The 574,343-nt window shown below is 45.1% G+C and overlaps 12 protein-coding genes, 3 long non-coding RNA genes and 3 other non-coding genes across 43 annotated transcripts; 8 read left to right on the forward strand and 10 right to left on the reverse strand.

Annotated features, from left to right (window-relative positions):
- Positions 1-4,658: 4,658 nt before the first annotated feature.
- On the reverse strand, positions 4,659-51,807 carry METTL9 (methyltransferase like 9). 2 transcript variants are annotated; one of them, XM_047712860.1, is made up of 5 exons: positions 51,404-51,807; positions 38,273-38,463; positions 33,305-33,514; positions 25,950-26,134; positions 4,659-5,365 (listed from the first exon to the last, which is right to left on the reverse strand). In XM_047712860.1, exons 1-5 carry the CDS (start codon positions 51,566-51,568, stop codon positions 5,163-5,165), a joined length of 954 nt encoding a protein of 317 aa, XP_047568816.1. In that variant the 5' UTR covers positions 51,569-51,807; the 3' UTR covers positions 4,659-5,162. The 2 variants fall into 2 exon arrangements, with proteins under 2 accessions (XP_047568816.1, XP_047568815.1); XM_047712859.1 differs by having other exon boundaries at positions 4,659-5,368; positions 51,404-51,800.
- On the forward strand, positions 7,336-17,894 carry IGSF6 (immunoglobulin superfamily member 6). Of its 4 annotated transcripts, XM_047712867.1 has the most exons (6): positions 7,336-7,451; positions 11,244-11,603; positions 14,015-14,118; positions 14,791-14,838; positions 15,207-15,287; positions 16,888-17,894. In XM_047712867.1, exons 1-6 carry the CDS (start codon positions 7,346-7,348, stop codon positions 16,942-16,944), a joined length of 756 nt encoding a protein of 251 aa, XP_047568823.1. In that variant the 5' UTR covers positions 7,336-7,345; the 3' UTR covers positions 16,945-17,894. The 4 variants fall into 4 exon arrangements, with proteins under 4 accessions (XP_047568823.1, XP_047568824.1, XP_047568821.1 ...); XM_047712868.1 differs by lacking the exon at positions 14,791-14,838; XM_047712865.1 differs by lacking the exon at positions 16,888-17,894 and having other exon boundaries at positions 15,207-15,982.
- A 14-nt stretch (positions 51,808-51,821) lies between the features above and the next one.
- Positions 51,822-53,677, forward strand: LOC125090308 (uncharacterized). Of its 3 annotated transcripts, none has more exons than XR_007124288.1 (3): positions 51,822-51,931; positions 52,679-52,798; positions 53,424-53,677. It is a non-coding gene; the product is annotated as an uncharacterized LOC125090308 (long non-coding RNA). The 3 variants fall into 3 exon arrangements; XR_007124287.1 differs by having other exon boundaries at positions 51,852-51,989; XR_007124286.1 differs by having other exon boundaries at positions 51,866-52,019.
- Positions 53,678-117,215: 63,538 nt separating this feature from the next.
- On the forward strand, positions 117,216-143,393 carry CDR2 (cerebellar degeneration related protein 2). 2 transcript variants are annotated; one of them, XM_047712857.1, is made up of 5 exons: positions 117,216-117,591; positions 126,171-126,283; positions 139,452-139,600; positions 139,858-140,019; positions 141,483-143,393. In XM_047712857.1, exons 1-5 carry the CDS (start codon positions 117,513-117,515, stop codon positions 142,345-142,347), a joined length of 1,368 nt encoding a protein of 455 aa, XP_047568813.1. In that variant the 5' UTR covers positions 117,216-117,512; the 3' UTR covers positions 142,348-143,393. The 2 variants fall into 2 exon arrangements, with proteins under 2 accessions (XP_047568813.1, XP_047568812.1); XM_047712856.1 differs by lacking the exon at positions 117,216-117,591 and adding an exon at positions 133,082-133,156.
- Positions 143,394-158,383: 14,990 nt separating this feature from the next.
- Positions 158,384-198,160, reverse strand: POLR3E (RNA polymerase III subunit E). Of its 4 annotated transcripts, XM_047712845.1 has the most exons (22): positions 198,038-198,144; positions 183,564-183,775; positions 183,214-183,287; positions 181,879-181,929; positions 179,586-179,663; positions 178,629-178,744; positions 178,255-178,337; positions 174,652-174,759; positions 174,283-174,332; positions 172,417-172,536; positions 171,329-171,414; positions 170,929-170,973; positions 170,735-170,826; positions 169,669-169,789; positions 166,949-167,030; positions 165,677-165,736; positions 165,419-165,576; positions 164,964-165,025; positions 163,948-164,471; positions 161,674-161,751; positions 159,801-159,926; positions 158,384-159,177 (listed from the first exon to the last, which is right to left on the reverse strand). In XM_047712845.1, the coding sequence occupies exons 3-22, from the start codon at positions 183,247-183,249 to the stop codon at positions 159,121-159,123; spliced, it is 2,133 nt and encodes a 710-aa protein (XP_047568801.1). In that variant the 5' UTR covers positions 183,250-183,287; positions 183,564-183,775; positions 198,038-198,144; the 3' UTR covers positions 158,384-159,120. The 4 variants fall into 4 exon arrangements, with proteins under 4 accessions (XP_047568801.1, XP_047568803.1, XP_047568800.1 ...); XM_047712847.1 differs by lacking the exon at positions 183,564-183,775 and having other exon boundaries at positions 174,283-174,329; positions 198,038-198,160; XM_047712844.1 differs by lacking the exon at positions 183,564-183,775 and having other exon boundaries at positions 198,038-198,159.
- A 197-nt stretch (positions 198,161-198,357) lies between these two features.
- On the reverse strand, positions 198,358-198,439 carry TRNAL-AAG (transfer RNA leucine (anticodon AAG)). Its single transcript has one exon. It is a non-coding gene; the product is annotated as a tRNA-Leu (tRNA).
- Positions 198,440-200,059: 1,620 nt separating this feature from the next.
- LOC125091208 (U6 spliceosomal RNA) lies at positions 200,060-200,166 on the reverse strand. The gene has a single exon (XR_007124609.1). It is a non-coding gene; the product is annotated as a U6 spliceosomal RNA (small nuclear RNA).
- Positions 200,167-209,400: 9,234 nt separating this feature from the next.
- EEF2K (eukaryotic elongation factor 2 kinase) lies at positions 209,401-273,437 on the reverse strand. 3 transcript variants are annotated; one of them, XM_047712841.1, is made up of 18 exons: positions 273,117-273,437; positions 256,407-256,728; positions 240,554-240,654; positions 237,128-237,188; positions 235,227-235,264; positions 234,676-234,847; positions 231,384-231,533; positions 231,083-231,215; positions 230,700-230,827; positions 229,759-229,960; positions 227,843-227,910; positions 224,412-224,489; positions 223,512-223,574; positions 222,320-222,454; positions 221,975-222,163; positions 218,195-218,319; positions 214,095-214,273; positions 209,401-212,762 (listed from the first exon to the last, which is right to left on the reverse strand). In XM_047712841.1, the coding sequence occupies exons 2-18, from the start codon at positions 256,650-256,652 to the stop codon at positions 212,653-212,655; spliced, it is 2,178 nt and encodes a 725-aa protein (XP_047568797.1). In that variant the 5' UTR covers positions 256,653-256,728; positions 273,117-273,437; the 3' UTR covers positions 209,401-212,652. The 3 variants fall into 3 exon arrangements, with proteins under 3 accessions (XP_047568797.1, XP_047568799.1, XP_047568798.1); XM_047712843.1 differs by lacking the exon at positions 273,117-273,437 and adding an exon at positions 272,485-272,503; XM_047712842.1 differs by lacking the exon at positions 273,117-273,437 and adding an exon at positions 272,242-272,261.
- A 6,396-nt stretch (positions 273,438-279,833) lies between these two features.
- TRNAL-UAG (transfer RNA leucine (anticodon UAG)) lies at positions 279,834-279,915 on the forward strand. Its single transcript has one exon. It is a non-coding gene; the product is annotated as a tRNA-Leu (tRNA).
- A 3,538-nt stretch (positions 279,916-283,453) lies between these two features.
- On the reverse strand, positions 283,454-301,402 carry SDR42E2 (short chain dehydrogenase/reductase family 42E, member 2). Its single transcript, XM_047712876.1, has 11 exons — positions 300,269-301,402; positions 299,726-299,821; positions 298,630-298,687; positions 297,865-297,983; positions 297,217-297,292; positions 293,795-293,877; positions 292,129-292,266; positions 291,526-291,591; positions 289,137-289,200; positions 287,751-287,824; positions 283,454-284,918 (listed from the first exon to the last, which is right to left on the reverse strand). The coding sequence occupies exons 1-11, from the start codon at positions 301,142-301,144 to the stop codon at positions 284,679-284,681; spliced, it is 1,890 nt and encodes a 629-aa protein (XP_047568832.1). The 5' UTR covers positions 301,145-301,402; the 3' UTR covers positions 283,454-284,678.
- A 4,696-nt stretch (positions 301,403-306,098) lies between these two features.
- Positions 306,099-373,096, reverse strand: VWA3A (von Willebrand factor A domain containing 3A). The gene is given in 37 exon segments (XM_047712875.1): positions 306,099-306,875; positions 307,181-307,246; positions 307,437-307,534; positions 309,654-309,777; positions 310,548-310,699; positions 311,135-311,279; positions 311,986-312,130; positions 315,480-315,588; positions 316,560-316,697; positions 317,553-317,650; positions 318,180-318,290; positions 318,996-319,086; positions 320,579-320,731; positions 323,881-323,906; positions 323,909-323,950; positions 327,470-327,677; positions 328,108-328,252; positions 328,733-328,807; positions 334,604-334,723; positions 336,434-336,528; positions 336,952-337,032; positions 338,164-338,267; positions 338,378-338,513; positions 341,646-341,771; positions 344,180-344,245; positions 344,480-344,588; positions 344,898-345,023; positions 347,914-348,020; positions 349,416-349,514; positions 354,134-354,188; positions 356,168-356,245; positions 356,338-356,462; positions 360,716-360,839; positions 361,354-361,440; positions 368,057-368,179; positions 372,283-372,478; positions 373,000-373,096. Coding segments are annotated over 33 exon segments (3,525 nt in total). The 5' UTR covers positions 361,416-361,440; positions 368,057-368,179; positions 372,283-372,478; positions 373,000-373,096; the 3' UTR covers positions 306,099-306,875; positions 307,181-307,194.
- Positions 373,097-373,446: 350 nt separating this feature from the next.
- Positions 373,447-437,804, reverse strand: MOSMO (modulator of smoothened). Of its 3 annotated transcripts, none has more exons than XM_047712871.1 (3): positions 437,566-437,804; positions 384,231-384,443; positions 373,447-373,739 (listed from the first exon to the last, which is right to left on the reverse strand). In XM_047712871.1, exons 1-3 carry the CDS (start codon positions 437,669-437,671, stop codon positions 373,447-373,449), a joined length of 612 nt encoding a protein of 203 aa, XP_047568827.1. In that variant the 5' UTR covers positions 437,672-437,804. The 3 variants fall into 3 exon arrangements, with proteins under 3 accessions (XP_047568827.1, XP_047568829.1, XP_047568828.1); XM_047712873.1 differs by having other exon boundaries at positions 373,601-373,719; XM_047712872.1 differs by lacking the exon at positions 373,447-373,739 and adding an exon at positions 378,304-379,154.
- Positions 437,805-443,188: 5,384 nt separating this feature from the next.
- PDZD9 (PDZ domain containing 9) lies at positions 443,189-461,677 on the forward strand. Of its 6 annotated transcripts, none has more exons than XR_007124280.1 (5): positions 443,189-443,307; positions 446,185-446,364; positions 451,183-451,372; positions 456,521-457,300; positions 458,782-459,659. XR_007124280.1 is itself a non-coding variant. In XM_047712864.1 (4 exons), exons 1-4 carry the CDS (start codon positions 444,245-444,247, stop codon positions 456,960-456,962), a joined length of 843 nt encoding a protein of 280 aa, XP_047568820.1. In that variant the 5' UTR covers positions 444,043-444,244; the 3' UTR covers positions 456,963-458,102. The 6 variants fall into 6 exon arrangements, 1 of the variants encoding a protein (XP_047568820.1); XR_007124276.1 differs by lacking the exons at positions 443,189-443,307; positions 458,782-459,659 and adding exons at positions 444,043-444,275; positions 461,427-461,677; XR_007124278.1 differs by lacking the exons at positions 443,189-443,307; positions 458,782-459,659 and adding exons at positions 444,043-444,275; positions 461,432-461,677.
- Positions 457,800-484,228, reverse strand: LOC125090285 (cytochrome b-c1 complex subunit 2, mitochondrial). 3 transcript variants are annotated; one of them, XR_007124271.1, is made up of 14 exons: positions 484,070-484,228; positions 481,357-481,440; positions 481,109-481,258; positions 480,808-480,872; positions 478,736-478,792; positions 478,371-478,495; positions 476,010-476,107; positions 473,057-473,114; positions 470,454-470,549; positions 469,936-470,135; positions 466,726-466,806; positions 463,837-463,913; positions 459,396-459,571; positions 457,800-458,073 (listed from the first exon to the last, which is right to left on the reverse strand). XR_007124271.1 is itself a non-coding variant. In XM_047712851.1 (14 exons), exons 1-14 carry the CDS (start codon positions 484,100-484,102, stop codon positions 457,990-457,992), a joined length of 1,362 nt encoding a protein of 453 aa, XP_047568807.1. In that variant the 5' UTR covers positions 484,103-484,228; the 3' UTR covers positions 457,800-457,989. The 3 variants fall into 3 exon arrangements, 2 of the variants coding, with proteins under 2 accessions (XP_047568807.1, XP_047568808.1); XM_047712851.1 differs by having other exon boundaries at positions 459,396-459,549; XM_047712852.1 differs by lacking the exons at positions 481,109-481,258; positions 484,070-484,228 and having other exon boundaries at positions 459,396-459,549; positions 481,304-481,440.
- Positions 484,229-527,688: 43,460 nt separating this feature from the next.
- Positions 527,689-529,269, forward strand: LOC125090287 (RNA-binding motif, single-stranded-interacting protein 1-like). Its single transcript, XM_047712854.1, is given in 2 exon segments — positions 527,689-528,632; positions 528,684-529,269. Coding segments are annotated over 2 exon segments (1,206 nt in total). The 5' UTR covers positions 527,689-527,747; the 3' UTR covers positions 529,005-529,269.
- Positions 529,270-545,701: 16,432 nt separating this feature from the next.
- Positions 545,702-546,545, reverse strand: LOC125090312 (uncharacterized). The gene is made up of 2 exons (XR_007124295.1): positions 546,104-546,545; positions 545,702-545,897 (listed from the first exon to the last, which is right to left on the reverse strand). It is a non-coding gene; the product is annotated as an uncharacterized LOC125090312 (long non-coding RNA).
- A 17-nt stretch (positions 546,546-546,562) lies between these two features.
- LOC125090298 (uncharacterized) lies at positions 546,563-551,334 on the forward strand. 4 transcript variants are annotated; one of them, XM_047712869.1, is made up of 6 exons: positions 546,563-546,729; positions 549,267-549,340; positions 549,475-549,710; positions 549,897-549,958; positions 550,360-550,443; positions 551,006-551,334. In XM_047712869.1, the coding sequence occupies exons 1-6, from the start codon at positions 546,681-546,683 to the stop codon at positions 551,254-551,256; spliced, it is 756 nt and encodes a 251-aa protein (XP_047568825.1). In that variant the 5' UTR covers positions 546,563-546,680; the 3' UTR covers positions 551,257-551,334. The 4 variants fall into 4 exon arrangements, 2 of the variants coding, with proteins under 2 accessions (XP_047568825.1, XP_047568826.1); XM_047712870.1 differs by lacking the exon at positions 549,475-549,710 and having other exon boundaries at positions 549,267-549,350; XR_007124281.1 differs by lacking the exons at positions 549,897-549,958; positions 550,360-550,443; positions 551,006-551,334 and having other exon boundaries at positions 546,579-546,729; positions 549,004-549,350.
- A 5,241-nt stretch (positions 551,335-556,575) lies between these two features.
- Positions 556,576-562,125, forward strand: LOC125090310 (uncharacterized). Of its 2 annotated transcripts, none has more exons than XR_007124291.1 (3): positions 556,576-556,776; positions 560,191-560,339; positions 560,576-562,125. It is a non-coding gene; the product is annotated as an uncharacterized LOC125090310 (long non-coding RNA). The 2 variants fall into 2 exon arrangements; XR_007124292.1 differs by lacking the exon at positions 556,576-556,776 and adding an exon at positions 559,609-559,882.
- The last annotated feature ends 12,218 nt before the right edge of the window (positions 562,126-574,343 follow it).

Below are 574,343 nucleotides of genomic sequence, written 5' to 3' on the forward strand. Positions count from 1 at the left end.
CTCAGCGGGGAGCCTGCTTCCCTCTCTCTCTCTCTCTCTGCCTGCCTCTCCGTCTACTTGTGATCTCTCTCTGTCAAATAAATAAATAAAATCTTTAAAAAAAAAATGTCATAGCTAAAAATAAATACTTTGGTATCCGTGAGCACAGATTCCAGTTCAGTAATAGCAATATAAATAGCAAGCCACAAAGCACAAATTACTAGTAAGTGAAACCCAATGCCATACAAGTTGTGCTATAACAATAAATCGTTAGGGAATCCAAATTAAACCCACAATGAGATAACACCTCACATCCATTAGGATGGCTACTATGAGGAAACACAGAAACGAACAAGCATTTGCAAGAATGTGGAGAAGTTGCAACCCTTGTGCAGTGTTAGGAGTGTAAGTGGTACAGTGGAAAACAGTATGGCAATTCCTAAAAAAATGAAACACGGAATTCCCATATGATCCAGCAACCCCACTTCTGAGCATATACTCTGAAGAAGTGAAAATGCAGGGCGCTGGGGCGCCTAGGTGGTTCAGTGGGTTAAAGCCTCTGCCTTCGGCTCAGGTCATGATCCCAGGGTCCTGGGATCGAGCCCCGCATCAGGATCTCTGCTCAGCAGGGGGCCTGCTTCTCCCCGCCCTTCCCCTCTGCCTACCTTTCTGCCTACTTGTGATCTCTCTCTCTGTGTCAAATAAATTAAAAAATTAAAAAATAAAGAAGTGAAAGCGCTTCTCTTGACAAGCACTGAGTCGTAGATGGAACCGCTGAATCACTATATCGTACACCTGAAACTAATACAACACTGTATGCTAACTGTACTGCAATTTAAAAAAAATTTAAAAAAGAAGGGAAAGCAGTGCCTTATGTATTTGTACAGCCATGTTCACAGCAGCCTTATTCACAATGACAAAAAGGCAGATGTAACAGGTGTCCATTAATAGATGAACAGATTAGCAACCTGTGGTGTAGACATATATACACAGGGGAGTCTTTTTTGCCTTAAAAATGGAAGAAATGGGGCGCCTGGGTGGCTCAGTGGGTTAAGCCGCTGCCTTCAGCTCAGGTCATGATCCCAGGTCCTGGGTTCGAGCCCCGCATCGGGCTTTCTGCTCAGCAGGGGGCCTGCTTCCTCCTCTCTCTCTCTGCCTGCCTCTCTGCCTACTTGTGATTTCTCTCTGTCGAATAAATAAATAAAATCTTTAAAAAAAAAAAAAACGGAAGAAATTTTGACACAGGCTACCACGGGGATGAACCTTAGACTATTACGCTGAGTGAAATAACTCTGTCACTAAAGGACAGATACTGTATGATTCCACATATATAAGGAACCTAAAGTAGGTAAATTCATAGAAAGCAGAATGGTGGCTTTCAGGGGCTAGAGGAAGGGGGAATGGGAAGTACTTAATGGGCACAGAGTTTCAGTTTTACAAGATGAAGAGTTCTATAGATAAGTGGTGATGGTTGCACAGTATGAATGTACTAAATACCACTGAACTGTACGAAAAGATGGTTAAGGTGGTAAATTGTTAGGTGTGTTTTACTACAACTTAAAAAAAATTGGAAGACATATAATGGTGTCATGTCAGTGAACACTAATAATTTTTATTTATTTATTTGAGAGCAAGAGAGTGAGCGAGCGAGAGCACAAGGGGGGTGAAGGGCAGAGGGAGAAACAGACTCCCCGCTGAGCAGAGAACCTGATAAGGGACTTGATCCCCAAACTGTGGCATCATGACCTGAGCCAAAGACAGACGCCCAACCAATTGAGTCATCCAGTTGCCCCTAATAATTTGTAAAGTAAGCAACTAAATGACATATGGTATTCTGAATTGGCTCCTAAAACAGAAGAAGCTCATTAATGGGAAAACGGACAAAATCCCAGTACTGTCGTTTACTTAATATATCAATGCTAATTTCTTAGTGTTGATGAACGCACCAAGGCCCATAAAGTGTCAACATTTGGAAAGGAGGTAAAAGGTACTAATGCTGCAAGATTTCTCTAAATCTAACTTTCTACGAAAATAATAAATAAAAATTCATTTAAAAATAAATTTTAAAAAGCAAGTGACAACTTAAAAGTTTGAATTAATTCCTACATAGATGACAACGACAACACAAATATATTAGAATTGATAAAGGAAGCAGCAAAACACGAATGCTTATACATAGCTACAGTAGATATGAAATTTTAATTTTTATTGTGCCGTTCACTGTTGCCTCATTATTGCCTCATCATCCACTAAGTGCAAAAAGGCAGGCTGCTGAATTTTATATCGTAGCAATATTTCCTTAATGATTCTGGGTGCATATTTTCACTTAGATTACAAACAAATGTTTCTTAGTGTGGGTACAAATGTGAACTTCCTTCTGCCAACTCCTGCCGTTGGATCTTCTAAAGGGGTTGGAAGTTTGCAGGCATTCCGTTTCAGGTCATTTCTAAGCCAAGTATGTGCTCAGTGGGTGCCTGGGCCGTGCAAGTCAGACCACACAGACCCTACTCGGCACAGGGTCTTCCTTGCACCGGCTAGAAGCAAATTTGGGGGTACATAGCCATCTGCACCAATATGAGGGTTCACTTCAGCCACTGGAAGTTCATATGTGGAGTTGAGTATGTGCTGTAGTTGTTAGAAAAAAGGATCATGAAACACTTCAATCAGTAACCAAGTAGTGGGAAGCAGTTGATGAAAACATCTTCAGTAACGAGCCTATTTAAACACTGTACTCAGATCTAAGAGAAAACAAAGCTTTAATCAGAAAGACGACTTGAAACAAGTACGTTTCAGTTTATTGCCCAGCCCAGCTACTTCCTGTTAAAGGTCAACTGCATAAAAACTGGTTTAAGACATACAGAAAGGCAAAATACAGTATTGCTTTTAACCGCTCTGCACAAGTGAGAAATGACTGAGGGTATTGTACCTTCTTTCCTTCCCTCCTCTGTAACCAGTGGCCTCAAGACTCAAGGGATTCACACTACAGGTGCAAGGAACGGTGAATCACAGGTGCAGTTTGCCTTGCCTTTCCCCATGACCTTCGGGGTCAATAGGTTAATAACTTGCTTTGACCACAAATAGAGCTCTTCTTAATTTCTCTAGCACAACCTTAAATTTGATATGAAGCACTTACACGAGGAATGGTGCAGACAAGAAGGCAGCTTTATTGTACTTTGGGGAAAAAACAGGATTCCATTTAGGGGGGCGGGGGAATAAAAGCCATTGACACTCAAAGCAACACTGCCACCTAGTGGAGAGGTGACACACCACCAAGACTTCCAAGACCAGGTATCAAATGTGCTAGGATTTGCTGGTTTAAATTTTCATCCTACAACAGAACGTTAATATATTGGTTTTCTGAGAACCTGATTTTGAGAAAGTATTTGTATCTCTGAAATACATAAATAGATGTGCTTTCTCTGCTTTTGAGGGGCATAAAGAAGAGAGATTTTGGTGTTTTTTTTTTTAATAGACCATAAAATTAATTCTTGATTTCAAAATTATGAAACACTTTGCGGCAACCTGCCTCTTTGAACATCCATCACTCTTGCACTCTTGTTCGACAGTCAAAACAGAAAGATTATGACAGTTTATAAAGAAACAAAACTCAACTGTGTAAGAACTACATTATGTTTACTCATTTCCTCTATTTTCATAATCTAGGGTGCTAAGTATTTGCACTTCACTTACTTGAATTCCTGGGGAAAAAAAGCACTAGAATGCACCAATAACAATTTTGCATAAATCACATAACCCAACTCTTCTTATGACAACACAGTAACAGTGGAAGATATTGGTGTGAGGATGTGGGAATGCTGTTCTTAATGAATAATAAAGTGATTCTTCTTGAGGCTTTCATTCTCCTTTATACCCAGGTGTTGCAGTAAATGTGTTGACTTGATGACTTCTATGAGCATATAAATGAGAATATTTAATGAAACACCTGGCTGAAAAAAAGAAAGTCATGAGAATAACATATTGTTAATAACCACAATCTCAAATCCGTCGTCTCTGTTATTACTGAGATTTTAGATTCTGGGTTAAGTGCTCTGCTCTCTTTGGAATATGCACAATGGTTATTGATCTTGCTAATGAGTTCCTCTATTGCAACATTTGTGGGTATATGGTTGGAGGCACTCAGGGATTATAGAATATAGGAGTCTGACATGGTCTTCATCAGTCCCTATTCTTGGCAAATAAACTCAGTAAAGAGTTTCAGGAAGAACCAGGTTCTGGGAAAGAGGTATACATGTGTAGAGTAAGAAGTGGAATTAAAACATTTTTAGGCTGCATTTTGTCAGCAGCCACAGATGAATGTTTCAATTCTGAGAACCTGAGATTGTCCAGAAAAGCAGAATTCTGAGTATAGGGTGGAAGCTATCACAAAGTCGGAAACCAGTGTTTTGAATTTCCCAAAGCCAACGTGAAACGGGGAATGGGGAGTGGTCCCTGAAGTACTAGATCTGAATGAAGTTGTTCTTCCTAAGGGTTCGTCTAGACTGCCTAGTTCGGTGCTCACCACAGTTTGCAATATTCCCCCGGCTCCCACCCGGTGGGAAGCCTTTATCACACAGTCCTAACTGCACTTTTCACATAATGCTACTATTTGGGCACCCCTGAAGCCAAAGCAATAAAAGATCCTAGGGGAGCCTTATATTAACTCAAACATGATGCCAGAGTCATCTCCAAAAAAGTTTATTAGCATGATTAAAAACATTTTTTGAATAATAACAGAAAGAATTTCTAAACATGAAAGAATACCAGTGGCTATACCTTTTATAACCAAATATTTGCAACTGAACGGACAGCTTTATTGCCAGTCTTCACTTTATTAAAAACAATCCATATTTATTGGTTCCTCGTGACGTCGTGACTATTGCTTTGACTGGGAATGAGTCCCTACTGTAATTAAGTATAAAAAATATCTTCCATACTTGGGAGTGTGACCTGTATACTGAGTAAAGAGTTGATAAAAATCCTCAAAGAGTTGGGTTTTGTTTTTTTTAAAAACATTCCTTTTACACACTACAAAGAAATCATTAGTATTTTGGCTTTTTAAATTCCTACATGATATTTAGAATGGCAGTCCCCAAAGGTCCTCCCTTCACGTAATCGCAAACGCAGACCCTCTTCTGGAGTGTACATTCTTGGGGTGGGCTCTGAAGACTTGGGCCTCCACGTGTCTATACTGGTTTGAGAACAAAGACAGCGTCGTCCAGAACGTAGTAGTCATTGTACATGTCGCCTTCACACAGGTATGGTAATCTGGTGAAAGCTTCGATAACAAAACCAGCTTTTCTGAAAACTTCTGGCAGACTATTCACTTGTTCTTCCCAGTTCTGTCCCTTGATTTCTAAAATTTCTGATGGTTTCTCCCACTTGCCACCTACTAAAACAAATAGAAACATTAAGTTAAATTCTTGAACAAGTTAAGGTATTCAGAGAGAAGGGAGGAAGAACAACATTTGCCAGGGACTTGGTATGTGCCAAGCATTGGGTGCTTCGATGACTCATCTACCTGATACCTCCTGAGGAGGAGGGCAGAGACCAAGTATGAACCCAGAGGGCTGAGGAACTCGCCCAAGCTTGCAAGTTAAGAGCAGAAATGTAACCCTGGGTTTATGTGGATCCAAAGCCCACACTTTTACCTTCTCTGACAGAGACTCTCCTGGAGTCTCTGACTCCAGGAGACCAATTAGGTTGTAAGTGTTTATGATTCTGGAGAACTCCACATTAAACACACAAATACGGAAGCAGAGAGTTACCCACAAAATGTGAAAGAAGGTTTAGGGATAAATGCAAGAAATATACCTGTAATGAAGTAAATGTATGAATGAGACAGGCTGAAAGCAGACTAATAAAAGTTTTATTTATAAAGACAGATCATCGGTGTATTTTTCAAGGGAAGGTGATGGGACCTACTCCTTAACTTTTCATAACAATTTTATACAAGTTAAGCTCCAAGACCAGAGAGAGGTAGAGCTCGAGAATGACTGGGTCAGCCTAGCATTTCTTGGACTAGTGGCTGAAGTCTGTATCCGTCATTTCCAAGCCCATGAGTGTCAGATGCCTGTGGAGCAGGGGTAGGGGTGCCTGGATAAGGTCTCCAGGCCTTCAAGTTCACACCAAGCATTGGCTACAGACACATGGACACAAAGATAATGGTATATGTCAATTCTGGGGTGGTTTTAGGTCCTATGATGTTAAAAAAAAATGCACACATATTAAAAGTATTACTAACTTCAGAAAGAGGGTAGCTTTCTGTGAGAAAATACATGATCAATAGGTCCCAAGAATACATTTACTACAATGGAAAGACTTTTCGCTCTTCTTGGTGGCCCAGCACCTGAACCCTCTTCCTAGAGTCTTGTGGGAGACAAAGCCCGGGGAAGTAGCTTTCCCAGCTGTTCCTGCAGCGAAGGCAGGCACTGGTGCATGACCCAAGCTCAGACACACTCGCCTGAGACATGGAATGAAGAGCAAGTGACCCAGAGAAGTGGGACAGAGGCTCCTTCCCGGCGGGGGCAGAACAGTGTCCATGAGACTGCAGCTGGGGCGGCATCAGGTGGTGTGAACAACTGAGTGTGGCCTATGCCACGGTCCCTAGGGCTAGGCAGCAGCAGTACACCCTTCAGATCAGTTTCACAGCATAATCTGAGGCGTCTGTCTTTGCTGTAGACCCCACAGGATTCTCCAATCCTCCCGTGACTGTGTGAACTACCCCTGAATCCTTTCAATCAACTCCCTCTCACTGAAGTCAGCCTGAGTCCATTTCTGCTGCTTCCAGGGAAAAACCCAACTGATGAGGCCTCTGTAGGGCAGGAGAGGGGGTAGGAAGGAACCTCAACAGAGGGTCCACACTTGGTTTCAACAACACATTAACAAGGGGTTACACAAAGCTGAGGTACAACTAGATAATATCACCAACATGTTTTTTCACTGTACCACAGTGTACTGTTCACTAATTTTTCTCTTCTCGCTTTACAAAGACACTTCCTTGTACTTCTTCCAACTTTCCAGTGTTACTGGCCCAGCACTGAGCACATAGTAGGTCCCCAGGATCATCAACCAAACTACCCTGGAAATTTAAAGTACCAATTACCTGTAAAACAATACTCTTTCTTGGGAATACACACCACGTTAAAATCTCCCTCAAAACATCTACAAGTCCAAGAAAAAATTTACCATATGAACATTCAGGAATGAGCTCTAGGCTAAAATCTCAACTCTAAGTGGTGAAACTCAGTTACAAACAATCTTTTACACAATTTCAAAAAGTTTCAGGTTATGGTTCCTTAATAAGAGTTCCTCTATTCAGTTCTTCTTTTCTAAAGACACAGGAAAAAAAAGAGCCAACTCTCTTCAAATGCACAGTGCCCACCATCACATGCACACACCCCAAGAGATGGAGACTGTGACGGGAGGCAGGATCATTCTCGGCCTGGAAATCAGCCTGATTCTCTTTTATGTCGGTAAGTTTCTTTCTTTCCTCCTCCATTTTATCTAACCAATCACTATTCCTCACCTAATGCATTTCTATTTAAAGCCCCTGCAGATTAATTTTTAAATGTCTAATGCTATGGAAGTGGTCTTTAACCCCAAGACAAATAGGTAGTAACAGAACAGCTGAGAAGAAGTTTCAGATTAACCTTGACAATTTCCCTTGCTGATTTAGAGAAGAGCACCTCACCAAACAAAGGGGTGAAAAGGTTCTTAAAATTCCATGTGCTAGTCATCAATAATGTCATGTCCACACAGGCAAACGTGTGTTGCACATGACGGGCATACACAATAATTACTGAACATTTTCAAAGAATAAGGTGTCTTGGGGTGCCTGGGTGGCTCAGTGGGTTAAAGCCTCTGCCTTCGGCTCAGGTCATGATCTCAGGGTCTTGGCATTGAGCCCTGCCATCAGGCTCTCTGCTCAGCAGGGAGCCTGCTTCCTCCTCTGCCTGCATCTCTGCCTACTTGTGATCTCTGTGTCAAATAAATAAATAAAATCTTCAAAAAAAAAAAAAAAAAGAATAAGGTGTCTGAAAAGCCAGATTTCTGTAAATTAAAAAGTACCTGTCATTAAAAAAAAAAAGCTGCCATGACTCCTTCCACAGAGCATAACCATCCCATACTAGATATATATATATTTTTTTAAAGATTTTATTTATTTGAGACAGAGAATGAGAGAGAGAGAGAGAATGAGGGGAAAGAGGTCAGAGGGAGAAGCAGACTCCCTGCCGAGAAGGGCGCCTGATGTGGGACTCGATCCTGGGACTCTAGGATCATGACTTGGCGCCCCTAGATATATTTTTAAAATTCTGCCTCTATTGACTTTTTCCTCTATTAAGGAGGGAGTGGTTTTAATAATCCATCTCATCACAGTTGTAATAAAGCTAATAATCTCAGAGTTGCTCACAAAGTCTACACCACAGAACAGGAAAGGTAGCAAAAGCTCTTAAAATTATTTTTATCTCAGGGCGCCTGGGTGGCTCAGTGGGTTAAGCCTCTGCTCAGGTCATGATCTCAGGGTCCTGGGATTGAGCCCCGCGTCAGGCTCTCTGCTCATTGGAGAGCTTGCTTCCCCCTCTCTCTCTGCCTGCTGCTCTTACTTGTGCTCTCTCTCTCTCTCTGTCAAAGAAATAAGAAATCTTTAAAAAAATATTTTTTTCTCATCTGTAATGAAATTTGTAAAAAATGTTAACAATGGTTATTTTGGGCATAAAGACTATGGGTGATTTCAGTAATACTCTGATTTTTTTTTTCCTAATCCATATAAATGACTTTCATAAACTATTTTCATTAGTATTATTTTAAAGTAGAATCCTTACCTTTTAAAGATATACCCTGACAGATGTGAAGAGAGAATATCTGAGATTTACCCTAAAATCATGTGGGAGTGAAGGAGCAGGTGGGGGGAGGGAAGGAGCAAGATAAGATTGGGACAAGCAGGAGACATTCACTGTGCTAGCATGCTTGAAATTCTCCATGTCAAGTGTCAAAAATCAGTTTTCTACTTATTTTCCAGCTTGGATCACAATAAAGTGATTTATTCAAAGAGGGCAGGAGAGAGACTCAGGGGAGGGGAGAGAGAATCAAGAGTCAGACGGTTACCCGACTGAGCCACCCAGGTGGCCAAAGTGATCTCTTTATTCCCAAGAAGATAAACTTTCAAACTTTTCAGAGGGTCCTGCATTGGGGGGGGGGGGGAAATAAAAAGAATCCTCTAGTATATGAGACTCCTTAAACGGAAATTCTTGCAGGACTAGGCTTGGTATGACCCATTATCCAAACTTCTCTCTTCGGCGAAGACGCTGTGTCACTGGTGTGGGGGAGGGGCGGCCATTTCCTAGCGGGTCAGGGCTCTCAAAGGAAGCTGTTGCCTGCTCCTCTCCCACACTCAACGTGAACAGTGCAGAAGTCGGAAATGAGTGGAGACATGAAACTCCAAAGTTGCAAGTATTTCTTCTTCCCCGGGACATTAGTTCTCCAAAATTTTTTTAAAAGTCAGCTTCCCTTTAAGACTCTATCTGAAGGAGGACTCCGACTGAGATGCTGCTGGCTAACTGTTGGATCTTGGCAGGCCCACCTCCGTTTGAAACCCCCGTTATATACTGATCATTATAACGTGCAAAGTGTTCGTGCTGCTAAGGGGGCGGCCTCTGAGTAGGAGACTTAAGGCTGTAATTACCGGACCTAGGAGTGAGTCCAATCCCTCAGCGGCAGGTGAGTAAGGACCCTGCTGGTCCTTCTCCAGGTGACCTTACCCTGTCTTCTAGTCTATATTTATCAGGTCACTAAAACACTTCCAGCTCATCTCGATTGTACATATATTAAAATTAAAATGTGGCAAGAATATATTTGCATCACAAATGCCATCATTCTATTTTTAATTTCTCTTCTCTTCTGAATGAAGACTAAAAAAAACCGTTAAGTCAAAAAACAAAACAAAATAAAAATCCTTTCTGAAATTCAAGCATCAGACCGCTTGGATTACTTTTCAGTTTTATGTACAGTACCAAAGGACAAACTCAGACAAATAAGACCATTTGGAAGACATAACCAGGCAGAAGTCAAACTAAAAACTTGCATAAATTCCAATTTGTCTCAACCAGTATGATTTTATGTAAACCCTCCCTTATCCCAAAAAGGGTTCGGGGCAGAGTTTCCCACTCGGAAACACTACAGTGCTTTCCACTTCAGGGGCCTGAGGTTAGAAGGCCAAGGTGGGGACCCAACCAGCATAACTTGGATAAAGCACGCAACAGAGAGAGCACCGGATGGGGTGTCTAGTCCCGGGCCTGCTAACACCCGCTGAGACACCCACAATTATCCCTAAAACGGGCACGTGACACCATGGGACAGGAGAAGTGGAGGCAGGCGCAGCAGCAGAATAGCTACCTTTTATTAAGTTCTTACCAAGGTTTAGCCGAATAAGTATTCCTCAGGCATCAGTGACCTCACCTAAACCTCCCACTAACTCCATGCTGCATATACGATCCCCACTTCGCTACCAACCACAGGGCTGGGACCCAAACTCAAGTCTGTGCTCTTTATCACAACACTGTTCATCAAACAAGGCAGAAGCTACAAGGGACTGAAAGCAGGATGCTGGTGCAGGGAAGAAATCAGATCTGCTTACGGTGGCACGGCTAACTCATTAGGCCTCTGCTTGGTAACCAAATATGCTGGAGGCTAAGCCAGGGCTGTATTTCCCCAGGTGTGGACCTAGTCTTTTATGTCTCCCATAGGGACAACTAGGCTTACAAAGGGATAATTGTGACTGCCGTGAATTCCTAGCAATCCCAACCCCCTACAAGGCAAAAAAAGAAAGAAAAAAAAAATCCCTCACCTCATGAGCTCAGTCAGCAGGGACACTTGCATGAGGTGCTTCGATACCCATTACCACACTGACCACAGCGCTCCTGGGAGGCCAGGGGTATAGATGAGGAAGCACGCTCAGAGATCAAAGGAAAGCTTGTAAGGACGCCAAGAGTAAACTTGGGGACCCCAAATTCCTGACTCCAGATCTGCTGCCACCTCAAGTAATCAGACAGCATAGCCAACAGGAGGGTAAGGCCAGTGAGTGTGAAGAGTTAGGAAAAGTGAGGGGCACTGCTGTCGTACTAGTGTAGTCTTGTTTGTGCTGAGGAAGATGTAAGAAAAAGAAAGGAATCTGGAATTCCCTAGCCCCAAAATGTCCTTAAAATAGAAGCAAAGGCAAAGGGAAGCGAGAAGCCCACTAAACGTGGCTCGTGTGCTTCCTCCCACAGGTGCTGCGCATGACTGTCTGGTCTCTGTCCATCAACCGCCTTACCTCGAAGTGGCCCACACTCAAGGGGCCGTGACCATTCAGTGTTCCTTCTCCTACAATGGGTGCATTACAAGGCAACCAAAAAGCCTGTGGTTTCGCTATGGTGCGGACCAGCCTGAGAACCTATGCTCGGACGGATGCACTGGCGATGCAGGCAAATTCACAGTGAAGGAAGCCCTGACAGAGGGAGAAGTCTCCCTCACTATAAACAGGGTGACTGTGAATGACAGCGCCATCTACATCTGTGGAATCGCCTTTTCCAGATCAAAGCAACCAGGAGCTAAGCGGACCGGAGAAGGGACCACACTGGTGGTAAGAGGTCTGTCAGCTGAGGCTTTGCCCAGCCCTTTAAATGATTACATCACTTATATGCAGGGATGAAGAAACAGATGCACTAACTCAATACCCTAGCGAGTGAAGGGCGTGGTCTGACACAAGCGGATGGGACGTCGGGTTGGAGCACTATTCCAATCCCATCTCCCAGCCTCCACAGACACAAAGTCAGGGCTCTCTCTCACTCTGTGTCTAGACTCTACTAGTGCAGGCTGGCCAACAGGTCCTCCTTTTGTGAATGACAGTGACTGGTAATGTGTCAAGTCCAAAGGGAAACTTGGGATGATTAGTGAGCAGCTTGTTCAGGAACTGGGCTGGCATTGCATCATCTAGAATAAAGCATAAGTGACCAATAAATTGAACCCAGGAAGAAAAAAAAGGCAGTATGGAGAATAAATATAAATTTGAGGAGAAGCCACTGGGGGACCTCTAACCCCACCCATTCTGCATGGCCAGAAGAACAGAAAGGGATCAGTGTGACACTGGCTTCTTGAGATTTGCTACAACCTATGACAATTTCCTCATTCAAGTGAGGGTATTGAACCCAGCTACATCCTACAAATCAAGAAATTAAGGAATTTCGGGGGGGCGCCTGGGTGGCTCAGTGGGTTAAGCCTCTGCCTTCGGCTCAGGTCATGATCTCGGGGTCCTGGGATCGAGACCCTCATCGGGCTCTCTGCTCGGCCTGCCTCTCTGCCTACTTGTGATCTCTGTCTGTCAATTAAATAAAAAAAATCTTAAAAAAAAAAAAAAGAAAAGAAAGAAATTTCAGGAAAAAAGCTTCACACGATTCTGGGGAAAAGAAGAGAAAGGAGATAATCCTTGACTTTTTTGGATCTCTTCCGTTAAAAAGGACTCTGGTACGATGAACACTGAAATCATTAATACACTAACTCAAAATCAACCAGCCCTACCACTTTAAAATAGGACTTTAGGGACCCGAGATCATCCTGTATTATAATTCCTGCTTGGGTTTTTGGTACCCCTTTGTTATTTAGCCTTAGTTTACTCTCACCCGTAAGATAAATTATAAGTGAGTTAATACACATAAAACACTTTTGATGATGCCTGGCTTATAGCAAGTATGCTTAAATAAATGTCAGCTACAGACATTAGAACAAATATACAACAACTTTGGAGACTTGTATTAGTCTACAAAAAACGTCAGCCAAAACTAAAAATAGTTTGTAAAGAGATGAAAGGTCTCAAAACTGCAAGTTCATGTGAAGACAGATTCTTTTGTAAGAACAGAAATGGAAGTATAACTAAGACAGAGTGATTTCCTGCCTCTTCGACAGGGCTCCAAATTTAGCACTTGAAACTTTTTTTTAAAGATTTGATTTATTTATTTGACAGACAGAGATCACAAGTAGGCAGAGAGGCAGGCAGAGAGAGAAGGGAAGCAGGCTCCCTGCTGAGCAGAGAGCCAGATGAGGGGCTTGATCCCAGGACCCTGAGATCATGACCTGAGCGGAAGGCAGAAGCTTAACTCACTAAGCCACCCAGGCGCCCCTAGCACTTGAAACTTTTTAAAAAGTTTTACAGAGGTGGTTAATCTGTTACAAAAATGTATGCTGTACAAACTGAGTTCACAGGATGAGCATCTAAGGGCTATTTCGCTGGAAAGTACAGAGTGTTCAGATAATAATTACATTTCTAATTGTATTTTGTGCTTCAAATAATCAGGTAATTGAAGACAACACATGTTGCTCTATCCCCACCCAGAGCACAGGACACTTGCTGCAAGGAGGGAGAAATTCAGAATGTGAATAGAGATTCAATAATTCTACCTCCAAAACTTTGTAAGAAAAGAAGGCACACGTTTAACAGTGCCTGTCATTTAAGGGTATAGTAGGTCCTGAGATTCTCAACATAGGGGCTTCTCAGCTCCTTGTAAGGAATGCACTATTCAGCTGTGTATACGAAACAGTTCAAGGTTATAAATGCCAGCATTCACAAACACATGGCAAAAATATCCTAACTCCATGAACAGACTGTTGGTGATCCTTGTACACCATTTCTACCAAAAGAAATTTTAAATGCCCTTACACAAACTGTCCTAAAATGTTTATCTAACTTCAAATAATGTTTTATAAAAAATGATTCTTAGTATTATGGCAAGTAATTGAACTTAATTTTTTTTTAGTTTTCAAAAGAAGTAACAATTTTAGTATATTTAGTATATTTAGAGAAATGATGAACTGGTTTCAGTTCTATCACATCCTTGAGGGTCTTCTGAATCAGGAGACCCTGAATAAATTTTTAAATGACTAGCCAAGCAGAGCAGCTCATGTCTCACCTCTAATACTCAGAGCTCCAGTTGCATTTCATGCATGTATTTGCAATAATATGTTTCAATAATGACTGTGGCTCTTTCTGTTTTTGTAATTAACAAAGAAATGAAGGAACCACACAGACTACACAGCCTCCTGATAGCCATTATATCACTGCTCTCTATCTACATTACTGGTGCACTCGTGATCTTCGTAATCCTCTCCAAAGTAAGTCCAATTTCCTTGCACTAGATGTCCCTATAGCCTGGAATATTATCCTAAGGAAATAACTTCCATCTCTTCACATGTGAGCCTCAGAAATAGCTCACCTAATTAACAACCTCCTGTACATCTGCAGGAAACACCACCTGCAGGAACGGTCTATGGAAGTGTAACTTCTCATCACTGAAATTATTACTAACCAGAGTACAAAACTTGCAATGTTTTCTCTTTAAAACCAGTCCTATGAGAATAAGAAATCCTTCTCTATAACTATCTTATATGCGATCTTTCCACTGGGAAGCATTACTGTTATCTATAAAAGGCCTATGAACAGCCTTTAAGAGCAAAAAGGGGTTAACAAAGAGATGAGAAGCTGCCTTAAAATATTTGTAAAAGGCCTAAAGTTTTTGGGAAGGAATATCTTCTGGCTGTTCACAGGCTATAAGAGGGGGTACATATATGCTATATTAGGATCATGACACAGCCTAGAATCAACATCAATATGAACTGTTATTTTATTAATATAATAAAAGCATCTCAGAAATTACATAGACATTACCTCTTACTGTATATCATTTAAATGTTGAATTAGTTTAATCTTAATATGGTAGAGGATATCTGCCACAACGGTTCTGAGTACATAAAATGTCTTAAAAGACTTTCCTTTTTTCTTCACAGTCAAAATCTAACTCTTTAAGAAACAAAGAAACAGAAGATTCACAAAAGGTACAGCCCAACGCTTATATCTTTTAAACGGTGACTGGTTGTAATGATTTCAAACCTGAAATAATGAAAAAATTACAGAGAACATCATGGTAACTTTCAACCATAGGTACCATTTCTTATTACTGAGAAACTCAAGGATAATCTCAAGTGGTAAACTATGATTTAAATGTGATCATTCTCAGCCACTAACCCTACCAAACACACTCAGACTACAAGAGTTAATAGTGAGTGTAGATGTGCTGGGGGGTGGGGGCAGTCCACCACTCTGACTGGTGGCAGTAAAGAAAGACAAAGCTCAGATGTGTGTGCAATAATTACTCTTCTAGTCCTAAGAGAGACAGGCGTTTTGTTCTCATTTCTGTTTACAGAAGAAGAGCGCCCGGCGTATTTTTCAGGAAATTGCTCAAGAACTATATAGTAAGAGACACATGGAAACAAGACAACAACCTGTAAGTGTAAAATATCAAGGAGATGTAATGCAGACACAAAGCATGTTGACTGGAAAAGCTAAGCCGCCAGCGAGCCATCAATCATCATGTTTTCCTCTAGAGGAGTCTGAAAGAGACTTTCACACAGAATGCATTTTTATATAGAACCTGTTTCAATACACAACAAAGGGCATCTGAAACAATATTAAATAGAGACCAAGCTGGCATCTTAGCGACATGGAATCTTTCAGAAACACATTGGATAGAGGCAACATTTTCAATTCAGACAAGGATGCTTTTGTGGATTAAAAGATCCTTGCACAGTACCCTGCGTGCAGTGGCGCGCAGTAAGGAAATGCTGCAAACCACTGCGGCTCACGTTGTACAGAACACATCACTTATTGCTAATAAGGCAGAAATAAATTCACAGTAGAAAAGAGTAACTAATTAAAATAAAAATCAAGTCTTTCTCAGTCTTTGGGATTAGAGTGGCAGGAAGAATGCGTTCATATAATCTGTAACATACCTGACAATGTCTCTTTAAAGTCCTATATAACAGGTTTTCCAAACAAGATGCTCTTCTAGTGCTAGTGGAACAGATACTGAAGTTCCCATCATGCACAATCAGGCTGCCCAGATTTAAATTAAAATGCATACGATATAATGAACTTATACACAACTAAGGATTTTTCTTTTTTCTTTTTTATTTGTCAGAGAGAGAGAGAGAGAGAGAGAGTGAGTGAGCACAGGCAGATAGAGTGGCAGGCAGAGGCAGAGGGAGAAGCAGGCTTCCTGCTGAGCAAGGAGCCCGATGTGGGACTCGATCCCAGGACTCCGGGATCATGACCTGAGCCAAAGGCAGCCGCTTAACCAACTGAGCCACCCAGGCGTCCCACAACTAAGGATTTTTCTTAAACAGCCACCAAGAGGGCAAATGTAACAAGTGTCTGATATGAGGGTTTTCCTTTTTTCATCCAACTTTTAAAAAGGATTTTCATCCAGGAAAGAGTGTGGTTTAAGTAGTCATTTCATAGTTTAGTGTGTATATACATACATAAAGAAAAGGTCTAATCACCTAAGATACCACTCTGCATAATTAAAGATGCCTTGTTCACTCTTTCCTTACTGAAGCTAGAGCATCTTTTTCTGCAAACATACAAAGATAAGTGTCTTGAAGACAAGTCTAGAAGTAAGTACTATTATGTAACCCAGGACTCTCCCAACAGCATCTCAACAAGAAAACTAATTTTCAACAGAGCACAGAGGCATATGTTATTGTATACTGTGAGGATAGACACAGCAAATCCCAGACTGAAAACACTGCAGGCCAAATAATCCTTTGTTTTAACAACAGTATGGACAACAAAAATGCAATGAATGGAATCTTAATATACTTATTAAAATATAATAATAGAAAAATGCTCTAAGAAAAGAAGAGAAAAGTAATTTGCAGTTCGCACATCTTACTCTAAATGCAGAAAGAACAGTAACTGCACTATTAAGATTACTGGAGGCTACTCAGGACACAGAATGCAAGAGGGCATGTTAATTAATACGTTGCTTGCCATGGGGCCTCACTGGTTATATAACCTTAAATATGGCTTGTCATTTACTATTGCAGGAGAAAGGCAACACTTACAAAAACAGAAGAGCACTTTCCAACTATGAAAGACCATAGAAATGTTTTAATTTTCAAGTAAGTCACTGAAAATCCAAATCCAGAAGTTATGGCAGTTTTAATGGACATACGCCCATCAGGGCTTTAAAAAAAACAATTCTCTACAAGGAAGGATGTACAAGGAAACTGTCACTAAGTAATTACCAAGATACTAAAACCCTACAAAATACAACTGAAAAATACTTTCCTAACTTGCCAGAATTCTGAGTAGTCTAACATTTTAAAAATTGCCATTTTCCTAACATATTCCTATATACGTGTCATTTGACACATGAGGTACATGAGGACTGCTACCCTGAAAATTAGAAGTCACATCCCGTGCTTCTGTCTTGGGTGGAAGAATTGTCTTTATGGTTAAGGAAGTGATGGGCCAACGAGACTAAGATGGGAGGCAGGGAAGAAGAAAGGGAAGTGCCAAAATTTGAGTTTAAAAAAAAAAAAGGGAAGACGAAAAACCATCTTGCAAAGTACCTTGGAGTGAATACCATTCTTCTTGTATTGCCACTGGGCAACAGCAGAGTGCACATTTTCCTGCCTGCGCGTGCAAAATGACTTACACCATATGCTACCAACAAAAAGTGAAAAAAGAGAGTAAGAATATGATAGCTAAAATAGAGAGGATCTGACGCAGGAGGTTAAACAGAAACCTCAGAACCTCAGAACACAGAAGCCCCAGCCAACTCTAGATGTCAGTGTTGCGCCAAACAACAGCACCAGGGAAGCAGTGGGCAAGGCACTGCGCTTGCCTGTGCCTTTATAATACTGATTTTTAACCGATTTAGGAGGGGAATATCAGGTAAGGGGTGGGGCCAGCAAGGATGTTTACGGAATAATTACCATCTCACTGAGAAAACATACTATGGATTGTTCTTTGAAAGCTACCTCACTGTAAAAATGTATTTAAAGTACCCACAAGTGTGCATTCATTATTAAAAATGAACTACAACCTATTTTTATTTCATTAAAATGTTTTTTTAAGACATTAAATTAAGACACCTCCTATTAAATGAGGTGAATTGGGGGGGGTGCACCTGGGTGGCTCTGTCATTAACCTTCTGCCTTCAGCTCAGGGTTATGATCCCAGGGTCCTGGGATCGAGGCCCATATTGGGCTCCCTGCTTGGCGGGAAAGCCTGCTTCTGTTGCCTTTCTCATTGCGTCTCTCTCTGTCAAATAAGTAAATAAAATCTTTTAAAAAATAAATAAATAAATGAGGTAAATTCTATGTTTAAAACCCAAGCAGAATTTTAAAATATTTTAAGATCCTGTGAAAATGTCTGGCAGTGATGGCAGTAATAACATGTGTTATTACATGTGCTCAGAAAAAATGGGAAGAGGAGAGAGGGGGGAGCATGTCAACTCCTTTTATTTGTGTGCTTGTATATATTTGTGTGAGTGCCTATGTTGTGCATTCGTGTGTGCTGGGTATAGTGTATGTGCATATACGTATGTGTATATATGTATGTGTATACATGTGCATACGTGCATATATGTGTAACTGACACACAAAAGTAGAAACTAAACAATTGGCTTAAAAAGTCATAGAAAGAGAAATGTTAATGTTTTCTTCCTGTAACTCAAAGTAAACGGTCTTGTGTTCTCCTGGGCATATAGCTCTATTCTGAGACTGCTGGCTTGGATGAAATAAATGAATTTCTATGCTAGATGGCGAAAAAAAAAAAAAAAAAAGTAAGCACTAACTACCCAGGTGAATGGAAAGTGTTAGATTAGATCATTTACTTTTCATTTCTGGGAGTCATTACACTTTGGTACTCCTAGGTCTAGAAAATACACTGTTCTTTGTGTAACTTAACTAGCCGATAAAATCCCTGAGATAAATTAGTATTTGATTTAGAATAAGCCTTACCCAACGCAACAAGGACTGTGTTTCCAAGATTACTGATTAAACTGAAATTGGGATACACTTCCCTTTGGGAAAGTAGTTATATTCCCTGAGATCATACAGATCAGTTACTGATGTATATATTACTATTACTTCTTTTATTTATCCATCTAGAAAACAACATCTGTTGGGTGCTAAACTATTACCCAGTCAAAGGTCTTTATTTCATGCCACTCTTGGGGTCACAATGACCTTGTCCTTCCCTAATCCCACCTTGTTCACACTCTCATGCTTTTGCATATGTTGTACCCTCTGCCTGGTAAAATGCTTCTCAGATACAAACACAGCTCAAATGCCACCTCTTAATGAAACCTTCTATGACCTCCCCTAGAAGTTAATGGGTCTTCCCTTCTCTATACCGATAGTACTTGTCATAGTTCTTATCAGATTATCCTGCCATTGTCTGCTTATATCTGTCTTCTGTATGATTCTGCAAGTATCTTAAGACTAAAAGCAAGTTTTTCATTATCTTTGTATCCCACGGCCTAGCACTGCCCGGTGAAAACTAGGCTCTCCAATACCTTTATATGAATACACATGAACACTGTTTCTATAGAAAAATATTTTCTCAGCATGTCAACGGAGATATGAAGCACACTTCACTCCCTAGCCATCAACCCTCGCCCCTCACTGTAAGCAGTGTTGGTTGAGTCCCTGGCAGTAACTGTCCTTCTAGCTGAGCATCTCGAATTTTCATTGGAAAAAATTAAGCTACAGCTTTCTGTTTAGATTTGAGTTTCCCATGACAATGAGAAGAGAATAATACTGAAACAATTCCCAACAGGAGGGAAACCAGAAAGATGTGGTTCTGGTGTCTACTACACACCCCACCCTCTAGACAAGGGCACTTAAACCACATACTGAAAGAGGTTAGCAGGACTTTTTTTTTTTTTTTTTTAAGATTGTATTTATTTATTTGACAGACAGAGATCACAAGTAGGCAGAGAGGCAGGCAGAGAGAGAAGGGAAGCAGGCTCCCTGCAGAGCAGAGAGCCTGATGCGGGGCTCGATCCCAGGACCCTGGGATATGACCTGAGCCGAAGGCAGAGGCTTTAACCCACGGAGCCACCCAGGCGCCCCGAGGTTAGCAGGATTTCCAGAGTAAGTAATTTCCTTTTCTCTGCTACATCAGACCTGAGTGAATCAGGGACCCCCAGATCACAGGCAAAGAGTGAAGATTCTGTGGGATCAAGTCACACTAACCAATGGGCAGTGCACACTTCGAGACGAGTTGCAATGCCTAATGAAGTCATCAAATTATGATAGTTACTATGAGAAGAGTGAGGTCTCAAACCTGAAGGACACATATTTCAAATATTTCAGTACTGAAGTACTGTGAACATAGGATTAATAAAGCCACAAACAAAATCAAAGTAACAGGACAGAATGGGATGACCTAAATCTAACACGTATTAAATGATCAACACTGAGACAGACACGGTAAGGCACTCTCCTATACATTAGACTCTTTACTACTCAGGACCAACCTTGAGATAAGGATTAGCCCCACTCTTAGAGATGAAACACAAACCTTGACAAGAGGCCCATGTTTCAAACAGGGCCTCAGAGCCCAAGCTCTTTCCATGCAACAGTCTTACCAGTGTTGCTTATTTCTCTTTAGACTGATAATGGGAGTTTTGAGACTAAATATGCCTAATTTAACCAGAACAATGGCCCTAGAAGAAAGTAAGAAAGTTGCCAAAGGCTACTACTTCCCAACAGGCAGCAGCCTCCCTGGTTTCACAGGAGAATTCTACCAAACTTTCCAAGAACAGAGAACCACATGCAATTTAAAGTGTTCCAGAGCATGGAGGAAAAACTTCCAAATTATTCTTTTACAAAGCCAGCAGAATATTGATACCAAAACATGACAAAGATAACACCCTCCAAAAAATAAAAGATGAGATATAAATCAATCATTAGTCATCAATATGTTGCTAACATATTCATTTAGAATTTTTATAAATATAATCTGGCAATGCATTCCAAGAAGATTATCCCATCTAAGCCCGGAAATGCAAGGGTGGATATACAGTATACCCATACTAATAATTTAACAAGTCAAAGGAGAAGAAACAGAATGACTCTCTCCATTGATGTTGAATATACAGGTAACAAAATTCAACAGCGATTCCTGACTTTTTAAGCTCTTAACGAAACAAGATTTAGAAGAAGATGATTTCAAGCCAAACAACGGCAATCTCAAGCCAAAAGACAGCATCATATAATCAAGTAGAAATATTCTCATTAAAGTAAAAAATAAGATAAAAATGCCTACCATTTTTAAAAAACATTTTCTGGAATTAACTACCATTTCACTTGGACAAAAAAGTCTAAACATGGAAAGTAAGTAGCAAAACCATTTGTAGATGTATCAAGGAAACACAAGAGAATCAATACAGAAACTACTAGAGACACTAAAATAATTGAAAAATGTGAAAGATTGGGCGCCTGGGTGGCTCAGTGGGTTAAGCAGCTGCCTTCGGCTCAGGTCATGATCTCAGGGTCCTGGGATCGAGGCCCGCATTGGGCTCTCTGCTCAGCAGGGAGCCTGCTTCCCTCTCTCTCTCTCTCTCTCTCTCTCTCTGCCTGCCTCTCTGTCTACTTGTGGTCTCTCTCTGTCAAATAAATAAATAAAATCTTTAAAAAAAAATGTGAAAGATTACAAAATTAGTACAGACACAAAAAACCAATTGCTTGGGTATGTACACCTACCGTTCATTCTAAACTATGATGAAAGAGCCATTTGCTACAACACGGGTGAAACTGGAGGACATTATGGTAAGTGAAACAAGCCAGACACAGAAAGATAAATACTGCTGATCCCACTTACATGTGGAATCTAAACAAGTCAAACTGGTAGAACCAGACAGTAGAACAGTGGTTGCCTGGGGCTGGAGGGTGGGGAAAATAGGGAGACACTGGTCAAAGGGCACAAACTTCAGTGACAGTAAGTTCTGGGGATCTAATGTACAGCAGGAAGACTACAGTAAGAAACCTTATACTGCACGTCTGAAGTTTGCTAAAAAAAATAGATCTTAAGTGTTATCACACACAAAAAAAGGGTAACTATGCGAGGTGATGAATGCATTAGACTATAGCAGTAATTCACAACATGTATGCATATTAATCATCATGCTGCATACCTTAAATACACATAATTTTTATTTGTCAATTTCCCAAAAGCTGGGGAAAAAATTTAAAAGTTAAAAACCAGGGGGTGCCTGGGTGGCTCTGCCTGTGGCTCACTCAAGTCATGATCCCAGCGTCCCAGGATTGAGCCCCACATTGTCAGGCTCCCTGCTCAATGGGGAGTTTGGGTCTCACTCTCTCTCTACCGCTCCCCCCAGCTTGTGTTCTCCCGCTCGCTCTGTCTCAAATAAACAAATAAAATCTTTTAAAAATAAATAAATAATAACAATAAAATTAAAGCAACCAAACCCATCGCCAATTCCAGATGTCCCTTTCTGGCTTTTACAGTTTATTTTCTCTGTAACATTTATCACCAACAGCATGCCATTTGTTTCCTTTCTTCCTCACTAGAACTAAGCTCCATGAGGGCAACAGTATCTGTGTGTTTTCCACTTGCTGTATCTCCAGCATCTAAGCACTCAGGAAATGCTTTTAAATGAATGAAGATATTCTGTGGCATAAGAGTACCAATTCCCTTCCACCTTCATTATAAGCTCAGTCCAACAGTGTAAATATGCTCAGGGCAGAGGACTCTCTTCCAGACCCAGAGAGTGTGTCATGACTGTCCTATACCCCTCACCGGTTGCTGCTGGGCAGGAACATATGCCCCTACCCTTTACAATGGGCCCTAAAGTGATGGGGAGATTTCTGGGGAACGTTACCCTCACTTATTTAGACAAAACAAAACAAAAAATGTATGGGGGAGAATGGTCCTCTCTTTTCAAGATTTTTTTTCTGGGGGTCAGGGTGCAACAGGGAAGGACAGAGGGAGACTCTTAAGCAGGCTCCACACGCAGTGTAGAGCCCGACATGGGGCTCCAACCTTGAGATCATGACCTGAGTGGAAATCAAGAGTCAGGAGGTTAATTGCCTAAGCCACCCAGGTGCCGCTCTCTCTTAAAAGATTTTGTCATGCCTACACGTGACATTTGGCACTACATTAGCCATTTTGTAATTCTACAAGGAATGCCAATACACTGAATATGAAGAAAGGAAAGCAGGCTTTGAACTTCAACAGAAGAGCTGTATAACAGAATTAATCCAACCACAGAATTGCTTTCCTAAAATAAACTCTTCATTTTTAAAGAGAGAGAGAGAGCGAGGAGGGTTGGGAGGGGGGCAAAGACAGAAGGAGAGAGAGTCTCAAGAGACTCTATGCTGGGCGTAGAGCCCAACACGGGGCTTGATATCAAGACTCTGAGATCAGGACCTGAGCCGAAACAAAGTATTGGCTGACCACCCAGGCACCCTACTCCTTCTGTTTCTTAAAGCAGAAAGCAAACCGATCCATACTTACACATGTACAAAGACCTGCTAAGAGTGTGTTCATTCCACTACTATTTATAAAGCAAACTGCTGGTACCTAAAAGTACATAAACAGGGGCTTCCTCAAGTAAAGTTATATATCCAGTGGTGTGCTGGTAAATGTTTACCAACCACCCTGGAGAGGAGAAAGGCTATTGTGTTTGCCAATTTTCAAGATTTAAGTGCTCCCACCATTGACCATACAATGGTCAGATTCAATAACAGTCCTGTTTGATGACTATTTCACTAACTTCACAACAATAAAATAATCAGCTCTCAAGAGCCAGTAAAACCAGCTCCAGCATACCACTGCTTATATCCAGATGACGATGTAGGTACATATGTGCTGGTAAGGAGTAATTTTCTAGATACACTAAAGTGGAAAAAGGCAACCAAAGGGTTTACAATGGGATTTAATTAGATAATCAATTTTTTCACGTGCACACAGTTATATTTACAGAGACTATCTTAAGAATATTCAAGAGACCCGAACAAGACTATGGAACTGGGATGAATGAGAAAATTTTCATGTATACCCTCTTGCTAACTGCTTGAACTCTTTTAACCATGAATTGCATTTTTTATAAAAATTACAGTTTTTAAAAAATTAAACATTTAATAACCCCTAACCAAAACTGGGTCAGTAAGCCAAATAAACTGAAATTGCAATTAGAAAGGCACATTTTACATTTCTTTTCCAAATTAACCTAAGTAACAAAATTGCTGTGGTTTGACTTAAAGACAAGTCAAAAAAAATCACAAAAAATCACTGCATCTACAATTGGGTTTTTGTTAAAAAATAGATTGAGCCAAGTATGCCAAGCACACTCTGATATTCGTAAAACAGCCCAGTATTCATGAACTCACACGGCAAGGTCACTTTGCAGTTCACAGTCCTCACACCGTGTCACATGGAAATCATCAGGATCTAATTAGTGACTTAGAAAAAGGAAGCAATAATAGAGTGCTGTAGAGCAATCTGCAAAATTTATAGGTCACTAAAGGTCACCCACAGCAACAAAGCTTCTTGTCTCAGGTTTGCTATGTGTCACATGTTAGACTCCTTGGACTCAAGAGGCAACTCTGTGCTATGTGCCCACAATCAAGGAGCTTGTTTTCAGGCCTTGTCCAGTTGGATTTCCTCTCAATTTTTAGTGTGAGCAACACAAGGAAATAAAATTCATGGTTAGATTGACGTTTCTTCCCTTGCTCTTCCACCTCCTGCTATGCCAGGAAATAGCACTAAAATTCTATCATGTGGTTGCCCAACAGGACACAGGAAACTGGGACCTTACAACCTGATGACTAGTGATTGCAATGCAGAGATGGAGTGGAGACTTAATTACACAGGGAACAGCACTGAAAAAAGGTCAGGTTGCTGAATTATCAAGGATATTTACTAGGGTTTTCACATAGTACACACACACACACACACAACGTAAAGCAATGTCTTCTTTACCATGACAAGTGATTCTACACCAGGAATGTAAAAATGAAGAAGTTAGATGGGGGAGGGACTATCAGGTCTACCTGAGCTCTTTCCCACCCTCTTATTTCTAAAGAATTTTCCATTTCCCCCATCATCAACATAAATCTAAAATCATCTGGTAAATGTCAAAGCAAGCATTTAATCTGAAGGGACTATGACCTGAGGGGAAAAAAATAAGGACCAAAAGATATGAAGGAGCAAGTGAGTAGCAATGATTTACACTTGGGTTTCCATGGTGATAAGCAAACATGAGCATTATTCCCTAAGACAGATTTTCACACATATTTGTTAACTACAACGCTTGCAAAATAGTAATGGGTTCCTTAAAAATGTCTGCACGCTCTTGGAGTTTTTGAATGTAAGGCTGAACTGGACAGTAAAATGGGAAAACTAAAGATTTTTAAATATTAACATGTATTACTTATACAATAAATAATTTTTTATGGGCACATTAACTTGTGAAAATGCAAAGGAGAGGCTTACATCGTAACTTTCAACATGAGCTGAAATGCAGACCTTGCTAGCTAAAACCACGAGTTAATGTGACTACAACCAGGTCACTATAAACATGAAGTTCTATGAAATCAAAGCATTTCTTTTAATATATTCTTCATTCGGTATTGTTGAAGAGCAAGACTACGCAATCAACAAACCAAATGTCACACAAAGAAATGACACATGCTGGAACACAAATGGTCTTTAGAAGGGTAAAAAGATAACAGCATTTATCATTTTGAGAATCTGGAGTAAGAGACGTAAAGTACAAATCAACCAGGACATTCGGCAATATATACAGGTAAACTAAAAGGCATCATTCATTTCTTGACTAGCCTTATAAGCTAATAAACAAATGGTTCAGGCTCCATTTAGGAGCAGAAAATATCGACACATGTCAGGTTTGCAATTTCAAGAAGGCAGACCCAGCTGAGTATTCACTATGACCACTGCAAACGGAGTATCAGAGTTCTGTAAAATCTGCATTAAATGAGCATTAGCCAAGGTCATATTATACATGAGTTAACCATAGTCCTTTAAAATCCAGGCTATTCTAAGAAAACAGAATCACAAACACCAATAAACATCAATGCTGGGTAAGAGGCGACCTGACCACACTTACCGTTTTCCACATAGGGATGAAAGGGTAAAACCAGGGCGAGGATGACCCTGCCTCTAGTTGGCTCCAAGACACTTCTGATATCTTTTAACAAAGTCAGGGGCTGATCACAGCGGTCCAGCAAATTCAAGCAGCTGATGACATCATACTGGAACCCTGTATTCTGCCATTCGTTTATACCAAGCACTCTGAAAACATCAGAAAGAACTTGATTGATATAAACCCCCTGCAAGACATCTTTAAGAACTGAAATGCCAGTACACGCTCTAACATCGTCTTCTAAATCAAAGTAAATGCAAGACCTTTCATTTATAATTTATACTTGCAGTAATAAAATGGCCAGGCCAAGAAAAACAGCAACCATATTTCTCTAAATTTAGCATTTCACCTATTTCCAAACCTAAAAACATATACTTCCTTTGTAAGAACTAATCATGTTTAATATGTATGAAGATATAAAGTGATAAAAATGGTTAGAACTAGGCTATCAAATTCTTTTTTTTTAACCTAAAAACATTTTATTCATTTAAAACTACCTCTTTTGAATATTATTTTTTTAAGGTTTTATTTATTTATTTGACAAAGAGACAGAGAGAGCACAAGCAGGCAGAGGGAGAGGGAGAGGCAGGCTCCTCACTGAGCAGGGAGCCTGACTCGGGGCTCTATCCCAGGACCCTAGGATCATGACCTGAGCCGAAGGCAGCTGCTTAACTGACTGGGTGTCAAAAAGAGACGCCCCTCTTTCGAACTTTAAGCAAAATACAGGAAGTCACCTTTTCTTTTAGTAGCTCAACTAGCTGCTGAGATCCAGGGAACTGTGAGTTAGTAATTCTAAGCTTAGGAATCGAGGTTAGTAGGGTGCCTGGGTGGCTCAGTCAGTTGAGCTTCAAACTCTTGGTTTTGGCTCAGGTCATGATCTCATGGGTCATAGGCTCGAGCCCCACATCATGCTCTGTGCTCAGTGACAAGGTAGGGGGATCAGCTTGAAGGATTCTCTCCCTCTGCCTCCCCTCCCTCAGCCTCCCCCTCTTTCTAAAATGGATAAATAGGGGCGCCTGGGTGGCTCAGTGGGTTAAAGTCTCTGCCTCCAGCTCGGGTCAGGATCTCAGGGTCCTGGGATCGAGCCCCGCATCGGGCTCTCTGCTCGGCGGGGAGCCTGCTTCCTCCTCTCTCTGCCTCCCTCTCTGCCTGCTTGTGATCTCTGTCAAATAAATAAATAAAATCTTTAAAAATAAATAAATAAATAAATAAATAATAAAATGGATAAATAAATCTTTTGAACTATGCCATTAAATTCTTGAACATCAAATGAACAAAAAATCCTACTTTCTACATCCATTGGAATTTAATAATAAAATACAATCTATATTCATGTTTTCTATTCCTGGGGTCCCTCCTATTTTTAAGAATGGCTAGGGGTGATATAAGATAAATTCCATTTACAACCTATGGCCTTTGAACACATCTCTGTTCCCAGGAGAGAGATGCCATTTCATACCCTAGAATCTTCATATCTGAATAACTATATAGAAAACGACAAAGCACAGGACATCCTATTAAAACTGCAAGGGAAGAACGCAGTTAACTTACCACTCTCAGCCCTCAGTCTCTCACTCTCTCCCTCCCTCTCCCTCACTCTCAGAACATTTCTAAGTCCTTTACAATGTTTCATCCACTGCGAGAAGGAATTCTCTTATCAAGAGTCTTTGTTAACCACACCATTAAGGCAATTCTGTAAATTACTGCTGCTTGGTTATGACAATCAGAATGTGGCAGGTGAGGCATGTTATGACAGACGCAGGGGAAAAAAGGAAACAGGAGAAAGGATCTTTGGTAAACAAGTCTCTGATAATGCTGAGTAGGTACAGTAGAGTTATCTTAGAAAATTCTACAAGTATAATGAGGGCTGTTTTAGGAAACTCATTAAAATAGTGATATTTGAGAGCATTTTCAAATAGTAGAATAAAAGAAGCACAAAGCACTCAGCTGCATCTTCTTTTCAGTTTAGATTTTTTTTTTTTTTTAAATAACTAAAGCCTCCTCCAAAACAACACTCTAACCAACTTCAAGGGACTAGTCAGACTCCTTTGTTGCTTGAATTAAGCAGGGCATTAGGGTTCCAAACTCACGCTGTTGTACTGAACTTGTAACTGCAATGATGATTTTATTTATTTTTTTTAAGATTTTATTTATTTATTTGACAGATCACAAGTAGGCAGAGGTAGGCAGAGAGAGAGGGGGAAGCAGGCTCCCCGCTGAACAGAGAGCCCGATGCGGGGGCTCGATCCCAGGACCCTGAGATCATGACGTGAGCCGAAGGCAGAGGCTTTAACCCACTGAGACACCCAGGTGCCCCTGCAATGATGATTTTAGAAACTAGATTTAGCTCATTCAAACTATAAAGATCCTACTTTTGAGATACAAATATTAATCAATTCCCATTTTAAAAACCGAGATAAACCATTAAAAAGAACTATCTGTATATTAATACCTCAGTCAAATAGCCTGTTTCAATTCATAAATCGCAAAAACAAATAAATCATATTCTTGATTTAAAACAAAATTGAACAAAAAAATCTTAAGCCCAGCTACAAGGAAGCAGAAGCCGAGCATTATTACCATATTTTAATCTAGGATAATCTCACTAAATCCATCTCTGAATTACCTGCAGATTTTTTTGTTTTTTTTTTAATTTAATTTTTTAAAAAAATTTATTTGACAGAATGACACAGCAAAAGAGGGAACACAAGCAGGGGGAGTGGGAGTGGGAGAGGGAGAAGCAGGCTTCCCGCTGATCAGGGAGCCCCATATGCGGGGCTCATTCCCAGGACCCTGAGATCATGACCTGAGCCAAAGGCAGACGCTCAATGACTGAGCCACCCAGGTGTCCTTTACCTGCAGACTTTGAAAGAAAGACAAGCTCCTAACAGAAAATTATGGCTTTAACACAGGGACAGTTATGGTTACACGTTTAGAAGCCCAACTTCTTTACTTCTGTTTGGTGATTTTTCATCTATAAACTCAGTTCCACCAATGAAGACAAATGTATTGGCTCTGCTCAAACTGCAGGTTAGCCCAGCAATGAGACACGTGGTTAGGATTTCCTTATGAGAGCAGGGGAAGAAGTGACTTGTCCCAATCACACTGCAAGTCCCTGGCAGAGTAAAAATGGCACCTTGGAAACTCTCCTAGTGCATTATTCAGGTCAGTGAACCTGCTCTCCCCAGCTAAGGCAAGACAGAGCCTGACACTCAGTCTGTGAATGAATGCTGCCAGGGTGGTGGGCTGACACTGGAGGGAGTCTGCATTATAGTCTCCAACATCTCTTCATTAAAAAGAGAAAATAAAGAGGATGTTAACATGAGAAATAGAATTCTTTTTTTTTTTTTTAAGATTTTATTTATTTGACAGAGAGCGAATGAGAGAGAGAATATAAGCAGGGGGAGGGGCAGAGGGAGAGGGAGAAGCAGGCTCCCCACTGAGCAGAGAGCCTGATGAGGGGCTTGATCCTGGGACCCTGGGATCACGACCTGAGCCGAAGGCAGTCGCCCAACCAACTGAGACACCCAGGTGCCCGAGAAATAGAATTCTTAACTACAATATTTTCTTTGTAAGAAAGATCCCAAACCCCCAGATAATGGATTAAAGTCGGGCCTCTTTCAAATTTACATTAAAGATCTGTTCTCTGGTATTAAAAATGTATAGACAATTCCTTTTTGATTACCCATGTTTGAAGAGTCTATGTGAATTTAACCCTAAACCCATACCCTCACAGCTCTGCATCTTGCCACACCCGTATTTCCTCCATCATCTTACAAACTACCCTCCAGGTCACCTAAACTGATTTTGGCACTAACTTTTGGTGAAGCAGACCAAGAAAGGAAAACATATGCTGGCAAAATTTTTCGCTGCCACAGATTCTTTTTTTTTTTTTATGTACTGTCACTTAAATTGTGGAACTGTTCAATAGTGCACACAATCAAAAATTAACTGTATTAATTCTTTCCTATGTCTGTGGCTTTTCCAAAACAGGTTATTTCTAACCCTGGAATTACTATTTTCAAGAAAACAAGTTAAAGTAATAGTTTATCTTCCAGGAGGATTTAAAATATATTTTACAGAAGAAAGCAGTCATTATTTTGATAAATCCTAAATAAAAAGCAAAACACAAACACTATAAAGAAAAATTATTCTTTTGTTTTAAAAATCAAAGCCACATCCTTAAGTTCTACAATCAGGTTCTCTGGCCTAAATAGTGACATCTTGGCAACAAAGAGGAAAAACACGGCTATTTTCTGTGTATCATTTCAAAAATGACAGAACCTTTATTAAAAGGCCAGTTTTTCATGAACTCAGATATTGAAGAGAAACAGAAAATAGCTAGCTCTGAAGTCAAAAAAACAAGGTATTAAGCTACAAGTCTGCTCTGCCATCATGGCTGGATGAACCCTAACCTTAGTAAGATACTACTTCCTCATTAAAATCTGACTGTGCCAAAAAACACCACTTCTGTGAATATGTTTATATTTAATACTAATAATACGTGGATGGAATAGCAACCAGCATTAATTTCCTATTTAAGTCAAACTGCAAATAGATTTTGGCATATGTGCTATACATTAGGGAAAAAACTTAAGCATTTTTTCATATGGGAAAAAGTTTACTACTAGGCCACATACCACATAAACTCCAGATACAATGAATTATTAATTCAAATATCTAAGTTTCACTGATAATTCCATTCAGTCGTTTAGTCTCAAGAAGGGCTTCAATGGCAACCAAGGAACGAAAGGGGCCCGAGTAGGTAGGAGGGAATGACGATGTTTCAAACACCTTCCTCCCCACACACACTTCCAAATCTTTTTTTTTTTAAGTGGAAGGAAAGCACCAGATTAGGAATTTGGCATGATTTAAGTCATTGTTAAAACAAAGGCCAAAACATTCCAAGTTTGGAAATGCTGCATTAATTTCTAAGCAAAGAAATACTTCAGGGCGCCTGGGTGGCTCAGTGGGTTAAGCCGCTGCCTTCGGCTCGGGTCATGATCTCAGGGTCCTGGGATCGAGTCCCGCATCGGGCTCTCTGCTCAGCAGGGAGCCTGCTTCCCTTCCTCTCTCTCTGCCTGCCTCTCTACCTACTTGTGATCTCTGTCTGTCAAGTAAATAAATAAAATCTTAAAAAAAAAAAAAAAAGAAAAGAAATACTTCAGTTATTACCACATAGGTCCTCCAGGATCTAACCTGAGACGGACTGCTAGAGCTAACGGGGATCTTACAAATCAAGGAGTTCAACCACACACAGATAAAAGTCTCCTTTAATAGCATCCCTAACAGCTATTTAAACATGGAGAGTGGCAAGGACTTGGATGTTTGAGCCATTAGGAAGGTCAATATCTAAACTCTACCTCAGCTCTGAGAGATAGCTGTGTATGATTATATCAAAGAGAACACTTACTCCTCTTTCCAGATAAAACCCCATTACATTTGTTGATCATAATCTTCCCTTCTACCCCCTTCCTACTTGGTCTTCTCTTCTCCAAGCGAAACATTTGCGTATTTTGCCAATGTTCAATCCAGTACAGCTCCAAGAGAGCAGAAACAGGTGGATAGGAAAGTGAGTACATAATTCTTTTCTCCATTTTTCGTAAGGCTCAGCCTGGCTTCCAAAATATCAGAGGAGGCAGGCTCTAATCTCACCTCCTGCATTCTGTACCCAGTACCTTCTTCTCCCATTCAGTAGAATCCATACTAAATAAAGAACACCTTCGGGCGCCTGGGTGGCTCAGTGGGTTAAGCCGCTGCCTTCGGCTCGGGTCATGATCTCAGGGTCCTGGGATCAAGTCCCGCATCAGGCTCTCTGCTTGGCAGGGAGCCTGCTTCCCTCTCTCTCTCTCTCTCTCTGCCTGCCTCTCTGTCTACTTGTGATCTCTCTCTGTCAAATAAATAAATAAAATCTTTAAAAAAAAAAAAAAAAAAAAAGAACACCTTCTTCCTAAGTCTTTCAAGAAGGAGATGGCCTTAAAACCAAGATTTGAGTGGCGTCTGGGTGGCGCAGTGGGTTAAAGCCTCTGCCTTCAGCTCAGGTCATGATTCCAGGGTCCTGGGATCAAGCCCCGCATCGGGCTCTCTGCTCAGCAGAAAGCCTGCTTCCCTTCCTCTCTCTCTGCCTGCCTCTCTGACTACTTGTGATCTCTGTCAAATAAACAAATAAAATCTTAAAAAAAAAAAAAAACAACAAGATTTGATACTTCTTGCCCATTAGGATGGCTATTATCAAAAATAAATAAATAAATAAATAAATAATAAGTATTGGTGAGGATACAGAGAAATGGGAAACCTTGTGCATTGCTGGTGGGATGTAAAATGGTGCAGCTGCTATGGAAAATGGTATGGCAATTCCTAAAAAAATTAAACATACTCTTACCATATAAACCAGCAATTACACTTCGGAGTATACAACCAAAAGTGAAAGCAAAAACTCGAACACTTATTTTTACACTTGTGTTCGTAGAAGCATTTATTCATGATAGCTAAAAGGTGGAGGCTACTACCCATGTGTCCATTGACAGATGAATGGATAAGCAAAGTGTGGTATATCCATTCAATGAAGTATCATCCAAACTTAAAAAGGAAGGAGATTCTGATACATGCCACAATATGGGTGAACCCTGAAGACATTATGGTTAGTGAAATAAGCCAGTCACAAGAGGACAAATAATGTATAATTCCTATTTCTGGTTCCCAGAATAGTCAAATTTGTGGAGACACAATATAGAATGGTGGTTGCCAGGGGCCAGAGAAGGGCAGGGTGTTGATCTGGGGAATAAGTGTTTGATGGGTACAGAGTTTCAGTGGGAAAAACAAAAAGGTTCTAGAGATGGATGGTGGTGATGGTTACACAACATAAATGTATCTAATACCACTAACTGTACTCTTAAGAATGGTTAAAATGGTAAATTCTATATTATGTAGTTTGCCATCGTAAAAATTTTTTTTCACTGAAAAATAAAAACAAAAACAAAATCCAAGCTTTCAGAATGTCAGAGTCCAATCAAGGAAAAGTCTCTACATCTGATCTCCCTTTACCAAGCTGTCCCTCCCCTGCCCTTTTCCGTCTATAGTGCCATCTCCTCTGCCAGCCCAAAATGATATTGACAAAGGAAAATGATTGCTCTCTTGATTTCTACTTTACTGTAATATGGAAAGTTTTAAAAAATTTCTCATCATGGAAAATTGTTTCTAGTTCATATCCTTTAAATTATATTCTCCTCATCTGCTCAATTTGGCAGCACACATACTAAATAAGAAGAAATACATCTAAAACCAAGAAATACACCCCAAACCAAGTCTAAAAATTTTACCTGTATTTCTTTTTCTGAAGCTGCCATATCATAGTTTCAGACAGTTCAGTGGCATAAATTTCTTCAAAATGAGGGCTCATGATTTTTGTGACTTCTCCATCTCCAGCACCTAAATCAAGAAGTCTGTGGGTTTTCCAGTCTGGATTAATTTTTAGCAGTCTCTGAAACTGATCTGGTGAAAACACAAACATTGAGCCTCTTCCTAGCAACCTGGAAAAAAAGGGACAAAAATGGAAGAGTCCATGCAAATTAAGCACCCCCACATACAGTCAGAGCAACCACAGTAATTCAGCTCCAAGGGCCTCCTCAAACTACAAAATGTTTATTTTATGTGATTATATGGTTAAATTATACATTACCTTTTATATAACTTATAGAGTCTAAACCAAAGTTAGTAAAATAAGAAAATATCTTTAGGTATCACTTGGCTCTGAGATAAATACTACCCCGTAAAGAATGGGGAAGGCAGAGGAGTAAAAGGTGAAAAGGAATCAGGATGAATGAGAAAGGAAGGGAAGGGAAGAAAAATGAGTAAGAAATTAAAAGGTGAGTGTGAAGAATTCATGTCAAACTAGGAAGGAGAGATGGACTGAGTAATGTTTTCTGATATAGGCCAACAGAATCAAACCGCAGCACTAGCCAGTAACACCAAGAAAAATCAAATAGGAAAAAAAAAAGCTGTTATGAAACTAAACAATAGGTGAGAAAAAAACAGTTTCACTGTCATAGATTTTTAAGGGACACTAGAGAAAAGCAGAAAAGAGCGGTCCCTGTGATATCAGTTAATTTGCATTTAAAGAGTAGATTCATACTTCCATCAATTTACAGATTACAACAATTGTCTGGGTCCTGCTACTTCTAAAAATCCTAAAAAACATTCAAAACTACAGTGATGCCTTTAAAAAAAGAGCTGGAGAGGTGTTAAATGGAGACCAGAGAGAACTCTTGGGAGCAGCAGCTGAAGCTCAAACCAGGTCTCCAGGAAGCACCATGGTGGGAAGCAGAAGGCACTCCCCACCTAGCTCTGGTATCTTAGCCCTCAAATCCTAGTCTTTCCAGGGCTTCTCAAACTCCCTTTAAGCAGCAGAACCCTTTCTTGAAATGAAGTGGAGCTCAGAGACTACAAAGAATGGTAAAGGGAGAGCTGCTGCAGAAAAGAGGTTAAGGGCCTTGGAGACGCTGTCACTTCTGGGCCTTTCCCTGCAAGCTGAAGGAGTTCTTGAGGCACTTCCTCTTCAGACCCTGGAACAGTTTGAAAACCACTGGTCTAGGAAATGGCAGGGAAACCTGTACTGTACTGCTACTTTCTGGAAATAATCGTAAGGTACAATGTCACATGCGTGCAACCTGGTACTCCTGGTAAGACCAGTTTTAGGAAAGAATTAAAATTGCGGAGTTCAAATAACAAATTCCCTCTCTCCCCTTTTCCCATTAAGGCTGTAGAAAAGTTTAACCAGATCTAATAATGTGTTTATGGTAAATCGTCTACCCCCACAGAAATGCTAAAAACTAGGGGGCATGGAGAGCATGGGAGGCATGGTCATCAGAGGTTGCTAAAAACCATGCTATCCCTTACAAAGAAAAGCAATTTCCTCCAAGACAGTTGTTTTTTTTTTATCTTCTAGTGGAACACTAGGTTGTAGAAAGCAAATCCGTGAAAAGGGACTGAACTTACGGGAAGAACTTTACAAAATTTCACACAGGAGCTACCAGAGTCAGAGCAGGAAGAGGGTGCGGGCAGCACAGTTTGGGGCATGCATATTCCCAGAGTTGGTGCTGACTTGCCACAGGATCAAAAGTAAATTGCAGAACCAGTCATTTGGCTTAAACTTTCCTACTTATAAAGAAAAACAGGCTTCCCTAGCCAACTTCTCGGGAAGTAAGGAATCTTAAGGTAACAATCCTAAAATTCTTAGAGCTGCAGCTCATCTGACGTCAGAGCTCAGGAGGTCATCTGACTTACCTACATTTAAAAGCACCAGAGAGAGAAGCACAATCCTATTTCCAAAGATCATGAGTAAAAGAGGGTCCACAGAAAGGTTAAAACTGTCAAATCAAAATTCAAGCCCAGTATTTCTCAATCAGGACCAGCTCTGCCTTCTAGGGGGCAGTGGGATTAGGTGGGAAAGTCTGGGGTAGTAGGTGGGAGAGTCAGGGGTAGTCCCAATGGCTTGGGAATGCTGTCACCGTTAGTGAGGAAAGCAAGAAAAGCTATACTTCCTGATATATGTGGGTCAGTCCCACACAATAACAAAGTATCCCACCTAGAACACCAAAACACTGACCTAGCTCAATACAAAATTTCCAGCAAACACATATCATGAAGAGGTATGGCTCCCTAATTTGTCTTTTTAATTTCCAAAGTTAGTGACGCCCATTGGCGGGAAGGGATTAGTGTTTAATAACCATCCTAGGTTCTCTGGCCACAATCTAAGTTCTCTCCAGATATAGAATCTATAGAGGAGGTGTGGCTCCTTACAAATATTTTCCTTATAATATAAACTCTGAAAACAGCTATCCAGTCTCTCCTGACTTGGTCTTTCCCTTGCTGATACAAAGGAAGTCTGATACGTATCTTTTTAATTCAAGAAGGTACCACACAGTACAGCGTGCCTCGGAAATAGTGCAAGCCCAGTTCCAGACCACTTCAATAAAGCAAATATCACAATAAAGCGAGCCAAACGAATTGTTTGGCTTCCCAGTGCACCTTTAATGTAACTTTTATTTATGTTTACAGTGATATCGCGGTCTATAAAGTACACAACAGCATTATGTCTATAAAAAACAATGTACGTACCTTAGTTAAAAAATACTTTATTGTCAAAAAAAAAAAAAAAGCTAGCCATCAGCTGAGTTTTCACCAAGCCATAATCACTGATCAGACATGATCATAATATAGTAATGAAAAAGTCTGAATATTGTGAGAATCACCAAAATATGACACACAGATGCAACGTGAGCAAATGCTACTGGAAAAATGGCACTGATAGACTTGAATGATGCACAGTTATCCCAAAGTCCCAATTAAATTTTTTTTAAAAATGCAGTATCTGTGAGTGGAATTAAGAGAAGTGCAATAAAATGAGGTGTGCCTGTAATTATTTCAGAAAGAGACAGCCATTCGTGGTAATAATCTATCATGGATGGAAAACACCAACAGGTTCAAAATTAAGCCTTCAGGTGAGATAGGACCCACAACAAGACATGTTTTGGGAGAGTGGGAGGTGAGAGCCATAGATAAGGGACTGATTAAATGCACTGGCTCTCTTTGACCAAACTCTGAAATTGTATACCTGGGAATTTTTTTTTTTAAGATTTTATTTATTTATTTGACAGATAGAGATCACAAGTAGGCAGAGAGGCAGGCAGAGAGAGCGAGAGGAGGAAGCAGGCTCCCTGCAGAGCAGAGAGCCCAATGTGGGGCTGATCCCAGGACCTTGGGATCATGACCTGAGCCGAAGGCAGAGGCTTTAACCCACTGAGCCACCCAGGAGCCCCATACCTGGGAATTTTAACCAGGATCCAGTGTGGCAGAAGTTGGGGGTAGGAGTAGAAGTGAAGGTGAGAGGTAGTTCAGAGTTTGAAATCTCCCAAAATTATATGTGAAATGTTGAATGTAAACATTATTTGAAGAGAGGATTCCTATATTTTACCATTTTTAAAGAGGTAAAGGACCGCATAAAGGGTAAGAGTTACTGCTACAATGACTTGTCTGCTTTCCAAAGAAAATAATATAGTATAGAACAGAAATTCAGTGCAGCCAATTTTAGAAACAAAATGTCAGACCAAGTTGTATAAACTCAACTACCAATACAAAAATAACAACTGTTTGCTGAAGCAAACTTAAGGCAATTTCATATAAACAATGAAGAAAATCAAGTAAGAAATCTTGAGAAATGGCTTGTGGTGCCTAAAAACATATTTAAGGACCAGATGATAGACTGGGGATCCAGACATTCAGGAGAAGCTGGCTCCAAACCTCAAGGGGAAAAAAGAGTGGGCCCAACCAGTGGCTTTAAGCTGTCCAACAAGGCTTCATAAGCCCTACTCGCTTTCTCCTTAGCATTCTAGTTTCTTGGGCCTTGGGGATATTTGAAACTTCGACAGAGAAAAGATAAAAAATATTCCTAAAGTTTCTTCCATGGATATATATGAGAGAACGACTCTGGAGACAGGTACTTCCACAGTAAGTCTGAAAGATTCTGGTGAGCCTAGATACTATATAAGAACAGATTTTGCACCCTTCACTCAAAATAAGCCAGCACACGTTGCTGTGGTAATTAATTAAGTCCCCCCGAAAAACTTGCTCCTGGGAGGCATGCTTAAGGCAAAGATTTTACTCTTTGGTTTATGTTAAGGACTTAGTTCCTGCTACTCATTACTCATAAGGAACTAGCAGCATTACGGACATCACTTGGGAGTTTGTTAAAAATGGAGAATCTCAGGCCCCAGACCTATTGACTCACAATCTGTATTTTTTTTTTTTTAAGATTTTATTTATTTATTTGACAGAGAGAGATCACAAGTAGATGGAGAGGCAGGCAGAGAGAGAGGAGGAAGCAGGCTCCCTGCCGAGCAGAGAGCCCGATGCGGGACTCGATCCCAGGACCCTGAGATCATGACCTGAGCCGAAGGCAGCGGCTTAACCCACTGAGCCACCCAGGCGCCCTCACAATCTGTATTTTAACCAGATCTCCAAGTTGGTTCCTGTACCCATCAAAGCTGAGAAGCACTGCTCCAAGGAGAACTCCCACCGTAGAAATACAGACTAACAAGGTTCTTTATCAAGTTGTGGTGAATTTAAAAAGCTAATTGCACAAGGCTGAAGACACTGGCCCACTGCCAGGGATTCTGACTAGTAGAAACACTGCGGTGGAGGCAGTCAACACCTTCGGCCAAATCACTTTTCTCTTCCATTTTCTTTTTATAAACCTAAAGATAAGGAAAAAGTACGTAAGATTCACTTACCCATTGATAGATGTTCTAGACATAAACAGGCTAAAAACGGATGACACGAAAGAGTGATATAATTGGATAAATAGCCAGCCCGATTTCTCAATGCTGTTGTTTAAGAAGATCTGTGTTCCTTGGTCAAGGTAGCTCTGAACAAAGACAGCCTGGAGTGATTCACATAATTTCTCTCTGTTGCACACATACCACTAAAAAAGAAAGAAGAAAAGGTGAAAACACACAACTAAAGTGTCATCTAAGAACTCTAAAAAACAAAAGCCAGAAGACTAAATCAAATCTAGTATTTCCAATATTATCATCTCATGGCGTTTGGCACTTCGAGAATAATCATCATCTCTTAAATATAGACGACCTATAAAGTATAAAATACTTCTACATAAATAATTTCTCATTTAATTTTCATAAGGGGATGGGGGAAGGGTGAAGAGGGCTCTGAGTCATGCAGCTCTAGTGGCTTAGTAGGTGGCTGAGGTGTTCTGAGTCCCACCCAGTCCAATGTTTCAGTCACTATACCCCCCGTACCCTGAGATCTAGGAAAGCTCTGCTGGCCTCTCCTTCACTGAAAAGCAACATCAGAAGGCAAAAACTGGCATTAATAACTTTAGTTTTAGATAAGGAAACAGTCCCATATGCAGTGATTTGATTCAAAACCACCAAACAAATCAATGGCAGAGGAAGCAACAGAAGTTAATACTCCAGTGACCAGATTAATCTGCCTTTCTCCTTGTAGGCTATAGAGAGGCCTTTAGAAATAGGGAGGTGTGCTTTACCAGGTCTTATAACACTCTCACAGACGGGCAATATGTGCTTGAGAAAGATTAAGAAGTTACTTAAGGTCACAATGTAATCAATGAGAAGACAAAGTGATAACACGCAGGAGAATCAGGTATCTATGAACAGGCTCTAGCCACAACACAACTTTGAGGACAAAATTCAAGAACCTCCACTATGGATGAAATGTAATCCTCCACAATAAGAGTTTTCCATTTTCATTTAGAGTCAGTGTACCAGGGAAGGGGGGAGTAAGACCTCAGAGCAGGCCAGCTGTAGGGTCAGCTCCACAGTCAGGTCCTGGCTCTGCCATTCCTGTGTAAACTCAGACAAGTCACTTAATCTCTGAGCCTCCGTTCATACATCTGTGGACTAGAGATGTCACTGCTATCTATCTATCCTAGTAGAGTACTAAAAGGATTAAACAAGATAATGCAAGCAAATCCTCAATATAGTACCAGACACACAGAAGAATCCTATAATAACAGCAATGAGATTCCTCTAACATGGCCTGATAAATAAGAGTAGGCCATTAATTACAATGATGAAACTGTAAGGTTGACCAGTTATTATTAATCCATTATCTGCTAACAAACAATCAATTTTTCCCAATAAAAAGTCTGTTGGCCAAAAGTAATTTGCTTCCCCCTCAAAAATATGACCATTTATCAGGACATGTCCCCTAACTGCTACACAACTGGTGGACCAATTTTACAATCCTCCAAAGCTTGCTAAATGTTGAATGAAATCTTGGGTAACATTCCTGACACTAACATTGAAAGCAACCGGTTAGAAACTAACACAAATAAGCAAAAAGGCACACATTAAGTTTGCAAAGATTAACTCATCTTTTTTACAAACCTATATCCAAAGTAGATACCAAATCTCCCAACTATTGACTGATTTGTGTTAATTCACCATTTATTTATTTATTTATTTAAAGATTTTATTTATTTGTCAGAGAGAGAGGGAGAGAGAGCAAGCACAGGCAGACAGAATGGCAGGCAGAGGCAGAGGGAGAAGCAGGCTCCTGCTGAGCAAGGAGCCCGATGCGGGACTCGATCCCAGGACGCTGGAATCATGACCTAAGCCGAAGGCAGCTGCTTAACCAACTGAGCCACCCAGGCGTCCCTAATTCACCATTTAAATACTCTTACCCGAACTGCTTGGACTTGAAAGCAATTTTCATTTTTTTCTACTCTGTGTGATAAGCTGTGAAGCTTCTTATACTCACTGCCTACACTTTTTTCCTTGGTCTGAAAATGTTCTTGCTTAATCATTAACTAACTCTTAATATTCATTGTGTCTGAAGTTATGCCCCAGTGCAGGTCATAAACCATTTTTTATTATACTCATGACCTTCTGGTACACATTCTGAACTCTGTAATGTTGAGGCCACTCTGCCTTTTATTTATTTTTTATTCTCTGAAATGACTAATCAAGATGAAAGCCATCACCTTGGTAGTAGGCAATCAGGCACATTCTATTAACATGGACAGGAAGTCAATCAAGTGAAACAGAGGAGCCTAGCATTCCTCAGCATCCACTTGTAAACGGACAACTGGAACAACAATGGACTCTGACTTCAGAACTAAGCAAGACTGGGCATCATTAACTGCAAATATTGCTTTCAAGTGCCAAGAGGAAAAACTCAAGTTCTTTTTTTTTTTTTTTTTTTTTTAAACTCAAGTTCTTAACAGCATTTCTCTCAATTCACTGACATTAACACATGTGGTTGAACCTTTATGGCCACACAAGTGTTTCAGAAAAGAAACTGCTGGGGCACCTGGGTGGCTCAGTCCGTTAAGCATCTGCTTTCAGCTCAGGTCGTAATCCCAGAGTCCTGGGACTGAGCCCCGCATCAGGCTCCCTGTTCCTTGGAGAGCCTGCTTCTCCCTCTCCCTGCTCCTGCTCTCTCTTGCTATCTTGCTCGCTTTCTCTCAAATAAACAAAATCTTAAAAAAAGAAAAGAAAAGAAACTGCTTAGTGAACAGAATGCTACAGAATAAAAAGGAGTAAAGCCCTCCTCTTTAAAGATAAAGGTTGAAATCCATGCTCCTCCTATCTGCAGGATACAAATGTCAACTCCAAAAGTAACATTATCTGTAATCACCAAAAAGTGGAAACAACTCAAGTACCCATCAACTGATGGATAAACAAGATATGACTGATCCACACAACAGAATACAGATTATTCAACCATAAAAAGCAGTGAAGTACTGATTCATGTGACAACATGAAAGAACTATGAAAAAAGGCCAAAAACGATTCAATTTCACTTTCATGAAGTGTCCAATAGGTAGATCCAGAGACAGGAAACAGACTGTAGTTGGCAAGAGGGAGTGTCTACTTATGCATGTGGGGTTTCTCTCTGGAGTAATGAAAATGCTCTGAAATTAGCATGGTGATGGTTGCACAGCTCTGTGAAGACACTGTACTAAACACAACAGAACTGCGCACTTCAAAAGGATGAGTTTTATGGTATGTGAATTATATCTCAATAAAGGCTTCTTTTTAACATATACATACATATTTAAATGTAGATGGCATTTTTATCTTTCAGAAATTAAAAGTGGTTTGAAAATTTAAGTGATCTGGCAAACCTCTTTAAAAATGCAAATTTGGGGGCACCTGGGTGGCTCAGTGGGTTAAAGCCTCTGACTTCGGCTCAGGTCATGATCCCAGAGTCCTAGGATCGAGCCCCACACTGGGCTCTCTGCTCAGCGGGGAGCCTGCCTCTTCCTCTCTCTCTGCCTACTTGGGATCTCTGTCTGTCAAATAAATAAATAAAATCTTAAAAAATAAAAATGCAAATTTCAAGATGGGTATCTGGAGCGTCTTGGTGGCTCAGTGGGTTAAGCCTCTGCGTTCGGCTCAGGTCGTGAGCTCGGGGTCCTGGGATCGAGCCCCACATGAGCCCCACATAGGGCTCTCTGAACAGCGGGGAGCCTGCTTCCTCCCCTCTCTCTGCCTGCCTCCCTGCCTACTTGTGATCGTTCTCTCTCTGTCGAATTAAAAAAAAAAAAAAAGACACAAATCTGACCACATCAGAACCCTGCTTCACACAAGTCTGAAGCTAATACCCAAAATGCTCACTATGGGCTTCCCAGGCCCTATGCAATTTGTCCATTCTGTGTCCACAGCCTTACCTCTTAACACCCATAACCTGCCACCCATAACCCCTGACCATTCGCTATGTCGCAACACTGTACCCCTCTTTTTCTGAAAGGCTCCTTTCTCATGGTTGTCTTACATGGTGTTTGCTCTGTCCTCGACATTTCCCATCAACCCAACCCACTATCTCTTCACCTGGCTAATTTGACCTAAGCCTAAATATTTCTTCAAGTATGTTTGCCTTGAACTTGTAGACCAGATAGGGTTCCCCTCCCCCAATTCAAATACCCTCTTCTATATCCTATATATCTCCTCAGTAACATTTATGACCACTGAACTGAATAACTGTACGTGACTGTATGTTCACTATCTCCCTTCCCAGGAAGACAAAGTTTCATAAAGGTAGGAACAATGACTGACTTCAGTGCCTGGCACAGATATAATGAACAATAAATGTTCGTTGAATCAATCACAGGCAGCCCAGGGGCACCCGAGTGGCTCAGTTGGTTATGTGTCTGACTCTTGATTTTGGCTCAGGTCATGATCTCAGGGTCCTGAGATGGAGTGCTGGTTGGGCTCTATGCTCAGGAGGGAGTCCACTTCTCTTTCTCTCCCTCTCCCTCCACCCCTCCACTTGCTCTCTCAAAATAAATAAATAAGTCTTAAAAAAAAAAACAAAACAGGCAACCTACCAGATAGAATGTGGAGTTTCTAGCAAAATCTTAGAGGAGATACACGACAGCCACAGAGATAGCTGTCACTAGGTTTCTGTCAATTTCTAAAATTCCAAGTTTTTTGAAAGGTCCTGCTTTTCTTTTTTAAGGTTATTTTATTATTTTACTTAATTTATTTAAGTAATCTCTACACCCAGTGTGGGGCTTGAACTCATGATCCCGAGATCAAGAGTCATATGCTCCCAGCCAGGTGCCCGTGAAAGGCCTTGCTTAAACCCACTTCTGCAAACAGTGGTTAAACCTACCCACTCACCACAAAATTGCATCATCACAAGCAAGCAACAAAGGACAACACTGACTGAACACCTACCTTGTTCTAGGCACCCAGCCAAGTGCTTCACATTTCACTTAACATCTCACAACTTCTGGATAATCAGAAGCCTGGAGTTTCTCAGCACTTACAGTTGATTCGGGTTCCTATTCTAGGTGTGTATTGTTTCATAAGAGTTTCTTTCAAAGAAGCTTCTCTTTAGTCTACCCAGCATGTCTGAGATACATTTGCAGAAAAGAAAGCAGGACCACTCTGTCCAACTAAACTGGACTGGGTATGTTAAGAGAAAAGATAATCTGATCTAGATAGCAACTAAATGACAGGGTTTCTCAGCCTCAGCATTACTGACATTTGGGGCCAGATAATCCTTTGTCAAAGGATCTGTCCCATGCATTACAGGATGTACATGTAGCAGTACCCCTAGCCTCTACCCATCAGATGCCAGGAGCACTCCACCGAGTTGTGACAACCCAAAAACGTCCCAGACGTTGCCAAACGTCCATATCCTGGGAGGCAAAATCAGTACTGCTTGAGAATAATTACATGGGTCAACCCAAAAAATGTTATTACCGTTTCCTAATTATCACAGCTTAACAGTGGTCTAGGGAAAATTAAAGATGACCAAAGGCCTCCAGGAACTTCTATTCCAGAGGAGAGAAAAAAATCAGAAACCAAGGGAACCAAGGGAATCATAATGGGATTATGATCTTGGGCAGGACCTTCAGGCCTTAAATACGCAGTCTCCTTGCTCTAAGATGAGATGCTGATAGAGAGAAAATCAGTGCAGGAACCCCCTGCAACCATATGGCAGTCCCCCAGAGCTCCTCTCTCCAGACAATCCAGCTTAAATGAAAAGCTGTAATGAGCTCACAGCATGGGTGGCCTGTCTGTAGGCTCCCATGCACTTTCAAGCAGGTGAGTTCTTTGAATGTGTGCTCCTCAAAGACTACAGAGACCAAGGTGCACAGGCAAGAACAAAGCATCATGCTTGTTAAATGTTCACACTGGAAGGACTGTGTGCCCACCCTACCTACAGTAGGCTGGCCTCCCCAGCTGGAGACTGGTGTCTGGAGAAACGTCATCTTAGCATCTTCCTTTAAAGCTTACATGAATTTTCATCCATCCAAATAAGTAAGGAAATCTTTTAAATAACAAATTCTAATCACACTAAGTTACGCTGTACAGTCCTCTGCTGATATCAAGGACAAAGTAGGATGTGACAACTAACAAAGACATCTTCCAGAAATTACAGGAAATTGCAATGTTCTCCCTACTTGTAGCAAGACTATAAACATACTAAAAATTAGACACATAAACAGCCAAATTACGTAGACATGAGTTCTTAACACGTATGTGACAGTATGTGCCAATCAAAATAATGAGGTATTAGGTCAGGTCTTACAGTTTAAGCCCATGAACATCTCTTAATCTTTATATAACCTTGGTGGATGAATCATTCCTTCAAAGTATAAATATAATTTTCCTGTAAGATTATATTTACTTATAAGACCAAGGGATACAATTAGAAGTTTTTCTGGGGGCACCTGGGTGGCTCAGTGGGTTAAAGCCTCTGCCTTTGGCTCGGGTCGTGATCCCAGGGTCCTGGGATCGAGCCCCACTTCGGGCTCTCTGCTCTGCGGGGAGCCTGCTTCCTCCTCTCTCTCTCTCTCTGCCTGCCTCTCTGCCTACTTGTGATCTCTGTCTGTCAAATAAATAAATAAAATCTTTAAAAAAGAAAAAAAAAAGAAGTTTTTCTGAATTTATTTTTTAGTTCCTCAACAACCACATGTGTGCTATATAATAGTCTTTCCTGGGGCGTCTGGGTGGTTCAGTCATAAAGCATCTGCCTTTGGCTCAGATCATGATCCCAGGACCCTGGATCAAGCCCGAATTGGGGTCCCTATAGGAAGCCTACTTCTCCCTCTCCTGCTACCCCTGCTTGTATTCCCTCTCTCACTATCTCTTTCTGTCGAATAAATAAATGAAAATCTTTTTTAAAAAAACGTCTTTCTTTCCAAAATACAAAGGACTTGAGCACAGTAGAAATGGAATTAGAAAATTATTTTTAAAAGCCAAGGTCCTGGGGCACCTGGGTGGCTCAGTGGGTTAAAGCCTCTGCCTTCAGCTCTGGTCATGATCTCAAGGTCCTGGGATCGAGCCCCACATCGGGCTCTCTGCTCAGCGAGGAGCCTGCTTCCTCCTCTCTCTCTGCCTGCCTGTCTACTTGTGATCTCTGTCAAATAAATAAAACTTAAAAAAAAAAAAAAAGCCAAGGTCCTGATTTTAGGTAATATGGTGTAATAAAAAAAAATAAATATTTGGTCTTTAACCCCTAGATCCAGGCACAGAGCTCTTAAAACCCTTTGGGAATCTCCTGAGTAGTAAGAGTATCTTTTATATGCTAATATGATGGGGGGGCGGGTTTCCACTGGAATTTTCAACTCTACCTCCAACCTATAGGGAAGGGAAGGAGCTAGATACTGAATTCAATCACCAATGGCCAATGAGTTAATCAATCACGCTTGGGTAATGAAACCTTCATAAAACCCCTAAATAACAGTGTTCTGGGAGCCTCTAGGCTGCTAAACACATTGATGTGCTGGGAAGGTGGCTCACGTGGAGAGGGCACGGAAGCTCTCTGCCACCCCACCCCACCCCCGCCGCCCTGCAATACTTTTGCCCTATGCATCTCATCTATTTGGCTCTTCCTGAATTGCAGCCTGTAATTTATAATAAACCCGTAAAAAGGTATTTTCCTAAGTTCTGAGTCATTCTAGAAAATCATCTAACCTGAGGGAGAGTTGTGGGAACCCAGAATTTGTAACCAAGTTGGGCAGAAGCATGGGTAGATGCAGCTGGCAAATTGGACCCTGAAGGGAGGGCAGTCTTGTAGGGAGGGTGGTCTTGCCCTTAACCTCAGGATGGATGTTAATTCTGTGTTGTGTCAGAACAGAAATGAATTGTAGGATGCTCAGTCAGTGTCAGCGAATTAGCTGGTGTCAGAAAAAAGGACACCATAGGTAAGATTTTTTTTTCAACATTAAACTTGACCAAAGCATGCACAAACTGGATGAAGGCCAAAACTTGGAACAGTTGTCCCATCCCTATCTAACTCACAAGCTGTGCAATTCCAACTGGTGTTTTTGTATGGCTATATAGCTTCAATGTCTACACAGAAGTCCACTACAGTGGAGGAAATTTCCTATTAAGGAGGAAGCCTACTTTCACAGACCCTCAGACAATGCAACGTTTCCTAGGAGAGACATCATGACAAGGTGGGGAAAGCTTGGGCCTTGAAACCACAGACAGCTGGGGTCAAAATCCAAATCTGCCACATTCCAACATCTCCTAAGCAAGTCCCATCTTTCTTAGGCTCAATCTTCTCTCAAAAAAGGGGGTTTAGCAAAAAAAAAAAAAGGGGGGGGTATAGCACCTACCTCTGGGAGTTGGTATAAGGATGAGAGAGGATGATACACTAAAGTGTCTGCCACACAATAGAAGCAAAATAACTTGATTTCCTTCTCCTTCCTGTCCAAGGCCCACAAGAGCCAGTCAGAGAGCTGAAGTTCAAAGGAATGCCTAAAAACCACACTGTAGGTCTGGGCACCCAGCCATTCTCAAAAGGAATGAGTAACCAAAGACCTGAGGCATTTAGTACCACTAAAAACAATTGGAAAGGCTCCACTGATGGGATCCATGAACACAGAATCTTTTCTATTACAGGGGGTGGTCAGACCAAGCCTGACGACCTTGACCTGACAGCTGAGGATTCAAAAATCACATTCCAAGTTCTGCAAGGGGTCCTATCTGTCCAGACACTCAATCATTTGACACTTTCTTGCATCTAAGCACAGCATAAGAGTAAATCTTCAAACCATTCATTATTTTTCCACAAATGACATAAACCTAAACCAACAACCTCTCTATGTGAGATTTCAATGTGCAGAATGACAGGGCACTCTCAGGTCCACAAAGGGAAACAATTCATATGGGTTAGATTAAGTTGTTTCAGCTCTGATTTAATAAATAAATTATTGGCAATTTCCATTTCAAGTACTCACTCACTGTTAAAATTTTATAATCCTAAGATTTTAACAAAGCTTCAGAAGGACTAAACAGCAGTCTTCTACTGACAATTACCAGGGTGCCCTCAAGCACCTTCAAAGGGGAACATAAAGGCCTCTGGTATCCAGCAGAAGAGAGGGATCCCAGTGGTCCGTGAAATTGAGGCAAACATATAGGGTTTCAACATAGATTATAAGGAAAGAAACTCTTTACAAAATCTCTTTGGTATTCGGCTACAAAGGCCTCCAGGTTCTGGAAGGCAGTTCAGAAGAGGACACAAATCCATCAGTGTCCATCTGGCCAGCTGGCAACCGCCCCTGAGCATTGTTAAGTCATGCCTGACTTTGGTCAGCCTCCACAAGTAAATGAGGAGTGAGCGGACAGGAGGCCGAATCTGTCCACTAGCACAACCTCTGACCTATGGCTGGCATCTCCAAGTATTTTTTCATTTGGAAAAAAAACAAAAACCAATTGTTTTGACTATCTTAAATCTATCACTGCTTGTAACATAACACAGTTCTGAACTTATATAAAAAGGTGAAAAATAAGGCAGATATAAAAAAACTTGTAATTTTAAGTTACACCTTACTAATTCCAGATAACCAATGTTACCTGTGCTCTTAAAAGTCCATACAGTGCATCACCTGAAGAAGCTGTCCTGGCCTGGTTCCAGGGAGTCCCGTAACAACTCTTTTTTCAGTCCAACTCAGAAACTACTGAATGACTGTTATTATCAAGAGCCTAGTTAGTGGGGCCTTAGAGTCCTTTCAAGTTTCAATAGCTCCATAAGAGTTGCCTTAACTTTAAGTACTAGGTACAATGCATCAAAAACACTAGATCAAAAGTTTTTGTTGTTGCTATCTTCTTTTTAAGTTCCAAGCCTGCCAATACCGAAAAGTAACATATCTAGTTTCTCCCTGGCTGGCTCTATTTCTTCCCAATGAGTCAAACTATCCACTGTGCAACCTGTGATTAAGAAGTGTGCTGTTGATGAAGGAAGCTGGAAAGTTTCTCTGGGGAAAACTCCTTTTCTGTAAGGGGCCACAGAGTAAATATTTTAGATTTGTAGGTCATAAAGAACCAACTATGCGACTTGACCACTGTAGTGCAGAAGCACTTAAAGACAAGTAAACCAATGTAGTGGCTCTGTGCCAACAAAACTTTATTTGTGGACACTGGAATTTGAATCTCATGTAAGGAATTTTCACATACGACAAAATATCATATATTTTTTACGACCATTTAAAAATGTAGAAGCATTCTGACTTCATGGGCTATAACGAAAAAGTCAGTGAAGCCCAAGCTGGCCTGCAAGCCACATGCCTGCTCTGGGAGAAGCCCTTCCTTGCTTCTCCCTTGCCCGAAGTGAAAAATAATCCCAGTTTGGAAGCTGGCACACCAAACCAAGTTATTAAGATGATGCTGCCCCTACAGTTTTAGAACGACTCTAGCTCAAAGGAGCCTTGCATCTCATCTCCAGGAGATAGTAACTAAATAGCAATTTTTAATGATAAACATTTCCCAAGACCTCTCCTTTAACCAGAGAATCCTCCACCATAATTTCTTAATAAAATAACCATAAAGAAAACTTGTGCTAAGTACGGTTCAATTAAATCCATAACCTCACTTTCATGCAAATCCAAAAGAACCAGATGTGGCTGGTTATGGAACCCACACACCCAAAGGAACACCAGAAAACCTTGGGTGAAACTATAAATTTGAAGGGGGGAGGAATGTTAGAGTTAAGTTTCTTCACAAGTCAGAAGGTTTATAAGGCAAACCTAGGATCCTGGAATATAAAGCAGATAACAACCAACACAGGCACTCTGCAGAAGGGACAATCCCCTCTTTCACTTTATCTCACTGTGGTTTTTACACACACATTTCTTTTGTTCACTTTAATCTTTATTCATGGACAATATTTTCAAAATGTCAATGCATCATCACAAAATAACCTCTGGATTAATCACTCTAAGGAAACAAGCCAATCTCCCCCAAAATACTCAGGAAGTACCAGATCAGTCTTCACCCTGGAGAACGCAGCTGCCAAACTGTTAGTCCAACTGGTTAAAACACACAGTGTACACACATACATCAGTATCTCAGAAGTGCAACAAAGTAAATGGTGTATCTGAAACCAATGTCAGTTTGTCAGAACCTAACTGATTCAGTTTTAAAAAGGTACACAATTAGAAAGTATCTCCTGTTAGGAGATATTGTGAGGCGATATCTACATCTATATTCTACCTAGATTCCAGAAAAATCAAATTACTTAAACAGCTTTTCAATTTTTAAAATATAACCAATTCTTCCATAAGCACGGACAACTGATCAAGTGTGTTACAACAGACGTAATCACGACAAGAGTCATAAACACCTCAGCTAAGAGACTCAACCATAATTCCACATCAATGGAGATCTGCCTCCTTTTCATCCTACCCAGAACCTTATTTCATATTCCATATGGCTATGTGACATTCTGGTAACTGTACATTATCACTGCAGTACTTCAGAGTTGTTTCTCTGAGAATGATTAGTGCTAATTAACCCACAGCAAAGAATGTGGTTTTACAACTTAAGATCACCTCCTGACTTTTTTTTTTTTTTTAAAGATTTTATTTATTTATTTGACAGAGAGATCACAAGCAGGCAGAGAGGCAGGCAGAGAGAGAGGAGGAAGCAGGCTCCCTGCTGAGCAGAGAGCCCGATGAGGGGCTCGATCCCAGGACTCTGAGATCATGACCTGAGCCGAAGGCAGCGGCTTAACCCACTGAGCCACCCAGGCGCCCCTCACCTCCTGACTTTAAGTGCACTCCTAACAATATCATAGGCATGATTACCTAACAAACTCTAATAGCCGTGGGATCACACAAAAAAATTTCATGGAAATGCATGATTTCCTTTAAAAATGGAAAGGGGGCCAAGATCAGTAATTACTAGATAAAAACTAAACACTACTTGTCTTAATGAATTGCTTTATGTCCTTAGATAATTATTTACTTCCATTAAAATACACAGAATCCACCGCAGTGTAAACTCTCTGAACGCCTGGCATAGTAAGAAACCTAACATAGGAAAATGAGAAATCTATGAAAAACCGATGAGACACCAAAATGGGGAATCATCGCTTACTGCTCTCTGGAAAGGCAAAATGCACGATAAATGCTACCAATTATAAGCCAGGGCTTGAAAGCCTCTTTTCAATAAATGCAAGGTTAACCGCAAACTACATTATGGTCAAAAATGAAATATCACTCTTAATTCTACAGTTGAACTGCACATACTTCTGGTTAAGTGGCCCAAAACTCAACCTAATGAAAAGACGACCTAACCGGTCACATTGCACAGTTCACGATCCACAACTCTGAAAGCAATGTACTCCTGCCTAATTCTGTTTGGTTTTTTTGTTTGTTTGTTTTTTGTTTTTTTTAAAAACCCTTCCAGGAAAAGCTTGCATCATCTTCCTTCTTACCCCATCTTTCCAGCCAGATAACCAACACCGAAGTTTAAAGGAGATCTGTCTTAGGTCGGAGGGGGGGGGGAAGGTTCGGGAGGATGGGAGTGCGAGGACCTGTCAAATACATTTTTTTTTTTTTAACTGCAGAGGGAAAATGTCACCCGAATAAGGCCGGAGAGTTAAATGGCTCTCACGACGCACGGTTAAATTTCTTTATGGCCCTTTGTATGCTGAGAGAATCGAGCAGACAAAAAGCGGGACCGGCTTTTGGCTTTGATTCCCGGGGGTTAGGAAGGAGGTCCAGGGTCATGGGCTCGGTGGTCCTTTACACCGCAGGCCCCGGGACCAGATGGATGCCCGCGGCCACGAGCCCACCCCAAAGTTCCTGCGCCCTGCGGCCGGGCGCCTGCGATCACCGCCCGGGACGCGGGAACAATGCGGGGCTCCGGGGCGCCCACCCTCGGGCCTGGGGAGGCTCCGAAAGGCCGTTCTCCGCCCGCGCCCGGGAACAAAAGGCACCGCGGGGCCCGGGCCGAGCGCCCGGCCGCGAAGGCGTCGGGAAAACTTTCTGAAGGGCCGAGGCGGCGGGGCGACCGCCCGGGAGGCCCTCTGTCGCCGCGGCGCCCCGCACAATAGCCGGGCCGAGCGCGGGAAGGCCGGGCCGCCACGCCCCCGCTCCAGCCTGGGCCGGGGCCCGACCCCCGCCGGCCGCGTACCTGGTGGTTCTCCTTCCTGCCGCCCGCGGCCGCCGCCGGCCCGCCGGGGCCGCTCGTCATGTTCACGTACAGGGAGCGGGTGAGCGGGCTCCGCAGCGTCCACATCCTCCGCGCCAGCCACACGGACGCCAGGCTCAGGCACAGCCAGCCCACGAACAGTCTCATCGGGGGCCGCGGCCGCTCGTTCGGATCACCGCCGGCGCCGGGGCGAGGAGGAGGAGGCGCCGCCGCCTCCGGCCGCCGCCGCCGCCGCCCGGGCTCGAGCCATCGCGCCCAACTTGCCCATCCAGCCCCTTCAGGGCCGAGGCGGGGGGTGGGGAGGAGCGGGCGGCGCACAGCCTTCCCGCCTCCCCCTTCCTTTCCGCCTGCGGAACGCCGCCGCCGCCGGCGCCAGTTTCCACCCGGAGCACTTAGGGAAGGCCCGGGCGCGTTCCCCGGCTAAGTGCGCCGCCGGCCGGGAGGCGGGACAAAAAGAGCGCGCATTCGCCCGGCGCGCGCGGCCCCGCCTTGTCTTGGCTGCGGCTCCACGTAATGGCGGAGATGATTTTTTAAATTTTTCTTAGCATAGAGGGAGATACTTCCGAAGGTAGCTCGTGAAACCTCCCGTCCCTCCAAGGTGGTGCCTTTAGGGCTTCCGGTCCTTCCTCGCTGTAGTCTTTGCCTCTGGGCGTCGCATCCCCGACCTCCGACCCCCGGCCAGGGGGTGAGGAGAGGGTGTCTCCCGCCGTTCGTACGTCGGGACTGTCAAGACCAACCCCTTGCTTGGGACGGACGGTGCCAGTTCTTAACTGTCACTGGCTCGGCTGCGTGGTTTCCTCTTTACATTTAGAGCCAGCGAGCCAGACCCTAGGGCCTCCACCCTGCTCGGCGGGAGCCACAAAGCAGTCAGGAAATCTAAGAGGGAAAGGCTCTCACCGACCTCTCCCCTCCTCCCAGTCCTGTCCCTCGAGCCTGGCAAGTTGCCGGCTACCTGTTTCTAAGAGGCGTCCGTGAAAGCTCTGCCTTTGTTAGAGGCTACTGCAAATATTAGAAGCTACTCAAAATATTACAGCAGCTGGGGCACCTGCAAGTAATATTTTGATGTACTGACGACCCTGCCCAGGAATGAAGACACCCCCATACACACACACACACACACACACACACACACACAAATTAGAGTCCCTTGCTGCTTATTTCCTTGAACTAACAGGCGGAAGTTGGACCCAACATTCTTAAAGCCAACTCAGCTCTGCGAGCCGTAATTGACTCGGATATTTCTTTGATCATTTCCAGCACGAGCAGACTTAGCAACGTTTCAGAACTGAAGGGTTGCACTGGGTTCCTGTGTCTGAAGTTCTTCCTGCGGCTACAACCAAGCTACAGCTAAGGAGTAACATATTTCACGGGTTCCAGGTTTGTTTAGAAACTGCTTTTAATTTCACTGCACTAGAGATAATGTAAATAACGTTTTATTTTGGTTCCAAAGAAGCCTCTCCAGTTACTCCAATATTGCACTTGAGAGATTGTCATTTGTGAAGCAGCCGGGTGGTGATCCCCTGATGAGGAGCAAAATCGTCCTTTACCCACAGACATTTTTAGTAGCTTCTAAGAATTTCAGGTCAGCCTTTTTTGGTTAACAGGGACGTCTTGTTTCCCACAGTGAGGTAGGCCAGATAATGAACTAACAAAAACAGGGGGCGGGGAAACGGGGAGGATACTTTGTGTTCTCTCTTTTCACTATATTCCCTGACTGCTTCCTGCCAAAACTGCAAAGAGGGAGAACCCCTAACTCTAGTTCAAACCTCCAGTGGTCCTGGCCTAAGTCATTGAAAGGGAACTATATTAGGCAATCCAAAGAATTCAGTTTGTTTACCAGGTCAACTCTCCCTCCTATCTCTTGAAATCAGTGTCAGATAAAGCAGCTCTGTCTATGCAGAAAGCAAAAAAAGCCTTCATATTTTTAGAGGGGGTGGGTTGGGGATGAGGGTGAAAGCAACAAAGGTATGTAAAGTGACATCTTTCATTTCTGAAAACAAAGGAGACAAAAAGGTATGCGCCCCAACTATGGAGTAAACCTGAGGAGCCACAGCCCAGAGACTGCAAACTGTGTCAGATGAACAAGAAGCAACTGGACAGCTGCTGAACTCAAGGATTTGGAGGTCAGTTGACGGCCATGGAGCCTAGCATCTCAAAGGAGCAGATTTTCATTTTATACCTGAGCAGCTGGCCTGGAAAAATAAATCACCCATACATTTAAAAGACTCTATAATAATCACAAAATAGTCCAATACATGTTATTTACACTTAGCGAGCACAGGAAGAAACCAAAGCACAGCACGATCAAATGATTTGCCTAAAGGTAGAGCAAATTCAATAGCAGACCTTTTCATAGAACTTGGTATCCCAGCTCGTGATCCTTCGATCCATCTAAGAAGCCTCAAGCCTTGCTGTCTCTGTCTTCTCAGAGAGCCTGCTGAATTACAAATGAGGAGGAAGGAAAACAGCAAGAGTAAATATACTAAGCAGAAGTTCAGATTGCCCTCAGGGACTGCCCCCTTCCTTCATCTACTAGAATGTCACTGCTATATATTAAAACCTCAATTTAAAACCTCAGTTGTCCATAATGGAGAGGGGAAGAGGCCCAGATAACACGAGAAGCCCCAAACCAGCCAATATCCTTTCTAATGTGGCTTTCAAATCCAGTCAGCGATATTCCAAAGATACACAAATGACACCCTCTGTACAAATCTCTGCTCACTGCCCTCCTGGGTCATAGCTCTGTGCATGAGCCCCAAATCTTGCCTGGGTCACTTCCCTCTGTAGAACTCTAAGCAAGGGTCCCTTTTGTTGTCATTTGTTCTTATGAGCTACAGATGACAACATTATCATGTCCTCTTTTCAGTGACAAAATAGAATATAAAGGGAGCCCAAAGAAAGAGGGACTTGGATCTGTAGAGGGCACAAAATGTGTCAGTCGCTGTGGGTTACTGTCCTCTCCTTAAAGAACTCATAAATCACATGTTTTCATGGACTTCTTTTTTTTTCTAATACTTAATGTTTTGTAGTGTCAGAGAAGTGTGCAAGTATTCCCAAATATATTCAGTAGATGTGCCCTGTGGTAATTAAGCAACGAGCACCTCTAAAATATAAAATTAGTAAATGTATTCAGCAGGTTTTTTTTAAATTAGTAGATATAGGGGATTTTATCTGAACCTGGTTGACCTAATTTCAGTTATAGGCAATGACCGCTGTGGTATCTGAGTGATAAATTCTTTTTTTTTTTTAAGATTTTATTTATTTATTTGACAGAGAGTGAGCACAAGTAGGCAGAGCTGCAGGCAGAGGGAGAGAGGGAGAAGCAGGCTCCCCACTGAGCAGGGAGCCTGATGTGGGGCTCCATCCCAGGACCCTGGGATCATGACCTGAGCCGAAGGCAGACGCTTAGTGACTGAGCCACCCAGGAGCCCCCTGAGTGATAAATTCTAAGCTCAGGTGAAAATGCAAACAGTTTTTAAAAATTGGCAACATAGGAGCGCCTGGGTGGCTCAATGGGTTAAGCCTCTGCCCTCGGCTCAGGTCATGATCTCAGGGTCCTGGGATCGAGCCCCACCTCGGGCTCTCTGCTTCAGCGGGGAGCCTGCTTCACCCTCTCTCTCTGCCTGCCTCTGCCTACTTTTGATCTCTCTCTCTGTCAAATGAATAAATAAAATCTTTAAAAAAAAATTGGCAACATAAAGCAGCAGAATTAAACCAGGAGTCACACCTATAGAAGCAAGTTCAAATAACACAATGTACTCTTGGAGATCTCCCAGTGCTACTCATTAACATAGTGTTGTGACAGAGACTACCTGAGTTTGAAGCGCGGCTCTCTGCTTCTTAATAATAAAATGTGAGGCAAATAATTTGACCTCTCCAAGTCTCAGTCTCCTCATCTGTAAAATGGGAATAATAGTAATGGTTACCTATCTCATGGGGATGTGGTAATGATTAAAGTATATATTCTAAAAAAAAAAAAAATTAAAGTATATATTCTAAGTGTGTGTGTGTGTAGTGCCTCAACATAGTAAACTCTCCAAAAAATGTTAATTTGCTCTGGTTTTCACGATAACTTGTATAATTCAACCTCTTCTGATCCCCACCTACTTTCCTCATTTATAAACTAAGGGCCATGATTCTGAGCTGCTTACTTCATAATACCTCTGAGAATCAGATGATCTGAAAGTCTCAGCCAACATGTTCAGTCCTAAAGTGACTGTGGTCTCTGCAAAGCCTCTCGCCATAAAACATTCCCTTAGAGGCCTTGATGAGAGCTCCTCCTCATAATGTGTCTACTCCCAGGTTCCTTCCTGAGACTTCAAACTAAGGGAGGAAGGGTAAGAAGGGGGGTGGGAATAAAACACAAAACTAGAAAACATTCAAACCGGGGCGCCTGGGTGCCTCAGTGGGTTAAGCCGCTGCCTTCGGCTCAGGTCATGATCTCAGGGTCCTGGGATCAAGCCCTGCATCGGGCTCTCTGCTCAGCAGGGAGCCTGCTTCCTCCTCTCTCTCTGCCTGCCTCTCTGCCTGCTTGTGATCTCTGTCTGTCAAATAAATAAATAAATAAAAATCTTTAAAAAAAAAAAAAGAAAAGAAAAAAAAAAGAAAACATTCAAACCTAAAATCGCAGAATCAGACAGCAAGCCTAATGTAGATGACTTGTCAAGGATGCCTGTCTTCTTAGTAGGGAAGCCTTTCCCACTCTGATACATAGAACTCCATGACAGCCATGGCATTTCACCTGCGTAGAACCTTCTGACCCCCACGGCTTCCTTCCCCTGCCCCTCCACTATACACCATGGCAATCTCATACCTGTCTCGTCAGGAATAACATCAGAAAGACAAATACCACAAATACCACTTTCGTATAGTCAATAAATAACTTATTGAATAATAAATAACTTATTGAGTACATGTCATACACCAGTCACTGGATTAAGTGGAATTAAAAAACAAACACAGTGCCTCATACAGCTTGCCGTCTGTGCAGTAGGGAGTCAGACTGTCCAAGGAATCAAAAAATGAATATATAATTACCAAAAAATGAATATATAATTACAAACTGCTGTGTGCAAGAAAAGAATTGGATATTGCTAGAACTTACAACAGAGGAATCTGACTTGAATAGGGTACAGGGAATAGAGTATTCAGGGAGAGCTGCCCAGAGGAAGTGTGACATTACAGCCCTCGTTTTGACATCTTGTTAAGTTTGAGAGTTTCCGAATTGCCCAAGTTCCTCTGGATTATCGGTGCACTCAGTAATTGTGAGAAAAGAGATAGGGGGACCCTTGGAACCTCCTAGGATGTGAAAACTCACGGTGGGCCACCTATGTAATTATGTTGTATGTATACATGACTGCTTTAAGGATCCTTCAAAAAATTGCACATAGTAGTTTAACTCACTTAAAGGAATATATTGTGTTGCATTTTAAAATAACACATTTCAGGGGCGCCTGGGTGGCTCAGTGGGTTAAGCCGCTGCCTTCGGCTCAGGTCATGATCTCAGGGTCCTGGGATCGAGCCCTGCATAGGGCTCTCTGCTCCATGGAGCTTGCTTCCTCCTCTCTCTCTCTGCCTGCCTCTCTGCCTACTTGTGATCTCTGTCTGTCAGATAAATAAATAAAATCTTAAAAAAAAAAATAACACATTTCAACTTCGCAATGTCCTTCTAGTAGGAGGTCTGAGTCAGAGCTCTGAATAAAGAGAGAAGGCTGTTGTTTTTTCACTCACTTTCTGGGACATTTTCAAAGGTCCAAAGATCTTCTTTGATCTTATTTTAAGAATATTTTCAAAACATCCCTATCCTTGGCCTCTTAATTGCTGTCTCCTGCATGTATGCGGGTTTGGTCTTATGAGTGGCCACTTCCTCTCCACCCCATGCTCCGTGTCACTTCATGCCACTGTGTTTTTATATGCTCATTTTGAAACTATAAAGGCTTTTTGTTTTATAACTATAAACATTCAAACTTATGGTTCATATGAAATACATGAAAAAATTGCACGGTACAATGAGAAAGCTTTAAAACTTAAAATCTAAATATGTCACAGTAGACAAAATATATATGTATATATGTAAACATAAGTGATCTTAAAGAGTTCATATAACATAGCCCAGAACCACATCTCTGCTGGCATGAAAGAAGATGACCATTTTATTTTTGCACAACCGCATACTGGTCTGAGGATGAGGAAGAATACATTTATGAAAGAGGATACTTGAGCAATCAAGCAGCCTGAAATCAGACAGAACTATCTCCCTTCTCTGGTAAAAACAGTGATTGATATGTTATTTTTTATTTTATTTTTTTTTAAGATTTTATTTATTTATTTGACAGAGAGAAATCACAAGTAGGCAGAGAGGCAGGCAGAGAGAGAGGAGGAAGCAGGCTCCCTGCTGAGCAGAAAGCCCGATGTGGGGCTCGAACCCAGGACCTGGGATCATGACCTGAGCCGAAGGCAGCGGCTTAACCCACTGAGCCACCCAGGCGCCCCTGATATGTTATTTTTTAATAGCCACAACTAATGTTAGTTTGCTTTACAACTCAGCCTAGGATCTTTCTTAAACATATTGTGTGCACAAACCATTAAACCCAGAGGAAAGGCATTTAGCCTATTAAATAACCAAAAACTCAGCATGGTGAGACCCCCACAGCTGTTTGCCTCTGGTTCATGGTTTCCCCTTAGCAAGCATCCTTTGTTCCATACAGTTTCCTAACACTGACAGTCAATCCTGAAAACAGCTATTAGGCTATTTTACAATAGAAAGTTTACCTCAAGTTCAATAGCTTTGTATGCTCAAGTCTTTCAAAAAAAGTTTTAGATACGACAGGAGCAGGCATTAGAAGCCAGCAGTTTTTCCTTCCACCAACAGCGCTCAGATTCCATCCGCTTCCTTCAGCCTCCCACACCAGCTCTGGGCGGTAAGAGCAGGAGAAGCCAGCTTTGCCCAGGGACCTCACAAAAGTATAGTTTGTTATCTGTGAGTATAGAACAGGTTGCTCTGTCTCCAGAAGGCCAGCTTACAACCAAAGCTTTAAATGACACCGGAGCCAAATTTGCTGCCTTTTTTTTTTTTTTAAGATTTTATTTATTTATTTGAGAGAGAGACAGTGAGAGAGAACATGAGAGGCGAGAAGGTCAGAGGGAGAAGCAGACTTCCCATGGAGCCGGGGGCCCATTGCGGGTCTCGATCCCGGGACTCTGGGACTGTGACCTGAGCTGAAGACAGTTGCTTAACCAACTGAGCCACCCAGGCACCCAAATTTGATGTTTTTTAAATATCTTATAAGTTTAAACAAATTCCCTGAGGAAAATTTTCTTAAAATTTTCATAAAGAAACATATTTACAGATAATTTTTACCACATCTACAATGCTCATCATGATTATTCAATGGAATAAGTCTTTTTTTAAGGTTCTATTTATTTATTTGAGAGAGAGAGAACATGAGAAAGAGAGTGATAACAAGCAGTGGGGAGGGGTAGAGAGAGAAGCAGACTCCCTGCTGAGCAAGTTGCCCAATGCAGGACTCAATCCCAGGACCCAGGGATCATGACCCGAGCTGAAGGCAGATGCTTAACTGACTGAGCCACCCAGGCGCCCTGGAATAAGTCTTCAAGGAAAAAAATTTAAGTTATCCCTGTAGTTATTTGATAGTACAATTGATTAATTTGGAGATTCTCCAACACCCTGTTTGATACATGGACTAGAATTTCTCCATTGTTCTAGACATGGGCATATTTTCATTTGATACATGGTAGATCATATCATATTCAAGAACATTTAATATTTGTTAATTCTTTTACCCCATTTAGAATTTATATCTGGATACAAGTGTCAGGAATATTTACATTTTTGACATATGTTTTAAAGATGTTTTAAGAAAAAAAATCAGGGGCACCTGGGTGGCTCAGTGGGTTAAGCCGCTGCCTTCGGCTCGGGTCATGATCCCAGGGTCCTGGGATCGAGCCCTGCATCAGGCTCTCTGCTGAGCAGGGAGCCTGCTTCTCCTCCTTTCTGCCTGCCTCTCTGCCTACTTGTGATCTTTCGCTCTGTCAAATAAATAAAATCTTTTTAAAAAATTAAATCGGGTATTTTTTAAAAAAGATTTTATTTGTTTATTTATTGAGAGAGAGAGAGAGTGCTCGCACACAAGCAGGCAGAGGCAGGGAGAGAAGCAGGCTCCCTGCCGAGCAAGGAGCCTGACTGGGGACTTGATCCCAGGACCCTGGGATCATGACCTGAGCAGAAGGCAGTGGCTTAACCGAGTGAGCCACCCAGGCTTCCCAAATAGGGTTGTTTTTTTTTTTAAAGATTGATTGATTGATTGATTGATTTGACAGCAAGATAGAGATCACAAGTAGGCAGAGAGGCAGGCAGAGAGAGAGGAAAGCAGGTTCCCTGCCAAGCAGAGAGCCCAATGTGGGGCCTGATCCCAGGATCCTGAGATCATGACCTGAGCTAAAGGCAGAAGCTTAACCCACTGAACCACCCAGGTGCCCCCCAAATAGGGTATTTTTTTTAAAAGGTTTTATTTATTTATTTATTTATTTGACAAAGGGAGAGATAGTGAGAGAGCACAAGCAGGGGGAACTGCAGGCAGAGGGAGAGGGAGAAGCAGACTCCTCACCAAGCAGAGAGTCCTACATGGCGTTCAATCCCAGGACCCTGGGATCATGACCTGAGCGGAAAGCAGATGCTTAACTGATTGAGCCACCCAGGTGCCCCTAAGTCAGGTCTTTGGCATGATAGGCAGTACATGCAGTTGCTCATCAAAACTGCCCTGAAAAAAATTCTGGAAATAGGGGAATAAAATTGGTAAGAATCACACTTTGTGAAAGCATATGTATAATGGATTAGAGCAAAGAGATGCAAAGTCACCTTTTAGAAAAGCAGGTCCCAGGGACGCCTGGGTGGCTCAGTTGGTTGAGCCGCTGCCTTCAGCTCAGGTCATGATCCCAGCGTCCTGGGATCGAGTCCCGCATCGGGCTCCTTGCTCGGCGGGGAGCCTGCTTCTGCCTCTGTTGCCACTCTGTCTGCCTGTTCTCTCTCTCTCTCTCTCCGGCAAATAAATAAATAAAATCTTAAAAAAAAAAAAAAAGAAAGAAAAGAAAAGCAGGTCCCCAAGGCAAGACTTGACTGCAGATTGACTGAAGGAAGGTCATATCATATCTATAGAAAAAGCAGTTCATTGTGGGTGGAGGTGGAGAGGAGTGTCAGCCTTAGAAAATAGAAAGGCAGGCTGATTTCATCATGGATCTCCATCATCAGCCCAGGAAGCAGTACCCTCCACTTGGCTCAGTGTGGCGGATGTCTCTCTCTGCATGGATGGAGATGGGTGCATCCATTTTATCCAGGTTTCATGACATCATCCATTAACATCATTCTAAATGGCCATGTCCCTCATTACATGCTCACCACATGGTGGGGATGTGCTGATGGGGAATGCAAGGATCTGTCTCATTGACAGATTTCTCAGTATAAATTAGTAAATAGGTTTGGGTGGGTTTTTTTATTTTTTTGTGTTTTTTTTGCACTGAGCTGGGAGTTTGGCCTATGCTAATGTCTCTATGGGAAATGATTCCTTCTCAGCATACCCACATATCAGGTTTCGGCACCAGCAAAACCTTAGGCAATGGTGATTTTCCCACCTCAAGCTCCTTATGGGGACTGAAGTTGGCTAGTGAGCTTTCCTTCACCCAACAAATATCAGACCTCATTTGTCTGAAAAGTGCACTGGGTAGGGATGCGAATGTTCCCAGAGTGCTCAGACATGCCTGTGGTTCTCTTTCAGGATCTTTTTTTGCCCCACCACACGTTCCCAGTCCCTGAACCCCATGTCAGTTCATCCAGCTCTCACCTTTATCATCAAAACCAGGGTGAGCATTCATACCAGGAGGCAGCAAACTCAGATTCTGGTTATGTCCCTGACATTTTCCATGTGATCTTCAAAAATTACATCACCTTAATTATTTTGTCTCTAAAAATGATACTTAATAAAGACCACCTGTACATGTGCGCCTGGATTAGAGACTTCCAGTTACAGGATCTGTTCCTTCACTGTTTACTTTCTTTTGTGAATTTGGAGTTCTGTGGATTTTCCCCCCAATGCTAGAACAAACATATCTGTACTTACATAGTACAAAAGAGAAGCAATTTAACTGTTTTCCCACACTCTTTTTTTTTTTTTAAGATTTTATTTATTTATTTGACAGACAGAGATCACAAACAGGCAGAGAGGCAGGCAGAGAGAGGAGGAAGCAGGCTCCCTGCTGAGCAGAGAGCCCGACTCGAGGCTCGATCCAAGGACCCTGAGATCATCTATCCCAGGACCCTGAGATCATGACCTGAGCAGAAGGCAGAGGCCTAACCCACTGAGCCACCCAGGCACCCCTTCCCACACTCTTTAACAACAAACCTCACCAGTTCAGAGTTCCCTAGCACGCCACAAAATAAGAAATAATTTACTGCGACAGGTGCATACCTGTGACGATGTTTGTAAGCAGAGACAGCTATATGCTTGACAAATTGTCAGCTTTTTACGACACGAATCCAAAGACCTTGTGTTTCTTAGTCCCCATATCCATCACCCTTCCCCTTAGTGTGAGGCTTGCCCAGTTCCCAGGGAGGCATTTGGGTAGAAAAGCACTCTAGAAATGAGAATGGGTGTATTTTTACCCCATGAAATTCTAGATCTGGGCCACAGCCTTGCTCTTCATGAACAGATCACTAGAAACTACGACAGTGGACACTCAATACCACACATCGTGCCATGTCTTACATATGGCATCTCTTTTAATCCTTGTTACAATCTAACAAGGTTGATACTATCGTTACTACTGCCCCTCCCCCCGCCCGCGCCAAGCAGGAGAATGCAAGGTCCATAAAGCTTCCATTGCACAGCCAGTGAGTGGTTGAGGCAGGATTTTAAAGTAGGCAGCTTGGTTGTAAAACCCACACTCTTTACTCAATGCTCTACTGCCTCCTAGTGTTAATTAGCCGTTCTCAGCCCACGAGCATCAGTATTCCCGGTGGTGCTAGTTACAGTGCAGGTAGGTTCCTGGGCCGCTCAAGTGTCTGATTCAGAATCTGGCTGTAAACAGGGAGACTGAAACATGCCTCACAGGGACAAGTCAGGGAAGAGGTTCTTAGCAGAAGCAATATGTACTTTAATAAAAAAAAAAAAAACTAAAAAGAATATTCGACAGTCACGCAATTTTTTAATGAGGTAATGATTTTTTAAAATTTTTATTTATTTATCAGAGAGAAAGAGCGTGCACAAGTAGACAGAGGTGGAAAGAGAAGCAGGCTCCCTGCCGAGCAAGGAGCCAAATGCAGGACTCGATTCCAGGACCCTGGAATCATGACCTGAGCCGAAGGCAGCGGCTTAACCCACTGAGCCACCCAGACATCCCTAGGTAATGATTTTTTAAGTGTTGAAATAACCTAAAAGAAGAAAATGACATTTCCTGTTTTTAAAAGATGTATTTATTTGAGAAAGAGAGAGCATTGTGGGGAAGGTATGGGGAGGAAGGAAGAAGTGGTAGGGACAGATGGGGAGGGGGAGGGAGAGAATCCCAAGCAGACTGCATGCCCAGCTAGGGGACAGACACAGGGCTCAATCCCATGACCTGAGCTGAAATCAAGAGCTGGACGCTTAACCGACCGAACCACCCATGTGCCCTGAAAATGACATTTCTAAATAGCAAGTCAAATGGCATTTGTGTATTCACTTCAGGACAATATCCCAAAAATAAAATGAAAACAATTTCTGTGATCTGTAAATATTTTTTAAGTCAGATAATTCATCCTCTGTAGTGTATAATTCCTGAGTTTTGATAAATGCATACAACTGTGCATTTGTCGATCCAAATATAGAATATTTCCATTCCCTAAAAAAATTTACAGCATCCCTTGTTGTCAACTTCTCTCCCCACCTTAGATCCTGGCAATAACTAAGGTGTCTGCTGCCCTGATGGTTTTACCCTTTCCAGAATATTCTTTAAATGGAATCATATAGTAGATAATCTTTTGAATCTGGCTTCTTTCTTTCAGCATTATGTGCTTGGCATTCACTCACACAGCTGTATCAATAAATCTGTCTTCTTACCGACATATATCATCTCATGATGTAGATGTATCGCAATTTGTTTATCTATTGACCAGTTGGAATTTGAGTTATTTCCAGGTTTTTTTTAATGTGTGATTGTGAGTAAATCTGCCTAAACAATGGTGTACATTTTTTTTTAAAGATTTTGTTTGTTTATTTGTCAGAGAGAGAGAGCATGAGCAGGGGGAGAGGCAGAGGGAGAGGGAGATGTAGGCTCCCTGCTGAGCAAAGAGCCCAATGGGGGACTTGATCCCAGGATCCTGGGATAGAGTAGACCTGAGCAGAAGGCAGAAGCAGGTACCCAACTAACTGAGCCACCCAATAGGGGACTCGATCCCAGGACCCCGGGATCAAGTAGACCTGAGCAGAAGGCAGAAGCAGGTACCTAACCAACTGAGCCACCAAGGTGTCCCTGTGTGCATGTTTTATGTAAATGTAGTTTTTTGTTCTCTTGAGCAAATAACTAGCAATGGCATTTTTGGATTCTATGTCAGATTCTATGTCTATTTAACTTTCTAATAAGCTGTCAAATTGTTTTCCAAAGCAGCTGTGCCATTTTAGTTCTCCCAGGGCTGTATGAGTTCTGGGTGCTCCACAACCTTTTCGCCACGTGGTATTGTCATTTTTTAATTTAGCCATTCAAGTAGTTATATAGTGGTATTTCACTGTGGTTTTAATTTGCCTTTTCCCAGTAAAACCAATAATGTTAAAGATCTTTTCACGTACTTATTTTCCATCTGTGTATATTCTTTGGTCGAATGTCTGTTCAGATAGTTGCCCATTTTTTATTGGGTTCTTTCTTATCTTTTAATTGGTTATGAGAGGTGTTTTTTTTTAAGATTTTATTTATTTATTTGACAGACAGAGATCACAAGTAGGCAGAGAAGCAGGCATAGAGAGAGAGGAGGAAGCAGGCTCCCTGCTGAGCAGAGAGCCCGATGCGGGGCTCAATCCCAGGACCCTGGGATCATGACCTGAGCCGAAGGCAGAGGCTTTAACCCACTGAGCCACCCAGGTGCCCAGGTTTTTTTTTTTTTTTTTTTTTTTTTTTTTAAGATTCATTTATATGAGAGAGAGTGCATGCATGCATGGGGCAGTGGGGCAGAGGGAGGAGAGAGAAACTCAGGTGGACTCTGTTATCAGTGTCCCTACTCAGGACTTAATCTTACGACCCTGAGATCATGACCTAAGCTGAAACCAAGAGTCCAGTGCTCAATCCACTGAGCGTCCCAGACACCCCTGGGTGTAAGGATTTTTGAAAATACTCTACATGCAAGTCTTTTTTCAAATAGGGATTTTACAAATATTTTCTCCCAGCCTGTGGCTTTCCTTTTCATTTTCTTAACAATATACTTCAAAAATCAGGAGTTTTCCATTTTTTTCCAGACTTACTGAGGTATGATTGATAAATAGAAATTGTATTATGGGGGTGCCTGGGTGGCTCACTTGGTTGAGCATCTGACTGTTGGTGTCGGCTGGGGTGGTGATCTCATGGTTGTGGGATCAGGCCCCACATCAGGCTTTATGCTCAGTGTGGAGTCTCTTTGTCCCTGTCTCTCTCCTCCTTCCCTTACTCATGCTTTCTCTCTCTCAAATGGATAAATAAATAAAATCCTTTTTTAAAAAATTGTATATATGTAAATTGTACAACATGATTTTTTTAAAGGTGCACAATGGGATTATTTAACATACATATAGATTATGAAATAATTATAATAAGTTAATTAACACATCCATTACCTCACATACTTAGGGGTGTGTATGTGTGTGTGTGTCTGTGCATCTGGGCATGTGCAAGCACACGCACATTCAGTGAGAACACTTGGGAGCTATTAGCGAATTTCAAGTATATAACATAGTGTTTGGGTTTTTTCTAAGATTTTATTTATTTATTTGACAGAGATCACAAGTAGGCAGAGAGGCAGGCAAAGAGAGAGGAAGGGAAGCAGTCTCCCCAGTGAGCAGGGAGCCCGATGCGGGGCTCGATCCCAGGACCCTGAGATCATGATTCGAGCTGAAGGCAGAGGCTTTAACCCACTGAACCACCCAGGCACCCCTAACATAATGTTTTTTTAAGATTTTATTTATTTATTTGAGAGAGAGAGAGAGAGAGAGAGCGATCAAGCATGAGCAGGGGGAGGGGCAGAGGGAGACGGAGAAGCAGACTCCCTGCTGAGCACAGTGTGGGTCATGAGGCTGGTTGCGGGGTTTGATCCCAGAAACCCCAGATCACAACCAGAGTCAAAGTCAGTTGTTTAACAGACTGAGCCACCCAAGCACACCATGACATAGTGTTATTAACTACAGTCACCATTCTTTTTTTAAAGATTTTATTTATTTGAGGAAGTGAGTGAGAGAGAGTGAGAGAGCACACAAGCTGGGGGGAGGGAAAGGGAGAACGAGACTCCCCACTGAGCAGGGGGCCCAATGCTGGGATCCACTCCAGGATCCCGGGATCATGACCTGAGCTGAAGGGAGACGTTTAACTGACTGAGCCACTCAGGTGCCCCTACAGTCACCGTTCTTTACACTAGGTCCACAGAATTTATTAATTATAACTGCAAGATTGTGCCTTTGGACCAGCATCTCCCTATTTTCCCCACTCCCCCATGTCATGGCAACCACTATTCTCTGGTTCTATGAGTTCAACTTTTCAAACTTCCACTCATACAATATTTATCTTTTCTGTTCCGGCTTACTTAGCATAATGTCCTCCAGGCTCAACCACGTTGTTACAAATGACAAGATTTCTTTCTTTTTTTTATGGTTGAATAATATCTATATCTGTGTTTATATCACATCTTCTTTACCCATTCACCCATCAACAAACACTTAGGTTGTTTCCATACTGGAATATTGTGAATAACGTTGCAACGAACATGGGAGTGCAGATATCTCTTTTTTTCTTTTTTTTTTTTTTATTTGACGCAGAGAGAGAGAGATCACAAGTAGGCAGAGGGGCAGGTAGAGAGAGAGGGGGAAGCAGGCTCCCCGCCGAGCAGAGAGCCTGATATGGGACTCGATCCCAGGACCCTGAGATCATGACCTGAGCCAAAGGCAGAGGCTTAACCCACTGAGCCACCCAGGTGCCCCAGATATCTCTTTCTTTCAGTTTTATGGAGATATAATTGACATATAGCCCTGTGTAAGTGTTTTTTTCTTAAGATTTTATTTATTTATTTGACAGAGAGAGACACAGCAAGAGAGGGAACACAAGCCGGGGGCGGGGGGCAGGGAGTGGGAGAGGGAAAAACAGACTTCCCACTGAGCAGGGAGCCTGATTCGGGGCTCAGTCCCAGGATCCTGGGATCATGACCTGAGCTGAAGGCAGATGCTTAACAACTGAGCCACCCAGGCGCCCCAGCACTGTGTAAGTTTAAGGTGTACAATATAATGACTTGGCTTACATATATTGTCTAATGATGACCACAATAAGTTTAGTTAACAGCTGTCACCTCATATAGATACAAAAAGGGAAAAAGAAATAAAATGGTTTTTTTCCTTGTATGGGAACTCTTAGGATTTACTCTCTTAACACCTTTCAAATATACCATCTAGCAGTGTTAACTATAATCATCATGTTGTACATTACATCCTTGGGACTTATTTATAAATGGAAAGTTGTGCTTTTTGACCACCTTCCTTCTCTTCCTCCCCTGCCTCTGGTAACCACAAATCTGATTTTTTTCTGTGAGTTTTGGTTTGGGGGTTTCTTGGTTGTTGGCTTTTTTTTTTTTTTTAAAGATTTTATTGGTTTATTTGTCAGAAAGAGAGAGAGAGAGCACACAAGCAGTGGGAGAGGCAGAGAGAGAGAGAGAAGCAGGCTCCCTGCTGAGCAAGGAGTCCCATGTGGGTCTCGATCCCAGGACACCGGGATCATGACCTGAGCCGAAGGCAGCGGCTAAACCAACTGAGCCACCCAGGTGTCCCGATTGTTGGCTTTTTGTTTGTTTGTTTGTTTGTTAGAATCTACTTATAACTGAGATCATATAGTGTTTCTCTTTCCCGGTCTTAGTTCTCTTAGCATAATGCCCTCAATCTACTTATAAGTGAGATCATATAGAATTTCTCTTTCCCTGTCTTAGTGTCAGCTTTACCCATTCATCTGTCTTTGGACTTTTAGGATGTTTCCCTATGTTGGTTATGTAATAATGCTGCAATAAACATGGGAGTACAGATATCCCAACAGGGGCTTTCTTTTCCTTCAGATAATTCCCAGAAGTGGAATTGCTGAATTGGTAGTTCAATTTTCAACTTTTTGAGAAACTTCTATACTGTTTTCTACAGTGGCTACACCAAATTTACATTGCCACCAACAGTGCGCAGGGTTCCCTTTTCTCCACATCTTTGCTAACATTTCTTATCTCTAATTTTTTTGGTGATAGCTGTTCAAACAGGCATCTGTTTCCAATTTTATCTGTTTCTAATCTTATTTCCTCCTTCTGCTTGATTTGGGTTTAATTTGCTCTCCTTTTCCTAGTTTCCTTTTTTTTTTTTAAGATTCTATTTGTTTATTTGACAGAGAGAGATCACAAGTAGACAGAGAGGCAGGCAGAGAGAGAGAGAGGGAAGCAGGCTCCCTGCTGAGCAGAGAGCCCGATGCGGGACTCGATCCCAGGACCCTGAGATCATGACCTGAGATGAAGGCAGCGGCTTAACCCACTGAGCCACCCAGGCGCCCCCTAGTTTCCTTTTTTAAAAAATTTTATTTATTTGAGAGAGTGAAAGAGAGAGTGCATGAGCTGGAGGCGGGCGTGAGGTAGGGGCAGAAGAAGAGGGAGAAGCAGACTCCCCACTGAGCAGGGAGCCTGATGTGGGACTTGACCCCAGGACCCTGTGATCATGACCTGAGCAGAAGGTAGCCGCTTAATCTTAATTCACTGAGTCACCCAGGCACCCCCTTTTTCTAGTTTCTTAAGGTGGAAACATAGGTTATTGATTTGAAACCCTTCTTTTTTTTTTTTTTCTAATATAAGCATTTAACCCCACAGACTACCTTCTAGGCTCTGCTCTTGATGAATCCCACAAATTTTGATATATTATAGTTTTCACTTTTGTTCCATTCAAAATATGTTGTAGTTTCCTTGGTGACTTTCTCTTTAACCCGTGAGTTACTTAAAAGCGTGTTTTTAGGGGTTCTTGGGTGGCTCAGTCACTTGGGCATCTGATTCTTGATTTTGGCTTGATTTGGGGTCATGATCTTTGAGTCCTGGGATCAGCCCTGTGTCTGGCTCTGTGCTGGGTGGGGAGCCTACTTGGGATTCTCTCTCTCTCTTTCTCCTTCTGACCTCCTTGCCCCTCGACCCCCACCCTTGGCTCATGTGCATACTCTCTCCAAAAAAAGAGAAAAAGTGCTTTTTTATTTATTTTTATTTTTTTTCAAATATTTTATTTATTTATTTATTTGACAGAGAGAAATCACAAGTAGGCAGAGAGGCAGGCAGAGAGAGAGCAGGAAGCAGGCTCCCTGCTGAGCAGAAAGCCCGATGTGGGGCTCGAACCCAGGACCTGGGATCATGACCTGAGCTGAAGGCAGCGGCTTAACCCACTGAGCCACCCAGGCGCCCCAAAAGTGCTTTTTTAACTTCCAGATTTTGGAATATTTCCCAGGTATGTTTGTCACTGGTTTCTAATTTAGTACCATTCTAATCAGAAGACATACTTTACATACTTTATACGATTTCTATTCTTTCACATGTGTTGTTTCTTCTACTGCCCATAAGATGGTCTATCTTGGTAAATGTTTCATTTGTACTTGAAAAGAATGTATATTCTGCTGTTGCTGGGCAAACTGTTCTATAAATAGAAACTAGGTCAAGTTTCTTGATAGTATTGTTAACTTCTTCCATATCCTTATTGATTTTCTTTCTGCTTGCCCTATTGATTACTAAGAAGTGAGGTTTCCACCTAAAATTGTGGATTTGTCAGGGTACCTGGTGACTCAGTTGGTAGAGCATGTGACTCTTGATCTTGGAGTCATGCATTTGAGCCCCACATTGGGGAAAGAGTTTCCTTAAAAAAATTATTAAAAAATTATAAAATTGTGGATGTGTCTATGTCTCCATTCACTTCTAATTTTTGCTTCATGCATTTTGAAGTTCTGTGGTTGGGTACATACACATACATGTAGGATTATTATATTTTGTTGGTAAATTGACCCATTTATTATTATGTGAGCTCTCCCTTTATCCCTGATAATATTCCTTCTTCTGAAGTTGAATTAAATATTAACATGGCACTCCAACTTTTCTTAGATTACTGTTTACGTGTTACACTTTTCAATCCTTTGTCTTTTGAAATATCTATGTCTTCATATTTAGATTTTTGGGGCGCCTGGTTGGTTCAGTGGGTTAAGCCTCTGCCTTCAGCTCAGGTCATGATCTTAGGGTACTGGGATCAAGCCCCACATCAGACTCTCTGCTCAGCAGGGAGCCTGCTTCCCATTTCTCTCTGCCTGCCTCTCTGCCTACTTGTGATTTCTCCCTCTGAAAATAAATAAATAAAACCTTTAAGAGAAAAAAAAGGTAGATTTTGGGGGGGCTGGACCCTGGGTGGCTCAGTTGGTTAAATGTCCAATTCTTAATTTTGGCTCAGGTTATGATCCCAGGGTCGTGAGTTAGAGCCCTGCTTTAGGCTCTGGGCTGAGCATGGAGCCTGCTTAAGATTTTCTCTCTCTCTGCCCCTCCCCCAGCTTGCTCTCAGTCACTTGCTCTCTCTCTTTCTCTCAAAAAAAAAAAGAAAAAAGTGGATTTTTAAAAATATATCATGTATGTAGATCTTGTTTTTAATTCAATTAACAATTTCTGTCTTTTAATTGGTGTGTTTAGACCATTTGAAGTTTTTTTTTTTTAAATCTGACAGAGATCACAAGTAGGTAGAGGGGGGAGGGGAAGCAGGCTCCCTGCTGAGCAGAGAGCCTGATGCAGGGCTCGATCCCAGGACCCTGGGATCATAACCTGAGCTGAAGGCAGAGGCTTTAACCTACTGAACTACCAGGCACCCCTGTTTAAACCATTGTATTTAATGTAATATTGATTACATCTAACACCTAGCTAGTTGTTTTCTCTCTGTTCTATTCTTGGCCCTCTTTCCTCTTTTTCTGCCTGCTTTTAGGTTGAATAATTTTTATTATGTTATCTTTACTATAGGCTTATTATTCATGTCTCATTTTTTTTAAAAGATTTTATTTATTTATTTATTTGACAGAGAGAGACACAGTGAGAGAGGGAACACAAGCAGGGGGAGTAGGAGAAGCAGGTTCCCCACTGAGCAGGGATCCTGATTCAGGGCTTGATCTCAGGACCCTGGGATCATGACCTGAGCCGAAGGGAGACACTTAATGACTACGCCACCCAGGTGCCCCATTCATGCCTCATTTTAAAAAAATATATTTAATGGTTGCCCTGAAGTTCACAATATACATCTTTGATTAATCACATCCTACTTTAAAATAATAATATACTCTCTATATAGTATAAAAACCTTTTAACAATATATGACAAATTCTTCCCTCTCATCTTTTAGGCTATTGTTATCCTATATTTTATTTTTGCACATACTGTAATTCCAAAATACACTGCTGCCTGTTTTTTTAAAGATTTATTTATTTATTTTAGAGAGAGAGAGAGAGAGTGTGTGAGCAGGGGGAGGAACAGAGGGAAAGAGAGAATTTCAAGCAGATTCTGTGCTGAGCATGGAGTTGATGTGGGGCTCGATCTCAAGACCCCAAGATCATGATCTGAACCAAAACCAAGAGTCAGTCTCTCAACCAACAGAGCCACCCAGAGGCCCCTACACTGCTACTGTTTTGGCTTTAGATAGTCAATCATCTTTTATTGAACATTTTGTGGAGATAATTGTGGATTCACATTTTCTGTGGTAAGAACAAGTACGGAGTTATTCCATGTAAGCTTTACCCAGTTTACCCTAACGGTAACGTCTTAACAAGCTATAGCACATTATCACAGCCAGGATTTTGACACTGTTAACAATCCACTAATATTCAGATTTCCAGAGTTTTACTTTCATGTGTGTGTTAGTTCCAGACAGTTTTATCACATGTGGGTTCAGTGTCCACCACCACTGTCAAGATACAGAACAATTCCACCCCCGCAAGGATTGCTTGTGTTGCCCTGTTATAACCACACTCATCTCTATTCCTTTCCACTCCCATCTTAAACCTCTGGCCACCATTTAACTGTCCTCCATTTCTAAAACTTTTTCATTTCAACAAATGTTATATAAAAGGAATCATATGGCATATAACCTGTGATTGGATTTTTCAATCGGTGTAATTCCCTGGAGAATCACCCATGTTGATGTGTATATCAATAGTTTGTTCATGTTTATTGCTGAATAGTATTCCATGGTTTTTGTCTATCATAGTTTGTTTAACCACTAATTTGTTGAAGGACATCTGAGCTGTTGTAGTTTTTGGCTGTTATGAATCAAGTTGTTACGAATACTCATTTATGGGTTATTGTGTAAATACAAGTTTTCACTTCTCTGGGATAAATACCCCAAAGTACAATCATTGTGTTGCATGGTAACTGCCTGTTTATTTGTTTTTTTTTTTTTCCCTTAAAGGTTTTATTTATTTATTTGACAGACAGAGAGATCACAAATAGGCAGAGAGGCAGGCAGAGAGAGGGGGGGAAGCAGGCTCCCCGCTGAGCAGAGACCCAATGCGGGGCTCGATCCCAGGACTCTGGGATCATGACCTGAGCCGAAGGCAGAGGCTCAACCCACTGAGCCACCCAGGTGCCCCATGCATGTTTAGTTTTATAAGAAGTTGCCAAAATGGGGGCGCCTGGGTGGCTCAGTGGGTTGGAGCCTCTGCCTTTGGCTCGGGTCATGGTCCCAGGGTCCTGGGATTGAGCCCCACATCGGGCTCTCTGCTCGGCAGGGAACCTGCTTCCCCCCTCTCTCTCTGCCTGCCTCTCTGCCTACTTGTGATCTCTGTCTGTCAGGTAAATGGATAAAATCTTTAAAAAAAAAAAAAAAAGAAGTTGCCAAAATGTATTCCATAGTGGTGGTACTATTTTACATTTTCACCGGCAATGTACAAGTGATCCTCAATCACTTGTTAAAGTTATTAAAAACAAGAAAAAAGTAGTCGTTTACCTTCATTTTAACCATTTCTAGAGATATTTATTCCTTGGTGTAGACCCAAGTTTCTATCTGGTAACCTCCTTGGACACTTCATGTAATGTAAATCTGCTGGTAATTCTTTCAGCCTTTTGTTTTCCTGAAAGTCTTGATATCACCCTAATTTTTAAAGATATTTGCATTGTTTATAAAATTTTAAGTTGATGAGGTTTTTTTTTTTCTTTCAACATTTTAAAGATGTCATTACATTGCCTTCTGTCTTGCATTGTTTCTGGTGCAAAGTGTGCTGCTAATCTGATTTTTGTTCCTCTCCATGTAATGCATCTTATTTCTCTGGCTACCGTCAGTGATTTATTTTTATCTCTGGTTTTCATCAGTTTGAATATGACGTGTCTCGGTGTTTTTTGTTTTGTATGTTTGGTGGGGTTTTTAATATTTATCCCGTTTTGTTTTGTTTTTTTTCCTGGTTCCCTGAGCTACTTGGATCTTGAGCTCCTGGGTTTGATGTCTTTCATTATTTTTTGAAAATTCTTGGCTATTGCCTCTTCAAATATTTCTTCTAACCTGTTCCACTTTATTTTGCAGTGGGAGGAATCCCATTAAAAGTATATTTGTCAAAAAAAAAAAAGTATGTTTGTCTACTTCATATTGTCCCAAGTCTCTTGGGTGCTCTATTCTTTTTTTTCCCACTCTCTCTGTGTTTGAGCTTCAGTAATTTCTATTGACATATCTTGAAGTTCACTGATTCTTTCCTCATGGGTCATATTCAAGTTTGTACAGGTCCAAACTTCTTCACTGTCTTTAGCTCCCATTTCAGGAATCAATGTGGATTTATGATTAGTAGACATCTCAGGAAGATAATACAGTCACCTTCCCCATCCCTAGTTTTCCCTATCTCCAGGCCCTAAAAAGAACTTTGCTGATTTCAGGGAAAGCAAAATGAAAACAAACTTGGGAAATATACCATTTTGTATTCTCTTACTGAAGCATGCTGGCTTGGATCAGAGAACTCAGGATATGAATCAGGTCTACTCTACCTGTGCTCCTTCCACTTTTTACTGAACATCTACCCGCAGATCAAGTAGTGGCAAAACCAGTGGGTACTCCTACGATGTGCACCCAGTGGTACGCTGGAGCCTTCTCATCCTGGCTGGTGAGAGCCTTGTCAACTTTTCAGGAATTCCTTGAGCTGGTTTTTAAGCATAGCAATTATTTTAAAATTAGTATATGTAAGTATACGATTAAGCAAATGATATTAAAAAGTATAAGTACTCAAAAAAAAGTATAAGTACTCAAAACATCACTTTCTCATTACTATATCTTACTATTATTTATGCCTTAATATTATTAATGTCTGCTATATCTGGATGGTGATACAACATGTACACCTGGTATTATGGTTATTTTTTTAAGCTGGTTTTTATACTTAAAATTTTTTTTATTATGTTCAGTTAGCCATCATATAGTACATCATTAGTTGTTGATGTAGTGTTCAGTGATTCATCAGTCGCGTATGAGACCCAGTGCTCATCACAACACGTGCCCTCCTTAATACCCATCATCCAGCTACCCCATTCTCCCGACCCCCTCCCTTCTGTAACTCTCAGTTTGCTTCCTAGAGTCCAGAGTCTCTCATGGTTAGTCTCCCTCTCTGATTTTGTTTTGTTTTTTAATCTTTTTTTTTTTAAAGATTTTATTTATTTATTTGACAGAGAGAGATCACAAGCAGACGGAGAGGCAGGCAGAGAGAGAGAGAGAGGAGGAAGCAAGCTTCCTGTCGAGCAGAGAGCCCGATGCGGGACTCGATCCCAGGACCCTGAGATCATGACCTGAGCCGAAGGCAGCGGCTTAACCCACTGAGCCACCCAGGTGCCCCTGTTTTTTAATCTTTTTAAATCTTTTTTAGTCTTATAAAAAAGATGTTACTAAGCATCCTTTCCCCTAATTCTTTTTTCAGTAATACCACATTTATAGACTGAAATTAGCGATAGTGGATGTACTAATATCATGGAAATCAGTATATATTATTGTTTTGTTTTGTTAATTATCTAGACCAGGCGTGGCAAACTTTGTCTATAAAGAACCATCTAGGTGCACCTGAGTGGCTCAGTCGATAAAGCATCTGTCTTTGGCTCAGGTCATGATCTCAGGGTCCTGGGATTGAGTCCTGCATTGGGCTCTCTGCTCAGTGGGGAGTCTGCTTCTTCCTCCCTCTCTGCCCCTCCCCCTGCTCATGTTCTCTCTCTCTCTCTCTCTCACTCTCTCAAATAAGTAAATAAAATCTTTTTTAAAAAGCCATATATTTTCAGCTTGTGAGTTACATACAGTTCCTGTCACATAATAATTATTTGTTTAACAAGCCTCTAAAAATGCAAAAATTATTCTTAGATCTCAGACTGCACAGAAAAAAAAACCATAGGTTAGATTTGGCCCACAGGCTGTAGTTTGCCAGCCTCTGGTCTAGACTTAAGAAAGTAGTAAAGAAAATGTTAATAATGCAGACAAAACTAAAAACTGTCGTGTATGGCTGTTACGCTGTAAAAAGAATGAGAAATTGAGGACATATTCTTTATAGTATTCAAAACTTATCATTCAATTAATCAGAGAAGTTTGCTCACATTATTAATGATTGAGTAAAGTTCAGAAGGATGTCTTTCGTGTTCCAATTTTGTCTTACTAGTCAACATAAATGAGAACATAAAACAACATTTAGGTTGTAACTGCACTCTGGTCTGTCACATACGTGAGTTCTTTGATTAACTGAATAGTAATCAAGCTTATTCATAGTCTTGATTTCATGACTATTGTTGTGAATTATAAAGACCAACAGTAGAATTTTAAGAAATAACCAAGAAAAGAAATAACAAGTCACACTGAAATTATAGGTGTATGCAATTTATAATAAGTAGTAGGTATATTGTATTATTTGTAAGTCGTATGCTACACATCCTTTTTATCAGTAAAATATATAATAAAGTTATATATGTATATATGCATACATCTTTTTTTGAGGGAGCCAGTTGTCCGACATCTTCAGCACACCAGTATCAACAATGCGTCATGTTAAGCAATGACCATTCTTGGGTGGGACAATCTAACAGACAGGGGTGCCTGGCTGCCTCAGTGCAAACAGCATGCAAACCTTGATCTCAGGGTCGTGAGTTGGAGCCCCACGTTGGGTGTAGAGATTACTTAACGATAAATAAATAAATAAAACTTAAAAAAAGGAGAGAGAGAATCCAACAGGCACACAGAGTCTAAGTCGTTAAATGAAAGCAAGCAACTGATCCGAAAGCTCTGGCGCTCAGGTGAGAGAGAGAGAGAGTGAGAGACTATGTGTGTCTGGGCGGGGGGCCAGGGTGGGGTGCAGACAATGAAATAAAGATGTCGGAGGCAGAGAAAGCTACCTCTGCCCTTGCTTTCCCACTCCAGTGAGATGATTCAATTCTATTTCCTGTCCCCCATGCCTATGAATTTGCCTACTGGATCCTTACAAGAGACCCCTCTTTTTTAAGATAGCTGAAGTTGAATTCCTGTTCCTTCATAACTAAAAGCTCTGTGACTAAGACGGTGAGCAATATAAATCTGGGTTATCCTACGCTAGTCCCTGAATCCCCCAAATCTGACCGCTATCAGTCACAGGGGAATCTACAGATCATGGTAATATGGTGTTACTTAATGAAAAGGAAAAAGGAAATGATGTCTTCACTAATACAACCAGCTAAAGAAGCAGTAAAGAGCTTAAAATAAAAGTGGCATGTACGGTCAGGTGGGTTCTGGGAAACCAAATCAACTCAGAGTGATTCAAGGGTGAAGAGTAACAGGTTGTGGCCAGGCCATAAGACCACTTGCAAACAGCCAACAGAGAGAGGCCCTAATTCATATTTAACTTTCTTATTAAGTTTATTATTATAGTCGAAAAGCCCTGAAACATGATGGGTTTTATTTGTTTGTTTTATCTGTTTTGTTTTCTAAACAAATTAGAGGTTATGAAGAACAGTTTTGCCTTCTGGTATAATGTAAACTCTATTAGAACAGATAAGCAACTAAAGTTTTATTTGAGTCCCATGATAGCGAGCATTGGCCTTAAAGATCCCCTGTGCAGTCTGCTTGTTTCTCATTGAGAATGGGTTCCAAACCAGAATCTGAATTACTGCAGTGCTCAGGGGGACCAGGCAAATCAAATTAAGCATAGCATCATGAAGATCTAAAATTATACTAGGGAAAGAAAACCATCTTTAAAACATAATTAGTTTCTCTAGTGGTTTCTTTTTTTTTTTTAAGATTTTATTTATTTATTTGACATAGAGAGATCACAAGTAGGGAGAGAGGCAGGCAGAGAGAGAGGAGGAAGCAGGCTCCCCGCCAAGCAAAGAGCCTGATGCGGAACTCGATTCCAGGCCCCTGAGATCATGACCCCGGCCGAAGATAGAGGCTTACCCCACTGTGCCACCTAGGCGCCCTCTAGTGGTTTCTTATTAATTCGAAGCTATATAACAAAAAGTTTCAGAACAGTTACGCTTTTTTAAAAAGTAACAGAAATGTTATCAAATAATCTGGATTTTTCCAAGTAATTGAATAATCCCTACCTTCCAGTTGCCGATACCAGAGGAAGCTGGCATATAAACCTGTGATCATAATGCCTGAAGGACCACACACCGAGAACAGGGGAAGTTGGAGGGCAGAAGTGAGGCACAATGCATAGGTATATACTTCAGTCTTGAAATTACCATCCAACATGTTTTAAAGATTTATTTTAGAGAGTGCGCATGCATGAGAATGCACGAGTAAGGGGAGGGGAAGAGGGAGAGAATCTTCAAGCAGATTCCCCGCTGAGTGCAGAGCTCCATGCAGGGCATGATCTCCCGACCCATGATATCATGACCTGAGCCAAGACCAGGAGTTGGACACTTAACCACCAAGGCGCCCCTTTCCGAGATGTTTTAAACAAAATGGTGGGAACCTGGCATTCATTTTTATTATTAAATGTATTATTATTATTCAACACAATTAGAGATGATAAGAGAAAACTACAGTTAACAATGTTATTCAGAAGTAGCATGTCCAGGTTTTCTGCTAGGAACTTCCACTAAACTCCAAGATCCCTGTGGTTCTTGATTATGTACCTGATAGATTTTTTTTTTTTTTTCATTTAAATCATATACAGGAAAAGAGGGCTCCTGATTATTTGGGGGCTGACTATCCATTCTGCTGCTGCTTTTTGGTCACCTGGGTTACCTAAAATATCACCTCATTCATTCAGTCGGTTGAGGAAATAAGTGAAAAGACCAAACTATATGATAGTTTAGGAAGAACAAGAGGCAGCTTGTTACATTTTCGTACTAAAATCAGCTGCTATTACGAGAAACTAGATATCATTCATTCATCTTAAAAAAAAATAGGCACTGTGTGATTATTAATGTGGTGACACTGGGCTAAGTACTGGTATTCAATGGGAGGCAAAACTGATGGAGCTCCCACCCTCAAGGAGCTCACCTTCTAGTGCAAGAGCTGGGTATTCATCAGGTAATCACAGATAAGAGTGATTTACTTATGGCAATATAAGATCATTGCTTTAGGGGCACTTGGGTAGTTCATTTGATTAAGGGTCTACCTTCGGCTCAGGTCATGATCTCAGGGTCCTAGAATCAAGCCCCACGTTGGGCTCTCTGCTCAATGGGGAGTCTGCTTTCCTTTCTCTCTCTCCCTCCCTCTATGCTCTCCCTTCTTTCCTCCTCACACTCTTTCTCAAATAAATAAAATCTTAAGAAAAAAAAGTTCGCTGCATTAAGTGCATTAAGTGCTATGATAGAAAAGTACAAGGTATTAGATGGGAGCACATAGCCAGAGGGTCTGCATACTCTTGGCAAGTGGAGTCCAGAGAAAGCTCGCCTGGGAAAACAGTATTGGAACTGACCTCCGAAGAATAAGTAGGCACTAACTAGAGGGCTTCTGCCTAGAATCATGTGCAAAACCTCCAGCCATCACTACCTCCTCCTCTAAAAGCCATGGCTGGGAATGCATGTCCTTGGCGCTCTGGACTGTACTGCATTGGTTAGGAATGGCCACCCCTTCCAATCAGTGCTCCAGAAGACCACCCTTCATCTTGAGTCCTACTCAATCCAAGAAGTGATTATGACCTACCGACCCATTGTTCTTGTGCTGCTACTTTCTGGGTTATGAGACAAACACAGAGCCTTGGGTCACAGGCTGGGCCATCCAACACATACCAACTGTAGCCTCGGGAAGTAACAGAGGCACCAAGGGTGCCACTGAAATGTGGTGTCACTTCTGCTCCACCCAAACCATCTATGGAAAACCTTATTTCTGGTGACACGTAGTGTTTTGTCTTCCTTGCATTCCTTCCTTCCTTTAAGAAAAATCCTCTCCCTTCTTCCCTCCCCAATTGACTACACAACTCCGACCTCCCTTCTCTCTCTCTCTCCCTCTCCCTTCACCCCTCCCCCTGTGCAGCTCTCTCTCAAATAAATCTTTCAAAAATGTGTTTTTTCCTTCTCATAAATCATATTATAATGTCACTTTTAGTTCAGATCTAGATAAGAAACTCAGCTCCAAACTCACCAACTGTGGAACTTTGGGCAACTCTATTAACCTAGTTAAGCCTTAGTGTCTTCTTCAGGGTTATTATGAAAATTTGTAGCAATGATGGAAAACCGTCAAACAGGGCCAGGCACATAGTGAGCCCGTAATCCATGTGACACCATCATTATTCTTAAAAGGGTCTCATCAGGCTGACCGTAGAAAGGAAATGTTCGCTTTCTGTTCTTGAGGTAGCAACAGAGTCGTGGACTCTTAAGTTTCCCAACCCTAATTCAAAAGCATCTGTATTCCCACAAAACAGTATTACGGTTTAACAAGTATAAGCTAAGACAAGAAAATGAAGAAAAAGACCCCAAACAGCAATATTTTAGATGTCAGAACCTGTAGGTGTTTTTTCTTTTGAAAACAGAACATTATGAGAGAAAATTTGGAGCAAAATATTTTTTCCATAAGCAAGAGACGCAATTGCTATTATTACTATAGGATAACATTAAAGATATGTTTATTGTTTCTGCTTCCACTACAATTGCTGATGGTAAGGATCGTTGTTGGTTTATTTACTCTACATTGCAAGCACCTAAAACAGTAAGTGTGCAGTAAATATTTATTGAGCGAGCAAAATTCTAAGCGGGGCTTAGGAATTATTTTTCCACCAGAGATTCACTCAAAAATGTGAAGGTTGGAAAGTATAAAAGCCCAACTGAGGGAGGAAAAGAAACTCTCTAAATCCTGTGCATCTTTCCCAGATTAGAATTACATTTTAAGAGCAAGAGGGAATCTTAAGAAAGGAGCAGAAAGAACAGGGAGATTTATTTGAAGAGCATCAAATGATTCGGCAAAGTAGTGGGGAAATGACCTCTTCTTTGGAGCGCATGAAACATTAAAATGGTTGCAGTTTCAGTAATAATAACAAGATACGCCCGAGAGCACTAGGTCTTAAACCACAAGAAGGTAGTTATCAAATTGCCCTACTTATTGAAATATTCATCCCCCTGCCTTTCCTTGAGCTTCTAGCCTAAGGCTTTCTCTCTGAAGAATTGTTAGCGTGCTCACAGGAGGCTTTGCCTCTGCAGTTCACCACAGGGGTTCCGAATGCCCCCCTCACCATGGAAGAAAGAGAAAAAGACAGTTCTGTCTTGGAGATCGAATGTCTCCTGGAGAGAACCCTTGGTAGCTGGAATCCAATTTCTTGATATTTCTGAAACTGGGATCTGTTATAAGTAGACAATGCCGAAGGGTAATGGGCTCCTACTGCTATTCAAACACTCAGATAAAAATGTACGGAAGTGCGTCAGCCAAGCACAAACCAGTCTTTTCATAAAACACTGGGCTTCTCAGCACATATTGTAGTAATTCCGTGACTAGCAGCTCATGGTCATGGCTCTGTGGTTCTTTTCCCCTTTAAAGGTCTTGATTAGGCCAGTTCCTTTCTTGCTTGTGTTTGGGAAATGTGTGATTTAGGCTGCTTCAATCTGGAACTTGGATTTCCATTACCTTGTTGGCATCTTGCACCCATTGTCAATCCAGTTCTCTCACCCGGTCTGTCTTGTGGTTCCAGTCAGTGAACAGTCAAAGGTCGTGAGACAGGCATGTGCACACCTACAATATCATGTTCAAAAGTAAAACCATGACCTTGTCTTCTCATTCTCAAAATCTGTGCTCAGCTATTTCAAACCTCCTGTGTCCTTGTTAGTAATGGCCAATTAGAAACCACTGAATCCTTTCCCTATAACGGTCAGAGGCTGCCAATTTATGCTAATTTGGACATAAGTGCCAATGGGAAAGTACATTATTCAAGCTACTTTGGCTGTGAAAGAAACCCAGTGCAGGCTAGCTGAAATAAAAAAGGAACTTGCCAGCTCCTATAACTGCAAGGTCAGGCAGAGGTAGATCTGTTTCCTCTGTCCCTGACTTTCCTTCTGCATAGACTCAGCCTTTCACCAAATGGCAGCAAGGTAACTCCAGGCTTACTTGGACCCAGCAGCCTAAGATCCTAAAGGAAACATGTACATTTCTCCCAGTAGCACAGCAGAAGTACCCCGGTGGACCCTGAAAAGCCTTCCGTGAGTCACATGCCCATCCCTGACTCACTAGTGGTAGCCTGAGGCTGGAGTTCTGACTAGGTCTGGGCACATGCCCAGTGCAGTCCAGTCGAGAGCACCAAGGACATACATTCCTACCTATGGCTCTTAGAGGAGGAGGTAGTGATGGCTGGAGGTTTTGCACGTGATTCCAGGCAGAGTTAGTGCCTATTTATTCTTCAGAACTTAGCTCAAATACTGCTTTCATGTCATGAGGCTCAGTCTCAGAACCCTGAGATCATGACCTGAGCCAAAATCAAGAGTCAAATGCTGAACCACCCAGGCACCCCAGAAAAAAAAAAAAATTAAAGAATAGTCATATGCTTTCTGTGAAAATGAATTCGGAAAGTTTCAGTGAAAGGCAATGACCTATAACAAATACTAAGGACAATAACAGCTTGATAGCATCACATTACTGATAATGGAAATGTAAGATTGTAACTCCCTATACACCTGCTTTTCTTTGTGAGAAGCTGGGGATATTGTTAATGTTTCATATTAGTTTTCTAAAGACAAACTAGAAAAAAGCAGCAGTATAATATTTCTCAAAAAAAAAAGAACCCCAAAATGAACAAAACAAAACAAATCCTGAGGTTATCTCCTCCTTTGTACATAATCTTGTCCTCAAGTGGTCCCTTTGCAATGGAAAAATATCGCTCTTATATACAGAGGAAAGAAGCGAAAAATGGGGAAGAAATCATCATCACTGGTAATTGCACATAAAACCCAGGATATATATATTATTGTGGTGCTATGAACTTGAGGATAGGGTTTCCTCTACATAAGCTTACATCACAACCCCATTTCTGACACACCATTAGTAAACTGATTTAGCCTCAATCATCATCTTTTGGACCAAATGTTTTAAATTTGGAATGTTACGAGGGCTCCTGTTCAAGATACTTGGCAAATGGACTTAGTATAAAACACCGTTAAACACGGATTATCCCAGTATTTATTCTAGCAACCCCAACAAATGTATATGCTTATATGTACACCTTCCTTGCAGCTGTAACATTTTGTATGTGTTTAATCCTATCTTCCCAAATAGTGATGGGGGAGGGGGAAGTCATATTTTAAAATTTAAGGCTCTGAATACATGAGTGTCCTAACTACTGACTATTTCTTGCTCTTCCAGTGACCCTATAGTAAGCTGCATGAGCTCTTAGGGGATGTTTGTTTTTCCTATTCAAGGCTCTGTGCTTCGGTGGCTTCATAGGTCAGGAGTATGTAAAAATATTAATCAAGGGATTTACAGTAAGTATTTCAGAACTACAGAAGAATCAGCAGCGTGATATTGAATGGATAGCTTGAAAGAACAAAATCCACCAGCACCAAGTATGATATGTAAGACTAGCCCGTTTCTGGTCTAAGTAACCTAATCTTTAGTACGAATCAAACCACCAATTTAGTCCTAATATGAAACAGAAATCATTAAGCAAGCAGGAGAGAGTTGTTGCCTGAGAATGTCCAGGCTGTTGCTATAGTAAATCACTATACAAAGCACAAAAAACAGCTTTAAATTTGATTTCCATGATTAGCACATATAATTAAATACCAAGAATATTTTCATTACTTAAAAGACAAAGCCTTGAGGTTATTTGTTATTTGTCAGTTATACACCCTGAAGCAATTCACTTTTGATCTGCTTCTTTGCTGGAGTCCAAGACAGTATTGTTTACTACATCATTAAGAGAAAAGTCATTTTCTAAACTTCTGTTGCAAGTATAACTTTTGAAGTATTATGAGGCCTTCAGACAAAAGAGAAGCAAAGGGAAAGCTACATTTACAACATTTTTTTTAAAGATTTTATTTATTTATTTGACAGACGGAGATCAGAAGCAGGCAGAGAGAGAGGAGGAAGCAGGCTCCATGCTGAGCAGAGAGCCCGATGTGGGGCTCGATCCCAGGACTCTGAGATCATGACCTGAGTTGAAGGCAGAGGCTTTAACCCACTGAGCCACCCAGGTGCCCCCATGTACAACATTTAAAAACACACTTGGGGGGGCACCTGGGTGGCTCAGCCTGTTAAGCCTCTGCCTTCGGCTCAGGTCATGGTCCCAGGGTCCTGGGATGGAGCCCCACATCGGGCTCCTTGCTCAGCGGGGAGTCTCCTTCTCCCTCTGCCTGCCCCTTACCCCTTTCTCTCTATCCCTCTCCCTCTCACTCTGTCTCTCAAATAAATAAATAAATAAATAATCTTTAGAAAACACACACTTGAATATGTAGCAGACTGATCTAGAAGAGTATTTTTAAGTAATGTATTTTTGTCTGAGTTTCCTGCAGAGTCTCCACAGATGACAACTGTAATTCAACAAATGAATTGGCAGATTTTGACTGCTGGGGAAATGTATCTTTCTATTCCAGAATGTCTCCTCGCGCAGCAAGAACGTGGCCAGGACTATGAGACAGTGCTACCCCATGGAGTCAGTGCAGTGCCCCGCATCCTGGAACAAGGAGCCGAGTGCCCAGCTTGTGCTCCTCCTGCTCTCTGCTTATCTCAGCTGTGAACTTAGCCCATTGTACTGGACTTTCTGTTTCCAGTCTGCCTCGTCACTAATGCCACATAACTTCCGAAGGGCAGAAAGGCATCACACCTTACGACTTTTTGTATCTCAGATCCCAGCTCAGTGCTCACACCTACTAGGTACTCCACAAATGTTTACTGACAGAAGAATGCAAGCATGCTTCATTAGCCAAGTAGGAGGAGTAGCCTTTTTTCTATGATATGCTAGAATTTCATTGTCATTTTGTGTGTGTGGGAAAAGATGGACTTTGTTGCACTTTTAATGGAAATTACCCATATAAAATAATGAAGATAATCAATATCCAATATTATGACATAAAGTACCTTATCCCCTATAATTAGAAGAGATTACACATTGATTTTCTTGCCCAAGTACCCCATTTATGAATCTCCATTAACAATAAACTAACCATTACATATACCGGCTACTGAGTAAGTATATCCTTTGGTCAATAAGAAGAAAATAGATCAGGATGCCTGGGTGGCTCAGTCAGTTAAGAATCTGCCTTCAGGGACGCCTGGGTGGCTCAGTTGGTTGGGCAGCTGCCTTCGGCTCAGGTCATGATCCCGGCGTCCTGGGATCAAGTCCCACATCGGGCTCCTTGCTCATCAGGGAGCCTGCTTCTCCCTCTGCCTCTGCCTGCCATTCTGTCTGCCTGTGCTCGCTCTCTCTCTCTCTCTCTCTGACAAATAAATAAATAAAATCTTTTAAAAATAAAAAAAAAAAAGAATCTGCCTTCAGGGGGCACCTGGGTGGCTCAGTGGGTTAAGCCTCTGCTTTCGGCTCAGGTCATGATCTCAGGGTCCTGGGATCCAGCCCCACATCGGGCTCTCTGCTCGGCAGTGAGCCTGCTTCCCCCCTCTCTGCCTGCCTCTCTGCCTACTTGTGATCTCTCTCTCTCTCTGTGTCAAAAAAATAAATAAAATCTTAAAAAAAAAAAAAAAAAGAACCTGCCTTCAGGGGCACCTGGGTGGCTCAGTGGGTTAAAGCCTTTGCCTTCGGCTCAGGTCATGATCCCAGAGTCCTGGGATTGAGCCCCGAATCGGGCTCTCTGCTAGGTGGGGAGCCTGCTTCCTCCTCTCTCTCTGCCTGCCTCTCTGCCTCCTGGTGTCTGTCAAATAAATAAATAAAATCTGGGGCGCCTGGGTGGCTCAGTGGGTTAAGCCGCTGCTTTCGGCTCAGGTCATGATCTCAGGGTCCTGGGATCGAGTCCCGCATCGGGCTCTCTGCTCAGCAGGGAGCCTGCTTCCCTCTCTCTCTCTCTCTCTGCCTGCCTCTCTGTCTACTTGTGATCTCTCTCTGTCAAATAAATAAATAAAATCTAAAAATAAATAAATAAATAAAGTCTTTTTTTTTTTTTTTTAAATCTTAAAAAAAAAAAAAAGAATCTGCCTTCAGCTCAGGTCATGATCTCAATGTCCTGGGATTGAGCCCCATGTCAGGCTCCCTGCTTGGCGGGGAGCCTGTTTCTCCCTCTCATTCTTCCTCTGTGCTCTCCCCCTCTCTTTTCCAAATAAATTAATAAAAATTAAAAGAAAAAAAATGCTCTGTTTTACAAAAAAGAAAAAAAGAAGAAGAAGAAAATAGATCTATTAAACTTAGTAAAATAATATGCCCCTTAGAACCAACATTTCTCTAACTGTATCAAGAAATCACAGACCAGGGGCACCTGGGTGGCTTAGCGTGTTAAGCCTCTGCCTTCGGCTCAGGTCATGATCTCAGGGTCCTGGGATCGAGCCCCACATCGGGCTCTCTGCTCAGCGGGGAGCCTGCTTCCACTCTCTCTCTGCCTGTCTCTCTGCCTACTTGTGATCTCTCTCTGTCAAATAAATAAATAAAATATTTTTTAAAAAAAGAAAGAAAAATCACAGACCATCTTTCAAAAATGGCAGGGGCAAGACTACTACTCCTGAACTATACAGTTCTGCATTTTGTAACAATAAAGTATTAATCAGATATTAGAAAACTCCCTTACAAGCACGAAAATGTCTATTCCAAATAGACATTTGCTAAATTCATATACCATGAATCTCAAAGCACTCTCTGATCACCTACCATATCTGTTAAGTGTGCAGTTGGCCTCTGGACTTCAGTCAGGCACCTTCAGATTACCAATAGCAGTGTAAGGCCACCAAATGCCAAATGTTATCACTCAAAGATAATAATACTTGAGTGTCCTACATAAGTTCTTACTTCTAAAAACACTTAGTGGACCAGAAGACTACTTTGCCAACGTGTCTGGTTGTCAATGTATCTTTGCCCAAGTCAACAGGAATTCATCTCTCGAGCCATTGTTTCCAAGGAAGTAAACCTCTAGGTTCTCCACATTGGCTCCACAATCAAATAAGCTAGTAAGTTGGAAAAAATACCAATGTCTGAATCTCACCTCCAGAGATTCTGATTTAACTGGCCTAGGGTGTGGCCTGGACATCAGGACTTTTTCAAGCTCCAAGTGATTCTAATGTTCGATGGGGTTGAGAAACATTACTTTAGGGCCTCTCAAAGAAAATTTAGAGGGACACAGAGTTATGCACCCCTTCTTCCTGCATGCTCTCACATCTATCAGTGAATGAGCTTTGAGTCCTTTCTACCCCAGATTCTGTTCCTCTCCCTTTCCAGTCATCCATGGTTTTCTTCCACGACACTGCTTGAGACTTTTGATGTTACCTGGATTTCAAGCATCTTCCCTATTGCAGGTAGGAAACATTCACTTAGCAGATGTAGAAGCTCAGACTGAAAAGAGTTCCTTCAGATTCTACAGAAGAAATGCCATCCAGAGCAGTCCACACTCACTCATTCACTTCCTGTGTATACTTAGCTCCTTTCTTAACACACAGTTGCCCAGTTGTGAGTCATGCCTCTGTAACCAATTATCACCAAGTTCTGTTGATTCTCACTCCTCCATCTCTCTCATGTCGATCTCCTCCTTGCCTTCCATGGTACATTGCTTTAGTTCAGACCCACACCAGCATTTCTCATATAAAAGCAGTCCATCGGCCTTCTGAACTGTTCTTTCTTTGTAATTTGGCTAACCTCCCTTCAAACAATTCTCCACACTGCAGGGTGCTGTTTTCAAAAGCAAATCTGATATTACCACTCCTTGGTTTAATAGTAATAATATTCCATTTCTTTTAGAATCAAATCCCCACTGCTCAAGCCCTTCTTAAACCATTTGCAGTTCCCCCAAGCATGTCACATGATCTCATGCCTCTCTGTTCTTGCACAGACTCCCACTACATTTTCAGAATTCATCTGAGAGATCATTTCTTTGCTACCCAGTCTGAACTACGTGCTTAGCTAGGTGTAATCACACAGCATACCATGCCTCCATCTCTCAATAATACCTAACACATAGCATTATGATTTTCACCATAATTGACATTAGACTTATTCAGAGTGGAGGCTGCATCTTTTATCTCTTTGTGCTTTAGGGCTTATAAAGGGAACTGATACCCAGTAAGTGTTCAGTAAATGTTTCGGTAAATGAATACCCTGTCATTTTACATGTCCGTGCTTTGTATGTACCATTACCCTTCCCTAGCGACCTCCAAATTATGTTCACAGTATCAACACCTCCATTGAAACCCAGTGGAAGAATCTTCCTCTGTAAAGCCTGAAATTGATTTCTGAGTCAATACAGATCATACCCACCTTTTAGCCACCATTCTATCTTGTATATACTTCTAATCATTGTAACTACCACTGCATGCTGAGGTTACCTGTCCTTGTGTCTATCTCCTGCAGCAACCTATTTCATTTACCTTCGTATCCAAAGCACTTGTTACATAATAGGCAATGAGTAACCACGCTTTAATTTCTGTGCTCCTCTAATTCTTGATTAATGTGACTGCCAGAATGTTCTAAAACAAAATTTAGGTCCTGTCATCCCCAGTTTAAAAACTTTCAATGATTTCCTTTATCTACAGCAGTCTTTCCCAAAGAATAGGATCTGTGCTCCTGGTAGTACACATGACGTTTTTCAGATGTCACACAATTGTTCTTTTTATTTTAGCAGTTAAGTGTTTAGTGTTAGGAAAGAATGAAACCCACCAAATGAATGATTTTGTGTATAATTCTGCTTATGATACTTAAGATTTTTAAGCTCGTAATTAAAGAAAAATATTTATATTTAGCAAATAATAGTACAGATTACAGTTGTAATCATACAACAACAGTCAAAAAGTCATCATACTTGGGAAACTCTGATGTATTAGGATTAAGAACTAAATCTAACATTCAGGTCCTTTACATCAAGCCCTGATTACCTTTCCAGTCTCACTTCCCTCCAGCTGCCATCAGCATGACATACCATATGTTACCAACTACAGGTTTCCATATATTACTCCTCTCCCCCATCCAGTCTTTTCTCAACACAGCAGCCAGAGGAATGCTATTAAAGGGGTAAGTCAAATCAGGTCATTACTCTGATCAAAACTCTCCAGTCAGAATGTTTTTCTTTCCAGGAGATGTATACTAAACTGTAAGATTTATAAAAATAAGATATATTTATAAATATATAATATATATTTACAAAGATACATATTTATATATTTACAATATTTATATATATTTATAAGATATATTTACAAATATATATATTTATAAAAATAAGATATATGAAGTGCCACTATATCTGGAACTTAACCTTGAAATAGAACAAAACACACACATACACATAACTAAAGATAAAGTCAATATGACAAAATGTTAACAGCTGTTGAATCTAAGGAGTGGGTGTATGTATTTTCTATATTTTCCTTTCATTTTTTTGTGTGTGTGTTTGAAATTTTTTATAAAAAGTTGTGAGGGAAAACAAAATGGTTTGATGTATAATTAGAAAGATGGATACATTGATCAATATGTAATAAAACCAGTATGGTTAGATATAAACAGTTGAATCTAGCTGGTAAATATACAAATCTTCCTTATACACCTTTTTCAACTTTTTCGTATATTTGAAAATGAAAATGTTCATAATAAAAAGGGGGTAGGGATGTAAGAAAAACGTTAAAAAATAAATCCTTGGTAAAAAATCAATCAATCAATCAATCAATCAATCCTTGGTGATGTAGAAAATCCAGAAGAATCAACAACAAAAACCTCCTGCAACTAATAAGCAATTATAGCAAGGTTGCAGGATAGAAAGCTAATATTCAAAAGTCAGTTGCTGGGGCACCTGGGTGGCTAAGTGGGTTAAGGCCTCTGCCTTCGGCTCAGGTCATGATCCCGGAATCCTGGGATCTAGCCCTGCATCTAGCCCTGCATCGGGCTCTCTGCTCAGCAGGGAGCCTGCTTCCCTTCCTCTCTCTGCCTGCCTTTCTGTCTACTTGTGATCTCCATCTCTCAAATAAATAAATAAAATCTTTAAAAAACAAACAAACAAAATGTCAGTTGCTTTCCTATATATCAGTGATAAAGAAGTGGAACTTGGAATTAAAAACATAACACCATTTATATTAGCATCCTGAAAATTAAAGGCTCTAAGTATGATTTTTCAGACTCAACAGCAAAGGCATGATTTTTTAAAGAAATTATTGATAAACTGGACTTCATTAAAGTTAGAAACTTCTGCTCTTCCAGAGACACTGTCAAGAGAATAAGAAGACCAGCCACAGACTAGAAGAAAACATTTGCAAAAGGCATATCTTTTTTTTTTGAAGATCTTATTTATTTATTTGACAGAGAGAGAGATCACAAGTAGGCAGAAAGGCAGGCAGAGAGAGAGCGGGAAGCAGGCTCCCCACTGAGCAGAGAGTCTAGTGCAGGGCTGGATCCCAGGACCCTGAGATCATGACCTGAGCAGAAGGCAGCGGCTTAACCCACTGAGCCACCCAGGCGCCCGCAAAAGGCATATCTAATAAAAGGTTGTTATCCAGAATATGCAAAGAAATCTTGAAACTCAACAATAAGAAAATGAACAACTTGATTAAAAACTTGGCAAAAGGGGCACCTGGGTGACTCAGTGGGTTAAAGCCTCTGCCTTCGCCTCAGGTCATGATCTCAGGGTCCTGGGATCGAGCCCCACATCGGGCTCTCTGCTCAGCAGGGAGCCTGCTTCCTCCTCTCTCTTTCTGCCTGCTTCTCTGCCTACTTGTGATCTCTGTCTGTCAAATAAATAAATAAAAATCTTAAAAAAAAAAAAAAAACTTGGCAAAAGACCTGAACAGACACCTCACCAAAGATATACAAATGGCAAATAAATATATGGAAAGATGTTCCACGTCATAAGGCATTGGGAAACAGCAAATTAAAATGAAATACACACCTATTAAAATGACAAAGTCCAAAACACTGACAACACCAAATGCTGATGAGAATGTGGAGCAACAAGAACTCTTTATTTCTTTGCTGATGGGAATTCAAAGTGGTACAGCCGCTTTCGAAGACAGTTCGGCAGCTTCTTACAACACTGAACACTAAACTCCTATCATGTAGTTCAGCAGTTGTGCTCCTTGGTATTTGCCCAAAGGAACTGAAAACATGTATCTACACAAAAACCTTCACAGGGATGTTTAAACAGCTTTATTCATAATGGCCAAAACTTGGAAGCAACCAATATGACTTTCGGGGGGATGAACAGATAAATACATTATATATCTAGACAATGGAATATTAATCACTACTAAAAAGAAATAAGTTACCAAGCCATGAAAAGACATGGAGGAAACACAAATGCATATTGCTAAATGAAAGAAACCTATCTGAAAAGGCTACATACTGTATGATTCCAACTATCTGACATCCTGAGAAAGGCAAATCATGGAGACAGTAAAAAGATCGTTTATTGTTGGGGTTAGAAGGGAGGGTGGGATGAATGCATGGAGCACAGAGGATTTTCAGGGCAGTAAAACTATCTCTACGTATTAGTAGGTGCATGTCATTACACTCATTACACCATTGTCAAAACCCACAGAATGTACAACACCAAGAGTGAACCCGAATGTAAACCATGCACTTTGGGTGATAGTGAATGTCAGTGTAGCTTCATGGACTGTAACCTGGGTACCACTCTGGGAGGGGGGGATGTTGCTATGGGGGTGGCTGTATCTGGTGAAGGACAGAGAATATACAGGAACTCTGTACTTTCTGCTCAATTTTCTTGTGACTCTGAAACTACTCTAAAAAAATAAAGCAAATGGGGCACTTGGGTGGCTCAGTCGGTTGAGAAACCAACTCTTGGTTTCAGCTCAGGTCGTGTTGTCAGGGTCACGAGGTCAGGCTCTGCACTCAATGTGAGTCTGCTCGAGATTCTTCCCACTCCCTTTCCCTCCCGCTTTGCTCCTGCCTGCCCCCTACACTTGCACACGCTGCCCCCTACACTTGCACACGCTCGCTCTCAAATAAATAAATAAAATCTTTAAAAAAGAATAATAAAGCAAATAAATAAAAAATGAATCAGTCTGGGGCGCCTGGGTGGCTCGGTGGGTTGAGCCTCTGCCTTCGGCTCAGGTCATGATCCCAGGGTCCTGGGATTGAGCCCCGCATCGGGCTCTCTGCTCAGTGGGGAGCAAGCTTCCTCCTCTCTCTCTGCCTGCCTCTCTGCCTACTTGTGATCTCTATCTGTCAAATAAATAAATAAAATCTTAAAAAAAAAAAAGAATCAGTCTTCCACTGCCTCACTACCACCATTTATCTCACAGTGAAACCAAAGTAACAAAGCAGAGCTGCAAAGGCCTACAAGACCTGGCCTCCCTTGCACTTACTTCTTCCTTGTGAGATCTAGAAAGCCAGGCATGCAATCCCTCTGTTCTTTTACACTTGCTGTGTTTTCTGCCAGGAGTACTCTTCCCCCAGAGAGCCTCCATGGTGTCCTCCCAACTCCCTGCATTCACCCAAATGTCACTTCCTAGGACCCCTGTGTGGCTCAGTCGCTTAAGTGTCTGCCTTTGGCTCAGGTCATGATCCCAGGCTCCGGGGATTGAGCCCCACATTGGGCTCCCTGCTCGGTGGGAAGCTTGCTTTCCCTCTCCCAGTCCCCCTGTTTGTGTTCCTGCTTTTAATGTGTCTCTCTCTTTCAAATAAATAAAATCTTTAAAAAAAAAGTCACCTCCTGGGAACTTCCATCACTCTAATCAAAAATGCAGCTTTCCCCAACCTTTCTTATTCCCCTTATTTTTCACCAAAAAACTTATTGCCAGCTAACATACTATGTATTTCATTTAATTTTTCATCTGCTTATCTCCTTTTAGAACTCAGTCTATGAGGGCAGGGACCTCTGTTGGTTTGTTCACTGCCGTTCACTCCATGCTATCCCAGAGCACAGGACATGGCAGGCTGTCAATGACGTTTGTTGAGTGAATAAATGAATAGCTTATTAAGAGTTCTCTTGTGCTTCCAGACATTTTCCATGCTGTTTTCTCCACCTGGAATGATGTTCTTCAGGGTTCAGTAGGGGAAATCCAACTCAACCTTCAAAACTCAGCTCAGGAACCCTCTCTTCTCAGAGGTGCTCCTTGCTCCAGGGAGACTGAAGGAGGAATCTCTTCTCTGTATTACCACAGTGCCCCATTTTATGCTTCTGGTAGACCGTGTATGTCAGTGTTTTAATCTGTGGGGCTCCTTGGAGGCTCCTAATTCATCTTGTATCCCCAACACCTTTAAAACTGACAGAAAATAGCATGGCCTCAGAAACATTTGTGAATAAATGACTTCGATAAAAAGATAAAAACAATCAATATGTAGTTCCGTGTGAATTATATAGACATTTGTAGCATCCTTTAAAGAACATGCTTACAGATACTCCTGTGAAAATGTCTTTGACATTAATACTCCCTATTTTGGCTTATTCAAGATCTGAGAATTAATAACTAATAATATCCAAAGTCCAAGATAATTGCCCAGTAATCAATGTAAAAGGCTGAGTTTCCTTTCATATTTCCTTTACATTATTTCAAAGGCATTTTTACTCTACCTTTTGTCTGGGTTTCCATATCCATACTCTTTTAGCTTAGAGAGTATCATCACTGAAGCTAAAGACTGAACAGGTTTTGTAAACAAATCATGGATGCCAAAAACCATTGAGAAAAGGGGTGACCTGAAACAGACAAAGATAGCATGGGTCTGTATCACACAGTGCATATGTGTATATATGTATATGTATATCAAGGACCTTTTCGTCATTTAGATCCTCCTTGACCCTAACCAGACAATCATAAAAATAGTATAGTAGTTATAGCATATTAACCTCTCAGTGACAGTGGTTCTAGAGATAGAAGAACCAAGCTCTTTCAAGGAAGAAACAGATCAAAGACACAGCTAGGCTCTCAAATGCTTGAGAAGCGAGAGCTGTATGTGCCCTGTCCTGTGTTATGTCATTTAAACCCCACAAGAGGGGTCCCTGGCTGGCTCAGTCCATGAGTTCAAGCATCACATTGGGCGGGAGAATACTTTTTTAAAAAGTTGTGAAACCCACAACAATCTTATGAGGAAGATATTATCACTACTATTTCAAAGATGGGAGAAGAGATGAACTTGTCCATGGTCACCCTGACATATCACCCAAAGCACATGGTTTATGTTTGGGTTCACTCTTGGTGTTCTACGTTCTGTGGGTTTTGACAAAGGTGTAAGTAGTAGAGCTAGGATTCACACTTAAGTTTCTTAGCCCAGTTTTCATGAAGGGTTACTTAAATGTGTTCTAAGTAAAATCCTGCCATATCATTTTTTCTAAAATATTTTATTTATTTGTTTATTTATTTATTTATTTGACAGAGATCCCACCATATCATTTTTTCCTAAAATATTTTATTTGTTTGTTTGTTTATTTGACAGACAGAGATCACAAGACAGAGATCCCCACCATATCATTTTTTTCTAAAATATTTTATTTATTTATTTGACAGACAGAGATCACAAGACAGAGATCCCTGCTGAGCAGGGAGCCCGACTTGGGGCTCAATCCCAGGACCCAGAGATCATGACCTGAGCTGAAGGCAGAGGCTTAACCCATTGAGCCATCCAGGTGCCCCTTTGCCATATCATTTTTGATAATTAAGTTATGTCATATAAAAAAAAATCAATAATTCAGTGCATTGACTGGATAAACTGAAACCCTGTCATATTCTCACTAATAGTGGAAACCTTGTAACCAAGGAGGAGAAAGAGAAGAAAAGGCAAGAAAAGAAAAAGAAAGGGAAGAAAGATGAGGCAAGAGAATAGGAGGAAGTCCGATTTGATAGGAAGAACTTGGGTTTCACTCCCAGTCCTTCAATCTGATGGTTATATTACCTTGCGAAGGTTAACCCTCTCATGAGTTTCAGTTTCTTCAAAATGAGGATAATTATGGCCATATGATAATATTGTAATACAATTATTGTCTCTTTCCCCCACTAGGCTGTCAGTGCCACAGGGTAAGGGCTACATCTGTTTTGGCTCATTGTATTAAGTTTTTTTTTTTTTTTTAAGGTTTTATTCATTTATTTGACAGAGACAGGGAGGGAGAGAGCACAAGCAGGGGAAGTGGCAGGCAGAGGCAGAGGGAGAAGCAGGCTCCCAGCAGAGCAGGAAGCCCAACTCCAGGCTCAATCCCAAGACCCTGGGATCATGACATGAGCTGAATGAAGGCAGTTGCTTAACCGAGTGAGCCACCCAGGTGTCCCCATTGTATTAAGTCCTTATCTGACTTGATCAGGACAATCAACAGTTGGCTAGAGAAAAACAATACTTTTTAGAAGCAAAGATGTTAACTACTCTGTTTTTGGTGAAATGTACTCATTCATTGATCTTTTCTTTGGGTTTTTTTTCTTTGAGTGTGGGGCCACAGGTGAAAGTACTGTACCATCTTTCTTCCAAGGACAGTATCCATATTACATGATCTACAATTTCTACTGCCAGTTATAGAGAGAACCTAAAGTTGTTTACAAGGCAATCTGAGTACACAATAGCTTTAGGTTTTTATGACTTTCCCCCAAGACATTTATAGCTTTCATCACATCAGATCTGAGAGTTTTGTTCTTTTTTTTACATCTTACCTTTGTCAAATCTTTATAAAGCATTCAACTTAGTTTTCATAGAAATAACTTTCATCTCACCCTTATAGTTCCTAAGCAATTAAATGCTGTCATTGTAATAACATTTGCAGCTGACATTAATAGGTTTAAAACAAAAAGTACTAACTCTTGTTAAGGATACAACTTATTTTTTTTAAGATTTTATTTATTTATTTGACACCAGAGATCACAAGCAGGCAGAGAGGCAGGCAGAGAGAGAGGAGGAAGCAGGCTCCGTGCTAAGCAGAGAGCCCAACGCTGGGCTCCATCCCAGGACCCCGAGACCACAACCTGAGCTGAAGGCAGAGGTTTTAACCCACTAAGCCACCCAGGGGCCCCCAACTTATTTTTTTATGAAGACTTTACTTATTTGTCATAGAGAGCACACAAGCAGGGGGAGTGGCAGGCAGAGGCAGAGGGAGAAGCAGGCTGAGCAAGGAGCCCAAAGCGGGACTCAATCCCAGGACCCCAGGATCATAAAATAAGGATACAATTTATGCTACCAGGAAAGCACAGGTATCCTCCAGATTAGCCACTTGTCAAAAGCCTGCAACACGCCATGTACATAGAGTATGTTTTAGAAGCACCTGGCTGGCTCAGTTGGAGGAGCATGCAAGCCTTGATCTCAGGGTCATGAGTTTGAGCCCCACATTGGGTGCAGAGAAACTTTTACTTTAAAAGTTAAAAGGGCACCTGGGTGGCTCAGTTTGTTGAGCGTCCAAATCCTGGTTTGGGCTCAGGTCATGATCTCAGGGTTGTCAGATCAAGCCCCACATTGGGCTCTGCACTCAGCATGAAGTCCACTAGGAATTCTTTCTCCCTCTGCTCACTACCCTGCCCCTGCTTGTGTGCTCTTCCTCTAAAATTAAATAAATAAATAAATAAATAAATAAAATCTTTTTTAAAAATTAAAAATTAAAAAAAGAGAGGAGAGTGTATTTTAGAGGGATCTGTTACCAGGCCTCCTATATTGTATCTCCAGCATTTACCACAATGCCTGACACATCGGAGGCAATCAGCACATATTTGAATATCTACCACACAAGGCTGGGGTGACACTTGAATGAGCAAAAGCCATATAATGCTTGTACACATTGGGGTGTGGTAAATGTTGGTGTTCTTTTCTTCCCAACTGTTTGAGACATTTTATTTACTTGTCTCCAGTCTCATTCAAGAAGAATTTGAGAGGGGCGTCTGGGTGGCTCAGTCAGTTAAAGTGTCTGCCTTCTGCTTAGCTCATGATCCCAGGCTCCTGGGATGGAGCCCCAGGTTGAGCTTCCTGCTCAGTGGGGAGTCAGGTTCTCCCTCTGTTGTTCCCCCTGCTTCTGCTCTCTCCCTGGCAAATAAATACATAAATAAGTAAATATTTTTTAAAAGAATTTGAGAGTTGTAAGATGTCTTCTGAAATTTCTTCTTATTCAATTACTCATTTTTTAAAGTGGGGGGGAGTAGAGGGAGGGAACCATCTTTTAAAGATTTTTATTTCTTTTATTTGACAGATAGAGATCACAAGTAGGCAGAGAGGCAGATAGTGAGAGAGAGGAAGCAGGCTCCCTGCTGAGCAGAGAGCCCGATGTGGGGCTTGATCCCAGGACCCTGAGATCATGACCTGAGCCAAAGGCAGAGGCTTAACCCACTGAGTCACCCAGGCACCCCTAAGTTACTCATTTAAAAAAAGTGATTTGAGGGCGCCTGGGTGGCTCAGTGGGTTAAGCCGCTGCCTTCGGCTCAGGTCATGATCTCAGAGTCCTGGGATCGAGTCCCACATCGGGCTCTCTGCTCAGCAAGAAGCCTGCTTTCCTCTCTCTCTCTCTGCCTTCCTCTCCGTCTACTTGTGATCTCTCTCTGTCAAATAAATAAATAAAAATCTTTAAAAAAAATAAAATAAAAATAAAATAAAAAAATAAAAAAAGTGATTTGAGCCAGTCACTTTTCTAGACACTGGTGAAAACATGCTCCTGCTCTCGAAGGAACTCACCATCTTGCTTATCAGCCCAAACATAACTTAGTAACAAAACCCTGAAACAGAAAAGAATTATATAAAGCTGGGTTGGCAAAACTTTCCTCAATATAAATTTCATTAAAAAAAAAAAAGAGGCGGGGCGCCTGGGTGGCTCAGTGGGTTGGGGCCTCTGCCTTTGGCTCAGGTCGTGGTCCCAGGGTCCTGGGATTGAGCCCCACGTCAGGCTCTCTGCTCAGAGGGGAGCCTGCTTCCCTCCCCCTTCTGCCTGCCTCTCTGCCTACTTGTGATCTCTCTCTCTGTCCATAAATAAATAAAATCTTAAAAAAAAAAAAAGAGGCCATGCAGTCTGAATGTTTCCACAGAGTTGATAAAGGAGTACCTGTGTTAAAATAACATTCCTCTCTCATCTGTAAAATAGGGTACATGTCAGAAAACATTTACCAACTAAGTGAATTTTATAGCTTAAAACCTGACCAAAGAACAAAACCTCTCACCAGCAGCAGCTTATGACTTTTCAAGTAAAAAAAGATGAGGTGGACCTTTTTTTTTTTTTTTAAAGATTTTATTTATTTATTTATTTGACAGACAGAGATCACAAGCAGGCAGAGAGGCAGGCAGAGAGAGAGGAGGAAGCAGGCTCCCTGCTGAGCAGAGAGCCCGATGCGGGGCTCGATCCCAGGATCCTGAGATCATGACCTGAGCCGAAGGCAGCGGCCCAACCCACTGAGCCACCCAGGCGCCCCCCTTTTTTTTTGTTTTTAATCTTAATTCTTACAATGTCACAGAGCAAAAGCCACTTTGCCTTAACATCCAAGGCACTAAGTGATACTGCAATAGGTAGAACATAAAGCTATCTGAGATTTCACTTTGGTTTCTGAGATCTAATCCTGTTGTAGCATCGGCTGTGTGAACCTAAGGGATAAAAAGTTAGGATGTCCTGGGATGCCTGGGTGGCTCAGTTGGTTAAGATCCCAGCGTCCTGGGATCTAGTCCCGCATCGGGCTCCTTGCTTGGCGGCGAGCCTGCTTCTCCCTCTGCCTCTGCCTGCCACTCTGTCTGCCTGTGCTCACTCTCGCTTCTCTCTATGACAAATAAATAAATAAAATCTTAAAAAAAAAAAAAAAAGTTAGGATGTCCTAACTTTCCCTAAAGCGGGGGGAAAGTTGCCCAGGGCAAACTATCATGAATATCCTATTATGTTCTGTTCTCTAATTCCCAATGATGCCTCTTACGATTGTCTCTTAGATACGTGATGGCTAGTGGCAATGTAACAAGCAGACTCTGATAGGTCCTGCCTCCATGTGATATTCTAATATGTGATATAGCTAATATTTGAAAAAATGTACTTACTGCCGATTGAACTTCAGTAAATCTGCATCCACCATGTCAGCTAGTGGCAGGTTAAAGAAGCAAAAAAAAAAAACAAAACAAAAAAACAAAACAAAAAAAAAAACAACTCGCACAATCACCCTAGAAGCCATTCTAAAATATACATATAAAATATGCATATAACTAGGAGGCAAAGATTTTGTTTTAAAAAAAACATCAAATGAAAGTCGAAAATTTCTTAGAAAGAAAAATGAAATAATGTAGTTCAGTCTGACTCTTGAACAATATGGGGGTTTGGGGTGCCGACCCCCAGGCAGTGGAAAATTCACATATACCTTTTGCCTCCCCCAAAAGTTAAGAGCCTACTGCTGACTGGAAGTCTTGCCAATATCACAAAACAGTTAACACATATTCTGTGTATTATATGTATTATATACTATATTCTTATAATAAAATAAGCTAGAAAAAAGAAAGTGTTAATTAAAAAAATCATCATGGGGTGCCTGGATGGCTCAGTCAGTTAAGCATCTGCCTTCAGCTCAGGTCATGATCCCACGGTCCTGAGATCGAGCCCCCCATCAGGCTCCCTGCTCCATGGGAAGCCTGCTTCTCCTTTTCCTCCCTACTTGTGCTCTCTCGTTATCTCTGTCTCTCTCTCAAATAAATAAATAAAATCTTTTTTAAAAATAAGGTCATCAGAAGGAAGAGAAAATACATTTAGAGTACTGTACTATATTTATTCAAAAAAGTCCTCCTATAAGTGGACCGGTACTGTTCAAACTTGTGTTGTGCAAGGGTCTACTGTACTATAAACGTAAAGATATGAGGCACACCTTTCTATCCTTATCTATGAATACATAATTCTCTCTCTTTTTTTTTAAGATTTTATTTATTTATTTGACAGAGAGAGATCACAAGCAGGCAGAGAGGCAGGCAGAGAGAGAGAGAGAAGGAAGCAGGCTCCCCGCTGAGCAGAGAGCCCGATGTGGGGCTCGATCTCAGGACCCCGGGACCATGACCCAAGCCGAAGGCAGAGGCTTTAACCCACTGAGCCACCCAGGCACCCCTATAATTCTCTTTTAAAAATGAAATAACTGGGGTGCCTCAGTTGGCTAAGCATCTGCCTTCGGCTCATGTCATGATCCCAGGCTTCTGGGATGGAGTCCCTCATGGGGCTCCCTGCTCAGTGGGGAGTCAGCTTCTCCCTTTTCTGCTCCTTCCTCTTGTGCTTTCTCTCTGTGTGTGTGTGTCAAATAAATAAATAAAATCTTTTAAAAATATTTTATTTATTTATTTGACAGAGAGCTAGAGAGAGAGCACAAGTAAGCAGAGCGGCAGGGAGATGGGGAGAGAGAGAAGCAGGCTCTCTGCTAAGCAGGGAGACTGATGTGGGGCTCGATCCCAGGACCCTGGAATCATGACCCGAGCTGAAGGCAGCCGCTTAACCAGCTGAGCCACCTGGGCGCCCCTAAAATCTTTTTTAAAAATAAAAATAGGGGCGCCTGGGTGGTTCAGTGGGTTAAAGCCTCTGCTTTCGGCTCAGGTCATGATCCCAGGGTCCTGGAATTGAGCCCCACATCGGGCTCTCTGCTCTGCGGAGAGCCTGCTTCCTCCTCTCTCTCCCTGCCTGCCTCTCTTGCCTACTTGTGACCTCTGTCTGTCAAATAAATAAATAGAATCTTCGAAAACATAAAAATAAAAATAAAAATAAAAATAAATAAGTATGAAATAACTAATTGTTGCTTGGGATTTTAAAAAATGGGTTTTTTGTTTTTTAGTTTTTAAATTCCAGTGAGTTAACATACAGTGTAATTAATATTAGTTTGGGTATATAATTTAGTGATTCAACATTTCCACACAATCCCTGGTGCTCATCACAGCAGGTATCCTCCTCAATCCCCATTCAACTCCCCTCCCCAATCTACTCCCAATCATCACTTGTTCTCTATAGTTAAGTCTGCTTTTTAAAAATGGTTTTTAGGGGCACCTGGGTGGCTCAGTGGGTTAAAGCCTCTGCCTTTGGCTCAGGTCATGATCTCAGGGTCCTGGGATGGAGCCCCGCATGGGGCTCTCTGCTCAGCAGGGAGCCTGCTTCCCTCTCTCTCTCTGCCTGCCTCTCTGCCTACTTCTGATCTCTGTCAAATAAATAAATAAAAATCTTTTTAAAATGGTTTTTATGCTTTTTCTTCATTCCCAAATTACTACCTTCTCATTTAATCTGATTAAACTATGGGCAGATTCTGAAGAACAAAACAGGCCAGGGAAATTAATCAGACATTTTTCTCTTGATATCAAGAATAGGATAAATTAATATAAAAGAACATACAACATTTTAATTATGATAGGAGAATGAAAATGGGGGAATAGTTTAAGTAAAAAAAAAAAGACAAAAAGTCTTCATTCTATAAATGAAACAAGATGGGATCAGGAGGGACATAAACCACAAGAGACTCTTAATCTCACAAAACAAACTGAGGGTTGCCAGGGGGAGGGGGGTAGGGAGAGGGTGGTGGGGTTATGGACGTTGTGGGAAGGTATGTGCTATAAAATGTGTAAACCTAGAGATTCACAGACCTGTACCCCTGGGGCTAATAATACATATATGTTAATTAAAAAAAAAATCTTCAGGGGCGCCTGGGTGGCTCAGTGGGTTGAGCCTCTGCCTTCGGCTCAGGTCATGATCTCAGGATCCTGGGATCGAGTCCCACATCGGGCTCTCTGCTCGGTGGGGAGCCTGCTTCCCTCTCTCTCTCTCTCTGCCTGCCTCTCTGTCTACTTGTGATCTCTCTCTGTCAAATAAATAAAATCTTTTAAAAAAAGATGTCATTTTAAGGGGGTGCCTGGCTGGCTCAGTCAGTAGAGCATGCCACTCTTGATCTCAGGGTTGTGACTTCAAGCCTCATGTTGGGTGTAGAGTTTACTTAAAAAAGAAAATCTTTAAAAAGTGTCATTTTAAATATGATATAGGCAGGGCCACCATTATATACCTATAGAATAGTTACCTATACGAAGTTCTAATGTCATGAAATTCTGCAGCAATTCAATCCTTTGAGTGTTATTCTACTCTCCACTACCAATTTATTCAAAATACAAATAAATCTTCATGAAATTTTTCTCAAATTGTTCCAGCAGGACCTGGGGTAGGATTATTCATTTATCCACCCAAAACACATTTTCCAAGGATCAACTATTTATAGGAACTGAAGTAGATAATGCGGCCGGGGTGATAGAAGAATGGACCCTACTCACAATAAGCTCAGTCCCGTGGAGGCCACAGACAGTCACAGGCAGGAGGTAAACCCTACAGCACAGATAAGCAGAGGGCATGGGAGTCATGTAGGAGGCACCCCTAAACTGGAGGAGGACAGAGAAGCACATCAGAGAAGCACATCCCTGAGCTGTAGCCTTCAGAAACACCAGGAGAGAGCCAGGCAGGAAATGGTGAACAGCTTTCTGGGCACAGAATGCTGCATGTTGACATGAGGTATTTGAACTGGGAACTACAAAGGATTCCTGTTTGCTGTGGAGTAAAGTGACACTGGAAGAGTAATAAAAAATGAGGATGAACATGTGAACAGTGACTATATAACAAAAGACCTCATGTGTCATCATGTGGACTCTATCTTGAAAGCAATGAAAAGCCACTTAAGATTGTTAAGCAAAGGAATGCCCTGTTCTTCTAGGAGCAGTGTGGATGAAGGGGTTGGAGGGACTGGAGACTACAGACAGCGGGACCATCTGGGAGGCCATCTACTACTCTACATAAGAGATGATGAGGACCTGAGCTAAAGGGATGGCAATGGGAGCAGAGAAGGGATGGATTCAGGACATATTAGGAAAATAAAACTACTAATAAACTAATAGCATATTGATTGTAGGAGACAAAGAAGAAAGGAGAAGACAAAGACAAATTCGATGACTTGGATGCCTAAGCAGACTATAGAGCCATTTCCCAAGATGGGGACAAAGGCAGAGAACATGTTTTGGGGGCAAGATCCTTATCTGGCAGCAGCATTTACTAAATGATACACGTTAATAGGTTAAAAAGAGGAATTTTACTACACAATCTAATGTATGAAATAACTTCAAAAAAGAAGCCATGAAGAGTGCCTCGGTGGCTCAGATGGTTAAGCATCTGACTCTTGGCTTCAGCTCGGGTCATGATCTCAGGGTCCTGAGATTGAGCCCTGTGTCAGGCTCTGTGCTGGGCATGGAGCCAGTTTAAGATTCTCTCTCTCCCTCTGCCCCTGCCACCTCTAAAAAAAAAAAAAAAAAAAAAAAAAAATTGCAGGGACACCTGGATGGCTCAGGCTTGGGCCATGATTTCCAGGGTCATGTGATTGAGTCCCATTATCAGGCTCCTCGTTCAGCTGGGAGCCTGCTTCTCCCTCTGCCTGTTGCTCTCCCTGCTTGTGCACTCTCTCTCTTCCAAAAAAAAATAAATAAAATCTTTTTTTTCTTTTTTTAGAGTTCTTTGCTCTTTTTTTTTTTTTTTAAGATTTTATTTATTTGGGGCTCCTGGGTGACTCAGTTGGTTAAGCGACTGCCTTGGGCTCAGGCCATGGTCTCAGAGTCCTGGGATCGAGCCCTGTGTCAGGCTCCTTGCTCGGCAGGCAGCCTACTTCTCCCTTCTCCCTCTGCCTGCTGTTCTGCCTGGTTCTGCTCTTTCTTTGTCAAATAAATAACTAAATAATTTTAAAAAGATTTTATTTATTTATTTGGCAGGGAGAGAGAGAGCACAAGTAGGCAGAGTGGCAGACAGAGGGAGAGGAAGAAGCGGGCTCTCCACTGTGGGGCTCAATCCCAGGACCCTGGCTCCACGACCTGGGCCAACAGCAGCAGCCTAACTGACTGAGTGGCCTAACCGACTGAGCCACCCAGGCGCCCCAATAAAATCTTTTAAAACAATAAAAGCAGGGGCGCCTGGGTGGCTCAACGGGTTAAAGCCTCTGCCTTCAGCTTGGGCCATGATTCCAGGGTCCTGGGATCGAACCCCACATTGGGCTCTCTGCTCAGCAGGAAGTCTGCTTCCCTTCCTCTCTCTCTGCCTACCTCTCTGCCTGCTTGTGATCTCTGTCTGCCAAATAAATAAATAAAATCTTAAAAAAAAAAAGCAGCTGTGAACATTCAGACAATTTGGAAGAAAGGTACACTAACTGCCTAGAAATGAATATTCAACACAATTCAGATCAAAAATGTTTCACTCCTTGAAATGGTGAATGGCAAGACTAGTGTAATTTGGGGATTGGCACAGGCACTTACTTACATGATAAAAGTGAGATAAAGAGCCAAAAAGTAATAATATTGTTGTCTGAGATATCACGGGACAATGGAGGCTGCTCCTTCTAGGTAGTAAGAAATTAAGATAGTTTTATAATAACCAAACTTCTTCCGCCCCGACTGACTAATAAGTAAAAGGCACTGAAATGGAAACAGGGTGACATAGTGTTAAGAAAGAACACCATGAATTAGGTGTACTCTTGCTGATGACAAAGTAAATGTTCTCAGCAAAAATATAAATTTGCTTCTGAATTGTAGTATCAGTCGAAACGCACAAGTAATATTGTCTATTGTGACCAGAAATGCTATTACTCATATATATCTATAAAAATTGACTAAGGAGGGGCGCCTGGGTGGCTCAGTGGGTTAAGCCGCTGCCTTCGACTCAGGTCATGATCTCAGGGTCCTGGGATCGGGCCCCGCATCGGGCTCTCTGCTCAGCGGGGAGCCTGCTTCCCTCTCTCTCTCTCTGCCTGCCTCTCTGTCTACTTGTGATCTCTCTCTGTCAAATAAATAAATAAAATCTTTAAAAAAAAAAAAGTAGAAGTGGAGAGAACACTTCCCATTCTTTCAAAAAAAAAAAATTGACTAAGGATAGTAATATTCTGTAATAACAAAGGAACAGCCATTATCTCCTATAAAACGAACAAACCCGAAAAAGGTTTCCTACATTTTCATTTTCACACTAATATGAAGATATTTTACTAAAACCACCATATGAAAGAATCCATTGCTTAGAAACGATCGGTATGGGACACCTGGGTGGCTCAGTCTGTTCAGTGTCTGGCTTTTGATTTCTGCTCAGGTCATGATCTCTGAGATGGAGCCCCGAGATGGGCTCCGCACTCAGTGGGCAGTCTACATCCCCTCTCCCTCTCTCTTTGCTCCTCCCCCACACCACTTGCACACTCTCTCTAAAATAAACAAATAAATCTTAAAAAAGAGAGAGAGAGAAACAATCAACATTGCTTTATGGTGATGTGAAAGGTCCAACTAAAATCTAATATAAATCCAGATTTGAAGATTTGGAGTTAAAGCTCAGAATTCACTCAGCATACAGTAGATAAAACAAATTTTTATTGAATAAGTGAATATATATTTCACTATTGTTCTTACTGTAATATAGCTGAATGTACTTTTTAATCCTAAAATTGAGTACCATAAACAATAGTTTATGATTCTATCTACATTTCTTTGGGTTTTGCTTTTTGCCTAATCTTACATAGTTTCATAATACTAATAGGCTCATGTTGAGAGCTCAGACTTAACATTTTTTTCTGCATTTCAAGCTATCATTGAAAAAGTTCATTGTTCTAGATTGAAAAGTTTGTGCTAAATATACGTAAGTACATTAACAAGTGTCAGAAGATATTCTTTGTTTTCAATTAAAAAGTACATTGTTGGGGCACCTGGGTGGCTCAGTGGGGTAAAGCCTCTACCCTCGACTCAGGTCATGATCCCAGAGTCCTGGGATGGAGCCCCGCATCCATCAGACTCTCTGCTCAGCGGGGAGCCTGCTTCCTCCTCTCTCTCTGCCTGCCTCTCTGCCTACTTGTTATCTCTGTCTGTCAAATAAATAAATAAAATCTTAAAAAAAAAGAGTACATTGTTTAGCCTTGAAAAGTTTTCATTAACCAAATGTACATATATTACATGAGAACTTTGAGTGATGTAAGTAGAATAGAAATGTACTGTAATAAACAAAAGTGTTTTTTACCTCTGACTAACTTTTTGGCTTACTTCTCTACTTTCAAGGAACAAGAGCTCATTTTCTAGATACTAAAGACAATGAACGGCTCAGTAACTGATGTGATCCAAGTTATTTCTTAGAGTTCTGTAAGAGAAAATACATAGAACACCCCAGCAAGTCCCATTCTAGTCCTCCCTATAAGAATAATATTGTAGGGGCGCCTGGGTGGCTCAGTGGGTTAAGCCGCTGCCTTCGGCTCAGGTCATGATCTCGGAGTCCTGGGATCGAGCCCCGAATCGGGCTCTCTGCTCATCGGGGAGCCTGCTTCCTCCTCTCTCTCTGCCTGCCTCTCTGCCTGCTTGTGATCTCTCTGTCAAATAAATAAATAAATAAAATCTTAAAAAAAAAAGAATAATATTGTAAAATCACACATTTCCACATATTGGAATGAAACCTCTTGTTCTCGGTCTCTAATGCATGAATACATAAAACACAATAAATTATAATAATATAAAAAATATGTGACAGAGTGGAAAGGGCAAGATTCTGAAATCAGATGTCCCTTGGTTTGAATCCAGCTTTTCCACTTTACCAGCTGTGTGATCATAGACAAGTTACTTTATTGTAAGGGACATTTTCTCCAACAAACACTCTCTCTGTGTGTCTCTGCCTCTCACCATCTCTCTGTCTCTGTCTCTCTCTCTCATCTAGCACACACTCAACATATAAGCTACTCAATTGCTAGCTATTATTATATGTCCAATGTATAAAAATATATAAAAAGACATGAGCCAATGATAAAAATGATGGGAGAGAATGCTTTTTCACTTACTAAAATAAAAGCCTTCTACAAACTGAGAGTTTTGGCTCTCCATTCATGTTTATTGAGTAGGAGTTTGTGAACAGTGTGTCTCAGCATAAGTGTTGGCAAACCTATGCCAAAGAAGCCTAAAGCAAAACAGATAAAGTCAGTGTGTTCTTGCAGTGGAAATCTAGTAAAATACTTGCCGTAATCGGGTCTTAATTAAAAACAAAAAACAAAAAACTAACATTTCTAGAGGGTTTAGTTTGTGCCAGGAACCATTTTAAGTACTTTGTATATTTTGAGTCACTTAATCCTCATAATAATTCTATTCATTGGGCACTATTTTTATTCTCATGTTACAGATGAGGAAACTGAGGCACAGAATGGTTGAGTAACTTACCCAGGGTCACACAGCTAGTAAGAGGAGTGCAGAACTACTCTCTGGCAGACTCCATGCTCTTAACCCATTTACTATCCTGCCTCTCTGAGGGGAATGAGATGTGGAAGAGTCACAGAGAGAGAAAACATGAGTAGGGGGAAGGGCAGAAAAGAAGAGAGAATCCCAAATAGATTCTACACTGAGCACGGAGCCCAGCGCAGGGCTCCATCTTATGACCCTGAGATCACGACCTGAGCCGAAACCAAGAGTTGGATTCTTTTTTTTTTTTTTTAAAGATTTTATTTATTTATTTGACAGAGAGAGATCACAAGTAGATGGAGAGGCAGGCAGAGAGAGAGAGAGAGAGGGAAGCAGGCTTCCCGCTGAGCAGAGAGCCCGACGCGGGACTCGATCCCAGGACCCTGAGATCATGACCCGAGCCGAAGGCAGCGGCCCAACCCACCGAGCCACCCAGGCGCCCCCCAAGAGTTGGATTCTTAACTGAGCCACTCAGGCACCCCAAACTGCACATTTTAAATGGGTGAATTGTATGGTATACGTGAATTACATCTCAATGAAGCTGTGAAAAAAAATCTATCTACTTTATTATTTTTTATTTATTATTATTATTTTTTAAATTTTAAGTAGGCTCCACACCCAACATGTGGCTTGAACATAATACTGAGATCAAGAGTCACATGCTCTACCAACTGAGCCAGCCAGAAACCCCTACTCTTTTTTTTTTTTAAGATTTTATTTATTTATTTGACAGAGATCACAAGTAGGCAGACAGGAGGCAGAGAGAGAGGGGAAGCAGGCTCCCCGTGGAGCAGAGAGCCTGATGAGGGGCTCGATCCCAAGACCTTGAGATCACAACCCAGGCTGAAGGCAGAGGCTTAACCCACTGAGCGACCCAGGCACCCCTACTCCTTTTATTTTTAACATAAGAGTTTAACAAACTTTTTTCTTTCACTTAGAGGAGATGCTCTAGACAAGTACATGATTAAAAATAAGAAGATAAATATTATAGATATGCTTATATTAAAATGTACATATGTCTTAGAATCTGATAACACAGATAAGAGCACAAACAGTTCCCCATTCTGGGTCATTGAACATAGGAGCAAACAGCTTGACAAACTTCCAACTGTCCTAAAGGAATAGCATCATTTCACTATGCACACCTAGTACCTGGGACTATTCTGATAAGCTAAATATGATACTCTATTTGGTCTACTCTGCTAAGTAAACCGTGTAAACACAGTACATTTTAGAGACAGAATCTAAAAGTGTATAGCTCTAAAGGCAGACGCCTCTGAACCTTTTCTCATCTGTAAGGACAAGAAGAGTCTTTCCCTTGAAGGTGGTTGTTGTGAGGATTCCATGAGATAATATGAGCAATGGGCTTGGCATGGTTCATGACCCACGGTAAGCACCCAAGGGGACTTACCATTATTACGGTATATACAGTAACCAAGCCATGACAAGGCCTCGAGCTAATCTTCGAAAACGCCAGCGTATCCTGTGTCCTTTGCATAAGAAAGTGTGGCGACACTTAAAATATTTTAGAACTATTTCTATCTCACATGGTTTAAATATTTTTGAAACCATGTAAACACATAAACGAAGTAAAAACTCTTCTGTCTAGAATGACTTATTCTCTGAAGCGGATAATGAATTTTACTTATTTAATTATGAAAATCGGAAAAACCTCTATCATAGGCTAGGTTAAGTCATATTTTGGGGTGACATATTTAGGTGAAGGAAAGCAATATGATTCATCAGCTCTCCAAATGGGGTTAAAAAAAACCCCAGAAGGCTGGTAAACTTTTTGAAGCAGGACGTGCCCTTTCCAGTAATGGTCATGAGCGTGGAATTTTTTTTTTTTTAAGATTTTATTTATTTATTTGACAGAGAGAGATCACAAGCAGATGGAGAGGCAGGCAGAGAAAGAGAGAGAGGGAAGCAGGCTCCCTGCTGAGCAGAGAGCCCGATGCGGGCCTCGATCCCAGGACCCTGAGATCATAACCTGAGCCGAAGGCAGCGGCTTAACCCACTGAGCCACCCAGGCGCCCATGAGCATGGAATTTTAATAACGTTCTGGAATTCCAGGACTCAGTCTTTCAGCCAAGTGTTTTGAAAGCTGGTTTCAAGAATTCTTGATCAAATAACCTTCTTCCTTATAATGGTTACAGGAAGGTTAAATGCCTGGGTAAAGCAAACCGGCTGTTTATTTCCTGCCATACCTTTGCTACGGTTTAAGTGAGAAAGCTCAGGAGAACAAAATTCAAAAGCTAAAAGGTTTCAAATATCGTAGGTTCACTTTTCTTTTCTCTTTTCATTTCTTGTTTCCATTATGCTTCTACGGAATCTTACATAACACCTGAGGCTCTGAATCTTTGGGTCTCCCTCTCTCTCTCTCTTTTTTTAAAGATTTTATTTATTTATTTGACAGACAGAGATCACAAGTAGGCAGAGAGGCAGGCAGAGAGAGATGGAGAAGCAGGCTCCCTGCTGAGCAGAGAGCCCAATGCGGGGCTCGATCCTAGGACTCTGGGATCATGACCTGAGCCGAGGGCAGAGGCTTTAACAGACTGAGCCACCCAGGGCACCCCTCTCTCTCTTTTTTCTAATTGAAATACAGTTGACATACATGTTGTATTAATGTCAGGTATACCACCTAGTGATTTCACAAGTCTCTATATTATGCTACACATACCCACAAGTCTAGCTGCCGTCTGTCACCTGACATTATTGCAATATCATTGACTCTATTGTCTTCGGGTCTCTTACAGTGTCATTTTGACAAACTGCTGATACAATCAGGTTTTTAATTTCCTCAGCTAGGTAAGAGTTAAGCGTTTATCCCTGTGGGAAGTTACAGGGAGAATCATCACATACCTGTGGGCAAATAAAGCCTGACCTGTACATGAGACTGCTTATGGAAGAGGGAAGAATGTCCTTAGGAATGAGACTATCGGCAAAGATCATCATGATGTTATTGGAGAAGGTTAAATGGAAGACTTGAAAGAAATTTATTATCAGAAAAAGGCAAAAGTTTTGCTGAGTCAAGATCTGTCTCATCAATAGAGACCATGGAGGTCCAGGGGAGATCCTGTTCACTCTCTGAGAAAAGGTTTTCCTCAGGGCTTCTCTGGGAGGTTCCAAGTGATCATGTGGCACATGCCAATGTAAAGGCTGGCCACGGCAAGAGGAGCCATGACCACAGCAACAGCCTGAAAATTGAGTAAAATTTCCATGTTATCGGAGAGGGGACCACAGGAAAGGACACTGGTGGATCCTACCAGTGATGTCATTTGGCTAATTTTAATAAGCTGAAGGCGACTTTTGTGTCTAGTGAAAATCTCTGCCAACCTTCTTGATAGTATTTCCAAGGGAACCAAGGAAGCAGGAAGCCTATTGAATATAAAGGGGCACAGAACTGCGTGGACTGGAACAGCAGTCAGCCTGAGAGTTGTTGTGAAAATACCCAGTCAGGTCATTAAGAGCATGCCAGATCATTAAAATCATCTAGGAGAACAAAAAACAAACAAACAAACAACAACACAGGATTATTTTAGTGTGGGTTTTTTTTTTTTAAGATTTTTATTTATTTATTTGACAGAGAGAGATCACAAGTAGGCAGAGAGAGAGGAGGAAGCAGGCTCCCTGCTGTGCAGAGAGCCCGATGCGGAACTCGATTCCAGGACCCTGGGATCACGACCTGAGCCGAAGGCAGAGGCCTTACCCACTGAGCCACCCAGGTGCCCCTAGTGTGGTTTTTATTGATGAAAATGACTCCCAAACTTTTTTTTAAGATTTTATTTATTTATTTGACAGACAGAGATCACAAGTAGGCAGAGAGGCAGGCAGAGAGAGGAAGGGAAGCAGGCTCCCTGCTGTGCAGAGAGCCCGATGCGGGGCTCGATCCCAGGACCCTGGGATCATGACCTGAGCTGAAGGCAGCGGCTTAACCCACTGAGTCACCCAGGCACCCCGACTCCCAAACTTTTAACGTGAAATAACCAAAACTATAAGGGGTGGGGGAGGCATGGGGGAGGCAAAAGTTCACTGCTTTCAGAACCAGTAGGGGGCGTATATCCTGTAATATCCATAATCAGATCGGTTAATACCACTCCAAAAGCCAAGGCCTATTCACTTTGTGTTTAGGCATTGTACAAACAGTTACATCAATTAATTTATTAAATCCTTAAAATGATCCTATGAAGTGGGTACTACAATTATCCCTGCTTTACAAATGAAACTGAGGACCCTAGAAGTTGATCAATTTGCCTAGCTAGTTAGTGACAGAGCCACAATCTGAGCCAAGGCGGATGACCTCAGAATCTGTGCTTTCAATCGTTATGTTAGACTTCTTCTTTTTAAGGCACACAAGGCCATGCTCTACAGAGAATGATGGCTTGTGTATATGCCATGGCATAGTTTTACACAATTTCATTAGGGAAGGTTAAAATATCAATGTTTGCCATTGCAAAATGCCAAACAATACTAAGTAAGTCAAGTTCGCGTTGGTGGTAATAAATGAGTAATATTATAAAATGTAAGAGTTTTAACACCATTAACTCTATACACCCTGACCACATAATTGGTAATGAGTTACAACCCAATTTGTGATTACCACGGACCTTCTCAAAGACATAGAATATCTTAATAATAATTCTAATTGTTCCATATAAGTGAATTTTCCAGATAACCAAAGCTTCCCCTTTAAACTCTAAAGCTTTTATGTTTTAAGTGGCAATCTTTTTAAAAGTTTCTTTGCCCTCGAACAGAGGATTTGGACATGGATAACCTTTTCTTGAAAAGACAGCTGTGTGAAGAATCAGCTCTTTGGAAAATCATAATAATCCCCTGTGGGGAAGGAGAAACTCTGTCCTAGGTGATAAGATAATGAGGGTTCCATCTCACTTGGGCTTGGTAAAAGGCCACTTCTGAAATCTTGTACAGATATAAAAAAAAGCTTCACATAGTAGAAACTGAAGACAGAATTTAGCGTTTCAGTCCCTAATGTTAGCATAGAATATGCCCAAGCAATGGGTTTGATCCTTAAAAGTATCATTTTTCATGCAAAGAAATTCTTCTTCCTTTTGTTAAAAAAAAAAAAAAAGGGAAATGGGGTTAAAATTCACTGTTTGCATACAATACATGATGGGTGGCAAAATTCCACTGAACACTAATTTAATTTTAATTAAGTAAAAATCTAAAACCACTAGCTGTCACCAGATTCAGCATTTTACTTTCTTTTTTTTCTTTTTTTTTTTTTTTTTTTTTTGTTTAAGATTTTATTTATTTATTTGACAGAGAGAGATCACAAGTAGACGGAGAGGCAGGCAGAGAGAGAGGAGGAAGCAGGCTCCCTGCCGAGCAGAGAGCCCGATGCGGGACTCGATCTCAGGACTCTGAGATCATGACCTGAGCCGAAGGCAGCGGCTTAACCCACTGAGCCACCCAGGCGCCCAGCATTTTACTTTCTTAACCATTCGCTCAGCATTTTTTGAGAAGTTGCTAGGGACCCTAATTTGCGTAAAGTATAACCCACTTGCATATGTATATATATTTTTTTAATTTTTAGTTATCCCTAAAACCCAACACGGGGCTCAAACCCAAGACTCAAAGATCAAGAGTCACACACTCCTCCAACTGAGCCAGACAGGAGCCCCTACTTGAACATATTTTTAATAACTCTTCCAAGTTATAAAAGTGAGATTTACCCATGAGTTTGGATATGCTTAACTAGGGGCCAAGGAGATGTGTCTATGGCATTATTATCCTCCCTGCTTGGGAGGGTGCAACAGAAAGGGAACAATGAGGGGCGCCTGGGTGGCTCAGTGGGTTAAAGCCTCTGACTCAGCTCAGGTCATGATCCCAGGGTCCTGGGATCGAGCCCTGCATCGGGCTCTCTGCTTGGCGGGGAGCCTGCTTCCCTCTCTCTCTCTCTCTCTCTCTCTCTACCTGTTTCTCTGCCTGCCTGTGATCTCTGTCAAATAAATAAATAAAATCTTTTAAAAAATGAAAAAAAAAAAAAGAAAGGGAACAATGAAATGACATCCTTTAGCTTAAGTCAGACAGAAGGAATAGAATCTTTCATCTTAGTATAAAGTCGACCATTCAGTAGTTACAGAGTTGCACTGGAATATTTACTGTTGGTCTTCTCCTCACAGACTATGTAACTTTGGCCCAAAGGATGTATCTAAGATGGATATTAGAAGTAACACATTCCAGAGGTGCCAGTTGTGAAATCAAGTCCTGAGTTGGGTTTGAGTTTCTTTCTCTCAGTGCCCCCTCCTCCGGCGTGCACTTGCTCTCTCTCTCTCTCTCTCTCTCAAAACAAATAAATAAAACCTTAAAAAAAAAAAAAAACAACACATTCTTGTCTTTACTCGGTGTAGACGTCCCTCGTAAATCTGGCCTATTGTCTCAGCCTTTCAGTGACTTGATTTATGCAACTGGAAAATAGGAAAATAGGTTAACAAAACAAGATTCGTCTTTCTTTTAACCCTGACTATGGTTTTAGATAATACCATGATTTTTTTGTTTTATCCCTAACTTCCTGGAATATTTGGCCGGGTCGGCATAATCTTACTGTGTCACAAAACAGACAAATATCCAGATAACTCAAGAGAAGTCACTTGCTTAAATAATCCTTGGGAATTCAGCGGACACTGCAGTCTTTACTGCCCAGTTTCTTAGGGAAGGGAAGGGGAAGCTAGAAGCAAGCAGTGAACAACTGGTTCAAATTATCTAAGTCCCTGAGCTTCACTTTGCATTGGGTAGATCCAAAAATGATTCCAAATATACGGGAAGCAGGACCCTACAATGAAAAGGGGTTATGAAACCCGTATGCAGACCAAGCATTGTCTGCAGACTGAATAAAGAATATTTTGCGGGACGCCTGGGTGGCTCAGCGGGTTAAAGCCTCTGCCTTCAGCTCAGGTCATGATCCCAGGGTCCTGGGATCAAGCCCCACATCGGGCTCTCTGCTCAGCAGGGAGCCGGCTTCCTCCTCTCTCTGCCTACTTGTGATCTCTCTCTCTGTCAAATAAATAAATAAAATCTTTAAAAAAGAAGAATATTTTGCTCATATGTGCACTACTATTTTTTTTAAAGATTTTATTTATTTATTTGACAGAGATCACAAGTAGGCAGAGAGGGAGGCAGAGAGAGAGAGAGAGAGAGAGAGAGAGAGAAGCAGGCTCCCTGCTGAGCAGAAAGCCCGACACGGGGCTCGATCCCAGGACTCTGGGATCATGACCTGAGCTGAAGGCAGAGGCTTAACCCACTGAGCCACCCAGGCGCCCCAGTGCACTACTATTCTTAAAATGTTTGTAGACTTTGCTGTAATGATAAGATACTATATGAATTTTTTTGTTGTCATTATGCGGTACCCAAACACTTGAAAAGTACAAGTACCATTATGTGGAGGTCAGCCAACATTTTTGGCTTTAAAGGTAATTCTCAGGGGCGCCTGGGTGGCTCAGTCGGTTAAGCCACTGCCTTCGGCTCAGGTCATGATCCCAGGTCCTGGGTTCGAGCCCCACATCGGGCTTTCTGCTCAGCAGGGAGCCTGCTTCCTCCTCTCTCTCTCTGCCTGCCTCTCTGCCTACTTGTGATTTCTCTCTGTCAAATAAATAAAATCTTTAAAAAAAAATAAATAAAGGTAATTCTCAGATTTGAAAAAGCTGGAAATACCAGTGAAGACCCCCTTCTAGGGAGTAACTTCTGGTATAAGTGAGAATGAAGATTGAAGACTGTGTTGTCAAGAATGCCAAAATAAGGGAGTCCGTTGAAACAAAATCCAAGATACAAATTTAGTCCCCCCAAACGTAGGCACTCTTCTTTTTCTTAGTTTTATTTCAGGCATGCTGAAAAAAAAAAAGCATGCCACACATTCTGAACTGATCTATCATTAAGTCAGGAAGTGGGTATTTACAAACTCAGAATTTTGCAGAGGATCATAAATTCACTGAATTAAGTTTTGTTTTGTTTTGTTTTTTTGAAGATTTTATTTATTTGAGAGAGACAAGGAGAGAGAGAGAGAGAGAGCGCATGAGTTAAGGGAGTTGGGGGAAGGAAATTTCCCCCTGAGTCGGGAGCCCGATGTAGGGCTCCATCCCAGGACCTTGAGATCATGACCTGAGCCAAAGGCAGCCACTTAACTGACTGAGCCACCTAGGTGTCCCAAGTTAAGTTTTTTTTTTTTTTAAAGAATTTGAGTTAAGCACCCATCCTGTCTGAAACATGTGAATATAAGGTCTTAGTAACATTATGAAAAACTCTCATAGCCTCAACTTCTCTTTGTTTATATATACTGAGAGGAGGAAGTAAAATCCCCCTTATTTCCATTTGCAAAAGGAACTATCAATATTTTGCTTTATATTATTTTCATCATAGTAAATACTTATTTCAGTAAATATCAAACTGAAAATCACCACTTAAAATTTTTTTCAAAGCCACCACTACTATCTAAAAACTCTCCTTACCTGATTTTACTATAGCAACAAGACACAAACAAGAATTTTTTTTAAAGGTTTTATTTACTTATTTGACAGACAGAGATCACAAGTAGGCAGAGAGGCAGGCACGGGGCGGAGGGGGGTGGTGTCGGGGAGCAGGTTCCCTGTTGAGCAGAGAGCCGGATGCGGGCTGATCCCAGGACCCTGAGATCATGACCTGAGATGAACGCAGAGGCTTTAACCCACTGAGCCACCCAGGTGCCCCACAAACAAGAATATTTTATCTTTACGAGCAGGGACAAAAGACTTTTGAAACTGGTTCTTCTTTACCACAAAAGGTTTTATACAGAAGAGTTTAAATAGCAAAATGGTATAATGGTTAGGCTGGGCAGGTGTACAATGTACCCATGAATTATTATTTTTTTTAAAGATTTTATTTATTCATTTGACAGACAGAGATCACAAGTAGGCAGAGAGGCAGGCAGAGAGAGAAGGGGAAGCAGGCTCCCGCTGAGCAGAGAGCCCAATGCAGGGCTCGATCTCAGGACCCTGAGATCATGACCTGAGCAGAAGGCAGAGGCCTTAACCCACTGAGCCACCCAGGCGCCCCAGTACCCATGAATTATTAAATGAAAACCCAAACCCTTCTTTTTAGAATCAACTTGGGTTGTTATTCACTAACCTACCATTACACCAAGTAATATCAATGTCCCTAAAAAGGGATGATTGCTTCTAAGTTTTGACTAAATAGGCTGTGAAAGAATGATGGGGACCCCTGGAAAGCATGGTTTTGAGCAGTGAATGCTAACATCTCTTTTTCAATGCAATTTTTGTTCACATTTTCCAGGGAAAAAGCTTCTTCAAAAGGTGTCTGTAGAAAGAATTCACTAGTATGAAAGATGTAAAGTCTGTTTTTCTGCCATTTTAATCTATCAATAATATTAACTCTCCATATCTTTATTTTTTTGTTTTGTTTTGTTTTTGAAGGAGAATGCAAAAGAACGTTTCAATACACTGACCAGTTTGATGTGGAGTTCAATGAGTTATTTGCCATGGAGAAAAAAAGCTAGCATTTCCAATGTTGCGGATCAGTGACTAGGGGAGATGAGTCCCTTGAAGGTCAAATGCCTGATTTTAGTCCTTCAGCTTCCACAAATCACCGTCAGCAAATCCTAAATCCAATCATCTCTCTTTCCAAAGAGCTCAGTGTGCAGTGACTTACTTTTAGATTAAGACAGTTGGCTTTAAATTATTTTCTTTTGGCTCTGGACTATGTCTCTATCTGAATTTTGACAACTAGGGCAGTAAAGACTATAAAGGTAACCTAGTTTTCTTCTTCTTTTTTTAACCTAGCAATAAAAAAGTAAAAAAAAAAAAAAAACTAATCAGTAACATTTTGCCTTTTAATATACCTGAATTCAGAAGAAGAGGATTTGCATTTACCATTCCTCTTTATTACTTTCCAACACCATTATTCCTTCTACATTTATTGGTTGGCACTCTGCTGTAGGAGAGAGCACTGCTTTTATCAGCAGTATCTTTACCCTTACGTCAAGGTCGAGAACACTGACCATCCAGTCACCCCACTTAAGTTTCTATGTTTGGTCTGCACGGTGATGGTAAAAGCCGCACCCCACGAACGGTATCAACTTTAACGCTGTGCGGAGCGAAGTTCACTGCCCTGCTGGCCATCAAGTACTAGGGCTGCATTCAATTCCCTCCAGGTGCCATGTCGTGACCCTGGCTACTTAACTGGTGGTCTATGAACCTTTTAAAAATCATGTGCAAAAGTGCTTGCAATTTTTTTTTCCCCCCTAAGGAGCTACCTTCAGCTGCACCCTTTTCAGCCCCCAGATACTTAAATGGGGCCCTCCGTTTCAGGGGAAGTGAGCACAACTCTCAGTGGGTTGGAGGTGAGCGCTCAGATAATGAAGGAGAAAACGGCCAACAGCCTAAACTCCCGGCCGACCCTCAGTTTCTCAAGAGCAAACCCGGGAGTCAAAAGACCAGAAGGGGCCAGTCAGGCGGCGGACCTCGGCTCCCGGCACCCTTCGCGCCTCCGCTTGCACGAAGGGCGCCCCCACGACGACCGCCCACTGCTCAGAGGCAGGACTCCCGCCCCCTCAAGCCCACGTAGCCTGTCCACCGGCTAACTGGCCGGTCGGACACCCACCAAAGGTACCACGGAGGCCCCCACCTCCATACCCGGGACTCGGAAAGCTGGCCCAGAAGTGACCCAACGCAGAGGAGAGGGCGGGGCTGTCGGCCGCACCCCTTGGCCTTTCCCCCGCCTTCTTTGTTTCTTCCGGAGTCACCATTGGCTGCTTGCCCGCTAGACCGGGCGATCCGCGGGCCTGCGTTGAGACAGGATTGGACGACGTCGCTGCCGCTCGGCCGGTGGCCTGCTCGCGATTGGCCGAGGCGCCGACGGGGGTTTGAATCGCGGCCCCCGCCGGGGAGGGTTCTGCCAAAGTGCCACGTTGGGCCCGGCTGCGGCGTGAGGAGCCGGCTCAGAGTGCCGGCCGGGGCGCTCGAGCCGGGGCTCCGGCTGTCGGGGCCGTTGGGCGGCTCGAGGAGGGTCGGGAAACCCGTCCGCGGCGTGCGGTGCGCTCTGCCCCGCGGCGGCAGCGGCAGCGGGGAGCAGTTCTGGTCAGGAGGCGCGGCGGAGCCTGGGCGGCGTCGCGTCCCGCCCGAGGGCGGCTCTGGCTGAGGGCGGAGGTGCCGGTGGAGCGCCCGGGGCAGCGGCTGAGGCGGGACGGCGGCGGCGGGGGCTGCTGCCCCTGGAGGAGCCGGCCGAGATGTTGGCGGAAAACCTAGTGGAGGAGTTTGAGATGAAAGAGGACGAACCGTGGTACGACCACCAGGACCTCCAGCAAGGTGAGGGCGCGGTCGCTCCCCCCCACCCCACCACCTCGGGCCGGCGGCCTGGCGGGAGGCTCCCGGGCGCGAAACCGTTAAAAAGTTGCTCTTGCCGGCGACGGGTGGACGCCAGGTGCGGGAAGGTCCGGCGCTCACCTGGCGTGGGCACGGGCCGTGCGCCCAGCCGGAGGGGAGGCCGCTTCTGCGCAGTGACCCTCACCATCCCTGCGTGTGGGCCGGGCACGTCGGGAACGCTTCCTGGCTTAGCTGGCTGAATCCTCCCCGCGTTCCTAGAAGGCGCAGGACGTCCCCTTCCCGGCTAGCACCCCGCGGCCTCTGCGCCTCCTCGGGGACCCCCGCCCCGAGCCCGCACCGAGTAGGAGCTGCTGCAGGTGGTAGGGGTAGCCGTGCAATGTGGCAGGAGCCGTGCCGTGCCCGCCCACCTCACCCTCTCCATCCATTCCTCCGAGAGGAACTTTTGTCCCCATTTCCCAGATGAGGAAAGCGAGGCTAACACGGCCCAACGATTTCGCCCACGTCAAGTGCATGTTTGAACCCACACACTCAGAGCGAGGAGTCGTAGCCACTGCCTAGACCCTATCTCTCCTTTATCACCGGTTTACAGCTTCTGGGTGTTAGAAAGTCGAAAACATTTTTTTTTTTTTTTGCTTGTGCGAAGTTCACCAGATGCCAAGTGAGAGTGACTTGAAGCACTTGTGCCTCTGCGACTTCTTGCAGTTTGCGCCCTAGCTTTTTAGTTAAAAACAGGCCCTCAGATCCTGGCCTGCCTTGGATCTCTGGCCGAAGCTGTCTCCAGAGAGAAATCTTAGAGCAGCCTTCAGTTTGGAGCCAGTGCCCCCACCTTGTTTATGTGTATTAATAGAGGGAATTTGCATTTGGGGAACGCTTTTTGTGGGTTCTTAATACTGGTGCTCATTTAGTCCTCCCATCAAGCTGTGGACGTAGACTAGATACTGTTTGGGGGGGCAGCTAGGATTTCCACTCCTAACTTGAGAGCAAACTTTCTTAGCCACTATACTGAACACTCCTTAGGAATTTTTTTCAGGCATCTTCTGTCTCTGCAATTCTGTGAAAATCAACTTTTTCAGCTTTAAATTTGCACTGAAAATTAACATCTCATTTAGTTGAATATTAAATAACCATGATGTTGGTTCATGGTAACCATTGAACTTGGTGGGAACAGGGAGTGGGTTGGCGGGGAGATGCAGGCTTGAATGACTTGTTTTGTTTGCCTTTTCTAAATACAAGCAGCTCTTTGGGGGAAAGGTGATTTTTGATATGTCGTGGACAGTCACTTGAACCAAAGTGGTTCACTGTTTCACTGAAATAGCCCAAGCTGTTAAGTGACTGCAGTGCAGAATTTGCCATCGTATGTTCTCAATGTCCACAAGGCAGATTTGTCTTAGACTTTAACAAACCTGTTTTCAAAATTCCCCATAAGGATTGATGCCCTAGTTAGATACTTTCTCCAGGATTAATGAGGCAACCACTGCACAGTTGCAGCATATCCCTACAATAAATGAAGCAGTTTGTATAATCAAAGCTAAATATCTTTCTTTAACAAGCATAGATCTGTGAAGCTTCTCCCCCCCCCTTTTTTTTTAAATCTAACAAACTTAAGCATATAATAGAGGCTCAGTCTTAATATTTGTTGACCTGAGTCAACAAATATTAAATCAGGATTACTGTTTTCATGGCTCCCTTCCATCGGGTGCTTTAATCCACAGTGCACTTCTACCCTGTGGGAAGTTGTTAGGAGCAACCAGTTGTAAGATTTCAGTCTATGGGAAACAGATGCAACCTGTTGCCATTACATGTGGAACTCTTTAACCTCTGATCAAAGCAAAGCCGTCAGATGTTCAAGTTTAATGAAACGGTAATGAGCGCAGGTCCAAACCTCCTTAACGTCAGTTTGCATTTGGGATTTGTTTTCTGCTTTTCAAAAGATTTTTACATCTAACTCTATATGTCAAAACCCAAGTGCGTGGGGTAGGAATAAATGTGAAATTCCAACAATCATAACTTGTGAATATGGCCTATAGAATAAGGAAGTCTGTACTGTGAATAAAAGGATATCTTTGTCCCAACTTTTAAAAATTACATGTACACATATACAGAACATCTAAACTTCTAACGAATTTTTAAGTGTGTTAATTTCTGAAGAATTTATTATCGAGTCTGTGCCAGGAATTCATCTAGGCACGGGGGTCACAGTGCCTATCCACAAGATAGAATAGATAGGGTCCTACTCCTGGAATTGACAGTCTAGGAATCTGTTTACTAGTGGAACCTGGTGATAGTGCCTCCTGCTATGTGCCCAACTACAGTGCCTGGCACATGGAAGGCCCTTAGTAGATATTTGATGCTGAATACAGTTTGGAAACAAGTCTGTCCTGTTAAACAGATTGATAAGCACATCTAATGGGATTTTATCAAATGCAGACATCTGTTCTTTTTTTTTTTTTTTTTTTTTTTTAACGTCCTCACTATTTACTGAGCAAGCCTTGTTTGGAGAGAGCTGCTAAAAACGTTTCAAAGTCATTAAACTATAAACTTGTTTCCTTTAGCACTAGAAACATTATTTAAGTAAATCGACCACATCAAATTTGCTGGGAAATTCTTTTTTAAATTAAAATTGCGGAAAAATTCTAACCTCGGAAGGATGTGGTCCACCATTATACCTTGTTAGAAACATGTAAAGCTTGTGCAGGCAGAAGGAGAAAACCCTCTGCTTTTACAGAACACTTTGATAAAGAGACTCTTGTCAGAGGGCTGAGTTGGCACAGTAAGAATACTGACAATGATCTCTATGGGTAAGATCCTTTCTGGGACAGCAGGAGCCTTCCGTGCAGGTAATGATGGTGCTTGCTTTGAAATGTGCCCCAAGAACAAGGTGGAAAGACTTCAGAGACTGAGTTTTCTTTTAGTCCAGCTGCTATTATAATTGTCATTTGGTGAGCTGTGCAAGCTTAGAATAAGGTTTCAAGTTCCTACTAGGTGGATCAGCAAATTAGGTCTTAGTTTAAAGGAACCCTCCTATTTCTCCTGCTTTTCATGATGAGTACACTTTCCATGTGTACAACTAATTGGCTGAATCATTGTTGAAGGGTCATTAAACTGGCACCATCATTTTTTTTTTAAAGATTTTATTTATTTATTTGACAGAGATGACAAGCGGGGGTGGGGGGGTGGGGGGGGCCGGCTCCCTGCTGAGCAGAGAGCCCGATGTGGGGCTCCATCCCAGGACCCTGGGAGAAGCCAGAGGCTTTAACCCACTGAGCCCCTGGCACCATCATTTTTCTGATGTTTATATTCAGGTTTTTTGCTTTCCCAATTATAGTAACGTTGGCAACAGGAGTTACACAGAAGCATCACCAAATGACGCATTTGATTTTGTAATAGGAAAAGCTGTCAGCCCTAATGTTGTTGAATTACAGCTGCAGCCTACAGCTAACATGGGAATATGTTGTCCTCACAGTTTGTGAAAACTGAAGTAAAATAAAAATATAATAGCAGGGGAATTTAAAAGTTTCAGAATTCCGGAAGAAAGATCCTTTTAAAAAAATCACTCAGCTGCTGGAGCTAATCTTTTGCTTTGGCCTCGGGCTGGGTAGAGTACCTGCTTAGAGCTAACATTTTACACTGTTAAGGTAGATTATCACTTGCAAAGATTAATGAGTGAAAATATGAAACCTAGGAAGGTATTGATAGGTTGTAATTCTCAAGCCAGCAGTAAATGTGTGGTATTTTTAGTGGCTGCCTAGCTCAGTTCAACAGGATTTAGAAAAGACAACCTCTTAATGAAAATCCTTGTCGAGAAATAGAGATGATCAGGTGCATAAGGCTTCAAAACTGTATTGTTACCTTTCCTTTTGTGCCTTAATTAAAAATATAAAGGGCATTGAGCATTCTCCCATTCCCCCCACTAATTATTTAGAAACACTTCTTAGGCTTACTGCCAGCTTTTGGCTCCTTTTGGATATGGAAGCCAGATGCTACACAACAGGAAATGGATTTTTTTTTAAGACCAAAAAAAGACCCTTGTCTTTAAACTAACAGATGAAGTAATATCCTATTATGCAGTGTGACTTCACAGACACTTACTCGTAGTTGAGACTTGTTTTGCCAGAATTCTACCCTAAACCTCTATGAAATATTTAGGAGATTGAGACCTCAGGTTACTGAACCGGGTTGGAGCTTTGTTTAACTGGAAATAAGGATGGAGAGAAGGACAAGTCTCAAATTCTTTTCTACTTGCTGTTTAACTGGCACAGCGCTGTGCTTGGCGGGCATCTCTTTCTACAGCAGCCAGAGCAGGAAAGCCACTCCTGGCTGTGTATTATGGAGTAGGTAGTTTCTTAACTGAATCAAAGTAGTAGAAGATGGTCTCAAGTTAGTCTTGAGTCTGGAAGAGGGTTTGGCTCAGGTTTTGATCATTAGTTAAGAACACCTTTGGTGGGGCGCCTGGGTGGCTCAGTGGGTTAAGCCGCTGCCTTCGGCTCAGGTCATGATCTCAGGGTCCTGGGATCGAGTCCTGCATCGGGCTCTCAGCTCCGCAGGGAGCCTGCTTCCCTCTCTCTCTCTCTGCCTCTCCGTCTACTTGTGATCTCTCTCTGTCAAATAAATAAATAAATCTTAAAAAAAAAAAAAAAAAAAAAAAAGAACACCTTTGGTGAGTCTCTAGTCCTTCCCAGTGAGGAATTACCACCTGACAGCAGGCCAGGAGAGCCTGAGGTAATGTTTGGGTAATGTTTATAGGCTTTGTCTTAAATAAGCACGGTGGCTCTGTGTGGGGCTGTGTATACCCATTACATATCCTATGAGAACAGAATAATTACTTCTGGAGCATCAGCATAGTTCCTTTTGCATTTAATGAAAATGGGAATTTAGCTTGCCTGGGACTGTGTGTGCTTTCCCTGGCAGAGCAGACAATAAAAGCCAAGTAGCTCAACTCTGATTTCTCATTGCTCTCTCCAGAAACAAGTGAAAAGGTTAAGTACCTCAAGGAGAAATGTACTCCCTACCTAAAACAAAGAGGTGTGCGGACCTCCGTGTGGCGTACTCCCAGTATGAGGACTGTGAAGTTAGAACCTGTTGACAGAGGTTTCTGTTTCGCTGTGACTCATCATGTCGATTTGGTTGGGTCAGTTAGTATCTTTGTGCTTCAAGTTGCCTCACTGAAAATCCAGGCTAAGTGCCTTGAAAAGATAGAAAAAGTAATGTCTCTTAAATGCTTTGAGCTGTTTGTAAAGGTTGTATGCCTTGTGAATAGAAGATGTTATTTCATAGACTTGTTATCTGAGATCTTACCCACATTAATAGATGTTGTTAATATTTAAATCATGAGAGAATGTATTTTAACACCCGTCTACCGACATACAGACTGATTTATTATAAATGGGTGTAAGATGTTTTAAAATGAGCTGAAGTAGTGTGTGGTAGGTGTTGATGCTTCATTTTTTTCCTAGTGAGGAAAAACTAACCAAGTAGAATACTAATTATGCACTCTAATGGACAGGACCGGGTAATAAAAGTTGTGGCTTTTCTTTTACTACTTTCTCTAGGTTATGTTTTAATGTCGGTAGTAATGAGTAAATACAAAACCTTATTTGTCAACCTCTAAAAATTAAGTTTAAAGAGCATATGTAGTGAGGTTCCCTCTTTTCATAATATTTTTTCATATTACTTTTTATGACATGAAGTAAAATGACTTTCCATCATACTTAGAATAAAATTTAAACACTCTTTACCATGGGCTAAAATCCTGCATGTTCTTTTTTTTTTTTAAAGATTTTATTTATTTATTTGACAGAGAGATCACAAGCAGGCAGAGAGAGAGGGGGAAGCAGGCTCCCAGCCGAGCAGAGAGCCCAATGCGGGCCTCGATCCCAGGACCCTGAGATCATAACCTGAGCTGAAGGCAGCGGCTTAACCCACTGAGCCACCCAGGCACCCAATCTTGCATGTTCTGATTGCTGCCTTCGCTCCAGCTTCCTCTCTTCCCACTCTCCCCTTCATGGTTCTGTCACACTGGCTTTTTGTCAGGTCATAGACTCTACTAAGTTCTTCCCTGTTTCAGTGCCTCCGCTGGCTTTTTTATAAGGCGAGATCCTCATTCCTCAGCTAAAATGTCCCCTCAGATTTTCCTTGTGACCTCCCTTTCTAAAAATAGATCCTTTATTCATTATCACCAAATCTATTTTTCTTTCTCACACATCACATTTAATTGGTCGATAATTCTTTTTAGCTCTGCTTTAAACTGTATCCGGATTCCTACCTCTTCTCTCCATCTCTGCCAGTGTAGTCCACGCCACCATCATCTCACCCAGACGACTGTGGCCTCCTCCCTGCTTCCATCTTTGTCTCTTGCAGTCTGTTTACACAGCGGCCACTCATCCTGTCAAAAGCTTTCTCTGGGTTCCATTTCACTCAGAGTAAAATCCAAAATCTTGACCTTCGTAGGCCTTACACACAAGCTGGCTGGGCAACCTTAGCGCCCCTCTGACTTGTCACCGTCTCTGCCCCCCCATATGCACTTTGTTTCCACCTCGTTGGCCTCCTTTATTAGCTCCAGTCACAGCTGCTCCTAGAGCCTTTGTACTTGTTTTATCTCTGCCTGGAATGCTGGTCCTCCTCATTGATCAATGGGGTCATTTAATCAGTTCCTTCACATCTTTTTTTTTTTTTTTTTTAAAGATTTTATCTATTTACTTGACAGAGATCATAAGTAGGCAGAGAGGCAGGCAGAGACGGAGGAAGCAGGCTCCCCGCCGAGCAGAGAGCCCAATGAGGGGATTGATCCCAGGACCCTGAGATCATGACCCGAGCCGAAGGCAGAGGCTTTAACCCACTGAGCCACCCAGGTGCCCCTGTTCCTTCACATCTTGATTCAAATATCACCCTTGTCACAAGTTTAGCCTTCCACATCCACATTCTTCATATCCCCCTATTAGCACTTATCACTATCTTATATTCTATCATGTTGTTTCTCCCAATAGAATAGAAGCTTCATGAGAACAGGGAATTTTTTAGCTAAGTTCACACTTGTATACCTAGTGCCTAGAACAGTGTCTGGTATTAATAATGAATGTATGCATGCACTTATGAATGAAAAGTGTTCTATCCCGGGGCGCCTGGGTGGCTCAGTGGGTTAAAGCCTCTGCCTTCGGCTCGGGTCATGATCCCAGGGTCCTGGGATCGAGCCCCACATCGGGCTCTCTGCTCCGCAGGGAGCCTGCTTCCTCCTCTCTCTCTCTCTCTGCCTGCCTCTCTGCCTGCTTGTGATCTCTGTCTGTCAAATAAATAGATAAAATCAAAGAAGAAAAAAAAAAAAAGAAAAGTGTTCTATCCCATTGGCAAGTTTTATTTCTTTATTTGCTGTCTGGTTTCTCCCGTTAGTCTCTGGAAGTGTCTGGATGACAGGAACTTCATCCATTTTATGCATGGTTCTATAGCTAAAGCTTAGTAGCATAGTGCCTAGCAATAAAAACATTAGTTTGTGAGTCAGTGCATACTAATAATACTTGGACTTTGTATGCAGCATAGTTTCTGAAGTCCTCCTTTTATAATTTCATTTGATGTTCACAATCTTACACTGACAGGGCCGTCTTCTCTCTAGACAAAAATACTAAGTATAGGGACCTTTAAAGTCACCATATTGAAAGTGTTCACCTTGTAAATGGTAGTCAGAACTCGAGCTCAGGCCTTCTGCCCCAGTTCAGTGCATTTCTCACTATGTTAAAGGGACTACCATGCAACTTGCTATGCAAGTAAGTGTTTCAGTTACCTGTATTATTATATTAGTGTCCTTGTTTGTATCATTACATTTTTATTTCCAGGGTATAGACAAACAAATCCTGTCTTATGTACATAAATGCCTAAGATGAGAGAGAGTTGAAAAATGAGGTTCAAAATAGAAATATGGTTTTTAAAAACTGTCACTGCGCTGTTTATCTGGTTTGCTCATTTTGGAGAAGAACATGAAGAGAAGTAGGGAAAAAAATGAGAGACCTGGGGCTGTGTTCTTATTACTGGTGTATTTTTCCTTTTTTTGCCTTAATTTTTAGTCTCCTTAGGAGGCCAGGATCCGTAACACAAACTTTACTTTGATAGTTGAATTCATAGCAGTCAGATTTCATGGGAACTTCAGAGACTATTGAAAGATCTACCTATATTTTGGCTCAAAGGTCTGCAGGAAAAAAGTAGACAATGAGGGTATGAATTAAGTCCAATCCATGAGCAAGTAATTATGATGTTAGACATTACCATGATGAATGATCATTTCCAAACTAATGTATACTTCTCTGTAAAGTAGATCACTATTCTTCAGTCTTACAAGTAAGGGTACATAAGAGCACACATTACCTAGTAGAGAGACCCAGCTCAACAGAATTTTAAGTAGAACTCGGGTTTCTTTCTGTGCTATTCACAGAAATAGGATTCACCTTCCGCTGGGATCTGACTTAAACTTTATGTGTTGGGTTAGGTCTTGATTCATTCTTATTTTAAGGACTGGGTTATATAAAATGTTGAAGCGAGATCATTTGCATTATCCTAAAATTCACTTGTCGTGCTAGATCTCCAACTTGCTGCTGAACTTGGGAAGACGTTACTGGATCGGAACACAGAGTTGGAGGATTCTCTTCAGCAGATGTACACAACAAATCAGGAGCAATTACAGGAAATTGAGGTAATTTACTCATTAAGAGCATTACACTGGGAGTTGCGGCATGTTGCCGCTGTTGACCAATCATGTTCTGCTAAGATAGCACTTTCCAAAAACCACTGGAGAGGGTGGGGTGTTTGATTTCTATTTTCTTTGTGCTTTCACAATATACGCCTGATGAAAGAAATTTTTCTCTTCACCTTGGTGAAGTATACTAGAAGCAAATGGTCCAGTATTTACCAGTATGTAAAAACAATAAAGTTGTGAATATTATGCTTCATTTTTTTTCTTTTAAGTGAATTATGTAATATTTCAGATATGCCAAGTGGGATAAGGAAATAATACAGTGAACACCTCTGCACCCACCACCCAGCTTAAGAAACAACTGCCCGTACTGTTGAGGCCCCCTCCTTGTTTTCACTTCCTTCTCCAACCACTGCCAAACACCATCCTAAATTTGGGTTTAGAAGGAAAAATTTTTTAAGTTGTAGTACCTGGTTTCATAATGTGTTTAAACTTCTCGTGCCATTCAGAGAATTAATCAGGGATGCCTGGCAGGCTGTAGAGCATGCAACTCTTGATCTTAGGGTCTTAAGTTCAAGTCCTGTAATACGGTAGAATTACTTTAAAAAAAAAATCATAAAATGGATATCTCTTTGTCCTTGCTATGATCTTAATTTATTTACATTTTTGGTAGATTTTTTTAAATTAAAAGAGTACTTTCTCCCCTAGTTTAACAAACTAAAATGAAAGATACTAGATCAAAAGAACATGCCTACCCAGAATTGAATGTACAGTTGGCCAGAAACCTAAAAATGCAGAAAAACCAGGCATTTTTAAAACTGTTAAAACTAACCAAGTGTCATGTTGTCAAGGAATTCATCCCTGCTTAATGTCATAGACATAAAGATTTCATAGAGCAATAATCCTAGGGCATATACATGAAGACTATTGGATACTGTGAGATACATCTATTTGTTTTTGGGTGGAAACAGTCTTAATACACTGTATTGGTGTTTTCTGTCAAAGCACCTTAAATCACTATAACTGATACTTATTTCAGAGTATCTCCCAAGTATAAGTGAAAAAAGTACAAATATTTGCATACATAAAGGAAAGATGCCTATTTGTTACCACAGGAGATCACAAATACAATTCCTTTATGATCTAAGTTACTTTTTTCCTAACTGCCCCCACCCCATGGTATTGAGGATGATTAAATAGTTAAGACAGATTGTTGACATTGGGAAAAAAATCGACAGATCTTTGATATTCTCTAAATCTACAAGTACCAGGGGCGCCTGGGTGGCTCAGTCAGTTAAGCATCTACCTTCGGCTCAGGTCATGATCCTGGAGTCCTGGAATCGAGCCCCCGCATTGGGCTCCCTGTTTGGGGCAGGGGGTAGGGCGCAGAGAGTCTACTTCTCCCTCTCTCTCTGACCCTTCCTCTTCTCGTGCTTGCTCACTCGCTCTCTCTCAAATAAATAAAATCTTTAAAAAATAAATCTACAAGTAACACAATACCATCTATTGTCTTCTATAAGATGTTGCAAAGTATAATGGAAAAGTGGTATCCGGTTCAGATATTAATGATTAAATATAAAATTAAGTTAAATATATGTATAAGCCATTCAAATAAATTCAGCCTGGAATATTCTGGCACCATTTTCTTGAATCTCTTGTTTCCATAATAGAGCATGCCATCCTCTAGTTCATAGATCATTGTAGCATTCAACATTTTACTCTTAATCCAAAGCTGTGTTTTGACTGAGAACAACACCTTCATAGGTTTCTTCTCTGTCATTGCAATTGGCTTTCTTCTTTATTTTTATGAATTACTTTATGAAAGTCAGTGGGGATGAGACAAAATGGGGAGATGAAATGGCAGTGCTGGTTAAGCATGCTTACCAGCCAGAGAGATCCCCCCCACACCATCACCACTACCACCAAACTGGCCTTATTGCCTGCTCAGGTCACAGATTTTTCTGTGCAGACTTACAAGTCACAACATAAACTTCCAGTAGTCTAAAACAAGGAAAAACTTGATGCTCTTATAAAAGGAAGCAGACACCCACAGAGCCTAATTCCCTACTAAAAGGTGACCCTTGCATTATGTGTTTCTTATCATTGCGAACTTCAGGAACCCTCTAAACTTTATAAGGGCTCTTTCTTTAATTCAAACCTTATGGCAGTTTTTTTTTCTCTTATAAGAAAAGTTTATATTGAAATATGTGTACAGAAAAACAGAAATCCTAAATATATAATTGAATGAGTTTTCATAAAGTGTACTGACTGATGCAACCAACACCCAGATAAGAAATGAGAACATTATCAGCTCTGCCTGTCGTCACTCCCACTAACCAGTATTCTAACATCTTGATTAGTTTAGCCTGTTTGAACTTTACCACTTGTACAAGTTTAAACTAACTTTTCAGATTGTTTGTTGGGACTTTTCCTTACTAGAAAAGTAATACATGATCATTTTTTAAAGTTAGGCAAAGATAACAGTTGTAAACCAGAAGGTCAGTCCTTATCCAGCCACCCAGAAAAATTTGAAATGAGACAATCCAGAAGAATGCTACTGGAACAAACTACTGAGAATGGATAAAGAATTGTGCAGAACTGGTGAAAATACTAGGATAAAATCCCCCAAACTGTGACATTATAGAAATAGACAACCAGGAAACTGTCAAGGGCATTTTGTAAGTAGAACTACAAATGTGCTTTCAAAGACTGAGTGGGTTTCAAATAATCCTCATAAAAATTGATCAGTATTTTTTTTAGTGATTTTTTTTTTTTTTTTTTTTAAGATTTGATTTATTTGAGAGGGAGAGAGAGCGCACATGCACAGAGAGAGAGGGAGAAGCAGGCTCCCCGCTGAGCAGGGAGCCTGATTTGGGGCTTGATCTCAGGACCCTGGAACCATGTCCCCAGCCGAACGCAGATGCTTAACTGACTGAGCTACACAGTAGCCCCAGTTCCATTTTGTTTTAAAGGTTTTATTTATTTGAGAGAGAGCAAGCGCACAACCAGGGGGAGAGACAAAGGGAGAGAGAGAAGCAGACTCCCCACTGAGCCCCTCTGTGGGGCTCCTCTGTCCCAGGACCCTGAAATCATGACCCAAGCCAAAGGCAGATGCTTAACAGACTGAGCCACCCAGGCGCCCCTTAGTAATTGCTTTCAATATAAAAAAATTTAAACTATTGAAAGTAATGATTGTTTTCAGAGATGCCTATAGCCTGTGTGACATTATTCACTGTTGGTCTGACCATCTAATTTTTCAAGATCCCAGAGCAAGTGTTTCTCTCTTGGATGAGGAGGGAGGAGAGAAGCTTTGGAGAGTAATGAGATCTGACACCATCAGACATGATCGGATTCTCTTAAAGATTCCTATAATCATGTAATCGAGCCTCCAGCCTCATGTTTTTGTTGCGTCTCTGCTTGGAAGCCTGCATTATTCCCACAGGACTTGTCACTCCTACCACTCAAAGCAGTCTAGCTTTCAGGACATCCCTGGTTTCAAGAGCTTATGTCTTCCTTGGAAATTTTAAAGCATTTTATGCTTCCTTTACTGCATTTATCAATATTCTACTGTATATTTATTGATCCGTTCCAGGCCCTCCACCCATTTCCCATTGCAATGTTGAAGGCTGTTGCTGTGTTTATCCATGGTCTTTCGCACATAGTAGATCATCAGTAAATACTTGGTGAAATCCGTTGGTTTTTTTTTTTAAGTAGGCACTCTGCCCAACATGGGACTTGAACTCATGACCCCGAGATGTGAGAGTCACATGCTCTACTAACAGCCAGCCAGGTAACCCCTGAAGTCTGTATCTTAAGAGAGGAACAGATGAACAGTTTGCAAAGCACTTCTAATGATTCCTAAACTCTGGGTTTGTACCTCTGGAGATTTTTTAAGGTGATGGAAGGAGCTTTGGCTTCAGCATTAGGGGATTCAAGTTTAAGCCCTCGATTCTATGGCAAATAGCTGGAGACGTTCGGCATGTAAATTACCTCTTAAAACCGTGTTTGCTCTGCTCTGTAATGGTGATAAGAATGCTTGCGCTACTTTCGCACAGGGCTGTTTTGAGAAGATGAGGTTATGTCAGTGTATGTATTTTAGACAGTATAAATTGTTGCACAGCTGATCCATGTTATAAGAATTCTAATAATGAAAGAATCTTAATTCAGAAAAAAATAAATCTTTTCAGTTACTGGGAAATCGATCTTAAAAAACAAGCCAAGCTTTGAATAGTGAGATTATGTTATAGGTGGTTTTTATTTTCATATTCATGCCCTTTTTTCCCCCTTAAATTTCCTACAGGGGAAATATTTTAACCAGGGAAAAGAGGTTTTTCAAAGGTAATAGGAAATATTTCTTGAGTATTGTAGAAGGTCATTTTGATACTAAATTTATAGGATTTGGGTGGTAATCCCTAATATAAGGATAATCCCAACACTGCCTAAAAGCCAAATTTCCATTCTATTCCTTATGTGTTTTTAGTTGTGTTGTGTCTCTCTTTTCCTGCATTCCTGGTCAGGGTTCTGCAGTTACAAGTAGGTGCTAATATAATCTTGCCTTTCTTTTTTAAAGGTTTACCTCAGTTGTTAAGGTGACCTATTTATAGCTTTTGTGCATAACCTGAACCTTGTACTCCTAGTCAAGGTGGCACTCCATGCAAATTCCAAGACACGTGTGTGTAACTCATAGAATTTAAACTTTGATACTCTTGCCTACAAAATTGACACTTTTGCCTGTGTTTTTGCTGCTCTCGTATTCCCCTCCTCATGTTTTGTTCAAATGTCTCCCTTTCTGCTATTTACTATGACACGTGTTTTTGTACTTGAGCAGTTTTTGGCACTTGCCTTTTGGGATCTTGGCAGTCCTGTCAGATTCATTTGAGGCTGTGTATCAAAGATTCTAAATGGAGAAAACCAGAACATTAGAAGTGTATCTGTGCCTTTAAATGAAGGATAGAAAATCAGCAAACCCATTTCCTTCTAGATTCAGGAAGAATTTGATAAATACTGATTTGAAACTTTGGAAGCCAAGCTTGCTTGCTTGCTTGCTTGCTTTATTTATTTAATTTTTTTATATTTTATTTATTTATTTGTCAGAGAGCGAGAGCACACAAGCAGGCAGAGAGGCAGGCAGAGGGGGAGAGAGGCAGGCTCCCCGCCGAGCAAGGAGCCCGATGTGGGACTCGATTCCAGGACCCCGGGATCATAACCTGAGCTGAAGGCAGCGGCTTAACTCACTGAGCCACCCAGGCGTCCCGGAAGCCGAGCTTTAAAGCAGTGTCTGCCGACACAGAGATTTGATTCTCTGGCCCTATATCAACACTTGATAAGAGAGCTAGTAATTTTTCTTTTAAGTTGCTGACCAAGTTAGTCAGACTTCTTTGTTAGGTAACCTATTACAGATTCTTGGAGGAGTAAAGGGCTTTTCTGATTCGTTTTGATTTAATAATAATATTAAACTCCTACCATGTGAAAATAAGCTCCCTGCTATTTAGGTTGTCCGTAAAGCCAAATCCTCTAAGACCAAAACCTCACAAGCTCTTTGTAGGTGGTTTCATTGTGTATTTATTACAGGTTTACATATCAAACAAGGGGGACTTAACTATAGTTTTGTTTTTTTAATACACTAGTCCTCCCCACCTCCCCAGTTTGTGGTTGCACTTTCCGCAGTTTCAGTTTTATGGTCAGCCCCAATCCAGAAGCAGATGATTCTCCTTCCGTCACATGGTCGGAAGATCCTAGGTGGCTTCACACTGTGTCACAGCGCCTGCCTCACTCACCTTATCTCGTCACATGCTGTTTTATCATCTCACATCATCACAAGAAGTGCGGGTATGGTACAATGAGATCTTTTGAGAGAGACCACATTCACATAACTTGTATTATAGCATATTGCTATAATTGTTCTATTTTATTAATTTCTTGCTGTGCCAAATTTATAAGTTAAACTTTATCATAGGTGTATATGTACGTATAGGGGGAAAAACATAGTTGTATATTTAGGGTTCAGTGCTATCCACAGTTTCAGCCACCTCCTCGGGGTCTTGGAATGTATCCCCAGTGGATAAGGGGGGACTGCTGTAGCCTCTTTGTACTTTATTTGAACATTTACTCGTTTCCTTTATATTGGCTACAACTCTAATTTGAACATTATATCTTTAAAAGGGGGCAGTGGGGCTCCTGGATAGCTCAGTTGGTTAAGCGCCCATCTTTGGCTCACGTCATGATCTGAGAGTCCTGAGATCAAGTCCCGCATTGGGCTCCCTGCTCAGTGGGGGGCCTGCTTCTCACTCTCTCTCTGACTGCCACTCCGCCTGCTTGTTCTCTGTCTCTATCAAATAAATAAATAAAATCTTTTTTTAAAAAATAAATAATAAAAGGGGGCAACAGTTTGGGGTCCACATAATAGCTGGTAGGAGTTATAAACGTCTTTCAGGTTACTGGGAAGTATCTGTGCCATGGGAATAAATACAGAGAAGTCTATAACTGGGGCAAGAGGGGAGGGAATTTGTGACTATTAGGACATTTTCCCAAGAGGGTTATAACCAAAGCCCTTCTTAGAATCTTTCAATTAAGTCTGAATATTTCAGCTATCTTAGTTGTGGTAGAGAGCATGATAAGCTGTTGTGAATAGAGGTGTAGAAATTGCCATTTTGGGGTGCTTGGCTGGCTCGGTCGGTAGAGCATGTGACTGTTAATCTCAGGGTCATGCGTTCAAGCCCCACATTGGGGGTGGAGCCTACTTAAAAGAAAGAAACTGCCATTTAGCCAATATTTTTTTGAATCCCTACTATGTGTTAGGAATTGTGCTAAATGGACTAAAGAGAAAAGAGGCTTCCTTTTTCAAGGAGGGTTAGAAAGACTGGACACTAACAGGTAACCATTTTGGTGGTTTATTGTGCTAACGGTTTTGAAGGAAATTAATAAGGTGTCTTGCAGGGGGAATGCTGCTTGGGTGGTCTGGAAAGGCTTTTGAAGAGGTTACGCTTGAACAGAGGCCTAAAAGACAATCAGAGTTCTTAACCATTTTTGTGTCATAGATCCCTTTGGTTGCCTGGTGAGGTCTGTGATAATCGCCTTAAAATACGTAGAATAAAAGGGAATCTGTTATATTGAAATGCCTATCAAAATATTGAAAAAATAAATTTGTGATATGGTAATTTGTTTTGTTATTAATATATTAAATACCCAGATGTAATTGTCAGTCTAAAAACTAATTTCAAATAGTGATGAATGTAACCAATAAATCAAGATTTCTGCAACCACTATCAAATTATATGAAAATACCTGTGATTTCTGTTGGCGATGAAGTCCTAGGTACCCCATCATACCTGATGGCTTGTTGCCTCCGTTCAAAATCAAAGGAAGTGCTAAATGTCAGAAACTAGAGAAAAATGAAGATGTAACTTCTCCCTCATCCAAATTCACAGATGCTCTCAGTTCTGTCTGTGGACCTCAGGTTGAGAACTGCTGGATTAGATGGAGCCAGCCAGGAAAAACACATCCCCGAAAGGAAGGGGGAGCTTGCTTAGAGTGAGGCAACTCCACAATTTTAAGCTAAAGGTATACCGAGTGTAAAATAAGGATGAATTAATAGCTGCTTGGTGAAGCTGGAAGAGCCACCTAAGAGACAGTTGGAAAATATTAATTTACTCTGAAACACAAGTAGATGATAGTAAGGCATTATTGGGGTTCTTTTAGGTATGATTAAAATTGTAGTTAAAATGAAAAGTCTTTTCTCAGAAATATATGAATTATATATTTGACTTAAGATGTCTTAGATTTGCTTTAAAATGACTGGATATGAGGAGAGAAGAAAAGTAGAGATGCAACAAGATTGATAATTGTTGAAACTGGATGATGATACGTGAGGGTCCATTAAACCATTTTTTTCCCATTTATGCGTTTGGAATTATCCATAATAATTCTAAAAACTTTATTTTTTAGTAGATTAAAATCAGCCATCTGTAAAGAGTCCATACTTGGGTAGACTGAGGAAGCCGCACACAAGGTCAAGACAGCTAGTGTGTTATTGCAGGGGTGTGTGACTGTAGGAACGTACGAAGTGAAGCTTGTAAAGAAAGCTGCTGGGACATTTATAACATCACTTCATCTTAGTGAAGAGCTGCAGCCAAACTAAGCCCTAAGGAGGGAAAGAGTAAACATTAAGCTTAAGAATCATTGTTGATCCGGGGCGCCTGGGTGGCTCAGTGGGTTAAAGCCTCTGCCTTCGGCTCAGGTCATGATCTCAGGGTCCTGGGATCGAGCCCCACATCGGGCTCTCTGCTCAGCAGGGAGCCTGCTTCCCTCTCTCTCTCTCTGCCTGCCTCTCTGCCTAGTTGTGATCTCTCTCTCTCTGTCAAATAAATAAAATCTTAAAAAAAAAAAAAAGAATCATTGTTGATCCAAGTGAATGCTGATGCCTCCTAGACCCAAGAGAAAGAGGCATTAGTTTGGGGAAGGGGAGACACCCAGGATTTTCCATGTCCAAGATCAGCATTTCTCTAATAAGTGTGATCCATGGACCACTTGTACTGACATCACCTGGGGTTTTTGCTGAAAATGCAGAGTGTTGGCTCTATTCCAGTCCCACTGACTCAGAATTTTAGGGGAAAGGGGCCCAAATTCCTATAGCTTAATAAAGCCCCCAAATGAATCTTAGCACACTAAGTTTTCAAACCGTAACTATAGGTAAGATGACAATAGCTGCGTCTTACTGAGCAGTTTTACCATATGCCCACGCCATGCTGAACCCTTCACACAATTGAACCTTACAGCAACCCTTGTGAGGTAGATGATGAGGAAATCTTGCATGAGAAAAATTAAGCTACTTGCCAAAGGTTACCTGGTTAGAAGTGGTGAAGCAGAACTTCAAAATAAATTCTCACCCCAGAGCCTATGCTCTTAGCTATTGCTGCCTCCCACCGGGCTGTGCCCACCAAAAGTTTTCTGTGGGAACTGACCTCTCATCTGCATTCTACGAGGTAGATGTGTCCTAAGAGGATGTGAATATTCTAGTCACTGGGCAGAGACAGCTCCTGTCGTAAATTAATAATTAGTGTCTGATCTATGCGTTAGCCTTTTTTCAATTGTTGTGAATCAGTTCCAAAGAATACTTGAGACCTATACTTGATATAAAAGTAGCCTGTGAAATTTCTGAACTTATGTATGTATCCCTGTACTCTAAACCTTTGTTCCTAAGAGATTGAACACCTTCCCATTAGTGACAGGAACCTGCTATGACATTGCTAACCAGAGGGCAGGATTAAGGACCTCCTAGGAGAAGCTGGTGGGTACTGAGGGAGAAGAATACACACGCACAAGCTTTTACAGGAACTGTGGTTGGTGTGTGCTCACTTCCCTTATTTAATACTTTAAGTCTTATAAGATAGGTTAGTCATTGAACCGCAACCCCTTATTTTCAATTCTGAACCCAAAAGGCTCTGTAAAACAAGATTACTTTTTTCTTAAGCTTGCAGCAAATTCATTTAGCAGCAAACCCTAACCTGAACTGATGATGTGAGCCTGTTTATAATCCTTATTCATACTTTTCAATGCAGAAATATTAATGTCAATTACAGGGTGCTGCTCTTACCTCACTGTGAGAATGTTTCAAAGTGTATGTTGTATGTGCCATATTGTCTTTCTAAAATTTAAAGAATTTTCCAAAGACTTTTTTGGCCCCAAGAGTTTCAGATGAGAAAGTTGAAGTTACGAGAGTTGTGTTTTCTCAACACATTGCTACCAAGTTAGATAACTAGATTTTTTAAAAGGTCCTATAAGGTTTTTTTCAAACTCTGCTACATTGTCTTTTAAAGAGCCCACTGAAAATCATTTAGCACATTCTTTGAAGGAAGTCTTTTAGCTTTGCAAATACAGTTGTACAGTTGATCCTTGACAACACAGGTTTGAACTGTGTGGGTCCACTTACACAAGGATTTTTTTTTCTTCTAATATAAAACAGTAATGTAAGAGTCTCTTACGGTTTGTCTCCCTCCCGATCCCATTTTGTTTCATTTTTTTTTCCCCTCCCAACCCCCAACGATTCGCCCCCCTACCCTGCCTCTCAAATTCCTCTTAATCTCACAAAACAAACTGAGGGGGGTTACTGGGGGTGAGAGGTAGGTATAGGGTGGCTGGGTTATGGACACTGGGCAGGGTATGTGCTATGGTGAGCGCTGTGAATTGTGTAAGACTGATGATTCACAGATCTATCCCCCTGGGGCAAATAATACATCGTATGTTAATTTAAAAAGGGAGGGTGGGAAGAACAGTAGCATAAATGTATTTTGTCTTCCTCATGATTTTTTTTTTAAGATTTATTGTGTAAGAGAGAGCAAGCGAGCAGTAGCAGGGAGACGGGCTGAGGGAGAAGGAGAAGCAGACTCCCCACTGAGCAGGGAGCCTTAAGGGGGGGTGGGGGCGGCTCAATCCAGGAGCCTGGGATAATGACCTGAGCCAAAGGCAGACACTTAACCAACTAAGCCACCCAGGTGTCCCTCCTCATGATTTTCTTAACATTTTCTTTTATCTAGCTTACTTTATTATAAGAATATGGTATCTAGTTCATCTAAACATACAAAATGTATTAACCAACTGTTTATGTTATCGATTTCCAGTCAGTAGTAGGCTATTAAAGTCTTGGAGGAGTCAAAAGTTATATAAGGATTTTTGACTGTGTGGGATTTGGTGCCCTTAACCCCACATTGTTCAAGAATCAATGGTATAGTTGTATAAAAAGCTCCAAGAAAGATGTTGTTGTTGTTTTTAAGATTTATTTATTAGAGCAAGTGGGAAGGACAGAGAAAAGAGAATCCCAAGCAGACTCTGTGCTGAGCATGGAGCCCACTGCAGGGCCCAATCTCATGACCCTGAGGTGATGACCTGAGCTGAAACCAAGGGTCAGACACTTAATGGACTGGGCCACCCAGGTACCCAAGACATGACTTTAAAAACACTTTTCTTGGGGCAGCTGGGTGGCCCAGTCCGTTAAGTGTCTGATTCTTGGTTTGGGCTCAGGTCATGAATTCAGGGTCATGAGATCGGGATCCACCTTCAGCACAGAGTCTGCTTAAGACCCTCTCTCCCTCTAGCCCTCCCCTGTGTTCACGTGCGCACTCTCTCTCTCTCAAATAAATCAATCTTAAAAAAATAAAAGTCCTATTGGGACATCTGGGTGGCTCAGTCGTTAGGCTCTGTCTTTTGGCTCTGGTCATGATCCCAGGATGCTGGGATCGAGCCCCACATCAGGCTTCCCTGCTCAGCGGGAAGCCTGCTTCTCCCTCTCCCACTCCCCCTGCTCGTGTTCCTGCTCTCCCTGTTTCTCTCTCTCCGTCAAATAAATAATCTTTATAAATAAATAAATAAAAGTCACGTCTTTGGGCACCTGGTTGGGTCAGTCAGTTTAATGTCTGACTTTTTGGGTCTTGATTTAGGGTTGTGAGTTCAAACCCCACACTGGGCTCCACATGGGCATAAAGCCTGGATGGATGGGTGGATGGAAAGAATGAATTTAAAGCCATGTCATTGTTCTGTTGCCATGTGATCATTGGTGATGCTTAGAACCTACCTTTTTTCCTCTTTATAGTCGTGCTCCAGAGAAATATTATGAATATTTCATTTGAAATAAATACTGTGTTTCATTGTCTTCTGGTAGAGTTGAGTAGGAGAGGGAATCAATGTAATTTAACACTGAGGCATGAAGACTGTGATTATTTCCCTTTATCCTTGGCCATTTAGAAAGGAATCTTAGCATTATCAGAATAAATAATCTGGCATATTTCTCATGGATAAGGAGGATTATAGTGATAACACTCTCACAGTATTAAAAATAAGAAGAATCTTTGAATCATAGTAAGCTAAATATCTCTTTCTGCTTAAATTAATGTTATTTTCCCCACTTTTGGGTCCAGAATGGCTCCCTGGGAGAAAAAAATTGGATTTTTTTTTTCCCAGACAAAAAGTCATCTAAAATTCTCTACTTTAGGCTTTCTTAATTTTGTAAAACATTATATTTTTGCTTAAACATTAATCATGTTCTATTGCTTTTTCTCTTGAGGGATTGTCAGTCTCTTTACATTTTTTTTTTTTTTAAAGATTTTATTTATTTATCTGACAGAGATCACAAGCAGGCAGAGAGGCAGGCAGAGAGAGGAGGAAGCAGGCTCCCTGCTGAGCAGAGAGCCCGATGCGGGGCTCGATCCCAGGATCCTGAGATCATGACCTGAGCCGAAGGCAGCGGCTTAACCCACTGAGCCACCCAGGCGCCCCCTCTTTACATTTTCTTGTTGAATATTAGTTTTATGCATGTATTGTGCTTTTTAAGAGTAGACTAGCCTCATGATATGTAGGATGTTGGTAAGCATTAAGGTAAGTAAACATGTAAAGGATGGCCTGTACTTATTTCCTATTAGACAAGTACTTTAACTGGGATTTAAAGTTTTTCTTTACATAAGATAAACCTGTGACATTGTGGCATAATGAAAATCATGTATTTGATCTTCAACTCCAGCTCCTGGCACAGAGCTTCTAAAACACTTGGAATTCCCTAAGTGATAGGATGGGAATTGGTTGCCAGAAGGAACACAACCATGTTGTTAGAGGATTAGACCATCAGTCCAACCCCTAGCCTCTGGGGTGAGGGGACAGGGGCTGGAGATTGAGTTCAGTCACACGTGCCTATGCAGTGAAGCTTCAGTAACCCCTGAAACAAGGAGCGCATGGATGTGCTGGGAGGGTGGTGCGTCTGGAGAGGGCCTAGAGGCTCGGTGCTCCTCTCCACGCCTGTCCTTGGCTCTGTGCCTCTCTTCCATGTAGTTAACCTTTTTAATAAAGCAGTCAGTGTAAATAAAGTGATTTCATGAGTTCTGTAAATTAATGCAGTGAATTATTGAACTTGAGGGGAGATTGTGGGAACCTTCAGTTTTGCAGCTGATTGGTCAGAAGTGCAGGTGGCTTCTGGGTCTTGCACCTGGTGTCTGTGGTGGGACAGTGACATGGGACCGAGCCCTTCTAACTAGCCCTTCTAGTGGGGTGACTGCAGGTAGGTAGTATCAGAATTTAATTGTAGGATACCCAGTTGGTGTTGGAGAATCAAAGAGTCAGTATTAGAGCACGGTAGGTATTTTGTCTGTTTGATGTATAACCTGGTCGCAATCCTTTTCTCTTACAGTATCTGACCAAGCAGGTGGAGCTTCTACGGCAGATGAATGAACAGCATGCAAAGGTTTATGAGCAATTAGATGTCACAGCAAGGGAACTGGAAGAAACAAATCAAAAGCTAGTTGCTGACAGCAAGGCCTCACAGCAAAAGATTCTGAGGTAAATCTTCTAGAACCCATTGAGGAAGCCCTGGGGGAAGTCATTTAATATAAACTAGAACAGAATGTGGCTGTAGTGGGTTTCGGTCAATATGGGGTATGGTTTAATTTAATTCTTTATGGAGAGTAGAGATTAAATAGAAGTCTTTTCCAATTAAGAAAGCCCAGTTTGAATGGCTGGCAACTAATCTCTCCTCACTGCTGATGCCCTTAATTTAACATGACAAGCAGTAAATGGCTTCTGTCTGTTCCTCACAGTCTGACCGAAACAATTGAATGCCTACAAAACAACATTGATCACCTCCAGAGCCAAGTGGAGGAGTTGAAGTCATCTGGCCAAGGGAGAAGGAGCCAGGGGAAATGTGACCAGAAATCGGCACCCAGCTTCTCATGTCTGAAAGAGCTGTACGACCTCCGCCAGTAAGAGCCTGCCCTTTTATGGCACTGATGAGCAGGGGGGTATCTTGTGTCCGCGACACATCCTGGACTTCAGTAGATTGAAAGGACCCTTTTAAGAAATGCCACTTGAGGGACGCCTGGGTGGCTCAGTGGGTTAAGCCGCTGCCTTCGGCTCGGGTCGTGATCCCAGGATCCTGGGATCGAGTCCCGCATCGGGCTCTCTGCTCAGCAGGGAGCCTGCCTCCCTCTCTCTCTCTCTGCCTGCCTCTCTGCCTACTTGTGATCTCTCTCTGTCAAATAAATAAATAAAATCTTTAAAAAAAAAAAAAAAAAAGAAATGCCACTTGGCAATTAGACTACAAGTCGTTTGAGCAAAGCCACTTAGACCTCCAGCTGGTAGAGTTCTTGGGTATTAGTAATTCTGCAAAAACTTATTTTTGGAGGTCTTGGGAGTATTCATTTCAGTGCTTTTCATGTTAAGTCTTAGCTAAACTAAGGTGCAGTGCTTCCGAGAGACTACAGGTTTGGGGGTTGTGTTTCACATTAGAGTGGAAAAACTCGAAATTTCAATGAGACAAGCTTTTTGCCTACAGAAATGCCTTTATAATGTAGAGTTAAGAGACTGCATATTTAAGAACTGCTCCTTGAACACCTAGTCTATGGCAGGTGCTGTGCCGGACAGGAGGAGCAGCAAATAAAATAGAGCCAGTTCCTGCCCTCATACTTCCAGTCTCAGTGAGAGGCAGACACAGATCATCACACAAATAAGCACAGTTAAAATTACCAACAACTCTGCACAGGAGAGCTACTGGCTTCTGGCTCTCGACCTTGACTGTTCATCACGTCACTTTGGAGTTTTTCAAACAGCAATACCAATGAGTCCCTCAGGCCTAAATCAGGATCTCTAGGTGCCGGTGAAAAGCTGCCCTGGTGCTTCTGATGTGCGGGCAAGGTTGAGAACCACTGGGTCATTGTAGTTTCCTTGACAGGTATCAGCCATACCTCCGGTCTTTGCGAATGGGTGTTCTGTAGTACTTCTAATATTTATTTGTTTATTTTAAAGATTTTACTTATTTGTCAGCACAAGCAGGGGGAGCAGCAGGCAGGAAAGAAGTAGGCTCTATGCTGAGCAAGAAGCCTGACACGGGGCTCAGTTCCCGGACCCTGGGATCATGACCTGAGCTGAAGGCAGACGCTTAACTCACTGAGCCACCCAGGTGTCCCTCTGTAGTACTTTCAATGGTTAAAAAAAAGAGTCACAAAAATTCTGTTTTCTTACATGTGTTTATTTGCTAGCCTTGCACAGTTACGTTTTAACCACTGCTCTTGTGCAGAAAAGGCAAAAAATTGATCACTGTCACAGTTCCTCAAAAATACGGAGTTGAAAAAAAAAATTAATCTCCCTCTTTTCATTCCCAGTTGACCCGTGTATCATATATACCTTTTTTTTTTGGTAATACATTCTTTCAACATTTTTCTCTCAGACACTTTGTGTATGACCATGTGTTTGCCGAGAAGATCACTTCCTTGCAAAGTCAGCAAAGCCCCGATGAAGAAGAAAATGAGCATTTGAAGAAAACCGTGACGGTGCTGCAGGCCCAGCTGAGCGTGGAGCGGCAGAAGCGGGCGGCCATGGAGGAGGAGTACGGGCTCGTGCTCAAGGAGAACAGCGAGCTGGAGCAGCAGCTGGGCGCCGCGGACGCCTACCGGGCGCGGGCGCTGGAACTGGAGGCCGAGGTGGCCGAGATGCGGCAGATGCTGCAGTCGGAGCATCCTTTTGTGAATGGAGTCGAGAAGCTGGTGCCAGACTCTCTGTTCATCCCTCTCCGAGAACACGGCCAGAGCCTGCTGGAGGAGATGCTCCTGCCTGGGCCGGAGGCGCACAGAAAGCCCCTCAAGCGCAGCAGCAGTGAGACGGTGCTCAGCAGCCTGGCGGGCGGGGACATCGTGCGGGGCCACGAGGAGACCTGCATTCGGAGGGCCAAGGCCGTGAAGCAGAGGGGCATCTCCCTTCTGCACGAGGTGGACACTCAGTACAGCGCCCTGAAGGTGAAGTACGACGAGCTGCTGAAGAAGTGCCAGCAGGAGGAGGACTCCCTGTCCCACAAGGCGGTGCAGACCCCCAGGGCTCTGGCCAGAGACCTGGCCGGGACCAACGCCCAGCCCGAGCCTGGCGCCAGCAGCTGGGAGCTGGCCTCTGCCACCCCAGAGCGCGTCAGTTCCCCCACCACCACGGCCCCTCCGGAGTACAAAGCGCTCTTTAAGCAGATCTTTAGTTGCATCAAGAAAACTAAGCAGGAAATAGATGAACAGAGAACAAAATACCGATCTCTTTCCTCTCATTCCTAATTCAGCCTCCAGCTCTGCTACTAATTTGTCCCCTTCCTTTCACCTCTCTCTCCCTATCCGACAAGTGTTTGGTACTGCTGTGACGTTGGCCCCGTCGCTTGCTTTATTTAGCAGCTGTGAACAGCAGCGGGGAAAGAAGGTGGCTGCCAGTGTCCGCTCGACAATCCGGGTCCATTTACGCTCCTCAGGAAATCCCACGACAGACTGGCCTCTGGCTGGCGCGCTGATGAGGCTGTGATTCCTTGAAGAGTCCCAGAACCAGGGGACAGTGGATCCATGCTCCTGAGGGAAGCAGGCCTGGAGTTCCTGCGGCGCATTGTAGCTGGTGTGGGGTATATAGGGGCGAAAGGGCAGAGTCGAAACAAAACTAAGGCAACTCCTACTGCCTCCTCCTCAAAACCGTGGAAGTCAGGTGGCTGCCAGACCGAAGTAGCTTTCACAAACGCTGTTGGATACTGTGAACTCATTAAGAAGAATGTCCAGGAGAAAGCAGGGGCCTAATCCAAAATAAATGGCATTAACAAATACTCCAAGCCTTGAGTTTTGTTACGTCTGCTACCAGTTGAGCTGTGACTGACAAGTAATCATAACGCATCTAAATCCAACTGAAACCAAACCAAACTGAAAGGCAAGCTCTGGTTTGACCAAAGCCAGCTTGTTCGCATAGGCCCTAGAGGGCCTCCTTCCCTCCATTCAGATGTTTTTACTCAAAGCTGTAGTGGGTAGCATAGGCAATTATGTAAATCATTCTCAAAGTCAAACTAAAGAAGCAAGAGGAAACCCCTCACTCCTGTGTTGTTGTCCGAGGTGGGGAAGCTGACTTGTGGCTGTAAGCTGCCCTTGCTCAGTTCCTGTGGTTCCTGGAAATGTTTTTAACTTGCTGCAGAAATTCCTGTCTGCTACTTTACTAAACAGTATTGTCCTGTGGGAATCCACTCCTCTTCTCACTTGTGTACTTTTAATTTAAAACTATTTAAAAGAACTGAAGTTCCAGTTATTGTATATTATTTTTCTAAAAACCAAATAAAACTACCTATGAAAATGAACCAAATGGGTCACTTACTTATTTTAAGCTGAAGCCTTTCTACTGTTATAACCAACTTTCCATTTTTTTTTCTTCCAACACATAGCTCTGAGATTTGATCATAATTTATTTCCATTTTTCCCCCATTTGGGATTCTCATGTTAATATGTTCATTAGAATAACTATATATGATTGAAAAATACTTTCAAATGTATTTACTTTATATATAAATGTTCACTGTTTTAGAAATGTCAGACCTGGTTCTGAATTAATAGCATTTGGCTCAAAACATTTTACCATTCAATCATAGGAAAGACACTTCACAATATTTAAACATTAAAATGAGCACTGAATCTAAGTTTTGTTTTCATTTTGAGAAGCAGTATGAGGAGTTTGTTAAAGAAAGTGATCTTGTTGTCCCTGACCTCCCAGCTCCTCCCCAGGATCAACTAGTTACCAGTTTCTTGTATTTTCTTTTCTTTTTTTTTTTTTTTAGTTTCTTGTATTTTTTTTCCCAAATATTCTCTGCATACGTTAGTACATGAGTGTTTCTATCAGCCCATATTCTTAAAAGCGTATACACCATCAGCTGCTGTCACTGTAATTTCCATTTTCACTGAACCGTGTATCTGAAACATTGGCCATCTACAGTCTTTATGATAGTGCGATGGTATTACATCTGTGGATAGAAACTCCACATGTACATTTAATCAGTGGGTATTACTGAGGAAAGAAGGTGGCTGCTGGTGTCAGTTCTATAATCCAGTTCTGTTTAAGCTCCTCCTGAAATCCCACGACAGACTGCCCTCTGGCTGGTGCACTGATGTGTGTGTGTGTGTGTATCACATGTCACACACATACATATGGTATATATATCCATATATAAGAATCCATTTAAGTAGTCCCTGTATCTTCGGCCATTTATGAATCTAGAAGATAAAAATCATCAGAAGTCAAGTAAAAGATCGTATTTTGCTATGACCGTCTTCCAGGTTACTGAGCCCCCAGCTCCCAGCCCCCACCAATATGAGAGGACACCCAGTTGCTCCCACCTGTGCCAGTAAACTTTCTGATTCTTATGAAACTAATGGAAGAAAAGTGGGGTTTCCTTATTTAAATTTCATTTATTAAGGTTGATCTGTTAAAGGGCCATGTGTATTGTCTTCTGCCTATTTTTCTTAATTAAGAGCTCTAGCATTGAGGGAATTCATTTTGTAATTAGGAATTACAAATATTTATCTTAATTTTGCTTTATTGGCATTTTGCCAAGCAAAATTTTTGTGGTTCTATTAATCCTTTAATACATTTTTGTGCTTAACAGGTATTCAATCCACCTGAACTTCATTTTTTTCTTTTTATTGTGGTAAAAATACACTTAAAACAATCACCATCTTAATCATTTTTGAGTGAATAGTAAAATGTTATTAAATTCACATCCTAGGGGCGCCTGGGTGGCTCGGTTGGTTGGGCGACTGCCTTCAGCTCAGGTCATGATCCTGGAGTCCCGGGATCGAGTCCCACATTGGGCTCCCAGCTCCATGGGGAGTCTGCTTCTCCCTCTGACCTTCTCCTTGCTCGTGCTCTCTCTCACTGTCTCTCTCTTCTCTCAAATAAATAAATAAATAAAATGTTTAAATAGATTTAAAAAAATAAATTCACATCCTTATGCAACCATCCTTACCATTCACCCTCATGACTCTCTTCATTCATTCATTCATTCATTCATTCATTTATTTATTTATTTGACAGAAGGAGAGAGAGACTGCGAGAGAGGGAACACAAGCAGGGGGAGCAGAAGAGGGAGAAGCAGGCTTTCCGCTGAGCAGGGAGCCCAATGTGGGACTCAATCCCAGGACCCCAGGATCATGACCCGAGCCAAAGGCAGACGCTTACCAACTGAGCCACCCAGGCGCCCTGACTCTCTTCATTTTTAAACATGAAACTAGGCCCCTTTAACTCCCCATTCTCCCATTCTCCCCTTCCCCCATCTGTGGCTACTACCATTATACTTCTCTGTCTTTATGATTTTGTCTAAGTACTTCACAGAAGTGGAATCATGGAATTTGTCTTTTTGTGATAGGCTTATTTCACTGAGCATAGTGACCTCAAGTTTCATCCATGTTGTAGCATACTGAATTCTTTTTTAGGGCTGAATACTATTCTGTATGTATGTGCCACATTTTTTTTTAATCCACCCATCAGTGGACACTTGGGTTGTTTACATGTTTTAGCTGTTGTGACTAGTGCTGCTATGAACATGTATGCACAAATACATCTTTTGAGATCCTGCTTTCCATTCTTTTGGATATATACTCAGAAGTGGAATTGCTGGATCATATTGTAATTCTGTTTTTAATGTGTATGTGTGTGTGTGTTTTTAAAATTTTATTTATTTGACAGAGCGAGAGAGATCACAAGTAGGCAGAGAGGCAGGCAGAGAGAGAGGGGGAAGCAGGCTCCCCGCCGAGCAGAGAGCCTGATGGGCTCGATCCCAGGACTCTGGGATCATGATCTGAGCTGAAAGCAGAGGCTTTAACCCACTGAGCCACCCAGGCACTGCTTTTAATGTGTTTTTTTTTTAAAAGATTTTATTTATTTGAGAGAGTGCATGTACAAGCAGGGAGAGTGGTAGGCAGAGGGGGAAGCAGACTCCCTGATGAGCAAGGAGCCCGACACGGGACTCCATCCGAGGACCCTAGGATCCTAACCTGAGCTGAAAGCAGATGTTTAACCAGCTGAGCCACCCAGGCGTCCCTCTGTTTTTAATGTTTTGAGGAAACTTCATCATACTATTTTGCACAGTAGCTGTTACCATTTCGCATTCCTATTACAGGGCACAAAGTTTCCGATTTCTCCCCAACCTTGCCAAATGTGCTTTCCGGTTTTTTGATAGAAGCCACCCTAATGGGTGTGAGCTGGTATCTTACAGTTTTGATTTGTACTTCTCTGATTAATGATACAACTTTTGATGTGCTTGGCCATTTGTGTATCTTCTTTGGATAAATACCGGTTCAAATCCTTTGCCCATGTTTGAATTTGTTTTTTTCTCTTGATATATATATAGATATAGATATATAGATGTAGATATCTTGATATATATATATATGTATATATATAATGTGTATATATGTATCAATGAATATATGTATTCATTCTAGATATTAATCCATTATCAGATAATATGATTTGCAAATTTTTCCCCCATTCTGAGGGTTGCCTTTTTATTGTTGTCTTTTTTTTTTTTTAAGATTTTATTTATTTGTCACAGAGGAAAGGAGGGAGAGAGCAAGCACAAGCAGGGGGAGTAGGAAAGGGAAAAGGCTCCCCACTGAGCAGAGAGTCCAATGCAGGGGTTGATCCCAGGACCCTGGGACCATGACCCAAGCCAAAGGCAGACAGCTAACCGACTGAGCCCCCAGGGACCCCACCTTTTTACTCTATTGATTGATACATAATGTTTTAAATTTTCATGAAGTCTAATTTGTTTTTTCTTTTGTTACCTGTACTTTTGATGTCATACCAAGAGATCATTGCCAAATCCAATGTTACGAAGCTTTTGCAATATGGTGTCAACTGAAGGGTCCAGCTTCATTCTTTAGCATGTGGATATCCAATTTTCCCAGCACCGTTTGCTGAATAGATTGTCCTTCCCACATTAATGGTCTTGGAACCCTTGTCAAAAATCATTTGACCATATGAGTGAGAGTTTGTTTTTAGACTCTCTGTATTCCATTGCTCCATGTGTCTTTCATTATGCCAGTACCGCACTGTTTTGTTTTGTTTTGTTTTAATTTGACAGAGAGTGAGACAAGGAGACCGAGCACAAGCAGGGGGAGCAGCAGAGGGAGAGGGGGAAGCAGGCTCCCCGTCCAGCAGGGAGCCCGACATGGGACTCAATCCAGGACCCCAAGACCATGACCTGAACCGAAGGCAGAAGCTCAGCCCACTGAGCCATCCAGGTGCCCCCACACTGTTTTGATTATGGTAGCTTTGTAGTTTAAGTATTGAAATCAGGAAGTGTGAGTCTTCCAGTTTTATACTTTTTTTTTTTTCCAAGATTGTTTTGGCTATTCAGTGTCCCTTGAGATTCCATATGAATTTTAAGATAGTTTCTGTAAGAACTGTCATTGTGATTTAGATAGAGATTGTGTCAAATCTGTAGACCACTGAATAATATTGACATTTTAGCAATATTAACTGCTCCAGTCTATGAGAATGAGATGTGTTTCCACTTATTTATGTCTTAATTTCTTTAAGCAATGTTTTATTTTTGTTGTTTGAATCTTTCACCTCTCTGGTTGAATTAATGACAAGGTATTTCAGGATGCTTGGATGGCTTATTTGGAGGGGTGTGACTCTTGATCTTGGGGTTGTGAGTTCAAGACCCATGTTGGGTGTAGAGCCTACTTAAATTAATAAATAAACTTTAAAAAACTACTTAGTATTTCTTTCGATGCCATTTTAAATGCAATTGTTTTTTTAAAATATCCTTTTGGATTGTTCATTGCTAGTGTATAGAAATGCAATTATTTTTTGTGTGTTGACTTTGTATGCAGCTACTCTGCTGAATTCATTTATGCTCACAGGGTTTTTTTTTTGTGTGTGTGTGGAGTCTTTAGAGTTTTCTACATAAAAGATCATATCATCTGCAAGTAGAAAATTTTACTTCTTCTTTCCCGATCTGACTTCTATTTGTTTTTCTTACCTAATTGCTTTGGCTAGAACTTTCAGTACTGTTAAATCAAAAGTCATTAAAGCAGGTATCTTTGCCTTGTTCCTGAACTGTGAGTAAATTCTTTCATTTTTTCAATATTGAGTATGATATTCACTGTTGATTTTTCATATGTGGCTTTTATTGTGTTGAAGTAGTTATCTTCCTAATTCATTGACTTGTTTTTTTCTTTTAACCATGAGAAGATGTAGGATTTTGCTATATGCTTTCTCTGCATTATTTGAGATGATGATGTAGTGGTTTTTCCTTCATTCTATTAATGTGGCATATTGTATTGATTGATTTTTTGTTTTTATTTTTTATTTTACTTATTTCTCAGAGAGAGAGAGCACAAGCAGGGGGAGTGGCAGGCATAGCAGGCAGGGGAAGAAGCAGGCTTCCTACTGAGCAAGGAGCTCAACGTGGGACTCAGTTCCAGGACCCTGGGATCATGACCCAAGCTAAAGGCAGACACCCAACCAACTGAGCCACACAGGTATCCTTGTTGGTCAATTTTTCTTTTCTTTTCTTTTTTTTTTTTTTTAAGATTTTATTTATTTATTTGACAGAGAGAGATCACAAGCAGGCAGAGAGGCAGGTAGAGAGAGAGGAGGAAGCAGGCTCCCTGCTGAGCAGAGAGCCCGATGTGGGGCTCGATCCCAGGACCCTGAGATCATGACCTGAGCCGAAGGCAGCGGCTTAACCCACTGAGCCACCCAGGCGCCCCTTGTTGGTCAATTTTTATATGTTGTACCATCCTTGCATTCCAGGAATAAACTCCACATTGTCGTGATGTGTAATCCTTTTAATGTGCTGCTGAATTCTATTTACTGGTATTTTGTTGAGGATTTTTTGCATCAGTGTTCATAAGGGATATTATTCATAAGTAGTTTCCTTGTAGTGTCTTTGGCTTTAATATCAGAGTAATGCTGGCTTCATAGACTGAATTAGGAAGTGTTCCTACCTCAGTGTTTTTGTTTTTGTTTTTATTAAAGGTTGAGAAGGATTGGTGTTAGTTATTTAAATGTTTGCTCAAAACCACAGCGAAACCATTTGGTCCAGAGGAGCTTTTTTTTTTTTTTTTTAATACTGATCAGCTCATTACTACTTATAGGTCTATTCAGATTTTCTGTCTTTGTGATTTAGTCTTGGTAGGTTTTTTGTTTCTAGGTATTTGTCCCTTCTCCTAGGTTATCTAACTTGTTGGCATACAGTTATTCATAGTTCACTCTCTCACACATGCTCTCTCTCGTAGCAATGTCTATAGTGGTTTTTTATTTTTTTTAATTTTTGAGAAATTTTTTATTTTTTTAAATTAATCTCTACACCCAGTGCAGGGTTCAGACTCACAACTCTGAGACAGAGAGTTGAATGTTCCACTGACTCAGCCAGCCAGGTGACCCAATACAGTTGGGGTTTTTTTGTGGGTTGTTTTTTTTTTTTTTTTTTAGAGATTTTATTTATTTGACATACAGAGATCACAAGTAGGCAGAGAGGCAGGCAGAGGGAGAGGAGGAAGCAGGCTCCCTGTGGAGCAGAGAGCCCGATGCGGGGCTCGATCCCAGGACCCTGGGATCATGACCTGAGCCAAAGGCAGAGGCTTTAACCCACTGAGCCACCCAGGCGCCCCTACAGTTGTTTTTTTTCATTGAAGTGTAATTGACATAAAATGTGTTAGTTTCAGGTGTACAACATATTAATTTGACAATTCGTTATATTAGTGCCTACTGTACTCTCTTACAGTCCTTTTTATTTCTATAAAATCTCCACTTTCATTTCTGATTTTAGTAATTTGAGTCTTTTTAGTCTATCTAGCTAAAGGTTTTTCAATTTTGTTTAATCTTTTCAAAGAACCACTTTTGGTTTCATTGATTTTTTTCAATAGAAAAAATCTCTTTAAAGATTTTTTTAGAAAATTTATTTGACAGAGCATGCACAAGACAGCACACAGGCAGGCAGAGCAGCAAGGCAGTGGGAGAGGGAGAAGCAGGCTCCCCGCTAAGCAGAGACCCTGATGTGGGGCTCAATCCCAGGACCCTGGGATTATGACCTGAGCCAATGGCAGACACTTAAACAACTGAGCCACCCCAGCGCCCCTATTGTTTTTATATTCTGTATTTCATTGATCTCTATCATAATCATTGTTATTCCCCTCACTTTGGGTTTAATCCTTTTTTTTTTTTAACTTCTTTAGTGTAAATTGAGTTGTAGATTTAATATCCTTTTTTTTTTTTTTTTTTAAGATTTTCTTAGAGTAATCGCTATACCAACATGGGGCTCAAACCCACAGCCCCAAGATCAAGAGTCACACGTTCCACCAACTGCGCCAGCCAGGTGCCCTGCTTTCTTATTTTTTAAGCTAAGCATTTATAACACAAAATTTCCCCTTTAACACTACTTTTGCTGTGTTCTGTAAGTTATGGGATGTTGTATTTTCATATTTATTCATCTCTTAATTATTTTCTAATTTCCTTTTGATTTCTCTGATCCATTGGTAGTTTAAAAGTATGTTCTTGGGGCGCCTGGGTGGCTCAGTGGGTTAAGCGTCGGCCTTCAGCTCGGGTCATGATCTTGGGGCCTGGGATTGAGCCCCACATCAGGCTCCCTGCTGAGTGGGGAGTCTGCTTCTACCTCTCCCTCTCTCAAATAAATAAATAAAAATCTTAAATAAAAGTATGTTCGCAATTTGATAACTTTTCCAATTTTTTGTTACTGATTTTTAAATTCATCTTGTGATCAAGGAAGGTAGTTTGTATATCTTTTAAAATCTGTTGAAACTTAATTTGTGGATTATGGTCTCTCCTTAAAAATGTCCTATGTGCCCTGGAGAAGAATGTGTATTCTGTTGTGTAGAGTGTGCCTTATATGTTGCCTTATTGTGTTAAATCCTCTGTTTCCTTAGTTATCGTCTGTCCAGTTTTTCTCTCCATTATTGTGAATGGGGTATTAAAGTCTCCTAATTTCCCTAGAATATCTTTTTTCCATCATTTCAATTTCAACCTGTTTGTGTTGTTGGATCTCTCTCTCTCTCTCTTCCTATAGATATAAATAGATATAGATATATTTGTTTATTTGCGTATTTGAGAGCACAAGCAGGGGGAGTAGCAGAGAAAGAGAGGGAGATGAACAGGGAGCCCGATGTGGGGCTCGATCCCAATACCCTGCAATCATGACCTGAGCTGAAGGCAGACGCTTAAAACCACTGAGCCACCCAGGTGCCCTGTGTCATTGGATCTCAAGTGAGTCTCTTGAAGACAGCATCTAGTTGGATTGTGTGTGTGTGTGTGTGTTTAAATTGAAGCATAGCATAGTGTTATTAGATGTACAATATAATGACCATTAGGTACAATATAATGATTCAATATAATGATTATATTGTATACAATATAATGATTCAGCAGTTCTGTACATTACTCAGTGCTCGAGATAAGTGTACTTTTTTTTTTTTAATTTTTTTTTTTTCAGCATAACAGTATTCATTATTTTTGCAACACACCCAGTGCTCCATGCAATCCGTGCCCTCTACAATACCCACCACCTGGTGCCCCCAACCTCCCACCCCCCACCCCTAAGTGTACTCTTAATCCCCTTTATCTTTTTCACCCATTCCCACTTCCTTCCCCTCTGGCAATCACCAATTTGTTTGCTGTATTTTAGACTGATTTGTTTCTTTTCTTTTTTTTTTCTTTTTTCTTTTTCTTTTCTTCATTTGTTTCTTAAACTCTATATATGAGTGAAATAATGATATTTGTCTTTCTTTAGCTTATTTCACTTAGCATAATGCCCTCTAGGTCCATGCATGTTGGATGATGTGTTTTTATCTATTCTGCCCATATCTGTCTTCTGATTGGAGAGGTTTAACCATTTACATTTAAAGTAATTTTGATGAGGAAATTCTCTCATTGTGCTATTTGTTTTCTATATGCCTTACAACATTTTTGTCCTTCATTTCCTGCACTCCTATAGTCTTTTGGGTTTAGCTGATGACTTTTTTTTTTTTTTTTTGTAATGAGATGTTTAAATTCCTTATTTCCGGGGCCCCTGGGTGGCTCAGTGGGTTAAAGCCTCTGCCTTCGGCTCAGGTCATGATCCAGGGTCCCGGGATTGAGCCCCGCATCCCCCCCCCCCTCTCTGCTCAGCAGGGAGCCTGCTTCCCCCACTTCCCTCTCTGCCTGCTTCTGCCTACTTGTGATCTCTGGCTGTCAAAAAAAAAAAAAAATTCCTTATTTCCTTTTGTGTAGATTCTACAGCTAGAATCTTCCTGGTTGGCATGGGGAATACATTTAACATCCTAAAGTTAAAACAGAATTTGAATTTATACCAGCTTATCTTCCGTAACAAAAAACAAAACCAAAAAAACTCTGTTCCTTTACACTTCCAACCCCATTCCTTATAGGTGCTGTATACCCCAAAACATAAACTAATATATTTTTTAACGTATTAGTCTTTTTTTTTTTTAAAGATTTTATTTATTTATTTGACAGAGAGAGAGATCACAAGTAGGCAGAGAGGCAGGCAGAGAGAGAGAGAGGAGGAAGCAGACTCCCTGCTGAGCAGAGAGCCCGATGTGGGGCTCGATCCCAGGACCCTGAGATCATGACCCGAGCCGAAGGCAGTGGCTTAATCCACTGAGCCACCCAGGCGCCCCCGTATTAGTCTTTTAAATTACATAGAAGACCAGAAGGTGCCTCCTTAGCACAGTAGGTAGCGCATCAGTCTCAAAATTACGTAGAGGACCAGATTTGCATTTATAAATCAAAGGTACAGGGGGCGCCTGGGTGGCTCAGTCGGTTGAGCATCCGGACTCTTGGTTTTGGCTCAGGTTATGATCTCAGGGTCATGGGATTAGGCCCAACATTGGGCTCTGCGCTCAGCACAGAGTCTCTTGAGATTCTCTCTGTCCCTCTCCCTCTCCTTCTGCCCCTCCCTCCACCTGTGCTCTCTCGCTCACTCGCTTACTCTCTAAAATGAATAAATCTTTAAGAAAACAGGGATGCCTGGGTGGTTCAGTTGTTAAGCGTCTGCTCAGGTCATGATCCCAGGGTTCTTGGATTGAGCCTCACATCGGGCTCCCTGCTCAGCAGGAAGCCTGCTTCTCCCTCTCCCACTCCCTCTGCTTGTGCTCCCTTTCTTACTGTCTTCCTCTGTCAAATAAATAAAATCTTTCCAAAAAAATCTTTAAAAAACAAAGTTGCAGTAATCCTACTTTTACAATGATTTTTTTTCTTTAAATGTATTAGTTTCTTTTCTTTTTTAAAGTAAGCTCTAGGGGCGCCTGGGTGGCTCAGTGGGTTGGGCCACTGCCTTCGGCTCGGGTCATGATCCCAGGTCCTGGGTTCAAGCCCCGCATCGGGCTTTCTGCTCGGCGGGGAGCCTGCTTCCTCTTCTCTCTCTGCCTGCCTCTCTGCCTACTTGTGGTTTCTCTCTGTCAAATAAATGAATAAAATCTTTAAAAAAATAAAAATAAAATAAAGTAAGCTCTATGCCCAGTGTGGGGTCTGAACTCACAACCCCAAAGTCAAGAGTCACATACTCTATCGACAGAGCCAGCCAGGTGCCCTGGCCAGATGCCCCAAATGCATTAGTCTCTTAAGTCATGTAGAAAACAAAAAGTACTATTACAAACCATTGTTATGATTAGATTGGCTTTTATAACTGTCTAGACGTTTATTCACCTTTATTGAAATCTTTGTTTCTCATTAGGGTGTCAGGTTACTGTCCAGTGCCCTTTTGTTTCACCTTGCAGGATACATCTAGTGGTCATGAACTCCCTCAACTTTGGTTATCTGGGAATGTCTTAACTTCTCCCTCACTTTGGAGGGATAGTTTTACCAGATATAGGGTTCTTGGTTGACAGTTTTTGTTTTACTGTTTGTGAAGCACTTTGTATCTATTGACCCACTGTGTTCTGGGCCCCAAAGTTTCTTTCTTTCTTTTTTTTTTTTAAGATTTTATTTATTTATTTGACAGACAGAGATCACAAGTAGGCAGAGAGGCAGGCAGAGAAAGAGGGAGAAGCAGGCTCCCTGCCGAGCAGAGAGCCCGATGTGGGGCTTGATCCCAGGACTCTGGGATCATGACCTGAGCTGAAGGCAGAGGCTTAATCCACTGAGCCACCACCCAGGCGCCCCATGGGCCCCAAAGTTTCTAATGAGACATCTTTTGATTATCTTATTGAGGATCCCATGTGTGTGAGGATTTGCTTTTCTGTGGCTTTTCAGAATTCTCTCTGGCTTTTGCCAAGTTTGATTACAATGTGTCTCAGTGGGTCTGAGTTTGTTACTTGGAGTTTACCCAGCTGCTTGAATGTTTATCTTCATGCATTTTCATCAAGTTTGAGAAGTTTTCAGCCATTATTTCTTCATATATTCTCTGCTCCTTTCTCTATCCTTCTGGGACTCCCACAATGTATATATTGGTCTTTTTGATGGTGTCACACAGGTCCCCTAGGTTCTGCTCACTTTCCTTCACAGTTGTTTTTATTTCTCAGATGCAATAATTTCCATCACAGAAGTTTGCTGATTCTTCTACCTGCTCAAATCTGCCTTTGAATCCCTGTAGTGAATTTTTCATTTTCATTGTTTTTCAGCCCCAGAATTATTTTTTCTCTTTAGTTCTATCATTTCCATTTTGTTCACACATTTTCTTGACTGTCTACATCCTCTTGTTCTTTTGAGGTCTTTAAAACACATTTGTATTAAAGTCTTTGTCTACTAGATCTGCCATTAGGTCTTTCAGGGACAGTTTCTATCAATTTATTTTTTCCTCTGAGTGCCCCGTTTTCCTGGTTTTGTATGCCTCATGATTTTTTGAACACCAGACATTTGAATCTGATAATGTGGTAACTCCCAAGAGTCAGATTCTCACCTTCTCCCAGGTTCTACTGGTTTTCTTCATTATTGTTTTGTTTCTTTAGACTGTTGTAGGCCATGTCTGTGCCGAGGATCCGCCTGAGGTGTAAACTTAAGATCTTCTCAGGTCTTTTAAAAAGAGCCTTTCCCTGGGCATGCATAGTCACTTTCTAGTTTTCTCTGTATATGTGATCATTTTAAAAATATCCTAGTTTTTAATGTTTCCCCAAAGGGGAAAAATGAAAAATGAAGAGGGTGGGGTAGGGAGCATTCCAGTCCTTTAGACCCCCTGGCAGTCACTTCAGCCTCGACTGGAGAGACAACAATGGGGGTGGTGTGACAGCGGCGGCCACCTCTGCACCTCTGGCCAGAAGCAGCCATCAGGGCAGACTGCTGACATTTGAAAGGGCTTTCTGCCCACGCAGGTTCCTGTGACCTGTTGCAAGCTGCTCCGTGAGTATGGCTAGCGGTAGGGCGGTTGCTACTGTACTAGGAGCCAGAATTGACCAAATCTGTCAGCAATTGACAGTCCTGGTTCTCCCTGGAAGTTATAAGCCTTTATTTAGACTCTGTTCTAAAATCATTGCATCAAATTCTGCCTGTGCAATCGGTGACTCGGTCAGGAGAGATGGCTGGTGCTTCTCACACTACCGTCTTTCCAGAATCTTCCTAAACTTCACCTATTCCCATCAGTTTAAATCAACTGCATCAGTACTAAAGGTCTACTTGAATTTGAACCTGTTTCTGTTCTAGGATTTGCTTTTATGCCCTCTATGGCAGTTTTTAATTGCTTTTATAGCTTGATATTTTCCTGTTGAGAGAATACTGCCTCACTGCTCCTTCAGAATTTCCCTTTTTCCCAATATGACCTTTAAAGTTAGCTTATCTGGTTCTTGCCGGGAAATGGTTATTGGGATCAAGTTTAAAAATTGGTTAAATTAAGTACAGACTAGAACACAGAGACTTCAATCCAAAAACAAGGGTGTATGCTCTCTGGTTGTTCCAGGGGTCTTTGTATCTGTTTCCCAAATTTTTATCAGTTAGGTGCTATAGATTTTAGAAGGTTCACACACCTCCTGAATATTATCTTTTCTGTCAAAACATATGTATCTGTGTATGTATGTGTTTCATTATTATTTGAGATCGCACACACATAAGCAACGGGAAAGTCAGGGGGAGAGGGAGAAGCACTCTGCACTGAGCAAGGAGCCCAACGTGGACTCACCCCAGGACTCTAGGTCATGACCCGAGCAGAAGGTAGATGCTTAACCAACTGAGCCACCCCGGTGCCCCTATACTGTTTTTACTTAAGTAATCTCTGTACCCACTGTGGGGCTTGAACTCATGACCCCAGGATCAAGGAGTAGAATGCTTTTCCAACTGAGCCAGCCAGGCCACCCTACTTGTTATATTTTCTTACTGTAGTTGCATATAGGAAAGCTATTGATTCCAGTTATTTTGTTGAATGTTTTTCAGAGTAGCTTTTAGTTGATTCTGTTGACCTATCTGAAAAAAAAAAAAAAAAGTTTTAACCTCCACACCTAACATGGGGCTTGAATTCACAACCCCAAGATTCAATCTAACGCCCTACCAACCAGCCAGGCACACTGAAAAGAAGTTTTGATTCCTTTTTGTCTTTTTTGTTAGATAAAACTAATTTGTCTAAATTTTTAATTTTAATGTAGTCCTTCTTCTAATTTCTCTAAGTCGTATACTCAGGATCTTAACTATGGTGAGTAACCCTGTATCTCCATCCTAAGGAGTATGTGGGGTGTTTGATGCAGCGGGTTAACTTTTTAATGAGGTTAATGAGAATCCATCTACTCCTATTTTAAGAACTTATATCTGGAATGAGCTGTAGATCTCAATCCCTGAGACGATTTTTTTTTTTCTCATTTGGTTTCTTCAGGGCATGAGCTTTATTGTACATGTCCTCATACAACCCTTGCATTTCTGTGACGGTAGTCCTTCCCAGTATCCTCACCCTTTGCAAGACATCTTAAGGTGCTTATTTTTTTAACATGCTACTGCAATTTACTACTTAGGTTTTTTTTTTTTAAGATTTTATTTATTTATTTGACAGGCAGAGATCACAGGTAGGCAGAGAGAGGAAGTGAAGTAGGCTCCCTGCTGAGCAGAGAGCGGGATGCGGGGCTCCATCCCAGGACCCCGGGATCATGACCTGAGCAGAAGGCAGAGGCTTTAACCCACTGAGCCACTCAGGTGCCCCTACTACTTAGGTTTTAAATCACTACTTCAGAAGTATTTGGAGGCTCATTATATGCTGACAAACCCTTGGGTTTGTCACAAAGATGTGATCATAGTTCAACCATGAAAATACCCGGACCTTTTCCTCTCTAATAAGTGGTCTGTTGTAATTTTCTTTCCAACCGGTTTTAAGGCTTAGGCCATTTTCTTTCATCGGTTGGTATACTTTACATTAATTTTTACACCTTTTTTAAAAAATATTTCCTATATTCCTTATGTTTATTCACTTTCCTTTTTGAATTCAGTGTTTATTTATTTTAAAGATAGGATTTTGGTTTCTTTTTTTAAGATTTTATTTATTTAACAGATAGAGATCACAAGTAGGCAGAGAGGCAGGCAGAGGGAGAGGAGGAAGCAGGCTCTCTGCTGAGCAGAGAGCCCGATGTGGGGCTTGATCCCAGCACCCTGGGATCATCACCCGAGCTGAAGGCAGAGGTTTTAACCCACTGAGTCACCCAGGTGCCCCTTGAATTCAGTGTTTAACTCCTCCATCCTTACCAGCGTGTTTCAGGCTATGACTTCCCACAAGCTCCATCGCTTGGTTACTTTCCATCTCTGTTGTACACCATTAGGAGTGCAAGAGCTGGACATACTCTGTCAACTTTGCAAAGTTTTTTACTCTTTTCAGGCTTATATTTGTTAACAATTAGTACCAAGAACATAATGTGCCACCATCCTGTTAAACTACAGGGGCATACACAGACCATCACTTAAACGTCAGATAGTGGCTCTAGTGCCCAAAGCAGTGCCCTACCATTTAGGTAGCAGAATTTCATATCTTGCCCACCCCAGCCTCCTCTGATCCCCCCCCACTGCCCCCAATCCTCTAGGGGTGCATGATCTGCTAAGGTCGCCATTAGATACGTGTCCCAAATGAACACTTAAACCATGGCTGGTCCAAACTGCAAGTGTTGTAAGTATAAGGTACCAGATCTTGAAAATGGAGTAGTTTACATATTTTTGTACTAACATTTTTATTATATATTGCTGTTTTAACTATTATGTTAGGCTAAATATATTTTTACCAGTTTGTTTTTACTATCTTAGATGACTGCGCCATCCTGCTGGGCAGCGCTAAGTTCTCCCTCTGTCCGTCGGCTCCCTTCCCTGAAACCGTGCAAGGCTCTGAGAGCTCACACAACACTGCCTTCCTGTCACCCTTAGAAGACAGTAGCACCATGATGCCAGGTTAGTATTAGTATTTATTTTAAAAATACACAAAATACAAATTTTTTACATCAAAGGGTGATAACCTCACTTATACATTGTTCCATACTTACCTGGTTTGGTTTGCTTCCTTACGCAAACATTAATAGATGGACTGGATTCTGATTTTTTGCTAGGGTTCATGTGAGCAGTGAGACCGACTGCTACATAAAGTTGTCTTAAAAGGTAAGTTGGCCACAGACACCCAGCAGTGCAACAATTCGATTTGGTTTAATGAAATTGGCAGAAGTCTTAGCAGATAGGTAATTGAAGACTAAATATTGGCTTCTAGGCATTTTAATTACTTAAAACCTTGAGGTTTTCTTCATCCTGTAAACAAACATAACTTAGACCTTGTTGGCATGAAGTTTGAAAAGTAAAATAGTAAACCATGATTTTCATCAGCCTGCCTGTGGTCAGTATACACTCTCTTTATTATGAGAATGAAACCAAATAATAACCAAAATACATCAGGAATTTCAAATTATACTGTAATGAAGGTCCCGGCTGCCCTCTCTCCTAGGAGCAATCTAAGTTCAGCTGCCCCTGCCCCCGGCTGAGGATGACCCCCGCTGTCCGCCAGACAGCACAAGGCCCCGGCCGTGACACGGTCAGGTCCTCTTGCTCCGTGTCTTCCGAAGCCGTAGACCGCTGCTGGCTCTGCCGGCCTTCCTTGGGCTTGGATTCACTGGGTTAGTGGTTTGGGACTATTGTCAAGACTGTACTGTCCCTTTAAGGTACCACATGCCACCATAGCTTACACAGCAGTCCTGGGAGGAGAGAGAGAGGTGTTAAGGGCAGACTTGAGCAGGAAAGGTGGAGACTCTGTCCCATACAGAACGCCACAACTCAGTCTATGACTAATGGATAGAACACAAAGAACACAAATGGGAAATCAAGATCTGCCTCCTCACAGCGCTGCACTAGCAGCGTTTGGGCCTCAGGGCTACCTCCTCTCGGGGGGTCCAAAAAGTAAGGAACCATAAATGAATGTGCTTGGTAAGCACAAAATTTAAAAAAAAAACCAAAAAACTGTCCCTAAGCAGACCCAGAACGAAGGTGCCTCAGTAGTAGCGCTAGGTTACGGCCCAGATGGCTGAGGTCATCACGACATGAGGAAACGGGGAGCAGCTTTCCGGGCGTCTGCAAATACGGTACTTGTGCAAGCTGCACACGATTCTAAAGGGGAGGCGAGTCGGGACTCACAGGCCCGGTTATCTTTGCGAGGGTGGCGTCCACACCTCCCTCAGCTCCCTCCTCCGCCCCCGCCCCCCAGCATCAGTGGCAGAGACCCCCTGGCTCGGGAGAGGCCAGATTTACGAAGCACCCGAGGCTGGGAGAAGCCAGCCCTGGGCGCCCCCAGCCAGGGGCTGACGGCGCGGAGCAGGGATACCTTTAGCACTTTATCCACCTCCTGCTTGCTCAGGTCCTCTCCGCACTCCTGAGTCAGCCGAGACTGGATCATGTTCCGGCGGACCCGGTAATTTTTGGAAAAGATTTCAAGCAAAACCTGTCGGTGCTTTAGGAGCAAACATAAGTTATTGTGGAAAACAGTCACCTAAAAGAGAATCCTCCCCAAACAAGAAAGGCAAAGCGACGGCCCTAACCCCACACCGCAGTGCGTGTGCACCAGGACTTCTGTTTAAAGATCAATACCCCTGACCCACCGGTCATCCCGAGAGCCCCAGGACCAGGAATAAAAGCCAGGGAAGCGCCTGCGGAGGGCGAGCAGTTTAGACTTGGTGTTTCCTGGTAACTAAGGGAAAGACCCCAACTAAGTCAGCTGTGTGAAGACAGGGCTGGAAAGCTCTGTCACGTGTATTTTTAAAAATAAGCCCTTCTCTGAATCTGAGTAGGAGAAAAAATGGTCAAATTCTTTGAATTTCCATCTCGGGGAGGACTAGAAAACTCCGAGGCCTCTCCTGGCCAAGAGCACAGAAGCTGGCTCAGGAAGAGCCCCTGCACTGCTCTTGCGTGGGGGCCCCGGCTGAGGCCATAGGGGGATGCTCCCCACTTTCTCCCCACACCTTAAGGGTAAGACCTGGAAAAGGGCAGACGAGTGTTTGAGCAGTTTAATCTTCATCCTTAAACTTGAGGCAAGTTCATGATTTAAGGATAATTTCTGGATCTCAGGGTCCGTGAGTATAACCAGATAGACACTGCTGGTTTGACTCCTACTGTGCTCACTGGACACTCGGGACCCTTCCTGCTGGGGTGACAGGAGGCAAAATGGACCACTTTCTAACTTATAAACCAGCACCTGACCTCTGATGAATCCTTCTGATTCTTACTGCCAGAGGCCACCTGACAAACATGGACTGTCCCTGGTTCATGAGCCTGGCTGGATGGCAGAATCCTCAGGAAAGATCTATAAACATGTTGGGGTACCTGGGTGGCTCAGTCAGTTAAGTACCTGCCTTCTGCCAGCATCCTGGGATCAAGTCCCACATCGGGCTCCCTGCTCAGCGGGGAGTCTGCTTCTCCCTCTGTCTGCTGCTCCCCCCGATTGTACTCTCTCAAAATCTTTTTAAAAATCTGAACAGGTAGGGGCGCCTGGGTGGCTCAGTGGGTTAAGCCTCTGCCTTCAGCTCAGGTCATGATCTCAGGGTCCTGGGATCAAACCCCGAATCAGGCTCTCTGCTCAGCGGGGGGCCTGCATCCTCCTCTCTCTCTGCCTGCCTCTCTGCGTACTTGTGATCTGTCAAATAAATAAATAACATCTTTAGAAAAAAAAATCTGAACAGGTAAACACCTAGCTCCTACAGAACTGAACTAAATCTCTGGCGTCAGTGCTAAGAGCCTACATGTATTTTTTAAAAAAGGATTTTAAAAAGAGGATTCTAGGGGTGCCTGGGTGGGCTCAGTGGGTTAATCCTCTGCCTTTGGCTCAGGTCATGGTCCCAGGGTCCTGGGATCGAGCCCCACATCGAGCTCTCTGCTCAGCGGGGAGCCTGCTTCCCCCCATCCCCCTGCCTGCCTCTCTGCCAACTTGTGATCTCTGTCTGTCAAATAAATAAATTAAAAAAAAAAAAAAAGAGGATTCTAATGTAGCTGGTTTAGACTGGCAATTGGGAACCACTCGTTTCAACTCAAAGGACAGGCAGGTCCAGCCGGTTTTAACAACACACACGAGACACAGAGCCAAAATGTGTAAAATGGGGAGGGGCTAGAAAATCTTAAGTGTACATTCCATGATCTGGGTTTCCCTAAAGGCCTCCTGCCCCCAATCCCTGCTCTTGGGGAGAAAGCAGCAGAGGTCACCTTACCTGGTCGCTCATGTCTCCAGACTCCCAGAGGGCGAACACCTTCTGCTCATCAGGGGACGCAGCAGTCTGGGGAGGAAACTAAGCAAGGCCCGGGCGTGGGCTGTTTGTCTTTACCGGCTGGTGCCCCCGCCCTGCCCCTCACCCTCCCACTCTGCGTGGGCCCCGTCCAGGGAATGAGCCCATGTGAGACCAGGAGTTCCAGTTCCAGCTCTTGCCACTCACTAGGGCTGCAGTAGGATGGAGCAGGAACCCCCAGATTCAACTGACAAGGAGGAGAATCTGGTTTCTGCTTCACAATGCTTGGCATTCGCTCACCTCCAACATCCAGTATCGTCCTCCCCTAAACATAAGCCCTCAGACGTGTCCTGAGAGGCACTCCCACCCCCACACCACCCTAGGAGTGTCCTAGGGATTCCTTCCAGCCCCTTCCCTCAAGGGCTATGGCGGTACAGGTGAGAGGCCCTGCCCGACTCCCAGGCAACCCACACCACTTGGTTCAGCAGGGTCCGAAGGCACAAGGAAAGGGGGGCCTGGCTCAGGGCACCTGGTAGAGGGGTTTCCAGCCCTGACCCCACAGCACAAGCAACAGTGGCCGCTCCCACCGCATAAGCCCAGAGGGACGGGAACTGCACAATCTCATCTGATCATCAGAAACCAGAGGCGGGAGCAAGGTGTTGCAGCCCTCCTGCTCCAGGGGGGAACCCAGCTCAGCGCTGGCCTCGTGTCTGCTCATACATCTAACGCGTGGCAGAACTCACTCTCCCTGGACCTCAGCGCCCTGAGGCTGCACACAGCGGAGGGCTTTTCCTCCTCGGAGGGGACCATCCTCTAGGGTCCCTACATGAGGATCATGGGGAGGGAGGTCGACTCGGGGAGCAGAGAGGGGCCAAGGTCTCCTGGGGACACCAGCCCCACCAAGAGGAAGGAGCAGGGCAGGGGTACCTAAGAGCAGCCTACCTCATGTCCCTCCCCCATCCAACTCCAGACCCCAAGCCGGCCTAGCTAACCCTGGGCAGGCGCCCTTCCCCTGCCTGGCCCAGCTCCAACAAAGGGATCCTGAAGCTAACCAGACCCATTTGCTGGGTGGGCAATAGTGGCTCCAAATAGGGCAGGGCCCCCGTACCCTGGTACCTCCCACAGGAAACTGCACCACCGAGGCTCCCCGCCACGAGGGCCAGATCTCCTGGGACAGCCTAGCCAACATGGGATCCAGAGCCTCTCGTCCTAGTGTGCGAGTCTCACACAAAGATGGCCTTCGCCTCAGGTCACCTGAGGCTACAGGTGCTTCTGACCTTGACCTGCAAACGTCCATGTTCCCTTAACAGGCAGCCACAGTCCCACACCAGACCTGCCTGCTGCCAGGTCTGAGCTGAGCCTGGGGGGACAGAATGACTAGCACCACTTCCTGAAGCCACAGCCTGGCCCTCTCCACCCTCGGCTAAGGGAAATGGTCTGCAACACGCCCCCCGCCCCTGCGCTTCTCCCAATTTTAGCGTTACGCGCTGCCGGAGCGAGCACTCCTGTACTTCTCCCACTCCAAGGCCGGCGCCGACAGAGGGCAAGAGGCCCGGGCTGTGGGTGGCTCACGCTGCCACCTGCAGGCCCAGTGGCAGAAACGCTGAGCACGCTGGCCAGGGTCCTCCAGAGGCCGAGGCCTGCCAGAGCCCGGGCGGCACCAGCCGAGGGCTCGGGTCAAAGGGTCGGAGCATCAGTTAAAGCAGGAAGGATTTCAGCCCTGCTGCCGCTACACTCGGCTTCCAGCTCCGGCACCTCCTGGGTACACGACCTTCACACAATCTCATTTCGCTTCTCTGAAAATCAGTTTCTACACCTTCCGATTGCAAAGATCAAATGACAGGAGTGAACTCATCCTGAAAAACGGCGGCGCCGACAGGGACCCTCATGGAACAAGGCCCTCCTATAGGCCAAGCAAGGGGTTAGCGCCTTCGGACACCGCAGTGGGCCCTCACCCAAGGCCCAGGGTACCAAAGCCCACACGTGCCCACACCAGAAGAGGGTGCAGAGCCCAAGGAGCGGAAGCTCACACGAAGCCAACCCGCGAGAACCAATTCAGACCAAGGCCACGCTCCTCCCGAGTTCCCAGGCAGCCTCCCAACAACTGGTTCCCCCAAAGCAAGCAGGGCGCAGGCCACTGCAGAGGGTTCCCCACTTGCCTTCCCGCCGGGAAAGGAGCCGCGTGCCCGGAGCCCTCCTGAGGGGCAGAGGGCGGCCTTGGGTGTCCGCCCCCGGGGGCGCACCGCGCGCTCTACTTACAGGCACCAGAATCTGCTTGCAGCCGGCGGCCAGCACCGTGTCCTGCAGCATACGGTCCGAGATGCCGCTGAACAGCGTGTGGCCAGGCGGCAGGCTGGCCAAATGCAGGTTGAAGAGGCGCTTGAGTTCACTCAGCGTGAGCACGAACTGTCTCTGGAAGGTGGCCTCCACGAAAGCCCTCAGTTCCTGGGCCACCGGGGCGCTGGCGCAGCCCGGCGGGTGCCCGTTGAAGCTGTCCCCGCCGGCCGCCCGCCCGCTAGGCAGCCCGTTGGCCAGCCTGTTGTGGAGGCCGCCACCAAGAGAGGTGTCCATGGGCTCCTCCTCTTCCTCCGCCTCTCGATCTTCCTCGTCCTCGCCCTCCTCACTCACGGGCTCCTCCTTGATCCGCACGCCGGGCAGGACCGCGGACGCCCGTAGCTGCTCCTTCCTCCGCTGCAGCTCCCGCTCCAGCAGGGCGTGGTTCTGCTGGGCCTTGCTTTTGGCCACTTGGACCCGCTGGTCCCCGGAGAGCAGCGCAGCAGGCCCTGTGGGGACACGCAGTGCTGCTGTGGGGGCTCCGGGACAGCGCAGAGAAGGGTCCTTCGCCCAGCGACAACCCGTGCCAGCCCGACGGGGCTGAAGCAGGTGCTGTGCTCCCGCCTCTCACCCCTGCCTGACCCGGGAGGGACGGAGCTCCCACCGCCATGAGGAGAGAAACAAGTGGGGAAAACCAGAATCCCACGCTGGGAGGTTCAAACCAGGATGGTGACTGCTGAGTCCCTCCCTGCCAGTTCCTCCTGTCCCACCGCCACCTTCTGCCAACCCAGGAAGGCCTGCACCCCAGCACAGCCCCAGAGTTCAGAAGCCCTCAGTCCCCTAGGCCAAGCCTTAAGCTGAGGTCTGTGGGGAAGGGGGAGGACGGCCCAGAAAGGACACCCAGTTGGGAGAGCCACACACCCCTCTCCAGCCCAAGCCCTGACAAGCCCCACAAAGCAGGCCTCCCGGAGCCGGGGCTGGCTTAGGGGCCCCTTGCCCACCTGATTGTCCATCTGACTTCTTTGGCAAGCTTTCCTTCACAAGATTATATACTTTTTCTAATCTGAAAAGAAAAATAAACTCTCTTAACTTTACGCCTGGTCCCCAGTCACCTGCCTCGCTACAGCAAGCCCCGCCATCGAGGCAGGGATATCCCGGTGGCTGCGGATGCTGGCGCACGGAGCCCTGCCAGCCCTCCCGACAGCGCACAGGCCCCGCGCCCCCGGGAGCATCCGGGCTGGGGCGGGCGGCGGTGCCCCTCCCAGCTCCTCAGAACAGACAGGCCAGCTCCGATCAGGAGGGTAGCTGTGCCAGGCCGGTGCCGGGGGGCTCTGGGATCGAGCCACAGCATCCATCCGGAGTGGAGGCAGGGGTGTGCAGGGCCCCAGAGTGCCTTCCCCGGCCCACACTCGGCCTGGGCGGCCAGGCGGCTGTGGACTGCCCAGCGAGCCCTTACTTGGCCTGGATGCCCGTCCACAGCATGTGCTGCCGCTGGACCACATCGGGATGTTTCTTGATGAACTCCCCATCGTAAGGCAGTATGAACTCCCAGCCTTTGTTGATCCTCACCACGGCCATGTGCTCCAGGAAGTCCTTCACGTCTTCCGTGCAGAGCTGCGGGAGACAACAAAGGTGAGGCCTGCAGGCCGGGAGCCGCCTGACCCCACTCCCTGCAGCTGCGGGGCCCAGGCCGCGAACCGAGGGCGGCACTTACTTTAGTCACTGCTGCCACCTCCTTCCTCACCACCCACCGGCTCTGCGTGAACTTCCACATCTGAGGGAGAAAAAGCAGCCTGTTTCCAGGAGGCAGAGACAAATGGCTCCGAAGACCATCCCCCAGAGCCCAGCAGTTGTCCTGGGGGCCTGGGATGAGGGAAGACCGTCCCCGACGAGAACTCAAGACTGCTCTAGCCGCCTCCTCCCAGGCCCGACGCTGACAGCGACCCCACGCGTGGACACGGGCTCCGGTGAGCGAGCCCAGGAGCGGATGTCCGCTGCACTTTGGCGCCGAGACAATAAGTGCAAGGCCACCTAGCCTCTAACTGTCCAGAGAAGCTGGGACAGCCGCTAAGGCGAAGAGAAAACTCTCGAACAGCTTAGGGCTGCCCTACGCACATCACGGTCACTGCGGACAGCTTAGGAGACCGATTTCCCCAAACTCGAAGCACAAAGCTGAGGTCAAGGGAGGCAGCGCAGATCTCAGCTGCCGGGGTCCAAGCCCCGAGAGGGATGCCTGGGCCAGGACTTACTGGACGAGGGTGGGGCTGGCTCAGGAGTTGCCAAGAGCCACAGCAAAAAGGGGGGGAAACACATACAAGAGAAGCAGCCTGCCCGGACCATGCGGGATGCTGGCCCTGTCGGGCCCACCCAACGTCGGTGCCATTCAGGGGTTTAGGCCCAGCGGTACTGAACTGCCCAATTATTCGTAATGAGCTAGAAATCTGGTTTGTACCAGGATTTTGAGTTGTAAACATTAGTTCAAGTGAACTTTTTTTTTTTAAGATTTTACTTATTTGACAGAGAAAAAAAGCACAAGAAAGGGGAATGGCAGGCAGAGGGAGAGGGAGAAGCAGGCTCCCACCGAGCAGGTAGAGCCTGATGTGGGGCTCGATACCAGGTCATGGCCTGAGCCTAAAGCAGATGCTTAACCCACTGAGCCACCCAGGTGCCCTCAAGTGAACAGTTTAAAAAAAATACTGCTCAGGCCAAATGAAACACGTTCCTTAGCCAGAGTTCACCTAAGGGCCTCTGGTTTGTAATCCCCAGGCCAAAGGAACTCTAACGTTCATATGAAGCCCAAGATCCCAGGATTCCGAATCAAAGGAGAAAGAAACATCCAGAGCCACCCCCTGCCCTCGCCCTGGCCACAGAGACCTGCCCTTCCCCTGTTGCCCGAACCGAGGTCCTGACAGCCCTGCCCTGCCCTGCCCGTGGAGCCCCCGCCACAATCCCGGATGACCGGAGGCCAGAGAGCCTGGGCACTTACAACAAAGTCGCGACCGCGGCAGAGCACCTCAGCAGGCACACCACTGTGAGGGCTGGAGGAGTCCTTGGGGTACAGGATGTCACTGCCAATGAGAGCAGGAGCAGGGGGTCAGTCCCATTCCTCAGCCCCTCTGCCACCTGCCGCACCCCACCCCCAGCTCCAAGCGCTGGCCCAGCCCCTGCCTCTCCAACATGGGCTGGTACAGCTGCCCCTGGGGCTGCCCTTTCAACCGTGGAGCCTGGCTCTGTGAACACATGTAGAAAAGAAACACTTTCCCTGGACACATCCCCCAAGAGTCGTTCCTCCCAGCCCTTCATGACCTTCCATGCACACACTGGCCCAGCCCCAAGGCCCATGGCAATCAGGAGGGCAGGGGCTCGGAAACAGGCCTGGGACTCTGGGAAGACAGCGAGTCCCACATACAAGGCAGGTGTGAGGCCTAGAGAGACGGACTGGGAAGCAGGACACAAGGTCTCCATCACCTGCCCCAAAAGACAGGCAGGCAGTGTGAGACGGGTCAGTGGCTGGGACCTCAATGGACCCTGAGGCATGAGTGGGGCTGAAGCCTTTGGAGCAAATGGGACCAGCAGTGCAGCTCAGAGAACTTGAGGGCCCAAGGGCAAATGACCAGGTTGCTGAGGCTTACAGGTATAACCTTGACCAAGTTCAGCCACAGACCCTGTCATATACCCCACCCCAACCCCCACCCATCCTATGCCTGAGGAGCCTCTGCTCTCCTGCGCCACTCCTGCTGGGAACTCTCTTTCCTCCCCTCCTCAATCCTCCCTGGCAACCAACTAATACTCTTCCCTCCAGGTCGAGCTCTGTGTCCACTCCCTTCCCAGAAACACGCTATGGGGACAGGAACCATCACTGCCACACAGAGGGAAGGGACCCCTAGAAGGGACTGAACGAGTGGCGAACGTGGTGCGTGCCCCGGGTCTCTGCACTCGGTGAGCTCATCTGTAATGGTGCCCCTGTCCGCCCCACACATCTGAGGACGACGGGGACAGCGCGTGAATGACAGCAGAGCACAGGGCGCAGAGCACGCCATGGAGACAGATTTAGTGTGTGACAGTGTGTGAATTGTGCGTCTCCTCACAGAACACACAGGGACCAACAAGGAAGGAGCACCACCCCCAGGCCGCGGCACGGCAGTGAGGGCTTGCGGCAGGACCTGAAGCACAGGGGCAGACAGAACACACGAGGCCTGGGAGGCCCTACCTTCAGGTCTCAGGGACAGGCCCCAGGCTGAAAGGGCAGAAGCACCAGGGCCACAGGCAGCGCTGGACAAAGAGCTCAAACCCCAGCTCGGTGGCTGCCTTGCTGCCAGACGTTTGGCAAGTTTCTGCATCTCAAAGTCAGTGTCCTCGGGAGTGATGGGATGGCCCCTCCTAGCTCTCGCTCACTCGTAGCATAAATACACCAAGGTGGTCCCATTTAACAAGTGACGCACCATCCGAAGGCCTTCCATAACCAAACAACGTGGCTGGAGAGGACAGCCGCCACCTACTGACAGACCCTGGACATGTTTCCCAGTGCAAGGGCGCCACCACGTGGCAGCAACGTGAATAGCCTTTACAATCACTTGGCCAACTAACCGAAACGATGGTGTGTTCCACAATCAAGTACTTGAGAATTTTGAACAATTCCTATTTTTGACAGATTGTTCACCTTACACACACTTTCTAAAAAGTGAGGCTTTATTAGCGTATTTTATGTTACACTATTTTAAATTAACATAATCCAGGTACACATAAAATCCAGCCACACTTAGAAGCAAGGGTCTAAGATGTGCCAGGCATTATACTGAGTGCCAGGGACAGGAGGGAGGGTCCACACAGAAGTCCCTCCCCACCTTGCAAGTGACAATCTGGTGGAGGGATCACAGGAGAGAAACTCCTGAAAGGCATCAAGCCACATGCTCCGAACCCCACAGCACATGTGAAAGGAAACTCACGCTCAGACGCATCTTAATGAACTGTGGAAAGCCATAAGAGAAAATCTCAAAAAGAGCCAGAGGGAACCAAGCGTAAAGAGAGTAGACTCGTCACTAGAAACAACGGGAATGAGAATGCAATGAAATCATGTCAGCGTGTGGAAGGAAAACAATCAACCTCGAATTCTACACTCAGGAAAAATATCCTTTAACAAAGGTGGAATAGACGTCTCCAACCATGTGAAACCCAAGGGAGTGCCTCCCCTGCAGACCTTCGTTACAGGAAACACCCTAGCAGTTTCTGGCAGAAGGAAATTATCCCAGATAGACACTTGGACACAGAGACTCATGATGAGCAAAATAAATAGTACGTGAGCAGATCTAAAGAATACTGACTGGAAAGGATACTGTTCTGTGGGTTGTAAGATACAATTAAAAACTATAAATACAACGGCACGTGAGTTGGGAGGAAGAGAAATAACATTCCAAGGTCTCTGAATTGTCCTGGGTGAGGGTAAAACACAGCAACTCGTATTAAACACGGTCAGTTATGAATGCACCAATGACCCTGAAATCTACAGGGTACTCACTAAAGGAACCCAGAAAGGATAACTTCCAAATTGGCAGGGAGAAATGGAATAATAAAACAAGAATCCAGTAGCAGGTAAGAATGGACATAAAAGGCAGGACAAACAGACACAGCAATGGTAGACTTAAACCCAAAACATCAGTCATCACGTTGAATTTAAGCGGGTCAGATCCTCCCACACAGAGAACTTACCTCTTCACAACCCAGTTTCCTTGGACTAACATGGCCACCTTCTGGATGCCACGCAGAACAGCCACGGAGTCGATGGAGGGGCCGAGAAGGCTCATCAAGTTGGCAAAAGGCATGACCTTCACTGAGGACGCAGGAGACATGAGACAAGGGACGAGAGCCTGGGCACGCCCCTCCCCAAGTCTAGGCAGCCTCAGGCTCCCATTGCCCCCCAAGTGGCGGACCAACGCTGGTGACACAAGTAATAAGCGCTGACTCCACTGGCTGCTCCTGCAGGCATCCCGCACTCACAGAATCCTGGAGCGAACACCCCAACGGCTGCTCCGTAAGACTATTACAGGATGCCTGGCTGGCTAGTTGGTATGGTATCCGACTCTAGATCTCAGGGTCATGAGTTCAAGCCCGACATTAGGTGTCGAGCCTACTCAGGGTGGGGGAAAAAAAAAAAAGGTAAAACCATTACTATTGGGGCCCAGAAAGGGCCTGGAGTAGGTCCCATGTCCTCCGCAGCAAGGCCAGTGGCCTGGCACCCTGGTGGCCCCAGGGGGAGCTGAGCCCTCCCCTCTGCTCAGGCTCCTGGAGACCCTAAAAGTGGTAGCTCCAGAGGGGAGCCCGGGACTCAGCTCTGAGACTCAGGGCTCATGTCTGCCCTACAGGTTCTGGCTCTCCGAGTCCTCTGAGAAAGGAGACCCGTCCCTGCTGTGTGCAGGGGCGCCACAAAGTCATGCGAGTCAATGAACGGAGCTCATGTTCACATGCAAGACTCTGTGTAAGCCGTTAAGCTGTAGGTCAGCCCTCCGGAGCTCTCCTAGTTCCTCAGACGCAGGGGGTCAGCCGCCTGCCCAGGCTCTCCCAGCAGGGGAGTGCTAGGTAGGGGGTAGAGCAGTAAGTAACCCAAGCCCAGATGAGGGAGCCGCCGCACTGCTGCAGTGCGATCCTTCTAGGCAAGGCCCCAGCTGTAAAGCGGGAGCCTCTGGCCTTGCCTCTCAGTCCTCAGTCTGTCCCACACTCCATTCCCCCAGGAGGTGGTAGGCCTAGGGCCCCCTGGGGGACGCGGGTGTACACCCACCATTCTTCATCAGGATCTTGATCTGATCAGCCAAGGGCAAGGTGCGCAGCTGGGCCATGGACAGGACGTTGCTGGGGGCCACGGGTTTGCCTCTGTTGAAAACAGAGACGGTGGGTTAGAGGAGTGGGTTAGAGGACGGGGTGAGAGGGGAGATTTGGGGTGGGGAGAGTGGCGTCCAGCCCAGCTCTACTCACTTCTCCTCCTCCGGGCTGGGGGGCATCAGCATCATGAGGTATTCGCTGCAGGGGAGAGGGTAGGGTCAGCAGCTCCTGGGCTCTGTCCCTGTCCCACCCCCGCCCGTAAATCCAGGCTGCACCTAGGCTGAAGCCTCCCCAGGGGAGGGCTGGGGGCTGAGACCCATGCCCACCCTCCCCTAGCTTCCCCCAAACCTGTGGAGAGCGGACGACCATCTCTTCCCACATCCACCCCCCACTGGCCCTCTCCAGAGGATGACGGGCCCCCTCCCATGTCCATCTCCTTTGCTTCAGAAGGGACCACATCCCCAGGAAGGCCCCACAGCAAAGGGACCCTACTGGGGCCAGTGGTAGGCTCAGGAGCCCAGAGGGCTAAACACCCTGGCCCAGCCAGTCCCACCTGGGTGACTTGACGAGCTCTGTGTTCTCGACCCCGCTGGAACCCTGGCATAGCAGGTACTGGCGCTCGTGCTCAGAGCGGCTGTCCTGTTGGGGAAGGAGCAGGGTGGGAGGACCCTCAGCCACCACCCTGGGGCCTGAGCCACCCCCGAGTCCCTCTGCCATCCAGTTTTCACCCCTGCATCACCTTCCACTCCAGCTGCCCACTGTCCTGCCCCAAGGCCAGCCACAAAATCACATCTAACCACCTGAGCATGGCATTCAAGGCCTCTGTGAGGTGGCCTTAACCATTTCCAGCCCCAGCACCCATGTCTTAGGTGCCCTGCCTGGGACACAGGGCTAGTAATCACCAACAGTAAGAGGATCAGCTAATAGTCACTCAGCACCTACTACGGGCCAGGCTCTGGTCTAATGGCTGCATATATACATCAACTTATCTCATTCGGTAATTTGCATAAAGTCACACACCAGGAAAGAGCAGAGTTTCTGGAAGTCTGACTCTAAGGCTCTGTCCACATGGACCTCTTTCAGGAAAGTTCCAGAGAAATCAGGAGTTGCTCCTCCCCCAGAAAGATGTCGGGGAGCCCTATGGCATCTTTGGCTTCGATTCAATCACTTCCCTTACTCCAATACAGTTTCAAGGTCTGGGTTTTAAGCACATGAGATGAAAACCAAGCATCGTCAAAGCACCTCGGCAGACACGCAGTGAAGCTGGCCCGCGACGGCCGGCCGGTTCTCCATCGAGGGCCCGCATTCAGGACCCTCGATGCATGAGAACGTGAACCAAACACCTGCCCCGCCCTGGGGCCAGCAAGAAGCTCACTGGAGGAGAGCCTGGGGATGCGGACACTGCTGCCCCAGGAAACGGTGGGCTCCTTTCTCAGTCTCCTGGTCCCCGGGGGAGACGTGCTAAGTAGACCAGCTGTAACAAAGGACAAACTGTCCCCAGGACTTCACCCTCTCTCCCCGGGCTCCCCACCACCAAGTGGCTCTCACTTATTCTGAAATCAGTTCCAGGTGAGACTGGGCTCCTCTCCCAGGACCCTGGCCCAGGGCCAGCGTCAGCCGCCGGCCGGGACCCCAGCTCACCCTCAAACCATAGTAGTGCAGATGCACCCACGGCTCCTCGGCGTGCTTCTTCTGCAGGAACTCATAGGACTGCACACGGCGCTGGCGGGCCTGCTCCGACTCCGGACGGGAGAACCGCACCTGGGGGGCGGGGGCGGGTCGTGGCCTCAGGCCTGGACCCATCCTGGGCTGCCGGCCCGCGCCCACGAGACTGGAGAGCCCAGCACCACTCCCACCTCCCCTTGTTTCCCGACACACATCTCTTAAATTCAGCTCCAACCGTGTCCCTCTGTCCCTGACTTGCCGACAAAGGCCAGGGAGCAGCTTTCCCTTGCTTCTGCCTGCCCGGCACCCAATCCATTTCCACTCCCACTGGTAACAGCCGCCCCCCACTTTCCTTGGGAAATGCCCAGTTCCCCCTCAGCTCAGGGGAGCAAGTATCCCTCCCCCGGCCCCCACCCCCACACACGTTCCCAGCCACAGGAGTGGGCACGTGACTCAGACCTGGACAATCCGAGCACCAAATCCTCTTAGCCACAGGGGCTGGTTCAGGGTTGGCCAAGCCAATGAGTCCAGTCTGGGACTTTAGTTAGAAGTAATGAGAAAGAAGTTTCTTTTCCCCTGGGGTCTTGGAAGCTGGGAGGATGTGAGCCTGGAGCTGGGACAACTCTGTACCACTGGGGACAGACACCCTGCCTGAGAAAGAGGCCAAAAGAGGAAGGCAGAACCTGGAGATGGAGGGAGAAACCAGGTCTCGATGACAGAGTCTGAGCACCTGAATCCAGCCATACCTGAAGCTACCCCCTCAACTTTTCAGTAACAGGGGCCAGTACATTGCATTTGGGGTTCATGCCAGGTAGATTTGGGCTTCTGCTACTTAGCATCCCGACCGAACAGGGCCCTCACACCTCTCTTATCAAGAGGACCCACGGAGGGGCGTTGGTGGATTGCAGAACCCTGGGATTCTTTTTTTTTTTTTTTTTTTTTTAAAGTAGGCTCCATGCCGAACATGGGCCTTGAACTCATGACCCTGAGATCAAGAGTTGCATATTCTACTGCCTGAGCCGGCCAGGTGGCACAGAATCCTGGGATTCTACATGGGTCTTCTGAAGTTCATGGGCCTAAGAATGACTTGTTTAACGAGGGTCAACTGAGTCCCCAAGAAGGGAAGGAGGGTGATCATTCAACAAGCCACTGAGAGAACAGGGTGAGCACCCACCCCCTCACAGCGGTCATATCGGTATCGCCCCATCTCCAAAGATGCGCAAAGGCTCACAACGTAAGCCATGTCTGAATGCCGCCCATGTCACTACTTATGCCTTCTTCCTTAAACACTCATTTTAACCTTTCTGTGCTTACACAGAGGAAACTCTACAAGCCATTAATGGAAGGTCAATATTCTTCTCACAGTGTATGAAATACAGGAATAAATATTAAAATAGGAATGTTGCATCTGTGCACCACTGAAAAGACAGAATTACATGGTTAAGTAACACGGGATTCTGGCTCCGCTGGGACACAGGCTTCACGGCACAGACTGTGTGGGTCCCCCGGACCTCCTAGGCCCCGGTTTCCTCCTCCCACCCAATTCCAGTTCCAGCCACACCCCAGGGTCCCTGCTCTACAGAAGCCCCGGGCAGCTATCCTGTATTTAGCTGGGCCAAGTCGGGGGTGGGGTGGGGGCGGTGGAGACAGGTCAGCCCTCCAGGCTGCCCAGCAGGAAGGCTGGAAGGACGGGCCCCTGCTTTGGTCCCTGTTTCACCCCCAAAGCCCGGGTTCTGCAGAGCCCCTCCCACCCCACGCAGCCTCCAGGCAGCTGGGCTACCACGCCGGCTCCGCTGCCCCCCCGGGCGGCACCCCCTCTCCTCGCGGCCAGAGTTCACTCACCGTGATCTGCTTCACGTCTTCTTCCGCCTCATCCTGCGAAGAGTCTCCTGCTGCAAGAGAAAGCGGACGCTGCTTGCGGCCTCTGGTGTTGCCCCCAGTTCCCCAGGCTTCAGGCAAGGGTGTCTGGGAGTTCTAGACGAGGTCAGCGGACAAGTCAGCGCTGCTTAGCTGGTAGCAACCGTGCCCACCAGGGGCCACTGTGAAATGCAGGAAGACTGTTGTCCAGCGGTGCGGGCGAGTGCTCCTGCGGCCCGTGGGAAGAGCGGGGGCGCTGCGAAGCGTCCTGGACTCCGCCCCCCTGCAGCTTTTCCCACAGCCAACCCATCCCAAGATGCAGCCAGAATGAAGGGCCAGGGGTCCAGGGCTCACCCTCATTGGCCGCCTCCCTCTCCCGGTGCTTTGCGTCTGCCTTATCCAGGTAGGAGAAGCTTGGCCGCAGCTGCAGGATGCCATGGAGAGGCGTCAGGTGCAGCTCACCTGGCAGAGGAAGAAGGCCTTGGACTTGACTCTGGGAGCTGGGGCCAAACCACCCAGCTTGGCTCACAACAGTCACAAAGGGCCCCCCGCTCCCCCCAAAGGCCTCTGCCCACCTGCCCCCTCTGCTCTAGCCCCCAGTCCCAGGGCCTTGGGACCACCAGGCCCGCGGCCCTTCCCCACCCCACCTGGCCCAGTAAACACACAGTTGTAGCAGAGCACGGACCCAGACTCTTCTGCCCCAAGACAGTTCATTTTTTTTTTTTTTAAGATTTTATTTATTTGACAAAGAGATCACAAGTAGGCAGAGAGGTAGGTAGAGAGAGAGAGGGGGAAGCAGGCTCCCCGCCAAGCAGCGAGCCTGATGCAGGGCTCAATCCCAGGACCCTGAGATCACCACCTGAGCAGAAGGCAGAGGCCCAACCCACTGAGCCACCCAGGCCCCCCTCCAAGCCAGTTCTTTAAGCCGCCCTACACTCCCTCCCCCATGAGCATCAAAGGCCCTTATGACCCTGGTCACCACCCCTTCCCCCCAGTGGCTTGCTCTGGCACATGGCAACTTTTCCACTCTGAACACGGCCTGCTCTTCCCCACCAGGCCACTCAAGGACACCTCAATGCCCACCGCCCACTCCCCACATCCACGCCCACTCATCCTCTAGCTTGGCTTGTCAAAACCCCATCCAAACCACTCGGAAGTCTGCTAGCACACATATGGCTCCCCCAGGCCTGGCCAGCTAGGGGAGTATCTACACGGTCCCGGATGCAGACTTTTCCTTGTGAATGAGACCTGTGCACTGGCAGGCAGTGCAAAGACCATCAATTTCTCTCAAGTCAATGTGGGCTTGAAAGAGAAGAAATGACACGCTAAGGCTCTGGTAAGGGGCTCTCTGGACTCCAGAGGGAGCGGAATGCTCACAGTCAGGACTACAGAAGCAAATGGTCCTACAAATACCATATGATTTCACTCATAAGTGGAATTTAAGAAACAAAAGAACAGGGGGGAAAAGAAGCACACGCACACGCGCACGCACACACACACACACACACACACACACACACACCCACACACCCAGAACAGATTTGGGGCTCTTGGCTGGCTCAGTTGGAAGAGCACGAGATTCTCGATCTCTAGGTTATGACTTTGAGCCCAAGCTGGGTGGGCATGGAGCCTACTTAAAAAACAAAACAAAAACACAAAACACAGAACCCACAGACTCGTCACTCAGCAAACACACTGATGGCAACCACAGGGAAGTTGGTGGGGGGAATGGGGGAATGAGGTGATGGGGATTCAGGGTACACTAGTGGTGAGGACCAGAGTCAGGTACAGAATCACTGAACCACTCTACTGTACACCTGACACTAACAGAACACAGTTCGTTAATAATACTGGAATTTTCAAAATTAAAAAGGAATCATCTTACCACTGTACATACAAGAATAATTTTCAGAAATGTTAAAAATTTTGGTATAAAATACTATAAATACCGGAAAAAACTTTAGGGGTGCCTGGATAGCTCAGTCGGTTAAGCATCTGCCTCAGGCCCAGGTCATGATCCCAGGGTCCTGGAATCGAGTCCCACATCCAGCTCCCTGCTCAGCAGGGAGTCTGCTTCTCTCTCTACCCCTCCCCCTCCTTGTGCACACTCGCTCTCTGTCAAATAAAAAATTTTTTTAATTTTTTTTTTTTTTTTTAGGAGAACCTTTGTATGAACGTAGGATGGGAGAAAAAAATCCTAAAAAAACAACATAAGAGACTCAGAAAAAAAGGACAGGACAGGTATGTCTGGCCAGATGGCATAAGTTCTGGAGATGGATGGAGGTGACGACTGCACAGCAACACAGATGCCCTCAGTATTACTCAACTGCACACCAGAAAATGGTTACGATGGGGGTGCCCGGGTGGTGCAGTCAGTCAGGCGTCCGACCAGTTTCGGTTCAGGTCATGATCTCAGGGTCATGAGATCAAACCCCGTGCTGGGCCCCGCACTCAGCACGGAGTCAGTTTGATTCTCCTCTTCCTCAGCCTACTCCCCGCCCCCTACCCCCTGCCCCCAGAAGCACGTTTTCTCTAAATCTTTCCCAAAAATGGTTAAAATGCAAATTTCATGTTATGTACACTTTACCATAATGAAAATTAATAAAAAGAAACGAACAGCCCAGGTGCAAGGCTTGAGACATGGGTTCAAAAAAGAAGGCTATAGTTATCAGATGCTACTTTGAGTCCATTCTAGTTGTTTCCTTAGCATTCAAATTAGTTTTACTTACTGCTTTATGAATTCTAAATACTTACTTTTTAATGGCTCTATTGTGATATAATTCACATGCCATACAAAACTCACCATTTAAAGCACACTGGTCAGTGTATTTTACTATATTCCTGAGGTGTACATCCAGCACTACAATCAATTTAAGAACGTTTTCAGAGGAACCTGGGTGGCTCAGTCTGTTCAGCGTTCAACTCTCAATTTCAGCTAAGGTCATCATCGCAGAGGCATGAGACTGTGAAGTCTGCTTGGGATCCTCTCTCTACCTCTGTCCCTCCCCCACTCCCCGTGAAGAACATTTTCATCTCCCCAGAAAGAAACCCCAAACCATCCTCAGTCACTCCCCATTCCACACTGCTCTCAGCCACAGGCAACTACTACCTGCCTCTCCGGGACACCTCCTGACCTGGACGGCTATGACACGTGGCCTTCCACAAGTGGCTGCTCTCACTGGGCACCATGTTCCCAGGCTCATGCACACCAGGGGACGGTCAGCACCTCCCTCCTGACGTAGCCAAACACCATTCAACAGCACGGCCTAGTGCACCTCGCCATCCAGGCGTCTGCTCGCAGACTTAAGGACTGTTCCTACCTTGTCACTACTATGAATAATGCTGCTACGAACATCCGCGTACAAGTTTTGTGTGGGTGGATGTTTCACTTCTCTCGGGTAGAGGCTGTCTAAGAGTAAAATTGCTCACGCGGAAGTATCTTGTATTTCTTTTCTTTTTTGAGAGGGACGGAGAGACAGCGTGAGTGAGTGAGTGAGTGAGTAAGGGGAGGGGCAGAGGGAGAGAGAGAGAATCCCAAGCAGACGCCCTGCTGAGCGTGGAGCCTGACGCGGGGCTCCATTCTAGCACCCTGAGATCATGACCTGAGCCGAAATCAAGAGTTGGAGGCTCCACCAGAAGCCCAGCAAGTACCTCGTGTTTAAAACAAAATTCTCGAACCGGTCTCAAAAGCCATGCTGTATGTCTGTGTCCCAGGAGGACAGTGACCTTGGAAGCACTTCCTCTATCGGGTCAGGCAGCATCAAAAGCCAGAAGTCCTTAGAGGTGGCCTATTCCAGCTCCCTGATGGTGTCATTTCTATAATCTGCCTGGCCCCTATGGGCATCCAGCATTCAGGGAGCAGCAGGCTGGGTTCCCCCCACCCCAGCCCCCATCCCGCTTCCCTCCCAGAAAGCGGCCTCCCAGAGCCACGGCAGCCCGGCTGCCCAGCGCAGGTACCTTGCCTGTAGAGTGCGGCAGCATATCGGGCTGTGTTACTGGTGCTCTGGGAGGAGCAGAACGTCTGCTTGTCCATCAGCTTCCTGGGAGCACAGGGAGAACAGACTTCAGGGGAAGGAAGCTCCAGGCCCAGGGCATGGCAGGCACAGCCTCTTCCACCCCGGACACCTCCTGAATTCAACATCCAGGGACAGAGATCAAGGCCCCAAGTCAGCATGTGTGAGCCTCAGGAGGGAGGCTGGGGAAGAGAAAACCCAAGGCCTGGTTTGTGGCCCAAGGACAGGGTGTGGGTCAAGCCCCCACACCCATCATGGGGCCTCTGGGGAGGAAAAACATTTGCCAAAAAGCCAGGAGGCTGGGCCCAAGGGACTCACGAGGAGTAAGTGCTGCTCTCATCTGCACAGGCGCCGTCCACATTGAGTGCAATCTGCTCCCCTTTGCTGCGGCAATAGTTGGGGTTCAGGGTGTCGATGGCCATCTCAAGCTCTACCTGCAGGCATCAAGCACCCCCACCAGCTATGAGGAACTCAAGGACACACCCAACCCGGCCACAGCCATGTCCCGACCCCAGTCCCTGCCAATCCCAGCCCTGCCCAGAAGTAGGCCGGGCACGCATCCCTCCCTAAGGGACCCCAGGGTTGAGTCTGCATCAAAGGTCACAAAGCCTAATTCCAACAGAAAGGCCACAGTGCTTTTTTTTGGGGGGGGGGGGCGGGTGCGGTCACAGAGTTCTCTTTGTCCTCCCCATTCTACCCTCCAAAATCTAAATTAGGTACCAACATTTAAATTAAAATTCAAGAGATTTTTCTCATAAAAATTCTCATTTCCAACTTCTCTTGAAAAGTCAGTGCAAGTGGCAATGGGGGGCTGGTGCTACAGCCACCCTGGACAAGACACGTGTCCAGAGCTCCCAGCCCGTCACCCCATCCCCTCGAGGCACTTCGAGCTTATCAGAGCTGCTACATGGCAGCCCCTGCCTTACCCCTGTGAACACGAGCCCCCCATTCCCAGTCTCTAACTCATACCAAGCCGTATTCTCCCCTGGCCTCCCTGGAGCTGCCTACCCCCTTTCTTTCTGGGAACTTTCCTTCCTATAAATAGATTTGGAGAATAGGATCAGACACATACAGAGGGTATGATCAGACACATTTGGAAATAGGATCAGACACATACAGAGGGTCAGGCTGAAGTGACTGGTTCTCCTCCCAACCCTCCAAATGCTCTTTCTCTGGGCTTCTAGTCTCCAAAGGGCCTGTCTCCCCCGCTCACTTGCATCAGCCCCCACCTGTGTCCCCCTCCCCTCCTCCACCTCCGTCAGAGGGCAGCCCCACCTTCTGCTGCTTGGGCTTGATCTTGGCTGAAAGGTGTGGAATGTCATCGTAGGTCATCGAGGCTGGACGCACAGGGTACTGGGGAGGGGAAAGGAGCCGTCAGTCCACCCTGCCCAGGCCGGCCCAGCCCAGAGCTGGGCTCCCAGGCTCTAGCCAAGGATCAACACCAAGCAGAGACCTCTTGGTCTCCACCCACATCCCCTTCATATCGGCTCAATCCAGCTTCCTTCCAAAAGGCAATTTTCGAAGGCCTCTGACCTCCAAGGAACAGCCCTGAGCATCAGGAACCCAAAGAGGCCCCCTCTAGTAACCCACAGAGAGCTGCCGGGCAGGCAGGAGTGATTAGGCAGGGGACATCCCGCCAGGGGCAAGGGACATGAGACCACGGGCAGCACAGACGGAAGACCTGAGCAGTGCCGTGCTGCAGGTGGAGGACGGGCTGTGAAAACGTTAGCCCGCTCTCTCTCCGCCACCCTGTATACTTATCCGTAACAAAAAGCTGCCACTGACCCACTCAGCCCCATCTGGGCCCCAATGTCACCATGCCAGAAGCCGTTTTTATGTCACACTTATAAAATATACTGCTCTGAAGTCACTTGTTTGTTCTGAACATGCTGAGGACATCTTCCCACAACCGTCCTCACAGAGCACCTTCCCTTTCTCTGGCGCCGGACGGACACTAGGACGGATGAGTCACGGTGTGGACCCGCCCTCGAGAAGCTGTGCCCAGCGGTGCCCGTACCCCAACACACTCTGGAAGGAGCCTGCGGGAGGCGTGGCAGCGCATACAGTGAACCCTCTGTGTGGGGGCCCTTTGGCTCTGCTACGTTGCAGCCCAAGGCAAAGGTGACTTCCTAAAAGCTTGCTCAGACAGCAACTCCTCCTTGCTTCCTGGGCCAAGCTTACGGCAGCGGTAGGAGGAACAGTCTAGAGCCCCACTGTCTGGCCTGAGCCCTTGCAGCTCTGCCACCTCCTGATCTCAGGCTGGGATGAGGGGTGGTAAAGGGCAAGGTCCTGGAATCAGGCCTGGGTTCTGGTCCCAACTCTGCCTCTTGCAATGTATGGACCTGGGCCAGCATCCTCACCTCACCGGGCTGCTGGGGGCAGGGAATGAGGCAAAGAGAGCGGACACTGCCGCAGGGTCTGGCCCACCGCGAGCACACACAGGGTCACCGTCACCACCACCAGCTCCCCGCCATTTGCAGGCAGTCAAGGATTCCAGTTCAGAAGGCCTGAAGGACAGGCTCCCAGCCCCAGAGCCTGCAAAGGGAGACCCTGGGGCAGGGGCAGGGGCAGCCGGGCCTCTCTTCCCAGCTCACGTTTTGAGCACCCCCCGCTGCTGCCCCGTCCTGGGCGGCGTGTGCAGCGGCTGGCCCCCCGCGCCTCACCTTCTCATACGCAACATGGAGCCAAAACACTTCAAACCATAACCTTCTTGTCGGAAATGCAAACAGTCTGCCTGTTCCTTTAAACAAGAAACAATGTTTCCTTCGGATCTAGCAATTCCATTCCTAGGGACGTGCCCAAGAGAAACAACAGCACCTGTCCACACAGAAACTTGTGTGAGATGCTCACCGCAGCGCTGTTCCTAACAGCCCCAGACAGAACCGACCCAGCCGGCCACCAGTGTGTGGGTAAACTCATCGTCCACAAAAAGGGGCGTGGTACCGACACGTGCTAGAACACGAGTGAACCTTGAGACCATGCCACTAAGTAAGAGAAGCCACCTATGCCACGATTCCGTGTACATAAAACGTCCAGGACAGGCCGGTCACAGCGCGAGAGGAAGGTTAACAGCTGCCTCGGGACGCAGGCAGGAATGAGGGACGCGGGACAAAACTGTCCTAAAACAGACTGTAGAGCTGAGCTCTGGGCTGGGCTGTGCTCCGAGCACGTTGCACGGATTCAACCAAGCTGCGCAGTGACACCTGAGCGTGCGTGGGTAGTGTACCTGCCACCATTTTGCAAATGAGCAAACAGACACAGAGAGCTTAAGGACCTTGCCTGGGACTCACAGCTAAGTCACGATGGCACTGGGCCTCAACGCGCCTGCCGCTCCCCAGAGCCTGAACCACGACACTGTTCTGCCTCATGGCGGCCTTGGTTTCCCCATCTTCGGTATCAGAAACTACTGACCTGCCGGCCCACAGAAGCCAAAAGAACACCCCCACCCCCACCACCCGTTCCACACTCTGGCATCCAGAACCCTAAGTGAGGCTGAGGTTTCCCGGTACCCCCCACTCCCCACCCCCACGCCTAGGAGGCCCCTTTCACCCTCTGGTCTCACCATTACCTGAAACAGATAGAGCTTCTCTGCCAGACTTTTGGCCAAGTACACATCGATCTGGGAAAAAGGGAAGAAGATTTAAACAAGAGACAGGTGCGTGGCCTGAGCGGCCCCGCCCCTGCTCCCTGGATGTTAGGGCTCATGGCTCCTAGAGGCAGTGTGGGGGAGGAGGCTCAGCCACCGCTAGAAACAGAGGAAACTGAGGCTCCAGCCTCCCTCTCTATAGCTAGAGTTCCTGGCCCCCTGCTAGGTCCGCTGCAACCCAATAAAAATGGGCTTTCCGCCGGGGCTGCTCAGATCACGATGCATCCTAGAGCCAGAGCAAATGCTTTTCTGATGAGGCCGGGGCAGAGGAGAGCTTACACACTTGCTGCAATTCCTCCCCGTGCCCTCCACCACCTCCCCCGGACTGACCTGTCACCCACCTCAAGGTGGTCTGTAAGCCCATCTGAGAATGATCTGGTCCAACTCTTTCTTCTTGGTACTAACCACCCCTGCCCCACCATGCAGCAGTGTGCCTCCCTGCTTCCTGGCTCTTCGTGTGAACCATGTTCTCTCCCACCACCAGGCCTTAAGGAGGAGTGAAGGGCATCAGCGTAGGCGAAGCCTGTGTGAAGGGCATTCTAGGTGAAGGGAGCAGCATGTGCAAAGGCCCAGAGGCTCTAGGATGTATCTGGATCTGGGCTGACTCTGGAACCTACCTCCCCACCATCTGCATCTTGGGTCTCCTTCTTTGTCAGATCCTAAGTTTCCCGAGGGCAGGACATTGCCTTGCTCACGGCTGTCATAGCCCCCAGCACACAGTGGATCCAGCGAACAACTGCTGAATGACTTCTGGGCAGGCCCAGGAAGAAGGGGGAGTTGTTGAACCCATTCATTCATTCAACAAATCATCACTGAGTATCTAGTGAGTGGCAGGCACTGAACTTGGCTTTGTGGACACAGTGGTCAAAGAACAAAATCCCTCCCTCATGAAGCTTACATTCTAGGGGAAGGAGATTATGTCTAGGGGACGGGGAGTGCTGTGACCAAGCACACGGTGTAGCCAAGGGAGGGTGTTCATGAGGCGGGCTGGGGGGCAGGGGTGGTGTCAGGGAATCCTCTTTGACAAGGAAATGTTGGATCAGAGAATGGGAGGAAGCGAAGAGCTCAGCTAGGCAGTAATCTGGAGGAAGAGGGTTCCAGGCAGAGGGAACAGCCTGTGTTAGGGGTCCCTAGGATGCCAGCTGATGCCCGGCCAGCACGAGGACGGATGGAAGAGCCTCCGCCCCACATCCTGCGGCGCTGGACTCGGGCACTGCTCCCTGGTAGTCCCAGCAGAGCGCAGGGAACAGCAGTTACCTCCTGTACGACTGGGTCATCCTCTTCATTGGCCATACTAGGGGGGAGCCAGCCGCACGATCCTCAGACTCAATCTGCAAGGGAGAGTAAGAGGCCTGAAACGTCAGTCAGCCATCCCGCCAACACCCCTGGGTGTCTCTGCTGCCACAGGCCTGCTCTGAGAGGGAGGAGCCTGAGACAAACAGAAACTGACCTTCTTTCTACAGCCTTCCTGGAATCAACAAGAGACGGCCCATTCTATACCCCAGTGGCCAGAACCAAACACGAAGGTGAAACCACCAAGGCAGCACCTGCCGGCTACACCCACGGGAAAGAATAAATGACCAGCTTTAAGGGTTTTGACCACTCACAGAAAAGAGGTCACTGTCAGGCAGGGGATGGAGGCCGGCCGGCCCACAGCCGTGAAGCAAGCACTCGAGCACTAACCGGGGGCCACGGGGAACCAGTAAGGAGAGTCTGGCGTCCAGCAGGAAGAGCAAGCAGTCCCAAGACTTTCCAGGGGGCTCGGTCTCTGGTATTTGACTTTCAAGCAGACTTCAAGCCCAGCGCCCACGAGAGGATGCTGTTTGGTGTGTGTGACACAAAATGACCTTCTTCACAGACTTTAATGTATTCAACACACCAACCCTGCAAGGTGGCCCGACTGTCCCCAGTTTCTAAGGGGGCGCTGGAACTCGGGGATGCCGTGCACATGCTAGCCAGAGCCACAGAGCACGCAAACGACGCACTGGGCTTCAAAGCGAGGCCAGCCAGGCTATCTGACTTCAGGTAAAAGCCAGCAGTCGGGGAGCTCCAAGGGATGGGAAGAGCCTTCTGCCGGGAAGGAGGAGGGGGCATCTGGGCCGGACCCTGAAGGAGAGAAGGATTTGGATAAGCCATGACACCAGACGGTAGGAGGGATCCCAGGGGACTGGCAACACACCAAGCACCTGGAGGGGAGAAGGCTGCATGTCTCCCCAGCAGAGGGGAAGTCATTCCGCGGGGCTGACTCTTCATAGTCCCAAAGGGAGGGGCTGGTTACGCAGATACCTTCAGAAGCCCAGCAGCCCAGGGCCCTAGTTCTGGGTTAGAACATCATGATTTTTGTTTTATCTACTTAACATCTGAGTTATTCAATATTTAAAAGGGTGCAATACTTCACCATAGGTGGGATTCAAGGTCATCTAAGCCCTCCCCCTGAGCTGTAGGACCTGAAATCCTTTCATGCATTCCAGATCCACATTCCCAACTCAGACTGCTCAGCCCCAATGCCAGCCTCATCCCCGAGCCTCTGCTCCCCTCACCACACACTAGCAACTCCTGTCAGGCCCACCCTGAAGGTAGGTCTGGGGTCCGGCCACCCCACTGCAGCCTCCCCAGTCCAGCCAGCTCCACTGCCTGCCTACAGGGGTGCCTGACAGCAACGCCCTAAATGATCTCCCTGCCCCACTTGCAACCTTACGACCTTCACCCAACCCCACAGCCAGCACCAGTGATCGCTCTGAAAACCCCATCAGAGCTCGCCAAGCCTCTGCTTTCAAGGGCCTCCCGTCCCACTCAGGACAGACGCTGGAGTCTTTATGGCCTACCCACTGCTACCACCGCCCCTTCACCTCTCAGACCTCATCTCCCACAGGCCCCCTTCCTTTCTCTCCCCCCACCTTGGGCCTTGGTCACCACTCTACCCCCAGAGCCTCACAGCTCCTTCCCTCACCTCTTCCAGGTTTTTGTTAACACCTCACTTCATCACTAAGACCTACCCTGTCTAACCTACCCAAAATTGCAACACCTTCCTACAATTCCCTTCCCTGCTCTGGTTTGCCCCAAAGCACGGATCACCACGGGACAGTTAACACCTCCGTTATTATTTTGTCCCCAACCCACTGCCACTAAGCTGTAAGTCACACGGAGACAGAGATTCTGTCTGTTCTGTCCCTTGCTATTCCCCTGAGCCCGCAGCAGGCACTCCACACGTACCTGCTGTCTGAAGAAATGAACCACAGAAAGGCTATTTAACAGGGAGCTACCAAAAGCTACCAAAGACTTTTGAGTGGAGGAAGATGTAGAGGGAGCAAGAAGGCAAACCAGAGGGAAGCCAGCTGCCCCAACAGTTACAGCTAGAAGACAGGATGAGAATCAGAAGCCCTAAACGGACAGTCCAAGGTGTGTGCTCCTCCCAGAAAGAGGGGGAGGGATGGCAGAGCCCCAGGCCTTTCCCCATCCGCACTGGCTGCCAAGGGTCACAGGTACACAGGGAGCCCAGCCCCTCTGCAGGCTGGGGAACTTCCACGTGAGTCAGGGAACAGGTCATATGTACAAAGAGGTGTGGCCTGGGAGGTTCCCCAGACGCAATAATTCCTGAGAAACTGGCTTTCTCAGCTGTTATTGGGCTCTGCTGACCTCTCCCCCAGCCCCTGAGGAACTCGGGGGGAAGAGGTACCTGGAGTTGTGGCTCCTCCTCCACGGTGAGCGTGACTAAGGTAATGCTGGGCTCTCACTTCCCCTCATCCTCCCGACCAACGTCATCCAACTCAGTGGCTTTCCAAGTTTTCAGCCTAAGACCTATAGCAAGAAATCCACTGCACGGAGGAGGAGCAAGACGGCGGAGGAGTAAGAGACCGAAATATCATCAGGTCCCAGGAGTTCAGCTAGATAGTTATCAAACCATTCTGAACACCTACAAACTCAATAAGAGAAGAGAAGAACAGCAATTGTAGGAAAAGAAAACCAACCACTTTCCGGAAGGTAGGACGTGCAGAAAAGTGAACCCGAAGTGATGAGAGGATATACCGTGGGGGGGAGGGGCTGGCTCCTGGCAAGCGGTGGAGCATCGCAGCACAAAATCAGAACTTTTAGAAGTCTGCTGCGCCGAGGGACGTCACTCCAGAGGCTAAGCAGGGGGTGGAGCCCTCACGGGGACAGTGTAGTCTCAGGACCCACGGGGTCACAGAACAACCAGGGGTGTCTGACTTTGGCAGAGCTGCCAGGTATCAGAGAGGGGAAGCCAGATGCAGAGATGGAGCCGAGGAGTGAGCTCTCAGCTCAGGGTTACCTTAAATCATGACCCAAGGCATAGTTGGGCCACTGCTCTTCAAGCAGGGACCCCACAAGTGGCAGATCCGGGGAGACTCCCTTCTTCCTCCTCTGGGAGGAGTGGTGCAGGAGCGTGCTGCAGGAATCTGCTGGATTTGGAGACTCCAAACAGGGCTGGGCGCCAGAGATAGAAACGCTCGGTCACAGGCCAAGTGAGCATGGAGCATGGTAGGAGATCAGGGAAAGGGGAGTGACTGACCCCTTTTCTCTGAGGGCGCATTGAAGAGTGGGGCCTGGAGTTCTAGGCAACTCCAGGCAGAGATTGGGAGGCCACCATTTTCACTCCCTACCTCCAAAGCTCTACGGAAAGCGTTCAGGGAACAGATGCTCCCGAGAGCGAACACAAGCAGATTACATAGCCTGACTCCTGACAAAGGCGGTACAACTCCGCCTCAGGCAAAGACATTAGAGAATCACTGCAACAGGGCCCTCCCCAGAAGATCAGCAAGAACATCCAGCCAAGGGGCACCTTGGGTGGCTCAGTGGGTTAAGCCTCTGCCTTTGGCTCAGGTTATGATCTCAGAGTCCTGGGATCGAGCCCTGCATTGGGCTCTATGCTCGGCGGGGAGCCTGCTTCCCCTGCCCCACCTGCCTCTCTGCCTACTTGTGACTCTCTGTCAAATAAATAAAATCTTAAAAAAAAAAAAAAAATCCAGCAAGACCAAGATCAATGAGAACTGCGAAACTCCAGCACTACGGGAAAGCAACACATAGAATTCATGGCTTTTTCCCCATGATCCTTTAGTCTTTCAAAGTTAAATTTAAGGGGCACCTGGGTGGCTCAGTGGGTTAAGCCTCTGCCTTCAGCCCACGTCATGATCTCAGGGTCCTGGGATCGAGCCCCGCATCGGGCTCTCTGCTCAGCGAGGAGTCTGCTTCCCCCTCTCTCTCTCTGCCTGCCTCTCTACTTGTGATCTCCCTCTCTCTGTCAAATAAATAAATAAAATCTTTAAAAAAAAAAAAGTTAAAAAAAAATTTTATTCTATTTTTTAAAATCTTTCCACTTTCCTATTTTAACATATTTTAAACTATTTTATCTTATAAATACCTTTTAAAAATATTTTTAAATTCTCATTATTATAGCCATATTTTATACCGTAATTGTATTTAACCTTTTTTTAAGATTTTATTTATTCATTTGACACAGAGATCACAAGTAGGCAGAGAGGCAGGCAGAGAGAGAGGGAAAGCAGGCTCCCAGCTGAGCAGAGAGCCAGAAGTGGGGCTCGATCTCATGACCCCGGGATCATGACCCGAGCCGAAGGCAGAGGCTTTAACCCACTGAGCCACCCAGGTGCCCCTTTAACCTTATCTTTAATATACATATAAAGGGTTTTTTTTCTTTAAATTTTGGGATACAATTTCTTCTAATAGATCAAAACATACCCTAAATCTAGCACATGGCTTTGTTCTAGTCTCCAGCCTGATCACACTGGTTCCTTTTCTTTTCTCTTTTTTCAACCAACATCTTACCTTACAAATTCCTTTTTTAGAATCTTTTTAAATTTTCATCTTTACAGTCATATTCCATCCCTTCATCATGTTTACCCTTATTTTTGTATATATATATGTTTTTCTCTAAAATTTTGGGAGGTAGTTTCTTCTTCTTTTTTTTTTTTTAAAGACTTTTATTTATTTCTTTGACACAGAGAGAGACAGATCACAAGTAGGCAGAGAGAGGGAGAAGCAGGCTCCCCGCTGAGCAGAGAGCCTGATGTGGGGCTCGATCCCAGGACCCCGAGATCACGACCTGAGCTGAAGGCAGAGGCTTAAACCACTGAGCCACCCAGGCGCCCCAAGGTAGTTTCTTCTAACAAACCAAAATACATCCAAAATCAAGCATGTGGCTTTGTTCTATTCACCAGTCTAATTATATATATATGTATGTGTGTGTGTGTGTGTGTATATATATATATATATATATATATATGGGTTTTTTTTTTCTTTTTTACCCCCTCCCTTCTCCCCCCAGTCTCGGGTCTCTTCTGATTTGGTTAGTGTATATTTTTCTGGGGTCGTTGCTACCCTTTTAGTATTTTGTTCTCTCATTCATCTATTCTTACCTGGATAAAATGACAAGGCAGAAAAACCACAAAAGAAAGAACAAGAGGCAGTACCAACAGCTAGGGACCTAATCAATACAGACATTAGTAATACGTCAGAACTAGAGTTTAGAATGACGATTATCAAGGTGCTAGCTGGGCTCAAAAAAGGCACGGAAGATATTAGAAAATCCCTTTCTGAAGAAATAAAATCCCTTTGTGGAGAAAGAAAACTAAAATCTAACTGAGTTGAAATTTAAAAAAGCTATTAATGAGTTGCAATAAAAAATGGAGCCTCTTACTGCTAGGATAAATGAGGCAGAAGAGAGAATTAGTGATATAGAAGACCAAATGATGGAGAACAAAGAAGCTGAGCAAAAGAAAGACAAACAACTAATGGACCACGAGGGGAGAATTCAAGAGATAAGTGATACCATAAGACGAAATAGTATTAGAATAATTGGGACCCCAGAAGAAGAAGAAAGAGAGAGGGGGGCAGAAGGTATACTGGAGCAAATTATAGCAGAGAATTTCCCTAATCTGCTGAAGGAAAAAAGCAGCAAAATCCAGGAAGCACAGAGAAAGCCCCCTCAAAACCAATAAAAATAGGTCCACAATCTGTCATCAAACAGTAAAACTTACAAGTCTCAGTGACAAAGAGAAAATCCTGAAAGCAGCTCAGGACAAAAGGACTGTAACATACAATGGTAGAAATATTAGATTGACAGCAGACTTATCCACAGAGACCTGGCAGGCCAGAAAGAGCTGGCATGATATATTCAGAGCACTAAACGAGAAAAATATGCAGCCAAGAATACTATATCCAGCTAGGCTGTCACTGAAAATAGGAGAGAGAAAAAGCATCCAGGACAAACAAAAACTAAAAGAATTTGCAAACACCAAACTAGCCCTACTGGAAATACTGAAAGGGGTCCTCTAAGCAAAGAGAGAGCCTAAAAGTAACAGACCAGAAAGGAACAGACACAATATACAGTAACAATCACCTTACAGGCAATACAATGGCACTAAATTCATATCTTTCAATAGTTACCCTGAATGTAAAAGGGCTAAATGCCCCAACCAAAAGACACAAGGTATCAGAATGGGAAAAAAAAATAATAATAGGGGCGCCTGGGTGGCTCAGTGGGTTAAGCCGCTGCCTTCGGCTCAGGTCATGATCTCAGGGTCCTGGGATCGAGCCCCGCATCGGGCTCTCTGCTCAGCAGGGAGCCTGCTTCCTCCTCTCTCTCTACCTGCCTCTCTGCCTGCTTGTGATCTCTCTCTGTCAAATAAATAAATAAAATCTTTAAAAAAAAATAATAATAATAATAATAACCAGACCCATCAATATGCTGTCTACAAGAAACTCATTTTAGACCCAAAGACACCTGCAGATTTAAAGTGAGAGGGTGGAAAACAATTTAGCATGCTAATGGACATCAAAAGAAAGCTGGGGTGGCAATCCTTATATTAGATAAATTAGATTTTAAGCCAAAAACTATAATAAGAGATGAGGAAGGACACTATATCATACTTAAAGGGTCTGCCCAACAAAAAAATCTAACCATTTTAAATATCTATGTCCCTAACATGGGAGCAGCCAATTATATAAACCAATTAATAACAAAATCAAAGAACCACATCGACAGTAATACAATAATATTAGCGGATTTTAACATCCCCCTTACTGAAATGGACAGATCATCTAGCAAAAGATCAACAAGGAAATAAAGGCTTTAAATGACACACTGGACCAGATGGACATCACAGATATATTTAGAATATTCCATCCCAAAACAGAATACACATTCTTCTCTAATGTACATGGAACGTTCTCCAGAATAGATTACATCCTGGGTCACAAATCAGGTCTCAACCGGTACCAAAAGACTGGGATCATTCCCTGCATATTTTCAGACCACAACGCTCTGAAGCTAGAACTCAATCACAAGAGGAAATTTGGAAAGAACTTAATACATGCAGGCTGAAGAGCATCCTGCTAAGGAATGAATGGTCCACCAGGATATTAAAATTTTTAAAAATTCATGGAAACAGGGGCGCCTGGGTGGCTCAGTGGGTTAAGCCGCTGCCTTCGGCTCAGGTCATGATCTCAGGGTCCTGGGATTGAGTCCCGCATCGGGCTCTCTGCTCAGCAGGGAGCCTGCTTCCTCCACTCTCTCTCTCTGCTTGCCTCTCTGTCTACTTGTGATCTCTCTCTGTCAAATAAATAAATAAAATCTTAAAAAAAAAAATTCATGGAAACAAATGAAAATGAAAACACAACTGTTCAAAATCTTTGGGACACCGTAAAGGCAGTCCTGAGAGGAAAGTATATACCAATATAAGCCTTTCTCAAGAAACAAGAAAGGTCTCAAGTACACAACCTAACCCCAAACCTAAAGGAGTTGGAGAAAGAATAGCAATGAAAGCCTAAACCAAGTAGGAGAAGAGAAATAATAAAGATCAGAGCAGAAAGCAATGAAATAAAAACCAAAAGAACAGTAGAAAAGATCAAGGAAACAGGAGCTGGTTCTCTGAAAGGATTAATAAGATTGATAAACCCCTGGCCAGACTTATCAAAAAGAAAAGAGAAGGGACGCCTCGGTGGCTCAGTGGGTTAAAGCATCTGCCTTCGGCTCAGGTCATGATCCCAGAGTCCTGGGATCAAGCCCCACATCAGGCTCTCTGCTCTGCAGGGAGCCTGCTTCCCTTCCTCTCTCTGCCTGCCTCTCTGCCTCCTTGTGAGACTCTCTCTCTCTCTCTGTGTCAAATAAATAAATAAATAAAATCTTTAAAAAAAAAGAAAGAAAGAAGAGAAAAGAGGAAGGACCCAAATTATAAAATCATGAATGAAAGAGAAGAGATCACAACCAACACTAAAGAAATACAAACAATTATAAAAACATATTATGAGCAACTATACACCAGCAAATTTGACAATCTGGAAGAAATGGATGCATTCCTAGAGACTATAAACTACCAGAACTGAACCAGGAAGAAATAGAAAACCTGAACAGACCCATAACCAGTAAGGAAATTGAAGCAGTCTTTAAAAACCTCACAAAAAACAAGAGCCCAGGGCTAGAAGGCTTCCCAGGGGCATTCTACCAAATGTTTAAAGAATTAATATCTATTCTCCTGAAACCGTTCCAAAAAACAGAAATGGAAGGAAAACTTCCAAACTCATTTTATGAGGCATTACCTTGATCCCAAAACCAAAGACCCCATCAAAAAGAATTACAGACCAATATCCTTGATGGACACAGATGCAAAAATTCTCACCAAAATACTAGCCAATAGGATCCAACGGTACATTAAAAGGATTATTCGCCATGACCAAGTGGGATTTATTCCTGGGCCGCAAGGCTGGTTCAACATCCACAAATCAATTTGATAGAATACATTAATAAAAGAAAGAACAAGAACCATATGATACTCACAACAGACGCTGAAAAAGCATTTGACAAAGTACAGCATTCTTCTTGATCAAAACTCTTCACAGTATAGGCATAGAAGGTTCATACCTCACTATCATTAAAGCCATCTATGAAAAACCCACATCGAGTATCATTGTCAATGGGGATAAACTGAGAGCTTTTCCCCTAAGGTCAGGAACACAGCAGGGATGTCCACTATCACCACTGCTATTCCACATAGTACTAGAAGTCCTAGCCTCAGCAATCAGACAACAAAAACAAATAAAAGGCATCCGAATCGGCAAAGAAGTCAAACTCTCACTCTTTGTCGATGATATGATACTTTATGTGGAAAACCCGAAAGACTCCACTCCAAAACTGCAAGAACTCATACAGGAATTCAATAAAGGGTCAGGATATAAAAATCAATGCACAGAAATCAGTTGCATTTCTGTACACCAACAGCAAGACAGAAGAGAAAAAAAGGAGTCGATCTCATTTACAATTGCACCCAAAACCGTAAGATACCTAGGAATAAACCTAACCAAAGAGGCAAAGAAACTGTACTCGGAAAACTATAAAGTACTCATGAAAGAAATTGAGGAAGACACAAAGAAATGGAAAAATGTTCCATACTCATGGATTGGAAGAATATTGTGAAAATGTCTATGCTACCTAAAGCAATCTACACATTTAGCAAGATCCCTACCAAAATACCATCCATTTTTTTTTCAAAGAAATGGAACAAATAATCCTAAAATATATATGGAATGAGAAAAGACTCTGAATAGCCAGAGGAATGTTGAAAAAGAAAGCCAAAGTTGGTGGCATCACAATTCCAGACTTCAAGCTCTATTACAAAGCTGTCATCATCAAGACAGTATGGTACTGGCACAAAAACAGACACATAGACCAATGGAACAGAATAGAGAGCCCAGAAAATGGACCCTCAACTCTATGGTTAACTCATCTTCAACAAAACAGGAAAGAATGTCCCATGGAAAAAAGACAGCCTCTTCAACAAATGGTGTTGGGAAAATTGGACAGCCACATGTAAAAGAATGAAACTGGACCATTTCCTTACACCACATACAAAAACAGACTCAAAATGGATGAAAGACCTCAATGTGAGACAGGAATCCATCAAAATCCTTGAGAAGAACACAAGCAGGAACCTCTTTGACTTCAGCCCCAGCAACTTCTTCCTAGAAACATCGCGAAAGGCAAGGGAAACAAGGGCAAAAATGAACTATTGGGACTTCATCAAGATCAAAAGCTTTAGGGGCGCCTGGGTGGCTCAGTGGGTTAAGCCGCTGCCTTCAGCTCGGGTCGTGATCTCGGAGTCCTGGGATCGAGCCCCGCATCGGGCTCTCTGCTCAGCAGGGAGCCTGCTTCCTCCTCTCTCTCTGCCTGCTTGTGACCTCTCTGTCAAATAAATAAATAAAATCTTTTAAAAAAAAAGATCAAAAGCTTTAAAAAAATAATAAAAATAAATTTAAAAAATTTAAAAAAATAAAAAGCTTTTGCACAGCAAACAGTCAACAAAACCAAAAGACAACTGACAGAATGTGAAAAGATATTTGCAAATGACATACCAGATAAAGGGCTAGTATCCAAAATCTATAAAGAACTTATCAAACTCAACACCCAAAGAACAAATAATCCAATCAAGAATTGGGCAGAAGGGACGCCTGGGTGGCTCAGGGGGTTAAGCCGCTGCCTTCAGCTCAGGTCGTGATCCCAGGGTCCTGGGATCGAGTCCGGCATCGGGCTCCTTGTTCAGCAGGGAGCCTGCCTCTCTCTCCGCCTCTGCCTGCCTCTCTGCCTGCTTGTGTGCTTTCTCTCTTTCTTTCTGACAAATAAATAAATAAAATCTTAAAAAAAAAAGAATTGGGCAGAAGACATGAACAGACATTTCTGCAAAGAAAACATCCAGATGGCCAACAGACACATGAAAAAGTGATCAACATCACTCGGCATCAGGGAAATACAAATCAAAACCACAATGAGATACCACCTCACACCAGTCAGAATGGCTAAAATTAACACATGAGGAAATGACAGATGTTGGCAAGGATACAGAGAAAGGGGAACCCTCCTACACTGCTGGCGGGAAGGCAAGCTGGTTCAGCCACTCTGGAAAATAGTATGGAGGTTCCTCAAAAAGTTGAAAATAGGGGCGCCTGGGTGGCTCAGTGGGTTAAATAAAGCCTCTGCCTTCAGCTCAGGTCATGATCCCAGAGTCCTGGGATCGAGCCCCGCATCGGGCTCTCTGCTCGGCAGGGAGCCTGCTTCCTCCTCTCTCTCTCTCTCTGCCTGCCTCTCTGCCTACTTGTGATTTCTGTCTGTCAAATAAATAAATAAAATCTTAAAAAAAAAAAAAAAGTTGAAAATAGAATTACCCTATGACCCAGCATGGCACTACTGGATTATTTACCCTAAAGATACATATGTAGCGATCTGAAGGGGCACGTGCACCCAAATGTTTATTGCAGCAACGTCCACAATAGTCAAGCTATGGAAAGAACCTAGATGTCCATCAACAGATGAATGGACAAAGAAGATGTGATATATATATATATATACAAATACACACACAACTGAATACTAAGCAGCCATCAAAAGAAATGAAATGGGGGCGCCTGGGTGGCTCAGTGGGTTGGGCTGCTGCCTTCGGCTCGGGTCATGATCTCAGAGTCCTGGGATCAAGCCCCGCATTGGGCTCTCTGCTCAGCGGGGAGCCTGCTTCCTCCTCTCTCTCTGCCTGCCTCTCTGCCTGCTTGTGATCTCTCTGTCAAATAAATAAATAAAATCTTTAAAAAAAAAAAAAGAAATGTGGTCATTTGCAATGACATGGTTGGAACTAGAGGGTATTATGTAATCGAAATAAGTCAATCAGAGAAAGACAATTATCATATGATCTCTCTGATATGAGGAATTTGAAAGCAGGGCAGGGGGTCCTAAGGGGTAAGGGAAAAATGAAACAAGATGGGATCAGGAGGGATACAAACCATAAGAGACTCTTAATCTCACAAAACAGAGGGTCGCTGGGGGGTGAGGGGATAGGGTGGTTGGGTGATGGGACACTGGGGAGGGTATGTGCTATGGTGAGTGCTGTGAAACGTTCAAGCCTAGTGATTCACAGACCTGTACCCCTGGGGCAAATAATACATTATATGTTAATTAAAAAATAAAGAGGAAAAAAAAATCCACCGCATATAAGCGACCCTGAACATGTACACAATTACAAAACTAAATCAAGTTTTCACATAAGCGTAAGTGCCCCTGTTAGATGTGATGCAGTGAGGTTTTCTGCCCTCATTCTTTGAAATTAAACATGCTGGTTACAATCCTCCAAGGTGGTTTCACATCCCACTAATAAAAAAAATTTTAAGTAATCTCTATGCCGAACGTGGGGCTTGAACTCAACACCCCGCCGTGCTCTACCAACTGAGCCAGCCAGGCACCACTCACTAATAAACATTGATCCGTGATTGAAAAGTACTGCTCCAACAAGTCTCCCTGAGGTTCCTCTTTTCTACCTCCAGTCCGCCCAGAAACAGCCACAGCTGTCCTTGCAAAAGAGTAAATCACATCATTCTCCTGCTCAAAACCCTTCACCTGCCACATAGAATAAAATCCAAACTCCATTCCATGGCCTCAAGACCTTACGTGATCTTGCCCCTGCCTTTCCCTCACCATCTACATGGCCAGGTGGCCATCTGCTGGGTCCAAAAGGTGAGTCCCCAGTCTGTCTCAAGACCTTTGCATAACTTTTCCCAGGTCATTTCAAAGCGGGCTGCTTTTCATTAGATATTCCCCTCCCACACCCTCCAGGAGGGAAGTTCCCTGGCCGCCCACCTGAAAGAGCCCCTCCCAACCAGCTCATAGTCACGACCACCTCTCCCTGTTTTCTTTCCTTCACGGTTCTCACCGTCTGGAACTGTCTAGTCTGTTTGCGTTTGTGCTGCCTGCCTCCCGCACTGGAATGTAAGCTCCACGGGGCCTGGCAGTTACCTCAACCGTAGAGATAATCATACTTACTTCATCAAGTTGTTATAAGAATTATTATCTCTTTTTAAAATCCATGCTGTTCTCCCAATACCTAGAACAGTGCCTGGCATGAAGTGGATGCTCAATACAGTACAAAGAATAAATGAGGGGCACCTGGGTGGCTCAGTGGGTTAAAGCCTCTGCCTTCGGCTCAGGTCATGGTCTCAGGGTCTTGGGATCGAGCCCCGCATCGGGTTCTCTCTGCTCAGCAGGGAGCCTGCTTCCCCCTCTCTCTCTGCCTGCCTCTCTATTTGTGATCTCTCTCTCTCTGTCAAATAAATAAATAAAATCTAAAAAAAAAAAAAAAAAGAACAAATAAATGAAATAAATGAACGCGTGAAATCAGGCGGTTACAGACCCTTCATCAGCCCCATCCAGACACTGGTGGACTCGTGGCTTGAGTCTCATGGACATTTGCAGACAGACAGGGGCTGTGATCCAGGCAGAAGCAGACCTCCCAGCCACAAACCAAGCTTCTCCAACTGAAGTGACCACCTGTGACCAACCTGGGGGTCCTGTGGCCATCATGGTACTCTGTGGCAGTGGCTGTGCCCTTCAGCACATGAAATTTCCCCCAGGAAGGAGCTACCAACAAAGGGAAAGGAGACAAGGACACCAGGTGGAGGGAAGGAGGGGTTCACAGCAAAGGAAATACCAGAGTGCCACACCTGGTGCATCCCAGTGCACCTGGGAATCTAACCTGTCAGACAATCAGAAATGCAGAGGCATCTCCAAAGTCTCTCTAGCTACTAGACGGAGAAGACAAAGTACAATGCAGTTAAGAGGAAAGGGCCCCAAGGACAAACAGTCTCAAGGCCTGGATTCTAAATGCCTCTGTGTGTCTCAGCTTCCACCTGTGTTAATGCGTTGGTCGGGAGAAAAAGTACTCATTAACCCTTAACTAGCATCAGACCCTTCTCCAAGGACTTCACAATTGTTCTCATCTTCTCAATTGTCCTCTAAGTCAAGACTCATCCTTCCCAGTTAAGAAACAAAGAAACTCAGATTTAGAGAGTAGGTAATTTTGCCCAAGGTCACTGTGCTGGAGAATAGCAGAGCCAGAGAGGAAGCCAGGTCTGGCTGATGTCAACCATCCGTATTCTTAACCACTATGCTGCACACCTCTTCAATAAGAGGCAGTATGGGATAGTGGGTAAGAGCCTGGATTCTCAGAATGAAACGCCACCGGTTCAAATCCCACCTCAACTACTTCCAATCCGCGGCCCGCTGAGAATTGTTTCGACTTGAGAAGTCTCACTATTTTCATCCCTAAAATGGGGATATTAAAAGTACCAACCTCCCAAGGGCTGCGGTGAGGATTAACTAAGGTAATAAATGTAACAGGCGGAGAGCTTTGTTATTACTTGGCAACATGTTTTTTTTCCAATGTCGGAGAGCACAACGCGGCCACAAATCAAACCCTGCGAGCGGGGACTCCTGGCGTCTCACCCTATTTAGCCGTCACCACAACCCTACGAGGCAGCTAATTTTATTATCCCCATTTCACAGATGAAGAAACGCTGGCGACTGTTAAGACCTCCTCGTCGCCCTCCGATTCTAAAGCTGACATAACTGAACGACCTTGTTTATGCACGGGTTGACTTGACGTGCTTACTGACAGACACCTCCTCCAACCCCACGGTCAGGGCCGTACCCGCGGCACCGTGCTGGCTCTCAATGAACGCTGAATGGTGGCCTGAATAGGTGAATGAAGAATGTCGGGCCTGGCCTGGCGGAGGCTGCTCTGGCTCAGAGCAAGGAGGGGGCCGGGGCACGCTTGGGTACCCCCCCGCCCTGTCCGGCGGGGCGGGCAGCCAGCCCCGGGCCACACTGTCCAATGGGTTTCGCCTCCCTCGCAGGTGGTCAGGCCCCCTCTCACGCCCACCACGCAGCCATCGCCACTAGCCGCCGCGCTGGCGGGACACCGGCTGCCTTCGGACAGGTGCTCTCGCAGGAGGCCCGCCTGGGCCGGGCGGAGCACGGCTGCGGGACCCTGAGTCACCGCCGGCAGCCTCGGCCGCGACATCCCCGACTCCCGGGCCGGGCCGAGGTCGGAGCCCGCGGCCGGCCCGGGTCTATGGGAGCGGACTACCCATCCCTCCCGCCCGAGTCCCGGGAGGCCCCCAGCCCCTGAGCTCCGCGCGGCGCAGGCCTCCCGGCCTACTCGGCAGCCCAGCCCAGGCCCACCTCGGGAGTGCGGCCCCACTCCAGACCGGCGTGCGCTGCATTCTCGGCACTCACCTCTCCGCGGGGGCCGCGTGCGGGCGGCGGCAACGGCCCAGGTACCCGCGGTCTGCAGAGGCGGCGGTGGCCCGGGTCTTCTCTTAGGCAGCGGCCATGTTGCTGGTGGAGAAACTCCAGCGGACACGTGGGGGGAGCGGGGCCGGGCCTCACGCTTCCTTTTACCCACAATGCCCCGCCCCGACGCGCGCCGACCCGTCTCCTCGCCGCTCCATTCATGCCGGACGCTGGCCGGGTCTGGCAGCAGGGGGCGCTGATGATCCGGCAGAAGAACAAAACGGACACCCCGCCAAGGCGGAGAAGCCAAAAGTGAGACACCCTGGCAGCGGTGGGATTCGAACCCACGCCCCCGAAGAGACTGGAGCCTTAATCCAGCGCCTTAGACCGCTCGGCCACGCTACCCAGCTGGTGAAATGCTCTTCCAGGAAGCTACTTAATACTTTACTGAGCAAATTTCACTGACGTTTCTAGTGTTTTACCTGATTTTGATGGACTTATTTTGAATGTGTCATATATTTTAAAAGAAAACATTTGCTCCAATAATTACACCCAGATTCGTTTCAAATAGGTTTTAGAGCGAAAAGCAGCTTAAGAATCTGTGTTCTGGGTCGGCTGTTTAACCCGGAGACCTCAGAAGGAGCCACGTATCTCCGTAGAAATGACGGATTCCAGCAGTAATTCTCCCTAAGGGCTACGAAAACAAAATCGGGGGAGCTGGTGTAAGCAGTTTACTCTGAAACGCTATGAGTTTTAATTTTTAGTTACTCAAATAGTAAGTGAATTATTATTGCAAAATATTCACACTTTGCAGATAAGTTACAATGCTCTTTTATCTTTGACCCTAAGTCCCATCCACAGAGGTAACCAGCTTAGTATCTATCTTTCTGGATTTTCTGCTGTGAATTTATGTGGATTTTTTTGGATATATTCATATGCATACATAGATACCCATAGAGAATTGATGTTTTGTTTTTATTGTGTATGGGTTTTTACATAAATATTATCATACTATTACTCTTAATCTGAACTGTTTTTTCACCCAAATATACTTTTAAAATATCTATCCATGTTAATGGAAATAGATATTTAAAAATATAGAAAAAGTACAAAGAAAAAATAATTACCCACATTCTCACCACCTAATATTGTAGCATTTCACTTCCAATTCTTTTCCTATGTAAAATACTTTTCATTAAAAGTTATTCAGTAAACAATATGAATATGCTGTCCTTTTAAAAATCCATTTAAAAATCTACTAGAGCATTAAACATTTTTTTAAAATAAAAATATACTAGACCTTTACAAATTAAAAATAAATCCTCCTTCCCAAACATCCTCCCTTGGCTATGACTATTATTATGACTTGATGTGTATGCAATCCATTTTTTATCCCTTCATATCTATATTTATTTATACCTATAGATACAGATATTTGTGTATTTATACATATATTCTCATGAACAATATATAGAATGGTCTTCTGTATGTTTTCCATTTTCGTAAATATTATTGTGCCAAGATCATTCTGAAACATGTTCCTCTACTCCAACATTATGAGGTCTATTACCAATGCATAGAGATTTTATTCCTTGATGCAAATATGGACATTTTAGTTGTTTATATTATATTGCTATATTCAAGTTTCTGGTTAATATCTAACTAGCACACACCCTAACATTTGGGCATTCCATATCTCTCCTTATCTTCAATTCCTCCTCAACTGAGTTTTTCCCCCATCTACTTTTAACATAAATATTGATATGCAAAGATTTCATTGCATCAGGAGAGTTTGTTGCTTTTAAAGGAATTTTTTAAGAAATATAGTAGCAGCCATCTATTGAGGACACAGACTAGCCATTGTGGGGGATTCAAAGCTAAGATCGAAAGAGCCATTCATCTAGTCGCAGTGTTTTAGTACTAGGAGGGACTTTGTGAGTTGTGTGCCGAGTTTTCCAAAAGGAAATATCCTCCTGGTAAAGGATAATTGCTGGAATATCTGCCTAATCTCACTTTTTTTTTTTTTTTAATATGGAACGCTTCACGAATTTGCGTATCATCCTTGCGCAGGGGCCATGCTAATCTTCTCTGTATCGTTCCAATTTTAGTATATGTGCTGCCGAAGCGAGCACTAATCTCACTTTTCTAAGAATTGCCTGCACTACCCAGAGAGCGGATCCCTGGCAGTCCCGTCGATGCTGTGCCCCCATCCCTGCCACACCATGGGCAGGGGTGTCTGTGGTAGATACAGCACTCGGGTCAGACCAATCAGAGCCTCTTTTGAGAGTCTGACCTGAGACACGGTGGTTTCCTGATTTGTTAATTTTACTGTCTTCAGTGTTAGAGTGTAAAGTGTTAGGCTCTAAGACTGACAGGAACAAGGAAGAAAGGGAGATTTGGGATGGCCATATTTTGTGAAATAGATTGAAGAAGTAGAGAAGGCCAGTGCGTGGGGGAGAAAAGAGTGATACAAGCAGAAGAACAGAGTCATAGAGAAATCCTGAAGGTTTTCCGGCTCCCATCTCAAGACCCTTCCTAGGACCCAGTGGGATTCACATTTGTGGAGATATCCTTTTATCATTACAATAAATGCCCCTCATCTGCTCAAGCTAGTGCTAACTTGTAGCCATCCATCATAAGAAATAAACTCCACTTGCATGGTAGGGGCTCAGATGAAGCTAGAGGTATTTCTGACAGAAGATTCTGGAGCAATTCAGGTCTGTCCCTACTAATATATACTGAACGGGGTACTTAACAGGAATCCTGCACAGACGCAGGCTGATTCTGAAAGGCAGAGCTCCGGGCCTCCCTTTGGGAGTTTCTTGCAGGGTCAAAGCCCCCTTACACAGCTGTCTGTGACAATCAGATGCAAACCTAAAAAGCAGGAGAAGCAGAATGTTGTATCAGAACTCCTGGACCCACAGCATCCCAGCAGCTTTAAACAGGGGAGACGGAGGGAAGGGCTGAAATCCTCACCATTCCTTGGTGTCCCTACTTCTCTGCCCCTGGTTAATGGGGCAGGTGGAGGGAGGAAGCACCACAGAGCAAACACTGTTCATTTGTCCCCAATCTGGGGACTTTCAGGTGAAGGCTGGCACCTTCTATATCATAAGCCCTCAGCTTATGGGGACTCAGTCCTGGATCCCCTCCCTTCTTCACTCCCTTGCTTCCATCAAAGGAAATTTATCTGAAACCTGGACCGAGACCAAACCTTTCTGCACGAATCTCTTTGGAAAGAAATGAACATTCCTGATAAAATGCTTAAGCTTCTTCTTAGGAAATATAATGGCACTGAGATTTGTACTTCGGAGCTAATTTTCTACTCACCCTGTTGACGGTCATCTGTCAATCTTTTTAATCATTCTTGTCCTATAGAGTGTCTACCAGGATAGAGGTAAAAAAAAAAAAAAAAGTGGTCACCTTGTGCTGGGTTTGGCTGGGTGGGTGGGGCTGTATTGCCTGGAAAGGCCCAAGGGAGCTTTCTGGGGTGCTGAATGTTCAGAAGTTCATCAAGTTGTACACTAAAGATTGTATGATTTACTCGATAGAGGTGGAAAAGTATTAAAAAGCGATTTTTAAAAAAATTTTTCCTAATGTGAATCTTTGAATTAGCCTCCCAGGGGATCCACACTGGCAGCCAGATTGCAACACAATTTTGACATAGGCTTGCAACAAAACCATCCAAAAAGTTTAACACTCTCTTCTAAACTTAAGAGCCCTCTTCCACTTCCTCCCTAAAGGGAATACTCTGTCTGGGTGAGAACCTGTTGTTTTGCCCTTTCCCTGTCTTCTGGTTCCAATACTGATTTTCCTTTGGGAAACACTCTCTGGGCGGTGTAAAAGGAACTGTCAATCAAAAGCGCTAAGGGGGCGGGCACAAGACCCAATTAGGCCAATCAGAGGCTTTAGCCTGGGAATCGGACTCTGAATCTGGCCCTCAATAACCCTCAGTAAGGCGGTAAACCGAACTTCCAGACCATCTGTCACCTTCTGCTTCCTGGATCTACACACTTGCCCTCGTACCTCTCTTTCTGAGGCCTGATTCTTCCCCTTTTACCTGCCATTCTCTAAGTTGCTTCCTTCCCCACAAGTCGCTTCTTTGCTAAAAGTTACCTACAGCCAAGGCAACCATATGATCACGGTGGGCTTCCCAAAAAGGAACTTTCCCAAAAAGGACACACGCTTCGCTTGCGTGCATACACCCTCATCTCGGTGCTCAGAGCACTTTTCTTTCTTTTCTGGAACAAATGCTTAATTGGAAGAAAAACTAGGGCACCGGCGTGAACGAGGGCTCTCCCTGGCAAACTGGGACATGCGGTCACCCTACACCTTGACCACTCAAAGATCCATCTAAGTTGACAGCCCCGAGTGGGATGTCCTATGTTGAGTCACACATCCAGCTGTGAGGCCCGTTTCTGGTGGGGGCCTCCCTCAATTCCTCTGCATCTTAGCTTTGTAAACAAGCACCTGGTGTCCCAGGAAGGTGCTGGAGGCCCATGAGAGTAACATGGGAGCCTCAGTTGTCACCATCTATGTTGGAACATTGACGACATCTGATCTTAGAACCTTCCAACTTTCCTTCTTGACTAATGCGAATGTTCTTCGCAAATGGTTTTGCCATAGGACCACATTAAGCCTCCTCTTTCTCATCTGTGAAAAGGTCACGATAATACTGAGGTTTGTTGCAAGGTTACAGATAACTGTATGCGCCCAGCCCAGTGACTGGCATACTGTATCTCGTCGCTCAGAATTGTGTTTCACATTTTAATATCTCTACAATTGACCTGTATCCTGTGATCAATGGCAGGTGGTTTATTTTCAGTAGTTTTTTTGTTTTGTTTTGTTTTATTTACTTGATTCCTAAAATAATGGTACGTCTTAAAATTGATGCTTAGATTCGATAAAACATAGTATATGCTTGATACATTAGTTATTATCATTAATTTTTAACTTACCAGACTTAATTTAATATTAACTATTGTTAATATCATTAAATATTGTTAACTATTATAGTATTGTTAACTATACATTGTGGCTATTTTATTTTATTTTTTTTTAAAGATTTTATTTATTTATTTGACAGAGAAAAATCACAAGTAGGCAGAGAGGCAGGCAGAGAGAGAGGAGGAAGCAGGCTCCCCGCTGAGCAGAAAGCCCAATGTGGGGCTCGAACCCAGGACCTGGGATCATGACCTGAGCCGAAGGCAGCGGCTCAACCCACTGAGCCACCCAGGCGCCCCATATTGTGGCTATTTTAAATTCTTACTTTAAAAAGAAGAGAGATTATTTAGGGGCGTGTGGGTGGCTCAGTTGGTTGGGCGACTGCCTTCAGCTTGGGTCATGGTCCCGGAGTCCTGGATCGAGTCCCACATCAGGATCCCAGCTCCATGGGGAGTCTGCTTCTCCCTCTGAACTCCCCTCTCATGATCTCTCACTCTGTCTCTCTTTCAAATAAATAAATAAAATTTAAAAAAATTATTTATTTGAGACACAGCAGGGAGCCCTTGATCCATCCCAAGACCCTGGGATCATGAGCTGATCTGACTGAGCCACCCAGGCGCCCCTAAATTCTTACTTTGATAATTTTATCAAAGTTGTAATATGTATATCAATTCTGTAAGGCTTGTTACCAAATCAGCAGTATACCTGCCCAATCTGCCCCATGCAACCACTTTCAGCTCTCAGATGATTCTTTTTAATTTTTAAATTAATATATAATGTATTATTAGCCCCAGGGGTACAGGTCTGTGAATCGCCAGGTTTACACACTTCACAGTACTCACCATAGCACATACCCTCCCCAGTGTCCATAACCCAGACACCCTCTCCCTACCACCCTCCCCCGCAACCCTCAGCTTGTTTTGTGAGATTAAGAATCTCTTATGGTTTGTCTCAGATGATTCTTCTGATATTTATTACCAAATGTCTAAATAACATGCTTACATTGCTTTAGTTTTTTGGTTTTTTGATTGTTTTAGATATTCCTGACTGGCTTCCTACTAAGGAAAGTAAGAAGTGAACTGTAACCATCCCTACTTCCGCCATGGGAAACACTCCCTACCCCAGTCCTCCAAATATTCATACTGTTATTTCATTTCTGTGGAAATTAGTAAATAGCACTCACTAAGCTCGAGCTTAGTTATACACTCAACTATTATATTGCCTTTTGTGGAAAATGTTCATAGTTAACAATCGCCTGAGGAAAAAAAATGTTTAGTTTCTATAATTCGTACCTAACTCAACTTCAAACTGTCCTTCCTTGCCACGCAGACATGAAATATTTATTGCTTCAGTTTCTTGAAGACATTTCTTCTATAGCCCCTTATCAAGCCATAAACTTTTTTTCTTTCTTTTTTTTTTAAGATTTTATTTATTTATTTGACAGAGAGAGATCACAAGTAGGCAGAGAAGCCGGCAGGCTCCCTGCTGAGCAGAGAGTCCCGGATGCAGGGCTTGATCCCAGGATGATACCAGGACCCTGGGATCAGGACCTGAGCCAAAGGCAGAGGCTTTAACCCACTGAAACAGCCAGGCACCCCTCTTTTTCTTTTTTAAAGTAAACTCTACCCTACCCCCAACGTAGGACTTAAATTCAGGACTCTGAGATCAAGAGTTGCATGCCTTACCAACTCAGCCAGCTGGTGCCCCCACAGGACTATAAACTAAGTTTCCGGCAAGGCCACCATGTTGAGATCATTCTTCACCCTTGGGGATCTGATTTCACCCCAGTCTGGTGCTGGATCCCGTGCATTTCTTGTTATTCCCACACACGCTAACCTTCCTTTGATAGAGCAAATCTTCCAGTGACTTCTGGAAAGAGTACCTGAAAGGCTAATTTTTTTGAGAACTTACAGATCTGAAAATGTCTTTATTCTATCCTTTACTTGATTAATAATTTGGGCATATGAGTGTATGTTAAGAGCATTTCCCCCAGAATTTATTTTTTTTTTAAGATTTTATTTATTTATTTGACAGAGAGAGATCACAAGCAGGCAGAGAGGCAGGCAGAGAGAGAGGAGGAAGCAGGTTCTCTGCTGAGCAGAGAGCCCGATGCGGGGCTCGATCCCAGGACCCTGAGATCATGACCTGAGCCGAAGGCAGCGGCTTAACCTGCTGAGCCACCCAGGCGCCCCTCCCCCAGAATTTAGAAGGCATCATCTTCCAACTTCCAATGTTCCTGTTGAGATGATATCTGAGGTCATTCTGATTCTTGATCCTTTGTATGAAACTGGTTCTTTCCCTCTGGAAGCTTCCAGGATCCTTTGTCCTCAGTGTTCTGAAATTTCATGAAGATGAATCTTGGCATAGGTCTTATTTTACACAGTGTGTTAGGTAGTCATAGGCCTCGTTATTCTGGAAAACATACTCCTTCAGTTCTGAGAAATAGTCTTGAAAAAAAAATTTTTTTTTAATTTTTATTTATTTATTTGACAGAGAGAGAGATATCACAAGTAGGCGGAGAGGCAGGCAGAGAGAGAGGAAGAAGCAGGCTCCCCGCTGAGCAGAGAGCCCGATGCGGGGCTCGATGCGGTGCTCGATCCTAGGACCCTGGGATCATGACCTGAGCTGAAGGCAGAGGCTTTAACCCACTGAGCCACCCAGGCGCCCCTTGAAAAATTTTTTTAAAAGATTCTCTATCCCCTCTATTGTGTCAAACTCCTGAATTAGGCTCTTAGACTTAAAAATTTTTTTCTTTTGTTTTAGTTAAAACTATGACACTTGTTTTTTTTTCCCCCAGTAGATACTACTTAATACAAGAGCTCCAGAGATGCCTGGGTGGCTCAGTTAGTTAAGCTGCTGCCTTCAGCTCAGGTCATGATCCCAGCATCTTGGGATCGAGTCCCGCATCAGGCAGGGAGCCTGCTTCTCTCTCTGCCTCTGCCTGCTTGTCCATATTTTCTCTCTCTCTCTCTCTGATAAATAAATAAGATCTTTTAAAAATATATATATTAGGAGCTCTAACTCTCTAGAATTTAGTTTGTAATTGGGAAAACTGAAAATGTGCATTAAGTCAGAAAGAAGAAGTGTGTAGGAACAAAACAAGTGGATGTTTCAAACGGCTCATGAAAGGAAAATACCAGACTTAGGAGTTCCTTTTGGTGACCTGAAATACTTGTATGTATGTCAAGGTAGAAGGAAATAAACTGAACCTTTCTGGAACCCTCACTATATTACAGTGAAAGTTATTTGCTTACTGCTAAATGATTCGTATACTGGTAGGACTGAGTTCACTTCTTTAAAGTTTAATCAACACATGGCAAATATAATTTAGTAAAAATGACAACTATATCTACATGCAAATTTAATTTCTATTAGAAGCCTGTATGAAAATCTTACCTATGAAAATACGATCTTAGAACTTTGGCCCCAAATTTTAAATGGCCAAGTGAAAGATCTTTAAAAAAGCCACACATAGGGGTGCCTGGGTGGCTCAGTGGGTTAAGCCTCTGCCTTCCGCTCAGGTCATGATCTCAGGGTCCTGGGATTGAGCCCTGTGTCAGGCTCTCTGCTCAGTGGGGAGGCTGCTTCCCCCTCCCTCTCTCTGCCTGCTGGTCTACTTGTGATCCCTTTCTCTCTGTCGAATAAATAAATAAAATCTTTAAAAAAAAAAAAACAAAACACCCACACATGGTTGGGGGTGTCAGCTGGCTGGCTCAGCTGGAAGAGCACGTGACTGCTGGTTTTGGGGTTGTGAGTTCAAGCCATGTGTTGGGTACAGAGGTTACTTACTGATAAAATCCTAAAATAAACCAAAAACCCCCCAAAACTACACAAAAATAACCTTCCAAAACCACACAAAAATAACCTTGGGCTGTTCTTAGCTAATTTCTCCACAAAGCAAAAGTGGTAACATTTTAAGTGTTTTATTGTAGAACAATGTACAGCTCAGTTACCCTGTTCCTCTGACTTCTAGAATTTTCTCTCACATTTTTCATCTTTTTGGGGTTTTTGGTTGACTATGTGGAAAACAAAGACAGAAGGAAGTGTAGATAAAATTAAATGCCCTTATAACCTGCAGCCCACTGACAAGGTCAGAGTATAACCTCTTGGATGCTCCCAACTGTCTTAATGCTAGTGTCTTGCTAGAGGGAAAAGCCACCTTGGGTTGACAATAACAAGACCTCGAAACCCTCTCAGTTTCTTTAGTAGATGAAAATCTTTTTGTAACTTCCCTTATTTTTACCCCCCTCAACCCCAAAGTATATAATCAGTTGCTCCTTACGATCTGGGGGCGGCGAGTAGCTCTGTCCCTGGGCTTTAATAAAATCACCTTTTTTCTTTTTGCACCAAAAACATCTCAAGGATCCTTTCTTGGCTTTTAGCTCCAGACTCCAACAGCATTATTAAAAAAAAAAAAAAAAAAAAAAAAAAAAAAACAGAAAAAAACCAAACCATCACTGATATTGTTGTTCCCATTCCTAGAAAATCTCTTCCATTATTCTCCAACCCTTTAATTAAGAATATACTCAATTTACAAGTGCTCTTTTGTTGCATGAATTTTTTTTTAGCAAGGATTTTCTGCACTGTTGGTATTTGTGTGTGTGTGTGTGTGTGTGTGTGTGTGTGTGTGTGTGTGTCTATTTAAGATTTCATTTTTTTTATTTGAGAAAAAGAGCAGGAGAGGAATAGGGAGAAGCAGACACCACACTGAGGAGGGAGCCTGAGGCTCAGGACCTGAGCCAAAGGCAGACACTCAATCGACTAAGCCACCCAGGAGCCCCTGTTGCGTGAATTTTTAGAATTGCATCTGTTCTTTTTGTGGATGCAAAAAAAATTTTTTATTTTTAAGTAATTTCTACACCCCACACGGAGCTCGGAACCACAACCTGGAGATGAAGAATCACTCGCTCCTCCCACTGAGCCAGCCAGGTGCCCCTCAGTATCTTTTTTTTAAAAGATTTTATTTTAGAGAGAGAGAGAGAGACAGCATGAGCGGGAGGTGCAGAGGGAGAGAAAGAGAGAGAGAATCTCAAGCGGACTCCACACTGAGCGCAGAGTCTGATGTGGGGCTCGATGCCAGGTCCTTGCGATCACGACCTGAGCTGAAACCAAGAGTCAGACGCTTAACCAAATGCGCCACCTGGGCGCCCCGCACCTGCAGTATCTTAGCTAAGAAAATTAACCAGATTTTTTGTTTCTTAAGGTAACCGTCCTGCATTTTGTTTCCTCCAAGATGGTTTCTTTGGGTGTCTTTTTTTTTTCCCCCTTCTGTTGTCCTAACGTAGGGATCTTTGGCTGACTCTTCAAGTTTAAGAATGGGGCTCTAAAAGGTGTGGGAATTCCTGTCGGTGTAGGTGGGGTTTGGAGGCTGAGGTCCTTCCACTGAGGTGCTAACCTCCAGCTAGGTTCATTAGGAGGAAAGACCTTTTTAAGTGGTCATTGCACACTCCCTAGGGGTTTCTCCAGTTGTCTGCCCTTTGCCAGGAGAGGCAAGGCAGGCTGCCAATGCCCAGCAGCAGAGAGGGGAAAGGCGGCTGGTGAAGCCTTTACACCCAATATGGTAACTTCCCCCTTAACCCTCTTTTCTGTAAAGTAGCCAGACTCTCTACTCTGCCTGGCCTCCCAGGGTTCTGCAGGGTGATGGACAGGAAGCCAGCGGGCTACATGCAAAGGTGAGCTGGTCTGCTACCTTGTCTTTCAACTGACCCTGTATTTTTAGCCCCCTTTCACTTCCCCTTCCCCAGGTTCCTGGTACTAATGCCTCACCCTTTGGGGTCAGCAGAGTTCTCAGCGCTAATCCAACTATAATCCCTCTGCTTTCCAGCCTCATGGGCTTTTGCCATTAAGAAAATCTCTTTCCCTGTCACTTTAATGGGGCCTCAGGAGCCAATGGACCTAAGCGTGTGACTTCAATGCACTATGCTTAAGTTCAAATTACTTTAAGCTAAAAAAGCATTAGTTTGAAAACCAAATGAACATACCAGTGACCAAGATTTTCTTAAATTCTGGATCACAGAGCATCTCTAACGTGCATTATCTTCTTTGAGGTGGATGACAACTCTGAAATATAAAGATTATCCTTTCTGTCTTATGGATGAGGAAAATGGGGGAAAAAAGAGGTTCACACACTTTAAAGCAAAAGGACCACATAGGGCCAAATCTAGACAAAAATTTTTTTTAAATTAGAATTTATTAGAAATATTAAAAATTAGGAGAACCTGCATTCACACATCCAATTTCAGCAGCTCTTGAAAGACTGGGAAATGGGGCGACATGGTGCCCACACACTTCCTGTGGTGACAATCACTTGGAGCTGAATCCCAGTTAATCCTTTCAGATGGGGCCTGTCTCCCCACATCCCCCTCCTTCCATAGCTACTTCATCCAGTTGGCCACTCGGTCCCTTGTTACTAGGAGACATTTGAATTCAAAAGGGAAAACAAAGAAACCACTTTATTTGAAAAGACCATATGGAAGTGAATACATATGCAAAAATAAATTTGTAACACAGGCCACTCCCCTGGGCGCCACCCAGGGTCCACCTTGTCTGGGTTAAATGGTTACCTTGAGAGTAGAAATAGGAGTAACAGGCACAAATCCATGCAGAGAAAATGCATATTTTGTCTCCTTTCCCCCACACAAGCTGCATATGCCTTTGTAAACATGTGTCCATTTGTAAAGCATGTCCAGTACCACAGACAAATGTGCTGGGATGAAAGGAAGTCATTAAGATAGCAAGGAGGGTACTTTACCTGGCTTGGTTCCCCAAGTTTGCATTTGAAGATGAATCCCCACAGTGCCTCAGGGGAGGGCAGAGGGGGGTGGTTTTCAGATGTCCAGGGGTTTGAGATTTTTTTTTCCCCTTTTACAAACATAAAGTCTGCTTAAAAAACAAAACAAAATAAAAAACCTACAGCAAACCTGAAAGGGACATTACACTCTAATCTAATTTTAAATTTTATTCCCAGGATCCTCTAAGTAACAGCAGCTTTCAAATCCTAGCTGTAGCTAGCTGCTAACCAGCAGGGTCACTGTGAGAATTTATCTTTCAAAACCTTGGTTTCTCCATCTGTGATGGAAGATACAGGACATATCCCAGACTTTGCTGATCTCCTGAACCTGTTCTTGCCCTTGAAGATGGTCTCTAATGTCTTCCCAGTTGGGCTGGAATGTCCTGGGGTTGTCTTTTGTTTCTGCATGCCCAGAATCTGTGGGGGTGGGAGGGGAATGCCCTCACCAGCTTTAACAGGCACAAAACTAGGTTTTGAAGGTGGGATAAGCTCTTCTACTGGCTCAGATCAATCTGGGCATCACACAGATCATTTGACTCTCACTGGTCTTCAATAAGCATTTGCTAAGCTCTCTATCCAGGCCATCCCAGCCTCCTGGAAGAGAAGCTGGCTGAGTTAAGGGCGTGGAGGTGCGTAGGTTGGAACTGGAGAAATGACACTGTAAGCCAATTGGGACAACAAATCATTAACTGGGAGGAAGACACAGAGCCACGGATCAGGTGCTGTGACTAGGGCTGGCTCTCCGTTTGCTCACACATTTATCTCCAAGGGCTTCCTCTGCCAAGGCACTGTGTTTTTGAGCACTGGAAGCTGAAAAACTGGTATCACTTTTGACTTCTGGTTGTACTACAGTAACCCCCTAGTCAAGGCTTACAGCCGAATGGGCAAACCACTGCCTAGGCAGGCTGTTTTGGTAAGAAAAGTTTTACTCGAACATCAGCCAAGCTCATTCATTTACATACTGTTCCTGGGTGTTTCTTCACTACGACAGCAGGGCTGAGTAGTTACGACAGAGACCCTAGGATCCACAAAGCCTACGATATTTACTACCTGGCCCTTTACAGAAGGTAAGAAGTCAAGTCACAATCAAGCCGCTTCTCACTTACATTTACCGTATGCAATTTAACTAACTGTATGCACTGGTTTAAAACACACAAACGAAAAACCTAACATAAGCCAAACCCCCTTGATGGGGTGCAAATGAAAAAGGGGTGATCAGTCCCCACTTAGAAAGGAAGCTGGTTGTGGTGAATCCATACACAAAAAATGAGGGAACCTGTAATTTACAGACGTTCTAAAGGATTTTTTTCAAGGGTAATTCTGAGCGTGCTTGATTTTTTTTTTCCCTAGTGCACACTCTGAACTTTGGAACTAAAGGTTCAAATGCTGGCACGGGTTCACGACTCCACAACACTTAACAGTAATGTGTTGAAAGAGCTGTTTTAACGGACAGATAAGAACAGTTTGTACGTCACGTCCTGCTTTCGTTTTGTTTGGTTTTGATTTTTTTTTTAAGATTTTATTTATTTATTTGACAGACAGAGATCACAAGTAGGTAGAGAGGCAGGCAGAGAGAGAGAGAGAGGGGGAAGCAGGCTCCCGCAGAGCAGAGAGACCGATGTGGTGCTGGATCCCAGGACCCTGGGATCATGACCTGAGCCGAAGGCAGAGGCTTTTTAACCCATTGAGCTACCCAGGTGCCCCAAATCTTACTCCTTTTCAAGGGAAAGCTCATTAAATACAGAGCCACTGCCTGGCCCTGGGGAAACTACTGGAACTAATGAGTGTTTATAGTTCTTGCCCTCTCATCCTCAAAACATTTTAGACAAATCTCAAGGGGCTGCTGCTGAAATCATCCTGCTGCAATTTGCAAGAAAATCAGCGCAGCTTCAAGCAGAAAATGGCAAGGACAGGGGCTGGGGTACATACAGAGCCTACATAGGAACGTCAGAATGTCAGATGCTAAGGAACCACAGAGGAACACTGTACAGAGATACTTGGGTTAAACACTGTGGATGCTGCCACTGAGATGTGAAGTTATGTATGTCTGCTTGGAGGAAAGGCTCCAATTCCAAACAGCTGTCCTCACACGTTAAAGATTTGAGGTGCACCCACTTCTACACTAGCTGGAGAAGTTAGAGGTAGTAAATGTGTGCATACAAAAAAAAAAAAAAAAAAAAAATCAAACCTGCTTTATAAAGCCCACTGTAAAAAGCATGCTGAAAGATGGAATTTGGCTGTATTCCAGAAAATCAGTTGCATTTGGGAAGAAAATTAAATGAGATTAGTGAACGGTCAGTGTATAGGCCTTTGCCAAGAGCAGAGATTAGTGAACAGTGTGTAGGCTTTTGCCAAGAGCTGAAGGGGGCCTGGGTACTGTGCAATCGCATATCCGCAGAAGGATGCCATGCGTGCTCCCAAGTGCTCTGAGAGGTAGGGCTCTGCACTAAGACATAATCCACACGCCGCGGAAAGCTACGGTGCAGCTCTACCTTCCCCATAACAGCTCAGGAAACAAGTTCTGTGGGCCCGATATTTCATTTCAGTTCAGCCTGAAAAAGCTGGCGAGCAAAGCCCAAAGCCCCATTTTTAACCCATGGCAGAAAAGCACTTTCTTATATCTCATGACAAAAATAAAAATAAAAATTGGGGGGCTTTTTCAATCCCCGCTCCCCAAGATGCTGCCCTAAGGGGCAACTGTAGTGTCTTCGCTAATAGCAAAGACATTTTCAAGAGTCAGACAACGAAATACAAAAGTTGATTTACAACACATTAAAAATACTTGCCCCTCCCCTCCAAACACCCCCTAAGCAAGGCAGTAAGTCTTTTTTTCCTCCTGTCTTAGCGCTTCTGCTTGGGACTGGCCGGCCGGGATTTTCCTGGCAAGCTACTCCTCCATCTGCGCCCAGGCCTCCTCCGCCTTCTGGTAGTACTGGTTGGCCAGCCGGCCCTTCATGGCTTCCATCGCTGCCTCGGCTGCCTGCGTGTACAAGTCGCCTGAAGAAGAGCAAAGTGGGGCACAAAGAGGTGAACCGCCTGTTGTTTTCGCCAGTTCCCCCGTCCCCGACCCCTCCCTGGGAACTGCCATCCTCAACTACTCCTCATCCCTTTACGGCTTACAGACCCTGCGTGGACATGTGATTCAAGCCTGGCCAATCAGAGCACCCTTCCGACTCCCACCAGGCCTTACGGACTTCCGCATAGCCAATCAGACACCCAGACTTAAGTGCAGCCAATCAGAATAAGCCATCTCCATGAGCTCAGTGATTGGTATAGGGGTGGGCGGGTGGGGTTCCATTTGAGCCAATGAGAATCAGGCTGGGGATTCTGACAAGACTAATTGGGAGGAATGCATGGAAGGGGAAGAAATAAAGTAGAAGAAATAAAGATTATGAACAGCCTCGTGTCAGTTCTGGAGAGGTTTTACTTCCAAGAAAATTTGTGCAACATATATAAAAACACTTGGTCTTCTGAGTTTTTCTGGATTTAGAAATTTCACATAAGGATTATAGAATTGCATTATAGATTATAGAATTGCATTATAATAATTGCATTATTATTATTTGCTTAGTTTTTTTTTTTTAACTTTCAAACTTTTAAACTTAGGCTTGTCCTATGGAATCAGGAGGTCAGTATGTTTATTATGTAACAGAAAAAGATATATATATATATATATATATATATATATATATATATATATAACGTGCAGATCAACAGATGTGTGGATAAAGAAAACACGCTGTATCTGTATGCTGGGATATCATTTGGTAATAAAAAGGAATGACGTACAGATACAAGTTACAATATGGGTGAACACTGAAAACATGATCCTGAGTGAAAGAAGCCAGATACAAAAGACCACGTATGGTATGATACCATTTATATGAAACATCTAGGTAAATCCACGCAGACAGGCAGTAAGTTGGTTGCTGCCAGGGATGGGGGTAGCAGGGAAATGGGGAATCACCACTAACAGGGGACAGAAATGTTCTGAAATTAGACAGTGGTGATGGCTGTACCACATGACGAATATACTGAAAGCCACTGAACCATACACTTAAAAACGGTGAATTTTATGTAATAAAAGTGTCAGTTCAATTTTTAAAACTGCAGAAATATCAAACTCCTAATATGTAACCATTAAAACAAAAGTGTTCATCTGCATACCAGCTCCATAAAGCAGTAGGAATCTCTCTCCTCTCCAATGAAAGAAGAGACTCAGTCTTGTGTCTTGCTGTAATGCCCACTGAGGGAGGAATTACATCCCTCCCAGCCCAGCTCGATCCTCCTCACCCCCACCCCACCAGGGGCAGCACAGTCAGGCCTTACCTGATCTCTGTGGGTCCTTCTCGAGCCCGCAGCCGCCAGTGAACAGCATTTCCGCCTCCCTGGCCAGCAGCGTGTACCGAGGCTCATCCTGCATCCCGTCGTACTCACCGCCCTCATCACAGTCCGTCATCTCCAGGGCAGTGTTGTACCAGTGCAGAGCCTCCGGCCAGTCCTGGCACCTTCCAGGACATGGAAAGGAAAAGTTAGAAGTTACCATGGCAACAGGCAAGAGGGAGGAGGTCCATCAGCAGGAGGGACAAATCAGGGATCCCAGCGGGGCCACCACCTATGATTCATGACCCCTAGTGCCCAATGCTACCACATCTAAGGGCTGTCATTCGCACTGCAGATTTACATATTAAGACAGCAGTCAAGTAGCTTTCCCTAGCAAGACTGGTGTATTACACAGTTTTCCAACAGATGTGTAGCGTATCTTGAGGAGGGGGGTTGTTTTTCTAGTTTGTACAAAGTCACACTCTGGGCTAGCATTAGCAGTGGCTGGGACACCAGCCAATCCGCCCTATGACTCAAGTAGGAGAAGAGGTGGGTGGGAGACCTTTTGCCAAGGCCTCTGCCAGTGCTGGCCAGCTCTGGCTCTCCTCCAGCACAATCTGGGGCTCTCCCCAGAATAGCGGGCTTTTCTCTCTGGTTCTGCCCCTTTACCCTCAACTCTTTCTCCTACTATAGCACAAGAACGGCCAAGCCACCAAGGGCAGACATGTTCCACCCACATCTACACAACACGAAATACTGAGCAAACAGGGCAGCGGGCTCTTTTCTTGGAGTGTACTAACTAAGCATGTGAGTAACTATTTATAGCACATCAGGAAAGAGCAAAGAGAGATGCAGATAAGAAAGTCTGTGGGTCTCATGAAATTTTCCAGGAGCCACAGCGCCAGTGCCTTGCCGGTCTCTCCTCTGAGGCCCTACCTCACACCTCACCAGGGGCCAACCCCGTCTTCACTCCCACTAACCTTCCTCAACGCCAGACTGGCTGGGCCCCCTTCTCTTCCCTGAACATGCCAGACCCCATCTGCCCCTTGGCCTTTGCACCTGCTGCTCCCTCGGCCTGGAGCGTTCATTCTCTGCCTTTCCATACCTGACTCCCCATCCCCCCAACCTCGGCTCCTATGTTACCTCTTTGGAAGCATCATCCCCAAACACCTCATTTCCTACAACCACCCTAATCTGCAATTCTCCTGTTTACTTATTCACTCGTTCAACATGGTTTCTGCTGGCTAGAACATAAGCTCTAAGAAGACTGGAACTTTGTTTTGTCCACTGCTGCATTCTTGGGGCCTGGCAAATAGCTCAGCCTCCCTCACGGAGGCCGAAGGAATAAACGTAACCACGTGGCTGGCTGGCCTGGGGTTCAGGAGAGAACACGGATTCCATTTTATTTCACAGAAAGGGCAAATCATCTGTGCATTACACCGGCAAGAGGAGAAAGGACCTAATCTCTACCCAACCCCCGCCCCACCCCACTCTACCCCAAGTGGTCAGGGTGCCCCCCCTGCCTCAGGATTTCCAAGGACTTTTCCTTCCCGTGTTAAGTGGTAACTTCTGAGAAGGCTGAAACCACAGAAACGCAAATTTGGGCCTACATGGGGCCCTGCCTTACCCAGAGCTGGCCCTTAATTAACGCTCCCTGAATGGAAGAGGCTGGAACTGCTTGGAATGAGGAAGAAGAATAAGAAAATGACTATAGCAGAAGCTATAAGAGAAAATCGTGATAGATTTAACTATACGAATATTAAAAACCAGTTGCCCCAAACCCAGTAATGATGGCCAACAAGTGGAAATGTGACCCCCCTCCCCCCACAGGGATGGCAACCAACCCTGAAAAACATTTTTTTTTTTTTTTTTAAAGAGAAGCATATGCCTAAGAATTGATAGCTTTAACATTAAAAAATTCTTAACAGGGGAGCCTGGGTGGCTCATCAATTAAGCATCTGCTTTGGGCTCAGGTCATGATCTCTGGGTCCTGGGATCGAGCCCCGCATCGGGCTCCCTGCTTAGTGGAGAGTCTATTTCTCTCTCTCCCTCTGCTGCTCCCTCTGCTTGTGCGCACGCTCTCTCTCAAATAAATAAATAAATAAAATCTTAAAAAAATGTTTTTAACAAATCAAAAACAAAACAAAACACTATCATCTTGAATAAAAAGTAAACAAAAAGGGTGCCTGGGTGGCTCAGTGGGTTAAGCCTCTGCCTTCAGCTCAGGTCATGATCTCAGCGTCCTGGGATCGAGCCCTGAATCGGGCTCTCTGCTCAGCAGGCAGCCTGCTTCCCCCTCTCTCTCTGCCTGCCTCTCTGCCTACTTGTGATCTCTCTCTCTGTGTCAAATAAATAAATGAAATCTTAAAAAAAAAAAAAAAGGTAAACAAAAGGCATGAGGAGAAAACACACAGAGGAAAGCCTTCCTAAGGACCTCAGAGACAAATCTGCCATGCCCACCTCCAGCCCCTCCCACCTGTGCCAGGCTCCCCCACCCCTGCACTCAGTGGGCACCATACATGTTGGCATTGGACCTGAGGTAATCACAGTATGTCTTTTTTGTTCACTTCCTCTCCATACCAGTGGAGCTCTGAGTCCACTGAGAAGCTGGCTGGTGCACAGCACACTGGAGGGAGAAAACCCAAGATTTGGCCCTGTCACTTGCTAGCTAGGTGACCACGGGCAAGTCCCTTCCCTTCTCAGACCTAGTTGAGTCACCCACACAACGGGGCTCAGAAGACCTGCTCTGAGTCCGAGAGAGGTGCTGGTTCACTCACTCAACTACTAAGCCAGGCCCCGTGATAAGCGCTGGGATTACAGAGAGGCAAGGGACACGATTCTTACTCTCAATGAGATAAAATCACAGACATGAGCTACGGTCCAAGTAAAAAGGGGCATTATTGTCCCACAGTAGCTATCTGGTCAGTTTTGGGGCTGTGGGATACATAGAACAGGAAGGATGCTACGAATCAAGACATTTTAGACACTGAGAGCTGCATATGACACAGCTACAGTCTTGATGCAGGGAGGGGAGATGAGACCTTGACCCAAAGAGAGGGGAGATTCCAGACTGCTCCAACCCTGTAGGAGTAGACAATGGACATGCCTGCCCTGCTCCCATCCAGAAAGCCATGGGCTCCCAAGGATAGCAGGGGTGGCTGTGACCCAGTGGGAGCCACAGGGCTGGGCAATGGGTCCCGTGACCAGTTCAATTCCTCCAAATGATCTCCACTGTTGGAACCTCTGGGGCTTCCCACTGGCTAAGCCAAGGAGATGAGGTGAAGCTGGGCCACACTTTCTTCCTCCCACTGCAGAAACCAGTCCTGACCCCTAGGCCCGAGGGCACAACTGGAAAAGTGCTGGCACCCCCAGAATCGTAGCCTCCTGGGGACTCAGAGCCATTCTGGAAACTCACACGAGGCCTGAATCACCCACAGCTAGAGCTTCCTTCCTTTCCTCTCTCTCTCCGAAATGAAAAATAAAAATAAAAGTAGAGGGACGCCTGGGTAGCTTGATCTGTTAAGCGACTACTCTTGTTTTCAGCTCAGGTCATGATCGCAGGGCTTGTGGGGTCAAGCCCTGCACTGGGCACCATGCTCAGCAGGGAATCCGAGAGTCTCTTTCCCTCTCCCTCTACCACCCCCCCCCCGGCCCGACTCTCTTTCTCAAAAAAATAATAAAGAGTAAATAAAAATAAAAGTATTCTTTAAAAAAATAATAAATAAAAATAAAAGTAGAAAGAGGAAATTATAACCACCCTTAATCCTATCATCTAGGGACAACTATTCTGGTGCCAAAGCAAATCCTTTCTTTGCACAATGGCTAAGAGGTCAGTCATTTATCTCCTGCTATCTGCCATGCACATTGGGAATTACAGGCATCTCTCAATTAACCCTCCCACAACCACCCTGGGATACAGGTTCTTTAATTACTCCCATTTCATACCAGGAAGAGGCTGAGATCAGGAAGGAGAAATGACTTACCCCCAGCAGGAGACTGGGAATGGGGGAGCCAAGCCCAGAACCCGGGTCTGTGCTGATACTGAGGGAAGCCCCCACCTGCAGCCCAAGATCCCACCAGCACTACCTGAGCGACAGCCACAGTACCTGTCTGGGCTGAGGTTCTGGCCCGTGTCAAAAGCCCGAGCCACCAGGATCATGGACTGTCTGTCGCCAGCTTCAGCCGCCTTCAGTAAGTATTCGAATCCTTTGGTTTTATTCTCTTCTGTTTCCTGTTAATACAAACCAAAGAGGGGAAGAGAGACAGAAATAAGACAAGGAAGAATGGGAGCTTAGCCCACTCTATTTTATTTTATTTTAGAGAGAGAGAGAGAGAGAGAGAGAGGAAGAAGCAGGTTCCCTTAGTGGGGGAACGTGATGTGGGACTCGATCTCATGAGATCATGACCTGAGCTGAAGGCAGACGTTTAACCGACTGAGCCACCCAGGCACCCCTGCTTGGCCCACTCTCCTCTAGAGAACCACATGTTCTCCTCTCTCCAGTAGGGCTCCCTGCTTCCATTATATAAGACGTTTTTATTTTTATGTATATGTATTTATTTTTTAAAGATTTTATTTATTTATTTTAGAGAGAGACAGTGAGAGAGAGCATGAGAGGGGAGAAAGTCAGAGAGAGAAGCAGACTCCCCGTGGAGCTGCGAGCCCAATGTGGGACTCGATCCGGGGACCCTGGGACCATGACCTGAGCTGAAGGCAGTTGCCAAACCAACTGAGCCACCCAGGTGCCCTATGTATTTATTTTTTAACTTTAAAAGTTTTTAACGGCTTTATGGAGATGTAATTCGCATACTGTAAAATTCATCCATTTAAACCCACAATTCAGTGGGTTTTAGTTTATTCACAGAATGTGCAACTATCACCATTATCAATTTCAGAATATTTTCATCAGCCCAAGAAGAAACCAAAACAAAACACCTCCACCGTCACCTCTCAAATGCCCCATCTCACCCAGGCCTAAGTAACCACTAGCACACTTTCTGTCTCTAGTAACTTCTCTACTCTGGATACTTTGTATAAAGGCAATCACGCATTACCTGGTCTACTGTGACTCGCTTCTTTAACTTAGCATAAAGCTTTTAATGTATCATTGCTTTGTTCTTTTTACAGCCAAATGTTAACAGTCCACTGTATGGATATACCACATTTTATTCATCAGTTGGTGGGTGTTGTCTGGTTTGTTTAAACCTTTTGGCTACTGTGAAGAACGCGGCTATGAACATCTGTTGCAAGTTTTCACACAGATGTGTGCTTTTAATTATTTTGATGGGGCACCTGGGTGGCTCAGTGGGTTAAGCCGCTGCCTTCGGCTCAGGTCGTGATCTCGGAGTCCTGGGATCGAGCCCCGCATCGGGCTCTCTGCTCAGCAGGGAGCCTGCTTCCTTCTCTCTCTCTGCCTGCCTCTCTGCCTGCTTGTGATCTCTCTGTCAAATAAATAAATAAATAAAATCTTAAAAAAAAAAAATTATTTTGGGAAGATACTTCGGAGGGGAACTGCTGGGTCACATGTAACTCTAAGCCTAGACTTTGGAGGCTCTGCCCAACTGCCTCCCAGTGTGGCTGCCCCATGTGAAAGGTCCCACCAACACTGCCCATTTCCACCTGCTTCCATGATGCTCCCCCACAATGCTTTTTTTGTTTTTTAAGATTTTTTTTTTTTTTTACATTTTATTTATTTGACAGACAGAGATCACAAGTAGGCAGAGAGAGAGGCAGAGAGAGAAGAGGAAGCAGGCTCCCTGCTGAGCAGAGCTCAATTCCAGGACCCTGGGATCAAGACCTGAGCTGAAAGCAGAGGCTTTAACCCACTGAGCCACCCAGGCGCCCCTCCCCCAAGATGCTTTTAAAGGCCAAGTCAAGGTCACAGTACTGTTCAAAAGCTGCTCTGTGGCTTCTAACTTCACTCAGAAACAAATCCCAAACCCTCTTTATCAGCTCACGAGGCCCTTCTCAACCTTGTGGCTTCAAGAAGACCACCCACTGTCCCCATATCCAGCCTCCTCCACCATACTTTCGCCAGCACATGGCTGACCAGCTAAAGGTTACATTTCTCTGCCTCCCCTGTAGCCAGAACCTGTGTCCTAACACGAGAGGTCTATCCAGCAGCCACTCTGTCACATTCTCTGTCCTAATTTTTTCCCCAGTGTATTAGAACAATGCTCGGCACAGGAAGTGCTCAATAAAGGCTAGTTATTTTTAATTCTTTGGAAAGATTTTATTTGTTAACTATGGTTTGTACTACATCCTTCCCCACCTGAAAAGTTTGCTCCATGAGAGTGGGAACCTAGGGCAGTGCCAAGCGTAGGAGACTAAAAAAGCAAGTATGGAATAAATGAATGCCTCAGCAAGAAAACAACAATAAAAAGGTTCCAAAGAAGGGGGCACTGGATAAAGTGGGTGATGGGTTTTCGGGAACACACAGCAGCTTCTCAGGGCTCATGCCCATCGTTTTACTTGCCAAGCCATAATCCTGCTGGGACACAGTTCACTTCCTGCCTGCCTTCCCAGTCCTAACCGCAAAGCTCTGTCCAACCCCACTTCTGCTAGGGGAAGCTGCCAGCGTCCACCCACCAGAGACAGGCCGTCGGGATGCCTACCGACGGGGAAACTGCAATGGCTTCTCAATCCTTCTACAAGGTTGCCAGCGTGTGGTGTGTTTCAACAGCCTGAGGTCACAGGAGACGTCCCCCAGTCCTAGCTGCTCACCACTCATTCTGGGCTTTGAGATCACTTTATTTGGGCCTCAGATCTTTCTGAGTGTCTGCTCTGTGCCAGGCTTGGAGACAGACGCTGGGGATACAGGCCAAAGGCAGCTGTATCTTAGAACCAGCTCTGTGCTCTCATGACAGCCGACTGGAATTATCAGGAACTCTCTTCCTTGAAAGATTTTATTTATGTACTTATTTATTTTAGAAAGGGAGAGCTGGGGACGGGCAGCGGGAGAAGGAGGGAATCTTAAGCAGGCTCCACACCTAGTACAGAGCCAACAGTGGGGCTCCATCCCCCAAGCCTGAAATTGTGACCTGAGCTGAAATCAACGCTTAACCGCTTACTCAGATGCATAACCAACTGAGCCACCCAGGCACAGCTTGAAGATTTTATTTCAAAGTAATCTCTACACCCAACATGGGGCTCAAACTCACAACCCCGAGATCAAGTGTCACACACTCCACTGACTGAGCCAGGCGCCCCTCCACAGATCAGAGTCTGATTGGCCTTTTTGATGAAAGGAAAGGGATGGAGAAAATATTGGTAATGCAGATAAAACTCAAAAGCATGTCACATCTGTAATCATGACATGGGGACTATTTAAAATAGTATTTAAATGATTCGTTTTATTTAAACTCTTAGTATTCGCACTATTAGTATTTAAAACTATGATCTGATTCAGCAAAGAAGTTGCTCACATCTGACCGTCCTGTCACTTCTGCTCCCCCTGCCTGGCGGACTCCCACTCGGCTTTTAGGTCTAACTCAGAGGTCACCTTCTTCATCTGTTCTGCAAGTGTACACGGAGTACGTACCGCGTGTCAGGCTCTGTTCTCACTGCTGGGGACACAGCTAGAAACCTGCTACCAGGAATCCTCCACTGACCCCGCGACACCCACTCGGGGGCCCTTCTCCACCTGCTTCCCCCCAATATCATCTGCTTCTCCCTTCACACAGGGTCCTAACTGCCTAGAAACTGTCACCTTGCACCTGTTCTCCAGGGGCAGAACCCAATCCCACCAGTTCCAGCTAACTGGCTTTGCCTGGCCCCAAACTGGTGCTCAGGAAGTTTCTGGGGCATGCACAGACCTGCAGGGTGGGGAGGAGGATGACCGAGTGCCCCGCCACCCCCCCGCCCAGGGCTGGGTCCCTGCCACCCCCACCTTCAGAGAGACATCAGCGAGGATGTGGTGGGGCAGCTGGCAGCACATGAGCCCCAGACCCACAATGGCCTCCAGCTCGCCCAGGTCGGCTGCGTGCTCCAGGTGGAAGACGGCTGACTCTCGGTCCCACTCCTCGTCCTTCTCGCAGAAGCGCCCACCCTCATGGTAGCGCGCCATGGCCAGATGCACCTGCCGCACAGACTTGGGTGTTGGCCCGGCTGTCTGGGCAGCTGTACCCCCTGGGCCGCCCAGCCAGCCTGCAGGAGGAAGCGATTAGCGGGGCAGAAGCATGGGCTGGGCTCTGGGTCAGTGGCAAGAGGGCTCCGAGACGGGCATCGCTGGTACCTTCCCCAGAATGGACTTCCCGATTTTCTTCTCAAGGTCCAGACCATTAAGCCTCTGCACTTCCAGGGCCACGGCGGAAGGCCTCGGCAGGTGGAGGCGGGAGGGGTTAAGGAGATTCCACTTGTCCACGCAGACCTGCAGGAGAGAACAGGGCCGGAGGTTTACAGGTCAAGGAGTGAGGGGCGGGGACACAGGGGCCATCCCCAGCCATCGGCTGCTCCTACCGCACGAGCCTGGCTGGCAAGAGACAGGGAGCAAACCCTTAAGGTATCAAATTTTCTTGGACAAACACAGCTCCATTTCTAATCCCTCAAATCCTGCCAATTTATGGGCGCTGAGGGAGTATCACAGCACAAAGGCCAGCAGACACACTCCAGCCGTTCAAAGTGTCTCCCCTTCATTTATCAAGCAGGGTTTGGTTGGGGAGGTTGGACCCTAAGCTGCCTTGCTGGCCTGTGACCCATACAACGCACCAGAAAAGTCTGACTTCAGACCCTGCCACAAATCCACTCCGCTTGCCTCTGTGCACTCACACGATGCTCTGGGGAATGGGTTTGGAAACACATCATGCTCCCAGCTAGACAATCTCTTCCGAAGGTCTGCATAGGACAGAGCCAGGCAGCTGTGTGTCCGTGTGCAATGAACACCCTGCAGTGCACACCGCGCCCCCAAGACAAAGAAGGGCCTGCCCCGATCGTCCACAGCACCACGGTTGAACCCCCTACTCAGACTGAACCTGAGACCTTGTCCAGGTGGTAAATACCGCGTGGTGTAAGTGATCTGTGTAGAGACACTTGCTGGCTAACCCGGGAAAAGCTGCTTAAGATCTCAGTTTTCTCATATGTAAAACGGGGATGAATTAACATCAGCCTGTCTCTCTGGGTGGTTGCAGGAAGTAAATTAATGCCATGACGTCACACGGGCATAACTTTGACGTGTGAGCTGTGGTCCTTATAAACCACCCTCCAGGACGGGTTGGTCTACTCTTCTCTATTCCTTTCCACAGATGCCCCAGTGGCCCGCCCAGGTCAGGGGATCAAAAAGTATATGCCAAGGTGACTGGCTTCTTTGCAAAATCTTCCTTCAGCTGGTGTGTGAGGCGCCTGGGCAGGCAGGAGTGACAGGAGAGGGGAGAAAGAGGCTGGAAAAGGCAAGCACGCAGCCATGACAAGGACGCCTTGGGGCGCATTACCCGTCCGGAGCTGCCCAGGCTGTCTTCGTCTGACTCGTACCTCCGGTTACCGTTTGAGTGGCCCTGAGGGAGGAGGAGGGGAGAGTGAGCCACGGAGCAGCTCTCCCTCCCAAGAACCGGCCCCCACCCCACCTCCAGGGGAAACCTCATAGGGGACAGCCCTCCCCCTCACGCCCAGGGGACCCTCCTCCCAGGAACCTTCCTCCTAAGGGACAGGACTGTCCCCTAGGGAGGGCAGCTGGAACTCATGTGCGCCAAGCAGAGAGAATGCTGGGTAGCAAGCAGGACCCGTGTGCCTGTGTGCCCACAGCCTTGCCCTCACCCTCTCTGTGTGCACAGATGGAAGTGACTCAACGGCACAGGATCGTGGCAGACGAGCACGAAGACAACCTTCTTCCTCTTACCCAAGTTCCCCTGACAGTCTCATTTGCAGTAAGAAAACTGAGACCAAAGGGTTCTGGGCAAGACTAGTGTGAAGGCTTAGGCTCCACTCTGGCACAAGGCAAAACCTCTACATGGAAGACACTGCCGTAGTCACCCCTCCCCAAGATGCTGCGGGGTGGCCCTGGGAACCTGTCCTCCGCTGGAGAGACAGAGGAATACGGTGTGGGAAGCTGGGGAGCCTACTCAGCACCATCCCAACCCAGCAACCAGAGGTTCCAGCTCTGCCGTAAGAGCAGTCCAACATTTTCAACCCTAATTCCCCTTACTTGTCCCCTTACTAAACTTTCTGGTCCACATGACCCTGTTTTATCTTCTGCCCTGCATTTATTTGGATCTGAAATGATCTCGTGTATCCATTTATGTTCTCAAGACCACTCACATCCCCCCACCCTTTTCCATCCTCCTGGACAATGAGGCAATAGAATGCTCTGGTCTCATTTCCTTGGGGTTCCTTACATGTTCGCGGGGCTCTGGGTCATCCAGTTCACCCCGCTTCTCACTGGGGTAGCCACTGTCTCCACTGTTTTCAGAGTCCTACGGAGAGAAGATGATTCTAGAGTCTCAGTGGTCCTCTGAGTGGTGGTGACTTCTGGACATCCCAGCCATTTGCTTTCTCCTCTGTCCTATCACCTCAGTTAACACTCTCTTCCTTCTGCCCTTGCTGGTTGGGTGACAAGGGAGCAGCACAAAGTAGCGGCAGAGAGCTTGGAATTGGGGCCAGACTGTCTGAGCTCAAGTCTGAGCTTTGTGACCCACCAGCTTGGCACGGGGCAGCGGTTTCCTTAGCCATGGGATTCATATGGCACATCCATCGAAGGATGGGGATGAAGTGAGGGGCCACCCACTGAGTATGTGTCACAGCAAGTGCTAACAGCAGCTCACCCATTTCACAGGCAGAAAAACAAAGGCTGGAGGATGCGAGAGGACCCACGGACACAAATGTAGCACTGAGAACAATATTTACTACAGTGAAGTCCTCTACCCAAACCGGGACATGTTTTTTATTCTTCTAATTTCAGAATCTATAAAACTTCAGTCATTTGTCTACCGGCATCCCATTCCGGCCATATCCGCACGTCGCCTGGATCCCTCTCCCACTCATATTTTCAAGTCTCCTTCTTTGTTCTACTAAGAAGTATTTAAAACACGCCACTAAGAACAGAGAATACTAAAATGAGCTCCTGTGCACCCATCACCTGGCTTTGTCAGCTCCTAACATGAGGCCTTAGTTACTTCAGATCTTTTATTTTTTTTTTTATTTTTTGGTTAAGGTTTATTTATTTGACAGAGAGAGACACAGCGAGAAAGGGAACACAAGAAGGGGCAGAGGGACAGGGAGAAGCAGGCTTCCCGCTGAGCAGGGAGCCCAATGCCGGGCTTGATCCCAGGATACCAGGATCATGACCTGAGCCGAAGGCAGATGCTTAATGACTGAGCCATGAAGGTGCCTTGGATCTTTTATTTTTAAATGAAATTAAAACATTACCGCTGGGGCGCCTGGGTGGCTCAGTGGATTAAGCCTCTGCCTTCGGCTCAGGTCATGATCTTGGAGTCCTGGGATCGAGCCCTGCACTGGGCTCTCTGCTCAGCGGGGATCCTGCTTCCTCCTCTCTCTCTGCCTGCCTCTCTGCCTACTTGTGATCTCTTTCCCTCTCTCTCTCTCTGTTAAATAAATAAATAAAATATTTAAAAAGAAAAAACATTACTGCTAAAATATAGATCTCTTGTGAGTCCCTCCCTACCCTATCCCCTTCCTGCTCCAGGTAAAACCACTTTGGTGAATTCATACTTACTATGTGTCTATAGATAAGCCATTTTCTTTTCCTTAAATAAATACATATTTAAAAGAAGTTTGGTGTCACCGGCATAAATGGGTCCCTCTCCTCAGCCTCTGCAGAGGTCTGGCCAGGAATCCCGCCACCCGGAGGAGCTGCATATCCTGACGAGGCCCTGCCCTTGTTTCTAGAAGCACGGACTTCTCCTCTACCTCCCCTCAAGGCTTTTGTTCTGTGTGAACTAAAAGGCTACTCTGGTTTCTTTTTTAAAATGTATCTCAATTTTTAAAACTGAGATATAATTTACAGCGATGTGACCGAAGTGTTGGGTGTGCTGAGTGAAAGGCTGCTTTAGAAAACGGAGTGCAGGCCATACCCAGGGGCTCCGGGGAGCTGGCTACTCACGACCTAGGGCCCCTCCTCCCACCCTTTGGATTCAGTCCCTCCCTGAGCAACAGAGAGCTCACAGCTAGGTTCTGGGACCCCAGGCAAGGCAGCCAGCCTTCCCAAACCTATTTCCTCATCTGAGAGATGGGGGGGATACTACCCACTCCAAGACGGAGAAAAGCAGCACAGGACAGCAGCAGTATAGAAGGTGGGTTCGAGGCCAGAGGCCTGGATTTGAACCATGGTTCGTTCCATCACTGAGTGACTGGGACCAAGTAGCTGAACCTTCCTGTGCCTCAGGGTCCTCATCTCTAAATCAGGGATCACGACAGAATTGCCCAGATAGCTGCTAAGATCAGGGACAAGAAGCGGGGGGCGGGGCGCCTGGGTGGCTCAGTGGGTTAAAGCCTCTGCCTTCGGCTCAGGTTGTGATCCCAGGGTCCTAGGATTGAGCTCCACATTGGGCTCCCTGCTGAGCAGGGAGAGCCTTTAAAAAAAAAAAAAAAAAAAAAAAAAAAGCGGGTGCCCAGGGACAGATGGGAGACAGGCTTTTCACCTTACTAATCTTTTTGTACCTTTTCAACCATGAGAATGAATGAGTTATTCTGAAATTCTAAAATTTATTCTAAGTCTAGAATGAAATCTACTACAAAAGAAACAAAAAGGGGTGACTGGGTGCTCAGTTGGTTAAGCGTCTGCCTCTGGCTCAGGTCATGATCCCAGAGTCCAAAAAAAAAAAAAAAAAAAGGGAAATAAAAAATGGTTCTACCTCTACCTCATGGGTTGCTGGGGCTTAAAGGAGATTATCTATCAAGCTCTTAGAACAGTGTCTGCCCTTGGGGCACCTGGATGGCTCAGTGGGTTAAAGCCTCGCCTTTGGCTCAGGTCATGATCCCAGGATCCTGGGATCGAGACCCACATCAGGCTCTCTGCTCAGCGGGGAGCCTGCTTCTTCCTCTCTCTGCCTGCCTGCCTCTCTACCTACTTGTGATCTCTGTCTGTCAAATAAATAAATAAAATCTTTAAAAAAAAAAAAAAAAAAGAACAGTGTCTGCCCATAGTGATGATTCCATAATGTTGGCTACTCTTACTTTTTTCTTCCCTCAAAAACTCTGAAAAGCAGTCAAGAGTGAACCTGAACCTTTGGAGCAATCCCAGAGCGGAGCTTAAAGAGCACCTGAGGTCTGTGCAAGGGTGACATCTCTGCAAAGTCTATTTTTAAAATTCCTATGAGTTTCTGACATCATAACATAGGTTTGCATGAATGCAAATGGGATGCCTTCAGCTTCCTACATCGGATGAGCCCAAGGCTGCTGGAAACCTGTCCTGTTTATCCAGCCTGAGAGCATCACATCAGACTGTGCTGTAAGTTACTCGTCTGAAATGCAGGACTGTTCCCTCTCCCAGGACAGCTGTCCACTCGCACGTGGCCAGACCAGCCCAGGGCTGAGCTCGCTCGCCATTTACCAGAAGGTTGCAATGTTGCTAACTGGGATTCCCTTTTCTCTAACCATCTCCGAAAACTGTGGTGGAGCCAGCTTTTCTCAGAGGACATGGCAGCCCTGGCCAGGAGGCTGAGAGTAATCTGCATTCCTCTATGCCCACAGGCAGTGCCTGGGGCCAACCTAGGCTGACTGCCTCTGGATATGAGGATTCAGCCTTGGTCCTGACTGGCAGGAAGTCCACTCCTCCCAGCCCTGCTCCCTTGGGCCTTCTCCAACCTACCCGGTGGTTGTCCAGATGGTCGTGGTCTCGGGGTGCCGTGTTGTCAAGGTCACTGAACACAGGCCAATCTGGGCAAGAAAAAACAGATCATACAAGGGCTCTACCAGCAGAACTGCTTAAAAGACCAACTACAGTCTAGAACAGAAAGCACCTGCCACTAGGCCTTTTTTCATTTTAAAATTTTGTAAAAAGGTACAAAAATGGGAAAAGAATGTTGTCAGCACCTGGAGGCTACAGTTCTTCTTCAAGAACTTATTCAGAGTTGGGGTGCCTGGATGGCTCAGTCCGTTAAGCAAGTGATTTGGGTTTCAAATCAGGTCGTGATCTCAGGGTCATGAGATCATGCCCCTCATCAGGCTCTACGTTTAGCACAGTCTACTTGGGACTTTCCCTCTGCCCCTCCCCCCTGCTCTCTCAAAGAAAGAAAGAACTTACTCAGAGTCTTCCACTTGCTAGCTGTGGGGTCCTGAGCAGGTAGCTTAACCTCTGTGCCTCCTCAAAGTTGTAATGCAAATACAGTTGTGCAATGTGCTTAGAGCACATTAACCTGGGCCATGGAGGGCCTTTGAGGAGCAGGTGTGGAAGTACAACAGCCATGTGTGTATTGGGGGCCCCAGGAGTAGCTACAGGTCGGGGAAGCCTCATAAGGCTGAAAAACCAACCACATCCTTCCCGGTCATTCCCAGTTTCTCTCTCCTGCCTTGAGCTTCCACAGCCATATCCAGCTTGCTTCCTTTTTTTAATGTGGTTTTTTAGAATGGTTTTTCTATTTTAAAGTGGCTGAAAAGATTTAAAAGAATAGTACCTTGAGATATGTGAAAATTACACGAAATAGAAAATTCAGTGTCTTCACTGGAACAAGGCCATACCTAGTCATTTGAGTACCATGGCCACGTTCACACTCCTAATGCAAAAACCATTATGTCTCACAAAGTCCAGAAGATTGACTCTCTGGCCTTCTAAGAAGTCTGTCAACTCCTGCCTCAAAATGGGGCACCTGGATGGCTCAGTGGGTTAAGCCTCTGCCTTCAGCTCAGGTCATGATCTCAGGGTCCTGGGATTGAGCCCCGCATCAGGCTCTCTGCTCAGCAGGGAGCCTGCTGCTTCCCTCTCTCTCTGCCTGCCTCTCTGCCTGCTTGTGATCTCTGTCAAATAAATAAATAAAATCTTAAAACACACACACACACACACAGAACTCCTGCCTCAAGCTATACCTAAGGTCTTCTAGTGGAAATGTCTAAAAGGCTTCTTTGACATTTGACACTAAAATCTCCCTCTTCTGCTCCTCTGTGACCTCCCCCAGCTGCATAAATGGCCACAGCACCCTTAATGTTCTTCAGATCAAAACCCTGGAGTCAGCCTTGCCTCCCCTCTTTCCTGCAGACCCTACATCCACATTGTCAGCAACCACTGTCACTTCAACTTTGGGAACAAGGATTCCATTTTCCTCCTCTGACCTATTCATATGATGTTCACTGATTTCTTAATATTGGAAATTTGCAGATGCCTGCAAAATCCCTATTGATTATGACAGTATTCTTTTAGGATACTACTAGTCTTTGTCATACCTTATTTAGAACTTCTGTACTGTGTATTTATTTATAAGTGAGGTTGGTATGTAGGTTTTTTTTCTTTTTGCTGTTTTGTTAAATTTTGGTATAAAGGTTTTGCTAGTTTCATAAAAGACACTGAAAAATGTTACCTTGTTTTCTAAAATCAGGGTTGTTTCTATACCATCTGGATGACTTGTGTCTTGAAAATGTATTCAGTGAACTCACTCATAAAACCATGTAGGCCAGGACCCTTTCTGGTTAGCATATCTGATTTCCTAACATAAGCGAAAGCCAGTTTAGCAGTGTCCTTTCTGGTGCCTGTCCCCTCCAAGCACGATGACCAGGGATCAAAGTTTCACTCACGGAGGTGGTCCAGTTTCTGGCTGTGTGGTGTGGCCGAAGACGGGGAAGAAGGGAGAGAGTCAAAGGTCACGTCGCTCATGTTCTCATCTCCAGAGTTCTCTGAAAGGCGAAGGAGCAGTGGGGGGCGACTCCCAGAGAGGGTCCTTACTCGGGGGCTCCCACACTTTTCCTCTGTTCCCCTCAAGATGGTCTTGGCCGATTGCTGGAGAATTAACAGGGACACCCATGTCACACAGGAGCCCTTTGGCGAGTGAAGGGCTCTTCCAGTTGCGTGTTGTCTGCTTGAACCCTAAGGCCCTTTTAGTCAACAGCTCCCATACATACCTGTTTAGGGACTGGCAGGAAATCTAAAACAATCAATGGGGGCGTTAAACCAAAGGGCTCTAAAAAGGGGCATCTGGTACATCTGGTACAGGAGTGCAAAGCCAGCCAGCATTCCCACGGTGCTGACCATACTCCACAGCCCTGAGCTGGGGAACACGTGCCACCATATATCCAGAATCCCAAGCTGGTCTTTGCTGACAGTCGCTCATATCTGATCAAGGTAATGGCAGAGGGGTGGGTACATCCTGGACCCAGCAAGGTGCCCGAAGATCCAGGTCCAAGTCTAGTCCAGCCATCTGTCAACATGCCACACAAATACACATACCACACACCTTTCTCACTCTTTCTACACACTTGTTCTCCTCACTCTGGTCAGAAGAGGTCCAATCATGTAGACCCCAGTTACTGTGTTAGTGGGGACACTTGGAAGGGCTTTGTGCACTGATCTAGGAGGATGAGGGGCACAGATGAGGCTGAGATCCTTCTGGCCCTGAAACTCTTCAAGTAAGCATCACAGGGCCTGGCTTACTGTACAGTAAGCACCACAGAAGCAGGGCTTACTGGCCTGGCAGTCGAAGGGCCCAGTCCCTCCGAGCAGGTTCCCATGGGGCACCCACCAGCAGCTTGGTGTTCTGGTTCACGGCGTCCCTCTCTCTTGGCGAGAGGTCAAAGGGAGCGAGGCCCATGCTCTTGCAAATCCGGTTGCAGGCATGAGAGTAGAAGAAGAGCGCCATCCCCCGGACACCTACAGACAGAGCAGGGAAGTCTGGAGCACTGCCTTGCTGTGTGACAGGGGAAGGGCAGCACCGGGCACCTTAAATGTGACAAGGGCAGGCGTCGAACACACTTTAGTGGCGGGTGGGAGGCGTCCCAAGCTTCCATCCCCAATATCGTGGAAAAGCCAAGGCCCGGTCTCCCTGGGCCTATGAAGAGCTGGGAGATTTGTAGGGGGCAGAGGGAGTGTGATCTTCATGGAAACAAGCTGGCTTTCCCCACCTACCTAGGTTGCCATCTCCAAAGTCAGTGCCCTTCTCGGTGTGGATCTGTGGGTCCGTGTAGAGGTCGCCCACACCCTGGATGTCTACCACAATCAGCTGATGCCCAGAACGCTCAAACGTGAAGTGGCTGAAGGCCTGGGAGGGGGGGCGGGGGGGGGGGGGACAGAAGAGCAAGGTGACTGACTGCAACAGACCAGGATGTGGTCTGCATAGACACAGGTCAGCCACCGCTCCATGAGGCTTGAGGACCCTCTGGGGCTGAGACCGCACACCCACAGGGACCCTCCCCTCCAGGGGCCTCACCTGTGGTGTCAGGCGCATGTTGTCATCGCGGACGAAGCCCGAGTTGGAGTTGTACTTGATGTACTTGCCCTCGATATAGTGCTCCAGGTGGAAGAGAGGCTTGCCGGGTCTGTCCCTCAGCTCCACCACGCACATCTGCATGATGTCCACCTGGTGGGAGGGGAGGAGGTCAGGCAGGACCCAGTGGCACTCACCTCTGACAACAGATTGGAGCAGAGGGCTCGGTGGAAGCTAGCCTGCCGGGGCTCCCATCCTGGCTCCCTCAGTTATCAGCTCTTCGCAGCTACGGCTGCCAGCCATCCCCAGAATCCACGTTCCCCTTTCCTTTTGAGTATAAAAACCCCTGTGATGGTCTAAATGCGTCTCCGCAGAATCCCTATGCCGTTGACCTCCAAGCCCTCAAAAGTGACGGTATTAGGTGGGGTCTTTGGGAGGAACTAGGTCCTGAGGGAGGAGCCCTCATGAATGGGTTTGGGGCCCGGATAAGGGACCACGCAGAGCTCCTTCGCCACTTCCGCCACGTGAGGACACAGCACGGAGACACCAGCGAGGAACCAGAAAGGGACCTCACCAGAACGTGACCAGGCCGGCGCCTTGATTTTGGACTTCTCAGCCTCCTAAACATAATTTTCTGTTGTTTGTAAGCTGCCCCGTCCGTGGTATTTTGTTAGAGCAGCCCCGAGGGGCCCAGACAACCCACATGGAAGTGCTAAGAGGATACGGAGCCATCCAGTAGGAAGGACGCTGCGCGGCTTCCCGGGTGGCTAGGTGCGGCCACGTGACCAAGCCTGGCCAATGGGAAGCGAGCAGCAGCGAGGACGGAACTCCAACAGCCCCCACTTCCGGCCACCCCAAGGCTGTAGAGCGCACACCTGCCAGTGGGGCCAACCTAGCCACGTGGTCCATGGCCACACCCCAGAGGAAGGCACGGCAGGAAGAGAGAAGGAACTGGGTGCTTCTGGATGACTCAAGACGGCTGGCACCAGCCCACCCTGAACCCCACCCAACCCCCCGACCAAAGCAGAACCATCAGATGAGAGAGAAAGAAACCATGTTGTGTTGGCACACATTTATGGGTCTGTGTGCGAAGTTCTGCCCACATGCCTTACACTAATATCGTGCATGTGGACGAACTGTGCCTCAGTTTCCTCGCCTGTGAGATGAGGATCTCACACTTAGGGTGAGGATGAAACCTCAACATGTGCTAATCTGAGTATTACTCGTGGACACGACTCTAGAGCTGTATACACCCAACCATAAAGGGTGGTTCTCTCCCTGCTATGGGGAATTTAGACATTCCTTGCTGAATTTTTTTTACCAAACACTTGGCATCCGTATGCAGAAGGAAATGTGTTAAGTCCTGTGAGTGGTTTGTAAAGTGGGGTTGGTAAGACCTGAAACCGTACCCACGGCACCCTAGCCCCCTCAACGACACCCACAGTGGAAGGACCCAGGTCTGGGTTTCCCAAGGAAGCAACCATCCAAGGAACTGTCTGGCTGGGTCACTAGACAGGCAGATGACAGCTGCAGAGGTTGAAGAGGCCCCAAGCAGAGAACTGCCCCAAACGTGGCCTCAGTTCCAAGAACCAGCCTAAGGGGAAGGAGCAGCTGGTTCTCAGAGGTTCCCACCCCAAATACTGACTCTTTTCTTACAAGGAAGTCTATGGTGGGGCCACGTACTGGCCAGGAGGCAGTTAACAAGGGGTGGCCGTCTCCCCCCTCAAACAGCTCTGCTCCTTTCCCTTCCTTAATTCCAACCAACCACATTATTTACTGAGCACCTAGGCACTGTGAAACAGAGTGAACAAGGCATGAATTCCCTGCCCCTGGGGGAGAGACACAATATTAACTGCAGGGACAAGACTCTTCTGGAGAGTGCCAACTGCTCCAAGCAAAAGGAACTAGAACAGACAGAACAACCTGACAGGACAGCAGTGGAAAGGCTACTTCATTTAGGATGGCCTGGGGCGGCCTTGCTGAGCAGGTGACATATGAGCTGAGACCTGAACTGTGAGAAGGAACTCATCATGCAAGGATGGGGCTGGGGTTGGGGAGGGCAAGAAATGACAACAGTGATGGCACAGCCAGAGCCAAGGTCCTGAGGCAGGAACAAGCTTAGGGAGGAAGAGAAAGGAGGCCAGGATGGCATGTCGCAAATTACTGAGGTGGTCACAGACCCCATGGGTGGGGACTGTGGCTTCTTGGGTCTACCCCAAGGGCACTTAATCAAGGGCCATGCAAACAGGAGGCGCTCAATGAATTCTGCTGACTTCTTGTAAGTGTGGCTCCCCCAAGGGGCCCAGGAGACAGTAGTGTGTTATCTCGCAGGTGCTCAAACAGTGGGAAAGCTGAGCTATGAATCTGGGCAGGGCAGAGACACAGAGTACTGTTTCTCAAATGCCCACAGGCAACAGGAAACTCTGCTTTGCCCAGGTTCACTAAACAACCTGGGGGCTCACCTGCAGAAGCCAACTGGGCAGGGGCCTGGAACACCTGGCTTTGAGCACTGGCTCCTTCCTGCCTGTTGGGGTAGGTCACTTAACCCCTTTGGGCCTGGGGCTCCCCAGGGGCAGACACACTATCCCTTCTCCCCTTCTTCTGCTTTTTCTTGGGAGCTACCCATCTCAGTCTGCATAGTCTGGGGAAGGGACCCACATTGCTGCCTCTAAGGGGGAGCATATGGCTCAGGCCTGCCCAATCTGCATATCCGCTCCCCTGGCTATTGTGACTGGCTCAGCAACAGGCACCTGACCTAATCGGAGCCAATGAAACCCAGTTCTGAGACTTCCACTGGAACTTCTGGGAAAACAGGTATTGTCCTGCCACCAAGGTTTCTGAGAAGACAGGAAGTGAGCCTGCAGCTGCTCATGGCCCACAGAAGAACACCAAGGCTAGAGATGGGGGCGGGGGGTGGAGGGGAGATTCTCAACATCCTGTCTGGTCCTGGATCCAGCCTTACCTGTAGCCAGCACTATCTGTGTTACATGAGGTAATAAATTCTCTTTTAGCATGAAGCCCATTTGAGCAGGTTGCTAACATTTACAAATGAAAGTCCTAACAGATCCCATCCATAAATGGGATCAAAACATCCTAACTTCAAACAACCTCAGAGTTCTCTGTTTTTAGGAATAAATGACTGCATATAGTGAATCGTGCTCAACAGATGATGGCTGTTACTGGCTTCTGTTAAGACCATGAAGGGAACCATGACTGGCACCATTGTTAACTTTGTCTCCAGTCTCCATCCCTGGCCACCTTGTGTGGGAAGGTAGCAGGGAGGGGTGCCACACACCTGTTTGGGGGGCTTGTGCCGATTATACTCCTCTCCCCAGAGCTTGGCCTCCATCTGTAGACGCACATCCTCAAAGTACACGTCCCTGTCCACAGACTCGATGTAGCGCTTTGCCACATAGTTGGAGGCCCCCTTCCACTGCTGAGTGTGCAGGAAGTTGGAGAGCTTCTTCCTGGGAGTGGGGAGACAGCAGAGGGTCTGCCTGGGCACTTGGGTCCACCAGGAACGCAGCCTGACCCACTGCATCCTTCAAAGGGCTGGGAAGAGGCTTAAGGGACATTGTTAAAGATCTCTTAACCCACATCTTGTGGCCTCCAAACATCAGAGTGGAGGATAGTGGGACACTCCATATTCTCCCTGAGCCCCCTCCACAGGGGACTCCCTTCACAGCAGGGCAAATGTGTGGTCCGACGGACACCAGATAGAGAGACACTCAGCCTACAAGGAGAGGCTGCTATCTCGGTTTCTCGGCCAGAAATGTTGCAAGGCTTCCACTCAGGAGCCTGAAGGAGTCCGGGCAGGTCCCCCGAGAGCCAGGCCAAGTCACTTACGTTCTGAAGCACTCCCGCATCGCTCCACGGCCGAAGGGCTGAAAGACACCACATGAGTGTTATTAGGACCCATGTCCCACCAGAACGAGTCCTGAGTCAGGAAGAGATTCTCCCCTCGGATATCACCCCCCTAAATGGGTACCTGGACCTCATCTCAATCCTAAAATTCCCGAGTCTTCCCTCCATTACCCTGGCACTAAAGCCTGACCAACCTTCTAGCCTGGAGGCTTCAGGAGATGACAAGACCACCTGCTCCCCAACCCTGGCTGAGGGGGAGGGGAAGAACCCCCGCGGGGTGAAGATGTTATGGGGGTAACCTTTCATGTCAAAGAATGTTTTTGTAGCCCTGCTCTTCTGTTCCCTAGAACAGAAAAAGGGTGGAGGGGAGCCTGGGTGGCTCAGTCAGCTAAGCATCCAACTCTTGATTTCAGCTCAGGTCATGGTCTCAGGGTTGTGGGATCGAGCCTCATGTCTGGCTCTGTACTCAGTGGAGTCTGCTTGTCCCTCTCCCACTGTCCCTCCCCTGCCCTCTCTCTCCAATAAATAAAATCTTAATAAAAAGAAAAGAAAAGAAAAGGAGTGGAAACAGCCTAAATGTCCATCAAGAGTATAATGGATAAGTAATCAGGTCTACTCATTCGGAATACCATATAGCAACCAGAATGAGTATACCCTGTTGTTCTGTTCTATTATTCTGTATTGTTCTATAACTGATGGGTCTAGCAAAAACAAGTATGAACTCATCACAGACAAAATGCTGAGCAGAAGAAGCCATACTCAAAAGGATACATACAGGGCACTTGTGTGGCTTAGTGGGTTAAAACCTCTGCCTTTGGCTCAGGTCATGATCTCAGGGTCCTGGGATCGAGCCCCGCATCAGGCTCTCTGCTCAGCAGGGAGCCTGCTTCCCACCCCCTCTGCCTGCCTCTCTGCCTACTTGCAGATCTGCCTACAGATCTCTGTCAAATAAAAAAATAAAATCTTTTAAAAAAAAGAATACATATGGCACAGCTCCATTTATAGGAAGAACACAACAGGCAAACTACACCAGGATGACAGATCCCAGGTTGGTGCTTACCTTTGGGAGAAGGGAGTAGTGACCGGGGGGGGGGGGGGGGGGGGGGGCTTCAGGGGGCCACTGGTTACACGGACCATCCACTTTGTGAAACTCATTAAGCCATACCCCTTTCTGAGTATGTGATACATGGAAAAAAAGTTTCACACAACCAACCTCCCTCTGACAATGCAGGAAGTGCTCCATTTTCAAGTCTATTCCTTTTTTTTCCCTTCCAAACAGATGAATCCCTTTTATAAGGCTCAGTGGCTCAGTCAGTTAAGCATCTGCCTTCGGCTCAGGTCATGATCCCAGGGTCCTGGGATGGAGCCCCACATCAGGCTCTCTGCTCAGCGGGGAGCTTCTCTTCCTCTCTCTCTCTGCCTGCCTCTCTGCCTACGTGTGATCTCTCTGTTTCAAATAAATAAATAAAATCTTAAAAAATATAAAAATAAAAAGTCCAGTATAGGTAAGCCTACAGAGACAGGGGTAGATTAGCAGTTGTCTAGGGCTGGGGGAGATGAGGGGATTGGAGGCTGGCTGCCGGTGGGTAAGTATAGGGTTTCTTACAGAGATGATGAAACGTCCTGGAATTGGTTGTGGTGATGGAGGCACATCTCTGTGACTACGCCAAACCCACCGAACCCGTATACTTTAAATGGCTATGCTGTATAGTGTGTGAATTATATCTCAATAAAACAGTTATAAAAATAAAATAAATACACAGTAATAGAAAGAATGCCCCAAAGTTAGTCACATGAGTGTGAAAGGGAGGGAACAGGGACAGAAGTCTGCTCAAGAGGAATCCGCACTCAGCCCTGCCCACGTGGGGCTGGGGAAGGCTCACCTGAGATGCCATCTTGATCAGAACCTCATCTTGTAGCCACTCCCCGGTGACAGCATTGTATCTGCAGAGAGAAGCCAGCCCAGAGTACAGCGTCTATACCATGGTCCTCTCACCCACTGGCTAAAAGTGAAAGACTTGGGGCACCTGGGTGACTCAATGGGTCAAGCCACTGCCTTAGGCTCTGGTCATGATCTCAGGGTCCTGGGATCGAGCCCTGCATCGGGCTCTCTGCTCAGCGGGGAGCCTGCTTCCCCTCACTGCCCCGCCTGCCTCTCTGCCTACTTGTGATCTCTCTCTTTGTCAAATAAATAAATAAATAAAATCTTAAAAAAAAAAATGAAATAAAAGTGAAAGACTTTTCTGGCTTCTCGCTGCCCTTGGGATTGAGACCACTCTATCCGTAGACCCAGCCAACCTCCCGGGGTGGGTCTGTGGACACTCTCCCTCCCCTCCCAGGCCCCCTGCACTGGCCTTTCCTCTCCAATGTGTTGCCCAACACTTGTGTGTGGGTTTGCTCCCCTATCTGGCCCCCCGCCTTGGACTCTAACTCCACAAAGCCAGGCCCATGTCTGTCTTCTTCACTGCAGGGCCCGGTGCCTGTGGAAGGTTAATACATCCAAGTTGGATGAACGACTGAATAGATAAATATCCCTATTTTAACCAGCCTACACAAAAAACGGCATGTCCCAGGACAGAGGCAGCAATGCCTGCTATCTTGTCAGGCACCTGTGTGAGGCCCAGGACGGGTAGCTGGGCTTGTGTCCTAGTGCAAGAACGGGTAGGGGAGGTCCTGCCTCTGAATCCAGCTGAGGAAGGGGCTGCTGGAGGACACCCAAGGCAGAACAAGACAGAGAAGGTTCCAGAACATTACCATCTCTTCTTTCTCAGGAATCTCCGCAGAGTAAATCTGGTTCTAGGCCTGGCTGAGCCTCAAACAGATTTGCCTGGTAGAGAGAGCACCTCAGCTCAGTAAATCCCTAAATTCTAAAACCTCCCCCAGGGCTGAGGTGTTCTTAGCGCTAGGAGAGGCCTCCCTGGCCCACCCCTCGGTGGGACGGACTCCAGACCACTCCCAGCTCCGTGAGAACAAGAGAGCCTGGAACCTCTACAGGGAAAGACAAGCAGAGGCCTGGCAGGCAACCTCTCCCAGGCCAGGGGCAGGATGGTGGCCAGAGCCGTAAGTTGCCTCCAATCAACCCATGTCCTGTGTTCAATAAATAATAGCAATGATTATTATTATTATTACTACATAGAGACGAAGGTTAAGGGAAAAGTTTACCCTCACTTCCAAACAAGACTGAAGGCTGCGAGACACCCAGAAGTTGAGGGACGAGGAAGATATGGGATGTCAGATGGATCTTAATTGTCCTTCAGAACCACTGACCCCATACAGGTCAGAGTTGCTCCAAGTTCACTGAGCAGGGCATTTAAACAGATCTCTTCAATTAACCTTTGCAGCAGCTCTGTTAGATTGGCACAATTACGGCACCCGCTTTCCAGGTGGGGAAACTGCGGCTCAGAGAGGTGAGTTACTTGCCCGAGGGCCCAGGATGCAGACCCTGGTCAGTTGCAACCACAGCCTTGCCCCTAGCCAGCCTGTGTACCATCCATGTGAACAGGAAATCTGTCTCAACAAAGGGGCAGCCAGCACCACCAGAAACAGACAAGGAAGTGTTCCAGTTTAGGAATTTTCTGGAGATTCTAGCCATCAAAGCCTGAGCTCCCTCTGCCAGCAGCTGCTTCAGCTGGGAAAGAGTCTGGCTTGGTCTCTGCACCCACAGAGCTCCAGGACACACAGAGCCGGCTCAGCATTGGGGATCTGCTTTTCCAGGGGAATCCCTGGGTTGCCTAGTGACCAACCAGTTACCATGCTGGCCTTACAGTTGGGGAGGAACAGAGTCCACACCCTGCCCTACTGGGGCCTCCACAATGCTGACCTTAGCTGCCACCACAGTCCCCAGCGCCTGCTAGGAGGTGGGTTTCCAGTGGTGGGGAGGGGGTGCATGCCAGGCTCTGAGCCATCTCCTCACAGGCAGGAGCAGGGACATGTCGTAGAAAGATTTAGAAATTTACACTGTTTCGGCCTGCCTGGCATCTGATCCCTCTCCTTTCAGTCCCAATTTCCGTTAGGGAACCACCATCCTCCATTCTCAGAATATGCAGACTGGGCAGAACTGATCCCTAGCACCTTCTGGCTTGCAGTATAAGATCCAGACATTGCCTAAAACTACTGGAAAAAGAAAAGATCCTCTTCTATTGGGTGAAATGAAATGTGGGGGCTCTTGGGGGTATCTGTGCCACTGATACAAGACAGTCTATCTGAGGTCAAAGCCCAAAGTGTCCTCGAGCATCTGGAACCAGCCATACTTGAAGTATGTGTGAGCCAAACATTCCCTTCTATGCTGAACACTGTGAACTAGGTTTCTGTCAGCTGCATTTGAAACAGAGTTCTAACGGAAATACCCTGAGCTGAGAGTCAGAAGGTTAACTTATTAACTACCCAGGTAACCCTGGGCAAACCTCTATCTCCCTGGAGCAATTATGGGACCTCAGGGTGTTGGCTTAGAGGATTCAGACTGGAGGGCTCGACAGAGGTCACAGGATGGGGGGTGGACTCCAGGACAGGTCCAAGAGCCCTCTAATATTATGCACAAAATCAGACATGTGTGTGCAGCTTTCTGGGATGACCCTCATCAGATTCTCAAGAGTGGTCCCAAATACTTGCCATGATTCCTACTTCAGACTTTTTTAATGAATACACACACACAGAGGGCTTCAAATAGTGCCTGTCCCACAGATTCAACACGTAAGAGCTACTGTCATCACAGTTATCCTTGGTGGTGGTATTCTGTAGTTTTTGCTATTTTCTTTCTTCCTAAAGCCCTCTAACATAACTCCTCTCCCTCTACCTTTTCTAATAGGAAATCTAGACGTTCCCAGCATCATTTTATGAATCTTCCTGGGGCCAAGGCATCAAAGAGCTCACGTGCTATCTACACGCATTCACTCTCCCTTCAGTGGCAACCAGGGGCCACGTGGGAGAGACAGCGGAACCACGAGATGGGAGAAGCCTGGGTCCCCAAGCGGCCCCCAATGGTCCCTAGGCTCTCAGCCAACTTCGCTCAAGTGAAAAGCATAGCACCCCCTCCCTGAGCAGGTGGAGTTATTTGTTACTGCAGCACGGCTTGGCCCTGCCTGACAAACTCGTCCATTAGAGGACCAACCACACCAAGGAGTAAAGGAGACAACACCCAGTGCCCGAAGCACGCAGAAATGCTCAAATGTGGGCAGATGCTATTATGATTCCCTTCTCCTTGACCTCCAAAGGTACTTAGGCCTCAGTGATTCTGAGCAGAGGCAGGACCCAGACCCCCAAGGACTCCTCAAGACCTGGGGCCATACAGCAGCCCTGGACAAGCTGCCGACCTGTGACGCGTGGCACATTCTGTGGCAATATCCTCGAGGTGGAACTCAGCCCAGGGGTCGGGCATGTGTTTGGCCTTCTCGATTGCATGCTTCCAAGCTTCCTGCAAAAGGCAAAGGGAAATGTTAGAGCAGGGGCTGTGGGGCAGCGCTGCCCCAGCCTCCTCCTCCCCCGTGATTCCCCAGCTCTGTTCCCAGCAGACTACGTAAGTGAGAGAGAAATAATACTCCCGTCAGTGATCCTTTCAGGAACAGAGTTCCCAACACACCCTGTTTGTTCTCACATGGGCACAGCCTTCCCATGGGCAGAAGAGACATATCTGAATGATGAAACCAAAGAAACATAATGCACGTAGGGAAGCACATTTTTTAAAAAATATTTTATTTATTTATTTGACAGAGAGAGAGATCACAAGTAGGCAGAGGAGGCAGGCAGAGAGAAGGGGGAAGCAGGCTCCCTGCTGAGCAGAGAGCCCGAAGCAGGGCTAGATCTCAGGACCCTGAGATCATGACCTGAGCCGAAGGCAGAGGCTTAAACCACTAAGCCACCCAGGCGCCCCGGGAAGCACATTTTAAAGATTTATTTATTTTGCGGAGAGAGACAGAGAGAAAGAGCATGAGTGCATGTGCAAGTTGGGGGTTGGGACCGGGGGAGAGGGGGGAGAATCTCGAGCAGACTCCCGCCCCTCCGTGGGGAGCCCAAATCCGGGCTCCATCCCAGGACCCTGAGATCATGACCCAAGCTGAAATCAAGAGTTGGACGCTTAACTGACTGAGCCACCTGGGCACCCCAAACTGGAAAACACTTGAATGACCTTTCATAACCAGTGCTGGCCGGGATCTGGGGAAATGGGTGCCCTCGCATACAGTCAGTGGGTCAAAATTGCCTCCAAAGGCAACCTGGCAATGTACTGGGATCAAAAATGTGAATTCCTGTATTCTGACCCAGCAATTTTACATCTAGAAACGTGTCCTAGAGAAATACACGAGTCCGCAAACATACACATACAAAACTGAATTCAACCCAATGCCCATCTGTGGGGACTGATTAAATGCACTTTGATTATACCCACTGGAAATGCTACAGAGCCCTTTCAAACAACTGTGCTTACTCTGGGTGGGAACTCTGGACCCTATCAGAGCCAACATCACCTTTTTGGAAATACTGTATAAATCACTTTCATTGCCCTAAATGAAAATTATAGACAACACCATCTTCCTGAACTCAGAATATCTCCAGCCACACCAAAGATATGTTGCCTTTACATTAACAGAGCCCTAAGTTCTGGGCTCAGATGATTACGAACAGATTCCCATGAGACATTCCAAGGTCCTGCGGTCACAGGAATATTCCTTGTGCAGGACTGCCTTGCCCATTTCAGGCTTTTAGCATCCATGCCCTGACCTTCTCAATGCCTTAGTGCCCTGAATCATTGTGGGAACCCAAAATAGCCCCCTAAATTTTTAAAACCTTTGAGAAACAGGGTTTCTGGGTATTCACTGGGAAAGACAAGCAAGGCACATTATGGAGGCAAGGCTGATTCTCAACAATATCACCTCCCAACCCCGTTTCTTATTTTAAAAAGCTCATTTTATTGCTTTTATAATCCCCAAGGTAGAATCCTTCCCTGTCCCCTCCCTACACTCCAGCACCCACACTGGGTCACCATCTCTTCCTGCTCTTTCCCCTGCAGGATCAGTGAGGCCAAAACTCCTTTCCAGAGCCTGAGCCACGATGGGGAGGGGGCTGAACACTGGGGGTGGCAGACCCAGAGCAGTTCCAGACCTCCTCACCTGCCATCGGGATCCCTCGGCCATCAGCACTAGCCCTGTGGGAGCTCAGCTTCCCACGGGCTCAGGCCCAGACAGGACAGCACCCCAAGCGTATGGCTGGCCTGAGCCTTGGCCTCACGGTTGGGTTCCTGCCCATGAGAAGAGAAGGCAGAGCAACTGAGCTTTCTGAGACACACGTGCACACCAAGTTTCCCACAGGCTAGGACTTCCTCATGGGGGCTTGGGATTCCAATCTCTGCAAAGTCCAGAAACAAAGCCCAGAATTTCTTTCTTCCAATTTGAAACCAAATTCATGCTTAACGAAAACACTCAGAAAAGAGAAAAGACAAAATTCAAACCCACCACGTGTCATCAACCCAGAGCAATGATTGCCCAATGCTTTGGGCTTGTTCTTTTCCAGATCCTTCTGATACATCTTTCGTACAACTGGAATCACACTGTAAATACAGTTTACAGGGCGCCTGGGTGGTTCAGTGGGTTAAAGCCTCTGACTTCAGCTCGGGTCGGGATCCCAGGGTCCTGGGATTGAGCCCTGTATCGGGCTCTCTGCTTGGTGGGGAGCCTGCTTCCTCCTCTCTCTCTGCCTGCCTCTCTGCCTACTTGTGATCTCTCTCTGTCAAAAATAAATTTAAAAAAAAATACAGTTTACAGCCTTTCAGGAGAGTGGGCCCATAGGGATTGGTACTTTATATGGTGATCTTACTTTCCTGCTTCCAAATGTATGATCTGCTTACTGTAAAAAACCACACACACTACAGAATGCGAAGTAGAAAATGAAAGTACTTTGTGACCCAGTGCTCTGAAAACCACAGCTGACGGCTGATTTAGATTCTAAGTTTGTTCCTCTGAATTTGTTAACACGCAGGAATATAGCATCAGACCAGAGCCCTCGAATTCTGCTCTGCTCCTTACTTTTTTCCTCTTAACACAGGGCCTTGGATGTCCTTCCATGTCGTACATATAGGCAGGCTGGGTCGACCCCATTTTCCTTCTGCAGTTGTGAGACACACAATTATATAAATGTACCTTCAGGTATTTCTCTAACCTCGGCTGATGGATACTGGGATTCTCTCCAATAATCCCCAATGCAGGCAGCCCTGAAGTGAACACCGTCATATGTAAATCCTTACGCCAACTGTACAAAATCTTGGTAGGACATATTTCTTGGAAGTGTAATTGTTGGGTCACATTGAAAATGTACAAATTGGGAGTTCTCCTCCAAAAAATTTCTCCTAAATGACACTCCAAGAGGCAGAGAACATATCACTTAAATATTTATTTTAGTTTTTTTAAAGACTTCTTTGAGAGAGAGCAAGAGAGCGAGCCAGCTCTCATATACAAGTTGGGGGAAGGGTAGAGGGTGAGAATCTTCAAGCAGACTCTCCACTGAGCGCAGTCCTAACAGGGGGCTGGATCCCACGACCCAAGAGATCACGACCCGAACCAAAGCCAAGAGTCCAACGCTCAAGCGGCTGAGCCACCCAGGCACCCCCATCCCTTACATTTTTTAAACACAAACATGACATCATGAATTTGCAAGTTAGCTGGAATAGCTAAGTCACTACTGACATCACCGTGCCCCTGTGGTTCTCCGCTGTTAGACTGTGAGCTTGTCACTGATTTTTCCCTGTAGTAACCGTGCCGCAGACATGTTTGGAACTAAAACAGTTCCTGAATCTCTGCACTTAAAAAAAAAAGAAAAAAAGTACCACTCTCTCTTTTCCTATTCTAGCTACTGTGAATGGCAGCCTGTCTGATCCCAGCCTGTCAAGGAAGTTGCAGTGTTCTGAGCCTGAGGGTCTGTCCATCCGTCTGTCCGTCCATCTGTCCTGGTGCTCTATGCCCTGCCTGGGACACGTGGCTCTCCCACTATACTATCTCAACCAGTGACTCAAACGCTCCCCAACTCTCCCCATTCAATGAGGAAATTACCTCTTGGCTGGAGGCTGTGGTTCCAAATGAAAACAAAACAAAAAACAAGGAAAAAATACTTCAGAATTTGAGGGCGTGTTATTCCACAGGATCAAAATTACTTTTTGCCAAACCCAGGAAAGAATGTGGCATGCCTTGCTGGCAACGGGCGGGTTTAATGCCACCAGCATTTCTTTTAAGGTACAACATAAAAAGTCCTGGACGAAGATTTGTTCCCTCGACTCTGGTCCCCACCCTCGGCTGACTAACTGTGCGATCCTCCATTTCCTTGTTTACAAAGGACATCGAAGAACATTTTGACTAATAGTGGCCAATGTTTTTCCTGCCCCCCTCACCTGGGCTAGACACATTTATCCCCCAAAGAAATAGCAGCTCGCTGACATTTACAATGCTCTTTACAGTTAACAGCGCCAAAATAAGCTGCGGACCACCGGTTTTATTTATTTATTTATTTATTTATTATATATTTATATTATATAATATATTATATAATATATAATATTATATATTATATTATATTATTTATTATATTTATTATTTATTATATTATTTATTTATTTTACCCATCAGGTCAAGAAAAACAGGTGTTTGTGGAGGCTGAAGAAGTGGGTCCTCTCAGACCCCAAGAATGGGGGAAGCAGGTACTGTCACCTGACAGCCATCCGGTAGTGCTTTCACTGCCTCATGACCCAGCTACCCTGATCACCTACCCAGATGTGCACAGGTGAGCAGCCAAGGATGGGTCTGCGCTTATGATGCTAGAGAACGCTCGGGCATTGCCGAAAACCTGCCTGTGCCCAGGGAGAAGATGCTACACACTTGGTATCGTAGAACGGAGCCATTAAAAAGATCAAGGTGTATCGCTTCTCGGCCTTTTGGCTAAGATCGAGGTGTGGGGTGCCTGGGTGGCTCAGCTGATTAAGCAGGCATCCAACTCCTGATTTCAGTTCCGGTCATGATCTTCCGGTCATGATCTCTGGATCACAGGATTAAGTCCGGCACTGGGCTCTGTGCTCCGTATGGCGTCTGTTTCGGATTATCTGCTTCTCCCTTTGGCCCTCCCCCACTCATGTGCATTCCCTTTCCTTCTCTCTCAAATAAATAAATAACATCTTTAAAAAAAAAAAAAAAGATCAAGGTGAGGTGTGTTCAAGACACCGGGTGGCTAGGGGTGCCTGGGTGGCTCAGTGGGTTAAAGCTTCTGCCTTCGGCTCTGGTCATGATCTCAGGGTCCTAGGATCGAGCCCCGCATCAGGCTCTCTGCTCAGCAGGGAGCCTGCTCCGCCCCCCAACTTCTCTCTGCCTACTTGTAATCTCTGTCAAATAAATAAATAAATAAAATCTTTAAAAAGAAAAAAAAAAAAAAAAAAGACACCCAGGTGGCTCAGTCAGTTAAGCATCTGACTCTTGGTATCGGCTCAGGTCTCAATGTAAGGGCTGTGAGTTCAAGCCCCACACTGGGCTCCACGCTGGCCCAAAGTGGAGCCTACTTTAAAGAAAAAAAACATCAACAGGTTGGGCCATCTGGCTGGCTCAGTCGGAAAAGCATGTGATTCTTGATCTTGGGGGTCATGAATTCAAGCCCCACGTTGGGTGTACAGATTATTTAAAAAAAAAAACAAAAACAAAAAGGTCAAGGTATTGAATGGGCAATCGCTAAGACGAACTGTTTAGGGAGTTAAAAAAGCAAGTTGCTGAATAATGGAAACAGTATGACACCATTAACTGGTGGAGGAAACCCACAAACCAGCACTACGCATTTCTAAGAATGAGTGTGTCTGTACATATACACGTAAGTATATCTTTATGTATGAGGACAGGAAAGAGGTCTGAAAGTGCTTTATACCAAATGAATCTAAAATGGTCTTCTCTGGGAATAGAAGGAGGATAAGGGGATGGTCAAGGAGACTTCAGCTTTATCTACATTGTGTGCCTGTTTTCACTATGAGAACATTAACACATGGAATCTAGAATAGGTAACGGATGGGTAAGTCGAAGTTAACAAAGATCACTGGGTTAGGGGATTCTCAAGGCCCTGCTAGCTCTAAAGTTCTCTAGTTTTAAAGATCTGGAAAAAAAGAAAATAAAATAGAGGTGCGGGGCACCTGGGTGGCTCAGTGGGTTAAAGCCTCTGCCTTCCGCTCAGGTCATGATCCCAGGGTCCTGGGATCGAGCCCCGCATTGGAGAGAACCTGCTTCCCCCTCTCTCTCTGCCTGCCTCTCTGCCTACTTGTGATCTCTGTCAAATAAATCAATAAAATCTTTAAAAAATATATAAAATAAAATAAGGGTGCCTGGGTGGCTCAGTTCATTAAGTGCCTTTGGCTCAGGTCATCATCTCAGGGTCCTGGGATCGAGACCCTCGGGCTCTGCGCTCAGCAGTCTGCTTCTCCCTCGCCCTCTGCCCTGCTCATGCTCTCTCTAATAAATAAATAAAATATTTTTCAAAAACTAAGACAAACTAAAATAAAGGTCCAAACTCAGTTGTTGATGCACACTATCTTTCCCAGAATGGGGGGGCTCTGGAAGGGGGGGGCGGTTCCTAAAAAGGAAAATATAACCTTGCCTAGAGAGTGGAAAAATCTTTGGTTCCTCAAAGCCCAATAGTACAAAATAAAAATAAATACAAGGGAGCCTGGGTGGCTCTGTTAAGCAACTGCCTTCGGCTCAGGTCATGATCCTGGAGTCCCGGGATCGAGTCCCACACTGGGCTCCTTGCTCGGCGGGGAGTCTGCTTCTCCTGCTGACCTCTCTACTCTCAAATAAATAAATAAAATCTTTAAATACATAAATACATAAATATATAAATAATAATAACAACCAATTTCCTGGAATACGCCAGTGTGAGGCCGGGTGTGCAGGTAACGTGTTTGCAATTTCTCTGGCACATGGGATGTTACTGCTGACTTGGCGCTGCTCTTACATCGCTGTTCTTACGACCACCGACACGGCAATCACGGCCTCTGATCTTACGTGAGGAAGCATCCAGAGGCTGCCTAAGTCCTCCCCGAGATATCAACAGTTACTCTCCCAGTGGATGTCATACAATGTTTTTCCTACAATCCTTTCCATAGACTCTAAGAAACTCTAGCTCTAGGTCAGCCTGCCTTGCCCCTGCTGGCTACACCCAAGGATGCAGAAAAGCAGTGGAAGAATGGGGGAAGCGAGCTTGCTTGCTTGGTTGTTCACTGTGAAAGGAGCCACAGGGCTGTGTGGCTGCCCCGGTCTGGACCGCATGCCTACAGAGGTTTCATGCAACCTCCAGGGAACACGGTATTGACTATGGCAGCAAAAAACCTGGAGGCTGCCGGCAAGAGGAAATGCTTACCCCAACGGTGCCGCGTCCATACAGTGGGCTGCCAGGGAGACGTTAAGAAAAAAGAGGAACCAGATCCACATTTACTAATATGGAAAGCTATGCACCATCTCTCGTTTGCCAAGAAAAACTGGTCACTGAAGAGCATATATACATGATCTTATTATTGTGATAAAAATCCCTATTTAGTCAAGTCTCTATTTATAGTAAATTACAGAAAAGACCGAAATACACACTAGGACCTCCACAGCAAATATATCTACACTCTCACCGCTTTCTGCCAGGAACAGGGAGTACTTCTATAAGCAATCAAACAAGTGACTACCAAAGAAATAAAGCTAAAAATTGTAAAGAAATCTTTGTCAAAGGGAGTAGTTGCTGCTGGTGTCCCTGCAGTGGGATTCAGAGCCAGGGCGAGAGAGGAAAGGATGGGAAGGATGGAAATAATAACCAGCAAAGCTGGGGTGCCTGGGTGGCTCAGTTGGTTAAGCGTTGGCCTGCGGCTCAGGTCACAGTCCGGGGGTCCTGGGATGGAGCCTTGTCGTGGGCTCCCTGCTCCACGGCGAGTCTGCTTCTCCTTCTCCCTCTGCCCCCTGCCCATTTGTGTGCGTGTTCTTGTCTCTCAAATAAATAAATCAAATCTTTAAAAAAGAAAAAAAGCCCGGCAAAGCAGTAACATTCCCTGGGGTGGCATAACACTCTTGCCTCCTAGAAGCCCCTCCCCAGACAGAATCCCAGACTGCATCACGGCGCCTGCGCTGAAGCCCAGGCCGGCAGGCAGGGCAGCTCCCCAGTCCACCGAGAAGGTGCCTGAGGCTCGGAGAGCAAAGAGGAAACTTGCCTATAGACCTGCAGCAACCAGGAGCCGGCAGACCCAGAACTCAGACCAAGCCCGTCAAGCCCCAGTTCCCCACTCTTTTGCAAAAAGGGAGTTTGAGAACCAAACTGAGTATGACCATGTGACCCAAATGCGGATCAAGAGGGGACCTGGGCGGCTCAGCGGGTTGAACGTGTTCAGCTCAGGTCATGATCCCAGGGTCCCGGGATCGAGCCCCGGGTCGGGCTCCTTGCTCAGTGGGGAAACTGCTTCTCCCTCTGCCTCTGCTGTTCCCCTTGCTTGCGCTCTCTAATAAATAAATAAAAACTTAAAAAAAATATATGGTATCTCCATGCGACGGGGTAGTATTCATCCATGAAAAACGAGCATGGACACAGGGTTCTACACGGAGGAACCTCAAAAATGTTGCATCAGGTGAAAGAAACCAGACACAAAAGACCCCATGTTATGTAATCCAATTTCTATGAAATGTCCAGAACAGGCAAATCCATAGAGACTGAAAGTAGATTAGTGGCTGCCAGAGGCTGGGTGGACTGGGGATCCTGGGCGGGTATGGCTAAGGGGTGTGCGGTTTCTTTTTAGGGCTAAGGAAGATGGGCTAAAATTGATACTGGTGATGGGCGTGCAGAATTGTATAAATGTATTTCAAGCTGCTGCACTGGACATTCCCAACGGGTAAATTGTATGTTATATGAATTCTATTGCAATGAAGCTGCTAAAAAAATTTGCCAAAGTTAAAGAAGGGGCCCCTTGTACCCCTAGTACATTTCCACAAAGGATCTGAGCACCTGCATAGACTTCGGAGAGAGGAGTCCCAGCAGTCGGACGTGCGTCTCCACAGCCTCCTCCTGTTTTTCAGACACGGGTCACCGGGTGACCTCCTGCCTACTGCCAGAGTCCTCCTCTTTTCCCTTCATCTGCCCAGCAGGCCCTCATCTTGCTGGAGGTCCAGAGCTTTCTGGACTGCTAGATGCCTAAGCTTCCCTGTCTGGTTGTGCATTCCCAAAGCACTGGGGAGAGCCCCAAAATGTCCATCATCTCTGGGTATGCACAGAGCTTCCTGCAGTCACGGGGTAGGGACAGAAGCCCAGTCCTGCCAGGGTGGGGCTTCCTGGGGTTTGGGGTGGGCAGGGACATCTCTCTTCTCTGTAAGTCATTGGATGCTGTCATCTCCATCTCATTCTGGGGTAATCGCTGTCCTCTGACCCAGCTGTTGGGGCCACCCTTGGTGGGCTGAAAATAGAACTAGAATCACCAAAGTCTTCCGACAAGGGCATGGGGAGCCAGCATGCTCACACAGCGTGAGCAGCAGACGCCGGTGCAACCTCTTAGAGGCAGTCGGCAATGCCCAGCTGGGTTCTAAACGTTTTGCTCCAGCCACTCCACACCTGGGGATTTAACATGGCAGGTGCGCCCAGGCACAGGCACAAGGCCATATGGACAGAGATGTTTTTGGAAGAGCTGTTTGTGGTAGCAAAAGACTGGAAACGACCTTCCTACCCACCCATGAGGGACTGGCTCAATTCACTATGGGGCTTCCAGACATGATATTCAGCCTTCAAGAAACTACAAAAAATTAGCTGCCCCATGCTGTGGTCATGAAGACCATCGAGTGATTCAGATCCCAGAGCCTCAGGCTGGCCATCTACGCCTTTCCTCCCAGGACTTCTGTACAGATCAAACATGAGTAAAGTGTGCAGAGCCATGACTGCCCTTCCCACCGCAGCTGTTACGTAAGGGGTAGCTGATGACAGCTCGTCTGTGCCCATAAGGGAAGACAGCCCCAAGACTGCAGAACAGGTTTGCAGGCACCTAACATTCCCATAAAAAAGAAAAGGGGGAGGGTCATATACATGTGTGTGCTTGTACAGGCCGGGAACACCTCTGGAAGGACATCCCCCAGGGAACAGGGATGGGGGGCGGGGCGAGGCTCACTTATCACTCTACCTTGGATTCAGTTTGAATTTTTTTTTTTTTACCTTAGATATATATTGATTTACGTATTAGGAAATGTACATGTATTTTAAAGTTTGCTTAGATATACACATAAGGAGATTTATTATAGCACTGTTTGTAAAGGAAAAAAGGTGGGGGGGGGCAATGGAAGTGTCCTCCCAAGAAGAGGGCTGGCTCCAGAAATCCATGTACATTATGTGACAGAATACAATTCACTCTAAAAATAAAAGAGGCGAGGGGCCCCTGGACGGCTCAGTTGGTTAAGCATCTGATTCTTGATTTTGGCTCAGATCACGATCTCAGGGTCCAGAGATCAAGCCCCGTGTCAGGTTCTGCACTCGGTGCGGAATGTGCTTGGGATTCTCTCTCCCTCTCCCTCTGCCCCCACAAATAAATTTAAAAAAAAAAGAGAAATAAAAGAGGTGAAAAATAAATAAATAGGTAGATAAAGGTAGGTAGGTAGGTAGGTAAAAGAGGTGGGATATGGAATGACCCCCAAGATACTCCCAGACCAGGAAAACAATTTTTTTTTTTTAAAGATTTTATTTATTTATTTGTCATAGAGAGAGAAGCGAGAGTGAGCACAGGCAGACAGAGTGGCAGGCAGAGGGAGAAGCAGGCTCCCTGCCAAGCAAGGAGCCCGATGTGGGACTCGATCCCAGGATGCCGGGATCATGACCTGAGCCGAAGGCAGCTGCTTAACCAACTGAGCCACCCAGGCGTCCCCAGGAAAACAATTTTTAAAAATAAAATTTCCCACTTTATTTCTTTTTTAAAGATTTTATTTATTTATTTGAGAGAGTGAGAGAGAGCACAAACAGGGGGAGGGATGGTGGGAGAAGCAGGCTCCCCGCTGAGCAGGGAGCCCGGCATGAGGCTCGATCCCATGACCCTGAGATCACGACCTGAGCCGAAGGCAGATGTTTAACAGACTGAGCCACCTGGGTGTCTCAAATTTCCTACTTTATTGAAAAATTTAAAATATATGTGTGCTCATTTTAGACAGGAGAAACAACAGAACAGTGGAAAGGGAATGCGATCTCTCCAGATCCTATCCATTTTGGAGCACTGATATACTCCCTTCCAGGCTTTTGTTGTGTGTACGCGCACACACGCACGTGTGTGTACAAGCGTGCACGCGTGAGTGTGTTTTACAAAGCTGGAACTATACTCTATATTCTTTTTTTTTTTTAAGATTTATTTTTTTGACAGAGATCACAAGTAGGCAGAGAGGCAGGCAGAGGGGGGGGGGGAAGCAGGTTCCCTGCTGAGCAGAGAACCCGATGCAGGGCTCGATCCCAGGACCCCGAGATCATGACCTGAGCCGAAGACAGAGGCTTAACCCTCTGAGCCACCCAGGGGCCCCTATACTCTATATTCTATCTGAGTTTAACTCCAGAGCAGAAGCACTTTCCCATGTTAGAGCAAATTCTATAAACATCCTTGGTTGGCTGCCCGATGTTATATCAAGAGGGCGGCCCCCTGAACGACTCCACCACCATCCTCCGGGGAATGAATCGGAAGGCTGTGGCCTTGACAGTGACAGAATTGGACTGTTCACACCACACGCTCGGTCCTTGCCAGGGTGACGCCTCTCTGGAGGCCATTTCGGTTGAACAACCCAGGTTGCCATGTCAACAGTAAACAGAAAACACGTTCCCTTCGGGGAGGGCCAGGAGGAGCGAGGTTTGGAAAATGGAGCTGCTGTCACCCCTCCAAAGCTGCCTCAGGCAACAGGAACCCCACAGAGCCTGCTTTCCGTTACCCAGGACGGTGGACAACCAAGAGGCACGACTGGTCCATAACTGGTCATTAGACCCAGTACAAGGAAGGGCAAGTGCAGTCAGATCGTCCCCACCCTTGCAGGGAGCAGTTGACTCAGCTGGGGGATGACAAGACGCACGCAGAGGTCTGCTCGGAGCCCCAAAGAATGCTCAAGAGAGAGCCAGGGCAGGGTGTCTTAAAACCACATCTCGAGGGAGCCAGAACAATCGCTTTAACAGACCAGACTGAGACATTAGTTTAAAGAGCTTTCAGGCAGAGGCGTGAAAAGGGAAACCTGTTCCAGGAACAGGGAGAGGTGTGGGGTGAGCAGAGCCTGAGGGGCCCCTGGGGACCATGTGCGCGCCCATCCTCGGTGAGGATTTTGAACCAGGCCTTGTAGAAATTTTAAGGAGGGGCAATTTATTGATTTCTTTGTTTGGGAGAGGTGAGGTGACCTGGCTGTTTTGCTTTAGTTTTCTTCTTCTAAAGTCTTTTTCTGCACACAAATAATACATGGGTTTGGCTTAAAAGTCTCGTATGTTTAGAGATATATATAATGTAGACAAAGCCCCCCGTAATAGCACCCTTTACCCCCAAGAGAATCACTATTAACTACTGTGTACAAATTCCTCCATACAAGTTTTGGCTATGTAAATATGAAGATGTGTATATCTTTTTGATAAATGTGGGATTGTATTATACTTCAACTTGCCTTCTTAATTAACAGTATATAAAAATAAAAATAGCTACCATTTTTTTTAAAGATTTTATTTATTTATAAGATCACAAGTAGGCAGAGAGGCAGGCAGAGAGGGAGGGGGAAGCAGGCTCCCCGCTGAGCAGAGAGCCCGACGTGGGGCTTGATCCCAGGACCCTGGGATCATGACCTGAGCCGAAGGCAGAGGCTTTAACCCACTGAGCCACCCAGGCACCCGTATAGCTATCAATTTTTATTTTTTAATTAATTAATTAATTAATTAATTAATTAATTAATTATTTTTCCTAAAGATTTTTGTTTTATTTATTTGACAGACAGAGATCACCAGTAGGCAGTGAAGCAGGCAGAGAGAGAGAGAGGAGGAAGCAGGCCCCCTGCTGAGCAGAGAGCCCGAAGTGGGGCTCGATCCCAGGACCCTGGGATCATGACCTGAGCCGAAGGCAGAGGCTTTAACCCACTGAGCCACCCAGGCGCCCCTCATTTTTTAAATTCTAATTATGCCCATACTGTCCTTATGGCTTTTCATGGATCTTCCCACCAAATATGTGTGTATGTATACACACACACACACACACACACATACACGTATCTTGGCATTGTCAGTCAAATCACATAGAAACATCATCTCTGGGATGTCTGCCTGGCTCAGTTGGTTAAGCGTCTACCCTTGGCTTGGGTCATGTTCCTGGGCTCCTGGGGATGGAGCCCCATGTCACTCTCTTTGTTCAGCAGGGAGCCTGCTTCTCCCTCGCCCTCTGCCTGCAGTTCCCCCTGCTTGTGCTCACTCTCCCTCCCTGTCAAATAAATAAATAAAATATAAAAAGAAAAGAAATATCATCTCTGTTTTAATGTAAATACAGTATTCTCTTAGGACCATGGTTTAAAATTTATTATTTATTTATTTATTTTTTTTTTTTTCTTCTGACCATGGTTTAAAATATAAATTAGGTCCTCTTGGGGTGCCTGGGTGGCTCAGTGGGTTAAGCCTCTGCCTTCAGCTCAGGTCATGATCTCAGGGTCCTGGGATCGAGCCCCACATGGGGCTCTCTGCTTGGCAGGGAGCCTGCTTCCTCCCCGCCCTCATCTCTCTGCCTGCCTCTTTGCCTACTTGTGATCTCTCTCTGTCAAATAAATAAATAAAATCTTAAAAAAAAAATAAGGAAATGACTGGGTCAGAGAGAGAACACTTGGTTCTCTCCCAAACCTTGTCTGCAACTGGGATGGAGAGGGTCAAATCTGTCTTTGCATGTGGTTCCAACTGTAATGTGGGGTGCTGGGGCTGGTGGGGGTCCATCTGCCTGATGTGTAAACTGAGGCACAGGAGAATAAAGAACAGGTAAAGAGAGACAGAGAGGGACCCCTGGGTGGCTCGGTCTTTAAGCATCTGCCTTCGGCTCAGGTCAGGATCCTAGGGTCCTGGGATCGAGCCCCACATCGGGCTCCCTGCTCAGTGGGAAGCCTGCTTTTCCCTCTCCCTCTGCTGCTCCCCCTGCTTGTGTTCCCTCTCTCACAGTGTCTCTCTGTGTCAAATAAATACAATAAAATCCTTAAAAAAAAGAGAGAGAGAGAGAGAAAGCTCTGCTACCTTCCAATTCCTAGACCCATTCCCTGAGAGGCCAGACATTGTTTCTTCCCTTGGCTCCCAAGAAATAAATACCCTTCTTCCCTTGAGATGGTGTGAGCTGGCTTCTGTTTCATGAGCCCTGAGCCCCAGCCCCCGCTGGGACCCAGATTCCCTCAGACCAAGTATGGGATGCCTCAGCAATCTGCGTCTCCTCAAGCCCCGACCCACAGTGAACACAAGCACGCCAGGCTGTCCCCCTGCCCTTCCCATGCAGCCCTCCACGGGGCTGGGTGTGCGGCTCAGGGGTTGGCTGAAGACAGGAAAGCAAGACAAGCCACCACCTGATCCCACAGTGCCCCCCCCCCCCCCCGCCAACTTCACAGGGGACCTACAGGGCTGTGTCCAGAGCTGTCTGCCCCACAGAGACTTAATCTAGAACTCTGGTCCTGACAAAAGAAAATAACCAACTGTCCAAGAACTGTAATTATTAATTTCCTAAAAGCAGATTAATTCTGAAGTTAGAGAAGAGTGACTCCAATTCCTAATCCCAAAGCGGTAATGTACATTTTGCTTTCAGTACTAACTGATACCTTCTGTGGGCCTCAAATTAATAAGGAGAGCATTATTCCATTTAAGTTTTTTTCAAGGCACCTGGCTGGCTCAGTTGGAAGAACACATGACCCTTGATCATGGGGTTATGAGTTTGAGCCCCACGTTGGGCACAGAGATGAGACTAACTAAATGAAATTTTTTTCATCACCAGTTATGATACAAAAGCCCTATAATCATCCTTTCCCCTCTCTTTATACCAGTTTTACCATAGTAGGAACACAAATCTCTGACAAAACAAGTACTCTTCCCGCTCAAAAAAAAAACAAACAAAAAAAACAAAACAAAAAAAAAACAAAAAAAACAAAACAAAAAAAAAACAAAAAAACAAAACAAACAAAAAAAAACAAAAAAAAAACCAAGTACTCTTTTCCTTAATACAGAAAGATGCCCAACTCTAAGCAATGTTTTTTTTTTTAATTTTCTAATTAAGATTTCTATTTTAATTCCAGTTTCATACAGTGTTGTAGTAAGGCGGGGGCTCTTTTGACTACAACCAACACGAAGAACCGTATTTTATATCATGTCCCTGGACCCACATACACATCCATCAGGAGTGAAATGCAGACATTTATGTGATTAGAGCCTGGCTGTCAACAAACAACTGGTTTACCACATTCATGTGTGTGAACATGTTTCTGCATATGTTCCAAAAAGTAAGATCTTTATGGGTACCTGGGTGGGTCAGTTAGTTGGGCAACTGCCTTTGTCTCAGGTCATGATCCTGGAGTCCTGGGATCAAGTCCCGAATAGGGCTCTGTGCTCAGTGGGGAACCTGCTTCTCCCTCTGGCCCTCCCCTTCTCATGCTCTCTCTCTCGCTCTCTCATTCTCTAATAAATAAATAAAATCTTAAAAAAAAAAATACAGGGGCGCCTGGGTGGCTCAGTAGGTTAAGCCGCTGCCTTCGGCTCAGGTCATGATCCCAGGTCCTGGGTTCAAGCCCCACATCGGGCTTTCCGCTCAGCGGGGAGCCTGCTTCCTCCTCTCTCTCTGCTTGCCTCTCTGCCTACTTGTGATTTCTCTCTGTCAAATAAATAAATAAAATCTTTAAAAAAAAAATACAATCTTTACAATTTGCAATGGTCTCCTATATTTCCTAGTCTATTCTGCTCTGCTGCATTTTTTTAAAAAGCTGGTTAAGGTTTTCACAACCCAGTAGTGGGTCTTCACAGCTATTTCAAAAACACCTGCTCAAAAGTAATGCAACTTGTTTTAAGCCAACAAAATCCTCCCAGGGTGACACACATACCCCCAGACGCAGAATTTAGAATGGTGCCCAGGCTTTGGAAACCCAGGGAAGACCCCAAGCAGCTCCCCGATCCCTTGCGGCAGGTAGGTAGGGGTGGAACGGCTGGTCCACTCACCTTAAAATGGAAGGAGCTTGCGGGGGACCCGCTGGAGCCATACTGTTCACTCTTCGTTAGGTTGCTGGAGTAGTTATTAACCTTGAAATTGCCATTCTGGTGAGACCTGGGGTCATCGGTGATGGGGCAGATGAAGTAACCTTCCTCATCATCGCTGTCGGCCTCAGAGTCACCGTCATGACCAGCCCGGGGGGTCTGGCCGCCGTCAATACCTTCCAGGCGGAAAATGAGGTCTTCGTCTGCCATGTTCCTGGGAGGCCCGTGTTACCCAACGGGTGGGCAGCAGAGCCAGAGTGGCAGGGCAAACGCAGCGGTGTGGGTCCTACAAGGGAAGCGAGACAATGGGTACCAGGGCCCAGGGAGTGAGAGCTCACGGTGCATCTCACCCTGGGTGCCCCCGGTGGCAAAGAGAACTGGCACCCTCGGAGGGAAAAGTACAGCATCTTTTGGGGAGGCTCACTTGGCAGGTGGCATGTAGAACATTTTAAATGTACAAACCCGTTGACCAAGTAATTCCACTTTGGAGAACTCAGGGTCTGAAATAAGGTAGGGAAAATAAATGCTTCTTAAGCAACGGGAGTGATCTTTTTTAGAAGGTAAAGTAGATCAGATCGTTCCTTGGCTTAACACCCTCCGGCAGCTTCTCTCCAATGGCTTTTAAGACTATAAGGCCGGCTTTAGTCTGGTCCCTGCCCACTTCTCCTCTGGCCTTGGCACCTCTCCAGGCCCAATGGCTTGCTCTCTGTGTGGTGAATACAGGAAGCCCATTTCCACCCCAGGGCCTTTGTACTTGCTAACCCCTGTGCCTGGAACAATCTTCCCCATCTTCCAATAGTGGGTTCCCTTTCATCAGTTGGATCCTGACTCATCTAGAGAAATCTCGATTCAAAGGACTCCTCTCAAATGCACCTGCACTACTCCCTAAAACATCTCTCTCTGCTTTATTCGCTACGGGGAGGTTTTCCCAAGCTGAAACCTCCTTTACTCTCTTACTGTCTGTATCCCCAGTGCCTCGAAGAACGCGTGGCATAGATTGGGGCTCTATACACATCCCAAAAATGGTTGAGTGACCCAAAGAATGTCCTCTTTAGCATGATCAATAACAGGGGGGAAAAAAAAAAGCTAACAGCCCATGATATCTGTCAGTAGAGGTTTGTTAAATTAAGTATGGCTTTCTATACCATGCACTGTCATGTGACTATTACAGAGGAAGGGGAAGCTCTAGATACATAAAGACAGGCCAAAAGAGTCAAGAACAAGTTCAGCAAGATTGTAGAATACAAAATTCAATAGTATTTCTGTACACTAGCAATGAAAAATCCAAAGAAGAAATTAAGAAAACAAATCCAGCTATAAAGAACATCAAAAAGAAGAAAGTATTTGGGAATAAATTTAATAAAAGAAGTACATGACTTGTACACTGAAAAAACACACTGAAAGAAATTAAAAATCTAAAAAAAAAACCAAAATGGGAAGAGGGGCACCTGGGTGGCTCAGTGGGTTAAAGCCTCTGCCTTCTACTCAGGTCATAATCCCAGGGTCCTGGGATCGAGCCCCGAATCAGGCTCTCTGCTCAGCAGAGAACTCTGCCTACTTGTGATCTCCGTCTGTCAAATAAATAAATAAAATCTTAAAAAAAAAAAAGGGAAGATATTCTGCATTCATAGATCAGAGGATTTTTTATTTTATTTTCTTAAGACTTTATTTATTTGGGGCGCCTGGGTGGCTCAGTGGGTTAAGCCGCTGCCTTCGGCTCAGGTCATGATCCCAGGTCCTGGGTTTGAGCCCCGCATCGGGCTTTCTGCTCAGCAGGAAGCCTGCTTCCTCCTCTCTCTCTCTGCCTGCCTCTCTGCCTACTTGTGATTTCTCTCTGTCAAATGAATAAATAAAGTCTTAAAAAAAAAAAAAAAGACTTTATTTATTTATTTGACAGAAAGAGAGACAGCTAGAGAGGGAATACAGCAGGGGGAGTGGGGGAGGGAGAAGAAGGCTTCCCGCTAAGCAGGGAGCCTGATGTGGGGCTCGATCCCAGGACCCTGGGATTATGACCTGAGCAGAAGGCAGACACTTAACTACTGAGCTACCCAGGCGCCCCCAGAGAATTTAATATTGCTAAGATGGCTATACTCGCCTAAAATGATCTATAGATTCAAACCAATCGCTATCAAATTCCTACTGGCTTCTTTGAAGAAATTAACAAGCACATGCTAAAGTTCAAACGGAAACACAAGGGACTGAAAATAGCCAAAACAGTCTTGAAAAAAGAGGAACAAAGTTGAAGGAGTCACACTTCCTGAATCTTGCTATGAAGCTGCCGTCATCAAGACTGTTGGTATCAGTATTGGGATAGACACAGATCAATGGAATAGATCTGAGAGGCCAGAAATGAACCCCAATATTTACAACCATTGATTATGACAACGGCACTAAGACAATTCAATGGAGAAAGAATACTCTTTTCAACCAATGATGCCAGGACGAGTGAATATATACATGGCCAAAGAATGAAACTGAACCCTTTCCTTACACTAGTCACAAAAAATAACTAAAAATGGATCAAAGACTTACATATAAAAGCTAAAACATCATCTGACTCTTTGAAAACAATACAGGAGAAAATCTTTGTGAGATGGGACAGGTAAAGCTTTCTTAGCTATATCACAAAAAGTACAAGCAACAAAGGAACAGATAAATGAGGCACCATCAGAACTAAACACTGTGCTTCAAAGGACGCCAACGAGAGAGCGGGGAGATCACCCACAGAATGGGAGCAAAGTTTTGCAAATCATAAAGCTGGTAAGGGACTCTATAAAGAATGTAGACAACTTGGAGCGCCTGAGTGGCTCAGTGGGTTAAGCCTCTGCCTTCAGCTCAGGTCATGATCTCAGGGTCCTGGGATCGAGCCCCGCATCGGGCTCTCTGCTCGCCGGGGAGCCTGCTTCCCCCTCCCTCTCTGCCTGCCTCTCTGCCTGCTTATGATCTCTTTCACTGTCAAATAAGTAAGTTAAAAAAAAAAAAGAATGTAGACAACAATAAGATGACAAATAAGTAAAAAATGGGCAAAGGGCTTGAATAGACTTGAATAGATCTTTCTCTAGAGAAGACATAATCATGGCCAGTAGGCACATGAAAAGATGCTCAACGTCATTAGTCATTAGAGAAAGACTAGTCAAAGCCACACCCACTATGATGGATATAATAATTAAAAAAAAAAAAAAAGAAAATAGTAAATGTTGACAAGGGTACGGAAAAACTAAAACGCCCACACACTGTTGCTAGGAATGTAAAATGGTGCAACCACTTTGGAAAACAGTCTGGCAGGTCCTCAAAAAGTTAACCACAGAATTACCATATAAGCTAGCAATTCCATTGGGTACACACCCAGAGAAAGGAAAACCACCACATTAAAACTTATATACATCCGTTTATAGAAGTATTATTTGTAACAGCCAGAAACAACCTTAATGTTCGGGGACTAATGAATGAATAAATAAAATGTATCCACACAAGGGAACGCTGTGAAGCCTCAGAAAGGAGTAAAGAGGGCGCCTGGGTGGCTCAGTGGGTTAAGCCGCTGCCTTCGGCTCAGGTCATGATCTCGGGGTCCTGGGATCGAGTCCCGCGTCGGGCTCTCTGCTCGGCAGGGAGCCTGCTTCCCTCTCTCTCTCTCTGCCTGCCTCTCCGTCTACTTGTGATCTCTGTCAAATAAATAAATAAAATCTTTAAAAAAAAAAAAAAAAAGAAAGGAGTAAAGAACCCAACAGGAGTAAAGAACCCAACACTTGGGTGAACCTTGAAAGCTTCAAGGAAAAGGAATGATCTAACCACAAAAGAACACACATTGAATGACTCCATTTATATGAAATGTCCAGAGAAGGCAGATCTGTACAGACAGAAGGTATGTGAGCGGTTGCTTAAGGACGGGGAAGGGGAGACTTGAGGGAGGGAACGGGGAACAACTTCTAATGGGTTTCTTTGGAATTCGCACAAAATGTTCTTAAACTGTGTGCGGGTTGTGTGACTGCCGATATACGAAAAACCATCGGACTGTACACTTTTTAAAAGATTTTATTTATTGGGGCGCCTGGGTGGCTCAGTGGGTTAAAGCCTCTGCCTTCGGCTCAGGTCATGATCCCAGGGTCCTGGGATCGAGCCCCGCATCGGGCTCTCTGCTCACCAGGGAGCCTGCTTCCCTTCCTCTCTCTCTGCCTGCCTCTTTGCCTATTTGTGATCTCTGTCTGTCAAATAAATAAATAAAATCTTTAAAAAAAAAAAAAGATTTTATTTATTTATTTGAGAGACAGCAAGAGTGAGAGAGATCACAGAGGGAGAGGAGGGGGGTGACTCCCTGATGAGCAGAGAGGCGGACGCAGGGCTCCATCCCAGGACCCCGAGATCATGACGCTTCACTGACTAAGCCACCCAGGCCCCCCAAACTGTACACTTTAAATGGATGCACTGTAAGGTTTGTGAATCGTATTTCAATAAAGCTTAGGGTCAAAAAAAAGGTAATCCAGGGACGCCTGGGTGGCTCAGTTGGTTAAGCAGCTGCCTTCAGCTCAGGTCATGACCCCGGCGTCCTGGGATCGAGTCCCACATCGGGCAGGCTCCTTGCTTGTCAGGGAGCCTGCTTCTCCCTCTGCCTCTGCCTGCCACTCTGTCTGCCTGTGCTCACTCTAGCTCCTCTCTCTCTCTCTCTCTCTCTCTGACAAATAAATAAATAAATAATCTGTTAAAAAAAAAAAAAGGTAATCCAAAAAAGTGTCAAATTTTTTTTTAAGATTTTATTTTTAAGGGGTATCTGGGTGGCTCAGTCCCTTAAGTGTCTGCTTTTGGCTCAGGTCATGATCCCAGGGTCCTGGGATCGAGCCCCACATCAGGCTCTCGGCTCAACGGGGAGCCTGCATCTCCCTCTCCCTCTGTTTGTGCACATGCACACGCGCTCTCTTTCTCTCTGTGTCAAATAAATAAATAAAATCTTAAATTTTTTTGTTTTAATTTTTAAGTAATCTCTGCTCCCAACGTGGGGCTCAAATTTACAGCCCTGAAATCAAGAGTCACGTGCTCTACTTACTAAGCCAGCTAAACACCCCCAAAAACCTTTGAAATTTCTAAAGCAAGTTGCAGAACAGCTGGTGTATCACAGGGATCCCACTCGTGTTAAAAGAAAAAGGACATCTGTAGATGAATTAAAGCTTCCCTGAGGGACTCCCCCCAGGAACTCCAGCAGCACCGGGATGGGCAGTAGCCATGGAAGCAGGACCCTGAAGGCGTGGAGGGAACTTTTAAGAACTTGGCACACTTCTATACAGTTGTCACTTTTTACAAAGTTGGGTTGCTTGCAACATAAAATAACAAATAAGTGAAAACAATTTTAAAACTTTTTTAGATCAAGGCAATGATTCATATTTTTTTTTTAAATTTTATTTATTTGACAAGAGAGCGAGAGCACAAGCAGGGGTAGCAGCAGAGGGGGAGGGAGAAACAGACTCCCCCCACCAAGCAGGGAGCCCTCTACAGGGCTCCACAGGACCCTGAGATCATGACCTGAGCCGAAGGCAGAGGTTTAACCCACTGAGCCACCCAGGAGCCCCTCAAATAAATAAAATCTTTTTAAAAAGTCTTTTTAAAAAATCTTTTTTAAAAAGGATTTTGCTTATTTACTTGAGGAGGGGGAGAGAGCACAGGCAGGGGGAGCAGAAGAGGGAGAGGGAGAAGCAGGCTTCTCCGCTGAGCAGGGAGCCCCATGGCGGGGCTCCATCCCAGGACACTGAGATCATGACCTGAGCCGAAGGCAGACCCTTAACCATCTGAGCCACCCAGGCGCCCCGATTCTATTATTCCTAACGGCTCTTTCCACCCACAGGCAGCCTTCCAGATTGGAGGCTCTGGCCCTTTCTTAATAGTTACCATAGCGGGAAAGAAGAAATCCATTTCTATCCTAACTCGTTCCACCCAGAATGTAAATTAAAATCTCAGAAAACTGTACTTACGTCTTACCGTGTACCATGCACTCTGCTATTTTCTATTCGACTTATTTTTGTTTTGCTTTAACCTTTCTTTTCATTCTTTTTCCTTAATGCACCACCTGCAGTGATTTCTTGAAAATCGCTGCTCTGGGCATCAACTGCAAAGCTGGTTTCTTACCCTGTGGGCGAGACATGGTCACGGCTGGAGCCAATGCCTCAGCCACCCGGCCCAGCTTGTTACCAAACAGCGCTCTGGGCCCACTTCTCCCCACTCCCTTTACCCTGCCCTGGTCAGCCCTTGGCCGGAACCTCTGCTGACCAAGGTAGCGTGGTGCTTGGAGCTACCAGCAGGACCCAGCCAGGGCTGGGACCGGGGCTAGGACAGTAGAGGCAAGGCGGAGGCAGGGGGCAGAACCACAGCTTCCGCCTGCAGATCTCCAAGCAGTGTAGCCCAGTGGTGAGGAGCCTGTACTCAGGTACAAATCCAAGCTCATGACCTTGACTAGATAGATAAATCTCCCAAATACCCCTCCTCCCCATGTGAGGAGCAGAGGAAGCAGCTTCACAGCCAGTTCGCAGGACCCCAACCCCTGGCCATGTCCCAGCACAGACCTGACTTTCTCTGTGACCCTGGGAAACAAAAGGAGCTTTAGACCAGCAGCTGTGACCCTGCCTGGCACGGCGCCTTGGACTCAGCAGGCACGTGATGCAGATTCCAGAACCCAGCAGAGCAGGAGCTGTTTGATGGTTTTCCCGTTATCATAAATTTGCTCTCGAGGCAGCTGTGGCAGTGCCTGCTAACTGTCCCCCAACAGCTGTTCTCTCCTTCTTAGGAACAACCACTGGGTTTTGGCTAAGCACATGGCCACTCCCAATAAGATCTACATTTCCCAGATTCCTTTGCAATTAGGCGTGACTACATGACCAAGTTCTGGCCAAGGGGATATAAACAGAAAGCCTGTTTTCAACTTTAGGGAAGTTTTTAAAGGGAGGGGATGTGCCCTTCTAGACTCTTCCTCCTTCCTGCTGGCTGGAATGGAGGTGTGATGGCTGGAACTCAAGCAGCTATTTTTAACCAGGAAGAGGAAACCATATGCAGTGGATGGCAGAGCCATGAGACAGAGGGAGCCTGGGGCAGCATAATCTTACATCATGGGGGCTCACAATCTTCAGACCCTGCTATCCAAAATTCTATAGTCGACTGAAATTTTCTTCTTTTCCCTACTACTTGCTAATTCAGTCTGGTCCAGTAACCCCATCTCTCCCACAAAAACTCCCATCACATCTCTAAATGACAAGTCAATACCTGGACAGGAGCAGCCTGGGAAAACTGTGGCCTCAATCCAGAGCCCACATGTGCCCAGGAAGACTGGGCCCTGGAGGATGTTAAATTCCACTAAGAAGGCAAGGAGCCCTCACAGGGCCATATAAATCAGGACCGTGATGCCTATTCGGACACCAGTTGAGGCCCTGACCTCCCAGGAATCTCCATCGGACCTGGGCTTCCCTCTGCCCACAGGCACCTGTTCCTGTTAGCGAGGAGCCCAGGAGCAGGACCCCAGCTCCCAAGCCATCAGGATTCTCTAGAACGTTTCCTCTGTCCTCATTCAGACCTCCTGATCTTTCCCTCCCAGTCCCTGACATGCTTTGGGAAAATACTGGTATAGAGAGGCAGCTGAGTGGAGTTCTGAGTCAGACCCAAGTTCAAGGCCCAGCTCCGCCACTTCCTAGCTGTGTGACATGACCTCTCCAGCCTCACCTTCCTTGCTGTCATCCGGGATGCAGCGTTTTACCCACCCCGTTGGCCTGACAGCACTAACACAGAGCCAGCACTAAGACACGGAACTATTATTATCATCATAAATAACGGGGGCTGAGCCTTGGGTCCCAGCCACACTGGTAACCTGGATACCTGGTTAGCAGCCAAGCCAGGCTTCTTCAGGGGTCCTCAGGGGACAGGCTATTTCAGGCTCTGGCCAGGGAAGCACTGTTCCTACTGGGTCTCACTATAAAAGGTTCCTCTGGCAGGGGCTGGGACAGAAAACAATGTTTGCAATGTCCAGGTCAAGGCCTGTGGGCCCAGCCGCGCTGACCGCTGGGCCTCCCTGGGCCTCCCCTCACCCCACCCTGAGCTGCCTCGCTGGCTGGAGAAATGCACTGCATTCTCCAGTCTGCCATTTCCGGGAGCAGCACTCCCCGAGCCGACACGGTCCCTGTCGGGCAGCCGCGTGTGCACATTACCATATGCCCAGCACAGCAGAACCCAGCTCGTCCTCAGCTGCACTGCGGTGAAAGGGGTGACCTACAGGCCCTCTCGTGTCACACGCCTGCTTCTGCTCAGAGACGTGCCTCTCCCCCACTCTCAGGTTCTGTGGTTGGGGTTGTCTAGGTGTTACCCCAGGTAGATATCACCACATCCCTAAATAACATGGTTTCTCTGTTATTTCTTATTTTATCGATCTGGGTCCTCATCTGTTGATTTCCTGGCGTGATAAATGAGACTTGAGCCTCCCTTGACCTTCCCACTTCCCTCGGTACTCCACCACCCCTAGACTGGTGGGGCTTCTCCTGGGTCTCTCGGATCCCAGGCCAAGAACGCTGTCTTACTACACCAAGCAGAAGGAGCTATGGTTTCCCACAGTGTGGTGTGAGTTCAACTCACCGTGAGAAAGGAGGAAAGATGTGCCTTTGTAAATGACTGATCAGAAAGCAGAACGTACTTTTGCTCCTACTGACCTCAAAGATGAGTAATTCTTGCTGCAATAAGACAGATAGAGAACATATATGGACAGTTTCCCTAAAGTGCTCTGCATGGACTCTCTCCTCCAGCAATGATGGGAGCTGCTGGGCAGAGAAGCAACAGCCCGTTTGTGATGGGGTACCTTGGGGGAGGAGAAGGGAGTAGGGGCAGGCTGCCCTGGGCTGCACCGCGCTTGTTGGAAACACTATCTTAGACCCTAGCCTGAGTCCTCGGTTTCCTTCCAATCAGAAAGAAAAGCCTGTCTTGAAGAGAGATCTGCACTCCCCTGCTCACCACGGCGATATTTACAACAGTCAAGGTACAGAAACAACCTAAGAGCAGGATGAATGGGTAACAGAAATCTGGTGTATACACACAAAGGAATGTCATTCATTCTGTCTTTTGCACAAAATAGGCAATTCTGTTATCTGCAAAAAAAAAACCATGAATGAACCTGGAGGACATTATATTCCGTGAGATAAGCCAGACCGAAAGAGACAAACATTTCATGATCTCGCTTCTATGTGGAATTGAAAAAAAACCCCAAAGTCCTAAAAACAGACAGCGGAATGGTGGCAGTCAGGGGCTGGGAGGTAGAGGAAACATGAAGACGTTGGTCCGAGGGTACAAAGTTTCAGTTGTGCTAGATGAGCAAGTCCTGGGGATGTAATGGACTATAGCTATTTTTTTTTTTTTAAGATTTTTTATTTATTTATTTATTTGACAGATCACAAGTAGGCAGAGAGGCAGGCAGAGAGAGAGGAGGAGGAAGCAGGCTCCCTGCTGAGCAGAGAGCCCGATGCAGAGCTCGATCCCAGGACCCTGAGATCATGACCTGAGCCGAAGGCAGCGGCTTAACCCACTGAGCCACCCAGGCGCCCCGAGAAGAGATCTTTTTAAGTATCTCTACACCCAACGTGGGACTCAAACTCAAGACCCCAAGATAGAGAGTCCCGTGCTGTTCCAACGGAGCCAGTCAGATGCCCCGAGAATACATCTTTTTTTTCTTTAGAAGATTTTATTTATTTATTTGAGAGAGAGAGAGAGAGAGAGAGGAGGGGCAGAGGGAGAGGAAGGGAGAGATCCTTAAGCAGGCTCCACACCCAGTGCCGCATGTGGGGCCCCATCTCACAAGCCTGAGATCATGACCAGAGCCAAAATCAAGAGTCAAAAGCTTAACTAAGGAGCCACCCGGGTGCCCCCCCCCACCCCGCCAAAACAGATCTCCATTGTGCTCACACACATACAAGAAGCAGTAACTGGGAGCGGTGACAGATATGTTAATTAGGCTGACTGTGGTAATCATGTCACAATGCATATGTATATCAAATAATCACATGGTATACCTTAAATATGTACAATTTTTTTTTTAAAGATTGTACTTGTTTATTTGACAGAGACAGGGAGAGAGGGAACACAAGCGAGAGTGGGAGAGGGGGAAGCCGGCTTCCCGCTGAGCAGGAAACCCGATGCGGGGCTCGATCCCAGGACCGAGGGGATCATGACCTGACCGAAGGCAGACGCTTAACAACTGAGCCACCCAGGCGCCCCAAATATGTACCATTTTTATCTGTCAGTTATACCCCCAATAAAACTGGTGACCAAAAAAACTTAACAAAAATCAAAGCCCCTTCTAGTGTCTAAGGGCCTGCGCTCTGCAGCCACGGGGCCCACTGTGAATCGCTGGCCTCCCCATTGGGAGCCAAGGCCCTTTTTTTTTTTGGTTTTGTTTTGTTTTTAAGATTTTATTTATTTACTTGAGAGAAAGAGAGAATGAAAGGGGGAGGGTTAGAGAGAGAAGCAGACTTCCCAATGAGCAGCGAGCCCGAGGTAGGGCTCGATCCCAGGACCCCGAGATCATGACCCAAGCTGAAGGCAGTCGCTTAACCGACTGAGCCACCCTCCCAAGGCACCTCCCAAGGCCCCATTCTAAGGGGAAGCGGCGCCATTCTGGAGTCTGTGTCCCCCATAGCGGCTGGCACTGAGCAGGGCTCCACAGCACTAATCAGCACCTCTCCAGGCTGGGTTTTATTTATTTACTGGGGGTGGGGATACTAACAAATGGGCAGCCTCAGAGGTTACTAAGTCGAGCCTGTGTCAGTTGTCATAAATGTCTGTACCCCTGGCCTGTGGTAAGGTGCCCAGAAGAAACATTTACTTAGGGCTGCCTGGGTGGCTCAGTCAGTTGGACATCCGACTCTTGGTGTTGGCTCAGGTCATGATCTCGGGGGTTGTGGGATCTAGCCTGGCCCCCCCACCCCCAGGATCCCCATCAGCATGGAGTCTACCTGGGCATTTTCTCCCTCTGCCCCTCCCCCCACATGCATGTGCACCCTCTCTCAAATCAATCATTTTTCTTTAAGATTGCACTAATTTATTTGAGAGAGAGGGACAGCACAAGTAGGGGGAGTGGCAGAGGGAGAGGGAGAAGCAGGGTCTCAGCTGAGCAGGGAGCCCAATCAATGTAGGGCTCAATCCCAGGACTCCGGGATCACGACCTGAGCCAAAGGCAGTCGCTTAACCAACTGAGCCAAGATGGCACTCCTCGAATAAATTTTTTAAAAAAGAAACATTTACTTAAACTATTGCAGAAATAGTAGAGTTCAGGTTGGGATGTCAGAATAAAAGGACTGATTTACAGATGTCCATGCCCAACCGTCCCCTCCCTGAATCTTACCTCCACCTGCCTAGCCCAAGAACCAATGACAATTCACCACCAAGCTCTCACCTCCCAGCCCTGCGCCCCGCAGGAGGTCCCCTTTCTGAAATGCCTCTCCTGCCTTGGGTCCCTTCAAAATCCAGCTCAAGTTTCTACTCCCTTCAGAAAGTCTCCCCTGGGTGGCATCCTCGCCTGTGAAAGAGAGGACAGCTAACACTACCCAGCCCAGGAGATGTCTGACGAGAGAGTGAGATCAGGCATGTGGTGCCTGACAGAGCACTAGCACTCAAAATACCAGCTGTTACTGTGGCCGGACCACCCGCTGTGCCCCACTCCCTAAGTCACCTCCATCCACCCAGAGCCCAAATATTCTACGTCGTTGTGGGAAGAACAGTGGCCTCCACAATCTGTCCTCATCCTAATCCCCAGAACCTGTGAGTTATGTTTTCCCTCCATGACAAAAGTGACTCTGCAGGTGTGATTAAGTTAAGGATCTTGAGATGGGGAGAGTTTCCTGGAAAATCCAGTGAGCCCTATATAAGCACAAGGGCCCTTATAAAAAGGGGGCAGGAGGGTCAGAGCCAATGAAATGGGATAATGGAGGCAGGGGTCACAGAGAAAGATGTGAAGACACCCCACGGCAGGCCTTGGAGACAGAGCAAGAGGCAACAAGCCAAAGAAGGCGGGCAGCCCCTAGAAGCTGGAAATGGCAGAGAGACCGGTTTCCTCTAGAGTCTCCAGAAGGAACTCAGCTCTGCTGACACCTTGACTTTTGAACTTCTGATCTCCAGAAGAAATTTGTGTTGTTACCAGTCACCAAGTTCATGGTGATTTATTTAGTAGCACTAGAAAACAAAGGTAGTCTACAGCAGTCTAAAACAATGTTGCCTGCCCTTCAGGGGACACTTGGCAAACGTCTGGAGACATTTTGGGTTGTCACCTGGTGTCTAGTGAGTGGACAGCAGGGTTGCTGCTAACCATCCTTGCGTGCACAGAAAAGGCCCCACAACACGGAATCCATCATTCAGCTCAGCATGCTAAAAGTGCCAAGGGACCCTGGTTCAGCATGATTCTGGAGGAAGGCCTTCCCTGATCCACTCTCCCTCTCGTCCTCTTTAAAAGCAAGTCTCCATGCATACCATTTCTGGTATTTCTTTTGAATTGAGGGAATCAGCTTGCTTCCCTATGAGAATAGCAACCCCCAGCCCAACCCAAGGTAAGTCAACATTTGCTCTGCCAAGTCCCATAAAAACGTCACCGCACTCCACTGTGCTGTGCTTTGCGCCTACAAAATTGTCACGGAGCAAAGGCAGTTTTTACTGTTTTTAAAAAATCAGAAAAATGCAAAGCACAAAATACTTCAAGCATAGTTTCCATTCACAAAATGCACAAACGACCCCCTGAGTCATTTGCTGGGCACCCTTCTCATATAAGTACCCAGAACACTCTGTACTCCTGGCAGGTCAGACCAGGGATACAGCCCGTCTCACTTCTCAGGGGAACTCTGTGTTTAGATAGCCTCTCCGCACCCAGACCTTGCCGGCGTCTGGAACAAAAGGGGCCGTGTCTTACTCCTCTCCAGCTCCCAGCCAAGAGCACAATGCCTGGCACACACCGGGTTCTCCATAAACGCACGTTGCATGAATAACTAGAGAAAAGTTGGCAGTGTCTATGGATATCATGGGCATCCGTGGAGTGGAGGGACTACCAGTTAAAATGACAAGGCATCTGGGGGTTAGCTAGCCTGAGCCACAGCTGAGATCCTGAGTGGGAAACCCTGGATCATGGGGAGGCCCTCAAAAAGACCTTAGGACTAGAATCCGGCCCAACACGCTTTTGGGGCAGACAGATCTGGCTTTAAGTCCCGCCTCTGCCACTATTAGCACAGTGACACGGGGCAAATTACAGAACCCCAGTCTCATCGGTAAAATGCAGTCATCCAACAAAGTGAAGCAGAGCGAGCAAAGTGGAGAAGAGGTAGGAGAGGTGGCCAAGGGGCAGAAAAAGCTACTGTAACACACACAGCTGTGTTTATGGTCCCCTGCCCTGCCATGGACTACATTTCCTAGGATCCTGTGCACCTAGGCGGGGCCATGTGACTGCACTGGGGCCAATGGAATGTAGGCATAAGTAACTGAGGCTGTACCAGGCAGTGCAGTTTCCACACCCTGGTCAACTCTCCCTCCACTGCAATCCTGCCCTTCAACACATAGCACAGAACCGATCCACAGCGTTTCAGTGCCACTTACAAAGCACTTATGCCATAACTCCTCTCAGCTCCCCAGAGGACACAAAGCCTGGCCTGCCCTCCCTACCCACCCCACTCTTCTCATCCTTCAGGCCTCAGGTTAGATGACACCTCCACCAGGAAGCCTCCCCTGAATGCCAGGAGGTAGGCACTATTAGCTTCATCCTACAGACAAGAAAACTGAAGTAACTTGCCCCAAATCATCTGGCTAGAAAGTGGGGGAACTGGGTGTGAAGCCAATGTAGGCGGAATCCAATTAGCCGTCACTTGCTAAACCGGTCATGGGACCACTATCAGCAGGGGCCTCACCTGCAAGCTTGTTAGATGTGCAAATTCACCCGGACTTACTCTGAATTAAACTCTGGAGGTGGACCCAGCAATCTGTGTTTAAAAAGGCTCATCAGGTGGTTCTCATTTGCCATGAAGTTAAAGAACCAATGGTCTAGACATTCTCTGCAGCTGAGCCCCCTGTGGAGTCCTAGGTCTAGAAAATGTCACAGCTGAAGAACTGAACACTGTCCACCTTCTGACTTTTCTAGCCATTTGAAATGCTTCTCTGGGTATCCCCAGCCCTGGGACTTTGGGGACCCAGAGACTGTCATCTCCTTTTATTATTCGCGTTAGTGACTCACTGCTTCCTTTGTTTGAAGCCTTCTTGTTTGTGCCCATCAGCCTTGGGTACAAAGGTTTAATCCAGCAATGTTTAAAAATTCAGTCCCAGGACACCTAGGTAGCTCAGGTGGTTAAGCATCTGCCTTCGGCTCAGGTCATGAACCCAGGGTCCTGGGATCCAGCTCTGCAGGGTTCCCTGCTCAGTCGGGAGCCTGCTTCTCCCTCTCCCTCTCTGTCCCCTGGCTTGTGCTCTCTCTATCCCAAATAAATAAATAAAATCTTAAAAAAAAAAATCCAAGTCATTTTCATCCCATGATGGGCACCATAATCACCTTTTAGAACATTCTGAGTTTCTCAGTTTACTAAGGCAATAGTCTGCAGCTTCTTGGTCAGCGGAACTGACTTCTCCAACACAAAAACTTGTATTTTTTATCTGGCCAGATAGCTGGTATTACTTTGGATATAGTCCTGAGCATCAACTTCTTCTGCTTCAGCTTTAAGAAGAACTGGACCAGAAAGAGTGCCCCCCTAGAGAAGGAGCTTGAACAAAACCAGATTTCTGCTGCTGACCCTCAGCTTTCTTCCACACTGTTCTCAGTGTCCCGGCAACTGGCCACCAACCCTGCCAAGAACGGTAAGGAAGCCTGGGAAATTCACCCAGGCAATACCCCTAGGAAGAGGAGAACCGGAGTACTGGTGACTAATTGCCATCTCTGTCACATAATACATTTAAAACAATTTAAAATAAAATCAGGGCTATATCCTTCATCAGTCAAAAAGCAGTGTTCTGTCACCAAAAGCACAAAAGAGAGAAACTGCAAATCACAGAATGTACACAATTAATCCTATGTCATCTGAGATCATTTCAAGTGACCTTCAGGCCCCCACTTCCTGCCTCCCCCAACCCCTGCAGATGATGAGAACTTGGGACCCCTGTGATGTGGTCTGGGAATGCAGGTGAAGTTCGGGGGGCGGTGAGGTCTGGAGCCCATGACCAAGAAAGAATTCTTGAGACTTCTTTGGTGCAAAATGGTGGCTTATGAAAGCATGGGGACAGGACCAGGGGGCAAGGAAGAGCTGCTGCCCCGGGGTTGTGAGGGGGTCACAGTTTACATACTATGAAGTTGGGGGAGGTGAGGAAAAGGGGAGGTTTCCCAAAGAACTCCCATATGCGAAAGAAGACTCACAGGATATCCAAGGCCTTGCCATTGTTAAGGTTGTTTTTCCCTTTAGCAAGGCATTAACATGAAGATAGTTGGGAGGTTCCTGGAAGAATGTCACGTGTCCCACCCAGAAGTGGGGTGGGGGTTGCAGGGTGTCAGCTTCTACTTTGTCTTTAGCCAGCCTCCTGCTCCCTCATCACTTGCACACTCCCCTCTTTGAGACGAGAACTCAAAGAAGGGGGATGGCAATCCCAACCCTGTTACACCTGAATTCACATCATCTAGAAGCTTTATCGTATTTGTTAAGCTAATACACGAACAAACATGAATGTGTGCACACGCTATCTCTAAACCCTACCTCCTTCCACTGGCATCCTTCCAGATCTGCTCAAACTTCACTTCCTCCAGGAAGCCTCCCCAGGCGCCTCCCCCCTCCACACACACAGACACAGCCGGCAACGCCAGCTCCCATCGTCTTGCTCTCCAAGGCCACACCTGGTGCACCTTCCATGTTAGTCATCTGTTAGACAACCCTGGCCTCGGTTTCCTCCTCTGTAAAATCAGAGGGCTGGACTATGTCACTCAGCTTCCGGGCTGAAATTATGGCCCCAAGGCAGGCAGCTCCCAGGGCCAAGGACCCAGAAGTCAGGCTCCCAGAGCGTCCCCACAGCAGACGTAGCGGCCCATCTGTCATACTAGGGACGCAGCTGGGTTGGCTCCCCGCAATCCTCCACCCGGGCACAGACAGATCTAGGCCGGGACTTACCCGGGAGGCCTCCACCTCCGCGCCGCCACTCGCCTATCAATGCCCGGCCCTTGGCGCACATGTCAACGGAGCCTGCCAACACCCAAACTCCCTCCCGCAGCCAGCAATGCAGCAAGGGCGCGTCTACGCTGTCCTCGAGGTTCCAGGAATTCAGGCCTCTTGTTCAGGGGCCAGGGGAAGGGATGTGGCTAGGGGCCCTGCAGAGACAGGAAAGCGGCGCTGCCCGCACGCTGTGCGGGTTCTGAGGCGCCCCGGGCGGAGGCCCCCAAACCGCCCCTCCCTGCCGACTGTGTGCCAAGTGCTTTCCCAAAGACACCTCCGTTAATCTGCATGGCTCCCCCCGCTTCTTTTACAGAAGCAACCACTGAGCCCCAAAGAGTTGAAACCTGAGAAGCAGCGCCCCCCATACACACACACTCTTTCTGCGCCGCCTCCGACCCCACTTCCAAGCCCCGACCCAACTCGCTCGAGGCGCCGGCGCACCGGGGCGTCCCAGGCCTGCAGCGCCGGATCCCGGTCCCCATCCGCCTGGCTACTCGCCGCCGGCACTTACCTCCCTCGGGCGGACAGGCCCTGCAGCCGCTGCCCACGGCCGCGAAGATCCAGAGGAGTTGGCAGAGGCTCGCGGCCCGATGCTCCAGGGTGCAGGGCGGGCGGACCCCCCGAGAGTGCCGGGGAGCAGCGAGCGGGGCGCAACGGATGGCGCTCTGGGGAGGCAAGCCGGGGCCGCGCAGGGCGGTCGGGTAGAACTCCGGGCGCGGGGGCCGCGTGCCTAGCGCGGAGGCGCAGGCGACAGTCAGGGGAGCTGGAGCAGCACCACCGCGGCGCGTCCGACGTCGGATCCCGGCTGGAGGGCGGCTGGGACTGGGGCACCAGCCTTCGAGCAGGGGCGGGGCTCTGGTCCGGCGGGCGCACGGCGCTGCGCGGCGCTCACGTGGCCGCCCCCCGGTGGCCGCCCGCGCTCCTGCAGCCGCCGGGAGGGTCTCTATGCTCCAGTGCAAAAGCGCGCTGAGTCCGCGCCTCGCCGCCGGCTGAGTACACGGCGTCCCCACCTAACGCGAGGGGCGGGCTTGGCACCCACCCGCGAAGGGGGCGCCCTCCCGGCGGGTAATCCGCGAAGTCCTTTCCAAAATCAGTAGAAACCCATCTCATTAAGTCTCCATGGGTCATCGTAAATATTTTTTATCTGAAATTGCTTTTTATTTTCTTCTTCTAAGTTCTGCTTGGCAAAAACTTAGGCACTTGTAACAACTGCAATTATTTGTGTAATAATTTACAATCCCCTCTAGACGTTCCTTACCGTTCTAGCACATTGCCGTATTCCTAACTCCCTGCATGGGGCTTGGCACGTGCTAAATGCTTAAGAATTATCCGTCCAGTGGATGGATGAATACGGAAAGGTATAAAGAAGAAAAGGATACAAAACTAATGAAAACTACTGTGAACATGTTGATACTATATCCTTCCAGATACTTTTCTACTAAAATTTTAGAAATTTCACAACTCTTACTTAAGTATAAAAATAAGTGGCATTTATTGAGTGATTTATCTCATTCTATCTTCACACCAACCCTGTGAAGTAGGTTGCATTTTATTTCTATTTCACAGATCATAAAACTGAGGATCTTAGAGGTAGATTTGCCCAAAAGATTTACTTTCTTTCTTTTTTAATTTTTTTAAGTGTAAGTAATCTCTACACCCAACATGGGGCTTGGACTCAAGGCCCCGAGTCAAGAGTTGCAGGCTCCTTCAACTGAGACAGCCAGGTGTCCCTGCCCAAAAGGTTTCTGCGGTGGCTCCTCTTGGCAAAGGGTATCTACCTTTTAGGAGCTGGAGGGCACACTGAGTCTTTGCCCAGGTGAAGGCCAGCAAACAGAGTCCCCTGGGAGAGCAAAGGTGCTACGGCCTCTGTGGGGAGCAGGTTCAAGTTTATGCAGCTTGGGGAGGGGGATGACATATAGGTGACATCTCATGGGGGGGGGATGGAAAAAATGAAATGGTCTTGAAACACATCACTCAGTGTTTTATTCTTTGGCCTCTGTGCTACAAGTTTTGGAAAATACAAAAGCTAACAGATGTTTTGGTTTGAAGTGTTGGCTCCTTTAGTCATCTTGGGAAAACTCTGGCTTTTGGCAAGACAAAACTGCACCTGAAATTCTGACTGTGGGAAAGCTGGGCAGGAACAGACTCTGAGTTGATCTGTCCAAATTCAAAGCCAGACCAACAAACAAACAAACAAACAAAACACACACAAACACACAACACTGTATTACTGAACCACTGATAGCTCTGTGGCCTTGGGCAAGTTATTTAACTCCTCTGAGCCTCTGTAATTTTTGTCCCCCTTCTTTTTTTTTTTTTTTTAAAGATTTTATTTATTTATTTGACAGACAGAGATCACAAGCAGGCAGAGAGGCAGGCAGAGAGAGAGGAGGAAGCAGGCTTCCTGCTGAGCAGAGAGCCCGATGGGATGCGGGGCTCGATCCCAGTACCCTGAGATCATTACCCGAGCCGAAGGCAGCGGCTTAACCCACTGAGCCACCCAGGCGCCCCTTGTCCCCCTTCTTTGCATGAGGATCTTGATTAGCCTTTAGGAAACCAGCCCACTCCATTCTTAGTGGGGGAGCAAAGCCCTCACCACTGACCTGGGGCCAAGAGTGGACACAGGAAAAGACTTGGTCAATCAGCATATACCATCCCTTTAGCCCAGTGAGATCCTAATCTGGATCTTTTCTAGCAAGCATAAAAAAAGAGAATCCCTCTTTTTCAGAGAGTTGTTGAGCTGGTAGGATTTAAGACTAGGGTTTCTGAATATTCATTCTTTTTTTTTTTTTTTTAGATTTTATTTATTTATTTGACAGAGGATCACAAGTAGGCAGAGAGGCAGGCAGAGAGAGAGGGGAGAAGCAGGCTCCCTGCTGAGCAGAGAGCCCAATGCGGGGCTGGATCCCAGGACCCTGAGATCATGACCCGAGCCAAAGGCAGAAGCTTAACCCACTGAGCCTTAAGAACATTCATTCTTCCCTGGGGATAAAATATATGTTTATAAAAAATAAAATTTAAAAAAAAATGCCATGAAAGAAAAAAAAAAGAACATTCATTCTTATGGCAAATATTTATTAAGCTCTTACTGTGTGCCAAATATTGTGCTACACAGCTCTAATGGGGTAAGAAATGGAAGAACAGAAATTTCTCACATAGTCATGATGCCACAACTTAAACCGCCAGCCATGCCATGAGTGAGAAGCGTAGCAGGCAATGAGAGATGACATGGGCAAGCCTGCTCAGGAAGCCTCTTCTGAAGAAATGACATCTGAGTGGAGCCCGGAAGGAAAAGTAGGCGTCACTTCTGGGAGCTTTAGGAAGACAGGTGCCCTGGGTGGCCTCAGCAAGGAGATGTGGATCAGATCATTCTCCGATTTTGCCTGGTCCTTAATCTCCTATACCATCACACAGAGGTATTCAGACTTTATAGTAAAGAATTTGGGTAACCAAAAAAAGGATAGGAAGGAAAACATTACCCCATACCGGTGATGTCACAGCACGCAAGAGGAAAAATAAACCATTCACAGGGATTGGTCATCAGCACACTCCAGCTCCAAGCCTTGCTCCCCTGTCCTAAAACCTGCCCTTCCGTCTCTCACACGCACAAACATCTCTTCAAGCTTCCCCCTCTCCCTCCTCCTGAGCCTATGGCTCAGGTCATGATCTCAGGGTTATGGGATGGAGCCCAGCACTGGGCTCCGTGTTCAGTATGGAATCTGCTTATCCCTCTCCCTCCACCTTCCTCTCTGTCTACTTGTGATCTCTCTCTCTGTCAAATAAAGAAATAAGTGGGGATATGGACATTGGGGAGGGTATGTGCTATGATGAGTGCTGTGAAATGTGTAAACCTGGCAATTCACAGACCTGTACCCCTGGGGATAAAAATACATTATATGTTTATTAAAAAAATAAATAAATTAATTTTTAAAAAATAAAGAAATAAAATATTAAAAAAAAAAAGAGTCACACGCTCTACTGACTGAGCCAACCAGGAGCCCCTACATTACCAATTTCCACAGACAAAAAGCACCTTCCTTTACTAAAGCTTTGACAAGAGTTTAACTGGGTGGAGAGATTAAAAGTGATTTTGTTTTCTTATTTGTGCTTCTCCTTCTTTGCTCGAGTTTCAACAAAGAACACATATTACTTTTGCAAAAGTTATTTTTAAATGTCACGTCAAAACCCAAGCTCTTACAAAATGAAACAGGCCCGTTGTTTTGGTTTCTGGGGCCTCCCCACCTTGCCTGGCTGGGGCTGGCTTTGCACAGAAGCTTCCCTTTCCCAAACAGCACCCTTGAAGACATCAGTCACCAGAGAAGCTGGGTCAACATGTCCATTGGGGGCCAGACAGGCCTGGAGAGAAATGCTTGGTGGAGCAGATGAGCTCATAGCGTTCCTTCCACTGGATTTTTGGCATGAGGGTTCTGGCCAGCTCTGCAAGCAGCTCTCCTTCTCCCAGAATACCTGCTCTTTGCCTGAGCAGGCCAAGTAGGTATAGGATTAATGTTCACTTGAATTCAGTTATCAGAGAGAGAGAGAGAGAGAGAGTTGGGGTGGGGGAAGGTTGCTCCCAGCACTTGGTCCAACTATAGGAGAATGCTGAGTCATTAGGGGGGATTCTTTTTTTTTTTTTTTTTAAGATTTTATTTATTTATTTGACAGAGAGAGATCACAAGCAGGCAGAGAGAGAGAGGCAGGCAGAGAGAGAGGAGGAAGCAGGCTCCCTGCCGAGCAGAGAGCCCGATGCGGGGCTCGATCCCAGGACCCTGAGATCATGACCTGAGCCGAAGGCAGCGGCTTAACCCACTGAGCCACCCAGGCGCCCCTATTAGGGGGGGATTCTTAAATAAGGCTCTACTTCCTGCTTGTGGCTCCTTTTGGATCCTCCAAAAGAACAGACCCCAGTTTGGCCACCTCCAGACAAAAATTCTGTGAGATCTTGGGTTGGGCAGCTCCAGCCAGAAGCGTTTATCTCTGAGTTTGTCTGGGGCCACATAGCAACTTGGAGTGGCCTTAACCAAACACGCAAAACCACTGGTACAAGGAGGGGTCTTGTGGCCAATACTGTTCTAGGTCCTGGGGTTATAGCTTCCGGTGAGCAAGATAACCTGGAGATGACATTCTAGCAGACATCCTGGTCTGGTCCTGGGAGAGACTCAAACACTTTCTTAAGGCAGGGGTAGGGAGATGCACGTGGATAATACCACTAAGTGGTCAGGAGCACCCAGCCAAGAACTCTGGTGGTGAGCACAGTGAGGTACTGGGAGGAGAGCCTAGGTCCCTGGGAGTCACCACCACCACATTCACATTATGTACATTTACAAACATAACACAGGGCTTCCTGAGTGGCTCAGTGGGTTAAACATCCACCTTTTGCTCAGGTCATGATCCCAGTCCCACATTCCTGCTCAGTGGGGGTCCTGCTTCTCCCTCTCCCTTTGCTCCTCATCATCTCTTTCTCTGTCAAATAAATACCAGAAGTCTTTAAGTGCCTGATATACATTACCACGTTCAATCTTCTTCTGCTTCATTCTGGTGTAGCCAAGTGCCCAGAAGAGTGCCTGACCCCCTGCAGGTGCTCAAGGTATATCTGCAAATGAATGAGTTTGAGTCTCACGGAAATCCTGGGTATTACTATCTCCCCATTACAGGGATGAATAACAGGTCTGGGGAGAAGTAGTTTTTCCTAAGGTCACACTGCTAGTCAAGGCTCAGACTGTGTGATTGACAAGCCCATGGGCTGGTTTATCCACCGTATTGGATTCCAATGACTGCTCTCACAATTTTCCACAAATTTAGTGGATTAAAACAACACTCTGGAAGTCAGCTCTGGAAGTCAGAAGTCACATGTGTTCCTTTTTGTAAGCTCTAGGGGAAAAGGTATGTCCTTACCTTTTATAACTTCTAGGGCATTCCCTGGCTTGTGGCAGTATCACTGGGACCTCTCTTTCTGTCTTCAAATCTCTGATTCCTGTGTCTCTTTTCTAAGGATGCTTTTGATTACACTGGGTCCACCTGGATAATCCAGAATAATTTTCCCATCTGAAAATCCTTTATTACACTAACAAAGTCCCTTTTGTCACATAAAGTAACATACAGGTTCTGGGGATTTGGATGTGGACATGGTTGGGGGCAGTGGCATTTCAGCTTACCACATCCACCTGTGTATCTCTACTGTACTGTATTTTTGTTATCTTCCTTAAACGTTTAGCAAGGAAACGGATACATCTAAGAGTACGTAAAATTAGAAAAAAGTGAATTAGAAGGATCTGAGACTCCTGAAGGAAGAGGAAAGGGAATTGAACTTGAATCAAGTCTCAAAAGAGACTTGAATCTTATCTATATATAGTATTCAGTGTATTTTTAATCAAAGAATCTTTGAAGCAAATATACAAAATGTTAATCAGTTTTGGGTGATGGGAGATAGAAATACGCTATGTACTTATGTATTGTATATTCGATCTGTATTTGTTGCATTAAAAGCAGAAAACACTGAAACAGCCTGCACAGAAGAAGGGGAATCTTGGGTCTTGGAAGGGTCTTGGGTCTCGGGAGGGTTTTGGGAGGGAAATCGTGGGGCCTGGAGCAGCTGAGACAAGTCATTTAGCCTCTCTGCACTTCAGTTTCTTCCTCCCTAATATCCAGACAAGAGATACCTTTGAAGAAGCCCAACAGGCTAATTAATCCGCAAAAACATTCGTTGACGTTGTTAACAACATTCACCTGGACCGGTGATTCTTACCTCGCGGTGGCAAGGACCAAACCATGGGGGCACCCAGGGCTTGCAGAGCTGAACTGGAGTAGGGATGGCGAGTCCGCAGGCTGGGGACCTAGCCGGGTTCTGTGCAGAGCAAGGTTCCCCGTGCGACCCCAGCCCCGAAAGGGAGGAAGCGACAGCGCGGCACCGCCCCCACGTGGCCGTAGACAGTATACGACGCGGCAAATCCAAAGCACACACACGTGGGGACTGCATATTAATGTTTAACATTTGGGAACTCTTCTTTCCCTTTTAGTGCTGCGTTCCGACCGTAGTCTTTGCTGCCGACCAAGAAAGTACTGTGGTTCCAAGGCACAGAAATGAGCCAGGGATCAAAACTCCTTTAATACGCGCAGGAAACGCTAAGCTGTTATTGGGCATGCGCAAATCCAAGGGGGCGGGGCCTCGGGGCGTGAGTCGTCACGTCACTAAACTAATATAGTTTCAACGGAAGCAGCCGTAACGGGCGGTAGCGTGGCCGAGTGGTCTAAGGCGCTGGATTTAGGCTCCAGTCATTTCGATGGCGTGGGTTCGAATCCCACCGCTGCCACACCCTTGATGGTCTCACTTTTCTTTGCCTAAACTATTTAGTTTGTCATCCTCTCCCAATGCAGGCTCATTTTTGCTCTTAAAAAAAAAAAAAAAAAGGAATGGAGAGCAAACGCAGACCGGGCCCTCACCTGCCCTAGCCAGTGCACAAACCCAGCAATCCCGCTATCTAAAAAACAAAACCAGAACTGTCTCATTTCCAAGGGAAAATCATCTGAGATAATTTTAATAGTTTCCAGCAGACTGCCTACAACTCCAGGGCCGGAGAGGCTACAGGGAGCAGACCTCATTATCCCTCAAGGACAAAGGTTAGGGGGGTGATTTTAATTATGACTTGAGTTAGGTCATAATTGGGAGGTTCCTTTCCAGCGCCCTCTGTGTCCTACGGGGAGCTCCAGCTGACCCCACAAACTTCTGTTGGCAGAACTGGTGTCAAGCGACCCTATGGAAAGGTTGCGGCATCGGAGGGCCTGCCCCACGTGGGGCTATCAACCTCAGAGTCCCAGCTCCATTGATCCATCTCATCGTGGGTCTTCAGGCTTGGCTCAGAGGCCTCTCATCTATTTATTTATTCAATAATTATGTATGAAAGGTCTTCTGTGTGCCCAAAACCAAGATCATCCTGAGGCTACAGATCGCACAAGGCCGGCAGGTCTGCTCAACTCGGTTTTACAACTGCAGTAAATTCAGATTACACCTGTGAGGAGTGTTCTAAAGTGCGTGCTAACCTGTCTCAGGGTCGACCGAGGAGGTAACATTTAGCTGGGACTTGAAATTGAGAGGTCCGGTATGTGAAGGTGGGAGAGGGGAGTCCCAGGAAGAGGAAACAGCAGGTGGCAGATCCCAGCTGCAGATGAGAGCTGGGCGAGTTTGAGATGCTTTGAAGACAATTCAGGGCAGCTGAGCAGAGAGCAGCGCAGATGGGCCAACGGCAAGAGATGAGGTTGACCCGTTAGGCATGAAGGCCCCATTGAGGCTTTGAACTTCATCCTGAGGGCAATGGGAAACCATCAAAAGATTTTACATGGGAGGGTGGCATGTTCCAATATGGGGTTCATAAAGTTCCCTCTGGAAGCAGGAACAGGAGGGTCCATTCAAAGTCTACTGCAGGTGTCTTGGAGAAAGGAGAGTGACTTGAACCATGCTTGTGACCGTGGGTAGGACCAAAAGGGTGGGTCGGACAGATATTTGGAAGTGATCTGACAGAACTCCCTGATGAGGATGTGAAGAACATGTCAAAAGTAATGACCAGGTTCAGGACTTGAGCCCCTGGCTGGTGGCACTGGTGGTGCCTTTCCTGTCCCTAGGAGGGAACACAGGATGAAGAGGAGTTTGTGGAGAAGACGATTTCAATTTGATTCACACTGAGTTTGAGATGTGGGACATAGGCTTGAGTAGGAGGTTGGACACAGAAGTCTGGAGGTCAAGAGAACGTTCTGGACAAATGATACAGATTTGGGAGGTGGTGGAGACTGAGGCCATGGGAATGGATGGACTTGCTCAGGAAGAGTGCACAGGGGGAATGGAGGGGCCAAGACAGAGTCCCGAGGAATGACATCTTAAAGGGAGGGCAGTGGGAGAGAGGGGACTGAGGAAGGCCAGCCAGAGACAGGTGGAAAACGAGTGTGGTGTCCATATAGACCAAGAAGAGTATTGCAAAGAGGGGGTAGAGGGAGTATGTTGAACACTGCTAAGAGGCTTGGCAAGATAAAGACTGAAAAATATGCATCGGACTTAACAATTTACAGACAAGGTCAATGATGACCCTGATTAAAGTCATTTTGAGGGATGTCTGGGTGGCTCAGTCAGTAAGGGTCTGACTCTCTGGTTTTGGCTCAGGTCATGATCTTAGGATTGTTGGTTCATCTCCCATGTCAGGCTCCTGCTCAGTGCAGAGCCTGCTGGTCCCTCTCCTGCTCCCTCCTCTCCAACCCCCACCACCCCGCTCTCGATCTCTTTCAAATAAGTAAAATAAGCAAAATCTTTTTTAAAAAGCTATTTTGAAGAGACAACTCATCACAAAGGAGCAGTACTGAGACAGGAAACGGGGAATCAAGGGAGAATATTTTTAAGATGAAAGAGACTATGAGGATATTTAAAAAAAATTTTTTTTTAGTAATCTCTACACTCAACATGGGGCTTAAACCCACAGCCCTGAGATCAAGGGTTGCACACTCCTTCTGCCGAGCCAACCAGGCACCCTGAGATTGGAGGATATTTTAGACACCCAGCCTTGGGTTTACAAAGGAAATAGCTTCAGCACCCACAGTGGGACACTTATGAATTCACCTTGATGATCCATTCAGATTGGATCTGTTTTCTGCATTCATGTTGCTTCTACTCAGTATTTCCAAGTAAACCAGGACCTCCTTCTCTCAGAACCTGAGGTACAGAGGGCTGAGTTACCTGGACAGCCTCTAAAATCCTCATGGGGACTCAGCTGTCCGTTGGGTGGAGGGACCGCCTCCTTTTCCACTGGGTCAAGACACAGGAAAGGAGCGAAGCTTTCTTAGCAGAGTGACCCACAACTGCTCCCAGGCCCCAAGCACAGATATCCTTAGATATCCCGAGCCTCTGGAGCCTGGGAAAGAAAGGACTTAGAGAAAGCCAGAAAACAAAGAAATTGATCTTTTGTTTTCCAGTAGCTGTGTTTTGGCAGAAGACAAAAGATGTAGAAGATTATGTGAACAGTGAAAGCCTGTGCTCCCTGCAGCCCTGAGAACAGATTTCTCTGGATTGATAGAGAGGAAGGTCAGAAAGAAGGTGGTGAGTTTAGAGGCATGGGCATTACTGAGAAGAAAGGGAGCCCAAGGGCTGCTGGCCCCAACGGTAGATGCCAGAGCTCGAAGGAAGCCCTGACATGGTTGGGGGGGGGGCAGAAGAACACACATCACTCTGTGTGGTGTTTAGTGAGCCTTGGGCAGCTCCCCCATAGGACTCCAGCTGCAGAGGAGGAACCCCCACCTCGTCCACGTCAAAGTTAGATATAACCCCAAGTTCCTCATCTACACAATGGGAACAATAAACCCAACTGTAAGGGTGGCCAGAAGAACTAAATAAAAGCAGAGAGATGACCCTTTCAAACTCTCAAGCATTAAACGGACACAAAAGGATTATTACTGAGCTTTAAAAAAAATCGTAGGCATGTGTTCGGTTCAGTCGAGCAAAGAGGAGCAAATGGTTCTTAGCAGCTTCCCAAACTTTCTTAACTGTTCTGCAGAGAGGGATACACTGGGGATGGCCACGTTGGCTCTCACACATTCACTCCCCTCCACCACAGGTGTTCTTAGGCTTGATGGTTTTCTTCTCTGCTGTAATGTGCAGGTGCCCATTATGATACATACATAGATATATTTATACACTAATATCCTGGTACTAATAATTAATATGAAGGCAATGGGGAGGGGGTGTTTCTGTGGAGATCAAGGCTTGGTGAAATGCTGTGGGTTAAAACATTAAACAAAGATTATGGTGATCACCGCTGCCCCCTTATTAATAGAAGAATATGAAATATGAATATGTAATATGAAATATGTAATATGAAATTACAAAATAGGACAAAAATAAGTTCTAAATCTTCCCATTATAATTATATTGGTACTTTTCCAAAAGGTCCAGTCCTTTAAAAAGCTATTTGAGATATAATTTACACATAATATTAATTTCAGATGTACAACATAATTTGTGAAATGACCAAGTCTGGTTAACACCCATCAAGACATACAGTTACAATTTTTTCTTGTAAAGAGAATTTTTAAGATCTATTCTCTTAGCGACTTTCACATGTATGATATAGTATTATTAACCATACTCACCATTACATCACCGCGACTTATTTATTTTGTAACTGGAAGTTTATACCTTTTGACCACCTTAAAAAGTTTTGTTTTGGTTTAGATCCTTGCTGGTACAGAAGCCTGTGCTTAATAAGCTAAGTCAGCCCCAGGCTAGTTAACCGGAAATCCAAAAAGGCTACGGGCAGCCAGGCAGAAGTCTAGGTCTCCCGGGTCCCTCCAACCCTGACTATCAACACAGACGGAGATAACACATGACTGAGTGAACCCAAAACATTAAGGTAGCAGCAGATCAAAAGCAACTCTCCTGGAATGAGTCTCTTCAAGACGATCTCAGGACAAGCACAGAGGAGCCCGAACGGCCAGGAGGGTCCGGTGTCCCTAGACAGGCAGCATTAGACTGGGAAATCTGCAAATGCTAGCCAGGCCTGTACTTGCCTGCTGGAGACGACTCTGGCCAGGCCCCAGGAACTAACCTTAGGAGGCGTGGCCGGAGAGGGGCGGGGAGTCGGAGAGGAGGAGGGCGGGGCTATTGCCGAATGACAATTAGGAGAGTGGAGGGACAAGATCCAGAGGGAGGGGCAGGGCCAGTCCGAAAGAGAAACGAAGGGGAGGGCGCAATCATACCGGTAGGGCCAGAAAGAGGGCGAAACCAGAACAGAGGAGAATTCGAGGCAGAGAAGGGTGGGTGAAGGCCCGGAAAACGGATGAAGCTGTGCGGCTACCTGCTCAGTAACCCGGCCAGGCCCAGACTCAGAAGGCGGGGCCAGGGCCCAAGAGGCGGAGCAGAGGCGTGTCCAAGCCCGGAGGTGAGGACAGGGCGGAGTCAAGACCCGGGGCGGGTCCAAGCCTAAAGGGCGGGGATGTAGGCGGGGAAATGGGCGGAGAAAATCCGGAGGCTGGGCCGGGGCGGGTCCAAGCCCGGAGGATGGAGCGTAGGCAGTAGGCGACTCCGGCCAAGGGACGAAGATCAGACGAAGGACCGCGGAAGGCCTAGCAGGTGCAGGGCCAGGGCGAGCAGCCCGAGCAGCAGCAGCAGCCCGAGCAGCAGCCGTAGGAGCGTCCGCGCCGTACAGCCGCAGGGCCGCTGGCTCGTGGACCGCACATACTGTTCCACGACGTCCGTGAAGCGGAATTTGTCTGGCGCGTAGCCAAGCTGGGCGCGGGCCTTGGCGATCTGGAAGGTGTGCGTCACGGCCACGCTGTGCACCTGCGGGGAGAGGGCAGCCGAGGGGCGAGGCTATGCGGGTGGGACGCACACTCCACCTTGTTTTACCGAAAAGGAAGAGAGGGCAAAGGTTTCCCTTTGATCGCACAGCAGTTTCAAAGAACCTGTGGGCTGGATCTTACTCCTGCGATGCAGGGGAAGGTTTCCTTTGTCCCTCCCATCTGCATTTTCCTCGAGGGCGCCGCCTCCAGGAGGCCTTTTCTGCAACTCCCCCAGCCTAACTGAACTTCTCGGTCCCCCAAAAGGGAAGGCCCCACTCCCACAGTTTCCCTTCCCCAGCCTAGCAAGGCGCTGGGACTCAGCAGGCACTTGCACATTCTTGGGTATGCTCTAGGAGAAGATGACCGCCCTCTGTGGCCTGGGTGCTGCTCTCCGGAAAAACTACCCCAGGAAACGCTCTACACAGTCCTAGGGCGCAACCTTCTTGCTCCCTCCCTGGTTAAGCTTCCCTAAAAGAGGAATTCAATTATACATAAACGATTACTCTCCAGGGTCTGGGCTGCCGTTTCTTTCCCCCTGCTGGGGTCCAGGCTTCAAGGGCGGTACTGATAGCTATCTGTAACTGAATAGGCACTGTGCTTGGCCTTATCTTATTTAATCCCCTGAGGTGGTACTACCACCATTTCCTCTTTACATTTTTTTTTCTTTACATATTTAAAAATTAAAAACAGAGAGGTTAATTGACTTGCCCAGATTCACACAGATAACTCAGATTTCAGCCCGTGCATGCTCTTCCCTGCTATGCTTGGACTGGGAGGATGCCCTCCCACCTCATTTCTTCCTCTCCTGTTCCTCAGCTGGACCCTGGGAAGGGGTGAGAGAGAGCTGCTCAATTCTCCCATGGCACAGAAACAGCCCCTGGCCAAGCTGCTATTCTTGGACGCGTGTAGGGGAGAGGGCAATCTTGTCCCTTTTTGCCCCAAGTAGTAAGTTCAGGACCTTGGGAGATACAGCTGGGGGCTAGATCGGCAGGGTCCTGGACACAATGCCCTCAGGCTTAGATGTCACCTTCCTTTGGGAAGTCTTAACTTACTCAGAACTGGCTGAGGTGCCCCTTCTGTTGTGCTCTGAAGTTCCTCATGGTTTCCTCCAATACAGCCCTTATCGCAGCTTCCCGATTGACAAGCTGTCTTCCCCTTTGGGCTGTGAGTTCCTGGAGGTAAGCGCTATGTTTTGCCTTCGCTACTCAGCACAATGCCTGGCACACAGTGGGCGCTCAAAAAATGTTCAACGAATCAGACTCTGCAACTGGAGGGCTGGTTAGTATACCACAGATTGACCAGCAGAGGGCGCCAGAGCCACAGTGCCCAGAAACAACCTTCGCTAAAGAGGGATCCCTTACCCCTTGGTTGAACAGGGAAACCTGTAAGTGAAACCAGAGGGAGGGGAGCTAAGTCCCACCCAACCATAATTCAGCAGCAGTTCCGCAGCTAATCCACGTGATTTTGATTCCTGAGTCATTTTACAAGCTTGAAAGCATTTAGGTTTGGTCTGGGTTCAAATGTCAGCTGTGCTACTTAAGCAAATACTCATGGGCAGGTCACCCTGTGTGTCTCATTTCCTCTGGAAATGGAGATGACAATCTACAATGCAGTAGTGAAAATAAAATGAGATAAGGCACAATGCCTGGCGTACCCATCACTCAATAGATGGCTGCTATTGTCACTCTGTTTTCCTCTGCTAGTCTGGATGGCCCAAAGGAGAAACCACAGGGAAGTCAGACAGTTCTGAGCTTGAGTATGAAGCCAATGCCAGAACCTTGTGACCCTGGAGAAGTCACTAACTTCTTCAGTGCTCAGTTTATTATAAAACGCGATCATAATCTCTTACCTTTCCTAACTTAGCAGGACATCAGAGAGAATCAGATGAGAGCGTGAGCTCAGAGGATTTTGCAAGTAACGCCAAATGCTATTTACAATGTACATTAAAACATCCTCTTTTAGGGGCGCCTGGGTGGCTCAGTCCATTAAGGTTCCACTCTTGATTTCAGCTCAGGTCATGGTCTCAGGGGTCATGATCCCAGGGTCATGAGGTTGAGCCCTGAGTAGGGCTCCAAACTCAGCACTGAGTCTGAGAGTCTCTCTCCCTTTTCCTCTGCCCCTCCCCCCACTTGCACGTGCTCTCTCTAGATAAATAAATAAAATCTTAAAAAAAAAAAATCCTTGGGGCACCTGGGTGGCTCAGTGGGTTAAAGCCTCTGCCTTCGGCTCAGGTCATGATCCCAGGGTCCTGGGATCGAGCCCCGCATCTGGCTCTCTGCTCAGTAAGGAGTCTGCTTCCCCCTCTCTCTCTGCCAGGCTCTCTGCCTACTTGTGATCTCTGTCTGTCAAATAAATAAATAAAATCTTGGTTTCAATCACCTAATAAAGAAATAAAATTTTAAAAAATCCTCTTTTAGGGAAGCCTGGATGGCTCAAGTCAGTCAAGCATCTGCCTTTGTCTCAGGTCATGTTCCCAGGGCCTAGGATCAAGTCCCGCATATGGCTCCCTGCTCGATGGGGAATCTGCTTCTCCCTCTGACACTCCCCCTTCTTCTGCTCTCTCAAATAAATACATAAAATCTTAAAAAAAAAAAAAAAAGAATGAGATGACAGGGATGAGGAACCAGAGTGCATCACATTTCAGACCCGGAGAGCACTCAGCCTAAGCAAAAGCGCAGAGATTGGGATGATTCTAAAGAAGCTGGTGCTAAATTTGGGCCCACCTGGAAGGTTCTGATACCTCAGACAGCCATCCAGTTATGGCGTAAAAGGGGTGAGGGGCTGGGCCGCTGGGGGTGTGGACCAAGAGCTCCCCCAGCAGCAGCCCGCTTACCTCGCTCCGGGTCAGCAGCGGCGGGATGCTACAGATGGGCCTCAGGGCCAGGTGCAAATACTCCATCACTGCAGCTGTGAAGGGAGAGAGGGGCCAGTGACCAGGGTGCCTCCCTCTCTGGGAGCTCCCGGAAGGCCCTCGGGGACAAATTGGGGGCATTATTTGCTTTGCTCCAGGGAGTTGGGGGGAATCTCTTCACTTTGCCAAATTCTCCTGTCCTTGGATTCCTTTAAATCGGCAGCTCTCAGCACATGCTGGGGTGCCTTGTTTGGCTGTGAAATGTGTCACGAGTAAGTTGTCATTAATATTAAAAGACTGACATTCGAAAATAAATCAGAGCAGATTCAGTTAGCTCAAATCATGCCTCATCCTTTCACTTCTTCTATTTCAGTGCGGTCTCTTGAGGAGAGAGAGACGTTGGAGCAGTGGTTCTCAAGCATGTGAACCACCAGACCACTTAAAAAAAATGCTCACCCTTGCCTTCCTCTTGGTGATGCTGATGTAGTTGGTCTTGAGTTGGGGCATTTTGATATTTTATAAGCTCCCCAGTGACTTGGATGTACAGGCAAAGCTACGAACTCGGGGGCGATAGCTCGCTGGGAAGTGGAAATGTATATACCATCCTGTAAAACTACCAGAGCGCATGGCCGATCTCTTCCCACCTGGGGCTCAAAGAGCATCCATCACTGTGACAACGCTGGGCATGAAAAGTCACCTCGCATGAGGGGCCTGGTGGGCAAAAGTCAGCAGATCCCTGCCTTAAATGGCAAGCATCCCAGTGCATTTAAAATACAACTGATCTATCGCTAAGGTCTTCCGGGAACGCAGTTGCTTGTGATTTGAGGGTCACTACCCCCTGGGGCTGACGACTCCATGCCTGGCTCTGCATTCCAGCTGGAAGGAGGCCACCAGAGGTGGTGATGGGGGGCGGGGGGCTTGGTGAGAGTAGAGGCTGACCTGAAGGGTGAGGAAAAAGCTCCCCATACCCCAAAGGCAGCCTTGACTTTGGGGTGACCTTGGGGGACAAGGTGGCCCAGGAGACTGGTGTGATGCCTCCTGCCACAGGCCCCAGGGCCGGGTGTGGGCTCAGGAGTCAACAAAGCACAGGTATGAATTCTGCCTGTCCCGCTTTCTCACTGTGGCCCAATCATACCCACCCTGCAGGGAGGACAGGTTTATACCCAGCCAGGACGAGGGGGAGGAGGCTGCGGGGCAAGGGCAGGTGGGGCTCGGAGCACCTGCCCCTGAGAGTGATGGTCTCCTGAGATCCTGTGTCCTCAGTGCCTCACTTCAGCTCTGCCTATTCCTGGCCCTGGGCCTGAAATGAGGCGGTGCCCATGCACCCGGCACACGGAGGAATTTTACTACACATACTCCTCTCCTTACCTGCTAGGTAAACCCAGGAAGTAGGCACCTGGATCCAGGGCTTGCTGTACCCCAGCTTCTCAAACTGCAAGGAGACATGGCCTGAGATGACAACAGGTCTTCTGGGGGCCAGTTTGAAATGTCACATGTTCCTTTTACCCTGGGGTGAGCGGAAGTACCCTCTGATGTCCTGCCTGCTCACCCAAAGGGAAAACACCCCGCGGCCAGCACCAACCCTGTGCCAGTCTTGAAATGGAAAACTTTGATCTAGAAAAGTAAAGTAGGGCTCGAATGCATAGGTCGGTTGTTTTTGTTTTTCTCACCATAGCACATACCCTCCCCAATGGCCATCCCCCGGCCACCCCATCCCTCCCACCCCCTCCACTCCAGCAAGCCTCAGTTTGTTTCCTGAGATTGAGAGTCTCTTATGGTTTGTCTTCCTCTCTGCTTTCGTCTTGTTTCATTTTCCCCTTCTTTCCCCTATGATTCTGTCTTGTTTCTCAAATTCCTCATATCGGTGAGATCATACGATAATTGTCTTTCTCTGATTGACTTATTTTGCTTTAGCATAATATCCTCTAAGTTCCATCCACATATTGCAAATGGCAAGATTGGGTTTTTGATGGCTGCTTAGTATTCCATTGTGTATATATACCACATCTTCTTTATCCATTCATCTGCTGAGGACATCTGGGCTCTTTCCATAGCTTGGCTATTGTGGACATTGCTGCTATAAACATAGGGGTGCACGTGCCCCTTTGGATCACTACATTTGTAATTTTGGGTAAATATGCATAGGTCAGGGGCACCTGAGTGGTTCAGTCATTAAGCGGCTGCCTTCAGCTCAGGTCATGATCCCTGGGTCCTGGGCTTAAGTCCTGCATCGGGCTCCCTGCTCAGCAGGAAGCCTGCTTCTCCCTCTCCCACTCCCCCTGCTTGTGTTCCCTCTCTTGCTGTGTCTCTGTCAATAAATAAATAAATAAAATCTTTTAAAAATATATGCATAGGTCGGTTTTTAATCTGGGATCATTCACATCATTTAGTGACTACTGACGTCTGCCTACAGCCAAAGGCACTTATCCAGGGCAGCCGCTTTGGAAAACAGTCTGACAGTTTCTCAAAGGGTTAAATAAAAGGAGAACGGTCTGGCAGCTCCTCAAAAGGTTCAACAGAGAGCTACCACCAGACCCAGCAATAACACTCTTGGGTGAACACCCAAGGGAAATGAATACGTACGTACACAAAATACGTATACATTAACGATCACAGCAGCATTAGTCATGGTAGCCCCAAAGTAGAAAAACCGTAATTTCTATCAACAGATGAAAGGATTAACAAGATGTGGTATGTTCCTAGAAGGGAATGTTTTCTGGCAACAGAATAGAATGAATATTGATACAATGCAGGCTACACATGGACAGACTTGGAAAGCACAAGCCAAAGGAGAGAAGCCCAAGATATTGTATCACATGTTTTCATTTACAGGACATGTCCAAAGAGGCCAGTCGACAGAAACAGAGTAGGCTAGGGGCTGTGTGGGGCTAGAGGTGAGGGTTGGGGTAAAGGCATAATTTTGGGGGGGTTCTTTTTTGGAGGGTGGGGAACTGTTCTAAAATTATGGTGATGGTTGTACAACTCTGAATATATTAAAAACCATAAAATTATGTGTTTTTTTTTTTTTTTTTTTGGTCAGAGAGAGAGGGAGAGAGAGCAAGCACAGGCAGACAAAATGGCAGGCAGAGGCAGAGGGAGAAGCAGGCTCCCGCCGCCAAGCAAGGAGCCCGATGTGGGACTCGATCCCAGGACGCTGGGATCATGACCTGAGCCGAAGGCAGCTGCTTAACCAACTGAGCCACCCAGGCGCCCCAAAATTATGTGCTTTAAATAAGTGAATCATACAGTATGTGCATAATATCTCAACAAAGCTATTGATCTTGTGCCTGAATGCCTCGAGGACAGATCCTCCAGCCCAGCGTTGCTGGTCGACCCTTTCCAGGCAGTGCTGGCCCCAAGAAGGGGTCTGTAGGATACTGGACAAGGAGGCCAGGGTTCTCTGAGGGCCAGCACCTCCCTTTGTGCCTCAGTCTACCTTCTACTTACCCCCTGTGGAGCTCCATCGGACAGTATGGGGGTCACACAAGCAAACGTGCACAGGGCAAGTCACGATAAATCAGGAATCAGGCCGGGAGGGACTATGGCAAACCAGAGGAGTACAGGGTCCCCTAAAGGGGCAGCCACACCCAGCTCAGGCCAGTTCCAGTGTTGCCCAGTGGACACTATCAGCCAGAGCTGGTTTTTAATGTGAAAGCTTCTGATTTTGGGGACAGAGGAAAGGAGGACAAGGAGAGAAGATGTGCAGAATCCTGACTTCTCACTCGGGGTGGGGGTGGGCGGATGTCTGGGCACCTACCAGGGGGGCCATCCACTCGAAGAGGTTGACGCTCTCCCCATCATTGATGTAATATGCCTGGCCACTCTGAGGGGACACACAGGGAGGGGAACATTCAGGCACCTGCCCCCCAGCCTGACGCGACCCTTCCAGATGGCTCAGCAGCTGCCCTGTCCCCCCAATTGCCCTGAGCAGCCGCTGACAAGTCATAGCCATTTTCCAGCCCTGAGGACAGACCTGGGTAATTCCCTTTGAATTCGGGGGCGGTCACCCTGACTAGGTTTGTGACCTCCATAGAGTCACTTAACTTCTCTGGACCTCAGTTCCTTCATCTGAGAAATGGGAAGAAAACAACAGGATCTCCCTTTTGGGCTGTTGGGAAGATTACATGGGATGGCATATATAAGATTCTTAGCATTTGGTGACCATGACTTCAGGACCAACACCTGTGTCACAGGGTCACGGCAAGGAGCTCTCTGTAAAGACCCTCTCACCCCAAGCTTCCCTGAGCCTACGGTCCTATGGACCATCTTGAGTTGGGGAGAAATGGGTGTGAGCCAGGAGTCCCCTAGGGGCATGGAGTGCCTTGCCCGCAGCTGGGTGGGGGAGGGGAAGGAGACTCACAGCCACGTAGCCCTTGGCCGCAGTGAGGGCCTCGGCTGCCAGCACGTGGGCCTGCACCAGATTGCGCACGTGCACCCAGTTCATCCGCGTCCTGCAGTCCCCGAATCGGAACATGAATAGCCTCTTCTTGATGTGGCTCTGGAGGGAGTGATAAACACAGACTCAGGCCTGGAGTGGCTTTGAATACTATTTATATGATGATGGCTCCCAAATTTCCAGCTCCAGGCAGAACTCTCTGGCCCAGATCCCTGTCCCGACATCGCCACGTGGTGGTCACTTGTCCCTGTCCCGGAGCGAGCGCCTGACCTTCCAGCTCCTGTTCAAGTCCCCCCCCCCCCACCTCACTGGACAGCACTCGCAGCTTAGGCTGAAACCCTGGGGCCTCCATCAGCCTTCCCTTCTCTGCACTCCTCGTCCAACCCATCTGCAAATCTCACTGGCTCCGCTATTTCATTCTGTCCAGAACCCAGCTGCTTCCCACCGTCCGGGCTGCTGCCCGCCTCCTCTCCCCGGAGACGGAAACAGCCTCCGAACCTGTCCTCACTTCCACCCATGGTCCCCAGGCTTGCTCTCCACACAGCCAGGGGGATCTTCCCGAATCTTCGATCCCGTGTCTCCCCGCTCAGAACCTTCTGCTCACCCACCCACCCACCAAAAGAAGTCTTGACAACGGCCGAAGAGGCCCTTCTGATCTGGCCCAGCTACCTCTACGAACTCCCCTGCCCACTGAGCTCCAGCCATGCGGGATCCCCCCAGGGTGTGCGCCAGGCTCCCATCTCAGAGCTTTGCATTGGCTGTTCCCTCTGCCTGGAAGGGTCTCCCTCCCACCTAGCGTGATGCACCTGCCACCTGCTCAAGGAGGCTCCCTGGCTGCCCGGGTGCCCAGCTCCCATACCCTGCTCCCCCTTTCGGGTTTCTTTGCATCACACCTCACGCTTTCAAACACTCTTCATCATTTATCATGTTTATTCCCCATCCCCTGTGAGAACAGAAGCCCCTCCAGGGTGGGAATGGTCCGTTTTGCCCACTGATCTGTGGCAAAGCCCAGAGCAGCGACCTTTCTCATTCCCAGGTTTGTACCCAAGCTGCCTACTTGGTTTGAACTACATTTCCTCTCCCACCGCATTTCCTTGGTTCATTCTCTCTTCCCCTTCCACACAGCACAGGCACAATCCTGGAGCTCCCCTGTCGGCTCGCTCTGCTGTGCTCCTGTATTCTCGTTCTTCCCTCCACACAGGCCCGGCTGCACTGGCTTCGTGACTGTGGCGTCTGTCTCTCTGACCAGGCTGGGAGCGATCTGAGGACAAGGCCCACAGTCCCTCATAGCTGTATTGCTGGCACCTGACTCTGGAGGGAGGCTTTCTAGAGGAAGACCTTGGGCTGACAGCGTGGGCTGAGCTCTCAGGCCCCCGGGGAGCCCACAGGCTCCCTATGCCTCTCCGGGGTCGTAGCTCTGGGACTCCCTGACCTATGCCTAACCCAGGCAGGTGCACACTGAGACCTTTGTTCCTGGTGGGTCCGTAGGGGTAGGGACATCTCCCAGAACTAAGAGTCCCAGGCTCGGGATGTTGTTCCACAGAGAGATTGTGGGCTGGAAGGGCCCCGATCCATGCACACAGCAGCCAGGCTCGTCCTGAGCCTCAGGCCCAGGGCCAGGCTGACATACCGCCACGCGGGGCAGGTGCCTCTGCTCTTCAGGCCCATAGATCCCTGGGGGCCGGAGCACACACGTCCGCAAAGTGCCTCCTCCTAGGATACAGGGAGGGGAGGTCAGGGGCCTGGGGAGGGGTGGTCCAGCAGGGAGACACACAGAAATGCTGTCCAGACCTCCTGGTCCTTGCCTGGTTAGCAGGGAACACAGGTCCTTGGGGCTTCCTTATTCAATTAATTATTCTCAGTCATCTGTTAGTCATTTAACAAACAACATTCAGAGGATGACCAACCTCTACCCCCAACACTGGGTCCTGGGAATCCAAGGATAACCAAGAGGAGAATCCAAGGATAACCAGGAAATGGTCCTTGTCCTCACGATGCTCACAGGCCAGTAACAGAGGTAAGACCTGGGTGTGGGTATGTATACGGCCCAAGAGTTCACCCAGCACTCGACAGACGTAATCTCCTTTCACTCCCTTCAGAGTCAACTGTGCCCATTTTACGGTGTACTCCGTCTTCCTTTGGGGGCCCCTCTCTCTCTGCACAAGGTCTTAGGGGGCTATCAGTCTGGATGCACCAGAAGTGTCACCGTCCCCTGAGGTGGTGGCCATGGGACCCAAGCTGGGCCAAGGACATATTCACACCGGGATCTGAAATCTTACGAGTGGGTTCATCCTGAAGAGACTGGTCGCCACCTCCTGCTGCCCAGTCCCTGGGGCTGCCCCGACCCTATCCTTTCTGAGCCCTGGTGGTCACTTTTCTGGAAGTTTTTTTCCGAAAAAACGATCCTACATCCTTCTACTACAAGTTCCTTTTCCCATCAACTCAGCCAGGGCCAGTGTCATTGGTCATAACCAAACACCCTGACTGCCTCCCTGCCAACATCCCCACTTTACCATGAGGCCAATATAGTGGCTTGAGGGGTGGCCCCCGAAAAAGATAGGTCCATGTCCCGGAACCTGCGGATATGACCGTATTTGGACGCACGTCTTTGCAGATATAAAGAAGGATCTCAAAATGAGATCATTTTGGATTACCCGGTGAGCCCCAAATCCAACATCTTTGTAAGAGACTCACAGAGAAGACACATGTGGACCCTAAGAATGCGGGGGGCCACCATAAGCTGCTGAGACCAGGAGAGTCTCCCCTACAGCCTTTGGAGGAAGATCAGCCCAGGATGATCTCAGACACCTGGCTGTGAACTGAGAACCATGAGAGAAGACATTTCAGTTTTAAGCCACCACGTTTGCCATCAATTGTCCCATTTGCCCTGAGCTGCGATATGCAATCCTGGGGCTCCGCGTCAGAGACCAGAGCCCTCCACGCTGAGTTAGAGGCAGAGTCTCAGGGACCTGCTTGTGTTAGCAGGGACTGGAAATCATCCAGGGTGACCATGGCTGGACTCCTGGAAGGCAGGTATCAGGTGAGCTTTTCTGTAAACAGTCTGCGGCTAATTTTAAACTCTGGGTCACCTGGGCATGATGGGGGGAGGTCTGGCTGCAGCGGACATTGGCCGGTGGGGCGCTAGGCAGTGACGTCAAGGAGGGGCGGAGCCCAGGGTATCCATGACTCCTGAGCAGGGAAAGCTGGGGATGCTCATATAAATAATTCTTGGCCAAAGGATTAAATGTCTGGTTTGCAGGCTGCTGCTCCGGCCAGGGAAGGCCCCAGGCAGAGAAGAGAATTCAACCACATAGCATCAAACCCCTGGGAAAACCCAGCTGGATGTGTGTTCGCACTGGGGTCAGGGGTCAAGACCTGACAGGTCCAGGGTGCCAGGGCAGGATGGGGAAGATTTTAGGGAAAAGAACCCATGCTCGATGGCTTGCTCAGCTGTGGCAACAGTGAAGCAGGATGGTTGAGCTCCAGGCTCTGGTGTTAGATTAGACCCTCCTGGTGTGGGGGGAGGGGGAGTTCAAATCCCACCTCTGCCACCTAACAGCTACAGGACCTTCAGGAAGTCTGTTCACCCTGCAGCCCCGGCCTCCCCTCCATAAATCCACAGATCATCATTGCAAACATCTGTCACTCTCCAAATCTACCTGGCTCCTGAGTTTTTATACTTTAGATAGTAAGAGAAACCACATTTTCTGATTCTTTTTCATTTCTGGGTTTTGGAAAGCGAACAGTGATAATTTGGACAGCAAGGAATTTATCTGGATCAGTCTGGCTCCTGAGTTTGGAAAGCAGGGGACCCCTCAGGTTCTTAGTTCATGCAGATGATGTGAAGCGTTACTGAGAACTCTGCACATAAAATGAGCATGTAAAACAGGGCCAGGAAGTGCTTGGCAAATGCAAACTGTCCATATTCCTTTTTTTTTTTTTTCTTTTTAAACAGTGCCTGTTATTATTTTATTCTCATACGAGCTCTTCGAGGGAGATTCCATTATCATCCCTATTTTGTTACAGGTGAGGAGCCTGAGGCATGGAAAAAAGTATATTGCCCAAGATCACATCACAAAGGTAGGAGGTGGTGGAGCCTGGATTTGAACTCACCTCAGCCTGAGCCAGGGTGTGGGAGCAGCCACTGTGTCATACTGACACCTATGTTCTTTTTCAGTTTTTAAGATTTTTTAAAGCGTGTCATGGGTGGGGGGGTGCAGGGCAGAGGGAGAGAGAGAATCCTGACGCAGACTCCCCACTGAGCGGGGAGCCCAACACAGGGCTCAGGCCTAGGACCCTGAGATTGGGACCTGAGCCAAAATCAAGAGTCCGCCGCTTAACTGCCTGAGCCGCCCAAAGGCCCACCTATCCCCGTTCTAGCACTGCTTCTCTGTGACCACAGGAGGGCGCCGCAGCTGAATCATCCAGTAAATTATTGAACTTGGAACCTTAGAGCCCTCGCTCACATGGGCCTTCCGCCGAGCTCTGCCTCATCCCATATTCAGGATTCTGCACTCTGTTAACCTAAAGAACATATTTGGGGCACCTGGGTGGCTCAGTGGGTTAAAGCCTCTGCCTTCAGCTCAGGTCATGATCCCCGTGTCCTGGGATCGAGCCCCACATCGGGCTCTCTGCTCTGCAGGGAGCCTGCTTCCTCCTCTCTTTCTCTCTTTCTCTCTCTGCTGCCTCTCTGCCTACTTGTGATCTCTGTCTGTCAAATAAATAAATAAAATCTTAAAAAAAATTTAAAAAGAACATATTTAAACTGGATCCTCTCCTACGTGGCAGAAAAAAGACCCACTTCTATCTGGCCTCTTCCCTCGCTCAAGACAGTGAGTAACATGAGGGCAGAGACTGGACTGGACTTTCTCAGGACTTTATCCCCAGTTGGGGGTTGGGCACACGGCAGGGGTCAGAATCTGTGGAGTGATGAGTGTCGAAGGCCCTGGGAGCTGTCCTTTTCCAAGAAAGGTGAGCCTCAGAGATACAGAAGCTAAAAGCCAGACTCCCCCACGCACTCTGGGGGCGGCGGCTGGGCCCCAGGGTACTCACCTGGGAGAGGAGTTCCGTTGGCCATGAGGGTCAACTGGTCGGCGATGGCTTTGGTCCGCGAGTAGTGATCCGTGTGCTGCCGGAAGACAGGGACAAGAGAGCCACTGGGTAGGGTTCGGCGACCCTGCTGGCACTGGGCAGGCCCCTCTGCTTCAGACCACACAGGGGTGGGATTCTGGGGACCCCCCCCCCCTGAGGAATGGCCAAGTCCTGAGCCCCAGTGCCGTTCCTTTCCCCCCGGGGGGGCAGCCACAGGAGCAGAGTTTGGAGCAGTAACAAGAAGCCGGGTCCCTCCACTCAGGGAGGCTCCTGCCGGCACCCGGGGTCTGCTCTGGGATGCGGGTGGATGCTGCACGTGGGCTGGATGGACTTCTTCCGTGTAGTTCTTTAGTGCTTGTGGCTTTTCCCCATAACATCCCATTTCCTGCTCAAGGCCAGGTCTGTGTGATTTCAAAACCCCTGCTGCTGGCGTGACCCGCTGAAACAGGAGACGGGTCGTGCTACTCAGTTTTGGGGACCCCTTCTTCCCGGGACTCACCCTGAGTTGAGAGGTTGACCCCGTTTTCCACCCATCCCGACCCTGTGGCCTGGGGTGGGGGGTTGTCCCAGGCCCTGTGGCCCTGCCCACCTCTCCTGGAAGCCAGGTACCTTCTCCAGCGGGAAATATGGCACAGAGTCCTCATCACCCTGTTCTATGGGCTTCCCGCCGAAAACGACGTTGACGGTGCTGGTGTAGATGAGCCTTGGGACCCGCCGACGGACACAAACTGCAATGACGGGGCACAGGGCAACACACACACACAGAGCCCATGTGAGTGGGAGTTTTCTGAGGAGCTGGGACCCAGTCTTGGACACACATCCTGGCCCTGGGGTCCACCCAGAATCCAGAGGCACTCAGGAGGGAAGGGGTGTGGGTCACGTCCCTGCTCTGTGGGGTCCCAGGGGCCAGGCTGGCTCACTCCTTCTCAGTGTGGCCGTAGGCCCTGAGCTACCTTTCTGGGGACAAGTCCGAAGAAAGTCTCACTCGAAGGGGACATAGAAAAAAAGACAATCTAGAATCAGAGAGAAAAACAGGACAAGCAAGGCAAGACATGCCCAGAGGCCGCAGGTGTGGGTCTTGTATTTTGGGGCTTCAGTGACTTTTCTAATCCCAAATCCCTGAAACGCAAACCCCGTGCTACCTGTGTCCCCAGACATGCTGTGGCCACGCTGACCCACCCCACATGGAGGCCTGGGCAGGTCCGCAGTACAGTGAGGATGTGCTGCCCACAGGCCCTCCGCTGGCGTGGGCAGGGGGAGGGGAGGAGGGTCCCCCCTCTGTCCCCCTGCCCTGTCCCCAGAGCTGGGCCTGTGGCAGGAAAGGGGACAGAGCAGGAAACACACAGCAGGTCACACTGAGCTCTGAGTGCCTACCACTGATCACCAGTTTGGTGCCTCCAACATTTATAGACTCAATCTGCTCTTTTTGCAGCTAAAAGACAAGAGGGAGGTGGGAGAGTCGTGGTGCTGCTCAGGCCTCGTCATGGAAGGCGGGTAAAGCTGGACTTCGGGTGGGGCCAGGCGGGGATGCAGACTGTCCGGGCTGGGCTCAGGAGCAAGGATCTGAGAGGCCCGCAGGCGGTCTCTCTGCGCCTCTCCCTCCCCCCTCGTTCTCTCTCAATAAATAACTAAAAAAATATTAAATTAAAAAAAAGAATATTTTTAAAAAACCCTCAAACAGTAAAAGAGGTGTACAGGAAAAAGGAAATTTCCTTCCCACTCCTGATTCCCAGCCTTCCCCCAACCCCCTAGCAGAGGCAACCACTGTTACAGTCTGTGTATTTCTAGAGATAATCTATACTTATGAAAATCAGCACACAAATACAAATGAGCATATCAATATTTATCCTAGTTTCTTCCTTTTTTAAAAAATACAAACAGGAGGATACCAAACACTGTTTTTGTGCCATGGAAATTATTCTGTTATCTGCACATTCTGATAGAACTTCAATGTGTGGATACCTTACAATTTATTTAAATAGTCCTTAACTGATGCATTTACGTTACATCCTGTGTTTTGTTATTATGAACAAAGCTGCAAATGTAGGCGTAGTGTGATTTCGGAACCTGAGGGTATCTCTGTATGTTCTGACAGGCCCCCTCACACTGAGGAGGTTCTGACGTGAAAACCAGTACAGATGAGGAAACAGAGGCTCAGAGAGGTTAGGTTAACTCGCCCTAGGTCCCACAGCTAGAAAGTGACAGAACTAGCATTTGGCCCCATGGATGCAAAATGTGGGCAGGGTTTCCGTGTAAGTCCTTCCTGGATCAGGTGTCCCCCATCTAAGTACTAACCAGGCCCCACCCTGCTTAGCTTTCGAGATCAGCCATAGACCTTCCTGGCTTAGGTGAAGGGTGATAACAAACACACAGCATGGTGGCAGGTGGGGTTGGGGTGTGTGTGTGTGGGCAGAACCAGGATCTGAAGCCTGATCTAACTCCAGCTGCTGTATGCGGGGCGGGGGCTCACCTTCTCAGCACCGGACATTCCATAGGAGGCCACGTGGAAGACACAGTCCACCCCTTCGAAGGCACGGTACAGGGCTTCTTCATCGCGGACATCCGCCTGAAACAGAGAAGGAAGAGACGGGGACCGGAGGTATGGGTCCAAGGCAGAGATACCAACTGTGCGCCTTGCCAGGTCCCAGCCCTGATCCCATAACCCCACCCTGGCCAAGCTCCTGTAGGAGAGGCTGTGGGCAGGAGGTACTAGATGATTCTACAGGGTGTCACTGGCTTCAGCGTCACTGGCCCCATTTATCAAGCTAAGTCACAGGGGCTGTGCTGGCTGTTTTAAGCGCGCTGTCTCACTGACTCCCTATCGACCTTCGTGAAGCCTTCCTTCCCTGGATGAGAACACAGAAGCTCCAAGATGTGGAGCCTTGTTGCCCGGCTTCAACAGTCCCACTCCAAGAGCCTGTGCTTTTCACTGGCCTCACATCAGATGCTGTCCCCATACCTCCACCATGAGCCTGGGCCCCCCACCCTTTCCTCAAGATGCTCATCACTGCACCTGGATGAACTCGGTCCCCGGGGACAGCTCCCACTGCGGTCTGCGGAGGTCGAGCAGTAGGACGGAACTGCCACTCTTGGCTAGGCTGGAACCCAGGCTAAAGCCCAGGTAGCCTCCTCCTCCGGTCACCAGAATCTTCTGCCGAGGGGCCTGCATGTGTGTGGCCTGAGTCTTTAGCTGCGGGGTTGATGTAGTGGCTGTCTCTGGCTCACTGGGTTTGGGCCCAGTTCCAGACCCACTTCTGGGCCGAGGCTCTACCCCTGGTCCAGGTAATGGTGCAGCTTCTGCCCTAGGTACCGGCCCAGGGGCTGACCCAGCTCCTGCCCCAGGCCCCAGACTCAGCCCAGGTCCTGATGTAGGACCAGGTCCTGGCCCAGGTCTGGACCCAGCACCAAGCTCTGGTCCAGTTTCCAGAACCACACCACGTCCTGGCCCATGTCCGGACACAGCACCAAGCCCTGGTCCAGGTTCTAGAGTCACACCAGGCCCTGGTCCAGTTTTCAGAACCACACCAGGCCCTGGCCCATGTCTGGACCCAGCACCAAGTCCTGGTCCAGGTTCTAGAGACACACCAGGCCCTGGTCCAGTTTCCAGAACCACACCAGGCCCTGGCCCATGTCTGGACCCAGCACCAAGCCCTGGTGCAGGTTCTAGAATCACACCAGGCCTCGGCCCAGGTCCTGACATAGCATTAGGCCCCAGAACAGTAGCAGGCTCTGCTCTAGATCCTGAAGCAGTACCTGGCCCGGGCCCAGGCCCTGACTCCGACCCCAGGCCTGAGATTCCTCCCCAGGCCTGGCAGACAGGGCAGCCCTTCTCACCCTGGCCTGCAGCTCTGCAGGCCTCCGGGGAGGAGGCTGCAGTGTTGGCCTTCATCCTCTCCTGAGCCGTGCGGGCCAAGGGATCTGTCCGCCTGCAGAGAAAAACAAAAGAAAGGATATTCTTGAGTTGTCTCAAGTCATGTGGAGTAGCAGGCTAAGGGGAACTCCTGGTGGGGCTCAGAGACACTCTGACTTTCCAGTGAAACTGCCCCTTTCAGAATTTTGAGAACTTTCAAGGTGCTGCTTCCTCCCTTAGAAAGAGTCAGAGACAAAGGCAGTCAGGCCTTGGACTTTACAGCTGGGGAAACTGAGGTGCAAAGTCACACTGCATGGCTGAAGTTTACACCAAGTATTCCTGATTTCTCTACCAGTTCCTTAAAATCCCAGTTCTTGTGTAGCACCAGAGGAAGACAGATCCAATCAGGCCCAAGGGAACCTCACCAGACTGGGGGGTGACTGCTTTGTGACTGGGAAGATGGGGAGGGAGGGCTTCCTGGAGGAAGAGGGGGAAGGTAGAGGAGGGAGATGAGGGAGAGAAGGAGAAATAGAGGGAGGAGATGAGGAGGAGGAATCCACACAGGATCCAAAAGGGCTCTGTGCTCAGAAACCGGCACGCGATTCCAAGTGTCGCACAGCTTCTACCTCGAAAGCTGCTGCCTCCAGTTCTCCCGGGCCGCCCGCTGTGCAGGGAGCTGGCACTACAGGTCTGTCCAAGCCCTCTGCTGGATTCAGGGTCAGATGTGTGAACCCTGAGGTCCGGCACCGAGGGTCCTGCTGTCCTCACTCCAGACTCCAAATGAGCCAGGCTGTCAGTCACTGTCACCACCATCATCTCACCCCCACCCCATGCCCAACCCCATTCCACCTGAGGACAGGGTTGGCACCAGGGGCCAGATAATCATCATTGCCAGTAATCATGGCAGCCACGGTGTCCGGGGGGCCAGCCATTGGCCAGGCCCTGTGGATAGAGACAGGTGTCTCTGCTCTGCATGATGCCTATTGGGTGTAGAAAAGAACAGGCACCGAGTGACTGAGTGATAAGCCCCATGGTTGTTGCTGGTGGTGTCATGAGACAGGGACCCCGACAGTTATAGGGACTCTTATCTTTTAGTCTCTGTTGTCACTGCCCTGCTCTTCAAAGTTGCAGGTGAGGGACCCGGTCCCACCCTGCACGAACACTGGCACTCATGGGTTTAATAGTGGGGAGACACACCAAATCTGAATCTAATTACCCGGTAGAGAGGGGAGAGGAGGCAGCCCCACAGCAGAGCCCTTCTTTACTCAGGACTCTGTTCTGGGGACGGGTCTCTGGGACCAGAGCCATCTTCCTAGCCTGTGCGGATGCTTTTTTTGTGTGACCAACACTGGGTGTGCCCTTAGGCAAAAGCCTTAAAACCTCACTGCACCTCGGTGTCCACAGCTGTAAAATGGACCCAAACAATCCTGGCTGCTCCCTCGCCTCACCGGGTGGTCACGAAAGACCAGATGCCAGAGCCCTTGGCGAACCACCGGAAAGCCTGCTCCAGGAGGGCCTCGTTCACTGCAGCACCTGGAACGGCGCTGGCGCCCAGCAGGTGGGAAGCCGCCGCTGATTGCTAAGAGCTCTTCTGCACCTGGGACCACCGGGTTGACCCCAGCCGCGATGGCACTGTATTCTGCTGGCAGTCCTGGGCACTAGAGGCTACTGTTCCCATCACCCAGAGCTGGAAACTGGGGCTCAGAGAACATTCACGAACTTTGATGGGATCTCAATAAATGGGTCGGCCTGGATCCAGGTCACTGGAGACCCAAAGTGGGGTATGGTGAAAGGAACTGGGGAAGGGGCGTCAGGGACCTACCCTGTCCACTTTGCCTCGCGGGGGACGGGCAGGAGAGGGTGCTCTCCACTCAGAGAGCAGCCCGGCCCCGCAGCTCCCGGCGTGTCCTCCGGGGACCCCCCGCCCGCCGCGCCCCCTGCCTCCGCGGCTCCCGCAGCCCCCGTAGCGCTCACCCGGCCAGGCTCCCGCGGCGCTGCGTGCTCGCGGCGCTGCGCCCACAGTCTCCGTGCGGAGCCCGCGCGCAGCTTGGCGGCCGCCTCCCGGGGCGGAGCCGGGCGGGGCGGGGCGGGGCTCCGGGACAGCCCCGTGCCCGCCCCGCACCGCCCTTTCCCCGCCTCCAGCTCCCGGCGCGAGAACATGCGCGTTGTCCCGGACCGCGGCAGCAGGCTCTCACGGAGGGGAAACTGAGGCTGGTCAAATAGGGAGAGGGTGCAGGGGGCCTCGCTGCTGGTGGGGAAAGGACGCAAAGCCCCTGCGGGCCAGGCCTATCTTGCCGCACAGTGGTCCTAGAACCCCAAGAAACAATGTTTCTTTCTTTTTTTTTTTTTTAAGATTTTATTTATTTATTTATTTGACAGAGATCACAAGTAGGCAGAGAGGCAGGCAGAGAGAGAGGAGGAAGCAGGCTTCCTGCTGAGCAGAGAGCCCGATGCGGGGCTCGATCCGAGGACCCCGAGATCATGACCTGAGCCGAAGGCAGCGGCTTAACCCACTGAGCCACCCAGGCGCCCCGAAACAATGTTTCTTTACCCCTTCCCCTTCCGTCTGTTTACAACACAGTAGTTATGTTGAACTGTGTACCTGCCCCACCCCCAACAAATTGACGTGTTGAAATCCTACCCCCACCCCCTCCCCGTACCTCAGAGTGTGACCTTGGAAACAGGCATTGCAGATGTGATTAAGGACAGGTAACAGAGAGCAGGGCCTAGTCCAATAGGACATGTCCTCGTGGAAGCTGGAAGTGCGGGCACAGACGTGCACGCAGGGAGAGCATCACACGAAGATCGGAGTTATGCTGCCACAAGGCAAGGAAATCCAAGAAGCCAGGAGGGAGGCCTCTCACAGACCCAACCGAGCGCCTTCCGAGGGAGAGGGGGCCTGGTGAGACCTTGACTTCAGCCTCTTCAACTGGAGACGGTCCGTTCCTGGTGTTTCACGTCGGTCGGTGTGTGGTACTTTGCCATGACAACACCAGCAAAGCAAGACAAACCCCAGAGGCCATTATCTCTGTGTCTGTAGAGGTGACACGGAAGGGCGGCTACCCGAGGCAGTGACCAGACCGAGATCCACTGAGGCAGGGGCTGCGGTCACTGCTGCCTCCCTGGACCCAGCAAGGAGACCGGCCAAAGCTGCAACTTGTCAAGCCTCAGTGAACCGTGGTTTGCTTGTTTGTCTGTTTGTTTGTTTTAAGTAACTGATGAATTTTTACTTCCTTCTTGAAGATCTAGAACATTTCCTGCACCCCAGGTGTCCCCCCTATGCCTCTCAGGGCAGGCTAACCACTATTCTGACTTCTATTGCCAACAAGAGTTTTGCCCGTTCTTGAACCGCATGTAAATGGAATCGCACACGGCGTACTCTTCTTCTATCAGACTGACATTGTTCATAAGATTGAGGCATCTTGTTGAATGAAAAAGATAAATATCCTAAATATTTCACATTTTTAAAATTGTGGTGTAGAAATGTACACGGTACAAATGTCTCACAAACGTATCAGACTGTACAGTTATATCACAATGCATTTGTCCATTCTACCAGTGGGGGACCTCCAGGTTGTTTCCAAGTTTTGGTTCTTATGAAAAAATAATGTGAAAAATGTTCGGTTCCTTTTTTTTTTGTTTTTTAATTTCTTTTCAGCATAACAGAATTTATTGTTTTTGCACCACACCCAGTGCTCCTTGCAATACGTGCCCTCCTTAATACCCACCACCTGGCTCCCCCCAACCTCCCACCCCCCCGCCCCTTCAAAATGAAAAATGTTCAGTTCTTATGAATAGTCTCCTATAAATCTTTTTTATTTTTATTTATTTATTTATTTTTAAAGATTTTGTGTATTTATTTTTGACAGAGACAGAGAGATCACAAGTAGGCAGAGAGGCAGGCAGAGAGAGAGGGGGAAGCAGGCTCCCCGCCAAGCAGAGAGGCCGATGCGGGGCTCAATCTCAGGATCCCAAGACCATGACCTGAGCTGAAGGCAGAGGCTTTAACCCACTGAGCCACCCAGGCGCCCCTATAAATCTTTTTTAAAAATATTTTATTTATTTGACAGAAGCGCACATAAGCAGGGGGAGGGGCAGAGGGAGAAGCAGACTCCCCACTGAGCAGGGAGCCTGATACCCTGGGATCATTACCTGAGCCCAAGGCAGACACTGAACCCACTGAGCCACCTAGCCACACCTCCTGTATGTCTTCTATGGAATACAGGCATCTGTTTCTCTTGGAGTGGAATTTCTGGATCATTAGAGTAGGTATACAGTTTTCCCTCAGTAAAAACTGTCACACAGTTTTACAAAGTGGTTGAAACAATTCACACCCCTCCCCCGCAGCAATGCATGAGAGTTCTAGTTGCTCCGTATCTTGATAGTGTCAGTCTTTTTACTTTTTGTCATTCTGGTGGGTGTACAGTGGTATCTCATTGTGGTTTTAATCAGCATTTCACTGATGGGCAAGGCTGCTGAGCACCATTTCATACACCTGTTGTCCATTTGTACCTGTTTGTTTTGTCCATTTAAAAGAATTAGAATATTTATCTTTTTCTTATTATCTTATCTATTTTTTATGTTTTTCTTATATAAATATAAAAATATATTCTTATATATAGGAATATAAATATACTTATTTCTTATATAAAGAACTTTTGGAGTTCTTCATATATTCCACATATGAATCTTTTTCATCTTTTTTTTTTTTACAAGATTTTATTTATTTATTTATTTGAGCGAGAGAAAGAGAGATAGTGAGAGAAAGCACGAGCGGGGAGGAGAGGGAGAAGCAGGCTCCTCGCTGAGCAGGGAACCTGATGTGGGGCTTAATCTCAGGACTCTGGCATCATGACCTGAGCCAAAGGCAGATGCTTAACTGACTGAGCCACCCGGGCACCCCTGTATAGGAATCTTTTTTGTTTGTTTCTCATAGGAATCTTTTAATAAAATTTTATATCTCCATAAATGTACACACACACGTATAGATGAACCAATCATCACTTCAGCTTACAACTCATTTGGATTATAATTTAATTAAATTCAAGCCATTTTTTGTCTCAGGAGTGACCCCAGACCACATACTACAGGACATATTTGCTTCATATGTACACAGCGGGGCGGGGCCCAGCAGACTCCGCTTGGTTTTCACCTGCTAGAGCAGAGCACTCTCTCTCTGCACTTGGCTCCAGAGCAGACCTGCAATCCAGTTCGGTTGAACAGGTAAGGGGGCAGGTGGGAAGCCCCACTTGTTTCTTCTCCCAAGATGGGCTGAGGCTGAATCTGCACCCCCCCCTTACCACGGACCAGGGTGGTTGGAAGCACAGAGTGAGGGGGTCAGGGTAAAATAACACGCTCTGGCTGATTTCTAGAGCTGGGCTTCCACAACCAAGCAGGATGCTCACAGTTTACTCCATCGGCCCCGTGGCAGGTCCTGGGGACCTAGAGATGGTTATAGGACACCAGCCTCATCCTGGGAGCACACAGTCAAGAAAAGTGGGCAGGGAAGCAAGGAAGTGTGACACGGAGTGCTGGGTGTAATAAGTGGTCAGTGTCATGGCTATGAAAAGGGATGTTTGGCCAGGACACAATGGAAGGAAGGCGGGAGGGTCCCAGCTCTTGGTGGGTCTCAGGGGCCTCTTCATAGTGGAGCTGATGCCATTTGAGCTGTGTCTTCATTGATGAGCAGGAGTCACCGGGCAGAGGGTGGTGAGAGGGCGTTCCAGGCAGGGCGTGATGCAAAGCTTCCCAGGGAGTGACAGTTCTGTGGCTGGAGTGTAGGGGGTGTTGGGGACAGGGCAGGAAAATCAGGGTGGACTCAGGATGACAGAGCTTTCCTTCCCTCAGCTTCCCGGGAGCCCTGGAGCCTGGGATCATGTTTCCTGGGCATGAACACTGGGTTACAGCTTTCCCAGGGCCAATGTACGCTCAGTGAGTGAGTATTTGTAGGCTGGTCTTTCTGTATAGAGGAATCATTTCTGGTCCCCTCCCCCATAGCCATTACTATGAAACCGGACATGCCGTCTGGCCCTTGAAGGATATATACAAGACGGAGAGGCTAACATCTCCTCTTACCTGAGAACACTTGTCTAAAGAGGAGTAACATTTGGTTCTATGTTGTTTTTCTTCTGGAGTTGGGACCTAGTGGACAGGAGATGAAGTAAGATGGCCCCCTTGATGCTCAGATTTCTGGGCCTGGTGCGGAGAAGCAGGGCAGGAGCTCTTGGAGGAAGGCTCCCATAACCAGGGGGCACGTGGTCTTGAGGAAGCCCCGGGGTCTGGGTGGCCCAGAGCCACACGGCATGTGGGAGGGGCTGCTTGAAGGGTATACCTGAAGGACTGGGCCTTCCAGAGGAATCTTCTGGCCTTGGTGATCTCCTGGGCCAATCTCCTTAAATCATCTCCTTCAAACGGTGGCAACACGGGATCCTTGGAAAGGGGAAATGAACGTGAAGTTAGATCCATTAAATGACTGGATGCAACTTGAAAATCCAAAATCTCAGTGGAAAAATTTTAGAGTTAATCAAATGTGACCTTCTACCCAATGCAGGAAATCCATAGGCTTTGGTTTACATACCTCCAGGGACAAAGAGCTCACCACCTGTCAAGGCAGTCATTCTGCAGATGGGACACTTTGAGATAAGGTGTGTGAGGGTCTGTGCCGGGAATGGGTGGGCAGTGGCAACCCGAGATGCTCACTGAACTTCATTTAAGTCAGCCCCTCTCTTCCCAGCAGAACAGAAGTGGTTCCTGCTCCTTATATCACCGTTACCTGGTGAAATCTGTTCTTCCCTTTCCCTATTCCTTCTAGTAAAACCAAGTTTTGCAGGCATGCTTCTTTCAGTATGTTAATCAATGGAATTCTAGAGGTTAGGGTTAAAGACACAAATTCTCACAATCAGCAAGAGAAGGTAAGGAGGAGAGGAAGCTGCGTTCTGCCCTTGGTGGCAAGAGCAGAATGATCCCATTCTGCATCCAGAAACTATTCAGAGACTCTGATTTGTCAAGGCATTAATCTGAAGATCCTTGCAATATTGTCAATTTGTCTTCCTGTGTTGTAAGGACATGGATGAATATTTACTACTTTGACTTGTTCTGTTCTCTGAACTATTTATAATGTTTGTACCTAGAAGAGGTACCTGAACAAAGGAGTCACGCAAAGCACTGACTTCAAAAATTATGTCACGTCCTGAGAGATGTACTTCAACCACCAAAAAGAAATCTGGAGTTCTGGTTGTCTTACTTGATAATTTGTGGCCCTGAAAATGTTATAACTGGGGGCACCTGGGTGGCTCAGTGGGTTAAGGCCTCTGCCTTCGGCTCAGGTCATGATCCCGGGGTCCTGGGATCGAGCCCCGCCTCGGACTCTCTGTTCGGCGGGGAGCCTGCTTCCTCCTCTCTCTCTCTGCCTGCCTCTCTGCCTACTTGTGATGTCTGTCAAATAAAATAATAAAATCTTTAAAAAAATGTTATAACTGACAGCACCATGTTCCTAAAAGGTAGAAACATGTGCATAACTTTTTAGACTGGTCAGAAGAGAATGGTGGGTAGTCTCCTCTTATCGCGCATGTGTGATGGAAACCGTGACTTTACTAGATTTACTACTTTGATCATTTGAGTATCTGTTTCAAGTGACCTGAACACCGGGAGACAGAAATACGCAGGACTCAAAGCACAGAGGTTAACAGTGTGGGTGTCCGGGCTCTGGCTTTACCATTTGCCATGTCATTAGGTGTGTTCCGACTCCTTGCTGAGCCCATTTATTCATCTGTTTAATGGGTATAGTATTGGTTGAGAGGATTGAAAGGGGTAGCCTCTATAAAGCAATGACCGTGCACAAAGTAAGTGCTCAGTGAACGTGAGCTGTTCTGTTATTTTTTTTTAAAGATTTTATTTATTTATTTGATAGAGATCACAAGTAGGCAGAGAGGCAGGCAGAGAGAGAGGAGGAAGCAGGCTCCCTGCTCAGCAGAGAGCCCGATGTGGGGCTCGATCGCAGGACCCTGGAATCATGACCTGAGCCGAAGGCAGAGGCTTTAACCCACTGAGCCACCCAGGCACCCCTTCTGTTATTTTTTTTAAAGATTTAATTAATTAATTTTATTTTATTTTATTTTTTTAAGATTTTATTTATTTGACAGAGAGAGACACAGCAAGAGAGGAACACAAGCAATGGGAGAGGGAGAGAGAGAAGCAGGCTCCCTGCCAAGCAGGGAGCCCGATGTGAGGCTCCATCCGGGGATCCCGGGATCATGACCTGAGCCAGAATCGAGACTCAGCCCAACTGACTGAGCCACGCAGGACCCCAGAACTGCTCTATTATTAAACAAACCTCCGTGCCCCCCTCCGTGCTTCTTTCCACCTTGAGGAGAGCCAGCCTAGAGGAAGAGCTGCAGGGAGACAGAACCCCTTCTAGCCGGTACTTCCTGGTCTCACAAAAGAAGCAGAGATCTTTCCAGTTAAGGGAGATGGGGGAAAGAAACCTACCTCTGTGGACATTATATTGAGACATTTGAACAGACTCGGCTCTGTGGCTCTGCAAACCTACCCTTTCATCCACGAAGCCCTTGGTCAATAGGCCGTGGATTCTGAGGAGTGTGTCCTCGTCAACGGGGCAGTGGTAGCGGCCCCCAGTGAGGGCGGCCAGGTTTCTCAGGAAGTCAGCTGCTGTCCTAGTCGGGAGAACAGAGGCGCTGGGACCAAGCCAGGCAAATTCCCTGCGGTGTCCCCAGCCAAGTCTGGAGCTCAAGTCTGTGGGCCTGGAGGTTCTGTGCCCTTGACAACAGTCAGCATCACAGGTCCAGCCCCTGTCAGTTTATGGGCAGCGGCAGTGGCCTCAGGAAGTGGACTGACTGTTGTCACCAGTGAGCATGGAAACACACGGCCAGCCCACGGTCCTTAATCTAGCTAGTGCCTGCTCCTACGGGTTAGGCCTGGTGGGGACACGGGTGTGACCTTCATGGAGCACGTGGTTTAGACAGAGCTCAAACACGCACCCAAGTCATCAAAGTTTTGCCAGTGACATTAAAGTCTTTTTCCAAAGAAGCAGAATCTCTCTGGTCTAACCCATGTTCCTCTACATTGATGGTTTATAAAAACAAACGTCACGATGCTACTTTAAGCTCTTTGCCCCTCAACATTCACCAGTAGGCTCCTGAGAAAGATCAGGATGGAGAAGACCATGCGTGCCCGTGGGAAACGGCGCACATCCGCTTCCAAGCTGGAGAGAGTCAGGAGAGGGGGTTCTTGGATGTGGACAGAGGGCTTTACTCTGGGGTAGCACCTGCCGGAGCCCTTCTCCTTTCTCACTTACGGGTTGGGGCCCAGGAGAGATCAGGGTCTAAGGGGAGGCCCTGGATGGGGCGAGTCACTCAGACCTTGGCCCTCACACACGCAGCCCTGGGAGAGGAACACAGCTCGGACCCGGCTCCTTCCTGCCTACCTGCCTGAGCAGTTCAGGGAAATGGTGTGGATTTTCACATCTCTTTTCTCCTTGAGTCTTTGAACTTCGCTCAGAATAAGGCTGCAGCTTGTATCTGGCTTCCCATCAGTCAGGAGGTACAATCCTTCCACATCATGAAAACTGAAAGCTTTCTGAAAGAGTGTGCACAAACAGATGGTCTGGCTCAGGGACAGGTACTCACGGGGAAAGGAGAAAACCAGCTACCTGCCGTGTGTCTGACTGGATCCCACTGGCTTGTCTGTGAAGAGCGAGAGGACATCCCCACCCCCCACCCCTCACATGTCCACAGACCAAGGAGGCTGCCAAGGTTTAGGAGAAAGAGCACAGCCCACTTCCTGGCTGGTTAACCCCAGTGAGTCCCTTAACCTCTCTGAGCCTCTGTGTCTTCATCTATAGCGTGAGAACAAGAATCCCTTTCTTCCTTGGCTGTTCCGAAGACGAAATAAGGTAACCCTTATTCGATCTAAAACTGCTCTTTGTAATTTGAAAGCCTCAGGCTGTATCCGTATAGGGGGTGAGGGTATTTCTGTTTGGCTGCTGGGGCTGGGCTCCGTGGGAGGACTTGCCAGTAACGCTTGCAGGATGGAGGTACCCCCCTGAGCGCCCAGGTGGGTCACCCACTGCATGGCCTCGTGGCATGCCGCGTCGGTGGTCTCCACCAGAGTGTCCCGCCACAGTCGCAGGTCCTCCGCAAAGCTGAGCAGGTTGAAGCTGGGGAGTAGGGAAGAGGAGGTGGGGGGCAGAGAGGAGGAAAGGGAGTAGCTAGAAGATGGCTGGCTGAAGTAACCCCGAGGACAGCATCAGGCCCCCTCCTGCGGGCTCCAGGGCCCCTCGGGGAGAAGGAGGAGACCGCACACACCGAAGATTCCTAATGCAGACCGAAACAGATTAACTTCCCACCCCGGCCCCTTCCAGCATAGGCGATCTCTGGTGAATTACTTAGCCTCTCTAAATCCTAATCTGCTTTTCTGAAAAACGGGGGTAATACCGACAATACCTCATGGGGGTGCGTGGGGGCACTGTGAGGATTGAAGGAAATCATGCCTGGAAAGTGCTTGGCGTGTGGAAAGTGCTCAATAAGTGTTCAGTCTTATTAATAAGAAGGCGAGAAGGAGTCCCAGCCTAGGAGAGTCTCCTAGCGCCCACCTCTCTGCTTAGAGAAAACAAACAACCCCGAACGCCCCCTCTCTTAAAAAATCAAGTTCAGCTGAAATCCATAATTCAAGGCCGCCTGATTGCAATGGCTCTGCTTGCAACGGTCCCCGGGCTCAGATGGATTTCTAAAGGCTGCTTTACTTCTGCAACAGGGTGTGGTGTTCTTGACTGCTCAGACAAGCTAGGCCTCCAGGCCTCGTGAAGGGTAAAGAGGGAAGCCCCACGAACTGGCCCCCCACCTGCTCGCGCCGCTGCCTCTCACCTGTCGCAGTGCTTCCGCAGCTGCTCCCAGATCAGCAGGATCAGCTCCGTCTTCACCTGCTGCAGCGCGGGGCCCACAGACCCCGACGTGTCCACCAGGATGCACACTCGGCTCTCCAAAATGGCCCCAAACAGCCGGCGGCTCCCTGCTCCGAGGTGGGGCAGAGGCAGGGAAGGAGTGAGGAGTCGCTCCCTCTCTGCCTCCCTGGGGGTGGTTTTCCTCACAGCAGCCATCAAATAATATGCCTGTTGCCTGACTGGTCACGGATCAGATGTCAGCCCACTGGGAGATGGCCTTGGTGATGGTGCTGGTGGGCCGTCAGTTGTCCAGGGCAGAGCCGGTCAGTGGTGTGGGCTTTGGAAGGTCAAGGTTTTAGCTCTGGCTTTGCCTGTGATCTGTGATCACTTGCACAAGTGGTTATAATTGCTCTGGCCTTGGGGTGCCTGGGAGGCTCAGTCGGTTGAGCGTCTGCCTTCAGCTCAGGTCATGATCTCAGGGTCCTGGGATCAAGCCCCACATCGGGCTCCCTGCTCAGCAGGAGTCTGCTTCTGCCTCTCCCTCTGCTCCTCTCTCCTGCTCATGCTCTCTCTCTCAAATAAATAAAAAATCTTTAAAAAAAAAATTGCTCTGGCCTTGAGTTTCCTCATTACTACCGTTAAGCGATGGGACAAAGTAGCGTGCCAGTATGGTTTGGAGCTAGAAAAGATGTTACAGAGTGTGGAGTCCCTTAGCAGGTCAACAGAAATCAGCAGAGCCTGGCGCTGTGCCCTCATGGAGCTCAGAGTGGGGCAAGGAAGACACATGTTAGGTCAACAGTGTCCAGAGCACATCCTGGGGAGAATCTGAATTCCGTGGGTGAGCTACCCCTGCAGGTGGAGTGGTAGCGAGTGGAGGAAAGGGGTGGAGGTGTGGAGGGAACAGCCTGGGAAAGCCTGAGCCGGAGATGGGGAGGAAAGCATGGCGTGCTCTGCTGAGAGAAAGCCCATGCAGGGAATCAGGACCCCTGGGATGGAAAGACTCGCGGGGAGAGGGACAGGAAGTGAAGCTAGTGACGGTGAAAGGACGTGGGATTCATCCCAAGGGGAGAGAGAGGGCCAGTGGCTGGCCAGGGTCACACAGACGGGTGGTGAGGGCTGACACTCACACCCACATCCTCTGACCCACACTTCAGTCAGGCAGCTGCTAGCCCTACCCTCCTGGCCCCAGGGTTTAATATGCAGGTCACCCAGGGGAAAGCCAGAGGGACAGCTGACGATGCATGCTGTCTTCTCCAGTCACACCTCAGGGACCTCACTGGAGGCAGCAGCGGAAACAATGGAAAAACTGCCACAGAAAAGACAGGCTGCTCTCCAGGAAAAGGTGGACAGAGCTGGCTGGACCCCAGCCCAGGAATCCGCCTCGACTCCTCTGGGCTGTTCTCTGGCAACTCTCATGTCAGCATGAGGACAAAAGGGAGCCATCCTGAGGCATGGGAGACGTTCCGTGAGCATGGCCGGCCGGCCAGCCAGCCATCCGAGGGACCTCCAACCACATCCGCCCCATAGGAGCTGGACGGTGGAAACACAGAGCCGGTCCTCAAGCCCTGTGGTTTCTGCCTCCACAATCTCTCGGATTCTGCCTCCGTCATCCATCTCCATCATCCCTACTTCTTCCAGCGGGTCCTAGTCTTTCGCCTTCCTTTAGCTGTCCTACTGTGAGGTTACCTGATTCCACTCCATCCCCTCAACAGTTCCACATGGCAACCAGCGGGATCACTGCCCATGTTAACTTGATCACTTTCCCCTGATTCACAATATTCAGTGGCTTCCAGCTGCTCTTAGGACAAAAGACTAAGTCCGGGCATGGCCTCGTCTCTGGGATGGTCTCACCCTAACTCTCCCTCACTCTCAGCTATACCAGCTTCCTTTTTTTTTTTTTTAAATTTATTTAGAAAGAGAGAGTGTATGTGTAAGCAGGGAGAGGGGCAAAGGGAAAGGGAGAGATTGATTCTCAAGCAGACTCCTCACTGAGCATGGAGCCCAATGTGAGGCCCGATCTCACCACCTTGAGATCATGACCTGAGCTGAAATCAAATGCTTAACCAATGGAGCCACCCAGGCACCCCTCACATTGGCTTCCTTTTAGTCTTTGTGTTCAGCATCCCCTCATTAACTGCCTCCCTAGCACCTCAGACATGCCTATCTTTCCTCTCTTTGCCCAGCTAACGTCTACTCATTCTTCAGATCTTGGCTGAAATATCACCTCCTCAGGAAAGCCCTCCATGATTTTCCTGTCCAGGCCTGTCGCCCCCTTAAAGGCTCACCCTGCACCACGCCCATCTCCTCTCTATGCGTCACTCTTGTGACATTAGACTTATTTGTGAGACTCTTTGGTCAATGTCAGCCTCCTAAACCGTATGCTCCAGGGGCTGTGTTGGGTGTCGCCTTCCACCATCTCCCCAGGGCCTGACAGGAGAGCAGCCATATTGGTTGAATACCGAATGAATGAGTGAATAAGTGAAATATCCCTGGGTTTTGAAGTGTTGGTGGCGTTTGAAGTATTAGGTGGCATTGGGGTGTGCACCTGTGTGTGAGGCGGGGACTCCATTCATGGCGTGGAAGGTGGAAGGAGCAGCAGCCTCACTAGGCTTCACACCCTTCCCAGCAGCGAACATGCATTGGGATTGGAGAGAGGCACGCGACCTCTTTGTCATATGTCAGCCTCTGACCTGACAACTACACCTGGAGCTGGCAGCCCCCTCCAGGGGCTTTGGGAAGCACAGTCATCGCTCTACTCCACTGCACATGGTCTGTTTTACCAAGTTCTACTGCAGAGGACTGGACCTAATGAATTTGCACAAGATCCTGAGGGCCTCCCCCTAGCGACCTCTATAAAAGGCTTCCGCTTTCCTTCTGCCTGTTGTCCCAGGAACCCTTCAGGCCCCAAAGCCTTAATGCCCCCCACCCCCGTCCAGCTCGAGCTATCTACCTGGCCTCTCGGACTTGATGCTTCTGGCCATCTCTCGCTCCCCAACCCACCCTTCTCTAGGATGGGAGCCTGGCTCTTCTGGGCCAGCCCTCCTGTTTGTCTGCCCTGAAGAGGCCTTGGTGCTCTTTGTAAGGAACAAGGGGACTCTTCTCTGTCAGGACCCCCTCCCATAACTACCTTCATTGACCCCTGTGGGGTCCAGTCAATACTGAGTTGAGCCTCTTGAGGGTGAGCACCTCGGTCACATCCAGGAAGGCAAGGGGTGAGGCACGTGGCCTTGCAGGATGGGCCTGGACAGGTCTTGCGTTCTCTCTGGTGCCCTTTGACCCATGCTCCTCCCTGACATCCGGCAGCTTGCCTGACCTTGGAACCCAGAAATCATGTTGTGCCTGGATGACCCTCCTGGCCTCACCCCAGACCTGACAGTTTGTGTACCTGGCCTGGGAAGGACTGGCCCTGGTCCCTGGGGTTGACCCTGCACTTCCCCTTATGCCCTTCCCACCCTCCAAGATGGCAGGCAGGCTCACCGGACAGCAGCCACTGCAGCCTCTGGACATAGCGCCTCATCACCTTCTCTAGGCACGTGATGTACGCTTCCATTTCCCTGGGCGTCCAGTGGATGTGTCTCACTATCCCCTGAATCAAGGCAAGCCAAGGTAGATGGCCGTCTGTCAGCTACGTCTTCAGATCCCCATCACCCCCGTAAACAGTTCAGTCAGTTGTGGTTAATAATTTCTAAAACATCTATTAGGCATTATATATTCACTTATAGGCTTTTTTCTTTGATCAAACTACCAGATTTATCATTCTAAAAGGAGAAGGGGAGTTGGGATGATGGTTTTGTGCCAAATATGGTCACTGTGATAATAAAAAAACATAGCATCTCTAAATTCTAAATTAGAAAACCCTTAATGGTAGGACAAGAAGTCCATAAATGTCAAACTAAAAGATGACCACAGATAGAGAAGGGGACAGACAGTATGATAAAACTCCCTTATAAAATTTTTCTGGTGAATAATTTTGAACTTGGTGGCTACTTCTGGCTTTCTAGTTTCCCCTAAGGTTGACAATGTCTTATCAGATGGCAAGGGTAGAAAATGGGGTCTTCTAAAGAAAGAACGCATGATTTGTTTTTCATTTGTACTAAACTTCCTTGTTCCAGTGCCAAAAAAAAAGGAAAAAAAAAAAAAAAACTACCTCCAAACTACAAACTAGAGAACACCATCACCTCACCCCTGGGGTGGAGAGGGGGAGGGAAGCCCCCAGTCTCTGCCATCCTGATAGAAGCATCAGCAGAATTGGGGTACAGACTTCTGGTGAGCTCTTCAGCTGCTGTCCATTCTCAGCTACTGTTTCTAATTCCCATGCTGTGGAGCGCATCTAGCTCTGAGGGGTGGGGTTGGGCCCTGACCGGGTTGACTTTTTCTCCAATGGGATCTGCATTTTCCATTTGCCAAGAGCCATCCCACTTTGTGGATAGAAGCAGGAAGAGAGGCCGTGGCCCAGACATGCACATGGAATTCCCCCCAACACACTGGCCCATTTGTGGCTGATCACAGGGAGAGGGTGGGAGAAAGGGAATGAGAGCAACAAAACCCACAACTCACGTTGATTTCTATGCTGGGCAAGATGCTGCAGTATTTGGCTGACACCAGCCCCTGGACTGACTTCTGATGAGTGCAGCTGGGACCCAAGTATCTGGAGATTTCCATATTCAGTTTTTTTAGCCCATAATTTGCTACCCACTTGAGAATAAAGGAAAGAACTATTATCTTGGGTAATAGAGGCTTAAATGAATGATGGTCTGATTCATCTACTAAAACCCTGTGTTTGAAATCTGTCTCGTGCTTAAAATGTGAGGTTCTTAGGTCCTCACCGGGCATCCGTGGCTTGTGGATTCCTTCCCCTGCACTGGGGAGAGAGGCACAGGAAATACGGGAATGGGGAGCACCATTTACTGAGCATCTGCTACTTCCAAGTCTGGTGGATATTCCTGGTTCCCCAGGATCTATTTCAAGCCTCTCCCACAAAATTCCACTGGAAAGCCATGATTGGTCTGAAGTTCAGACTCTAAACCAATGAGGATAACCTGAGTCTCTTTGTCTCCGTGTGAGAGATACAAGGATGGGCAGCAGGATCACCGCCATCAAGCATGGCTCTGGCATTGGCCCCATCAGAACCAAGCTCGGACATTTAAAGAATGGCTGTGGGGAGAAAGATGTTCTACCTTCAGGATAGGAACAAGAAGGGGGATTTCTGTTGCTTGTAACCAAAAAGATGGACACCACTAAGTGATCTACACAAAATAGACTTCAATAGTCATCAATTCTATCAGAAAGAAACAACTGTCTTCATTTTTACAAATGAGGACACAGAGATTGAGTGTAGCTAAATGACTTGCCCAAGGTCACCCAGCTAGGAAGTGGCAGGTCCAGGTTTCAAACGTAGGTCTACTTAACTCTTTCCTCACCCACCACATTAAGCAGTCATTGTAAGCAGGTTTGTCCCCACTTCCAAGTACGTCCATCTTTCTAGAAGTGGAAGGTTGGTGGAAGGAATTATTGCCTCAGGGACATGTGCTGCTGCTGAGGACCTCGTACCTCTTGGCTTGAGCAAACTGTATCCTTCCTGGGCAACTGGATGGACGTGCTAACCCTTCGTATGCCCCTTCCTTGAGGGTACTTCTTGTATACGAAGCCTAGGAGAAACAGGGAGGTTATCCTGTACGCCTCCCCCCCCCCTCCACTCTTCTTCTCCTCCTCTCCCCATTTTGGCTTCCTTTTGCATGTTAATTTCTCTGTCAATCAAGTCAGCTGGAAAATTCCTTAGGGGCAATTTGCTGAAAGGTAGAAGGGAGACCATCAGGGGAAGCAGATGGTAACCTCCCCTCTCCACACCTCAGTGAATCGTTACTAGGATTTCTACCATTTCGCAGTAATCAATGGTGGAGCTGTAGGGACCTGAGGACACTCATCTCCACTCCCTTCTCAATTTCCCCATCAGCCTGAGAGTGGAGGACATTTCCTCTGATGGATGGAGGGTGAGTAGTGTCAAGAATTTGCATGCCCCCTTCCCCGGGCTGGGAGACCTGAGTGGCTTGAGGGTAGGCACTGCTGCCCATGTCCTGGGACAGCTGGAGATAGTGTCCCTCCCACGGGGTCTGCTGGACCCTACAGTTCCTACAGGGCAACAGAGCTGTTCAGACGTTTGTGTAGTCTCCAACTCACCCACGTTATTCTCCGATTCTGTATAAAAAAGGGAGAGAGAGGTCTCTGCTTCCCTCCACATTGTCTTCCTCCTCTGTTTTGCAGGCCCTTCTCTCGCGGGCCAGGCTGCAGCTAGGGGACAAGAGGCCTGTCGGCTGGAGCAGTCTCATGGGGTCACGTGGCGACGCTGTCCAGCTTTGGTCTTAGAGACCTGTGGATTCCAGCTCTGCTGGCCCTCGAAACTGGGTGCCAGATGGCTTTGAGGTCATTTGGATGACCCCAAGCCTTCTGGCCTCCCCTGGAGCAGCAGTAGCTGGAGTGGCCCTTTACCCAGCACTGATGTATCCCAGGTGGGGTGCTAAGAGCTTTCTGGACCCCTGCCTCATTTTAGTCTCCCAGCGCCCCCGTTACAGACAAGGTAAGAGGGGCTCAGAGTCCGTCAGGGCAGAGCCAAGATTCTACCCAGGTCTTGCTGACTCCACCGCTCTGCTCGGGACCATTCTGCCAGGTCTCTGACCTTGGAAATAAGATACATGACCTTGGTGCTATGAGCTGAATACTTTAGGAAACATACTGATGCTGGTCACGACCAGCTGGCCCTGGTCATTATCCATAGCCCACCTGGGCCTACATGTCTTTATCAGTAAAACAGGGAACGGAGAGATGAGCTGTCCCATGGGAGGAACTGTTGTAAGCTTTCGATGGGACAATCTTAGCGGAAGGGCTGGCCCGCGGTCCAGACTCAGGATCATCCATCACTTCAGTGACTCCTAACTAATTCCTCCTCCGCCGGGCCCGCCGCCCCTACCCCCACGGACCTCCCCCAGCGGGCCTCACCTGGTGGGATGCCTGCTCTGCCGCTGGGGGGCCGCCAAGTTTGAGTGTGCAGGGGGGAGCTCTTCTCTCTGTCAGGGTCATCTTTAAGGCTCTAGAAAACAGGCGGTCTTTCCCATAAGTGGTCTGGTCTCCGTGACAGGCCCAGACTGTGTGTAGCTTACTCCCATCCCAGGGGCTGCATGTCCAGGAGGCTCTGTCCACACAGGCACTGTCCTCATTCAAAGAACTCACCAGGTTCCAGGAGCCAGACCAAAGACCTCGCCTTCCCCAGACTTCCCAAATTCTGAGATGAAACCCCAGTATCAAACTGACCATTAGGAACCTGTGAAGGGAGGGGCCATCGGGAGCAGAATCTCGAACACGTTGGTCCCATCTCCTGCTGCAGATGTAGAGGAGGACTGTGGGTTTTGAGGTTAAAAAAAAAAAGCGTATGCATGTGTGGGGTGTGTGTGTATGTGTATACATGCGTGCGTGTGTGTGTGTGTACGTGTGTGTGTTTAATAACAGCGAGGGAGGCATGCTAGGATGGCCATGGGATTTGCCAGAATTTTCTTCAGTTACCTGCCCTTCTTCCTGCTGGACCAGGATTTTGGGGCCTCCAGCATAATAAACAACCTCTCAGGTAAGTTCCGTGGCCTATTGGGCACGTCTGTTATAAGGGGAGGAGTTCTTCCTCCCTGGGCACAAGGGGAAAGTGATGATGGTTGAACAAAATCACCCGGGGCCCTGGACCAGCTCACATGGCTGGGCGAGCTGTTGTGGAAAAGGTCTGGTTGCTGTCCCCCCTGAGGGAGCCCCAGCCCTGTTTCCAGGAGGCTTTTTGGAGGCCTTGGTATGGCCTGAGCCTCTTCCCGCTGAACCAGCTCAGGAGGCAGCCCCCAAGACTCTCGGGTTTCATCCCAGAATTTGCCTCAGGGCTGGCTTCTGGGACCTGGAGGACAGATTCCCTCTTCCTGCAAATGCCCTGTGTTCACAAGGACCTGTGGGTCAGTGACGTGCTGAAGGGCTCCGGATATCTGCCTGTCGGCTTCCAAGCACTGGAGTCGGGGTCCTCTGAGGTCCCTCTGATTTCTGCAGTGCGGTGGACATTTTACGCAAGACAGATGTGACAGGCTGTGATGGGGATAAGGCCCGAGCAGGCACGGCCCCACCCTCAGGGTCCTTGGAGGCCCTGCCAAGCCTTAGGCAGCAGGAGCCCATTACGTACCCTTTGCCCCCGAGACCCCCTTCTGGATAAGCCCTCCTGCCTTACAACCGTCAGATGTCTCCGTGGGTGCCAATTCCATGGAGTCCTGACTACTGGCTAGGGAGCAAAGCTAAGATAGCCAGGCAGAGTCAAACGTGGATGGCGAGGAGGCCAGAGATGCCCCCAGGGCTGAGAAGCAGGTCCCCCAGAGGAGCTCATCCCCCATAAGGTCAGGGCTGGAGGTAGTCTGGGGACGCTCACCCCTGAACACCCTGCCTCCACCCCTGCTGGGTCTGGGGTTTGGGGGCCTGGCCCAGGCCATTTCAAAATCTAGGAAAGACCAGGAGACAAGGTGGCGACAAAGTCCTCTGTGTGTAATTAGGGAGGGGAGTCAAACCATTCTGGCCACTGAGGCAGCTGCGGGTTTGGAAGAAAAGACTTTCTTGGGCTGACTTCTTCGCTTGAGTATCTTTGGTTTTTCCTTCAGGAGAACTGCATTTTCCAGTTCTTTTCCAGACTGTTTCTTCAGGGAAGACACCAGTAAGGCACACTGCATGGGGAGATTGGGAGGGTTAGCAGCACCCCCGCCATGGTGTGCCTCCAAGCAGGTGACACCCCTCCACACACACACACACACCCCCTCACGCACATACCCATCCATCCACACACACATACACACACAGCAGGAGAGACTGGGTCCACTGGGGCTTCTGGACTCCTCTCCCTTTCTTTTTTTTTTTTTTTTTAAAGGTTTATTTATTTATTTGACAGACAGAGATCACAAGCAGGCAGAGAGGCAGGCAGAGAGCGGGTAAAGCAGGCTCCCTGCTAAACAGAGAGCCCGATGCGGGGCTCGATCCCAGAACTCTCTGGGATCATGACCTGAGCCGAAGGCAGAGGCTTTAACCTACTGAGCCACCCAGGCGCCCCTCGACTCCTCTTTCTATCCCTAGAATGTCTCCTGGGGCTGAGAACACTAGGGATCGATCCTATTAATAATAAGCCCCATGAATTATTAGGATGCCTCAGGCACTGAGCTAGTCAATGCCTGGGGGTCTCAAACCCTCTTGCCAACAAGGCATGCCAACTTTGCTTTTAGGGCAAGGGCTATCTTAGCCCCATTTTACAGATGAGGAACTCAAAGCTCCATGAGTTTAAGGGACGTGCCCAAGGCCACACTACTCATATGTAGAGGACCCTCAATTCAAACCCAGGTGTGTCTGGTTCCAAGACAGTGCCTTCCCTACTCAGACCCAGCGCGTGCCACATACGCCCATCGGCTCCCCACATACCCCGGGCCGATGTTGGCAGAATAACATTTAACACTTGGTGCCTTTTGCCAACACGTTTCTCTACTGCCTGAAAGCTGCCCCAGGGATTCTCCAAGTAAATAAAGTTTGTATGTTGAATGTAAATCACATCCTAGGAAGGGTGGGTTGAACCGTTACTGCCCACTAACGCTTTATAAATGTTTGTCAGATGAGGGAACAGACTAAGGTGCACTTGAGAAGGAGTAAGCAAAGCACCAAAGCAGCGTCCCTCCAGGGAGGGCAGCTGGGGCATGGCTGGGGAGCCACAGATGAGCCATGGAGGCCGTGGAGGGAGTGAACCCGAAGCTATGGCCCTGCCCTCCCAGGAGCTCACACTGTGGTCAGGGGGATGTCGCCCTGCAGTTGGCGGCAATGAAAATGCTGAGTCAGGCCGAGTCTCCTTCACGGGCTCTTCCTCCCTCCCCACCTTGACTGTGACCCCCTTCATGCTATGTGTCTACCCCCATGGCTTGAACTGCTCCACATCTAACTCCAGCCCCTAACTTTTCCCCCTGTCTTAAGGACCCCCATTGGTCAGCTCCCAAACCCCATAAACTCACCTTTGTCCCAGGCCCACCCTGCCACATCCCGACGGGATCCTCTCCTGTCATCTCTCTCTTGGTCAATGGCAGCTCTGTCTACCAGGTCTCCCACCAAGGAACTTGGGAGTCACTCCAGAATTCTTCCTCCTTCCTCTTCCTCTTCCTTCCCATGCTTTCTATCGCCATAAATTTGGTCAATTCTCCCTTAAATATTCTCATATCCCTTTCCCCATCCCTGTTCTCATGGCTCCTGACACAACCTGGCTCCTTTCTACCCTTCTCATCTCGACAGCATTCTCTGAGGAAGTAATATTTTTGTGAGTCTTCAATGATAAAGGACAACTTATGGGCAATCTGGGAGGGGACAGCAGGCACAGACGCCCCAAGTTAGGGAATGAGTTTGGGAATGAGCTCCCACATTCAAGGACCTCCAAGGAGGCAACGATGCTAGCACACAGACCTTAACCATGACGTGTAGGAAACTCCCATGTTTCATCCAAAGCCTTGGGTGTCAGTGGATCAAGACATGGGGAGGGAAGCAGATAGGGGATGAGTTGTGTCCCCCAGAAAAATGTGTGGTAGTCCAAAACCCCTGTACATGTGAACGTGACCTTCCTTGGAAACAGGGTCTTTGTAAATGTAATGAAGATGTAAGTTAATGAGGTTATATTGGAGAACGGTGTGCCCTTAATCCCAAAGGATTGGGATCCCTGCAGGAGAAGAGATGCAGACACACACAGGGGAGGGAAGCCCGTTGAAGGTGGAGGCAGAGGGGCGCCTGGGTGGTTCAGTGGGTTAAGCCTCTGCCTTCAGCTCAGGTCATGATCTCAGGGTCCTGGGATCCAGCCCTATATTGGGCTCTCTGCTTAGCAGGGAGCCTGCTTCCCCCTCTCTCTCTCTGCCTGCCTCTCTGCCTACTCATGATCTCTCTCTCTCTCTCTGTCAAACAAAAAAAGGTGGAGGCAGAACTGGGAGCTGTGTTGACACCGCTAAGGTATGCCAAGGATTGCTGGTGATAAGGACTCTGTCCTTGACTAAACTTTAGTTGGGCTCCTCTGAGCGCTCTTCTTGATTCAGCCTTGACTTTGGCTTATTAAACCAAGTTTTAGCAAAGAATCCCGTTAAGCCTGTTTGGCAAGAATCCCCCTACCCTTAATATCTAATTAAGTTCCTCTTAGTAAATTTCTGTCCACTGACCCTTTTGCTATATTGGCTATAAGTTGGCTATAAATCCTTAGCTATTTTGGCTGTATTCAGAGCTGAGTTCCATCTCTCTCCTCTACTGTAGTGGTCTCAGATAAAGTTTCCCTTCTTCTTTTTAACAAGCATCCAGTGCAATTTTTTTAAATTTAATTTAAAAATTTTTTTTATAAACAAATAATGTATTTTTATCCCCAGGGGTACAGGTCTGTGAATCGCCAGGTTTACACACTTCACAGCACTCACCAGAGCACATACCCTCCCCAATATCCATAACCCCACCACCCTCTCCCTAACCCCCTCCCCACGGCCACCCTCAGTTTGTTTTGTGACATTAAGAGTCTCTTATGGTTTGTCTCCCTCCCGATCCCATCTTGTTTCATTTATTCTTTTCCTACCCCCAAACCCAGGGCAATTTTTTAAAACACCAGCCAGCACTAGAAGCTTGAAAGGGGTAGGGAGGGATTCTCCCCAGAGCCCTCAGAGGGAGCACGGCCTCTCTGACACCTTGAGTTTAGACTTCTGGTGTCCGAAACTGAGAGGATAGATCTCTCTTGCTGTAAGCCGCCTAGTTTGTGGTCCTTTATATGGCAGCCCCAAGACACTACTAGAGAAGGGCAGTCATTTGCCCCACATCTAAGGCCTACCTTTTGGGAGTAATTGAGAGCCTTTCCATCTCAGACATGATGGCGTTGATGTCATCGCTTTCGTAAATACCTAGACACAAGCACACCGTAAGCCTGGAGAAGGCGTGTAGATCCCGGCAAGCGTCCACATCTGTACACAGCCGGGTTGTGTGGAGGTGACCTGAGCTGATCAGCCCCACCTCCACACCATCCAGCAGTGGAGGGGATCGGCAGGTACAGCGCGGCTCCCAGCAGTGGCACTGGATCAGCCAACCTCTCACCCAGAGGAAGGATGAATTCAGAGCTATTCCAGTGAATAAAAATACCCACCTTTGTATTATTTGAAGTATCTAGTGTCTGTAGGGAATACTGTCTTCTTATTTGAGAGGGACTGGACTGCAATGACTAAGAAGACAGCTTCTGAAGTTGGCCTGCCTGTGTTCAACTCCTGGTTCCACCTCTCACTACCTGTGTGTTTTGGGCTGTCTCAGCTTTCTCATCTGTAAAATGGGGATAATAGTAACCCATTTCATAGGGTTACCATGAGGAACAAATAACAATATATGTAACATGCTTGGAACCATGTCTGGCATGTGATAACTGTTCTAGACAGTGTGCAATTATTAGTAATAGTCACCAATGATAACTTGAATGTGTATGTCTAGCACTTTCCATGGAAGAGCTGGGTAACAGGGGCCACAGAGTTCCAGCCCCAGCTATGCCACTAATTTTATAAGCACAGGTAACTCATGTCCCTGGAGTCATTTCTTAATCAGAGAGGGTGGAATGTACCAATGCGTCCTGAACCTCAGTCTCTGCTGTATCCCAACAACGTGGGGGAACTTCACCATTTCCCCTTACCTGCATACCACCTAAACCATTACCTCCTTTATATATATTTTACCAAGTTACTTAAAAGCATATGTATTATTGACGTATGTTAGTTTCATGGTACAACATAATGACTGGACTTTTGCGTATACTGTGAAATGATCACTATAATGTCTATCTAACATTTTTTAAGACTTTTTTTTAAGATTTTTAATTTATTTATTCGACAGGTCACACGTAGGCAGAGAGGCAGGCAGAGAGAGAGGGGGAAGCAGGCTTCCCACCAAGCAGAGAGCCCGACTCGGGGCTTGATCCCAGGACCCTGGGATCATGACCTGAGCTGAAGGCAGAGGCTTAACCCACTGAGCCACCCAGGCACCCCTAAGCATCTGATTCTTGATTTAAGTTCAGGTCTTGACCTCAGGGTCATGAGTTCAAGCCTTGCATTGGGCTCTACTCTGGGCATGAGCCTACTTAAAATAAATAAATAAATAAATAAATAAATAAATAAATAAATAAAAATTTGTAAAAATAATAAATATATTTTAAAAAGAAAAAAAATTCATGTCACTTCTGACAGTAGAGAGTTAGTGCCTTTTTAAAAAATTTTTATTTATTTTTAAGTAGGCTCTAGGTCCAATGTGGGGCTTGAACTCATGACCCTAAAATCAAGGGTCACACGCTCTACTGAGTCAGGCAGGCCCCCCCCATAAAGTTAACCCTTTTTTAAAAAAAGATATATTTATTATTTGAGAGGAGAAAGAGAGAGAGAGTGTGTGAGGGGAGGTGGAAGAGGGGCAGAGGGAGAGAGAGAATCCTGAGATCATGACCTGAGCTGAAACCAAGAGTCAGTTGCATAACTGACTGAGACACCCAGGTGCCCCAAAGTTAGCACTTTTTAATGAAATGTTAAAATAAGCAAATAGCTACTTAGGGGAGGAAAAAAAAAAAACCAACAAACTTTTTCTCTATTCTCTTAGATTTCTCCAGCTGGGCGAATAAGACTGACAAAGACAGATTAACAAGGGAAAAACAGAATATCTTAACATGGGCAGCATGCACACAGGCAGGAGAAACTCAGTAATTCAGAGGGTGTGATTGGAAGTTGGGGCCTATATGGTGTCTTAACCAAGGAAAGCTTGGGGCACCAGGGTGGCTCAGTCAGTTAGGTATCTGCATTCAGCTCAGGGTCCTGGGATCAAGTCCTGCATCAGGCTCCCTGAGTGCTCAGTGGAGAGTCTGCTTCTCCCTCTACCCTTTCCCCCTTATCGTGATCTCTCTCACTCTCAAATAAATAAAATCCTAAAAAAAAAAAAAAGACAACAACCAGGGGAACCTGGGTGGTTCAGTGGGTTAAAACCTCTGCCTTCGGCTCGGGTCATGAAACCAGGGTCCTGGGATTGAGCCCTGCATCGGGCTCTCCACTCAGCGGGGAGCCTGCTTCCCCCCCCCTTTGCCTCCCTCTCTGCCTATTTGTGATCTAAATCAATAAATAATCGTAAAAAAAAAAAAAAACAAAACCAAAAACAAAAACCAGGACAGCTCCTTGTAGGGAAGTAACAGGACAAAGGGAAGGGGGTTAGGCTCTTAGGGGCAGCCGACTATGGGAAGGCAAATATAGGGAGGGAACTGAGGGATGATGGACCTTGTTTTAGTAACGTTTGTGGTCTCCAGTGCTTCTCCTCCTCCTCCTGAGAGAAGGAGACGCCTAAGATGGAAATTTATGTCTGCTTTTAGGCAGATGCAGGTGGAAGGAGGGAGGAGAACTGCTTTCTCAGTTTTCAGCTCAAACTAATCCTTCTGGCACAGTGGCGTATTTTGGGGGTGGCATGTTCTGGTTCCCCACACTATCGCAATAAAAGAAATTGTTGCTCTGTGTTCTACGTTCACCTGTCTTGCCAACCTCCTGCTGTTACCATATCACCTTTTGGGAAGCGCTAAATTAAGGCACACTTAGGCCCCTCCAGCTGTGACATTCTAAAATATTTTTAAGTCAGGGCACCTGTCCATAGGGCGAGCTACCCTTGATCTCAGGGTTGTGAGTTCAATCCCCACATTGGGCATAGAGCTTACTTAAAAAATAAATAAATAAATAGGGGCACCTGGGTGGCCCAGTGGGTTAAAACCTCTACCTCCAGCTCAGGTCATGGTCCCAGGGTCCTGGGATCGGGCTCTCTGCTCAGCAGGGAGCCTGCTTCCTCCTCTCTCTCTGCCTGTCTCTTGCCTACTTGTGATCTCTGTCAAATAAATAAATAAATCTTAAATAAATAAATAAATAAAGTAGGTTTACTTTTTTTTCTTTTTTACTTTAAAAAATTGTGGTAAAATATTCTAACCTAAAATGTATCGTTTGAACACCCCCCCCTTTTTTTTGAAGATTTATTTATTATTTTAGAGAGAAAGAGAGAGAGAGCACAAGCAGGAGGGGCAGAGGGGGAGGGAGAGAGAATCTCACGCTGAGCCTGTGCTAAGTGTGGAGCCAAGGCGGGGCTCGATCTCACAATCCTGAGATCAGGACTTGAGCAGGAACCTAGAGTGAGATGTTTAACCAATGGTGCCACCCAGGCGGCCCCCATTTGAACCATGTTTGAAGTGTGCAATTCAGTGCCATTAAGTATGGTCACATCATTGTGTGGCCCTCAGCACCACCCGTCTCCAGAATAGGAACTCTGGAGATTTCCGTGTGGGGTTTTTCCCATGCCCCTCGTCTGGAACCATCCACAGCCCAGGGAACTATGTTGGTACCTTTTGGAAGGATGGAGGTCGGGGGCCTCCCTACCCTCACGCAACCTGTGGTCTCCAAACCAGTGGAAGCGCCCAGCAGTAGCCTGGGTGACCTCCCGGTAGGCGGCGGCTGTGTCAGTGCGGCTGGCATAGTGGGCCGGTGGCGTGAGGTCCATCTGAGGCTCGCCCACGTAGAAGAGACACACGTTCAGCTGGAGGTCACAGCCCCCACAGGCCTCAGCCATGTAGGCGCTGAGCAGGGGCTGTGGGGGGAGAGAGGGCAGGAGGGCCCCCGTGGCTGAGGGCTCCTGGAGGGGCTGCTCTCAGGTCCGCGGAGCCTAATCCTCTTTCCTCGGGTCCCGTGGGCTGCCTCGTCTAATATGTGGCACCGAGGAAAGAAAGGTATCTGGGGTTGGACCACAGTTTCTCTCTCTTAATAGGGCATGGCTGGGGAGCGGACCCAAGAGCCTGCCAGAAGCATGGACATCTCCCAGGAGCTTTCGAGGAAGGCAGACTCTCAAGTCCCAGGCCAGGCCTTCCAGAATGCGATCTGCATCTTAATAACACCCCCAGGTAGCTCTTCTGCACATTGACGTCTAGTTTGGAGAATCAGGCTGGAGAAATCTATTGCTAGGCATCCACCGAGGGGAAGATTCGGGGTCGCAAAGGATGCCCAGGACAAGGCCTACTCACCATGTCCTGGTCAGGGATGCCCCCCGTGAAGAGGTAGATGCCCTGGGACTGATACTTGTCTTTGTCCTTGAAGTCCACTTCCACAGCCTTCCGCAGGGCGCTGAGGACATTACGGCTTCCCTGACACCGCAGGCTCAGTGCCCACCTAGGGGGCAAGACGGGCCAGCTGAGGGAGGCCAACTGAGGGGGGGCCACTGAGGGGGGCCAACTGAGGGGGGGCCAGCTGAGGGGGGCCAGCTGGAGAAGGCCAGCTGAGGAGGCCAACTAAGGGGGGCCAGCTGAGGGGGGCCAGCTGAGGAGGCCAACTGAGGGGGGCCAGCTGAGGGGGGCCAGCTGAGGAGGCCAGCTGAGGGAGGCCAGCTGAGGAGGCCAACTGAGGGGGGCCAGCTGAGGAGGCCAGCTGAGGGAGGCCAGCTGAGGGGGGCCAGCTGAGGGGGACCAGCTGAAGGAGGCCAAATGAGGGGGGCCAGCTGAGGGGGACCAGCTGAGGGGGGCCAGCTGAGGGAGGCCAGCCCGAGGCCCCAGAGGGGGAGGGTGGGGATTCTGCCAGAGAGAGGGACAGAGCAAATGGCACCACAGAGGCTCCCCTCAGACACAGCAGGAGCAGTCTCGGATGGTCACCTACCGCCAGGCGCTTTGTAGGTTTTCGTGGCTCACGGCAACCATCTCAGGCCTCCAGCTTTCAATTGTACTTCCAAATCTTGGGAGGGAAGAAAAGAGAATGTGTTCTTAAGCAAGAGATATATCTGTGCTACACCCCAGGTCTTTGGGATCCCCATGCTTTTAGGGGGACAAAATTCTGATTATACCCCCAAAATGTTAGGATGTCACTGGCCTGGACCAGCCACAAGATTTCCTTGCTAGTCACATATGTGACAAATGTGTCACGGTACATTTGCAGTGCGAGCAGAGCTGGGGGTCTCAAGACTCAGAGCCAGGAACAGCTCTGGCCAGATTTCTGACTTCCCCACCCCTCAAAGGAGGGAGTCATTGGCCCATTTTAAATTCCCCTAGACCTGATTCAGCTGCACAACTCAGTTTTTTTACTCTGTCTGTACTATAGTTTTTGTTTGTTTGTTTTTAAGACTTTACATATTTATTTGAGAGCAAGCACGCACACAAGCCAGGGAAGGCAAAGAGAACAGGGAGAGGGGAGAAGCAGATCACTGTTGAGCAGGAGCCCGACAGGGGGCTCGATCCCAGGACCCTGAGATCACGACCTGAGCTAAAGTTAGATGCTTAACTGACTGAGCCACCTAGGTGCCCCTATAGTTTTTAATTAATTAAAAAACAAAAACCGGGGCTCCTGGGTGGCTCAGTGGGTTAAGGCCCCTGCCTTTGGCTCGGGTCATGATCCCAGGATCCTGGGATCGAGGCCCACGTCGGGCTCTCTGCTCAGCAGGAAGCCTGCTTCCCCCTCTCTCTCTGCTTGCCTCTCTGCCTACTTGTGGTCTCTGTCTGTCAAATAAATAAATCTTTAAAAACAAAAACAAAAACAAAAAACCCCGCATCATCTCATTTCCCTATGAGGTAGAATTTAAATCCTTGAAAAGAGGACTGATCCTCTTTATCAAAGAAAGGGTGTCCCCCCTCTCTGGCTCAAGATGAATTCGTCCACCTGGCCTTCTGAGACTCTGCCCACAGATACCTCCTTCCTCCCACTCACCCCCTACTTCTCTCTACTCCCCTCTGCCCCACTGTCTCTGCACATGTTTAAGTCTGTCCATTCTTAAAAATAACTTCCTCTTTCTTCCAGGGTCCACTCCATTAGCCACTTCTCTTTCCCGTGTCCAGACCAGCTCCCTGGAAAAACAATGTCCCACCACCTCCTCAGCTTCTCCTTCCTCTGAAACCCACGGCAGTCAAGTATCTGGTAGGTTCTCTGGCAAATATTAACAATGACCTCCTTCCCCCTCTCATGAAAATATCTATCGTGGTTGGATAATAAATCTTCTACTACAGTTTGATAAAAATTCTAACAACATCTGGAGGGTAAAAATTCCTCCAATTTTATTCCCCAGAAAAGGTTCTGTTAACTTTATATTCTTTTGGATTAAAAAAAAAATAGAAAGTGTAGGGGCACCTGGGCCGTTGGTAGAGCATCACATTATCACCAGCACTGGGCAGTGTTGTTATTTTGAAAATTTTAAATATTCGGTTGCCAAACCGAATTGCAAAAAAAAAATTGTATTTCATTGTTTTGTTATCAGTGAACTCTACTGCTAAATTCAGTGGATTCCTTTGTTCGTCCCCTTCTGCTTTGCTTCTGCAGGATCAGACTCTGTTGCTCTCTGAGCTGTGGCTTCTTGAACCATCCTCTCCTCGTTTTCCTCCCCCTCTCTGGCTGCTCCGCTCTCCTGTTCCTTTGGTGTTTCTCTTCCTCTGCCCACCCTCCAGACATCAGAGCCTTGCCAGTTCTGCCTTCGGATGTTTTCTCCTCCCTTCCCGTCTCCACAGGTACACTTCACGCCCTTCTCAACCACATAACCAGAATGTCGGTAGGCTCCGAAACTGGTATGTCCTGACAGGAATTCCTCACTGGGCTCCCTACGGTTCTAGAAACTCCTCTTGAAAATCTCCAGTTCTACAGGATTAAAATCAACTTCTTCCAAGATCTGTTCCCTCTGGGACATCTTCTCTTCACTGTTCTCACATCCTACAGCCAAATGGTAACTCGTGTTGTGGATTCTAGCTCTCCTACACCTCTCCCGTGCATCCCTTCTTCCATCTCCATGGCTGCTCAAGCCTATTCCCTGCTAGTGCAGACCACTGAGCGGTCCCAATGACCTCCATCCCTCCAGGGTCACCCCCTTCAATATATCCTTCATGCCGTGACTACGCATTCAAGATCTGATCATGTTATTGCAGTGCTTCAAATCCTCTGATGCCTATATGTCCTATAGCATAAAAGCTCACATCCTATACATATAAACCCTCCATCATCTGTTTTATTTTGACATGTACCATCTCTCTTTCTCACTTATTGAACTCCCTGATGGTCCCCCAAAGTTCCAGAGTCTGTGTCCCATAGCTCCAACACTTCTGTGCCCCCTGTTGCTTCCTTTACCTAAAATGCCTTTCCTGGGTGCCTTGGTGGCTCAGTGGGTTAGGCCTCCACCTTTGGCTCAGGTCATGATCTCGGGGTCCTGGGATCGAGCTCCGCATCGGGCTTTCTGCTTGGCGGGGGGGGCCTGCACCCCCCCCCAACCGCCTGCCTCTCTGTCTACTTGTGATCTCTCTCTCTGTGTCTAATAAACAAATAAAATCTTTAAAAAAAAGTTTAAAAAATAAATAAAATGCCTTTCCTCCCCACTGCCTCCATCATTCCCATGAGCTAGGTAAACATCTACTCATTTGGCAAGACTCAGTGAAAGGATCACCTCCTCTGTGAAGAGTTTTTCTTTTCTTTAAGATTTTATTTACTTATTTGAGAAAGAGAGAGTGAGCAAGCATGGGTCAGTGGGAGAGGGTCAGAGGGAAACAACAGAGGGAGAGAGAGAATCTTAAGTAAGCTCCACACCCAGCATGGAGCCCAAGGCAGGGCTCTATCTCACGGCCCTGAGATCATGACCTTAGCCAAAACTAAGAGTCAGATGCCTAACCCGCTGAGCCACCTGGGTGTCTCTGTGAAGACTTTCTGACCTCCCTGTGCTCAGGCAGGATAGTCTGATCTTGCCTTCTGCCTATTTCTGCAGAAAGCAGTTAATAACCCTTATTTCTTAAGTGCTTGTCTCCCTCTAGTAGGCCCTACGCTCCTTGAGGACAGGTACTGTGCATACTCACTTCTGTATCCCCAGTGCAGTGATTGGTACATGGCAGGTTTCGATAAAAGTTCACTGAATGAATTAATGGATGGGCAAATGAATGAAACTTTGCCAAAAATATTTCTCTAAGCATTGTTTTTTCTGTAGAATGTGTCAGAAAAAGATGAGACTCTGGTACAGAATAATATTTAATATTAACTGCTAACTTAATAGTTTTAAAATACTCCCTATTGATATGAAGCAGTCTAAAAATGTATAGTCTGGGGTGGCCCAGTTGGTGGAGTGTCTGACTCTCGGCTTCAGCTCAGGTCATGATCTTGGGGTCATGAGGTCGAGCCCCATGTCGGGCTCTGTGCGCAGTGGGGAGTCTGCTTGAGATTCTTTCTCCCTCTCCTTTCATCCCTCCCCACACTCATACTCTCTCTAAAATAAATAAATAAATGTTTTGGTTTTTTTTTTTTTGACAGAGAGAGAGAGATCACAAGTAGGCAGAGAGGCAGGCAGAGAGAGGAGGAAGCAGGCTCCCTGCTGAGCAGAGAGCCCGATGCGGGGCTCGATCCCAGAACCCTGAGATCATGACCTGAGCCGAAGGCAGAGGCTCAACCCACTGAGCCACCCAGGTGCCCCAATAAATGTTTGTTTTTTTTTTTAAGTTTTTATTTATTTATTTGAGAGAGCGAGCAAGAGCACAGCACAGCACAATCTGGGAAGAGAGACAGAGGGAGAGGGAGAGGAAGAAGCAAGTCCCCCACTGAGCAGGGAGCCCAACGTGGAGCTTGATTCCAGGACCCTGGGATCACGACCTGAGCCTAAGGCAGACACTCAACCGACTGAGCTACAAATAAATAAATAAATCTTTTTTATAGATGCCCCAAATAAATAAATATTATAAGTGGGTTCCTTTTCTTTCGTCCCTAATTTTGGAAAAGGCATGCCATTAGAATATATAAAACTATATATATTTAAATTATAGGCAACTATATATAAGTTATATATAACTATATATAGTACAAGATTTAAATATATGATATATAATTATATATAATTTAAATATATACTTACATAATTTTTTTTATTTTTCCACAAAATTTATTTAAAATCTGGTAAAAAAGAACTAAGAAAACCATAGGTGTGTTGCACAGGAATCAGTAATACATTTTATATAAAATTCTAGCAAACAAAATTCAGCAATCATAATTCCATTATTGACAGATTATTACTGGCTAAATATCACCAAGATCTGAGGTGATAATGCAAGAGGGTTGTGATCACCAATGCCTCACAGAAATCATGAAGATATGGATTAGATATATTATGATACATTCTTTTTTTTTTTTTTTAAGATTTTATTTATTTATTTGACAGAGAGAAATCACAAGTAGGCAGAGAGGCAGGCAGAGAGAGAGAGGAGGAAGCAGGCTCCCTGCTGAGCAGAAAGCCCGATGCGGGGCTTGAACCCAGGACCTGGGATCATGACCTGAGCCGAAGGCAGCGGCTTAACCCACTGAGCCACCCAGGCGCCCCATTATGATACATTCTTATTATAGATATGTGTGGGTATATATACATACACAAACACACACATATATACATTATTTAATTAAGATTTTATTTTTAAGTAATATCTACATCCAGTGTGGGGCTTGAACTCACAACCCCAAGATCCAGAGTTGCATGCTCCCCTGACTGAGCCACCCAGGTGCCCCTGTTAGATATGATTTTTAAAATATATATTCTATATGCAACGTTTTTATTTTAAACATATGTACCAAATTATTTATATGTAAAATATATACTTTATTATTATTTTTTTTTTAAAGATTTTATTTATTTATTTGACAGAGAGAGACCACAAGCAGGCAGAGAGGCAGGCAGAGAGAGAGGAGGAAGCAGGCTCCCGCGGAGCAGAGAGCCCGATGCGGGGCTCGATCCCAGGATTCTGAGATCATGACCTGAGCCGAAGGCAGCGGCTTAACCCGCTGAGCCACCCAGGCGCCCCAAAATATATACTTTAAATACATATAACTTATATGTATTTTATAGTAAAACATAACTTAAATATATCTAGTTATATATATAAATCCATATAATTGCATTTGGAATTGGAATCTTTTTTTTTTAAGATTTTATTTATTTATTTGATAGAGATCACAAGCAGGCAGAGAGGCAGGCAGCGGGGGGGGGGGGGGGTGCGAATCAGGCTCCCCGCTGAGTAGAGAGCCCGATGATGTGGGGCTCAATCCCAGGACCCTGGGATCATGACCTGAGCCGAAGGCAGAGGCTTTAACCCACTGAGCCACCCAGGCGCCCCTGGAATTGGAATCTTCAATGCTCGACATACTGCAGCTTGCTAGTCAGTCCTGACCCGGGACCTAACACTGGGGCATACCCAGGGGCCCTTCTTTTGCTCTTTTGTGTTTATCAGCTCAGAATCCAAATGGGGCAATGGGCTGAGTTACTTTATCTTGGCTGATCGAGCAGTGTGTTTGGGGACCACTTATCACCTTCGCCCCAGTGGGACTGTCCTGCAGCCATTTAATTATTTAATACCCCCAAACGAGATGACTCAAGTCAGATAAGCTGATGGCCATCCTGGGATGCTGGGTGCTGGTGAGACGTCATCTAGCTACCCGCCAGAAACCTCCGCCCTGCGATGGCACGATGGCAGGGAGCACACGCGACCCCTGCCCCCAGCACCCCCTCCCTCCGGGAGCGAGGAGCGAGGAGCTTACGCGATGATGTTGAAGCAGTCTTTGTTGGACAACTGCTCCTCCAGCAGAAGCCGCAGGGAGTGCTGGATATGAATAATGTACATGGAATTGGTCACAGAGATATCCAGCAGTATAACCACCCTGAAAAGAAACACAAGCTTTATGAGGAGAACCGAATCTCTCAGATAATGTTTGTTTTGTTCCATTTTACTATTTAAAGTTCTTTCCAGGGGAGTTTTCACATGCCAGACTCAACAGCTGGCCAAAATCTTCTCTGTGATGTGAGGTCAAGGGGAATGGGTTTACAACGGTAGACGAAGGGGGTCGTGGAAGCTTCTCTCCCCAGGGGCTTCCAGTGTGGAGTAAAGTCGCATGGCGGAGACGGTTTAAGGGCCAGGGGCCTGCCTAGAATGATTTTCACACACATACCCTGTTTTAAAGCACCAGCATTCACTATTATCATAGGCTGGGGGCTCAGGAGGGGAAACAGAAACAAGGTAAGGAAATGAGATGGGGAATTTGGTGTATCTGGGCCTCTGGGGAAAGAAATGTATCTTTTCGTTTCTTCTCTCTCTTTTAAAATCCCTAGTCCCATCTGGCCTTCTTTCCTACTTCAAATCAATTCCCAGCTCCACCCTCCACTCTCATTTTGAGACAGCAAGTATGGTTCCATTTATTTAATTTTTTTTTTTTTTTAAGCGTATGTGCTGCCAAAGTGAGCACAAGACAGCAATTATCAATGGCAGAAGAAAATCTACTGGATGTAGAGTCAGAAGATCTTGGTTCAGGTCCCACTTCCTGTGTGACTTAGGCAAGTCACAAAACCTCTCTGGTCCTTGGCCTATTCAACTATGAACTGTTGAGAATTAAATGGTAGAATAATATGGTGCTTTGTTTGTGGTAATGCATCCAATAAGGTATGGAATGGTCAGGATGCTATGAACGGTTTCAGGTCTTTCTCCCTGCTCAGGATCCAGCACGTCCCCTCACAACAGCACCCTGATTTCCCTTTGAAAAACTCCTCTGCCTCTGTCAGTCCTTTTGATTTGGGTGGAACAGACCCACACCAAGCTTGAAGGGTGGGCATTTGACATTAGGCAATTAGAACATCCTACCTTCCAGACCAGCAGAGAATAGCTCCTGGACGGGTCCTGCCCCAAGCCCTAGGAGAGCTAACCTGGTAGAAGGTAAGTACGGAGCTCAGGTGGCTATCCTGCTATGAGGAAGGGAAAGCCTGCCTGACAACAGAGCCAACAGTGAAGGAGGCGGAGCTGAGAGATGGAGATACATTGTTGATATGCACAAACCCCTGGATGGAGCCGTGACTGAAGACAGCGATCAAATCTATTTGAGGGGGCGCCTGGGTGGCTCAGTGGGTTAAGCCGCTGCCTTCGGCTCAGGTCATGATCTCAGGGTCCTGGGATCGAGCCCCGCATCGGGCTCTCTGCTCAGCAGGGAGCCTCCTTCCTCCCCTCTCTCTCTGCCTGCCTCTCTGCCTGCTTGTGATCTCTCTCTGTCAAATAAATAAATAAAATCTTAAAAAAAAATCTATTTGAGAATTTTCAGTTACCTTCAACCAGACCTCCCTGTTTTGTTTAAGCCAATTGGCATTTAGTTTCGGTTGCTTTTTAACTGAAAGAATCCTGAGTAACACAATGATGACAGTATTGATATTGATGATGGTAGTGGTGACTTTTTCCTCAAGGGTTCTACTGAGTGATCGTTGATCCTTAATCTAAGGGATGATTTCTGATGTTACTAAGAGGGAATTCATGAGTTGGATAAGTGCTTATGTCACACATGGGACTCACAAAGGACAAGAACACAAGAACACTACTTGAGAGAAGGTACCTTTTTTCGCAGACGGTGCCCCAGATTCTTCGGCTGGCCAGGGAGAGCCACTCAATCCGTCTCTCATATGTCCGAAGAGCTCTGCTGAGCTGTTTCTGCAACAGAAACATGGGCCACACAGAGTGAGCAATGGGCCAAAGAGGATGGCCGGTTAAGGGGTCTGTGGGGGAAGGTTGGCTTCTGAGGATGGGACCATGGGTATCCAGGCAATATAAACATTCCACCGAATCCTGGGTGAATCTGTTACAAGACCAGAAGACAACAGTCCACATATTTCATTGCCTGGAATGGGAGAGGAAGTAGATCTTGCCCCCAAAAGATTAGAGACTTCTGTTTGTTTGACAGGTCCCTGCCTGGGGAGCAGGTGGAGAAAGTTCCAGAGGCACCTGGAGGCAGAGCACAGTCTGTTTATAAGAGGGAGTTTGGTCAATGGCTTGCTGTCTCCACATTCCATGGCACCTTCCACCTGTCCCCTCTTCCCAAACCCCATGCACTGACCAACTGGACCCATTACTAACCTGGTACTCATAGAGGAAGGGTGGGTCCACGTGAACATTCTTCACTGTCCCGTCATGCCATTCAAATTGTACCATTGCCTTCTGCACTCAGGTGTGGCCAGAATGGGCAACAGGTAAACAGAGCACATACAGGAAAGGATTATACATTTAATTTGGGCACTGGGCTCTCAAAATCAGATGTGTGAGGGAAATGGGCTTCAAGCATATCTGACGTCAGGTTATGCCTCCCTGGTCACGGCAGCAGAAGGCCTTGAGGACCATGGTCCCAGAATGCACCATTCCTGACAGCAAGCCAGACTGCCTTCTGGGGAGGGTCTTCCAAACATCAGAGTCTTGATACAAGATACAGTTGGTTTTGGAGTAGCAGAGTCGGGAGACCTTCAAACATACTGGCCATGGATTCTTAGGTTTGAGAACCCGGATAAACCTTCATGGACACTTGGAAAATCTAATTTTTCATCTTCTACCAAGTTGTCATATCCACCCACTGAGTCACTCATCAGTCTGCTGCTACTATTATCCATCCCTGTTCTCTTTGGTTCTTCCATCTTTCCATTGAGCTCTCTCTTCACCTATTATGCCCACCTTCCATTTCTCCATCCTTCCATCCTTTTCTATTCTATTCTGTCATTGATCCTTCCATTTTTTTTCCCTCTCCATAGTTCCATATGTTTATGTTTATGTTTCTGTCTTTCCTTCCACCCAGTCAGCTGTCTGGGAAACATTCATTGACTGCTTGCTTGTACTAGGTACTAGGGATACAAGGTTGGAGAAGACAGTTTGTTCTTTTAAAGGCTCCTACTCTAGTGGGGGTTTAGACATGCAATAAGTACACACGTTAACACATTATAGGAGCTAGGACAGAAGTCTGTACCAGGTGCACTGAGGACACAAGGGGATTGAGTGTGTTCAAAGTGCATGGAGGAAAACCTTCAAGGAGGAGGTGACTTGCTCCCTTATCCCTGATTGCTCCCTCTTGCCCCATCTTCCAGAGTTCGGTTTCAATCTTTGCAAAACAGCCGTTAGAGTAGATGTGATGAGAGTTCTAGAAAGTTCTAGAAAGTTCTGGAAAGCCTGCATCCCAATCCAAGCCCTCAGACCCAGGCTCCTCGTGCTCTGACTTATGACTCTCCTTTCCTTAATATTTAAGAAGGGAAAGGTCACAGAGGAGCCCCCTGAAGAAGACCAGAAAGAACTCTGAATTTGAGTTACCTCATGGATAGTTGAAGAGACAGTTTTCTGGAGAATGGGTACAAATTCCTCCACAGGAGAGAATGCATTGGGTGCCAGAACCTGATAAAGGCTTAGCTTTTTGGCTGTAAAAATAAACAGTGGGGGTTTGAGATACAGCTCTTAAAGCCCCAGAGGGGTTATGCCTTTTCATCAGTCACCTGAGTCCTGGGTTCTGCCCTCTTTGGGGACTTACCTTTTAGGCCATTGATCTTTAGCCATTCTGCAGAAGTCTTGTCCAAGTTTGGGAACTCAATTGTGAGGGGACCCTCATGCTTTGGGGGTTTAGGCAAGAGACCTGTGAGTGGCCCTTTTGCAATCTCTGTGGAAATCTAAATTAAATTTAAAAGCCCTTATTACAAAATCGTATTTTAGAGTTGAGAAGTCCTTAGTCTCCCCAGCCCACCCAGTTCCCCTAAATGGAACATCCGAAAACATGACCTGGTAAATTAAAGGCAATTCTGCTGTCCCCTCCCACCATCCCCATCCCCTTTCCTGGAGGTTGTTGATATTTCCAGGGTAAGAAGGAGATGTCCCCAGCAACTTGCTTCCTCTTTGATTTGTCCATCCTCCTGCCCCTTCCCCACCCTTACCCTCAAGATCAGCACTTTGGGCTCCAAGATGGTGGTGGCCTCTCCATGAACTCCTAACACAAGGCTTCAAAGTAAAAAGTAACTCCTACACCAGATCATTTCAGGAGCCTTGGTCTAGCCCAGCCTTCCCTCACCCACATTTACAAACTGAAAGCCTGAGGTTCTGAGATGTTAAATCGTAACTCACGTTTAAATAAGACATAGAACAGCAATTCCCAAATTTTAGATATTTGAGTACCTCCTTCATGAATATTTCTAAATCTGAGTACCACTGTACTATTATTTAGAATTTTTAAAAATATTTTATTTTTGTTTTTAAAGATTTTATTTATTTATTTGAGAGAGAGAGAGAGAAAGAATGGGGGGAGAAGCAGAGGGAGGGGGAGAAGCAGACTCTGTGCTGAGTAGGAAACTCAATGCAGGGCCCGATCCCATGACCCTAAGATCATGATATGAAACAAAATTCAGAACCAGGGGCGCCTGGGGGGCTCAGTGGGTTAAGCCTCTGCCTTCGGCTCATGTCATGATCTCAGGGTCCTGGGATCGAGCCCCGCATCGGGCTCTCTGCTCAGCAGGGAGCCTGCTTCTCCCCCCTCTCTCTGCCTGCCTCTCTGCCTACTTGTGATCTGTCTCTCTGTCAAAAAAAAAAAAAAAAAAAATCTTTAAAAAACAAGTAAATAAATAAATAAATAATCCAGAACCAGATGCTCAACTGACTGAGCCGCCCAACTGTCTGTAAAGATTTTACTTTTTTTTTTTTTAAGATTTTATTTATTTATTTGACACAGAGAGAGAGATCACAAGTAGGCAGAGAGGCAGCCAAAGAGAGGAGGAAGCAGGCTCCCTGCTGAGCAGAGAGCCTGATGCGGGGGTGTGATCCCAGGACCCTGAGATCATGACCTGAGCTGAAGGCAGAGGCTTAATCTGCTGAGCCACCCAGGCGCCCCAAAGATTTTACTTTTAAGTATTCTCTACACCTAACATGGAGCTTGAACTCAAAAATCCAAGATCTAGGGGCGCCTGGGTGGCTCAGTGGGTTAAGCTGCTGCCTTCGGCTCAGGTCGTGATCTCGGGGTCCTGGGATCGAGCCCCGCATTGGGGTCTCTGCTCGGCAGGGAGCCTGCTTCCCTCTCTCTCTCTCTCTCTCTCTCTCTGCCTGCCTCTCTGTCTACTTGTGATCTCTCTCTGTCAAATAAACAAATAAAATCTTAAAAAAAAAAAAAAAAATCCAAGATCTAGAGTTGCATGCTCCACTGACTGAGCCAGCCAGGCACACCTAGAATTTTTTAAAAAAATAAATCAAGAGGGTATGTGCTACAGTGAGTGCTGTGAAGTGTGTAAACCTGGTGATTCACAGACCTATGCCCCTGGGGCTAATAATACGTTATATGTTTATAAAAAAAATTAAAATGTTTTTTTAAAACATAATAAATAAATAAATAAATAAATAAATATTTAAAGAAATAAAATAAATAAATCAAATATGGGGCCATCTGGCTGGCTTAGTTGGTACAGCATGTGACTCTTGATCTTGGAGTTGTGAGTTCAAGGTCCACATTGGGTGTAGAGAATACGTAAAAAAAAAAACCCAAATCTTTAGGGGTGCTTAGGTGGCTCAGTCAGTAGAGCAACCAATTCTTGATTTTGGCTCAGGTCATAATTTCAGGGTCATGAGATTAAGCCCCATGTTGAGCTCTGTGCTGGGTGTGGAGCCTGCTTAAGATTCTTTCCCTTTCCTTCTGCCCCTCCCCCACTCACACACACACTCTCTCTCAAATAAACAAATATTTTAAAATAAATAAATACATAAAATAAAATAAATAATAAATAATATAAATAAAATAAATAAAAATAAATAAAATAATAAAATAAATAAAATCTTTAAAAAAATAGGGGCGCCTGTGTGAAGCCTCTGCCTTCAGCTCAGGTCATGATCTCAGGGTCCTGGGATCGGCCTGCATCGGGCTCTCTATTAAGTGGGGAGCCTCTTTCCTCCTCTCTCTCTGCTTGCCTCTGCCTACTTGTGATCTCTGTCTGTTCAATAAATAAATTAAAAAAAAAATAGACCAAATGTACAACAGTAAAGCTTAACTGTTAATTTAATTTTAAAAGCTGACTTCCTTTTTTGTACTCAAATAATTTTAGAAAGATGTATTACTACCATATGAGCTAGTTTTAACTACACATTAAAAAAAATTAATCCATGTACCACTTTGTAACTGTCATGCAAACCACGACTGATAGATGCATTGCATTGTGGGAAACTCCTGGCTGAGGTTTTGACATCAGATCGACCCCAGGTTCAATTCAAACTTCATCTGTCTCTGTCTCTGGGATCTGAGGCAAACTATTTAGTTCTCTGACTTCAGATTCCTCATCAGGAAAATAGGGGTAACAATATATCTACAGCAGACTGTTGCTGTTATGCTAAAATAAGGCATTTAAAGGATTAGGCATTGTGCCTCTTAGAATGAGCACTCAGTAAATGAGTGAGCAATTCATCGTCTTTTAAAAATATAAACAAATGAAGCACTGGGTGGCAAAGACCATCTTCAAGATGGCCCACTCTGTGGGGCTGAGGTGTTCATCCTTCTCGAAATTGAGGGGTAGGGAGGGGACAGTGGGAGGTGCGCGGGGTGGGACGAGCCTGCTGACCTTTCTCTGAAATACATTTTTCAGTCAGAAAATCCATCAGGATCCTTTGGCACAGTGGAAGGCCCAACAAGCTCAGAACTGTGGGGTACAGCAGAGGGCACGACCTTGCCTTCTCTGTCAGTGCACAGGGGCCTCAGCAGCCACACTCTCAGAGAGACGGGTGAGAAAGGAGGATCCAGTGAGGCCAGCTCCAGAATCTTCACCTACACCACCTACCTCCTTCATCATGTTGGTTAGTTCCTCACAGGGGGTCCTATGGCGCAAGGCTTGGATGTGGCCCAGGAGGCTCTGGGCTTTCTGGATTTCTGCCAGCAGCCGGTCTGTGTCCCAGCTAGTGTAGAGCTGGGGGTAGGAGGAGCAATCAGCCATTAGAGGTCACTTGGCTTCTAGCAGGAAAGGGCAAGCAGCCATGTCACTTCCTAAAGCTGAGTGGTGGATTGGTTACACCCAACTTTATAAACTAGGGTCTGTGTGCTGGATAGAGCTGCAAACTTGGTGTGTTCTATCTCTACAGTATTGCCCTGCAGTGTTATTAAATAACTAAGGGTTTTCTAACCTTAAAGATACAGAGGGGCACCTGGGTGGCTCAGTGGGTTAAGCCTCTGCCTTCGGCTCAGGTCATGATCTCAGGGTCCTGGGATCTAGTCCCGCATCCGGCTCTCTGCTTGGCAGGGAGCCTGCTTCCTCCTCTCTCTCTCTGCCTGCCTCTCTGCCTACTTGTGATCTCGCTCTGTCAAATAAATGAATAAAATCTTAAAAAAAAAAATAAAAGGACAGTTATAAGCCGTGAGGATGGGGAGAACCAGAACACTTGCCCATGGCTAGTGGGAAACAGACTGGCGGTTCCTCAAAGAATGAGACACAGAATTAGCACATAACCCAGCAGTACCCCTTGTAGGTAGATAACCCCAAAGTAATTGAAAATGGGAACTCAGATACTTGTATACTAATGTTCATAGCAGTTCACAACCACCAAAGAGTGGAGATAACCCGAGTGTCCCTCAGCAGAAGAATGGACACACAGATGGTTGTAGATCTAGAAAATAAATCAGCCATAAAAAGAATGAAGTTCTGAGACTGGCCACAACATGGATGAACCTGAAAACATGATACTAATGTAAAGACGACAGATACAAAAGGTGTATTATTCCATTTATACAAAATATCCAGAATAGGCAAATCCACTGAGACAGGAAGCAGGCTGGTGGTTTCCAGAGGGTGTGGAGGAGGGGACAGGAGGAGTAATGGGTTAATGAGTACAGGATTTTCTTTTGGGGGGGATGAACATGTTTTGGAACTGGATAAAAGTGGTGATTGCACAACATTGTGAATGGACTAAGTGCTGCTAATTGTTCACTTTAAAGTGGGTAACTTTATGTTACATGAATTTCACCTCCATTTAAAAAAAACGTAAAGAAGTCACACAGACACACAGATCCAGATCTCTGGCTCTTGGACTAGTGGAAGACCTAGTAGAATGGGAGTCACACTCCTCCAGAGCAACGAAGGGGATGGGACGGGGCTGAGCAGAGGCGTCTCTCTAGATGGGGTGAGAGCTACCTCATCCTCCACAGCCCCACCCCGCCAAATCAGCTTAAGTTTTTCACTATCCTTCTACTGTTTTCTGGGTTTTTGTTTATATTAAAATTAGACAATGAACTTTGTTGTACTCACAACTTTATAAAGAAAAAGAAATACAGAAGCCAAGAGGGCCACAGGCTTTTAGATAAAAGATTTCTCTTTTTTGATGGTATATTTATTTTAGAGAGGGAGAGTGAGAGCATGCGTGAGCAGGGGGAGGGGCAGAGGGAAAGGGAGAGGGGAAGCAGACTGCTTACCAGCAGGGAGCCCAATACCAGGCTCATCCCACGACCCTGAGGTGGTGACCTGAGCCAACACCAAGAATCAGACTCTTAACAGACTGGTGCCACCCAGGCACCCCTAAAATAAAAGATTTCCTAAATCAGCCAGTTTCATTCATTTACCGTACCTTCCTACCCCCTGAGATCTGTGGTCTCAACAGAGTCTGGGAAATGGCGTAACCAGAAGGGAAGTAACCGAGGAAAAAGTTGTCTGACCTTGGCTCCTGGTGTGAAATGCTAGACTTTGTGACACTTGACCCCTGTGAAATGCAGACATTCATTGGCTTAAGGCTATTCATGGTTACAGGCAAGACACATCCTGCGAGCTTTGGAATCTCAGTCTGCCAATGGCTCCACACACACATTTGCTGATCGTTACCTCCATCATGGACACAGGGTGTGAGATGCTATGGTTACCTGGGACAAGGACACTAATAGGTAGATGGGTACAGAATTGATGGTTCATTCAGAATTGACTGCGGCGGGTCCTCTGCAGTAGCAGGGATGTGTCTTGGAGGAAGACCAGAGGCAACTGTTTCAGACTCAGCTTTGGTGGGAGCAGAGCCGTGGGGGGCAGAGCCCATGATGATGACAGCTGGATAGAGATTCAGGATTCTACCACCGAGGTTTTAAAAGGACTCTAGGCTCACTGGTGTGCAATCCACTCATCACACATGCTCAGCAAATGATCTCCTGTGACTTCATACTGTCCCTGTTTTTCCCATATTCATCTTCACCTGATTATACTTGTGCAAACTCATTGAATATGGCAGCAAGGAGGGGAAGCAAGTACATAGTGTGGTCTGTCCTGGCCCAGGTCCTCCAGGCACAGCCTTGGAGGCAGGCAGGAAGGGAGGAGAGGGGCCGCGTGTTGGCAGAAGGGCTTACCTCTGTTTCTGGGCTATAGCAGTGGTAGTAGCCCCCAAGAGCTTCTGCAAGGTTCTTTAGGACAGCCTGTGGGGATGGTGACAGGGTCAGCATCCTCACTGGGGCAATGCCAGTACTCCCATAAGCTTCTCCTTGACTGAACCTCCCAACTGCCCAAAGGAAGAAGCAGGTACAAGGGGAGTCATGTTCTGGTCTACATCTTGGTGGTGGTGGGCAATCCATGTATGGAGCCTCCAAGATGGCCCAGCTAGATCCCTATGGCCAATCCAAGGGAAACGTTGGGGAATCCCCAGTACTTACAAGGGGGACTTGATTACTACATTTGTAGGTGATGATGTGGGTGATGAGGTCCCTTCCCATGGTAGACTGTTGGATGTAGTTAGACAGAATTTCAGAAGGCTGATCTGGGCTGGGGAGAAGACAGAAGAGGAAAAGGGGGTACCCCAGGTCAGATCACTTTGAGGACATTCCAGAGAAAATGGGAATATCTACCAAATCTAACTGACCGCCTGTGTGTCCCAGGTCACTTATGGAAGATGCGAGGTGGAGTGGACTGCAGGCCTGGTCTGACCTGGGTGCCCTGCCCAACACCTGTGGACGGACGACCTGTGAACAAACTCTTTCTCTCAAGCCTGTGTGTAGAGAGCCCTGCGTGATGGTCTTTGGTTCTCCAGCCCCCTTCATGTGGTCCGTTACCCACATAGGTAATGAGACCTACCAGCTTCTCATGATGGTCACCAGAGAATTCAGCTCCTTCAGGGTGAAGATCTTCCTCAGGGCTTGTAGCAAATTGCTGCCTCCCTCAGGCTGTAGCTTCTTCACCCAGAGTTTCACTTCCTGGAGGCTGAGGAGAAAAATACCCAACCACAGTGCTCTTCCGAGGTGCCAGGCCCAGGGCAAACATGAGCTCATTTCAGACTAACAATAATTCTTTTTTTTAAGGTTTAATTTATTTATTTGAGAAAGAGAGAGAGAGAGCATGAGCAGGGGTAGAGGGAGAGGGAGAAGCAGATTCCCCACTGAGCGGGATGCCCGATCCCAGGACCCTGAGATCATGACCTGAGCCAAAGGCAGATGCTCAACCGACTGAGCCACCCAGGTGCCCCAGACTAACAGTAATTCTTGATGGCAATCCCTTTCTTCCAATTTTATAGATGAGCAAACGGAGTTCGGACTTGCCCAAGGTGATACTGTAAGCAAATGGCCAACTCCAGGATTTCAAACCAGGCCAGACTCTAGCGACCCTACTATCAGAGGTCCTGGGCTAAGCTCCTTCTCTGCACCCCAAGCCACCAACCACTCCCCCAAATGCCGAGTTAACCCCCTGACCCCGAGAGGGCTCCTGGAGGAGGCACCTTGGCTGCGTGTCTGCCTCTCACGTGGGCCGGGATACACCCTAGAGCTAAGAGGGAAAACGACTTCACGCAGCGCTTCCTTGATGAAATACCTCCCGCACTACCAGTGAAAGAGCTCTGCTCTTTCCATTTTTCTTTCCTTCTGACAGAAAAAAATAAAAGTAAAGATAAAATAAAAATAAAATTAAAAAAAAATCTCAGCTTGTTGCCAGTAAGTCTGTCTTTCATTACTACGACCTTTCAGGCTCCCTTCCACACAAAGGGAGCGCAGATCCCAGGCCGACCCGTCATCTCCAGGCTGATAGGTTTCAAGTTGGAATTTGATATCATTGTTTTATTTGCTTTCATTGTATTTATTGTGATGGTTGCAATCTAACTACAGCAAGTGATACGGGCTTCTTGTTATGGTTCTGAGCGTATCCTTCAATTATACATGTAGAGTTGATTTTTTTTTTTTAAAGATTTTATTTGTCAGGGGGCGCCTGGGTGGCTCAGTGGGTTAAGCCGCTGCCTTCGGCTCGGGTCATGATCTCAGGGTTCTGGGATCGAGCCCCGCATCGGGCTCTCTGCTCAGCAGGGAGCCTGCTTCCTCCTCTCTCTCTGCCTGCTTGTGATCTCTCTCTCTGTTAAATAAATAAAATCTAAAAATAAATAAATAAATAAATAAAAATAGAACGTGAAAAGCTAACAGAATTTAAAAAAAAAAAAAGATTTTATTTGTCAGAGAGAGTGTGCATAAGCAGGCAGAGGCAGAGAGAAGCAGGCTCCCCACTGAGCAAGGAGCATGATGCGAGACTCAGTCCCAGGACCCTAGGATCATGACCTGAGCTAAAGGCAGCAGCTCAACCCACTGAGCCACTCAGGCATCCCTAGAGTTGATGTTTTAAAACAGTACAGGTTGCGGTGCCTGGGTGGCTCAGTCGGTTGAGTGGCTGACTCTTGATTTCAGCTCAGGTCATGGGAGCCCCAGTTCAGGCTCCATGCTCAGCAGGGAGTCTGTCTGCTTGAGGACTCTATCCCTCCCTCTGCCTCCCTACCACCACTCATGCTCACTCTCTGTCTCTAAAATAAATAAACAAATCTCAAAAAAAAAAAAAAAATAGTACATGTGGCAGAGATATGACCCAAATGACAAATGGCCTCTAGGAATGACTGAAGTGAGAAGCTCTTGCCTGTGACCTCATGGTGACTCCTAGGTCTGAACCTGGAGATTGGGGTCTAACAGGAGCAGAAACCACAGCAAAAAAACCTCGTTCCTCACCGAGGACCTGCTACCTGCCAGATCCTTATACCTCACCTCCTGTCCACAGGAGCTGAGTGATGGTTAGGTATCTCTGGCCTCACTCGGGTAAGGAGAGTTCAAGGATGGGTCAAGGCCACCCAGTAACTGTCAGAGCAGGACGCAGAGCCAGCGCTGTTGGAGCTGGGCCCTTCTCTAGCCAGAAGGGCTCCTCTTTACAGCCAGTGCTGAGCCAGGGGACCTCCATCCCAGAAATGCATACAGGGTTTTTTTCCTAGGAATCTACTCTGGGCTTTGGTAGCCAATCTGGGCTCTGCTACTCTGGGCAAGTGCCTTAACCTGAGTTCCAGTTTTTTCATAAGCAAAATGGGGAAAAGAATCCTATTACATGTGCTGGCATAAGAATTAAATAAGATAGCCCATGAAAAGTGCTTAGCGTGGCACCGAACACCTGGTAGGCAGTTAAGGATATTTTCTTCATGGAAAAGAAATTTTTAGTTACTGGAATAAGTAGAAATTGTTACACATCTTCTCTCTTTCCCCCCATAACTCCCCCCCAAACCCCCACAAACTAGAGACTTCCAAATAAAGGATAGTTAAATCATAGTACATGTATACAGTGGAATATTATACAGCCATTAACAAGGAATGAAGCAGATCTCTGTGGACTGAGGGGGAAGACATTCAAATGAAGGGCAAAGGGCAAGAGAGTGTAATGCGTTTCTGTTTCTGTCTCAGTAAAAGAGGATAAACATACCGACACACGTACATGACACACTGTGGAAGTAGGGAGAAGAAACAGATATTGAGAGGTGAGAGAGAGACTCTCCTTACTTGCACTTTCATACCATGTGGATTTTTGAAGATGCATTATTTTCAAAATAACATAACTCTCTTCGCTAGTTGGCTAGAGAAAAATGGCGCCTTGTGGTTTTCTTGTGTTTTCATTTTCGCCCTCGCAAGGGCGGCCACTTTGCTGAAGGTTACGGATCCCCATGTTTCCACTTTGTGAGCTGTCTCTTTGTACTCATGCACCTGTTGGGGTCTCAGGTCTACTGTATTCATTCAAGAAACACACCATCATGGAGGGAGGACAAAGAACAAGCGGACACCCTGGCCAAGGCTGGGAGGTCACTCACGTGGAGGAGCTGACTTCCACTGGTTCTGGCCACAGGGCGCTGGCGGAAGAGCCGAAGGACAGGACATACAGCTTCTCCTTGTGGCTCAGCTGCTCCTCAACGAGGCTCTGGCAGACAAAAGGACATATTGGTTCCCGGAGCCGTGGGCCACGTGGAGCCTGGCTTCACTCCTCACATTGGGGCTGGCTCCTGGGGACGGGGTGTCAGCCATGCTGGGACGGGGTTGCTTAGTGGCCCCAAGCCAACACTTGCTTCCTGCCCACTGAGTCTCATGGGAGTGTGCCCTGGTGGCCCATCCCAGCCCTTGTTGTGGGGGTGGGCAGGGAGCCTGTAGCCTGGCAGACAGCCCTCGGAGATCGTGTCCTTACTCCGTCCCAGTGACTGGGGACTGATGTCTTCTGGACCAGCTCCTTAGGGCTGCCACACGCTCGGGTCATTGACTAGGAGTGGGGATGATCCTCTTGGCTACTCTCTCAGTCTGTGCTGCAGTTGGACCCTTCACAGTGGCATCCAGGGAGGAGTTGGGGGCAGGGGTTTCTCTCCATAGCTAAGGAGGTGGGGATGCCACAGTGGGCACAACGCCAGCCTATGTGATGCTCTCAAGCTGCAGCCAATGACATATCCAATGTGACATAGTTCCTCCTCCTCTTCCTGACTAGGAACAACTTCATCCGTCCGTCACTAACACAGACCTTGCCCTGGCTAATATGAGACCAAGCCCACCTGGGGAATCTTCAGATCTTTAGATCTTTAGAAACTCAGCCCTGAGGACTTGTCACGAAGCACCGTTACCTGACATCTGCTGAGACCAGGAGCGGGAGGACAAGTCTGGATGACTCGCCCACGTCGAGCCCTATGAACGGTCTGAATGCTTGCATCCAGAGCTCGAGGGGTTCCCATAAGAAAAGAGCCACCCCTACATCAGTGCACAGAGGTTACAGAGGTTTTCTTTTCTGAGCACTTAATTTGCATGAATTCCTTCCATCCTATGGCAGCCCTGGCAGGTGGCCACTGTTGTCACCTGCATTTGACAAATGAGGTAACTGAGGCACAGAGAGATTAGGCAGCAGGGTCACAGCCCAGAAGTGGTAGAGGTGGCTGGGACTTGAGGCCAGTCATCTGCCTTCAGCGTTCTAGGCTTCTTTGTCGTGGACATGCCAAGGAAAACAAAACAGGCCCTGGGTCCAGAAACAGCCAGGAGGCCAGTGCCAGGCTGTGCTGGCAACAGTTCTCTTTCCAGGAGCTGGGGGCTCTTGCGGCAAAGTCTAGTTTGTAGGGACTGTTGTGGTGAGCATACTAGAAGCTCACACAGGAACTGAAAATGAACTTGACATATTTCCTTAACGGTAGGTGCTAATGAAGTGTGAACCGTTCTTTGCAAAACACCCCATTTTGCAGTTGCTAGAAACAAAGCCGGTCCACAAAGCTCACAAAGGGGAGGGTGTGTGTATATGGGGTGGGGGAGGGGGTGTTCCAGGTACTTCTCTGCCTGAGAAACTTACCAGGAAGTCCTTTTGGAACTCCTCTTTCTGAGAGCCACTGCTGACGGCTGACACATCAATGACAATACCAACTCTGGCTCCCTTGATGAGGCCAAATACCTAAAACCAAAGAGGGCAGTGGGAGCAACCAGCACAGCCCTGCGCTTCCCTTAAACCCTCTCACTGGGCAGTTCCGTGGGATGTGGAAGTTGGGACTCACCCCTAACCTCAAAAATCAGCAGAAGGCAGGCCCATTTTACAGAGGGAAAAGCAAAACCCAATGTCCTGACTTCAGTTCTGGGCATTACCTGCTCCTAAAACCTATTTTTTTTTTTTTTTAAGATTTTATGTATTTATTAGACAGAGATCACACGTAGGCAGAGAGGCAGGCGGGGGGGGGGGGGCGGGGAGGAGCAGGCTCTCTGCAGAGCAGAGAGCCCGATGTGGGGCTCCATCCGAGGACCCTGGGATCGCGACCTGAGCCAAAGGCAGAGGCTTTAACCCACTGAGCCACCCAGGTGCCCCACTAAAACCTATTCTCTACAAGTTTTTTTTTTTTTAAGATTTTATTTTATTTATTTGACAGAGAGAGATCACAAGTAGACAGAGAGGCAGGCAGAGAGAGAGAGAGAGAAGCAGGCTCCCTGTCGAGCAGAGAGCCCGATGCGGGACTCGATCCCAGGACCCTGAGATCATGACCTGAGCCGAAGGCAGCGGCTTAACCCACTGAGCCACCCAGGTGCCCCTCTTTACAAGTTTTTTTTTTTCCTTAATATTTACAGTCCACCCTTATAAAGTAAGCCACATCCATTAAAGAAAATTCAGAGACCACAGGAAAGCATCCTTCATAAGACAAAGTTCACTGTCTAATTACATCAGCTGATTTTATTCCATTTCCTCTCTCTCCTTATTTGTTTTCCACCCACTCTACCAATCAAAGGCAGATGTGTCAAGCTTGCCGGCTGCCACGGTATTTCTGTGAGTTTCTAATTCCGTGTCTAACAGCGAGCATGTTCTCCATGCCGACGCGGTCTCCCTCGGCCGAGGAATGTTCATCCTCCTACAGCTGCATCGTGAACTGGGATTTGCAGCGACGGATGGTTCTCTAGGGGCGGTGGGTTCCATCTGATGCTTTTTGCCTGAAATCCCACTTTACTGCATGCCAAAATTTCCTGCTCAATTCATTTCTTTATGCTCACAGAGGGGTATTTTATCTCTCTCACACCTCAACATTCCCTAGCTAGGCTCCCCCCACAGGGGATCTTGCCTCCAATTTCACTAAGAGAAACAAGCCAGAGCTTTGTTTTTTAAATCTTTTCAGGCAGAATCTATTAACGCCTGCCTCTTTGCCCACACACTTGGCCTTTCCCCTCTATTAACAATGTATCTATAGCAACTACCAAAGCTCTAAGGCCAACCCTTTGACTCCCATTAAGGGCTCTTCTCTTGCCAAACAGGGACTTTGCTACTGTACTCATCTCTTCTCCTGGACTGCCAGATCCTCCTTATCTACTGTGCTGTTTCCATCACCACACAAATTACAAAATACTATTGCCCATCTGAAAAAGGAAATAAACCTTTCAGGACCCCACCCCTCCCTCCTGCTCCCCGACCTCATTTCTCTGCTTCCCGTTTTACCCTACCCCTCATTTCTCTGTGAGAAAAATGAGAGTAAGGTTCTCACCTCCCTACTCCCCAAAAGCTACATTCGTCAAGGGGATCAATGACCTCTTGCCAAACCCAATGGTCAAATGTAAGTTCTCCACGTGCACTAATTCTGAGTAGTATAGGACACCCTTTGGCTGTGTCGAGGATGTAACAAGTTGAAGCTCTTAATAAGGACACTTGTCTTTCAGGACATCACATTTTCCTGGTTTCTCACCCACTTGCTGGCCAGTCCTTCTTGCCCTCCCCCACCTCCTCCCCAAGTCTGTGTCGTGGAACGTCCTGGGAACTTGTTAGATGCAAAATCTCAAGTTCCACCCCAGATCTGCCCAATTAGAGTCTGCATTTTTTTTTTAAAGATTTTATTTATTCATTTGACAGAGAGAGAGATCACAAGTAGGAAGGGAGGCAGGCAGAGAGAGAGGAGGAAGCAGGCCCCCCACAGAGCAGAGAGCCCGAGGCAGGGCTTGATCCAGATCATGACCCTAGCCGAAGGCAGAGGCTTTAACCCACTGAGCCACCCAGGCGCCCCTAGAGTCTGCATTTTAACAAAATTCCTCTCCCTACTGCCCCTACCACCAAAAGGGATTTGGCTGCCATAAATGTTTGAGAAGTACAGAGCTAGGGCTCCCTCTTCCTTTTCCTTCCTTATCTACACCAGGATTTGTCAACCCTTCATCTACTGACATATGGACCTGGGCGATCCTCTGTTGTGGGGAGCTGACCAGCACGTGGTGGGATGTTTGGCAGTTTCCCTGGCAATCTCTCCTCTCAGTCTTGACAACCAAATATTTCTGCAGACATCGCCAAAAGTCCCCTGGTGGGCAAAATCACAACCCCCACCCCAATTAAGAACCCCTGTTCTGCATTCATTCCCTAAATGATCTCATGTGTCTCGAGGATTTGAATACTATTTGCACAATGTGCAGTGTCCATGTGCAGCCAGGGCTCTCTGGCAGCTCCAAACATACGAATTCAATTTCTGGCTCCTTATCTCTGCCCAGATGGCTCTAAACCTCCCAGACTTCATATGGTGAAACCCAGACATCCTATTTTCCTCCTCCCACCTGGCCGTCTTGTGCATGGCATTCAACAGACCCAGGCACTTTGGCGGCAAACCCATGCAATCCATCAGCTGTCCTGCGGGCTCCACCTTCAAGACACACCCCAGTCCCCCATCTCTCATCCCACGCATTCTAGCTTTTGAGCCTAAGTCACCACCCTCCATACCTGGCCTTTGTTCTCTACAGTCAATTTATGAAGCAGCCACAATGATCTTTTTGGAAAAGCCTCACCTGTGGAATGAGATCTGAACTCTGCAGGGCCATTCCTGATTCTAGCCTCATCTCCCCTCTACCCCCTTCGCTGTATGGCTCACTCCATGCTCGCTACACTGGCCTGCTTGTGGCTTCTAGAACATGCCAAGCTTGTTCCTGTCTTAGAGCCTTGGCATTTGCTGTTTCTTCTGCCTGGAATGTTCTCTCCTAGATCTCTACATGGGAGTGCCCTCATTTCCTTCAGGTGTCTTCACAAATGTCTCCTTCTTGACCATTCTAAATAGCCCTCCTTCTGGTGCGCCTGGTGGGGGGTGGGACTCAGTCAGTTAAATGTCTGCCTTTGGCCAGGGTCATGATCTCCAGGTCCCGGGGATCGAGTTCCGTGGAGGCTGCTTCTCCATCTCTCTCTCCCCTGCTCATGCTCCTTCTCACTCACTCTCACAAATAAATAAATAAAATCATAAAAATAAAAAAAATAAATAAAAACCACAGCCCTCCATCTATCCTACTCTCTATTCTCTTACCCTGCTTTATTTTTCTTTACAGCTATCACTAACTTGACCTGACATATGATTTGCGAATTACTCATTGTCTGCCCTCCCCAACTGGACTATAATCTCCACGAAGGTGGGACTTTCCTATTGGTCGTGTTTCTAGTCCTCAATCCGGGACTGGGGCCTGATGTGTAGTAGTTATCCGATCAATATTTGTTGAATTCATGACCCAAACAAACACTGAGGACTCCCAGGACATTTCCAATCCTCAGGGGCCAAAAGGAGTTCAAATCTGGGGCCAGTTCTATTCCTTTTAAAATGTACAGAAAGTGCCTTTAGAGCTTTTATAATTGAAAACATTCATTCTCTTAAGCTTAGTCATTGGAATTCTAGACATTTATCCTGTAAAGTAACTGGGTAAGTTCATAAGAGGGAATCGGAGCCCGGCAATGCCAGATATTCCCATTTTTCAAGAGAGAGCTAAAAACAGACATAAACATGAAACACCAGAATTTTAAATCTTGGCAACTAACTCGAGAAATATTTTAAACCATGAGGGCCAAGAAAAACATGGCTGTGGGCCAGATTTGCCAGCACGCCTCTCGTTTATAAGCCCCGCTTTTCTCCTCCATAAATATGGAAACAGACACCCAGAGAAGTGAAGCCACTTGCTGACGGGGCCTTGCTGACAGTAGTTGGGAAGCGGGCCCAGGATGGCCTGTCCATCACCCCAGGCTGCATCAGCACCCAGAGGGCCCACGAGTTGGTTTAAGAGTGATTTCTTCTTTGGGATCTAGTCTGGGCTTTTTTCATGTCTCCTCTGTGGCTTCATCAGATAAGGGTACAGTGGGGCACGTGGGTGGTGGGTGGCTCAATCAGTTCAGCATCTGACTCTTGGTTTCGGCTCAGGCCATGATCTCAGGGTCATGAGATCCACCCCCACCCTCTTTCTGGCCCCACACTCATGGGGGAGTGTGCTGGAGATTCTCTCTCCCTCGCCCTCTGCCCCTCCTACTCAGGTTCTCTCTCTCTCTGTCTCTCTCTCTCTAAAATAAATAAATAAATCTAAAAAAAAAAAAAAGAAAGAAAGAAAAAGAATAAAACCAGCCCAGAGGAAAGCAGAGCCCAGAGACAAAGAGATGACATCATCTGAGCCCATGGATACAGCTGTGTTTGGGTTTTAGGTCTAGAAATTCCTTTTTTAGCTTAAGCCAGCTGAAGTTGGAGGTCCGTCATTTGCAAGTGAAAGACCTGTGACAGGAATGAGTAAAAGGGGTTGGAGAATGAAATCCCTGTGTCTTACCTTCCTGCTGTTTTCTGCGAGCCACTGGATTCTCTGCTGATAGAGTTCCACAGCCCTGTGAAAACACCAGAACCGCTCATCAGCCAAGGTCAGCTTCATCACTGAGCGACAGTCACTGATATGCATGGGAGGAAGGTGTGGATGGGACTTGGGGGTAATGTCTTGCTCTTCTCAAATCCGTGTCTCCTTAGAGCCTTCCGAGTTACCTGGAGATGATCATATGTGTCCGTGGGGGAAGTTCAGCACCAGGTTCTCAGGGGACTGAGTAACCAAAAAAAAAAAAAACCCCTCAGTTTCCAAAATGTGGTTGCAGGAACGTGTTTAACTTGCCTTATTGCAAACCATCCCAACGACTGGATGGAAGACAGCATGTAACAGGTGCTCAAGTTCAGGACTCATCTCTTGAATTCAACTGACTTACCCTCATTGAAGGCAGGTGGGATTTGGGAGCCTATACAAAAGGGTAAGCAAGACCTTTGGACGTGAAATCAGGGGGCAGTGGGTGGTGGGTAGAGTTTTAAGGTATACATGAGTATGAATAGAGCTGAGAGTATGAGCTTCATAATGGGGCGTGCTGGTCTTTTGAGATCCAGCTCTCCCATTTATTAGCTGCGTGACCTTTGACAGGTGTGGTAACCTCTCTGAACTTCTAACATGAAGATAATACCAGGGCTCTACCCGAGTCAACTGGCCAAAAGCCAGTTCCCTGAAAATCAATTTGAATTAACGGAATGGACTTGAACATTCCTTAACATGCTTGATTCATAATTAAAACCAATCAACCAAAATATTGAAAAATTCTTTAAGAAGCTGTTTAAACCTTCATACCCGATAAAAATTGCTATAAAAGTTACAGTTAAGGGGTGCCTGGGTAGCTCAGTAGGTTAAGCATCTGCCTTAACCGGCTCAGGTCATGATCCCAGGGTCCTGAGATGGAGGCCCACATCCGGCTCCTTCTCATGCTCCCTCTGTGCTCTCTCTCTCAAATGAATAAATAAAATCTTTAAAAAGAAATTACAGTTAAAATGTTTGATAAGGGGCGCCTGGGTGGCTCAGTGGGTTAAAGCCTCTGCCTTCGGCTCAGGTCATGATCCCAGGGTCCTGGGATGGAGCCCCGCATCGGGCTCTCTGCTCTGCAGGGAGCCTGCTTCCCCCCTCTCTCTCTGCCTGCCTCTCTGCCTACTTGTGATCTCTGTCTGTCAAATAAATAAATAAAATCTTTAAAAAAAATAAATAAAATAAAATGTTTGATAAATCTGGCAAATCGGTCAGTTATCCATTGAACTCTGGAAATTCAGCTTGAGAGTGATATTATATTTCCAGTTGCTGTGAGGATTAAGCAAGATAATGCATGCAGGCCTTAGGAGAATTCCTGACACATTAATAAATGACACATATTATTATTAGAGCCTTTTAAGAAACCTCAGACAAACAGTGATCCTGGGTAAGAGATTGCTACATCAGGGATGGAATGTGTATATAGGCTCAGAAAATCTGGTTTGGGAGAAAGCAGCCTGTATATGTTTCACATACATTTGCAAAATCTGTCATTGAAAGTGGTCACTTAACTATTACACCTCAGATGAAGGTATGAGGTTTTATGTGCTCACCCAAAGGGCCCACGGATTTTAAAAGGCTGAGAAAAACCGGTATGGTCCAATGTCTTCATTTGAGGAAAGAGACCATTAGGACCAGAGGTGGGAGGGACCTGCTCAAGAACCCAGAGATCGTTGCCGGAAAAAAGTTATTTTTTTAAAGATTTTATTATTTATTTATTTTAGAGAGAGAAGGGGAGAGAGTTGGAGGAAGGGCACGGAGGGAAAAGGAAAGAGAGAGAATCTCAAGCAGACTCCATGGATGCGGGGCTCGATCTCATGACCTTGAGATGTTACCTTGATCTTGTGTGGCCTTGAGATCACAACCAGAGCCAAAATCAAGAGTTGGATGCTTATGGCCTGAGTCCCCCCATGGGCCCCTGAACAAAGTTACTTTCAGGCTGCTGAAATGAGGAAATTCTCGAGCTCTCATACTTACTCAGAAAGCTTGGATTCGAACTGGTGGAGGATCTGGGTAGAGACGTGCACTTTCCTCGTGATATTGCTGCCTTCCTCCCTGAAGAAGCAAAGTCTTAAGAAGGGGGTCTCTGGGGCCTGGGAACAGGGTGTTGCCAGGTTTGGGGGTGAAGGGAATGGCGCCAGACTCACAGCACGGCGGTGCCCTGGCTAAGCAGGTCAGCCAAGGTGAGCCTCTCAAACTGTAAACTGCGCGTTGAAAGCCAGTCTTCCGAGTCCTCCCCAGCCAAGGGTTGGGTCTCGTCTCCCGGCAGCCTCTATGAGACAGAGCCAGAGTCAAACACAAAAGTGGGGAAAGAGAAGGCAAGTCTGAGGATGCCCTTGGTCCCCTCCACACAGATGCCCGTGGGCTGCCAACTCCAACAGGTCCTTCCTGAACACAGTCTGTTCAAGAACTCACCTGGGGAATGGGGAGGCCTGTGTCCTGGGCCAATTGCTCTGGAAATACCCGTTCTCATCCCTCACCTCATCTCCAGTGTGCGGCTGGACAGTTCAAGGGTCACTCACATCCTGCCTTATGTGAGACTGAATATATGGTGGCCAGACCATAGAGGACAATAGGACTCCAACCCATGGCCTTGATAGCAACCAGTCCATAAAATCAAACCACAACTGTAGCAACTGGCCCAGGATGGCCCAGACTTGGACAAGGACTGCCAGTTTTCCTATTTTTTATCCCACATCCAGCTCAGGACCCAACAGAGAAGGCTAAATATGCCCTCAAAACCAATCTAGGAGACACCTGGCTTCCAGTTAGAGCCCCTCCAGCTTCCTCCTGCCAACACTGCCCTTCTGGGCACACCTGAAGCTTTCCCCCTTCTTTTTTTTTTTTTTTTTAAGATTTTATTTATTTATTTATTTATTTATTTATTTATTTATTTATTTTCAGAGAGAGAGAGAGAAAGAGCATGCACAAGCAGGCAGAAAGGAGGAGAAGCAGGCTCCCTGCTGAGCAAGGAGCCCAATGCAGGACTCGATCCCAGAGCCCTGGGATCATGACCTAAGCTGAAGACAGTGGCTTAACTGACTGAGCCACCCAGGCATCCCATTCCCACTTCTCACTATAAAATTTTCCTGATCCCTGCCTTTGAGTCTCTTCACTTCACACAAGTGAAGGTGGCTGACTCCCTTGCTGGTGCAGACGCGCAATAAATTGCCTCTGTTCTCATTTGGGTGCTCTTTATTTCCACACTTCCATTTTCTGTATCTTGCTATGAGTTCTGCCTTGCTATCAGTCTGGTGGGTCCTCGACAAACATTTGTTGGCTGATGGAGGCGGGAATGGGTTCATCCTGTCTAGTCCAGAGACCAGAAACAGGAGCAGCAGGTAAAATATTTTAAATATAGAATTTCCTTGCCATCACAGGAGTCTGGCCAGGGAAAGGACTGTGCCCCCCTTGCTTATACCAGGTGACATCTATGTCACTTACACAGTACCAAGCTCCAAATTTGGGTGGTGGACTTGGTGGTGGAGCTGAAGTCATTCATGGCAAGCATTCAACATTGGGATTGCTTTCTGGGAGCCAGAAGGTAAGGAAAGCTGACTGGAGCCTCTGAGCCCACTTGGCCCTGATCACCTCTCCTGGAGGCTGGCATTTCTTCCTCCCCACAGGGGGTGTTTCTGAGCCCTTCTATGAAGCAGGTGCTATCATTGGTGCTAGGTCTACACTGTGAACAAGATAGAAATGTTTTTGCCTTCTTGGACCTTACATTCTAGTGTGGGCAGGTCGAGAGTAGAGAATAAATGAAACCAGTGTATATAATTTCAGAAAGGAAAAGTTCCAGGAAGAACATGGAGGAGGGAAATGTGACAGAGAGGGAGTAGGGTGGAGATGGGGAGGCCACTTCCTCAGGGTGGAGGGGAGGGGGTTTGGTCAGAGAAGGCCGCTGTGAGCCGAGATCTAGAGGTGAAGAACCCAGCCCTGTACATAGCTAGGGAATGCTCATTCCAGGCAGAGGCATGGAGCAGGGAAGGGGTCACAGTGTTTATAGAGCAGAAAGGTGGTCATGGAGGTTGGAGTGTGGGATGTGACATGAGAAGGGGCTGGGAAGGTGTGCAAGGCCTGGTTTGGATGGGGCTTCCAGCACAATCCCTATGCGATATACCTATAAGGTATATGTTGCCAGAATTGGCCGTGACTCCCTCTGGGTGTGGTAGGGCATCATGAGGGAGGCCAGCTGATGGGAACTGCCCCTACAGCACCATCTGATGGCTGGGGAATGGGCCTGTCCACCGTTTAACCTACCAGTACCCCCATCTCTATTAGAGATGACTGCGCCATTCCCGGGTGCCTGCTTGAACCCAGGCAGGGACTCCTTGGGCTTGTATCTGTCAGGGCTCTCATGGTAGCGGAGCGGTGGACAAGGAGTTGAAAACTCTGCAAGTAGCTGGTTGCGCTCCACTAGGCAGGGTAGAGGACATAGGAAGAAGAAAATTCCAGAGAAGAGCAGGAGAGAAGAAAGGAGCACTGTAGGTGGGGTTCTCCACTTGCTTTGTGATGCTGGGCCGGTCAGTGGGGCTCTTTTCTCATCCGTAGAACGGGCATGTGAAGCTATAGCAAAACAGAGCCTTGAGTGTTGCTGCACTAACAGATCCCAGCACTGATCTGCATCTCCCCCTCAACGAACATGAAATGCTGCTATTACAGTCCAGCCAGATACTGTTGTATGCCCTCGGTTCTGTGCCTGAGGCCTGCTCACTGCCCTGTTCCAAAAGGAGATACCAAGCCCTAAAGAAGTGTGAATAATACTGACAGCAAACACGTACACAGAATCTATTATGTGGCAAGCACTGTCCGTATATTAACTCATTTAGTTCTACAAAGTCGGTTCCATCATTACCCCATTTTACTGACAAGGAAACTGAGGCACAGAGACTTTAAGTCATTTCCCCAAAGTCACGCAGCTGGTAAGTGGTATGGCTGGGATTCAAACCCAAGCTACGTAGCTCACGTGAGCACCAAACTATGACTATCTTCACCAAGGACTGAGGGGGAACTGACTAAAAAGATAACTTTCTCATAGGCTCTTATGCTAATTAATTCCTGCCCTTAAACAGCACCTCCTAAAATTCATGGTCCCCATCTCGCACTTAGGGAAACGGTGCTTTCTATCATACGAACACTAGAGGTCACTCTCTTCATCTTTCAGGACTTAACAGACTCCCTGGTGGATAATTCCGTGCACTGTGGACTGATAATTCACCTTTCTTCCATTTTACTTGTATTTGCAATGATCCATCGTGTTTCAGTAAGATGGACAGACAGTGTACATTTTGACTGTAGGGCACACTGGTTACATACTAAGGTATGTGCTCTACATAGAGAGGAGGAAGATCTCTGTGTTAGAACAATCCTTTTTCTCTTTCCCATTGCTATTCATTTCTGAGGTAAAGGAGGTCCCAGCTGTGGCTGGTAAGGGTACGAGTGGTCCTTGTTCGCCTGGGAACTCACCTACTTGATATGAAATTACATGAAGTGAAGACTCAAATTATCAACAACCGAAGTCATTGAAACAATCCCCCAGACTCTCAAGACTATTGACATTTCCTCATTTTCTTTTAATTAATTTAAGTAATTTAATTAAAATTATTTTCCTAAAGTATTTCCCAAAATACTTTCCAAGTATTAGCACGAGTACTTGAGGAAAGTCCAACAGGACCATTTTCCTGATTGTTTGATTGCCGGCATTAAAACTGTATTGTTTTTGACAGATTGTCATCTCAAAGACATCATCTTTAAACTCTCATGTAGATTAGGTAGGTGATTTTAGGCCAGACCTGCACCTAACTACTCCTGATGACAGTAGTTTCTACGATACAATGAATTCTGTGGTCTAGACCACTCACTCACTGTCTGGTTCACGGACACATTGAAAGGCAGCCTAAAACCACAGTTCTGGTTATTCTTCGAAGTTAATTCTCTTGCCACAATGCTCTTGCTCTGATAGCACTTCCTGAAACTGATTTTTGGATCTAGGTTTTAGGGAATCCTAAAAGAAAGACAAATCTCAGAAAGGGGAATTTTAGAATTACATTCCCTAGTCTTCAGGCTTTGATAACACAGTCTTCATATACTCCTGAATGTTTCCTGATATGGCCAAGAAGGCTATAAGATTTCTATAAACAGCATAGAGATTACTATCATTTCGAAAGGCAAAGGATTAGAGATGAATGCTTAACTAATAGTTTTCTATCCCGAGATCCTACATGAAGAAAGAAACACCCAGAGTGGGGTGCCTGGGTGGCTCAGGCCCTTAAGTGTCTGACTTTGGCTCCAGTCATGATTTCAGGGTCCTGGGACAGAGCCTTGTGCCTGGATCCCTGTTCAATGAGGAATCTGCTTCTCAATCTGCTCTTCCCCGCTGTCCCCTCTCTCTCACACACACACTCTCTCATAAATAAATTTTTAAAAAAGAAAGTAAAAGAAACACCCCAAGTTTAACACATTCCACATTCCCTGACTATGATTTGTAAGCACTGTGACTCAGTTAAAGCACTATATTGTATTTACCAGTAAGTCCTGTGTCTGGTTAACATGTGTAACCAGTAGTCCATTGTCTGGATTTTGGCCACGTCCACAAAGGTCCTTCTGGTCCAGTCGCTTCTTTGGATCTTTGTCATTGTTTCTCCTCAGGCTACAAAACACACAGTGAGTGACTGATCAGTGTCCCAGCACTAGACATTGCCTCCACATTTCTAGGGTCTCCAGAGCCATTTATTTATTTATTTGACAGAGAGAGAGACACAGCGAGAAAGGGAACACAAGCAGGGGGAGTAGGAGAGGGAGAAGCAGGCTTCCCGCTGAGCAGGAAGTTGGATGCGAGGCTTGATCCCAGGACCCAGGGATTATGACCTGAGCCCAAGGCAGCCGCTTAAGGACTGGGCCACCCAGGCACCCCTCCAGAGCCCTTTTTATTTCTGTATGATAGCTGAAAAGGGTTCCTGTAGATTCCTGATAAAAGGTGAACTCCAGGTTCTTAAGACATTTTATTCTATCATTCTTGTAGCGAGAAAACGGAAGTCCTCGGGCATGAGCTGATGCCACGACCATTTATCCAGTCTTGCTTCGAGGCAGGTATTTCCCCCCTCAACAACCTGCGACAAAATGTTGGTGTTGTCTTCATTTGAAAAATCAGAGAGGATGCTTACCAGTGATCTTCCAGAAACGTATTATCTTGACCATGGAAGACAGGACTAGTATGTGTAGCCATTATTAAAACACCCAAAGCTTATTTCCTAGGTAGAAAAGGAACACCAGAGAAGAGAAAGATAAATGCAGCACAGAGACACCAGCTTTGGGGGGTATCTACAGTCAACTCAACTCTTCTGTCATTCATTCATTCATTCATTCATTCATCCATTCATTCATTCGCTAATGCTTATCAATTATGCCAGGTGGTAAGGATATGATGGTGAACAAGGGAACAGAGGCTTCTCAACTTTAGCATTTTTGACGTTTTGGACAGGGTCAGTCTTGGTTGGGAGGCTGTCCTGTGCATTGTGGGATCCCTGGCCTCCACCCCCTAGATGCCAGTGGCTTTCCTGCCTCCCAAGTCGTAACAACCAAAAATGTCTTTAGACATGGCCTAAAGTCTCCTGGGGGCCACAGTCGTCCCCAGTTGAGAATCACTGAGGTAGACCTCACAGTCTAGAAGGGGAAGACGGATGTTAAAAAATTAAATTTAGTATCTGTAGAAATTGTGTAAGTGCTAGGAAGGACGTGAACAGGATGACATGCTGGAGAGTAATCAGGAAAGGGATCTGTTTTGCATAGCTAAGGTGGTCAGCTGCAGGCTTGACCTTGAGCTTTGACCGTCACGAAGGACAGAAAGGAGGCAGCTGTGTTAAGAGTATGGTGAGGGTTGGGCTGCTCAGAGAGGGCCAGGAGTGATCATAAGAATTTTAAGAAGGGGGAGAAGAGGGGAAAATACTGAAAGGAGGTTGAATTCTTTTCTTTGTGAATGACATCTGTCCTCAAAGGGGCTCTACCTTGCAGCCTAGTCCTTACAGCTGAGAGTCAGCAGTGGACAAGAAAAAGATGCCTCCATCAGATCCTCTCTGGGTATTCGGAATTAAGAGCTATGTGGCCACAGCATACATTCAGAAGCGGGGAAAAGCTTGTCTTCAGATAAAGGGGAGTGAGTGATCCTTCCCTGCCTTGGGTCCCCTGGAGCCATTCTCTCTGACCTTCTTCTTGCCTCTCTGCTGGCTCCTTCCTGGTCTCCCTTCCAGGCTTATTCTCCTCTACCGAGCATTTTAATTTGGTACTCCTCAAGGCTAAATTATGTCATCTCTACCCTTCTCTCTCTATCTTCTTTTCCTAGGCACTCTTATCTTTCCCTGTCCCTGGCCTCAACTGTCATATGCACACATTGATGACCCCCAATGGCATATCAAAAATCCAGACCTCTCACTCTGATGGCAGACCGTGTTCATCAACACTGGATATTTCCATCTGGAGTACCTCAAACTCAGTATGTCCAAGATTGAATTCATATTCCCTACAGACCTATCCTCTTTTCAGTGTTTTCTAGCTTAGAGAAAACAGGCGGTTTCCATCTACTTGTATGAGTCAGAAACCTAGGAATTGGGTGCCTGGGTGGCTCAGTGGGTTGAAGCCTCTGCCTTCGGCTCGGGTCATGGTCCCAGGGTCCTGGGATTGAGTCCCGCGTCGGGCTCTCTGCTCTGCGGGGAGTCTGCTTCCGCCCCTCTCTCTGCCTGCTTCTCTGCCTACTTGTGATCTCTGTCAAATAAATAAATAAAATCTTAAAAAAAAAAAAAAGAAACCTAGAATTATCCCCAATACATTATTCCTATATCTAATCCATCACCTAATCTTGTTAATTTTCCCACTCTCCAACCTGTCCACATATCTGTCTCCAGTGACATTCTCTGTCCAGGGCACAGTCATCTCTGCCATAGACGACTGCAGCGGACCCTAACTCCCCACATTCCCCAAATTCCTTCAGACCCTTCAAATCCAGTCTGTTCTCACTGAAGCCAGAGTGATCTTTTAAAAATACAAACCCAACGTCACACCTCCTCTTCTCCCTCCTGCTTCAAACTATTCAAAGGCTTCCTTTCATTTCTAGGATGAAGACTAAGATTCCTATGATGGCATTTGAGGTCTTGCACGATTTGGGTGCTGCCCACCCACTTCTTCAGCTTTCCCTCTTTTCCCCAGCTCCCCCATTCTGTGTTCCATGACCCCTCCCTTCAATTCCTGGAATGGTAAACATTTCCTTTAACCACAGGGCCTTTTCACATGCTGTCTTTGCTCTGGAACATCCCCTCCCCCTCTCCCAACTTATTTTTTTTTTAAATTTATTTATTTGAGAGACAGAGAGAGAGCATGAGAGGGGAGGTCAGAGGGAGAAGCAGACTCCCCATGGAGCTGGGAGCCCGATGTGGGACTTGATCCCAGGACTCTGGGATCATGACCTGAGCCGAAGGCAGTCGCTCAACCAACTAAGCCACCCAGGCGCCCCTCCCAACTTATTCTTGATAATTCAGCCTAAATGTCATTTTTGCTGGGGACTCTTCTTCACCCTCTCACCGTATTTCAGGTTCCTTTAGTGTTATGTAAACTCTCACAGAACTTGAGGATACTTCAGGATACTTTTAACTTAGAATGATACATTCTTTAGTGTGATTTTTAAAAAATTGTTGTCTCTCTCCCATTAGACCATAAATTACAAGACAGCAGGAACTGGCAGGCGATACACACTCCAGGGATGGGAGGTTGAGAAACTGCCTTGGTTCTTGAATATCTAAATGCTGGCCCCAGGCACTTGTGAGAACTGCCTTTACTTTCTGCTCTTGGGTGCCATGAAAAACCCTGTTCCTTATAACGCCCCATCTTTCTGCTTAAGCTAGCTCATTTAGGTTTCTGTTACTTGCAACCACAAAAATATTGGCTAAGACACAGCAAGTGAGAAACTCAGGAGTTGCAGCTTGAAAAATAAGTGTGTGTGTTCATATGAAATCATTAAATAAAATAGTCTAATGATGGTACAGCAACTTGCTTTTCTCTCTGGGGTCTTTAATCTTTTACTCAGAGGATGCTTTGTTTTTGGGGCAGCACCAAGATAATGTAGCAATGTTGTTAATGTTAGAAAAAAAATGTTTAAAAAACAACTGGCTTTCCCTCAGGAAACTTGGCTGAGAGACCAGTGGCAGAGACTGTTGAAATAGAAATGCCTCGTGAGCACTGGACGCCCCACAGTGTCCCAGTTCTCTTTTTTCGGTGAGTGATTAACAATCTAATGAATTCAGACGCCTGCACGACTGGGTTCTAGGGTGACTGGTGTGGCTGATGGAGGAGGAGGGTGCGGTCGGCATAAAATTCATGACACCATATGGTGTTCTAGAAAGCAACAGACCTTGGGTTTCTTCTTCTGCAGAATGGAATGGGGTTCCTGGTAACTGCCCTGCCTGCTTCAACACAGTGGTCAACAGACCAAAAGCCGACACTGAGAACGTCAAAGAGCTTTGTAAATACAGAGTACTACAGAAATGCAGAATAGCGTTCGAACAATGTGCTGCTTCTTCAAGGGCTTCAGCATAGGACATGTAAGCCATCACTTATCCCGTGGACATTTTTAGGGTATTTGCTGGGTCCCAGAAAGAGCTGGTACTGGGGAGGCAGAGAGGAACTGGACACAGCCCTTATGAAGCCTCACTAGAGAGGGCTTCATTGATTATCCCATCTCAAACAGTATCCACTCTACTGTTTTCTCCAGAACGTGTTTTAACATCTGAAGTCCTACGTTGTTTGCTTATTACCTTTCTCTCCCAGCTGTCAACCCACTAAGAGTAAGAGATCCTTGATGGCAGGGACTTAGTTCTGGTCCCTGCTAGAATCTTTTGTATACTCAGTGCCCAGAACATAGTAGCTGCTCAAAAAACGTTTGTTGAATAAGTGCACTCAGGGCAGGTCTAGGGTTTAGACAAAGGTGGGCCACGCTGCCCTGGGGGATGGGGCTCGGGTGGGAAAGAGAATATGTAGGCTGGCCCCTAAAAGATGGCATCACGGGCAAAGGGAATGAGGTAGTAGCCCTGGTTAGTGGATTAGAGAAAGCCTCCAGCTAACTTCCTGGTTTGTTACTAGCTGGGTTCTCCTAAACATCTGGGACAAAGCTCCCCCCACCCCCACCCCCCACCGGGTTTGTATTTTGAATGGCCAGACAATCTAAGTCTTGCCCCATCCGGTCCATTTTACATTCTGCTGCCAGGATGATTTTTCCGAGATGTAGAGTTGTCCACCTGTTTAGAACCTACTGGGGCTCCTCACTGCCAGCGATCATCAAGCTGAACCTTCCTTGCAATGTTTACTCTTCTTTTAGGACCCGTTCCTTGCTGACTCCTCCCCCTTACCACCTACCCTTCTATGGGCCCTGGCAACCTCTACTTCTATGCACCTTACTATTTCATACCCTTCTTTGTTGAAGTTGGACCCACCTCTACAAACACCTTTAGCCCTACAAAAAGCCAGCAAGTCCTTCCTGAGCCCCATTTTCTGCCCTCCAACCCCCAGGAAGGAAATCATTTCCTCTTATTGCTGCCCTGGGGTGCCTTGTACCAAGATGTCATGGTCCTTCTCCCCAGCAGTCCCACTACTTCTTTGTCTGTGGTTGTATCCCCAACACGCAGCCCAGCGCCTGGCATATAGGGAGCAGAGGCCCATGGGCCCAGACTCCCTAAACCTCTTTCCAAGGCTCAGCGTCTGGGTGTGCCCCACCCCGTCTTACCATCCTGCCGCCTCTGTGAAACTCACCCTCACCTGCATTTCTCCATTTATTCCTCCATCTTTGGGAGAGGGGGCCCTGGTCATCCCGGGACTCTGTTTTTCCTGGTTCCCACCTCCTCTATGCTCCTCCAAGCAACTCAGCGGTGGAGCTCACCCTGCCAGGAAGTGTTAGCTGGTCTCCAAGGTAACAGACCATACCACTGCAGCCTGAAGCAGGGACAGGGGAAAACTCCCTCACCCCAGGGAAGACATTACCACTTCCTTGTTAACAGCCTTTCCCCAGGCACTTTGCTTTTCTCCACCCCTCCAGAAGCTTGGAAGCAGGATTTGGACTTCTATTTCTAGACTCTCTGGGTCAGCAGAAAATGATGGTTTAGACCAGTAGAGTCTGGTATGTGCTGCCTTGCCATGGTGGGAACTGAAGATAGGTAGCAGAGAACCTGTGCCATGCCAGGCGGGAAAGCTGGTAACTGTCAACTTTTTCTCAGATTCCCTGCCCCCCCCAAACACACACCCTGAGAGAGGTTTGGCATTCCCTCACCTCCACCAGGTCCAGGCCCACCCAAACCTGGCCAATACAGCAGCGGCCTCAGTGACCTCTTAGCCTCAGAAGAGATCATCTACTGCTGTGGTTCCCAAACCCAGGTGCCCATCAGAATCATCTGGGTTGTTTGCTAGGGAAACATCCATAACATTCCCATTTGGGAGACAGATATAGAACTTCGGTGGAGTGTGGGAACATGAATCTTTAACAATGGTCCCAGGTGATTATGATGTAACCAGCCTCTCGCCCATAGCTGGGGGACCTTCTTCAATGCCTTCTTTTATGGAAGTCAAGAGATGAAGTGATGTACCCCATGTCAACCAGCTTGCGAGAGGCTAAGGTATCTCCACTTAGTTTATCTAGGTAATTTCTCAAATGACTGTCTTCACTTTCTGAACCTATAATTTGATCATTTATAACATGTGTTCCTTGCAGTAATCATCACATGGTGGAGAACCTCTTCCAATGTTGACACTAGCAGGGCTCCTAAAGGCCAGATCAGAAATACAAAACCCTTCCCAATAGAAACTGCTTACCTACCACCCGTCACTGTGGGCAGTTGTCATGGGTTGAAGGTAGTGTGGCGTGTGGGAGGGCGTTTCGTCAGAACCAACAAGGCAGGAGAGGAGGCAGATGAGAGAGAGGTAAGGAAGTCAGAAAAGGGGAGAGTTACAAGAGGCTGAGAGCAACCAACCAATAGCTACTCTGTGAACAAGGGGTGAGGGTCCTTGTGCCCACCGTACTGGAAATCCTCTGTGGAAGTGGCTGACTAGCTTTGAGACACCACTTTGGAAGACAGGAGGGCCCAAGTTTTATACTTGTACAGTTTCCTTGGCTCCTGGATACATAAGTCTCAACATTTTACAAGAAGTAAAACCCAACATTGAAAAGTCATTGTGATTGCTTTTTTCTACTTAAGCTTACATGATACACGTATTCTGGATGTAGTTGTGTCGGAGGGATAAAGTGGAGTAAGATTTTCAGCCTGTATGACCAGGCAAGAGGAAAGCTGTGTGTGGGTACCTTCTTTCTGAGCTCTCCTCAGATGGTTTGTAGCTCATTTGGGCCCCATGTAAGGAATTAGAGCACAATAGGAATTTGGGTTTCTTACCTTAGTTTCTTGGAAACTGATCAGGGTGAATCCACCTCTGGTCTTTATTTAGGAGCTAGCTGTAGCCTGGTCCCATTGCCCAAGATATACTGAGTGTTGATTTCCTAATTCTCCCATTAATTCTATTTTTGCTTCACACACTTTGAAGTTCCAAATTATGGAATACACACTTAGATTTGTTGTAACTTTCTCCTTAAACGACCATTTGCTAATGGTCTGAATGTTTGTGTGTCCCCACCCCCTACCCCTCACCCCCTGAAAATTCATATGTTGGAAACTTAGCCCCTAGAGTGATGGCATTAGAAGGTGGGGCCTCTAGGAGGCACTTAGGTCATGAGGGAGAGCCCTCAAGAACGGGATTAGTGCTCTCATAAAAGAGGACAGAGCCCCTAGCTCCTTCTGCCCTCTGAGAATACAAGAAGTCTGCAACTCAGAAGAGGACCCTTACCGGACCACGCTGGCACCCTGATCTTGGATTTCCAGCCTCCAGAACTGTGAGAAATAAATTTTTTTAAAGCGATGTTGCAATGAACACTGTTTTACATCTTTGTACACTGTGAGATTTTTATTTCTGTAAGATAAAGACACAAAAAGTAAAATGTATGAATCTAGGGGCTTTATTTTCAAAAGTAGAGGCCCTAAAAACAAAGTTTCAAAGCTATAGACCCTAAAAACAAAGTATTTTCTTCAGTTCACAGCAAGTTCCTAAGTACCTTGTTGATTTTTTCAAATCTGGGGAGAAAATGAATTCCAAAGCTCTTTTAACTTGATAGATACTGTAGTGTTGTGCCATATTTAGTTTATAATCCTCCTGCACTGGAATAAGCAGATTGGGGTGACTTTGATGATTTTTGTCTTCAGCACTTAAAACTCCTTTGGTTTCTTTTTTTTTAACTGAGATATGACACATAACATTAGATTAGTTTCATGTGTATACTATAATTCAATAGATGTATATATTGCAAAAATGATACTACAGTAAGTCTAGTTAACACCTAATTAGGCTTGTGTTTCAGAAGCCACCTTATACTGTGGTATTTTGTGATAGCAGCTCAAACAGACTAAGACAGTATTGTTGTGCAACATTTTTTTTTTTTTTTTTAGATATTAACTTCTATTTTGCTTTCTTTATTTTCCCCATTTCAAGCCAGTAGCAGGTGCTTTTTGTTGGGTTAAGAAGTAGCCTGAAGTCTACGTTTTTCTTTTTCATAAAATCCCACGCTAACTGAGAGATTAAAGTGGCGTGCCAAAGCACGGGAGGTGAAGGATGTGTCTAATGTCAAGAGAAGCGTGAGTGTATCAAGATTCTTTCAGGTTAAAGAGACAAACCCAACTCAAACTGGCTTAAGGAAAAGAGGGAATTTATCTGCTCAAACAACAGAAAAATCAAAGGATTTTCTGGTTTCGTACATGGCTTGATCCAAAGGCTAATACGATGTTAATAGAAATCTGTCTCCATTTTCCAGCTCCTTTCTTCTGTGATGGCCCTATTCTTTTTTTTTTTTTTTTTTAAGATTTTATTTATTTATTTGACAGACAGAGAGAGATCACAGTAGGCAGAGAGGCAGGCAGAGAGAGAGAGAGGAGGAAGCAGGCTCCCCGCTGAGCAGGGAGCCCGATGCGGGGCTCGATGCGGGGCTCCATCCCAGGACCCTGGGATCATGACCTGAGCCGAAGGCAGAGGCTTAACCCACTGAGCCACCCAGGCGCCCCTGATGGCCTTATTCTTTTTTTTTTTTTTTTTTTTTTTTTTTGATGGCCTTATTCTTAAGCAGACTCTTCATGAGTGCTTGGCAAACTTGGACACCAGCAGCACTCAGAGCTCCCGCCCTCCAATTTAGCAACCCTAAAAGAAGAGCACCTCTTTCCCAAGGACCTCCAGGCAAGGCCCAGGCTTGGCTTGGTCATGTGACCCACTCATTTCTGAAATAGTCACTGTGGCTCTGATTGGCTAGACTTGGCTTCTGTGTCCGGTCTTGCACACCAGAGGATGCAATCAGCCCCTTGAAAAAAGCTGGATTGGGGGCACCTGGGTGGCTCAGTGGGTTAAGCCTCTGCCTTCGGCTCAGGTCATGATCTCAGGGTCCTGGGATTGAGCCCCGCATCGGGCTCTCTGCTCAGCGGTGAGCCTGCTTCCCTCTCTCTCTGCCTGCCTCTCTGCCTACCTGTGATCTCTCTCTCTGTCAAATGAATAAAAATTTAAAAAATTAAAAAAAAAAAAAAAAAAGTAAAAAGCTGGATTGTTTTGGTTTGAACCAAAGAAGGGGACATGGGTACTAGGCAAATATGCAATCTGAGGAAAGCCAAAAGGGAAGAAGAAAGAGACAGAGGTCAAGAAATCAGGTATCTGAAAATCAGAAGGGGTAGGGGCTGGCTCAGTGTTTGGTGGCAGCACTTTGAGATGGTAAGACCTAAGAGGAAATGTGTCCTTAGTCCAGGGAGAAAGTCTTCCCAGCTCACCAAACTACACCATGCCCCAAAGGTGGGATGGACACAGAACTCCTGCACCATTCGGCCTCGAATATTAGAACTCTCAGCAGTAGTAAGTGTGGACAGATGACAAATGACTGGAGGGGGCTTTCTAATATTTGAACCATGGTCCTCCGCACAATCCTAGGGTAACCCAATAACCAGAAGATTTCCTATTAACAGGGTAGAAGGGATCTAGTTAATTGGTTTTTTAAGTGCTATAGAGGGGACAAGATCTAGCCTGTTTGGGGACATTTCCCTGGGTGCTCAATTCCCAAAAGTGTCCCAGTAAAATCAAAGGGTGACATCATCTAGTTCACCAATCAGTGAAGTTACCACTTAGCAGGATTGCAGAAAGCTTGACAGTGAGAGGGGAATGATGGAAGACTGAACACAAACAGCTTAATAACTTACATACTTTTCTCCCCAACAAATTATATAGTATTTATAGGTTGCTTCTAAGTAGGACTACCTTTTATGGCTGCTTGCATTCCACATGCAGAAGAAGCAAACCATAGATTCAGCTGCTCATGTCTGAGCCAAGAAATCATGCAACTGGGACAAGCTATTTTTATTTCCTTCACACTAGCCAGGACAGAAGTGGTTCTCGATTCTGAAGTCAGAGAACCTAGGTTTGAAACCCAGATTCAACATTATTAGTTACTGAGCCTTGGGCAAATCATTCCCCTTTTGATGCATGGTTTTCTGGTCTACAATATACCACTTCCACTTCACCTTAGGAGGACGGTTAAGATGACATATGGAAAAACACATAACCTGAATTTAATATTAGTTTCCTTTTCCAAACTCATATTGAGTGTCATTCTTTTTTTTTTTTTTAAGATTTTATTTATTTATTTGACAGACAGAGATCACAAGTAGGCAGAGAGGCAGGCAGAGAGAGAGGAGGAAGCAGGCTCCCTGCTGAGCAGAGAGCTCTACGCAGGGATCTATCCCAGGACCCTGAGATCATGACCAGAGCCGAAGGCAGAGGCTTAACCCACTGAGCCACCCAGGCGCGCTGAGTGCCACTATTTCTTAATCACAATATTTAAAAATACATGTACTGACTTTCATGGGGTAGTTGATATACTTCAGTTAGAATGTCATGTTATCATGGTATGTGGAAAGTTCCTGTTATCTAAGGCCTAAGTTCAAGCAGCATTATTTGTAATAGCAAAGAACTTGGAGACTACCTAAATGAAATCAACAAGGGAGGAGGACACACATACACACACACATACTATACAGCCACTAAAAATGCAGATTTACATTTAGTGACACAGAAAGATACCCATCATAAGTAAAAAAGAAAGTGGTGGGAGGCATGTATAATATGATCTTGCTTTTGTTAAAACTGAACAGGACATAGCCATCATACACACATACACACACACACACCATGCATCTATCTATCTATATACATATAGGACAGAGAGTATATGCATCTATATATATAGTAAATACAGCAAAATATCTGCAAAAAACCTAATAAACTGTTAATAGTGGTAATTTCTGAAAGGTAGATGGGGGGAGACTTTCAATTTCCTATACTCATTATTTTTTAACTTTACAGACATGTTACTGTAAAAAAAAAAACAAAAAAAATCCCTTTGCCCCAGTTTAGGGTTATGGTAACTTCCTTCTCCACAACAGCACTTGGGACAAGAAAAAGTTACTGATGACCCCAAAACAGCAAAAATGAGGTAAAGTGGGGGTGACACCACAGTAGGAGTCCACTACTCACTGACGACATCAGTAAGATATGAGGTACTTAAAAGCTTTCTTAGATCCGTGGATTATCTTTCCTCTAGAGCGATTTATTATGCATAATGGAAAGGATTGTCTTTGATTGGTTCTCCAACTGCATTTGCATTTTGCCACAGAGAACAAGCAATATAAAAGAATGAGTTGTTTTTTAAATTTAAGAAAATATGTCAATTGTCTAAGACAACCAAATTAAATATTTAAATAAGAAAAGAGTGCCAGAGTGAGGACTCAGCATTTATTTTACTGACTGGCTCTGACAGATAATAGGGATTGATGTAATAGTGACCAAATAACAACGGCAGAATTTACTAAAGGGCCACAACATGGCCGGTTGGGGATAACTACATCTAAAATGAGATCAAATCCTTGAATCTATTCCTTTTAGCAGAAATAATTAAAACCATGTTGGCAGAACCAAGTCTTTGCAAAACATACCAAATATGGCTTCAAGATAGCTGAGAACCCGAAAGCTTGAAGAAGCCTCCAGAGAGTTCTCTCAGGATCGACAGGGTGCTTGCATCATCCTGGTCCTCTTTGGGTTGGTATCGACAGTGGAGCACTATGAACTCGGTAGGAAAGGGTCTTCAGTCCACAAAGGATCTTGAGTAGTAAAGGTCCTAGGTCTTGAATCCTAAGGAGGTCAATGACACTGGCATATTATACAGTCAACTACTTGCCAATAAAATAACCACATTGACTTGCAAGGGCTGATTTAGGAAAGCCTCTGCTTTCAGAAAGATTTTCACTGAAACAGTCCTGGCAGAGATGGCTAGGTCCCTCAAATACAGTTTCACAGTTTTCCTTTATAACCTAGGCCAAATTTAATTATGATAATTCAATTCACATGTAAAGGAATGTGCCAGGTCTCTAAGGGAAATGAGAAAGCCACATTCCTCACATTCAAGAGTTTATAATCTAGTGATAGGGAGATGTTTATTAGTAAGAACAGCAGCAACTAATGTTGAATGCTTACTACGAGCCAGGCATTTTCATGCTTTCTCATTTAAACCAACAATAACCCTATGACATAGGTACTGTTAACCCCATTCTACAGGTAAAAAAAAACCAAGGCTCACAGGGGCTAAGTGATTTATCAAGGGTCACACAGCTAGTATTTTGGAACAGAGATTTGAATCCAGGCAGTCTACTCACCTCAAATAAGTTCTATTAGAGGTATAAGCCAAAGAGAGAGCACAAAAAAATTATCTATGTTTCAAATATGAGCAGGATTAGGGAAAACTGCGAGGAGGAGGTAGTGTAGTCATGGCCAAGGCAAAGAGCAGGTGTAGTGAAAGAATGGAGACTAGCTAGTTTGGCTATGTAAGGTGAAGAGATACAATGGTGGGTAAAAAGATGGAAGAGACGGACTGAAGCCAGATCAGGAAGTAAGGCTGAAGAAGTTTGCACTTCATTCTGTAGAGTGGGAATGACAGCAACTCAAAGAAATAATATGCTTTCTTTTGGGTTAAGGTAATTTTGGTAGAAATGTGGGATAGTAGTGGGGTGGGATAAATGGAGATTAGTGGAAGGAAGACTGGTTCAGATACTATAGAACACGAAGAGCTAGCTGTCCTAGGTCAACTGTCCAAGGACTTTTTGTCACAGACATTTCTTCCTGTGTGGGGTGCCTGCTCTGCTGTTGTGTGACTTCAGGGAAGACAGTCTGCTCTTCTGAGGCCTTGATTTCTTCATCTGGAAAATGGAAACACTGGATGCGCTCTTTTGTATTTCATCCAGCTCTAAAATTTTCTGAGTCTCATGAAAAATCTCTTGAAATTTAATCTTGGGTCCTCCGTCTGCGGATTCAGTCCGTCTGCTGAATTGTATAAAACTTGAATATGCTTGAAAATACCATCCCATTGTTTTCTCCTCCTGGGAAAAGAACCAAAACTCTAAAAAAAAAAATAATACAGCATTATGCTTTCTATCTTTGATACCATTTTTAAATACCTACTTTTATTTTGTTGCTGGGTAACTGTGACCCAGGAGAGTTGACTTTGCATGAGAGGAACCCAGTCTTCTAGTCTTGGTGTTTTTCCTATCATCTCCTCATACAGTAGTTAGAACAGAGTTAGTGGAAGACTAAGTCAAATGAGGTGTCTATGGACTCATGTTATTATGGTTTTCTTGGCCCCAATGTGGGGCTTGAACTCATGACCTCGAGATCAAGAATTGTATGCTCCACCAATTGAGCCAGCCAGGCACCCTCATGTTATTGTTTTTAAAGCCAGTCTGTTTTTTTGTGGGTTATACACCAGGGTAGATTTGGATAGTGTGAAGATAGGGTGATCAGCTCATCCCTTTTGCCTGGAACTTTCCCAGTGAGAACACCAAAAGTCTCATTTCCCAGGAAACCCCTCAGTCTCAGGCAAATGGGGATGACTGGCACCCTAAGATGCCTTTATGATCCAGAACTCAAGAACATCCAAATCCTACTTTGTCTTTATCTTCCAACTCCCTGAGAGGTTCCTGTAAGGGCCGTTATAAAGAAGAAACAGCAGCAAAGGGTAAATGTAGTGCTTTATTAGTTATTATTCAGCTGGGCTAATCCTGAGACGGCTCAAGTAAAGCTCACAGTAAAGCTGTGACGGAGCCCATGTATGAGTCTCAAGACTTGAGCCCTCTGTCCTCTCCTTCAACCCAAATTTTAAAATTTTGGAAGCCAAATCCTTTGGACTGCAGTGAAGTAGAAACAGGAGACTGAAGCAAAGACGAATGGTCCTAGGTCTATGTGCGAGGGAGAAAGGCAAGACGGCTGGCTTTGAGGGCCTTGGCTCAGTGGATCTCTCTCAGTTCATAAAATCATGATGTGGAAGAGAGAGCCACATATATGTGGGCTTATTGCTGATTGACTCTTCTTACTGGTAAACATGCCCTAATCCATGTTCTGGTATATTACCGGCATCTCTTCCCAAGGAGGGAGCCAGGAGCGGGAGTGGAAGAGGGAGATCTTCTCCCTGCCCAATGCTAACAAAACAAAACCAAGGGGCAGAGCAGTATCACTGTGTGAATATGTAAAACCTCTGTAAGAAATCAACTTCTGAAATGAATTTTTATTTTTATTTTTTTAAAGATTTTATTTATTTATTTGAGAGAGAGAGATCACAAGTAGGCAGAGAGGCAGGCAGAGAGAGAGGAGGAAGCAGGCTCCCCGCTGAGCAGAGAGCCCGATGCAGGGCTCGATCCCAGGACCCTGAGATCACCACCTGAGCCGAAGGCAGAGGCCCAACCCACTGAGCCACCCAGGCACCCTGAAACTAATTTTTAAAATCAAAGCTTATTTCAAAGCAATAGGAGCCTTTTTAGTTTCTTTAGTAGACAATTTATTTTGATAAACTTGCTCAATAACAAAAATACAAGTGAAGAAAATTATGTTCATTTATACAGTTTGTATTAACAATTTGTTTTGAAACTATTAAGTGAAAAATGTTATAACCAATTAGAAAACAATTCTTAATAAAATTGGGGGTAATATACAGACCTTGATCACAAACTCTAAAATCTCTTGAGGTGATACAACTAGTAAGTCCTGTGTAGGGAATCCAACCTACACAGGCCATGTTTTTCCTTCATATATTTTTATCCTTCAAAAATTAGTTCTGAAAGACAGCTTACTGTTTTGAACTGTGAATGTAAATTTAATTTTTAAAAGAAGATCAAAGTGGGTTGATAAAACAGTTACTACAATCGGAGTAACTTGTGGCTAGTAGTCTTTTAATAAAGACAAAATAAATGCAACATGTTCTTCCCATGAAGCCCATGATGCAAAATAATAGCTAAAAGTATATCTAAAGTTAGTTTCCAATACTTTTTCAGGGCCTTTTCTCTAAATCAATAGACTGTATGTCACCAGGACTATTATTTTACTTAAGATATTAAACAGTGAATTCACAGAACATCAAGCAGGGATATCAAAGCTTTAGGTAAAAGGGTAAAAATCAATGAAGCATTTTGGTCATTTAGAACATTAAAAAATAAAAAAAAAGAGCCATCCTTCAAAAACAAAACAAATGGAAGAGAAAATAGGATAAGAAGACGAGTCAGAAAAATTACTACACACATTAACAACATAGAACATGGATTACCTTTGGAAAGAATCATACTGAAATGTTTGCTTTTAATGAATTGAAGATTTTTTTCATGTTTACAGATGTTTAGGCATGTTCAATAGGAGCTTCCAAAAATTCCAAACTAATTTAAGTCTTGTGCAAATAAAACCTATAGTTTTCAGCAGATTTTACAGTGATGTTCTTAGGTATGAGAAGAATGCACACACTCTAAAAACAATGTAACAGACAAAAGTTTGACAAATGATTGCACCATAAAACAGTGTTTTATATACAGTTTACAAGATATGATTTCCTGCTATAAATTAATACTGTACTATATAGTACTTATTATAGTGACCTTTTTAAAAGCAACTGCTGACAGTTGTCTATCTTTCCACTTACAGGATTTATAGAATTTTATATGAATGAATCCATTTCATTGTTTGGTCTGGAAGAGTACAAAGATTTGACTTCACATACTACTTGATGGGATGGTCTCAATCCTGGGTAGTGTGCTGACTGGTTAGAGGGAGTGTTCCTCTATCAGCCCTTTATGCACTGGACCTCCAAGACATGATGAAATTAAAGACAACTTGATGGTTTGGGTAATAGATACAAATAAAACCTTAAATTTTGTCATCTTATATGCAATACCACTGTAAGTGACAGAAGTAAACAGTGGGGAAATTCTTAGCAGCTGAGAAACTTTCTCTCCCCATGCTCATGATCCAGTTAAAAATATCTTGAGAAACTATTTACAATAAGATTCATCTTTTGGAAGAGAAAAGCTCTTGGTCACATCATACATTAAGCTGAACCATACTTTGCTAACACTTTATCTCAGTGGTATAATGGTGACAACCAAAACTTTCCTTCAAAGTGATCCATTCGATTGAGAACCAATCAAATCACAACGGGAACTGCAATCCCAAATGTCCATGGAACACAGAATCCAGTGGTATTCTCAGAATTAACTAGACATCATAATACTTGGGGGAAAATAGTCTCCTTCAGTCATTTCCCAAAGGTTTCTTTGACCCTGGGAAGGAAAAGTGTGACCTTCCCCCAGAACACTCAAGGAGTGCACCACAGTGGTGGTTCACCTCTTACCCTGACTCCTGAGTGAGCTGAAACACTGGGGTTTTCTTTTACAATAAAATACTGTTGAATTAACAGTAAGATATATGAACGTCAAACAAGCCAGTGTGAAACACATCAGGCTCCTCCATTTTATACTCTGAATATCTGAGGAGGCAGCCCCATTTATGAAGTAACCCTTTTATAATTTATAATTGAGCTTTCAAAAAAACAGTGCATTCGTTTCTGTTTGTGTGAAGCATGGACTACACGGGACTCTAACTATACTAATAGGGACATTTGGGTTGCCATTTCACTAGAAAGGAGAAAAACTTAGCTCCATTGCCAAGAAAGAGGCTCCTGCCCCACATTTCAAACAGGAGATTATCTATAGTGTTCATCTGGAAAAAGAACTAAGCACTGATATGAAAGCATGGAAATGTGGAGAAGAAAAATACCGTATTTTAAAACTATTTGTGGATTCGGGGGTTAGCTGCAATGCTGCTTCTAGGAAAAAACGTAAAGCTGTGGGTTTAGTACAGCCCTTTAAAGTAAATGCAAAAATGTTAGCTTTTAGCAAACAAAGGCATATAGCATATAAAGAAAATATTGTATTGCTCAGGTTTTTTGGTAAAGGAGATATATTAATAATGCTTACATGAAAAGAACATATATTTAGTTCTTAGAGCAGAGTGCAGTTAGTGTTGTAGACAGCCAAAGTATTATAAATTGATCTTACTAGTGAACTTTGTATTTATGTAAAGTTGTGTGCTTGAACATAGAAAATGCATTACTGATGTAACAGACTAAGCCGGTAGAAAAAGAGAACCCCTGTACAACAGACGATAGTTGCCAATAATTTAAATAGTGTCAGATTCCCCAAATTATAAGGTTTTACATGATCTTACCTTCTACTATCATATACAAATAAATTAATCCTACAAAGAATTTTAGCTTAACTTAAAATTGGACCTAAAAAGATATGGGATTATTTGTACCTATTACAAAACCTGTTAAAATCAAGGGCTGCTACAAAGAATGAGGTAAACTGAAGACTCTCTCCACTATGCAGCCTTCAGATAAATGGCTTTTTTTTCTATTGAGTTCTAGGTTTGCACACCACAGTGTTTTGCTAGCAAAGCATTCAGAGTTCTCTTCCAGGAACTGTTTGCATGTGTGTGTATATAAATTTACACACACATACACACACACACACACACACACACACACACATATATACACACTGTATACTGCATCAGCAAAATATATATATTATATATATATTTATATAAATATAAGGAATATTTCCCCCACCCACCCACCCCCAACAACATGTCTCTTAGTGTTTGATTTTTTTTTGTTTTGTTTTGTACACAGAGAATAGGGAATTTCAGGATTTTTACATACATTTTAGCAAACAAGTTTTGATCTATTGGCTTCTTGGTGTAGTAATGCAACAGCAAATCATTCTGGTGCCAAAGGCTCATACCATTACAAGGAAGCTGTGAACACTAATTTCTTAGGAGGTGAGGCCAGCCCCACATGAACTTCTCTTGTAACCCTCTGGTCCACCATGATTCATAAATACTTAGACTTTTTTTTTTCATCAATCATTAGACGTTAAAAACAGAACAACAGAGTCACAAAGGGCCACATGCTTTTTAGTATAAAGCATTCTCCTTCACTAGGTTGCTATCACAGTGCAGACCTGACTGCCTGAATATGCTCAGGAGATTTAGTCAATATTGTCTGTATTTGGTTATGGAAAAGGCTCTCCTTATTGTTTTTTTGTTTTTTGTTTGTTTTGTTTTTAAATCCAAAGTGCATAGTGAGAACAAATCGAAGCATTTTTTTTTCCTGTTCAGCATCAGTTTCATCTAAGTGCCTTCCTACGAGAGGACTACTCAGACGCCTTGCCTTTGTCCTCCCCCCTCCAAAAATAAAAAAATAAAATAAAATAAAAAATAATAGAAGAGTTGAGCAGTTTAGACATTCATCAGCCTGGTAAACAAACTTTGCCAGCAAATAGAAGTCCTACTATTGTAAAGAAAATTGATAAGACAAAAAGTACATATGATGACCCAACTACTGTGTTGTTGGGTAATTTATAAGGTTGACCTCCGACTTCATTGATGTAAAATCCTATCGGAAATATTAGGGCGGCCATACAGAAAAGGATCACTGTAAAACAAACCAAAACACAACATTAGTAACATGGTTTGGTGACTAAGAAAACAATGAAAATCTGGCACAAAGGAAGTTTATAAGAAGGGTTGTGGGTTGATAACATGGCCAAACCTGTTAAAACATTGACCACTTGTCAAAAGATTTTACATCTTCTACAGATCACGTAATATCCCCAAAGCCTAACAATTATATAAAGGAAAAGCTGTGCTAGCCTTTAATACGTGTTAGGATGATTTTGAGTATCAGCATTAAGAAAGGTCTCCAAACTTACTAAGTAAGTGCTTATACAAACTATTCTTTTTTTAAATTTTAATTAAAAAATTGAATTCCTGTATATTTAGCAGACATGTATTAATTTCAGGTTGTGCATAAACTATACTTGACCACTTAAAATAGAGACTAAGGGCTCGAGCTAGAATTAGAGAGGGGCTGTGTTCTGGTTCCACTACTTATTAACTGTGCATCTTAGGCTTCTGGTTCCCTTCTAAAAATGGGGTAAATACCAGAAGGATAAACAAAACAATGTCAAGTCTCTGGCACTGTGCCAGGTTGATAGTAAGTTCTGAATAAATGTTGCATATTATCAGTTATTACTCTGCCAATTCTCTGTTCCTCTCTGTTGATATTAGAAGGAATTGGAGAAAAGGTACAAATATAGTACTATTTATCTTACTCTTATTTATCACTTAGTGGAAAGAACCTCAGACTTCTAAGATTATTAGTAAACTGTCAAGAGTGGTTCTCTCTCATTATGGACAATGTTAGAAAAAAATAAAATCTCTCTCGGGTTTTCTGAGTACACAGGTTAAAATGGGGCGGGGGGGGGCTTCTTTGCATTTTGTATGCAAACACAATGAAATATATTATTTGCTAAAATGTTTCTAGAAAGGTATCAGAAAACCCAGCATCTGGGCAGAATTCCACAGCCCTCTGTTTAAGCAAACAGCTTGTGGCCCAGGGCTACCAAAGAAACACTCTTCCTACTGTACACAAATTACCTGTTGATAGGCTAGCTTTCCCAAGAGACTGTTTCATGCTTTTTGAAAGTACACTGGTCAAAGGTTCATAGTCCTTCAAATTTCTTTGGAGGCAGAAACATTTCTTCAGCGTAATATGAAGACAGGTTACTAGACTCACTGCATGTGAAGGGGTGAAGCTTTCCATTATTAACCGAATGAGAAACTTCCTCCAAGTTAAACATATCCCCAGGAATACAGACAAAGTCCTGGATAAATGCAGCAGCTGACAGTTGTCCTAAATTTTTTTTTTGTGTTAATCAATCAACATATTTAATAGGAGAGACCTTAAACAGCCAATTAGGAATCTTTTCCTGGAAGAAATACCTCTAGGGTAATATCCAAGGTATTAAAAAGTAACATTTTCTTAATTAATACACTGGTTTATAGAACACATCAGCATTCTTGTTTGCTTTGCACCACCTAGATGGATTATCTTATACTCATTTGGGGCCAACAACCACATCAAATAACGTTATATAAGTGAATTTGTACTCTTTCAGGTGCCTACAAAGGAACAAATGAAAAATTCACATATTAAGTATTAGATCTTTTGGCCTTTCTGTTGTACCGTCGGCAGCAAGACCATTAGTGCTGTCGATGCCCATTTATCAGTGTTATATATCACCAATTTCTAACAATTCTTACGCCTTAATATGGTTTGGTAAATAAAATGAAACTGTAGCTATACACAATCTAACCGAAAAACAATGGGATAAAGTTATTGCTTTAAAAACAATTTGTTAATGTTGACTCATATAATCTCAAGAAACACTTATAATTTAGAAGTGCTTAGAGATATGTTTATTGTTTAATTGTTTATCCTGTTAATGTGCCAACTTCACTCCTATCTTTTTCTACTTTCTGCTCTAAAATAAAAATCTATCCTTCATAATGGAGTAATCATTTAATGATTATATTTAAAGTAGAGTTTAATATTTTACAAGAGTTAAATACTTTCCGAATTAGTTAGGAAAAGCTTAATCAAATACTAAGGAAGCAGTAAACTTCTATTTGATCTAATCTTGGTTTTTAATCCAAAGAGTTAGGTTCTCTATACTTCTGGGAAGATTTAGTATAAGTGGATGAGTTTTCTTTTAAGCTCTTGGGACCTGTGAGGTTACTTTAGATCTTAAAATATTATTTTTTTTTAAAGATTTATTTATTTATTTAACAGACAGAGAAATCACAAGTAGGCAGAGGCAGACAGAGAGAGAGAGAGGGAGAAGCAGGCTCCCGGCTGAGCAAGGAGCCCGACGTGGGGCTCGATCCCAGGACCCCGAGATCATGACCCAAGCCGAAGGCAGAGGCTTTAACCCACTGAGCCACCCAGGTGCCCCACAAATTTATTTATTTTTTTTAAGATTTTATTTATTTATTTGACAGAGAGAGAGATCACAAGTAGGCAGAGAGGCAGACAGAGGGACAGGGGGAAGCAGGCTCCCTGATGAGCTGAGAGTCCAATGTGGCGCTCGATCCCAGGACTCTGAGATCATAACCTGAGCCAAAGGCAGAGGCTTAACCCACTAAGCCACCCAGGCTCCCTAGACCTTAAAATGTTATTAATGCTGATAATATCTATCAACTTTTGACAATTTAATTTTGGGTCCTATATAAGACTATAAAGACATCACTTCTTATCTTCCATGGCGGAGATTTCTTGATGGTAAAACTCAGATACTGAGTTTACTGGGAGATGGGAATGTAAACTACAGTGGCAGAGTTAAGGATAAGGGTCAGACTTGAAGAAAAAGACACATCTTTGTTACCCTTGCCCCCACAGGCAGGCTGCATCACGTGTGGCTCTCCTCTGAGAGAGTTCCCCACTGTATAAACCTGTTAGAAAATGTTACCCTGATATTTTTACCAAAACTACAGTTTAAGAGGAATGGAAATATATACAATAGAAATAAAGCACATTTTCAAAGGCTGAATGGAAATATCAGGGGGAGTTAGATGCCTCTCAGAACTGCCACCCTAGTGGAGTAGCTCTGGTAACAAAAACAATGTATTTAAGGAAGCTGAGAAGAGTAACGCAGCCCTATGCTTACCTAGATGACATTAACTATGAATATATTGCTCAGCTAAAAAACCAAGGTACAGAACAGTATACATAGAATATATATTCATAGAACATTCACACATATACATATATGTTTCTATGCAGAGGACACCTCTGGTAGGAAATCCCAGAAACTGGTAACAATGGTTGCTTCCAGCAAAGAGGTACTAAATGGCAAGGTCATGAAGCCACACATGAGACTTACTTTTCCCCTGGCAATCCTTTCTTAGGCTTTGAATTATGTATCATAGGCACATATTATTTTTAGAAGTTTTATATTATTTAACTAAAAAATAAAGGGTAAACACATTACATTTGGAGGTAGCTACATATACTTACGTATCTGTTGAAAGGAATTGAAAAACAAGATAACCATAGTTCTTTCTGTTTATTGGGTTCCAAGAACCAAAGGCTCACATAAGCATTTTAATGCTTTCTTTGACTCATACTAGAGTAGTGTTATTATTAAATTACATTTTATATTTTTGGTATTCAGAGCATATGCCTTCCCAAATGTTAACTAAATCCAGAAACTAAATCCTGCCACTTTGACTTTATTTTATTCCTTAAAGAATGAATTCTATCTGGATAAGTAATTGTTATCTGTGAGTAAAGAGTCCCTTAAATTCTTCATCAATTAACTTAGCAGCACTGTCTCTACAACTGCCTGCGGACCCTACTATTCAGAAAAGAATGGTCTCAGGAGGTCTGTTTGACCTCAAACAAGGTCATCAACTTGTTAGACATTTCTTAATAAGAACGGAGAAGACTTTTTTAGTCAAAGTCAACTTGATCTAAATTTTAAAATTAAGGGAGATGTACAGATAGAAATAAAACAACAGAACCAGAAACATACACATTAAAGAGTTTCATAGAGAGATAGGGAGAAACTGAGACTCATGAACTAATATCTCTGTCTTAAGGTCTTTAAGTATAAACTGAGCTTTAACATTAATAAGGATCCGAGGGATTATGGCTTACCCCTACCATACAAGTTCTAAATGAAAATACCAAGTGAAAGTAAGCCATGTTATAATATTCACTTTTTAAAACTTATGCAAACCTGATATAATTATAAGGCACTGAATTAGAAGTTAAATCCCGTGGTATTTGGCATAAGGACTGTTATCCTGTTTTTTAGAGCAGAGTTTCTCAACAGGGCCTATTGCCACTTTGGGCCTCATAAGTCTTTGTTGTGGGGAGCTGTCCTTTGCATTTGTGGGAGGTTTTGTCATTATCCCTGGCCTCTACTCAAGATGCCAGTAAGACCCCCTTAGCTGTGACCATCAAAAATGTTTCCAGACACTGACAAATATCCCCTGGGTTGGGGGGGACAAAATTGCTTTAGAAAGAAGCAAGAAAGCAAAATTACAGAAATATCTTTCCTTTGTGCATTTTTTGCTGCTTTTAACTTGGGAAAAGCCCCTGATGTGCTGGGAAATTAAATTAATTTTGTAGAGTACAAGAGAATGTATAATATATATCATACCCTGGGGCAGAGCTTAATGGAGTATGAAATGTTGATAAATAACTATTAACCAAATGTGTTGGTTTTTTCAATGGTCGCACAACTCACAGTAGAAACTCAAAATTAATATTAAAAAACAAATCACTACCTTAATCTAATTTATATTTCTGTACATTTTGTTCTAGATTTACTTTTATTTGGTAGAGGATACCAATACCTTCAAGTAGAGTAAAAGACTCAGGCTAGTGATAGCTCTGAGCCCAGACCTGGAACACTTATGTCACAATGTGAGCAAAACCAAAATTCATTAATAGAGCATTTCATACAAAGCAATTAATGTTTTGGATGTCTTGATCTTGTGGTGAGAATTCTGAAGAACTGATGGGACTGTGTAGAGTCTATATGACGGCCACAGCAAGTGGTGCTCTTTGATGATTATGGAGTCCTTATGACTGATTCTTGATATCTTCATTAAATACCAGTGTGCATGCCTTCTAGTAATTTAGTAAGCACAGATTACTTACTTCCAGTGAATGCTATCCATCGGGCATATTTTGTAGCTTCTCTCCGCCAGTGGGAAGCCACCAGCAAACCACATGTGACAGTCAATGAAATGATTCCCATGATGATAAAAAACAGTGTGGTGACCCACTCTGGGGGAAGCCGAGGTGGGATGCACGTCCGGTCTCGTCCATGGATTGTCTGACACTGTCGCACGAGGCCCACAGTGAGTGCTCCTGGGGAGATGCAAAAGGTGGGAGTATTTTAATGGGTTTGACATTCCTGAGAAGTATCCCCCACCAACACTCCTTTAGTCCTTAAATCTTATTTCTGTGTAGGTCACTCAGGCATTTAATTCCACTGAGTCTCACTATTCAGCATTCCGTTGTAGTTACACTTAACATACAAAGTGAACTTAAAAAAAAAAACACCTCACAAAACCCACAAAACGCAGTTCTTTCAGTCATTCATTAAGCAAATACTTTTCAGAGTACTTTGTATGAGGCAGTGAGTGTTCTGGGCTCCAGGGAAACAACAGTGAATAAGACAGATGGGGCTCCTGGTCTTGCTGAGCTTACACACTAGCCAAAAGAACTGGAACTCTTCTATTCGCAGATCCAAGACTCACTCTATATTATCTGATTTTGGATGAGGAGAAAAACACCTTTCAGAAAACTGTAGACAAACTTGAAATACGTCTACTCATGATATACAAATAAAATTAAATAATGGATTAAATATTAGAACCAATATATTTTATTAAAGTTAAAAGGCCTAAGAACAGAGGTGCCTGGGGGGGTTGGTTGGTTAAGCATCCAACTCTTGATTTTGGCTCAGGTCATGATCTCAGTGTCCTGGGACTGAGCCCCACACTGGGCTCTGTACTCAGCACAGAGTCTGCTTGAGATTCTCTCTCCCTCTCCCTCTGGCTTGCAAGCTCTTGTTCTAAAATAAATAAATAAACAAATATATAAATAAAATCTAAAAAAAGAAAAAGAAAGGCCTAAGAATATTACAATAGAAATACTTTTCAATTAAATTCAAGAAAATATTGGGAAAACTAGTAGGTTCCTCCTTGTGGTAAGTTCAACAATTCCTGTGCAATGCACAAGTGTTCAGATTGCTAAACCATTACTAGTATGCTTCAGCAGAAAAGCATAAAGTCATTAGTGATAATTTTTCAAATGCCCCTTCTCCAATTTACATAACATGATGACAATTTTTGTAAAACATTAGGTGCTATTTTTTTTTAAAGATTTTATTTATTTATTTGACAGAAATCACAAGTAGGCAGAGAGGCAGGCATAGAGAGAGAGGAGGAAGCAGAGTCCCTGTGGAGCAGAGAGCCCAATGTGGGGCTCGATCCCAGGACCCTGGGATCGTGACCTGAGCCGAAGGCAGAGGCCATTAGGTGCTATTTTTACATAAACGTGTTCTTGTATCAAATCCAAGGAACTCCTCTATCAAACTTGGGGTAAATTAATTTACAGAAAACCAGATAAGGGAAAAATATTTATTTTATTCTCTTCCCATTAAGAACAATTAAAATGTTACTTTTGAGTGAAAACTGTTTCTTTCTCCCTTTAAAAGCAAGTGCAAATGGGAAAATGTTGCTTAAAACACAAGAAATTTCTGGAACCATTGAAAGCATAACAGATTTCTGCATCTTTTTTTGTCTTACTTATTTTCTCAATTTGAACAAAAATAATGACAATACCAACAACAAAAGACATTTGCCCTGCAATCATGACCTGAGCTGAAGGCAGAGGCTTAACCCACTGAGTCACCCAGGCGCCCCATCTTAGGTTACTTCTTACTTTCTGTTTATGGACATGACAAAGAGCGTCAGGGCTCAAATTTAACATAACCTCCTGTGCCTGTAGATCTGAGTGGGATTGTTCCTGCTTCCCCTCCTGACTGGCATACCACACCAGGTGAATACAAACAGAACAAGTAAGAAAATGAAAATTAGAGCTATCCCTTCCACAAAGCAAATGGAAATAAGCTGACAGATGTTCACTTTTAAAAGAATTATGTCCCTGTATTTACAAAAGTCCTTATTACCACAAATTGAGATCAAACACTCCGCAGCTACGTTCTGGAAGAAAAGAAAGCTTAAGCTAGCTGATAGTCATAAGATATGCTGTATATAAGAAAAGCAATTCACAAAATTGTGAATTATTGAATGTCTTTGTGTCGAGCCCTGTTATAGTGGTTAGAGATCCTAAAAACTAATACTCTGTCACACTTACAGTGAAAATAGACTTTCCCTAAATAAATTATACAGGCTAGTACAAAGACTCAACATTTTGCTGAAGTTCTTTTTCATGAGTAAGCCTCTAAGTCAACATAGTTTCTATCATAGTCACATATTTTCTATAAGCTGTCTGCGGAAAGAGATCTGCAAATGTACCTGTGCTGCTACTATTACATCTTGTAAATTCTGGTACTGTTAGTACCCAAACTCACACGAGGTCTTTAAATCTCATCTTTTACCTCAAAGAATTATGTCCCGCTTGTAGATTCAAATCCATCGCTTATGTTGACTAGCCAAGATCTTTTACAACCTCCAAATTCTCTGGACACATCACACAATCTTGTACTTGATTTTAAGGTAACTTCTTTTTACCTCAAACAGAAAATGGGCTTTGAAGGAAGGAACTGACCCCTCTCCTTGACTGGTCACCCCCAGAATGGCCTGCAGCAGTGGGCATGAAGCAGGAATTAATAAGCAATTGGTGAACTTAAAAGAATAAAAACGAGCTACATTTAAAATCACATAGCATTAAATAGTTTCTTCTACAGACCTTGTCTTGGGGTGATTTCCTAAAGTGCACTAATTAATAATTTAGGCACAAGCTCATTCACTGATTTTTGTTTTTTTTATCCAACAGGTATTTTGCTTCTGTAAGGGGTCTGTAATTCCATTTCTCAAATAGCCAATCCATCTTTACCCTGCAGCTGTTTCCTAGGTAACCAATCCAGCCAAATAAAAGACTTGCACACAATAGGAAAAAGGAAACCAAACTAGGAACTACAGCATCCCACATGCCTCTCAGTAGCTCACCTGTATATCATTACACACAAAAGGAAGTCATAATGAGTCTTAGCCTGTTGAGTGGGTATCTTAACCAGAGGCTTCTGACTCTCGTCATCTATAGATCTAGACACTGCTGAAAAGATTAAACTGAACCCGTCTGAGCATGTCTGTTGCCACAATGAGGATGATTATAAAGCATGTCATCACTACAAGTAAAAGCTGTGCCACAGAAAATTGGAAACACAAGGGTTATAAAGCAGACACACAAACCCAACAGAGTCTGTCAGAGCTAATTGCATCTAGTAAGCGCTTGCCTACCTGGCCACAGAGAGCAGTGGGATGACAGGGTTTCTGATGAGAAGTCAGGTGTCAGCAATATTGAGGATCTTGTGGATAGGGAAATACACTTTTTTCCTGCTGTTTTTCATGATTTTATGTCTTTGGTTTTTTTACTATGATTTGTCTATGTGTGGCTTACTTAAAATCTATCCTACCTGGAATTTGTTGAGATTCTTCAATGTGCAAATTTAAACTTTTCATCAAATTTGGAGAGATTTCAGTCCTTATTTCTTCAGTTATTCTTTCAACTCCTTTCTTTCTCTTTTCTCCTCCTAGGACTCCCATGATATATTTGCTGGAAGACCTGGTAATGTCCCGTTGGTCTCTCAGCCGAAGGCGGACACTTAACAACTGAGCCACCCTGGGCCCCACCCCCATTGGTCTCTCAATTGCTCTATTCATTTATTATTATTTTTCTGCTTCTCAGATTAAATCATTTCAATTGACTTGTCTTCGAATTTGCTGAGTCTTCTGCCAATTTTTCATTTCAGTTATTGCTCAGGAATTTCTTTTTTCCTTATATAATTTCCATCTTTTTATTAGATATTCTCTATGTGATGAGACATTGTTTTCTTGCATTAAGTCTTTATACATGATTTCCTTTATTTTTTGGAATGTACTTACAAGAGCTAAACTTGTACATGTACATTTAAACTCTTTGTCTAGTAACCCCAGTGTCTGGGCTTCCTCAGGGGCTGTGTCTACTGACTGCTTTTATTTTTCTTGTGTATAGGCCATACCTCCCTGTTTGTGTGTTTTGTAATTTTTAGTTGAAGACTTAAAATGTAAAATATTACAATGTGACAACTATGGAAATCAAATCCTCCCAACCCCAGCGTTTATTGTTGTTACTGTTTACTGACTTTCCTGGAATAGTTCTGTAGAGTTTGGATCATTGTTGTGTCTCAGTTCCATTAGCTTAGTAGTCAGCTAATGGCTGGAATGAGATTTCTTTTTTTTAAGATTTTTTTAAATCATGTGTTTGACAGACAGAGCACAAGGTGGCAGGGGCAGAGGGAAAGGGAGAAACAGACTCCCCACTGAGCAGGGAGCCCAATGCTGGGCTCGATCCCAGGACTCCAGAATCATTACCTGAGCTGAAGGCAGAGGCTTAACTGATTGAGACACTCAGGCACCCCTGGAATAAGATTTCTTTAAGTCCCTTGAATTGGTGTGTCTCTCAGCCTTTTCTCTCGGTGTCTGTTGTGGTACATTTTCACTGGTCCATTAAGCAATTAATAACTCTGCCTTAGTACGCGCTTCCTGCTTGCATAGAGCCTCAAGGTTAGCTAGAGGCAAGAGATTAATTAGCTAGAGGCAAGAGATTAATTAAGACCTTCATAGGTCTTTCTTGGATATGTGAAAAGCCCTAAATATATGTAGAGCCTTACAGATTCTGAGGGATATGTTGGAGTTTTTCAAAGACTCCTTTGGCCATCCTTTTCCTTTATGTTTTTTTGGTTAGCCTTTTGTTAATGTCAAATAATACCACCTCAGCTAAGTACCTGTAATCTTTAAAATTTTTTATTTATTTATTTGAGAGAGAGAGTGAGCACATGAAAGGTGGGGGGGGGGTGGACAAAGGGAGAGGGACAAGCAGACTCCCCACTGAGCAGGGAGCCTGACTAGAGGCCGGATTCCAGGGCCCTGAGATCACGACCCAGGCCAAAGGCAGATGCTCAACCAACTGAGCCACCCAGGTACCTGCGATGTTAAACAACTACTGCTGATTGTTCTGAACAAATATTCTGGGGGTGAGACTGAGCAAGCTCTGAATATGGTCAAATAAAGGTAAGGCCTGAGGAGATTCTCAGTGAGCTGACATATCAAATGGTAGCAATGCTCTGAGGATGGGGCTTTAAGGAACACCAGACCCTTTCGCCATTTAAGTGGTTGCTGAGCTGCTGGTTTACACCACTACCAAAGTTGCAAGGCTACTGGCTTTCAAGGCTACTGTGTAGCTGAGGAGAGGTGATGTGTGATTAGCATAATTTAAACTGCCACAAAGCTTGCTGTTCTTGCAAAGATTCGGGTGATTTTCTTAAACAAATGCTTCTTGGATTGCTGTGAACCTTAGTTAATTTCTGAAGTTTTGAGAAAGTTGATCTGACAATTTTGCCAGTATTCTCATTGCCATTTATGGAGGAGTGGATTTTCAGAAGTCCCTGGTCCATCATCACAGGGGTTAAACCCAATGAGTCACAGTATGAATCTTAGCTTTGACACACCTGGGCAGGTCCCATAATTTTCCTAAACTTCCAGCAGAAGTTTCTGTGAGCATTAAATAAATGATGAGGTAATACTTGTAAGCTACTGCAACTAAATAACTATTACAGGTCTTCAGGGAAGTCAAAATATTTTTGTTTTAGTTCAAAAATACACAGGGTAGTAGTAGACACAATAATTTAACACAACAGTACACTCATGCAACTCATATTCCAAAATAAAAGGTTGACATCTGATGGTTACCATGGCTGCTAGTCATAAAAAGTACTCAGGACATCACTCTCCTGCCCAACTGCTTTAGTGTCTATGGTTCGCGTTGAAGATGAAGCATAAGGCAAGTTCAGACTTGTCGAAATAAAAGCTCTGGGGACAGTCTGTATTTTATAGGAACAGCAAGCTGGGAACATTGAGATTGAGAATGCTTTGCTAATAGAGTGAAATTACAAAATGTTTTGTTAGATAGCAAGTAAACAGAGAACAATCATTAATCTTTTTATTTGATTTTCTTTTCCCTTAAACCCCACTGGCTGTTCTATCTCTTCTTAAAATACAACTGTTACCCACTGTTTGCAAGTAGGACTGTAGTTTGGAGGTCGTATCTCATTTTAAAACTGACGAAATCATACCAACACTGTCCTCTCATTGTAGATTATTCTATCGGCCCTTACTCCATAAACATGGTCTTGGGTCTAATCCTATAAATACATTAAGTACAAGATAGCAGTGAGTTTCTATTTTTAAAATCTGCCTTATCAGGGGCACCTGGGTGGCTCAGTTGGTTAAGTGACTACTTTTAGCTCAGGTCACGGTCTTGGGAGTCCTAGGATCGAGTCCCGCATGGGGCTCCCTGCTCGGCTCCCTCTGACCCTCCCCCTTCTCATGCTGGCTCTCTCTCTCACACAAATAAATAAAATCTTTAAAAAAATAAAAAATAAGGGGCGCCTGGGTGGCTCAGTGGGTTAAAGCCTCTGCCTTCGGCTCAGGTCATGATCCCAGAGTCCTGGGATCGAGCCCCGCATCGGGCTCTCTGCTCAGCAGAGAGTTTGCTTTCTCCTCTCTCTCCCTCTGCCTGCCTCTCTGTCTACTTGTAATCTCTGTCTGTCAAATAAATAAATAAAATCTTTCAGAAGTCCCTGGTACTTTATCTTTAAAAAATAAATAAATAAAATAAAATAAAATAAAATAAAATAAAATCTGCCTCATCAACAAGTACAATAAGGTACCAGAATCCATCCTATTACAATCCTAATCATTGAAGCCCTTAGTATATAATGCATGAAGTCATTAAAGATAAGCTCAGCACAATGTTTAAGCTGTCCATACAATGTATGAAAAATACGTGGAAGAGTATTTATCACATGACTAACAGTGGACTACTTTGGTTGAATAGGACTGGAGGGTGGAATGGGGCTGAGAACCATTGTACTTTTCATCATCTTATCTGAGCATAGATAAATTCATACAATTCTGTCCTTTAAAGAAATGTGCAGGGGGGCAACTGGGTGGCTCAGTGCTTTGCGCCTCTGCCTTCAGCTCAGGTCATGGTCTCGGGGTCCTGGGATTGAGCCCCCACATTGGGTTCTCTGCTCAGTGGGGAGCCTGCTTCCCCCTCTCTCTCTGCCTGCCTCTCTGCCTGCTTATGATCTGTCAAATAAAATCTTAAAAAAAAAAAAAAAAAGATGTGCAGGGAGGGTAGGAGCTATGGTGAATGCTGTGAATTGTGGAAGACTCATCAATCACAGACCTGTACCCCAGAAACAAATAGCACATTATATGTTAATTAAAAATATATGCATTCACTTTATTTATTTAAGAGAGAGAGGGGGAAAGCATGAGGGAGAAAATCTTAAGCAGTCTCCATGCCCAGCGCAGAGCCTGATGTGGGGCTTAATCTCACAACCCTGAAATCATGACCTGAGCTGAAATCAAGAGTAGGACGCTTAACCGACTGAGCCACCCAGGTGCCCCTGTGCATTCACTCTGTATTTTAAAATTCTAAAGTGTTTATAGAGTGTTACATATTAGATTTAAAAAAAATGTACTAACTGTACATTTTATTGTGAAATCTTAAATACAAGTTATTGTGAAATCTTTCAATCATGTATGAATTTAAGCACATGCTCTGGATCTAAAATAAATCAGAGGATGCCAAAGAAATTAGAATAAGGTAAATCGGGTAGAGAACTAAAATGGAATTTAAATTACTGTGTCTACAATTTCTATTCCATTTCAACTAAAGTATCATGAGAAAGCACCGTGGAAGAATCCAGCAGATCATACTGGAATATTCATTGTTTCTTCCCAGAGTGATGTGGCAGAACAAACCCAAAACAATTTTAACATTCATTTCACTAAATGGTTTCCATGTTTTACATGTAGAAGTGAGCTGGTTTAAAGGAGAGGAAACTGGTAAAGGGAACAAAATCAAACAAATTTGGTAGGCCAACTGCTTTTGTGGGCAGAAAAATTTACAAAAGTATTTTAATAAAAAGGCTGAACATTAATAACTCTACAGCCTTCAATCACTGAAAAGGTTCATCTGTGGACAATGATCAAGAAGTAAACAAGAAGTAAACAAGAAGACAAAAGTAGCTCACAATCCATGCAAGATTCCTGGCCAAAAAGAGCCTTAAAATTAGGAATTTCAGAGCTAGAAGGGATCTCAGAGATCATTGATTCTAATCTCTCCAATCTAGGGTTTGAAGAACATGGAGGCCCAGACAGGTTAAGTGCTAAGTCCAAGGATACAAAGTAACTAGTAGTGCCAGGACTAAAACTCAGGTTTTCAATTAACCAACCCTAAACTACTTCTACGGCATGATGCTCACTTCTTGAACACCATTCATTTAATAAAGAATAGTATTCCTAAAAATATCATCAGAAGCATTTAGATTTATATCAGAGCAGACTTAATTACAACTTTGTAAGCACAGAGAGAGTGAGTCTAAGAGGATCCTGCACAGGAGGTCAATACAAAGTGGGAGAAGATATTTTTGTCAGTTCATAGGAGTGACTCCTCTGAGTTTTATTCACTCTAAAATACAGCTTCCTCCCACACCCACACTTCTCGTAAATGTTCAAGGAATACGCCACTCCCAGCTCATCCTCCTTAAAGAAATAACCCAATTTCTTAGTCTCAAGAAAAAAAGATTCCCTGTTTCCTATCTTGAACTTTTTGGTTATTTAAAGACTACTCTCAAACATTACATTAAACACTCATAGTTGTCTTATTTATTTGTATTATACAGAAAATGTGCACCCCATCACCTTACAAAAGACTTTACAGGGTCAGTCACAATAAATAACTTTCCTGAGGGTATAGCAAATGTCCCATTGTATGACTTCCAGGTCTGTCAAAATAACTTCTTTTGCCAACTATTTGGTATCTCACACTAAATAATTCAAAATCTTTTCTTCAATAAATTGTACTCCCTTAATCTACGTATGTAAAATAATTCTGATTAAAAAAATCACATTTTTGGGGGCACCTGGGTGGCTCAGTGGGTTAAAGTCTCTGCCTTCGGCTCGGGTCATGATCCTGGAGTCCTGGGATCAAGCCCCGCATCGAGCTCTCTGCTCGGCGGGGAACCTGCTTCCCCCCTCTCCCTGCCTGCCCCTCTGCCTACTTGTGAACTCTGTCAGATGAATAAATAAAATCTTTAAAAAAAAATTACATTTTGGGGCGCCTGGGTGGCTCAGTGGGTTAAGCCGCTGCCTTCGGCTCAGGTCATGATCTCAGGGTCCTGGGATCGAGTCCCGCATCGGGCTCTCTGCTCAGCGGGGGGCCTGCTTCCCTCTCTCTCTCTCTCTCTGCCTGCCTCTCTGTCTACTTGTGATCTCTCTCTGTCAAATAAACAAATAAAATCTTTAAAAAAAAATTACATTTTAAACTAATTAGTCACATATCCATTGACCTAACTGGGAGCTATCATACCACAGCGGTAGGGATTCAGGCTCTGGATTCAGATTCCAGGTGCACCATTTGCTGGTAGTGAGATTTCAGGCAAGTTATTTAACCTCTGTGTGCCTCAGTTTCCTCAACTGTAAATGAGGATAAAAACAAAATGATCTCATAGTGTTGTACAGATTATGAGGGGGGAATATGTGTAAAGCACTTAGAACAAATGCCTGGTACTGAGTAATAAGTTGGTAAATGTTAATTATTATTTTTATTTATTTATTTTAATGTTAATTATTATTAATGAGGGGTGCCTGGGTAGCTCAGTCGTTTGGGCATCTGCCTCCGGCTCAGGTCATGATCCCAGGGTTCTGGGATCGAGCCCCGAATCGGGCTCCCTGCTCAGTGGGAAGCCTGCTTCCCCTTCTCCCTCCCCCACTACTTGTGTTCCCTCTTTCACTGTGTCTCTCTCTGACAAATAAATAAAATCTTTAAAAAATAAATAAGTAAATAAATATTATTGATATATTGCTTTCACCAAAAGTATGTATTTTTACTTTCAGAAAGGAAACAATCTGTGGGATTCCACCTTCTTTTTAAATTTATTGTTCTCTCTTGGGTTTAGATGAAAAATATTATAAATAAGTGTTTAATTTGTGTAGATTTACTGAATTATTTAAAAATGAATCAGAGTTGTAAAAGCTTAGAGTCTAGAAAATGCAAGGAAAGCAAGTTTAACACTGAAATGAGTGTTATTCTGTGTTGTTAGCAGAGTCCCTTAATTATAAAAGAGGATGGATTTAAGAATGGAGAGTTTTCGGGGCGCCTGGGTGGCTCAGTGGGTTAAAAGCCTCTGCCTTCGGCTCAGGTCATGATCCCAGGCTCCTGGGATTGAGCCCCGCATCGGGCTCTCTGCTCCGCAGGGAGCCTGCTTCCCTCTCTCTCTCTGCCTGCCTCTCTGCCTACTTGTGATCTCTGTCTGTCAAATAAATAAAATAATAAATCTTTAAAAAAAGAAAAGAATGGAGAGTTTTCGAGAAAGGCAAAAGTTCTGATTCTGACAGCTGTTCTTGTATTTAATCTTTAAGAGGAGTTTGTATTCTCACCTAGTTACATTTGGCTTCAGATTGAAAGTGTAAACTGATATCTCCCTCAATTTCCAACATCAGAAAACACTACCTAAGCTTTCACAGAAATATATAAAACATTACATTTGTGGTAAGCTGTGAACTCCTAAGCAAAGACATGGTGGTCTAAGGAAACCATACATTAGAGAAGGTCTCTGCTGAATTTGAAAAGCCTGGCATTATGCCATGAGATATTCTTGACTTTTCTGTCCAGATCTAGGAGACACAGTGCACTATGCCAAGCTTTCCTTCATTCAGCAGATACCTTGCACATGCTCTGTGCAATACAATATGGGAAGTATGAAGAGAAACACAGACATTATCCTTGTATTTCCAGAGGTTATAATATATACAGAGAGCTAAGATTAACATTCAAAGAAAATTACAAAGCATAATTGAGAGGTAAGAGAAAATATATATATTGGTCTCTTCTCTGAGCCCCTAAAAATCCTTGTAATTTCCAAAGTGGTAAGAACACTAGGACCACCTATGTTCTTATATTGGTCTTTGACCTTTGTTCCTGACACAGGGCTCCTGAAACCTTTGTAAATTCCTGGGTGATAACAGCATCTTTTGTTCTAATGAGGCAACTCATTAGACTCCTGGATGAGGGCTAGTCACCTGCCACCCCACCTGTTCTCTTGAGAAAAGGTATGAAAATGAGTTAATGATCAATCGTGCCTATGTGATGAAGCATCCCTAAAATCTGAGAAGTACAGGGTTTGGAAAGCTTCCAGGTTGATAGTGGAAGAGGAGCATGCGCAGAGAGATCATGGAAGCTCCATGGCCCTTCCCACATCCCTTGCCCTATGCATTTCTTCCATCTGGGTGTTCACCTATATCCTTTATAAATCCTGTGCTCTTTTATAATAAACTGGTAAGCCAAAGTAAGCGTTTCCCTGAGTTCTGTGAGCCACTCTAGTAAATGAATTGAACCCAAGGAGGGAGTCACTGGAACCTCCAATTTTTAGCCAATAATCACAGGTGACAGCCTGGGCTTGCAACTGGCATCTGAAGTGTCTGTGTGGGAGGTGGAGTGGAAGGGGCAGTCTTGTGAGACTGAGTCCCCCACTTTTTTTTTTTTTTAAGATTTTATTTATTTGACAGACAGAGATCACAAGTAGACGGAGAGGCAGGCAGAGAGAGAGAGGGAAGCAGGCTCCCTGCTGAGCAGAGAGCCCGATGCGGGACTCGATCCCAGGACCCTGAGATCATGACCTGAGCCGAAGGCAGAGGCTTAACCCACTGAGCCACCCAGGTGCCCCGAGTCCCCCACTTTTTAAAAGATTTTATTTATTCATGAGAGACAGAGAGAGAGAGAGAGGCAAAGGCAGAGGAAGAAGCAGGCTTCCTGCTCCCGCTTCCGATGTGGGACTCGATCCCATAGGACTCCGGGATCACGACCTGTGCCCAAGGCAGAGGCTTAACCATCTGAGCCAACCAGGTACCTGAGAGTGAGTCCTTTACCTGTGGTATCTAACATTGTCTTTGGGTAGTGTCAGAACTAATTAAAATTGTAGGACACCCGGTTGGTGTCACAGAGAATTGCCTGTTGTGAGGGGAGAAGCCTTTACACATTTGGTGACCAGATGTGTCAGAAATGAAGTGTGCTGTGAGTAGTAAAGGAAACTCACAGGAAAGACCGACATGGAAGGGAAGAACTGGGTTTTTGCCTACACAGGAAGGAAAAACCTGAGTTTTACCTTTGTAACAATAGATAGCAGGATGTGATCTAATGCCAAGAGAATTGTGCTGCCTAGTGAGATTAGGAAGCTGGAGATATGCACTCTATCCGCAGGCACATTATTCATGGAATTTTGAGCAAGAAACTTCACTTCTTTAGGTCTATGCCCCATTTTACAAATGAATTATTTCCTAAGGGGCTCCTGATAACTCTTCACATTGTTTAAATTAGCTTTATTGAGGTATATTTTAGATACAGTGAAATTTGCCATTTTATGTGTATAATTCAATGAGTTTTGACAACTGTACAGTCATTTCAGTCATGACACAGAATATCACCACAAAAAATTCCCTCATAATCCTTTGCAGTCAATCCCTTTCCTGCAAGCTCCCAAGATAGACTTGCTTTCTATTACTATAGTTTTGTCTCTTACAGAGTTTCACATAAATAGAATCATACGTTGTTTGCTTTTATGAATAAAGCAGCTACAAACTACAAACCTTTGCATACCGGTCTTTGCACAGACACGTGTGGTGGTGTGGGTAGGCATCAGCCAATCCACTGAGGCCCTGAATAAAACAAAAGGCTAAGGAAGGAGGAATTCGCCCTTTTCCTTTCCTTTACAGATACTTTCCCCTAGTCTTGCTATTTTTTTTTTTTTAAAGTAAACTCTATGTCCCGTATGGGGCTCAAACTCACGACCCCAAATCAAAAATCACAAGCTCTACTAACTGTGCCAGCCAGGCACGCATTGCCTTTAAATTTTCTTAACGGTGGTTTTTGAAGGATAAATGTTTTAAGTTTGACAGAGTCCAACTTACCAATTTCTTATCCTACCTTCTATGACTACTTAGCAGTGGAGGGAGAATATCCTACTGTTTTAATCCCAAACTGAGACCTAAGTAATCAGAGACTATATCAGGTAGGGAACCAGAAAACTTTCATTGTTTTTAAAGCCGTCTATAAGGAGATTACCAGTGGCTCATGGAAAAAAGACTGCTTAGGAGAACTCAATTTTCCTTATTATATCTGGAAAGATAGCTAAAAATGCTATTTCTTCAACTACTTAAAGAACAAATACACTGGGGCGCCTGGGTGGCTCAGTTGGTTGAGCAACTGTCTTTGGCTCAGGTCATGATCCCAGAGTGCCAGGATCAAGTCCCGCATTGGGCTCCCAGCTCCACGGGGAGCCTGCTTCTCCCTCTGACCTTCTCCCCTCTCATGCTCTCTCTCGCTTTCTCTCTCAAATAAATAAAATCTTAAAAAAAAAATCAAATAAAAAATAATACATTTTTAAGAATAGCTCTTTATTCCTTATTTAAACAAAACTCACTGTCTAACTCAGATGCTTAGAAATTATCAACTGCATTACTTTTGGAAGATTAACTCATTGCAAAATCTAGTCACTGGGTAAATAAGAGATAATATATGAAGAATAATAACGACAGATAACAAAAAAATTTAAAAAAAAATGACAGATAACATCTGGCAAGAGGGAGAGGGTTATTATATCACAGCAACCCTCAGTTGAAACAACCAAAGATATTACAAAGTACATTCTTATAAAACCAAACCTTATCAATAATAAAATTATAAAGACTATCATCAATGATCTTCAAGTTCACTCCCAAGATACCTTTTAGATCTTCACATTCTTTCTAGGGAAACTCAATTAGATTCACAGATTCAATTATCACCTATAAGCCAATGACTCACATATTTTTTCCTGGTTGAGAATGCTTAACGCTACTCTCTTAGCAAATTTCAAGTACACAATAGAGTATTAGAAACTACAGTCATCATGCTGAATATTAATTAGATCCTAAGAACTTACTCATCCGGTAACTGAAAGTTTGTAACTTTTTATCAACACCGCCCTCTTTCCCTCCCTGCCCTCCCGCTGCTGGCAACTACCATTCCATTCTCTGTTTCTAGAAGTGGATTTGAGCCACAGATATTTTATCTTAGATATTTTGAGAATTCCTGTTCTAGAAATAGGTTTTCTTTCGATACTTGCTTCTAATCAAAGATATGATCTGACCTAAAGAGAAACATCCGATTACATCTGGCAAGAAAGATGTTTCTTAAACACTTACTTCCTTTTGAGGTTTAATAGTTTAAATAACCAAGTATCTGGTGCTGATACTTCTTGGACAATTCTATCTCTGGTTTTGTAGCAGCTTAAAAGCAACCATTATCTCAGGTTCTTGAGAACTAATGAAGTATGTTGTTTACAGACCACTAAAGGCAGAAAGTTGACAGAACACACCCAAGCACAACTTAATGAAATTAATTTCACTTGCACTAGTTTAAGGGGATTTTCCTTTTAACTTCCAAAATTAAGGTCAGTGTTTGAAAAAATACTTCCAGGGCGCCTGGGTGGCTCAGTGGGTTAAAGCCTCTGCCTTCAGCTCAGGTCATCATCTCGGGGTCCTAGGATTGAGGCCCGCATCGGGCTCTCTGCTCAGCAGGGAGCCTGCTTCCCCCTCTCTCTCTGCTTGCCTCTTTGCCTGCTTGTGATCTCTCTCTCTCTGTGTCAAATAAATAAATGGAATCTTAAAAAAAAAAAAAAAAAAAAAACTTCCATAGAGTGCTTTCCAAGGTGAATTCTCTAGCCACAAAATAGATAAATCAATCAATAGAATAGAATCAAACACACCTCAGCAGACCAACTACATACAACATGGCTCTAGAAATCAATGGGAAGAATGGATAATTTTGTAAACTTGGATTATCAACTTGCTATTTAGAAAAGAAGAAATGAATTAATGCACTGAAATAAAATGGGAGATGAATATAAAAATTAAAATCACTGAAGTTAAAAAAGAAAAGGGAAAATAGTTGAGTTGTCTGTGTGGTCTTAAAAACAGAGAAGACCTTTCTGTCTATGTATGTAAAGTCAGACTCTATTAATAAAAAAAAACATGATTGTCATTTAAAGGTAAACAATAGATTCTCCCTCTTCCTCTGGCCCCCTCCCCTGCTCATGCTTGCTCTCTCTCTCAAAGAAATAAATAAAATCTTAAAGAAACATGCATAAAACAAGGTAATGTAGTGACTGGTTGACAGAATGTGACCAGAGACTCCTAGGAACATAACCCTGTATTTCCTCTAGGGACAATGATCCAATATTTACTAAATCAGCATTCACAGTGACTTTACAGAACATAACTACCAAAAGAGAATATGTCTTAAGATTTATGTTAGCCAGGGTTCTTTAAAAATAGAGCAATAAAATCATCGCACAGCTCTCCTGTGTATTCTAATCCCATATCCCTCAGCTTCCTGCTTCTCATGGTGATACAGCTGTTTCAACGTCGCTTAACTCGAATTTTTCTTCACAGGGCCCTCCAAAGGAATTAAATCAGAATGAGTTACTATTGACACTCAAAAGACTTAAAATTTTATTCCACGAATGATCCTTTGGACAGCCTGAACCTGCACTAATATGATACCCACTAGTATTGAGTACTTGAGATGTATCTGCTACAAAAAAAATTTTTTAACACTAAGTAATGCGTTTAAATTTACTGTCACCCTTTAAGCACAAGAAATCTTTTTAAGAAATGCAAAGGGCAGACACATTTTTTTTGGGGGGGGGAATCCAATAACTAATCATTTTTATCAGTTTCCAAATATCTTTACTACCCATCAACACCCACAACCAGCCAATTTATAAAAATTATGAAGATCTAGCACCAAAACTGCCTTTCTTACACCTTTCCCACTCTGGTAAGGTGACACCAGAAAACATGTTCATTTTTCTAAAATACCCAAACTTGGCACTATGAATTAACTACAAACATGGTAGAATCATGACTACACATAAAGACTACAGAGAAGAACTGATTCTTTCACTTAGTTATATTATTGCTATTAAGTATGAGCTCATCAAGATAATGCACAGTAAGTTGCCAAAATGTGTGAAAAGTTATCCTTAACATGAGGGTCATGAAAAGCAGAACAGACCTGTGGTCGGGAGTATTGTAAGGTACAGAACAAGTCTGCGGGGGCTGTGCCACTAACTAGCTCTGTAACCTCATTCATGTTACTGATCTCTGTGACCACTTTCTCCATCTGTAAACTGGGGATAATAAACAGTACCCACCTCACAGGGCTGGGGGAAATTACTAAATAAGTTTATTCTTGCAGGAAGCTTAGAACAATGCCTGGCACACTGATGTGCTTAATAAATTAGGTATTGTTCCAGCAAACCATAGAAGTATCTTTCAAGTTGTAGTAAGGTAAATTTTAGATACTTTATACCTTGTACAGTAAATTTATGAAGTTCATGATTCCATGAAGTAGGTCAAGCTAAAAACATAAAAAAAAAAAAGGTGTAGATCTGCAAGTGATGGAATAATGATGAATAACCAAGAGGAACTGTTTTCAGGTCTATCCCTCACTTTGAAAAATGTCAGGTAACTGCTGAGTGGTTCTTCCAGCCCTGCCACCTAACTGAACAGCAGCCAGACGCTGCTCAGTACTGCTTATGTTCCTCCTTTGTCCACTCTGCTGCATCCCCCACAGCAGCTGTTTCAGACCTTTCCACACTCCTCAAATTCTCTAATGCCTGCCCAGAGTAGATAACCTTTCTTCCACTTGCAGGAAAAAATCAAGGTCATGCAAATGAAGCAACCTTATTTTTCCCTCTTCTCCACCTCAAACCCTCTCTTAAGTCCAGTGCATCATTGCCAAACTTCTCTGTACCATCTCTTCCTGTTTATTTTAAAATCTTTTTTATTTCAGTTTTATTGAGATATAATTGACATATCCAAATCTTTTTTTTTTTTTTTTTTTTTTTAAGTAAATTCTACGCTCGATGTGGGGCTTGAACTCATGACCCAAAGATAAAGAGTTGCATGCTCTTCTGACTGAGCCAGCCAGGTGCCCCTCTTCACAATTTATTTGTTTATTTATTTAAAAGATTATTTATTTGACAGAGAGAGACAGAGAGAGAGAGAGATCACAAGTAGGCAGAGAGGCAGGCTGGGGTGGCGGGGGGGGGAGCAGGCTCCCCGCTGAGCAGAGAGCCCGATGTGGGGCTCGATTCCAGGACCTTGGGATCATGACCTGAGCCCCCTTCACAGTTTATTTTAAAGAAGATGAATTCCTTCTCCTTCCCAAACTCCCTTACCCTTCATTTTTCAGAAACCTCATTCCCTTCCTTCCCCTTTCTTCTGACTTCAATCGTCACTCCTTGGACCAGTGTTGGAGTGTGCTTCTAGTAAATTTAACTACATCAGAATCTTCTGGGGGTAGGGTGGGGTGGGGTGGGGTTGGGTAGGGTGGGTGTGTGTGTGTTTCAGAGGTGGGGACACTGGTTTAAAATGCTGACACAGGTAACCCTTAATTTTTAAAATTTTGCATTACACCACTTCACTTTAATAAAAATAACCTACATTAGTACTTGTTTTCACTAATGAGAAGAAATCCAAAAAGGATTTTTGCTTTTACAACGGAAGGTGAAAAGTGAAAAAAGTGTTCGGCGCTGGTTTTGTAGCAACCCATTATAGAAGCAGCACTCACCCCAAACTATACTCAGCATCTCAGCATCAAGCCACCCCAGCTTTGAATTGTGCCTGTGAGCATCTGTGCTTTACCTCACCTTTGTGCATCTGTTAGCAAAATGGGACTTAAGGTGTCAGAAAAGTCTAGTATTTATTTTTATTTATTTTTAAAGATTTTATTTGTTTATTTGACAGAGAGAGAGCACAAGCAGGGGGAATGGCAGGGAGAGGGAGAAGCAGGCTTCCCATGGAGCAGGGAGCCTGAAGGGGGCTGATCCCAGGACCTGGGATCAATACCTGAGCTGAAGACAGACGCATAACCGACTGAGCCACCCAGGCGCCCCAAGCCTATAATTTTTTTTTAGGTCTAGGAAGACTCAAAATTTTTTCCAGTTAAATCAGTGGTAATGGCTTCTTCACTTTATACCATTTCAGCTTACAAAAGGTTTCTTAACAATGTTCTACCTTCAGATAGCAGGGGAAACCTGTATCTGGTCTCCACACCCACTGAATCAGATTCCCTCTACGTGGTGCCAGCAACTTGCATTGCAAACAAAATCCTCTTCCTATTCTTGTACACACTAAAAATTGACAACTGTCTTAGACTATGGATCTTTCTTCTCTCTCCCTAAAACTATGCTTATGTCTTTATAAAAAAAAAAAAAAAAGCAAACTACATTTCCCTTAAAAAAATTTTTTTTAAGGGGCACCTGAGTGGCTCAGTGGGTTAAGCTTCTGCCTTCGGCTCAGGTCATGATCTCAGGGTCCTGGGATCGAGTCCCGCATCGGGCTCTCTGCTCGGCGGGGAGCCTGCTTCCCCCTCTCTCTCTGCCTGCCTCTCTGCCTACTTGTGATCTCCCTCTCTCTGTCAAATAAATTTAAAAAAAAATTTTAAGATTTTATTTATTTATTTGTCAGAGAGAGAGAGAGAGAGAGAGCATGCAAGTGCTCAAGCAGGCAGAGTGGCAGGCAGAGAGGGAGAGAGAAGCAGGCTCCCTGCCGAGCAAGGAGCCCGATGCGGGGCTCGATCCCAGGATCCTGGAATCATGACCTGAGCCGAAGGCAGCAGCTTAACCAACTGAGCCACCCACGTGTCCCTAAATTTCCTTTAAATGACTATCTTAGATAACTACATTGCATTGCCTCTATTACTTTGGCTCTCAAGGGGAAATGTATCTCATCTACTCATTCCTCACACCCTTTGTATTAGGACCTAGACTTCACGGCTCTGTGTATGTTGTATTTTCCAAGATCATTCCTGCCCTCTCAGTCTCTAAATTCAAAGATCTGCTCCAGTCTTCACTTTCTTCAGCTCTTCTATAGCATGTAACATTGGTAGCTATCTCCTTTGTGGGACAAGCTCTGTCTTTGCTTTCCTGAAACCACACTCTTGTTCTCCTATCTCTGAGGCTGCCCCTTCTGTTTAGTTGGTTCTTTCCTCTTAAGTGTTAAATCCCAATGCCCTTTATTTTTTCCAGAATTTCACCTTCCACCTGCTTGGGTGTCCTTCTGGTTTCCCCTATTTTCTCTCATTCATTCAAATATTTACTGCTCATCACTCTATGCTAGGCACTGTTCCGAGTATCGGGCATAAAAAGTTATAAAAGGAGATGAAGGCAGACACTTTCAAAGACACTGTCACTGTGTCGGTCACCTAGTTTGGAAATTTTGGAATCATATTGTTGCTTGCCTCCTTTTGTCCGTTCTTCTATGTAAAAAAATATCATTCTTTCTATGTAGCTTTTCTTATTTGTTCCTTCCTTCTTTTCACTGCTATTATCCCTTTCCAGGTCTTCAAATTCTAATACCAAAATTATTGCTAAAATTTCTTCAGTATTCTCTCTCCTTCTATTTTACTCATCCAATTAACATCTACTTACTGAATGAATGCCTTCTATGTCCTAGGCACTGTTCTGGGCACTGGGATACAAGAGTAAGACAGAAACATCCCTTTTTATATGAAGCATATATTAGTAGAGGGAGACAGAGAAAAAAAAGTAAAGTAATAAACAAGGTAATTAGCAAATAGTCACAAATGTCACAAGGAAAATAATATGGGGTAAGGTGTTAGAGAAGCACCATCCTAGATTCTCAGGTGGTTATGGAAGGCCTCACTCTGAAGAGGTGTATCTAGCTGAGACCATATATCCTATTACACTACAGATAAATTAATATTCCCCAAACACCACTTTTATACTATCTCTTGGTTCATAAACTTTTATTTTTTTTATTTTTTATTTTTTAAAGATTTTATTTATTTATTTGACAGACAAGAGACCACAAGTAGGCAGAGAGGCAGGCAGAGAGAGAGGGGGAAGCAGACTCCCTGCTGAGCAGAGAGCCCCGATGTGGGGCTTGATCCCAGGACCCTGAGATCATGACCCGAGCTGAAGGCAGAGGCTCAACCCACTGGGCCACCCAGGTGCCCCAGTTCATGAACTTTTATTTATTTTTTTTTTAAGATTTTATTTATTTATTTGACAGAGAGAGATCACAAGCAGGCAGAGAGGCAGGCAGAGAGAGAGGAGGAAGCAGGCTCCCTGCCGAGCAGAGAGCCCGATGCGGGGCTCGATCCCAGGACCCTGAGATCATGACCTGAGCTGAAGGCAGCGGCTTAACCCACTGAGCCACCCAGGTGCCCCGTTCATGAACTTTTAAAGGCTACCTACTAATTATAAGGCAAAGGCCAAAATTCCCACCTAACTTTCAAATTTTCCAAAATTCCCCTACAGATTCTCCTTCAATTCACTCTTACTAAGCAACAAAAAGGACGTGCCAGGCATAGTGCTTAGTATTTTTTTCCTCCAAAAGATACCCACCTGATAGTCCCAACAAGTATTACAATTTCATTTTCTGTAAAAAAAAAGAAAAAGAAAAAAATTCTTTCTTTTTCTGTTAAAAAAAAAAAAGAATTTTTTTTTCTTTTTTTTTTTCTGTTAAAAAAGAAAAGAAAAGAAAAGAAACTTGCCCAAAGTTATTCAGCTAATAAGTGACAATACTGGGCCACAGATAATAATATAAACTGCTATTTATTAACATTTATTATGTGCCAAATTATGTGTTAAGGGACTTATTTGTCTCATTTAGTCCTCATAATTGAAAGAGATAGGTATTCCTATGATTAGGCCACTGATGTGATTATGTGTGATTATAATTAGAACCTGAAGCTCACAGAAGGTTAAATAATCTGCCTAAATCACTAAGTGGTTGAGGTAGGATTAAACTAAGACCTGTCTGACTTCAAAGTCCATGTATGAGACCACTCTGCCCAGTTCATTTAATGGCTCTTTCTCCTGTGTCACCTGGGACAAACTCTAACCCTAGATCAACAAAATGGTTTCCTTTTCCCACATCTGCACCCAGGCTGCTGAACTCTGCTAGAAAAAGATATACAACCATAACGCAGGGATTGTTTAAAAAAAAAAAAAAAAGGCTTTATAGGCCCAAGTAGGCCCTCATTATGACCTACGAATCTTTGTTTTTCTAGTCAGCTGTCTACCATTCTCTATAGCAGCTACCTCAACCCTTCCCCCTCTCCTCAAATCCTATCTTAGCATGCCCTTCACTCCTAACAGATGACCCCCTCAGTTCTCTTACTGAGAAAATATAAGCCATCAGAAGTAAACGCCTTCAACGTTCTACCACCATATCTATAAACCAACTTTACCTGCTTCAACCTTACTGCCTTTCCTCTTATCACAAAGGAAAATGTACCTTTGCTTCATGAAGCCTATCCCTCTGCTATGCTCTACCACTCTGCGTGGTATCATCAGGATCTTTGCTCAAGCAAAAATTCCTTCTCTTTGGTGCATTATCAATCCCTCCCTCTCCACTGACTCCTTATCATCATCAACCTAAGCCCAACTCTATCTAAAAATGACCCACCCTGGACCCCACATTCTTCTCTAGTTAATTAACTTTTCTCTCCCTTCTACAGGTAAAACTCGATCTCCATTACTATCTTACTTCACCTACTAGTCATTTCTTAACCCACTGTGAATAAGGCTCCTACCACACTACTTCACTAAAACTTCTCTCACCAGGGTTATTAACAAACTCTTTAAAACCAATGTACTTTTCAATTTCATATTACTTGCTCTTTGGTAATACTGCTGACCACATCTTTCTTCTTCTCCCCATGGCTTCCAGATGATCAAGTTTTCATTTGGTTTTCCTCTCAAGTCTAGCTCTTTCTCAGTCTCCTGAAAATACTGGTGATCTCAGGGTTCTGTCCCAGGTTCTGTTCTCTTTTCCTCCATCATTCCTTGTACTTTTGCTGGAAAATATCACCGCCCGCCATAGCTTCTACAATCAGTCATACACTGATTAGCTACTCTGCATCTTCCATCCAAGTCTGATTTATGAGTTTCAGATTCATACATTTACCTGCTCAGCAGAGGTTCGACAACCTCTTCAAATTCAAAATTTTAATACTGGGGTTAACATGAAAATGAACTCTTAATGTCCTCACAATCAAGTCCAAATTCTTACCATCCCTTAAAAGGTTAAAAAACATTTTGGCAATTTCTTTAAAAACGAAGCATGCAACTACTATGCGACCTAGCAATTACACCCTGGGCATTTATCCCAGAGAAATGAAAATCTGGGTTCATACAAAAACCTGCACATGGATGTTCAGAGCAGCTTATTCATAATAGCCAAAAACTGAAATCTGGGATTCTTGGGTGGCTCTGTCAGTTAAGCGTCTGCCTTAGGGTCAGGTCATGATCCCAGGGTCAAGTTCCGCACTGATCTCCTTGCTCAGCAGGGAAGCCTACGTCTCCCTCTGCCTGCTACTCCCCTGCTTATACCCTCTCTCACACACAAATAAATAAAATCTTAAAAAACAAACAAACTGGAATCAGCCCAGACATACATCAGCAGGTAAATGGTTAAACAAATTCTGGTATATTTATACCACAGAATACTACTCAGCAATAAAAAGAAATAAAGTACCAACAAGCACAAGTTGGATATCTGAACCTAACTGTGACAATGAGCAAACAAAACTGCACAGGTGACAAAACTTCACAGAACTCATTAATACATAAACGCAAGTCAGTATACGTAGGAATAAGGAAATCCGACTAAACTCTATGGAATTCTTCAATGTCAATATCCTTCAGCTCAGGTCATGATCCCAGAGTCCTGGGATTGAGCCCCACATCGGGCTCTCTGCTCAGCAGGGAGCCTGCTTCTCCCTCTCCCTCTGCCTGCTGCTCCCTCTGCTTGTGTTCTCTCTGTGTCAAATATTATTCATTAATAAGATCCTTTAAAAAAAAAGGTTGCAGGGGGCTCCTGGGTGGCTCAGCAGGTTAAAGCCTCTGCCTTTAGCCCAGGTCGTGATCCCAGGGTCCTGGAATTGAGCCCTGCATAGGACTCTCTGCTCAGCGGGGAGCCTGCTTCCCCCGACCCCGCTGCCTGCCTCTCTGCCTACTTGTGATCTCTGTCAAATAAATAAATAAAATCTTTAAGAAAAAAAGTTGCAGGGAGCCTGGGTGGCTCAGTGGGTTAAGCCGCTGCCTTTGGCTCAGGTCATGATCTCAGGGTCCTGGGATCGAGTCCCGCATCGGGCTCTCTGCTCAGCAGGGAGCCTGCTTCCCTCCCTCTCTCTCTCTCTCTCTCTCTCTCTCTCTCTGCCTGCCTCTCTGTCTACTTGTGATCTCTCTCTGTCAAATAAATAAATTTAAAAAAAAAATCTTAAAAAAAAAAAAGTTGCAGGATATCATCAATATGCACGAATTGAATTTCCACACACTAGTGATGAGCAATCTGAAAATTAAGATAGTAATGCTTTTGCAATAATAGCAGAAAGAATAAAACACCCAAAAATAAATCTAACAAAGTAAGTGGGAACTTCTGGTTTCTGGTCCAACAATGTAAGGAGCTAAGAAGTTGTTATTCTTGCCCACAAAACAAGAAAGATGCTGGACAAACTCAATTATCAACAACTCTTCTTAGAGCCATCAAGGAGCTGAGGACACAGGGCAAACCACTGCCTCTAAAGGTGGACAGAAAAACAGGCCAAATACAGAGAATCACAACTTACTGTAGCAGAAAGCTAGAAATTTCCACGGGAACAATACCAGGGTAGGAACACCTAAAGTGTAAATGGACAAATCTTTGCAGGTTCAGTGTGGTCTAGTCTGAGTTTAAAATTCTGGGGTGGTCCTGGGGAAATGTCTCACTTGTGTGAGTTTTACCTACAGAAGCCCTACAGCTCTCACAGTGAACGAAGGAGAAAAATACCCTTGTGCATCTGGCAGGAAAAATGGGAAAACAGCTATTCCGAAATATGCCTAGAGCATCCTTTCTCAATGAGGCTTGGTCTCAAAAGAAACCATTTCACTAGAGCTTCACTGACTGAAGCCATTACCAGGGCCTAATAGAGCTGGAGAAAGAGAAACAGCCAGCTCCAGCGATTTTTTAGCCTTCACGACTCATCCAAGGAGGGTAGGGGGTACTGAGAAACACTTGTGAAGGTCACAGCCCAGGAGCACATGTTCACTATAAGATGGAGATCGAATCACAGAACTGTAGAATGCCCTCCTTTCCACAGACATATAGATCAATGGAATAGAATTTAGAGCCCAAAAATAAACTTCATATTTATGGTCAATTGATTTTCAACAAAGGGGTCAAAATTATTTCGTGGGGAAAGAATAGTCTTTTCAACAAGTGGTGGAGGGACAACTGGATATTTATATGTAAAAGAATGAATTTGGACCTTTACTTCCCACCATATACAAAAATTAACTCAAAACAGGGAAGAGATCTAAATGAAGAGCTAAAACTCTTAGAAGAAAACAGGAAAAAAATCTTCAGCCCATCGGAGTAGGCAATCAATTCCGAGATATGATACCAAAAGCACAAACAAAAGAAACAATAAACTGGACTTCAGATTTAAAAATTTTGTACATCAAATGATACCATAAAGAAAGTGAGAAGACTGGATGGGAGAAAATATTTGCAAATCATGTCTGAAAATGACTTATCTCTTACAACTTAACAACTGAAAGACAATTCAATTTAAAAATGGGCAGAGGATTAGACAGGCATTTCTCCAAAGAAGATATCGAATGACCCAAAGCATATAAAAGATGCTCAACATTATTAGTCATCAGAAAAATGCAAATCAAAGCTACAATGAGAAACTACTTCACATCCACTAGGATGACTACAATGAAAAACATAGGTATAATAAGTGCCGGTGAGGATTAGAGAAACTGAAATCTTCCTACATTGCTGGTGGGAATGCAAAATAGTACAACCACTTTGGAAGACAGCATGTCAATTCCACAAAAAATTAAGGATATGATGCAGCAATTTCACTCCTAGAAATGCAAGAGAAATGGAAACATATGTCCACACAAAAATGTGTAAATGAATGTTCATACTATTATTCATAGTTTACAAAAGGCAGAGACAACCCAAATGTCCATCAATTGATGAACAAAATGAAGTTTATTCATGCAATGATTATCAATAAAAAGGAATGAAGAACTGATACATGGTACAGCATGAACTTTGAAAACATTAAGTGAAAAAGCTAGTCAAAAAAGACTACATATTATATGATTCTATAGGGAATATAGGGAAGTATACAGAGACAAACTAAATTAGTAGTTGCTTAGTGCTGGGACAGTTGGGAGTGATAACTACTACAGGATACACAGGGCTACTTTCTTTTTTTTTTTTTTTTTTTTTTTTAAGATTTTGTTTATTTATTTGACAGAGAGAGATCACAAGTAGTCAGAGAGAGAGAGAGAGGGAAGCAGGCTTCCTGCTGAGCAGAGAGCCCAATGTGCGACTCGATCCCAGGACCCTGAGATCACGACCCGAGCTGATAAACTGTACAGCATGTGATTTATATAACAATAAAAAACAGAGGGTGGTGGGGGGATAGGGGAGATAAAAAAATAAGCTCGTCATGATCTAGTCCCTGTTTCCCCATCCAGAGGCATCTAATGTCACTCCTCCCTTCACACTACTGTTATCAGGCACACTAAGCTTTCCGATTCCTTACATAAAACTTGCTTTTCCTTCTACCTGGACCATTTTTACATCCTTCCCTTCTTGGACCAATTCCTATTTGTTGTTCAGATCTCAGGTGAGAGGTCATTCTTCCTGTGGTCCTTTCTAACCTTCCAAGCCTAAATTAAAGGCACTCTGATGGGGCGCCTGGGTGGCTCAGTGGGTTAAGCCGCTGCCTTCGGCTCAGGTCATGATCCCAGGTCCTGGGTTCGAGCCCCACATCGGGCTTTCTGCTCAGCAGGGAGCCTGCTTCCTCCTCTCTCTCTGCCTCCCTCTCTGCCTACTTGTGATTTCTCTCTGTCAAATAAATAAATAAAATCTTTAAAAAAAAATAAAATAAAAAAATAAAGGCACTCTGATGTGCTCCCACACCACCATGTGCTTACTACTATTGTAGTGCTCTTCTTACTGAATTGCAATTAACTGTTTAATTATCTGTAGCTTTCACTAAAACTGGGTAATTTTTTAAAATAAAGATTTTATTTATTTATTTTAAAGAGATACAGCATATGAGAGAAGTCAGATCTCAGGAGGGGCAGACGGGGAGAGAATCTCAGGCTCCAGGATAAGCATGGAGCCCCAGTGTGGACCTCCATCTCACTACTGAGATCATAATCTGAGCTGAAATCAAGAGTCAGATGCTTAATCACTGAGCCACCCAGGCACCCCTAAAACTGGGTTTTAATTATGGCATCTTGCCTTAGAGTAGGTAAAAAAAAAAAAAAAAAAAAATTTTTTTTAAAGATTTTATTTACTTGACAGAGAGAGAGAGCACAAGCAAGGGGAGCAGTAGGCAGAGGGAGAGGGAGAAGCAGACTCCTCACTGAGCAGGGAGCCTGATGCGGAGGGCTGAGTCCCAGGACCCTAGAATCATGACCTCAGCAGAAGGCAGATGTTTAACCAACTGAACCACCCAGGTGCCCCAAAATAAATACTTTTCAAAGGGTGGGCTAAACTAACTTTAAGTCAGGATCACTTTTGTGATCATCTACCAACTCAAAGAACACTTAAAAAAAATACTTTAGAAATATTTAATCGTAAAGAGAAAAGCAATGATGCATAATTTGCTTAGAAATAAGCATGAAGCACTTCATGCTCAGACACTCGAAGCAAATTTTCAAAGAGAAAAAAGCAGTGACCTGCCTTATCTGGTTAAGCTTTGTGCAGACACGTTTAAAGGGACCAGAAAATATAGTTTTGATTTTCAAATACTTTGTATTGAATTTTCCTGCAGTGATGCATTTAGGTTCTGAATCCCAGGGAACATCTATTTAGAGGCAAGTCTGCAAAATAAAAGACCCAAGAGAGTACTAAGGCTCAGTGCATTTTCCCTTATTGATTCTGAATCAGAGTGAAGGTAGAATACACACTATAGATTCTATCTAGAGTAGGAAATAACAACAAATAATAACTTCATGTTTTGCTAGGAAATTTTCAGAATCTGGGGAGGGCAGGAATCTGAAAGAAGTCTTTTAGAAATTTTTCTTTCGGGGCGCCCAGGTGGCTCAGTTGTTAAGCATCTGCCTGCAGGTTGGGTCATGATCTCGGGGTCCTGGGATGGAGCCCCACATGGGGCTCTCTGCTCAGCAGGAAGCCTGCTTCTCCCTCTCCCTCTTCCCCACTTGTGTTCCCTCTCTTGTGGTGTCTCTCTCTGTCAAATGAATAGATAAAATCTTTTAAAAAAAAGAGAGAGAGACATTTTTCTTTCTCTCTGTCTCAGAAATTTCTACAAGAGGTCCGAACAACTGCTGAAACACTGGTGAGAACGCAGCAGCATTTTCTATCCGGATGATTTAACTGTCCTCAGCTCCAAGTCAACTGACAGCCAAACCACATGTTAGTGATACACTGGAAGGAGAGGTAAAAAGCTTTAAAAAGGAAAGGAGAAATGAAGAAAAGAGAATTTTCTCATAAGATCTATGACAATATGTGACATTACAGTATGTTAGATTTCCTCCCTAGATAGATAAGGCCAGAAGACTGTAAATGTCAACTCAATTAAGAAAGAACAACAGGCTACCTGTTTCATGTTATGAATCATACATACATCTAACAGCTTAGAGAAAGGGTACTTTCGAACTGGAAGGGATTTAAAATGCTAGGAATGTACAGTAAACAATCTGCCTTTTATGACTTAAAATACGAACACTGTAAAAATCATAAAGGAAACAATGCTCTGATCATATCTACTCATTCACAAATACAGTAGCTAGGGAATGCTAAGTGGAGTGTAAAAGTAGAGCATGAAATACATAATTTGTATCATCTTTAGGAAAATAAAGTTTTAGAAAGAGAAAATTAAAGGAAATATGACTGAGTATATTATACACAATTCCTACAGTGGGTAAATATAAGTAAAAGGTAAATGAAGAAAGGAAGCAGGTATTTTAGAAATAAGTTCAAAACACCCTTTGGATATTCAGAGTATGAATTAACATGCTTCTGATGATACAATTTTCTTTCTTTAAATTTCAGGGTCCAGCAGCCTATCCACGATATGGCTGAAATGATTATAATCAAGTATCTTAACTACTACTGCTTAGTGCAACTAAGTAGTCACATAAAGGATAATTATATTTATATACGTGTGTATTATGTATATGCATGGATATGTTTGGTGTAATACTTATATTCTGAAAACTGAAAATAAGAAAACTCCAATAGTTTAACTGATAATGATGATTAAAAGACATACAATACAGTTCTTTTTTTTTTTTTTTAAGATTTCATTTATTTATTTGACAAAAAGAGATCAGAAGTAGGCAGAGGGGCAGACAGAGGGAGAGGGGGAAGCAAAGTCCCTGCTGAGCAGAGAGCCCGATGTGGGGCTCAATCCCAGGACCCTGAGACCATGACCTGAGTTGAAGGCAGAGGCTTAACCCACTGAGCCACCCAGTGGCTCCTATAATACAGTTCTTAAAATGGATGGGAACAACCTAGGAAAAGAACTGAAACCAGTAATTTAGAACTATGGGAATTTAATGACCTAAAAAAATTATAGACTTTTAAGATCGAAACTGCATCCAGATGTTCTTCCAAAAGGTTACAGTTAGCTAGCTATAATAAAACTCCTGGAGATTATTCTCTGCTTGCTATCAGGCAAGGATCTCCAAAGGAACAGAGAAATGTTCATACTGAGGCAGAGGAAGTGAAGACAAGGGCTAGAGGCAGGAAAAAAATTAGAAATTCAATCTTCTTGCCACTGCAGAGTAGGTATTTGGCAGCTTTCTTTCTCACTTCCCAAACAGAATCTCAAGTGTCTGGATTCAGAAAAATCAGTTTTATCTTAAATTCTACTTCAAAACCTTGACACTAAAATAAGGAACACTCACAATAAATTTTCTTTCTTCATCACTCATAATCTGGAGGTGGTAAGGTAAATAATGGCTGCCACTCTATTTTGGGTGCTACTTAGTAGCAATCATATGTTAGGTGCTTTACCTATGCTCATTTAATTCTTGAAACAATCCAGTGAGGAAACTTGAGTAACAGGCTAAGAGACTAGGTGCCAGCTAGGAAAAGCGGGAGTTAGAATATGAACCAGTTCTGACTCGGAAGCAGTGCTCAAAGTTTACTATTTAGGAATATTTTTGTACAACAGTTTGATTTTTCTTGAATGTTTGTCCAGAGAGTTAAAACCTTAGAAACAGGGGTGCCTGGGTGGCTCAGTTGTTAAGCATCTGCCTTCGGCTCAGGTCATGATCTCAAGGTCCCGGGATCGAGCCCCGTATCGGGCCCCCTGCTTGGCGAGAAGCCTGCTTCTCCCTCTCCAGCTCCCCTGTGCTTGTGTTCCCTCTCTCGCCATCTCTCTCTGTCATAAATAAATAAAATCTTAAAAAAAAAAAAAAAACACCTTAGAAACATCAACGGATGATTTCCACAAACAAGTGGCACATTCCCCATAAAATAGCTATTTGGGATAGGAAATACTAGAATAATATTCTCCAGGTGTTAAGATATTCAGGTAATCTAGTAAAAGACTGTAACACTATTTTACATTCTGAATTCTGATTAAAAGCATTTTTTTTTTCATATTAATCTGATTGCCACCTTACTTAAAAAAAAAACCTTTATTAAAATTCTGGTCCTCTGAGCGCCTGGGTGGTTCAGCGGGTTAAGCCGCTGCCTTCGCCTCAGGTCATGATCTCGGGGTCCTGAGATCGAGTCCCACATTGGGCTCTCTGCTCAGCGGGGAGCCTGTTTCCCTCTCTCTCTCTGCCTGCCTCTCTGCCTACTTGTGATCTCTCTCTGTCAAATAAATAAATAAAATCTTTAAAAAAAAATTTCTGGTCCTCAATCTTCTGGACAATTCTTCAGATATATTATATGAAATTACATTTTTAAAATCACACACTTTATTTTTTTTTTTTAAATAAATAAGGCAGGCAGAGAGAGAGAAGAGGAAGCAGGCTCCCCGCTGAGCAGAAACCCCGATGTAGGGCTCAATCCCAGGACGATGGGATCATGACCTGAGCCGAAGGCAGAGGCTTTAACCCACTGAGCCACCCAAGCACCCCTTTAAAATCACACACTTTAAAGATAGTTCAGGAGTGATTTAAAAAAAACAATTCCATTTTGATGCTGCTAATTTAAGAAGAGGTTCTTCAGATGCTGTAATTTTTAAAATAAGTTTGGAGATTTACAACACAAAGTACTTTAAAGGAGAGATTCAACTAAATCTTTGTACAGTTTGATTCTTCTCATCACTTCTACTCAGCAAAATCTCAAATAGCAGCTTGCGTACTCAAGTTACCTACATATTTTCCCCCTTTATCATGCCCTTTTCAAAGGACACGGAGTTCATTTAACAACCAGTTATTATGTCTTTGTTTCACTGCTATTTTTACTTGCCTTCTCTAATGAATGGATCACTTCAAAACCACAATTTAAATTAAACAAGTAATACTTGTTCTCGTATCTCTCATGTAAACAATGTAGACCCGATATGGCATTCTTTACCATTCTCCCACTATGTGTCTCACAAATCACTGTGTGATATCCTTAATTACAAATAGATTAATGTCTTTAAGAGTGCGGCTCTCTCATGTCCAAGTTCCAGGCTTGGTTATGAATACAGACAATATCTGTAAATAAACATGACTTTGACACTAGCTATAATTCAGGAAACTAGTTATTGATCAAGTTGGAGGAATGAGAATCAAAATGAAAAGCTATCAGGTCATCTTAGAATTCATAAAGAAAAGGGTAGGAATAGTTATATACCCTTTAATTTAGGAAGGCAGATTTCAAAAAGGTAGGCATGATTGCATGCAATGAAATTCTTGAAGCAAGAGAGACCCAAGAGGTTAGGGAGCTCTTGAAAATGTGGTTCTGACTAATAATTACAGATGATGCCAATAAAAGAAAGGGAGGTAGGTACTAATGATACCAGGATGGTAGCACAGAAATTCATTTGAACAGCACACTACAAACGTTAAAAAGGCGGCGTAGTATAACGAACAGAATACAGACTTTTGAACCCAGCTCTACCACCTCATTAAATGATGCCAGGCAAATCATTTCCCACTTTGAATATGCTTTTTTTTTTTTTTAAGACTTTATTTATCTATTTGACAGAGAGAGAGATCACAAGTAGGCAGAGAGGCAGGCAGAGAGAGAGGGGAGGAAGCAGACTCCCTGCTGAGCAGAGAGCCCAATGCGGGGCTCGATCCCAGGACCCTGAGATCATGACCTGAGCCGAAGGCAGAGGCTTAACCCACTGAGCCACCCAGGCACCCCTGAATATGCTTCTTTATCAACAACAGAGGAATAACATTTCTTGGGAAGAGCTATTATAGGGATTGCTACCTACTAAATTCAGTTATTTCTTTGCTGTTCTATTTGTCTTTAGGCTATATCCCATTAACGCAGCACAGTCGGAATTCTATGTTCAAAAGTTATTTCTTTTTCCCTTGGTAGTTACATTATCAGTTTAATACAGTTAGGCTCATTGGTTTCAATTTGTATTCAGTATGAGAATTTGCTTTCTTTCCATCATTCTTGATTTTTTGAATATATAAAACATACGCATTGTTCAAGCAAAGAGTACTCTTCCTACTGCATTATAGTAGTGGTTCTATTTATAAGGTAGAAATTCTGGCCATTTGTCCATGGGCTAGAATGTATATTCCAGTGTGGTAACATTTACATGTACATTTTAAAACTACATAGCATTTATAATCAATTTAAAGATAGCTGTCTATGGCTCTTCAAAAGAGTAGAGCTAAGAGTCTTCAAAAGTTAGTCCTATTAATTTTAGTTGATACTTACACTGCTATGTGCCACGCACTTTGTTTTATATACATGAATACTTCAATCTTCAAAGAGACCTCTGAAGTATTTTGGCAAAGATCATGCTGCTAGTGAGTGGCATAAATAGAACGTGAACCCAGACTCCAGAGTCTGTGATGTTAGCCTCCTGCATTTAAACTAATCACACCTATGTTCCTGCCATATGGGAACTACAGAATTTAAACATTTTCTGGCTTTCATTAAAAAAATGTGGCCTGGGCACCTGGTGGCTCAGTTGGTTATGCGTCCAGCTTCTGTTCAAGTCATGATTCCAGGGTCCTCCCTGATGAACAGGGAGCCTGCTTCTCCCTCTCCTTCTCCTCCCTCCCCCTGCTTGTGCTCTCTCTTAAGTAAATCAAATCTTTAAAAAATATATGTGACCTTAGGAAAATTATTATCATAATTTTCCCATTACTAGTAAAAATTTAAAAGATAATAAGCCAAAATGGACTAAATCTCATAAATATCTGTAAATATTTAGACCAACTCAATTGCACTAGCCATTCACTGATTTCTCTCATTCGATGAATATTTCTTAAATGCCACTGGGAGGTAAAGTGAATTAATTTATTTCCTTTCCTTCTACAAATCCCACTGGAAAGACAAGGTAATGTATATATTTTAAAAAATTGTCCAACAGCATGGGAAAATAGTAAGGAGAATGACAACAAACAGAATTACTAAAGAACTTCTGGAATGTATAAAAGAACAGGGTCACACAAAAGGAGTAAATGCCACTATAGTCTGTAACAATATAGTCAAAAGATAACCCTCTTCCTCATTAAACAAGTGGATGAATTCTCCTAAAACGATGACGACAACAACAAGAACTCAGTAAAACTCCAAGCTTGGAGAAATAGGAGCTGAGCACAATATGAGGGATGTGTGTGGTATCTAAATGGGATAAAAAGAAAAGTCAGTGGGAACTGCATCAGTTCCCTGATCATCCTGAAAAGCTGATGACATCAGCATCCCCAACTTTTTTTTAATCTGGGTATGAACTGCCTGAATGGTCAAACTGGGGATTTGCTACAACAGGCTCCTAAAGAGGGAGGGCAGAGGGTAACAGGAGGGAACATATAAGGGATACAACACTTTAGTTAACTCTAGGCTAACACAGAGAACAAAACACTAGCCAAGAACTTATAAAAGCAAAAAAGTAGAAAAAAACAAAAAACAACACCACAGTAGGAAAACCTATAATGCACCCAACCTCCTTGTTAACTGTGAAAATGCTCACAATAAAGGACCATCGCATCTTAAATAGAGGGGATCTATTCAAAGCAGACATCTTACCAGCTACTGTGGGATTCTAAATGGTTACTGAATGATAGTTACTTACTGGGTGGTAAGAAGGTAGACAATAACCCTCTAAAGCTCCTGGGCTATTCCTGTATCAGTGACATTTCAACATATAAGAGTTGTTTTCTTCTTACTATTATTTTTTAAAAAGATTTATTTATTTATTTGAGAGAGAGAGAGAGAATCAAGTGGGGGGGGGACGGAGGGGGAGGGGGAGAATCTCAAGCTGACCTCTGCTGAGTGTAGAGCCCAACACAGGGCTCAATCTCTGAGATCATGACCTGAGCCAAATTAAGAGCTGGATACTTAACTGACTGAGCCACACAGACATCCCAAGTGTTGTCTTCTGATCCTAATCCACCAAATCTTAGCTAGAGTGTGAGTCTCTAAAGTGATTTAACATGCTGATATGTGACTGTATACATCTGTTTAAAATAAGATTTATTGGGGCGCCTGGGTGGCTCAGTGGGTTAAAGCCTCTGCCTTTGGCTCAGGTCATGATCCTGGAGTCCTGGGATCGAGCCCCATGTCAGGCTCTCTGCTCCACAGGGAGCCTGCTTTCTCCTTTCTCTCTCTGCCTGCCTCTCTGCCTCCTTGTGATCTCTGTCTGTCAAATAAATAAATAAAATCTTTAAAAATAAATAAATAAGATTTATTAAATAAATAAAATAGGATTTATTGCTATTTTAAGTGACTTATTTAATTTTTTAAAATTTATATTAAACTCTGAAATTATTTTATCTTTGGGATAATGAAATATAGTCATTCACCTTATGTTTCATAATAAGCAAATGAATAGGATTTTAACAAATGTAGGCTACCTGTGATCATCAATCATGCTTTACTTTTAGAACTTTCTTTTTTTTTTTTTAAGATTTTATTTATTTATTTGACAGAGAGAGATCACAAGTAGACAGAGAGGCAGGCAGAGAGAGAGAGGGAAGCAGGCTTCCTGCTGAGCAGAGAGCCTGATGCGGGGCTCAATCCCAGGACCCTGAGATCATGACCTGAGCTGAAGGCAGCGGCTCAACCCACTGAGCCACCCGGGCACCCACTTTTAGAACTTTCTATCAAACTTAGTTACTGACTTCAACTAATGAGGTCAAGGTCCTGCTAAAGCCTACTCTAGGGGGGAGATCTACTCGAGGGTCACAGACTACAATCCATTAACTTAGCAGATGTTAGCTAGAGTAAGAGGGTTGACAGAATGTTAATGGCTTAATATAAGCTGTCATCATTACTGAGAAATCCCCCCAAACATACTACCTTTGACATGTAGAAGAGCACTTTCATATAAACATTTGGATAGGCTGCCTAGTACTCTTTTCTCCCAGCAGAAGAAGACAGTAATCCAAGTGTCAGGAGCACAGTACGTGTGTATGTTAAAAATGAAATGGGAGGGACGCCTGGGTGGCTCAGTTGGTTAAGCAGCTGCCTTCGGCTCAGGTCATGATCCCAGCGTCCTGGGATCGAGTCCCACATCGGGCTCCTTGCTCATCAGAGAGCCTGCTTCTCCCTCTGCCTCTGCCTGCCATTCTGTCTGCCTGTGCTTGCTCTCTCTCCCTCTCTCTCTCTGACAAATAAATAAATAAAATCTTTAAAAAAAAAAAAATGAAATGGGAGGGGCGCCTGGGTGGCTCAGTGGGTTAAGGCTCTGCCTTCAGCTCAGGTCATGGTCTCGAGGTCCTGGGATCCAGCCCACATCTGCATCTGGCTCTCTGCTGGGCAGGGGGCCTGCTTCCCTTCCTCTCTCCACCTACTTGAGATCTCCCTCTGTCAAATAAATAAAATCTTAAAAAAAAAAAAATGAAATGGGAAACCACGTCTAGCACAGAGATATATCCTAGTTTGAAAAAAAATCAGACTGCTCTTGATGACTGTATGATAGGTAAAGAATCAATTCCATTAAACTTTATGCATCCAGTGTAATAAGAGATTAATCCATTTAGTTGCTTAACAAAACAATTGCTACTATAAATGCCTGTACTGCGGTAGATGTTTCAGATAATCTACTTTAGTTCTTAGAGCCATCTGGTAAGGTAAGAGGTATTATCCCCACTCATAGATGAGGAAACTAAATCTTACAGAGGCCAAGTAACATGCTCAAAGTCACACAGTTGGTAAACAGCAGAACCAGACCCCGAAGGGAGTTCTCATGTCAATCCCCATTCTATTTTCACTACGATTTTCTTAATAAAATAGCTGTCTAAGAATTTATCATACATACCTACTTTTTTTTTTTTAAGATTTTATTTATTTGACGGAGAGAGATCACAAGTAGATGGAGAGGCAGGCAGAGAGAGAGAGAGAGACTGAAGCAGGCTCCCTGCTGAGCTGAGAGCCCGATGCGGGACTCGATCCCAGGACCCTGAGATCATGACCTGAGCCGAAGGCAGCGGCTTAACCCACTGAGCCACCCAGGCGCCCCCATACATACCTACTTTCATTTAAAATCAAGAGATGGGATTCATGAGGATGAAGGGGGAACACAAACTATTTTTCCATTGGGCCAAATAAAGAATAAGCATTTAGGTAATTTTTTAAGCACAAGCAAAACTTCCACAGCAAAGTCTGAATCAAAAGCCAAGTTTCAGTGGGGGTACTCTTCAAGGAGGCACCTGGCTGGCTCAGTTGGAGGAGCATGTGGCTCTCAAACTCGGGGTCTTGAGTCTGAGCCCCACCTTGGTTGTAGTGATTACTTAAAAATAAAATCTCAAAAAAAAAAAAAAAAAAAAAAAAAAGAGGCACTCTTTAAGTTAAAAATATTTTGCACCAACTTAAACCCTAACTGGCATATAACATTGTTTTTCTCCTTACTCTGCCCATTATGCCCCACCCCACAACAAAGAGTAACCATGGCAGCTCAGACTAATGGGGCTTTCCATTGAATAAGAAACACTGGATCCAACCTCTTCTGTATCACCTTGTTTCTCCATGGAAGAGATCATTTACCCATCACAAATTCCTCATCTCCCTCGTGTCCATTCCCCACCGTAACACACCACACATAGCACTTTCAGGCACACCTTGGTCTCCACTGATATAACTCTATCTCAGACTATTCTACCTAAGGAAATCCCTTAAACACATATTTTCTGCAAATTCTCTCATCTTCTTTTTTTTTTTTTTAATTTTTATTTATTTATTTGAGAGAGAGAATGAGAGAAGGAGAGAGACAGCCTGGAAAGGGGAGGTTCAGAGGGAGAAGGAGACTCCCCACTGAGCAGGGAGGCCATTGCGGCACTCTATCCCAGGACTCCAGGATCATGACCTGAGCCGAAGGCAGTCACTTAACCAACTGAGCCACCCAGGCACCCTCTCTCGTCTTCTTCTGATAGGCAAAGTCAAAAAATGACACAAAATATTATTGACAAACACAAAAACAATCTCAGTGAAGAACCTATAATCACAGAGAAGGAATGTCATAAGCCTTTTTTAACCAAAGTACAGCTGACACAATGTTACAGTAGTGTCAGGTGTACAACTGTGATTCAGCAAGTCTACGCATTATGCTGTGCTCTCACCACAAGCGTAGCTGCCATCTGCCCCCACACACCACTATTACAATACCTCTGACTATAGGAATGTCATAAGCTTTAAAGTCAAGTTGGCAAATTAAAGTATCAGAGAAGTAAGCTTCCTTTTCTTAGCCCTTTTTATCTTTTTAAAAATTCTATTAGCAATGCAACTGCATTGCTCTATACTTTTTTTGTTGTTATAGAAGCAAATATTTCAGTTGCAACATAGTCTTACTAGGGCTAACCTAGTAATCTAACACCTATATTGATCCAGAGAACCAACCATTCAACCTACAGATTAACTTTCATATTATAATATGTATATTATTTATTTATTTGAGAGAGAGAGGGCGCATGCCTGCGTGCATGGGCTCAAGACGCAAGGGGCACCTGGATGGCTCAGATGGTTGAGCATCTGCCTTTGGCTCAGATCATGGTCTCAGCGTCCTAGGATCAAGCCCCACAACAGGCTCCTGGCTCAGCAAGGAGTCTGCTTCTCCCTCTCCCTCTTCCCCTGCCCATGTTCTCTCTCTGTGTGTGTCTCAAAGGAATAAATAAAATCCTTAAAAAATTGTTTAAAAAAAAAGAGAGAGAGAGAGTGGAGACAGGGAGAGGGACAGAGAATCCTAAGCAGGCTCCACGCCCAGCACAGAGCCTGATACGGGGCTTGATCTCATGACCCTGAGATCATGACCTGAGCAAAAACCAAGAGTTGGACTCAGGTGCCCCTCATCTTAGAATTTTTTTTTTAATCAAAGTTGGGAATGACTATATGGTAGCTGGGCCTTACCGCCAAAATGAAAACCAACTGATAATTTTTTTTAAAAGGCTATATTCTGTGGATATTTAGCTATTAAACAATGATTTGATCTATGTATATAAGTATCATATTTGTAAAAATGAGGTAAGATTCAGAATACCAAATATTACCCTGTCTTGATTCTAGTTTGTTTCTATTTGGATATTATATTCTGACTTCAAATATAACATGTCTAACCCAAACTTATCACTTTTGCCAATAAATCAGCTCACTCTCCCAAGTTCCCAATTCTGTTCCCTACTCTAGGTTCAAAATCTTTTTTTTTTTTTTAAGATTTTAAAAAATTTATTTGATAGAGAGAGAGTAAGCAGGCTGAATGGCAGAGGAAGAAGGAGCAGCTTCCCTCCCCACCCAGCAGAGAGCCTGACACACAGCTCAATCCCAGGACCCCATGATCATGACCTGATCCTGCATGAAGGCGATACTTAATCAATAATCAATAATCAACTGAGCCACCTAGGCACCCACAGACCACCTATTAAGGGACATGGGCATAATGCCTTCAAAATTGAGAAAATTATTTGCTACTCTGTATTTTATACGAGTCAGATTATTAACCAAATATAAGGTTAGAATAAAGGAATAAAAGCAATCTGTTAAAAAGAATTCAATTGAAAAAAAAAAAGAATTCAACTGAGAAAATCTGAAGATCTAATGGGCTTTTTTCAACAATCCAAGAATCAGGCAGCATCCCCTTTAGTAAGTGGAAAAGAGCTTTCTTGGTTCAAAATCTTAATGTTAAACATAACACCTCCCACTTCTTGCCACATGCAAGGTTGGACTGAGTACTACCTAAGGTACAGAGATCAATAAATCATATTCTCTGTTCTTAGGGAACTTAAAAAAAATAATCTAACAGATTTCTACTAGAAAACAGGCATGACACACAAATAACCATGATACAGGTATGCGACCATGAAAAAAAATGTGCAAGGTATTACCAAGGGGTTGGGAAGGGGAATCACTTTGGTAGGGTCTCAAAAAGGGTTTTTTGTTGATTTTTAAAGATTTTATTTATTTATTTGACAGACAGAGATTACAAGTAGGCAGAGAGACAGGCAGAGAGAGAGGAAGGGAAGCAGGCTCCCCGCTGAGCAGAGAGCCCAATGCTGCAGGGCTCGATCCCAGGACCCTGGGATGATGACCTGAGCCGGAGGCAGAGGCTTTAACCCACTGAGCCACCCAGGCGCCCCTCAAAAAGGGTTTTTACAAAGATTGCAGTTGACGATAATCAAGTCAAAAAAATAGGCAGAAGACATGAGTAGGTACCTCTTCAAAGAAGATACACAAATAGCTAATAGACACATGAAAAAGTGTGTATCATCATTAGCCATCAGGGAAATTCAAATCAAAATCACATTGAGATGCCACCTTATACTAGTTAGGATGGCGAAAATTGACAAGGCAAGAAACAACAAATGTTGGAGAGGATGTGGAGAAAGGGGAACCCTCTTACACTGTTGGTGGGATTCCAAGTTGGTGCAGCCACTTTGGAAAACAGTGCAGACGTTCCTCAAGAAATTAAAAATAGAGCTACCGTATGACCCAGTGACTATGCTATTGGGTATTTATCCCAAAGATACCAATGTAGTGAAAAGAAGGGCCATATGCACCCCAATGTTCATAGGAGCGATGTCCACAATACCCAAGCTGTGGAAAGAGCCAAGATGCCCTTCAACAGATGAATGGGTAAAGAAGATGTGGTCTATGTACACAAGGGAGTATTACACAGCCATCAGGAAGAACGAATACCCAACTTTTGCATCAACATGGATGGGACTGGAGGAGATTATGCTGAATGAAGTAAGTCAAGCAGAGAGAGTTAATCATCATATGGTTTCACTTACTTGTGGAGCATAAGGAATAGCATGGAGGACATTAGGAGAAGGAAGGGAAAAATGAAGGGGGGGGAATCGGAGTGGAAGACTAATCATGAGAGACTATGGGCTCTAGGAAACAGAGGGTTTTAGAAGGGAGGTCGTGGAGGAATGGGTAAGCCTGGTGATGGGTATCAAGGAGGGCAGAGATTGCATGGAGCACTGGGTCTTATATGCAAACAATGAATCATGGAAAACTACGTCAAAAACTAATGATGTACTGTATGGTGACTACCGTAACACACACACACACACACACACACACACAAAGATGATAGCTGAAATATGCTTGGAAGATGGGAAGGTCTGGTAAGACAGGGACTGGGCAGAGTGAGAGGATACTGCGAATAGAAAACATAAGCAAAGTCTAGAGATGAGAATACAGATTGTATTTAGGAAATAGAAAATAATACAGAAGAGCTAGAATGTAGATCCACGCAGGGAAAAAAGTAGGATCTAAGGTTGGAAAGGTAAGCTAAAGCCATATTGTGAAGATACTTGAATGCCCTTATGCTGTGGAAGATGAAGAGTCACTGAAGGTTTCTGGTACAAAAACATGAAGTGCTTCATAGCCAGGACTCAGGAGCTAGACTTCCTGGGTTCAAATCTCAGCTCTTCCACTTATCAGCTGTGTGACCCTGGGGAAGCTATATAACTTCTCTGTATCTCTGTGGAGGCCAATAACAGCATCTATTATAAGGATATTGCAAAGGTTAAATTAGTAAATACATGTAAAGTACCTAGAAATTATCTGTCATAAAGTAAATGCTATATAAGCATTTGTGATTATAATAATATTATAATAATATCTATCCTTTAGAAAGATGAATTTAGCAGCAATGTTTGGAGACGGACTGGAATGGAAATTTCAGTATGCCATTTTACCTTCAAGGACAAGAAATGCCCAAATCTTCGTAATTATTTTAATATTCATCATATATATATATATGATGAATATATATATTCATTATTAAGTGTATCATCTGTTAAGCTCAAATGTCATCTCCTCCTCGAACACCTGGGCAGAAAGTAGTTTCATCACGTATTTGACACATTTCTTATGCATATAATTTTATCTTCCCAAATAGAGTGTAGGTTTCTCGAGGGTAAAATACTTTTTCATTTGCATAAATGCAAACTCTCAGAATGTTTAATGCAGTTCTTTACAGACCACACATACTTCAATAAGCACTGATTGTGACGCTGTCTGGAATAAAATCCAGTGGTACTCACAGAATATTAAAAGTTTTATTTAAATGAATGGTACTTTTAAAATGAAATGGTTATAAATGAAATGGTCTTAGAGATCTTTGTCTTTTAAGTTAGTGGTCTGGTCAACAGAACTAACTTTAACATGGTCTGGTTTTTTTTTTTTTTTTTTTTTAAATCTTCTATTATTATAGCTGAAAATAGATCCAGTGATGTTCCAGGTGAGTAACTTACTGTACATACACCAGAAACCTGGTGTGATTTTGCTCTCATACTTCCTTACTTGACCCAACCGGCTGCATTTATCTTTACTCCTGTTTAATTTCTAATGATAGCAGTATATAGTCCCTGGTTGGACAGATCTATATTAAAAGTCAACAGCTGCTTTTTGCTCAATATATACAACAGCCAAGTGTCAAAATGCCAAATGTGAACTTTTATTTATAGCAAAGCTAGTGTAAACAGACATAGAAAAAAGTGAAGCCTTTTCCTAATTAAAAAAAAAAATAGAGCAGTAGTTCAAAGAAATGTCACTTGGCTTTGAAACGGGAATCATACATTGAAACGTCATGTAAGTAAATTACACATTTTTGGTATATCCTCATAAATACATGTATCATTGACAGCAACACCTCAAATCCACATGCTTCTCTATTTTGTCAACTCTAAAGCAATAAATCCCAAACGAACATCACATTCTACTTGCTCATGGACTATTTGGTAAGGATTCTCCTCCCTGTAATTTACAGCTAATGAGAGAATACTTGGCAAAGTTTGCATAGGCATATTAATTGAAGGGTGACTTTGATCCAGACACTTATTTTTAGGAACCTTGATATTCAAAGATTCTTAGGTTCTTTCACGGCTATTGTTTAACCTCTCTAGGACTTCAAGAACAGCTTTGCTAAATATTACTTTTTCATCAGTCTGCAACAAAGAATGACATAATACAGCCACGGTATCTAATCTGTTGTGATCAACTGGATCAGGTGTTGTAAGTATTGAACTTTTTAGCAGCCAGCTGCTAGCTGGGCAGAGAATTAGTGAAAGCACTTGGGAAAAATTGTGTAGCTCCAAAGCTTGAAAATATAACATTCTGACTACCAAAAAGATATGATGTAATGTTTACATAAATCATCATAGACAGGTAAAGCTATAAATAGGAAATTTTTACCTAGACACTGTCATTGTTGTCACTTTACAGCCTAATCTCCTGGGTTATTTAGGGGATATAAAAGAAGGTCACCATGTAAATAATTATCCATTCAAGTTGCATGATTAAGCTCTTATTTACAATCCAACAATAACAATTTCTTAAACAGCAATACTTCATTATGTGACCAAATTTCCCCTACAAGATTATGTAATATGGACCAAACGCTTAAATATGCATTAAAATGAAGTACAGAAAAAAACGCCAAAATTCACAGTTGCATTACGGAAGCTAAAGACAACCAGAAGAAATTTTATTCTGTAGACAAAAACTAAATTTTCAGTTATACTATTTGCCAGGTCTCTATAAAGAAACGACGATCTCATATATTCCAAATGTATTTTTAGCCTTTGATGTGAGACTGACTCTTGATACTCAACTATAAAGTTTATAGATAACTAGCTCTTGGGTAAATTCCTTTAAAAATAACTTCTGGGGGTACCTGTGTGGCTCAGTCAGTTAAGCGTCTGACTCTTGGTTTCAGCTCAGGTCACGATCTCCGGATCAGGAGATCAAGGCCCACATCAGGCTCCGTGCTCAGCACAGAGTCCACCTGAGATTCTTTCCCTCTCCCTCTCGGAGCCTGCACCCATGCACGCTCTCTCTCTCAAATAAATAAATAAACAAAACCTTAAAAAAAAAAAAAAACTTCTGAACTAAAGGATTTTCATAGTGCACTGCAGTTCTTACTCTTTAACCTATAGGAGATCGGAAAGTTGAGAGTCTGAACCTGCTAACAGTTGGAAGGGCTGAAGAAAAGTATCAATCAAGTCTGAATGATACAATTTTTACTAATTAAAAAACTCGGGCGCCTGGGTGGCTCAGTGGGTTAAGCCGCTGCCTTCGGCTCAGGTCATGATCTCAGGGTCCTGGGATCGAGCCCCGCATCGGGCTCTCTGCTCAGCAGGGAGCCTGCTTCCTCCTCTCTCTCTGCCTGCCTCTCTGCCTACTTGTGATTTCTCTCTGTCAGATAAATAAATAAAATCTTTAAAAAAAAAAAAACTCAACTACAACATGTCTAAAATTAACTAGACGGCTAGGAAATAGCAGGACTGGCATCTGACTACATGCTGGTTTTGGTATAATTCCAAAACCCGTGTGCCCTTTCTATGACGCTAGGCTGCCTTTCATTTAGAAAACCTCTTCAATCTGTTCCAGAGACATATAAACCCAATGCAGGCCTTGGCTTTGGTATTTATATGTATCCCATCAAGTTGATATTACCACTACAAAGGATTGGACTTTCCTGGACTGGACTCTGCTGGGTTTCAGTTATACTCAAATACAGACACACCATGTTGCCTTAAGTCTCTTTTTAGAACAAAGCAAGCTGTAAGTAAGCAAGACAGGCAATAAAAAGGGAAATATTAAAAAATTTAAATGTTTTGACTTTTTACATAATAATTATGACCAACACTGGAGCATTTTGGTATGTACCAGACCATGTGCTAATTCCTTAAACGCCACGGTTTATTTCCTCACAACCATCCCTTGAAATAAATACATTGTCCCCATTATATAGCTGAGAAATCAAATTACATGCCCCAAATCATAAAACTTATAAAATGGGAATCCAAGAATCATATCTAGATATGGCTGCCTCTAAATCCGGGGGGACCATTTTAATTTTACTCTGTTGCAACTCCAGTACAAACCTAATATTTATCAGAAAAGGGGTTAAACAAAAACACTGCTGTAGGTCATACCCTGCTGAACAGCGGAGGTATGTGACTACATTATGCCAGCTTTGAAAGCTTTGTCTTGAACAGCCAAGTGACAGAATTTAAGAAGTCTGGTCTGTCTAATAAATGCAATGGCATCATCACTCTGTCATTTCTTTTTGGAAACTTCCTGCCTTCTGATGATTTCCATTTACTCATGGCTTCTGTCCATATTCTTGGTCCCAAATTCCCCTTCTTCAAAACTTTTAGGCCTATTAGCTTATATTCTTCCTCCTGAAGTGCCAACATCCCTACTGGTAATAGTAAAAAGAGAGGACTTCTGAAACCAAGGTTGTAAAGGAAATAAATGCTTTGTTCAGGAAATCTAATCTCATATTGGAAAATCTGGCCTACACTGTGAAATTTACAGCATCATAAATGATTTCAAGTTTCAAGTATGTCCTGTAACACTATAAAAAAGACTGGTCTTTGAATTTCTACTCAAAGTTCTTATTATTTGCCAAGTATTATTTACACTGGTAATGCCACTTAAAAAAAAAAAAAAAAACAAATAAAAGGGTGGCTGGGTGGCTCAGTGGGTTAAAGCCTCTGCCTTCGGCTCAGGTCATGATCCCAGGGTCCTGGGATCGAGTCCCACATCGGGCTCTCTGCTCAGCGGGGAGCCTGCTTCCCTCCCTCTCTCTCTGCCTGCCTCTCTGCTTACTTGTGATCTCTGTCTGTCAAATAAATAAATAAAATCTTAAAAAAAATAAAAAATTTTAAAAAGTACCACTTGGCTCATTTTAAGGAAGTTTTATTCTTTGAAATAAAAGAAATGTACTGGCCCAAATGTTCAACTGATGAATGGATAAATTAATTTGGCCATAAAAAGAAATGAAGTACCAATGTTTACTATAATATGGATATGAACCTTGAAAACATGCTAAGTGAAACCAATCATAAAAGACCACATATTGTATGATTCCATTTATATATAATGTCCAGAATAGGCAAATCCTTAGAGACAGAAAGACTGGCGGTTGCCTAAGAACAGAAAGTTGAAGGGTGGGACGCCTGGGTGGCTCAGTTGGTTAGACGACTGCCTTCGGCTCAGGTCATGATCCTGGAGTCCCGGGATCGAGTCCCACATCAGGCTCTCAGCTCCATGGGGAGTCTGCTTCTCCCTCTGACCTTCTCCTCACTCACGCTCTCTCTCACTGTCTCTCTCTCAAATAAATAAATAAAATCTTTAAAAAAAAAAAAAAAGAAAGTTGAAGGGTGATGGCTAAGGGATGGGGGTTTCTTTCGAGGGTACTAAAAATGTTCTAAAATTGATTGTAGTGATGGCATCAGGGAAATACAAATCAAAACCACAATGAGATACCACCTCACACCAGTCAGAATTGGCTAAAATTAACAAGTTAGGAAACGACAGATGTCGGTGAGGATGCGGAGAAAGGGGAACCCTCCTACACTGCTGGTGGGAATGCAAGCTGGTGCAGCCACTCTGGAAAACAGCATGGAGGTTCCTCAAAAAATTGAAAATAGAGCTACCCTACGACCCAGGAATCGCACTACTGGGTATTTACCCCAAAGATACAAATGTAGTGATCCGAAGGGGCATGTGCACCCAAATGTTTATAGCAGCAATGTTCATAATAGCCAAGCTATGGAAAGAACCTAGATGTCCACCAATGGATGAATGCATAACGAAGATGTGATACACACACACACACACACACACACACACACACACACACAATTGGAATACTATGCAGCCATCAAAAGAAATGAAATCTTGTCGTTTGCGACAACGTGAATGGAACTAGAAGGTATTATGCTGAGCGAAGTAAGTCAATAGAGAAAGACAATCATCATATGATCTCTCTGATATGAGGAATTTGAAAGGCAGGGGAAAGAAAAAATGAAACAAGATGGGATCAGGAGGGAGACAAACCATAAGAGACTCTTAATCTCACAAAACAAACTGAGGGTTGCTGGGGGATGGGAGGGTAGGGAGAGGGTGGCTGCGTGATGAACACTGGAGAGGGTATGTGCTATGGTGAGTGCTGTGAAATGTCTAAGCCTGATGATTCACAGATCTGTACCCCTGGGGCAAATAATACATTATATGTTAATAAAAATAATTTTTAAAAATTGACTATAGTGATGGTGGCACAACTTTATGAATATGCTAAAAGCCACTACATGCACACTTGACATGGGTGAATTTTATGGTTGGTGGACTTATATTTCAATAAAGCTGTTTTTTTAAAAAGCAATTTACTGGAAAAAGACTCAAAAGACCATTGGAGAAATTCTGTGAATGCTTCTTAAATTAAAGGCGAATACAATTGCAAGATTTTTGCCCTCTTAGTTAGAATCAAATTCTGTCCTTCACTAAAAGTCATGTCCAAAGTGATGAACAAAATGAAGTTCTGGACAGACTGCTCTGTTTGTTTAAACTGATGTTACAGAGCTCCTTCATGGTAAAACACTTCTGTGATCACTGAAGTTGTTACCACTCAGGGGAAAGCACTATTTAATAATTTTCTAGTACTTAATAAAACAGGTCTGCTTGAATGGCTTGTAATTTTCATGTTCTAAACCAAGGACCCCAATTTGTAGGCCAGATCCACTTGTAGATCTTAAATGACACATGTCAAGCACCCAGTCCCCTATCTGAGGTTTACCAGGATTTCCTGTGGAGAAGGTAGTGGGCAGCACAACAGGAAAATGTCTCCCTCTTCAAGTCTTTCACCTCCCCAAGCACCGGCCAGTTTTTATTCTTGGGCAGAAAGAAATTTCTTCTCCCCAACCCAAAAAAGGTCAGCCATCTCCTAGGTTGGGGATGGGCGATGGGATAGGGTGGGGGCTGTAGCATAATGCTCTTAGCTTATCTGTGTCTCCTCACTTAAACCTTTCCATGTCAAAGGAATGACTTCATATGACTAGCAGTTTAGTAGGAGAAAAAACTGGGCATATGTGGTCTAACTTTTGCGCTTGGGAGCAATTTGCCCATAGGTAGTACTCATTTTCTCTCTTCTTTCATGCTGGAAGCCTTACAGGGCAGGTGCCTCCATCCTGCCTGGGAATGGATGATTAATCTGTTCAATTTTGAGATCCAGTAAGAGGAAGATGCCTGTCCACAGATAACAGCCATATTCTCCAATATCCTTTTAATTAGAAATAAAATAAAATTCTGGATTCTATTCTTTTTTCCCCTCAGTTCAGAATATAAGCAGGGAAGAGTGTGTCTGTTATTATGACTCCTTAAACACTCTAACATCTAATCTAAACAATTTAAAAAAGAGTAAGAATGAAAATCTTTTCAGGAATAAATATACTAACTACCACACACTACAAAGTGAATGTGATAACCAACTGTATAGAGGGAAATCTGATCAGACACAAAAGAGGAGTTCCTTAATGTACTGGAAGAGACTTTTGGAAAACATCTGGAACTCTCTGTTAAGAACACCAAACTATGAAAGATGATAGTTGAGCATAGGATAGTTGGCCATGGGATGGCATAACTCTAAATGGTCACTAAAATCCTTGGTGTAGAGGAATGATGGCTCAATAAAGGGATCTCTAGATGATTTTTATTTATCAGAAGCAGCATTGCTGAGTTGCTTTCTTAGAATTAACTCAATGAAACTAAAAAACTTTTTTCCCCCACAAAAATATGTCTCTTGAGGGATGAGAAAACAGTTGACAATGAGGTTAAGGAACTTGTACAAAGCCAAGGACACCACTTTAAGACTAAAACCCAAATCTCCTTCTTCCCCTCTTCTGAAAATCTGGCAAGAACTTCAGCCACTTGAATTTTAACCTCAGGCCTCAACTCAGTAAAAAGTATCACCAAACACCTGGTCACTCAGGCCAAAACCTTAGGAGTCATTCCTGAGGCCTCTCCGTTTCAACCCCTCCCCCACTGTCAGTTAGCCATTTTCCTTGCCTACAAAATAATCAAACCCATACAATTTTCTCCATTTTCACTATTCTCATCCTGGCCAAAGCTACATTTCTCTCTCCTAGAGTACTCTGCCTGTTAACTGGTATCACTGCTTTCAATCTTACCCCTCCATTAAGTAAATAAAAGGTGTGCATAAATAAGATATCGGTAATATTTCAATGAAGAGTTTACCTGAAGGGAGTCTGCAACACTGAAACTCAAATCTCATGTGCAAAGCACTGACATGTGGGAAAAGATGTGGAAATGACTATTCTACATCGGCAAAATATAAAAAGCCTAAGAAATCAAATCAAGTCATGGATGTTAGGTTGCTCCAAAAACTATAATGCACTATATAAAATGAAAGATATTGTTACTGATGTTGAATTCCAGTAGCCAGAAGAAATGCAGAATTATGCAATTTTTGCCCTTATATTCACCTGACATTCAATATTTTTTTTTTTACTATAGGAACCACTAAGGGTCCTTTCTAAAGTGCTTCCCTGGGTACTTTCCTCATACATATAATATCTACTTCTGTTTCATTACATCTTCAAAAGTTTGTGCATAACCTACAAGCTATCAGAGCAAGCCCAGGAAATGTTACCACAGAGATGAAAATAAAATGAATGTACTTTCTCTGTATTTGCACTAATGCAATAAAATCTAACTAAAAATTCTGCCAGTATGAAGCATGGTTCACAACCTTATAATACAGTTTATTAGCCAGGATATTAGGAAGTTAACCTATTTAGTTTTTGGTTTGTGGAGATTTTATTTCCTTCTTTTATAGTTCAAGTAGAAACTGAAGAGTAGATAAACTAGAATATGGAGATGAAAGACTAAATGAAGAACAGTGATAGGAGTGATACAGAAGGTCCAATGCCAAGAGGAAGATTAATCTGACTTCTGCTAAGCCTGGCCATATTATTCTTGATATTTCCTTATTACCAAGAACATCTAATAGATGTCAGTTCTCACAGTAAAAAATCGGAAGCCTTAATTTCAAAACTGGGATATGTTATCATACCACAACAGCAATACAACAATATCTAACATTTAATGAGCACTTACTATATGTCAGGTACTGTTCTAAATGTTTTACATGGATGAACTCAATCATAACAATTCAATCAGGTGGGTACTATTAATATTCCTATTTTATAGAGGAAGAACTGTAAAGAGAGAGTCTAAGTAACTTGCTCCAAATCAAAGAGCTAATAAGTGATGAAGTTTGGATTTGAATCCTGAAACTTTCCATACTAGTTCACTGCAGTGGTTTTCAAATTACATCTGCAGAACCTTTCAGTTCCAGTATTCAATTTTCAAAATATATTTTGTCCACTTTAAAAACTGCACTAAAGGGGCACCTGGGTGGCTCAGTGGGTTAAAGCTTCTGCCTTCGGCTCAGGTCATGATCTCAGGGTCCTAGAATCAAGTCCCACATCAGGCTCTCTGCTCAGCGGGGAGCCTGCTTCCCTCTCTCTCTCTGCCTGCCTCTCTGCCTACTTGTGATCTCTCTGTGTCAAATAAACAAATAAAATCTTTAAAAAAATAAAAATAGGGGCGCCTGGGTGGCTCAGTGGGTTAAGCCGCTGCCTTCGGCTCAGGTCATGATCTCAGAGTCCTGGGATCGAGCCCCGCATTGGGCTCTCTGCTCAGCAGGGAGCCTGCTTCCTCCTCTCTCTCTGCCTGCCTCTCTGCCTGCTTGTGATCTCTCTGTCAAATAAATAAATAAAATCTTTAAAAAATAAAAAATAAAAAAATAAAAATAAAAACTGCACTAAAAACATCACCATCAAAATATGCTGTATTTCATGCATTGAAGGGAACCAACACAACTTTTTGCTGCTAGGCTGTCACTTCTGTGGAGATCTTGGAATAAAGCTAGTCCTGTCACCTCTGCCATCTTTTTTTTTTTTTTTAAGATTTTATTTATTTATTTGACAGAGATCACAAGTAGACGGAGAGGCAGGCAGAGAGAGAGAGAGAGAGGGAAGCAGGCTCCCTGCTGAGCAGAGAGCCCGATGTGGGACTCGATCCCAGGACGCTGGGATCATGACCTGAGCCGAAGGCAGCGGCCTAACCCACTGAGCCACCCAGGCGCCCTCACCTCTGCCATCTTATCTGAACTTCCCGTAAATGTTTCATTGATTTGGAAGGTGTAATTCTGTCCAGGTGTTTTGTTTGTTTGTTTGTTTTTTTAACTCAAGACTAGATCTTTCTGCTCAGATAAAAGTGTACATTGAGCATACAAATGCTGTACCAGGCAAAATTCAGGTGCATCTTATCACAGCACAAGTCAATAAAGGAACAATCCCATTTAATTTTTGGGGCTTACTGTCTGACATATTTAAGGTAAGAAATATAGGTTAGATATGATTTTTTGAAAAATTTCCTACTACCGCCTATTATTCCTCTTCCATGTTACAGAATATTTAACTGAAAGGTTTCCTAAGACCGTGAAGGAAACCATTAAGAAAAAAAACCTACCTCCTCCACCCATTTTAGCCACACAACCCTTCTGTCACTCTGGACCTTCTGTCCTTCCACTTTATCAATCACTCCCAGTCAGGTCTTCAATTCTATTGGGTCCACTATTCCATTGACCATGTACCATCCGCTATTCACTGACTAATACATCAGCTTTTTTCCTTTATTCACTTTTATTTTTTATCCAGCTGAGAATCAATGAGTCATCATTATGACATTTTGGCCAATACGTTAAACATCTTTGCTCCTCTGTCATTCTGTTGCATTTTGTTAGCAAACCCCAAACACGAATGAAACCTTCTACTAGCTTTCATCATCCTCTGGTATCAAACCAGCTGAGCACTACCAGAGAAGGCTAATAAGGAAGATGGCTTATCACATTCTATGTTCTTGTCCACTGACTTCAATGCTGCTAGGTTTCCATGCTGCTATACAATCCTCCTGTATCACTGGTTGGCATGTCTTCTCTCCAACTATTTACTTATTTCAAACACATTCTACTTCTTTCAAGCCATGAACTTCTGTCCCTCCCATCTCTGCAGCAACTCATAGCCGAAGACTTTGTCTACTGATATGAAGGGGTTATTCCTGTCCTGCACAGTTGAAAATCCATGCATAATTTGTGACTCCCCCCAAAACTTAACTACTAATAGCCTGTTGACTAGAAGCCTTGCCAATAACATAAATAGCTGATTAACACATGTTTTGTAGGTTATATGTGTTATACATTGTATTCTTAGAATAAAGCAAGCTAGAGAAAATGTTAAGATAATCATAAGAGAAAATACATTCCAGTACTGTATTTATTTTTTCTTATCAAAGAAGATTTTATTTCTTCTTACAGTACTATAAGACTTCTTATCGAAGAAAATCCATGTGTAAGTGGACTAGTGCAGTTCAAACCCATGTTCAAGGATCAACTGTGTATCTTTCCCATGGACATTTACTTTGGGATTCACCTACAAGCACTTCACAAAAAGCATCTTCTCGGGGCGACTGGGTGGCTCAGTGGGTAAGCCTCTGCCTTCAGCTCAGGTCATGATCTCAGGGTCCTGGGATCAAGCCCCGCATCGGGCTCTCTGCTCAGCGGTGAGCCTGCTTCCTCCTCTCTCTGCCTGCCTCTCTGCCTACTTGTGATCTCTCTCTCTGTCAAATAAATAAATAAAATCTTAAAAAAAAAAAAAAAAAAGCAAAGCATCTTCTCTGTTAGAACAGTGAAACCTCTTCTTATATACCTTATATACCTCTTCTTATATACCTAGGCATATAAGGTCCCAAAGGAAGTCTCATGAAAGAAGTCATTGCAAATATAATTAAGATAAAAACAACAGGCCATGAAGTGGATGTCACACATATAACTGCAGAAACTAGTAGTTGACACTGTCAACATTTTCAGAAACAGCCCATAGTTTCTTCAAATTCCAAACAATTCCAAACATTTTCTTATTCACCTTACAAATTTTAAAAAACAGACAGAATCGACATATAGCATTGTGTAATTAGGCATACAAAGTGTATGCTTAAATGTATTTGATAATTTATATATTGCAATATATAACAGCATTAACAGCTCAATCACATCAAAATAATCATACATGTTTTACAATTAAAAGCTCTGCTAAAACTTGTAAAGGCAAGAAAAGGAGAATTTTTTAGTGTGTTATTTTAATAACCCGTAAATGTGACAGCATGATTTTGTGTTACTAGATCTAGATGGAGGAGAGAAGGGAGGGAGGAGGGAGCAACAAATGTCCCAGCTACAGCTTTTTTTAAGAGCTAAATATACTGCAGGATAAATACAGAACCATAAGTAATACTTAAGAGGTAACTTTGACAGCACAGTGATACATTTTTATAACAAATTATTCACGGAGGGAGTCTGACATTCCCAACCCCCAATATTCCCTTCACCTGCACTGAACAAGCAGTTAAAAAACAAGCTCATTCCTTCATTCTCATCAGCTCTCCTGACAGCTGTGACATTAATTAGAGGTTTGGTCTCACAGGTCTGAGTGAGTGAGTGAGTGTGCGTGTGTGTGCGTGACAGAGACAGAGAGAGAGAGAGAGGAAGTGAGTGTGTGCGTGCGCATATGAGGTGGTCCAAGATGAGAAAAATCCTGCAAGGGCATTCACCTGGGATACCCTTCAGAAGGATGCCTACTTCTCTCCTGAGGGCATCACCTCTTCTCTGCTGCCTACAGCTCCTTGGTGTTATAGCAGCCACTGCTACTGCTGCTGGGCTGCCTGAAACTCTAATGTGTTATTTAATTTTCTAACTACTATTAAGATCTCTAAAGCATTTTGTGATGCGCTGGAATGAAAGATGCTCCATAAAATGAAGTTTATTATTAGTATTATTATAGCTCCCGGGCCTAAAATAAAGCAAAATTATAATCACACAGACTTCAAAGGGAAAATCGGAAGGCACATGCGTCTTAAACACTGCCAAGCGGGCAGGGGACAGACTAGGGCGCGGGGAGGGAGACCCCCCACCCCCCACCCCGCCCTCGCCGAGCACGCCAGCTCCCCCAGCACCATTAACCCTGTCTGGTCGGGCCACCAGGAGCCCGGCTGCAGCTCCCTCCCGGGCCGGGGCCGGGACCTGCCTGACTCCTCACGCAGCTCTCTGGGGGTACTCGCTCTGCCCTACAGGCTGCCTTCTTCCCAGCGCCAGCTCCGGCTCTCCGCCTAGTTTCTAATTCCTTCACAGGCACCTCGGTTTTCTCCAAATCGGTTTCTTCCCGTCTCCCACCTGGACTTTCGCCCCCCCACCCCACTCCCCCAAACCAGGACAAAGCTCGTTCCTCCGCGGTCCCTCAGGTCCAGGGACTGTCTCCTCACCAGCCCCCTTCCCCGTCCGGGACCCGCCAGCCCAGCCTAGGTCTCGTCGCCCCTCCGCCACTTTTCGCTCAGCCTGGGGCGCCGCTCCCCTCAGCCCGAGGGTCCCGCTCGCGACCGCGCGTCTTCTTCCCCACCCGCTCGGGCCCCCGGGCTCCCGGTCCCGCAGCCCCAGACGCCTCTCGCCCCCGCCCTCCTCAAGCCAGCCCCCGCCTCGCACCCTCCAGCCCCGTTTTCCCCTCAGCCGGGTCTCCCCTCCGCTCCCCGCCCTCAGCCCTCAGCCAATCCCCCGCCCGGGCCCCTGCGCGCCCGCCGCTCACCCGCGGACTCCCCGGTGTTGATCCAGTCCGGGTTGGCGATGCTGGCGATGGCGAAGATATCGGCGGCCAGAAAGAGACATCCTGAGATGATGGTCAGTTTATCCATCTCCCCGCCCCGCTCCCCCCACCCCCCGAGCCCCGGGCAGGCCGCGGCCTCACGCCTCCCGCCCCATGGGCCGCCGTCGGGGCCCGGAGTCCCCGCGCCGCCGCCTCGCGCCCCCTCGGCCCCCGCGCGCCACTCGCGCCCTCCGCGCGCCCGGGACCAGTAGCCGCGGTGCGGCCCGCACAGCCGGAACCGCCGCCCGCCCCGGAACTGCTCTTCTCGCCCGCCCCTCACCCGGAAGCGAAAGCGCGGCGCCGGCGAGACCGGGCCAGCTCCCGGGCCGCGCCGCGACCCTGCTCGGTCCTCCCGGCTCTGCCGCCCGCCTCGCAGCCCGGGCCCGCAGCTCCGACCCTCCCGACAGCCCCAGGCCCCGCTGCGCTCCGCCGGCCTGTCTTCGGCCACCCGCCTCGCTGCCCTGGAGCTGGACCGGCACCCGGCCCGGGCCCTAACCCCGCACCTCTTCCGGCGGGCCACGCCGCCTTTTGGCTTTCTTGCCAATAATAATATCGTTGTCATTGTTGAATGACCGTTTCGTGACAAAATGCCCCTCAGCCTTTAGGCTTTCATAAGGGAGACCGGATTGGTAGGTGGGGGACTCTGCCAAGTGACTCGGGCCCCCCTACAGCCCTTGTCACCTTTTCTTAGCATTGCCCCCGCCCCCGTGTCGGTCAGCTCCAGGGCTGCCCCTTTACGAGATAACTGTCGACACCTAGTGGGGGTATTGGACTGGACATACGAGACAAAGTTTCCACTCTCCGGAAGCTTACCTCCTGGTGGGCGAGAGACAAACACGTTAAAATTTTATCTTTAAAATAAAGATCATTTCAGGTGTCGCTTTCTGTATTAACTGGGGGAGTCGGTCTGATAGCGGGCGGGGTGGGGGGGGCGGCGACGGAGGCCTGTGGGATACTCGGGATGGTCAGGGAAGGTTCACTGAGATCAAGATCATAAAGACCTGACCTGTGAGGATTTGAGCAAGGCTCCTCCAGACCGAGGGAAAAGCACGTGCGAAGAGGGTTAGGGGAAGGGACAGGGAAAGATGTTGGCTTGTTCAAGGAACTGTGGAATAGCCTGTTTGACTTCAGGGTAGTATGAAGAGAGAGGTAGGCGGAGGCCAGAGGTAGAGCTTCAGGAACCATGGTAAAAAGTCTGGATTTTGTTCTAAGTGGAAGGGAAAGGCACAGGAGGTTTTCAGCAGGAGACTGACATGGTCTTATTTAATCTGTAAAGATAGCATAGTTGGGGGGGAGGGGCAAGATTGAAAGCAGGGATACCAGTTAACAGGCAGAGTACTCTAGGAGAGAGAAAGGTAGCTTTGGCCAGGAGGAGAATAGTGAAAATGGAGAAAATTGTACGGGTTTGGCTATTTTGTAGGCAAGGAAAATGGCTAACTGAAAATGGGGGCAGGGTTGAAACAAAGAGAGGCCTCAGGAATGACTCCTGAGGTTTTGGCCTGAGTGACCAGGTGTTTGGTGATACACTTACTGAGTTGAGGCCTGAGGAGATGTTTTGTTTGGATGGATAAAAACAAGAACAAAACAAGACCTTGGCATAATTTGTTATGATCAAATACAGATGATCTCTCCGTCTACAATTTTGCTGTCTAGTGGAGGTTTCTTTTTCTTTCATGACTCATGGACCAGATCACCATTAACCCTAACTTTGGATCCAGCTCGCTCTTTCCTGGATAGTCCCCCATGCAGCAAACAGGAGATGGAACACTCATTTTCTCCTTAAATACCACATAGGTCATCTCTAGAAAAACCTGGAAGAGTGACATCTGTCTCTATTTTTGGAATGCCTATATGTTCACAAAACTCAGCAAGTTTCAAATTCCACTAAATCCAACAGCCTTGCAGAAACTCACCGAGAGTTAGAAGTGTCACCACATAGATTGGGTGAGGAGGGATTTGATTGCTAGTCTATAGACTTTCCTGTCCAAACTTTGGTCTCCTGGGGCAGGGGTGGGGGAGGATTTTAAAAATATATATTACAGCATTTAGTTTTCTCCTGCCGCAGAAATTGGCAGAGGCTGACTGATACATTCCAGGGATTCAGATATGCACATCACATTACTGTAGGAGGGCTTCACTTCTTATTTTAAGTACTAGAATTTGATGAAGTCATATTCTTGGCTTCTTATCCAGAGTCTTTGTTGCCCAGTAATCCTACATGGGGTACCTGGGTGGCTGAGTCGGTTAAACGTCTGACTCTTGGTTTTGGCTAAGGTCATGATCTCAGGGTCCGGAGATCGAGCCCCACATGGGGCCTGTGTTGGGTGTGAGTCTGCTTAAGATTCTCTCTCTCTCCTTTTCCCTCTGCCCCTCTACCCCCTCTAAAATAAAATAAAATAAAATAAAATAAAATAAAATAAAATAAATACATAAATAATACACGTATAAATTTCTCCTTCTACCTGGGCAGTACTTCCCAGTCCCCCCTATCTCTGCCCCTCCACAAAAGTTTCTGAATCTAAGATTAAAGGATAAAAACAAGCAGTATGATGGTAACTAGACTTACCATGGTGATTTCATCATGTATATGAATGTCGAATCACTACTCTACACCCAAAATTAATATATGTCAACTATGCTTAAACTTATAGAAAAAAGGGGCGCCTGGGTGGCTCAGTGGGTTAAGCCGCTGCCTTCGGCTCAGGTCATGATCCCAGGACCTGGGTTCGAGCCCCACATCGGGCTTTCTGCTCAGCAGGGAGCCTGCTTCCTCCTCTCTCTCTCTGCCTGCCTCTCTGCCTACTTGTGATTTCTGTCAAATAAATAAATAAAATCTTTAAAAAAAAAACTTATAGAAAAAAAAAGTGTGAAGTTAAAAAAAAATTGAGAATTTTTTTTTAACCAGTTTAATGGTGACACATCACTTTAGACAACAGTCATCTATCCCATTCATTCTTTCCAACCAACATGGTGGGGGTGGGGAGGAGTGGACAAGGACCAAATAATCTGTTTACATATTTCCTGTTAATCCTGTTTTTAGCCCCACATCTCATTCTTGACTACCAGTGTATCTGGTGTTTCACAGTCCCAAGCCTCTCTGAGATCTATGGGATAGATTAGTTCCTTTCTCCTCCATATCCCAGTTTAGATTTTAGTAGACACAAACCCTAAGGGTTAGGAGAGGTGGTATGATGGAACAGAAAAGATACAAAACTGTTTTCCAGTCCCATCCCTTCTACAGCCTTGAACTTGGTAAAGTCCTATCACCTCCTTGGCCCTCTTTCCCTCCTCTTACTTAATAGACTCCCAGAGTCATGCACTCTGCTGCAGTGATAGAACTTCCCCCAAACCTTCACCCACCCGTAAGCAAAGCAGCTGGGACTCTTCTCTTTGGAGAGAGATGAGCCACAAGGATCCTTAAGGCAGAAAATCCTTGCGGACCCAGAAAGCCCACAGGAGGGATCTATGTTGGCAGCCTGGACTCATAAATAGGCATCCTGTGGTTGTTAAGGGGCCATGGACATGGTGTGCTTTATCGTGATGGATGGTAGGCCTTGGCCCAGCAGAGGCTGAATCCAGATGGGACCTTGGTGAAAGCTGTGGAGGGGACTGTGTAATCACTCTTCTCTTTAAGGAGTATCTTTGGCCTGACAGGATAAAGAACACACTGCCTCCCCAGGGCGGGGGGGGGGGGGGGGGGGCGGTGGAGGGGGATCAAGTCCACCACACAGGCCAGGAGTGTGGTGGATGCACCATACATATGTATGTGGGGTTTCTGGGATTAGATAAAACAAAAGAACTAAATCCACAGTTTAACAGTTTGTGCCTTGGGCTCAAATATCCTTTCCTTTCACAGACTGGGTTCCATTGGAGCGGACTCAGAGACAAGAGATTATCAATTAGCATGCAGGGAGTTTATTAGGGAGTGCACTCATGAGCAGGGGAGGGGAGGCCAAGGGAGCAGTTTGGTGGTGGTGCAGTCATGGGAGGCTTTGGCAGACCCCGTGGGGAGCTCTGAAGCTGGGATGGCTGCTCAGAGTGGGGGAAAAGGAGCCAAGGCTTTGTGTTCCTGCATGGACTAGTCATCAGATGCCAGCTACTCCAGGAGTGGGGCACGAGCTTGGGTGAGGCTGCTCTTCAGCCAAGAACAATTCCTTGAGAGGGCTGACAGCTGTGATCTGTCAACCTCCCACCATCCTAGTAGCTGGGGACTGGGTCCTTCAGTCTTCAGGGGGACCAGGTAGCAGAGGGCAACATTTGCACAGTGCACTCCCTGTGCTATGCAGAACCACCTGTTTCTTTTCAGTTCTGAGAGCAGGACCCTGGTGGAGATGTTTTCCTGTGGGAATCTTATAAAAGGAAGGTTAGCGGGACAAACTACAGCTCCCACAGCTGCTGCAGTTTCATCTCAAGGCGTAACTGACACACTAATCACTTTCCTCCTCTCCTGCTACCCTAGATTCCTCTCACCTTTTGCTGGCCCCTCTGTGGTCTAGGTGGCTTACATGGTGAGGTGGCTCAGACCTCTATCCCTAAGGAGACTGAGCCACTGGTTGCCATGTATTTCTCAAGCTCTGGCTGCTTTGTCCATTTACTGTCAAAACAGGGCAAAGGAGTACTAAGAGATACTCAGGCAGATCATATGGGTGCCAAACCATTCCGTTTTACTATGGTGAAAAATTAAACAGTCTTAGTGTTCCCCTGGGCCTCAGGCCATGTACACACCTCCTCTACTGGGGATGGGACCCTCATTATCACTTGGACAGCAGGAGCATCCAGCTCTAAAATCCCATCTGAGCATCTACGCTCTTAGACCATCTCTGGCACTAGCAGCTGCGGGTTGGGTCTAGGAAACACTCGTGAGTTGCAGGGAGTTTCTTAGGGAGTGCTCTTGGGACCCACACCTATGGGGGCAAGGAGGGGAAGCAGAACCTGGCAAAGGAAGAACTCAGGTGACAGCAAAGCCACAGAGGGACCTCAGTGGACCCCACAGGAATTCTGGAGCTGGGACTGCCCTCCAGAGTTGCTTGAGTTGGACTGAGGGAGCCAGGTTTTTACCCTACAGTGTCGGACCACTGGATACTAGCTGTCCTGGGAAGGTGTGATCTTGGGCAAGGAGCTCAGCTAGAAGCAGGGGTGGGGTGGAGGGGCAGGAATAAATCCTTCAGTCCTGAAGGGGGATCTGGGCAGCCTAGGATAGCAGCCATGACCATTCGTATCCTGCAATCCCACCCATCAGTGTGATCTTGACAACTGCCCTAGGGAGAGTTTTTCGCCTGGGATGGAGGGAAGGCAGACCCCCTGTGTGCCGGGTGCTGATATGCTCCCCTCACCAAACAAACTCTCACCATCCCCCCTACTCAAAGGAAGATGGAGGAAAGGATGCATTTTATGGAGGAATTAATTTGATGTCAGGACAGACACCTTGCCAGATGGTTTGGAGGAAGAAACTGGTGATTGGGCATGGGAAGCCACCTGCTGGAGACTCCTTGAGGTGAGAACACCAAAATGGACAGCTCTGTTCATTTCCCTTTGTCTCAGCTTCTGCTAGACAGGATTTATCCAACGAAAATCTGCCTTGATTTATTGTCTGGGTAGAGCCACAGAAACGGCCAACTAAACAGGAACCTGCCCAGGCTGACCACGGAAATCTCTGCACAGTGCCCGACACCTTAAAAATGCTTCGTAACTATCTGTTGAAAGCATAGATGCAAAGTGCTTACCCTCTCAGCGTCGTCAGAGTGGGGATAACAACAGGACCCATCTCATCACGTTGTTTCCTATTTCTTCTAGAATATATTTTTGATAATATATAGTTTCCTAAAATTGTCCATTTCATCTGCTTTTTAAATCCGAGTTCCAAAAAGAGAGGACCCTTGTTTGTCTTGCCTACTGTTGTGTTCCCAGCCTCAGTACAAACCACAAAGCGGGCTTCCCGTAAATATTTGTCCTATGAGTGAATGTGTGTGTGGGGTAGGAAAGATTATTTTGGGAAAAAAAGAAGGAAGAATTAATTCCTCTCCTAATCGTGACTCATTTTTTTTTTTTTTCGAGCCACCCTTGGCCCTTCCTCATTCAAAACATCCATGAAAACAGTGCACTTCCAGAACAATCGGCGCTGTTGGTGCAACAATATTTAAAAACACCATTACTGCGAGAGCAGCAAGGGGTTTCTGCGCTCTGCTACCGCCTTTGAGTTATGATCTTCCTCCGCAGACCATTTCACATCTCTGCCACACCCTCCTCGGTGCTTCTTCCATCCTCCCCGCTTGTTTTCCAAGAATGGATGATGAACCCACTGTGAGCCAGGCACTGTGCTAAGCCCCCGCCCCCCCCCCCCCCCCCCCCGCACAAGTTTTGTTTTTCTCCCCCCAAATTTCCACTCACTCCACTTTCCCGGGTCCACGGAGGCCCTGTAACCGCACAGCTGTCCAACTTCTGCCCCCTGGCGGCCATCCCGAGGAGCAGCGCCCGGGGTCTCCTCGCCGCCGGACGGTCCGCCCCGCCGCCCGCGGTCGGGCCGCAGTGCGCCGGCTCCTCGCGAGTTCGAAACAGTTGGGAGTTGGACCCACTCCAGCTTCGGCTCTGGGAGGCCCTCTGAGGGGCCTGCCCTCCTGGGGCCATGAAGAAGGCAGTCCTAAAAAACAAAAAAGGTAACTGGGGAGTGGGGAGAGGGCGACGCCTGGGGGACAAAGCCTTCATCACTTTGACTCACCTGTGAAATGGGACCGAACGTCAGACTCTTAGCCTGGGAGGTAGCCTCTCCCCGTTGTTTGTTTGCTAAACTATGCTTTACATACAGTAAGAGTCTCTCATTGTTAGTGTATAGCTTTGAGTTTTGACAAACGACCCACACCATCAAGATGCGGAGAAGTTCAACTCCAGCCCTCCCCACCCCCACCCGCCCCTGCCCCCACCCCCATCCCCGCCCCCACCCCGGCTTGGCGCTGCCCCTTTGCCACCAGCCTGTACTTCCGTGCCTGGCGCTCCCGATCTGTCTCCTGCAGTTTTGCCCTTTCTACGGAGAAGGTGGAATCATCAGGTATGGAGTCTTTTGAGGCTGCCTACTTTCCCTTCACCCTGCTGGCTTTTGAGACTGTGTTTCTTAGGTTATCTTATCCGAAGCTCATTTAACTTGCAAGCTGAGGTTGGTGCTCAAAGCCTGCTAAGATGCAGCTTCTCTGTCTGCTCAGGAACTGGAGACTGAAGGAGGGGTACGATCTCCTGCAAATCTCTCCTATAATCCTGAACAGTCTCCCAATGTGGAACCTTCTTTACACTGGGTTCCTTTATTTCTTTTCTAGAGAGCATCTGTGGTTTGGGGGAAGGTGAGGTTGGAGATACGCTCCAATGCTTGCTCAGGAGGGAAGGGCCAGGAACCTGGCTGCGGACCCACACCTGGGGGTGGAGGGCCTGGGAGAGCCCCTCCCTCAGCAGTAGAGACCACTTCTGGGCCCTCAAAACACCACAGTCCTATGGATTTGCCAAAGGCTCGGCAAGGAGCGGTTTGTCACTTGTCCTTGAGGAAAAGTGTGCCGAAAAGGAATGTCCCCAGAAGCTTCCTGTGGACTGAAAATAAGTCTTCTGAGAAGCTTCCTCTTGAGAGACCAACTTGTTTTAAATCACTCCACAGCCTGAAACTTCTCTTTTGAGAGTTAGTTCCGTAGAAAACATATTTTGACACCCCTCCACCACCACCCGTTGTCCCAGATTTTCCTGCCAAATGATCTTTTCCTGCTATTTCCACTATCATTGCCATGGCACGCTTGGGTGATGACAATAACACTTTGATTTCCCACTTCCACTCTGGACCCCACAATCCATGGTTTGGTTTTGTCTTTAAAAAAAAAAAGCCAATCTTACTGTGTCCTGCTTAAATCCCTCCTCCGCCCTTGCAGCGATGATGTAAGCCTGTCAAACAGCCCCAGTGGTCTCTGCCTTTGTTCCTTCCGCCTGCCCCATGCATCTCTCGCTCTTGCTCTCAGTTCTTTTCTGTCTCCGAGACTTCCTTCCACTCTCCTTGGTCTAAATATTTCCTGTGGGTCCTTCTGACCTCCATTCAAACGTTACCTCCTGCATGAAGCCTGAACTGCCTTCTCCACAGGATACCTTGACCTCCTGTCAGTCCCCCTCAGAGCTCTCTATACTTTTCCTTCATAGCGTGTGTTACCGTTTGTTATTCGACATACATTGACGTGACTGATGGATATCTGTCTCCTCCGTTAAGCTGGAAGATCCATAAGGGCAAGAAATTGTTGTTTCCTAGCGCACAGTCTGCCTCAGAAAAATTTATCAAGTGGAGAGATGATAACTGACGTTAATGAAGCACTTAGCAGGGGCCGGGCGCTGTGCAAAGCCCTTCAACTGTCTCATTTATACTCATAACAAGCCTCTAAGCTAGACATTTATCGTCCTCACTTTACTGACGGGGAAACTGAGGAACAGAGAGGTTCCGAAACTGCTCTGGGTCCCCAGTCCTAAAACTGCCTCTAGCACCCCAGTGTTACTGTCATGTTGCTGTCTAGGTGACGGACTGAAAAAAAGTCTCCCTCTTTTCATTAGAAAAACAAACTGGCTTCAGCGTCAAGTCTTCTGTGCACAACTTGAGCAAAACTCAGCAGACCAAACTCACTGTGGGGAACCTAGGCTTGGGCCTGATCGTCATCCAGAACGGGCCCTACCTCCAGATCACCCATCTCATCCGGAAGGGGGCTGCGGCCAGGGATGGAAAACTCAAGCCAGGTGACTGTGGTCTTCCCTCTGCCTCCCTCCTGTCTGCCTCCGGGGAGACTCGGTTAGCAGGTGTTAGTGTAACTGTAATAATGATAATATTGCTTGAGAGCAGATATCTGCATGCCACCCCCTGGCTATCACTTTATCAACCCTCACTGTGTTATGTTTTTATTCACCAAATTCTCACCTTAAGTCTGTAGGTAGGAGCCGTTGTTATCCCCCTTTCACAGGGGATGAAACGGAGGCTCGGTGAGCTTGAGTTCCTTGCCTGGGTTCACCCCCCCACACACAGGTACGGTGTCACTCCAGAGTTTATGGCTCTTGGTGGATAAACCTTCCTTCCTGCGTGGGCAGTATGAATCATAGTTAGCGTTCAGACGCATGATCTCACTTCACCCTCCTGACAATCCCTGAGGTCGATTGTGCATTAAACCACCTTACAGATAAGGAATCAGATATTTAGTAACTTGCCCACCAGGGATCAGTGGCTTGAACCCTCTCTGTTACACTTCTAAGCCCAAGAAACACCACCCTGCTTCTCTTGTCTTGGGGTGAATGATTTTTTTCTTCCAGTTAGAAACATGTTTTCCAGTGTCTGCTCCGGTTCTAGGGCTGTGCTTGGGAGCCAAGGAGACACGATGGGCTGCAAGGGTGGTGAGAGGGAAGAGCCACCTGGTTTTAGCTGCTCTGCCACTTTGTAGTTCTGTGACCTTGGGCAAAGTCATCTAACCTTCCAGGTGTAGGTCACCTCATGCTCTGATTTGGGATAATACCACCCTTGTCAGAGGCAGCTAGGATTTGGAGAGAGAAGGTTTATGAAAGTGCTTTAAAAACGACAGTTCAGTGGGAATACTGGCAGTCATTTCTCTTAGGCTGTTCTTAGTTTCCAGACTTGGGTTTTGTTGTTGTTGTTGTTTTTAATAAAAAAGGATGATGGTTCAGTGGACTAAGCCACTGATTTGTAACTCTTACCTATTAGAATCACCTGGGGAGCTTATAAATCTGAGATGCCTACGCCCTGTTTCCCCAGAGGCTCTGATTCAATTGGTCTGGGGCTGGGGATCGGTTAGTTCATGGTTTCAAAGCTCCTCAGGTGATTGAGTCTAAGTGCAGCTCCGGTTAGAAGCAGTGGGTTAAAGAAAAGAGATAAATGATGCCGTTGTGAACATTTACCTCACCTTAAAATCCAAAACATCTTCTCCAAATGTCACTACTTGGTGCTGGGGCGCAGAGTACCAGAAAGAGAGATCTGGACTTTCCAGACCAGAGGAAGTCCAGGACACGTCGTGTGAACTTTTCTGCGTGTTCTCCTTAGCTTCTCTGGGGTCGGGTGACAGACACTGGTCGGTAACCAGAGTGCATACTCGCTGGAGTGCGACAGGAGTGTGTTTTTATGCGTGGGAAGCAGGACCAGTGGGCTCCTTGAGGTCAGAGGCAGTCTGGAATTCATCTTTTTTTTTTTTATTAAAGGTTTTTATTTATTTATTTGACAGAGAGAGATCCCAAGTAGGCAGAGAGGCAGGCAGAGAGAGAGGAGGAAGCAGGCTCCCTGCTGAGCAGAGAGTCCCATTCGGGGCTTGATCTCAGGGCCCCTAGATCATGACCTGAGCCGAAGGCAGAGGCTTAACCCACTGAGCCACCCAGGCGCCCCAATAAAGGTCTCCATTTTCTTAAGTTTTTTCTATTTGGTAATTTCTACACCCAATATGGGACTCGAACTCATGACTCCAAGATTTCAAGAGTCGCATGCTCTTCTGACTGAGCCAGCCAAATGCACCTGGAATTCATCGTTTAAATCCAGGACTTAACCTATAGTGCTGGCACATTTGGTATGTCTGTGCTTGATAAATGAATAAGACATATTTGTCACAGCCATCGTGCAAGGAGTTTCCGCATCCATGTTCTCATTTAATCTTTGCACCACTCCTGAAAGGTGGGTAACAAGACGAGAGGGTTGGTGAGATGAAGGAAGTGGGTCAATGCACAGAGCTAAGTGGATGCACGGGGCTGGGGTTCCAGCCCATGGGCCCCATGAAATCCTGGAAATAGGATTTCAGTATCAGAGAGAGTCCAGAGTCCCAAATCTCTTCATGACAGGTCAGTCACTTCCCTTCAGTGTCTTGGTTTCAGAAACTGGAATTCAGTGCTTTTGACAATGATTGAGAATTTCAGAGGTGACAGTCCCCCAAGCCTGCTTTCTTTGACCACATTATCTCCCAGCTCCATTGTTTCTTATCCATGTGCATCAGATTTTTCTCTTCTGGTGCTTTAAAATAGGGTTTCTTTTGATTTCCTAGCTTAGTTTAGTGTTAATTTATTCTGGCTAAACTTTACATTCCTTTTGGCCAGGATGGTTTGTTTTTTTTTTTTTAAGATTTTATTTATTTATTTGACAGAGAGAGATCACAAGTAGGCAGAGAGGCAGGCAGAGAGAGAGAGAGGAGGAAGCAGGCTCCCTGCTGAGCAGAGAGCCCGATGTGGGGCTCGATCCCAGAACCCTGAGATCATGACCTGAGCTGAAGGCAGTGGCTTAATCCACTGAGCCACCCAGGCGCCCCAGCTGGGATGGTTTTAAGTATAGTCTGATACCTAGAGTCTTAAGAAATTAGTGTAACTTTGAAGGCAAAATACAAGTCACATACCAGCCACATTCATTCAGTAAACATTTCCTGAATGCCTGCTGTGTGCAGGTATCCTGCTAGGCACAGGGTTATAAAGGTGAGCCAAACAGTTGTGGTTTGTAACCACCTGGAGCTTATGGAACTCACAGCCTCATCGGGAGAGATGGAGAAAAATAGGCAAATCTATTTTTCAGTAGTGACTTGGCTGCTGCAAAGTTGATTTAACGTAGGTAATCGAGACCAAGTTTATATAATAATGTGGCTCCTACAGCCCATTAAAACAGAAAAAAAAACTGTGTAATGAGTTTGATATTCATAAATACCACTTGGTATGTCTTAATGAAGGGCAACGTTAATATCTGTTGGCAGAGTAATCACATTCATACGACGACATGTTTGGTTCACAGCCAGGATCGTTATGGAATTACGCTGTTTGTTTTCTGTCCTCTTGATTAAAAAACACGCTTTAACAACATAATTGAGCAGAATGCCAAGCCGTAGCTTTCAGCTATAAATGCTTCTTTTAACATTAGGCATATAAACTCGTCCAGTGAGGGGTGTTTGGTTTTGGTGGGTGTTTTTTTTTTTGTTTTGTTTTGTTTTTTGTTTTTGTTTTTTTTTTGCGGGTGGGTGTGCTGTTGTAATTAACCTCCATAGGATGAACAGCTGTTCCAGACTGCACACTCTGCAGGCAGCTGGGGAAAACCTGTTTCATTTAGCAGTTAGCTGAAGATCCTTGGCTGGTTTTACCCTCAGCTACTTTCTAAGACCGAAGTAGGTTTTCTCCACCCTTCTAAGTCTTCATTTTCTTTACTACTTTCAAACTTCAGTTTCTGATAGGAAACTAGGACCTAGCACTATGAAAATTTGTCTTTGGCATTCCCCAGAGGCTTCCTTTGAGATCAGCAGAATTCTCAACTATCGCACAGTGGGGTGTAGTCTCAGAGAAGTTGCTTCATCCTCTTATCGGGGGTTAGGCTTCTGGCTGTCTTGCAAAGAGGGTAATTGAGGGCCCCTAGCTTCCCATGCACAACGAGATGAGCCTCCCCTTTGGGACTTAACTGGAGTCCCTTCATCTAGTGTTAGCTATAAAGTCTCCATTAACCATTCGGCAGGCTGTTCTAGTAAGATTTGCTAAGATTATACTCACTGTGAGCCCTTCAGAAGTAATTTCTTTGTATTCCTTCCTTTTTTGCTGGGTGTCCTTGTGGTAGTCAGGATTCTTCACAGCAACCAATAGAAAACCATTCTATTAAGGCACTGAACTTAGAACAGTGAGTCTGACAGAAATGCCGAAAAGGCTGGAGAACCAGGCTTCGAAAACGAGAGAACACAGGGCCATCTGTAACTACCCCCCGCAGCAGGGTGCTCCTGTCACGCTTCTGCATCTCCTGCTCTGGGTTCAGTGACCCAGGTGGGCTTGCCCCATGGCTGGATCTCCTTTACACGTCCATGCCCAAATGAGTAGTCTTTTTAACACTCACTTTGGGGGTCCAGGAGCTTGTGATCAAGATGTGGTTTTCCTCCCACATGGTGGGGGATCAAAAGCTCCATGGTTGACCGTCACGCTTCCCTCCCTGTCCAGCAATGCCCTAAAGTAGACAACCTAGCTGTCAAATCCCTTTAACCAACATACTCCCTGTATAGACATTGTAAGCTTAATGAAATCGTGCTACATGCCCAGTGTTTTTCATGCAGAATTATTTGTTCAACTAATACCGTGCAAGGCAGGAAATTAAAATCAAAGTCTTGATGTTAATACCAGTGGAGGGCACTGGAAATTGCCAGGCAGGTACAAGAGAAACTAGGTCATTTATTCACTTAGTGTAAGTGGTTTTTTAATGGTAATAGCTATTTATTTTACTTGAAACACACACATTTTTAGAATCTTAAGTGATGGCTCAGATTATAGATGGTTTTTAGCTTCTGACACACCAAGGACTAAAGAAATGCAGTAAAAACGTGAAATAATACCCACCATTACACCACTATTAAGAAACATCTTGCATGCATTCTCCATTATGCAAAGGACACTCATGTCACTGAGATGACCACTTTTATTAAATAAAGGCTGAAGCCTGGTTTGGGTTCAGAATGAACCAACAATATGAACCCTTAAACTGAAACACCTCACATTAGAGCCAGAAGTGCTATGAACCCACTGACCCATTATCTTAATTTTACTGATAATTTTTTCCCTCTTCAGGTGATGTTCTGATTAGTGTTGGCCATGCCAATGTGTTAGGATATACTCTTCGAGAATTTTTAAAACTTTTGCAACACATCACCATAGGAACAGTACTACAGATCAAGATTTACCGAGATTTTATTGACATACCACAAGAGTGGCAAGAAATCTATGATTTAATCCCTGAGACCAAATTCCCAGTAACGCGGTGAGTAGATCGTTTTTTTTAGGAAATCTTTTGTTATGCTAGCACCCCCGGGGCCGTGTGAAGCACTGGGTCTTGGTTTCATGGGAGAAGGATCCGCTGGACCAGGGTGGGAGGGATTGGTGAAACCACCACAATCATTTAGTGGGTTCTGAATCCTTCTGGAAAAGTACAATCTACAGGACCTAATGTGAGGCAGACTGATGAAGGCGAGAGCCTTGAACCTGGGGTTCTAAAGAGAACCGTCCGATGGGAGCTCTGCCACTTGTCCCCTTGTCCAGAGTTGGCCTTAAACACATGCTATGAATCCCATCGCTTCATTTGTCTCCTGCACATTCAGCTTCTCTCTGGATCCTTTTCAACAACATGGAAGCCTTATTTTTTTTTTTTTTAAAGATTTTATTTATTTATTTGACAGAGAGAGATCACAAGAAGGCAGAGAGGCAGGCAGAGAGAGAGGAAGGGAAGCAGGCTCCCTGCTGAGCAGAGAGCCCGACGTGGGACTCGATCCCAGGACCCTGAGATCATGACCTGAGCCGAAGGCAGCGGCTTAACCCACTGAGCCACCCAGGTGCCCCATGGAAGCCTTATTTTAGGCCTCTGTCCTCTTCACAAACCCCACCTTGAGGCTGCTGTCCTCTCCCACCCTAGCCACGGTCTTGTCCCTTTGACTCCAATCAGGTAGAGAGATGCTGTAGCAGTTGTGGGCCATTTCCCCTGGAGATGATTTCTCGGGCGCTCTGCCCCACCGCACCTTAGTGGAGGCCTTGCTTTCTTCACCTGGCCAAGGGACTCTTGGCAGGGCCACCCACAGCCCTCATGTTGCTGATTCCAGTGGACTCTTCTCAAGTCTACATTACTCTTGGCTTCCGAGCAGCATTCGCCACTGTACAACCCCACCCCCACTCCTGTTGAAATACCATCTTCCCCAGGCTTCTGCCCTGCCCTTCCCTGGGGCTGAATCTTTGGCTTCCTTGTCTCAATCTCCTGACCCCAGTAAGAGTCACCATTCGGTCTCTACCATCCACCTCTGTACCCTATTCATTCTCTACACAGAACAGTCCTTTTACGATGCAGGTCTGATTTTGACATGTTCCTGCTTAAAATCTTTTAAGACCTGTTCTCGGGACAAACGCCCAAATCCTTGGACTGGTCTATGCTACCCCATGTGGCTAGTGTCTGTCTGTATCCCACCACAGCCTCACCTCATACTGCTCTCTCTCCTCTGCCCTCTCTAGTCCACTTTGGCTCTCAGCTTTTTTGCCTTCTCTTTGCCTCGGGGCCTTTGCACTTGCTCTTCTGTCTGCAACATGCTTAGGACCCCGTCATTACTCATCCTTGAAGGCTTACAGTGCAAACTTTTTCCAAGAGGCCTCGGTAAATTAGGAAGCTTTAAAACACTGTCTGGTCCACCCATCTTATGCTTTCAGGGCAACCCGTTTATCTCCTTCACAGCATTTCTCCTAATTTCAAGGATGTAATCTGTATCATCCATTGTTTACTCTGTTGCCCTGGGGGAATGCAAATCTCTACCATTATGCTAAATCTACCACAGGACTTTCTCATGGTTTCCTTTATTTAGAGGGAATGAAAATTAAAACCCAGCTTTCAAGGTCCAGACAAATCACTTAATCTCTGTAACCCAGGAGTGCAAGGGACCCTTCGGCAGGTCAGATGCGTGAGGAAGGCCTGCAGAGCATAACATGTATGACATGAGATCCTTTTCCTTCAACAATTCAATGCTCTGATGTAAGAGTGGTCCTTATTAATTTGACAGGATTTCTGAGCTAGAGTTGTTACAGCTGTGTGCATCTTTGGTTATTGGGATGGGCTCAAGGAAATCTAGCTGGGGACTTATACTAAGAACTAAAGGATGGCCCACATTGCATTGACATTACTTCATATATTCCCACTTGTGGTCCAAGGGACTGATACGGACAACAGATGTGCTTTGTTGGTCTCCCACAACATTTTGAAAAGCCAGAATAGCGGTGACCTAGAGAGAAAGGAAGATACAAGGGGGCTTTTCCAGGCGCCAGTACTCTTTCTTGACCCCCCGGGGTGTGTGTTTGGATACCCAAGTGTTTATAATTTTTTTCCATTAAACTGATCTTTTTTGCATTTTTCTGTACATTTCAAAAATGTTTAAATGAAAAATATTTGAACTTACACATCCAAGATTTCATGGAAAGTATCTGCACCTGTGGTTTCTCCTGAAAAATCAGAAGATGGGCTTGCATTCCCACATGCTGACAGCGGGACTATAGCTGGGTAGAGTTGTCTGTCCCCTTAGATCAGGCACAGATTGGGGACAGGTTTTTTCCCCCCAAAACCAAACCAATCATGATGTAGTTAAAAATCATTCACGATAACACTGCTTACTATGCAGTTGACATTGGTTGACGAGCATTATACCTCTTAATCCTCAGGCCAAGGCTTTTTATTATCCTGATTACAGGCAAGAAAACGGAAGCCAAGAGAGGGGTATGTAAACTTGCCAGAGGTCACAGGGTCTAACTGTCACTAGGCCTGTCTCCAGAGCAGCAATGTTCTAGAAGAACTTACTGCCATGGTGTAAATGTTTTCAATTTGTGCTGTCCCACGTAGTAGCCACGATTAAGCACGTGGAATGTGAGGAACTGCAACTGGGGAATTTTAAGTTTTATTCAGATTTAATCAGTTTAAATTCAGCAGCCACACACAGCTGGGGACCCCGTACTCAAGCCTGGGTTCTTAATCATTTTATAGAATGATTATGTTTCTAAGCATTTTAAGTGTTCAGAGTTTGAGATACAGAATATTAACATCTAAGAATGGTAGACTGACCATTCAAAAGCAAAGAAGAGAGAAACAGAAGAGCACAACTACAGTATGAGGCTAAAACCCATGGATTCAGAAACAAGAGCAGACACTTTCTGAATGCCTTCCTTAACAAAGTGCTTACGTCTAAGGCACTTTGGTAATTACATGGAAGGCGACAGGGAAGGAGCACAAAAGGAAAGAAAAGGCTTCTTACACAGAGCTCGTACGATCTTTTTCAGGAGCAAATGGCACTTCATGCACACTGGAGAATATTCCACATAATACTTTGGGCAGACCTAGTGGTCTAAAAACGGTTTCCAACTAACTCTGACCTCTGCTGGCTTATGGTTTTATAATCATACTTCAGTTAGGAAGAACCTGGCTCTACTACTTATTCTTTATATTTACCTAATACTGAGTTACAAAGGATATTCTTTGCTGTCTGGAGAAAAAAAAGCAACATGGGTCCCCCCGACCCCCGTTCACAAGCTGCTCAGGAAGTCCTGGGCATGTCTGAAGGCCAAGTGTTCTGATCCTAAGATCTTTTGAATCTCTTTGCACCCACTAAATCGAGGATGAAGGAAAATCCACATTTTAATGATTCTCAGTGGTTCTCAGGGAGAAAGACTCAATTACTAATTATTATTATTATTTTTTAAAGATTTTATTTATTTATTTGTCAGAGAGAGCGAGGGAGAGAGAGCGAGCACAGGCAGACAGAATGGCAGGCAGAGGCAGAGGGAGAAACAGGCTCCCTGATGGGCAAGGAGCCCGATGCGGGACTCGATCCCAGGACGCTGGGATCACGACCTGAGCCGAAGGCAGCTGCTCAACCAACTGAGCCACCCAGGCGTTCCTCAATTACTAACTATTACTAGAAGAGAGAAACTTTAGGAAAACCTGTTCAAATTCTTGGAAGCACACAGAACAGTCAGGACTGCAAGAATAGTGATGGCGCAAGCAAGTCTGAAAGGTCGGCGGCGGGGACGGGCGCGGGGGAAGAAAGGAATTCCTATTTCCTGTAGCAGGACACATGTGCCAGAGGCCCATAATCACAAAGACCAGGATGCGGGGGGAGCAGGGAACGGCATCTGTTCGGGGGGGTAGTAAGTGGGCACAGGAACCGCAGGTTTTAGAAAAGCTGAAGAGGCCCGCAGTTGCTAGCAGGCCAGCGCTGCCCAAGTTTCAACAGTCAAGAAAGCCAGGAGTTGGGGACGTGAGGGTGATTGGGTTGGCCAGGCAGGTGTTCCCTCTCCTCCCTCATCGCTCGCGTGCGTCCCTCTGGAAGCTGCGTGCTCGGTTGAAGAGGACGTCTGTCCTTCAAAGAGGTATGAGGAGCTGTGCTCCTCTGCTGGAGCTCTCAAGAAAGTTACAAAAACACGGGGCGCCTGGGTGGCTCAGTGGGTTAGGGCCGCTGCCTTCGGCTCGGGTCATGATCCCAGGGTCCTGGGATTGAGCCCCGCGTCGGGCTCTCTGCTCGGCAAGGAACCTGCTTCCCTTCCTCTCTCTCTCTGCCTGCCTCTCTGCCTACTTGTGATCTCTGTCTGTCAAATAAACAAATAAATAAATAAAAGTCTTAAAAAAAAAAAAAGTAAGTTACAAAAACATCTTTAAAAGCATCTGGCCAGAGGGGCGCCTGGGTGGCTCAGTTGGTTAAACGACCACCTTCAGCTTAGGTCACGATCTCAGGGTCCCGATATTGAGCCTCCCATCAGGCTCCCTGCTCTGGGGGAGCTTGCTTCTCCCTCTGCCTGCCGCTTCCCCTGCTTGTGCTCTATTAAATTAAAAAAGAAACCAAATGCCCAACAAGACACATCTGGACATAGAGGGCATTGTGTAAGTCCACGCTTTTAAACCCAAAAGAGAGGCAAATGATGATGCTCAGGAGAAAAAAAAGAAGACTCAAAGATTTCCCGATCACTAGTGTGTTGAAGATCTTGGAGGCCCACTAATTTCTGAATACGCTGGAAATTGGTAATACCCTGTTATTGTGGTTATTGCTAACCCCACGTGACCCATTAGAATAGAGATCTGTGGAGATGGCCAGGTTGACTATCATTCTGGAGGCAAATTAACCTACACTTTAAGGCCTGCTAATATTCTGGTCAGTACTCTGGCTTAAGTTAGTACAAAGCAATGTGAAATGATCCAAGGCAGAATTCGATTTACACTTAGGAATGGAAAACAAACGTAAAGGTACTTTTAAAGAGAAAACCGTCAACAACACAAAGTGCTAAAGCTAAATCATATTCTTTCTTTTATGAACCAAAGCGGCTTTTAAGACATCTTGTTAGGGGACAATGAATGTTCAGACAATTAACAGTCCATTTCTTCTTTTTTTCATTTCAGCCCAACAAAGACAACTGAGGAGTCAAAAGATGACCTTTTGGCAAGCAGTGGTGACAACGAAGATGTAGTTTCAGATAAAAAACTTAAGTATTATAAAGACCCAGGGTCCACTGGGCCTCAGTCTGCAACAAGACCGATGTCTATCTCCAGAGAGTGGCATGGATATAAGAAGAAGAACCATACCATTAGTGTAGGGAAGGACATCCAGTGTGACGTGATGATTCACAGAGATCACAAGAAAGAAGCGAGAGCCCCTTCTCCATACTGGACAATGGTGAAGCACGACAAGGAGAGCTCCTCCTCCTCCACGGTCTCCTCCACCTCGGATGCATTTTGGATGGAAGACTACGCCCAGGCTGAAAAGAGCAAGGTTCCACCTGTATCGAAAGCTGCCACCCAGGCTGAAAAGAGCAAGGTTCCACCTGTATCGAAAGTTGCTTAGGAGAAAGTCTGCAAGTTGGTGATCACATAAGCATCTATCTTGGACACACCCAACTTTTGTGCATTGCTCTGTACAGGTTTGCTATACTGAGAGTAATATGTGCAGACTTCACAATTCTTTCACAAGTGCATTGTAATGCCTTCAGAGACCTTCTTCCATGTGATAGCCAAACACTGCCCTGGGGCCAGACAGGCCTCACCACCTTATTCTCAAAATAGGAATGTCATTCACATCATTCACACACTCCCTTCTGAGAAAAATGTCTCATCTTTTACAAAATGCAGCAGAGGAACCCAGGATCAGAATGCATGAACATAGAGAGAATTTCACTTTTTAAGGTAAGTATCACATTTTTATTTAGATATTTCGTTTCTCTTGTTTTGCAAACTTCAGATGCCCTACTTAAAATAAGAGATGTATTTTTCTGGCTTGTTCACATAACAATTTTTCCCCCTTTTCAGCCCTAAGAAACAAACAGATGAGCGAGAGGGAGAAGATGAGAAAAAAGACAAAACTCTGTGACACAAGTGAAGATAAATCGAACATAAAATGAGGCAGGGGGAACACAGGATATGACTAGGGAATTTATATTTTTAGGAAATAACTCTATTCCAAAAAAGACAGAAAGGGGGTAAAACCCAACTAATTATTCTGACCCAAGAGGACAGATTTTTAAACTGGTTTTATCTCTAAAAGCCATCAATAATTATCTTAATTTTAATAGTTTCTGATGCTTCTGGACTCTATTATTATGTTCCTGTTCTCCTTTACAGCATCTAAAACAAAGATCTCAACATATAATAAATACTTGATTACCAATAGCAAAGATGCAAGAAAAACATTTAAACAGAATGTTTTATTGACTTTAAGTCAGCTGGGGATAATTACCTGTATTTATATGTTAAGACATTTCACCTCATTGAAAAAAAAAAAGATAAATGTTATATTAGAGATCTTTGACTTTCATGTGTTTGCTGCTCTGGGTTGAGAACATGTTCAGCTCTTCCCTGCAAGATGTGTTTCAGTATTACAACTCATCAACAAAAGGTGTATGGCCCAGATTTCCACTTGCCGCCATTGACTTCCGGCCAGAAACAAACTTCTTTGCAGCCTTTAAACAAACAAAAAAAGAGAGAAAAATTAACAGAGATAAGAGAATGCATTATCCAGTAGACAAACTTATTTATCCCATTATTTCAAGAGCGTATAGGACCAGGCATCCTGAGCCAGCAGCTCTGTACTAACCTCTTGTGAAGTTAACTATAGGAGAGGGCTGATGCATTATTTCAGTTTGGGACACTATAAGAAAATAAGCTTGGGTGTTCTGATGAATGTTCCCTCCTATTTGTGACTGAGCAAGTGTGATACTCCAGATCTGAGGGTAGCTGTTAAGGGGGGGTTAGGGAGAACCTCACTGACATTGCAAAATAGGGCAGAGGCGGCCTCAGGCCGGGGAGTACTCTGCTGCTTCTGTATTATAATAGCAAATAGTCTGAGCCAGTAAAAATATACTGTTAACATAAAAGTCAAACTTTCTCCCACTGTGTTCCTTATGCCACTATTTCAAGACCAGAGGCCAGTCGTTTCGGTGTACTACCACGAGTAGCAGCCCTGATGTTCTATAAAGCCAACTTTTTCATGGAGACACAGTGCTAGAGGCAGCAGAGGCTGGGACCCACTTGACGATCGTATACAAGAGGAGGAGAACCATTTGGAAGAGTGTGAAAATGACAAACTTAGGGGCCAAGTGAAATCGGGCCAGGACTACTACCTTAAAATAACCTGTTTCTTTTTTCTATCCCCACTGTCCCTACGTAAGGTAGAGCTGTTGGTGAGAAGATGGCTGAGACCTCTACGATGCAAGAGGAGTTAACATTTTTAATATAGAAAGAACTGGGGAAAACCCACTGATTTTGGGTTTATTCTGTAGTTCATATATTTGTTAGGTACAATAGAGAATACAAAAAGGTATAAGACGTAGTCCTTGCCCTCAAAACAACTGAATCTCACAATAATATATGTTAAAAAAAAAATACACCAATAGCAGGAGGAATGTCTTCGGCTGAGAAGATGAACAGAAATCCCAAGATGCTGGGGCGTGCAGGACTGGCACAACAGAGTTTATTTCTTGGGAGGAGAATCACATAAAAATCACATGAAATTGCCACTATTCAACTCTTCTTGACCCTTTGGAATTTGAAATGGTTTAATCTATTGGTACTTTAGCTGAATGAGGAAGCTACACACACCGAGCTGACAAGGAAGCCATCTGCAGATGTGATGGGAATGAGCCCCTCCCACCACCACACCAGGGAGGCACCAAACTTCAGGACAGGGACATACACAGCCCAGGGGAGCTTATGCATGCCTTCTGTGATTGGATCACTAAGGTCAAATTATTTGATGTAGAATCAGAAGTTTTTATTCGCTCACGTTTACGACATCGGCGTCAGCTACGGAGTCTATCTGCTGAAGGACTGTGGCTGGTGGCGTGTACGATCCTGCACCCAGCGCCTGGGACCCGACTTCATCCAGGAACCCCTCAGAAGACTCCACTGACATTAGGTAGCCAGCTTTCAGCTTGTTCCTGTCCAGTAAAAGGTATGTAACTAAGGCAGAAGCAGTTTTATAAGAGCAAGGCAATTTGAAAGTATGTTCTCAAACTCAAACCAAATAAAGTATGTTTTCAAACTCAAACATGTTTTGGTAAATACACAAATTAACAGCCCTGAAACCTTACAGGGCTAAAGGCCTCCATTCTGCCTTCAGTTCATCAGTTATGTGATTATTTATTTCGAAAACTGTCAATATGAGCTTATATTGGAATCCCAACAGACCTCCTTCCGATTTTATTTTATTTTTTTTTAAAGATTTTATTTATTTATTTGACAGAGAGAAATCACAAGTAGGCAGAGAGGCAGGCAGAGAGAGAGAGGAGGAAGCAGGCTCCCCGCTGAGCAGAAAGCCCGATGTGGGGCTCAAACCCAGGACCTGGGATCATGACCTGAGCCGAAGGCAGCGGCTTAACCCACTGAGCCACCCAGGCGCCCCATTATTTTATTTTTTTTAAAGATTTTATTTATTTATTTGACAGAGAGAAATCACAAGTAGGCAGAGAGGCAGGCAGAGAGAGAGGAGGAGGAAGCAGGCTCCCTGCTGAGCAGAGAGCCCGATGCGGAGCTCGATCCCAGGACCCTGAGATCATGACCTGAGCCGAAGGCAGCGGCTTAACCCACTGAGCCACCCAGGCGCCCCCTCCTTCCGATTTTAGACTAGAACTTAAGACTACCTTAATGTGAAGTTTTGATTAGTGAAGTAATAACTCTTGCCTCCAGTACTTTTCTGGTGATGATTTTAGGTATTTCTATTAAAGCAGAACACCTATGTGGGGTCTTAAACACTGTCTACTTAGCAGAATACTGTGTGCTGATTCTCTTATCTACCTGCATCCCCCAGGCCCATTTCTACACCGAGATTTGTCTCCGTGAGGGTGGGGCGTGACTGAGAAGAAAGATGAGAAGGACAGTAGAGGTCTTACAGTCTTTGCAGCTTAAATACGGCACAAAGCATGAATCTGAAATAAAAATCCAATTTATAATTCTCTCAGAAAGAAAATGGGTGTTCAATAAGGCTCTCGAGTAATTTAACTCTAAAATAAACTATCCTTGTTTGGCACTCTGTAGCAAAACTTGCATTTACACATAATCACAATTTAATGCAGCAATTTTACCACAGTGTCTGTTTAATTTAAAAAAGATTTGGGGCGCCTGGGTGGCTCAGCGGGTTAAAGCCTCTGCCTTCGGCTCAGGTCATGATCCCAGGGTCCTGGGATGGAGCCCCACATCGGGCTCTCTGCTCAGCGGGGAGCCTGCTTCCCTTCCTCTCTCTGCCTGCTTCTCTGCCTACCTGTGATCTCTGTCTGTCAAATAAATAAATAAAAATAAAATAAAATAAAAATAAAAATAAATAAAAATAAAAAAGATTTTACCTCTTCCCCGCCCCCCCAAGAGAGGGAGGGTGGGGCAGAAGGAGAAGGAAAGAGAGAATCTCAAGTAGGTCCTACATCCAGCACGGAGGCAAATGCGGGGCTTGATCTCAGGACCCTGAGATCATGACCTGAGCTGAAACCAAGAGTTGGACGCTTGACCAACTGAGTCACCCTGGTTCCCCAAAGATTTTACCTCTTCACTCTAGGCAACAAACTGATGGCTACCAGGGAGGAGGTGGGTGGGGGGGATGGCTGAGAAAGTGATAGGGATTAAGGAGGGCACTTGCTATGATGAGCACTGGGTGATGTATAGAAGTGTTGAATCACTGTATTGTACTCCTGAAACTAATATTATACTTCATGTTAAGTAACTGGAATTTAAATAAAAATGTAAATTTTTTTTACCTACAGTAAACTTTACCAAGAGATTATTAGTTTGTCCCTTCACAAATGATACCTTACTTTGTTTCTTTCAGTACAGGAAGACTAATAAGAACCTTACAAGAAAAAGTATCAACTCCATCAAAATGGCAGAAAACAAAACATTTCTCAATATTAATAACTGAAATTCTATTTTCTACATGTTGCCGTACCTTATAAAAACTGTGCTACACTGAAGGAAATATATTTTCTTAAATAAATTAGATATGAAACAGATTTTTCTTAAGTAAATCCAGTGTTTCAATTTATTCTCATCATGTTTTGTTTGTGGTGCAATCATGCAGAACTGCATCCTATTAACCAATCCTTTGTTCCATGTACCTATTACTTAATAAACTGTACTGTACTGTTGAAGAGATGCAATTTTTACTGTGTTCAGTATAACAGAAGTAATAATGTTAATGGAACTCTTTGAAATGACCGGGAAGTTGTTCCTTCCTGGGTCGTAATTTGCCTGTCATACTTCCTTTGTGGGCAACACTAAACGATCATGAAGACAGTGTGAGTTTCACGATTCACATTTTGAACTGTCCTAAATGGATGGAGTCAAATTTAAGTGTTTTAAAGTGCTGTATGAAAATGCAAGCTGATTTCCAGCTTGGTCCAAATTATGTCTTTTTTGTTAGAGAGACTTGGCAAACTACTGAATGAGAGATGTTGCTGGCACTCCCAGTGAAAACAGTGGGCATTTAAAAACCACCAAGAATCAGACAGGTATTTCAATCTTTTAATCAGATACAGTGATCTGCAGGGTATACCTTCCAAGAACCCCAGTGGATGCCTGAAGCCATGGTTAGTACCGAACCCTATATATACTGTGTTTTTCCTAACATACATACCTATAATTAATTTATAAGTTAGACACAGTAAGAGATTAACAACTAATAATAAAATAGAATAATTGTCCTGCATCGGGCTCCCTGCTCAGCACTCCCACTCCCCCTGCTTGTGTTCCCTCTCACTGTCTGTCTCTGTCAAATAAATAAATAAAACCTTTAAAAAAAAAATAGAAGAATTGCAACAATATGCTGTAATAAAAGTTAATGTGTATATGGTCTACCTCTCTAATTTAAAAATAACTTACTGTCCCATACTCACCTTCCTTGTGATGATGCGAGATGATCAAATGCCTACGTGATAAGATGAAGTGAGGTGAGTGATGTGCTTGTGTTGTGACATAGTGTTTGGCTACTAATGACCTTCTGACACTTCAGTCAGAGGGAGGATGATCTGCTTTCAGACCATGGCTGACCCCAGGTAACTGTGGAAAGCAAAACCACGGATGGCGGGGGAAACAAGTGGTATTTTTTTTTGGTCTATCATATCAGTAAAGAGGTTAAAAAAAAACTGCCAATGGTTATGGCAGAATAGGCACTCTCATATATTGGTGGTGTGATTATAAACTGGTACAACCTTTCTACACTAGGACTTTGAAATATAAAAATAAACATATAAACACTCACATATATTTGAACAGACTTTTATGATATTTATTATAACTCTTGACTCAGCTGGGAATCTATACCAAGAAGATACTACGAAATACAAAAATGTTTTAAGAACAAAGATACCTTTTATAGTTTATATTTCCAACTATAGGAAATGTCCAACAAGTATATTTGGATACACCAGTTAATACTGTTTATAACAGATTTTTAGTAATCTGAATAAATGGAAACATCACTATAATGTTAAAAAAAGAGGAATCATTGGTACGGAGTAACAGGTCATTTTTGACCTTTTTATGTGTTTCTTATATTGAAATCTCTACAATAAACATGTTACTAAAGAGGATATAAGGGGGCGCCTGGATGGCTCAGTGGGTTAAGCCTCTGCCTTTGGCTCGGGTCGTGATTCAGGGTCCTGGGATCGACCCCCCGAGTCCAGCTCTCTTTGCCTGCCTCTCTGCCTATGTGTGATCTCTCTCTCTCAAATAAATAAATAAATAAATAAATAAATAAATAAATAAATAAATAAATCTTAATTTAAAAAAAAAAAAGATGCAAGTATATATAATAATAGTTAATAATTATGTTTAAAATGTATAAAATGGTCAAGAAAATAAGCAAAATATTAACTATCTCTAGGTGGCAGGATGTGGGGGTTTCCCTTTTATTTATTTATTAGTGTGGGGTTTTTTGTTTTTAAATATTTTATTTAGTTGACAGAGATCACAAGTAGGCAGAGAGGCAGGCAGAGAAAGGAGGAAGCAGACTCCCCACTGAGCAGAAAGCCCGATGCGGGGCTCGATCCCAGGACCCTGGGATCATGACCTGAGCCGAAGGCAGAGCCTTAACCCACTGAGCCACCCAGGTGCCCCTTCCCTTTTCTTTTAAATACTTTTCTGTACCTTTCAATCCTTTTGGGTATATGTCACAACAACAACAACAAAAAAAAAACTTGTAAATAGTTGAAACACAAAACACAGTTAATACTGCAACTTACTTGGCAGCTTGGATGTCTGCGTTGGAAAGGTTTCCTTGAGCAATCGTTTTTACTTGGCCATAGGCAGCCTTGATAACCTAGGATAGACAAGAGAAAGCTGGTCATTTCTGATCAGTGCCAGAGACTCCTGAAGTAATCAAATGCTCCTCTACAGAGGTAAAAGCGTAAGACGTGATAAGGTTGGTTCCAGAGAAAGAGAACAGTGTCCAGTTTGGGATTCTTGCCACTATGTGTTCCTTATTCTTCCAGTGTTCCATGAAGCAGCTGTTTGTATCTCGGAAATGGCCCAAGTAGCAAGCTATGTCATCTTTTTATTCATTTATTTATTTATTTATGGTGGGCAGTAAAGCAAGGTTTATTGAGCGATAGCAAACTTTATTATTGAGTGATAGTACAAAGCTCCCGAAGAGGGAGGAAACCCCAGAGGGTTGTCTGGAGCCAAGCTTTTTAGAAAAATAGTGGCAGCACAGAGAATGCCAGGATGGTTTAGGAAAAGCCATTTCTAATTCCCTATAAAGAATAAATACCTCTAAAATCGCCCCAGACTCTCAAAGCATCATGGAATTAATACTGCTCTCCCTTACTACTCACGAAGAAGAAAGCAGTAATTCACACACAGCTGATTTATAAAGCTTATCCCTGCCTGGGATGTCAGAGTCAAGAAGGAATCAAGTTCCAGTGATGTGGGTGGGCGTTTAGCAAATATTTGTTGGATGTATAAGTTCATAAAACCAGTCCATGATTTTCTCCATCCCAACCTTGGTACCATCCTGGGTCACTGACCGATCCCTATTCACCTACATTCTGGGACCTTCTTTCCCTGCACAGCCACACCCGACTTGGATGTAACCTGAATTTGCCCTCTCTGTGAAATCCTTCATTCCACAACCCCTGGCCTAAGTCTTTAATCACACAATCCTTGTTCCACTTTATCAAGATCTTTGGTTCTTTGAATTGTCTCCTTTTATTTATTTATTTATTTATTATTTATTTTTTTATTTTTTTATTATTATTATTTTTTAAGATTTTATTTATTCATTTGACAGGGAGAGATCACAAGTAGGCAGAGAGGCAGGCAGAGAGAGAGGAAGAAGCAGGCTTCTGAGCAGAGAGCCCGATGCGGGGCTCGATCCCAGGACCCTGAGATCATGACCTGAGCCGAAGGCAGCGGCTTAACCCGCTGAGCCACCCAGGCGTCCCTATTTTTTTTTTTTTTTTTTTTAAGATTTTATTTATTTGACAGACAGAGATCACAAGGAGGTAGAGAGGCAGGCAGAGAGAGAGAGAGAGAGGAGGAAGCAGGCTCCCCACCAAGCAGAGAGCCCAATGCGGGGTTCGATCCCAGGACCCTGAGATCATGACCTGAGCCGAAGGCAGAGGCTTTAACCCACTGAGCCACCCAGGCGCCCCTGAATTGTCTCCTTTTAATCAAGTCCCCTGGCTTCAGTTCTCTGGCCGAGATCCACAAATCACTCCTCCAGTCACTCTCGTCAGTGTGTCCCACTCCCTTGCCATCTGCCCATACTTCTGACCTGTCCACTTTGCAGGCTTCTAACCCTGGATCAACCCTACGACCTGCCCCTCCACTTTTCCATCAGAAATACTACCGAAGAAAAACTATGAAAGGACTAATACGTGACGATATGTGTAGTAAGTGTCGTACGTGACTACGGTACGAATCTGTGGTTTCTCACCTCCAGGAGATACCCTGTTGATGCCCATTCTAAATGTATCTAGCCATGCATTTCACCCAAATCTCGTTATTTTAACTCTCCTACCTTTTCTTACTCTCAAGACATGACAGCCTCCTCCCTCACTGCGATGTACTTCCCCATCTTGCCCCCAGCAGCCTTTGTGTGCAAGGCTAACATGTTCATTTGTACTCTGCACCCCACGCGCTCACGATTTTTCAGACCCGATCCATTTATCATTTCCTGTGTTCTGTATCTGCTCCAATCTTTCCCTTCAGTATGAATTCTCTCCCAGCTCAGTCTCTCAGTGTAAATTCTCCTAAAACTACTACCTACCTCCCCTGCAAATATGAGTTCCACCTGCCAATGCCAACCTCACATTTTTTTCTCATTCATTCCTTAATATAAATTTTAGCTCACTTCTAACACTCTGGTGAAAACTGAAATAATATTACCAGTGATGTCCTGGTTTGCTATAACCACCAAGGCTCTCTGGTAATTAACTGGATGTTAATCCAGAATGGATCAAAATGGTGTTAACCATTCTCTTTCCTGGCCTTTTAAAAATACCAGTTTCTCTTCTTCCTTTCTGGGCCATTTCCCCGAGTCACTTGGTGGGACTCCCCAGGAATTCAAGCTTCGGTCTTCTCCTACAGTCTTTCACACACAACCCTGACTTCAACACAATCTCTACGTTGAGGACATATATGCTGGCCTTGGTGTCACCTGAGTTCTCAACTGACATGTCCCAGAGAGACAACTCAATGCCACCTGCCCAAACAGAACCAAAATACCTAGGAGACACTTCTTCCCTCTTTCCTGGAAGCATGAATAACCTTTTAATTTTTTTTTAAGATTTTATTTATTTATTTGATAGAGATCACAAGTAGGCAGAGAGGCAGGCCGTGGGGTGGAAGCAGGCTCCCCACTGAGCAGACAGCCCGATGCGGGGCTCGTTCCAAGGACTCTGGGACCATGATCCGAGCTGAAGGCAGAGGCTTTAACCCACTGAGCCACCCAGGCGCCCCAAGAATAAACATTTTTAAGTTGGTTCTAGGCAGACACATGGTAATGATATTACACTATACAGAGCTCTGATCAGTCATGGCTTTCAAACACTATTTTTTTTTTTTTTTTTTACTAAAAACATGTTAATGGAGGAAAAACACTTGTGAGAGTTGGTGAGTTTGCAACTTACATCCCCAGCTGCGGCAGCCTGTGAGATGGTGTAAATCCCAAAGAGTCCAGAATCCGAGTAACTGGCGTTAAAAGCGGAAACCTGAAATGTAACGAAATTTTACTGTATGTCATTTTACCAGGGAAAACAGGACCCAATTTCCCAAACAGACAAAAACCTGGGACCTTCCCGGTACAAGCGAAAGAGATGAATTACGATTCCATGTAACCAGTTTTGGCAAGGACTGCAGTGTTTCGGATTCGGGTTACTTCTTTCAAAACCATAATGGTTTTAACATTTTTCACTTAAATCTTTCTAAAACAGACTGCTTGCTTTACTTTTTTGCTGGGTATTTTCTAACGTTCTTTGATGATTAAAGGTTAACGTAAACACCTATTTGTGAACAGTATTATCACAGTTGCAGGATGGCTGAGTGGTACAAACTGTGAGCTTTGGTATCAGACAAGCCTGCTGTGTTCCCTCTGCTAGTGCTGGGGACCTCTTGTTTTGCAAATTCACTTACACTTCTCCTACAGACTAAAGTCAAAGGGTTGGGGGAAAATGCTCAGTAGATGTTATCAGACATCCAAGGTAGCCACAAGTTCAGCCTCAGGACTGGGTATTGCTGTCTGCAGTCTGAGCAGAGTGTTAAGCTCCCTAAGGTGAACACGAATGCTCAGTGTTGTGTTTCCCAGTGTTTATGTGGATGCTTTACATAAAGATCACCCAGGCTGTTTTTAAAAATACAGACTTTCAAGTTCCTGTAACAGATTTACTCAATCAGATCCCCAGAGATGCAATCTGGAAAGCCACATTTCAAAAATAATTCCAGGTGATTCCTATGCATGTTAAAGTTGGAGAACCACTGGCTTAGCCCATAGAAAGCATTAAGAAGAAATGCTCTTTAATGATTTGAAGTTTAATTACGATTTTGAGACGATCCTATTCATACCTCAGATTTCTGGCCAAATGCTAAAGTAGGAATTTCCATTAAATTACATCATTGATCGCTTCTCGGCCTTTTGGCTAAGATCAAGTGAAATTACATCATTGATCAGAACTGAACTGCAGCCACCCAAAAGCATCATTAACATTCAGTGGTAAAGAGAAGCATGAAGAAAACAGTAGCATGAGCAAGGAAAGAGGAAACATAGAGGGGATTTAAAAAGCAGCAGCTAAATTTAATGTAGGACTAATTTAAGAGAACGGTTTTCAAACTATGCTCCAGGGAACTCCAAGATTCTACAGAGAAAATTCCAAGGCATTCAGTGTCAAGTAAACATTAAAAAATTTCTTTAAAAGTGAACATTTTTGTGTTCAGCATTGCAGCTGGGAAACTGTATGGGATGAAAAAGGTTCCCCTGCTTAAAAAAAAAACAAAGCTTGAAAACCATCATTTAAGAGAGAAAAATCCTCTAAAAGCCTTAGATACAGGAGAACCATTTTAGATTTCTATTTTTTTTTAAAGGTTTTATTTATTTGTTTGACAGTCGGAGATCACAAGTAGGTAGAGAAGCAGGCAGAGAGAGAGGAGGAAGCAAGCTTCGTGCCGAGCAGAGAGCCCGACGCAGGGCTTGATTCCAGGACTCCGGGATCATGACCCAAGCCGAAGAGAGAGGCTTTAACCGACTGAGCCACCCAGGCAACCCCCATTTTAGATTTCTAAATCAACATGACCATATATAATGAACTTTGCTCAAACCAAAAGCCTGATTTCTGGCCTGAAACACACAAATGCACCATACATCTGTTTTGTGAATGAGTAGCCTACAGGAAAATCAGGTTGTCCTTAAAATAATGATCAGTGCCCCTACTCCCTATATTCCTTTACAATAAAACTTTTGATTCCTGCCTGTATGCTAATCTATAAATCTTTTGAGCTTTTACAAAATGTAAAAAAGTAAATAATCCTATAAAAACTGTTCATCCTCCAGAGCCTTTCTTCCCTGTGAAGAGCATGTTCCCAGGAGCGCCTGGGTGGCTCAGTGGGTTAAAGCCTCTGCCTTCGGCTCAGGTCATGATCCTAGGGCCCTGGGATCAAGCCCCACATTGGGCTCTCTGGTCAGAAGGGAGCCTGATTCCACCTCTCTCTGCCTGCCTCTCTGCCTACTTGTAATCTCTGTCAAATAAATAAATAAAGTCCTTAAACAACAACAACAAACAAACAAAGGGCATGTTTCCTGGGCAGCTGTCCTGACTTGGGCTCTAATAAAACTCTTTCCTACTTTTAGAAATTCTGTAAGTTTTGTTCATTTTGGATTGACAGTATTAAACAGAGGAATGAAAGAGGGGTTGACTTTATTTCTACTCTTCACGGTCAAATGGCCAAAGACTACCTACTTGTGCCAGGTACTGTTATAAAATCATGAACAATACTTAATCCTATAATGTAGTATATTTGTTGCCTTTTAAAGGTTTACCATTGAAGGTCATGTGGGGTATTACATTGGGCAAACAATGGACACCCATTAAAGCAGTCTGCTCACCGACACTTTTTATTCTTTTAAGTATCATTATTTTGAAAGCTTTAGCTCTTTACTCACTGTCATAAAAAGTGTGTTCTAGAGTAACAGCTTTTTGTTCCATCATTTTCCTTTTTCTTTTTAAAGATTTCATCTGAGAGCGAGCAAGCGAGTGCACACTTGCACAAGCAGGGGGAGCGGCAGGCAGAGCAGGGTCCCCAGTGAGCAGGGAACCTGATGCAGGGCTGAATCTCAGGACTCTGGTTATCCTGACCTGAGCCGAAGGCAGACACTGAACTGACTGAGCCACCCTGGCGCCCCTCATTTTTTTCTTTACTTAATCTCAAACCGGAGGGATGGGTGTGTAAACAGTTTCTCAGCGTACATGCTGTACATTCGGTTGGAAAACATGAAGAGGAATGAAATCATGATATAGCCACAATAACACAAGAGGAAAAAAGAAAATCCAGAAAAAAAGACTAACTAGAATTTAGGAAAATGTTTAATATCTGAAACTTTATTCTAAAGGGCACTGAAGGATGAATTTCTGATTTTTTAAGCATTCCCCTCTTTCTATACTAGAATAACTGAAAAGACAGTAAGTTTTTTCTTAGACCCTAAGGAACTAAACTCAAGCCGGGCTATCTCTTCAATTTTATGAAGATTTTCTTGGTGTTCACCTTAAATTTTAAAAGCAGATCAAGAGGACTACACAATACATACGGAGCCTTTACAAACAAAAGGACAGATGCTGACTATTCAGACTCACATCAAATGGTTGGTGAACTCCCTTGGCAACAGCCTGGTACAGAGAGCTGGTGGGATTGCTGCCCCTCTTGACATGTGGTCCGGCACCAAGAACATACTGGAGAACACTAAATGCATTTGCTTCCGCACTTCCTGTGGCAGCACTTTCAGCTACAAGAGCAGCGTGAACAAGACTGTCTCCATTCTGCTCTCGGATTTCACCTGGTGCCAAGTAAGGAGAGAGTGAGGAAGAAAGAGGTTTGGTCACCATCGGCTTTATTCTTCCGTATTCACTACGACACAGTATTAACCCAGTAAGATTAAGGTTTTCTGTGGCCTGGTGCTCCCAGCATACGGTCTTGCTCTCCCCGCAACACACACACACAAAACATGTTTAATATACAACACCCAAGCAATCTAATCCCTTCCTTCCACACGGAGTCTGTTTGGTGGTAAGTGATCAGGCCTATCCTACTCTGATACACGACTCTGATGGGACACGTCCTTCTGATAAACCGACCCTAACAACAAAATGCTTACCTCCACGGTACTTGGCCTTCGTACCAGGTAAACCAAGCCCACCCCTCATGTTGAGAAACTGTTCTGCAACTTGCTTTAGAACAGGGTGACTCACACCTATTTCAATAGAAACAAAACAGAGCTAGAACCGTAATTTTTAAAATACAAATTGTAAAACATCTGTTTTAAAAATAATATGGGATTATACAATTCAAGTAATTACAGAACCAGTAAAGAAAATAAGAGTCCCCCATCGCCATGCTACTCTCCCAGAGATTCCATTTATAGTTCACTAATACTCATCTAGAACTTTTGTCTATACTTGTATGAATATCATCCTCATTTTCTTTTCTTTTTAAAATGGTGTTATTCTATTTATATTGTTTCTAACTTGTCTTTCATAATTTATATCTGAGTGTTCTAGAGCAAACATTTAACAGCTATAAAGAATTCCATTATATAGATATACTATCATTTATTTAATCAATCCCTACTTGATGGACATTAGCATGTTTCCAATCATTGGCTATTAAAACAATACTGCACTGTGCATCAAAGAACTTTTTTTTTTTTTTTTTTTGCTAAATTGAAAATCAATTAACATAGTGTATTATTACTTCCAGGAGTAGTTTAGTGATTCATGAGCTACACGTAACACCCAGTGCTCATTACATCATGTGCCCTCCTTAATGCCACCACCCAGTTACCCCATCCTCCTTCCCACTTCCCCTCCGGCAACCCTCAGTTTGTTTCCTACAGTTAAAGACTCTCTTTTGGTTTGTCTTCCTCTATGATTTTGTCTTTTAGTTTTCCTTCCCTTCCCCTATGTTCATCTGTTTTCTTAAATTCCACCTATGAGTGAAATCATTTGATAATTGCCTTTTTCTGACGGACTTATTTCACTTAGCATAATACCCTCTAGTTTCACCCACATTGTTGCAAATGGCAAGATTTCATTCTTTTTTGATGACTGAGTAGTATTCCACTATATGTATATATACCACATCTAAGAACACTTTCAAGAGTGAAATGGACCTACAGACTGGTAAAAAAATGTTTGCAAATGATGTATCTGATGAGGATTTAGTATCCAAGTACATAAAAAACTCTTACAACTCAAAAATAATAAAAAACCAACCCAATAGAAAAATGGGCAAAGGACTTGAACAGACATTTCTCCAAAGATATACAAATGCCCCAAAAGCACGAAAAGATGTTCAATGTTATTAGTTCTTAGAGAGACACAAATAGAATGAGATACCACTTCACAGATGCTAGGATGGCCATCACCAAAAAGATAACAGTAAGTGCTGGTGATGAAGTGGAGATACTAGAACCCCTGTGCGTCGGGTGGGGGGTAGGGGTGGGGGATGTCAAGTGTTTCAACTGCGTCAGACAACAGTTACCACAGGTCCTGGCAATTTTATTTATGATATACCCTGAAGAAGGAACAGGTTAGAACCACCTGGTTCTAACTAAAAAGTATATATGAATGTTTTTATTTACAACAGCCAAAAGTTGAAAACAACTCAAATGCCCAAGTGATGAACAGATGAATGAAAAGTGGTAATTGAGTATTTTAGCCAGAAAAGGGAAGTGAACATTGGCACGTGCTACAGTATGGATGGGCTCCAAAAAGATGCCAAGTGAGAAGTCAGTTATAAAAGGCCATATACTGTAGAATTCCATTTATATGAAATGTTGGGAGAGTCAACTCTATAGAGACAGGAAGGAGATTGGTTGCCAGGGGCAGGGAGGAGGTGGAATAAGGAGTGACTATAATGAATACAGGGTTTTGGGGGGGGTTGATGAAAATGTTCTGAAATTAGATAGTGGTAATAGTTGTAACACCCGCTGAATAGAATAAAACTCATGGAACCGTATACTTTAAAAAGGTGGATTTTATGGTGTTTGAATTGCACCTCAATTATGTGATTATTTACAAAACTAATGAACCAAAAAACAATACTGCAAATAATATCTTGGTGCAATTGTTTTGTAAACCTGACCAACTGTTTCTGTAAGATAAACCCCTAAAAACAAAATCGCTGGGTCTAAATGTATCAATATTTAAAATTTTAATATATTTAAAGAGACCTCCAAAAATATACGACTTTCTATTCCCACCAACAATTTTTGGGAATGCTTAATTTCTCCATACCCTGGTTAATACTGGGCAGTATCAATCTTTTAATTTTTGCCAATCTCATGGGTTAAGATTTTAACTATCAGGCAAGGCTCTCTTTTACAATAACTGGCTACACACATATACACACACATTTTCCCCATGAATTATTTGTGCCCTTCACCTATTTTCAATTACATTATACTTCTTTAAAACAAAAAACTTGTAAAAGCACTTTGCTTAGAGAAATTTGCCCTTTATCATAGATTTTTCAAATACTCTAATAAACTCAAAGCCAGTAGTTTACATAATTAAGTGTTGGAATTCTGCTTACTAACACAAAACAACCTACCAATTAAGATCCTATCACACAGTGCCCGTCTGACATCAACAGAGGACTGAGTTATCAAATACGGTTCAATCCTGTGCTCCCATAACTATAGCTTAAAAAGACTACTCTTAAAGAAACAGACTGACATGCAAGCAATTCCCAACTTACCAAGTCCAATCAAAGCCATTCTCGCACTTGTGAAATGGTTCTGAACAAAGTAATGCAACTGAAAAAATTAAGAACATTTTGTGAGGTTACGTTGGTATAGATACAAAAAGCTGTAAAAAATTAAAACTGCAGGGCGACAGAAAATACTCAGGCTTAAAAGCTACTGTAGTGAGCTACAGACTATCTAGTGCTGAATTATACTGCTTTTATTTTTTTAAACTATTGATTAAAAGAACTAGAACTTAATGTGGTAATGGTTACATGATGGTGAATATAGTGAAAACTACTGAATTGTGTGCTTTGCTTTTTTCTTTTTGATTTTATTTTACAGAGAGAGAGAGAGAGAGAGAGAGAGAGAGCGCGCACGCATGCCCATGAGTTGGGGGAGGGAGAGAGAGAATCTCAAGAAGGGTCCATGTCCAGTGTAGAGCCTGACATGGGACTCAATCTTATGACCCTGAGATCATGACTTGAGCTGAAACCAAGAGTCGGACACATAATTGACTGAGCCACCCAGATGCCCCTAAATTGTACACTTTATGTAGGTGACCTGTATGACATGTGAATTGTATCTCAGTAAAGCTATATTGAAAAAAAAAAAAAGGATTAAAAAACGACCTAAAGAGGCACCTGGGTGGCTAAGTGGATTAAGCCTCTGCCTTCAGCTCAGGTCATGATCTCAGGGTCCTGGGATTGGGCCCTGCATCAGGCTCTCTGCTCAGCAGGGAGCCTGCTTCCCCCTCTTTCTCTGCCTGCCTCTCTGCCCACTTGTGATCTCTATCTTTGTCAAATAAATAAATAAAATATTAAAAAAAAAAAGGCCTGAAAAAAAAAATAAAGCACATACTGGCCTGAATTTGAAAAAAATGAGACTAAGCTTATGACTTTTATTATGTGATTTTAGCAGACGTGAAGCAGATTTCTTTTGTCTTTATATAGATTTTAAAAAAAAAGTACTATTAACATTTTTTTTAAAAAAAATTAACATTTTATAGTAGGCCTAAAACCTATCCTCAACAGGAGGACTGTTGCTCCCAAGGAGTGAATATTGGCCCTCGGGGAAGAAAAACATTTTACTCCTTTTATTTATAAAACAAATATATATACATGTACATACAGAAACAGACAGACAGTGTATCTGACATTAAAAATTCACTCTGAGCCAGAGTACAAAAATTGGCTGAAAAGGTTCCTAGGGTCATAATGTTGAGAATCGTTAGGCTAAGGTAATGCAACTGAATCACGTTACCAGAATTTGTACCCTAAAGTGAATGGTGCCTGCATCTCTTGAGTCAGTGTGGAATCACATTTTTTCCCCCTACTGAATGCTGCCATCACTCAAAGAATTCTAGTACCAATTTCTTTAGAATTTCCTTTAGACCAAGGACATGTTTAAAAATGCTAATAACTTTGAGGTAATCATGGTTAATATCTTAGTATCTTCCCAGGATGGATATACACACACCTTATTTTCTAAAAATTGAGATCCTGTGGTATATCCTATTCATAAATTATGTTTTCTACCCTGATAATATGCTACGGAATTTTTCCCTGTCAGTATTTTTGAATGGCTGAATAGTATTCCATTCCACAGATACTTAGTAAGTTACTTAACTAGCCCCCTAAAGTTGGGTATTTAACTTGTGTCTAATTTTTCACAATTAAAAGCAATGCTACAGCAGACATCCTGGGTGGACAAATATTTTGCTATGCATACTCTTTAGCTACCTCAATAATGTATCTTCACATGGGTGATTTTGATGTCTGAAAAATTTCAAAACTCTTGAGAGGCCAGTCTTATAAAAAATGTTCACTGTTTAGGTTGAAAGATATCAGTTGTAATTTTTTAAAAGTGCCATCTGAATGCTAGGCATTAAACTGTTGATTGTTAAAGTGAAGAGTTTGCTAACCAGGAAATAAAAGAGTAAAGGGACAGGATGTACAGTTCAGTTTTCTCTAGTGTGTAACCAGAAATGAAATGAGAATAAAACCTTAACTTCTGAATCATAGATACACTTTGCAAGTATTGATAATTTCCAATTTTTCTTTTAACGTTTTTGATAAAACATTTTCTTTGCAGGATGTAGGAGTAGGAAATTAAGATTATGTACATGCACCTGTACTTGTAGGAGATACACTTTGACATTGAATGTTTCACATTTTGGATGTGAAGTTTTATGTTACATATATGGCTATGATATATATGTAAAAAAGTAAGCAAAGCAAAGTAAGGCCAGGTGCTGAAGGAGGCCAGTAAGCTAGTGAGCAGCTGACGACGGATGGGGAGGTGACGTGGGTTCATTCCTACCTGCATACTGAGCTTTGTTAAAGGAAGACTTTTGGTCAAAAGATGAGATTTAAAACGTAAATACTGTTTAAAAAAGATAAATATACACAGAAAAAGGTTCAGAAGAAAACATACCCAGGCATTAACATTCAGTGCCTTTAGGTACGTGAGATTTTTTTTTTGGCTTGCACTCGTTTTCTGAAATGAACATGTCCCTTTTGTGAGAAAAACTTCTTTTAGTAAAAGCTGTAAAAGTTGTTCAGATAGATTTCAGTTAAAAAGGCAAGCTGATGGAAAAATAAAAAAAGCCACCAGGTGAATTTTTAAAATTTGAAGATAAAAAGAAAAATTAACAAACAAACCTAAAATGGCAGATGAATGTTCAATTTAATGTGAAAACAAGCACATTTTAAAATGTAATATGCTTTTGGGGCGCCTCGGTGGCTCAGTGGGTTAAAGCCTCTGCCTTCAGCCCAGGTCATGATCCCAGGGTCCTGGGATCAAGCCCTGCATCGGGCTGTCTGCTCCGCAGGGAGCCTGCTTCATCTTCTCTCTCTCTCTCTCTGCCTGCCTCTCTGCCTACTTGTGATCTCTGTCTGTCAAATAAATAAATAAAATCTTTAAAAAAAATAAATAAAATAAAATGTAATAGGCTTTTATCAGTACCTCATCTGGTGTCACTTTTCCAATCCTATAATCAGGACAATACAGAGAATTGGCCAAGGCATTTCGGTAAGCCGCAGCATGCAGATTTTCAAGGACATCTGTAAAATAAGAAAAGAACTTTTTGCGGAAAAGTAATTCAAATAAGACAATGTTTTCTGAACCTAGAAAGCAACTAGACTATACAATTTTGGTCACCTTATGGCATTCAAATGTCATGAGAGCTTGAAATTTAAAAGTCGGCCTGCTGAATGTGCTGAGAAAAGTAAGAAATTATATATAACAGCAGCTTCTACATACCAGGGCTCACCTGACCACTTCTCTAACTTTAATCTACCTGATATCATCTGGAGAGTATAATGGCCTGGGTTTCAAGTCTGAATCCAGTTACAGTTCTGCCACCAATGTACCGTGTGACCTTAGGAAAGTCATTTACCTTGAAGTTACTCCTACGGTCTCTAAGTAATGAGGAGGTGTCAGGTTAAGAAGATATATGGAGGGGCAACTGGGTGGCTCAGTGGGTTAAAGCCTCTGCCTTCGGCTCAGGTCATGATCCCAGGGTCCTGGGATCCAGGCCTGCATCGAGCTCTCTGCTCAGCAGGGAGCCTGCTTCCTCCTCTCTCTGCCTGCCTCTCTGCCTACTTGTGATCTCTGTCAAATAACTAAAAAAAAATCTTAAAAAAAAAAAAAAAAAAAAGAAGATATATGGAAGTGCCAGTGTTAAGTCCTACTGCTAGCTTGCGGGGATCAGAGTATACTCCTCGCTGGAGCACGAACACTGTCCCTGCTTCCCGTTTCAGTCAGTGCCTTTGCTCATTACTTGGGCAACCACCCTATGCCAGAACTGTTAGGTGCTGGAAATACAGAGATGAGTAAGACGAAATAAATGCCTGCCCTCAATATGCTGAGAGGGAAAATGGTGAAATTAGGCATGACGGGTGTACTAGAGCAAAAGAGCAGCAGGGGTGCAAGGGAAGGGCGGTGGGAATTGGAAAGAAGTAACAAGTAAAATCTGGAATGAATCTTACAGAATGGGTAGGTGTTTACTAGGAGAGTGATTAGGGAGTGGCATTTCAGGCAGAGAAAACAGACAAAGGCTTAAAGTGTGATAATGGATTCCAAGGGAAATTGCAGCTGGGAAGGGAAGAAGGTAGCGCAAGAGAGGTGGGGAGGGGCCAGACTGTGGAAGTTAACATACATGCTAAGTTGAAGAGTTTGAACTTCGTCCCACAGACAGTAAGAAAGCTTTTAAGGATTTTCACATCGGAAGGTCTGCTGTAACGGCAATGTGGTAGACGGACTAAAGATGTGGACTTGGGGGCAGAGAGCAGCCAGGAGATGGCAGTAACTATCCAGGCAGAGAGGCTGAGGGCTGGAGCCTCATTGCTAACAGCAGGGAAGAAGTCACCACTGACACATAAGTCATCTCTTCTACAATTCGGTATTTCTTTGGTGGAGGTCCAGAGTCAGGAAGATCATACTCCTTTGTAAAACAAAGTATCACCATGAAATAATATTAGCTAGCATCAACCAAGCTCTCACTTTGCTCCAGACTCTTGACAGGCTTGCATTCTGGTTAAGGCTCATCCCACGCAGGGTCCCTGCAGCTGGTCACCTGTTCATACCTGAGTGGCCCACCTGCACACCTCGGCTCCTCCTCAAGTTGTAGGACTTCTAAGAGCCAGGGGTGCTTATTTAATAATTTGTTTTGCTAGGCATACTTGTCAAGATTATATATTTAACATTACATAAACACAAAATATGAACACCAAGAAAGGTCTTATTTTTTAAAAAATTAGAGTGTTTGCTTTGGAAAGATCCAGTAAAGGTAAGTGGCTAAACAGTAATACCAGCAGCAACCATGAACTGTTGCTGGGTTTGGTATCAACAAACTGTTGAAAAATTCTGAAACAGATTTTCTATAATTAACTTACATCCTATCAAAGATGAAAAACAATCAACAATATGAATGTGTAGAAACACTGGAATAATAGTTAAGAAACCAGACCGGTTTTGGAAAAGGCAGTTTTAAACACAAGCAGAGAAACATTTCAATGGCAATTTCTTTCCTCTACAAACTGATCATCTCAAAAACCCAAATATCTTTTTTTTGTAAACAAGATTTCATTTATTTATTTGGCAGAGAGAGAGAGAGCACGTGCACAAGCAGGGGAAGCAGCAGAGGGAGAGGGAGAAGCACGCTCCCTGCTGCGCAGGAAGCTCCATGTGGGGCTCGACCCCAGGACCCCAGGATCATGCATGACCAAAGCCGAAGGCAGATGTGAAACCAACTGAGCCACCCAGGCGCTCCTCAAAAACCCAGTATCTTAGAAGCAAGTGAACAGGATCTGAAAATGTACTTACGAGCCTGTGGATTCTGAAAAGCTACAGCTTTGTCAGTCCTTAGCTGAGACTGAAGGGCAGCCACTTCCCAACGACGAAATTCTGGTGATGTGGTGACATTGAGCAGGAACTCCATTAGAATATCACTACAGAAGACATCGAGAGGAGAGCTTCGAGTCAAAAATTTAAAACCAATGTCCGTGCAACGTAAACGTAATGTTCTCGGTATTAAGTTTTAGGCCTTGTGATAAGCACAATGTTCTACATTTCTGAGCAAGAACCCAAAACCAAAATCAGAGGTCATAAGGCAACATTAAAAAAGACGACACCTGAGCAGCTACGTGTTTCTTTAAAAGCAGGTGTCATCAACCCATGCAGGTACTTACACATGGTCCCGCAGGCATTCCACAGTGTAGGCCATGCTTTCCCTGGTTGAAGTCACACTGCATCAGAAACAAATTACAGTGAAGTATCTAAATCAGAATAAGCTTTCCTTACATCTTTGTTAACCAATTCCTTTGGAAAAATTATTTTGAAGTATAAAAATACACATATGCATCGACTAAAATATACAATATTTAAGATTTTAAGGAAGGCAACCTTGACATGTTACACATGGATGCACCTTGAAGACATTATGCTAAGTGAAGTAAATCAGTCTTGGAAGAACAAATAACGTGATTCCACTTTCAGGATGAACCTAGAAAAGTCAAAATGATAGAACGTAGAATGGTCACTGTAGGGGGTTGCCAGAAGAGAGTGGGGAGTTTCTGTTTAATAGCTAGAGTTTCAGTTGGGGAACATAAAAAACATCATGGAGATGGATGGTAGAGATGGTTTCTTTTTTAAATTTTTTTTTAAGATTTTATTTATTTATTTGACAAGACAAGTATCACAGGTGGGCAGAGAGGCCAGTATAGAGAGAGGAAGGGAAGCAGGCTCCCTGCTGAGCTGAGAGTCTGATGTGGGGCTTGATCCCAGGACCCTAGGATCACGACCTGAGCCAAAAGCAGCCGTTTAACCGCCTGAGGCTCCCAGGCACTCCCCCTGCTTTTTTTAAAGTTAGCACTACAGGGACACTGGGTGGCTCAGTTGGTTAAGCAGCTGCCTTAGGCTCAGGTCATGATCCCGGCGTCCTGGGATCGAGTCTCGCATCGGGCTCCTTGCTTGGCAGGGAGCCTGCTTCTCCCTCTGCCTCTGCCTGCCATTCTGTCTGCCTGTGCTTGCTCTCTCTCCCTCTCTCTGACAAATAAATAAATTTAAAAAAAAAATCTTAAAGTTAGCACTACATATTATTATTTTTTAAAAACTCATACCTTAAAAAACATCTTGTTTTTCCACAAAATATTTAACTGGAATAATCTAGTTCATCCCTTAACTGCTATGTCCTGGGCTCATCACATCACTAGATCAGACTTTACTTATCCCATTTCCCTGAAGATGGCATTTAAATTATTTCCAGGCTTGGGCACCTGGGTGGCTCAGTGGGTTAAGCCGCTGCCTTCCGCTCAGGTCATGATCTCAGGGCCCTGGGATCAAGTCCCTCATCGGGCTCTCTGCTCAGCAGGGAGCCTGCTTCCTCCTCTCTCTCCCCGCCTGCCTCTCTGTCTACTTGTGATCTCTCTCTGTCAAATAAATAAATAAAATCTTAAAAAAAATAAAATAAAATAAAAAAATAAATTATTTCCAGGCTTTACAAAAATAAACAGTATCTTTGCCCAGGTGGATTAACAACTTAATTTGCAAGATAGGCTCCTTTTCAATATTACTAGATTTTCCTTGATTCTTTTCTACATAGTTATATCAATTTATTCCACTAATCGTAGAAAAGATTCTCCCTCGTAACACAGCCAACACGATATGTCAGTCTGACATGTAATGGCATCGCGTCATGATTATAAGTAAAGATCAGTGTTTCCGGCTTCTGCCTCTGGGAATAAACCGTTCCTAGCCTTTATCCATCCATTTGCTATTTGCTTGTCTTCCAATTTTAGTTCTTTATTTTTTCCAAACAACCTTTTCTATGTTAGGTATGTTGCAAAACTTACTGCCAGTTACTTGAATTTTCACTTTAAGGCATAAAGATGATTTACATTTTGATGTAGTTAAATTCAGTAGCCTTCTTCTTCTTCCTTTTTTTTTTTAAAGATTTTATTTATTTATTTGACAGACAGAAATCGCAAAGAGGCAGAGGGGCAGGCAGAGAGACAGGAAAGGAAGCAGGCGCCCTGCTCTGCAGAGAGCCCGATGTGGGGCTCTATCCCAGGACTCTGGGATCATGACCTGAGCTGAAGGCAGAGGCTTAACCCACTGAGCCACCCAGGCGCCCCCAGTAGCCTTCTTCTTGTGTCTGTTTAACAAATCCTTAACTGCCTTGATATGACAGAAAAGTTCCCTTATAATCGAATATTTCCCGGTGTTTTCACTATTCATTTACTGTTACTTATTTTTAACAAACCTTAATTTACCACCAACTGCTTCAATTCCACGGGTTATCTTGAAAGATGAAGCTCCTTTAGTAGTCTGGAAAAAGAAAGAACAATTGTATTTTTAGGAATTTCTTAATGCCAAGTTGGCAAACATCACACTACATCACAATCTAATGTCTAACTGTCATTAGATTCAAAAAGAACTTTATCTACACAGCGGATCTTTTTTAGTTTCAGTATTATAAAACGAAACACACAATAGCTTTTCTTTTCTGTAGGACTGAGATACCATAGCATTCCTGAACTGAGTGAGATAGTAAAGATGCTTACCAAACTGGATGCAAGACGAAGCAGATGAGAGGTTCCTAAGTTGTTGGAGTCCTCATATCTGCTGCCAGCTTTAATGAACAAACCGATTCTTGATGCAGGAGCATAGTTTTCCAGAGAAGCAATCACTAAGCCGTTTGGTAATTTGGTAAACTGTATTTAAAATAAAACGAGATGTGATCAACGCTTTTATATTACCAAAGACGGAAAGGCCATATATGGGTTCCAGTGAGCAACTCAGTGGGACTGACCTCAAGGTCCTGAGGCTGTGAAGGCACTCCTGCAGGGGCGGCCGTGGCTTTCACTTTGGGAGCAACTTTCAGGGAGTAAAATCTCTAAACACAAAAAAAGACAGGTTACACACTTTTCTCTCAAGAAAAGTGTCTTGTATTCTGGTATGCCCAAGCGACAGAAGGTGTTGAGTGATAAAATAACTTCATGGGAGTGGGAGGATTCAGCTAACCTATTACTTCCCAGCCGCTCTTAAATCCTTAATTTGTGATTTGTAGAGCCTGAAGAAATACCTAACCCTACATGTTCATTTTTTTAGAATGGAAAAAACCGCTGTATTTTCTTTTCCCTGTTAACTATCTTTTTTTTTAAGATTTTATTTATTTATTTGACAGACAGAGATCACAAGTAGGCAGTTTCATTTGCTGGGTGTGGTATAGTTCACCCTAGTTGTGATTTTACCTTTTGAATCTCTAAAAAGTAAAATTTAAGACATGGGAGCTTAGCTGTTCAAATACGAACCATCTATAGTTCCACTGCCAAGGCTGAGGTACTTTCACCTCAAGAAGCAGTGAAACTTTATGTACCACCTATAATTTGTCCCGTTCCAATCAGCTGCAAAGATTTATCCTTGTAATTGTCAATTACTGGGTAACTTTAATAACAAAATATGTATAATAAATTTGTTTGTAAAATGAGTGATATAATTAGAAACATTCAGTGCTTTCAAGTTTCCTGCAGTTTGTTTACATTGGTCCTCTCCAACTGTTATCTCTGAGTTCTTTTATCTAGTGGGAACTTGGCATGGACGGAAAGGAGGAGACCTGGGGTTCTTTTGCAGCTCTAGGCTGCTCTCAACATTGTTCATCACTGGTCTGTCTAGGTGTGCCAGTAAGGGTAATTTATGCGAAAATTTAAATTACCGCCATTTGCAAAAATCCACAGTATATCTATTTATTTTTTTCTTTTTAAAGATTTCACTTTTATTTATTTGACAGACAGACATCACAAGTAGGCAGAGAGAGAGGAAGGGAAGCGGGCTCCCCGCTGAGGATGCGGGGCTCGATTCCAGGACCCTGAGATCATGGCCTGAGCAAAGGCAGAGGCTTAACCCACTGAGCCACCCAGGCGCCCCTCAGTAGGGACATTAGGCACAGGGTAACTCCATTCCCTGCACCTCTGTCTGGCAGGTTACTGGTTACCTAGTAACCCAGATACTATTGGCTAGGTAATTTTTTTTTTTAAGATTTTATTTATTTGACAGACAGAGATCACAAGTAGGCAGAGAGAGAGGGGGAAGCCAGCTCCCTGCTTAGCAGAGAGGCGGATTCGGGGGCTCCATCCCAGAACCCTGGGATCATGACCTGAGCTGAAGGCAGAGGCTTATCCCACGGAGCCACCCAGGCGCCCCAGGCTAGGTAATTTTTTGTTGTGGGGAGGATATGCTTATGCACTGCAGGATATTTAGAAGCATTTCTGTACTCTAGAGGCCAGTTGGCACTCCCTTACAGGTTGTTACAACCAAAAATGTATTCAGATGTTGCCAACTATCCCCTCGGGGCAAAACTCGCCCAGCTGAGATTCTTTTTTTTTTTTTTTTAAAGATTTTTTATTTATTTATTTGACAGACAGAGATCACAAGTAGGCAGAGAGGCAGGCAGAGAGAGAGAGAGAAGAGGAAGCAGGCTCCCTGTGGAGCAGAGAGCCCGACGTGGGGCTCGATCCCAGGACCCTGGGATCATGACCTGAGCTGAAGGCAGAGGCCTTAACCCACTGAGCCACCCAGGCGCCCCCCAGCTGAGATTCTTAAAAGTATTCCTCACCTCCCCTCTTGATAACCAGCGCTCCACTGTGGTGGCCCACTGACATGTGAGGAGTTTGCCCCAAGTAACAACTATGTATCGCTTGGGCTTGGTGGAGTCGTCTTAAACAGCTCCCGAGGGCCGACCAAGAGGCCCTCCTAGACTTCTCTAACAAGTCATGGAGAAAAACACGTTATCCTGGGGCGCCTGGGTAGCTCAGTGGGTTAAAGCCTCTGCTTTCAGCTCAGGTCATGATCCCAGGGTCCTAGGATCCAGCCCCGCATCAGGCTCTCTGCTCCGCAGGGAGCCTGCTTCCTCCCCTCTCTCTCTCTCTGCCTGCCTCTCTGCCTACTTGTGATCTCTCTCTCTCTCTCTCTCTGTCAAATAAATAAAATCTTAAAAAAAAAAAGGTTATCCTGGCAGGACACCATAATAAGTTCTAGAACAGTGATAAGCAGTATACATGCATTAGCTCATTTCTTCCTTAAAATTTTACTTATAAGCCCCCTTAACCGTCAGGGAAACTGATGCTCCGTGATACACTAAGAAGCAGAAGCCAGAGCTGACAGGGTGAGGGTGGAGGGGTAGGTCTACGCCGGCCCCCTGGCCCCCAGGGCTCGCGGTTTCCACCTCCGGCACACAAGTGCAGCAGTGACCTTCAAAGTTTCGCCACCGACTCGCTTCACCCCCGCTCTCAACCCCTTTCCCTATTCTCTTCAGGTTTTCCGGCGTTAGGTCTCTTGCTCGTAGCACGACCTGGACCTCCAATGCCCGACCCACCCGGCTTGCAGACCACTTGGCCCGCAGAGTCCGTCTGAAGGGCAGACGGAAGCCCAAGGCCTCGGAGCTCCAAACCAAGCACCTCCGGTCCGTATCACCTTGCTGACAAACTGCTCCCCAACCCTGGCCCATGCCCGCCGGCCGTGCTCACCGAGAGGGACCCGGCTCTGCTTAGTAGCTTCATGGCTCAAGCTCGCTCTAATCCTCGGTCACTGCCGGCTGGAAAGAAAGCAAGATGGTGGCGGACGAGAGGAGTTTCCCAGCTCCCCCCGCGCGCTCTTTCCCACGGCGGCTACGTGAAGAGGACTCTCTACGCGGACCGCGCTCTACTGCTCCCTGGAGGAGGTTGGGCCAGTCCAAGTCTTTCAAGACGCAGTATAGGCCGACGCAACGTTTTGTACGGGAATACTCAGAAGATTACTTATTTTGCCACTTTTTGAATTCTCGTCCCTGCCCGGATATCCTGTATCCTGAACTCTGTAATCCTACTCTACGTCTAGGACTGCCCATCACACCCCCCACCCCGTCACTTTGGAATCTCCCGATCCGGATTGTCAAATGAGACAGCCCCTTTGCCCCAGATTCCACCTCAAACCTGCCCCCGAGCCCTGGCACCTGCCGCTCCCGGCAAGTCTGTAGAGGAGACTGGGCACTGTAGAGAAGAGTCTCCGTATCTGTTTGCCCTTCTGAAGAGACCTGCGCTTCGAAGCCGAGCATGACTGCTTCTTGCTTGCTAAAGTCCTCACTAGATCATTAGCCCCTATGAGGGTAGAGACCTTGACCAATGAACTCGCTGCTCTGACTGGTGGCACCGGCGGGAGACACAAATGGGTGAATCCTGAAATCCAGGTAGTCTTCCTCGCTAAGGTCTCTGCTCTCGTGAAATTTATATTCTAGGCTGGGGCTACGTAGGAAACAAAAACTTCACTATAATTGTCATATGAGAAAAAAGGTTTTGAAGAGTAGGGGTGTATGCCGGGGGGTAACTTCTGAGCTGAAACCTGCCTATGGGGAGTCATGTCACTATCCGGAGGAAGAAAGTTCATTTTTCCATGAGTATTAACTGTGAATTCGCCTTGTGTCAGACACAAGATTAAGACGTGGTCTTTGTCCTTCAGGAATTTACAGTCTCTGCTACTGCAGCAAGGTTGGGAAATCAACAGCATCAGTACGATTTGGAGTTAGAAATGCAGAATCTCCATACTGAATCGAAATCTGCATTGTACAAGATTCATGTGCACATTAAAATTTCAGGAGGGGGGCGCCTGGGTGGCTCAGTGGTTAAGCCGCTGCCTTCGGCTCAGGTCATGATCTCAGGGTCCTGGGATCGAGCCCCGCATCGGGCTCTCTGCTCTGCGGGGAGCCTGCTTCCTCCCCTCTCTGCCTGCTTGTGATCTCTCTCTCTCTCTCTCTCTGTCAAATAAATAAATAAATCTTTAAAATAAAATAAAATAAAATTTCAGGAGGGCTGGTGGTGCTGCAGACATTTACAAGGGATAAACAAACTTATGTCTAGCTCCTTGGCCTGTGGCTGATTTACTTCACTCCTACAACTGTCTAACAGGATTTCTGGTGACATCTAAGACCCAACCTGGCCAATGAGAATCTGGTGCAAATCCAATTTCTGTGCCTTCGGGGGGCACCTGTCTCAATCCATACCACACAGGAGAGTGACCCAAAGTGTGGCAGACTTAACACGAATGGTGATGAGAAGCTTTTGTTAATAAATGAACACTATTCCATCTCAATAGTTGTACACTGATTTTGAATAGTATGGCAAGCAATGCTGGTAATGAGTTTCCTCTTTAAATACACTGGCAAAAAGAGTAAAAGTAGGTTTAAACAACATTGAGTAAACTATAGGTGATAGACATGGCAAAAATCATGAAGGTGTTATACCAATGAGTGAGGCTGGGGAAACACTGCTCTGATCAAGTCGCCCACCTGCTTAAAATTTTTCAATGATTCCCCATGTTTTTCAGGATAAAGTTCAAATTCATTATTACGGGACATAAACCTCTGTTTCCAGTACTTTTTAAGCATTACCCCCAAATTAGTTGTACCCTTGAGAGTCCAGTCATTGGAACTACATCCAACAGTTCAACGTAGATGGATACACACACACACACACACATACACACACACACACACCCCTATTTAGAATGTTCCCTAATTCTTCAATTATACCACCACTCACACCTCAAAACATAACTGTGACCCAAACGAAAAATTCTGTTCAAATGTGGCAGGAACTGAAATATAATTCACAACATCAGCTACATAAATAAAATTCTAAGTTTATTTGTATTTTGCACCACTGTAAAATTTATTATTAAGCTCTACACGCCAAAATAGGACTGCCATCTTGTGGACAGACCTGACACTTTTTATCAGCGTCCTTCCTACCTTGGTGACTGCTACCCAAATGAGGAGGAAGCTGTGTGTGTAGTTGAGACCGGGATGCCATTCTTAACATGTGTGGCATTGGTAGGTGTTGTACCTTTCCACCTTGTGCTTTTCTTCAGCTCCCAACTAGTCTTACAGCTAATTACATAATTATGGTGATAGAGGAGGCCAGACCCATGAGCTCCAATTCTCATCTTGTGTTGTCACTCCCTTTACCTTTTGAATAATTAATGCTTGGAATAATAAGACCCCATAATGGAGGGAAGTAGAAAAAGAGCTGAGAATGGAAGACATGGAAGGAGAAAATGGGTGACCAAGAGGATATAAAACAAAGGAGAAAAGAGGGAGGGAAGAAGAACATTCTCTAGATGAGGCTCCAGATTGCTTATATCTCCTTACTGATTACTGTTGTTTATTAAGTGTATTTTTAAAATCTCTTCCTCCTTTAGAATACCCATGACCCAGACTAGCATAAAAACAAGAGGGTAGGTGACAGAAAACCTTGAAGTTTCTCTAGGTTGCCTTGCCAGCTCATGTCATATTTCTGCCACAATGCTAGATGAGGTCCTTGAAACTGTTTCTGCATAGAAGACACTGCAAGCCCTGGGAGAGAAAATGAACAGTCGGGAAGACACTAGACACAGAAGACTAGAGGAATACATTGCTGGAAAGCTATTTTGGCTTTCTTACTATAGAGTCAAATCTGTCTCCATGGAGCCCAACTTTCTGCCTTGAGGTACAATTGGGTGGGTGCAGGGTTGTGGAGGTGGGTGGGGAGCAGAGTCATAAGGAAGGAGACTTTAGTGGGGGCAAAACAGACTCCAGGAAAGTGGGTTTTTTTTTAATTGTATTCATTTATTTGAGAGAGAGAGAGAGAGAGAGAGAGAGCGCACAGGCAGGGTGAGTGGCAGAAGGAGAGGGAGATGCAGACTCCCCACTGAGCAAGGAGCCTGGGATCATGACCTGAACCGAAGGCAACACTTAACGACTGAGCCACCAAGGTGCCCCAGGAAAGTGGCTTGAACTTGGGAACATCACCTTGCCATGTTGGTGCCAGAGGCATTAATCATCGCTCCTCCTAATCCATTATTCCGATAGTCAGCATTTACCTCCCTGTTCCTCTCAGAATCCCTTTCAGGCAAACACCACTATTGTCTGGAGTTTTTTCTCCCTTCTTGGACCTTTACTGTCTTTTACTGATAATTAGTTTTTTAACTCATGTTTTAGCTTCCTTAACATCCTTAACTAGATGAAAGAAAAAGCATTATTGGCATTTTCAGACAAACAGAAGTTAAAGGGATAGTATAATGGACTCCCATTTACCCAATGCCCAGTTTCAACCAGAATCAGTATTTTACCTTTCTTTGATTTTAAGCTCTGTAGTGGAGAGATGTATGATTTATAACTGTTTAAGGCAGCCAGAATCATAATCGGGGGTGGCATGGTTATTTAAATTTTTTTTAAATAAACACTTTCCATTTCAAATCACTAATTTTTTTTTAAAGATTTTATTTATTTATTTGACAGAGAGAGATCACAAGCAGGCAGAGAGGCACGCAGAGAGAGAGGAGGAAGCAGGTTCCCTGCTGAGCAGAGAGCCCGATGCGGGGCTCGATCCCAGGACACTGAGATCATGACCTGAGCCGAAGGCAGCGGCTTAACCCACTGAGCCACCCAGGCGCCCCTCAAATCACTAATTTTTAAATGAGTGCACTAAATTGTGCGCGCCAGGGGCATGGTTATTTTTGATACCTCACTTAAACGGTCAAAAATCTATAGTCAAAGCTGCTCTAGTTAATGTTTACTCTCCCATTATCTCTTGGATCTGTGCATTTTATTTTAGTTTTTTAAGACTATTTATTTGTCAGAGAGAGAGCACATGAACATAAGTTGGGGGAGTGGCAGACAGAGGGAGAAGCAGGCTCCATGCTGGGGAAGGAGCCTGATGTGGGACCCTGGGATCATGACCTGAGCCGAAAGCAGACGCTTAACCAACTGAGCCCCTAGGTGTCCCGTGGATTTGTGCATTTTGTTAAACAGAAACACACATCCCTTTTGTCTTAAAAACTGCCTTTCACTTTTCTCTTAGTTGTATGTGAGATCTGAGTTTGCTGTGCACCTTTATTGGTTGATATCCGATGAAAAGAGGGAGAACCCAGGTGGCATCAGTTGGGTCACAGGATTGCAAAGACAAGAAAGGAAGAGACCTCGGGGATTAACACCTTCCTGAGAAAGTCTAGATGCCAGTGCTCTACTTCTGAGGATGTTCAGTTTAGACCTCATGATTTCAACAAAAATCTGAAATTGTAGAAGCAAGTTAGGCTGATGTAGCTTCCTTTAAATTCTTTTATGACACAAGTAGCCACTTTGGCAAGGAGGTCTTGGTAAGTTTGGGAAAGAAAGGAGAGAGAAAAATGTTTATCACGTTTTCGTTACAGCTTTAGTAGAAGTCTTATTTGAATGCTGACCGGACTGAGAATATGCTGTCACCTGGTAGCATTTTATACTAATGTCAGGAAAAATTCCCAAGAGTAAAAAAGACTTCTTAGGTGTTAAAATTGTAAACCTTCATTTGAGAACCCCCTGGAAGGCCTAGCCCATTTTTTGTTACAAAACCGAACGCATCAGAATCATGTGGACTACTTGTTAATGCGGATTCCTGGGTTCACCACTCCTCTGACTGAATCAGAATCTACCGGGTCTGGACTCCAAGAATCTTCATTTTTTTTTTCTAAGATTTTTATTTATTTAATTGACAGAGAGAGACACACACAGTGAGAGAGGGAACACAAGCAGGGGGAGTGGGAGAGGCTTCCCACTGAGCAGGGAGCCCGATGCAGGGCTTGTTCCCAGGACCCTGGGATCATGACCTGAGGTGAAGGAAGCCGCCTAATGACTGAGCCACCCAGGCGCCCCGGAATCTTCATTTTAAAAAAATGTCCCACAGGCGAATCTAGTGCATAGTCATCAAGTCTGGGAACACCAGCCTAGCCTCTCCCCTATGTAATAATTAGGATATAGCAGGAGTATATACCTTTACATTTTTGTTGCTCAAACATAAAGCACAAAGGACAGAAAGCTTATATTCATTTTTATACACAGAGGGCTGGTGGGGAGGTGTCAGATGCTAGTTGGAACCATCGTTCAATTAGCTTTATAATTTTGGGGTTTTTTGTTTGTTTCTTTCTGTTTGGGCAAGGCCAGGAATACTTGCTCCCGTGTGATCTAATGAAATAAAAAAATTTTTTAAAGATTTTATTTGTTTGGGGCACCTAGGTGGCTCATTCATTAAGCATCTGCCTTCATCTCAGGTCCTGATCCCAGAGTCCCGGGATCGAGCCCCGAATCAGGCTCCCTGCTCTGTGGGAAGCCTGCTTCTCCCTCTCCCACTCCCCCTGCTTGTGTTCCTGCTCTCGCTCTGTCAAATAAATAAATAAAATCTTTAAAACAAAAAAAGATTTTATTTGAGAGTGAGTGAGAGAGAGAGAACACAGAGAGAATACAAGTGGGGAGGAGCAGAGGGAGAGGGAGCAGCATCCCAGGACTTCAGGGTCATGACGCCAGCCAAAAGCAGACGCTCAACCGACTGAGCCACCCAGCCACCCCATGAAATAACTTTCTAATCCATATTCATCTTTGATTGACTTCTTATACCAAATACCTTCAAGGCAGCAGAAAAAAATCACTGTTATTAAAGGCCCTCAGAGGGATAGGTGAGGAAAAATAATGGGTTGACTAGAAGGGGGAAATGGCTCTCTTCACTCCCACCTTTCATGGACCTGGAGACTCCCTAGAAAGCTAATGAATCCCAGTTAGAGAGGAAAAGTTTTGCCAGTCTACTTTTGTTAATGTCAGCTTTCCAAGATACTGTGAATTTATAAACCTCACACCTGCTGAAACAGAACTCATCCATGCCCTCGACTTACCACTAACTCCTAAGAAGCCAAAATAATTTAGGCTTAAGCAATGTTCTAGAAAAATACTATGGTAAGAGCTGGAAAGAAACTGTATTTGCTTTACACAGTACCCAAGAAAGGGAAAAATAGAAATGGTCTCTGACGGCCAGCTTTGTCTGAAATCCCTCAGATGCCTGAATTTCAATGCTTCATATTATCTACCAACTCTAAGGTCAAACACTTCCTGTGGTTTTGGGAGGGTCTGGTACTATACTCACCTTTCTCCAGGTAAAGTCCTTGCTGGGCATGTGGTAATGGACCGTCCCTTGGTGCTCATGCTCTAGGGAGCTGATAATAGGGAAAGAGGCACTTTCTGTGAGGGATAACTTGAAACAATGGCCATTTCTGGGCACATTTTTTTTTTAAACCAAAGCAAAGGCTAGACTCAATTCAAAGGAGGGAATAAATCAAAGCTCCTAATTAAAAAGAAACAGACAGGGGCACCTGGGTGGCTCAGTGGGTTAAAGCCTCTGCCTTCGGCTCAGGTCATGATCCCAGGGTCCTGGGGTTGAGCCCTGCATCGGGCTCTCCGCTCAGTGGGGAGCCTGCTTCTCCCTCTCTCTTTGACTACTTGTGATCTCACTGTCTTTTGGGGTTCCCCTACCTCAGCACACCTATAAATCATCCTTTAGTAAATAAGTCTTTTTGAGGGGTGCCTGGGTGGCTCAGTGGGTTAAAGCCTCTGCCTTCGGCTCAGGTCATGATCCCAGGGTCCTGGGATCGAGCCCCACATCGGGCTCTCTGCTCAGCAGAAAGCATGCTTCCTCCTCTCTCTCTCTCTGCCTACTTGTGATCTCTGTCTGTCAAATAAATAAATAAAATCTTTTTTTTTTTTAAGATTATTTATTTATTTATTTATTTATTTGACAGAGATCACAAGCAGGCAGAGAGGCAGGCAGAGAGAGAGGAGGAAGCAGGCTCCCTGCTGAGCAGAGAGCCCGATGCGGGGCTCGATCCCAGGACCCTGAGATCATGACCTGAGCCAAAGGCAGCAGCTTAACCCACTGAGCCATCCAGGCGCCCCTAAATAAAATCTTTTTTAAAAATAAATAAATAAAAAGAAAAAGAAACAGACATGCTGTTTGCAGATTTATTTTTCTAGTCACATGTGATATTGGTGACTACATCCCCCTGTCCCTGTTCTATAAAAATGCACAGAAGTGGGAATAGGAAAACTGTAGATGTACAGGTCAGTTTTGTGTCCCTGAATTTGCACCAGGGAGAAGTTTCAAGGCAAAAAGATGCTTCTCTCACTTTATTCTTGACTGTATCTTTTTTCCCTACAATGAATGATCTGCCCTTTAGGGATGCCTGGTTGGCTCAGTGGGTTGAGCTGCTGCCTTCGGCTTCGGTCATGATCCCAGGGTCCTGGGATCGAGTCCTGTGTCGGGCTCCTTGCTCAGCGGGGAGTCTGCTTCTCTCTCTGCCTCTGCCTGCCACTCTGCCTGATTGTGCGCTCCCCCACTCTGACAAATAAATAAATAAAATCTTTAAAAAAATTTGCCCTTCTATATTACTTATGGAGGAAATAATCCTCTCAGCAAGAAGGAGTTAGAGCACTAGGATCCTGACAATTCCATCACAATTAAAATAAAAAATTTTTGCCAAGATGCCCTTCAACGGACGAATGCATAAAGAAGATATGGCCCACATATACAATGGAGTATTATGCCTCCATCAGAAAGGATGAATACCCAACTTTTGTATCAACATGGACGGGACTGGAAGAGGTTATGCTGAGTGAAATAAGTCAAGCAGAGAGAGTCAATTATCATATGGTTTCACTTACTTGTGGAGCATAAGGAATAACACGGAGGACATTGGGAGATGGAGAGAAGTGAGTTGGGGGAAATTGGAGGGGGAGACATACCATGGGAGACTGTGGACACTGAGAAACAAACTGAGGGTTCTGGAGGGGAGGGGGTGGGGGATTGGGTGAGCCTGATGGTGGGTATTATGGAGGGCACGTATTGTATGGAGCACTGGGTGTGGTGCATAAACAATGAATTCTGGAACATGGAAAAGAAATAAAATTTTTAAAAAGATACAATTTTTATTAGGATAAAAAAATAAATAGGGGCGCCTGGGTGGCTCAGTGGGTTAAGCCACTGCCTTCGGCTCAGGTCATGATCCCAGGTCCTGGGTTCAAGCCCCGCATCGGGCTTTCTGCTCGGCAGGGAGCCTGCTTCCTCCTCTCTCTCTGCCTGCCTCTCTGCCTACTTGTGATTTCTCTCTGTCAAATAAATAAATAAAATCTTTTAAAAAATAAATAAATAAAAAATTTTTGGAGGGCAGAGGATTTTTTTCGTTATTGTTAATTTTGAAATCTCTGAATTTCATCTCAGGAAAGCCAGGTAGGAGCCAGACACCTGAACTTTCTTTTTTTTATCCCCTCCGTGACCTAATTTGATTGGCCAAGCCCTAACATATTTCAATACTGGGTCAGGCTCCAATTTTCTTTCTACTCCAGGATATGGTCCTTGCCATAATGGAATTTTAAGTGAGGAAGACAGCCCGTTAGACCAGCGATTACACAGAGTAAGAAGAAAAAAGAAAAAAAGAGAAAAACTATGGTAAAACAAGTATGGGAACAGATAACCAAAACATACCACTAGTCTAAACTCTGAGGTTGAATTGGTCTTTCTAAATGCAAATCTGATTATGTCACCCTCTTGGCTTTCAGCAGAAGTTTACTGAATGCCTACTGTGTGCTTGGCACTGTGCAAAGTATGGGGATATGATTAACCACAGAGAGAAGACACAGGCATAGGGACATACAGGCTGGTTATCTCTAACAGTGGCCTGTCATTTACATGGAGAGGACATCTGCACTGTGCACACATTTATTTGTTGGTTATGTATATAGTTACATCCCTCACACAAACAAATACTACCTGAAAAATGAGAAGAGTGCTGTTAGCATTTTTTTTTAAGATTTTATTTATTTATTTAACAGAGATCACAAGTAGGCAGAGAGGCAAGCAGAGAGAGGCGGGGGAAGCAGGCTCCCTGCCAAGCAAAGAGCCTGATGCGGGGCTCGATCCCAGGACCCTGAGATCGTGACCTGAGCTGAAGGCAGAGGCTTAACCCACTGAGCCACCCAGGCGCCCCAGTATTTCTTTTTTTAACATTGTTAAAAACACATATTTTGCTATAGTCTATGATAAATAAGTCAGTTGAGGGTCCATTCTGCCATAGATTCGTCTGAGAAGAGCCCTGTGCCTTCAACTGATGAACATCTGCACGATGTCCCATCTCTATCCCAGCCAGAGCACATGCCTTCCATGTTGTTCCTGTCCACTGATTGCTTCCAAATCCAGACAACCCTTATTTCCAATGTTAGCTCAAAACAGTTGGTTCAGGCGTTCCAGAATCTGCAACCCCGCCCTTGAATCCCAGGTCAATCATGAGAGGCATAAAGTCCCAGCAGATGGCAGACCGGCTGCCCTCAAGGAGCGGCGGCTTCTGCTTGGCCTCATGGCTCAGCTTCACCGTTGTGACCTACTTGGCGCTTCTTGAACATACCTTGACTAAGATAACCAGGAGAAATCTTAAATACTGGAATGGATAATTAGTACATAAGTAATTATTTCATAGCTAGGAAGAATAATCTTATAGAATGTCTTTAGAATCCCAGGGAGAAGAAAGCACTGTAATTGCATAATGACACAGAGGGACCGAGGGCCTTACTTAGGTCTACATGAATGGGATGAAAAGTTTGGAAACACTAGGGCTCAACAGAGACTTAATTGAGAGGGTCATGCCTAAGGTTTAGTATCTGGAAAGGTTGTTTCAATGAATATCTTCAGCTTTTGTACCTCTTTTACCAGCTTATTTGTCTTGATTTTGGCCTGTAGAATACATGCACTTCCACGCTCACTCTTTGGATCCTTGTCTGGATTGCCGAGGCACTTGAACTCCCCATTTACTATAATGACCAGTCTTGACCACAGAGCCTCACATTCTCCCATCCTGGGAAAATAAGGAACCAAAGGGAAGTAGGGCTGGAGAGACCTACCATGACATGGAGAAGGCTAGAACCCTCAAAAGATCAGGGAAGTTCTTTTTAAGACTGGTATATTGGACCCATGTAAGATATGGGGGAGCTCTGTTCACTAAATTCTCTTATAAATCAAAATAAAAACAGAAACCAAGAGGCATATGCTTAAACCTGCAGTAAGAGCCTCAATCTCTTTCTACTTTTTCACTTTCTGGACAGTGTTCCAAAGATTTCATCTAAGAACTGTAGGGTATTTCTTCTGGCAGGGACATTAATAGGCCCTGGCAAGGTCATTATTGACCTATGTTCTTTGAAACAGTCACATGCCCATGGCGCCAAGGATAACTCCCCTCTTCCTCATCCTTAAATCAAGATATAAGCCACACCTATGGGTGATTATGACAATGGCCTTGCCAGACTCAGGAGTCCATGAGTCTGTCCCAGAGGAAGTGTTGGGCCACAGGATCCATGCCAGAAGATGGCTTAGTGAGGAAGATGATGCCAGGCCTTCCTAACAGGGCAAAAACTGTACTTAGCTTATGCGTAATGCCATCATTACATAGGGAAGGGTTTAAGGAGGAAAGGAAGCAAGGAAGAGAGAACGTTATAAATTACGGTAATTCCTGCCTACACCCCAGATTCTGAGAAGCATATACAGTGAAATGTCCCCTATCCTCATCCCCAACACATACACATACCCATGTGTATATATATTTAACATGTAGACAAGTAACCTCGTGTGTCTCCATTGTTGACAAACAAGTAAATGAGTTCTGGGAGCATCTTAGTGTGCTGCACTTTTTATCCATTCTGCATGATCATTTGACCTTTGTTTAACTCTTTTTATGTTCTCCTGGAAACCAGATGAAGACATTGTCTATGTTACTAGGCAATAGTGCTTATGGTAAAAACGATCCCTGATTGACTAATTATACCCGGACAAGGAGAACTATAAACACCTGACAAAGAAGCTAGACTTTGGGCTTTCTTGAGGGCAGTGACCCTCATCACTTATAATTGGGCCTCTTTGGGGGACTCTGGAAGCTATGTCTCTGGAATTGCCCCTTTGGAGCTTCTAAGCCAGGGAGGTTCCCACACCTATGCAGTGTGGATTTTGTCCTCTTACACCTGAGTTGCTGCAGGGACTCACACAACAGCAGCGCCTGGTGCTGCCCTGCTGCCATCTCCTGTCCTAGGTCTTTCTGAGCAGACTGGTACTAAGCATGGCTTATGATGATCCTGGGAGTTGAATATTCATTGAACCTAAGACCAACCTGCTGGGCTTGCAGAGAATCTCAGAGCTCTAGAAAAATACAAATGGGAGAAAGTTATGGAAGGGACTGATCAGGTTGGGGTAGTTCTCATAGACGGGAATCTGTTTTGAACGGAGAGCCAGGGCCTCTTTTGCTGAGAAACATTCTCCTTCCTTGGAACAAGCTTTCCTTCAAATAAGAATGGTTCAGGAAAGGGCTCCTGGGTGGCTCAGTTGTTAGGCGTCTGCCTTTGGCTCAGGTCATGATTCCAGGGTCATGATCCCAGGTTCCTAGGATCGAGCCCCGCATCTGGCTCCCTGCTCTGCGGGGGCCTGCTTCTCCCTCTCCCACCCCCTTGTGCTTGTGTTTTTTCTGCTATGGGTGTGATGTTGGTATCTCTGGTATCTATTTGTGCTTTTTCTCAGTTATGGGAAGTAGACTATATATAAACTTTAGGCAGGGAAGATCTATTTTTTAAATCTCAGTAACTCTAACATCAAGAAAAGTGTCCAAAGAGGGTCTTTACTCAATAAAGCTTTGTTGGATTGGCTAAGTTAAAGATGTGAATATACCCGCCGTTCATTCTGGTTCTGGTGGTGGCAGTGCTGGTGGAAGGGTAGACCCTTCCATAGCTACAGCGACCATTGCATCCTGAATTCCCCACAATAGCCCTGGTCTCTGTAGCTCTTGTTTTGACATTTTACAACATGGTTGGACTGACATTTAGAGGCTTACTAACAAACCCATGGGCCATGAAAAAGCTGTAAAGACACAAGATTTTGCTGATAAAATCTTTGAAATTCACTTCCCCAAATTCCTTAACTCTGTTAATGGTTCCTCAAGTTCAGATCCATATAGCTGTTCTTTAATCATTTATTCCGCACAGACTGCCACTAGGTTTTGCCACTTGTTTCTTTAAAAATGGTTTCTTGGGGACGCCTGGGTGGCTCAGTTGGTTGGATGACTGCCTTCGGCTCGGGTCATGATCCTGGAGTCCCGGGATCGAGTCGCGCATTGGGCTCCCAGCTCCACCGGGAATCTGCTTCTCTCTCTGACCTTCTCCTCGCTCATGCTCTCTCTCACTGTCTCTCAAATAAATGTCTTAAAAAAAAAATGGTTTCTTGTATTTATGCGACCTTCTCCATTATTACTATTTCACCTTCATATATAATGATATCTTGAAAACATTATATGTGGGGCACCTGGGGGGCTCATTGGGTTAAGCCTCTGCCTTCTGCTCAGGTCATGATCTCAGGGTCCTGGGATCGAGCCCCACATCGGGCTCTCTGCCCGGCAGGGAGTCTGCTTCCTCCTCTGTGTCTATGCCTGCCTCTCTGACTACCTGTGGTCTCTATCTGTCAAATAAATAAATAAAATCTTAAAAAAAAAAAAAGGAAAACATTATGCGTGCAATTATAGGAATAGTTACCTAATAGACTGTGCTAGATATAGTCTTCCAAAATATATTTTATTCTTGACAATCATTGTTCCCTGGGAAAGTTTTTCAAATATATTTTTTTTTTGTTTTTTAATTTTGTTTTGATACCACACACCACCAGTGTGTACCTTTTTCTTACTTTTTTTGGGAAAGGCCCTGAGTATGGCAGGCGGGCTGTGTAAACCCTATTCTTTCATTCCCTTTCTTGGCTCTTCATCCAGACAGATTTTACCCTCTCCCCACTTCTTCATGTTTCACCACGACCTATCTACAAAAACAGATCTAAAGCCCCAGCAAACTTCTCTCCTGGCAAGGGAGTTAAATTTCGTTTAAGGGTTGGGATAACAGTGACCCAACTGAACTAACTTAGGAATGGCTGACCTTTCCAAATATGTGTTTCTAAAAAAAGGTGCTTGAAATGTAATGAATCTCTAATAAAGTAAAAAACACCAAAAGATTACCTTAGAAACTAATAAAAAGCTACCCAATTATGTTGCTAGAGAACCATAATTTGGGAAGTATCCTTGGCATCTTCAGTGCCAGTTTTTACAGTTTCTGTCTTCACAGGTGCTGGGGGGTCTCTAGAGGAAGCAGTAAGTAGATAGAGGATCAAACTGGTTTGTACAAAAGAGTGCTGGTTGTTTTTTTTATTTTTATTTTTTAAAAAGATTGTATTTATTTATTTGACAGACAGAGATCACAAGCAGGCAGAGAGACAGGCAGAGAGAGGAGGAAGCAGGCTCCCTGCTGAGCAGAGAGCCTGATGCACTGCTCTATCCCAGGACCCTGGGATCATGACCTGAGCCGAAGGCAGAGGCTTTAACCCACTGAGCCACCCAGGCACCCCGGTCTTTCACTTTCTTGGTTAAATTTGTTCATAGGTATTTTATTCCTTCTAATGTAGTTACGACTGGGATTCTTTTCTTGATACTTCTTACAGTCAGTTTTATTAGGGAAATAATGTAGAGTGTGTGTATTTTAAGTGTATGGTTTTTTGTTTTTAGTTTTTAGTATAGCTGATGTGCAATGTTACATTAGTTTCAGGTGTACATGCATAATTTTAGTTTTGACAACTGTATGCATTTTTAGAACCACGACCAGCATGGTCAGATGAAAACATTTCCAGTACTCCAGAAAGTTTCCTCATGCTCCTTCTCAGTCCTTTACCCCACCATTACCCTTCTCTTTGCCAACCAGTCTGCTTTCTCTCACTATATAGGACAGAATTTCTAAATAGAATTTCATTTAGATAGAATCATATTGTGTGTACTGTTTTGGCTTCTTTTGGTGAGACAGTGTGTTTAAGTCATGTATGTTTGTTGCATTTATCAGTAGTTCATTCTTTATTGGTGTATAGCATTCCCCTGTATGGATATACTCAGTCTGTTTATTGATTCACATGTTGTTGGACACTTAAGTTGTTATCAATTTAGGCCTATTTTGAATAAATCTCTTCTTTTTTTTTTAATTAAAGATTTTATTTATTTGACAGACAGAGATCACAAGTAGGCAGAGTGGCAGGCAGAGAGAGAAGGGGAGGAAGTAGGCTCCCTGCTAAGCAGAGAGCCCGATGTGTGGGGCTTGATCCCAGGACCCTGGAATCATGACCTGAGCCGAAGGCAGTGGTTCAACCCACTGAGCCACCCAGGCGCCCCTTGAAGCAAATATCTTCATCCTATCATTTGACCCACAGCTACTTCAACATGTCTCCAGAACAGGGTTTCCCAACCTTGGCATTCCCCACATTTTGGGCCTCATCGTTCTTTGCTGGGGGCCCTGTCCTGAGCTTACTATGATGCTTAGCAGCACGCCTGGTCTCCACACACCAGATGCGGAGAGTGTCTTCCTCACTCCTGTTTCTGACCACCCAATATGTCCTAGACGTTGCCAAACATCTCCCAGGGAACAAAACTGCCCTTGTTGGACACACACATAGATATACCCACAAAATTAAGATCACTCTTTAAACATTTCAAAATAATTTCTCAATAGCATGACATGTCAAGTCACAGTTCAAATTGATCTGATTACCTCATAAATATTTTGACTCTCTGTATTTGTTAAATCCTGAGTGAGAATAAGACCCATAGCTTGCCAGTGGTTAACAGGTCTCACAAGCCTCTTTTAATTACAGTCCTCACTTTCTCCCTTCTCTTTCTTTAGCCTTGCAATTTATTTCCCTAAGACATCAGGTCCTGTAAGGGTGCCTGGGTGGCTCAGTTTGGCTAAGTGTCTGACTTGTTATCAGCTCAGGTCCCGATCTCAGGGTCCTGGGATCCAGCCTCTTGTTGGGCTCCCTGCTCAGCGGGGAGCCTGCTTCTCCCTCTCCCTCTGCTGTTCCCCCTGCTGATGCTCTCTGGCTCGTTCTCTGTTAAATACATAAATCTTATATACAAAACCAAGCAAAAGAAAAAACAGTCCATAACTTTTAAAAAAAATTTTTCAATTTTATTTCTTAAAGATTTAATTTATTTACTTGACAGACAGAGATCACAAGTAGGCAGAGAGGCAGGCAGAGAGAGAGGAGGAAGCAGGCTCCCTGCTGAGCAGAGAGCCTGATGCAGGGCTTGATCCCAGGACCCTGGGATCATGACCTGAGCCGAAGGCAGAGGCTTTAACCTACTGAGCCACCCAGGCACCCCAATCCATCACTTTTTGACAAAAGCTAAGGGTGTAACACATTACACCAAACATGCAAATCACAATATCCCAGACCCTGAACGACAGAGCCCTGCTAAATGTCATCGAACGTTAGTTCATGGATTCTCCCAATCTCGCTGAATGCTTTTTCAGATAATGGAAAGCCCAGTGCCAAAAAAGCTGTCAAGAAATGCATCTAGATGGTAAACATGCTTGGTCCTTGTACCCTGGGGCCTCTCCCAGAGGGCTCTGACTCTGTGAGTCTAGAGCTGGACGGAAGCATCTGTCTTTTCTTTAAAAAATCCCCACGGGGGCGCCTGGGTGGCTCAGTGGGTTAAGGCCTCTGCGTTAGGCTCAGGTCATGGTCTCAGGGTCCTGGGAAGCAGCTCTGCATCCGACTCTCTGCTCAGCAGGGAGCCTGCTTCCCACTCTCTCTGCCTGCCTCTCTGCCTACTTGTGATCTCACTGTCAAATGAACAAAATCTTTAACAACAACAACAACAAAAAAAGACAAAAAAAAGCACAAGTCCTTCATGCTTTGCTGGTTGGCACTGGGTTGGGTACAACTATTTAGTCTCTGCAAGTCCAAACCCAAACTTCCCCTACAATGTCTAGGCTGCAGACACAAGAAGGCCTTGGAAACGGAGTCAGAGAAGAGCAGAGAAATTATAACAACTATCCCAGAGCAAACCGGCTGCAGCGCGAGGCAGGCGCCTAGGGTGGGCGGCGACAGCAAACGCCAGCGAGGCTGGGGCCCTGCCTGAGGCCCAGGCCGGGAAGCTGCGGCCACAGAGGGGGCGGTAGCTCGGGAAGCGCTGGCCACGGGGCCTCGAAGGCCTCCCGCGGTCTTCGGGGCCTCACCCCCGGGCGCTGCCAGCGACTCTGAGCCTGGCGAAGAGCGGTCCGGGCTGCAGGGGGACTGCATGGTGTGCGGGGACGTGCGCAGCGGCGAGCACTACCCCGTCTTCACCTGGGAGGCCGCAAGAGCTGCTTCAAGGGGAGCATCCACAGCCACCGCAGCCTCACCGGCGGCTCCAACCGGCACTGCCAGATCGACCAGCGTCACCTGTGCCAATACTGCCTCCTGAGAAGGTGCTTCCCCGTGGGCGTAAGGAGGCGGTGCAGCGGGGGTCAGCAAGGGACACAGATGCTTCGGCCTCCCACGGAGCTCCCAAGCGCAGGACCTTGGCTTCTCTCCTCAGACTCCGATTTTTTAAAGACTGTGCAACGTTTGTCTCCTCTGTTTGTTTTTTTAAATGATCACGAAACCAAAGAGAGTGTCAGGCTCCAGCCTCGGCCTCCCCAGATCTGCTGGCCAGAACAGAGGGCCAGGGACCAAGGGGCCCATTCCTGGGACAGCCTGGCGCTCACACCCCAAGCTTGAACTTCTGGAGCCGGTGGGGTTGGTCTCCCTCGGGCGATGGCCCGACGTCTGGACTAGAGGGGCCAGCGGAGTAATGTGCCAGGCAGATTGTCTGGATACGGGATCCACGTTGGACACTATATGATGAATGAATCAAGGCCAATAATAAAGATGTTTCCTACCTGAAAACAAAACCAAAAAAGAACAAAACACCTATCCCATAGAGAGTCAAGAAAAGCCAAGCTCTAGTTATACTACTTCTCTGTCCTTATTCTGTGTCTCAGTTACTCTATAGCCAATTTACTTTAAATAAGCAAGTCTGAACAAACGGTTACCAACATATACTAAATAAATCAATTTATCAGGAAATTTTAAGTACACCTAAATGGGACATGGTACTGAAAAGCATTTTATTTCCCTCTCGTCATTTCAATGGCACTGCAGATTCTCTTGGCAAATAACTGTCCATTTGAGCAAAAGTATTTCTAATTCAACAGTGTGACCCATGTGGTCAACAGCACTGAACGCTGGAGAAGAAATGAAGTGGGGTGGAGTCCATTTATGTTCACAAACAGACTGCCTCCACTTCTTCAAAACTTACCTATGTATTTAGTTACTTCTTGAACTAAACACCACTGACACCTACTACATGTCAGACATGGCGCTAAGTGTCTTATGAATGTTAAATATCACTTCATCTTTACAATCATCTATGAAATGGGATTATCATCATCCCCATTTCTCCCATCAGGAAACTGAGACGTACAATGCTTTAGCAACACGAATCCTAAGAGGCAGAGCTAGGATCTGCTTGGGTCTGGACCCCATGATATCAATCACTATGATTAGTTTCCAAGACTCTACAAAAAGTCCAAGTGTTCACCCCAAACGTTGGTTTTCCCCACCCTACAGTCCCCACGTGGCCCCAGCTTCAAGGACATTCTCTCAATTCCTTCAACAGTACACATCCTTCCCTGCTCTAACTGAACACCTTCCCACTTCCGCCTTGATTTCTTAGCCTCCTGGTCTCAGCTTAAACATTACTCAGGAAATTACAAACTCTAATGCACCCTGTACTTCTCAGCACTCAATGCAAAAGAGTAATGATGAATTTCACGGGTCATTATTTCCTTCCTGTCTTTTCCAGCCAAGTGGTGAGTCCCTCACACCCTGTCAGTCCTATTTATCACGTGTTCCAATCACTGATACCCACGACCCACCCAAAAGGAAGGCCATTCCCCCTACACACATACACACATACACAACCACCCACCCGCTGACCCCTCACTGGCCTGATCTCAGGTGCACGGTGGGGATCCTGACAACCCCTAGTGGAATGTAAGCTACTCAAGAGGGAGAACGGAACTTCTCCCCCATCAACACTACACTTACTGGCTTCAAGTCGGTCTTCTAGCAGGACTTGAGCCCCAACAAGGCTGCAACCTCATCTGCCTGCTTCGGCCGCATTTCCACTCTCGCTGTCTCCAGGCCCCGCACATAATCAGCAGCTCCATAAATGAAGCCCCGTTCTGGGCTCTTCACAGCTGCGAAACGAGGGGCGCACAAGCTGACGGCTACCTTTTGGCAAACCAGTGTATTCCTGAGACACAGGCCCGCCTCCCAGCGAGGCCCCAGCCCCCGGGGACACAGGGCCCCGACACCATGCCCTACAGGTACCTCCGGGCAGAGAAGCATCTTCCCCAGGGCCGCTCACTCCTTCGTCCTCCGCGTCGACCCTGAGGAGGAAGCACAGGAGGTGAAAAGGGGCGTCCTCAGACCAGTGGCCATGGCTCCGGAGGTTCTGAGGTGCTACGCCCACCGGGACAAGGTTGTGGGATCCTGAGGCGCCAGACAAGAAGCAAGCCTCACAGAAGGCTGCAAAACGGGAGGTGCTTCTGCTCAGACTCAGCTGAAGTGTCTCAGTGACCCGCCCGGCAGCCGGCCTAACAACCTTCCCGCTCATTGGCGCCTGTGCCCACCCATAGACTGGACAGTTCCCCGCTCCCTCCGCCTTCACAAAGCATCACGGGATAGCTCTTTGGGCCCCGCCCACACAACCCTGGGCACATTCTCTCTCCCATTCCCACCTGGTAGGCCCTCGGTCACACCACCGTCCTCCTTCTCTGCTGTTGCTGTTTTCTGAGTTTGGCCTCTCTGAGTTCATCACAAGCTTGAGATGGCTGTAGTCGGTACAAAACCGAGCTATCTGGAATGGAATTACCTTAGCACCCTTTTCAGATCTCAGATGGGCATATTTGTGGGGACTATTTCTAGGTTCTTTGTTCTGTACTGTTCTATGTGACTGTCCTGCAAATACCACACAGTCTTCCTTACTGTAACTACTACGAAGTTCTGAAACTCTACAGACTGTGTTGCCAAATTAGTATTTTCAAAACTGTTTTTGAAACTACTCTAATTCCTTTGTCCTTCCACATACAGTATAGAATATTTTTGTCTATCTCTACAAAAGCTAAAGAAGCTGACAGGATTTTGATAGAAATGGCATTAAATCTCTCTATCAGTCTGGGGAGAATTGACATCATGACGATGCTTAGTCTTCCAAATCACGAACATGGTGTACCTCTCCATTTATTTATATCTTTGACTTCCTACAGCAGTGCTGAGTAGCTTTCAGCATGTGATGTCTGGACTGGCACTGTCAGATTTATCCCGAAGTTGTTTCTTTGTACGAGTAATTGTGAATGTGTGTTTGACTGCGGAGCACCCACATTCATTGCTAGCATAGAGCAATACAACTTACTTTTACGTATTTACCCTGTATACTGTTTCACTATGAAATTCCATTATTAGTTCTAAGAAGAATTGCTTTGTCGTACCCTCTTGTGGCATAAGGCCTGAAATTAAGATTCCGAATTAAGGGCTGTCTTGACACCTGGAAGATCAAGGAGGGACTCAAATGGTATCATGTTCGTTCTCCTCTCCCTCTTCCCTCACAGGGGAGGTCTCTTAACCAAACACCCTTCTCATCATAGGGACTAGCCATAGTGCCTATTGGTTTTGGGGAACAGTGTTCAGTTCCCTAGAAACCCACTCAATTCTTCATGGAAGCCACTCATACCCTCCCATGGGAACCAGGACTTCCCACACCCTCTTGTTTCAAGCAAGTCTTACCTTCCAAGGCCCTGCTGGTTCTCTCTGTTCTCAAGCGCGATCTCTGTGCAGTCCTGCACGGTGTGTGGTATCCTCCTCCCCTGAAGTATGAGTATCTGTGACTAGTAAACTGTTGTCAATCACATGTGTCGGGTGTCAGGGCATCCCACAAGTCTGGAGCAGGTCTCTCTCTCTCATCGGGGACCTGAGGAGAAGGTGATTAAAACAAGTGGCATCACAAACACGGTGACCCTATGTTAAATGAGGACATGGGGGTCAGCTTGACCTGCTCCTTCGCTAACTAACTGGCTTCAGAGGTGACAGTCAGGATCTGGGAGGGAACTGGCCATCGCTGGCCAGCTTGTGTGTTGGCTCGTGTTCTGTTATCTCACATGGAGGTTGCCATCCATTTCCAAACTAATGTCCCATCCTTGCCAACAAGGTGAGAATGAATGAGAATTGACTGTATCTTGGGGGAAGGTGTCACCTATGTGACCTGCATGTGGCCTGCATCGGTCTCCAAGGCTCCCCGCTGAGGCTGGCAACCGCAGGACATGCTGACTGGTGTGCCTGAGTTCCAGGGATTGGGTGTTGGGCCAGTGCTTGATGCTGACGTCCAGATCCTATGGGGGAAAGCACACCCCAAGCACAGCCCTGGGGGTGACCCTCTGTGTTGTGCGTGCAAAGGACGGAGGCCCCGACCCCAGGGAAATGGAAGAATGGCACACTGAGGGGATCAATTCCCAACTTGACTTACGCCAGGAGACTTGAAACCATACAACCATCGCCACGACAGAAGCTCCAAGGCTGATGATGCTGATTTGAGACTCTCTGGAAGAAAACACCGAGAACGAGCAGCAGGGCAAAAGGACACTCCCCCACCCCACAGGTACATCCAGGAAGACACAAACCCAAGCAAAGGAGGAGTGGAAGAGAGAATAATGAATACAGGAGGTAGGGACTCCCTCCCCCCAAGGACTAATTCAACAACGGTTCAAAATTTGACCCAATTGTAAATCCAACATTTACAAGGGTACCTGGGTGGCTCACATGGTTAGTCATCTGACTTCAGTCCAGGTCTTGATCCCAGGATCCTGAAATAGAGCCCCATGTCAAGCTCCCTGCTGGGCAAGGAGTCAGTCTGTTTCTCCCTCTACCTCTCCCTGCTGCTCGCCCTGGGTCCTGCTCTGTCACACTTGCTTGCTCGCTCGCTCTCTCTCTCTCAAATGAATACATAAAATCTCTAAAAAATAAAAAATAAAAAGGAAATCCAAAATTTACTAAAATAATTTAATTGGCAAAATTAAAAGGAGGCCGATTGCCTTCTGTGCCTCTACAACATAGGTTCGAAGATGCACCGGTAGATTAACCTTCGTGGACTTAATTCAAGTTCTGTTTATAGCAAGTATAATACCATAGATTCTACCCTCTGTATTTAATGCTTTGAAATCTCAGGCCTTGCTGACTTTGGAGGGACTGTCCCTGGCAGGCTTACTTAATTCCTAGAGATGGTCAGCAGCTTGCCTACCGGCAAAGCTTGCACATGTAAAGCAACCAATTTGGAGCCTTTACCCCCAACCACCTCTTGTAAGAAACTCTTACTCTGGGCCACTATCCCCTGCCCTGATCACCCCAGACTACTCCAGACAGACACCACTGTGTCCCGGAACCCAGTGACATGACACAAACTCGACAGTCTTAAAGGTGCTTCCCCGGATTCACCTGCCCCTTGCCATGGAAGCCACAATAAAGGGTCTTGCCCGAATTGTCTGTCCCTTCACTCCCTAAGCTCCTGACCGACCCTGGTGCTTCCCTGGGTGGCCCTCCATGGCTCTCAGGACCTCCTTTCTCGGGATCAGGGAGTCTATAAACGCTTCTTGCGTTGTGAGAGTTACTTGTATATCTGCCTGTCTTACCCTACCTGATCAAATAAACCCCTGTACCCTTAAACACCGGAGAAACCTGGGGGCTCAGTGGGTTGAGCTTTTGGCTCAGGTCAGGATCTCAGGGTCATAGGATCGGGTCCCATGTCGGGCTATGTGCTCAGGGTGGAGTCCGCCTGGGATTTTCTCTCCCTCTGCCCTTCCGGGCCCGCCACAACGCCCTGCCCCCGCTCCTTTGCTAGCTTTTTCCCTTGCTTTCTCTTTCCAATAAAGAAAGAAAGTCATTAAAAAAACCATGAGGGAGCCCCACAAATTAAAGATGGCAAATATTTTGCCATGATAGATTTGGCCAATATGTTCTGTTCAGTGCCTATTTCAACAGCCTCTCAGTCACATGTGCCTTGACCTTGAAGGAGACATGACTTACCTTGTTATGCACAGGGCACCCAAACCGCTCTGCTATCACAGGCAAACTTTGTGGGCAGGATCTTACTGCATTCATCTTTCTCCAGGAACATAGATGGGACATCACATTCAGGAGATCCTACTGTGAGGATATTTGACAAACTTGTTAAGGGCCTACAAGGGTGGCTCTGTCAGTGAAGTGTCTGCCTTGGGCTCAGATCCTGATCTCAGGGTCCTGGCAACAAAGCCTTGTATCAGCCTCCCTGATCAGCCGGGAAGCCTGCTTCTCCCTCTCCCTCTGCCCCTGCCAGTCCCTTGTACTCTCTCTATCTCTCTCTCATGTTCTATCAAGTCACTAAATAAAATCCTTAAAAAGAAAAAAAGGACACAGAGGTCCAACAGCTTTCAGTACTTTCTGGGTTCTGGAGGCAACATATTCCTTGTTTATAAATTTTACGGAAGCCCATTTCAGCCTGTTACTTGTCAACAAGCCCATGCTGAGGGGGCAGGGTCTCCCCTGAACAAAAGCATCTAGGATCTGTGCAAGTAAAAATGACCTGTTGGGGGTGACTGGGTGGCTCAGTTGGTGAAGCGTCTGCCTTTGTCTCAGGGCCTGATCTCGGGATCCTGAGATGGAGCCTGAGGGGGTTCCCTGCTCGGTGGGGAGCCTGCTTCTCCCTCTCCCTTTCACCCCCTTTTCCAGCCATAGCTCTCCCTTAACTACCTAAAGAAAAGCTTGAGAAAAAAACACCTGTTCGTGCCCAGGTCAAAAGGCTTTAGCAGCCTCCTCTCCCCTTCCTGGAGTCCCTGGACCACCCATGCTATCAGTCAGTTGTCCATGGGCTCCCAATGCAAGAAACAGCCCTACTTGGCCCTGGTTAGAGACCATGAGAGCAGCAATTGCCGGCCATGCACTGGGCTCTCCTGGAAACAGAGTCTCTCACAGATTCTGAGACTTCCTGTCCAGCTGTCTATTATTCTCTGGGTCATGGGACTCCCACCAGCTTAATATCGTTACCAAGGCCTTCCTGCTATGGGCTGAAGCCAAAGTCTAAATATCCTACCTGCAGGTGGAGGTGGGGGTTCTGTCCACAGTGCACTGCCAGATTCCATGGTGCTGGAGGACGTCAGCTCTTCCTTCTACCCCTTGGCCACCCAGCGATTCCCTTGGGATCAACTGCGTGAACATCAATGGAAGTTATCACATTTTGGGTTTGATGACCACATCTCCCTCCTGGTCACATGACAGCATCACATCCTAGAGAAGCACCTGTCCTATGCCTTAAGAGTCTCAGCAGGAAATGGATGTCCATATATCAGAGTCCATTGTGATAGAAAGCCTGAGAAGAAGATTCAATAGGAAGTGTTGTCTTGGCATCCGTCAACTTTGGAGGGCCTCAAATGGCCCACTCCATGTTCCCTTCCCACTCTGCTCCCACAGATCAGATCCCCTGGCCAAAAAGCCCTCCTTAGCACAGGGACCAGGCACAGTTTCTTCCCAAGTAAGCTCCAGTTCCCTGACAGCCCTTGCAATGATGTAGCAAATGAAGATTTGAAGGGGCTTTTGAAGAAATGAACAAGGGAGTTGACCATGGACATTCCAGGTAAAAACTGCTTAAAGGATGATCCAGAGGGGCTACTTATATAATTTAGGGTAGAACCATAAGCTGCTGCGTTTTCAATTAAAGAGTAAGATGGGATTCATTCCCATTTCAAATGGTCTCTAAGGCCGAGTGATTGCGGGGGGGGGGGGGTGGACAGCAAGTCAGAGAATAGTATACTCCTAAACAGGCCAACATACATAAGGCCCGAGAGAAATCAGGTTACCCATAGCATGCTTTGGCAGACAACAGAAAAGGAAATGATTTCTAAAAACTAGAAAATAAAAAATAAACGAAGAGAAATGAGACTTAACTGGAAAAGTGAATTGACATTTTTTTTTTTTTTTACCTTATATTCATCTTGTACTTTTCTGCTATTCACCTCGTTTCCCATACAAGGATTGCGTGCTCGTATATCTGATACATCTGGAACACTGAAACAAGTGGATGTGTTCTCTACATAAAGTATACATAGACACCTGGCCCTTGTGAAAACCTTAAAGCATTACAAACATTGTTGGAAGAATCCTTTGACCACAGCCTCCAAAGCCCAGCAGTGTCAACGCTCCTATAAAAGTCACCACTGCTGTGGCATCTGGGTGGCTCAGTCTGTTAACTGTCTGTCTTTGGCTCCTGTCGTGATCCCGGGATCCTAGGATCAGGTCACAGGTCAGGATCCCTGCTCCGTGGGGAGCCTGCTTCTCTCTCTCCCTCTGATGCTCCCCCTGTATGTGTGCCCTCAATTTCTGTCAAAATAGTAAATAAGATCTTAAAAAAAAAAAAAAAGAAGTCACCAGTGTTTTCACTTTGGCGAATAATTCTGCAGTCATTAAGAGACCCCTTTTTGTTAAGTCATAAAAGAATATGTTTCTTAAGCTGAAAGCAAAACCGCGAACATTTGACATTTTGAAAAAGCATGTTAGGGGCGCCTGGGTGGCTCAGTGGGTTAAGCCTCTGCCTTCAGCTCAGGTCATGATCTCAGGGTTCTGGGATCGAGTCCCGCATCAGGCTCTCTGCTCACAGGGAGCCTGCTTCCCCCTCTCTCTCTGCCTGCCTCTCTGCCTACTTGTGATCTCTCTCTGTCAAATAAATAAATAAAATCTAAAAAAAAAAAAAAAAAAAAAAAAGCATGTTAGGAGATAAGGTAGACACACAGAGTGACTTGGGATCTTCAAAGCCTGGTGTCACTCTGGCTCACAACCGTCTATTTCTCTGAGAGGTCTTTGGCCGCCTTTCCAACCTTCTTGGCAGGTGACAGTATTTGCGGCGTGTACGTGGGTAAAGCATCAGTGACAGCATTTAGAAGAAGGTGCTGCGATCCATCCATTTCCGGTCCAGGTGGGTTAATAAGAGACACAGCTGTGGTGCGGGGCTTGACATCGTTTTTTCGGGGTGTGGATCCCAGGGTAGCGTTCAGTCGTGGTGGGCCTTGTTTCTTAGGCAGCTTTCCCCTTCCTCCTGAATCTGGGGGCATCACGTCATGAGCAGAGGGTTTGGGCGGTGGAAAAGGTGAATGAGATTCCGCTTTTAGAAACTGGACAAAAAGTCCTGAAAAAGAATGACTGCTCACAGCTTGGTGATTTGGTTTCGCAGGTGCGTTGGGGGCGCTTCTGGACCCGGGCCCCCCAGTCGCCCCGCTGGACACACCCGCGGGCTCTTGACCGCGCAGCTGCCGCAGCTGGTCCTCTCGGATCCCCAGCGCGCTTGCCATCAGCCTCAACGCTTCCCGCCGTTCCGCATCAGCTGCCTGCAAAGATCCCACGAAGAGTCCCCTTAGGAGGGTTTTGTCCACCATTCCTTCGGCCTGACTTACTAAGGTCAAGAGTTTCTTCTGTGTGTCCTCCAGGATTTCCCGCTGCACCTCATTCTGTTTCTTGAACTCTTGGAGTTGGTCCTCCTTCACCTCCAAGTCAGCATTTGTTTGATGCAATAATCCCTGTAATGACTTCAGTTTCCCTTCTAGGGCTCTTGCCACGTCCTGGCTGCTGCTTTCCACTCTCGTGGACAGTTTTTGATTTTCCTCTTGCATCCTCTGGAGGTCTGCATCCTTGGCAGCAAGTCGATGGGTCATTTCGTGATAGTCCCTTTTCAGATTGCTATTCTCCCTCGTCTTCTCATTTAGGACGGCCAAGATCTGTTCGCTTTTCAAAGCACACTCTTGCAATTGCCGTTGAAGTTGTTCCACGTGCTTGTTCTGGCTGTCAGAAGCCTCAGAGATTCTGCTGGAAAGATGCTGAATCTCCATATCCTTTTGCTGGATAATCCGAGTGAGTTTCCCGATCTCCTCTTTGGACAGCCGATCCACCTGCTCGGTCAGTCGGATGTTCTGTTCAGCGAGAAGCTTCATCTCCAGTTCCTGTTCTTTGATTCCTTGGACTAATCTTTGAATTTCGGCTTTAGATGGATCACGCTCTTCACTTCCGTTCTCTCTGGGGAGAGGCTGGCTTGCTCGCACTTCCTCATCCTCACAGGGTTCTCTCGGGATTTGTGGGCTTTTGTCGGGCAACTGGGCTCTCAGCTCTTCCAGCGAGACGTGCAGATTCCGAATCATCTCGTCTTTCGCTGCAAGGAGCTGAGCGCGTTCAGCGTTCATCTCCTCCTGCCGGAGTTGAAGACGGTCCACTTTCTCCTTCTGCTCCCGTAAAGACTGCAGCAGTGCTCTCTTCCCCTGCTGCTGGTTGTGAATGATCTTCTGTTGTTCCTTTATTTCCTCCTCGAGATCATCTTTTACCCTGTTGAGCTGAAAGACTTCACACTCTAGATCTTCAATCTCCTCTAGGATTTTAGGGTCACCCAGAGGGACAGCGCGACTCTGTTGTGCTAGGCGCTCCAGGTCTTCGTCCACATGAGGATGTTGGTCTGTCATGGATGGGAGACGCATGTCTTTGTCCTCCACGGATGGGGGTGAAACGTCATGGCTTCTTAAGGTTTCGGTCGACTGACCGAATTCCTCCTGAAGCTCTGGCCTTTCTCTCATTTCTCTGATGTACTCGTCCTGCTCTCGGACACATTCTGTCAGTTGCTTCTGCTCCTCCAAAGCAAAGGACAGCAGTTCCTTCGTTTCCTGATGGTCCGCGTCCATCTGCTCGATCCTCTTTCGGAGGTGTAGTATCTCCAGGTCTTTATCTTGACAGAGTTGAATGAAATGACCATTATCTACCGGTGACCATTCTCGGAGACTTTGCTCAGACTTCTCTTCAAACACCTGCTTTTCGGCCCGACACAACTTGGCCACCAACCGCCCTTTCTCTATTTCTAAAGCCCTCAAAGCAATGTTGTTCTTCAGAGAATCTTCGTTGTTGCGCAGAACAGATTCCTCCAGCTGGTGTCTTGCATCCTGGAGCTCGCCAACCAACTTCTGCTTTTCTGCTCGGAGATCCGAAGCAAGGTTGTTCAAACTGTCGTTCAGCCGCTGCATTTGTGTAAGTTGTTCCTTCAACCTTCTGAGCTCCGTTTCCCTTTCCTCAAGAAGGTCATGGTTCACGTTCCTGGCAGCGTCCTGGTGTTGCAGGTCTTCCACCTGCCGTTGATAGTCCATTAGTTGTGTGCGGTGCCGGTCGGTGAGGGCTGCTAGCTTCTGCCGGTGGGTGTTTTTCAACACCGCCACTTCCAGCTGATGTTTGTCCATCTCCCGCATCCGCTTCTGCTCTAGGTCCCTGATGTGGCTCTTCAGTTTGCACACTGTTTCTGGGTCAATGGTATTTGGTCCCTGGGTGGAAAATGGGCACCACATCTTCCAATGAGTCACTTCAGCCTCCAGTGTTTCCATCTCACGGAGGCGTCTATTAATCTGTGTCTGGGATGAGATGACATCAGCCAAATCCATGGCATCCCCAGGGAAAGTCACATGTCTGTCAGTATCAGAGATGTCTCTGGTCAAAGAGGTCTGGCTGCTGTCCATGGCCCCTAGGGAATGGCCTAGGCCACAGCAAAGACCACCAGCCCAGGAGAACATCTGGCGGTCATACAACTGCCCCGGTCCGCGGTGAGAAAGCGTCCAGTCCAGTCGGACTACCCCGCCAAGTGTCACAGAACCCCTGCCTGCGCGAGGCTAAGAATCCAAAGCCAACTGCCCTTTCCAGGCAGTGCCTGCGCGCCCCTCCCTTCCCCCCACCTCGCGCGCGCTCCCGCGCTCCCTCGCTCCCATGCTCCCGCACGCCACTGCTGCTCAAGTAGTTCCAAGCAGCCAAGGTCCTCTGGCCACTGGTGTCGGTCCCAGCCACTCACCCCTGCAACTTACCACGCCAGGCATGGGCCCTTGCCCTCCTTCCCGTGCTCTGCTGGCTGTCCTGGGGGGGTCCCTAGTGCATGCTCCTGCCTGACTGCCCCCAGGTGCCTGCCGCCAGAAAATGCACCTAGCCCTCCACTTCCCCCTACGTGGGATCGCAGTACACAAAGTCCGGCTGCATGCGCTTACCATGCAATAGTATCTTTTTCATTGAGGTGAAAAGTACAGTCACACGCATCCATCCAGCTAGGAGAGAGGATCCTCCATGCATTTCACAGATCTTTCCACCAGTGCAGAGAACGGACCTCACGGAGACTTTGGGTATTTCCAGCCTCCAGAGACTCCAGACTGTCCTGGCCCTCCTTGCCCCGTCAGCCCTGCGGGGACAGCTCCGCCCGCACCTTGGTTTGGCGGATCACTGGCCGCCGCCTGCGCCGCGCCTCTGTCGCCTCCCGATGCCGTGCGCCTAGACCAGGCAGGCGGTTGCGCAGGACGGTGGAGGTGCCTGGTCCGCGGGTCCTCCGCTCTGCACAGAGTGGCCCAGGTGTGGCGCGGCAGAGGCCCGAGTCCGCCCCGCGGGGCGCGGCCTGGCGCTAGTCCACCCGTTAGAGTTAGGAACCGCTGCCGTCACCATGGTGAAGCAGCAGCTGGCCAACCAGACCCCCGTAGGGGAATGCGCCCATTCCCCCCGCTGCGATTGCGCTGGGTCGGGTCCGGGCTGGAAACAGGAGGGCTCGCTGTTCTCTTGATGGCGTGCTCCCGTCCCCTGCCGCCACCACGCGCCAGGCACAGGGGGTCCCGACCCAGGACTGGGCCAAGCCACACACTGGAGCCCAGCTCTGGGGCGCCGCCAGAGTCCCAGAGGGGCCAGTTGGTGGGGTCGGCCCTCGGAGACGCCCCCTGCGCGGATCCCCGCCCCCCTCTGTCCTGGCCCCGCCCCGCATCGCCCTCGGGGACTGCACCTGAGCCTTCCCCTGCCTTCCCCTGTATAGATAATTTACATATAATATAAATATTGTATATATGTATGCTGGCATTTCTGTCTGCATTCAAAACTTGTTCAGGGGGTGCCTGGGTGGCTCAGTGGATTAAGGCCTCTGCCTTCTGCTCAAGTCGTGATCCCAGGGTCGTGGGATCAAGCCCAGTATCGGGCCCTCTGCTCTGCCGGGAGCCTGCTTCCTCCTCTCTCTCTGCCTGCCTCTCTGCCTACTTGTGATCTCTGTCAAATAAATAAAATCTTAAAAAAAAAATACAAAAGGGCGCCTGGGTGGCTCAGTGGGTTAAGCCGCTGCCTTCGGCTCAGGTCATGATCCCAGAGTCCTGGGATCGAGTCCCCGCATCGGGCTCGCTGCTCAGCGGGAAGCCTGCTTCCCTTCCTCTCTCTCTGCCTGCTTCTCTGCCTACTTGTGATCTCTCTCTGTCAAATAAATAAATAAAATCTTAAAAAAAAATACAAAAAACAAACCTATTCAGGCGGATATCCGTTTTCCTCAATGATGTTTTTAATGCATCTGAAACTTGTTTGCTGACTCTTGGTCAACAGAAGCTGCTTCTCCTATTGTCTTGACATTTTTTAAAGCAAATCACTTTCTAAAATTATCAAACCATCCTTTGCTGGTATTAAATTCTCCAACGTCAGAGCCTTTACCTTCCTTTTGCTTAAGGATGTCATGACTTCACTTTTTCTTAAGTCATATTAGAGTCTATATTGGTATACCATCCTTACAGCAATCACACACCCTCATAAAAGCTGCATTTTCAATACGAAAATTGCAAAAAGTGAAAGGTTTTCATGCCTGCTGGTGTTAACTACAACGACAACTTCAGCAATTTCCTTTTTTCTTTTTTAAGAAACAATGGCCCTTATGCTAGAATCATTTATTTTGAAGTGCTGGGCAACCCAGCTGCAGACCTCATTCCACAGTACACATCAAGCAATTCAAGAATTTTTTGTAACACGATGACTCTTCTCTGCTTCTTGGGAGCACTTCCTATGGGTCCCATGGTGTTATTCAAAGTTTACAGCATTGCACTAAACACAATGGAAAACACATGAGGACCTCAAAAGATCACTTGTTACTGCAATTCACTGGAAAGATGAACTGATCACGCAGAGATGATTAATGTCACCCGCTGTTTTAAGTTAAGTAGATACAACACTTGAGTTCACCACAGTAGCAACACGAGGGCATTAGGAAATTACTACAATAGTACTCTCTTGGACCACAGTTCATTTTATGCAGTTATGACTTAATACTCCCTTTTTATGTTTCTTTACATTTCTCTTGCCTGCAAATGGCACCAAGTATGGTCTGTAAGTATTTGTATACACAAGTTTTGACAGATTTTAACTTTTTGTAATAGATCTGTGAATATTTTATGGTAGCAAACGATAAAATAGATGGGTATCTATGTATACTTTATGCATTCATGACAGACCTTTCTCAAGGTATGTCGTATCTTTGCTTAGCTTTTTCAATAATTCTAGGCTCGTGGTTTGAGAACAAATTTTTTTTTTTAAATTGTTGCCAATCTCTAAACATTTTTCCAGGATCTGTATTGGGGAAAAAAACAGTATAGAAATGTACCTATGCAGTTCAAACCTATGTTGTTCAAAAGTCAACTGTGTAAAAACAAAACAAAACACCAAAAACCACAAACCAAAAACCAAAATACTTAGCAATAAAGAATCACTACTTCAGTGAAAACATCAGTCCCTAATATTTCATTATAGGAAAACTGTCCTACACACAATAAATAGTTCTCATTCTAGCATTTCTGAGAAGTCCTAAAAGTCGTTATATGCTATTATCAAAAACAGCTCAGTCAAGTACAAAAAGCCAGAAACACCTGAACTTGTTTCCTACCTCTATGACTTAACACCTGGTATGCTGCTCCCACCCCTCTCCCCCACCAAAAAAATACACTTAACTTCCCTAAGCATCTACTTTCTCAACCAGAAAGAGAAAAGACCTACTTGGTGGGGATGATAGAAGGATAAAAACAGATTACCTAACTGCATCTTTTGGTGTTCTAAGAATACAGCAGGAGCTCAAGACTAAGTAGCTTTCATCACTTTACAAATCCATTCGTTTTACCCATTGAAACTTCAAATGAAGTCTGTTAACATCATAAAATATGAAGGACCATTTCCTTACCCTCATAATTTTACTATCCACAGTAGATTTTAATTGTTGATTCAAACTTAATGTGGCTATTCTTTTACATTTATTTAAAATAAAAATCACTAATAGTTAAAATTATTTCCAACCGATATTGGCCAATATTAAGTTAAATGTTAAGTTAAATCAGCAAATATAACTTTATAAATTCAGTTATATGTTCACCTAAAATTAAACTTAAAATTCACTTCGAATAGATTCATTCACAGACTTTGGCCAGCAAATTGTTCAAATAAAATGTCAATACAGCTGATCCCTCAACATGGGGGTTGGGGCACCTACCAGTATAGCTAACCATCCCCATATAACTTTAACTCCCCCAAAACTTAACTACTAACAGCCTACAACTGATGAGAAGCTTTACCGATAACAGAGAGAGTCAACTAATACATATTTTTATGCTGTTTTATTGTATACTGTATTCTTATAGTAAAAGCTAGAAAAAAGAAAATATTAAAACTCATACTTACAAAGTCACAGTTAACACATTTACAGAACTGTACTGTAGTTACAGAGAAATTCATATGTAAGTGTACTGCACAGTTCAGACATCTAGTGCTCAAAGGTCAACTGCATATAAAGAAAAGACCAAGGTCAAAGAAAATGACAGAGAAAGAAGCTCTAAGAATCAGTCCTGCTGAAACAGTATTAAGCTGGCAAGAACTATTCCAATCAATTATTTCAGAACTCCGCAGTCTAGTCAAACAACCGCAATAACACAGAGTGCTTAACGAAGAAAGAGGCTGGAAAACTTTGCTGAATTTCTGCCTTTCGTGTAGGAGCACCACTCCCCCATCTACCAGCACGGAGGCAAAAACCCGTACGTGCGGCAGCTTACGTTCCTGCTGAAGCTTACTGGTGCCAGGGTGGACAAGAGGGACGTAATCTCTCCCCAAACACGGCGTTATGTGTTTTGATCACCTGGCAGAGAACTGTGGGCAGTTCAGAGACCAGCCACTATTTCTATTACGTTGGGTTAAAGTTGATTCCTGGGCAACATCTGTCCAGGAAATTTAGGACTTTTTTTACCCTTTCTTTGCCGGATCCACGCATTCAAGGAACGATCAGGTCACTGCCTGACCACAAAGTGGTCAGAGGCTTCGGTGACCACACACAAAGAGCAAAGGGGAAGTAGTTCTTCCCAGTAAACACTGTAAATGTAAATGGCTTAAATGCATCAATTAAGACACAGACTGCCAAAACTGATTTTAAAATATGATCCCATAATATGCTCCTTATATGGAATTTATTATAGATCCAAAGACACAAAGAGTTTAAAAATAAACATGAAAAAATATCTTTCATGCAAAGAGTAACCAAAAGAGTAACCAAAAGAGAACTGGCATCTCAATGCTAACAGCGAACAAAATGCATTTTAAGCCAAAACAGTGTGACAAAAGACAGACACTGGATATTGATGAAAGGATTAATTCAACAAGAAAATAACGATTATAAGCAAGCAAAAAGCCCCAAAATACAAATGCAAACAACGAGAACTGAAAGGAGAAACAGACAGTTGAAGAATAATACTTGGAGGTTCAAAAGGCCCACTCTCAGCAATGGCTGGGGCATCCAGACAGAAGATCAACAAGGAAATCAAAGACCCGAATACTATAAATCATCTAGATATAACAGATATGTACACAACATCCCACCCAACAGAAGCAAAACACACACTCTTCTCAAGTATACATAGAACATTCTAGAGGATAGACTATATGTTAAGCAACAAAACAATCCTCAAGAAATTTAAATTCACTGAAACCTACAAGGTATTTCTCCAACCACAATGGAATGAAACTAGAAATAACAGAAGAAAAATTGGAAAAATTACCAACAAGAATCCACTTTTAAATAAAAAATAATTCAAAGAATAAATCACAGGGAAAATTAGAAAACAACTTGAGGCTAATGAAAATGAAAATACAAACGTTACCGAAAACATTAGGATGCAACAAAAGCAGTACTCAGAAAATAATTTATAGCTATGAATGTCTACATTAAAAATGAAGAACGATCTCAAATCAACAGTCTAACTTTAAAGCAACTAGAAAAAGAGCAAACTAAGCCCAGAGCCAGCATAAAAAAGGACATAATAAAAACTAAAGCAAAGGTTAACAGAGAATAGAAAAATAGAATCAAGCAAACTAAAAATTAGGTCTTTTTAAATTAACAAATCCTTACCTAGACTATGAAAACAGCAGACAAAGTGTGATTAAATAAGATCAGAAATGAAAAGTAAGGACATTACAATAGTTCCCCAGCCTCCATATCCTCATTGCTTTCTGCTGTTTCAATTACCTGGGGTGAACCATGGTCCAAAAGTAGGTGATCCTCCTTCTGACTTATCAGAAGATAAATAATAGCTAATGCTACATCATTACACCGATGTCATTCACCTTACTTCGTCTCATCACACAGGCATTTTTTTTTTAAAGATTTTATTTAGTTATTTGACAGACAGAGATCACAAGTAGGCAGAGAGGCAGGCAGAGAGAGAGAGAGGAAGGGAAGCAGGCTCCCTGCTGAGCACAGAGCCCGATGTGGGGCTCGATCCCAGGACCCTGAGACCATGACCTGAGCCGAAGGCAGAGGCTTAACCCACTGAGCCACCCAGGCGCCCCTCACACAGGCATTTTATCATTTCACGTCATCACAAGACAAAGGGTGAGCATAGTACAATAATATATTCTGAAAGCCCACATTCTCATACCTTTCATTAGAGTAAATTGCTGTAATTGCCTTATTTTGCATTTAGTGTTGTTAATCTCTTACTGGGTCTAATTTATAAACTAGGAATATCTCAGCTTGGTATGTATGAGAAAAAACACACTATATGCAGGGTTGGGAATTATCTGCAATTTCAGGCAGCCACGGGAGGTCTAGGAATGCATCCCCATGGATAAGAAGGGACAAAGAACTACTGTACTACCGTTCTCCCGGAATATAAAAGAACTGTAAGAGAACACTATGAATGATTATACGTTTACAAACTAAATAATCTAAATGAAGGGGACAAATGAGTAGAAACAGAAATTACCAAAACTATCTCAAGAAGAAAAAAACCTCAACATGCCTGCCACAGGAACATCGATAATCAAAAACTTCCAAACAAAGAAAAGCTTGGCCTAGATGGCTTCACTGGTGAATTCTACCAAATATTTTAAAAACAACATTGGAGGTGGTTCAAGATGGCCGTGTGGGGAGATCTGAACTCACCTCCTCCCACAGACACAAAAAATATCCATCTACATAAAAAGTCACCCCTGAAAAAGATCCCAAAACTGGCTGAATAGCTCCTCCACAACAAAGGATAAAAGGGCTACATCAAGACCTGAAGGCTTGGCAGAGTCTCCTCAAAAATCCGACCTTGAGCATGACAAAATACAATCAGGAAGGCTCTAACAGAGTTTCTCTGTGAGAAACGAGGCATTTGTGATCCAACATCAAGCACCTCAACTCTTGAGACCTCCACCAGAGATAAGCCCCCCAAATGTCCTTTGAAACCAATGAGGCTTACTTATATCCAAGAAGACCACAGGGGTTGTAGGGAACAGAGAATTCACTATTAAAGGGCTCACACAAGGACTCACTGGCCCTGGGGGCCAGCACAAAAGGGGCAGTTGGAAAAGCTCCTAGAGCACAACTGAAGATTCACTTGCTAATAGTAAAGCACCTGCCAGAGGAGCAGGAGCCTGTTAGAACTCCCTTTAGGGACAGAGGCAGTGACAGGCACCATTTTTGCACAGTCCTCATACCTTGCTAGCACCAATTCCCACAGGAGCCATATTTGCATTCTCCTCCCTCTAACCTGCTACCATTTGTAAGTGCACTCTGCTCCCACGTGACCCTCACCACCCTGCCAAAGACAGCGGTTGTGCACAGTCCACACAGGATATGCCCTTTAATGCCTTGCCTTCATGGTCAGGAAGGATTGTGCTTCTGGCCTCGATGGGTCTGAAACTATCAGAGACACAGTTCTTAGCACTGTACCACCCACAGGGCAGTGCAGACACAGCAGAACAAAACATAGCTTCAGTCTCTATACGCAGAGGTCTATTTACTTGTACTGAAGCTTCGGCCTAAAGAGAATGACTCACAATTACCACTCACAAAGAGGCTGCAAATGTGCTCTCAGAGAATGTAGGCCAGTGGATGCCACCTTTGCATTCTCCCTCAGCCTTGCTACAGCTTGCCAGTATCTCCCACAAGAGCTCATACTCTCTAGCAGCCCTGATTTGGCAACTGTCACCAAGGGGACACATCCAGATTGCCTGGTCTGGATGGAGTACAGCATGATTTGTGAATGCCATCCCACTGGACTGTATATCTCTCTGATAAATTAAAAGCTGCTGCCTACAGGTCTAGCTTCTAATTAGCCGGAAACTAGTGGAAGAATGAGATCCCTTCCTCTGCAATACTCTCAGATCTTGGCACTTCCTCAACAACTGGACCCAGGAAGAATAAATCAGGCTGCCTAGACAATTACAAAGACCAAAGAGAAAGACAAGCGCTAGAGCAGGTGTGTTTAAAGGATAAGGTTCATCTCCTACACAAGGTCACTCCTTGCCTGGAAGAGACACCTGTTTTGCTTAACAACCAGACACAAACATGGAGAGTCAGGCAACGGGAGGATACACAGGAATATGTTCCAAACAGAAGAACACGATAAAAAACCAGAGGAAAACATTAGTGAAATGGAGGTAAGTAATTTACGTGATTTAGAGTCCAAAATAATGATCATAATGATGCTCACTGAACTGAGAAAAATTAATTAACACAGCAAAAACTTCAGCGAGAGACAGAAAATATAAGAAAATACCAAAGCCCCAAATCTGAAGAATACAATAAGCAAACTGAAAACTACAGCAGACGGGTTCAACAGCAGACTAGATGAAGCTGAAGAAGCAATCCATGATCTGGAAGACAAGGCAGAAATAAAAAACAAAAAATCTTTGTTTTGTTCACGAAAACAGAACAAAAAAATTAAAATGGGAAGCTAGCTAGCTTAAGGGACCTATACAACATTAGGTAGAATAACATTCACATTTCTTGCTTTCCAGAAAGAAAAGAGAGAAAGGGCCAGAACATTTATATTAAGAAATAGCTAGGGGCACCTGGGTGGCTCAGTGGGTTGGGCCTCTGCCTTCGGCTCGGGTCATGATCCCGGGGTCCTGGGATTGAGCCCCTCGTCAGGCTCTCTGCTCAGCAGGGAGCCTGGTTCCCCCTCTCTTTCTGCCTGTCTCTCTGCCTACTTGTGATCTCTCCCTCTCCAAGAAATAAATACAAATCTTAAAAAAACAAAAGAAAAAAGAAAAAAAAAGAAACAGCTAAAAACTTCCCAACCTGTGGAAGAAAACAAATACCCAGATCCAGAAAGCCCAGAGTTTCAAAAGATTAAATCCAACAGAGACCCACACCACAACACATTACAATTAAAATGTCCAGAGAGAAACCACACAACAGAGAATACTAAAAGCAGTAAAAACAACAATCTGTTATATACAAGGGAACCTCCATAAGACTATTATCACATTTCTCGCAGAATCTTTGCATACCAAAAGGGAGATGCATAGTATACTCAAAGCACTGATGGGGAAAAACTTCCAAAAGGAATATTCTCCCCACTTTCTGGAACACTGAAAATAAATAAAATAAAATGGAAAAAAAAAAAAAAGGAATATTTTCCCCACAAAGTTACCATTCAGAACTGAAGGGCAAGGGGTTTTCTAGTTGGCTCAGTCAATAGAGCAAGTGACTTTTTTTGGTAATATTTTATTTATTTATTTGACAGAGAGACACAGTGAGAGAGGGAGCACAAGCAGGGGGAGTGGGAGAGGGAGAAGCAGGCTTCCTGTGGAGCAGGAAGCCCAATGCGGGGCTCAATCCCAGGACCCTGGGATCATGACCCCAGCTGAAGGCAGGCGCTTAACGACTAAGCCACCCAGGTGCCCCAGAGCAAGTGACTTTTGATCTCAGGATTGTAAGTTCGAGCCCCACAGTGGGTGTGGCAATTACTTAAAGATATAAAATCTCTTTTAAAAAGTTTACTTTCAGAATTGAAGGAGAGGTAAAAGGCTGTCCTGACAAACAAAAGCTGAGGAGTTCATCACAACTAAAAGAGCCAGCTCTACAAGAATAGGTAAAGGCACTTCTTCAAGTCAAAAAAAAACACTGTGAGAAAAAGACCTATGAGGAGCAGCACCTGGGTAGCTCAGTTGGTTATAAGCTCATCTGCCTTTGACTCAGGTCATTACCTCGGGTTCTAGGACCGAGCTCCATGCCAGGGGCTCTGCTTCTCCCTCTCCCACTGCCCCGGCCCCTGATTTGTGCGCTCTCTTTCTCAAATAAATAAAAAAAAAAATCTTTTTTTTTTTTTAAGATTTTATTTATTCATTTGTCAGAGAGAGCGAGGGAGAGAGAGCGAGCACAGGCAGACAGAATGGCAGGCAGAGGCAGAGGGAAAGCAGGTTCCCCGACGAGCAAGGAGCCCGATGCGGGACTCGATCCCAAGACGCTGGGATCATGACCTGAGCCGAAGGCAGCTGCTTAACCAACTGAGCCACCCAGGCGTCCCCCTTTTTTTTTTTTTTAAAGGAAAAAAAGTGTGACAGTAAAAAAATGTCTCATAAAGGTACATACAAGATAAGATAGTGGATATTCCAGTGGATTTTGAAATGGTTAGGCATTAAAAAACAGCATTGTCAGTACGTGTTCCCTTCTGTTTTATTCGTTCCCTTCTGTTTTAAAGGAGGCATTCTGGAAATTGAGAAACTTAATTTGAAAGCACATCTGTGTGTACCACAGAAAGCAAGATTTATTTTGAATAATAATATTTAAAAGGACTTTGTAACATCAGCGTTAACCAGTTCATTAGTTTAAATCCAACTTTGTACATAAGAGGCATTCACAAAAATTTATCAACTGAATATTAAATGGATGCATACACTTTTTTTTAAATTTCAGATGTTTTTTATTCAAAGAAATAAAACAGAAAAAGCTAACAATCTGATCAAATGTACAGTTCAAAAATGTCTTTGGCGTTTAACAACAAGTCCTAGGAAGGAAAACTACAGAGTTATCTTGAATTGGATAAATAAGTTACCACTGGCAAGTTTGTGGCACTAGTAAAACAAAAATAAAAAGTAACTCTCTTGATCATATAGATATCTCTATGAAAATCTTTTCTTCCAATCTGTACAAAAGGTCTTTCTTCATAAATTAATTTTTTTTATAATGTAATGGCTGTCTACTATGTGATGTTTAACTGATTTTTTTTATTTTTTATTTTTTATTTTATGTACAGAGGTTATGTTTCCCAAATCTTACCCAGACGAGTATGGCACTTAATTCAGACATATCTAGCAGCAGATTTCCCCTCCCCTCTAACCGAGCTATCAGATTTCTGTCTTAACTAATGCAAAAATATCAAGTAGTGAGAGACCCAGGTTTATAAATGTACTAGGTCCAAGGAGGGCGCTGCATTCGCTCTGGACTTTCACAAAGCAGTAATATTCCAGGGAGCATAGAACCAATAATACCACAACTTTAAAAAAGGAAACAAGGGCGCCTGGGTGGCTCAGTGGGTTAGGCCGCTGCCTTCGGCTCAGGTCATGATCTCAGGGTCCTGGGATCGAGCCCCACATCGGGCTCTCTGCTCAGCAGGGAGCCTGCTTCCTCCTCTCTCTCTACCTGCCTCTCTGCCTGCTTGTGATCTCTCTCTGTCAAATAAATAAATAAAATCTTTAAAAAATAAAAAAATAAAAAAGGAAACAAAAACAAAAACAAAACACATTTCTCTTAGGACTATGTACTCTTCACTAGAATCTACACTTCTCAGAGCAGCAAGGACTTCTGAAACTATGAAATGTCACTGACATCTATAATCAAATACAAGCATAAAATTTAAGAACTAAAAAATACTGGAAAGAAAAAACTGCTTAGCCCTAGCTCCTGAGCTAGGAGGATTTGGTCTGTGGAAACAGGGAGGGCCAGCAACCTGTCCCAGCACAAAAGAAAACAGACTCTGAGGTAGATAACTGATCACACACAGTTGTCCAGAGAAGTACACAGTTTTGGAAGACAACTTAATTTACCACTGCTTTTCAAACGTATGCAATTGTCTTAATAAAAGAGCTTCAATAACAGTGAATTATCTTCTAAGTACTACAGAAGAAATAACTGTGTATTGATGAATCAGGAATTTCACAGTTTCAAAATTGGTTTCTCTTTACACTTAACACTTGTAGTGATGATGTAAAGTGTGGCACTGCTTGGATCCAAATCTTCCTTCTTGCTTTTTTGTTTGTTGGTGTGTGTCCATACATGAATTAAAATTATAAAACCTAAATGCAAAGGTACAAAAAAGGCACATTCTCCTAACCGCAAACTGGTCCGGCAAAAATAAAGAGCACAGAAGATATGACGCTGAGAGAAGGTGGAGCTACTGGTTACTGGCCCTTCGGTCTTTGGTGAAGTTACCTTTAAAAGTGCCAAGTAATTTTGATTTCTCAAATTTATGTAATAGAGAGAGCTAGGAGCCAATCATTTTGCTTCTATTCCTACCTCAGCTTATGTTTGAAGATAAAATCCTTACTTTTAGCTTTTGCCATTTAGTTGCAATAGCAACGTTTTCCGGTTTGCCAGATCTCAGGTGTAGTTCTCAGTCTAAAGCACCAGCATTAGTATAAAGGAAGGACAAAACATCCGGTGACTCCCGCCCCACCCCCCTCCCCACCCCCAACCCCAACGCTACCTACACTAAATTTAGAACATGGAGTTAGTTTTTTTTTTTTTCCCTGAAAAAAAGGCAAAAAAGATTTTACATTGCATCATACAGCAGATACCCTAAATCGGTCAAACTATCAGAGGAAACTGTTGGCGAACAGCCTTACAAACAAGTTACCCTATTAAAAGTTCCTCAGTCAAAAAATGTGTTTCACACAAAACATTTTTCCCTTCTTGCATTTCACTACCTTACACATTATGTGAAAAATCATTAAAACACCTCTACACTGAGTAGAGAGCCTGATGAAGGGTTCGATCCTAAGACCCCGAGACCATGACCTGAGCTGGAGGCAGACGCTTAACTCACTGAGCCACCCAGGTACCCCCTTCTTTTAAAAAGATGTATTTATTTATTTTAGAGAGTGAGAGCACGAGCTGGGGGAGGGGCAGAGAGAGAGGAAGAGAATTTCAAGCAGACTCTCAGCCAAGCACAGAGCCAAACATAGGGCTCCAGCTCATGACTCCAAGATTATCACTTGAGCCCAAATTAGGAGTTGGACACTTTATCGACTGAGCCATGTAGTCACTCTGTATTCCTCATGTTAAAAAAATCAGCTTTTTGCTGTTGAGTATGATGTTAACTGGGCTTGTCATATATATGGCCTTTATCATGTGCAACTGTGTTCCCTCTGTACACACTTTGTTAAAAGTTCTTATGAATGGATGTTGAATTTGTCAAATATTTATCTGCATCTATTGAGAAGATCATAATATTTTTATCATTTTGCTAATAACGGTGTCTCTCATTGTTTTGGGAATGTTGAACAATCTTTGCATCCCTGGAATAAAAATCCCACTTAATCGTGGTGTATGATTCTTTTAACGTGTTGTTAAATTTGTTTTGCTAATAATTTACTGAGATTTTTTTTTAACATTTTATTTATTTATTTGAGAGAGAGAGATACAGTGAGAGAGAGCATGAGCGAGGAGAAGGTGAGAGGGAGAAGCAGACTCCCTGTGGAGCTGGGAGCCTGATGTGGGACTCGATCCCTGGACTCCAGGATCATGACCTGAGCTGAAGGCAGTCGCTCAACCAACTGAGCCACACAGGTGCCCTTATTGAGGATTTTTACATCTGTCTTCACCAGGGATATCGGCTGGGAATTTTCTTTTTGTTTGTGTGGTGTCCTTGTCTAGTTCTGGTATTAAAAATGAGTTTGGAAATGTTCCCTCCTTTTCAGTTTTTTGGGAAATGTGTGAGAAGGGTAGATATTAAATCTTGGAATGTTTGCTAGAATTCACCAGTGAAGTTGTCTGGCCCTGCCTGGACTTTGGTTTGTTAGGACGTTTTTGATTACTAATTCAATCTCCTTACCCATAATTAGTCCGTTCAGATTTTCTGTTTCTTCTTGACTCAGTCTTGGAAGATTTTATGTTTTTAGGAATTTATGTATTTCTTATAGGATGTCCAGTTTGTTGGTGTGTAGTTGTTCACAGTGGTCTCTAATGATCCTTTTTATATCCTTGGTATCCGTTATAAGTCCTCTTTCATTTCTGGCTTTATTGGAGCCCTCTGTTTTTGTTGGTAAGTCTGGCTAAAGTTTTGTGAGTTTTATCTTTTCAGACAAACTATATTCTTCTGTTGGATGGAATTTTCTGTATATGTTAACAAGTTTTTGTGAACTGATGTGTGAAAGCCACTGTTTCCTTATTGATTTTTTGACTGGATGATCTATCCATTGATGTAAGTGGGGCATTAAAGTCTCCCACTATTGCATTGCTATAATTTTTCCACTTATTTGTTTATTTTTCTTTTTATCAAATAGATTTTATTAATTTGAGAGAGAGCTCGTGAATGAGACTGATAGGAGAGCCTGAACGAGGGCAGGGAGGGAGCAGAGAGAGAGGGAGAAGCAGACTCCCTGCCGAGCAGGAAGCCCCATGCTGGGCTCTATCCCAGAAACCTGGGATCATGACTTGAGCCAAAGGCAGCTGCTTAACTGACTGAGCCACCCAGGTGCCCCTCAGTTTTTCCATTTAGATAATGGTATTATTTGCTCTCTATATTTAGGTGTTCCTGTGTTGGTTCGTGAATATTTACAAATTTTGTAAATATTTCTTCTTGCTGGGTTGACTCCTTTATCCTTCTGTAATACCTAACTTTGTCTTTTCGTGCAGTCTTTGTTTTTTTTTTTTTTAAAGATTTTATTTATTTATTTGACGAGAGAAATCACAAGTAAGCAGAGAGGCAGGCAGAGAGAGAGGAGGAAGCAGGCTCCCCGCTGAGCAGAAAGCCGGATGTGGGGCTCGAACCCAGACCTGGGATCATGACCTGAGCCGAAGGCAGAGGCTTAACCCACTGAGCCACCCAGGCGCCCCGCAGTCTTTGTTTAAAGTCTGTTTTGTCTGATAGAAGTAATAGCTATCCCAGCTTTTTTTTTTTTTTTTTTTTTTCATTTGCATGAAGCACCCTTCTTCATTGTTTTATTTTCAGTTTGCATCCTTTTCCATTTCTGGGCTTTCATTTGGTGTGTGTCCTCACATCTGAAGTGAGTCTCCCTTAGGCAGCCTATAGATGGGTCTTATTGTTGTTGTTGTTAAAGATTTATTTATTTATTTTAGAAAGAGGGAGAGAAAGCAGGGAAAGGGACAGAGAAGGAGGGAGAGAATCCCCAGCAGAATACCCCACCCCCAGCCCAGAGCCTGACGCAGGGCTTGATCCCAGTACCCTGAGATCCTGACCTGAGCTGAAACCAGGAAATCTGATGCTTAGCCAACTGAGCCCCTCCCCCCGCGCGGCTGCCCGGGCTGCCCTGAGTGCCCTGGGTCTTGTTGTTTGGAATCTATTCAGGCACTTTGTTGTCTTTCAAAGTATTTCGTTTTTTTACATTTAAACTAGTTATTAGTAGGTATGTACTTACTGCCGTTTTGTTGTTTCTCTCTGTTTTTGTGGTTCCTCTCTATTCCTTCTCTTGTTTTCTTCCCTTTTGGTTTGATGACTCTCTACTTAAGGATAGCAAGTTAATTTTCTACTTTCAACATAATGATAGTTCAATTTGAATACATTCTAAAGCTCAGCGTTTTTACTCTTTTTCCCCCCATTTTATGGTTTTAATGTAACATGTTAGATTTTAAAATTTTGTATCTCAACTATTATTACAGTTTTTACTACTTCTGCTTTTTAGTTAGTATACTGGCTTTTTTTTTTTTTTTAAGGTGGTATCTGCTGTTTATTTTCATTAAAACTGACATTTAAGAAAAGTGTATGCAGCTCGAGGCGGTGGTTGAGGACGCGGTAGGTGGGGACGCGGCGGTAAGTGGGGACGCGGCGGCGCTGCTCCTCCGCTGTCGCGGGGAAGGCCCGAGGCGCCGCCAGCTCCTTGCGCGAGCTCTTGTCCATGGCACGCAGGGCGGCGGCCGCCCGAGCTGCCCGAGTCTCGCCCGCCGCCGCCACCGTCGCACCGCACTTGTAGGCGAGTCCGGAGGTCGGGGGCGGAGGAGAAGTCAGCCCCGAGCTGCAGCAGAACTCCCGAGAGGGAGTTCCCAGAGCACCGCCGCGCAGGCCGGCCCCTCCTGCACACTCCCCCTCGAAGCGAGGCTGCCCTGCACCCGCGCCCACCGCCCGCGCCCGCCGCGATGATCTTCCCCAGCAGCAGCGGCAACCCCGGGGGCAGCAGCAACCGCAGGACGCCCTCTCGCAAGCAGCAGTCTCTGGTCCCAGCGCACCCCAGGGCCCCTCCCAGCCCCAGCACCACCAGCAGTAATAACGACAGCAGCAGCAGTAGCAACTCAGGATGGGACCAGCTGAGCAAAACGAACCTCTGTATCCGAGGGCTGCCTCCCAACAGCACAGACCAGGACCTGGTGAAGCTGTGTCAGCCATATGGGAAGATCGTCTCCACGCAGGCAATTTTGGATAAGACAACAAACAAATGCAAAGGTTATGGTTTTGTCGACTTTGACAGTCCTGCAGCAGCCCAGAAAGCTGTGTCTGCCTTGAAGGCTAGTGGGGTTCAAGCTCAAATGGCAAAGCAACAGGAACAAGATCCTACTAACCTGTACATTTCTAATCTGCCACTGTCCATGGATGAGCAAGAACTTGAAAATATGCTCAAACCATTTGGACAGGTTATTTCTACAAGGATACTGCGGGATTCCAGTGGCACCAGTTGAGGTGTTGGCTTTGCTGGGATGGAATCAACAGAGAAGTGTGAAGCCGTCATTGGTCATTTTAATGGAAAATTCATTAAGACACCACCTGGAGTTTCTGCTCCTACAGAACCTTTGTTGTGTAAGTTTGCGGACAGAGGACAGAAGAAGAGGCAGAACCCAAACAAATACATCCCTAATGGAAGACCATGGCATCCAGGAGGAGAGGCTGGAATGACACTTACTTATGACCCAACCACAGCTGCTCTACAGAACGGATTTTATCCTTCACCATACAGTATTGCTACAAACCGAATGATCACTCAAACTTCTCTTACATCCTATATTGCATCTCCTGTATCTGCCTACCAGGTGGCAAAGGAAACAAGAGAGAACAGGTATCGGGGCTGCTCTGCTATCAAGGTGCAAAGTCCTTCTTGGATGCAACCTCAACCCTATATCCTACAGCACCCCGGGGCTGTGTTAACTCCCTGGATGGAGCACACCATGTCACTACAGCCCGCGTCTATGATCAGCCCTCTGGCCCAGCAGATGAGTCATCTGTCACTAGGCAGCACCGGAACATACATGCCTGCGACATCCGCTGTGCAAGGGGCTTATTTGCCACAGTACACACACGTGCAGACCAGAGCCTTTCCCGTTGAGGAAGCAGGTGGACAGCAGCAGGTGGCTGTCGAGACGTCTAATGACCATTCACCATATTCCTTTCAACCTAGTAAGTAACTGTGAGATGTACAGAAGGGCGTTCTTACATGAAGAAGGGTGTGAAGGCTGAACAATCATGGATTTTTCTGATCAATTGTGCTTTAGGAAATTATTGACAGTTTTGCACAGGTTCTTGAAAACGTTCTTTATAATGAAATCAACTACAACTATTTTTGCTCTAAGTTCTATAAGGTGCATAAAACCCTTAAATTCGTCTAGTAGCTGTTTCCCTGAACAGGTTTATTTTAGTAAAACAAATAAACAAACAAACACACACAAAAAAAGATTTTTTTCAAATGTTACGATGCAAAACAAAAAGAAAAAAGATAAAAAAGTAAGAAAAAAGAAAAGAAAAAGAAAACTTCAATTTTCTGGGTATGCACAAAGACCATGAAGACTTATCCAAGTGCATGACCAGATTTTTGTGGGTTTTGTCCATTTTGTGTTTATTTGCGTTTCCTTCAGCTGTATGCAGTGGGCTCTGACGTTTAAGTAGTCCGACTTCCCCCATGGTGTTCCGTGCTTGCGAGTGTGAGTGTCGCTGTATCCAGTGTTGCCCTCCGCGTCTCTCTTCTTAGCTTTTCCGTTTTTCTTTCAACGTAGTGTGAAGTGTCTTCCCCTTCTCTATGAATTCCAATTTGCCTTACCTCCTTTGATGCTGTAGCTGTTTCAGTAAAAGTTAGTTCAAACTAATGATGTAGAACGCTTTGACCAAATGAGCTGGTCTGTTATGCCTTGTAAAACAGCAGCATAGGGCTTTTAAAAGGTAGTCCATAAAAGTTGCTGGAATTTTGGCTTTTTTAAATATGTAGTAGGTGTTTTTAATGATTTTTCACATAATGTGTAAGGTAGTGAAATGCAAGAAGGGAAAACTGTTTTGTGTGAAACACATTTTTTGACTGAGGAACTTTTAATAGGGTAACTTGTTTGTAAGGCTGTTCGCCAACAGTTTCCTCTGATAGTTTGACCGATTTAGGGTATCTGCTGTATGATGCAATGTAAAATCTTTTTTGCCTTTTTTTCAGGGAAAAAAAAAAAACTAACTCCATGTTCTAAATTTAGTGTAGGTAGCGTTGGGGTTGGGGGTGGGGAGGGGGGTGGGGCGGGAGTCACCGGATGTTTTGTCCTTCCTTTATACTAATGCTAGTGCTTTAGACTGAGAACTACACCTGAGATCTGGCAAACCGGAAAACGTTGCTATTGCAACTAAATGGCAAAAGCTAAAAGTAAGGATTTTATCTTCAAACATAAGCTGAGGTAGGAATAGAAGCAAAATGATTGGCTCCTAGCTCTCTCTATTACATAAATTTGAGAAATCAAAATTACTTGGCACTTTTAAAGGTAACTTCACCAAAGACCGAAGGGCCAGTAACCAGTAGCTCCACCTTCTCTCAGCGTCATATCTTCTGTGCTCTTTATTTTTGCCGGACCAGTTTGCGGTTAGGAGAATGTGCCTTTTTTGTACCTTTGCATTTAGGTTTTATAATTTTAATTCATGTATGGACACACACCAACAAACAAAAAAGCAAGAAGGAAGATTTGGATCCAAGCAGTGCCACACTTTACATCATCACTACAAGTGTTAAGTGTAAAGAGAAACCAATTTTGAAACTGTGAAATTCCTGATTCATCAATACACAGTTATTTCTTCTGTAGTACTTAGAAGATAATTCACTGTTATTGAAGCTCTTTTATTAAGACAATTGCATACGTTTGAAAAGCAGTGGTAAATTAAGTTGTCTTCCAAAACTGTGTACTTCTCTGGACAACTGTGTGTGATCAGTTATCTACCTCAGAGTCTGTTTTCTTTTGTGCTGGGACAGGTTGCTGGCCCTCCCTGTTTCCACAGACCAAATCCTCCTAGCTCAGGAGCTAGGGCTAAGCAGTTTTTTCTTTCCAGTATTTTTTAGTTCTTAAATTTTATGCTTGTATTTGATTATAGATGTCAGTGACATTTCATAGTTTCAGAAGTCCTTGCTGCTCTGAGAAGTGTAGATTCTAGTGAAGAGTACATAGTCCTAAGAGAAATGTGTTTTGTTTTTGTTTCCTTTTTTATTTTTTTATTTTTTAAAGATTTTATTTATTTATTTGACAGAGAGAGATCACAAGCAGGCAGAGAGGCAGGTAGAGAGAGAGGAGGAAGCAGGCTCCCTGCTGAGCAGAGAGCCCGATGTGGGGCTCGATCCCAGGACCCTGAGATCATGACCTGAGCCGAAGGCAGCGGCCTAACCCACTGAGCCACCCAGGCGCCCTTGTTTCCTTTTTTAAAGTTGTGGTATTATTGGTTCTATGCTCCCTGGAATATTACTGCTTTGTGAAAGTCCAGAGCGAATGCAGCGCCCTCCTTGGACCTAGTACATTTATAAACCTGGGTCTCTCACTACTTGATATTTTTGCATTAGTTAAGACAGAAATCTGATAGCTCGGTTAGAGGGGAGGGGAAATCTGCTGCTAGATATGTCTGAATTAAGTGCCATACTCGTCTGGGTAAGATTTGGGAAACATAACCTCTGTACATAAAATAAAAAATAAAAAATAAAAAAAATCAGTTAAACATCACATAGTAGACAGCCATTACATTATAAAAAAAATTAATTTATGAAGAAAGACCTTTTGTACAGATTGGAAGAAAAGATTTTCATAGAGATATCTATATGATCAAGAGAGTTACTTTTTTATTTTTGTTTTACTAGTGCCACAAACTTGCCAGTGGTAACTTATTTATCCAATTCAAGATAACTCTGTAGTTTTCCTTCCTAGGACTTGTTGTTAAACGCCAAAAGACATTTTTGAACTGTACATTTGATCAGATTGTTAGCTTTTTCTGTTTTATTTCTTTGAATAAAAAACATCTGAAATTTAAAAAAAAGTGTATGCATCCATTTAATATTCAGTTGATAAATTTTTGTGAATGCCTCTTATGTACAAAGTTGGATTTAAACTAATGAACTGGTTAACGCTGATGTTACAAAGTCCTTTTAAATATTATTATTCAAAATAAATCTTGCTTTCTGTGGTACACACAGATGTGCTTTCAAATTAAGTTTCTCAATTTCCAGAATGCCTCCTTTAAAACAGAAGGGAACGAATAAAACAGAAGGGAACACGTACTGACAATGCTGTTTTTTAATGCCTAACCATTTCAAAATCCACTGGAATATCCACTATCTTATCTTGTATGTACCTTTATGAGACATTTTTTTACTGTCACACTTTTTTTCCTTTAAAAAAAAAAAAAAGGGGGACGCCTGGGTGGCTCAGTTGGTTAAGCAGCTGCCTTCGGCTCAGGTCATGATCCCAGCGTCCTGGGATCGAGTCCCGCATCGGGCTCCTTGCTCGTCGGGGAACCTGCTTTCCCTCTGCCTCTGCCTGCCATTCTGTCTGCCTGTGCTCGCTCTCTCTCCCTCGCTCTCTCTGACAAATGAATAAATAAAATCTTAAAAAAAAAAAAAGATTTTTTTTTTATTTATTTGAGAAAGAGAGCGCACAAATCAGGGGCCGGGGCAGTGGGAGAGGGAGAAGCAGAGCCCCTGGCATGGAGCTCGGTCCTAGAACCCGAGGTAATGACCTGAGTCAAAGGCAGATGAGCTTATAACCAACTGAGCTACCCAGGTGCTGCTCCTCATAGGTCTTTTTCTCACAGTGTTTTTTTTGACTTGAAGAAGTGCCTTTACCTATTCTTGTAGAGCTGGCTCTTTTAGTTGTGATGAACTCCTCAGCTTTTGTTTGTCAGGACAGCCTTTTACCTCTCCTTCAATTCTGAAAGTAAACTTTTTAAAAGAGATTTTATATCTTTAAGTAATTGCCACACCCACTGTGGGGCTCGAACTTACAATCCTGAGATCAAAAGTCACTTGCTCTGGGGCACCTGGGTGGCTTAGTCGTTAAGCGCCTGCCTTCAGCTGGGGTCATGATCCCAGGGTCCTGGGATTGAGCCCCACATTGGGCTTCCTGCTCCACAGGAAGCCTGCTTCTCCCTCTCCCACTCCCCCTGCTTGTGCTCCCTCTCTCACTGTGTCTCTCTGTCAAATAAATAAATAAAATATTACCAAAAAAAAGTCACTTGCTCTATTGACTGAGCCAACTAGAAAACCCCTTGCCCTTCAGTTCTGAATGGTAACTTTGTGGGGAAAATATTCCTCTTTTTTTTTTTTCCATTTTATTTTATTTATTTTCAGTGTTCCAGAAAGTGGGGAGAATATTCCTTTTGGAAGTTTTTCCCCATCAGTGCTTTGAGTATACTATGGATCTCCCTTTTGGTATGCAAAGATTCTGCGAGAAATGTGATAATAGTCTTATGGAGGTTCCCTTGTATATAACAGATTGTTGTTTTTACTGCTTTTAGTATTCTCTGTTGTGTGGTTTCTCTCTGGACATTTTAATTGTAATGTGTTGTGGTGTGGGTCTCTGTTGGATTTAATCTTTTGAAACTCTGGGCTTTCTGGATCTGGGTATTTGTTTTCTTCCACAGGTTGGGAAGTTTTTAGCTGTTTCTTTTTTTTTCTTTTTTCTTTTGTTTTTTTAAGATTTGTATTTATTTCTTGGAGAGGGAGAGATCACAAGTAGGCAGAGAGACAGGCAGAAAGAGAGGGGGAACCAGGCTCCCTGCTGAGCAGAGAGCCTGACTCGGGGCTCAATCCCAGGACCCCGGGATCATGACCCGAGCCGAAGGCAGAGGCCCAACCCACTGAGCCACCCAGGTGCCCCTAGCTATTTCTTAATATAAATGTTCTGGCCCTTTCTCTCTTTTCTTTCTGGAAAGCAAGAAATGTGAATGTTATTCTACCTAATGTTGTATAGGTCCCTTAAGCTAGCTAGCTTCCCATTTTAATTTTTTGTTCTGTTTTCGTGAACAAAACAAAGATTTTTTGTTTTTTATTTCTGCCTTGTCTTCCAGATCATGGATTGCTTCTTCAGCTTCATCTAGTCTGCTGTTGAACCCGTCTGCTGTAGTTTTCAGTTTGCTTATTGTATTCTTCAGATTTGGGGCTTTGGTATTTTCTTATATTTTCTGTCTCTCGCTGAAGTTTTTGCTGTGTTAATTAATTTTTCTCAGTTCAGTGAGCATCATTATGATCATTATTTTGGACTCTAAATCACGTAAATTACTTACCTCCATTTCACTAATGTTTTCCTCTGGTTTTTTATCGTGTTCTTCTGTTTGGAACATATTCCTGTGTATCCTCCCGTTGCCTGACTCTCCATGTTTGTGTCTGGTTGTTAAGCAAAACAGGTGTCTCTTCCAGGCAAGGAGTGACCTTGTGTAGGAGATGAACCTTATCCTTTAAACACACCTGCTCTAGCGCTTGTCTTTCTCTTTGGTCTTTGTAATTGTCTAGGCAGCCTGATTTATTCTTCCTGGGTCCAGCTGTTGAGGAAGTGCCAAGATCTGAGAGTATTGCAGAGGAAGGGATCTCATTCTTCCACTAGTTTCCGGCTAATTAGAAGCTAGACCTGTAGGCAGCAGCTTTTAATTTATCAGAGAGATATACAGTCCAGTGGGATGGCATTCACAAATCATGCTGTACTCCATCCAGACCAGGCAATCTGGATGTGTCCCCTTGGTGACAGTTGCCAAATCAGGGCTGCTAGAGAGTATGAGCTCTTGTGGGAGATACTGGCAAGCTGTAGCAAGGCTGAGGGAGAATGCAAAGGTGGCATCCACTGGCCTACATTCTCTGAGAGCACATTTGCAGCCTCTTTGTGAGTGGTAATTGTGAGTCATTCTCTTTAGGCCGAAGCTTCAGTACAAGTAAATAGACCTCTGCGTATAGAGACTGAAGCTATGTTTTGTTCTGCAGTGTCTGCACTGCCCTGTGGGTGGTACAGTGCTAAGAACTGTGTCTCTGATAGTTTCAGACCCATCGAGGCCAGAAGCACAATCCTTCCTGACCATGAAGGCAAGGCATTAAAGGGCATATCCTGTGTGGACTGTGCACAACCGCTGTCTTTGGCAGGGTGGTGAGGGTCACGTGGGAGCAGAGTGCACTTACAAATGGTAGCAGGTTAGAGGGAGGAGAATGCAAATATGGCTCCTGTGGGAATTGGTGCTAGCAAGGTATGAGGACTGTGCAAAAATGGTGCCTGTCACTGCCTCTGTCCCTAAAGGGAGTTCTAACAGGCTCCTGCTCCTCTGGCAGGTGCTTTACTATTAGCAAGTGAATCTTCAGTTGTGCTCTAGGAGCTTTTCAAACTGCCCCTCTTGTGCTGGCCCCCAGGGCCAGTGAGTCCTTGTGTGAGCCCTTTAATAGTGAATTCTCTGTTCCCTACAACCCCTATGGTCTTCTTGGATATAAGTAAGCCTCATTGGTTTCAAAGGACATTTGGGGGGCTTATCTCTGGTGGAGGTCTCAAGAGTTGAGGTGCTTGATGTGGATCACAAATGCCTCGTTTCTCACAGAGAAACTCTGTTAGAGCCTTCCTGATTGTATTTTGTCATGCTCAAGGTCGGATTTTTGAGGAGACTCTGCCAAGCCTTCAGGTCTTGATGTAGCCCTTTTATCCTTTGTTGTGGAGGAGCTATTCAGCCAGTTTTGGGATCTTTTTCAGGGGTGACTTTTTATGTAGATGGATATTTTTTGTGTCTGTGGGAGGAGGTGAGTTCAGATCTCCCCACACGGCCATCTTGAACCACCTCCAATGTTGTTTTTAAAATATTTGGTAGAATTCACCAGTGAAGCCATCTAGGCCAAGCTTTTCTTTGTTTGGAAGTTTTTGATTATCGATGTTCCTGCGGCAGGCATGTTGAGGTTTTTTTCTTCTTGAGATAGTTTTGGTAATTTCTGTTTCTACTCATTTGTCCCCTTCATTTAGATTATTTAGTTTGTAAACGTATAATCATTCATAGTGTTCTCTTACAGTTCTTTTATATTCCGGGAGAACGGTAGTACAGTAGTTCTTTGTCCCTTCTTATCCATGGGGATGCATTCCTAGACCTCCCGTGGCTGCCTGAAATTGCAGGTAATTCCCAACCCTGCATATGGTGTGTTTTTTCTCATACATACCGAGCTGAGATATTCCTAGTTCATAAATCAGACCCAGTAAGAGATTAACAACACTAAATGCAAAATAAGGCAATTACAGCAATTTACGCTAATGAAAGGTATGAGAATGTGGACTTTCAGAATATATTATTGTACTATGCTCACCCTTTGTCTTGTGATGACGTGAAATGATAAAATGCCTGTGTGAGGGGCGCCTGGGTGGCTCAGTGGGTTAAGCCTCTGCCTTCGGCTCAGGTCATGGTCTCAGGGTCCTGGGATCGAGCCCCACATCGGGCTCTGTGCTCAGCAGGGAGTCTGCTTCCCTTCTTCTCTCTCTCTCTGCCTGCCTCTCTGCCTACTTGTGATCTCTGTCTGTCAAATAACTAAATAAAATCTTTAAAAAAATGCCTGTGTGATGAGACGAAGTAAGGTGAATGACATCGGTGTAATGATGTAGCATTAGCTATTATTTATCCTCTGATAAGTCAGAAGGAGGATCACCTGCTTTTGGACCATGGTTCACCCCAGGTAATTGAAAGAGCAGAAAGCAATGAGGATATGCAGGCTGGGGAACTATTGTCATGTCCTTACTTTTCATTTCTGATCTTATTTAATCACACTTTGTCTGCTGTTTTCATAGTCTAGGTAAGGATTTGTTAATTTAAAAAAACCTAATTTTTAGTTTCCTTGATTCTTATTTTTCTATTCTCTGTTAAACTTTCTTTAGTTTTTATTATGTCCTTTTTTATGCTGGCTCTGGGCTTAGTTTGCTCTTTTTCTAGTTGCTTTAAAGTTAGACTGTTGATTTGAGATCGTTCTTCATTTTTAATGTAGACATTCATAGCTATAAATTATTTTCTGAGTACTGCTTTTGTTGCATCCTAATGTTTTGGTAACGTTTGTATTTTCATTTTCATTAGCCTCAAGTTGTTTTCTAATTTTCCCTGTGATTTATTCTTTGAATTATTTTTTATTTAAAAGTGGATTCTTGTTGGTAATTTTTCCAATTTTTCTTCTGTTATTTCTAGTTTCATTCCATTGTGGTAGGAGAAAATACCTTGTAGGTTTCAGTGAATTTAAATTTCTTGAGAATTGTTTTGTTGCTTAACATATAGTCTATCCTCTAGAATGTTCTATGTATACTTGAGAAGAGTGTGTGTTTTGCTTCTGTTGGGTGGGATGTTGTGTACATATCTGTTATATCTAGATGATTTATAGTATTCGGGTCTTTGATTTCCTTGTTGATCTTCTGTCTGGATGCCCCAGCCATTGCTGAGAGTGGGCCTTTTGAACCTCCAAGTATTATTCTTCAACTGTCTGTTTCTCCTTTCAGTTCTCATTGTTTGCATTTGTATTTTGGGGCTTTTTGCTTGCTTATAATCGTTATTTTCTTGTTGAATTAATCCTTTCGTCAATATCCAGTGTCTGTCTTTTGTCACACTGTTTTGGCTTAAAATGCATTTTGTTCGCTGTTAGCATTGAGATGCCAGTTCTCTTTTGGTTGCTCTTTTGGTTACTCTTTGCATGAAAGATATTTTTTCATGTTTATTTTTAAACTCTTTGTGTCTTTGGGTCTATAATAAATTCCATATAAGGAGCATATTATGGGATCATATTTTAAAATCAGTTTTGGCAGTCTGTGTCTTGATTGATGCATTTAAGCCATTTACATTTACAGTGTTTACTGGGAAGAACTACTTCCCCTTTGCTCTTTGTGTGTGGTCACCGAAGCCTCTGACCACTTTGTGGTCAGGCAGTGACCTGATCGTTCCTTGAATGCGTGGATCCGGCAAAGAAAGGGGAAAAAAAGTCCTAAATTTCCTGGACAGATGTTGCCCAGGAAGCCACTTTAACCCAACGTAATAGAAATAGTGGCTGGTCTCTGAACTGCCCACAGTTCTCTGCCAGGTGATCAAAACACATAACGCCGTGTTTGGGGAGAGATTACGTCCCTCTTGTCCACCCTGGCACCAGTAAGCTTCAGCAGGAACGTAAGCTGCCGCACGTACGGGTTTTTGCCTCCGTGCTGGTAGATGGGGGAGTGGTGCTCCTACACGAAAGGCAGAAATTCAGCAAAGTTTTCCAGCCTCTTTCTTCGTTAAGCACTCTGTGTTATTGCGGTTGTTTGACTAGACTGCGGAGTTCTGAAATAATTGATTGGAATAGTTCTTGCCAGCTTAATACTGTTTCAGCAGGACTGATTCTTAGAGCTTCTTTCTCTGTCATTTTCTTTGACCTTGGTCTTTTCTTTATATGCAGTTGACCTTTGAGCAGTAGATGTCTGAACTGTGCAGTACACTTACATATGAATTTCTCTGTAACTACAAAACAGTTCTGTAAATGTGTTAACTGTGACTTTGTAAGTATGAGTTTTAATATTTTCTTTTTTCTAGCTTTTACTATAAGAATACAGTATACAATAAAACAGCATAAAAATATGTATTAGTTGACTCTCTCTGTTATCGGTAAAGCTTCTCATCAGTTGTAGGCTGTTAGTAGTTAAGTTTTGGGGGAGTTAAAGTTATATGGGGATGGTTGGCTATACTGGTAGGTGCCCCAACCCCCATGTTGAGGGATCAGCTGTATTGACATTTTATTTGAACAATTTGCTGGCCAAAGTCTGTGAATGAATCTATTCGAAGTGAATTTTAAGTTTAATTTTAGGTGAACATATAACTGAATTTATAAAGTTATATTTGCTGATTTAACTTAACATTTAACTTAATATTGGCCAATATCGGTTGGAAATAATTTTAACTATTAGTGATTTTTATTTTCAATAAATGTAAAAGAATAGCCACATTAAGTTTGAATCAACAATTAAAATCTACCTTGGATAGTAAAATTATGAGGGTAAGGAAATGGTCCTTCATATTTTATGATGTTAACAGACTTCACTTGAAGTTTCAATGGGTAAAACGAATGGATTTGTAAAGCGATGAAAGCTACTTAGTCTTGAGCTCCTGCTGTATTCTTAGAACACCAAAAGATGCAGTTAGGTAATCTGTTTTTATCCTTCTATCATCCCCACCAAGTAGGTCCTTTATCTTTCTGGTTGAGAAAGTAGATGCTTAGGGAAGTTAAGTGTATTTTTTTGGTGGGGGAGAGGGGTGGGAGCAGCATACCAGGTGTTAAGTCATAGAGGTAGGAAACAAGTTCAGGTGTTTCTGGCTTTTTGTACTTGACTGAGCTGTTTTTGATAATAGCATATAACGACTTTTAGGACTTCTCAGAAATGCTAGAATAAGAACTATTTATTGTGTGTAGGACAGTTTTCCTATAATGAAATATTAGGTACTGATGTTTTCACTGAAGTAGTGATTCTTTATTGCTAAGTATTTTGGTTTTTGGTTTGTGGTTTTTGGTGTTTTGTTTTGTTTTTACACAGTTGACTTTTGAACAACATAGGTTTGAACTGCATAGGTACATTTCTATACTGTTTTTTTCCCCAATACAGATCCTGGAAAAATGTTTAGAGATTTGCAACAATTTAAAAAAAAAATTTGTTCTCAAACCACGAGCCTAGAATTATTGAAAAAGCTAAGCAAAGATACGACATACCTTGAGAAAGGTCTGTCATGAATGCATAAAGTATACATAGATACCCATCTATTTTATCGTTTGCTACCATAAAATATTCACAGATCTATTACAAAAAGTTAAAATCTGTCAAAATTTGTGTATACAAATACTTACAGACCATACTTGGTGCCATTTGCAGGCAAGAGAAATGTAAAGAAACATAAAAAGGGAGTATTAAGTCATAACTGCATAAAATGAACTGTGGTCCAAGAGAGTACTATTGTAGTAATTTCCTAATGCCCTCGTGTTGCTACTGTGGTGAACTCAAGTGTTGTATCTACTTAACTTAAAACAGCGGGTGACATTAATCATTTCTGCGTGATCAGTTCATCTTTCCAGTGAATTGCAGTAACAAGTGATCTTTTGAGGTCCTCATGTGTTTCTCATTGTGTTTAGTGCAATGCTGTAAACTTTGAATAACACCATGGGACCCATAGGAAGTGCTCCCAAGAAGCAGAGAAGAGTCATCGTGTTACAAAAAATTCTTGAATTGCTTGATGTGTACTGTGGATTGAGGTCTGCAGCTGGGTTGCCCACCACTTCAATATAAATGATTCTAGCATAAGGGCCATTGTTTCTTAAAAAAGAAAAAAGGAAATTGCTGAAGTTGTCGTTGTAGTTAACACCAGCAGGCATGAAAACCTTTCACTTTTTGCAATTTTCGTATTGAAAATGCAGCTTTTATGAGGGTGTGTGATTGCTGTAAGGATGGTATACCAATATAGACTCTAATATGACTTAAGAAAAAGCGAAGTCATGACATCCTTAAGCAAAAGGAAGGTAAAGGCTCTGACGTTGGAGAATTTAATACCAGCAAAGGATGGTTTGATAATTTTAGAAAGTGATTTGCTTTAAAAAATGTCAAGACAATAGGAGAAGCAGCTTCTGTTGACCAAGAGACAGCAAACAAGTTTCAGATGCATTAAAAACATCATTGAGGAAAAGGGATATCTGCCTGAATAGGTTTGTTTTTTGTATTTTTTTTTAAGATTTTATTTATTTATTTGACAGAGAGAGATCACAAGTAGGCAGAGAGGCAGGCAGAGAGAGAGGAAGGGAAGCAGGCTTCCCGCTGAGCAGCGAGCCCGATGCGGGGACTCGATCCCAGGACTCTGGGATCATGACCTGAGCCGAAGGCAGCGGCTTAACCCACTGAGCCACCCAGGCGCCCTTTGGTATTTTTTTTTTTTAAGATTTTATTTATTTGACAGAGATCACAAGTAGGCAGAGAGGCAGGCAGAGAGAGAGGAGGAAGCAGGCTCCCGGCAGAGCAGAGGGCCCGATGCTGGGCTTGATCCCACGACCCTGGAATCACGACTTGAGCAGAAGGCAGAGGCCTTAATCCACTGAGCCACCCAGGCACCCCCTGAACAAGTTTTGAATGCAGAGAGAAATGCCAGCATACATATATATAATATTTATATTATATGTAAATTATCTATACAGGGGAAGGGGAAGGCTCAGGTGCAGTCCCCCAGGGCGATGCGGGGCGGGGCCAGGACAGAGGGGGGCGGGGATCCGCGCAGGGGGCGTCTCCGAGGGCCGACCCACCAACCGGCCCCTCTGGGACTCTGGCGGCGCCCCAGAGCTGGGCTCCAGTGTGTGGCTTGGCCCAGTCCTGGGCCGGGACCCCCTGTGCCTGGCGCGTGGTGGCGGCAGGGGACCGGAGCACGCCACCAAGAGAACAGCGAGCCCTCTTGTTTCCAGCCCGGACCCGACCCAGCGCAATCGCAGCGGGGGGAATGGGCGCATTCCCCTGCGGGGGTCTGGTTGGCCAGCTGCTGCTTCACCATGGCGACGGCAGCGGTTCCTAACTCTAACCGGTGGACTAGCGCCAGGCCGTGCCCCGCGGGGCGGACTCGGGCCTCTGCCGCGCCACACCTGGGCCACTCTGTGCAGAGCGGAGGACCCGCGGACCAGGCACCTCCACCGTCCTGCGCAACCGCCTGCCTGGTCTAGCCGCAGGGCATCGGGAGGCCACAGAGGCGCGGTGCAGGCGGCGGCCAGTGATCCGCCAAACCAAGGTGCGGGCGGAGCTGTCCCCGCAGGGCTGACGGGGCAAGGAGGGCCAGGACAGTCTGGAGTCTCTGGAGGCTGGAAATACCCAAAGTCTCCGTGAGGTCCGTTCTCTGCACTGGTGGAAAGATCTGTGAAATGCATGGAGGATCCTTTCTCCTAGCTGGATGGATGCGTGTGACTGTACTTTTCACCTCAATGAAAAAGATACTATTGCATGGTAAGCGCATGCAGCCGGACTATGTGTACTGCGATCCCAGGTAGGGGGAAGTGGAGGGCTAGGTGCATTTTCTGGCGGCAGGCTCCTGGGGGCAGTCAGGCAGGAGCATGCACTAGGGACCCCCCCCCCCCCCCCCCCCCCCCCCCCCGCCCAGGACAGCCAGCAAAGCATGGGAAGGAGGGCAAGCGCCCAGGCCTGGCGGGGAAGTTGCAGGAATGAGTGGCTAGGAAGGACACCAGTGGCCAGAGGACCTTGGCTGCTTGGAACTACCTGAGCAGCAGTGGCGTGCGGGAGCGCGCGCGAGGTGGGGGGAAGGGAGGAGCGCGCAGGCACTGCCTGGAAAGGGCAGTTGGCTTTGGATTCTTAGCCTCGCGCAGGCAGGGGTTCTGTGACACTTGGCGGGGTAGTCCGACTGGACTGGACGCTTTCTCACCGCGGACCAGGGCAGTTGTATGACCGCCAGATGTTCTCCTGGGCTGGTGGTCTTTGCTGTGGCCTAGGCCATTCCCTAGGGGCTGTGGACAGCAGCCAGACCTCTTTGACCAGAGACATCTCTGATACTGACAGACATGTGACTTTCCCTGGGGATGCCATGGATTTGGCTGATGTCATCTCATCCCAGACACAGATCAATAGACGCCTCCGTGAGATGGAAACACTGGAGGCTGAAGTGACTCATTGGAAGATGTGGTGCCCGTTTTCCACCCAGGGACCAAATACCATTGACCCAGAAACAGTGTGCAAACTGAAGAGCCACATCAGGGACCTAGAGCAGAAGCAGATGCGGGAGATGGACAAACATCAGCTGGAAGTGGCGGTGTTGAAAAATACCCACCGGCAGAAGCTAGCAGCCCTCACCGACCGGCACCGCACACAACTAATGGACTATCAACGGCAGGTGGAAGACCTGCAACACCAGGACGCTGCCAGGAACGTGAACCATGACCTTCTTGAGGAAAGGGAAACGGAGCTCAGAAGGTTGAAGGAACAACTTACACAAATGCAGCGGCTGAACGACAGTTTGAACAACGTTGCTTCGGATCTCCGAGCAGAAAAGCAGAAGTTGGTTGGCGAGCTCCAGGATGCAAGACACCAGCTGGAGGAATCTGTTCTGCGCAACAACGAAGATTCTCTGAAGAACAACATTGCTTTGAGGGCTTTGGAAATAGAGAAAGGACGGTTGGTGGCCAAGTTGTGTCGGGCCGAAAAGCAGGTGTTTGAAGAGAAGTCTGAGCAAAGTCTCCGAGAATGGTCACCGGTAGATAATGGTCATTTCATTCAACTCTGTCAAGATAAAGACCTGGAGATACTACACCTCCGAAAGAGGATCGAGCAGATGGACGCGGACCATCAGGAAACGAAGGAACTGCTGTCCTTTGCTTTGGAGGAGCAGAAGCAACTGACAGAATGTGTCCGAGAGCAGGACGAGTACATCAGAGAAATGAGAGAAAGGCCAGAGCTTCAGGAGGAGTTCGGTCAGTCGACCGAAACCTTAAGAAGCCATGACGTTTCACCCCCATCCGTGGAGGACAAAGACATGCGTCTCCCATCCATGACAGACCAACATCCTCATGTGGACGAAGACCTGGAGCGCCTAGCACAACAGAGTCGCGCTGTCCCTCTGGGTGACCCTAAAATCCTAGAGGAGATTGAAGATCTAGAGTGTGAAGTCTTTCAGCTCAACAGGGTAAAAGATGATCTCGAGGAGGAAATAAAGGAACAACAGAAGATCATTCACAACCAGCAGCAGGGGAAGAGAGCACTGCTGCAGTCCTTACGGGAGCAGAAGGAGAAAGTGGACCGTCTTCAACTCCGGCAGGAGGAGATGAACGCTGAACACGCTCAGCTCCTTGCAGCGAAAGACGAGATGATTCGGAATCTGCACGTCACGCTGGAAGAGCTGAGAGCCCAGTGGCCCGACAAAAGCCCACAAATCCCGAGAGAACCCTGTGAGGATGAGGAAGTGCGAGCAAGCCAGCCTCTCCCCAGAGAGAACGGAAGTGAAGAGCGTGATCCACCTAAAGCCGAAATTCAAAGATTAGTCCAAGGAATCAAAGAACAGGAACTGGAGATGAAGCTTCTCGCTGAACAGAACATCCGACTGACCGAGCAGGTGGATCGGCTGTCCAAAGAGGAGATCGGGAAGCTCACTCGGATTATCCAGCAAAAGGATATGGAGATTCAGCATCTTTCCAGCAGAATCTCCGAGGCTTCTGACAGCCAGAACAGGCACGTGGAACAACTTCAACGGCAATTGCAAGAGTGTGCTTTGAAAAGCGAACAGATCTTGGCCGTCCTAAATGAGAAGACGAGGGAGAATAGCAATCTGAGAAGGGACTATCACGAAATGACCCATCGACTTGCTGCCAAGGATGCAGACCTCCAGAGGATGCAAGAGGAAAATCAAAAACTGTCCACGAGAGTGGAAAGCAGCGGCCAGGAGGTGGCAAGAGCCCTAGAAGGGAAACTGAAGTCATTACAGGGATTATTGCATCAAACAAATGCTGATTGGAGGTGAAGGAGGACCAACTCCAAGAGTTCAAGAAACAGAATGAGGTGCAGCGGGAAATACTGGAGGACACACAGAAGAAACTCTTGACCTTAGTAAGTCAGGCCGAAGGAATGGTGGACAAAACCCTCCTAAGGGGACTCTTCGTGGGATCTTTGCAGGCAGCTGATGCGGAACGGCGGGAAGCGTTGAGGCTGATGGCAAGCGCGCTGGGGATCCGAGAGGACCAGCTGCGGCAGCTGCGCGGTCAAGAGCCCGCGGGTGTGCCCAGCGGGGCGACTGGGGGGCCCGGGTCCAGAAGCGCCCCCAACTCACCTGCGAAACCAAATCACCAAGCTGTGGCCAATCATTCCTTTTCAGAACTTTTTGTCCAGTTTCTAAAAGCGGAATCTCATTCAACTTTTCCACCGCCCAAACCCTCTGCTCATGACGTGATGCCCCCAGATTCAGGAGGAAGGGGAAAGCTGCCTAAGAAACAAGGCCCACCACGACTGAACGCTACCCTGGGATCCACACCCCGAAAAAACGATGTCAAGCCCCGCACCACAGCTGTGTCTCTTATTAACCCACCTGGACCGGAAATGGATGGATCGCAGCACCTTCTTCTAAATGCTGTCACTGATGCTTTACCCACGTACACGCCGCAAATACTGTCACCTGCCAAGAAGGGTGGAAAGGCGGCCAAAGACCTCTCAGAGAAATAGATGATTGTGAGCCAGAGTGACACCAGGCTTTGAAGATCCCAAGTCACTCTGTGTGTCTACCTTATCTGCTAACGTGCTTTTTCAAAATGTCAAATGTTCGCGGTTTTGCTTTCAGCTTAAGAAACATATTCTTTTATGACTTAACAAAAAGGGGTCTCTAATGACTGCAGAAGTATTCGCCAAAGTGAAAACACTGGTGACTTCTTTTTTTTTTTTTTAAGATCTTATTTACTTTTTTGACAGAAATTGAGGGCACACATACAGGGGGAGCATCAGAGGGAGAGAGAGAGGCAGGCTCCCCACGGAGCAGGCATCCTGACCTGTGACCTGATCCTAGGATCCCGAGATCACGACAGGAGCCAAAGACAGACAGTTAACAGACTGAGCCACCCAGATGCCACAGCAGTGGTGACTTTTGTAGGAGCGTCGACACTGCTGGGCTTTGGAGGCTGTGGTCAAAGGATTCTTTCAACAATGTTTGTAATGCTTTAAGGTTTTCACAAGGGCCAGGTGTCTATGTATACCTTATGTAGAGAACACGTCCACATGTTTCAGTGTTCCAGATGTATCAGATATACGAGCACGCAATCCTTGTATGGGAAACGAGGTGAATAGCAGGAAAGTGCAAGATGAATATAAGGTAAAAAAAAAAAATGTAAATTCACTTTTCCAGTTAAGTCTCATTTCTCTTCGTTTATTTATTATTTTCTAGTTTTTAGAAATCATTTCCTTTTCTGTTGTCTGCCAAAGCACGCTATGGGTAACCTGATTTCTCTCGGGCCTTATGTATGTTGGCCTGTTTAGGAGTATACTATTCTCTGACTTGCTGTCCACCCCCCCCCCCCCAATCACTCGGCCTTAGAGACCATTTGAAATGGGAATGAATCCCATCTTACTCTTTTTTTTTTAAAGATTTTATTTATTTATTTGACAGACAGAGATCACAAGTAGACAGAGAGGCAGGCAGAGAGAGAGAGGAGGAAGCAGGCTCCCCGCTGAGCAGAGAGCCCGATTCGGGACTCGATCCCAGGATCCCCAGATCATGACCTGAGCCGAAGGCAGCAGCTCAACCCACTGAGCCACCCAGGCGCCCCCCATCTTACTCTTTAATTGAAAACGCAGCAGCTTATGGTTCTACCCTAAATTATTTAAGTAGCCCCTCTGGATCATCCTTTAAGCAGTTTTTACCTGGAATGTCCATGGTCAACTCCCTTGTTCATTTCTTCAAAAGCCCCTTCAAATCTTCATTTGCTACATCATTGCACAGGCTGTCAGGGAACTGGAGCTTACTTGGGAAGAAACTGTGCCTGGTCCCTGTGCTAAGGAGGGCTTTTTGGCCAGGGGATCTGATCTGTGGGAGCAGAGTGGGAAGGGAACATGGAGTGAGGCCATTTGAGGCCCTCCAAAGTTGCCGGATGCCAAGACAACACTTCCTATTGAATCTTCTTCTCAGGCTTTCCATCACAATGGACTCTGATATATGGACATCCATTTCCTGCTGAGACTCTTAAGGCATAGGACAGGTGCTTCTCTAGGATGTGATGCTGTCATATAACCAGGAGGGAGATGTGGTCATCAAACCCAAAATGTGATAACTTCCATTGATGTTCACGCAGTTGATCCCAAGGGAATCGCTGGGTGGCCAAGGGGTAGAAGGAAGAGCTGACGTCCTCCAGCACCATGGAATCTGGCAGTGCACTGTGGACAGAACCCCCACCTCCACCTGCAGGTAGGATATTTAGACTTTGGCTTCAGCCCATAGCAGGAAGGCCTTGGTAACGATATTAAGCTGGTGGGGGTCCCATGACCCAGAGAATAATAGACAGCTGGACAGGAAGTCTCAGAGTCTGTGAGAGACTCTGTTTCTAGGAGAGCCCAGTGCATGGCCGGCAATTGCTGCTCTCATGGTCTCTAACCAGGGCCAAGTAGGGCTGTTTCTTGCATTGGGAGCCCATGGACAACTGTCAGATAGCATGGGTGGTCCAGGGACTCCAGGAAGGGGAGAGTAGGCTGCTAAAGCCTTTTGACCTGGGCACGAACAGGTGTTTTTTTCTCAAGCTTTTCTTTAGGTAGTTAAGGGAGAGCTATGTCTGGAAAAGGGGGTGAAAGGGAGAGGGAGAAGCAGGCTCCCCACCAAGCAGGGAACCCCCTGCCAGGCTCCATCTCAGGATCCCGAGATCAGGCCCTGAGACAAAGGCAGACACTTCACCAACTGAGCCACCCAGGCACCCCCAACAGGTCATTTTTACTTGCAGAGATCCTAGATGCTTTTGTTCAGGGGAGACCCTGCCCCCTCAGCGTGGGCTCGTTGACAAGTAACAGCTGAAATGGGCTTCCGTAAAATTTATAAACAAGGAATATGTTGCCTCCAGAACCCAGAAAGTACTGAAAGCTGTTGGACTTCTGTGTCCTTTTTTTCTTTTTAAGGATTTTATTTAGTGACTTGATAGAACACGAGAGAGAGATAGAGAGAGTACAAGGGACTGGCAGGGGCAGAGGGAGAGGGAGAAGCAGGCTTCCCGGCTGATCAGGGAGGCTGACGCAAGGCTTTGTTGCCAGGACCCTGAGATCAGGATCTGAGCCCAAGGCAGACACTTCACTGACAGAGCCACCCTTGTAGGCCCTTAACAAGTTTGTCAAATATCCTCACAGTAGGATCTCCTGAATGTGATGACCCATCTATGTTCCTGGAGAAAGATGAATGCAGTAAGATCCTGCCCACAAAGTTTGCCTGTGATAGCAGAGCGGTTTGGGTGCCCTGTGCATAACAAGGTAAGTCATGTTTCCTTCAAGGTCAAGGCACATGTGACTGAGAGGCTGTTGAAATAGGCACTGAACAGAACATATTGGCCAAATCTATCATGGCAAAATATTTGCCATCTTTAAATTTGTGGGGCTCCCTCATGGTTTTTTTAATGACTTTCTTTCTTTATTGGAAAGAGAAAGCAAGGGAAAAAGCTAGCAAAGGAGCGGGGGCAGGGGGTGGTGGTGGGGCCGGAAGGGCAGAGGGAGAGAAAATCCCAAGCGGACTCCACCCTGAGCACATAGCCCGACATGGGACCCGATCCTATGACCCTGAGATCCTGACCTGAGCCAAAAGCTCAACCCACTGAGCCCCCCAGGTGTCTCCGGTGTTTTAAGGGTACAGGGATTTATTTGATCAGGTAGGGTAAGACAGGCAGATATACAAGTAACTCTCACAACGCAAGAAGCATTTATGGACTCCCTGATCCCGAGAAAGGAGGTCCTGAGAGCCATGGAGGGCCACCCAGGGAAGCACCAGGGTCGGTCAGGAGCTGAGGGAGTGAAGGGACAGACAATTCGGGCAAGACCCTTTATTGTGGTTTCCATGGCAAGGGGCAGGTGAATCCGGGGAAGCACCTTTAAGACTGCCGAGTTTGTGTCATGTCAGTGGGTTCCGGGACACGGTGGTGTCTGTCTGGAGTCGTCTGTCCCTGCCCCTGGGGTGATCAGGGCAGGGGATAGTGGCCCAGAGTAAGAGTTTTTTACAAGAGGTGGTTGGGGTTAAAGGCTCCAAATTGGTTGCTTTACATGTGCAAGCTTTGCCGGTAGGCAAGCTGCTGACCATCTCTAGGAATTAAGTAAGCCTGCCAGGGACAGTCCCTCCAAAGTCAGCAAGGCCTGAGATGTCAAAGCATTAAATACAGAGGGTAGAATCTATGGTATTATACTTGCTATAAACAGAACTTGAATTAAGTCCACGAAGGTTAGTCTGCCGGTGCATCTTAGAACCAATGTTGTAGAGGCACAGAAGGCAATCGGCCTCCTTTTAATTTTGCCAATTAAATTATTTTAGTAAATTTTGGATTTCCTTTTTATTTTTTATTTTTTAGAGATTTTATGTATTCATTTGAGAGAGAGAGAGCGAGCGAGCAAGCAAGTGTGACAGAGCAGGACCCAGGGCGAGTAGCAGGGAGAGGTAGAGGGAGAAACAGACTGACTCCTTGCCCAGCAGGGAGCTTGACATGGGGCTCTATTTCAGGATCCTGGGATCAAGACCTGGACTGAAGTCAGATGACTAACCATATGAGCCACCCAGGTGCCCTTGTAAAAGTTGGATTTACAGTTGGGTCAAATTTTGAACCGTTGTTGAATTAGTCATTGGGGGGAGGGAGTCCCTACCTCCTGTATTCATTTTTCTCTCTTCCACTCCTCCTTTGCTTGGGTTTATGTATTCCTGGATGTACCTGTGGGGTGGGGGAGTGTCCTTTTGCCCTGCTGCTCGTTGTCTATGTTTTCTTCCAGAGAGTCTCAAATCAGCATCATCAGCCTTGGAGCTTCTGTCGTGGCGATGGTTGTATGGTTTCAAGTCTCCTGGCGTAAGTCAAGGTGGGAATTGATCCCCTCAGTGTGCCATTCTTCCATTTCCCTGGGGTCGGGGCCTCCGTCCTTTGCACGCACAACACAGAGGGTCACCCCCAGGGCTGTGCTTGGGGTGTGCTTTCCCCCATAGGATCTGGACATCAGCATCAAGCACAGGCCCAACACCCAGTCCCTGGAACTCAGGCACACCAGTCAGCATGTCCTTCGGTTGCCAGCCTCAGCGGGGAGCCTTGGAGACCGATGCAGGCCACATGCAGGTCACATAGGTGACACCTTCCCCCAAGATACAGTCCATTCTCATTCATTCTCACCTTGTTGGCAAGGATGGGACATTAGTTTGGAAATGGATGGCAACCTCCATGTGAGATAACAGAACACGAGCCAATACACAAGCTGGCCAGCGATGGCCAGTTCCCTCCCAGATCCTGACTGTCACCTCTGAAGCCAGTTAGTAATTGAAGGAGCAGGTCAAGGTGACCCCCATGTCCTCATTTAACATAGGGTCACCGTGTTTGTGATGCCACTTGTTTTAATCACCTTCTTTCTCCTCAGGTCCCCGATGAGAGAGAGAGACCTGCTCCAGACTTGTGGGGATGCCCTGACACCCGACACGTGTGACTGACAACAGTTTACTAGTCACATATACTCACACTTCAGGGGAGGAGCATACCGCACACCGTGTAGGACTGCACAGAGATCGCGCTTGAGAACAGAGAGAACCAGCAGGGCCTTGGAAGGTAGGTCTTGCTTGAAACAAGAGGCTGTGGGAAATCCTGGTTCTCTATGGAGGGTATGAGTGGCTTCCTTGAAGAATTGAGTGGGTTTCTAGGGAACTGAACACTGCTCCCCAGAAACCAATAGGCACTATGGCTAGTCCCTATGATGAGAAGGGTGTTTGGTTAAGAGAGCTCCCCTGTGAGGGAAGAGGGAGAGGAGAACGAACATGATACCATTTGAGTCCCTCCTTGATCTTCCAGGTGTCAAGACAGCCCTTAATACGGAATCTTAATTTCAGGCCTTATGCCACAAGAGGGTAGGACAAAGCAATTCATCTTAGAACTAATAGTGGAATTTCACAGTGAAACTGTGTACAGGATAAACACGTAAAAGTAAGTTGTATTGCTCTATGCTAGCAATGAATGTGGGGGCTCCGCAGTCAAACACACATTCACAATTGCTCGTACAAAGAAACTACTTCGGGATAAATCTGACAGTGCCAGTCCAGACATCACATGCTGAAAGCTACTCAGCACTGCTGTAGGAAGTCAAAGATATAAATAAATGGATAGATACACCATGTTCGTGATTTGGAAGACTAAGCATCGTCATGATGTCAATTCTCCCCAGACTGATAGATTTAATGTCATTTCTAACAAAATCCTGTCAGCTTCTTTTGTTTTTGTAGAGATAGACAAAAATATTCTAAAATGTATGTGGAAGGACAAAGGAATTAGAGTAGTTTCAAAAACGATTTTGAAAATACTAATTTGGGAACACAGTCTGTAGAGTTTCAGATCTTCGTAGTAGTTATACTAAGGAAGCCTGTGTGGTATTTGCAGAAGGACAGTCACATAGAAAGGTACAGAACAAAGAACCCAGAAATAGTCCCCACAAATATGCCCATCTGAGATCTGAAAAGGGTGCTAAGGTAATTCCATTCCAGATAGCTCGGTTTTGTACCGACTACAGCCATCTCAGGCTTGTGATGAACTCAGAGAGGCCAAACTCAGAACACAGCAACAGCAGAGAAGGAGGACGGTGGTGTGACCGAGGGCCTACCAGGTGGGAATGGGAGAGAGAGTGTGTGCCCAGGGTTGTGTGGGCGGGGCCCAAAGAGCTATCCAGTGATGCTTTGCGAAGGCCGAGGGAGCGGGGAACTGTCCAGTCTGTGGGTGGGCACAGGCGCCAGTGAGCGGGAAGGTTGTTAGGACGGCTGCCGGGCGGGTCACTGAGACACTTCAGTTGAGTCTGAGCAGAAGCACCTCCCGTTTTGCAGCCTTCTGTGAGGCTTGCTTCTTGTCTGGCGCCTCAGGATCCCACAACCTTGTCCCGGTGGGCGTAGCACCTCAGAACCTCCGGAGCCATGGCCGCTGGTCTGAGGACGCCCCTTTTCACCTCCTGTACTTCCTCCCCAGGGTCGACGCCGAGGACGAAGGAGTGAGCGGCCCTGGGTGAAGATGCTTCTCTGCCCGAGGTACCTGTAGGGCATGGTGTCGGGGCCCTGTGTCCCCGGGGGCTGGGGCCTCGCTGGAGGCGGGCCTGTGTCTCAGGAATACACTGGTTTGCCAAAAGGTAGCCGTCAGCTTGTGCGCCCCTCGTTTGGCAGCTGTGAAGAGCCCAGAACGGGGCTTCATTTATGGAGCTGCTGATTATGTGCGGGGCCTGGAGACAGCGAGAGTGGAAATGTGGCCGAAGCAGGCAGATGAGGTTGCAGCCTTGTTGGGGCTCAAGTCCTGCTAGAAGACCGACTGAAGCCAGTAAGTGTAGTGTTGATGAGGGAGAAGTTCTGTTCTCCCTCTTGAGTAGCTTACATTCCACTAGGGGTTGTCAGGATCCCCACCGTACACCTGAGATCAGGCCAGTCAGGGATCAGTGTGTGTGTGTGTGTGTGTGTGTGTGTGTGTGTGTGTATGTGTGTAGGGGGAATGGCCTTCCTTTTGGGGTGGGTCGTGGGTATCAGTGATTGGAACACGTGATAATAGGACTGACAGGGTGTGAGGTACTCACCACTTGGCTGGAAAAGACAGGAAGGAAATAAAGACCCGTGAAATTCGTCATTACTGTTTTGCATTGAGTGCTGAGAAGTACAGGAGTGCATAGAGTTTGTAATTTCCTGAGTAATGTTTAAGCTGAGACCAGGAGGCTAAGAAATCAAGGCGGATGTGGGAAGTTGTTCAGTTAGACCAGGGAAGGATGTGTACTGTTGAAGGAGTTGAGAGAATGTCCATGAAGCTGGGGGCCACGTGGGGACTGTAGGGGTGGGGAAAACCAACATTTGGGGTGAAGACTTGGACTTTTTGTAGAGTCTTGGAAAGTAATCATAGTGACTGAAACATGGGGTCCAGACCCAAGCAGATCCTAGCTCTGCCTCTTAAGAGTCATGTTGCTAAAGCATTGTACGTCTCAGGTTCCTGATGGGAGAAATGGGGATGATGATAATCCCACTTCATAGATGATTGTAAAGATGAAGTGACATTTAACATTCATAAGACACTTAGCGCCATGTGTGACATGTAGTAGGTGTCAGTGGTGGTTAGTTCAAGAAGTAACTAAATACATAGATAAGTTTTGAAGACGTGGAGACATTCTGTGGTGACATTTGTGAACATAAATGGACTCCACCCCACTTCATTTCTTCTCCAGCTTTCAGTGCTGTTGACCACATGGGTCACACTGTTGAATTAGAAATAATTTTGCTCAAATGGACAGTTATGTGCCAAGAGAATCTGCAGTGCCATTGAAATGATGGAGAGGGAAATAAAATGCTTTTCAGTACCATGTCCCAATTAGGTCCCAATTAAAATTTCCTGATGAATTTATTTATTTAGTATATGTTGGTAAACGTTTGTGCAGACTTGCTTACTTAAAGTAAATTGACTATCAAGTAACTGAGACACAGAATAAGGACAGAGAAGTAGTATAACTAGAGCTTGGCTTTTCTTGACTCTCTATGGGATAGGTGTTTTGTTCTTTTTTGTTTTGTTTTCAGGTAGGAAACATCTTTATTGCCTTGATTCATTCATCATATAGTGTCCAACGTGGATCCCGTATCCAGACAATCTGCCTGGCGCATTACTCCGCTGGCCCCTCTAGTCCAGACGTCGGGCCATCGCCCGAGGGAGACCAACCCCACCGGCCCCAGAAGTTCAGGCTTGGGGTGTGAGCGCCAGGCTGTCCCAGGAATGGGCCCCTTGGTCCCTGGCCCTCTGTTCTGGCCAGCAGATCTGGGGAGGCCGAGGCTGGAGCCTGACACTCTCTTTGGTTTCGTGATCATTTAGAAAAACAAACAGGAGGAGACAAACGTTGCACAGTCTTTAAAAAAAATCGAGTGGGAGGAGAGAAGCCAAGGTCCTGCGCTTGGGAGCTCCGTGGGAGGCCGAAGCATCTGTGTCCCTTGCTGACCCCCGCTGCACCGCCTCCTTACGCCCACGGGGAAGCACCTTCTCAGGAGGCAGTATTGGCACAGGTGACGCTGGTCGATCTGGCAGTGCCGGTTGGAGCCACCGGTGAGGCTGCGGTGGCTGTGGACGCTCCCCTTGAAGCAGCTCTTGCGGCCTCCCAGGTGAAGACGGGGTAGTGCTCGCCGCTGCGCACGTCCCTGCACACCATGCAGTCCTCCTGCAGCCCGGACCGCTCTTTGCCAGGCTCAGAGTCGCTGGCATCGCCCGGGGTGAGGCCCCGAAGACCGCGGGAGGCCTGCGAGGCCCCGTGGCCAGCGCTTCCCGAGCTACCGCCCCCTCTGTGGCCGCAGCTTTCCCGGCCTGGGCCTCAGGCAGGGCCCCAGCCTTGCTGGCGTTTGCCGTCGCCGCCCACCCTAGGCGCCTGCCTCGCGCTGCAGGCCGGTTTGCTCTGGGATAGTTGTTATAATTTCTCTGCTCTTCTCTGTCTCCGTTTCCAAGGCCTTCCTGTGTCTGCAGCCTAGACATTGTAGGGGAGTTTGGGTTGGACTTGCAGAGACTAAATAGTTGTACCCACCCAGTGCCAACCAGCAAAGCATGAAGGACTTGTGCTTTTTTTTGTCTTTTTTGGTGTTGTTGTTAAAGATTTTGTTCATTTGACAGTGAGAGATCACAAGTAGGCAGAGAGGCAGGCAGAGAGAGTGGGAAGCAGGCTCCCTGCGAGCAGAGAGTCCGATGCAGAGCTGCTTCCCAGGACCCTGAGACCATGACCTGAGCCTAACGCAGAGGCCTTAACCCACTGAGCCACCCAGGCACCCCCTGGGGATTTTTTAAAGAGAAGACAGATGCTTCCGTCCAGCTCTAGACTCACCAGTCAGAGCCCTCTGGGATAGGCCTCAGAGTTCAAGGACCAAGCATATTTACCATCTAGATGCATTTCATGACAGCTTTTTTGGCACTGGGCTTTCCATTATCTGAAAAAGCATTCAGCGAGATTGGGAGAACCCATGAACTAGCGTTCGATGACATTTAGCAGGGCTCTGCCGTTCAGGGTCTGGGATATCGTGATCTGCATGTTTGGTGTAATGTGTTACACCCTTAGCTTTTGTCAGAAAGTGATAGATTGGGGTGCCCGGGTGGCTAAGTAGGTTAAAGCCTCTGCCTTCGGCTGAGGTCATGATCCCAGGGTCCTGGGATCGAGCCCTGATCGGGCTCTCTGCTCAGCAGGGAGCCTGCTTCCTCCTCTCTCTCTGCCTGCTTCTCTGCCTACTTGTGATCTCTGTCTGTCAAATAAATAAATTAAATCTTTAAGAAATAAAACAAATTTAAAATTTTTTTAAAAAGTTATGGCCTGTTTTTTCTTTTGCTTGGTTTTGTATATAAATTTTATGTACTTAACAGAGAACGAGCCAGAGAGCATAAGCAGGGGGAACAGCAGAGGGAGAGGGAGAAGCAGGCTCCCCGCTGAGCAGGGAGCCCAACAGGAGGCTGGATCCCAGGACCCTGAGATCAGGACCTGACCTGATAACAAGTGTCAGACACTTAGTCAAACTGAGCCACCCAGGCACCCTTACAGGACCTGCTGTCTTAGGGAAATAAATTGCAAGGCTAAAGAAAGAGAAGGGAGAAAGTGAGGACTGTAATTAAAAGAGGCTTGTGAGACCTGTTAACCAATGGCAAGGTATGGGTCTTATTCTCACTCAGGATTTAACAAATACAGAGAGTCAAAATATTTATGAGGTAATCAGATCAATTTGAACTGTGACTTGACATGTCATGCTATTGAGAAATTATTTTGAAATGTTTAAAGAGTGAGAATAGTTTTACGGGTATATCTATGTGTGTGTCCTACAAGGGCAGTTTTGTTCCCTGGAGATGTTTGGCAACGTCTAGGACATATTGGGTGGTCAGAAACAGGAGTGAGGAAGACACTCTCCGCATCTGGTGTGTGGAGACCAGGGGTGCTGCTAAGCCTCATAGTAAGCTAAGGACAGGGCCCCCAGCAAAGTACGATGGGGCCCAAGATGTGGGGAATGCCAAGGTTGGGAAACCCTGTTCTGGAGACACATGTTGAAGTAGCTGTGGGTCAAATGATAGGATGAAGATATTTGCTTCAAGGGGCGCCTGGGTGGCTCAGCGGTTGAATCACTGTCTTTGGCTCAGGTCATGATTCCAGGGTCCTGGGATCCAGCCCCACACATCGGGCTCTCTGCTTAGCAGGGAGCCTACTTCCTCCCCTTCTCTCTCTGCCTGCCACTCTGTCTACTTGTGATCTCTGTCTGTCAAATAAATAAAATCTTTAATTAAAAAAGAGATTTATTCAAAATAGGCCTAAATTGATAACAACCTAAATGTCCAACAACATGCGAATGAATAAACAGACTGAGTATATCCATACAAGGGAATGCTATGCACCAATAAAGAAAGAATGAACTACTGATAAATGCAACAAACATACATGACTTAAACACACTGTCTCACCAAAAGAAGCCAAAACAGTACACACAATATGATTCTATCTAAATGAAATTCTATTTAGAAATTCTGTCCTATATAGTGAGAGAAAGCAGACTGGTTGGCAGAGAGAAGGGTAATGGTGGGGTAAAGGACTGGGAAGGAGCATGAGGAAACTTTCTGGAGTACTGGAAATGTTTTCATCTGACCATGCTGGTCGTGGTTCTAAAAATGCATACAGTTGTCAAAACTAAAATTATGCATGTACACCTGAAACTAATGTAACATTGCACATCAGCTATACTAAAAACTAAAAACAAAAAACCATACACTTAAAATACACACACTCTACATTATTTCCCTAAAAAAACTGACTGTAAGAAGTATCAAGAAAAGAATCCCAGTCGTAACTACATTAGAAGGAATAAAATACCTATGAACAAATTTAACCAAGAAAGTGAAAGACCGGGGCACCTGGGTGGCTCAGTGGGTTAAAGCCTCTGCCTTCGGCTCAGGTCGTGATCCCAGGGTCCTGGGATAGAGCAGTGCATCAGGCTCTCTGCTCAGCAGGGAGCCTGCTTCCTCCTCTCTCTGCCTGTCTCTCTGCCTGCTTGTGATCTCTCTGTCTGTCAAATAAATAAATACAATCTTTTAAAAAAATAAAAGTAAAAAAACAACCAGCACTCTTTTGCACAAACCAGTTTGATCCTCTATCTACTTACTGCTTCCTCTAGAGACCCCGCAGCACCTGTGAAGACAGAAGGAAACTGTGTAAAAACTGGCGCTGAAGATGCCAGCGATACTTCCCAAATTATGGTTCTCCAGCAACATAACTGGGTAGCTTTTTATTAGTTTCTAAGGTAATCGTTTGGTGTTTTTACTTTATTCGAGATTCATTACATTTCAAGCACCTTTTTTTAGAAACAGAAATTTGGAAAGGTCAGCCATTCCTAAGTTAGTTCAGTTGGGTCACCGTTATCCCAACCCTTACGTGAAATTTAACTCCCTCGCCAGGAGAGAAGTTTGCTGGGGTTTTAGATCTGTTTTTGTAGATAGGTCGTGGTGAAACCTGAAGAAGTGGGGAGAGGGTAAAATCTGTCTGGATGAAGAGCCAAGAAGGGGAAAGAAAGAACAGGGTTTACACAGCCCGCCTGCCATACTCAGGGCTTTTCCCAAAAAATTAGGAAAAAGGTACACAGTGGTGGTGTGCGGTATCAAACAAAACAAAAAACAAACCAAAAAACCCCATGTATTTGAGTTCTAGAACTTATTATGGTGTCCTGCCAGGAGAACGTGTTTTTCTCCGTGACTTGTTAGAGAAGTGGAGCAGGGCCTCTTGGTCGGCCCCCGGAGCTGCTTAAGACGACTCAACCGCCCAAGGATACATAGTTGTTACTTGGGGCAAACCCCTCACATGTCAGTGGGCCACCACAGTGGAGCGCTGGTTATCAAGAGGGGAGGTGAGGAACACTTTTAAGAATCTCAGCTGGGCCAGTTTTGCCCCCAGGGGATAGTTGGCAACATCCGAATACATTTTTGGTTGTAAGCACCTGTAAGGGAGTGCCAGCTGGCCTCGGGAGTACAGAAATGCTTCTAAATATCTTGCAGTGCTTAAGCCTATCCTCCCCACGACAAAAAATTACCTAGCCTGGGGCGCCTGCGTGGCTCCGTGGGTTAAGCCTCTGCCTTCAGCTCAGGTCATGATCCCAGGGTTCTGGGATGGAGCCCCCGAATCCGCCTCTCTGCTAAGCAGGGAGCTGGCTTCCCCCTCTCTCTCTGCCTGCCTCTCTGCCTACTTGTGATCTCTGTCAAATAAATAAAATCTTAAAAAAAAAATTACCTAGCCAATAGTATCTGGGTTACTAGGTAACCAGTAACCTGCTAGACAGAGGTGCAGGGAATGGAGTTACCCTGTTCCTAATGTCCCTACTGAGGGGCGCCTGGCTGGCTCAGTGGGTTAAGCCTCTGCCTTTGGCTCAGGCCATGATCTCAGGGTCCTGGAATCGAGCCCCGCATCCTCAGCGGGGAGCCCGCTTCCCTTCCTCTCTCTCTGCCTACTTGTGATGTCTGTCTGTCAAATAAATAAAAGTGAAATCTTTAAAAAGAAAAAAATAAATAGATATACTGTGGATTTTTGCAAATGGCGGTAATTTAAATTTTCGCCTAAATCACCCTTACTGGCACACCTAGACAGACCAGTGATGAACAATGTTGAGAGCAGCCTAGAGCTGCAAAAGAACCCCAGGTCTCCTCCTTTCCGTCCATGCCAAGTTCCCAGTAGATAGAAGAACTCAGAGATAACAGTTGGAGAGGACCAATGTAAACAAACTGCAGGAAACTTGAAAGCACTGAATGTTTCTAATTATATCACTCATTTTACAAACAAATAAATTCATTATACATAGTTTGTTATTAAAGTTACCCAGTAATTGACAATTACAAGGATAAATCTTTGCAGCTCATTGGAACGGGACAACTTCTAGGCAGTACATAAAGTTTCACTGCTTCTTGAGGTGAAAGCACCTCAGCCTTGGCAGTGGAACTGTAGATGGTTCATATTTGAACGGCTAAGCTCCCATGTCTTAAATTTTACTTTTTAGAGACTCAAAAGGTAAAATCACAACTAGGGTTAACTATACCACACCCAGCAAATGAAACTGATGGGAAAACAAAGTGATTGTAATTAAAAATACTAATAGCAAGTGAAAACTGGGAACCAACTCAGTACGGCACTGATGTTGAATATATTACAAACGGCTCTCGAGGACATCCCAGCGCAGGGGCACTGCAGCCTCTGATGGGAGGCCTCCAGAAACTCGAGCTACAGTACGTTCATTTGATTCGGGGATAGCATCTCTTCTAATAACCTCATGAACCTTAGAATGAATTCTATAGCATTGTGTGTCATTTACCCAAAAAACAATAAAGTTAGGCATTTTGCGTCCATTTTCCAGCACTTAAGAGGACACTTTTACGTTTTCAGTGGCTGCATGTAATGAACTGCGAATCTGCTGTCGCTGAAGCTGTTGTTAATCTCAGGGTGATATACATGCAGCCTGTATTTCTCTGTATTAGTCTGTAATTCTCTGTATTCTCTGTAATTTCTCTGTATTAGTCAGAGAAATAAAACGCTTGGTTGTGTGGTCTTACTCTAGCATCCAAGAGAGTGAAGATACTGTGTGAAATATTGGGGTCTTAGAGGAATTTTCCTTGGTATACTTTGTGTTTTTTAAGTTTACTAAAATGATTATAGAGATGAAGGCATTTCACTTGGGAAGTAAACGAAAAGGAGACTCTGGGCAGATACAGAAAATCGTAATGCTAAAATCTATGAAAGGGTATGGATGTGGCAGTCCTACAATTTTTCAAAAATTCCTAAGCATTTTGGAGCCAGAAAGAAGCACCTGAAGCTTTAAGAAGATAGTTAACAGGGAAAAGAAAATACAGTGGTTTTTTCCAGTCTAAAAAAATGAACATGTAGAGGGCGCCTGGGTGGCTCAGTGGGTTAAGCAGCTGCCTTTGGCTCGGGTCATGATCTCAGGGTCCTGGGATCGAGCCTCGAGTCGGGCTCTCTGCTCAGCGGGGAGCCTGCTTCCCTTCCTCTCTCTGCCTGCCTCTCTGTCTACTTGTGATCTCTCTCTGTCAAATAAGTAAATAAAAATCTTAAAAAAAAAAGAACATTTAGGGTTAGGTATTTCTTCAGGCTCTACAAATCATAAATAAATAGAGATTGAAGAGCGGCTGGGAAGTAATAGGTTAGCTAAATCCTCCCACTCCCGTGAAGTTATTTTATCACTCAACACCTTCTGTTGCTTGGGCACACCGGAATACAAGTCACTTTTCTTGAGAGAAAGGTGTGTCACCTGTCTTTTTTGTGTTTAGAGGTGTTAGCCCCTGAAAGTTGCTCCCAAACTGAAAGCCACGGCCGCCCCTGCAGGAGTGCCGTCACAGCCTCAGGACCTTGAGGTCAGTCCCACTGAGTTGCTCGCTGGAACCCATATAGGCCTTTCTGTCTTTGGGAATATAAAAGCGTTGATCACATCTCACTTTATTTTATTTTATTTTTTAAAATTTATTTATTTATTTGACAGAGATCACAAATAGGCAGAGAGGCAGGCAGAGAGAGAGGAAGGGAAGCAGGCTCCCCGCCGAGCGGAGAGCCCAATGCGGGGCTCGATCCCAGGACTCTGGGATCATGACCTGAGCCGGAGGCAGAGGCTTCAACCCACTGAGCCACCCAGGCGCCCCTACATCTCACTTTATTTTAAATACAGTTTACCAAATTACCAAACGGCTTAGTGATGGCTTCTCTGGAAAACTATGCTCCTGCATCAAGAATCGGTTTGTTCATTAAAGCTGGCTGCAGATCTGAGGACTCCAACAACTTAGGAACCTCTCATCTGCTTCGTCTTCACCCAGTTTGGTAAGCATCTTTACTGTCTCACTCAGTTCAGGAATGCTATGGTATCTCGGTCCTACAGAAAAGAAAAGCTGTTGTGTGTTTCGTTTTATAATACTGAAACTAAAAAAGATCCGCTGTGTAGATAAAGATCTTCTTGAATCTAATGACAGTTAGACGTTAGACTGTGACGTAGTGTGATGTTTGCCAACTTGGCATTAGGAAATTCCTAAAAATACAATTGTTCTTTCTTTTTCCAGACTACTAAAGGAGCTTCATCTTTCAAGATAACCCATGGAATCGAAGCAGTTGGTGCTAAATTAAGGATTGTTAAAAATAAGTAAAGTAAATGAATAGTGAAAACCCCAGAAAATATTCGATTATAAGGGAACTTTTCTGTCTTCTCAAGGCAATTAAGAATTTGTTAAACAGACACAAGAAGAAGGCAACGGGGGCGCCTGGATGGCTCAGTGGGTTAAGCCTCTGCCTTCGTCTCAGGTCATGATCCCAGCCCATATCTTTCTGCCTTCACACTTAATCCTTTCCCGGTTTAAAAGGACGGCAGTAACTCCAAGTGCCAGAACATCAAACGAAATTGAAAAATTTCATCAAAAATGGAAGATTAGAGAGATCAAAAGGGCACATATCCACCTGAACTCTGGAACTTCCTACCTCTATACTTTTTGTTCTGCGTGATATCTTTGGTTTGCTCATAAAAGCAGAAGTCTGGGGGCAGAGGGCTAATATGCCCCTTGTGGGGTGGTGCGATATCAGAGAACACGTGTGGGGGACAGGGAGGAGGAAGAGCGCCTATGAGAAAGCATTATCAAGTTGGCTGCCATGAAGTGTGACTGTCCCCTAGGAAGCCCTGTCAACTGCATGTCAGGCCAGTGCCTCTAGAGGGCTGGCGTGGGGGATGCTTTCCCCACCAGCTCTCGGCTTCCAAGGGTCACAGGTTCGCCTGCGGTGTGCTGATTGCCTGGGACTTCTGAGTTTTGCATGCCAGGGTACCAGCTCAAGTCCCACAGCGCCCAACAGCTTGGCACTAACTAACAGGGAAGCCTTGGGGAGATGAGACATGTGGGGTCCAGGTGAAGGGGTGAGTTGAGGTGCAGTCCGAGGGCACATGCTTCTCATGGCATCTCAGGGGTGGGTAGGAGTGGGGTGAAGCGGTGTCTCATGTGCTCCGGCCCTTGCATCAACAAGAGCTGCCTGTTGACCTCTGCTTTTGCAAACAAGACGTCCTTCCTTCTTCCCGGAGAGAAAACGTCCAAGTCTGATTAGTCACAGAGTCCGCATCCAGCTGGGAGCCAGCTAAATTCCTGGACAAGTCTCAAGGCAGGAGGGTTTGTAAAACCATGATCCCTGCCCTTGCAGTTGGTGCGGAGCTCCTCGTTCCTACGCTCACCTTCGCCCTCCGCTACCCTGCGAGGTTCCTCTGAGCCCTTGCCCTTGTTGGACCGTGGTTCCTGGAACTGCCAGTCTTCTGTTCACGTGGGCCACGGGGGCAGCACGGGATGCCTCGGTGACTTCTCCCTGCCCCCACTCTGTGTTTGCACCCCGAGTGCCTCATGTACTCAGAATCAGGGAAGCTCACTTGCACTCGTCCCTCGTTTCTTTGGCTCCTTGCCCACTGGCATGAGGAATGCAACGCACTGAGAGGATGAGAGTGGCACCTAGGAGGTGCTGAATTCAATAGGACATAGCCTGTCGTTTAAGGGACTTGGAGGTGGAGTGTCCGCAGCGGTGACCTGGAAAGGCCAAGAATGCCTCCCCCAGAGCACAGCACCCTCCGGGCCTCGGGCACACCTGTTCCAGAGTTTTGCCCACGGCAAAGGGCGTGGGGGTGGGGGAGGGCAGGGAAAGGCTCCCGTCCACTCCCCAAGGGTGATGCTCTGTGGCCCGGCACGATGGGTGGAGGGTACCCACGCCGGGGGGTTCAGGTTCTTCCTCTTGAATAGGTTACATTCCACTGGGGTTTGTCAGGATCCCCATTGCGCCCCTGACATGAGGCCAGTCAAGGCCGGGTGTTGGAGGGACTGCGGGCCCAGCACCGTGTCCTATTGATGCGCAGGGCCAGTTCTTTCCAGAGCTCTTGCGTGGAGACCCCGAGTCTACATTCTCGGGGGTGTGGTGGGGGCAGCGTAGTGATCACAGACATGGGTCACAGATCGGAAAGCAGGAGGCTGGAGTGCAGCTTGTTCGGTCGCTCCTTCATTCAGCAGAAATTGGTGAGTGTCCTTTGTGGCGGGCCCTTCCTTTCGGGAGGGTGGTGGGTGTTCAGTGATCGGGAACACACGGTGAGTAGGATTGACGGGACGTCTGAGGTACTCACCACTTGGTTGGAAAAGACAGGAAGCAAATAATGACCCATGAAGGACGTAATTGCAGTTCTGCGTTGAGTGCCTAGATACAGTGTGCATTAGAGTTTGTAACTTAGGCGGTACACTTATGCTGAGGACAGAAGGCTAAGACAAATGGTCTCAGGGTGTGGGAGGGTGCTCCGTTAGAGCAGGGTGGAGTGTGAACCGTTAAAGGAATTGAATGTCCTTGAAGCTGGGGCCACATGGGGGCCACTATAGGGTCAGGAAAAAGAACGATTGGTGTGAAGACTTGCCCTTTTCATAGGTTCTTGGTGACTAAGCATGGTGATCGAAAACATGGGGTCCAGATCCAAGCTGATCGTAGCTCTGCCTCTTATGAGCCACGTTCCTTATCCATTGTACATCTCAGGTCCCTGATGTGAGAAATGGGGGATGATAATAATCCCACTTCATAGATGATCGGAAAGATGAAATGATACTTAATATTAATGAAACACTCAGGGCCATGTCAGTCATGTAGGAGGCATCAGTGGTGGTTGATTCAATGAATAGATAAATACCGAAGTTTCAAAGACTTGGAGGCAGTCTGTGGTGACATTTTTTTGTTTTTTGTTTTTTGTTTTTTAAAGATCTTATTTATTTATTTGACAGAGAGAGATCACAAGTAGGCAGAGAGGCAGGCAGAGAGGGGGAAGCACGCTCCCTGCTGAGCAGAGATCCCCATGCCTTGCTCTATCCCAGGACCCTGGGATCATGACCTGAGCCAAAGGCAGAGGTTTTAACCCAATGAGCCACCCAGGCGCCCCGACATTGTGAATGTAAATGGACTCCACCCAACTTCATTTGTTCTCCAGCTTTCAGGTGCCGCTGACCTCATGTGTGGCACTGTTGAATGAGAAATAATTTTTCTCATATGAACTGCTGTTTGCTAAGAGACTCTGAAGTGCCACTGAAACTATCAGAGAGAAAGGAAATAGTTTTTAGTAGCACATTCCGATTTTGTTTACTTAAAATTGTTGTTGGTATTGATTTATCTAATATTCATCGGTAAGAGTTTGTGCAAACCTGCTAAGTTAAATTAATTTAAATTTAAATCAAATTAAATTTTAAATTAAATTAAATTAAATATAGTGAAGTGAAGTCAGTCAGTCTTGGAAGAACAAATAACGTGATTCCACTTTCAGGATGAACCTAGACAAGTCAAAATCATAAAACGTAGAATGGTCACTGTAGAGGGTTGCCGGAAGAGAGTGGGGAGTTTCTGTTTAATAGCTAGATTTTCAGTTGGGGATCATAAAAGATATTGTGCAGATGGATGGTAGTGATGGTTTCTTAATGCCACTTCACGCCAAAGGCCTGTACACTTAAAGCAGTAAATTTCCTGTACATTTTACAACTTAAAAAATGGCAATTAAAGCTGAAGATGTCTTTGTACTCTTCTTCGGCTGAACTCACTCCCTCCTTCCCACTCTAGAGACAAGCATCATTGTAAGTACTACCTTTTTTTTTTTTTTTTAAGATTTTATTCACTTATTTGAGAGAGAGAGAGAGAGAGAGGGAACACAAGCAGGGGGAGAGGGATGAAGGAGAAGCAGGTTTCTGGCCAAGCAAGAAGCTCGAAGTGGGGCTTGAACCCAGGACCCTAGGATCAGGACCTGAACCTGCCAACTGAGCCTCCCAGGAACGCCCACCCCTGCTTTTTTTAAAGTTAGCACTACATTTTTTTTTTTTTTAACTCATACCTTAAAAGAATCTTGTTTTTTCACAAAACATTTATCTGGAATAATGTAGCTCTTTCCTTAACTGCTATGTACTAGTCTCATCATATCACTAGATCACACTTTACTTATCCCATGTCCCTGAAGATGGCATTTAAATTATTTCCAGGCTTTACAAAAATAAACAGTATCTTTGCCCAGGTGGATTAACAACTTAATTTGCAAGATAGGCTCCTTTTCAATATTGCTAGATTTTCCTTGATTCTTTTCTATGTAGTTGTATCAATTTATTCCACTAATCGTAGAAAAGATTCTCCCTCGTAACACGGCCAACACGATACGTCAGTGTGACCGGTAACGGCATCGCGTCGTGATTACAAGTAAACATCAGTGTTTCCGGCTTCTGCCTCTGGGAATAGACTGTTCCTAGCCTTGGTCCATCCATTTGGTATTTGCTTGTCTTCTAATCTATAGTTCTTTATTTTTTCCAAAGAACCTTTTCTATGTTAGGTATGTTGCAAAACTTACTGCCAGTTACTTGAATTTTCACTTTAAGGCATAAAGATGATTTACATTTTGATGTAGTTAAATTCAGTAGCCGTCTTCTTCTTCTCCTTCTTCCTCTTCTCCTTCTTCCTCTTCTTCTTCTTTCTTCTTCTTTCTTCTTCTTCTTTTTTTTTTTTTAAGATTTTCTCCTAAGACAGGGGTTCAGTCTCCTAGAAGCTCCTCAGAGTTCTGCGAGATACCTTCTCACACCTCATCGGCCAGAACTCCATCCCCTATCCATTCCTAACACCGGGAGGAACTGAATCTCTTAACCCAGTCATCACTGGGGACTGGAGAGGACCCATCCTCCCCGCCAATCAGATTCCTGAACAAATGCAGAAAGGAACGGATAGCACCTGGCACAGCTGGGGACTATGTCGGACAATTAGCGAACCCAAGAGTCCTTCTCAGCGCTCCACCTTCGTCCACCTTGCATTATAAAGGCCAAACAAGCAAGATACTCACTGCCCAGTTTCCCCGACACCTAGGGAGCCATGCGCTGTGTTTCCAGACATTCGTATGGAAGGGGAAGTCCTCTAAGGGGCTTCATCTTGGCCCTCCTTGATAAAAGGATAAGGACATGAAATGAGCGCGCTCTCTCCCTCCCTGCCTCTATGCTTACCCTTCCGATTCATGTCTTTAGACTTGATCGTGAGAGGACAGGATTCTCGGAGCTTTGGCAGCCACTTTGCAACCATGGGACAATAAGCCCAAGTATGAAAAACTAATAAGCTGATACGGGCGGAGTAGGATGATGAAGAGCACCTGGCTCCTGATGACATCCTTGAGCCACTAAAGTAGTTCTGTGACGGCTACTCTCTGAGGTTTGTAGTCATATCAGTTAATTATCTTTCTTACTTAGCCGTTATTAAAGTACTGTATTACATGCGGCTAAAAGCCATTCTACCTGATAGAGCAACCAACAGTGTCAGCCATTTCCGGAAGTATTGCTGGACTTACAGACCCCAGTAGCCATCCCATTCCCCTGACGCCGCTATCACAGTTATTACCGCACCGCGCTGTCACTGTTTGGTTGAACAGAGAGTCCTTTGAAGTACCTACAGTGCGCAAGCCAAAGCTGAGCCACAGCCATGGAGACTGTGGTACAGGACACCAGTGGGCCGGACCAAGTGACCTGCAAAGTCTCTTACAACTTGGAAATCTATTATCCCGATTCTGTTCACATAAATGTCCCCTTTCCGTGTTTAAAAGTCTTTTTACTCACATCATGACATAACAACTTGCCAGTTTGTCTTCCAAAATGAGGAAAATACAACAGTGCGAGTTGTAGAAATGTTCCCATTCTGTTTGGGGTGTGGGGAATTTCCCAGTTAAATTTCCACTTTGCAGATGATGTGGGGGTTATCTCTTATTCTGAACAGGCCTGTCCCCATTCTCCTTCAGCAGTATGGGGAAGGATTAGGGGGAAAAAAATGACGGTGTACAAACATTTACTTGGAAATGGTATGAATCAAGTAGTTCCTGTGGTTATGGCTAACAAGTCACTTGTTTCCTCGATTTTCTGTGTGCAGGAAGGCACATGGAGGAACTCTCATCAATATGCTTTTCATGGAAGCTAAGAACCCAAAACCTCTTCACATTGTGCGGTATTTGTAGAGTTCATTATCAACTATAATTAACAGAGGAACGGTCTTTCGGGAAGAACAGAAAATAGAAGACTAAAAAATTGGGGCGCCTGGGTGGCTCAGTAGGTAAAAGCCTCTGCCTTCGGCTCAGGTCATGATCCCAGGGTCCTGCGGTTGAGCCCAGCATAGGGCTCTCTGCTCAGGGAGAGAGCAGGGAGGCTTCTTCCACCTCTCTCTGCCTGCCTCTCTACCTACTTGTGATCTCTGCCTGTCAAATAATAAATCAAATCTTTTAAAAAATAAATAAAATTTAAAAAATTGACCAAACATCTGCAAACAGAAACCTTTTGTAAGTAGCAGTGACATCTTAAATTTATAATACACCTTTTGTTCAGAAAACATTCCCAATATTTTGTCTCTCTTAAGTGCACAAATTTCTTGCTGCATGACAAGAGAGGAGAGAGAGAATAAAATCATTTCTCCTCCAATTTTGTGCCACATACTCTATACGTATTATCTAAGTAGTTTTTTCCTTTAAAATATACTATTTGAAATTACATAAGTAAAAAAAACCAAAATTACATAATACACACCCATTGTAAAGTTTTTCGACAATTCAGCGGCATAAAGATTAAAAAGCGAAAGTTCTGTTTCACCCCCTTTGCCTCTCAATTTCACTCACGTTCCTGGGGATAGAACATCTCTATATCCTTGCATGTGTATCCATAAAGACTTTTTTCTGTGCATTTTCATAAATACACGTATTCCTACAGGACTACATAAAGAAATCATATTTCATCTATTCTAGGATACAGATGGGTTTTTTTTTTTTTTGCTCAAATTAAAAAATCTGAAATAGGGAAGCATCTTACAATTAAAGGCATTATATGTTGGCCAATTCCTTTCCTTCTTAGGGGCACATAAAATCATGGTGCATCTTGAAGTAAGTGGCATTTTAGAGTAAGAAGATACAGCGGCTGCGGCACGTACACAGTTATAGAGATGTATGGTTGTGTGATTTCTGGGGACAGATTTCAGTACACATGGGTCTGTGTGATCTGTGATGGCATAAATGCAGTGCCTTTCTTTGGACAGATCTCTTACAGACGGCTTTTCAGATTATTTCTACACCTCTCTGGTAGGAAACAGTGCTTCCATGACCATCCTTGTCCCGAGTCTTTGGGCCCAGCGTGAATAGTTGTGAGAGAGAGATTCCTATCTCCTATGTTCTCATAGTTAACCCTGCATGACAGGAAGAACTGATTTGCTCGGAACTCCGCTAGACTCATAGTCCTGGCTCCAGGGCTGCCACGTTGAACAACGCAAGGGTGTTTCTTTTTTTATATTTTTTAAAGATTTTATTTATTCGACAGAGGGAGAGATCATAAGTAGGCAGAGAGGCAGGCAGAGAGAAAGGAAGGGAAGCAGGCCCTGCTGAGCAGGGAGCCCGATGCGGGGCTCGATCCCAGGACCCTGGGATCATGACCTGACCCAAAGGCAGAGGCTTAACCCACTGAGCCACCCAGGCGCCCCTCAAGGGTGTTTAAACTGTCTTCTGGGAGAGTGGTCAGCAAAGTGTTTCTGTAAGGAGCCAGATCGCCAACACTTGAGACTTTGTGGGCTATACTGCGTTGCAGCTGCTCAACTCTGCCAACGTAGCATGAAAGCCACCGCAGATGACAGTTAATAAATGAACATGTCATTCCATGTTCCAATAAAGCCTTGTTTACAAAAACAGAAGTCAGGCTAGATTTGTCCCCAGGGTCACGGTTTGCTGATCCCTGGTCTAAGTGAATGGTCCTTCCTGGAGTTGTGCAGTGCCCAGCTTGAAGGGCCCTACACAGCAGCCCTGTCTGACCCCCGCCCCTCAAGGGATCTGACTCAGCATAAATGTTATATAGCCTTTCCCACCTTGAGCTTTTAACGTTTAATTGTGAACTGTAATCATAAAACATGTCAAAAGTATGTGTTCTTGAATCCAAGCGACTACCTGAGTGTGTGTATAGGACTCCATTTCTTCATAAAGAAAATAAATCTCTTATAGTGATTGTGAGAATAGATGGATTGCTACATGTAAAATGTTTACAGGTGCTTAATGAATAGCATAACCATTTTATAACTTTTCTTTCACGCATCAGCAACCTCAGAGTTATTAATGCACAGAGGCAGGACACAAATCAGGTGACTCTGACCCCAAAACTTCTGTCTCTCCTACAGCACCTACAAGCTCAAAAGGAAGGATCTCCTACTGCATAGAGAATCTGAACCCAGAGAGCCTAAAAGGCTTTTATAAATCCCCACCAGGTCAGCATTGGACATAGTGGCTCCGGAGCTCAGAGTATCTGGCAAACACACACACACTCTACCCACCACAGGAGGAAGCTTCAGTAAGAGCCAGCCTTCTGGGCTTGCAGACATCCCCAGCCAGTGGATTTTCCTGTTATTGATGCAAATTCATCTGACTGCAGTTCTACTAGCCGGCTGGAAACGCAGCCACAAAAGGGCTGATAAAGCTGTCACGGCAAGTTGGGGATAGTAAGTCTCACTAATGTAAGAAAAGAACGAGCTCATCAAGAAGAGATGATCAAGTGAAATAAGAGTCTGAAATCTCAGGAGCAAAACCATGACATTGCCCCAGGCTTACTCCCTGCATCCACATGCCCAGAAAAGGACTTGTGTGGGAGGGAAACCGACCTGCAGGACAACGAGCTGGCAAAAGCATTCCAGGCCCGAGGCTCCCTCACTTGCCGTTTATTTGAGACGTCACCAAGTAGAATCACGGGGTCCAGACCCCACTGATTATGGGACACACCTGTCCTTGAATAGAGCCTGGAGATGATGGAGAGGTGATGGGACTGTCCCCTTCAAGAAGACACAGCCAAGCCCCAGCCACTGAACTGCTAAGGGCCAGGTTCCCAGGGACCCAAAGCAGGTGCTGCCCCCTCGGTGGCACTACCCTGCCTCCCAGTCACATGCCCCCTGCCCACTCTGCTCACGGAGGGTCCAGCCTCCATCACTGAGGTGGTCAGTGGCTTTCCCCTACAGGGAGCCACACCCAAAGCCACAGGCAGATGGAAGTTACATGTGAAATAAAAGCTTTATTAAGTTGCTGAAATGTGGTTCATTCACTAAGAGCCCCTTGCACACACGGACTGGTTGGATCTGTATCTTCAGGGGTCCCCCGGATGAATGGCTGGTGTGTGTGGGGGGGTCTAGAGATCTTTACTGCTTGAAATTGATCAAAGACACCAACAAACTATTTGCAATGGATGCGAGAGAGAGAGGGAGAGACAATGAGAAAGAGAGAGGAAGGGAGAGGACAGGCACAGGAGTGAGGAAGAGGAGGAGGGCAGAGAAAATGGCAAAGATGCTTGAGTGTGTGTTGAGCAGAAGAGGTGGAGGAGGAGCGGAGACAGAGAAGGGAAGAGACAGGAAGCGGTCATGGTCTCAGGGTCCTGGGATCGAGCCCCATATCGGGCTCTTTGCTTGGCGGGAAGCCTGCTTCCCCTTCTCTCTCTGCCTGCCTCTCTGCCTACTTGTGATCTCTCTCTCTGTGTGAATAAATAAATAAAACCTTAATAAATAAATAAACAAAACAAACATGGGGCTATCTCATAATATCCCTGGGTAAGAATTAAACGGTGGTCTCGAGAGGAATAGACGTTAAGAACAGAAAATCAGAAGCCATGAGATTCTCTTGCTCTCAAATATTATGTACACATATATGTGTATATAAAAATATATATACACACTCTGTAAATTTTAGTTGTTAGATATATAAATGACATGCATATTTTTACATTTCTATGTCTCCTAATTCCTCTGTCTCCTGCCACAGTCTGTCAAATCCCCTTTTCTCTATACATCGGCTTCACCCTTTTCTTGTGTAAGGCAGAATTCTTGCTTCATGGAAAGTGATTCTGACTGCATTTAACAGAAAAAGAATTTATTGAAAGGCTATTAGGAAGGCAAAAGAACAAGACAAAACATGAAAAAAACAACAGGCATAAAGAGAAGCTCGACAGCCAGACACCACCAACATCCCACCGCACACCGAGCCCGGTAAGGACGCCACTGCTGCCGCTCCTGCGAACCCACCGTCTCAGCTTGTCCACCCTCCCCACTGCTGGCACCAGGCACCACGTGCACAGTCTCTAGGTCACCCGTAGCAAGCTTGTGAGCTTCCGTTATGGAAATTTACAACGGTATGTGATACACACGCATACTACACGCACACGCACACACGCACGATATAAACATACGGACAGATACACAGACACACACCCAAGTAGAACGGTATAAGGAACTCCCATCACTAACTTAAATAATTCTCAACACACGGCCCGTCCCCACAGCCCCCATAACATTTAAAGAAAATATCTTTTTTGTTTGAAGATTTTATTTATTTGACAGAGATCACAAGTAGGCAGAGAGGCAGGCAGAGAGAGAGAAGCGGGGAAGCAGGTTGCCCGCTGAGCAGAGAGCTCGATATGGGACTCGATCCCAAGACCCCAAAATCATGACCCGAGCCGAAGGCAGCGGCTCAACCCACTGAGCCACCCAGGCACTCCTTGAAGCAAATATCTCCGTCCTATCATTGGACCCACAGCTACTTCAACATGTGTCTCCAGAACAGGGTTTCCCAACCTTGGCATTCCCCACATCTTGGGCCCCAGCGTTCTTTGCTGGGGGCCCTGTCCTGAGCTTACTATGAGGCTTAGCAGCACCCCTGGTCTCCACACACCAGATGCGGAGAGTGTCTTCCTCACTCCTGTTCCTGACCACCCAATATGTCCTAGACGTTGCCAAACATCTCCAGGGAACAAAACTGCCCTTGTTGGACACACACATAGATATACCCACAAAATTACGATCACTCTTTAAACATTTCAAAATAATTTCTCAATAGCATGACATGTCAAGTCACAGTTCACATTGATCTGATTACCTCATAAATATTTTGACTCTCTGTATTTGTTAAATCCTGAGAGAGCATAAGACCCATAGCTTGCCAGTGGTTAACAGGTCTCACAGGCCTCTTTTAATTAGAGTCCTCACTTTCTCCCTTCTCTTTCTTTAGCCTTGCAATTTATTTCCCTAAGACAGCAGGTCCTATAAGGGTGCCTGGGTGGCTCAGTTTGGCTAAGTGTCTGACTCTTGTTATCAGCTCAGGTCCCGATCTCAGGGTCCTGGGATCGGGCCTCTTGTTGGGCTCCCTGCTCAGCGGGGAGCCTGCTTCTCCCTCTCCCTCTGCTGTTCCCCCTGCTGATGCTCTCTGGCTCGTTCTCTGTTAAATACATAAATCTTACATACAAAACCAAGCAAAAGAAAAAACAGTCCATAACTTTTTAAAAAATTTAAAATGTACTTTATTTTATTTTTAAAGATTTAATTTATTTATTTGAAAGAAGATATCACAAGCAGGCAGAGGGCAGGCAGAGAGAGAGAAGGAAGCAGGCTCCCTGGTGAGCAGAGAGCCCAATGCGGGGCTCGATCCCCGGACCCTGGGATCATGACCTGAGCCGAAGGCCGAGGCTTTAACCTACTGAGCCTCCCAGGCACCCCAATCTATCACTTTCTGACAAAAGCTAAGGGTGTAACACATTACACCAAACATGCAGATCACGATATCCCAGACCCTGAACGGCAGAGCCCTGCTAAATGTCATCGAACGTTAGTTCATGGGTTCTCCCAATCTCGCTGAATGCTTTTTCAGATAATGGAAAGCCCAGTGCCAAAAAACCTGTCAAGAAATGCATCTAGATGGTAAATATGCTTGGTCCTTGTACCCTGGGCCCTATCCCAGAGGGCTCTGACTGGTGAGTCTAGAGTAGGACATAAGCATCTGTCTATTCTTTAAAAAATCCCCACGGGGGCGACTGGGTGGCTCAGTGGGTTAAGGCCTCTGCGTTAGGCTCAGGTCATGGTCTCAGGGTCCTGGGATGGAGCTCTGCATCGGACTCTCTGCTCAGCAGGGAGCCTGCTTCCCACTCTCTCTGCCTGCCTCTCTGCCTACTTGTGATCTCTCACTGTCAAATGAACAAAATCTTTAACAACAACACCAAAAAAAGACAAAAAAAAGCACAAGTCCTTCATGCTTTGCTGGTTGGCACTGGGTTGGGTACAACTATTTAGTCTCTGCAAGTCCAAACCCAAACTTCCCCTACAATGTCTAGGCTGCAGACACAGGAAGGCCTTGGAAACGGAGACAGAGAAGAGCAGAGAAATTATAACAACTATCCCAGAGCAAACCGGCTGCAGCGCGAGGCAGGCGCCTAGGGTGGGCGGCGACAGCAAACGCCAGCGAGGCTGGGGCCCTGCCTGAGGCCCAGGCCGGGAAGCTGCGGCCACAGAGGGGGCGGTAGCTCGGGAAGCGCTGGCCACGGGGCCTCGCAGGCCTCCCGCGGTCTTCGGGGCCTCACCCCCGGGCGCTGCCAGCGACTCTGAGCCTGGCGAAGAGCGGTCCGGGCTGCAGGGGGACTGCATGGTGTGCGGGGACGTGCGCAGCGGCGAGCACTACCCCGTCTTCACCTGGGAGGCCGCAAGAGCTGCTTCAAGGGGAGCGTCCACAGCCACCGCAGCCTCACCGGCGGCTCCAACCGGCACTGCCAGATCGACCAGCGTCACCTGTGCCAATACTGCCTCCTGAGAAGGTGCTTCCGTGGGCGTAAGGAGGCGGTGCAGCGGGGGTCAGCAAGGGACACAGATGCTTCGGCCTCCCACGGAGCTCCCAGGCGCAGGACCTTGGCTTCTCTCCTCACACTCCGATTTTTTAAAGACTGTGCAACGTTTGTCTCCTCCGTTTGTTTTTCTAAATGATCACGAAACCAAAGAGAGTGTCAGGCTCCAGCCTCGGCCTCCCCAGATCTGCTGGCCAGAACAGAGGGCCAGGGACCAAGGGGCCCATTCCTGGGACAGCCTGGCGCTCACACCCCAAGCCTGAACTTCTGGGGCCTGTGGGGTTGGTCTCCCTCAGGCGATGGCCCGACGTCTGGACTAGAGGGGCCAGCGGAGTAATGCGCCAGGCAGATTGTCTGGATACGGGATCCACGTTGGACACTATATGATGAATGAATCAAGGCCAATAAAGATGTTTCCTACCTGAAAACAAAAACAAAAAAGAACAAAACACCTATCCCATAGAGAGTCAAGAAAAGCCAAGCTCTAGTTATACTACTTCTCTGTCCTTATTCTGTGTCTCAGTTACTCTATAGTCAATTTACTTTAAGTAAGCAAGTCTGCACAAACGGTTACCAACATATACTAAATAAATAAATTCATCAGGAAATTTTAATTGGGACCTAATTGGGACATGGTACTGAAAAGCATTTTATTTCCCTCTCCATCATTTCAATGGCACTGCAGATTCTCTTGGCACATAACTGTCCATTTGAGCAAAATTATTTCTAATTCAACAGTGTGACCCATGTGGTCAACAGCACTGAAAGCTGGATAAGAAATGAAGTGGGGTGGAGTCCATTTATGTTCACAAATGTCACCACAGAATGTCTCCACGTCTTCAAAACTTATCTATGTATTTAGTTACTTCTTGAACTAACCACCACTGACACCTACTACATGTCAGACATGGCGCTAAGTGTCTTATGAATGTTAAATGTCACTTCATCTTTACAATCATCTATGAAGTGGGATTATCATCATCCCCATTTCTCCCATCAGGAACCTGAGACGTACAATGCTTTAGCAACATGACTCTTAAGAGGCAGAGCTAGGATCTGCTTGGGTCTGGACCCCATGTTTCAGTCACTATGATTACTTTCCAAGACTCTACAAAAAGTCCAAGTCTTCACCCCAAACGTTGGTTTTCCCCACCCTACAGTCCCCACGTGGCCC

This window comes from Lutra lutra, chromosome 18 (genome assembly GCF_902655055.1).
Source record: "Lutra lutra chromosome 18, mLutLut1.2, whole genome shotgun sequence".
In the NCBI taxonomy this organism is placed as follows: Eukaryota; Metazoa; Chordata; class Mammalia; order Carnivora; family Mustelidae; genus Lutra; species Lutra lutra.

Bases quoted from the DNA above. Each gene is read 5' to 3' on its own strand.
- LOC125090285 (XM_047712851.1), bottom strand. From the start codon at position 484,102: ATGAAGCTACTAAGCAGAGCCGGGTCCCTCTCG. The intron at 481,441-484,069 runs GTGAGCACGGCC...TTTTGTGTTTAG, and splicing joins GCAGAGCCGGGTCCCTCTCG to AGATTTTACTCCCTGAAAGT. The intron at 459,550-463,836 runs GTAAGTTGCAGT...TTTACTGGACAG, and splicing joins GCAGACATCCAAGCTGCCAA to GAACAAGCTGAAAGCTGGCT.
- METTL9 (XM_047712859.1), bottom strand. From the start codon at position 51,568: ATGAGACTGTTCGTGGGCTGGCTGTGCCTGAGCCTGGCGTCCGTGTGG. The intron at 38,464-51,403 runs GTACGCGGCCGG...TTTCTTTTTTAG, and splicing joins GCAGGAAGGAGAACCACCAG to TGGTATGTGTGCAACAGAGA. The intron at 26,135-33,304 runs GTAAAATTTTTA...TGATGTTTTCAG, and splicing joins CTTCAGAAAAAGAAATACAG to AGTGCTTGGTATAAACGAAT.
- MOSMO (XM_047712871.1), bottom strand. From the start codon at position 437,671: ATGGATAAACTGACCATCATCTCAGGATGTCTCTTTCTGGCCGCCGAT. The intron at 384,444-437,565 runs GTGAGCGGCGGG...GCATCTCCCCAG, and splicing joins CAACACCGGGGAGTCCGCGG to GAGCACTCACTGTGGGCCTC. The intron at 373,740-384,230 runs GTAAGTAATCTG...TTTTTTTTTTAG, and splicing joins ATGGATAGCATTCACTGGAA to AGTTTTGGTTCTTTTCCCAG.
- CDR2 (XM_047712857.1), top strand. From the start codon at position 117,513: ATGTTGGCGGAAAACCTAGTGGAGGAGTTTGAGATGAAAGAGGACGAA. The intron at 126,284-139,451 runs GTAATTTACTCA...TTTCTCTTACAG, and splicing joins AGCAATTACAGGAAATTGAG to TATCTGACCAAGCAGGTGGA. The intron at 139,601-139,857 runs GTAAATCTTCTA...TGTTCCTCACAG, and splicing joins TCACAGCAAAAGATTCTGAG to TCTGACCGAAACAATTGAAT.
- EEF2K (XM_047712841.1), bottom strand. From the start codon at position 256,652: ATGGCAGACGAAGACCTCATTTTCCGCCTGGAAGGTATTGACGGCGGC. The intron at 240,655-256,406 runs GTGAGTGGACCA...TGCCTTTTGCAG, and splicing joins CAAGCTCCTTCCATTTTAAG to GAAGCTTGGAAGCATGCAAT. The intron at 237,189-240,553 runs GTCGGCAGCTTG...TTCTCTCTGCAG, and splicing joins GAATGTGCCACGCGTCACAG to ATACAATGCTGTCACCGGGG.
- IGSF6 (XM_047712865.1), top strand. From the start codon at position 7,346: ATGCACAGTGCCCACCATCACATGCACACACCCCAAGAGATGGAGACT. The intron at 7,452-11,243 runs GTAAGTTTCTTT...TTCCTCCCACAG, and splicing joins CCTGATTCTCTTTTATGTCG to GTGCTGCGCATGACTGTCTG. The intron at 14,119-14,790 runs GTAAGTCCAATT...TTTTCTTCACAG, and splicing joins TCTTCGTAATCCTCTCCAAA to TCAAAATCTAACTCTTTAAG.
- SDR42E2 (XM_047712876.1), bottom strand. From the start codon at position 301,144: ATGAAGGCCAACACTGCAGCCTCCTCCCCGGAGGCCTGCAGAGCTGCA. The intron at 297,984-298,629 runs GTAGGCACTCAG...CCGTCATTGCAG, and splicing joins CACCAAACTGGTGATCAGTG to TTTGTGTCCGTCGGCGGGTC. The intron at 287,825-289,136 runs GTAAGGAGAGGA...CTCCCTTCACAG, and splicing joins TTCCTGGGTTTACCTAGCAG to CTGCAGTGATGGAGTATTTG.
- POLR3E (XM_047712844.1), bottom strand. From the start codon at position 183,249: ATGGCCAATGAAGAGGATGACCCAGTCGTACAGGAG. The intron at 178,745-179,585 runs GTGGGGCTGCCC...TGATGCCTGCAG, and splicing joins TCAAGCCCAAGCAGCAGAAG to GTAGAGCTTGAGATGGCCAT. The intron at 174,760-178,254 runs GTACCTGCGCTG...TTCCTCTGCCAG, and splicing joins TGCCGCACTCTACAGGCAAG to GTGAGCTGCACCTGACGCCT.
- PDZD9 (XM_047712864.1), top strand. From the start codon at position 444,245: ATGAAGAAGGCAGTCCTAAAAAACAAAAAAG. The intron at 444,276-446,184 runs GTAACTGGGGAG...TCTTTTCATTAG, and splicing joins AGTCCTAAAAAACAAAAAAG to AAAAACAAACTGGCTTCAGC. The intron at 446,365-451,182 runs GTGACTGTGGTC...TTCCCTCTTCAG, and splicing joins GGATGGAAAACTCAAGCCAG to GTGATGTTCTGATTAGTGTT.
- LOC125090298 (XM_047712869.1), top strand. From the start codon at position 546,681: ATGGAATCTGGCAGTGCACTGTGGACAGAACCCCCACCTCCACCTGCA. The intron at 549,711-549,896 runs ATAACAGAACAC...CTTTCTCCTCAG, and splicing joins GATGGCAACCTCCATGTGAG to GTCCCCGATGAGAGAGAGAG. The intron at 550,444-551,005 runs ACACGTAAAAGT...TAATTCCATTCC, and splicing joins TGAAACTGTGTACAGGATAA to AGATAGCTCGGTTTTGTACC.